Source organism: Zosterops lateralis (assembly GCF_965231275.1).
Source record: "Zosterops lateralis genome assembly, chromosome: Z".
NCBI classification, from domain to species: domain Eukaryota; kingdom Metazoa; phylum Chordata; class Aves; order Passeriformes; family Zosteropidae; genus Zosterops; species Zosterops lateralis.
Window position 1 is genome coordinate 8,459,033 of NC_139800.1, and position 576,716 is coordinate 9,035,748.

The 576,716-nt window shown below is 40.2% G+C and overlaps 3 protein-coding genes across 7 annotated transcripts; 2 read left to right on the top strand and 1 right to left on the bottom strand.

The window, feature by feature from the left end:
* Positions 1–172,206: 172,206 nt before the first annotated feature.
* On the top strand, positions 172,207–177,816 carry CD180 (CD180 molecule; the record flags this gene model as incomplete). The annotated part of the gene is given in 16 exon segments (XM_083884267.1): positions 172,207–172,212; positions 175,325–175,380; positions 175,382–175,489; positions 176,142–176,658; positions 176,661–176,707; positions 176,709–176,847; positions 176,853–176,883; positions 176,886–176,942; positions 176,945–177,087; positions 177,091–177,216; positions 177,219–177,290; positions 177,292–177,312; positions 177,316–177,463; positions 177,466–177,510; positions 177,513–177,677; positions 177,680–177,816. Coding segments are annotated over 16 exon segments (1,818 nt in total).
* Positions 177,817–182,729: 4,913 nt separating this feature from the next.
* MAST4 (microtubule associated serine/threonine kinase family member 4) lies at positions 182,730–455,823 on the bottom strand (the record flags this gene model as incomplete). Of its 5 annotated transcripts, XM_083883208.1 has the most annotated exons (29): positions 182,730–188,996; positions 189,834–190,015; positions 190,647–190,783; positions 192,546–192,668; positions 194,248–194,477; positions 195,697–195,897; positions 196,673–196,905; positions 197,008–197,135; positions 198,085–198,197; positions 198,440–198,562; positions 202,333–202,434; positions 205,115–205,280; positions 206,010–206,142; positions 207,202–207,340; positions 208,080–208,288; positions 216,282–216,367; positions 218,675–218,742; positions 223,881–224,013; positions 228,623–228,724; positions 231,651–231,860; positions 233,285–233,360; positions 234,619–234,776; positions 240,889–240,967; positions 244,751–244,820; positions 256,009–256,097; positions 329,298–329,329; positions 381,802–381,923; positions 398,618–398,771; positions 455,602–455,823. In XM_083883208.1, 29 exons carry the CDS (start codon positions 455,821–455,823, stop codon positions 185,134–185,136), a joined length of 7,683 nt encoding a protein of 2,560 aa, XP_083739334.1. In that variant the 3' UTR covers positions 182,730–185,133. The 5 variants fall into 5 exon arrangements, with proteins under 5 accessions (XP_083739334.1, XP_083739336.1, XP_083739338.1 ...); XM_083883210.1 differs by lacking the exons at positions 381,802–381,923; positions 398,618–398,771; positions 455,602–455,823 and adding an exon at positions 365,556–365,627; XM_083883212.1 differs by lacking the exons at positions 381,802–381,923; positions 398,618–398,771; positions 455,602–455,823 and adding an exon at positions 330,145–330,208.
* A 79,127-nt stretch (positions 455,824–534,950) lies between these two features.
* On the top strand, positions 534,951–566,305 carry LOC310923136 (interleukin-6 receptor subunit beta-like). The gene is made up of 15 exons (XM_083884268.1): positions 534,951–535,039; positions 535,253–535,313; positions 537,875–537,986; positions 541,222–541,388; positions 542,416–542,555; positions 547,482–547,620; positions 547,782–547,864; positions 548,938–549,148; positions 551,663–551,821; positions 552,888–553,010; positions 553,591–553,743; positions 555,591–555,734; positions 558,816–558,912; positions 560,872–560,935; positions 564,711–566,305. The coding sequence occupies exons 1-15, from the start codon at positions 534,998–535,000 to the stop codon at positions 565,188–565,190; spliced, it is 2,175 nt and encodes a 724-aa protein (XP_083740394.1). The 5' UTR covers positions 534,951–534,997; the 3' UTR covers positions 565,191–566,305.
* Positions 566,306–576,716: the final 10,411 nt, after the last annotated feature.

Below are 576,716 nucleotides of genomic sequence, written 5' to 3' on the forward strand. Positions count from 1 at the left end.
TGTACCCAGGCTCAAGAGGGGAGTCTGTGGCAGAGTCAAGAGTCAGACTCTTTCTGCCACCTCCAAGGCATCTGCCCAATTAAAGAGTCCTTCTTCTCAGTGGAGACATTCTTTAAAGCAGGAAAATATTTAAAAGGTTCTCCCTGTACCTCTGATATCACACCTCTGACACCACCTTTCTTCCATTCAAATCCTTTTGAAATCCAAAAGCAGCTATGAAGACACAGATATAATTTTTCCTCTGTCTTTTTTTTTCTTTCTTTAAAAGAGCAACAAACACAACAAAAAACCACAACTGGAAAAATTCAGGAAGAAAATGCTCAAGGCTACAGCATGGTTTCTATCTAATTTGAATTCAAATAAGTTTTTCATTATTTCTAAATTTAATTATAGCCTTCAAGTGTATAAAATTGCATGTGAAAATAGTAAACAGATCTTAAATATACCATAGAACACCACAAACACTGCTAATTTGCAGGGATGCTGTTCTCTTGATCAACAGAACACCATACCTTCCTTTGTGTCCTCAGCCAGACTAAACTGATGGAGAGACATCTTTTACATACCTTAAAAATGTATACAAATATGCCTTTATCTGAGATGTAGCAAGCAGATTTGACCTTCAGAGAGAATGCTAGGAGTCTTTCTGAGTTTTAAAATGCCCTGGAGAATGTAACTGGAACCAATAATTTTCCAGAAGTAGTGTTTAACTAACCGTAATTGTTCTTATATCACATATATAATTTCCCAGTAAGTGCTATTGGAATTTTCAAAACTTTCTGAATCTCTGCATTAAAATAGAGTGCACATGTCTCAGAGGACTTTTTATAACATCCCCTTTTGGTTCTATTGAACCCTTTTGGCTCATATCCCCGTTACATTCTCAAGGATCTTACTCATAGGAGTGAGGGTCCAGGACATGATCCAAATACAGTGGCTGTTTCTCCTCCTTTGTTCTGTGCTTTCACAGAAGCCTATCTTATTATTTTTCAGAGAACACCAATGAGAGTGGAGGTTTTAAGGAATTGCAATGGGTTTGCTCTTTAAAAACCCTGAAACTAATTTCATGCAACAAATGAAAGGTAGATGTTTCACCCACCGGATTTCAAGGATTTTTAAGAGTAGCAAAGATGTCAGAACCTCTTCAAAAATTCATCAGATATATAGTTTTTTAAGCACTACATAACTTAATTCAATATGTCATTATGATAGCTCTCACAACAGCATGGCAGTATTAGTGTGTAGTGATGGAGCTAAAGGGAAAGTTCACTTCTTTCCAAAGTTTGCTTGCTTGTTAAACAACCCACAGACTGGAACACTCTGAGATACACTCAGAATTTAACTTGCAGCCAGAAAAATGAAAAATGTAGAATTGTTTCTTCTTTTAGGCTTTGGAGGGCTTTTTAGTAAAAGGAGTTCAAATTCTTGTTCTGGGTTACCCTAGAGCAAAATTTTAATGATGGATTGTGAGTTAATTCAAACTCCAAATCTGTGTCATCCAAGACTAAGAATATTTGAGGGTTTTGTTCTGCTTCTGAGTTGCTGTTGAGTTCTTTTTTGTATTAGAGATTTCCAATTATTTTCTGTGCAGGTTTGTGTTTAACACACATCATCTCCAGTGACAGCTTGCCCATTGGTGCTCAGACCTCAGAATTCCTCTCACAATCCATGCACAGATGTGTGCAGCTCTGGTCCCACAGATTATAACATGTGTTGGTGGTCAGAGGAGGACAGAGGAATTTTTCCCTTTAAGGACTTATGTGCACAATGCATTTTTTACCTAATTGTCAATTAGAAGTATAATACTAGATTGGGTTTGAATGTCAAAAATTTTGGTAGTGTGGGGGGCTAGAGGAGTTGCATCTGTGAGAATGTGCCAGAAACTTCCCCCACGTGCAGCAGAGCCAATCCCAGGGAGCTCTGAGGTGGATTTGCCACTGTCCAAGGCCAAGCCCATCAGTGACAGTGGCAGCATCTCTGGGATAATGTATTTGAGAAGAAGTAAAAACTGTGCAACTGTAGATGAAGGGAGGAGTGAGAACAAGTAAGAGGAATAACTCTGCAGTCATCCAGGTTGGTGAAGGAGGGACAGGAGGTGCTCCCCTACTGAGGTTCCCCTGCAGCCCCTGGTGCAGACCATGGTGAGGCAGCTGTGCCCCTGCAGCCCATGGAGGTCCCTGAGGATGCAGAGATCCACCTGCAGCCGCTGGAGGATTCCACAACGGAACAGGTGGACACCTGAAGGAAGTTGTCATCCCATAGGAAAACCATGGTGGAGCAAGTTTGCTGGCAGGATTTCTGACCTCTTGGGGACCCATTCTGGAGCAGTTAATGAAGAACAACAGCATGTGGGAAGGACTCACAATGGAGAAGTTTGTGAAACACTGTCTTCCATGGGAAGGATCCCACACTGGAGCACGGAGAGAGCTGGAGGAGGAAGGAGCAGCAAAGACAATGTGTCATGAACTGACCACAGCCACCATTACACTCCCCATTCACCTCTCAGAGGGAGGAGGTAGGGAATCGGGAATGAAATTGAGTCCAGGAAGGAGGGAAGGATGGAGGGAAAGCATTTTAAGATTTAGATTTATTTCTTATTAGCTTACTCTGATTTTGATCAGTAATTAATTAAACTAATTTCCTCAAGTTGGGTTTGCTTTGCCCTTGGCACCAATTGCTGAGTGATCTCTCCATGTCCTCTTCTGAACCCATAAACCTTTTATTATATTTTCTCTCCTATGTCCAGCTGAGGAAGGGAGTGACAGAGCAGCTTTGGTGGGCACCTGGCATCCAGACAGGGTCAACACAACACAAATATAATCATTGAAAATTTATATTGGTGCAATGAAAAATAAGGAAGTACACTGTGCTATCACCAAAAGGAAGTGAAATTACCTGCCTAAAAAATACAGACAGTAGGTCAAGCTGCCCACTCTTTCTGGCACAGAGCTCCCTTTGGAGTTACTCCTCATGCACAGAGCAGGATGTTGCTTACTGGGGACTTGGCTTTTTGCTTTCTAAGTCAGATCCTACCCAGCCAGTGCCAGCCCTGCTAGTTCATCCCATCTCAGCAGGGCCAGCCACCAGCTTCCAAAATGAAGAGCTGCTATGAGTCCACTCCCACCACCTGGGACTTAGGGAGACCCTAAAAACCAGCTCATGAGAAACAGCAAACAAACAAACAAAAAAATGTGCGAGTCTTGCTCATGAATGTGCATGAAGTGCCCTTAACAGGCTGGTGGCCTGACTAAGCCTTCATAGTCTCATCCTGTCTGTTGCAATATTTTCCCTTTCGTGTGCTCAGGATTTTGGTTTCATCTTTGGAAAAACATCTCCAACCTAGAGCCAGTGTACTCCATCCTCCATTAGTAAAGTTCATGATAACTTGGCTTCATTCCCAGTTGGAAAGTCTCCTCTGCACTAGAAAGCCACTGGCCAAATTTCTCCCTGGGCAGCCTGAAAACTGCCAGACAGAAATGAGATCTGTAAAACCAAGTTGACAGCACAAGGTCTATACAGACTTTTCCAGGCCTTTTGCCAGACCCTAAAGGCCTGGTTTGAGAAAGAAAAATTGAAACCATAACTGGCTAGCTAAACTCTCCTCAAACCCTTTTACAGTGACAAAATCCTGCCCTTGCCAGGCCTAGCCCCTGGTACTGGTACATTGCCAATGGCTCTAAAAAGTCATAGCAGAAGTCAGGAAAATATCAATAGAAGGAAATCTGAGACACACTCCAGCCTCTTCTCCTGTGTGAGGCAGCCCAGAGAAATGGGGCAGTTACAGGTTCTGGAATTTCCCTTTGTGTATCCTGCAGGTTTTCTGCTGGGCACTGGAAAGGAGGAAAACAAGCCCCCAGGACTGAGCAGCAGTGCAGGTTCATATCTAGGAGAATGTATGAGAGAAAAGCTAACCCAGAACTCACTCTCCCTGGATGTGATCCAGCAGCCCACTCCTTTCCCTCAGGACACCATCCTCTTAGCAGCACCCACCAGTGCTCCACACTCATGGGTTATCTGGGGGTCCAGCTTGCCCAGGGACTGATTCAAAAAAGCTAGGGTTAAAGGACAGGTTATTACCAAAAGCTGCTTTTTTATGCATATAAATTCATGTAGGACACAAACCTACATCAATTTTTAGGCAGACATCTTAAATACTACTAGAAAGTGACACAATATTTGGACTTAAGTGAATAACATGTCCTTTCAAGAGTAAGGAAGACATTGCCATTGATTGATGTTTAATAGAGTTCTTTTTTGTTTTCTTTTGAATCAATGTATGCACAGGAATTATAGGGCAAGAAAGTGGGGGCTTTTATAGGTGGAGGCAGTCTTGTGCAGCTAATGTGCTTTATTTCTTGTAGAGGTATTGTGGAATAAAGGACAAGCACAAGTACATTGTGTGCTCAAGTATTAGTGGATATCAAAAAGAAAAGTACATAAAGTCTGATGTTTGCAAAAGCAAACCATGCTTATGAGATATACAAATGACTACAGAGTCCAGGTCTCTGAAGACTTAATGCACTTATTTATAGCTGACTGATTCGGGACTAAACTTTTGGAACAAGTTCACATATTCTTGTTTCTCCTGCCACAGCTTGTAGTTTTCTTATCTTTTTTTTTTTTTTCCAGCAACCAAAGGAAAGGGAACCTTTTTTAACCATAGCACTTGTCTCCTTTCCAAGTAATAAAAAAGTAAATAAACTTTTACTAAGCACAATGCACATATTGAGGGGAGGATCTTTTCTGTCCAGCAGCCTTTCATCTTGGAAAACTAAACAATAATATTGACTCTTACACAAAACTCCAGTGCACTACAGAAATCTTTTAGTAGAAAGGGAGAAAGTCAACAGAAAACAGTCACGACATCCTAAGGGAGAGAACAAGACTTGATTCTTCAGTGTTCAGTGCAGTCACACAGCTTGGAACAGAAAGGCTTGGGAGTAGAGGAATAAAGTAATACATAATCCCTGAACAACTTCCTTACCTAACCACAGTTCCCTCAGTCCATGATTTTATAGTCTTTAATTCTTGCCTTGTTCCATGGTGCATAGCACACATTAGTGCTTCTATTTGCAATTAGAAAACAGTTCTCCACCTTGAGTTTTGTGCCAATCCCTGATATTTGGGCACATGTTGCTCCGTACCTTGAAAAATCCCTGGCATGGAATTAATCATGGCTTTTAATATGCTGGTCTGTACTTTACCTAGTTTGGTGGAGAACCTTGCATAAATCTTTTCCTGTATGTCTAGGTTTGTACTTTGCAGAGATTATCCTATTTTTGACAAAGCTTTGCAGCCTATCAGAAGATCAGGCTGTTTCTCAAGAGTACACTTTGTGCTATGTATAAAACAACATTAGTGACAGGGTGTGCTTTTTTCTGTTGGAAATGACATTTGATACATTAGCCAAACAGGGACCACAGCCAGATCATAATTGGATATGTATTTTAAACATCCTCAGCCCTTCAACCAATTGGCTGAGACTCCAAGAGGCTTATTAGTAGAAATGCAGCTTTATCTTTTTTTGCTAATCTGACTAAAGTGAGACCATCAAAGAAGGAGAGGAAGGAAGGAAGGAAGGAAGGAAGGAAGGAAGGAAGGAAGGAAGGAAGGAAGGAAGGAAGGAAGGAAGGAAGGAAGGAAGGAAGGAAGGAAGGAAGGAAGGAAGGAAGGAAGGAAGGAAGGAAGGAAGGAAGGAAGGAAGGAAGGAAGGAAGGAAGGAAGGAAGGAAGGAAGGAAGGAAATATCAGACCTTACATGCCCAGTTGCAGTTGAATTATGGCTCCTTAGGCTTTGTAGGCAGTAGCAACATGCAGAAAGATAACACAGAATGGCTTTTAGATAAGGAATATTTTCAAGTTATAATATCTGTCGTAACGAAACATTTAATGGCCTAAAGGAAGATTCCACAGGAACAGTATTGGCTGAAACTTAGTATCTTTTATTCTGTTTTCATTTGCTGCTAAAGCAGGTTGAAAAAATGCTGTCACTGAACGCATCTGAAAAATCACACCAAATCTTTTTCAGGCACATAATTTCTTCATTTTTCATTGCACATCTGGAAGAACAGTTTATATATGATGTCAACAGAGAAGAAATTAATTTATATTTAATTTACAGATCTTCTTGGCTGTATTAAAAAATAAGTTTAAAATCCTACTCTCTTGCATAGTTCATCATGATGAGGAGTTTGGCATATTTTAGTAAGAATGAAAAAAGGTATGGCAGGAACTGTGCAAAAGGCTACTGTGTATAGAATGAAACTGTAGAAACTTTGCAGGAAGTTTTGAACTGTGTGTGAAGTATAAGCCCAACATTTCAGAAAATAAATCCTCTAAAACTGATCTAAGCAAAGACTGCTGCTAAAGCAAGGCAACACATGGGTACACCCACAGAGAGTTCATTGCAAAATAAAAGCTTGCATGTGCATTTAACAAACTTGCAAGCTGTAAGACACTTTCAGTAAGCCGTGCTTTCACATGCCTTCTTCCAGCTGCTGTCAGCTGATGCTTTTGCCATGTGTGAACTGATAGGTTCTGCTCTGGTTTGACACACGAACTTAGGCAATGAATCAGAAGCACTGAGTGGTAATAAGTCGCAGCTGTAAGGAACATGGAAGTGGCAATCAGCCATCATTCACTGCTTGACAACAGTCTTAATGCTACAAAGGAAAATCACCAACTAAAAATTTTCCATGAACAGTTCAACTACTATAAGATGGAAATGCTTCAAAAAGGTTTCTCTGGGCTTTCTTGCCTCAAGGAAAGGAAAAATTATCAAACCTTTATCAAACAGTGGGCTAAATGATTCTGTTACATTCCCAACAATGATCAGTACCAGATGCTATCTAGAAGAATTAGGGGATGCCTACACACCTTTTTTTTTTTTTTCTGAAGTGGAGAGAGTTAAATAAAAGTCAGAGAGATATGTCCGAGGACTTAGTGAATTTTAAAGTCAGCAAGACATCCATCTTTTAGAGCACAGAACAACTGGGGTAATTTAAACTAATTTGGCAAAACAGTCAAAGAATCAGAGTCAAGCAAGTTGAGTTTCAATCCTTATCTGACATGGGTACAGTTCAGCCATATGATGGCCATTAAAAGTTAGATGAATTGTGGTCATTGGTTCTTCTCTGATGCTTTTCCCACGTCTGAACCACAAGGGGAGCACCTGGGAAGGTCTGTCTGAGGGTTCCTCACAGCACTGAATGCAGTGGGGTACCTGGTCTTCTGTGAGTCACTGGGATGAGGCATGACAGATGTCAGAGTTTTACCCCTTAGGGAGAATCCATGTGGGGATGGTTTGTTTGGTCTCCATATGAAATATTCCACTAATCAAGTTGTTCTTGATACATAAGCAAGAGGCAGAAGGGGTATTTCTAAACCAGAGCAAATTCACATCTAACTGCAAAATCTCCTGCAAAGCCCAACCACTCTTCCAATGGGTTAATGTCACTTTCCTTCTCATCCCGTTTTCAGCTGCTCCCAATGTGGTCAGGTAGAGCCAGTGAACATTTCTTCCCATGGCTGGAGCTTTTCATTTTGCCCTGATTCATTGCTCCCAGGCTGCCTGGCCACAGGGCTGCCAGCTGTGAGGAACAGGGACCTTCCCAAACACTGCCTTTTCACTTCTCACAGGGGAAAAAACCCTGAAATTTCAGCCACTTTCAGGGGTTAAATAACAAGTTTAGCTTCACAACTAGGGTGGCCTAAAACCATGCAAGCAGCAATTTGATCACTTATAATCATCTGGCCATACCCTTGGGAAATTTCTAATCCATAACAGTGTATTACTGAGCCAGAAAACATTTACAGTTTTTCATTAGCCTCTGGAGATGAAGTAATGAGAAGGGGGGACTAAAGTACAAAATAAATTGTTTTGCGCTCTTTCACTCATATTCACAAGTAATTCAAACAAGCCCTTAGTTTTAAGCATATGGAGTCTTTAAGAGGTAGGGATTTAAGCAAGTGCAGAATTTACTTCATACAAAGTATGATTCTGTTTGTTTCTGCAGTGTTCCTAATCTATCTTTACAGGTTTTCTCATTTTATGGTAGATGCTAGCATTATTTAAGCATGTCTACTGAAAATCCTTCTCTTTCGTAGCACAGCTGGCTGACTAGACATCATCTCTGGTAAAATATCTGTACAACAATGTGCTACCAAACCCGTAAGAAATCAGCACAGTGTAAAATCAGAGCCTGCCAGTGTCGAATTTGACTTGATTTCCTGCAGATTTTCTAGGCTAAAACTCAGTGTTTCAAGGTTGTTCAAATTTGTTACTATGAAATATTTCTTTATTCAATGATTTTGCTAATATTCTTCAAGATTTTTTTCATCTTTTCTGTCCCCTATAGATGATTATTTTCCTGTTGATTTGTTTTTAATTCATCTCATCTAGTGAAGACATTCAAACAAGAAGTATAGATGAAGGATAGTCAGTCCAAACCATATGCTTCTGATAAAAAGCCTCAGGTAGCTAATCTACCATGCTAAAATACATGAAACTTTTGAGATGCACAAAAAATGATTCATGATCACTTTACTATTGGGTTGTAGCTAATGCAGACCAACTATTAACTATTAATGAAGTAGGCATAAGAGTCTGAATTGTGGGGAGTATAGTATAATGATGATTTACTTTACTTTAAGTCCATGCTGTAAATAGAGCATGGTGGTAGCCTGCAAACACAGTCTGGAAGCAGAGACTCCTTATGGCTGCAACATTCCATGACAAAAGTTGGAATTTTGCTCCAGCCCCTAAAAAATCCCAAATCCCACAGAACTCCATTTCTAAACCTGTGAAGTAAAAGTGTTGTCAACAACCATGGCACAAGGGGCCCTGCAGATACATGAGGATGTTTGCTGACAAGTGGGGTCATTTTGCAGCTGATCCATGCCATAGTGGCATATATGTTGCAATAACTGCCAGCATAAGAAATGCACACATAGATTTTGATAACTGAGTTGTGAATGATTTACCACTGAGTTATAGTCAAATCAGACAAGTAAGCCATGGAGTATTTTTGTTTTAGCTGATAACTTCAGCCAGACCCAAGATGGTATCTTCAAATAACTGGGAGCACTCTAGTGAGCTACACTTTAAAAAAAAAAATTATCAATCTGCCTATCTTTGCTCTTTTATGGATCACATTACCAGCAGAATTGGAAAATTCCCAGTAGGATGAAGAGTTTATACTTAATACAAAGCATATTAATTTTCTTTGGCTTCTCTTTAAAAGCAAGGGTCTTTAGTTAGGTGAACTCCTGTGGATTGTAGCTGAAGTTTGCAAAACTTTCTTTTGATATAATGGATCTTTGTCCAAAAAAGAAAGCAGGAAGCAAAATTCAAATCTCTAGGAACAGTCCTCAGGATTTAATCCTTCATCTTAGTGTGGGTTTAGCCTAAGGAAAGACTTAAAGCTGTCTAACTGGATACAGATATACAGCAGCAGAATGCAGGTGCTAGTGCAGCCTGGTGAAACATGGGAGCAAGACACACAGGAACATGCCAGCTCTTTTGCCTTGGAGCTGCTTGGCACACTGAGCAGCCTGAGTTTAGCCATAGAATGGTTGCATGCTGGATTGCAAAGCACTACGAGCTGGCTGCATGTAAACAATGCCAAAGCCAAACTTGTAGGATTGCATCTACCAGCTGAAATCTACAGGCCAGAAAGGGAAGTAGAAGTGAGGCACTGGCTACACGTGGGAGCTGGGAAGTCTGGGGTCCCAGGGAGTGTCTGCATTCCAGATTGCACACATGCAGCCAGCTGTTCCTCCTCAGGCTGGCATGGCTGGCAGTGGCAGGAGGAGGAAGTACATCCTTGCAAACTACAGGAGAAGGACCTCTGCCTCTTCTCTGATGTAAATCTGGGCTGTGGCACTAGTTTTGGTCCTATTCATTCAGATTTCGCTGGGGGATGAGAGCCCACTACAATAACAGAGAGTAAAGGAAAGGGAAGTGAAGAAGAAAGGCAGAGGCATTTGGAGATAATTATCAAGTACCTCCTGGGGCCTGTGATGTTCCTAGCTGCTCCTTCAGAGTGAGGTGGGAGTGAGGGAGCAATGCTGATTTTGGTCCCTTTGGTGGGCTTTAGGCACGCAGCTCCTGCTTGGGCAGGCAGTCTGCAAGTACCCAGTGGAACAGGCTGGATCTGGAGCCTCTCTGGAATGTCAGGGCAAGGACTCTGGTAGATGCAAGGATACAAGGCCCCATCTAGATCTCTGACAGGCAGAATGGGAGAGAGTCCCCTAGTCAGCTTCACTGGTGCTTGCCATATGCTTAAAATCTAGCGTATTCTAGCTTGCTCTGCTGGTATGCAGCCAGATTCCTCTGCTTCAGGCCCATAAAATGGGGGAAAGGGTGGTGCTTGAGCTGTTTTCACAAATGAATAGCTGTAGGACTTGGAGGGAGGCTGCCTGAGAAAACACCACCCTCAAAGCACATGCACAAGTCCTAGGCCAGAGTCCTGCTGGGACTGGTGAGAGGCCAGGCTGAAGGTCTGGCTGCCAACTTAACAGTCTAATTAAGAAGTAAAAAGAGGTTGTTGAAAAACTTGCATCCACTTCAGAGTACCTGGGGAGCAAGATGCCATCATCTTGGCTTTTGGAGTCTCCATGAAGAAGACTCTCCTACCAAGAGCTGTCCTGCATGGTGTGCGCTGGCATTATGACAATGCCCTGACAAGAAAGCTGGTGGATCAGCTGGAAAAGGCATACTCTTGTTCATGGCATGGTTTACACACAGATGGGATTGACAGCCAAACTATTCCTCCCTGCTCTGCCCCCATTCACTGCACTAGTGCAGCTGCCACATGATTCCTGCCTCAACACAGTGAGTTACATGGTGCCTTGTGTGCTGCAATAGAATTCAGGCTGTATCAAGATGAAAACATGATTGTTCTAAACAGTGGTATAACTATAATAGCAACCTCCAGGAGCAACCCCTCCATTTGTGAGGTTTATGCCAAAGGCTCAGGAAATCACACATCTGGTTTGTTTTATCTCCCTTCTCTGGGCTCACTGAGGGTGGACTGTAGATTTGTTCTCTAGTCTGGGGTGAAGGTCAATTTACTTACCAGCACAAACTAGGATCTGAGTTGTAATTCAGCTACTCTCCAAACTGTCTTTCTCTGCAGCTCCATGTTTCTCCTCAGCCCAGCCTCCTGTGGTGCAGACTGGCTCTGGGAGCTGCCACCACACCACACAGGAGCCCCAAGGTGCAGTCCTTGCCTGACATCTATTCCCACAGCCTCTACCTAGTGTGGGCAACCAGGAGCACCCCTGGAGCAGCAGAGACCTTCACCATGGATGGGGAGAAGTGGGTGGTCCATGCAGTGGGGGCCAAGCAGACATTTTACCACTGTTAGAGAACGAGTTGTTAAGAGAATAGGTTCAGCCTCCAAAGCATTTGTCTCTGCTTCTGGCACTGGGCTGGGGGCCAGCCAGCTGCTGCTGCCTGGGGGAAAAGACATGGTGCCAACTAGCATGCAGCACTACCACTAATGGCTGACTGAGCACCTAAGTGCTGCTGCCTTCTCCTCCTCCTCCCTCTTCCTCCTCCTCCTTCTTCTTCTTTCAGGGCAAACGTCTGGAATGCAGAAGGAACTGTGGATGGGCCATCAGAGGTCTCCTCCTGCACCAGAGCCCAAAGTGCATCCTGGTTGGTATTAAGAGTGTGTGGTGCAATAGCCATGCCCTGTTTTGACTGTGTGAGCATCACCACTGACCCCAGTTCACCATTTCTGCAACAGAAAAAAACTTTTTGGTGGAACATGAATATAAAAGAGGGAAATGCTTTCACTAAAAATGAAGGGTTCATGGCAAGTAGCAAGGGCTTGGAGATTCAAAATTTCTCTCTTTTTAAAAAGAGAGCAGGGGAAGGTTAATGAACACGGCATTTTAGTGTAACTTTGTTACAAACACTAGTTCCCATGTGCTCCTGAGAGCCAGCTTATTTCTGCCCTAATGAGCAAGCTGAAACACAGCCTCGTGTATGCTGCCAAAGGCAGAGCCAGAATACTCCAACACAATAAAAATTCTCCACTGCCCTCAAGCCTCCATCTAAAATTGTATCCAAACCTGAACTGAATTATTTCTGAAAGAGTAATTACTTCTTGATTACTTTTTACCAACCTCTAGGCTCCCAGGCTCCAGCCAGAAGTCAAACTGTCAGATGTCAAAAGGGAGAGAGAGAGAGAAAAAAATGTTCGTACAGCTACTCCAGCCCAGCTGGAAGAAAGGAACACAATAAATCTTTTCTTGTGGGAGTTCCAGACCACTTTCCAGAGGCTGTGTTTCTTCTGATGCATTTCTGATAAGCCTCCAAACCCTGACAGAATGCTGACTGCCCTTGCTGCACAGCATGGGAAAGGAGAGGAGGGCTTGGCACTAGTAGTGAGATGCAAAGGTGAAAGCACATGGAAGGCAGACCATCTCCACTCGGTTGGTTTTCAGCCCTCTGTGGAGGTGAGCTGGAAGTGGGGCTGGTCCTTCTCTTCCCAAAAGCCAGCTCAGGTCTCCCACCCAGTGAAGCAGCTCTCACCACCAGGGAGGTGCTGTGGCTGGTGTGATGCAGGAATGCTCCCCCTACCAGCCCCTGCCCAGACCATTTCCAAACTCTCCCTCCTCTCCAAGCTTCACTCCTCACATCGAACTCCTCCAGAGGGGGTTTGCATTCTTCCCTATTTGGCTATTTTGGCTGGGCAGGACAGCTGCATGCATGCAGCACCCCCAGATTTCCACATCACCCTGTGGAGCACACAAACCACTCACAGGCAGACAGCCTGCTGGATCCAGACCACAGTTCAGGTTGGTTGGGGATTTTAAAGCCTGGCACACCACTTTACTATTGACTGCTTTCCATGTCAGCGTGCTGTTATTGATCACTCTCTTTACACACAAAGATACTTTGTAATCCTGTATCTTCCCCAACACAGTTTTTTAAAAAATAGTTTCCTTTCTGAGCAGGGATAATGGGTGCTGGATACAGTATTCCCTGAACAGGTATGTTTCTTTTTTCCATAGTGTGGTGTGAAGATTTCTCTTTTGCTTTTTATACATTTTAACAGATCCTTACATTAAACTTTCTTAGTATGGAGCTTTTGCTAGTGAAGAATTTTCTTCTGTGATTTCGATCCTCCTAGGTTTCTTCTTGAGAGACATCAGCTCATTTATAGTCTATCCATATGTATGTAAGGCTAGGGCTGTTTTTCCCTGCATGCATAATGTGAAAGGCTCTTTTTTACCGTTAAATTTCATCATGGCAGTTTATCACCCAGTCATTCATTGTCAGTGAACACTGAGAAAGTAATTTTTCCCCAGCATAGCTAATGGAATTATGCATGGCTTTTCCTTTGTGGGGTGAATATCACCAATGCTGCAGCCCTTGACCAGATGTCTTGGTTATAGCTGAATAAGTGAAGAATGCTGGGAGGAATGTGAGGCCTAATTCATTCTGAAAAGAAAGAGTCTGATCCTGAACATATTTTATTCCTGTAAGTATTTTAAATTATGTCTTCCTTCCCTCATTTCTCTTTGATTCAGCAGATGCTACGTAGCATCAGGACTGCTTTGGGGAATATTTCATTGGAAGTCACCATGCACTGGTTGGATTGGATTTATTTCCATAACTTCATTCAACTGCAAGGATACACATATTTTATATTCCTCAGTATATCAAAGCCAAAAGGCTAGATATGAAGCCTCTGTAGGTATGTAAGTCTGTTTCTAGGATGAAAAAGGAAAATCAGAAGAGGGAATACAGCACAAACTGGTGTGTTTACATGGGACCTAAGGTTCCCCTCTCACACATCAGATCTATTATCCTGATAGATAATCAGGAAGAATAAAAAAATCCCTCTATTTTCACAAAACAGTGGAACAAAAATAGTCCTGGTTTAGGGACAAGGATGTGGGTGCTGACATCAGACAGGTCAAAAGGGAGCTGCCATGGGCTTTTTAGACCAAGAACAAGGTCAATGGACTTGTTAGGCAGACCAAAGCCAAGGAGAAGCTCAAAGGAGATCTGTGTTGTTCTCTTGACCAAGGGATCCAATGTCAATAGAAAAATGCTAATGGGGATTTTAGTCCAAATTCCGTATGTCTGGCAGACAATTCAGCATGATCATGGAACTAGAATGATAGTAGTGTGAAATTAACAGGAAAAATTATGATTATGATAAACTTTGAAAAATGTGAGGCCTACACAAATATCAAAGAGACACCCTCCCATCATGATTAAGCCAAAATAGTTTCATTCGCCCTCAATAGTGGGTGTATGGGCAAGCAGAAATTCAACTAGCAGAAAATGTAGTAAGGTGCAGCTTGGACCAGAAAATTATTCCATGGCTTCCAATTTTTGTATCCATATTCAGCTGTCATATTCAAAGTATTTCATAGCATTTTCTTAGCATATTTATTTAGTCACTGATCTTTCTTCTCAGGCTAAGCAAGTGTTTTGTTCAAATTCCCTCTTTTTTGTTTTTAAAATAATTTAAAGATCTATTTTCTCACAGCAGGTCATTCCTGAAAAAAATATACATGACTGAAAAATCCATATTTATCTTGTTTACTGAGTATCTCTGCATCAATTTTTAGTGTATTCTCCCTTTTTATTTTAGAGAACATCTACAAGACATTTGATGCCACATGACTGTTTTCTACAGTTACCATTAATATAATTTAGATATAGTTAAACTCTTGAACCAGAAGGTAAGTATTCACATAGAATAGAAATATAGGAAGAAAAAAACATGTTGAAAAGCTTAACCTAATATTTTATTTTAATCAGGCCTTTTATTTTTCCCTCAAAGGGTAATAAAACTAATGCACACAGTCAGCACAGTTTCATTTCCTCAGGAGATGCACAGACAGAGTATTGTATCAGGTGTTACAAGGGCTTCTGTGGGAAATGTGGTCTCTTTGTTTGTCCTTTATACCTCATCAGGCAGTGGGGGAAAACTGAATAACTTCTTGAGATGTCACCCATGAGTTTTCCCCACAACTTTTTTCCTAGGGCTGGGTGAAGAGGGAGGTATTGGCAGCTGTGGGGAACAATACAGCAAAAGAGGAGAGGGTGAGGAGGAAAGCTGCAATATCAAGCCCTAGAATAGGTTAGACTAGGACCTCATGGTTTGCAGCAATTAGCACAGGCTCCATGAACAGTCTGATTTTTACTATCTCCATTTTTATGAGGAATGGGTAGAAACAGGAACAATCTTGATGTAGCTACACTGCTTTGCCCAGTTGCTTAACTACACTGTCTTGGATCAGGGAGCTGTTTTATTAAAACCAGCTACGTTTGCCTGGGTGCATGTTTCAGATAGTTGACTCTGGTTTGGGCTTGTTTTCACGTTTCATATGAGACTTAATGCTCTCTCACCAGCTTCTCTTTGCAGCTCCCTTTGCCCTAGTCTGTGGCTGCCAGAAGTGTCTTATTGATAGAAAACCAAAGAACTGTGTTTATTTAGTAGGAGTGACCCATTTAGAGCAGAAGCAGGGGCAGGGGAGAAAGCACATCTGCCAGATATCAGATTATATATTCCATAGCTGAAGTGTTTGTATAACTTTTCAGTGGCTACCATTTAAAGAAAGAAAACCAGCAATGAGCCTTTTTTTTTTTTTTTTTAATATATTCCTCCCAGTTTGACATGTTCACTGTGTACTGCCAGCAATCATTTTGTACTTGGAAGGCAAAGTTACTCATATCTCCACTGTGGCCCCTGTGCCAGATAGCAAGACAGGACAGGCCTCCCCCATTTTCACAATCTTGGCACTCAGCTGCCAGCAGTGCTGGGGGTGGTCCAGCCCTCCACACCCCCAAGGGACATTTCCTCCCAGCCCGGGAGAGCGTGGGCTTGTGTGAGTGCCAGTGGTGTGTTACCAATAATGATATCTAGAAAACATTTCTTTGGCCATTTTGGTTAGTTGGTCAGTAACTCAGAGGGAGCTGTCCCGTATTTCCCTTTGGAGGAAAGGAAAATGTGACAACACACAATTTCAGCTTTGGCGTTTGCAGCATTCCTATCGCTGGCCAGATTTTTTTATTTACTAAGGAATTATCCAAGCAGATTTCCTTTTCTGAGCAGAAGGTGCTCAGATAAGCCTTCCCACTCTGTGGCTATTGAGCACATGTCTCAATATAGCTTTGATTGAAGCCTGAGGGTTTTCAAATGCTTCTGGAGCTTTTTTTGTTAACAGTCACCCTCCTTATGTTGCTCAAATTATAGCTTGGTGAAATCCACGAAGCCCACGTACCTTCCACTTGCAGTGGGATGGTGCTTGGGCCACCTGGGCCACTCTGCCATTGACAAGTATGAGCTGAGTTTTTTTCACATTGGGGAAGGGCGTTTTCTATTTCTGCTGCAAGCCAAAGCTACCAAGTGCTGTCTCTGAAATGACAGGCTGTGTGCCAAATAAGAATGCACAAATGAACCCTGTAATTAGATAATGCATTACAATCAGTGGGGGAGGAAAAAAAAGCAGTCTGTGGAGACAATTAGCACTGTTTAACTGGTTTTGATTGCCCTGTTAAAGGGCAGAGTGAGACCTTTGATGTTCTTTCATAGCTGAGATGTACTAAAACCATGCGTAATGACTTATATTTGAAGGCTTTGGTAAGATTTTTTTTTCACTCCCATTTCTCCTCAGTTCCATCAAAAAAAACCCCATGGTCTGGAGTTAGAGCAAACTATCAGCTGTTCCTAAAGATTTTGTTAGAAAATTTCCCTTTTACAGAATGCTAACTTCCTCTTATTCGAGAGAAAAAGAGAGCTTTGTAATGCACTTCAGGTACAATAAACAGTAAGATGGCACAGACTGGTGGAAGATGAGTAGTTTAGGAAAGAGATAAATTATATACTTTTTAAATGCCCTTTTGAAGTTTCTCTACACATTGATAAGTTTGTATAATCCTAAGTGTGTATAACTGATAAGTTATAGCATTTCAGCCCCACTGTACTACAGATAGCTTCTGCAGGAATTTTTTGTAGTGGATATAGTAATTTATGTGAATGCTTTGTAAAATTCTTAACTCCTGAGAAATGAAATGCTGTCAGATAAATAGGGGATATTATATGTGTGTGTGTGTGTTCTGACACTAATTCTGAACCTTCTGTTTGGAGCAGGATGTTAAGCAAAATGACATCCAAGTTTTCTTTTAACCAAACTTTTTCTACAAAAAGTTCAAGCAAAAAGCTCAAAAGCCCATTCTCTTCATGCTGTTAGTGTCAGTCAGTTTCTTCAGACAAGTTATTGCATATAGGTATATTGCAAATAGGTATATATTCTTATCTTGTCTTTCAGATATAAATACATTTTTCTACTTTTTTTTACATCTTGATATAAACACTGTAGACATAAACTACAAGAGCACACTTTGTAAAGGAATATGATTTAAACTCCAAAAATTCCATCATTCCAACAGCAATACTGCTCTGAAGGTAGCTAGATTTTGGCTACCTATATCTTCACCCATTTCTAAATGCAGTGTCAATTCTCTTCCATCTCCAGTGCAATAAATTCTGGGTTAGGAGTGCGGTACAAAAGGGTTATTTGTTATGCAGCAGCTCTGGGGGTGGTTTTGAAGGAACAAGCTGGCTACAGTCCAAAATGGTCATTTGAACACAACAGCTACCCAACTCAACCCCCTTCTTGCTGTCTGATTTATCAGCGTGTCCTGTGACATTTGGGTCCCACTGAGTATCAAGCTTCAATTCCACACCAGTTTCACAAACCTGGTTTTCCACCAGTTTTCCATCGCCTGAGCAGACTTGAGGAGCAGGACACCACTACAATAAGCTGAAGTCTCAAGACTGCCATGGCGCCAAAATTCAGCAACTCCTATTTAAGGCTACAGAGTCCCCAGACAGTCCTCTCTTTGTGAATGTCAAAGGGAATATCGGCATGAGGTTTCTGAAATCTTTTCAGTTCCATGTAGTGAAGAACATGCCATGGGAACAGTTCTAGTTATTCTATGTCTGTGAAAAGGCAGGAACAAAGCCTAACTTTGAGTAAGAATTCTGTTGAATCCTGTGTAGACTGAGTAGAGGTGCCATGCAAAAAGTCAAAGCTCTGCAACATAATCAGGCCTGAGAATCTCTCTTCTTTACTTGCCATCTGTGCTTTAAAACATTTTTTTTTCAGGTTGAAACCATTAACTTTGGCTCTGCTCCATTTTTTCAGGCTGTACACTATTTCACTGGATTCCTTTTCACATGTGGTTTAACAACACCCCCACAACAGCTCTAGGTGCTGAAGAAATCAGGAAGTGGAACAGCACAAACAGGGGTGGTCACTGTGAAGGAGGGAACACTAACAGGAGGGCTTATGTGGAGGTGGATGCCAGGAGAATATAAATACCTCCTAACTTATTTCAAGAAAAAATAAAAACTCTAAAACCAGAGCATTGTATAGCCTAGCTGAACTTACCAGCTTCATCAGTTCTCATTTTCAGTAGCCTCCATAACTTTGTTGACAGGTATGCAACCAGTGCTTTTAAAAAAAGTTATTTTCTCATGAGCCATGTGACATCCACCTACACCCTTTGCATACAGGCATACGTATGACACACAGGTGGTACATTTTTGCAAGTCCTTCCTCTGCTAAGTTTACACAGAACCATGGGATTACTGTTCACATCATCATTAGTCTAACAAAGCAATATTTCAGACTGTTAGGTCATTCACTAAAAAACGTGAATTAAAAGTGACCTCGAGAAGACACATTTTTTCTCAGGGTTAAATTCTCTCATTCTCTTTTAAGAAAAAAAGGTTGTGAAGGAAGGAAGGAGGCGGGGACTGAATGCACAGACTCTTATGGTGGGAGGAGACATGCTGATGCAGACAGAGCTGTGGTTGCTGCTGTGTCACCACAGTCAGGGGCTCTCCAAGCTCTATGCAGACTCCTGCAGAATAGCTGGCCCATCCATTTGAAGGAACATGGTTTGCAATAGGGCCATGGGCTATTTTCAGAAGGCCTGGCTTAGGTGCCAATTGATAAATAAGAAGTCCTGAACTAGCTCATGATACTGTGGTCATGCTCTACCAGTCACCTGAGAAAAGACAAGATGTAGACTTAGAAATAATAATAACTTTAAAAATTACTGAGACTCTTCAGTCTAAGAAAACAGTTGGTTATGGCTGGGGAGCAAACCACAACAGGAATGCATTCTTCTGTGGAAGCAGCAACTGCTCTTCTCTGCTGGGCAGAGATGGAGCCATGCTTCAGCAACTCTGGATAATAGGAACAGGGTGTCAGCATCATGCATTGTTCTCTCAAGCTAAAATAGTCCAGCTGCCATGGTGACTCTAGATCAGCTCTTAACTGACTAGAGACAGAAATCAGAAAGACAAAAGTCAATTCAGAAATCAGTTAGGTTCCCAGAGGATTTTCAAAGGTGCTTGAGACCACTGATGGATGACTAGAGAGACACAGAAAACAATTGATCCTCCAGGGCAATTGTGTTTGAGCCCTGCAGAGTTAGCAGGGGGAAATGACATTTAAAATTTAAATTAAAAAGTAAGTGAAAAGCCTGAAGAATCTAAATCTACATGCAAATGTAAACCTATAATTATAGATTACATTTACGTTCTGAATAGAATCCTGTAGGAGCTAACCAATGAGGTTACTGAACCACTCCTAGCAGCACTGGAAACACCTGGGTTTCCATGTCTTCTCCATTTTGTTACCCTTGAAGACCTTTAGGCCAAATGTCACCACTGTGGCTAGCATTGAGTCATCTGTCACTTCAGCTATGGTCTTACTGAAAATGATCAGAAACACAGTGAAATCAGGCATCTTTCTTTTTTTGCTAAGGAGTTCCCTAGCAACAACTGATAAAAGCAAAATTGCTTCTGCATTTAAATAAGAAATAAGGTATTTACCTACTCTTAGGTCTTTGGCTTTGGTTTTCTGTATATTGCCTACCAATTGATATATATACAGCTCACAAACTTTTTTTCACTCTCAAAGTTGGCATGTGCTGCCTTTTTCTTGTGGTAAGGCTTACTACTTTATTCATCTGCAAGGGAAAAAAAGGAAGATTGGCACCTGTCTTCTCTGAATTGGCAAAGTCTGCCTCTGAATTGGCAAAATGTTAAAAAGAATAGCCAATAAACGGACTGTTTTCCAAGCGTAACAATGAAATTACTGCCATCTACATCAGAAATTGGTTTTAAGTGTGGTTTCTTATGTCTAACCTAATACAAAAGAGATGGAGGGAGCCTTTGATTATCTGATAGGTAGAAGTTGGGGTGACTTGTCAGAGGAAGCTGGAAGTTACAGAAACACACAATCTTCTGAGACATGGCATGAAGGCAAGACCAAATGGGAAGAGGAAGTGAGAGAATGCAGCAGCTTCACCACTTTCCCATACAGCTAGTGCCTCTGGGGCTAGAAAGCAAACTGGGCAAGGGATGCTGAAGTGGTGCTGATTTTTTTTGCCTTTCATGTGCTATCTGCATGCAAAGTGAAAACAGCTCAGGGAGCTGCTTTACCCAATCTGAACAGTCCTGCATCATGCAGCCTGGAGAGTGGGCTAAAAGGCAGGTGTGGCACAGTGTCTCTCTGCAATCAGTCATTTTTGGAGGCCTGTGCTTGGCATGGAGGCTTCCGAAGGGCACCAGGATGGTCAACAAGATGCTGTGACAGGGCCAGAGCTGGCAACCCACACAAAAGCCTGCCAATGTCTAGGAAATTATAAAGCAGATTGGCCTAAAGATACTGGTCTGAATACAGTCATGTGGAATAGCTGGTCTGGCCTGAGACAGGCTGTTTTCAGTCTCTGAGAGCAACCCTGCCTGGTAAAGAGTTGGGCTGGGCATAGGGTTGGGCTTGCAATCCATGACATTGCACTGCAGCTTCCTCTAGGCTCCATCTTTGGTGGGACACAGCCAGGACAGACAGGACAGGCAGCACAAGGCAGTTGCTCTGCAGAGTCAGAAGAGACCAGGAAACGCTTGGCATTTACTTACATTATTCAGCATCTCTCTCTGCCAGGACACAAAGAAAATCTCATGTCCTCTTGCTCCACTATTGCTGCTTGCATGAATTTCTTGCTTTATTTCCAAAATAAATAAAACCTTCATGTGAGGGAGCAATTATATCCATTGACATCCTGCTCCTGTAACAGTGGCCCTAGTAGCACATCTTATTAGCAGTACAAAGCAATTGCCCTTTATTGTTTTATCCTTGATAAGACAATGTGAAACATATCCCTTGTACTGAGCTGTTTCATAAAGTGAACAAATGTAAAGTATATAGGCATTTTCTGAATGATCTTAATTCTTATTGTTCCTACTTTTGACTCATCTGAAGCTCTCTTCTGCTTCTTGTGTTTCATTGTCCTCTTGAATTCCTGTATTCTGGAGGTCATCACATCCTGCTCCACTCACTGCCTGGTCTGATGTGCAGTGTTGACTTCTGTGTCAACACCACCAGTGAGAGCAGACTGCCCATGCCCACAGCATTTCCCACTTCTCCAGACCCAGGGCACAGCCAACCCTGCACAGAAGTGTGCTGTGAGGCTCTGACCCAGCATGGTGTGGGGCAGATAGGAAGACCTGTTCAAATGGGAAATACCACTCCATCTGCCACAGGTGTGACAAGGAAAACATGGTGCTATGTGTTCAGTTACACAGAAAAATACCCCCCAAGGCAAACCACAGGGGGAGCCTGGACCACAGGTGGGCAGATCTCTGTTCTTGACAACTGAGGCTGGCACAGCTCTGGTGCTGTGCTTACATACAACAAGAAAGGCTTCTACAAATACATCTGCATCAAAAAGATTGGGAAAAATGGTAGACCACTGTGGAAGCAATGGGTGTCCCAGTAACAGAAGACATAGAGAAGGCAGAACTGCTGGATGTCTTCTTTGCCTCAGCCATCACTGATGAGGAAGACCCTTAGAAGACCCACATTTCAGTGGTAAGAGAAGGGTGGAAAAAGGAAGACTTCCCCTTGGTGGAAGAGTTGGGTTAGACATCTACTATGCAGGCTTCTTAACACACATAAGCCCACAGGCCCTGACGAGATGCACCCACAGTGCTGAGGGTGCTGGCAGATGCTGTAGCCAAGCCACTCTCCACCATCTTTGAAAAATCATAGAAAACAGGGCAACAGGGACCAATGACTGCAGGAAAGCCAATGTTACTCCCATCTTCAAAACTGGCAAGAAGGATCCAGGAAACTACTGGTCAGTCAGCCTCACCTCCATCCCTGGAAAGGTGATGGAACAGAACATTCTGGAGGCCATCACCATGCACGTAGAAGAAAAGAAGGTTATCAGGAGCAGTCAGCAGGGATTCCCCAAGGGGAAATCATGCTTGACCAATCTGACAGCCCTCTGTGATGGCCAGGCAGGAGGGGTAGATGAGGAGAGGGCAGTGGTTGTTGTCTCCCTCCACTGCAGCAAGGCTTGGGACAACATCTCCCTCACAGGTAAGCACAGGAAACGTGGTTTAGATGAATGGACAGTGGGGTGGACCAAGGACTGGCTGAATGGCAGAGCTCAGAGGGTCAGGATCAGGGCAGGAGAATCCACTTGGAGGCCTGGAGTCAATGGTGTTCCCCAGGGATCAATTCTGGGTCCAGTCTCACTCAGCTTGTTTATCACTGGCCTGGATGAAGGGATCCAAGGTACCTCAGCAGGTTTGCTGATGACACAAACTGGGGGAGTGGCTGATACACCTGAAGGCTCTGCTGCCTTTCATCTGGACCTTGGTGGGCTGGAGAGTTGGGCAGAGAGAACCCTCATGAGGTTCAACAAGGGCCAGTGCAGGGCCCTGCCCCTGGGGAGGAACAAGCCCCAGGACCAGCCCAGGCTGGGGCTGCCCCACCGAGGAGCAGCTCTGCAGAGAAGGACCTGGGAGTCCTGGTGGGTCTCAAGGTGACAATGAGCCAGCAGGGTGCCCTTGTGGCCAGGAGCCCCAGTGGGATCCTGGGCTGCACTGGGAAGAGTGTGGCCAGCAGATCAGGGGAGCTGATCCTTCTGCTCTGCTGGGCCCTGGTGAGGCCACACCTGGAGTGCTGTGTCCAGTTCTGGGCTCCTCAGCACCAGAGAGACAAGTCCAGTAAAGGGTAATAAAGATGATGAGGGGTCTGGAGCATCTCTCTTAGGAGATGACTTAATGATGATTAGGAGAGACTGAGGGAGCTGGGCCTGTTTAGTGTAGAGGAGACTGAGAGGGGATCTCATCAATGGAAATAAATATCTCAAGGGTGAGTACCAAGAGGATGGTGCCAGACCATTTTCAGTGGTGCCCAGTGACATGACAAAGAGCAATATCACATGCAGTCTCATCTCAGTATGAGGAAGAACTTCTTTATACTGAGGGTGGCAGAGCACTGAAACAGGCTGCCCAGGGAGGTCCTGGAATGTCCCTCTCCAGAGACATTCAAAACCTCTTTGGACATATTCTTGTGTAACCTGCTCTAGGTGACTCTGCCTTGGCAGTGGGGTTGGATGAGATTATCTCCAGAGATCCTTTCAAACAGAATCAATTCTGTGATTCTGTGCTTAGCATGGGTACACTTGACCATTCGACTATGCACTGTGTGGCTGTGACTGTGCCTGTGCCTGGTGCTTCCCCAGGGGTGTCCATAATCCCATCACACATGTTGAAGTCATCCAGCCTGACCATTGTTCAGCAGTGTAAGTGACTGGAAGACCCCAGCTCTCATTGCTTTTCCTAATCCAAGCAAGCTGGGTATGTCTAACCAGAATTATTCTCCAAGCGGCACCTCCAAGCTTTGTGTTCTGCCAGATGCAATTTTCTTCAGGCTGATTAATAGCATCAGTCTTATGCTGATTTTCATTATTACACCTCTACCTTGTGACCAAGAAAGATCACCAAGCAGTGACAAAATGCCATGATGGTTTTCAGCTACCCCTCATCTTTTCTGAAACTTCAGACAATCTCCTCAGTCTGGTTCATCAAAGATATCTCAGTAATGTGAACACTTCTCAAGGATGAGGTGTAATTTGGGAAGTAGCATGTGCTTCCTAATATGTTTTCCAATTAGGTGAGATAGCCCAGTAGCCAGATGCCACAGACTGCTAACCCTTTCTTCAGAGATACATTGACTGTCTTCATTTAATATGATCAAAGTATCATAATTCAAATTCCAGATTTGTGACTTCTTCATGAGCTTCAAGTGAATTAATCTCAAATGTCATTCATTGAAAAAATAATGTTTTTCTGAATAATGGAACCCCTATCCAGCTGTTAAATATCTGCTGTAAGGTATAGCAAAACCTTGTATGTGCTGCTGTTTGGCTGCTTGACATCCTTTGCCCAAATGTAGTCAACATTCCTCTCTCGTCTCTCATCTCTCGTCTCTCGTCTCTCGTCTCTCGTCTCTCGTCTCTCGTCTGTCCTCTCCTCTCCTCTCCTCTCCTCTCCTCTCCTCTCCTCTCCTCTCCTCTCCTCTCCTCTCCTCTCCTCTCATTTTTCTTCTCTTTTTTCTTTTCTCATCTCTTTTCCTTTCTTTTCTACTCTATTTCCTTTCTATTTCATGCATCATATTTCTTTGATCATAGTATGTGTCAGACTCAGTAGTGAGTTCATTTCCTAGATTTTCTTTGCTGTCCTTTTCAAAGCTAAACATGATCATAAAACTGGAGTAATGATTGAAAAATCCTGCAAAAAATTAGTCCCAGTAAAACAAAATTAGTGTCATCTGCATTCAGATCTTTGCTAGAAATTTTCCAGTAAATACTGGCTTCACATTATCACAGAGAAGTAAATTTGAATTAATCCTGATAGAACTTCGACTGAAGTTAATTATAAGCTCATAATTGTATCTATCTGCAGCCAAAATCTTATTTTATGAATTATACATATACAGCAAGACAGCAGAAATCTTTCTGTGAGTTGCTTTGTGATTATTTAAGTGCTACTAATACACTTTAAATGTTGGATGTTTGGAACAAGGAATTCCCAGTCACCTGGTCAATAGTTTTTTGTACCGTCTGATTTCTTCTATAACTAATTTTGAATAGCAAATGCCTTCAGCAAAACCACAAGCATGAAAAGCAACTAAAAATGGCATGAACTACAGGTTACATCCCATTTGGGTTTTTTTTCGAAATCATATCAAAGCCACAAATGGTGCCTATTAAACAGAAGTGTCTGGCCTACAGGTGAGATACTTACTGCTCTCCAGGCATTCTCCTGTGATGAAGCAATTGTTCCAGGGTGCTGATAGCAATGCTGCTGCATTGTTCCCTGCTCCAAGCACACAGGAACTGAAGGAGGAGTGCCATGTGTGCCTGATGCATCAGCTTTCACTGCAGGAACACAGACACGGGCCCAGTAAAGAAATAAAAAGCACACAGCAGGCCCATGCCCTGAGTACTGCTGGCACACTGCAGGGGAGTGGCAGGAACCCATGGGTCTGTCACTCTTGTTTGGCTCAGGAAAAACATCTGGGCATAGGGATGGCAGCAACCGTTCCTGGTGCCTGGTGAATTTATCTTGGAGCCAAGCAAGATTAGGCAACCATTTGGAGTTAAGCACATCATGCTTACACACACAGCCAAGTCACTGCCAGCACCCTGCATGGCTTAGTCTGGGCTATTGTCTCCTGTAGTGGTGCTCAAGAAAAGGTGAGGGATGTTTGCCTCTCTGGACATCCACTGAAATGTTTGTAACAGCCCAATATTCAAGATAATGATATATATATACTTTTGAGTGAAAGTATTTTGGACAGGAAGGGGAACAAAATTTGCCACATTTAGGATGACTCGTTTAAGTCTGAGACATACAAAACAGCAACAAAACTCAAATATGCTCAGTCTTCATAGCAGCTATCCTTAGATCTTCATAGCCTTTGCCTTGCTCACATACAGACAAACAGACACACATATGTATATGCCCATCACACTATTGGCTTGTAGGTTAGCCCTGAATATTTGTGTGGAAGCAGAGCAAAAGAAATGAGGCTTGAGTTCCCACTCCAGCAGGCTCTCTGGTGGCATCCACCCCATGAGCTCAATGGGCAGGAGAGATGAAGCACCCAAACAGTTATAAGGCTGGCCAAGTGAGACTCCCCCAGCACAGTGCTGCATCACACCCATGCAGGAATGACCAACAGGTGGCCTAAATGTCTTCCCGTTACAATTTTAACATTATATGCTCTGGTTGCAGCTTAAAACTGACCGAGCAATCTTCATTCTAGAAGCAGGAAGTGCATTTCATTTGCATAGCTCTGATGGGATTAAAGGAGGCATTAGAGTAATTAAGGTCAGAAGGGCTTACCATTTTACTAAATCCCTAAATCCACCTCCGCTCCAACATAATTCAGCAATATCATGGGGCAAAAGGTCACTGAAACAATTTATGTCTGTCTAGCCTTCTGTAAGAAAGAGATAAACCCTTTTCTGGACAAAGAGCTTTTTGGACAGTATGTGTATATATTATTTCCACACAGATAATACAAGAAACTGACTTGGTTGCCATCTGAATCCATTTACTACCCTATGATTTGAGCTTGGTTTTTTGCCTGGGTTTTCTTGGGGAAAACTAAGAATATCTTTTATGCACATGAACTTACATGGTTTCAATTTAAAAAAAACCCCAAAACCCCAAAAAACATCCTAGCTGATACAGATCTTAAATATGCATTCCAATAAATGTCTTCCCAAGTTTAAAATATTAAAGGATCCATCTGTTAAAATGAGAATAATAAATGCACAGAGAACATTTGGAAGATAATGTATTATTGAATATTATGTGTTCTCATGAGTAAGCTTGCAGCAGTTATTACTTTTAATTAAATGTACATTTGACACTGCTGAAGACCTTAGCTCCTGAGGCTTCATTATCTATAATCCAAAGCTGCTCGATTTAATTGAAGGAGCCCTGAGATAGAGCAATGGTGAGCAAAACTCCTCCAGGGACAGACACATATGCATGTACTGCCTTTTCCAAGTCCAGTTAGCTCCAAGCCAAACAGATTATACTGGGCGTCCTTCTCCAATTGCAGCCTTTATGGCAAACAACCAAAAGCTATATCACACCAAAGCAATCCTAGAAGTACTCTGTAGAGCTCTGCAGCAGAGAAGTTGTGCCATGCTGGACAGAAAAGGGATTTGCAGAGCTCTCAGACAGGTAATTGCTTCATAAGGACATTTTAGTGATGACCTTGACACCATGTCAAAATTAACCCACCATTTGACCCACCTAATCTAGTGGAAGATGTCACTGCCCATTGCAGGGGTGGTAGAATACATGATCTTTAAAAGGTCCCTTCCAACCCAAACTATTCTGTGATTCTACCTGTCTAAGCTCTCCCAGATACCAGATTCAAGACTCTAAGGAAAACAAAGGGAGTTGAAGGATGAAAAAATGGGATTAAAACTGAAGAGATTTGTCAAAATTGCTTTAACTGTACTATGAATAAAGAAATAATTGATTCAAAACTGATGGACATAATTGAAGCATATTTAGTCCTGCTATGTGCTGTCAGGAAGTTGCCAAATTGTCTTGAGACAGCTTTGGTGACACACTTGTCACCATTGGTGACCTCAATGTCACTCCATCCATACATGTGATGGAGCAGGTAGCAGTCTCAGCAGTGGGACAGAAAATATAAGTGAGAATTAAACTCCAGTTAACAAATTTAATGCCAAAGATAATCCAGAATTAGAATAAATTATTTTTCTTCTAAGCCATAAAGTACAGTGAACATGCAGTGCAAGACCCCACTCTGCAGCCAGGTGCTGCAATACAGCTGTATGCAAGGAAATAAACTGGGGGGGATGTTCTGCGCCCTAGTGAGAGAATTAATGAGTCACCCTTGTGCAACTTTGACCCCTGGATAGACTGTCTGGGGAGTGCAGGGAGACCAAGGAGCAACTTTCATTCACCACTTGCTTGTCAACTTGCATTTACATAAAGCACCAATTAAATTCCTTATTGCATTGTGCAACTGTGTGTCCCTGAGAGTGACCAGCACCTCGGGGGCCTGGAGCACTCTGCTAATAAAGAGTTGATGATAAAGGCAAGGAGATGGGGTCCTGGAGCACAGTGCTAATAAAGAGCTGATGATAAAGACAAGGGGACAGGGTCCTGTTTGGAAGTCCAAGTGCTGTTTATTGTATCCATCTTGGATATAGCCTCCATTGCGTTCCAGGAACAAGAGCCAAAATGGGGCCAAGGACCCAGAGTTTTATACCAGATAAAAGGGGTGTTTCTGAGGGTCAAGATCCAACAGGGATAGGCAAACATGATGCAGAGGGGTGGCTAGGAACTGGTAGGGACTAATAGGATCACAGGGATGGAACATTCCAGCAACATTAACCCAGTGGGGTTCAAGGGAAGGAAGAACAATCTGGCAGGTGTGCATTTATGGTAACAGGGTGACATAAACTTAACAAAGCAATGAAAGTATGAAACCTAAGAAATATTAACATGTGTCTACAAAGGCCCATGCGAGGGAGGTTTTCCTCACCACGACCTAAAAGGGTCATTTCCCCATTTGCCTCCATCCCTCCAGAGTTGAGTCATAGTTACCTTGGGGATAAGCCCCTGGGCCTTCACAATTCCTGAGTTTGCTATTTCCCCTAAACAGGAAACTTCTCTTCAGTTCCCTAGATATAGGGGTTGCTCCTTGCTCCTGGAAGACCCACACCTGGCTCTTGTGTGTAGCATGCCTGTATGTGTGTATTGGCATGCACATGTCCCCATGCCCCAGAGGCTGGTGCAGCACTGATTTCAGGAGAAGCCTTGTGTGTAGAAACTGACTCTGGCTTGCTGATGCAGGGAGCATTGGCTAAATAAATAAATCCAATCATCCTTGACTATTAAGAGGCCAACATGGTGAGACAACAGAGACACTGGGGCAGACAGTGCCATCCTGCTGGCACTCAGGCTGTGTTGGTGCTTCAGAGGCTGGCACACGGTGGAGGTGTGATGCCTTAAGATTTATCTTTCATGTTTTTCAGATTTTGTGTTGCCTAGGGGTGTAGTTCTGAGCCTCACATTAAGTACTAGTGAGCTCTCTTCACAGAGTAGACAAAACAAATCCTTCTCCTGCTGAAGACCAAGGACAACTTTCAGGCCCAAAAGCACAAACAGTGGACTGAAGGGAGGAACAAGAAGGATGAGACCTCACTACCTGAAGCTGTAATTGGACAATTAAACCTCAATATGCAAATGGACCAAAACTTATAAAAATTTAAGACCTTATGACTAGTTAGCCATTTTGTGACCATTCTTTGTCCACCTTCAGTGTAGCCCAGGTCAGGCCCTGTCCTGCCCAAGGTGTATCCTGAAGGCCATTCAATAAACACTTGCTTTATTCACTAGCTCTGTCCAGTCTCTGTTTCAGGTCAGCCCTCCCAAGGCATCAGTGTGCCCTGCCCCTGAGGAAGGAGCCCATGCTGTCACTGTGGGTGCTTGCACAGCTTTGCTTCCATCCTCCTCCCTCCCAAGAAGGACCCTGACCTCTCTGTGCTGAGAAGCCCCAGGATCTGAATTTCTTTCCTGGTGTGACCAATGGCTGTATCTGCATCAACTGGCTAAGTGCAGCCCAGGATGTCCCTCCACACAGCAGCATCTCCTCTCCCTGTCCTCAGCAACATCTAAAGGCAGTGGGGTCTGGGTCAAGAGTGCCCCGGGTGTGGGCTTGCTGTGCTGTGCAGCCCTAGTGAGACTGCACTGTCCCAACCACATTATTGCAACATTTTCTCCACTCAGGAAGCCAAAGAGACAGGTATTTTGATATTATTTTTATAACCAAATCTCCCAAGTCAATGAAGAAGGTGGAATCTGCTTGACATCCAAAACAATGTAATTTCAGGAAGACAACATAAACAAAGAGAGAAAATCATGCTGTGAAGAAGGGGATACTCAAACACTTCTCTTAATCAAAGGGACAAACATGGCTTCTTGACCACTGACTGTTCCCATGTAGCATGGCTACAGGAGTAGATGAGATGTCTGTGCTAATTAAACAGCATCTGCCATCTCCACAGGCTGTTTGAAAGTGCTGACTAGCTGGTGAACAGATTAGCACTGTCTGACTCCTCTACTAATAGCTGATTCGTTACCCAGATTTGGCAATGCCTTTTTAATTGTCAGTTAGAAGTGCTGACGTTCCTGAATATTGTTCCTCAGATGTAAATAACATTTATTTAAGGGTACTTGTGGACTCTGTTTTGATTCAACAAGTTCAAATGAGCTTACCTGGGAGGACCAAAACAAATTTTACCTCAGCTGGTATCTTCATTTAATAACAAATGTATCATTTTGTGCCCCTTACAAGGACATATTTTAAATCATATGCCTAAATTTTTGGAAGTATCTTGAGTTGGGTTGGGATGGGATAAAGTTGCTTTGCAGTGTGTTTAGTCTTTGAGGAACCATTAAGTCACTCTACTGAAAAGTGAAGTTTGAGCAGGGCATTTACTAATTTTTTTTTTTCAAAAGGCAGAAATGTAAACAATTCCGCATTCCTCTTGGGGAAAAAAAATCTAATACCTAAGCTATACAGCTATATTTTGTCTGTGGTTTGTTTATGTAGGTTATATACCAACTAAAGAAAGTGTCTTTTCTGAAAATCTCATTAGGGTTATTTATGACACCATCTTTTAAAATAGTCTGGGAAAAAATGTTCTGATGAAAATTATAAGCATGTAGTTGTTTTAAGTTCAAAATATCAAAATATAAAGTAATGAAAAGTTGTGGGATTATTCTGCTTTCCCCTATTTCAATTTCTTTATGCTTTTTTGCTACAAGTCTGCTGAACAGATGGCCACTAGCTCCTGACAACGATACTTCACTAAGTCTTGGCAGGATGATGATGGCTCAATCACCCATTAATTCCATGGAGGATAATGGCTGGAAGCACCAGATCAGGTCACTCTTGTTGACCAGATTGTGCAAATCTGTACTGAGAGGGGGGAGGGGGACGAGAAAGGGGGGAGGGTTTCACTGATTCAGTTGAAAGCTTTTTAATTCGAATGTGCAATATTCACATGTCAGTCATTTTGAGTCCCATTGCAAATCCCCACCCTGTTGTCCTGTGATCCTCCCATCTGGTGAAAAAGCCTTAATATTTTTCACCTGCAATACAGAAATCACTCTCATACATGATATATTTTCAATGAAAAACCACTGCTGTGAGACAGTCATGACATAGATGTGAAATCTGATCTTGATTTGCACCTGGAGGCCAAGATGCAGCCCACCACAGAGACTGACCCTGGAGGCATCACACCCTTGCCAGCTGGGTGCTGCACATCCCTGAGGGCTGGGCAGGCACCTGGACAGCTGGTCCTTCTTCAGGGGCTGCCTCTGGGCAATCAGTCCTGCAGGCAGCAGGCAGTAGGAATGGGAATCACACTCCATTTCAGTCCCCCTTCACCTGGAATGCAGCTTTGAAATGTCCCTACTTTCTACACAACACATTTTTAAGTTATTCTTCCATTTATAAAAAGTAATTAGTGGGAAAGAAAAATGTCAGATCACTGATAAATACTGCTATTTTGATTATTTTCTAAAAGACAGAAATACAGAATAAATCTACTTGCTTAATTTCTTTCTTGCCTGCTTGTATTTTACATTTTTCATGTGGTTGTGTGGACACTCTGCAATCTGTCTCACTAATGAATATAGACAGCAGCAGTAGGCGGGGAGTTGCTTATTTGCATCCTTTGCACCTCTGTGTGAAATTCGTTACCAGATTAAGTTACACTGAAAGGCTCTAGGAAGGTGGTCAAAACACTTGAAAAACCTGAGCTGTCACAGCCCGATGAATTTCACATGCAGGTCCAAACTGTGGAGTCCTTATTCAGCTCCCAGCAAAGCAAAACTCTCCATGCAGCCAGTGGCTGGGAAGAGACTGAGATTTGCAAGGAATGATTTCCTTGGAGCTGGGAGCTCTTGCCTTCTGCAGCAACAGCTACAGCTCCAACAGCTGGTATAGCCAGATTTAGCAATTGCCCCAAAGGTGGGTACAGGCACTCCAGCTGATACACTTCAGGTGAAAAGATTGTGGCAAGGGATTTTGGCATCTGTTAGGAGACCCCCAGCACTGCTTCCAGCAAAGATGAATGCTAATGTTAATGGCAGGCAGAGGAGGCTGCTGCAGTCAGTGGTAGCCAGAGCTCACTCAGCTCAGTGATCCTCTTGAGTCACCTCCTCCCCTGATCAGGGCCTGGCTACTGTCACCACCTGGAGAAAAAAACAGTGGCAAAACAAAATGAAAAGGCAAAACAAAAAAGTGGACAGGTTTAGTGATGCATGGAGAGTGTTCACACCCTCAGGGCTTGCTGCACAGCAGAGGCAGAGGAGATGAGCCTTCTCTGAGAAGGCACTGGCCACAGAGAGCCTTCCACACACAGCTGTTTGGTGACCTAAAGCCTGATGTCCCTCTCCTCTGGGGCAGAATAAAACAAAAGATCCATTCTCATTGTAACCCTGGGAGGCAGAAAAGAATTAAATGCTGTGACTTTTCTTCTATCAATTGTGTGTTACCTATGTTGAGCCTGGATATTTTCAATTATAACAGTGTGGAGAGTGTGTCCAGTCATCCTGCAGTTTATGATGACCAGTCACCAGACGAGTGGTCACTCCATTTCTAAACCATCCGTGCACCTCCACTTCTCTAGATGTTCCTGGAGAAGAAATTAGCAAAGTCCCTATGCTGAGAAGAGAAATGGTACAGCAAATCTCAGCTAATGACTGGAGCTTCTTCAAAATTCCAAGCTATTGAACCCCTGGTCTGGACTAAGATTCTTCTCTTTCTCCTTTTGAGACATCTCATAATTATATATGTTCTTTCTGAAATATCCATCTTCAACAAGTGCCTGCCTAAACTGAGTCCAGATATTCTCCAAATATTTTTCATGAGCACAGAAACAGGCATCCTCCACAATTGCTGGGATCCAGCCAGCAAAAGTTTCCACTAGTGTCCTGTAGCCACACCATGAGCAAGGCACAAGTTGCCAGCCCTCAGCATCCTTCCTGGCAGGAGCAGCATCCCTACCATACCCACTATGAGCCAGCCAAAGAGGACCCACTGGACATCTCTGCCCTGGCAGTGGTCTGATATGAGATGTTGAGATGATGTTTATGGAAAAAAAGGCACCCTTTCTCTGCCCCAGAGCCTGAGGGTCCCTCTTGTTTGATGTGTTTGTAAATAAATCTCCATTTCCAAGGAGACTGTTTCCTGTTAGACCCTATTAAACACTCCTTGTCCTGGCTTCCTGTGTTTGAAAGACCTGAACATTGTTTGTCATTTCACCATACCTAAATGACACTAAATGAAGCAAAGGCTCATTTACAGCTACATGAAATTGATGTAAACAATGACAAATACAGTAACAAGCATGTGGAGAGATGACCAGAGAGTTTCAGTTGTGGGAACAGACCAGACCAAACCAGGCCAGTGCTGCTGCAGGGGCCAGGACACATCACTGAACTAACATTTCAGCACTGAAAAAAGACTGAAAGGAATGTCAGGGAAATATTTTCTTTCCACAGCTTCAGAATGTTTGGATAGCTCCCCTACACCCCTTTATAAATGAAAACATGTATAAGAAAATTAGTAAACTTTGTTTTATTTATAGGCAGTAGTGCTACCCTAAGGCATTAGCTTTATTTTCTGTGACTATTATTTCTCCTTCCTATTTATATGTAGCTTTATTTTCCTTCAAATAATAGACACTTCCTACATGTGAGGATATGTATTTCAGCAAAATAACCTGGTGGAGCAAATCAATATTTCTTCCTAGACATTTCCTTGCCATTCACTACAAAGGCTTTTCCATACAGATTTTTAAAGAGATTTCAAAAATCACCTCAGTGAATTGTTGATTTGGCTACAATATTTTGAATTCATCACCATTCACCCACTGGGTTTAGATTCTGCTAGTCAAAAGTTCACATTGTGCAGCAGCAGCGACATTGTGTACCCTCTGCTGCACAATGCCATGTGGCACATAACATAAACTAAGTTGGGTATCAAGTTGGAAAAATCCAAATCCTTCACTTAGGTGAAAGAAAATCTTGTGACATGCCTCCCCATGTGAATTGGGAGTATTTATATTTTATTAATAGCCTCAAAACATTTTTTTGTTGGAATTCGTGACTAGTTTAGAACAGGAGTGAAATTCAAAGACTTCAAAATATGTTTATCAGCAATCTTCAAACAGTAAGGAGAGCTAAAGTATTATGTGCATTTCCATTGCAATTAGCTTGCAATTTACATCTATACACTAGGTTTGCATAGATAGTTTAAAGTTCAGTTTTTAAAAGAATCACCAACCTAACAACTAGGATTAGCTTTCACAGGTTTTTGCACTGAATAGTCATGATGGCAAGAACAAAATAAATTTAAAATATTTAAATTTCACTGTGTCATAGAATCAATGAATAAAATAATCATTTAATAAATTATGCTTCCATGGAAAAATTGGTCCGCTTGCTCTGATTAAATTATTTCCATCGTACATAAATGTTAAGGTCACTGTGAGGTTTGCCACTGACATTAGTGGGCTCAGGATTTCCTCTTAAGAACTGATTAGTGGGAAGGTCAGAGTTTGTACAGAAGATTAAACATGGACATTTTATGTTGGCATTATCGACTCCATCACACTGTTGAATGATTAAGATTTTGCACCAAACCAATACTGCGTGAGCATGATTACTTTGATCAGGCCTTTAAAACAAATTGTCAAGATGGGAGTGAAGTTACATTTATCACAAGTTCAGGGACATTATTGTCATGTGCAGAAATGAATACCTTAGAAAGGAATGTTCCTAGGGTATCCTAGGTACTAGTAAATGTGGGGGGGGGGCGGGGGGAGGGTTGGTTTTTGGTGGTTTTGGGGTTTTTGGGGGGGTTTTGTGGGTTTTTTTGTTTAGTTGGTTGGTTTGTTTTGTGGTTTTTGGTTGATTGGTTGGTTGGTTGGTTGGTTGGTTGGGTTGTTGTTTTTTTTTTTGGTAAATGAAAAGTGTGGGACCTGGGATTTGAACAAGTTATCAACTTCCTATTTCTACACAATCCAGATGATCTTGCTTTCCACCTTGTCCAGCTGCTTCTCAGGAAGGACAAGGATCCATGTACTAATAAAGCCAGTTTCTCTTACACAATCTTTTAAACTATTGGTTAAACTACCCTGTGTGTCAAGTGTTAGAAATATCACCTGAAGTCTCCAGTTGCTTTCCTTGTTTTGTCTTGTTATTTCTCTCCACTTATGTTAACCCATAGTCTTTATTAGTAAACTTAGAACCGGCATCATTCTAAGTTTCCTTTCAGTGTAAAGTGAGGAAAACACTTTATTCAAGAGGCATCTGGATGTAAAATCTGCAATCATATCCATTTAGTGCTTATTGAGAATAAATACTGTTACAGGGTTTCAGGAAGCATGTTTATCACTGAGTGCTTGTAAAAGGTCTGTAGTACCTTTCAACTCAGAGCAGGCAAAAAGAGATAAAAGAGCAAGGAAACTTCCATTTTCATAGTCTGGTTTTCCAAAAGTAAGCTTGCAGCTAGTCTGTTCTGTTGAGAGCTAAAGAGGATTAAATTCCAGAAACATGTTGGCTCAAGAAGAGTTTGTAAAGGGATTGCTTCTCCACTTCTGTGTTATTAATGTACCAGAAGTGACACTCAGGTAACTGATGAATGCTGAAAAGGAGGGACATTGTTCCAGAATTGCTTGTAAAGACAAATCACAGTTGGATCTATTTGATGCTGTGCAAATAAAAGGGATGCTTCTGAGCATTTTCCTCCAAACAGAATAATTTTTTAGGAATTATCATTGTTACTTTACGTGATAGCACACATATTTTGGGGTTAGGTTCCCTTCTATAAAGAAGGACATAAAAGTTACAGGACAGGAAAACAGGCAGTGAATGGAAACCTCTCATTAACAGCAAATACATTGAATATAACATAGAACATTACTCTGGTTTAGAATTGGTTCACTTCTGCTAAAATTATTGTGCAGGCAAAGGCCACTGCTTTCTCCAAACTGTATTCATGTGCTTGTCCATGTCCATGTCCATGAGGACGACATGATTTTTTTATGTGTAGACTCTTTTCATGCTGCACAACTGTGTTCAGTTCCCTCAGAGAATCTAGGATCAAACACAGAAGCAAACATTTTCTAGCCAACAACCAAATTTTACAATTAGTAACCGAAACAACAAGAAGGAACTAAACTAATTGAAAAAAAAAAAAAAAAAAAAAAAACAAACCAGAAAACATAAGCACAAGGATCTACATCTTCATGTAAATGTCAATTTACATTTCACATAAATGTCATTCTTCACCTTATACTAGTAAGGGAATAAGAAAAATACAAAGTATTTGAAAGAAAATACAGGATGGAACTCTGTCAGGATTTAATTTTTGACAGGAAATCCTGTGTGAATTTCTCTTTGCTTTACCACAAGAGCTGGTGTTGATAGAGTCTTTTTATATACATGCTTCTAAAGGTGATGATCCAGCTTCCCTGCAACATCCCTTGCAGATATGAAGCCATAATCAAGCACAAGTGCAGACATCTGTTATTCAAGTCTGCACCTACTTCACTTCCATGTGAGCAGAAGCTCTTCATTCAGGGAGGCCAGACTCCCCTCGGGCTCCAGCCTCAGGCTCCCCTATCACCCTGAGCCCCTCAGTGCAATTAGCATGTCTGAATCTGCCACTGCTTGCAGAGGTGTAATCCTGCCATGAACTCACTACATCAGGAGATCTCTTAGCTGAGCCAAGACAGCTGCAAGGTGCAAGAGAAACCTGAGCAGATACGATTGTTATCAAGAAGATATTTCTAGTTTAGCAACCTCGCCACAGACTACTGCTTTCTCTTCCAAGCAGAAAAATTAAGCCTTTTTTTTTTTCTTATATTCTTGCAGTTATTGAAGTAGTATGTTTCTGAGAGATTATTCTGATGGGAGCATTAACCTGAATCTTTCTGTCTGCATCAGCAGATGTAAATAGCCTTTTTTCTGGCCTTTCTTCCAGCAAATACTTTTGTTCAAGTGCATATTTCTGGAAAAGTCGATTGAAAATAGTGTATTAATTGCATGCACACATACTTTTCCCAACATAAATGTGACTTCAAGCATAATATATTTCAAATCTTATTTCCCACAGATTATCAGCTAACCCAATTTTTCAAATGTATTTCATTTGAAGGGCCTTCTGACTTAGACTTCATCCCCCTAGGGTCTTCAGTTTTCTAGAGCATTTTTGCTTTTCCAAGATATCCACCTGCATCCCATGGGTAATACTGGAGCAGGTGTATGCCCAAAGGAGGCTGTGACCTTGTGGGAAGCCCATGCTAGAGCAGGCTTCTGGCAGGATCTGTGACCCCATGAAGAGAGCAACCCACACTGGAGCAGGGAATGAGCATAAGAAGTCCTCAACCTGAGGAGAGAGGAATGGCAGTGACATGTGATGTACTGGCTGCAACTCCAGTTCTCAGTTCCCTGATATTGCTTGTAGAAGAGGTCAGAGAAAACAGGAGTGAAGTTGAGCCTGGAAAGAAGAAAGTGGGGAAAAGGTGGGTTTAGATTTAATTTTATTTATTATTATCCTACTCTGATTTTATTGATAATAAACTGAATTAATTCCCCCTAGCTGAGTCTGCCTTTCCTGTGACAGATCTGTCTGGGAACTGGCCACATACATGCCTCCTGGCATCAGGGATTTCAAGAAGGACCTGGGTGTGCAGGTAGCTGGAGCAAGACTTGCAGCCTGCAAAAGCCTCTCCTCTAATGCATTTTTTACAGCTTCTGAAATATTTAACACAACCTCTTTCTTGTGTTACTCTGTAGAAATTTTAATTAGTGGGAGTATTGCTGGGTGAAGTAATGCACCAGTGCTTTCCTCAATGAGATGTCTGGTGGGATGTGTCTTTCCTCAACATGTCTCTGGCACAATCACCCCTGAGGGAAGTGTAACTGTCCAGTGAAGAGGGGCCTCTCTTGGCCCTCAGCAAACCTGCCTTTAACACAGGGTGGGCTGGATTCCTTCTCATTTTGCCACTGAAGCACATAATCTACCCCAAACTCTAAGTCATGAAAGGAGAAGGCAGTAATCATTCTCCCTAAAACCAAGTTACCTATTTTCACCTTACCCTGAATGGCTGTGGATATCAAACCTTAATTTATTAACATTTTTCATGCATGGGGTCAAATTGAATCTTGCTAGCACCATTTAGTTAAGGGCAATATTGCTGAACCCCTGGTTCAGAGCTGGAAGTTGATGTTTAAACCATAAGCTGGTGAAATATTTCATGGTACTAAATGACTCGTGTACTCAGTGATGCAAAAGCTGACCTTTTAATCTACAGACAGCCAAAGCTAAAAATGCATCCCTATTCAAGCTGCTACGCAAATCTTTGGGAGTGACACTCCTGGGTTACATCCATGGAAATCAGATCTGATGAAACAGCACTGCTTCTAAGGTTGTGAAACCCAAAGCCCACCCATTCTCCTGCACTGAATCCTTGCAGGCTACTCTTGAGCCATCCCTTTGGTTCAATACAGAAAATTCCCTTTCAGTCTTGCATCTCCTGTCTGAAGGTAAATCCATGGAATGGCCGTGAGTCAGACACCAGACATTACCAAATATTTCAATGTATCACAACATGAGGAACCAGGCCCAAATTGCTTAGTAACTAGCAGAAGACTTTATTCACTGGTGCCAATATACTTTTGCTCTTTGGGCCAGATCAATGCACTTGAAGTGATAGCTTCTACAAACATAATCAGAAATGTTCAGTCTCTTACTCTCTGGAAATATTTGTGGGCTGGAGGCAGAATAGACTGGCACAAACCAAATCCATCCAGTCTAACACAACCATTTAATTTGGGGTATATCTAATCCCACCTTCCTGATTTTTGCATGTTTTATAAACACTTGTATTGTTGTATAACAGCAGTTTCTGCTAGCCTCTGTTTATAGTCATCCCTAATTCTCAGATCAAAGAGCACCATCTGCCCTGGGTTCTTCTGTGATACTACAGTGCAGAAAAAACAACAGCAAACCCAAACTAGGAACATCCTTCAACTGTGACCTGTGAGGCAGGAGGTGAAAAGGGGAGGCAGTGGGAGCAGACCCAAGGCTGCAGCTGTCTCCCTGCCAAAGGCTCTGGAAATCACATTGCAGCTGGTTCACCAGGCTCCCAAAGACTGGCCACATGCATACTCCTCACAGGAGGTAATACAGTATTGTACATAAGTTATCAAAGAAGGAAATCAAATAGCCCTATTCGGGACGCCCTCTAAGTGCTATAAACTTGTTACCCTATAAACTTGTAACAGCTATTTCATCTCAGAGTCAATCAAAATATGTGTTTTCTAAAACTCAGTGTCTGAAGGCAAAGTGGGAAGCCAGCTTTCCCAGGATCCAGCACTAATGTGGAGGATCTCACTCCAGAGGAGTGTGCCTCACTGGTGACACCCAGATACCACTTTGCAAGTGCTGCTGAGGCAGGGAAAGAATATTTGATGCATGATTTCACCTGGTGACATCCTTTGTTTAATAGAGCTTGGAAAGCATAAAGCAACTGAGTAACAGGGGTAAAGTGCTGCAAACAGCAAAACAAGTTGGAAACACAAACTGCTGGAAGAGATGCTCTGGAAGAGCCCAGGTAGGTGGGTAGGTGCCCACTGCCACAGCCCTCGGTGCTGGCTCCTGTCCCACCACTCCACCAGGCCAGGCTGCTCTCACACACTCTGCCAAAGACCCAAGAAGATACGTGTACCAGTAAACCCAAGAAAAAATGAAGGGAATTGGCAAAACTCTCAAATTATAAAGACTGCTAGGATATAGTACAAAACCACTGGAATAAACAGGGATGAAATCGGCATTTGTGTTCCACAAACTGTGCCAGTATTTCTAAGTCTTGGCTGCCTGAACTTTAGCTCTGGTTGAAAACTTCCATGTAACTATGGTAATGAGTATTTCTTAGGCCAATAACAATAGCTCATGGGATAAAGAGTAGTATTTCCCAACACAGATTATCTTGATCTCCAGTGCAGTGCTGGGTATATTTTTGTAGCTAACTCACTGGTGCTAGCTTTATAACCTCAAACTATATATAGAGATCATAACACAAGGTTTGTTTGCACATATTTTTATAGCTTGCTTGCTTATTTAATGATATATGAGGATCATTAAACACTGCTGTTCTGCATTTGAGATGCTCCAGGAACAAATGGAAGTGACTTGGATGTGCTCCATCTCTTTGCCGTGTTAGGAATGGAGAGTTCAGAGGTGTAAGCACTTCTTTATGCCCTCATCTTCTGCCCTCATTATGGGCATCCATGGAGTTCATTGTCCTTTGGGGTGGGACAAGTGAGCAAGGACACACAGGACTCAGCTCCTCCTTCCTCACAACTGACTTCAGTTCATCCTTTTTCAAGTAAGGCCTCCCTGCACCCTCATAGATGCACCTGCATCCCAATTTATTGTCCATGGGTTTGGGAATGGGGCACTCTGACAAACTCTCACAAAGGCTGGAGGAGCACTTCTTATAGGCAAGAGTTAAGGTTGTTGTGAAAGTGATAGTGCAGAAGGCAAGTCTCAAATTTCCCAATATTGAGAGTTTTAAGTCAATTGTTCTTGCAAATTTTAAGCACTGAATTCATGTTTTGGAAAATGCCAGGAACCACCAACCTCCCTACCTGATAGCATTCATTTTTCAGATGCTTCAAAAATGTAACAGCTATGTTGCTTTTCCTATGTAGTATGATGGTTCCTACCCAGCCAGCCATCATATCTCAGCATCACCTACAAAAACTGTGGCAGAAAAAGGGCTGGGGAAATGCCATCATCCTCATCATGCAGGACAACTGCCCAAAACATTCATACATGAGCACTCTCTTCCTGTGTCCACACCTCTCCTTGGTGCTACTCGTGCCAACAGAAATGTTCTGCATGGGGGAGGATCAGAGCATCCAGAGGGCAACTCTCACTCCTGCAAGCCACTACAAGCAGGCTTTGGTGAAGGAGAGGGGGTGGCAAGCCAAAAGCAACACAGAGTGAATTTTCAGGGACATTCCTCTCAGGAGAGGGACGTTCGCCTCTGCCAGCACTGTGCCCACCTTGGCCCAGTAAACTCTACAGGGAGTTTAGTGTTGGATCACTGTCCATCAGCAAGGAGCCTCTGAAGAAATGATAGATGTCAGGTCCCCTTGAACAGAAGCAGTGAAGGATTTGGACTGTGATAACGTGACATGCATGAAGACTGGTGCAAAGCCAGAGAGCCTACTTGTGGAGGATTTCATGGTTATTTTTTCCACCTGCTGTGCACTGAAGAAATTGTGACACTCCAGCAAATTCTGTACACAGCCCTCTTTCTGTGGTCCATACCCTGGGGACCCTTTGACAGAAGGACAACTCTTCTCAACAGAACACACTTGCTGCAGCAAATCAGTATTTGGGCTTAATAGGGCTGGGCCGTTTGGAGTTTTAGAGCAATCTGTGCATGAAAAGCATATGTGTGTGGGGCAGAGCGTATCTACAGAACACGCTGTGTCAAAGTGACCCCAGAATAAATTTATCCTCTCTCCCTTCTAAGGCATAGCAACTTTCAGAACAGATGGAGCATGTGTGGGAGTTTCAGAGCCCATTGAAACATTGACTCTGAGAACGACAGCTTTGCTCTTAGGACTGAATTTTGACAAGAAAAAAAAGAAGGTGGAAACATAGCAATGCTACAATTCATATTCCCAGAGCTGTCAGAAGTGCCCCCAGATGCCCATAAACCATGTCCTGCTGTGCATGCAACCCCAGTTTCCTTTACTTTCTCACCTTAATCCAGAGAGAATCAGTCTGTACCCCCATTAATTTTTTTCTAGTGTTCTGTCCCTAAATCTTCTTGGGTGTCAACCATCATACTTCAAGTGGATGACCTGATAGAAGCCCAGAGAGGATCAGAGGCAGAGTGTGATGTCCAGATGTAAGCAACTAATAAATGGTGTTCCGTAACAGTAGTAACATTTGGATGGTACAGGAGTTTTTTTTAAAAAGAGTTGCTTCTCAGGAGTTTCTTGCTCAAATTACCCTAGATTTGGCCTCTAATCCACACCTGGAGAGCAGCTTTCAAGAGAGTTCTACCATTCATATTAAACATTTAGGTGTGTCTGCATTGCACAACGCAAGGTACTGGGAGAGGTTACTCAGTCTAACACCAGATAAGCTAGCTCCCAAACCAGAAACATCACAGATGCCCCAAACAGAAGACATACCACCTATATTCAAACTTATCTCCATACATGCTGTATCACTGGCATGAAGATTCAGCTGGAGCTTCTTCAGGTCCCAGTGAGGCACCACACTACTCTGTACAGACATGCCTTCAGAATACAGACAACACATGAAATAACATTAACCTTGTTTTTACCCTGACTTCCTAAAAGAACAGACTTTAGTAACAATACTGTTTATATCTGTCAATCCCATATGCCTCTCAGAAGTTTTTGATCCTCTTGATGTCCTTGCCAGTTAAATTTAACAGAGATGGAGATTTCAGGTGCAAGATCATTAGGTGGTTACATATAAGGAAGAAAATCCAAATAAATATTCCCAGTGAGGGAAGGGCTGCAGTGGGAGTTCACCTCCAGTTTTGGAGGGCTGGAAGAATGAATGAGAGAGGCACCAAGAAAGCAGGCTGACAGTGCTCCATGGTGACTGGGGATGGAAAATACAAAGAGCAGTTCTGAAGAGAAGTGTGGAGCATTAAGCAAACACTCCTCTCACATGTTTTAACTTTTCAGCATCCAGTGGCACCACTTAAGATAACAACACTAAAAGGCAGAGACTTTTATTACTTAGCTCAAAAAGCAATTGCACTTTTCACATTGCTTTCATGCCACACAGCAAGTTTGGGAGAGTCACATTCCCTGGCTGCTGTTGCAAGCTTCTTGGTGTTTCTGATCCCAACACTGCAGGCAGCCAGAGGCCAGCAACCACAGAACCACAAAATCTTATGTTGGAATATACCTCTGGGATCACCAAATCCAACCTTTGGCTGATCACAGCCATGTCACTAATGGCACATGCAGTTTTTTCTTGCACACCTTCAGGAATGATGATTCCATCACCTCCCTGATGACTGTTTAACAACCCTTTCCACAAATATAGTCTTTTTGACGTCCAGCTTGAACCTCCTCAACACAGCTTGAGGCCATTTCCTCTTATCCTGTCATTTGTTGCCTGGGAGAAGAGACTGACCCTCACCTAGCTACAACATCCTTTCAGGTGGTTCCCCCCCCAAGTCTCCTTTTCCCCAGGCTTAACAACCCCAGATCCTTCAGCTGCTCCTCATATGACTTGTGCTCCAAACCCTTCACTATTTCCATTGCTCTTCTCTGGATATGCTCCAGAACTTCAATATTTTTCTTGTAGTGAGGAGCTCACAAGTGGACACAAGGCTTGAAGTGTTGCCTCACCACTATTGATGCTGGTACCTCCATTTGTGCACAAACTTTAAACAAAACAAATGAAATTCAAAATTCAGGGCTTGATGAAGGAGGAATATATGGCTTGGTATAAAAAACAGAGCTCAGTCTTGATGACTTATGCATGCTGGGGACCTTCTTGCCAGGCTGGGACAGGATTTCTGCACCAGAGCAGGGAAGGCTGGATTGTCTCTGACAGCTGCTTCACAGCAAGTCCACAGAAATTCCTACAGGCCATTTCTAGCAGTCTCCTAGCAAGGCAGAGACCAGGGACATGAGGAAGGAGGGCTGGCACAAGCCAGTACGTGTCTGTTGAGACCCATCAGGCCAGCTTTATTACCTCTCCGACAGTGTGACTGCACCTCTACAGCTGCCAACAGGCACCTTCAGACTCCAGAAAAGCATATAGAGAAAAACAGCACAGTAGCTTATGCCACATCTTCTTATCTCCTCCTTTCACCACCAGGATGGAAATTAGTCATAGCTTTAGTAAGTGATTACATAAGAATCATATTAATTTTATTCATATTTCCCAAAAGAAATCAGCAAATTGTTAGAACAACTTGGATTCACAGGTTTATTTTTCAGGCAGCATGGACTATTGGCAGCTGAGGTGCAGTCATTTATCATTTCACAATGGAGATAATCTGGTTAACAAACCAATTTTCTTCCAAAAGAAAAAAGAAACAACAAGCAAATAGGCAGTGACAATCAAAAGCCATGAGAGGGCTTGGAGGAGCAAGCAACTTTGTTTCAGCCCATTGTATTTTGCATTGCATTCTCTAGAGCTGCCTGAAGGTTCATTTGTTGCTATCCAGAATATTCTATTACACAAAGTATTATTCAAAGGTACGAGGAAAGACTGCACATTTGCAGATGGAAAAGGTCTTGAGGAAGTTCAATATAAAAATCCCCAAAACTCTCAATCCTATATGATTTGATAGCCCCAGAGGACCCATCAAGAACACCTCCCACTGACTGCCACCTCCTCCGACTTTTGCTGAATGATACATGTACAAGTTTCACTGCAAGGAAAAATAGGTTTGATGAGAAAATTTGGTGCTGCGTTCATTTTGAGTGCAACAAAAAGGTAGTGAGAATGAGCTTTTGGCAGGCATGTGAAATCCCCTTAGCACAGCTTAGAGTAACTTAAATTGTGCTAAAGAAGTAGATCCACACAGTCTTTGGGCAGCCCTTGCTCTGCCCCTCCTCATTATTAAGTGCCTTTTTGGGAAGAAGTAGCTTCTTGAAAACCTGTATGAGCTAAGGCAAGACCTGCCTGACCCTTCTTCAGGCATGGGGCTTCTCCTGGCTGCAGATATGGGCTGACACTCACAACACCTGTCTTAAACCTAGGACCAGGGTTTATTCTGTAAATAAAGTTATATTCTTTTATCTTCCCATGGAATATTCTCAGCCATGAGCACTCTGGAGGGGGGCAGGCTGATAAAAACCAGGAACCTTGAACGGTCAATTCTATTATTTGTTTCTTGCAAAGACAAGCTAAAACTCAGAGGCAATGAAAGACAATGTTTGATCATAGAGCTGCAAAAGGACAAGTGCACAATTCCTTGCCTGTAAGCACCAAGAAATACAGACCTACACTAACTTCTCCACCTCTCCTACAAAATTTGTCATCCTGGGGCTGTGATGCCACCTTGCAGTTCCACTGTGGAAACAAACAGCCTCAACCAACCTAAAAAGGTCCCTGCACAGAACACAGTGGATGGAGTTCACAACAGCCCTGCTGCTGAAACATCCTTCGCCACAAAGCCCATGGTGAAGGGGGCAGCAGGCACCCATCAGCCATCGCTTTCCCTGGCCCATTCTCAGGGTGATGTCGGTCCAGTGGGTTTCTCTGGAAGTGCCCATTGCTTCCCAGTACTTCCCTTTCCCTTTCTGCTCCTCAAGCTCAAAGCAATGCCTCTGCAACTATTTCACACCCCTCAGGCAAGGATTATCTGACTGGGGGCACTGAGAGAGAGCAGAACAGAATGGACTGTGCTAAAAAATAGGAGGAATGTATCTTTTGCCAAGTTCTACACCTGGAGAATGGCAGTGTATAAAATATCCCAGAGCTAAACATCCTAACAGTCTCTCTTTTGACTGCCAGTCATCTCCTCCCTTCATGCAGGGCTGTCTCCAGACTTTCCCTTGAGGTGACGTGGTTATCACCCATGAAAGAAAACAGGCATAAAAAACACCCTTTCAAACCAAACAATTGGAGGAAAATGTGCTTCTCTGTTTCTCAGTGATCAAACGGAGTACTTGTTTAGAGCCAAAGAAACTGTGTCCAGGTCTTCAGCTTGATAGGTTTTACTCCAAAATCCATCTGCAAAGCATCCCCCTACACTGGTGTGTTCAGAAAGCTGTGGTTTATTCCCCTCACAGGCATTCTTGGGTCAACAGGTATTTGCCAGATTAGAGGGAGAGAGACCATCAACGCTATCTCAACAGATCACCAAAAGCAGAAATGAGGCAGACCAAGACAAATACATACACACACCTGCTAACACCACATCACAAATCACTCTGATGCCTTGTGCCAGGCCCCTGTTCTTCCAGGCAGTTCCCCTCAGGAGTGCCCCAAGCCCTCCCTTCTTGTGGTGTGACAGGGGTGAACGTGTTTCCACTGTGGCTTGCTAGAGGAAATCATGCCATGGGTGCCTGTTACACCAAGCCCTGTGGAAGTGAAACGGGTGCCATGCTGACTGGGCTGGGGCAGAGCCTCCATGGACATGGACAACCCAGTGCCAAGAAATGAGAAGTGGTAGAAACCCTTGGGCTCCAGGCGATCCCTCAGCCCAGAGGAGGATTTGCACATTGAAAAGTTAGACCTGAGAGTGATCTGTGGCAGTCAAGACCTACTTCAGATTAGGTAAACATTCACTGCAGACTTGCTGGAGATGGGATGTTTTTTGCAAGTTATTTCATAGGCACTAGCTGGTTTGAGCACTACAGCTGCAGCCTGGGCAGCATGAGGTCTGAGAATACAGTTGCATGTAACAAACAGCCGAAGACTAATATAATAAGGAACATTTCTACGCTTCTGAGACAATGATTGTAACAGTCCACTTAACCTTTCTTATCTTTAGCTTTTAATTATTCTATACCCAAGATGTTACTAAAACAGCCACGACTGTATTCTGTGGATCTAGAGTGATTTCTTAATTTCATTAAGTGCCACAGAAGAACTCCTGGAGCATTCTTGTCCTTGGTGTTGAACAATTTTATTCCCTCCTCTCTACCCATCTGAGGAGTTTAAGTCCTGAGACATTTAAAGCCTAGCCCAGGAAAGTTCTTTGCCACTAACTACACAAACGTTCTTCTGGAACCAGTGATAAGAGAAGCTACTTTGAGTTTTACTTCATTTAGGAGATAATTAGTTGATATAGTTGTGGAAAGCATTAATTAAAATTTCACTTTACATATCTAGATTATGTTACAATAACATTTGTCTCTACACAGTTCAACTACACCACATATTTTGCAGCACATGCCTGCAATTAAGAGGTCAGCTACATCCAGGATACTTTGGGGGGCCAGGGGGCTGTTCTTTAAATATGCCTGAATTAATTTCATTAGCATAACATAGTCTATCCCACTGTGTGATATGAACTGTTGCTATTGTACAGTGTAGCAGCTGAAGAGCTGGTGCTTTTCATTGGCAGGTGAATTGTTTCCCTCAAATTGTGGAGAGCTGATGGACACTATAGATTGTATTTTTGAAGAGCAGAAACGCAATACATTTTGTGATAACTACTAACCTCCAACCATCTGTATTTCTTTAAAATCTTTGAATAATTATTTGTTTGCAAAGTGAGGCTTGATAAATAGGGTTTCAGCACAATCCTGAAGCCAAGCTTTAACTTCCTGCAAATGAAAATTCATTGTGAAACATAAACAAATCCCTAACTATGACATGAAGAATATGATCAAGAGAAATCATTCTACTGTGATAAGAACAATTTTTCTATGCAGGTGAATCATTGTTCTAGACTGAGCATGTGAAAAGATTTAGGTTAGCCTTACCTTCTCTGTCTTCAGTTCAAGTAGTTAAAAGTTAACAGAAGGTAGACTAAAATTATCTCAAAATGCCACAGCCATATAGTAACCCAGAAATCAAGCCACAGATCTGTCCACTGTGACTTAAATCTAAACTAGAATGGGACTAGTCCTAAAATGGTTCCCACTGCTCTGTGGTTCAGTCTGCTCCTCTTTTGCCTGCTGATTTCTGCTCCATCCACTGGAGGAAGCCCTTCCCTGAGCACACCTCCTTTAGGATCACAATTCCCAGATTTTACACCCAGATTTTCACAGTCCTGCCAAGATGCAGAGGCACTGACCCAACATCTGCCATGCAGGGGCAAGGACAGCCACAGTCCGTTTCCCAGCAGCTCTGACCAGTGCTGTAGCTCCTAATTCAACATGCCACATCCTGGCTTTGCTCAAGTGACATACCCACACTCTCTTTGGTGTCAAGAGAGTGAGTTGCCTTGTTGAGGTGTGCCAAAATGTTGGTTGCAGAAGCCTTTCTTTCTCCACCAGCCATAGCAAAATGTCAGGCAGGTGCCACCAGCAGCTTCCCACAGCTGGGTCAGATACCTGCCTAGATATCTTCAGAGACAGGAAATGCTGTCTCAAACAGCTTCAACTGCAGGGCTAAGACAATTCTCCCATACTTGGCATAAGTAGGGGTACTCCATGAACTCAGAATTACAGCTTTGCAGTGCTGCCCAGGTGAAAATGGCTGTCCAGAAGACAGGAAGACTGAAAACAGCCCTACTGGCATAAGGGAGTAAGACCCTCTTTGGTGCATGTGTGCCCACAGATGCTTATTTAAATGTAGCATCAAGCTGGGAGAGGACAGAAGCACAGGGTGGCTTGGAGAGGACTACCAAAAGGGGTGGTTATTGCCCTGTGATAGAGTGTCCCAGGCTAATGCAGCCACTGCCAGAAGAATGTCTGCACCTCCATGTTCCATCACAGCCCAGGGCTGCCCATCACTGATCCAGTGGCACCAGAATATGAGCAAAGATCAAGCACTGAGAATGCCTAAAGCCTGCTTGCAGCCTGTGTACTGGTCAGTGGACAAGCAGTTTCATTCCCACATACCTGGGCATATCTTGGTGGCAAAATCCAAGTTCTAACGCAGCTTTTGTTCCTAGCAGGGAAGTGAGCAGTAATCAGGCAGGAAGGTGCATGTGCAGAACAGACCAGAGTTTGCCAGCTGCCTATGCTTGCTCATACCCACTCAGACTCCCACAGATGAGCAAGAATAGTACCTGATCACATTGCACATGTGGCTTGCCTTCCCCTGATAAAAGTGCTGGATCTTTAAGCAGAAACAATGGTTCAAAAACACTCTTTTGGTGCTACAAATGGCAGAATCCGCACATTTATACATGGTCAGATCATTCTTCAGTAGTAGCCAACAGGACCAGCATTGCCTAGGAGGTTTCATCCTCAGGGCTGTGTGCACATAGCTTAGCCTCTTTGTCAGGTTCCCTAGAGTTAGAGGAGCAGGATATCAGAGCAGCAGACAACAGGATTCTCCCAATTCTGCATCTTCCTTCTAGCCTCAGTCCATGCTGCCTTTCCCTGTGGCATCCTTTCCTTTCAGAGTCATGACTACACTTTGAAGGAGACAGTTATGGGTATCTGCTTCATGCAGCTCTGCTGATGCCAGTCCAAAAACACCTGTGGCTCTAACTCTTAAATTGCAAAAAGAAATCCTACATTAATCTCATGCTCAATTTCCTATGTCCAAGACACAGTACTGTTAGCTTCCCAGAAACTGCAATTCAGCTGTGTGGCTAAGGCACTGCTTCCAGCCCTGGAGAAAAAAAAACTCAACAAAACAGGGTCAAGTGGAAGGTGTGCAAATCTCTGTGAGACTTTATAAGACCCCTGGCAGGTAAGAAGATGTCCAGACATGCCCCTGGACCAGAAGAGTCATGAACATTGGTGCAGGATGTGAAGGACCCAGCATAGTGCTCCTGAACCTGACTTTGCAGAAATAGCTGGTCCTCCCTAATAACCTCCAGTCTGTGTCACATTATTCACCTTCCCTCATGTGTACATGTCCCTAAGAGCTAACACTGTCAATGCACTGCAGAGCTGCAAACCCAAACATGCCCAGCCCAGTGAGAAGGATTTTCCTCAGGTGTGGCAAGCAGTGCTCAGCAGGCCACTGCAGCTGCATGAAGCTTGTGTGCATTTGTGTCTTGCTCTTCAGCTCACCCTTCTGGCAGCCAGACAATTTCACCCTCTCACAGGCACTTGAGGCATGAAGACAGGATGATCCAGACCCAGACCTTGTGCTTGTCTCAGAGCAAAGCAGAGTGCTGACACCTCTGAAAAACTCTAGCTGCTAAGGATTTCAGTGGTCATTACTGTAGAGTGGTTTCACTTTCCTTCTGTTCTATTTTACTTCATTAATTTGCTCCTCTAACCAACAGTAAAATGTTTTCCTTTCATTACTTACTACACATTTTTAGTTCAAAACCTGAGAAATAATACATGTTCCCATTGAGCAGGAGCATGAAGCACTGGGATAATCTTACCACTTAACGCCCCAGTATATCCGTGGGAGGGTCAGCTACTTAAGCACATCTGCAGCTTGCTGATTTTCTGAAAACCATGCAGATTAGCCAAAAATCCAATTCACAGCTGTGGATGCTTCCTGGGCAACAGACTCTGCTGTTGATTTGCTAACTCTGAGCTGGCTGGTGGGAAAGAACAGGCACTATGAGGAGCTGCATGCTCTGTTCCATGCCTTCTTTACACTGAGTGCAGAATGAGGTTAGATCAGCACATTTGTCCAAGGATTTTCTGATCCTCCTTTGCTGTAAAATTGTCATGTCTGTCTTTCTCACAGACCCAGAATGATGCTGGCAATGCAGAGGAACCAGCTTGCCCAGCATGGCATCTCCTTGCTCTGTGGCAGAGCTGGGTCCTGTTCTGCCTGGCTTCTGCATGGGCTGGGCAAGCTGAAGTGACTGCTGCCATCATTGCACTTAAATGTATCATGCAAGTCTCACAGCAAGAGGCACATTCACACATAGGTACAACCTCTAGTTACCTCATGTGGTATTGGTGTTTGCATGCTGGTAAACATTCATGCCACTGGGCTGATTACTTAGTCAATTTTTTAGAAACTTCTTGTGGAATATCATTGGAAAGAAGTGCAGGTTTCCAGCTCAGCTTTAGTCTCACACCACCTTGGCATCCCACGACACTCTGATGGAGGCCTGACATGGGTTAGGAGTTCACAGACAGCATGACTTGCTGTTACAAGTTTGCCAGAAGAAGACAATGTTACCAATTTCGGTGTTAGCACCACATTCATTTAAAATTTACAACATATCTTTGGGGGAGATCACATTTGCTGATCATCTGTTTCATACCTGTGGGAATTCGGTGCTTTGTTTTTATTTGCACAAAAGCAGCTTGTGATAAACAAAGAAATGCCCATATTTTCATGTTGAAGATGGAACATGTTGAAGCATGTCTGATTCTGATGGGTAAGTGCTGCGTGGATCAAAAAGCACTCATAACAGAACCAAGCAGGAAAGGCAGTACACCAGTCTAGGTGAGGAGCATTGTTAGTAGACATCAAGAAGCAAGATTATAGCTTTAAAGAGGAAACTCCTCCACCCCAATATCCACTCCCATGACATGCCTGATTCACCACAGAGAGGAGGGAGGGATCAAGGAGTACTGTTGGACCAACTTACTCATGTGGAAAGGGAGGAGGACTAATCTCAACAGGGGCAGCAGTCCAGAGGGTGCTGGCCAAAATGGGCAGGTTGGTGAAGGAAGGCACAACTTGCAGGAGAAAATGCTGTAGGCTGCCAAGGCTGCTTCTCCTGGCAGTGTTGGGGCCAGCCAGCAGCAGAGTCTCTGTTCTGGCCAGCTGATGTGCAGAGGGGCAAATTTCACAGGCAGCAATTTCCCACTTGGAAAGTGCTAGGAAATAGAAAAATGGTGATTCTTGTATTCCTCTGTCAGGTCGTCTGCACTGGGGGGTTTCTAGGGGAGCTTGGACTATTAGAGGGGGTGTTTGGATACCTCTGCTCTGATGGATCCTGAGGTACAAGGTAAATTAAGCAAATTCCCCACCAAAATCCCAGAGACTGGTCTGCCCTAGAGATGCCTAGCAAGTTTTGCGGTGCCCAGTAGAGCCTTACGGCCCAAAGCCAGAGCTCAGTCAGTGTGTTCACTTGGTGCCAGCACAGTGTGGACAGTTGGTTGTTTGAAAGAGTATGAGGAACGGGCTTTGTTTGCAAGTGGCCCCTTCACTTTAGCTAGATGGATGGAGGATGATACTGAGTAGCAGCATGGCTGTTCATGTAGGAAACACAGCTCATGGCACATTCTTGTTCGTGGGCTTTGGCACAGGGTAGAAGAGAACAGTAAATGTCGCTTCCACCAGCCACAGCAGGAGAGAGGCCAGGTCTCTCTGGATGAGGTTAAAAGAAACGGAGATCTGTTGATGTGGCTAAATGGCTTACATCTCCCACCTCACTCCTCATCAGTTAGATCCTCACCCTCAGTAGGAACTAAGCCCAAGGTTACCCCATGCTACCCCAGTGTTGTGGTTCTCTAACACCTACATAGACACCCACTTCTGAAATGCAAATCTCATGGCTCTTAGAGCAAGTTATTTGATTTTCTTAAGCACGTTTAGTGCATGACTCCTAAATTGTAAACTTCTGCACTTGCAAATAACTTTTAACACCATTACTGGGTACAAATGAGGACATAGTCTGCAAACGATGAATTACTTGATTGCAGTAAATCACTCTGGAAGATGTCTGTGTAGTCTCACTTGAATCCACAAGGAGTTGCAGGTCCAATCATTAGACATATTAATATTATAAAATGCAAAACAGGAAGAAAAAAAAAGGTTGTTTAAAAAATTAGAGACATAATTTGGTAGACAGCAAACTAAGTCTACTGTGCTCTATAGCCCTATATGCAGAAGCTGTTACTAGAGCTCATTTAGATACTGGTTAATAGCAAGACTTTTTTTGCCTTTGCAAAATTTTTTGTAATGTGCAAACTATTACATTTTATATAACAACTGGGTTGTTATATAAAATCCCCTGTAATTTTTTTTCCTGCTTTTATTGCAACAGTGGTTGTCTCTAAAGACAGTGATATTTATTACAGTATGACTGTCTCTCAACTAAAGCTCTTCTTTGCCCATGCTCCTCCAGAACGTCGTATCCTCAAGTACTCACACATAGTTAAGGATGAAAAACTGCATGTTTCAGAGTTTCAACTCTGAATGTACATTAACTAACACTGAATCAAAAAGCCCAGAAAAATTATCTCAAGAAATGTCAGTTTTTCTTCACGGTTAGACCCACAATGTCTTAAGTGCAATTATTTTTCTCAAAATAAAGAGTGTTTCTATAATAGATACCTTTTTTCTCAGTAGATTACTCTAATAGTGAATGTGTGACACAGAAACCACCATTTTCCCTGCTTGAGATGAAGTTATGGGAGAGACTTTACAGTTAAGCCTTACAGAACGATCTATTTTGGAAGAACACGGTTGCCTTGGTGCTGTGCCTCCTCGATTGTTTGTGCTGGAGTGTCTTGGCTGTATGAAGAGTTTACTGTTTCTTTTAAAAGCCACAGTAGCACACAGGAGAATCAAAGCATCCAAGCAAGGAATGGCTTATGAAAGGATAGCAATTACTTCTTTTCAAAACATTTTCTGGGCAAAAAGAGCCACAAGGTCAGAAGTTTACCTCTGAGTGCAGTCTTTTGGCCAAAGACAGCACGGATTTGACCCACAGGGATTATCGCATTATGCAGCACGTCAGTGCCAAGCCCAGGAACAATGCCACACCAGTCTGACTTCTGCCCACAGTGCTGCAGGCAGAGCTGAGCCTTTTGTGCAGGGGAAGAAATCAGCAAGTGCAGGGACTCTGCTATTCAGCATCACCCCCACAGCAGGGGTTTACAGAGGCTTCAGAGGATGTTAGACATAACTATTAGGAGGTATTTAAAGAAATGGAAGGTAAGCAGGTCGCCGAGACTCCTGCTCAGGTATTAGATCCCTGCAAACAGCTGCCCAGAAAAGACTTGGTCATTCTGCAGACATAATAAATAGCACACAGAAGGCCCCAAATCCAGACATGGTAATCTTTGTTTACTGGTAGAAAAGAACAGGAGGGACATATAGTCATTCTGATCATCCCTCTCCCCTCTGAACACCATGCTGAGTACAATGAAGGACAGACATGAGCAAAAAGATTTAATTTCTTTCCTATCTATTAAACTAACCAAGGACCCTGAGTAGCATTGCAGAACATGCTGCTTCAGTTCCAGTGAGCAAGCAAGCAGCCTCCCTGATTGCTTACCAGTCCAGCTTCTCCAACAGCACAATCTCAAGTGATTTTCTGCAAGGAATTCTTCCCCAGAAAACTTATCATTAAAAGAAAAGAGAGCATGTGGGTGTAACTGATCATTTGGAAGATATTTATAGCTCTCTTGCTAGAGGCTTGTGGGTTGGACTCAAGAAATTAAGCAATTCTAACTCCAGAGATTGAATAGAAAATATGTCAGTAACACTTCTCTGACAATGTTTAACACTTCTATGACTGGGGGAAGATGGGTTTGTTTCACACTTTCCTTGGACTTCCATAGGTGTCTAAGGATTTTCTTTGCTGTGGGTAATGCAGTCATGATGCCCGAATGATCAGAGTTTGTCTCCTACACACAGGTGTTTTCTTCCTCCATTCTTCTCCCTCCAAATAAATGTATTTGTTAAATACACAGTCACATTGTCATATCGACCTTTTCTGGACCCCTGCTGTGACACTCTGGCTGATAGTCTGACTTGACTTTTTATCATCTGCTCTGAGCACACCCTTTATCCCACACTTTTGCACTTCATCTAAATAGGCAAAGGATCCACAACTCGGCACGTCAGTATTTTGACAAAATTATATTCAACCCTCTGAATTCCAGTGCTTAACAACCATTCTTTGGTAAGTCCTATCTTCAGTGCAAAACAGACTGCATTTTTATGTAAGGGTATCTACTTCACATGACCCATTAGCCTGTTTCCTATAATAGCTGGTTCGACAAAAATTAAGATCATGCATGAATTTACCACAAACTTTCACAGTAAGAACATAGTACATGCTGGAAATGATTGCCCAGAGACATTCTTGAATGTCTATCCATGTAGGTTTTCGAGACTCAGGTAGACAAAGCCATGACTGACCTGGCATAATTAAACAATACTCTCCATTTTTAGCAAAAGTTTTAACTGGGTGATTTCCAGAGATTCCTTCCAAGCAGTAATTCTAAATTCCTATGAATTTATGTGTGTAGAAAAGTAGAAACTACACGTAAATTGTCTCCAGAAGGCTCTGTGATTTATCTTGATGCAAGAAAACCCACATTTATTTTCAGTGGAAATGAACTTGGACAGGAATGCTCAGCCATGTTAAAGAAGGGGTGGCAGCAGCTGTTCTCTTAACACAGAAAGAAGGTAAATGAATAATTGCACCATCTCTGTAATCCTGTTCTATCCATGGAGATATTTGATTGTTTTCTGATGACTTTTAAATCAGATTACATGAAATAAATTACAATCAGGAAAACTCAATAGAAACTCAGAAATAAAGCAGGAAGAGATGCATGCCAGTTTTGCAAAGGAATTTAGCTTTATTTATTTGCTGTGATTTCCACTACCTCTTTTCAAGGTACTACCTTGTAATTCTGCACAAACAAGCGCAAAGAGGGATCAAAGAAAGGGTATGTCCCTTCTCAGTGGGAACCAAGTAGGACTGCCCAGAGCATCCATCCACACGGGTAATGGGAAGTCACTGTGTTACTCAAAGCACCGTGCCTTCCCCTGCCCACCCTGTGCCAGGCTGGTGTGCAGGGCTGCTCTGTCTGCAAGGATGGGCTGGCATACAAAGTCAGAAGCCAAAGACATCTCTCTCTTCCGATCTCTCAGAAAAAACACAGATAAATAATACCAGACTGGTGTCCTATGAACATCCCCTTGTTTGCATTTGAAACTATTATTGGTGACTAGATGTTGAGGAAAAAAAAAAAATCCACAAATGAAGGGGGTTTGAAAAGTGTAGTCATTTGGAAAATAATTTGAAAAAGAAGCCCCCAAACCAAAACAGTTCCAGGTAGGTTTTATAAACCCTAGAACAATAAAAGTACTTCTTACTGCTCCAATTCCACATAATTTTAAGGCCTCATCTTACTTCCTGCCTCCCTGAAGAGTGCAGTGTAAATGCACTCAGGTTTTCTTGACACTCAAGAAAAGTAAAAAATCTGTATTGAATAGCTGGTTTTCCTAACTCCACATCTAAGAATAACATTTACAGTAAGGCACATACAAAGAATCGCCCTATAAATATAACTCTAAAGACAATATTTAGTCAGTCATTGAGAAATGAACATAGAATTTTCCACTCATGTTATTGTAGCTGGTAAAGGTTTACATTCTGATTCCAATAAAAGGATTTATAGAGTGCTGTAAATTTCCAGAGCACTTTCCAAACATAGATAAGATATACTCCCTGACCAAAATGTTATGGAAGACAAATGTAAGAGGAAAAGCAGGAGAAATCCTGAGGAAGAATTAGGGACTGCAGAGTTGCAAAAGCAAGTGTTAAGAGGATAGCAATGCTCTGGAAAACACCTAGTCTAATTCTTGAGTTTCTTGCCTCAGTTCATACAGGTACAATCAGTTTCTTGCGGGACTTGATTCCTGCTCAACAATCATAAAAGCAGAAAGGTCCTACTTCTTTCATTCTGTCAACAAAAAGTCATTTAGAAATTAGCAGCAGATAGGAACCTGACTCCTAGATTTGAACCAAGGATTCAAAACAGAATATGTTCAAAACCAAACCAAAAACCTAAAATATCCTGCGCTCAAAAAGAAACTCTGATTTTGAGACAAACGCCATTTCTAAAATGGGCTATTTCAGAATTAAAAGTCAAAACAACATGAAGAGATTCAGTCTCCAGTCCAGTCTGGGATTCTAACTTGTGAGCTGTATGAACTACACTGGAGATTGATGAATGCTGTTCCACGCTTGATGAGACTTGGGAGCTCAGGGCTACTCAAAAACATTTAAATAACACTAAATAGTTGCAGCATTCTGCAGAATTAACACCAGAAATGTTTGTCAGAACTATTCTGTTCTAGCTGCATATTTTCTCTCTTCCTATTAGATTTTGCTGTTGTAGCAGTTCTCCTTTGAAATGCTCCATTTAATTTTAGATGAGCCAATGAACAAGCAAAATTCCATTCCATGAAAGCTTGTTTAAAATTCTCATCTTTATTATTGCTAAGATACTGCAGTTAAGCTCTACAAGTAATTCTCAGGGACTTGAACCTTTCACTGGGAAACCTTTTGTCTAACTGTTATTTTAAATATGAAATTATGTTTGGGCAATCACAGTATTTTCCAACAACACAGAAAGAAATAAAGCACTTCAAACAAAGAAGCAAATGAACAAAAGCAGATAAAGAGATTAAGAAGGAAAGGGTGACCTAAATGAGCCCTTTTTCTACACAAATCATAATCTGAAAATCACACTTCTGTTTAAAGCCATGTTTGCACAACTTTCACCCATTTCCAGACTGACATCAGCAACTTACAATGAGTTTCACATCCATCACATGCACGGTGCATCAATATATCCTGAAACTCCAAAGGTTAAAATAAGAGTCTGTGTTGTTGATAAAAAACCCATAATAACTATTGTCAGAACACTTTGGATAGCTTATTTCTTTTATGAACCTTTCTGTCAGCAGGAGCCCTATACAGATTTCAGTAAAGAAAATTATTCAGAATTTCTCATCAGAAAAAACATTGGGTTTTCTGACAATATTAAGAAAAAATATTAAGGTAATAATAATTCAAATCTGCACATTGGGGTGGCTATGCTCTTTCAAAGCTCTGCAATGATCTCTGAGCTCCTCAGACCTGACATTTTCAATTGCACAAAGAACAAAACTGTGGGGTGTTTACTGACGTGTGGAAAGTTGAAAGATTTCCAGGACATAAAGTCACTGTCTCATCCTTTCCTTGTCATGTGAGTCCTTCACACACAATTATTTTCCAGTTCTCCAGCTGTAATTGGTACTGCCTCATTCATCTTTGAGTCTCTCAGCCAAGAAAGGAGACAGTGGCACCACCTGCCACACCACCCACTGTGTCTCCTAGTGACCCTGTGTTACACCTCAGCTGCAGACTCACAGCCTCAGAGGTGCCCAGAAGTGGATTCAGCATTTGTGGCTGGCTTTTAGGGAATTACCTAGCACAGGTAGTCCAGGACAGATGATGGCATGGTTTGCTACAGCCTAGTCAGGGAGAACTTAGCCTGTGCCTTTCTTCTGAGGATCTCCAGAAAAATGAAATGAAAATGTCAGAAAGACAAGGCAGGCAGTGCAAGTAGAGGATAAGTACCTAGTGCTGAAATTTGACCATTCAAAGATGGAGAGGACCCTGGCTTACACAGCAAGGCAAGAGAGCTGCTCTGGTCGGTATCACACTGTAAAACTGGAGTAATCTGGTGAAACTAATTGGGGTAAATAACTTTGTCAGCTAGTTAGGTTCTGAAATCCTCCTGTAGTACAGTAATTTTGCTATTATTCTGTAACAGTAGTATTAAATAACAGGTACAACTATTATACATTCATTAGAGTCACAGAATAGTTTGGGTTTTTAAAGGTAATCTAGTTGAATACCCCCTGCAGTGAGCAGAGGCATCTTCAAGTAGGTCAGGTTGCTTTGAGCCTCATCCAGCCTGGCCTTGAATTTTGCCAGGAAGGGGGCAAACCTGCCCCAGTATTTCATCATCTCCACAAAAATGTTTCTTTTTTATATTTAGTCTGACTTAACCCTCTATTAGTTTAAAACCATCACCCCTTTTCCTATCACAACAGATCCTGCCAAACGTTCTCCATCTTTCTATTAATCTGCTTGTTAAGTATTGAAAGGCTGTAATAAGGTCTCCCTACAGCCTCTTCTCCAGGCTGAACAAATGTATTCCCTCAGCCTTTTCATAAAGAAGAAATGTTCCATCCCTCTGATTATTTTTGTGACCCTCCTCTGGACTGTCTCCAGCAGGTCCATGTCCTTCCTGTGCTGGGGCCCCAGAACTGAAGCAGCACTGCAGGTGGAGTCTCACCAGAGCAGAGCAGAGCAGAGCAGAGCAGAGCAGAGCAGAGGGGTGGAATCACTTCTCTTGACCTGTCAGCCACAAATCAGCATTAATGTATTTGCAATTGCTGATTTTAAAGGTAAGACTAGGGAAGAATTCAAGTTGCAGGGCTCATTCACAGTCTGGATGAGTGATGTAAGTAATTAGCTGAAGTTCAGCACCTGTTATTCAAACTTTTAGAGCTGAAACTGACAATTTTCTATAGCAAAACATGAACAAGAAGAATAGTCTTAAAAATTAGACTCGACATTTTTTTTTTTTATAAAACTCACCTAACACTCAAAATGCCTGCAGTGCTCTAAGCAATCTGTCAACCTTCACAAATGGGCACTGCTGTGCAGAATCTAAGGCAAGTTTACAAAAGCATTTTGGTGTCTGAAGGTGTAGGGACTGTCTAGCAGGGCTTAGAAGTGTGGCACTCCCTAATTTAGTCTGCAGTTTAGGATTAAGGAAATCATCTGCAAAATGTTTTTAAAATTCAGTGAAGATATTTTCAGTGTTTTACGGCAAACAGGTAAATTTGAAAACATGGACTTTTAACTCTTTGATGAGATTTTCAGTTTAGCGGAGCCTGTGGCCAGCATCCATACATCCCTGGGTATCTAAGTGTGCAGACATAAGCTCAGGCTGAACAAAATACTCAGGGAACCTCCAAGGTCTTAAAATTATATTTGATAATGGCCTCCAGCTAATATTAATTTCCACTTGCCAACGAGTCTTGTAAGTTGGTCCTGACTGGGCATGTAAGATACAGGTACATCCTATTTCTTCTGATGTTCCTACAGTTAGGTCTTGATTTCATATTTAGATGTTTATCACATTAAAAAGAAAAGAAAGTAACTGACAAAGCAAGTTTGTCAGTGATACTAGATGAGAATGAGGTGCTGACTCCCTCAAAGGCAGAGAGACCTTTGACAAATTAGAGGACTGGGAAATCACCACTCAAATGAAATTCTACAGGGGAAAGAGCCAGATTCTGCACCTGGAAGGGGGCAGCCCTGGGTGTACAGACAGACTGGGGAATGAGAGGCTGGAGAGCAATGCCATGAAAAGCAATTGATATTTTTTTCTGTAAAACAGAAACAAATTATACAGATTTTTGTTCTGTATAAACAGGTCTAAACCAGTAATTTCAGAAATATTGAGAACCAAAAAGCATGTATGGAAAAATCTCACTAAGTGGATTAGCCTTAGTGTTTTTTAATGTGAACTATTTCTTTCAATGGATTTTCCCAACAGCTATGTAAAGAAACTAAGCATCATTTGAACAAAAGGTTTGGTATTCCTGGTGAGGCAGTTCTATTCGGGTTTAGCTGATAAGACTTCTGGAGATCATTTAATAGTCATCAGGGAGGTCATCAGAGAGATTCAGGTGCTGTTGAAGTGTGTGTCTTTATGTGTCTTTAGTTGGTTTCTTCTTCTTTTTTTTTTTTTTTTTTTTTTTTTTTTTTTTTTTTTTTTTGGTGCGGAGATGGGTTGTCTCTGGGCAAATTTTGAGAATGCTTCAAATCTGCCAAAAAGGCACTTGTGTCTCTCTTACAGAGCTCTAAAAAGCATCCTGAGTGCTGTTCGTTACTCTTATTTATCCAGATCATTGTATGCACCCACAATTTCTACACATCCCTTTAGCCACGAAGCCTTAATTTTTACACTGTGCTAGTGGGGAGAGATGTTTCTTAGTAATTCCCTACAGTTTAGCTTGCCAAAGTACCATGCAGAAGTGCCTTTATATATTTAGAACTACTGACAACAGGCCAGGAGTGATCAGCATTTAGACATCAACATCACTGTACTAAGAAAAAAAAAAACAAAAAAAAAAAACCTCACCCCACACCAACAAATACCCCCCAAACTCCGACACTATCACTAAAAACAGAAACCTGGAAGCCCTCCACATTTATCTTTTGCCAAGTGGGTACTAGTGCGCCCACTCCAATACATACTGCCTTATCTTTAAAAAGTATCTTTGCCTGATTAGTAGTAGAGATACTGTATCAACAGAAGGCATAAATCTGCAGTCATCCTCACTGAAAATTTGGTTATCTCTAATAACTATGCTTAGCAGTGCTTCCTGCTTGTAAAATGTGATTTCCTTTTATGACAAGAGAGCCGACCTAGCTGATCAGGGGAAGCCAGTTGATGTGATCTTTTTGGATTTCAATAAAACTTCTGATACTGTTTCTCACAGCACCATTTAGCCCACAGACAGATAAACACACCATGTGATGGGAGAACAGCTGGCTCATGGGTCAGGCACAAAGGGTTACAGTGAGTGGGGTGACACCAGAGTGGAGACATGTCACTAGGGGAGTTCCTCAGGGCTCCATCCTTGGCCCTGTGCTCTTCAATGTCTTCATAAACTACTTCAACACAGGATTTGAAGTGATAGTGTCCAAGTAGATAGTCAGATAAAATCTGAGGTTTTTTGTATATCTAAACATCTCCCTGTCCACAGTTCAAACCCATATGGCTCATCTATCATACACCTTACATTAAAAACATTCTGCAGCTCTGTTTTTCGAGACAGTGATACCACAGTTTTACTGTGGTCGATTGCTTCATAATAGTATTAGTGTACATTTATACACATGTATGGAGATGTAAACACCCACACATACATGCACACAGGGAGAGACATGAGCATTTTCAGATTAGAAGAATTAAAAATATTACTACTCCATATTTTCCAGCCCGCATCTCACCAACAACTAGGAAAAAAACAAGTTCTAGAATGAAGAAATAATCAAGTTATATTAACAAGTTCCAATTCTCAAGTAATGTAAGATGTAAAAGCCACTAGATGGAGGTGAGGTTGATATATTTAAAATGAGGGATAATTTCAGGGAAAATTTCGAGTATCATTTATTTTTTCCACTTCATTACAATTTTCCAATGTGTAATTTCAAATGTATTCCTCACCATGAATAATTAATAGACTGCAAGCAGCATCTCATTTATTTTTTCTTTTTTTCTGTTCTTCACTAAACTTGCATTATCTCTGCATCTCCACCACTCTGCCTGACAGTTTTAGTCTTCCAATAATTCCTACTCTGGCTATCTGTATTTACGACTGAGTACCATTTAAAATCCCAAAGGTAAAATCATACCTGCTTCAATATATTCTTCTGCATATTAATATCCTGACTATGGCTGAGTCCACAACATCAATACAACCTGCCCTCTGATTCCCAAAGGCATTTAAATTACCCCATGTTCTCACACAAAATTTGAAAATTTGAGAAAGACTGTCATGCTCTCTGGGATATGTGCTCAAGGCCTCTGTCCTATCACTGTTAAATTTCTGTCTTCTCTTTCCCTGCTTTACAGAGTGTGATAAATGATTAGAAACCAATCCAAAATACAAGAATTTATTTAGCAATTTTTCAAGATCAAATCAAAAGGCCACAATAAAATCAAACATCAATTGAATGCTGAGTGGACAGGTTAACAGCAGCAACGGTGCCATCCAACCTTGCCCACCAATGCTGGGTCTGTACAGCTTTTATACAGTTTTTCTGCCCGGAGGCTACGTCAATTGAAAGTCCAAATATTCATGTATTTCTTTATTCCCAAGTTGGGTTTTGAAAAGATTTCCAGTAAGTATGAAAGAAGTCTCAAGAGTCTTCCTGGACTTCTCCTTTGGGGTGCTGATTTGATCATCCTCTGGATCCTCCACCAAGATTGAGATCAGGTCTTGAGTAGCCATGAAGTAGAAGTCCATCCTTGATGAATGGGCCATCTCCAGTCCAGCTCTGTCGTTTCTGTTGCAAATTTTGTGGTTTCACAGCTGCACGATGGGCCTTGGAATCCTGGAAATGCCCCTGGTAGCCTTTAACAGTCTGAACTTTTAATACAATATTTTTATACGCAAATTTATATACTATATCTATTACAACGTGAAAGAAAGTTCCCGACCCTGGAGATGGGCAATTGATGACGATTAATCAAGGATGAGCAGAACTGGATAAGACTCGACCCACTCAATGCAGCCTTCCCGGAAAAAATAATCAACTCACCAACTCTGCCCAGAAACCTATTCAGGAGGGGTACTGCCCCAAAAGAAAACTCAAGAATACATCATCCCAGAATAGTGGACAAAGGATCTAGCCTTGGGGGAAATAAACTATAAAAATTGGACTATTGGTGATGGGATTTGTGAACGGGGAAGGACAGAGGCCTGTCCCTGCGTTCACCTGGTCTCCATCCCGGGGTCAGGGCTGTCCTTTTATCGTGGCTTTCCAAATTTATTGTTGCACGAAAATAAACTTTGTTTCTTTATTTTATTTTTCAAATCTGGCTGTTACATTTATAACACATAAAGCCCCCTCCATTGCAGCCCTGGGAGGCCTCACAGGGCCGGGCGGCCCCTCCTGTGGGGGCCAGGCCCCTTCCCTCCCTTCATTCCCCCCTTAGCACGGATTTTCTGAAGAATCTTTCACCACAGACAGCTCTGGCTGCCACTGCCAAGTCATCCAGCTGAGGCAAAGGGCCCAGCCATGCAGAAGGGCCACACAGCAGCCATAACCCTGAGATCGTGGCCTCAGAACACCAAGATCCTGGCCCCAGAACCCTGATACCCTGGCCTTAAAACCCGAGATCCTGGCCCCAGAACCTCGCGATCCTGCTCTCAGAACCCCGAGATCCTGGCCCCAGATCCCCCGAGATCCTGCCCTCAGAATCCCGAGATCCTGGCCCCAGAACCCCGAGATCCTGGCCCCAGAACCCCAGGATCCTGGCCTCAGCACATCCTGAATTTACCACCATTGGCCACTGCCCAGGAAAGACCATCATGACCCTCTGCAGACTTGAGAGAAATTTTAACTCTTCCCTTCCACAGACAAAACTTGCAAAACACTAATTATCTCTCTGAGTGAGAGAAATAGAGGGGATGGAGTCGTGTAGAGAGACAATATGAAGACATCAAAGTCAGTGAAGGAAGAGTCGGGTCTTAGACGGAAGGAGAATGAGAAAATGCCTAGTCCTAGGCAGAAATTCTTTTGTAAAACCATGATAATGGACTATGATATACTAGAATATCCATTTAAATCATGGAAAATAGGCACTGCAGAGATGAGAGTGTTCAGATTGTAGATATAAGCAGAGGTTATTTGTGGTAGACTAAGTAAATATTGAAGTAGCTGTGATTTTATGAGAAGTTTGAACAAAGAGAGAGATAAGATGAAGATCTGCTCCCAGGAAAAAGAAGAGGAAGATCTCTGTTCCTAAAGATGAGGATGATTTTTAAAACAGATGAAGAGAACCTTTGCTTTTGAACCACTCATCTTTAAAATAGTACCCCATGAGTTTGCATGGCCCATTGTGCAGCTGTGAGAAGCCTGCGTGATGTGGGAGGGACTTTGCAAATGCAGATTCCCAGGCAGCTGCTTTTGTGAGAATTAAAAGCCACAAGAGAACTGTTTTTTCTTGTGGAGAAGTTTCCATGGCAGACCAAAAGAGACTACTCTCTCTAAAAGAACTGATGAAAGACCATTTTATAGGTGGTAAACTGAACTAGAGTTCCAAGTTTTGCATTGTCCCTAAGAAGGGAAAGTTGTGGAAGAGGGGAAGTGTTTTAAAAGCTTTATGCTCGTTTTTACTAATTTTTTCTCTCTTGTAATTTTGTTATTAAGCCTATCTTTATACACTTCTAAGTTTGAGCCTGCTTTGCTATTCTCCTAATCCTATCTCACAGCAGAAAAGGAGTAAATAATTCTAGTGAGCACTCAAACTATCACGCAAGCCTGAAGGAGTGCAAAAAGCACCTGCATCCACTTTACTACTACTTATCAAATTGCATGGCTGCACTGTTGAAACATTTGAGTTGTTGTGGACCTCCTTCTTATACAGGATACACTGGAAACAGCACAGAAAAAGCCATGAGCTTTGGCCTGCCAACAAACCGACTTGGGAGAGCAACTCAGCATCTCCAACACCTTTCTCATGTTGCAGTCCTCAGGCCCTCTTGTGCCTCCTTCTCTGCACACTCACTAGTTTTCTCTAGCTCATAATATTGTCCACTTCGTTGATCATCCCCCTTTTTTCTGTCTGCTCATTCCAACAAACTATCTCACTCTTCTGTCTCCTCTCCCTTATGGAATTGCCCAGTATTAGGGACATAGAAAGTGCTGATTAGTATAACAAGAGGTGACTGCTGATCTAGCTGGACTTCCTATGTAACTGCAGTTTATTATGAACATATAAAGAGAATTCCAGCTGCTCTCCCCAGGCAAGAAATGGAAGGCATGGAAAGAAAGGAGTCACAGGCGTATTCTGCCAATTCCTTGCAAACCACAAGTAAACACTTTTTGAACCAGAGTGGAACCAGAAGCCACAGCCTAAGCCTTAGCAGGACCCCATTACTTCCAATTACATACTGGCTTTGCAACAGATATTTCCCTTTCCTTCTGAGGTTACAGCATGACTAGAAGACAATCTTCAACACACCTCCTCTTTAATGATGTCTAATCAAATGCATTTTGTTCCTGGCAAATTTCTCCATAAGCTTATTGCTCTGAAGTTTTAAATATTTCTGTGGATTTTCTAATAGTATAATAGGAAACATAAGTAAAGGAGACAAAATGAAGTTGAACTGAGTTCAGAAAGTCCAGATGTTTGAAAGGAAGGTATAAAAGTGTCAAGATCAAGATCACTTTCTGGCTTAGAAGTCAACCTGGAACACCACGCCAAGAACATTAACAAAGTTAATTTTGGTAATTTTTCTGATTTAATCTCTCATGAAAATGCTTTGACAAAAAAAATCCTTTGACAATTCTCTTTGGAGTCTCAAAAAAACCAAGGAAATGGAAAGGTATAGGAAACAACAAAATTCACTTATTTGAGGCTTGGGAATAGTCTTATGGCAGTTTATATCTCTTTTTAGTCCTTTTGCCCAAAACCAGTTTAGGAGCCCTGTCACAATTAAGTCCCTTACAACACAACTCGTAGCCAGCCTTTCTGCAATACCTGCTGTGCTAAACAATAGTTATCTAGAGCTTAATCTGGGCATTTGAGCACTTATTCATCCTCTGAAGTCCTCTCTCTCCCCGATGTGTCTAGAATCACCCTGCAGAGCAGCTCCACTACTGTTTGATGCCTCATGTAACTGAGAGCACTTTGAGGCTGGAGACATTGCACAGCCCAAGTGTGCGCAGAATCACAGAATGTGTAGTTTGGAAGAGACCTTCAAGATCATTGAGTCCAACCCAGCCCTAACACCTCAACTAGATCATGGCACTGAGTGCCACATCTGGTCTTTCTTTAAACACATCCAGGGATGGTGACTCCACCACCTCCCCAGGCAGACCATTCCAGTACTTTGTCACTCTTTCTGTGAAAAACTTTTTCCAGCCTATATATCCAACCTATATTTCCTTTGATGCAGCCTGAGACTGTGTCCTCTCACTCTGTCAGTTGCTGCCTGGAGAAAGAGGCCAATCCCCACCTGACTACAGCCACCCTTCAGGAAGTTGTAGAGAGTGATATGGATACAGAGCACTTCAGCATCTTACAGCCACTGCACCAGCCTGTCTAAGAAACTACCCATGCATCCAGGCACCCACAGCATGGCTGAGCTGCATCTTTTGCCTGTCCCCAATTTGGGGACAGCAACACCTTTTTCTCCAGCACTGACAAACAAAGGCACGTCCAATTTTCAGCACTCATGACACTGCAGTGAAGATCCTGGGAAGTTGTTATTTTTGTAAAGCCATGAGCTAGTCCTTACCTGTCAAATCCAGAGTAAGTGTCTCATCTCAGCTTTAAAGCCCCTTGTGCCCTGCTCCACGTGTCACCCACCTCTCACTTGCTGACTTCTCTTCTACTGCCAGGAAGCCATTTTTAAACCAAATTTTTTCTCTTCCATCCATATTTTCCTTTCTGTCAAACAACATCCTTAAGTAAATACTCATGGCACGGTCTTCTCATATTTGAATCCTCCCTAAAAGCTGGACTCTGCTCTGAAACCTGCTAAATTCTTGGCACTGACCAGCATACATTTTAGCAGATACAGCCACTTCTGCTGCCCAAAGTACAGGAGAGGGAGGTGAGGCAAATCCTCCTTTGGTCAGAAGCAGGGCTGATAGATGGGATTCTAGTACAGGCAAAAAATAGGTTCCTTCCCTCTTTCTCTCTTTGCCTAGACAGGCAGCCTGGCAGGAGCATTTTTCCCAAGGCTTGTCAGGCGCAGAGATGGTAAGACACAGCATCAGGACAGCCTGCAAAGCCTGGACACAGAGCCATGACTCAGAACTCACCCCATGCTGTGGCCAAAGCTCAGCAGTCATCCCAGTCCCTTGGATGAGGGCATCACATTTTCCACAAGATCCCTGTTCTTTATGCTTGCCTGATCTTCATAGCCAGCCCTTTCTTAAGAGCAGAGAAAAGTCAGAAAAACAATTCAGAGATGTTTCTAATTCTAATTTCTTTTCTGCTAGAACTTTTCTTCTTATCGCAGATAGGATTTTGTCTGGGGGCTAAAAATAATATGCTACCTCTTCAGATCTGTAAGGAGTTTTACTCAGAGCATGAACATACATATCCATGAAGATGGTTTCCACTGGGCTAGCCCACATCTCATTCCAAGTGAATGATGCCTGTATCAAATGTCCACATACAAAAGTCTGACTTTCTGGTGCAATGCAGTCACATTTTATTCAAACATAGGGCATAGTTCTTAAAATATATAATTATCAATATAAATTTATATGATTATAAATATATAGATACATCTACATAATACATTAAAATGTAGCATAATATATTAAAAATAGTTATATTAAAAATAAGCGTTTAGAATTTTTTTCTGGTTTTAACATATACATCCAAAGAGAAGTTTGTAGGCTTACCTTTTTAGCAACTTAGGCCGCAGGATTCCAAACCACACACATACAACCTTTCTCTTGTATGAGATCTAATACATGCTTAAAAGCTATACATTGTCTTTAAAGATTTTCATCAAAGACATGGACCAAACCAAGCAGGAGTTTTAGGCAGGAGTTTTCTGGGGTACTTAATGAGCTACTGTTGACTGGACAGTGTGGTGGCACTTTATGATACTGTTTACAGCCCCTAGAATGATATTTATGGTACCACATTCATAACTGCATATTGGGAGTAAGAGACTTCTAATTCAGCACGATCTGTGCTTACAGATACCTGAATTTCACTCTCAGCTTCCTTTCCTGAACTGTCATCTGGAATTTACATTCTTTAGTTTGAAGGTAGAAGGTTGCTCTTAGCCAACTGAAGCCCTTACGTGAACATCCCACAGGTGTGGGGATTTCACTGCAGCAAGGGCACACATTTGGATTCACTGTGAGCAACAGGAAAGGGCAGAATCAATTACTAATGATAATTAGTTCCCTTGTGCTTTACTAACCTCTAAACTTTGGGGCTGGAGGTGAGGTGACCAGGAGCCATCTGCATCAGCTATTGTCTCCCCTGTGAAACAAGGGATGAGCTTGCAACTGGGAATGCCCTGACCATGCAGAGCATACCATCCATACTAACTGTGGTCCCAAAAGTTTCGTGGAGATTGGAACAAACCTGGTGAAGGGCCAAACTTCTTCAGTGGCTTATACAATCAAAGGTCTAGCAGGGACATGGTTCTGGCTTTTGCCAGCCCCCTGGGATTTGGGACTTCTTGCCCACCCTCTCTCTGCACTACTTTTTCAAATGTAAAATGAATTTTCATTTTCTTTCCATTAAACAGAAGGAGAGGAGAAGGGATTTTGATAGAAGGGTAAAAATACATAATCATACACTGCAAAGCACTCAGGGAACTATAGATAGGATTAATTGTTTTGGCTCAGAAAAGTCTGTCTTAAGCAGTATATGTTTAATTTCAACATCCTGTAACTGAATTCCTTTGACTTCATAGAAATGCTTTGTTTAGGTGTTTATCTAAAGTTTACATTTTTAAATGGTTTTCTGTGCATTGCTCTTTCCACTTGCAATTTAAATACTTAATAAGCCTTCCTTAAAAGTGGGAAAAATATATTTTATATCTGCTTATCTAGAAACTACAAATATTGTCAAAACATTTTCATGCAAAATTTATTAGAAAACTGCATCTGTGAAAGATGTTTTCAATCCTGAACTCTGTGTTTGGAAGATATGGGAAGATAGGAAAAATATTAACCCCTGATACTGAAGTTATACAAGTTTTACACTCCTTGGATTTTTCCTTTTTGTTTTTCTTTTCATGCAGGGTTATGACTTTTTCAAAACCTCCAAGGCCTTTTCTATCTGTCTTTAAGCACAGCAGATATGTATGCATGTCAGCTCATTTTGGCCTATGGCTACAGAAAAAGGAAATTAAAAGTATCATTGAAAAATTTCTTTTGTAATGATGTTATTTTGGGGGATTTTCTTCTCCTTTAAGAGAACAATCTAATCTGTTTGGTGGTGAAGGCTCTATGCTGAAAATGCCTGCAAAGATGCACAGGAGATGTCCTGTCTGAAGTTCTCTGTCTGAATTGTTCAGTGAAAAGTAATGAAAAATACTCCTATGACATTTCTTCTGTGAGAAAAAGCTGACAGAGTTGGGGTTGTTAAGCCTGGAGAAGAGAAGGCTCCAGGAAAAGCTTATATAGGCTTTTCAGTACTTAACAGGAACTTAAAAGAAAGGGATAATCATTTTATCAGGGATCGTCATAATAGGAAAAGGTATAATGATTTTAAACTAATGGAAGTTAAGACTAGATATAAGGAAGAAGTTCTTACAGAGACAGTGGTGAAACATTGGAGCAGGTTCCCCAGAGAGGTAGATGCCCCATCTCTGGAAACATTCAAGGTCAGGTTGGATGGGGCTCTGGACAGCATGATCTAATTGAAGAGGGCCCTGCCCATTGCAGGTGGATTGGACTAGCTGTCCTTTAATGGTTCCTTTCAACCCAAACTATTTGTAATTCTATGATTCTGTGACTGTATGGTAAGGATTGAGGGATTCAGTTTTATAGTGAGCATCTACTGGAGACATGCATTTAGAGTGCTCTGCACAAAATTTTGAGTTTATACATTTAAGCCAGGGCTGGCAACATGTGCTCTTTTCAGTTTGGCACCAGTTGTCCTGCAAGAAGGCAACTTGGCCTGCAAAATCTGATAAACTTGATTTTCCAGTCAGCTAGGATTCGTGTTAGCTGGTCAGACTGGGAGACCTGAAGCTCTCTCTTCTTGCTTCTCACCCATATCCCCATGCCTGAAGCCAGCTCTTAGCTTGAGCAGATGGCATATTCAGCAGCTTGGTGTTTTCCCTGCAAAAATATACTGCCATGGTCTGTCCATTGTCATGGACATGAAGTAGAAAGCAGCTGCCTTTTCCATTTGAAACCTTTGCTGAAGAGCAGCTGGTAACGCACACCAGTGGCTCTCCATGTAAAGACACCTCTTCACCCAGCAAGGAAAGCCATAGGGGTTGCCTTCATTTTTAAAAGAAGATTCATTTAGGGCTTGTTTTAACTGGAATACCAAGCTGCTGGGTTTGTCATGTCTCTGATGTAAGGACAAGTCAAAAAAGAGATTTGAAAATGCAGGAGGGGGATCTGAGGACTAAAAACACCTTAGTAAATACTGAGGTCTGCAGGTTTGTTTCCAGCCAGGCATTCTGTTGGTAGAGTTTCACTCAAGCATTGGTGGCGCTAAGGGAAAGGGGTAGCAGAAGGATTACATTATCCAAACAAACAGGGTGATCCAGATTCTCCAGCTTTGTTGAAATTGGTGGGTAATGTTCAAATAATTAAAAGGCTGTTATGCACTGGCCATCATGATCTGTGAGTCATGCTTTTCAAAGTTCAGTCAAATTGCTTTTAAATCAGTCAACAGACTTTTCACTGATTGCTGGAGCTTCTCAAGGCTCACTATCAAGACAACATTTTACAGGAATGCCTTGCTCTTATTCTCAAGATCTCTGAATGCAGCTGTCTCTGAAGACCTAGCCCTACTGCACTGAGTTTGTAAGTCTACAGAAAGGAAAATTACATTTATGATAGCAATGAAGTATAAAAACATGAATTAAACCCAAGAAAGCCACTGCCCCTCCTTATAGCTCTTCTGTTTTCAGGGTGTGTGGGGGGAAGCTTTCTGAGAGGTCATTTCAAACTCAAAACCAGCTGTCCTAAGGAGGCTGAACACAGTAACCTAAAGAAAAACAGTTTTACTTTTGCTAACAAAGGAGAGATTTCATAACTGTTGCTTCAGAAAGTAACACTCCTCTGACCTTCAAAAAGGCATGCCTAAAATCATCAGAGATCCATTTCCCTGGTACAGCTAAGTGGGCAAATTTTCCAAGCAGGGACTGTTTCTGTGGACTCAAATGTAATGCAGAGAGACTGCTGAAAATTGTGATCCAACATGCATTTAGCACCATACATACACAATTGGATTCTGAGAAAAATGTTTGCTAATAAATGTAACTAGTATCTACCTAATCATTTCCCAGCATTAATCAGCCTACAGAAAGCATGACCAGAACATACCACTGATGTCAACAATGTAATATGATTCAAATACACATGAATAAGGAGAATGTTCACAATAATATTGTGCAATAAGCTCTTTCATATGAATCAAAGGGGAAAAAGGGAAAAAAATACTTTATTGTAGCATCCTCCATGCCTTTTGTAACAGAGGTTAATCAGAAATTTGCCAGATGGCTGGCTGTTTTCTGACCGTCCATTAGCAACTTATTTCTCCCTCTTCCTTCCAAGGGTGAAGTACTGGCTTCTAACTCCAGACTGCTGTGCTGGACAGACCAGTTAAGATACCCGGCAATTTCCAAGTGACTATTAAATTACCCATGCGTATTTTTGACCTAGTTGTAACATATAATCTCTGGGAAATGTCCAAAAGAACGCAGAAGACTGATAATAAATTGGAGATCCTGTGTAACTAGTTCAAAAATCCAACCCTGGCAGGAAGCTAGGCTAATTTTCTGATAGTTGTTTTCACAGCCTTTTCAACCCAAAGGAGCAGGGAGCTGCAAACCACATATCCCTGCACTGGAGCTGGGTTAGCAGGCTGCCCTGTCAGCCCTGGGACTGCCTGCTTCACAGCACCATCAAAATAAATGGAAAATTCTTAAAAAAAAAAAAAAAAAAAAAAAAAAAGTCAAAGATGATTATTCAGCATCTACTGGGAATGGGGATGGAGTTCAGAAGGAAAAGGACATATTTTATGGTATTGCTACTTTTGCAAATTTTGTCTCGCATTGTCCAAATACTGCCAGTTTTCCTCCAGCTTTGGGGGTTTTCTAAACTCTTTATCTTTCTATAAGCAAAATAGAAATGAGCAGTTGAGAAGTGAAAGCCAACTTCTTCTTCTTCTGTTTTTTTTTGTTTGTTTGTTTGTTTTGTTTGTTTTTTTTTTTTTTTTTGTTTTGTTTGTGGTTTTTTTTGTTTGTTTTTTTTTTGTTTGTTTTTTTTTTTTTTTTTTTTTTTTGTTTTTTTTTTTTTTGTTTTTTTTTTTTTTTTTTCCCAGAAAAACCCTAGAATTCTCAGCAATTTTTTTTTCCTCAAAAAACGTTGAGTGAACCTTGTGGTCACCTCTTCTTACCAATGCTGGATTTCCCACAAGGAAGAAAACAAGAACTTAGTCCTGTACCTAAATCAATAGGCTATCAAAGAATCTCCCATCCACCAAATTCATTGCACAGGCCACCAGGGCCTTCTGATGTCTCCATCACTAAAGCCTAATTTTCTCATGGGCATGGTGATGCTGAGCCTCACGTTTTACCATACTGCTATGAAATTTAACTCCTGCAAATGAAACCTCTGACAGCAAACAGCGGTGCAGGTTCCAATCCAAATGCTCCTATTACTTCTACCAAGTGAGAACATGAAAATCTTCTTTGAACCCACCCCTCTCTGCCCCATTTTTGCTTTTTCACTGTTCATGAAATTCAGACGTCATTTTCTGTGTGATCGATGTTACAACTCATGTTTCTGTTTACAGATAGGATGGCCCAGTATGGAGCAGCAAACCCCTTCAGCAAACAGCAGATGACACATAACACTTCCCAGTGGAAAGGCCTCTCTCTCTCCAGGGAAATGGACTGCCTGAAGTGGGTAAAGATAAGGGAGCAGCCGACGTGCTCTGGCTTCACTGCATTGCCACTGTCCCACCACAGTGAAAACACCACTGAGGTGTGAGAGAAGTGAGTGCCAACACAGCTGGAAGCTCCACCTCAGCAGGACTTTGTCCTCTGATCAGTGCTGGACGAGTCCCAATGCCCAAGCCCCCATGGCCACTTCAGCTGACCCTGAGGGACAAAGATCAGGGTATGCCATCATGCATACCCTTGACATGGAGGAGAACTCTCCTCTGACAAGTTTCATTGCCATTAAAAGATCTCAAATTTTTACTATGCTGTAGCTTCCTCTGAAATTTGAGGACCTAGTCACATTAATTCCACCACTGACATGGGACAGCTGACATAAAGCAAACGTGGCAGTAGGGAGAAAGGCTAAGTAAAAGTGAAAGACGTGTCAAAGATGAACATTGACAAAGAAGACTTCTGCACGCAGACTGTACATCCACTCTGGCTTGCTAATGTGATACTTTGCAGTGCTCTTGCTTAAGAGTGCCTTTGTCCACTTTAACTTAAACCTGTTCCCAATCAGCTAAAGCAAAGCTGAGGTGAACCTGGATTAAATCAAGACTGGAATGTACAGAGAAGGACTACTTGGAAACTGTGTCCCAAGGCACACACTTATTTCAGCTGGATGAAGCACTGATTTATATGATGGTTTTTCAGGATGGAAAGTACATATTAATAGAAAAGACATAAAAAGCCATTTAATTGAATGTACAGGATATTTTGGATGACCTTTTTTCAGTTGTTTTTTTAGAAAGCATTTCACAAGGCTGCAATCTCTGAAAAATAATAGTACCAAGAAAAATATTAAAACGATGGCAATAACTAATATATCTAGATGAGAATAAAAAGCTGCATGCAATCTGAATGGTGGGGGATCAAAAAAAGGACCTGATTTTTTATGATTTTTATGTTTAAAAAAGCTCCAGCTGTTTTTATCCTTAATAACCAACATTTCCAACATAATACAACGTGCCAGAAAAATAATATATCCTGGAGTGCTATGTGTGGCTTTACAAGACTGAAAAGATGAGGTAAATAACTCATCTCCCAAAAGCTGTGAGACAAGACAGACTTCCAGGAGCCCCCAGCCCAGCCCCATGATCACTCACACAGATACTCAAAGAGACCAGATTGCTCAGGGCTCCAGGTGTGGAGTGCTCACTTACCTGAGCTTTCAGTCAGCTCCATTTTGCAACAATCACGACCTATGTGCAGCAAAATTTAATGGCCTGATTTCATTTGCAAATAAAGTTGTGCTGTCCGGATCTAAAAACATAGTTCTGTTTATGTACAAGGATAGAGTAGACGGATTAATTGAATAGTCAAAGACTGGCTTTATCATCTTTTCACAGAGTGTACCCTTCCCTGCTGGGATCACAGTGGCAGTGAAGCAGAATTTTGGACTTTTTTATCTAATATTGTAAAATAAAAAAACACCTTGAGGAAGGACAGAAGCAAATAAACCTCCTTGATTTCCTTCACATGATAGGACAGAAAGGTCAATTGAGATTATACTGAGCCTCATTTCAGGGCTGCGAGATATGCTGTTCATATCATTAATCCTGCATAGCTATTCCTATGTCTTAGACCTGCTTGGTATTCATTCCCCTTGCAAATAATAATGGTAATATTAGATATTTTCAGTTCAAAACATCCAAATCTCAACCATTAGTAATTTCATTTCAAATTAACATTGTCCCAGGGTTACTAACAAATCTAACCTTTTATACAGATATTTATAAAATTGCCTGTGACACACCAGCAGTAGCTTTCAGCATTTTAACTTTCCATTCTTATGGTACCACTAAAAGACAGTCACGCGAAAAAATAAGTCATAATTAGGTTGGCCAGACAAAAGTGTGGAGATATCTGTAAAAGCTCGATTGACTTTATGCCAGGGTCTTCCTGCCACTGTGCCAGGGCAGCAGTGAGAAGATTGGAAGAATTTCCTCATCTTCAGCACTACCCTGTTCCATTGATACTACAAACTGCCATCCAGAGTCCACTTGGACAATTTTGAAATTAGCAAATATATGTAACAATGGAATCCATCTGATTAAGTGTTCATGGAAAGGAATTACAAAGGATTTGTTGGCAACTTCAGTCTTAGTTCCCTTCCAAATCCATACGTGTACTTCTAGGAGAGGGTACGTAGTTATTCTATTTCCAGCTCCTGAAGTTATGCCACAATTCGTGCTTTGCAAAATTAGAAACTAATGAAGTATGCTGGCATTAGGAGGAGTCCTTGGGAGGGAAAAAAAAAAAAAAAAAAAGAAAAAGAAAAAGAAAAAAAAAGTAGTAATAAAAGATTGGTAATTGCTGGAGAACAAGGGACGGATGGATGGCACATCATGCTGGTGCAGGTAGGTAGGCAAAGTGACTCATGAAGCAGGCTATATAAAGGGATGAGTAATCAGTAAAAACAGAGTGAAAGAACAAACTGTCTCATATGAGAAAAGCAGCTGTTGACAGAGATCAGCCACTAGGACATGGAAGCAGTAACAAAAAAATTGTTGGAGTAGAATGAATAAGGGTAACGGAAGAAAGTAATAGAGTAGCAGCTCCTGGTCCCAATTTGTTCAAGAACCAGCATCACTCCCAGCAGATGCAGCTTTTCCTGACCATGAGCAGAGGAGTTAGACAAGTCTTTAGGTAATGTACTCTGACACATCGTGCATATCCACAGCAGCATGTGGAGGGAATGGAGGCTGAGAACTGACTGAACATGGTACCAAGAGCTTCATCTTTTCTGTCACTGAGCCAGTGCAGGTTTGGAAGTGAAGTGGAACATGTGGTATTTTAAGGCAAATACATGGTCACTGCTTTTGGATGTTAAACAATAAACATTTGTGTGGTCAACAGTCACTACAGAGGACAGCAGAGCTCAGTCTTACTAAAGGGGCTTCTTCCCAGACCCCAGTAAAGCAGATATGTGCTTCAGTGCTGTTTCCCCTAGCACTGCTCCAGAGACCACTGCTGCTGTGTATTCCCACAGCTGCACAATCAGCAGCAGGGGGGAAGATGAAGCTGGTCTCCCCAGTAAAGGGATCCAACACAGAGCTGGGACAGCCAGCACAGGCTCACAGATCAAGGACGGCCACAGCAGTTGTACCCCTCCCTGAGATAGAATGTACTGTGATTTTTCCCTTATTTGGATAGTTATAGTCCATTTACACACTAAATGAAGCTAGACCATCTCTCCTCTGTCTGTGATTGCTGAATGGTAGTCAGTTCTAGAGACAGGGCATACTCTCACACTTCAGCCCTTTCATATGTTGTTCACCCAATTCTTTCAGGTTCTGCTAGATATTAAAGTATTGCCCTGGTAATTTTTTTACTTATTTTAAGTGAGTAATTTGACTGTATATCCAAACAATGTTTTTGAGTGAATCATGATGCTATTCATTGTGACTGAACAGGAATGGGATAGATTTGCCTTTGTTCTCAGAGGGGATAAGCCCACCCATTAGGAGAAAGTTTCCTGGTTTATGCTCTTGGCATAAAACGAAACTCCCTATCTGCACTATCCTCACTTATACCCTGAACCCATAAACACTTTCACTAAATATTTGCAAAGAAGAGAAAACACAGCCAAATCCTACTAAGTTATAATGAACAGCAATCACATTGCAGAACATTTATCTTTTCTGCATATTCCACTGGGGAGAGGTTGCTTTAAAACTTTCAATATGATTTAAGCACAAATGCTTTTTATATAGGTCAGGAAAGAGAAATGTAATTTCCCTTAGTTTTGTTTGGTCGAAGTTCTCTGTTCTAGCACTTAATTAATGACTCTGGTGAAATGCTTTGAAAACTAACATTTCTAACCCCAAATGTGTTGCCAAAATGAGTACTTCCTGGTCATTGTCTATTTTGGAGAGGATGCTGAACACACATGCATGTGCTGTTAATAAACTCAAGGAAACTATTTTTATGGCTGTGGAAAAAAAGGAAAAAAGGTTATTTCTTCTTCAGTACTTGTCTCTGTCAGTTATAGCTGTGGGAAATAAAAAAATGAAATAAGAAATGTGGAAAGCAAGGGAGAGGAGGGAAGGAATGCCGCACAGAGCTGTGCAACATTACCCCACCTGGAACAGTCAGCTTCCCCATTTGGCTTTAACACTTAATTTCTTTTCTGACATATCCACCCTTGAAGCCCAAGCACTCCAAAGACAGCCCACATAAGGATATAAGTACCTAGAACCAAAATGAGGCAGAACTAGGTCCAAAACACAATCCTCAAATGTTTAACTAATCCAATGACTGTCTGGGTTTTGGCAGTAATTTTTCCCATTTTTAAGCTTTCATGGCTCTTACAGCCCAGCCTCTGCCTCAAGTCACTGCAACCCAGAGGGTGTGCACAGAGGTCCCTTAAGTTTGTTTCAAGCTGCCACTACAATCTGACAACATTGCCATCAAACATCTCCCTAGACAAGGGGTGACACACTTCCAGTTGTGCCACAGCCTGCTGACCCCTTCCCCAGGCAGCACTAAATGCATTGATCCTGCAGGCGCTACTGTTAGAAACACTTTCAATTGTCAGAGCCCCTAACTGCCATAGTTCCAAGTCTTCAAGCTCTTAGACTGCCCTGTTTCCCAGGAAGATTGCCCCCCAGGACTTCACATTCTCCCGCTTCAACTCTTTTGCTACCAGACCTACAACCCAACAGTGGAAAGAAGTTCACCAATAAGATCCCTACATTGTCTGCAAGATTCCTCATGGAAGCCCTTGTCACACCATGGTATCACTCAAGCACACACAAATAGCTGGAGAAGGCTCCAGTAGGAAACATTGCATTGCTCTCATGGGGTCAGAGGAACTTAGGAGTACACCAAAGGTGTTTAAAAATGTTAAGCGTTACTGGCACATCTTTATTTAGAAAAGAAACTGAAAAAGCTTGTCAAGGCTATGACAATGGAAGATTGGATCTGCATGGCACACAAAGCATAAAATAGCATCAGGCGTAATTTCTTCTGGGTGACTGGACTAAGTCTTCATCTTGATCCTTATCTTGAAAGTGGGGTGTGCTGATGGGAGTGACGGCAGTGATAAGGTGAAGGCACCACAAACAGAGATGAGAAAATTTCACTTCTAAGTGATGATGGCAATGATTTTGGTTCTAACACACAATCATCCCTGAAATAACAGTTGGTGAAAGAGCTGATCTGTGCTAGGAGATATCTAAGAGAAATGAGATGTGGTTGAGATCTCAGGTAAGGGTAACAATAGGAACATAAGCTAACAAGTAAACCATAAATCTTCTGTCTGAAATACTTAATGGGTGCATCACCTATCTTTAAACAGCACAAACACTGCTCACTTAATGTTGTTCCACAGACCCACAGCATCTGACAAAATAAACAGCTGCCCAGGACTTCTCATTCTGCATTTCTGCTTTCTGCTGGAAAACAGTGATACGGGCTAAACATGTGTCTTGTAAACATTTGCCTGTGGTGATCTTGCTTTGTATATTTACATAGCCATGTAAATTTTATGTTTTACTTTTGACAGAGAAAACCCGCAGTGACTTTTATGTTTAATGCATTCATTCTGAAGTTGTTGTTTCACCTACTGCCAATATGCTTTTTTTTGTTTGTTTGTTTGCTTGTTTAAGAACGTTAAAACACATTAAGAAAACATATTTGCATCATGTAACCTTCACACTGCTGTTACATGTTTCAGAGGCCAAGAAAGTGATCTGTTCCAAGGTTTTTGGTCAGTGAGGTTGCTCTCCATCCTTAGAGCAACTTGGCAAGGCCAAGAAAACAGAGCTCAGAAGGCATGGGGATCCCATGTGAAAGTTTGCCAGCCTGGGAAGAGAGAAGCCAGGGCAATGCAAATTCACAAATTGCTGAATTTGCTTAAAAGCTGGATCATGTTAGCAGGAGATGCAACACCTGGGTGAGGAGGAGAACAGCGCAGAGGCTGTTGAGAGCAACACATGAAGCTTTAGACAACTAGTCAGCAAGTTGGTATCTTTATTTTTAGCTGGATGCAAACTTTAGAGGGACTCTTGGCTATAGGAGAAAAAAAAAAGCAAGTCACAAAATATAATAAAGAAATTAAATATCAGACTTGCTTCGCTCATTTGCTTCTTGCTAAAGAAATGTAAGACCTAAAGTTACTACAAATATTTACACAAATGAGCAGCCAAAGATTGTAGAAGAGGTATTAAATGCTCACCGTTTCAAAAATAGATCCCATATGGATCTCATCAAGCTGACACCCCTAGGAAGAACAGGTAATCCATGCAGTTAGAGAAGAGTTTTAGGGCACTGGGAAGGCAAGAACCTGATAATAAACACAGGCTATGGTTAAGAGAACCTAACCATCCCAGTCATGACTGAAAAATTTTCTCTGCCTTAAAAGCTGAAACTGAAGAAGTTCCTTTCTCAGGAAATTGTTGCAAGTAGAATACCCTACTAGGATGATTAAAAGAGACAAAAAAGTTTTAGTATGAAATCAGCTTTAGTATGAAATTTAGCTTTTTTAAGGAAAGCCATTATCAACTGCAATTGACCTTAAAGCAAGGGTTACATTTTCCAAAAGGGACCTTGCAAACATTTTCCTGGCCTACAAAATGCACAGATACTATCTCCAATTTCAAGCATCCAATCTGCCAAACATACACAATTAAGGGTGGTGTTACTACTTTTCTGAACAGAACAGTCAGAAGAGCAATGTCCAGAAATATAATTTCAACATGATTCAGAAAAGAATCCTACATAACTCCAGGAAGACTTAGACTATGTTTGCCAGGGCTTGTGAAGGCCTCCTGCAGAAAGGGAGTCTGAACGAACAGAAGTTCTTTCAGCTTATATTGGGAGATAAAAGGATAGGTAGGACTCTCAGTCCTAATTAGCTAATAAAAATTTTTTATGATAGATACTTAGAGGATTTATGGACCCCTCCACTGCTCTACTTTGCCTGTGCTTAACTTCCTAACTGTAAAGCAGAAGTACATTCTGTTTCTTTCTGAAATGTTTAGAAAAGGGAATGAGGTCTTTTAAGGATAGGCAAAGTTAAAAACAACAATTAAAAAAAAAATAAAGAAAGCTGAAGGTTCCTTATGCTGTCTCCAGAGAAAAAGGAAACTCAAAAATTGCTGTGTGTGCCAAAAGTGCAGGTTAAGTCAGGCAAAATGTTCCAACAGTAATGTGGACAGAGGCATAACTTGTAGTGGAACAGACACGTAAATTCATGCCCCAGACCAGAATTTTCTTCTCCTTCAGCAAACAGTAATAGATGGGCATTGAAAAGCTTATGTTGTGCCCATTTGCATGGGGCATGAGGCAAAAACCAGAGGAACGAGGCCTGAAAAAGATCCTTAGCTAGCAGGCAGGAACTAGAACTAGAACTGTTAGATGCAGTATTTAAATGTAGATATCGAGTCTTATTCCTCAGTCTAGGCTAACAGTGGTAACAGTGATAATGTGGTCAAACAGCAAAGCCTGGATGTAGAGCCCTGGCTCAAGCACATCTGCTGGTTATTGCTTTTGCTGAAACAAAACTTCATGAAAACAAAACAAGCATGTGAAAAGGAAGTATACAAAACATGTTCAGAGGGAGCAACTAGTTCCAGATATTTCCCTCTCGTGTTGGGTTTCACAGCTGAGATTCAGGTGATTAAAAGTCCTTGGCCCTCTAAAAGCCCCAAGCCTGCATCGCAAGGAAAGAAGCGGAGTCCTCAAGGCCTTGTTTTCAGGTTTCTCATGTTGTTTATTATTTGATATCTCAGAATTTTCTCCGCACCCAGCCGAGGTCCAGACAGCAGTGAGGACACAAGGGGACTGCCCACCGATGGGGCATTGCTTTGCTTTTATACAGATTACTACGTGTCTAATTTGCAATCTCATACCAATGCCTAGTACCTATTCTAGAAGGGTCATTTCTACTTTGACTCAATCCCCTCAAACTACTCTGTGTCATCACCACCTCAGAAGATGGAGGAGGAGGAAGAAGGAGAGGAACTTAGAGCACCACCCTAAGCCCTCCATTTTGTCCCCCCACTTACATCTATTCTAAGAACCCCAAAACTACTAAATTTTTCATCTTGTGCTGTACTAAACTACTGTTTTCACACCTTTGTGGTTTGTAATTCCTCTCTCAGTGTTGGAAGGCTCTCCCATGGACTAAAATCAAAGCCAGCATCTTCCTGGGCTCTGTGCCAGGGTCACCAACCCCCCTGTCCAGGGTTCAAGCTCCCTTCCTTGGGTCCCAGGTCATCCAAGGGGATACCCTGGACTCCAACATTTCCCGGTGCTTGAAGTGCCACCTGAGTCTCACAGCTGCCTTTGAAAAAATAAGCAGCCAGTCAGAGCAAATGCTAATGGCTCCCCAAATCCCTGCTGTGAGACACTGGCATCTAGTAATTTCCATACTTCTCCTTTCTGATGGCTGAAGGAGAACCATGTCTTTCCAAGATACCAAACCTTGCTCATCTCCTAAATAAACATGAAGCTCCCACAGGCTCTCAGAGGCTGAGATGGCTGGATAAGAACACAAGCCCTGCAGCCCCATGAGACACTCTGCTCCTCCTGACTCCCTGCATTATCCTGTGCTCTTCATCAATACAACTCTATAATTGTGTTGTAGTTCTGCCTGCTCCAGTATCTCTCTCAGTGTAGTGAGGGTCTGATGTTTACTTTTTTTTTTTTCTTCTTTTTAAAACTTAGTTCCCTGGCCTACCACATTTCCCAGATTTCATGCCAATCATTCTCACATCACAGCAAGAGACTGCTGTTGCTCACTATCACACTCAGGTCCTAAGAGAATGAAAAGAATAAGGGCTGCAAGCTGATCCATAGGGGAAAAAAAGAAGAGCCATAGACAGATGTTTTGTAAATGTAACTTAGACTCCTGTTTGCCACTTTTATTTCCTAAGAAATTAATTCCAATAATTTCTTAATGCCTTAAAGCACCACGTAGAGTTATAATATGCTCACCAGAAAGATGGACTAAACTTTTGCCAAAATTAGCACTGTCAGGAAATACAGGTTTTGAGGTAACCCTTTGACCTTGGAAGAAGAATTTGAACTGGTGTTTTCAAAAGCCAGAAAAGCATTCACTAGTCTTTTGTTAGCAGTTGAACTGGGAAAGATAAACTTGAGCTTTTATTGTAATGAACTTGGTTTCTTGAATCCATGCTGATATGGTCTCTGCAAAAATACAGATCAGGGTAGGTTGGTCTTACTGTCAGAAATCAGTATTTCTAAACCAAAGTGTGAAGTAAGCAATCCGTTGGGGTCAGGAGAAAGGAAAGTGAGGGAATACATTACTGAAAATAATAAATGAGAAATGAGAAAATTATTACAAACTGCACAGCTAGACTTCCAGAACACCAGCTGGGAAAGGAAAAATGGCAAAAGAACAAAATTGTTGCATATTTAGCCAGGGATAGAAAAAAAACACAGTAAATAATCACTGTATTTTTATATATATTATGCTGATCCCTTGCAGATAACATGCAAAATTAAGGCCTGAGTGTGATGCAAAGAAGTCCATAGACATTTTGACATAGTAGCTAGAAGGAACAGGATCTGGCCCATGGATAATATAAGAAAAACAGAACCAAGCCAAAGATTTTTATTTTTTTTTAATTGGCAGATATTTTAAAGGGGAACTAGAGATTAACTGTGTTCACCACTACAGAAAACATTTACTTTCAGAAGGCAATTGTCCAATACCCTCTTAAAAAATTAGTTTTTCTTTTAAAATATTTCTAGTTACTACTAAAGAACATTTGAAACTGAAAATCACCAATCTTTTCTGAAGATTTAATCAAAAAGGCAAATATATAAAATTAAATCCTAGTTGTTTCTCTTTGCATGGTGGCAAGTTTTGATTAAAATTTTTATTTCTTATGTGTTCAGTGTCTGGCCTAAAATGTAATTGTATGAAGATTTAATACTTTGAGCCTACGAATATAAAAAGAAAGATTTAAACTTCGTGGCTTTCACTGCATTTCTTTGAAGTCCAAAACTAAAAGCACACATCTGACAACCTCAGATTGTGGTAAAGTTCAGTCCAAACCACAGAATCCTTGATTCTTACTAATCTTTAGTTCTATTGGGCTGTCATTTCTTTATGGGGACAAAAAAAGAAAAGCCAACCACAAACAACAACAAAAAAGGAAAAACACCACCATCAACAAAATCAGCCCAGGTTTTAGAGTATTTTATAACCAAATCACTGCTGTTGAAGCCTGAATAAATACATGAAGGGAACACCTGAAGGAAATACCTGTCATTTAAAGGAAAGATATATTAAAGCATGTAACTCATATTAACCATAATATATACTTGGAAAGCTGCTAAGTTTTGTGAGGGTATTTCACTATTACAGCACTAAAACTCTTCTTGTATACATTTTAATTAGTTACCTGCTACCTATAAAACATAATATTCAGTCTGCATCTATCTATTTTACTAGGCTGTGTATGAGTTCTGACCTGATATTCCTAGAACCTCCATCACTTCTCTTACTTAACTGTGTTTATCACTATAAAATAAACCTGAAGTGAATATGAGACATGACAATACAACTCCACTGCCAATTCGGCTGGATGCAATTTTCAAGGGGAAAACATCCCAGGACTTTATTTTCAACCACTTGGCTGGCTTTGTTTTGGGGCTCACCTACTGGAGCTGGGATGGATGAGGCTAATGGTGTGATCCCACTGTGAGATCCCTTGGAATCTCCTTGTCCCCTGGGAGCCCCTATCTCCAGTTATCCCTGGGAGTCACTGCATTGTACTGGCAGTGCTGCTGAATTACAGCCTTGGACAGGAGGCAGCCTGGGGCTTTATTCCCATTGCAGTGCTGGCCTGTGCCAATGTTCTGGGCAACAGTGACATAGTGCCACCTTACAGAGGCTTTCACGCAGCAGTGGGTAAATCTTTAACTTTTGGAAGGTTCTGTGTTGCTTTGAGGTTCTAACTTAGCCTCTAAAAGGAAATCTGCCAGAGTGCTGCAGGTGAAGTTACCTGTTGCTTTTGAGATGCCGCAGGTTGGCTGCACCTGCTGCCCCTCCCGTGTGATCTGTGATACCCAGAGGAAATCCTCCCGTGGCTCCATATACAGCCTCTTGTGCAAACAGACTGGTTCCTGTAACCTATGATCAAATAGCACAGCTGAAAACGTGGCAAGGGTCAGAGACATAAAACAATGCTAAATTACAACCTGTGAGCCAAAAATCTGAGACATCAAGGAGCAATCTGAGCTGTCCCAAGCCCGAATGCAACAAGCCCTGCTGGGGCTCTGCTGGGAGAAGGTGGGGCTGGCAGGTGTGGGGCCATGCTTCCCCATGTCTGCTGGAGCAGTGGCTGTGGAGTGGCCTCACACCTTGGGGAATGTCACAGCACTGGCAATAGCAGCCTGGGACTGAAGAGCACAGCAGGGCATGCAAGGCCAGGCCACACTGCAAGTGTGAGGACCCTTTCTTTCTTTCTCTCTTTTTAAGCCAGTTTTGCTTTTCATGCAAACATTACCATATATCAACTCTAAGATGTCAAAATAAATAAAATCAAGGATCTAAATCATCCTACTAACAGAGTTTAGCCCTAAAGATTTCTTTGACCACTAAGCACTCCTTACCATCTCCTGGAAATGGCCTTTGACCTACATTCAAAATGAGCGTGGATCTTACCACCACAATAGATCCACACTGAAATTACAGTTTTTGCTCACACAGACAAGCTAACAGGAATCAAGAACCTAAAACAGATGGCAAATATTCATTTCTTTACAGCAGTGAGAAAAGATGCTTCAGGGGTGAGGAGACAGGTAGATCCAGGTTGTAAGAGATGATAAAAACACTGAAATGAAAATTGTCTAGTAGCCTTGCAATCTGTTCATTGGGAGAACTCTTTTTACACTCTGCATGAATTATATGCAGCTATTAAGAGACTACATTCTCCTCTTCCTCAAACTGCTGTCCCCAGGGGACTCTTACTGGACAAAGGAGCAGCTCAAATCTAGTCCAGCTCTTTAGAGAACCAGAGTATTTCACACAATGCCCTGAGGTTTAGTGGCATGGAGAGTCAGCTCTGGGAGCTGCTTTTGTTTCTGGGACACTCAGTTTTCTCCCTTAAAATGTAATCAGAAATAACTGGCCCTTTTGAACAGCAGGAAACTTTGCTGCTACCAAAGGCATGCTACACTGCTAGGCTCCTGCAGAGGTTGCAGCCTTGCTGCATTAGGAGGCTCCCAGCCCTGCAATGCAGCCTCTTCCTTCTAGGGAGAGTGCAGAACAGCATTCCAACAGCCTCCTTGAGATCAGAAGGAAGAGCAGTGCACACTCCCATTGAATTTAATTGAAAAATAACGGTGACATAACAACAGAGAAGATTATGGGAATATTAAATTGGGAATATAATTTTGCATCAGCTCAGTAAGGGACATCTCTCCTTACAGAGCACTGGGGGTCAAAGCTTGTTCCAGGCAGATCTTCAAGCTTTGAGGGCTTGGCACCCTGACCCTAGTAACTGTTTTAACATGATGAACTCTGCACTGAACAGTGTAAAAGGAGTATGCTCCTTGAAATATTTCATCTGTGTTATTAAGCTTGCTAGCACAGAGCAGGTGTGCGTGTGCATGTGCAGACACTGACAAAGCACCATGGACTTTGACATCATATTGATGCCAGGGATGGTACCTGTCCTGCAGGAGGGTATGGGTTTCCAGGAACAAAGATTTACAAAGTATTAATATGGAATTATGAGATGACAGGGAATGTCCTCCAAATGATACATAGTGCCTTTTTACCAGAGCTGATTTTATGCAAGATATCTCAGTGTTGCAGAAACCAGAAATAATGGGAAAGAGGATGAAAGGGAACTTACAAAAATGTTGTTTGTAGCACAAGAATGATAAATGTCCTGGAAAGAGATCCTTTAACACTCCACAAATTCTATTATAATCAAGGTGTAGGCAAATAAGAGGTCATTGTATTCAATAGTGAATCAAAAGAACTTTTCAAATGCTAAGATTATTTGAGAGGGAAATATTGGTAAATACAAACTTTTAAGGGGAGGTCACATATGGCTGACAATGGCTTTTGCACTGGGAACAAGGACATAAACTAATAAATTTCTTAATCTAGCACTCCAATTAAATATCATTACCGAAGTCAGCATGACTTGTTAATTATATGGTGTGATGTCCTACCATTAAGGGGAAGGAAGCACTCAAGATTTGTAAACACTTGTGGCTGAAAGAAATTAGAAAAGTCAAAGGATCCACAAAAAATTTTATCAGTGACATACACACTCAGCATGAGAATTTGTACATTAGTCATAAACTCATCTACTCACGTACTGTGAGAGAAAGAAAGAAAGAGAGAGAGAGAAAGGAAGGGGAGGGGAGGGGAGGGGAGGGGAGGGGAGGGGAGGGGAGGGGAGGGGAGGGGAGGGGAGGGGAGGGGAGGGGAGGGGAGGGGAGGGGAGGGGAGGGAGGAAGGGAGGAAGGGAGGAAGGGAGGAAGGGAGGGAGGGAGGGAGGGAGGGAGGGAGGAAGGAAGGAAGGAAGGAAGGAAGGAAGGAAGGAAGGAAGGAAGGAAGGAAGGAAGGAAGGAAGGAAGGAAGGAAGGAAGGAAGGAAGGAAGGAAGGAAGGAAGGAAGGAAGGAAGGAAGGAAGGAAGGAAGGAAGGAAGGAAGGAAGGAAGGAAGGAAGGAAGGAAGGAAGGAAGGAAGGAAGGAAGGAAGGAAGGAAGGAAGGAAGGAAGGAAGGAAGGAAGGAAGGAAGGAAGGAAGGAAGGAAGGAAGGAAGGAAGGAAGGAAGGAAGGAAGGAAGGAAGGAAGGAAGGAAGGAAGGAAGGAAGGAAGGAAGGAAGGAAGGAAGGAAGGAAGGAAGGAAGGAAGGAAGAAAGAAAGAAAGAAAGAAAGAAAGAAAGAAAGAAAGAAAGAAAGAAAGAAAGAAAGAAAGAAAGAAAGAAAGAAAGAAAGAAAGAAAGAAAGAAAGAAAGAAAGAAAGAAAGAAAGAAAGAAAGAAAGATTCCTGTACTCGTCCTGTATGGTTTTGTGTTTATCTGCAGGGATCACAACAAAGATGTTTGCCCCAGAAAAGTGCTGCCCTACATCTGCATGGCCCTTTCTACAATTATATCTTGCTCCTTCTCATGCAGTGTAAGTGCCAACAATCCTTGGCTGGCTCCATGGCTATGAAAAATTATGTTTCAGACACACCCATGAGGTCCTCATCCTCTTGGCTCCTACTTATGGTACTAAAATGCTAACTGTCCTATCCCAAACTGCCCTAATAGGAGATTCAGACATACTTCCTGATATCAGGGGAATGTAATATCTATCTGTAAGATGCAAAGGAAGGTCTTTAGCAGCCTGGGGGAAAAACGTCTCAGAGAATGTTGTGAGCCTCAGATTTCTCTTTTATTTTCCCAAGACCTGGTTAGGATATGTCAGTGTTGTTTATGGTTGAATTAGTTTGGCTAGAAAAAACTGACCAAAAATAAAATACACTAGTGGAGTCAAGAAATAAAGGTGAATTATTTTTCCACATGAAATTCTGGCCTTAAGAGGCAACAGAAGCTGTAAAAAATTAGGTGGATGTGGGACCTAAGTATCTTACAACTGGCAACCAAGTAGCCATAAATGAATGATAGCTCAAAGACCAAAGTTATATTAAAAAGTGCTTTTGCTTCACATGTCAGGGTGTGCTTCTTTCAACTTGCCTTGTCAATTCCATTTCCATTTCTCATCTAATACAACAAACCATATAAACTGACAAAAGCCTTATGACTAATGCAAAAGTCACAATAGTTAGCCGCATAATTTTAACTTATCATTGTCCACTGTGTCCTCATTGTGGTGTACATTATCCAATATACACTGTGATTGCCTCTGGCTGGGGGCAATAATAAATTATATACACATTCTACAAATACAAAATACTCTAAAGGAGCTAGTTAAGTTAGCAGTAAAAAAACAACAAGTAAAGTAGCCACTAATTAAAAGTGCTAGTTGCTGTTTTTACAAAAAACCCTCAAATTGTCACCAAACATTTTCAAAATATTCCATTCTCAAATTTCTTTGGCAATTGCATTGGAAAATCTCTGGGATCAGAGTCTCTGCTAAAGTGAGCAGAGCAGCTGAGCCAAAGCAGCAACATACTTGAAATAGGGATACCATCTTTGGACAACTATGTCTTTCTGCAGAAGAGTACCTCCTACAGTAGGATTTTACAACAACCAATTTTCTTTATAGATTAATATCAGAAGGGGAGTCAAGCATGTGCTGGACTGACTAGGTGACTGCTGCCAGAGACTGAGACACGGGTAATGTTTCTCAACTGGACATGCTAATCCTCCTTACAAAAGCCAGACAAGTATGCTGAGCATTCATAGATTTAGCCTAGGGGTTTGCTTCAGCAACCTTCTTATGGCATAACTGAGACAACCCAGCTGTGTCCTGGCCTGGACAGAGTCTCGCTAATAAATTAGAAATCAACCTTAAAATTCACACAGCGAGATTATAGGTATGCAACTTTTGTTTCCACTGGATATGATGGCAGCTTTGGTAAGTGTGTAAGATGAAAAAAACAAAGGTGTTTAGCTTACAATAAGCAAGCCTGCCCTTAGGGAGGAAGTAGCAAATTCTTTGGGTTTTTATAAATGGTTTCCCATTCTTTCTCCTCTCACACTATATTGCTCATTTGAATTTAATAAGCCCAGGACCAATTTTTAAATGACATGCTATGAAACACAGCAAATATTGTGGCTCAGGAAGCATTGTAAAATGGAGCCAAGACAGTGCAGCACTGGAAGCAGAGGACAGTGAGAGTTAAACCCAGCCTGGATTTGGTCGTTTTGGTAAATAGTGAAATGAGGGAACCCAGAGCTCTCCACAGTTCACAATGGCTCCCATTGGTGCATCCCTCTTCACTAAATCCTTCCAGCAGGCTCCAGCTACCACACCAAACAAATTTGTTATGACATCCTGCTTCGATCAGACTTGCTGTGCCATTTTCAGAGAACCTGGAAGGACAATCTGTAGAATCTATTCAGCCTAATTGCACCGCTTTGCAATCACTGTCATTTAAGGCTTTTTAGCTGATAGGTCATCAAAATAAAATTATTCCAATAACTCGTTCTTTTACCTGCCTGAGATTCACAGAAATACTAATGAACATATAAAAATGGATTCTCTCTCAAAATGAAATTGCAGGAAAGGATTTGAATTAAGGGGTACATTTGAAAAAACATAGAAGCTTTTCACTGAACAATGCTAATAACAGGAGGCCTTTAAACTCTATTGAAATATAATTAAATACATGTTCACCTCAAAAACATTTCAAAGAATTAAGCTTTCCTAAAGCCATTCCATAAAGCCCCTTGGAACCCATTATGAATCCTTTCAATAACATTTACAACTATTCAGTTATGGGGTTTTGGTTTTTTTCTTGTTGGCTTGGTATATTTCATGAGAGCAAAACTGCCTAGTGCCATTGTGTTAGCTTTGGGGGAAAATACAGTGCTATAAGCAAATGCAAATGCTCTTTTGTTTTCCCCTCATTACCCAACAGAATAAGAATAGGGGTGTAATTGAACAAGTGACCTCACATTTGGACACACATAGGAAAGAATGAAATGTATGTTATTGTAAGTTCTCTGGAGTTCCCATAAGCAAAACTCTCCAGATATTTCCCTAAATGTCAGATCCTGCTTCATATGAAGTCAGTGGGAGGTTTGCCATTGTCTTCTGTGTCAGCAGGATGGAGCCTCTGGTACTTGTGTTCAGATGTGGGGATTTATCCATGCCCACCAATGTCACTAGAGCTCTGTCTGCTTAGGTTAGCTGAAGATCTGCCAAGACTTATTTATACTCTATCACTATTGAAATCATAGCATGCAGAAATTTAAAAAACAAATTCAGAAAGGGCCAACAAACAAACCAACCAAACTTCTTTATTCAAGGAGGTCCTGTAGGACAGTCCCATGCCTTTGGGAAAGGACTGCACATGAACAGAGCTAAAGAACATGGGAAACATTTAGGTATGGTGGCAGCCAGAGCATGGCAGAGAGGATGAGCTTGATCTGCTCACTCCTGGGAATGCATGAGCTGTCTCTCCACAGATGGATATGTGAGAGCTGCAAGGGAGAATGAAGTGATGTCTCCTCCAGCTCATGGGGCCCTGCAGAGCAGAGATGAGAGAAGAAATATGTGAGTGCTGGATATCAGCAAGGGATGAGGAACACCAGCTGGGCCCCAGGTGATGGAGGGAGAGACCCAAATTCCTACCAGCAACACCACAGAACCCATGGTAGCAGAGATGTCTGGCAAAGCCAGCATGGGCAGGGAACAGAACTGCATACAAACCTTTTCATCTTGATCACTTTTTTCCTCTCCTCTTCCTTATGACACAGTCTCTTTGAGTTTTCTCTACCTAAAAGACAAAATATTCTCCAATTAAATTTTCAGTTTAAAAGTCCAGCCATTTTTTTGCAGAAACTCATTGTAAGGGAAAGGCTTGGCAGATCTGCCCCAACCCTCTGGTCTCTGCAGTCCTGTCAGAAGTACCAAGAGACATCATCTGCAATGACTCATGAAATTTAAGAGGTTTCGGGTTTTTTGTTGTTTTGTTTTTGTTTTGGTTTGGGGTTTTTTTGAGGTTGTTTGGTTTAATCAAAGCCATTCCTCTTGCTATCACCTAAGCTGGAATATAAACATGCTCTTCTTAAAATTACAGTGCATCTTTGTTTTGTTTGAATGTAACTTTTTGGAAAACAAATCCTGCTGAGGTTTACATCTTGCTCAGCCTTTTAATTCGGTGCCAGACAAAAAGCAGACAGGGTGAACTGCTTAAAAAGGACACCAAGTACACTTTATTTTGGAGTCAGCCCACCACAGAGACGAAGGAAAAACAGCTGTGATGAGATTCATATTCATAAGGATCCTCCAACAATGTTTGCATTGCCATAATGCCATCTGCTTAATGAATATACTCAGCAACCCAGTGAGGTAAAATAAAAGTAACACTCTTAGATGGAAAATGGAAACAGAGGTGGTAAGTGGCTCTCCTGAAGTTACAGGACTTGTACATGGTGGAGACACCAACCCACCCACCAACCCCTGACCTTCCAGTCCAGGGCTTGAATAGAAGACCATAACTCATCTATTAGCTTGTTAATCAATGTATGCACAACCACAGAACCCATAACAGGGAAGTCCAGGACTTCGGTCACAACAGGATATGTGGTTGATCACAATTACAGGTGTTTCAGCTGACCTCTGAAATGAGAAAGAGCTACTGGCAAGCAGTGGTGCTGAATCCTGGAGCTGCTTTCACCTGTGTGATAACATAACCTGTGAAAACATTTATTGACAGTAATAGAGCCACTCCCTCAGAAATAGTAATACTTCAGATTTAACTGTGTTACATCTCATTCCATGTAAAAAACCAAAAGTAGCCCACTGAGACCTGAAACAACTCACTGAACACCACTTGTGACTTTGCTAAGCTGCCACTGGAGCAATGAGGAGGGATACATGAAGTCCAAGAGATTCTGGCCAACCATAGGGACAGAAGGGCCACTCTCTCCACACCAGCCACAGCAGAGGACACCACATGCATGGACAGCTGGGATGCTCCCTGGTCATCAGCCAGGGAATTCACACATCTCTGCCTTCAGAGGATCATCCATATTCTCTGGAGGTCTGAAGGAACAGAAGAAATTTCCCCTCCTCTGGGGCTGCCCAAGCTCCTCTAAGTCATGGCACTCAGGGGAAATCCATAATGACTGGAAAAAGGGAATTGTAATATGCATTTTTCAAAAGGAGAAAGTGGAAGATCCAGGGAACTACAGAGACTGGTCAGTGTCATCAAAGTGCCAGGCAAGATCCTGGAGCAGATTCTCTTGGAAACTCTGCTAAGACACATGGAAACAAAGGGGTAATTGGTAACAGCCAATCCAGCTTGGCTAACAGCAAATCATGCCTGACAGATCTGGTGACCTTCCATTGGGGGTGACACCACTGGTGAACAGGCCAGAGCTGTCCCTTACTAGATTTATGCAAAGTGTTTGACACTGTCCCACATGACATCCTTGTCTCTAAATTGGAGATAAATGGATTTGAGGGACGGAACACTGGGTAGATAAAGAACTGACTGGATGGCCAGCCACAGAGAGTTGTGGTCAAGGGCTGATGGTCCATGTAGACACCAGTGACGAGTGGTGTCCCTCAGGGGTCAGTGCTGGGGCTGATACTGCCCAACACCTTTGTCAGGGACATGGGCAGTGGGATCAAGGGCACCCTCAGCAGGTTCACTGACAGCACCAGGCTGGGTAGGACAGTCAACCTGCTGGAGGGAAGGGATGGCATCCAGAGGGACCTGGACAGGCTGGAGAGCTGGGCCAGTGCAAACCTCATGGGGTCAACAAAGCCAAGTGCAAGGCCCTACAGCTGGGTCATGGCAATCTCAGACACAGCTTGAGCAGAGAAGTGATTGAGGGCAGCCGTGCAGTGAAAGATTTGGGGTGAATGTTCATGGAAGATTGAACATTAGCCAGCAGTGTATGCTCACAAGCCAGAAAGCCAATTGTGTCCTGGGCTGCACCCAAAGCAATGCAGCCAGGAGGGTGGAGAAGTGGATTCCACCCCTCTACACTGCTCTGATTAGATCCCAACTGGAGTGGTGCACACAGGCCTGGAGTCCCCAACAGAGAAAGGACAAGGAACTGTCAGAGTGAGACCACAGAAGACCATGAAGCTGATAAGAGGAATGAAAGACCTCCCCTATAAAGACAGACTGAGAAAATTGTGGCTGTTTAGCCTGGAGAACAGAAGGTTCCAGGGGACCTCATAGCAACCATCCAGTATCTGAAAGTGGCCTACAGGGAAGCCAGAGAGGGACTGTTCATCAGGAACTGCAGTGGTAGGACAAGGAGTAATGGGTAGAAATTGAAATTTACTGTCTCTGTGCTGAGATGCTGCAAAAATTCCCCAGGCAGGTTGTGGGTGCCCCAGCCCTGGCCGTGTCAAGGGCCAGGCTGGACAATGTCTTGAGCAGCCTGGTCCAGTGGCAGGTGCTCTTGCTCATAGCAGGAGGAGTTGGGACTAGATGATCTCAAGGTCCATTCCTATCTCTTAACATCCTACAAGTCCATGATTCTATGATGATTGTAACCCACTTCGAGGAACACATCTTACCTCTGGTATTGCAGGCAGTAGCCTTCCCTCAGGCTCCTGTCCCACCTGCCATAGCTGCACCCTTTATTGTGCACTCTGGAAACAACTTCCAAAGCAGAGCCAGCTCACCAACTAAACTCACCCAACAGGTGTCCTGATGGAAAAAGGGAGCTGATGGATACAGAAGTGGAAATGTTTTCCTGCTTTTCTGGAGGGATTTAAAACAACAACAAAAATGACCCAGACTAACACCAAGGAAAGCTGATGGAGATGAGTGAAGCCCTTCACTGCACTAGGAGGTACTCAGTACTATTGATCACAAGGTCAACATGTTAGCCCAGCACTTCTAGCTTTCAGGTAAAGGATAGAAAGGCACAGGAAGATAATATTAAGGCAAGGATATTGGTGTGACAGAGCTGAAAGCAGGAAGAGAGACAAAATCATGCATCAGCTTTCGTCAGAGTCATAGTCAATAGTCAATGACTTGACTATGCCTCTGTCATTTATCTATTATATATTTTTTCTCATTAAGGTGGACAACCTGAATTAATTGTCAAATGGGCTATTGTTAACAACATGAGGATGTTTCCTGCCCGTTCAGTAACTCCTTGCCAGGTCAATAAATGTCTGTTTGGCTTTTGGCGTCACAGTATTTATTCACAGTATATTTTACCATTGGGTTTACTAAATTTTGGGCACAGGCAGCTGGGATGGCTTTTTACAAGCAAGATGTGCTGTGTCTGCCCACACAAAGCAAAAAGCACACAGACCACAAAGGGAGCTTCAAGTAAAGAGACCAGCCACAGCCATCCATGCTCAGATGACAGACCCTGCCTGAGAGGAAAGAGGATTCTTCATTTCCTGAGCACTGAATGACATTTCTTCCACCTGAGATAGGGAGGAGAGGAAAACAAGAGTCTGTTCATTAAAGCTCAAGTTATTTTAAAAGTAACACCTGCTAGGCACTTCAACAAAACTCACAGATCTTCCTGGAAGGAAAATGAGTTTTACTGCTCAGCATAACAACCTTGAAATAGAGCGATTCCTTGCCTGTGGAGCCCTCTAACTAATACTATCTTGAAGTAAACTTGAAAAGGGGATTAAATAAGGTCTCAGCAACCTGGGATAATTATAACTACAGATTCAGTGCTTTGAAATCTGATGTATGAAGGGTTAATCCAAAATTATATCATATACTGCATCACAGAGATAATTAATAAATAACTGACAGGACAGAATGGTGACAGTATTATGAAACCTGTACAGAAGCTGACAGCAACCAAATTGATGTGAATGGTTTATTAGAGGTGGGCTGTTGACTTCAGTGATACAGTTAAATTTCTTCTCTGTTGTTAGCTCTAATTGTGAAGCGTTTTCTTAAATCATCTGAGTAAAAGCAATGTTTTCCATCTGTTTCCAGTAGCCAATAGCTCCTACACAGTATTTGGATCTACAACTGAAAAACTTGCATGTGAATACCTCTAACAACTAATTAATTCAGGACAAGCTTTAGTCGGCCTAAACTCACTGCCATTGAATGAAGTTGCCCAGTAAAAAAATTGGTTTAATAATTTCATGCTTGCCCCATTAAATACACTGTTTCCTGAGCTGCCAATCTTACTCATAGTCTTTGAGGTCAATTATACTTTAGTAACCATGCAAGTGGGACATGCTCTTCCTATCAAATATGTGCCTTTCAAAAGCATAGGCCCCTCCACTGCTGGAAGGGTTGATGTTTAAAAATACCCTTGTGCCATTTTGCTGTACTTTGAAGAAGTTACTCCTTCAAAGCAAAGGCACTCAGTTGCATCAGAAACATAAACATCTGCCAAAAATATGTTTGTAATCAGCATTCAGAGTCAGGAAAGCATCCCTATGCAGAAAGGTTAGTTCAGCATGTGTTTAAATTTAAGCACATATTTAATACACATGAAAGGAAGTTGTGCTTCAGCATTTCTCCTTGCATTGGCTGTTGTACCTACTCTCTGCTGGAGAAATCAGTGGTTCATCCAATGAACTAAATGCAGTGCCTATATTTCTTAAGAAAAGTTGACATACACATTGAAATATTTTCCTAGACAAGTGTGGGATTTCAGTATATGCACAAGGAAGTTTATAGATGAAGGTCTAAAATCAGAAAAGATATATGAAGAAAGAAGAATTAATTACCTGTCATTCCCAAATAAAAGATCTTTCTTTCAAATATAGCCTAAATTTTTCAAGGAATCACTGTTCTCTGTAGTTCTTTAACAGATGGGCTTCAGCTGGCAAGGTTTAGTTAAGAGTGAATGGCTGCCACCTGATAAAATATTCTCATTCCTCAGCATGAAAAAGAAATGACCTGCACAATATTGAGTTTAATGTAAATAAAAGGTCATGCAATTTCAAAGACACCTACTAATTTCTTTTAATTATTTAGTATATTAGTAATTATGATAATCAAATAGTTCCTGGGTTTTTATAAAAACTATCTTGTCTTTTTTTTTTTTTTTTTTTTTTTTTTTTTTTTTTTTTTTTTTTAACTGCAGACTCTTTTTTTACCAGTATTGTATTTTTACTTTCAGATAAGCATGTCTCAACTTAATCAGGAGTAGCAATTGTTCTGCTTTGTAAAAATGTCACATGCTCCAATTTTTATGGATTAGAATCATACAGATCATGCTGTTTTATAAAGAACTTTCAGTAATTTCATTTTAGGTTCTGCTTTATAGTGTTGTTTGCTTAGCTCGTAATCTTCCCATAAAATGTTTTGCCCTAAACATTTATTTTTTTAATAGCTTTGTATTTAATTGCCATAAAGAAGGTAATTGCCATAAAAGATAAGAACTCTGTACCACAGAATGATTGATCCACTCCTTCACATACCGTATGTATCTCTGACTTAACTAAACTTAGCAGTGTTGCTCAGTTCCTCACCACAGACATACTTCTCCATCAAACTTTACAAATGTTTGCAAATTCTTTTTTACAACATATTGACCAAAAAGTGAGTAAATTTAAGAACAAAGTGAAATTTGCCTTGTTCTTTTAAAAACTAGAAGGGGGAAAAGACCTTTCTTACACAAATATGACCCCTAAGTATCACAACCAGCCAATAATATAGTGGACCATTTCATTTCATAGCTTTGATGTTTGGAGAATGAGCATGAGTGAGAAGTTATTTTGGTATTTGGATTAATACCATATTTTCACTTTATTCATCCCAAGGCTCAGAAAGTGAAACAGAAAACATGCACATGCTCAGCACTATATAGTATCAACATCTTGTCTGAAAACCCTGCACTCATATGATTTATACATACAGCTGGAACAGCCTAAAGCTGTTCAACACTTGCCAAAAATATCAAGACTAAAAGGACACAGTCACAGATACACCAGTGCAGAAATAGTCCTGTATCAGCAGCCTCTTCTACAGCACAGCTTGCACACCTCATCACATGGTGCAAGCATAGATTTAGATATTGTCCCTCACAGGACTGTATTTCTGCCTATTCCCTATCAGGTCTTCTGTGCACAGCACACACCTAATGGGAAGTTCTAACAATTTCTTGCAGCACCATCTTCAGCCCACCAGCATCCCAAAGGTGGTTTGACCCCAGAGGGATAAAAGTGGAGAGGACATGTACAGTGTGAGGAGAAAAGGAAGCAAAGCACCAGAAGTGAGCAGCTGACTTTTCTCACCAAGCACCAAAACCAGACAGAAAGGTGAAAAGCTGATAGGTCAAATTATTACAAATGCAAGATCTGACCTCTTGTGGGGCTCTGTTGGTGATAAATACAGCCTAGCAATTGCCATCAAGGGTCAAAAGTCTCTGCAGGAGTCTCTCTGGGACATCTGTGTCTGACTATTCAATTCTGACTTAAAACCAAGGTGTTAACAGTTTCCTCTGGGAAAAAAAAAAAAAAAAACAAAAAACACCAATTTCTTTGCTCCTTGGAGTTTTGGTCTATATTAAGATAAAAACTCAGCCCATCCTTCTCTCCTTCAAAGCTGATCAGAATAATACTTAATAAGGAAATAATAAAGCAGAAAACTGAGTGAAACCCATTTCCAAAGATCACTTTAATTTCATCTGCTGTGACTGATAGTCAGGTCAGCACTGCTCAGAGTACACACAAGTCTTGTAAATGACTGTCAAGGAATTTTGCCTGAACCAGCTCTTCCCAGATGCAGCATCTGGTTTTCAGCTTGCCAGCAAACTTACAGTTTGGTTTATTAGAGCACAAGGGAGGTCAAGTGACCTGACAGAGGTCTCCCAATGAGTGGAGCATAGCACTGAGTTTGAACTCAAGTTCCACCTGGTTTGCAAACTTCTACTGTCTTGTAGGGATGCTTCCCATCCATCAACCCTGCTCCTCCCTGCCAACTCCCCAGCCAACAAACCCACCAAGCTTTCTCTCCAACCAGGTTACAACCTGCCTTTTTTACCATTCACCCAGCACTCACTGAATTTGGTGGGTTCAGTAAAACTTCAATTTGTACTGAAATGGTGTTTTGAGTGCACAAGAGTAGGGGAACAGTACCCTCACAAAAGCCCTTTTTGTAACCCAGTCGCCACACTCAGCATTCTTAGAGAGACACACTAATGGATTGGAAAGCTTCTGCAGTGGCTAAACCAGGGCTATCCCAAGCTGTTCATGGCAAGAGGAGCCACTGCTCCCCAAACATGCAGAGTCTGGGGTCAGTCAAAGCCCCACAAAATGCTGGAGAAAATACATATTTTCCTTCTTCTTGGCAGCCTTGGCATTAGCTGAATGCTTGCTTCTTGGAAGTGGCAGCTCTCCAAGCTGCTCATCACTGCTCAGCTCTGACATGATCTGACTGTTTCCTTGCTCTTCAAAGCCATGACTGAGCCCATCAAAGGCCTGGCTGAATTGCTTTTCCAATCAATAAGAACTTAGAAATCAGTAAACTCAAGGGCAGTAAAATAAATTTTTAAATTGTTTTTATTGTTGTTATTATTATTATTTAAAAAAATAAATTTAACAGTAAAATACTCAGCCCAAAGAAATACATTTTGTCTTAAAATATACAAACCTTTTGGTGCCTTTGCAGTGAACATGAAATCAGACTGAGAATCAAAAAAATCAAAACAAAATCCACGGCTTCACATTAAACAACTTCACAGTCTTGTATAATTCATAACATTTCTCTGTGCTTCTGTTCACTCTCCTACAAAGTAGAGCTATTGAAAAATGTCTGCCTTTGCCAAAAACCGGGTTTTTCAGGAAATGAGGATGGTATTAGGTGTAATCCTGAAAGTTTACAGGCTTTGAAGCATGTCCTCAAAATTGAAACTGTAGTCTATGTGGTTTGAGGTTTTTTGACTGACTAATTAATTACTTCATTGTGTAGTGTCCAGCAAGAAAAGCAAATATTAATGGAATGTGACTGTCCATGGACACAAGAAAGAGTTACTGTCCTTCACACAGAGCACCAGAACATGAGGCTGGGGCAGTCCTTCCTGGCCTCCACCTCTGACATCTCAGCTGTATGTAGGGCTGGGCTCCACTGCCATCTGGGGAGCTAAGCCACCTTAGAAACCAAACCTACAGATCCAGTTTTGCTAGAGAGTTTGTTTGAAACAGGAAACCCAAGGTAGGACTTTACCACAAAACAAAAGGACTGATGTTTGCTAAATAACAGCTCTGTGCATCGTATGACTTTCTACCCATCCTGGCTCTCAGGAGAAAAGCTGTCCACAGCTGCTCTCCTGGGTGGACAGGTACATACACAGTGGAAATATCAGCATCAGCTAAGCTGCAAAGTACTGCCTGGGACCACCTTTGTGATCACTGGTTGCTTTGGAGTTTATCAAGGACAGACATGTGGCTTTGGAGATTCCTCCTGAGAAGCTGTCACAGCTGTTAGTGATGATGCCCTTGTGTTATTCACAGCTGAGTTCACATTTTTGTCTAAAGCATGTTCTACTAGATGCTGTTTTAAAAACGCTGCAAAAGCAGAGAAGAAGATTTACTATCATTTCCACATGGCAGTACTACACTAGATTAAGCCTCCAGCAATACCTCAGATGGAGTCTTTTCCTGCTCCAACTGCCAAACTATTTACACCATCAAAACCTGGTTTTGGACAAGGTATAATGGACAGTATCAGAGCGCTCCTTCTTTGTCAATTCAGATTCAAAAATGATTCTCAAGTAACAAATTATTAAGGCATGCAAAGCCTTAGTTCACTCTATATCTATTGAACACAATTATTCTTTGAAGTAAAAAGAAACAAACAAACAAAAAAACCCCTGACAACAACAAAACTTTAAAAACCCTTTAGAATTGTTTTAATAGCTGAGATTTCTTTTGTGCGATACCTATCCAAACCTCTTGCTCTACTTTATTACAGTCCTGAAAGGTCACAAAGCATTTACCATTCTTCTTAATCCCACCCCACAACATGTGCTTTAGCTCTTAGGTTGATCCTTCTCATGACCACCCTCTTCTCAGCCTCTGTAATTCAGAAGCCAGCAACAGACATCCCTCTCTGTATTGCAACATGCTCCCATCAGGTTATTCAGAACAAAACAATTCCTAATCTGGACTACACAGCAGGGAAAATAATGGGAAATTTCATAGCAGCTTTTAAACTGCCACATGTTTAAAACACACCCTGCACTGAGCAGCAGAGCCACTTTGTTGACCCAAGCTAGGAAGGTACCTGGCTGTGGCAGATGGGTCTTGTTAGCAGCAATGCACAGCTAAAAAAAGGGTTTGTGTCCTCCCTTTGAAACAAGCAAGTTTGAAGTGTAAGACATCTTGTAAAGTAAAGCCTTAGAAGCAGAAAATGCCTAAAAAGGCTCAGCATTTGACACTGCTTAGCTTTAGATTACAAATAAAATAGTCCCTGTCTCTCTTCATCACAGAAAGCAGAAACTTTGGGTATGCTTTGACCTGTATTTGCATGTGAGCCACATCATGAGAATTGAATGAATCACATCATGAGAGTTACATGAAGCCACATCATGAGAGTTACAAGAAAGAATAGGTATATTTCTCTGAGTTCAGCTCTGGAGGTTGAAATACAGATTTTGAGATGAGAAAGTAAAGGTTTTTTTCCTATCTACAGCATATTTTTCTCCATAGAGGAAGTGAACACTAGCCAAAAAGCAAAAATATAATCCATGAGTTCCTGTATTTTAACTGTCTCTCATCTTGAAGCAATAAACAAAGGTTAATCAAATACTTACTAGCTGAGTAAATATTTTTGCTCGTATGTATAAACCGACCTAGGTCAGATTCTTGTGTTTTGGCTCAGCATTAGTATGTCTTTTCAAGGTTGGTAGATTCAAAATTATTTTTTTCCATCTTAACTCCATATGCTAAATCGAGAAACTATGCATATATACATAGATAAGTTTATACACACATTCTATATACATTGTTTTTCACAGACCCTCCAAGAACTGTTTCTTTTTCCTCTAAACAAAGCCCAGAAGCATGTTCATGGAAGTGTCTCTACAAGAACTCTACAATGACCATTTAACAGAGGTCAGGATGTTCCGGTAAGGTAACACACTCCAGCTGCCTACAAACTGGGTGGAAGGATCTTCCCAGCCCACCTTACAGAGGCTGGTGGTGTGTGGGAAGCTCCATTTAGGCAACATGCTCCCACCCAAACCTGCTTACCTTGCATGTTCACTCCTATCTGGCTTTCAGCAAGCCCAGGTCCTGTATTACTCTTATGATGTGCCAGCATAAGAGAGTCCTGTGCTGTGGATACTGTTAGAACTACTCATTTGTTCCAGATCTGTGAAAGTTGTGGTTTAGGCCCTCAACTCCATTTTAGTCCTTATGTCAAATTTCTCCATGGCCTGAGAGCTGTGCTGAAGTCCCCAAAGAGCGCGGCCCCACTTTTCCCCAAAAGCTGTAGAGAAGGGAATGGAGAAGGAACTGTTCTCTGAAGACCTCCCAAAGGAGACCTGACCTGCTGGGCAGCAGATCCCCTGCCACTGCCCTCCCTGGAGAAAGAACCTAGCAATAATAATGTCAAGTAACATCTGTCAGCACCATTATCTATGCCTTCCAAAGCAGTACTGTTCAATTCTACAAAACTTGTGGCTATGCGTCCTGTTCCAGTGTGGGGAAGTGCAAAGAGTCCTTTTAAAAATTGATGGTGTGGAACGAAATTAAGCCGAACAAGGCAAACATTTCATCAGACAACTATTTGTTGGTTAAAAAAAAAAAAAATCAAAAAAGAGTTACCCTACTAAAAAAGGCTAGAAAAGACAGATCAGAGGGGAGAGAAGTGAGTGAGAGAGAGGAGACAGAGGGAAAAGAGGCCTCACCATGGGAGGCTGGGCAGTGCTCCTGCAGCAAAGGGTGACCGGGCATGGGGTGAGGGGGTCGGGCAGGGGGACCAGGAGGCTGGACAGGGTCACAGTGGGGATCACAGAAGTAGGCTGGCTCAGGGCAGCAGGATCACAGATGGCTCAGGCAGGGACACAGAGACAAAGCAGGCAGGGCTCTGGCCAGGGGCTCAGGAGGCAGGAGAGATGTGAGGGCGAGCAAGGGACAGCAAGGGCAGGAGAGCCAAAAGGAAGCACTCCAAAAGCAAGTTCAAAAAGCCCCAGAAGGGTCAAAAGGCAAGAGACAGAACAGCCCCCAGGGCCTGTGAGGCAGTTACTTTGTATGCCCCGGGCTCCAACCAAAGCCCACTGCTGACAGGACACCACTGCCCTGTCCAGTGTCCCAGTGCCGTCCATTGCTGGAGAGTGCTCTCCATCTGACTGCAGAGTATGCGGGGGGTACAGTGTGTGTAGGGTGCAGTGGGTGTAAGGTACTGTATGTGTGGGGTGCAGTGTGGGGGGGGGTGCAGTGGGGGGGGGTGCAGTGTGTGGGGGGTGCAGTGTGTGGGGGGTGCAGTGTGTGGGGGGTGAAGTGGGGGGGGGGTGCAGTGTGTGTGGGGCGCAGTGTGTGGGGGGGTGCAGTGTGTTTGGGGTGCAGTGTGTGTGGGGTACAGTGTGTGTGGGGTACAGTGTGTGTGGGGTGCAGTGTCTCTGGGCTGCAGTGTCTCTGGGCTATAATGTCCTTGGTGTTTCCCTGCTGACTGCCCATCCTGGAACACCTGGAATGGTGGCCAGGCGAGGTCTCCCCAGGGACAAGGCTTCCCTCCATCCTCTCCCAGCTGCCTCCTGGACATGGCACATGTGCAACCCCTCCCCACAGGCCTTTGACAGCCCTTGTTGAGGCACAACAAAACTAAATTGACTTCTCACAGTATGCTTTGAAAGCTTTTCTTTTCAAGCAGGCTCAGCTTTGTTCCAAGCTCTTTCTGCATTTCACAGGATTGCATATTTTGTGGTTGAGCTGAATTGTTTTAAGTTCTGAAAAACTTTATGTCCTGAAAAACATATACCAAACATATATCCCATTACTTTTGGGAACCACATCTGTCTCCTGATCCTCTAAGACTCAATCAACTGAGCTTTTTAAGGACCACAGCCTTGCAAACCAGCTCCATCATACAACTGTAAGATGATGAAGCAGGACTGTACCTGAGCCAGTGACTTTGGATCCAGAAAGCAAAAATGCAGAGTGGGTGTTACCAGGCCACCCATCCAGCCCTGGTCTGTTGACCAAACCTCTCACTAAGCCAAATCAAATACAGGTCCTTCTTCTCTTCTCCCTCTGCAGTGGTACTGTGACCTACCCATGGATGCCAGATGGATCTGACGTGTTGGCATCTAGATCTGACTCACTGGTATCTAGGAAATGATTCCACAAGCCAAGGCTCCCCCAGGGGTAGGAGGAATGTTTTCTTTACAGGAGCTAGCTATGCTTGTTTATGCTCAGTAAGGAGAACGCATGTTTTGTCTGATAGAAAAATCATTAAAACATTTTAAAACAGAAACTAAACCCTAGATAGTACTCCAGTGCTTATCTATTTTTTTTCCAATATTCACCAATCACTTGGGACTGGAGGGAATAGCTTGCACAGTTACCCCATTCCTTCCTCATCCATTAGAATTTGCATCTCCTCCATGGGGCTCCATGAAAGCATTTGCCCCAAAGGACCAAAAGGCCAGCTTTCCCTGCAGCTGTTTATATGAGACTAACCTTTTGTGGATTCAGGCCAGACCACAAGGGAGCAAGTCACAGCCCTCTGCCCATTTTTTGCCTTCTGGAAAGATACAACATTGCGTGCCTTTGTCAGCAGTGGTCTAGCTTGGCTCTGTCTCCAGCCTGGGATTTAATCCTGGGAAACACTCAAATGACTCCTCCTTACAGAATCTCCATTTGAGCCAGATTTGCCTGAAATTTTCCCCTCTTTATTTATCCAACTATTGGCTTTGTTGGTTTGGAGATATTTTTAACCTTTCAATTTCATGCTTTGGGGCCCTAATTGTAGGAAGACATGACTGTGCCTTCTCAGTTATGAGAACCAACTTGTGACTACTGCTTTCTCAGAGGGGCAATTCCATCATTGAGACTGAATATTTTCCCTTCTGTTGTTCTTTCTACAAGTTTCAAAATTATTTCAATCTTTAAACAGAAGCCTATTTAAAAAATCCACATGTACATTAATTATGTTTTAGATATTTCTTTGGCAGTCACTAAGTCAATCAGCATCAGAATTTTCATGTAAAGCAGTCTGATATGACCCTGCTGGTAAACAGGTCTAGAATGAGGAACAGCTGACAAAGGGAGAGAACAATGGGCCAAAAACTGTGTGTATCATTTTCTCATCCTCTCCCAACTTTACGTTCTCCTTCTCCCAAGTTCAGTCTCAGCTTCTCTTCTCTTACCTGAAACCTTGCGGTGAGCTACAATTTCCTCAATTACAACTCTCAAGCAGAGAAGCGTGGTTAGGATGGTATCAGTTCTGGTCACCATGCATGATAAGGGTGAAGAAGACCTTTCCCAAGCTGCTGTCAGGGCTGGTTTCAGGTTTCTGCCAGAGGCAACCCCTCTGCTCACCTCTACTCACAAAACATTGCTACCCACCACTTAGGAAGATGGTCAACACTGGCATTTTTCCATGTTTATTACCCTCCTTGAAATTTCCAAATAAAATATGCAGGTTTATGTCTTACTGAATCCTTTGACTAATCTTGTCCTTTTTTGTGCTGTGGTCAGTTTATGGGAATGAGTGTGGTTGCAGAGGGAACACATCCCAGTTACTAACTCAGCTGCCACAATTCAGAGGGAGAACTTTTTCCTGACCTTTAAACAATCCCTCTGCAAGAACAACCCCTCAGCTAAGATCATTGGCCACAGCTTTGTCTATGAGATCAAGCTGCATTTTCTCCAGTGGTTCCTCCAGCACTTTGTAAGGAAGCTGAGCTGCTATTTGAGGCATAGTCTTCAGGGAAACTGGCAACAAGAAGGTGTTTGCAGTGGAGTAGTGCAACATTTTCAAAACAAACCAGTATCTATTAGCCCATGTTAATAGTACATTCCTAGCAAGACTGTACCAGTCATCTTATTTCACTCTCCTTAACAATGGCAGAAATAATTTAATTCTATCAATTTAATAAGCACACAATTATCATTCTCCAGTCATGACACTACTGTCTGATTCCAGGCTCCAGTTATGTTTTTTTTACCTGTTTCTGTATCCCTTGGCCAGTAGCACATGGGATTATGCATGGGATTGCCAATTGCCCTGCAATCTGGTGAATCCATACAAGCCTATATGGTGGAGCCTGCAGTGTCAGGTGCAGGGGTGAGGTGTAGATGTGTGCAGGGGAAGTGCCCACTCTGACATTGGTGCACCCAGGGCACACCCCCCAGGCTTCCAGCAGCTCCTCCGGGAAGGTATCACAGTTTCAACAGCCTCTTACAGGTTCAGAAAGAACTCTCCCATCCACTGCTGTCCTCTCTAATAAGACCTGAACAACGAGATGAGGGACATGTTTTTACAACCAGCCTAGGCAGGCAAAAAAAAGTGCATTCAATGCAGGAATGGCAGGGGTGTCAGAGACTGGTTGTCCTGCCCAGTGGACAGGAGACTTCCAGCTTTACAGCTGTTTTCAAGATTTGCAGAAGTTTGAAGACCCGGGTTTTGGAGAAAACACAAAAACTACTGGTACTCTGTCCCTCCTTGGTTTGCTGCCCTCTCTACATCCACGAGAAGCCATGATCCTAACACTTGGAATCAGGAACCAATGTGACCAGATCATGGAATTCAGGAGCTTCTGTTAACTGGAAGGATGTAGCTCTGCCTGTGTCCAGGGAACACCTGAATGCATCTGCCTTACTAGCAGATGCCTTATTAAAGCTCAGTACTGCAGGCTCACCTCACCCACAGTCAGCCACTCAGAAGACAGATCCACTTCAAGCAGAGAGTCAAGGACATATGGGAACTATGGTTTGGAAGCTCCATTTTCCTCATGACCAGGGGACTTCCCATGCATTCTCAGTTTGCTTCCCTTGGTATTTGCATGCCTGTAATAACCCCATGCTCTGGACCACAGACATTGTGTATATATCACCAAGTAGTCCTATAAAAGTGTGTGTTCATTATGGCTCTAAAGCCATTCTCCACCTGCAGCCTCTCTCTGGTCACAGATGTCTGTCTTTCTCCTTTCCTAGCCTGGAAAAGAGAAGCCCTCCTCTGAGGTTTGTCAGGCAGTAGAAGCAGTCAGAGGAGCAATTAGTAACCAAATTTACATGTGCAGGAAAAGGATTGGGTCCAAGGCACTGACAGTACCTAATTTCAAAATGCTTTCATTTATGTGTTCTAAGTTATTTCTACAGGATCTCCTCTGAGTTTTACTGTATGGCTGAGAAGATTTTCTTCTGTTGCTGCTAATTAAAATGATGATAAACAGACACTTGTGTACAGTCCTGCCATTACACAGTTTATACTTCTCTCATCTAGATATTTCCTGGGGCATGTATTAGTTTCAATATCTCTCTGGTAGTGAAGTGACTCTTCTTCCCACACAATGCCCTCATGTATATCTCTTTTCATAAACATTTCAGACACCCTTTGAGTTTCAGTTTCTTGCCTTCATCCCTTAAAATTAACTTTATATGTCCACCCTAATAGGGTATGTTTTATGAAGCTACTAGAAGCATTTTCTTTCCAGATTCTGGCTCAGAAAAGTGCAGTGTTCTTCAACACGGTTCTGCATACTCCTTCTTGCGTTTCATCTCCCACTGTGGAGAGTGCTGCAGCCCCAACTTCTGGAGGTTCTGAGCAGGGCATTTGGTATTCTGAGTAACGAAATACTTATTTCCTTGGTTTTTTCTCCTCTTACTTCCTCTTCCTGATCCCCACCCTCAAACAGCACAGCTTTGAGTTATGCCTGCAAGGGTTTTCTTTAGACCTGAACACAGAGGAAGAGCTTTCAGAGGGCAACTCTGGTGATAGTAGCCTGTGCTCAGAACTAATGCATACATAGCTGCTTTACCGAGGTGCCTCAGCACCAGCATTTTTCACTTATGCCAAAAGAAAGACATATAATATGAGATTTGCTGTTATTAAATATGAAGCAGTTATCAGCTCTTAAAGGAATAATCAAACTCAAAGCAGAGTTGAAAGTGAACAGAAATAATAGATCCGAGTTGTATCGAGCAGACACAAATGGTAGAATTCAACTTCGCTCTGCCTAATGCCCAAGATGTCTTTGCTTGGCAATTTAGCTTGTACACTAACCACTATCATTTGGCACATTCAGAGATGTTTAGGCACAGGAAAGAGGACAGCAAGTACTGCTGTGATATTAAGGGATACAAACACAGAAAGCAATGGAAATGTTAATATATCCTCTTTGGCCAGCTGTATTTCCAACTCCTTATTTGATGGAGAAACAATATGTCATTTAGCCTCTGCACACATATGAATTATAGAGTTTTACAAGTACCAAGTGTGCAATTATGGATGGCCTTTGCATGCAAAGGGCAAAGGAGGGTGATGTGGCTTCCTACAGCTTCTCTTGTGCTTTTCTGCTGGAATCAAACCCTTCCAATGAGAAGACTATTGAGTAAAGCAAGAAGAAAGACTCTATTTTTGCCAAGTAGGAGGTTCTGCCACCACTTTTGAGAAAGGGGCAGGGGGATTTGGCTGAGCTGTACAGCTAGCAGCTATGGCCCACACAGAAGGCAAAAACCTACACGGGCTAACAGTTCCCAAGGGAGTTTCATTCCCAAAGTAGGAGGCAGCCCCAATGACTTCTTGAGAGCTGGCATGTGTCACCTCTAATGCACATCAAAAACTCTTTATCCTGATCCCAAAACACACCTTGTCTTTTAAGACAAGGTAAAAAAGAAAGTAATGGCACTGTTTTAAAAAACAATAAAGGCGATCTTTTTCAGAGACAGCTGTATGTTGTGTTGGTCTGAATACAGCCATAGTTCACATCTGTTGGACTTAATCCATGCAAAATCTATGCATCTCGACTGAATCTCAAGAGATCATATTTCAGCCCAGAAAAACCTATGGCTCATGAGTGAATCTCAAAAGACAATATTCTGCAATTGTGTACACAAACCCACTGGGATAGGGGTGAATGCAACAATGACAATAACTATGAGGCTGGAAAAATCTCCCACAGAAATTAGGTCTAGACCAGAAATGTCTCAAGGGTTGACTAGCAGCAATGAAACACAGAATGCATGTAAAATAATTAGTAAGGAGATTAAAAACATATTTAGGTAAGAAACAGAAAGAACAGAAAAGCACTTGGCATTGAAGTAAACTGCCTTTTTAAGAGCTGTTGTAGAAAAAAAATACACAGTACAGTTATATTTAGAAACTACACTGAAACACTAGAGAGTCATCTGCAAAACTGTAATCATAAAAAAACCAAGTCTTTGAATTCATTGGCCTGATTCTTAAAAACGGGTTTCATTGAAAGCTATGAAGAAAGAAGAGCTATTAAAATAAGCTCTTTGGAGGGTCTTGCTCTTACTAAATAAATATGATGAGTAAGGGATTATCACACTTTTGCAATTTGATCATGATGTTCCAGGCATGGAGTGAGTATAAAGAAAATGCATGTAAGATTATGCCCAAAGGATTGCTCCTTCTAATGATAGCTGTAAACAATATGTTTATTTGAAACCCTGAATAAGAGAGGGCAAAGTGCTCTGTCTGACTCAAACACACACTGCTTGCTACAAAAAAAAAAAAAAAAAAAAAAAAAAAAAAAAAAAAAAATCATCAGCATTATTATATGTAAAGCAAGCCCAGGCACTTGTGAAAAACACAAGAGAACTTGCCCACTATCATTAAAGTTGGGATGCCCTGTCCCAAAACACCTGATAAAATCCCACTCAGATGCAAACCAATCAGATGGCTCCCACATCTATGTGTCTTAGGCAGAACTCACGGCAGTGAATTGGGTTTTGAGAAAGAAGGCATTTCTAGTAGTTTGGTTTCAGGGTTTAGTTGCAGGGGGCTCCCACTGCTCCAGATGAAATCCATATCTCAAATCTGCCATGAGAACCGGAGGGGAGAGGATCTGGGAGCAGCTCAGCGTATCCCAAATAATAGCAGTAAAACAGCTGTGGCAGTCTGGCTTTGTGCACAGGAGTGTGACACCAATGGTCCTGTGCCACGTGGGACCCTGGGGGTGCCTAGTGCTGCACCACAGCACCAGCTGCCACTACCACTGTTACCACCAGCACCCACGCTGAAGTCTCATCAATGCTGAAAGCACTGCCAATGCCACAGCCAAGCCCTGCACTGTCCCTAAAAAGAAGAATTTAAATAAGCTGGGGCTGAACTGGCTGCATCGTCTGACTGAGGCCATTCGAACCTATTATTGCCGAGGGCTGCTGTACAATTTTAATGGAGCGTAGCTGGTTGTTTTATCCCTCTTCTTTTCCCCCTTTCTGGTCAGCTGCCAGCAGCCAGACCAAGCTTGCTGAACTCAAGGCTGCTCTTCTGGCCAGCCTGCTCCAGAGGTTTTCCACAAGCTGCTCTGGGGTCAGTGCCTTGTGCTCTGCCTGTGAGCAGACACATGCCTCTTCTGCTGTGTGTACCCAGTGTGTGAACACTGTGGGAGAAACAGGCCATCTTAAACCTTTTTATGCCCCAACTTGCAGGTTTTTCATAACGGATTTAAAACATTCAGCTCTTTTACCACTAAAAATGCTTGGCTGGTCAGTTTTTTAGCAACCAGTATTGCTCTCTTTTAATATGCATTTTCCAGCTAAGCCATTATATTTTGTTGTTATCCTTGCCTTCTCCATTGTGACCTAGTCTTTTTTGATCCTGACTATTCATCTACAATTTCATAGCTCTGTGTTGTCAGGTCTGTCCTGTGTTATGTTGGTGAAGTCTCAGTGTCAACTATACTGTCATAACTCAGGATATTTACAAGGTGAAGGACTAAAGATTTATTATTATTATTATTATTATTATTATTATATTTTCTGTTTCAATTCTGGAAAACTAAAAAAAAAAAAGAAAAAGTTGCAAGGAAGAAGGGAGACAAGGAGCTCATAATAGAGAGGGCAGGGCTGCAATACAGAGTACAGTTATAACATCTTGTAACTGCCATAATGAGTAGTCAGTTTATTTTTACCAAAAAAAAAAAAGGAATTAAATCTGAAAGTCATTATCAAACGTGCTGCAACTGATACATCCCCTGCACACCTTCAGAGAGATCTACCTGTCTATTTTGGTGATGGAGAGCAGCCAAGCAGGTCTCCAACCAAGTTGGTCTCATGCCTGGTGGAGCAGCATGACAACTCTGGCAGGGCTCTGTGCCAGCTGGCAGGGCTTCAATCTAATAATCCCATACAGCACTTTCCTACAGTGCACTGCAGGGTGTCGTAAGGCTTCATTAGCTAAGTCTTGTAAAGGATTGTGACTGCTTAAATAAAAAGGACAGTTTAATATTAAATATTAGGAGGGCATTTTTCACCACGCAAAGTTTTCAATTTGAGCTCATAGAAGTCAGGTCTCATCATCCTGCCCTCAGCTCTGCTAAGGAGAGACATCTGCCCAAGGCAGTAGTATCAACAGGATTGCCTGGAGTGGACTGAAAGCAACAGCGATACACAGGTTTCTTTCGCATTCAAAGGAATGTTTTACTGATTTATTGAAAGAAATGTTAATTTTCTTCCTTGGCAACACTACAGCAGGTAAAACTATATGCAGACCAGTCCTGGGTTTTGCCAGAACACTTCATTCAGTTACATTTAAAACCTTTATAAACAGTCATTTAAATTAGTAACAAAAAGGAGGTAAGAAGGCTGTATTTTAGCCTAAGTGAAAACCATTTCCATTGCAGTTAGCAGAATAATTTACACTCAGCAGCAGTAAGCTTTTACTGCTATACTACATAAATAAATGACACTTTAAATTAAAACAGTTAATCAACTGCTGGCCATGCAAACCTTCCTGCACTACATCATGAATACAATATAACCATAGACAACAGGGACTTTTCTGTCAAGAAAATCAGTTCTGAAAAGGAAAGGAAACCTCTCACTGACTGTGACCCTAGCAAATGATTCTGCATCATACCCTCAAAAAACCCAAAAACAAAAATTAAAAAGAAACTAATCCAGATTATTTACAGGAGGTAGATCTGACAAATTCAGAGAATCATTCTGGTAACAAAGGAGAACCCTTCACTTTACTATAACTTAAAAATTTTAGAAATTATTGCAATAAATCACAAGGGTCACTTTTCTCCTTGATGTTGTCAACTTGTGTCCATCCATTTCTCAACAGTCACCAAAGCAGGCTATCATTTGCATTCTGTAATAGAAAGACCTGAAATCTTAGAAAGCAGACTCATTCACAGTTGAAAACAAGACCTTTCTCAGGAGGGAAGGTTCCTGAGGGAGCTAGCAGATGAATTTGCTACACTGTCCACAATTTTTAAAAAAAAAAAAAAAAAAAAAAAAAAAACCACCACCAACCAACCAAACAAAAAAACTATGCAGGTGAAGCTCCAGGTGACTGGAGAAAGGGAAATAAATCCCTATTTTTAAAGAGGAGGGTTAACTGTGTTACAACTCATTCCATGTAAAAAACCAAAAGTAGCCCACTGAGACCTGAAACAACTCACTGAACACCATTTGTGATTTTACTAAGCTGCCACTGAAGCAATGAGGAGGGATACATGAAGCCCAAGAGATTCTGGCCAACCACAGGGGCAGAAGGGCCACTCTCTCCACACCAGCCACAGCAGAGGACATCACGTGTGTGCACAGCCAGGATGCTCCCTGGTCATCAGCCAGGGAATTCACACATCTCTGCCTTCAGAGGATCATCCATATTCTCTGGTGATCTGAAGGAATAGAAGAAATTTCCCCTCCTCTGGGGCTGCCCAAGCTCCTCTAAATCATGGCACTCAGGGGAAATCCATAATGGCTGGAAAAAGGGAGTTGTAACATGTGTTTTTCAAAAGGGGAAAGTGGAAGATCCAGCGAATACAGAGACCAGTCAGTGTCATCAAAGTGGCAGGCAAGATCCTGGAGCAGATTCTCTTGGAAACTCTGCACAGGGTCAATGATGGGGCTGATACTGCTCAACACCTTTATCAGGGACATGGGCAGTGGGATCAAGGGCACCCTCAGCAGGTTCACTGACAGCACCAGGCTGTGGGGGGCAGTCAGCTCACTGGAGGGAAGGGATGGCATCCAGAGGGACCTGGACAGGCTGGAGAGCTGGGCCAGTGCAAACCTCATGGGGTCAACAAAGCCAAGTGCAAGATCCTACAGCTGGGTCATGGCAATCCCAGACACACCAACAGCCAGGTGATTTCACAGAGAAGTGAAAGTTTTGGGTTGATGGTAGGTAAAAACCTCAACATTAACCAGTTGAGAAAGCCAAGGAAATCCTGGGCTGTATCAAAGGGAGCTTGGCCAGCAGGCAAAGGAGAAAATTCTGCCTCTCTGCTCTGATGAGACCCCAGCTGGAGTGCTGCATCCAGCTTTGGTGCCCCCAACAAAAAAAGGACAAGGAACTGTCAGAGTAACACCAGTGGAAGATACAAGATAAATAAGAGGACCGGAGCATCCCCTACAAAGCCAGACTGAGAAAGTTGTGGTTGTTGAGCTTGGAGAAGAGAATGTTGTATGAACACTTCATAGCAACCATCCAGTATCTGAAAGGGGCCTATAGGGAAGCTAGAGAGGGACTGTTCATCAGGAACTGCAGTGGTAGAAGAATAATGGGTACAAGAGGGGGAATTTAACTTAAGTTTTATGAAGAAATTGTGTCTTGTGAGGGTAGTGAGACACTCAAGCAGGTCACCGAGGGAGGTTGTAGATGCCCCAACCCTGTAATTGTTCAAGGCCAGGTTGGACAAAGCCTTGAGTGCCTGGTCTAGTGGGAGGTGTCTGCACTGTGCAGTAGGGATAGGGATTAGGTGATATTTGAGGTGTTTTCCAACCTGTAACATTCTGTGACTTACGTCTATATGGATGGTGGGACAACCATGTTGGGCCTGCAGGAACCTGCAGGAGTGTGGAACTGTAGAATCATTGAAGTTGGAAAAGATCTCAAAGATAATAGATTCCAACTATTAACCTAGAACACTCTGCTGGCCACTCAACCATGTTCCCAAGTACCATATTAACACATGTCTTAACATGGTGACTCCATCAGTTCCCTGAGCAGGCTGTTCCAATATCTAAACACCCTGTCAGTGAAGAAATTTTTGTTAATATCCACTTTAAACCTCCCTTTGCACATCTCAAATCAATGCCCTCAATTGCATGGAGTAAGCAGGAACTGCCCAGTGGTGAGAGGAATATGCAAGGCACAGCAAAGCACTATTTTGGAGGTTAAAGGAATGGCCATGTTCCTCTTCCCATGATCCTATCCCCTATTCTGCCATTTATCTCTCTTTCCAAGTATATTCGCTTAATGACTTCTGCAATTAACTGCAGGGGCTCTCCTCCTTTCAAGGCCCAGCAACCACTAAAGAGAGCCAAAAATGCTGATTCCCAGAGAAGTTTAGAGTAGCTGGTATTTCTGCTGCCTCTGATATTCTTAATGACTTGCTTGTCAAAGAGGGAAGAAACAGGGATTTGTTAATATTTCTGGCCCACACAGCATTTTTCCTTCAGTAGCCAGGATGTCTCCTCCAAGACATGGGCTGGGATGGGTTAAGTCCAGAGGAACTCTAAGGTCAGATAAGTAATCCAGGTTTTGGGAACATTCAGTCTGCAGCTGAAAACTCGGCCCACATTGTCTCTGTCTGTCAGGGAGTCTCCTTTTTCCTTACTGACACTCAGACTTTTAATTTCACCCCAATGCTTTTATCATGGTTTTATGCATCACAAGCATGTCAAACAAAGTAGTCATTACTTAATTAGTTGATATCTAAATTGGAGAGTTTAGTCAAACATCTCAAGTTTTCATAATTATAGCCAACTTTGTATAAACATCTGCTGGGAAACACCAGGCTTGCATGCTTGAAGGAGGTACACCACAAATGACAGGAGAATAACCCAGGGTAACAAAATAAACACTCTTGCTCATCTCAGCTTGCTAATCTTCTGAATATTTTCATTCTCAAGCAATTTTGACAAGCATTTTTTAAAATTCAAACAGAAATCTGTGTATCATTTGCATTGTTTACATTGTTACTTTGTTACTACTACAGACCAAATATTGAGACAATATTTTTATCCTACCTCTGGTTTGTCAAGAAATTCTGTCATCAGCTTTATACCATTACCTTTTTGCATAAAGCATAGCTAGAAAGACCTTAGCCTGAAATAAAAACATATACAGGTAATTTTGTACCTTTAAATGTTAGTTCACCTTTCTTTTTACTCCCAGAACTCTCTCTTGGGAACAGAAAATGCTAATTTTATGGCTGGCTGATGGGACTTTTCTCTGTTATGAAATATCCCATAGAATGTGACTCTAGGCACTTCCTTCAGGAAAAAAAAATAAAACAGGCTTTTTTAATTGGCAGAGGAACCTTGTTCTTTTACCTTCTCTCAGTTAGATGCTGAAGATCTCTACCAACTCTGTACCCAGATCTCCTTGCTGACTCTTCCTTCCAAGAGGAGATCTTAGCATGAGTGGGCATAGATGACAAAACCATTCCTGACATCTCCAGGCTCTGGAAAAGCTGTAAATGAAATGGGAATTAACTAAATCTTGGTCACTTTTATGTGCTTTGGTTATCACAGGACATCTACAAGGTCAGTGACCTGTATAGCCCATGATGCTGGAGAAACTGGGTGCCAGTGCAGATTTGGGTGGCTGCAAACTGCTCTCACATTATTGCTTCAGTAGAGAAGCCACCTCTTTTCTCACCCAGTCATCCTCAGTGGCAGCTGTGCCACTCTGAGGAGCCAGGACACAAAACATTATACCAAGCTAGTGTTTACAACATTTTTTGCTTTCTAGAAGCATTAGTAGCAAAGTTATTTTATCAGTCCACTTCATTAGCCCTAAAGTCTTAGTCAGCATATCTTTATGCCCTTCTATTGTTTGTCTTTTTCTTGTTTGTTTGGCTGGGGGTTTTGGGGTTTTTTTTGTTTTGGTTTGGGTTTGGTTTTGTTTTTATTTTCAGCAGTAGGGATGTTGTCCAGTCTTAATCTATGTTTTTTATTTTGATTCTGAAGGTTAGTGTAATCTCAGCTCCCTGTATGTGATCCCCCTGCAGTCATCTGTTCTTCTCCTTGCATGTGCTGACATTTTTGTTTTGTAGGGGTTTCCTACATCCTGTGGAAACCCCTTGTTACTTCTTTATGGCTCTTTATGGTTTCTTTATGGAAAATTCTAGAAGTAATTTTATGGTTACTTCTATCCTGCCTCTCCTCAGGTGAACCCTTTCCTTTCTTTTCAGTGGGAATAGGAGACAAATATTGCCATTCTTGCCAAATTTGACATCAAATGGACCTCTTATCTTTAGAGGAGACAGCTATGGACACTGACTCCAGGTTTCTCCCAGGTGGAGGTGCCCAGGTTCCTGGAAAGGTGATTTCTCCCCAGACCACTGTGGGCCATTCACAAGACTGTCTTTGTGCCTGAGCAGGGGCTTAGGAGACATGAGGTCCCTCATTGCTCAATGTCCTGACTTACTCCTATCCAATTTTTTAACCCTAAATGAAATTAATTGATTTTCTGCAACCTACACAATTGCTTGCACTTGATAAAATCTGTTAGTTTTACAGGAAAATCTAGATGATCATTCTTACTAAGCCCATGAATGGCAATACACAGCAATATAGTATTTAATTACAACATATCCAGCTGTTTCTGGCATTACATATTGTCCCAAGGAAGAGGTAGAGCTACACATGCAATTCTCACTCTGTTGTAATTTATCTCTGGTCACCATGGCAGGTAGCATTTCTTACTGTTTTGTCAGGAGAAATTCATAGAATCATAGAATTACAGAATGGTTTGAGTTGGAAGGGACCTTAAAGATCATCTAGCTCCAACCTCCTGCCCAGGGCAAAGATGCCTTTCTTTATATCAGGTTATTCAGAGCCCTATCCAGCCTGGCCTTGAGCACTTCCAAGGATGAGGAGTCCACAGCCTCTCTGGGCAATCGCTACAGTGCCTCACCACCTTATTTCCTTTTAAAGAATTTCTTTCTCATATCTAATCTAAACCTGCCCTCCTTTAGCTTAAGGCCATTTCACTACCTGGCCTTATGAAAAGTCCCTGTCCAGCTTTTTTGTGGGCCCCCTTTGGCTACTGGAAGGCTAACTAATTACAGTATTAACAGTCTAGAAAATTATAAAAAGCAGAAAAAACAAGAAATCAATCTAGATAAAATACAACCTATGCCATTTCCCAGTGCTTACAAAGTCTCTTCAATAAGTTACAAAGGAGGAAATTTTCTTATTTGGCATGGCTTAATGATAACTCCCAGAAAGGACTAATTTCATTAATGCCTGGAAACCTAGTGCGTAATGTTGAGCATGACATTATTAGCTGTGTAACTGCCAAAGAAATCTTTTGGGTTGGGTTTTTTTCAAATTATAAAGTGATTTTTATTACTGTAGATCCAATTATCCCAAAAGATGTTTGACCTACCTGTACGAACTTACGAAATTTATATACCTTCTTCTATGATTGGTGATTACCAAATTACCTAGCAAGAAGCTCTTTACAGAGATGGAGAGACATTTTTTTTATACTCATACGTAAGCCAATCAACCTGTGGAAAAAGATGAGTAAAAAAATCAAGTAACATTTTAAATTCACTAGGTTTGCTATCTCCATAGTGCCCCAAGGTGGAGGAGAAATAATTTCAGCTTCTTAAGCCTGCTTGGACTCCATTTGCTGTTGCTGGAGAGAGAACTTTTTGTAAGAAAAAATAGTGAATATATAAGAAAAAGAGTGAAGTGTTTCCACTGAGAGACAATTTTGCCCCTGCAGTTTCTTGTAATTGACTGAAGAGGCTTTGCCGTAGGGCTTCCTGCAATTACCTGTCAGTGAGCTTAAGCTGCTTCTTAGAACATTGTCCTGAATAAATGAACCTCTAGATTAAATCACTGTGATGGACACATAAGCACATATTTAGAAGAACAATTACAAATACCCTCATAAACTTTATGTCTCCCCTTATGGGAATTCCTTAATGTTTCAGTGTTTCATTCCATTAGCACTTAATTGGAAATGTAAATCTACATAACTGTCCCTCCTGCCCAGTAAAAAAACCCGATGATTTCATATAAAATCCAGTAGCCAATTATTTCTTCTGTGAAGCTTTCAAAACATACTACCAATTTAAGTCACACTCATGTAGGTGATGGTGGTAATCTCCTTTAAAGAGTTTCTCTCCTTAGTGTAAATTAGATAACCTCCATGTACAAGTAGCGCCAAATTCATATGTAAGAGCTGATGTATGTGATACTTATAGGAATACATAGGGCAGGTAAAAGCATGAGTACAGAATGTGGTCAAGGAACTAATGACTGCGAAGAACATAAAATCCTTAGAGAATTTTTCTGGCTTCCATACCATGAAGGACAGAGAGGTTAAATAGCCCCAAGCACTCTTTCTTCCAAGAAGGAAGACCTTCTCAGCCTAGGAGGTTTTTTTAATACTTTAGCATATTGTATGCCAAAGTATTAAACTCTCACCCACTGGTCAATAATTTATTACATTGGTTAATGCACCCAACTGTTAAACCAGCTGTGGCAAAATCCTTATCCTGAGTGTTAAAGCTCTGAGATTAAAAGGAAACAGGTCCACTGAATTCTGGTTTCATTAGAAGCCAAGATGACCCAAGTTCCTTCCTCATGAAAAGTGTATAGAAGTATAAAGTGTACAGAAGTGTATAGAGTATTTGAGTCTAATCCTATAATTTTATATTTAATTAAAAATGTCTTAAAAGTAAAGTGCTCATCTATTGCAACATATAGAGTCTCAGCCTACACGGTGAAAAAAAAAAATAAAAAATTGCAACAAAGCAGGGGGGAAAAATAAAATTAAAAAAAGGAACTCTCACTGCTTCCAAAGCCCATCTTCAGGCACAAACATGTTTACCTTTTCCCTGCCTAGCAGCAGACATAATCAGAGGTGCCACCAGAGCGAGTGCATTTGCCAGAATGAGCTCCTACATGGTGTGGATGTCAAAGTACCAGCTGCCACTGAATGTGTGTAACATGTGCCTGTTAGAAGGCAAAGTGTTCTCTGTCACAGCCATATTACAGCTTGCTATGGAAGGAAAATACTTCAAGTTACATGTGACAAATTTCAGAAGATAAAAAAATGACACAGTTCTGAAAGGCAAAGCTAAAATGTCTGGACTTTTTCTTCCTTTCTAGTTTAGTCAGTGAGCCCTCATGACCCCTTTCCTCCCCCAAATGACTAATTTACACAAACTCAGTCTGCCCCAAGAATTAATTTGTGACAGTGAAAGGAGCAGATTGTTATGCCTTTGGGTTAAGAACCTCCTGATATGTCAGGGACATTTAAGACAAGTTATGAGTGGTATTTTCAGACTTACATTTTATACTCCTTTTTCATTAGCTTATTTAGGGGTTTGGAAATGCAGTTTCACAGCTCCACACTAAAACCTACAAATCCCTACCATTTCGCATTTCCAAATGTTGTGGACCTGTGAAACTGCATTAAAAAATGTCAGGAAAAGAAGTCTTTCATTTCAAAGACATGAACCTAAGGAATATCAAGGTTTCTTCTTTAACTTGCTTAATTAATGCACCATTTGCGGTATTTCCAAAGCCTTGGATTTCAGCAGTGTCTTGCCTCCCCTGTTACACTGATAAGGAATCTGAGCATGCACCATCCTCACATCCTGTGACATGTACTGCACACTACACCAGGTGATACTAGAGATTATGGATATAACCCCTGAATCCTCAGGCTCACTGACATTTGAAATGCAAAGTGTGCTCCTTGCCTTTGCCCAGCCTCAATAAACCAAACCTCTGAGGATAAATGACTGCTGAAGTAGAGCAGAGATCCTTTGAATGAGAGATACCCTTCAAATTTAAAGAAGCACAAAACCCCCCGAAAAATAGAGAGTTATGTGCCACTGAAAAAGAGGCAGAGAAACACAATAGATGAGCCTTGAATAAAAATGAAAACCTAATCACACTGCTGAGGCTGTGGATAGAACATTCCATCCCCTTTTTTGTATTCTGCTCAGTCAGGCAGGCACAAAAATGACCTTTCTTGTATTCATGTTTTCAGAAACCTTTTTCAAGCAGATGTTCATTTTATCTGCCTGGATCTCAGCTGGCCTTCAGCACAGATGGTACCAGATGTTTTGCATTTAAGGACTGCACTCTGGAAAGTTAAGTGTGGGCAGTACAGCAGGTATCTGTGTGTGAGCAGCTCACCTCCTTCATCCCTGGGATCTTTCAGTATTGTGAGACTTCACCAGAGGCTGCCAGTAAGCAGGAAACTGCCTGGTTCCTCGGCTGCTGTTTGACATAAATTGTCCAAGAGCTCTGGGTATGGTTTGAAGAGTCCTGTGCTGCTCCCAGGACTCTGGCTCACAGCATCAGAAGTACCCTCTGACAGCTTTTTTGTGTCAGCCTTGGCACTACACAAGCCTCTGAGCCATCCTATTCTCTTACTGAAGTGAGGTTTTCTCAACAATGAACAGAAGTTAAAACTAAGACTATTTCCTTCCTTTCAGCCTCAGACTGTAGGCAGTTTTCCCACTCTGTTTTGTCCAGAAAAAAACCAAAGAAAGCTGCCTGCTGAAAGAAAAAGGGTATTTAGCTATTTAGCTTACCTAGTACCATGTATGAGACCATCTGGAATTTGCCATACCAAAAGATCTCTGTGGCTCAAAATCTTCTCTCTGACAGTGGCCAAAAGCAGGTGCCCACAGAAGGTGACAGGTAAGGATATACCCACAGGATACTTGACCCAACTAATGTCACAGCATCTGGTACCACAGGGATGATGACCACAGTGAGGTGGGGGATTCCCGTGTACTGGGTAGCCCCAGGTGCATTTATCTGTCTTTGACAGATTCAGTCTTTGGATATGAACTCGTGCATCTGTGCAATGCTGTGGCACAGAGCTCATGGCTGAGCTGTACAGCACTTGAGCAGATTAACAGTGACCAGTGACATGTTAACGAAGGTCTGCATTGAAGGAAGTTCTTGAAAAAGAGATTAATGAACACTGAGATGAAAATGGCACTAAGGAAAAAAAGAAGGAAATTAAGTATTGCCCATAATATAGTGTTAATCTCACATTTGCCTTTGGTCTTATCTGAGAGGTACAGGAAATCTAGAAAGGTAACATTTGTATCTTGGATGATGATGTGATGATGATGGATGATGATGATGATTATGATTATTATTATTATTACTACTACTACTACAACTACTACTACTACAACTCCTACTGCAATTATCTGCTTGGATCAGATCAAAACCCAGGGATTAACAAAACTACACATCCCAGCTGCTAAAACTTAGTCAGCTGGCATCTTATACATTTTCTTGAAGAAAAGGCAGTAATTATTTTTAAGAACATTTAAGTTTAGGGTTACAGCATATGGGGGGAAAAAAACAGGAAGACACACAAGAGAAAAAAAGTGAAAAATGAGAATGGGCTGATCAAAGAAAATAATACATATTGCTAAAAGCATAAGGATATTGATGAAACCTGAGGGTTGTCACAGTGGAGTTCCTTGGGTTTTTGTACTTAGAAAGACTTTGACCATATCTTACTGTAACTAAGTGCCTGGAGACCTGTAGCAGCCCCAGCAACAAAATGCCAGCAAGTGGAAAGGTGGAATGAAAGAGGGGGTTTACTGACTTTCAATAAGTGAGTAGAAGAAGAGTGGTAGAGAGACATCTGCCACTCCTAATCCACTTACTAGCCAGGATTTTGGCTTTGAGGAGATTTCTTAGTCTGGACCGACAGAGGAAGGAAAGTGAAGAAGAATTAAAAGATGTCTGTTCATTCAATCACTTTGTTATGAATCTAAAGGATTTGACAGAAAGATCTCATCTGGTCATAGATTTTTTTTTTCCAGTATAAGTATCTTGATTTGTTTGTGGAAAACTGTAGGGGACAGTTCACAGAGCAGTCAGATTTTCTTGCACGTGTCATTTGAGATTGTAAAATTGTTTTCGAAACATTTATATCCCTCTGGAGTTTTCCAGCCCTGACCCACATCTTCATACAATGTGTTATTATTGCTGCCATATCTGAGAGCCTGTGGGCAAAACCAAGCACAGACTAATACATCCAGAGCCAGTTTGGCTGCTTACAGAGAAGAGCATATATACAGACAGACAGATGCATAAACAAGGAGCAAAAATATCTCTGAAAACACATTGCTACTGTTCCTAGGAGGCACTTGGCTCTTCAACAAGGTCTTTTCACTATATTCCAACATTTAATTACATTACTATGGATGACAGGAAGTCATGCTCCTTCATCCATGTGGGGATATAGAGATTACTGAAGGGCAGGCTGAAGAGATGAGTGTATTATAGCATTAACACTGTTTTATACCCCATTAATGGACCTTGTTTAAAGAGAATACAAAGGAACGGGTTTGATTATAGATAGGAAAAAGATGTGTCAATATTGAAAGACAGTCAGCACTAATAGGAACTCACACAATTTAGAGGGAAAAATTAAGCAGGGAAACTATACCCTGCAGTCTCAATAAATATTGTTTAAATAATCATAAATGTTTATTTACATAATTTCTGTAAAACTTCTTTGGCTTACAACCTGCCACTGAATTAACTAGTTCTAGAAAGAAACCATATATTTTCACATCAAATACTAGATGTCAAAATAATGGGGGCAGTTGCATAACAGCTGCTGAAGCACAGATGGAAAACCCCCCTTTTTTTGACACACAGGACAGAGCAGAAGGGTTATTTGTATTTAATTTCTATAATATTGTGAAAGGCTTATAGTGTATAATGTTTCTGAGTATATCTTGCAGTTTATTAAGAATGCTGTTCTATTTCCTGTGCTTTTCCCAGTGTTTTTATGACAGCTTTTCTCAGGTAGATGGACCTTGATAAAAGACCTTTCTTCTAATCAGCCCTGAGTCATGAGCCAGATGCAATAAGCACTTGGTTAGGAGCTGTATTCCACATTCAGCAGGTCAGGCTGGGAGCAGGAAGGCACCTTTTGGCCTGACCTGAAGGTTGTGGCCAGTGCAGCCCTCACGGCACACCCAGCCCAGGTTAGCCTCAGCTCAAAACACTTTTTATTCTTAGGTTGCACAGGGTACCTCTGACCCCCAAGACACACGGAAAACAAGGTTAATACCCCAGACTCCCTTCACAGAGGCCTATCACATGCTACTAATTTTATCCACCAGCACCCTTATCCATGTTCAGCTGCTTATAACCCAGGGGTAAGAAGCAGCTTATTTCAGGCTCCTGGAGTAACACCCCATTCCCTAGAAGTGTTTCCTGAGGTACAGATTATTTGCTGAATGAAACCACTGTGCTGACCTGTAGCACTACGTGACTATTTCCACTCACCCTTTTCTGCACAGCACATGCAGCAAAAGAATAGAGTTTAAATTCTATTAAGGAGTTTACTCCAGAAATGTGATCATTTAATAGGATCATAAAATTGCGTAAAATGCCCAGTGAGATTTAGCATAAGAAAGCATGGATTTTTTTTTTTTTACAGACACATATTTTTACATGGTTCTTTATTTATTAGAACTGTTAAAGAGGAATGATAGACCTATCTCTAGACACTATATAGTAAGCAATCTTTTTCTTTATTTAAAAAATCAGATTTGTCAAAATTAGCAGTGAATGCTGAAAGTATCAGAGCACAGCATATCTTGCTGACAAGTCCTGAAAATAAGGTAATAACCCTTAGTAATTCCTAGGTATTTAGGATTACCATGGAATAGCATTAAAAGTAACTTGGCAAATGATTTAAGAATGCCTCAGAGTGTAATTATGTGCAGATAGAGGTCACTGGGTAGAATACTCTTGCTGTGGTTTGGAGTTCATGAAACAGTGAGGATCATATTCTAAGGTACTTTTAATTCCATTCTATATAATTGAGGTGGAAAAGTAGCAGGATGACAGTATCTGATTTAACTTCTAGGTCATTGTAACTCCTCTGATAGGATTTTTCCATTGATCAGCAGGATAAGCAGGAAGTATGTGAAGAAAAGATCAAGAAAAGAAAAAAAAAGATGTGAGTTTGAAGAACTCAGAAGAAGTATAACTTGAACTATTTTCCTGTCTTCAAGAAAGGAAGAAGGCAGAAGATTTTGCCAAACCATGAGGAAGCTGCTTTGTGCTCATCCAACAGGTTTTGCCCTCATACCTGGAGTGCTTCCCTCCTGAGGGAAGCTCCCTCTGGACTCTCAGGATGCTCCTCTCAGGATGCTCCCTCTAGAAAGCAGTTTCGCACAACCAAGGCTTGACTCATTGCTAAGACACTGACTGGGGACCCTGGGAGTTTCTTTCTTTGCTGACACAGTGCCCTCACTGCCCCCACCCCAGCACATCCCCTCTTACTGTTTAGTCAAGCACATGTTGAGAAAAATATGCATTTTTAAAAACAAAAGTCTTGCACTAGTATGGAAAGACTCTCTCCTGTGCTAGAAAACCCTTTGTTACTTGCCAGTGGCATATCTCAGGGGCTTCAGCTGGGACCTCTTCAGGTCAAGAGCCCCTGACCACACAAACACCCTGCAAAGGCTGCAGAGGGAGGATGAGAAATGCACAGTGACCCCACAGTCTGAAAGTCCCCTGGCAGTGCCAGTCCCTTCCTCCTTCTCCCCTGATAACCACAGCTCAGGAATTGTGCTTACAAACAATTATGAACCAAAGTCAAGTAAAAATATCAATGAACATGCTGTTCACGAATCATCTGAACAAGCTTTATTTATTTGGAAAAAACTGTTACTTTGTCACTGTGATCAAGGTTTGAAATGAAGCCACAATTCAGCATTAGTTTTCCTTCCCAAAGACTAATGAATCAGGGACCTGACATTTCAGATTATATTTAATTTTATTAAGTAACACAAAAACAATGAAATATGGAACTTGCCTTTTTCAAGTCACAGAAGTTTCACTAACATTCAGGGTTCCTCTGGAAAAGAAAGAGGTTAATCTCGATTTATTATAAGGGAAAGAATTCATTAGAGTAAAAATAAAGTTCTCTGATAAATTACATGTAAATTATATTTTGTCAGGAAACTAAAACTGACAATCAAATAAAAATACCCTGAATAGTCATTATGGTAGCACAGATGTTCTCCTGCCCACATTTCACTTTGACTTTTTTCTATTCAAGCAGCTCTAAAATAGATAATTGAATAAGAAGCTCTAACAGCAGGCTAAAGAACCTTTCTGTCCAACTCAGGCTCACAGATCTTTCTTTTCCAACCTTGTTCACAAACCTGTTGCTCCTGGGCCACATTTCCTGGATATTGAGCATGGGGAATTCTATTTAAAAAAATAAAAATCTTTTACAGAAATATAAGCTCTGCAGCTGTTACAATGCCTTTTTTTTTAAGCAGTCTGCACTGCATGTTATTAGCATTTCATGGAATTTGACTAAGGAGTTCAAAATGAGGGCAAATGTGAAGTTCTCAGAAGATCAACTAATTCAACAGCTTGGAGAGAGTAAGTGTTCCAAGAAATCACATTAAAAACTGTTAAAAACTGTTGCTGAGTCAACAACAAAGTTTGCATACAGAGTCTGATAACTGGTTTCATGGAAAATTTATGCTTGTGCCTACAAAACCTTGGGTTTTACTCCTGAGAGCTACTAAGGGATTTTGTTTTAAACAGGACTTTGCAGACCAGACCTCTGCAGCCCTTCTGAAAGTCTCTGAGAGTTTGGTGCTATCACTTGCTTACGTGTCATATGATTAATTGGTATTGTCACTTTGCTATGTTAACTGGAAAAAAAGAAAAGGCAAAACAAAAAAACCCCACCAAAACAAACAAACAAAAAACCTCAACATACACACACACACAAAAAGTCCACAAAAAAAAAAAAAAAAAAAAAAAAAAAAAAAAAAAAAAAAAAAAAAAAACACCAAAATACAACCCTTTCAACAAACAAGCAGGCCCAAAGCAGCCCCAAAGATTCCTCAGCAAAGCAGAACTGGGAAAATAGTATATGGAATCCACAGAAATGTTTCCAGTGGCCGAGACTGGAAAATGCATTTTTAAAATTAAACAGAGTTAAATATCACAGCCAAGGGTTAGTTGGACCAATGCCATTATTATTTGTCTCTTTTTAATGCAAACTCTTCCATTCAGAGCTATGCACCTGGAAAGTTTCAACTGTCTTACTTGGACTCCAGGCACAACCTGGTTTTACCAAATTCTTCCTCTATGTACATATGGCCCTCCAATACTTCTTCAGGGTAGACCATATCAATTTTACCTGAACTCTCAAAAAATTCTGTGACTGACAGGGTAGAACTTCACCCTTCCACTTTAGCAGAGCTTTAAGCATCTAAACCTCTTTGAGATGTAAGTATCTGTCTTAAAAGCAACCTATGACATGGTTTTCTACCCCACCCCATTGCACACTACCCAAAAAGAGTGTGCAGCTCAACATGGACAGTCAAGGGATGGTGACGATGTCTCCCCAGACCATGACCCTCCTGTTCTTGCTTGCCACATCCCAGTCAGGATTAAGCACGTCCACTTTCACCACAGACAGAAAAATTGATAGCTCCACTCTCATTCATGCGAGATGACACTGTTCCTTACCCCATGGTTAATCCATACCAACGCATGGAAAAAGCTGAATTTTGTACCTACTGCAGCCACACCATGTGAGTCAGACCTCTCATCAGGAAGTCAATGCATCTGTGAGCCAACCATCCTCAGCACTGAGTCACAGTACACAGAAGTCACCTCTGAAGCCCCAGAAACTCCATATGTGGTCCCAGAACCACAGAATGGGTCAGGCTGGAAGAGTCCACTCTGGGTCATTTGGTTCAACCTCCCTTCTCAAGCAGGGTTATCCCAGAGTACATGGCACAGGATTGCATCCAGATGGTTCTTGAATATTTCCACTGATGTATTCACAGTCCTACAGGGAGCTTTGCACAGAAACTCATTTGGAGGCTGCAGGCTGGGACTATGTTTCTGAGAGCTATGTTCCATACATCTGCAGTAATTTTTCCTTATCTGCCAGCCCTTGAAAAAAATCTCCTTTCCCTGCCTCAGCCATTAGCCATTTTGTGTTTAGATGTCCCTCACAAAAATGCTCTCAGATTCATTATTTCTGCTCTTTTTTCCTTTAATTGGAGTAGCTCATTGTGGCTAAATGAAAGCATTTGAGGTCAGCTGACTAAATGGGGTAGCATTTTAGCTGTCAGCACTTCAATTTGGAAAAAAAAAAAGAAAGCTACAGCAATAAAAGTTTGAAAGGCTAAAATGGGCTGTTCCTAGGACAGAGATTCACTTTGAGCTGTTCCAGGTATTCTGTATTTCAAAATCTCATTCACAGAAATTTAATAAATTGGCTTTTCACTTTCTTTCTGAGACATCGAAGTCCCACTATCTGTCCTTGAGGAATAAGTCCTGAGACAGGTAGGTACCTTCACTGAGGAAAACTCAGGGTAAGTTCTAAAAATCTCCTTTGGATCTTCCTTACCAGAAAAGCAGAGCAACTGAAAAGTCTTCCAGAAAATAAAGAATTAATCTCATCCAGAAGACACAATTCTTTTGGAGTTAGCTAAAAAATGGCTGAGCAACATGTCATGTCAGAGCCTGGTGGTACAGCCCCAGCTTGCTTATCCTAAACATCAAACATATAATTTCCTCCAACTCTGTTATTTGTACCTTCATGCTTTTAATAAAGGATTCAAGAAGAGCTTCCAGAATTGTGAGGCTGCAATAGATATCCAGTCTAAAGGACTTCTAGGGGTAGTTGAGGAATATATTCCTGCTTGCTTGAGAAATGTGTGTGATACAAACAGCTACTGTAAGGAAAGCAGGTTCTTACACTTCCTCCTGTGACTGATGCCTTGAGATTTCCTATGTGTGGCTGAGGGGCTCATTTCCAGCAGCTACTTGTGAGTGCAGAGGGCTTTGCAAACAGTGGTCCTGGCTGCTTCTTGCCTGTGAGCTGCTGTGCTTTTTTAGTAATTGCTTAAATTAGCCCAATTTTAGGTGTTCTCCTCAGCAACAAGGCTGTCACATGCTGGCCCAAAGGTCTCTGATCCCCGGGGCAGATAAGTGACCACTGTGCTGCTTTTCCTCTCACGTTACATTACCAAACTACCTCCGGATACCACAGCTCTCTGAACATTTCCTGCCAGAAATAACTGCAGCCCACACTTTCTAGAATACATAGGTGTGTGCTTTTCTACCACCCATTTCAGCCTGGGCATCATCCAGGGGAGCTACTGAGGAAGAACATCTGAGAGCTGTCTCTGTCCCTCTTTCCTCCTTATTTTACAACCTGGCATGGATGTGATGAGATGCCACAAAAAGGCAAAGAGGGAGGCAAATTGGAAAGCAGCATATCTCCACTGCACAACCTTGGCTGTCAGCACTCACAGACACTTCCTGAGCCAGAGTTCACACCCCAGCTCTCACATGAGCCTCTTTGCCATGGACTGACCCTTTTTGTGACCCCATTCATACCTTTGGCCTCCCAAACATCCTGTGATGACGAGTTCCCCAATTTAAGCATCCATTGTACAGAGAAGGACTTCCTTCTCTTTGTTGCAAACCCATTGACTGGTATTTCCACTGGGTGTCTCAGACTGTGAGATCCCAGTGGTCATTCCCTGGTTATCCTCTCTGTACCATTCATTTTTTTTTAAAGAAACTTCCTCAGTCTTTCTCAGCCCTCAAAGTTCTCTCCTATACTGAACACAACTTACCTGTACCACAGAAGAACACTTAAAAGTCTCAGTTCAATTAAACAAAAGCTGTTACATTGATTTCTTTGTTTACATTAATTTACAAGTTATTCATTATCCTCAACTAAACCCAAAAATGCTGAAAAATACGAGGCCAGTAGTGCTTTAATCTTCAACCAAATTAGGATTTCCAAACCAAAGGCTGATGAATCCCCATACACACACACACAAGAACCACACCAACCTCCTTTGGGACAAAATGTCTCAAAGGCTTGTTGTAGCTCAGATACCAGAAACCAGCACTGATGTTCCCTTGCTCCAGGAGAAAGATTCCAGTCTGGGAAACTGCTCATGCACTGTTGCAACCAGAGATCTACACCTGAGCATCCTCTAGACCTTATTCTAGTGCCTACCCACACACTCAGTGCCCTGAAATGCTTAGTCCCAGTGGAAAAAAAAAAAGCCCCATCACATCAAAAATATGTCTCCAAGTAATTTTCCATCAGTAGTGGATTAGAATGGTATCACCATGGCAGTAAACAGTAAGTGAACAATGGTACTCTAGAAGCATCTCTCTGCAGCCACAGGGTCAAAATAAAGGTGTGTTCCATCAAGCAGGAGCAACATGGGAATTCACACAGTTGTAGCATCAAGAGGAGAGATTCCTGTTTTGATGACAACAATCACAGACTTTTTAATCCTTGATGTGTATTTAAAAGTGAGCTTTGTTTCCCTTCTTCCGTTTGGAATTTGAAAAGTTTTGAATATTATGACATCAATCTCATTTTATGGGAATAAGTTTGTCAGAAACTGAGGATAGCTTTATCACTAGAACCAAAGCCATACATCTAGTGTGTGTTTGTGTGCATGTATTAAGGAGAGGGGAGAAAAATCTGTTATGAAAGAATTAAGATGCTTAAAAATATCAAATAGCAAAAAGATAATACTGTGTTCACTGAACAGGAATTCAGCTCTAAGCAAAAGCTAGCAGACTATTTTAAAACTGTAACTGTGCCATTTTGAACCAAACAAATCAAGGTGATTCCCAAAGTGCAGTTAAGCTAGACTGACTCTTTAAACACAGATGAGAACTACATCTTGTGTTAATTGTTAAAATCCTGCTCCTTCAGGCACCATAAGATTTCCAGCCAGGAATCCCCAGCTGGTTTATGTCCCATTTTGTATGTTTGCCAGATCATAGCTGTCCTGAGCACCACACTTCCTCTTCTCAAGGGCAAGTCATCCCTGAAAATAAGCAGCAGCAAGCCCCTGAACTCACGAGACTGACTGGTGGCAACGCCATGGGGAGAAACATCTCATTCTGCTCACCTGGTGCTGGAAGTGCCATGGAGGTACTGCCAGAAGCCAGGACTGGAGGTGGTCCTAGTACATGACAGCCCTTTTGGGAGCACCTCCAGGAGGTATTCCTCTTGCCATGCCCATCTCACCAGTTTGCAGAGCAGCCCTTCTAACATCTCCTCAGAATTATCAGCTGCACAGGGGAGGCAAGACATTTGTGTCAAATCAGCTTTCAGCAGAAAGGAAGCCCTCAGTTTCTGTATTCCAGCAGATTCTAGATTATGTTGAAATGTGTATTGATATCAGGGCTGGCAGAAAGGAGGGCAGCACTGGAACAGCCCAGGTACAGCCACACTGGGTTGACAGCTGGGTGGGATTGCCCTTACTAATGTAAGGATGCTCTTACACTGTCTGAGGCTGGGTCTTGCTGTGGAGCCCTGACTACCCCTCTGCTCAGCCAAGCAGGGTCCCCTGGGAAGGTCACAGACAGGTGACAAAGGCATCATCAAGTTCCAGTGTATCAGTCTCTTTGCAAGTACCTGGGAATCATATTTTGACACAATTACAGTCATTTATTTTGCAAGAGATTATCCTGTGTTTCACTTCTGCTACTTAATAACATAGCTGAGGCCATGATGAACACAGCAAAAGAGGGAAGATTGCTATGCAGATCAGATACCCATCATTAACCTAGAGAGCGATAATAAGTGAGGTTAATAGTGCTGCTGAGAGAGAGTTCAATGTGCTGAATGTAGATGAGATCTGCAGCCAAACTTCCTGAAGATTTCACAGGGGATAGGGACCTGCATCACAGTTTCAGACTGGATCCAGCTGAGAACATCACTGGGACTAGGGCACCTCCAGTTCCAACCCTGGGTCCTCTCTGCCCTGAAAACTGTCACTGTGCACTCTCCTCTCCATGACAGTTCTACAGCACACACATACACACATAGTGGAAGCTCTTTAAATATTCCCTGTTTCTTCCATGCACAGCAGAATAGATTAATCCCACAGAGATAGTATTTGTGATGATCTAGCAGACCAAGGCAATGTAAATGCCAGAACAACCAGGAGAAAGGGAAGGTGAATATCACCATCTGCTGATTTATGATTACACTGTTTGATCTTGCAAAAAAATTCTAGAAACATAGGTGATTTAGGCAAATAAACTGTCTTCAAGTCAAAATATTCCTCATGTGACAGCAAGTTTAAGCAGGCATCATTTACTATTGTTTGGTTCCCAGTGAATCACTCAGTGTAATTTCCAAAAACTCACTAATATTGCATTGCATCAAAGTAATAACTCCCTGTAAATACCAAGCAAATAAGGTTGTTTACAGTCCCTTAGTATCCCTCCTTCCACCCAGAGAGCACTCTACACTTTATGTACTCATGAATTTACCCTCACTGCCTGTGAGGCCAGGGGAGAAAAACAAGATTTGGAAAAATTCAGCTCTAACACAAAACTGTAACTTACTTGTAGAAACAGAATAAAAACATATTTTAAAACTGATTTCTTTTTCCGCAGAGATTTTCCATTACCATATTTCTCATCATTAATATTAGTTGCAAATTATGCTCCAAGCTGATAAATTTTAGTAGTGAAGAGCCTTAATAAATCTGATGTTAAGAGAATCTTGAGTCACCTTACTCCTTCTCCAAAGATAGAACATACTGTATCTAGAGTGATACTTCCATAATGTGTTTCTAGTTATTCACTGCAAAGCTATTAAAATAGTTGTATATGGCATAGCACTGCACAAAACAATAAATCTCCAGCAGTTTAAGTAGCAACTGTTTCTGAGGAGAAACCATAGTCCTGCTTCCTTTGGGTATGTGAAGGTCCCAAACATCTTAATATTCAAATGACAAGCACGAGGTTTCAACCAAAAAAAAAAAATCTCTGATGAAAACCTGTTTGCCTTCCAGTAGATGCCAGAGGGAGATTTAAATCATTCATACCAAAGTGATCAATATTCTGCATGGCACTTCACAAAGGAATTAAAGAAAATCAATTTCCTACAGACCTTCCTATTCTGAGAGTTTTTATGAGTCAATGACAGCTGAAGTGTTTGCATTGTCAATGAGGTCTTTCGGCACATACCTCAAACACTGCACAAGACCTCTCTTGGGAGGCATAAAACAAACTCCCTTGTTCTGATGTACAGACTTCAGAGCAGCAACCAGAAAGCATGGCTGCATTGCACCTCTCATACGCCCATACACATACATCCTTTTTTAAACTAGCTTGTATTATGCAGAGTAATATATTTCCCCAGCGCTCTGAGCTTAGCTGCATTCATGTGGAATACTTCAGACTCCATAGGAATCAAGAAAAGCAAAGGCACAACTACGTGCAAGACATTTTAAATCATGGTGGTAGAGTCTGAAGGAACAAAGGAACACTGTATGAATTGCAAAGTAAAATATGGCTGTTCTGTTCCTCTGTCATAGCTACATGTACCCTAAAATCAGATGGTTTAGCTTGTGAGGTCTCCAGTCTAAAAAGTGCAATTTAGCACAGTAAGTAGCAAATTTCACTGAAGAGATATGCAGAAAAAAAAAATTTGGAGAGAGCATTACTCATGCTCAGTGCCTTTAGGAATAACTAACCAATACCCCTGCTAAGAGGTTTCCATTCCTGTGGTACCCCGTCTCTCAGAAAACAATTCCTGATGGGACCATTGCCTGTGGGGCAGCCCTGACTGCTCAGCAGCATCTCCCACAGGCTGCAGGAGTCTCCTGCTGACAGGCAGCACAAGAGTCACAGGGCTCTTTAAATTCCCTGTTTCTGACTGAGAGGAAGCTTCAGTTGTACTCACACCGTGCTGCAGTCTCCAGCTCCCTGTGGGCTGGTGTCTGTGATCCTCCCCCTGTTGCTGGCATGCTGCACATATTCCTCTCCTGTGAACTGCTTTTTTCACCACAGTGTTTGAAGACAACTTGCTGTGTCCTGGATTAGTTTGCCAATCAAAAGTTCACTATCACAGTCTTAGAAAACACACTTCTTTGGCTCTCTTGTTTATCAAACACATTAGTCCTAAGGAAGCCATGTGCAAACTTGGGTGCTTTGTGCAATACCCAGGAAATATCTAAGATTTAAGCCTCAAGGTCCTGAAAAAAATTCTTCTAGTGACTTCATCTGCAGGTAGCCCACTGCAACAGCTGCATGGTTTGCTCTGGTGCCAATTTTTTGTCCCACTTGCCAGGTGACTCCATAGGGCTGTGCCCCTACAGGGCTCTGTAGGAGTGGAGTGAACAGGGCAGGAAGCTCTTGGACTAGCTGAAAAGTTCAAACAACGTCCATGTCATGTATCCTAAATGTTGTCCAGCACAGGAAGCCACCCCAGTGAGTACAGCCCAGGCCAGGTACCCAGCAGAGTGAAAAGCAGCAGCAGCAGCAGCAGCAGCATTGCACCAATAATCCCCTTTGTAGACATCAGAGAAGTCCTGCTCTCACATCCCTCGATTCCCTTGAGTGAGAGTTGAGTTTATCTTATCACAGCTGAACACTCCTCCTGTGCCTGATTTACAATATTCTTCTACCCAAAATTATGGCAGAAAAACACAACATGGAGGTGAAAAATCAGTGAAAAGGTTCTTGGGGCCCAACAATAATCAAATCAGAATGTGTGGGTATCATCTCTACCCCAATGTTTGGTGTTTGCACTGCTGTTTATGCCAACTGGAGGGTTTGTGTATTCTTTTAAAGGAATATATAACAAAATAATATTTGCAAAAATACCATTTTACGGAAGAAAAGCACTCATCAATGACCACGCCAACAACTCTACAACTGCATCCATCCATTCAACAGGAGCTTTACAGCATAAGTATTTTTAGCTAAAGACAACTCTTTGGGGAAAAACCCTTGCTGATGCTACAGCACTTCATTACAAGAGCCTGACCATCCCGTTAACTGGCTAGATGACCCAGTCATTAAAATAAATGAGCCACACTTTTGCAGGGCTAGAAATTCAGGAATCCATACTGTGCTGTTATCTTAGAGTGAATAAGAGCCTGTAAATTACGCATGTAATTATAAGCCATTCAAAAAGAAAAAAATATACACTTAAAGGAGTATCATGTTTTCTTTCTTGGTTTTTTGGTAGTGATGGTGGTGGGTTTGTTTCTTTGTTTTTTGTTATGCTTTTTTTGCCAAACATCATCCATCAGGGATCCCACACATTCCTCAAGATGCTCTCCAAAATTATATACATGAGACAAGCCCCCCAAACATCATCATCAGTCAGATTAAAAGTTTAAATGCTTTTTCTTCATGAAGTAAGGCTCATTTAGGGGAACACAGATATTCCATCCTTACAATCTGATTATCATTTGGTTGTTTTGAAAAGGAGGTGAGGCAGGCTGGATGCTTGCAAGGCAACCTATCTAATTTAAGCCATCCCCAACACTCGTGACACACAGTGGCAAATGCAAACATGGACAGGGCAGGTACTATAACCCAAGCACACTTGCACCCTGGACAGGGAGCCCTGCAGGCTGGCCCAGTTGCAGACACATTTCATACCCCTCCCCTGCCCTGCAGAAAAGAACATCTGGGTCTTTCTCCGCACATCCAATGTCATGACTGATAGAGAAAACACTAAGGGCAAGCAAATTATCTGTTTTTTCAGGAGATATATTTGCCTATCAATACCATTTGAGGTGATGCCATACCTGTTGGCATAACCTCAAATCAGCAAACTTTAGCCCTAAAGTTCCTACCACCCAAGCCAAAGGACTGAAGTGATTATTACTACTTGAGACTGTCCAGAATGTCCACCAAAGGGATATATACTTGGACTAGAGCTGGTTTTGAAGCACTTTACTGTGAAAATTTCACCATGAAGGAAACTTGACTATAACCAACTCATTTCAGGGAATATGACTCCACAGAGAAAAGAGTTGTCAGATACTCTGGTGAATGTAAGATCCTACAGAGTTGTTGCCTTGTTGCCTGTGACTTTAATGTATATTCCTGCTGCTTTTTCTAACTTGGATTTACTACTACCATGTCAGGTTCTACCTTTTTTCTTTTGTTTTTATCAATCAGGCTCATTAGTTGAAATTCACAGTCATTCATGTGAAGGAGGAGAAGTTAGGGCCTCCTGTACAAAAGAGGATTTAGGAAATGCTCTTTTACTACCTCTTCAGAACTTGGCTCTCAGTTCCTCATCCTGAATAAGCTTTTTTCCTCCTATTTAATCAGACAAAGTACAGATCCAGGACATGTAGGATATTTGGGTAGAGCTATGTGTGCTCTGGCTAATCAAAAATTCTTTGGGTGAAGTACTTGAGGCAACATGTGCATGACTAGGAAATGATAGGCAGGCATATAAATATGCATAAGTGTATATTCAGACTTAATTTCTCATATCCTGTGGCTGAGCATTACCAGCCATGGGGTGTGGGGGTGGGGAGGGGGAAGAGAGGGAATAAAAATAAAAAGAGCCTTGGGTCTGTTTGCTGCCTGCTATTCAGTATCTCCTCTGCCCTAAAGGAGAGTCATTCAGTCTGCATTCTAGGAAACGCACAATCCAGAGTGGAGAACATCGTATATATTTGAGACCAACAACCCACACGGAAATGTTCTTGCATCTCTTAATAAATGGCAATTATTTGTACACTATCTTCCATAAATGAAAATAGGCCTTCATAATGAGGTATGTAATATTGTCAAGGCTTGATGAAAAGAAGTCTTCTGGGAAGTACCAGAAATCCACATCCTATCCCTGAATTCTGGGAAATCACTTAAGCCTGATGTAGCTGACATTTGTCTAACAATGTATGGAGGGTTGAAAGCATATTGGAAAGACCATGGCAACCTGTTTGTTCCAGCAGTGGTCAGAAACAAATTATATTCCAAAACATGTGTTCCTTACCTGCTTGTTTATGGCTAGCTGGCATGCAGAACTAAAACCCCTCACTTCCAGGTAAAAGAAATTTATTTACAGAGCAAAGCTCATTTCTAAGTCTTTAGCCACAAACAAGTTGAACAAGCACATCTCTTTCAATTTACTCTCTGGCAGGGCAGTGATGTCCTGGAGGTTATACAAGATTTTGTGCAGCAACTGCAGGTCAGGCCCTTAGATGGACAGGGAATGGCATTTTGGTGGTGTTTGCTGAAAGGTCCTAATGGCTGCCAGGAGGTGAATTTCAGAACCAAAGTCAATAACATTCCTCATCAAAACACTGGATTTGCTATGCTCATTTTAAATTCAGTTGAAGGAGCAATGAAATCACTTTCTATATAATAAAAAACATTTTTGAGCTGCCTTACAAGGCATTAAATTGCAAAAGAGGTCAAGGCTAAGCCATTCCACCTGAGAGTTTCCGCATATTATGAAAGAAGAGACTGGAATATTAGTTTGGCTGGAACTGGGCTTTGGAGCCACAAAGTCAGGTGAAAGGGTTTGGAGAGGAAATTGGGGAGAGATGGGGCTTTCTGAATGCCTAACTCCTTGGAATTACAGTCTTTGGATATGCTAAGAGCTGTACCCAGTGTGTAATATTTTCTCATTTGATTTAAAAAAAAAATAGTTTTCATTAACTGAAAGGATAATACAAATAAGCCAAATTCATAATTCAGTCTGCATATAAACGGTACATAACCCTGTAAATTCTCTCCCTTACAGTTTACTCAGTGTTTCAAAAATTCCTGAAGAAGCTGACTAAAGTTTCCAACCCTGCACAAAACAAAAGCTCTGTACATTTTGGAATTTACAGAAAAATGTGACACTCACACTGCTACAAAAAATCAGCAATGAGCTCCCAGGGCTCCAGAGACTGTTTTTTCTGACTTTGTCCTGATTCTAAAAATGGGCAGTGGGCAGTGAAAAGACTCAAGAGAGAATGAAAAGAGTCTACAAGTAACTGGTTGCTTAAAATTCCTTGAGGATGAGAAAACAAGGTAAAGCTTCAGTGAGATGGAGGAAATGTCTAATTACACATAAAATATACATAAATAAATACATAACTGTTCTGGTAGGACATGCACATAATACTGAAAAAATGTAAACCCATCTTTCAAATCAGGTCTCTGCTTATGTAGCAAAGTATCACACTTCTTTTGTGTGGCACTTGGGAACTGATAAAAGAGATGGAACAGATGAATAAATCTCTCCTCATCATTGTCTGCCACTGGAGCAGACTAGACCATTGCTACAATAGGGAGTTATTTATAAAATAATAAAAAATAAGGATTAGAAAGATTTAAAGATGTTTATCCAAAGCAAGATTTAAAAACATTTGATCCTGCTGCTCATCTTTGCTGTTTTTCTGTCCACTCTTCTCCCCAAGGCCAGAAGATCCATAATGGACCATCCATTCTCCTCTTTCTCTGAACTGCACATATGTTTTTTTAAGGAATAATGTAGAACATTTATGAAGCATGGTCTCACTGTTTATTTTCATTTGAACTCTAAGCCTGTCATGTTCTTCTCTGAAATCTCTGGCAATTCATTTGCTGTCTGTTTTTCTATTTATAAATTACTGTGTAATTATTGGATAAGTTCTAGAAATTTTATTTGCATTTTGCAATTCAGGGCTCTGAGGGTGAAGTGGGATTATTTTGAAGTGCTTTTTTCTGCTTGTTTTCAAGACCACAGATCACCTCGAACCTGGACTGTTTGCTGTTTTTCCAGTAAATCCTTCCATGCTTTTTAGCTGAGAATTATTTTACCTAACTGAGGGGTTGGACTGCTCTATTCTTGAACTGGAACATGTTATCATATTCCCTTTCAAGAGTTTTTATGAATATCCCGGGATTAAGTTTGAGGCTAGTTGAGGCAAGGGCACTGTTCATTTGCTGTGGCTAAAGCCAGTAAGTAGTTATATAGGATTCTTTCTTTTTTCTGTACCAGGAAATAGGTATTTCTGCTTTCAATATCTCCTAATCATGTAAACGGCAACTTGAACAGATTTGCTTGGGGCATTTGTGCACTGTACTTTTCAATACCACCAAACAGCAGACTGTGGGCTTACTTCTAAAAACCTGGATTATACATCCATTCCATATGTGTAATAATAATAATGATAATAAAAATAAAACAGGCAATAATTGATACCAGAGTGGGTACATTTATGAAGCTACTGGCAGAGGTCATCACATTAAATTGCATGTGTTCCCCAAATAATAAACCAAATCAATAGTTAGAGGTGCAGATGCCCATAAACTTCAGGAGCATTTGAGCTGACTGCTTCTTATATGCAAGAGTTTCACTCCTCGTGCATTCTACATGTGCTAGCTATTCAATTATCCAAAAATTTAAATGGGAACATCCATAAGCCCTGATATACAAATGGAGTAAAATTCAGACCTGTGTGGTGTCAGTAATCAGTCCATCATAATTCCACCAGCTGTGCAAGAACATCATCTTCTCAAGAGCAATCATCCATCACCCCAGGAAAAAACTTAACACCAACTCCCTCAAAAAAAAAAAAAAAAAAAAAAAAAAAAAAAAAAAAAAAAGTTTTTAGTCAGCTCTTTGCTGTCTGCACTGGCTTTGGCTTGTTCTTGTTCTAAAACTCCCCCCTTGCCATGAAAGAATGAAGGTAAAATGAAAAGTCTCCATATGGTTATGATAGGGATTTGTGATCATTAATACTGGGTAATGCATTGAGGTGCCTTGTGTTTGACTGATAGTCAAATTGTGCTGCAGACATTCAGTCTGACTTGTATGGACTGAAGAAGTGGTACCTCAAGCACCACAGCTGAACCACAAAAGCCTGCCCTGATCATGGAAGTATCATGGATTTTAATGTAAATTATTATTCAAAATAATAACGTATGATAACAATATAATCATATAAATAACCTGTATTCATTATCAGAGGTTTAAAATCCCCTGACTTGCAATACTTGCTCCATTTTGAGCTGGACCTGCCACCCCTTAAGGCAACAGAGATTACATCACAGACTGCAGCTGATCATGAGGTCAATGACCAGGGTGAATGTCATGCAGACAGTCCACCCTCTGGAAAAGCAGTTAACCACTCTACTCACTGAGTCCTAGGAGGAAGTCTGGTAAGTCCCTCCATGAGACAGTTGCTTTCTGATAAAGACCAAAAGCACAAAGAAGGTTAGAGCAGGATTTTCTTTCCACTAATGGTTATGTATTTTCACCTCCTGTCAGTCCAAAACCTCCCAGCAGAAGACAGAGTGAAGGGTCCCAGACCTGCATCATTACCTTTTCCAACTCCTGTAGCTTCCAGAATTCCCAGGAAGTAAGTCCCTTGAGACTGGGAGCAGCATGGAGTTTGCTGTTGAGTTTATTGAACACCATATGCAACTCAGGAAAGCTTTTAATTTGCAAACAGTCATCACTTCAGATATTAATTATTTGTCATCTCCCATTTTTACACTATCTTCTTGTTCAGTCTCAGTACACACACACAGAGCTGTGGGGTATGCAAATCTCCAGAGAAGTCAGCTGGCAGACTAACATAGAGATCAAATTTACACCTAAGAATGACTGAAGAGAGAGGACTGTTGTAGTTTCAATGGGAATATCAGGTAGCCTAGAGCAGCTAAAAATGTGAGATCAGAGCCATCAGGGAGCAATAGTATAAGCCTAAGAAACTGGAGAAGGAAGACAGAAGTGGCTTTGGGTATACTGGAGGCAGTAGATCAAAGAGATGTGAATGAAATAAGTCACATCCAAAACTAATTGAGTAAATGGAAGAGTAGGCAGACACAAAGACTGAAGCAAGTCAGGCTTCCTTTTCTATCTGCTGTGCTATCTCTCCTGTGCTTACAAAAGTTACCTTGATTACCATGGGGGTATTGCAAGCAGGGCACCAGCAGGGATGGTGATGTTGACATACAGAATGATTACATCAGAGGTACTGTTTATTAAATAAAGTTGTGTCCTCTGTAACTGACAAGGCACGGCTGTTACTTGCCTGTTCTCTTTCCATCTTCAAATAATAGGCAGGGATTGCAAGAGGAGCTCAGGAGCTTTGAAGCTGAGATGCTTTGCTTCATCCTGTAGGCACAGAGTCAGAGGTCACTCACTGGGGGCACTGGAAGGAAGATGTTCTGTGGGACAATGAGCTGGAAAGGGACCAAGGAGACTTCCAGACGCTTCACAACATAAAATTGTCTCTAAGATTTAAACTGCTGAGGAGCAGGTCTCTGTAAAAGCAGAGCTGTTTCATCTAGATCTTTCAGTTTTGACATACAGTTATAGATAAATCATATCAAGAGACGAAGCAGCAGCCAATATAAGGGCCCCCTTTTTATTCTATCTGTGGCACCTGAGGAAGAAGGGGTGAACTGAGATCATTCTTTTAGTTCTTAAAACTTTCTTGCTTCAGCATACTGTTCACATCTTGCCCTAATCATCTTTAATAGAGGCATAGAAACATCACCATTTTCTGGAGCCAATTTAAGAAACAAATCATTTTAAAAACATAGCACTAAAACAGCATTCAGAGAAACACAGAATCATTTAGGTTGGGAAAGATCTTTAAGCTCATTGAGTCAAACTTCTTTAGTCTAGATTAAATGAGATTTATAACCTGGTATGGTCCACACGTCTCTAGCAGCAAAAGGTGAGGTTTCACTGCAGAAAATGCTCTAAGAAAAGACCCCCCACAGTCATCAAAAGCTGCAAGAGAGGGAGAGACAGAGAGAGACACCACCCCTTCAGGTCATCTGCCAGGCTAGAACAGATGGGATCTTTAGGTTCCTCCGCACATGCTTGGTGCAAAATATGTCAGTGAGACACACCTGCCCAAAGTCAGAAAGATGCTTGCACACCTGGCTAAACAGAGTCCTGGTAAGAGCTGCACCTCTCAGGGGTATTGTCACAACAAAATTTTGAGTTACTTCAGGGCCAGGCGCCACCCAGACAGGATGGTTGCAAATATTGAGGCAAAACGTGAATATTACTGCACTGACTTCTTGGAACTGAGTTTTGCAGAAGAAGGCAGGCTGTAAAATAGGCAGACTGAATAGGAGACACATTTTTCCATCTTGCCACATCTCCCTGCCTCCCTCCCCCAGTTCTGTGGCATGCACAGTCACACAGAGAACCTCCATTTGACATCTTCATGTGTAAAAGCCCAGGGAGCTGACTGACAGGTTCCCCACACACCAGTTTCCCACAGCAAGAAGACAGAAATAGGTGAATATTGCTGCATTTCAGCCCCATCAGTCAGCTCAGCAGAGAGGATGGGACCAAATGAAGTCTTTCCACTCATTAGATTCCTGTGGTCTGCTCCGTGCCAGGAGCTTGACCACAACTCCCTGGTGTGTGTAGATGGCTTCTGTGGTTCCCAGGTGGTCTCTCATCAAAATATATCCCAGGCCTGGATCTGCTTAACTTTCAAGAACAAATGACACTGACATAGACATGAGCTCTAAAGGTGATTATTTCTTTAAAAATACACAGTTTTTAGCAACAAAAGTCAGAAAATAACCACCCTCTTGTGGAGTCAGAGATAAGAAGTCAAAGCAAGTCTACCTTGTTTTGTTTGGGAACAACAAAGAAGCAAGGCTGCTATTTTATTTTTCTTAAATAAAAAAGTACTTTAAAAGTAAGACCTATAATTCAATTATTCAATTCAAGATTTCCCATAGTCACCATAGTCATAGATTCAGAGAATGACTGTGAAAGTGTCAGTTCAAGGAAGGGACCTTGAAAATCATCTAGTTCTGAGCCCCCTGCCATGGGCAAGAACACCTTCCACTAGAACAGGGCCCAATCAATAAGTCAATAATTTGATAATTCAACAATTCAACAATTCAATAATTCAATTCAATAATTTTCTTTATTTTCAAATAAGAAGTAGTATCACTTCCACGTTTAACCTAATCCTTAGGCCTCTCTGCTCTCTCTCTTCCCTCTTCTGGACAGCTCTGCCCTGACACCCCTCAGGCCCAGGTGACTACAGGACAAAGGACACAATTCTTACTATGAAAGTGAGATAAATCTTTGTTTTTAACAAAGCCCTTTTTCAATGGAATTTGATATTATTTTTTTTATTATTATTTATTATTCGATTCTGCAAGAAAACCACCTTGAATCAATACAGAAATAATTACAGGACCTGGGCACGGATTTGATTTCCAGGCAGGAGAACAAGGTCTCTCTGTTTCCTTCCCTTTTTACCACACTGCTGGCACAAAAACGTACAAAATGTGCAAAGAGGATTCAGGAGGATTCAATAAATCAGTAAAAAAATTTCTAGCTTTTTTTTTTTTTTAACTTGAAAGGTGAAATATAGGAAAAGGACTGCAAAAAAGCAGGGAGGGAGAACTAGGAAAAGGCAGCAGATGTTGTAAAATATCTACTTTCATGTTCCCTGTGCACCACAAATGTGCAGACGTATGTTGGCAGAGCTACAGTCAGAGTCCACTGCGAGGCTGCATCTTACACATCTGGAAGGTATTTGGCAGGGTGTAGAGTTCAAATGTTTTCTGCTTCAGCTGATTTCAGACATGCCTCTCAGCGACAGGCTGTGCTGGGGACAGCTCAGCCAACAGGCTCCTTGGAGGAGTGGTTCCTGCAGTTCCAGCTCCGGCTGCTGTCAGGAGCAGGCGTGGAGCTGGGCTCTGCTCTTCCCTTGGGCTAAGGGAACACGAGTAATACTCAGCAATGGGAATGATAATAGAGGAATTGGGAGGAGAGCAGGCAGAAGAAAATGGCACCACAACTCAGCAAAGCCTGGCCTTGTATCAAGAAACAGAATGTACTTGGATGAGATCCAGGGTGTGAGTTAACTGGAGTGCAGAGCAAGCCATTCAGGAAATAAGAAGGTCCTCACTGCACAGAAACACGGAAGGGTCACATTAGAGCCCATGTGCTCTTTTTTCTTTCTTTCTTTTCTTTTCTTTTTTTTTTTTTCTTTTTTTTTTTTTTCTTTCTTTTATTTTTTTTTTCCAGAAATCCCTCTGTTTTAAAAATAAATAAATACAAACAGAAAGAAAAAAAAAAAATCAGCTTCTCTGCCTTAAAAGAAAGGCCAGCTTAAGCCAGTAGGGAAGGTGAGGCATGTTGCTGTGCCTGGGAGTGACACTGCACTGGCCCAGCATGGGAGCTTACAGCAGTGACCAGAGGTTAATCTGCTTCAGTAAGAAATGTTTCACAGCAGGAATGCACTTGGAGGATCTCTACATCCTCCAGCAGGCACAATCCAGTGCCTGTGAGCTACCTGCTGAGCCAAGTGAGGAGAGAGCAAGTCCCTGGTGTGGTGCATAATTTACAATGAGGTCCCAGGTGCAGAGCACCTTGCCTGCCTGACAGCTGCCTGTGACCAGCTAACCACCATGCCAACAAAGCCCTGCTGACACTGCAGATCCTGCAGGTGTGGAACAGCTCCTGCCACAGGGAGGCTTTCCCCACCTGACAGCACAGGTTCTGGCTTTGCCACCGTGGGAACCAAGCCAGGGACTCCACTGATGAGGAAGGAGACCTGGTGTGATGAAGAGGCAGGGGACAAGCTTTACCCCTGTGAGCTGCCCTTGGACCACCCAGACAATGTTTCCCTCACTTCCTCTGGAGTCCTAACCATGCACAGGAACTCAAAGCAAGTATTTTGACACACTTTAGGCTTGCAATGTAGAGTATATTACACAGCTCCCCTTCTTCTGCCTTCACCTTTCTTGCCCAGAGCCATCCTGGAATTACAACAGGGAAAGAGAAGAGGAATAGGATGAAGCAGTGTCTAAAAGTAGTGTGCCAAGACATTATCACTGAATAGCACTGTCAGTGGCAGGAACACTTGGCAGCACAGCACAGCTCTTGCAACACCTCCACCTCCATCTCCCCCCCACTCACCTCACTATTTTTATTTGCAGTTTGTGCTCTCTGACAACACACACACACAGATGCAGGTGATGTTGCACTTCTGCTTTCTTCATTCCCCTTTAAAACTTGAAAAGGCAGCACTCAAATTGCTGCTAAGACCACAGGCACTAGTAGGCTTGAGCCACATGTGCAGTGGAGAGGTGAGGGAATGGAAAGTCCCCATGCTGTAACACCTTTGCATGGCCACTGCAGTCTTCTCTATTACCAGTCCAGGTGTCCAGGCATGTGGCCCCACTTTGGAAATACCAGCAGCAGGGGCTTGCAGCTGGACTTGTCCTCAAAGGGTGCCTCTCCTCTACCTGTCAGCCCAGCCATCAAGCCTTGCACTGACATTTTCCCTGGGTCAGCATTTCCAAATATTTTTTTATCCTGACCCTACCACCTCTCTCCCCCAGGCTCCTCCTTCCCTGGCTCCCCTGTGCCATTCCACCACACACCCTGACAGCTTCTCCAAAACAGGCATTCACTCCCTCCCCTTCCATCAGCTCCCCATGCCCCAGCCAAACTCACCCACAGCCCTCCCCTTCTGGTGTTGACAGGGAGGAGCCACAATGTTTCTTTAACTGACATAATGAGAAGTTTGTTCAGGGGTGAAAAAAAGCCGAAGAGAAACACTGAGATGTTTTATTGAAACTTGAAATGACAGCAAGTCAGGAATTTTAAACTGCTGATTCCATACATCAAAAATACAACCAAGGTGAAGAAAGAGAGCCCAGAGTTGTGGCACTACAAAAAATGAAACCTGGAAAAAAGTTAAAATTTATCTGATCATGAATGAAAGGCTGAGAGACCTGGCTGGGGCTGTTCAGCCTGGAGAAGAAAAGGCTGCAGAGAGGCCTTATGGCACCCTGTAGTACTGAGAGGAACCTACAAGAAAGATAGAGAGGGTCTTTTAGAAGGGCATGCAGTGATAGGACAGGAGGAATGGCTTCAAACTGAGAGAGGGCAGGTTTAGGTTAGATATTTTGAAGAAATTCTTTAGTGTAAGGGTGGTGAGCCACTGGAGCAGATTGCTCAAAAAAGTTGTGGGTATCTCATTCCAGGAAATGCTCAAGATTAGGTTCAGTGGGGCCCTGTTCTAGGGGAAGGTGTTCTTGCCCATAGCAGGGGGCTCAGAACTAGATGATTTTCAAGGTCCCTTCCTTGAACTGACCCTTTCACAGTCATTTTCTGAATCTATGACTATGGTGACCTATGATTGTGACTATGGTGAATCTATGACTGTGGAAAACCCAAGCAGACTGAGACCCAGGTAGTTAGTCTTTTCCCTACAAATAGCTTTACTAGAAAATACATATGAACCATAAATATAAAATTCACTTCTTTTTTTTCAGCTTGTTTCAGCTTGTGCCTACCTTAGGAATACCAACATGATAAGGTGCTGTGTAGATGAACAAAGTGCAGAAAAGTGGTTTAACTACAATGTCAAACTGCTCTGCCTCAGCACAGTAACTCCCTTCCCTAACCCAGCCCAAAGGAATAGAGGAAAATAGTTTGGAAATGGGAGAGCACCCACTGGAACCAACTGAAACACCTGTGTTTGGCTTCCTTGTAAAATATCTGAATTCCAAAACAACCTGCAGGTTGTCACCTGATAATTTTTCATCTAAAAGGAGCAACAGCAGCAGCAAACCAGGAAACAAGCAGCAGCCCTCACACCTTGCAGGTGTAGAGAGCCAGGTCAGGGTAAACAAACAAATACTTAAATCCAGTTGGTGGCAGGAGACCTGGGGCAGGGATGCAGCATGTGTGCCTCAGAAATATGTGATCTTTCCCAAAGCCAGGAAAGGGGAGAGGTGTTTGAGCACTAGATCAGCTGTTTCCCTCAAGACTGCTTCAGAAAAACCATAATGCTGGCAGACTGATGTGCCTGAGCTCTCAGTCACAGCACAAACAGCAGAGTTATTCCATCTTGGCAAGGGTGGTGCTAGCAGACGTGGGGCATAATGATCTCAGAACATAAAGCAAACAAGGTCTGTGGACCGAGTGGAATATATTTTATTAGACTCACTAACACAGTTACAGAAATAAAACAGACCAGCTTTCATCATGCAAGCTTTTCCTCAGGTCTGAAATGGAAGTGGCTCTCCCCAGGGGAGGGCCATGACCCATGGAGACCACAAGGAGTCTGAGAAAATAACGGGATGCTGAAATGCACTGGATTATTCACGCATATTTGAAATATTAAATAGCAGGATGGCTGCTGGCTAGCACAGGGTTTGGCCAGGGGAAGAGGGCAGCCAGCTGCCTGCCAGGGGCTCTCCAAAGCTGGTGGGAATCAACCACACTGTGATGAGCAGAGCAGACTCTCCTGCAGCTGACCAGGCTGGGGCTGGGAACCCATGTGCCTGGGGCACCAACAGCTGAGGATCAGGTACTGCCCAAGTTCCCAGGCTCCCAGGGATTTCCCAACAACTTGTCAAAGGCAGCACACAACTTTGCTCACAGCCCTGATGGAAGCCCTGTGTTATGAGCAAAGCTGCCTGGGTAGGTGAGGCTGCAGAGGCTTCACTTGTGTTAAGGCTGAGCTGTCAGCAGTCACTGCTGCAAAGTGCACAGCTATGGGGCCCTTTGGGGGCTTTAGAATTCTGCAAAGAGGAGTTTGCAAGAGATAATGTTATTTTTTCCAGCTGTTCACAGACCTTGCCACATCTCCACAGAACAACTTCTTTCAAAGGGTGTGAAAGCCCTTACAGTCAGCCCCCAGCACACTGAGGAAAATGCTCTCTTCCTGCTGAGATAAAGGTCCAGTGGCACATGAAGAAAGGCCTGTGCTCCCTTGGAGAAATGACAAAACCCAGTGCATTAGTATTGTTCTGACTGAGCAGAAGCCACTGCAGCTGCCCTGCTTCATTCTGTATTCCCTTTCTCCATATCTGTACAGAGGGAAAGATGATCAAAGTGTAGCCCAAACCTGCTCCCACAGCCTGAAGTCAAGCACGAGCATGGAAGAAGAGCTTGTTCCTGATTTTGCATGCCTGCTGAGCAAGAGATCTGCACATGAAGGTTGGAAAAGACTTAGTCTGGTAGAAATAGATCTAAGTATATATCTTTGGATGAGGGGATGAGACTAATTAGAAAAGGGAGAGAGGAGACAGCAAGTGATAGGATTGAACACATGGAAACTGAAATTTTTGCTGTTGACATTAAACAGCTTCAGACCTAGTACTGAATGGTGCTTTCTACCCTTCTTCTGTAGCAAAAAATAGCTCAGAATTAGAAAATTATGTTACAGTCAGAAGTAATGTCTAAGTTTCAAAGAAATGCAGAAATATTAATATTACTTATGCGTGAAGAGTCATTGTAAAATAGGAGGAAAAGCTATACTTGAGTGAAAGATGAACTGTGGAGTAGCATGGCATAATCTTTATCCATCATCTCTTCACAACAGGTTTTCTGCTGTAATGAAATCCCAAGAGCTGAAGAAAAAGGAAGGCAGGCTGCCAAAATGAGTAAGGCACTGTCATTGCAGAGTGGCCTGAGTTCCCAGTGCTCCAGCTCACTTGCAAAGCTCAATACCTCAGGTAGGAGTTACAGCTTATGGCTAGTTATCACTTAAATGTGAAGCTCAAAAATCATCTCTCTCTGGTCAGATAACAAGAAGCCAGTTTACTATTTTTAAAAATGGTATGTGTTAACCAAATTGAAAATAGAACCAATTTCCATCAAGTCACAGGGCCTTTGTGGGAAACCAAAAGATATCAGATGATCTCACGGTCTATCTTTTATCCTTCACCTCTCCCAAGATGCTACCAGTCCTCCTCCAGAGGCTAAAACTGCCTCAGACTCAGCTCAGGAAGAAAAGCAAGTGTTTGAAGTGTTACCACAGATGTAATCATCCTTCTGCTTCCTGAAGAGCCATGGGGAGACGAGACCACAGGTTTCTCTGCCTTTGGCAGTCAGTGCTCTGCCCAGCCAAGGCTCATCTCCAGGACTTTGTAGGTGAAGAGTGCCCTTCTGACAATGGACCACTGATGCTGTGGCACTGGTACCTGGTACCTTGTTGTTTGCTGCAGTAAGTGATCGCCCCAGAAAAAGACTGAGAAATTGGCTGTCCTGCTTTTGCATGTTGCCAAAATGCAGCTTAAGAGAGAAAATGGATCTGTCTCTCTGCAGATCTCAAAGATGGAGATGAGGGACCTCTCCCAGAATGCCAAGGAAGTTTTCCCATCACAGCCAACACAAAAGGGCTGAGAGGTGTGCTGGGTGGGGGGGAAGGGAAGCTGCACCAAACTTCAGTTGCCCTTCTGATCTTGTTTTACACTACAATGACACAGACTCAGAGATTTAGAAGGCTGAAAATGACTCTTTTGTTTTGGGGATGTGTCTCTCTTTTATACTATTTTACACAAACCAATTTGGTTGGTGAAATAAAAGCAAACTTCTTCAATCACATTGATCAGACCAGAGGGACATCAAGAAGAAGTCCCTCTTAGGAAAAGGAATGATTAACATAGCTACAGTTACAAACCCACTTCTGTTTAGAGAAAATTCTCTGGTAAAAGAATTTTAGAAAACTAAAATACTTCAGGTATGAATCCAGGGCTACACCCTTCAGCTCTGGTTTTGACTCTTATCCAATCTCAGGCTCAATGAAATTTATGAAAATTTCTTTGTGGACTCAACCCATATGGCTGGAGTGACTTCCACAGGGAGACACCTTACACGTGACTGCAACTGCCATTGTTTGCTTCACTTCCAGTGCAGATCTGTGCCCCACAGATTTGCCCTCTTGCTTCAGGTGCACCCAACCCTGTCCTTTCTTGTTTGGATAGTAACAGACTGAGCTTGGATAGGAAGAGGAAGCTTTGTCACAAACCAGGGTTTCCTTCACCTTTAGACACAATACCTACACATGCATGAACACGAGAAAGATAATTAGAGAAAATGCAAGACTTCAAAAGCAAGTTTTTTATTACCCCCATACCACAGATCTCTACCAGTTACCTAACTGCTGCTATAAACCAGCTGCCAAAGGGTTCAGCTCATATAACCCTGGCAAAGTCTGCTCTGCCTTGCCCCACAAGGTCCTGGGTGTTTGGTGCCACCCTGGAGGGAGGGGCAGGATGCAATATCCAGCCCATGGGGCACCCCAGTGTCCTGTGTGCTTTTCTAATTGATGCCAGATATTGGCTGGTGGTTTGAAGTTTATATGTACTACATCTTCCAGATCATTTTCCTTCCAGTGTCATGAGGGCTGTTTTCATTTAAAGCATGTCTTGCTTTGCTATTGTTTAACCCAGTCCTCTGTACTACTACATTTTTCCATGTTAAATCACTTAGGACCATTTTTGCTGGAGCATAGAGGGAATCCAGCTCTTCTGTCCAAACTGCTGGCCATCATCTTACACACAGAGGACTTACTTTGTAAAGGCAGCAGTGGAAGTACCTGAGGTACTTCCAAGGAGCAAGACCATAAATCCTCCTAGGGCTGATGAAGCAGGGCAACAGCAATACCAAGCCCTCATCTGGCTTAAAGGAAAATCTTTATTTCTTGCATAATTTCTACAATGGACCTTCAACATCATTGTAAATTACTGCAACCACTCTTGCCATAGGCTGCCCCCCTTGGTTTTTGTTTCTGCCCTTGTTTGTTTCGGAGTCCACATAAACAGATTCATGGGTGTGGCAGGTGATTACAAACCAAGTGGCAACCAAAAAAATAGTTTCAGAGGTGACCAAAATTCATCTGTTCATAATTCAGGTCAAACAGTGTTAGCCAAACAAAGGCGGGTGATAATTTTTAAATAAACTGTGTAAGTATTTTTACAGTGCAAAAATAATAATATTTCATTTGAGATTAAAGTAATACATTTGGTATCTCCAAAGTAAAATTTTTCTTTTTATTACATTTCACTGGAAAGAAAAACAGTACCCAAACTTGTGTGGTTTGCTTTTTTCTTCCCTCCTTGGCAGCTGAAACACAGTTCAGTCCAAACTTTCATTACTCAGGACTTTCATATTCCTTTCCCACAATTCCTATTTCTGCTTAAGTATTTTCCAGTGGATATAACTTGTAACCAAGACGTAGGTTTGGCATTGCATGAACCTCAACAAATATATAAGACAACAAGAAGGGACCATATCAAATTTGTTTTACTAACGTGCTTTATAAAACTGAGGAGAAAAGTGACGAGAAATCAAGAAAAGTAACACTGACAGAGTTTGATTATATCTTTTCACTGGTGAATTATGACTTGATAGCTTGATGTTTTCTATGTAAGGCCATACAAGGTATAATGCCATTTCTCTTTATCATTATCTGATATTTGCAACCTCATTGACATTTCTGTAGAAGACAGTCCCACAGAGGTACTGGAGGCCACATGAATCCCATCCAAAAGGCCATTGACTGCTTTCATCTTCCCACACAGGGGTTTGCCAAACAGAGGCCCAGGTCTTTAGGAGCTGCAGAGAAGGGAGAACATGAAACAATGAGAAAGAAAAAAAAAGAAAAAAGAAAAAAGAAAAAAGAAAAGAAAAAAAAAAAGGTTTAGGAAGCAGAAGCTACAGAGAATTACCCTGCCTCATTAGCAATCAACACATTTTTCAGACCACATCATCTCTACTGGAAAAAGAGAGGCAACAGGACTGTAACAGGCACACAGGAAGCTGTAATCTTTATAATCTTTATCTGAACTATTAACCTATGATATGGAGCTCTCCAAGGATCTGATAGCTCTCTCTCACCCTAGAGCTGATCTACAAAGCCATGGATCACCTTTCTTAGGCAGCTAGATAGAAATCCTATTCCATTAAAACATCTCAAGCATTTCACATCAGAATGAAAACTAGACCAACATTCTTGAGAAGTCACAATATTGCAGTCTTTGTTTAAAATAATTACCAGGAAAGCAACGGACTGAGGTTTAATTCCTGTTTCTGCCTCATTTAGAAAAGGATCTGAAAACCAGATCTCCAGCATCTCACGGGAACCCAGTGAGACACAAGCACACCAAGCTCCAGGCTTTGCAGGGAAACCCTGGTGTGCACACAAGAAACCCTGATGCAAGTGCTGCTGTTGGGGGATCCAGCTTTCAGGGTGCTTTGCAATAAACATGGTGCCAAGGCTACAGGGTATGGTACAGGAAAGGTGCAGACATTCTGCTTAGCACCTGTAAAGCTGAAGAGCTTTAGACTATTTCTATTCATGTGAGCAAAACCAGACTTTGCATACCACTTCTTTTTTTCAAGAAAAATATTTCACTGGAATTAGCTGTTTATGGGCTCTAGCTACCTATAGAGAGAGCAGCTCAGCCTCTTGCCAGTCAGTCAGAGGGGATGGGGGCTTGAGCTTCCAAGTCTGAACACCTGGGATACCAGGGTGGAAATTCTGCTGCAAAGGGAGTGAACAGTTCAACCCACACCCAGCTGACTTTTTCTCTTGCATTCCTGTACATCGAGGCTTCAGTTTTCAGACCTGCTCCACAGTCTCTCCATTCTTTCCCGTGAGGAATAACTGACCTTATGACTCTCTGTCCTGTCCAGGGAGTCAGGAAGCTACCCAGGGGAGGCACTTTGATTTCCAAATCTGCCAGCCTCCCCTGAAGCAAAGTGCTGTGTTTAATCTTTGAGAGAGCAGGCAGATAAAGACTCTGGAAATTTCTGCTTTATCTGGAGAAGAATAAATTGGAAGATATTAACAGCATTAAATTTAACAGTAACACAAGTTTGGAGAACATATAGCACAAGCTTATGAAGAAATAATTGATCAGACCACTGCAGTTGCTTGATTGACAGAACTGCAAGCTTAGTGGAATACAGCAGATGTAAAACAACAGTACAACCTAAATTTGACCTCACTGCTGGGAGACAAACAGGGGACCTGTTTTGTCTCATTAAGTGTCTTCAGCAATCATTTTTCAGCAAATGGAAGCTGCAATCCCCAAAGAAGGAAAGTGGTGCAGGAATATTAGGTAATTTTCTTCTAGATTTTAGATGCACTAATTTCAGATGCATGATGTGATGAAACAGTAATTTCATCAGCTCCACACAGTCCCTCTCTATGGGGTTCTGTGGGCTGGAGCTGACTATGTGTAACCAATGAATCAACTAAGCAGTGCTTTCCTGTAGCAGCTTTTCTGTAAATTCTCAGGGAGGAGCTTGGGGCTGCAAATAAACAGTTCACTTAGTACTGATGAAGAAGAGGTGGAAATGACATGCCACAGCTGTCAACTAATCCTGTTCTATTATGGGATTCTTTCTTTCAGGTTTGGCAGCCCACACTAATCCCATCACTCCTTTGGGGAAGTGCTCTTTGAGCAGAGCATGGCAACCTGCTGAGCAACATCCGTGGCAGAAACAGCTCACAGCTCCACTGTGCTGAGCTCTGCACGCAGCAGAAAAAAGTCACACAGGCTCTCCCACTTCAGGAACAGGCGTGGGAGAACACAGGTCCCTCCTGTGCTGGATGAAATATTCCTGGAAGTCGTGTTGTAGTCCCCTGTTGGTCACATTCAATGAGCAATTGCAGGCACTGGGGATGATCCAGAGCAGCGCCAGAGGAGCAAAAAGGCAGCTGAGGGTGGAATTTCATTTTTTGGAAGAGGCTAGTTGGTGGGGGCCTGGGGAAGCTGAATACCATTTGTCTTGGTTTCCAAGTATCTGGTTAAAAATCTGGCTTGTTAGGGCAAATTTGGTTCTCTCCTTTGATCTCCTTGATGTGGAAAAACCACAAAGTGAAGAAGCTTTCAAACAGACCTGTGTAAGACCTGTCTCCCTCCCACCAGGCTGCAGCATGCTGCTCAAGTTACCACTTTTTGAATTAGTGGTTCTGCAGCATCATCTATTTTCCAGTCATCTGAATATTCTGGAATCAATAAAATCAAAACATCCTAATATTACGTATTTCACTGAAATATTCAGTGCTCAGCTGGAGGAAGGCTGAGGAGTTTGTTGAAATGTTTTAAAATAATTAAAGTGTCTTATCAGAAAAATGCTAAACTATTCTTCTGTTCCCCTTCTTTGTGAAATTCCAGGAAAATCAACCTGATTTCATGGAACTCTTCAATTTTAATGAAAATGCTTGAAATTTCTTTCTCCAGCTGGACGTTTCTGCATCCTACCAAAAATGTCTGAAACTCTTTGTCATAAAACTCCAGAGTAATTGCACTAAGCTTGGAAGCTGGAAGCATCATATTTCAGAGGCTTATTTAGTGCATTTGACACAGCCCTTGATAACTTAGAATTTGATTATAGTACAGACATAAGAGAAGTAGCTCAAAATAATGTTATCTGAGATTATAATTCCTGCTGCAGCTAAAATACAAAGTTTTCTTTGAGGATTAAGAGTTAACCAAACCAGTCTACCTTTCTCTATGCCCAAACCACTAGAACTCACCTGGAATTTTCAGTTTCTCCCATATACCCAGTCACACATCTTTTTTTCCCCTTTCATAGGCTACATCTTTCTCATCTACCCCTTTACTAAGAAAAACCACCAAAGCCACATTCTCAGCAACACTATTCTTAGCTTTTTGTTCCCCCTGGAGGAATTGCACAGTTCATGTTACCACGAAACCAACTCACAGAAACCTATTTGCCAGATCTAGCTGCAGCTTGAACCAAGTTCTAAACAAGTTGCATTTGATAGCTACCTTTGTTCAGACAAGCTACACACTACAAAGTTTAGTATTACGTTCATCAACATACACACAAAAAAATGAAAGTCAACACAAAGCAGTGACATTTAGAGCTCATGACAAAGCCACATTTGAAGTGGTGAGATTCCAAACATTCATCCCATGTCAGAGTGCAGCCACAATTACTTGCAGAAGAAACTCAGAATACAAGTTTCTTATATTTCTCTTTCATTCTGCACCACCATCCTTGAAAATGAGCCAGGAGTCCTATTGCTGTGGAGGGAAAAGCTGGACCACCTGACATACCAGGAAAAGACTGGAGCCAGGTTGTCCTCTCAGTTTCCTCAGTGCAAAATGCTTTGAAATTTTTGTGTTGTAGACTCATAGAAGGATACAGCTGAAAAGAATTTGAAAAGCTGTGAAATTCTCCCCACTGCTATGAGGCAGAATCAGCTGCTCCAGTGTCACTTGTGTGTCTCCCTATGGTTCTTAAAAACTGGCATCGTATTCCTGCAGTTCACCATTACCACCACCAGAAAGAATTTCCTATTTTAAAACCAGAAACTTCTTCACTATTTACAAATTCCCGCTCCACAGCAGCTCTGCAGCAGCAAAACATTTCTTTCTTCCATCTTCATTCTCACATTCTTTCCACTGGAAAACCCTCAGTCTTTCACCATCAAACATTATTTGCTGCATCCTATACCACTTCTTTATGGACTTTTTTCCAGCTGCTGCCCAGCTTCTCTGCTTTAGACACAACTCCTGAGCTTTGTTACAGCTCCTGTCTGCAGCTCCTGCTTTGTCACAGGCTCTGTGCATCCTCCTGGAGCTCACACTGCTGTCCTTACTGGCACTTTTCCCACATCCCTCTGCAACTAGAGGACAATGTTGCCTCATGTTGGCTTTTGAAACTAATTACATGCCCCAGAATACCTTTCCTCCAAATTCCTGCGTATTTAGCACTTCTCTACCTGTGCCCATTGATCTAACAGCTTCTGAAAAGGCAGAACTTTGGACTAGTTTTATTTACACCAGCCTTTATCAGCCCATATCTTTTAATTCACCGACATCCTTTACAACTCAAAACCCTTCTGAGATATGATCACAGCACTCTAACCTTGGTGTTATCTGCAAATATAATGAATTTTCTCTACTTCACTAAAATGTTGAGTAGTGATGGACAAAAACCAAGCTCAGACGAACCTCTTACAGCCATTTTCAGTTTTGATTTACCAGTTTCTCAGCCTCCCAGCTAAGCAGGGCAGATTTCTTGATAATGAATTCACCTACACTTCCCTTCTGATTATAAAAACACAGCCCAGTCTTTCACATCTGCTGGGGGTAGAAATAAAGATGTCACTAATGAGGGATGAGATTTTCTCAAAAATAAGTCATCATGCCTAACACAAGATAACTGCAAAAATGTGCACCAAAGGAGCTACCAACCCAAATGAAGAAATGTCCCATTTAAACGCAGTGGTAGCCACTGCTTCCACTTCCCTTCTGGGTTTTAACACATTTAATCTCTAATAATTCCATGGACACAAGCACTAAGGTACTCACCAGTTCTTCCACCCAGCAAGGGACAGAGCCAAAAACCAAGCAAGGGGAAAGTAAAACATCAAGAAGAGTTAAGATATCCCCTAACCACTGTAACAAAGTCTAGAGAATAGTCTTTGGGGAAAGAAAAACTGCTACAGTTGTTTTCTATTTGGATTGTAAGTAGCATTTCTGGTTCAGTTTGGGCTTTTGCATTGTGCCAGGTGTTTAAGACCTGTCTCTCTCACAACTGTTCCTCCCTGATTTAGCATTACAACAACTTCTTCACATAGGTTATTCCCTGAAGCACTAAGCATAAATAAAAACATTAAGAAGATCAATGCACATTTCTAGGGTAATCTTCTGATATTGCTCCACTGATTGTCTTAAATCTAGCTCTTCCTCATAATACTCTTTCTGTTTGTGCAAAATCTGACAATAATTAATTTAATAAAACAAATAATTATTATTTGAGATTGTCTTGAAGATCATTGCTTCTCCAATAGTAATTGAAACTCTTTATGAGGATCATCTTGGAATGAAAACTATACAAAACCTAAGGCTACAAACATGCGATGCTTCTATGATTTATTTATTCTTTGTAATAGATATTTGATGTCCCTTGGCCAAAGTTTCTGGTCAGTATCAGGTTACAGTGCTGGCCAGGCTGGCTCCTGAAGGCTGCACAGGTGCCCCAAGCAAATACTCCCCAGGCTACCAGGCAATCCAGATAAGATGCTCAGGATGACTTAGTCCCCCTGCATAGTGTTGCCAGAGGTAAATTTCAGTGCCCATTTACCCATTCACGAGATTTACCCATCCTGGCTGTCAGCACTGCAGTGTTCACCCATTTCCCACAGTTAGGACTGGGCAAGATGGGGAGTCATTCTGTCCTTCCCATTTACTGACACACCACTGATCTTTGTCCCAAAGGCTTTACAGTCTACTTTGAAGAAAGGCATGAAAGAGCATAAACAAAGAGGGGAAGGACAAATGGAGATCAAAGGGATCCAGGGCAATGAAGATAAGATCAAGTAATGATGCATATCTGCCCTTGCACAATTTAATGGTTTTAAATCATCTGAAAAATCAGCTGACCTTTGAACAGATTCACATTGTGTGTGGTTACATTTTCCTATGTTTAATCAGATTTTTCTTTTTCCTCAGAGGTGTGCCAGCAGAAATAATTCTGACTGGAAACTACCTGGCCAAATCTTTCAACCTAATTCAGAAACATAAGTCAAAACAGCACAGGGAAATTCAACGGAGGTGTGAAAAATGAGCCTTGAGGTGGCAGCCCAAGGAAAGAAGGGAACAGTCACAGAGATCACATTAGGAGTTGGTGGTCTAAGACACATTGAGATCTGGGGATACAAACCCAACCGCACTTTGTTGAAAAAGCAACTCTTGTGTCAGGGAGCTGCAGGATGGCAGAATTCTCATTTTTCTGCCATGGATACAGAGAAATCAGAGATATTAAAGAGAGACATGTCTTTGCATATTGTGTCTGACAGCACAGTACAAGAGTAAGGGGCCTGGGGACAAGGGCTAGCACCATGAATTTGCAAGCCTAGTGCTGCATGGAGCCCACAGAACTGTGCAGAGCTCTAATGAGTAACAAGCTACAGACAAGGAAAGCTGGAAACTCAGAAAACCCATGAGGTGATCCTGTCTGCTGTGACCCACTATTTAATAAAATCAAGATTTAACCTTTTCTGTAGTTTCATGTAGATAACTAACACCATCTAATATAGATTCAGCTCAACAGAGCTCTACTATCCTGCCCTGCTCTGAAACCATATTATTCCAAATGCTTGACTTCGTTACTACAGCAGACAGATCACCACTGCTACAATACCTTTTTATGTATGATGCACAAACCATTGCTTCCCTGCTCCTTTTACCGTCCTTTTTCATTTTCTCCATCAGGCACAGAATAACAAGAAACCCTGCTGTGGTAATTTACTCTGCTCAGTATGCTATTTTGCTTAAATACTTTTCTTTCATATGGCATCCCAAAAAATACATAAATATGAGAATATTACTGTGGCTGAAAAATCAAGCTAGTTAGGTAATGTCAAATTGGCAGACAGTCAGCATTCTTCAATTACCCCCCTTGTACATATGCATTCTGGCATAGCCTTTAATTAACGTGATCGTACCATTTTTTTTTCTAGTGAAAACATGTCATTAAGTACCCAGGGTGAGTGAAGACCCAGTTCAGACCATTCTACCTTCTCCATAATGATTAACAGGCTTATTTTCTGTAATCCCCAAAACCCTGCTCTGAAGACAGACTAATTAATTTCTGCCTGTTTTCTCCCATGCCACTACAATGCGTGAGTGCTCCAGAAACAACATGTTCACTTCCAAGGCAGCCTGGAGAGATGGGCAAGGGGTGAGGAGGTGTGGGAAGCAATAATTTTCATTTTACAAGAAGCAAGCCAAAACTGTGGGGGCCATACACAAAGACAGTCCCTCCTATCCCATCCCAGACTGGAAAAGCACAAACCACCCACCCCAAGCTGAAACACAGTGCTGGGCTCCACAGGGACAACACACATTTTGGCTGGTGCCAGAGACATGGACATGGGCTGGTGCAAGCCCCAGGGCATGTGGCCCCACAGAGCCACTCCAAGGGATGAAGCCAGTGTGGGTGTCTGCAGGAGAGGGTGTCCACCAAGATTTAGGCACACAGGATTTGTGCTCAAAAACTGCCAAGTGTTTTGGCTGAAGTTTCCCAGCAAAACCTGCTTGACTCAGAGATCTGGTGAGGAAGTTCTCAACTCAGGGTCTCACACTTTGTCAGGATTTGACAATCAGAAGCGCCTGATAACCATAAGAATAAGCTCTAAGCCTTATAATGAGAAATAAAGTAGTTTGTCTGGCCATATCAAAAACTGAGATTGATTTTGACACTCTGACAACACAGTTTTAATTGCTGTTTATAGCACATCACTTTTGTGTACCCACATAATCCATTAGCAGAGCTGTCAGCAGCTAAAATACAGCTACATTTGCAAAGCAGCTCAAGGAGATGGACTGGGTGGTATTGCCTGTTCTGGGCTGCAGATGGGCTGGTGCTGCTCTGGCCATGGCCACCCCTGCCCAGGGCCACCTCTGCTTTGACTAAAATCAGCTGCCAGGGTCACTTTAACATACAGAATCACAGAATGGATCAGGTGGGAAGGGACCACATCTTGTCCAGCCTCCCTGCTGAGGACACATGGCACAGGATTGTGTGCAGGCAGTTCCTGAGTATCTCCAGTGAGGGAGACTCCACAGCCTCTCTGGGCAATCTGTTCCAGTGCACAGTCACCTGCACAGTAAAGAAGTTCTTCCTCATGTTCAGCTGGAACTTCTTGGGCACCAGGTTCTGTCCATTGCCTCTTATTCTATCGCTCAGCACGTCTGAGAGGAGCCTGGTGCATCCTCTTGGCATCCTCCCTTCCTTCTCTGTCATCTCTTCTTGAGGCTGAACAGCCCCAGCTCCCTCTGCTTTTTGTCGTAAGAGAGATGCTCCAGACCCCTCATCATCTCTGTAGCCTCTGCTGGACCCACTCCAGGAGCTCCATGTCTCTCTTGTCCTGAGAAGCCCAGACCTGGACACAGCACTCCAGGTGCCCATCCTTACATGCTGAGGTCCTTCTGAAGGGCTGCACAGCACTCAGGGGTATCAACCCCTACTCCCAGCTCTGTGTCCTCTGAATTTTCTGAGCAGGCATCTGCCCCTTCATCCGAGTCATGGCTGAATAAGTTAAACACTACAGCATTGAACCTTTGGGGACACCACTAGGGACAGGCCTCCTGACCCTGTGCCACTGATTTTGACCCTCTGGGATCTGTTGTTCAGCCAGTTCTTGATCCACCTCACTGTCCACTCATCCAGCCCACATTCCTGAGTTTGTCTATGAGGATGATGTGAGAGAAGCTGTCAAAGCCTTGGCTGAGGCCAAGGCAAACAGCATCCACTGCCCTCCCCTCATCTCCAGGTAGTTGTTAATTGCAGAAAGCAATCAGGCTGGTCAAATATGACTCACCTTTAGTGAACCTGTGCATCCATGTGCACTGAAAACCCTTCTTGCAAGGATACACACAGTTCAGGGCCACATCAGCACTGGAGGCTTTGGATGAAGAAACCAGTCTGTAGGAGTTCAAAGGACTCCACTGTAATCATGACAGGTGAGTACAATGGTGTACTCACTTGTCCAGTGGGGAAGTGCAGCTGTGAGGATGAAAGACCCTGGGAAGAATGCTCTTCCAGCCATTGTGTGTTAAAGAGTCACAGCCTGTCACCATGAGACTCCCTTGGCATGGTGTTATTACTAAAAAGTAGTAACAGAGACCCAACTGTTTGAGCCAGAGCACAAATTATTTTCTGGACCACTGACATGATAATTTTACTCAGCTACCATGAACAGAATAGACATAGCCAGATCTGAGACACAATAGCTAAAAAAGACTATCAAAAAATACACACATGGAAAGCTGGTGGCTCAAGCACACAGAGAAGTGATCACTAGAGCCAGCTATGCATGTCAGATCTGTGCTGTAGATGGAGTGCTGCAGGTGAAGCCCTCCCTGCTGAATTTGACAGGCCTTACAGTGAACCACATGAAAAACCTCCACCAGATGACATTAATTCTCTGCTACAACGTGCATGCCTTCAAAGGCATCATAGTGCTTCACCACCACTGCCACTTCTTGCTCTGATAGCCAAAGACTAGAAAGTCTCTGCAACAAACCTTCCTGTGTCCATCTGTCAGAAACCTCCCTGATCACCTTCTTTATCTTAGTGGCAGTCACCCCTCTTTTGCAGCCCCTCACCAGCCAAAGAAGGTACCTTGAAGATATATTGTATTTATTCTTAGAGGGAAGAGCGTAGACTTCAGGCAATGCTCCTCCTCTCCTCCTGAAGCATCAGTGAAGGGATGTTACATCCTTCTCAATGTCAGCACAAAATCAGACAATCCTCAGATTTAAAAATGTGCTTGTAGGGCTGAATTGAAAACCAAGATTAGATGATTTTCTAAGCCACAGCCAGGAACAATTCCCCAAGTTCACCCCTTTGGCTTGACACTTGTCACAGTGTTAGAAAGTTTTCATTGCATCCTTGGTATCAATGTGGTATTTAACATATCCTTAATACAGCACTCTGAGTGGCAACCCCACAATATTTAAAGAAGAATGCAAAATCCTAATCTCTGCAGGATTGTACTAGCTCATGGCAAACAGCCCTGGGAATGGCACACAACACCCTGTGAGACACAGGTAAGACAAACTGTTCCACATTACAGCAAATACCAGCATATTTTAATATTGCTCTAAAACCAGCCAAATGAGTGGCATTCATTTGGAGGAATTAATGTAAATAATTATATTCAAACACCAAGCCAATCCATTTGCAAATCTTACCCCATTTTGCTGCTAGCAGGTGACTGCTTTTGACTCTTAGCAACCACAGGCTCTTGCTGTGCAAAAACAATGAGTTTTCTGAACATTCTCATGATATGCAACCATTTAAGCTTAAAGATGAAGCAGAGGCTTTCTTTAAACACATGTACCTTTAAAGAAGGCTTGGACAAAATTTTATATATATATTAAGTGACACCAAAAGGTTCAGTAAAACCTTCTAGCTCTGTTTTTATGAGCTGAGAATAAAGAAAGTTACACTTTGGAGGAAAGGAGAGTAGCAAACCATGGCTACCAATATTTAAATGAGAAAAACATCTGAGAGAATTCCAGATGTCAGCCATGTGTTATGGTTTAATAGTTCAGCTCTGAGTCACAAGCACAAAAACCTGTTATGAAACACATGCCTGCCTGCATATGTGTGTGTGCACACAACAGTGTGGGCTAAAAAAGGAAAAGTCACAATTTGGAGGGCATTAATAGCACTGGAGAAAAGCAGTTAATCTAAGCTGAGGTGGGTGGAAATCAGCACAGTTTGTCCTATGCCATGGACCAAGAGTGTGATGATTTATAGTTTCAACATTTACAAACTGAAGTTATAACTGAAGAGAGATTAAACACCCACTTGACAAGCATGTGTAATCCTTTCAAATCCTAAAAGTCCAATCACACCCTGTGTCTTGAATAATCACTAACCTAAATCACCCACACCCCTGACACTGAAACTCATGAAAGTTCAAGTAATTTCTAGCCCAGATCTTTCAAATAGTAGCATTTATACTGTGATTTATTAGGTCCTTCTGGCTTTTTTTTTTTTCCCTCACATAAAAGAAACGAATATCTGTGGCACCAGTGCTTGCAAGAGATATCACATGCCTCATCTTCTTTCTGGTGAAGAGACAGGATCATTTATTGTTCTGTGAGCTGCTGGTGTCCCTGGGCAGACACCCCTCACTGGCTGATTTCAGCTCTCCCTGACTATGGATGGTGGACCTGCAGGGGAGCTGGCAAGCAAGATGTTCCCTCTCTGCTACCTGACCAAAGCAAGGACCTGCATGCAAACAGAATAAAAAAATTGAAATTATGTTGATTCTGTCCCTGTTTTGGTCTTAGAAAGTGAGAGATAATTCTTGGTAAGTGCCTGTGTGCTAAGAGTGTACCAAAGGTCTTGGTTTGCCTCAAGGGTGCCTGCAAAGAGGACAAACCTCTGCTTGAGACTTCACAAGAGCCTTTTATATTTCCCCCAAATCTCTTTCCACTGTGAAGCACGGGTTTGGGGGGCAGGAAAAGATGGATATTAAACCATACTGTAAAAAAAAAAAAAAAAAAAAAAAAAAAATAATAATAATAATAATAATAATAATAAAAAAAGCCTAACCAACAATTGTCAAACACATCTCTGCTCCAGTCTTTGTGAACTGAGATTTCACACGGGAATTTGGGCAGGTGCAGTGACACCAGATCTGGCAGTGGCAGCCCCCTGCCTGGATAGCTGACCCTTGTTTGTCCTGCTGTGGTTTCCCCTGGCAGGGACCTGCAGCAGGGAGGGTTTCAGAGCCCTGTGACTGACCAGCAGCCACCAGGCTGGGGAGAGCAGAGGTGACCTCCAGCACTGGGCACTGCTCAGGAGGAAACCTCTGCCCAAGGCTCCCTGAGTGGCCACAGGCTCAGGGCAGGCACCTGCTGCCAGCAGCACCTCATCACAGAGATAGCACTTATCTCCTGTGTGCCAGCAGGGAACACCAGCTTCTCACTGCCCTAAACTCCTCCCAAAACAGGCTGTGAGCAGGGGGTGCTCATGATGCCCTTCTACCAAGCATTACAAACACTGCACATAAACCTGGCACGAACTTTGACAGCTCCTGTTGAGAATCCCCAGACAAATGCCTCTCCCTGAGCTCCTGGTGTTTATAGGGGCTGCTCCAACAGCAAGGGCAGGAGGTGTTTGGCTCTGTGGGTACAGCTTGACCAAAAGACAGGTGTGCCATGAGGTTTTCAAATGTATCTCATAACGCAACAGCATTTACATGAATTTTTGTCTGCATTGTGACTCAGTGGAGAATTGAGGAGCTGGTGGGGGTAAAGCAGAGAGGGAATGAGCAGGTGCTGCAGTGGAAGAAGAGGGCACATGGAAACGCACACAACAAGGCTTTTAAAAATCGGTTAAAAAGTTTGGAAATGTCACAGGAGAGGGTCATCATGATTCAGGAAAGGCAGTGTGCTGCCCTGGAGGGCTCATATTTGCAGGCTGGGGCCACAGGCAAGGTCTGATGGGTGTCAAAGAGCCACCCTGCATGTGCTCAGGACGTGGGGCATTGCAACTTTCCTCAGCCACGGCAAAACAGACCCTCCAGAAGGTGAGGCACACCCCAACAGCTGCCTCAGTGTGGGGAAAAGCTGTACTTTCCAAGTATTTACCTCCATTCCCTAAGAACAATTCTTGCAAGAGGTCTTTTGATGACACAGTCTATCCAAACGTGCATTGAGCTCCAGCCGTTGCTTTAGGGATTTGCCTTTTTTATTGGATGATGACTTGTTTCATAAAATTCTACCCACTTCACTTCATGGAAATTAAAAAATAAAATAAAATAATATAAAATAAAAAATAAAATAAAATAAAATAAGCCATAGCACACTTGTTCCCCAAGGTCTGCTGTGAAATTCATGTTAGAATAGCCCCATCTCGTGGAAATCAGTAGCAGCAGTGGGAGCAAACAATGATTTGGAAGAAAACTGTAGGAAAATGTTGGCAACTTGCTCTTTGGCCTCGTGTGCCAGCAGTGGCTTTGGTTCCCATCCATAGGGGTTTTCCCAGCCCCATTTCTCCCAGAATTTCAGCCCAAGTTGTAGGTTTTAAAAAAAGCAAAACATATCTATTTGCAAATCCAGCATAACTGGCATGTTTTATTGAATTTTTTACATATAACTGTAAGATTTACACAGTTGCTATATAATCATACTCAGAGCTCAGGGGCTGTGTGGTGGCTCCAACCTCTGACACCCAGAGTTCCACTTCAGACTGTCCCCCAGGGGGACTCCCTCACCCCCATCATTCCCTGCTTCCATCAATTAATTTTCAGCTGCATCTGCACCTCAGCACTTTTTTCTCCTCTCTGTCATGGAGTTTCCCTCTGCCTGTACCCCTGTGTCTGCACTTGTTAAATGGAGGGAATATCTGCAGTGCAGAGCTCAGACACGTTTCTGTCTTTAAGAACTTTCCAGTTTAGATAAGAAATTCGTGAGGTTACATTTTTAAAGAATAATTACTCCCTCTTTCCTAATGTACTGTTGGATTTATTGTCTTGTTTATCAAGACTCTGAGCTTTATGCTAAGATTAAAAAGTCACTTTAAACTTCCCTTTTAGAGTCTGTATAATCTATATTCTGAAAGACAAGAAGTGAATTTCAGCTTGAAGTACATGTCCTTTTGGTTTTACACTGTTACCACCACTTAGAACCATCTAAGTGATGACAAAATCTTTCAGGCCTAAGAGGTCTAACAAACATCTCATGAACTACATCAACCAGCCACCAGCACAGATCACTGAACATAGAGGCAACAACCTCCTCAGGTGAAATTGCACTTACCTGCAAGGTGCACAAACACTTAAATAATGCTAAGAGGATGGATTACCCTGGAGAGAATTCTTTATTTTCTTCTCGTGCCCAGGGTATCCCACAGTGCCTTAGCAAACAGTGCTGGAAAAAAAAAAAAAAAAAAAAAAAAAAAAAAAAAAAAAAAAAGGCCATGGAAAATGCTGTTAACTGAAAATCTAGACAAAGTCATGGTTGTGTCTCAAGTAACTAGCTAGGTTTTCCCCTGGCAGCAGGCAGCCAGCTGAATCTGTTACAAACTCCAGTTCCCCAGGGTCCTGCTCACCCCACAGTGCTGGGTATGACTCCTGCAAGATTGGGTCCATAGCAATTGCTGCTTAGGTATCTGAAAGAGCAAAGAAAAAAAAAAAAAGTGAAACTAAATAAAATGATAATATGAAGGCAAATTTTGGAAATCTCATCAAGATCATAGGAGTTTTCATTTCTGCTGTTGTTCACCCCACTGTCCTCTTCTAGAGTTATTTCCACTTGTGTGTGAAACAACCCATTTGTACAGTCCTATTGCCCACACCCAGCCTGTGCCATTTAATCAAACCTGGCAAACCCCACCCAGGGCAGTGGGTCACAATCAGCAGCACACTGAAAGACACTGTTGTTTCTATCACACCAACACAACATCTGACACTTTTTCTCTGTTCATCAAAATGGAGTTCCAGGGCCCAACACCCAGTGTTTCTCTGAGCCCCACTCTCCTGTCACCTAAGGAAAGCACACAGCCCACAGTGCAGGGCAGACCAGCAGAGACAGGTGTCTGCCCCAAGCAGGGCAGCTGGGAGCAGTGTGACACACCACAAATCACACACTCTCTGAGAACATGTTTTTAAGTATGGCTTTGTCCCCACTGGATGAGGGTGAAGGCTCTGACCAGATGGAGAAGCAGGAGAGGGGATGGGGGCTGCAGTGCTGACAGCCCACAGGTGCTGCAGGTGGTGTTAGGTGGAGGAAAGGGTCAATTGCTCTCAGCTGTCAACAGCAAAATAAACAACAGGTTAAATTAGAGCAAGGAAAATACAGCTATACCAAGAGGAAAAAGCCTGTAATTTACAGCAAGTGTGATAGGCAATGGCCCCCAGTGGCAAAGGAAGCACTGACTGTCAGGCAACACCATCCCAGAGAGACTTTGCCATCCCTGCCTGGGAGGATGGAGCCCAGGCACTGCTCCCTCCTTTTGGCTGGGGAGATCAGCCATACCAGGCCCTCCCTGCTATGGCATGGCTGTTCAGCTGTGCCAGCCACCCCAGAGAGCACAGAGAGCTGGGTACAGTGTCTTGAGAATTTCATTCCTTTCTTTAAAGTTGCAGAAAACCAAGGGAAGGCTTTGGCTTGCTTCTGGCATTCCTTTGAAGGAAACTGGTGTTTTGGGGGGATGGCAATATGCAAAGAACTAACACCCAGACAAGCTGCAGTGTGAATCTCTGATGGAAATAAACCTTGCCAAAGACTGAGTTACCAAGGGAAACCCTTTCAAAAGACTAATGACCAACCTGCAGACTATTACCCCTGACAATACTGTAGGACATCCATGCAGAGGTTTTCCAGGGGCCTGAGGAGCAAACCAGGATCTGACAAACTCCACAAGTCTAAACATTTGGCAAATTCTTATCCTTGTACATAGTTTTGGAAACAGGGATCAGGTAATTTGTGTACGTATATAAAAATAAAACCACATGAAAGTTGACATTAGAGCAGACAGGATTTCAGGAGCAAGTATCTGGTGGGAGAAACCACCTGTGGCCCCAGGTCATTGGTACTGCTGGCCAGAGGGGTCATGGCTGACTAGCTCTGCACACATGGAACCACTCTTTCCACACCCCTACCTCTAATCTGGCTGAGTTATAAGAATATACTCTTTCAAAACCATCTAATAGAAACAGCTTATTAGCAGGACCCACAGCTGCATGAAGAACAAAATCCTGAATTTTAGCAAAGAGAATGGTTTGCTCTCCCATCAGCAAATCAGCTCAGTCAGGGATTCCCACTTGGCAAGAAAGGCAAGACCACTATAAGTCCCATCCCTGAAGCATGGAGAGGACAAAGGAAGAAATGTTATGCTGTGGCAAAACGTATTTATTTTGACATATTCCCAAATGGAGAATAAATTTCACATCATTACATCATGTTATAACCAGTAGCCTGGCAGCTGGGTGGATGATCATCAGGCAAAGGTCACTGGTGTGAAAGATAAGAATTTGTTAATATGAATGGGGGAGAAAGGGGAGGAAAACTGGAGAAATTAATTGAAGCAATCAAAACACTGCTGAAACATCACTTCACTCTCCCAAAACATCTGGCCAAGCAGGACCTATGGTTTTGGGGTTTTTTGTAACAGTTTCAGGTTTTTCCCCTTATAAGAATAAGAATAACCCATCCTAACAGAAGCTCAATGCTCCTGCACTTCAACAGCAGGAGGAGGAGAGGTGGCTCTCACCTGCCCACCCCATCTCACCAGGGTCCACTCTCACCTGAAGGGTCATGAAAACCCTCTCACAGACCATGGAAACCCTCTCACAGACAGGGTGTGCCTGGAATTCTTCAAACACACTTTGGATGCAGCTATGGCTCCTCACCAGCATTTCTTCTTTGAAAGCAGCAGAGGTTTCTCTCTTATCTTCCCAGAGTTCTGTATAAAACAATTCATGTTGCTTAGCAACAGGGCTTCCTTTTAAGATGCTCTTTTGTCATTTCAAAGCCTCCATGCCAGTTCTTTAAATAGTCTGAAGTCACACCAGCTTCCTCAGTTTGGCTCTTTTCCTTTATCTCTGCCTGGTTTCCTTCCATTGCAAGGTTAATATCTGTGTCCAGCCAAACCAAAACCAACAAAAATGCAACTTCTAGTGGTCAGTCCAGCCTCACTGGATAAGGGCTAATGACTTCCTTTTCCTCAAAGCTACACCAGGCAACATCCAATAGAGACCAGTAAGGAAAAGGGAAGCTTACAAGGGTTTTAATTTTGATTTTTTGCTTGCTGCTCAAGTTAGAAGTGTTGCGATTACTAGATTTCTCTATTGTTTGTTTAAAGGCTAGGATTTAGGATTTGTGCAGCCCAGTTTGTCAGATTCTGTATTGTTTGGAGAGAAGAATAATGGCTTCTTACTAATCATTGAAATCTGCATTTTATCTTGGCTTTATAGTGCCTTTTGCAGTACTATAAAGTACTCACTCCCATGGGGACCAAGAACAATGAGTATTTTGCTTGCTTAGCATGGAACAGAGGCTGAATTTTTGAGACAGAGCTGTTTATAGCTGTTTCAAAGGGTAACAGGGAGCTCCAGCACTGAGATCCTCAACACATCTTATTTCTGAAAAATCACAAGCTACTCAAGGAGGATAACACAGCAGCAGTGTCTATAGAGAAACAGTGTCTGCAAGGAGCATATAGGAGATGGAAGAAGAAGCATGGATGAACACAACACCAGTAATTAATCTGTTGCTAATTAATCTTGTCAGCAATTTCCCCTCCTATGTCGTGCCTTTGTCCTGACCATTTTTAGTCTGCATTTGATAGGGCTTCACACAGTTCCACATGCCCCAGCCATGGCAAATTCAGCTTTTTGGCCACCAGCCGGGCCAGGATGAAGGCAAAGGGGCCAGGAAGCCCTATGACCCCTGGCTGCAGTCACCACCTGAAAGTTTGTTCATCCTGTCTGTTAAAAATATAGCACTGCTGCCTCCTCTGCAGCCAGAGGTTCCAGGGCTTGGGGCAGCAGGAGTGCCCTGGCTAAGAGCTTGCACCATCAATCCTTTTGAAAGTTGCCACAAATAAAATTTGCTAGAGAACAGTCCAGCAGTAGAGAGGTAGCCAGAGAAGTGCTCACTTCATTTGTTTGGAATATTTCTATACACAGTCCTCTCAGCACATCCCTGGTCACACTCTCTCTTTCTTCCAGTGGGCATCCAGGTCACTCTCTCTGCAAGTGCTTTTCTTAATCATGAAAATTTTGGATTGAAGCTGAGGTGTGTTTTCAGCACTAAACTCAGCCATCAGTTCCAGAGAAAGAAGCTGTTGTTCGGTCACCTGCCAAGGAGTGGCGGCAACCAGAGGAAGCGGAATCTCTGGGGGAGGGGCATGCTGCAGCCTCTGGCTGCCCAAAACATCCCCTGGGCAAGCTGGGAGGGCACCACAGGTGCAGTCCTGCAGCACCTGTGTCCCTACCACCTCCAAGGGCAGGCAAAGGGATATTGTTCACATGCTCAGTGAGAGAGCACATCTGGCTGCTATCTCCTGCCCTTGTTGAGGATTTCAGAAAGATCAATTGCTGCAGCATGAGGCAAAGGAGTTTCACATGAAGTCTGGTAAAGTCAGATGTGTTTTACAGAAGCTGTTTCTTGCTGACAGTGATTTATCCTCTTTCTTCATCACTTTGTTTTAGGCTTTTCCTTAGAGTGCAGCCTGAGCCTGCAGCACCTGCTGCACTGGCAGCAAAGCCCATGCAGATTTTCCTCCTGGGAAATGCAGGTTTGAGTTAGAGCAGGTGGTCCTGGTCCTCCCCAGCTGCCATGCTTCACCCTTTTGTGGTACCATCCAGCCACAGCAGGGGAATAGTCACAGCCCAAATCCCACAGGAAATCCTGAATTCCTAACATCCAGCATGCAAACATTTGGATTCCTATCTCATTTGTAAAACCAAAGAAAACAACAAATGAGGAAAGCTATATTTGAAGGAAATAGCTGAGAACTGTTTTAATCCTTTGATCCTGTATAGGATTTACAGTTATTTTGGAAGCCTTGCTGCATTGGGTTACCAATCCCTTTCTCTTCAGAGCTGTGGAAGGCCCAGAGATTGACATGATTTGTCTTTTTAAAAAGAGAGAATTAACATCTCATAGGGATTCTGAAGGCACTAAAGTCTTTTGAATATATATATAGGACTAAAGGCACTTTGGGGTTTTTTTTTTAACACCTTAGATTGATTCTCACTTATTCCTACACACCTTTTTCATTGCACACCTTTTTCAAGTTCATTCAAACTGCAGCATCCCTTGGTGCCTGGGTTTTTGGAGGTGTGACAGTCAGTGATCTGACTGGGACCTCTTCTGACAGAGGGGCCAAGCCTGGCATAGGATCAGCCAGCTGGATTTGACTTCACACAGGATTTCCCTCCAACCCAGCCAGCCAACCCCCTACACAGGTGGAGAGGCTTCTGCAGGAGCCAGGATCCCACCAGGGAGAGGAACCACCCTTCTATGTCAGGGGTGGGAATTGGCACACTGCGCCTTCCAGACTGTGCCAACAGTGCCCATGGCTGTGTGTCTGTGCCCTAGGCTGAGCTGGGGACACACCAGCACTGCCACACACCCTCACTGCCACAACCCCTGCTAGGAGTGGCACTACATCCCTGATGGCTTGTAGGTGAGGGGAGATCCATCACCTGTGGGCAGACACTGTGAGTGACCCACTGCACCCTGGTGACTTTTGTGAGCTGTTCCTCCTGCCTAGTTCAGGGCACTAGTTTAGAATAGGGACCCCAGGGATGTACCACCCTCTCTGGAGAACTGCCTGGCTGCAGGGCAGGCTGGGGTGCCACAGCACTGCAGGGGCAGATGGAGGCAGCAGTGTGCTCAGCCCTCTGCAGCACCTCATAAGCATTCTATGACAAGTACCGAGGTCAATTATTACTGCTGGTGTTTCCTTGCTCTTAAATTTTCCCCATCATCGATAGTGGAAAGAGTTTCAACCAAGCACAGAGAAAATTTAATTAAGAGCAGCAAATTTTTCTTGAGGGGATTGTCCCAGCAACCCCTGTGGTCTGAGATCCACCCTGAAATGCAGTGATGGAGAAAAAAATCTACCCAGCACTTGGGAGCAGCGAACACCAGCATGCAGAAGAGGAGCAGTACTGAGCATGGAAGTGAATCAGCCCACAACAGCCCTGGCTGTGCCTGTCACAGAGGGTCTGCAACCTGCCCAAGCCCATGGTGGGTATCCAGAGCAAAGCCCACTGCCAGCATCAAAACCCACTCCCACCAGCTACTGCCATAAATTCTTACCCCTCCCCATTTTGCTTTACCAGCACAAAGATCTAAATTAATCTGAGAGGCACACATAATGAATAATTCAAATATCCTTAACCATTAGTCAGTTTTGCTAAGTTCAACAATTACTTAAGCACATGGTCAAGAAGAGGAACTTCAGTCACCCAGTACTAATTTCTCAATGAATTCTTCATTACCCAAAGTGTGCAGTTTTGGGAGCCTCAATATGAGATGTAAAGCTACTAGAAAGTGTCCAGAGGAGGGTAACAGGGATGCTGAAGGGCCTTGAGGGGAAGTGTGTGAGGAGCAGCTGAGGTCACTTGGTCTGTTCAGCCTGGAGGAGACTGAGGGGAGTCCCCATTGCAGTCACAGCTTCCTCATGAGGGGAAGAGGAGGGGCAGGCACTGATCTCTTGTCTCTGGTGAGCAGTGACAGCACCCAAGGAAATGGTCTGAAGTTGTGTTGGGAGGTTTAGTTTGGATATCAGGAAAAGGTTCTTCACCCAGAGGGTGGTTGGGCACTGGAACAGGCTCCCCAGGGAAGTGGTCACAGCACCAAGTCTGCCATGGTTCAACAAGCATTTGGAGAATGGTCTCAGGAACATGGTGTGGTCTTTGGGACTGGCCAAAAGTTGGGCTTTAGGATTCGTGTGCATCACTTTTCATTCAGGTAATTATCTGATTGTATGAAACTGATTTAGGCCTAGAACTCATTATTTGAATAATAAATCTTCCCGTTTTCTCAACAGTCCCACTGGCTCCTTCCACTCCACTTAAAAAAAAAAAAAAAAACAAAAAAAAAACCACGAGTATACACACCCCCTGCCAAAATTTACTAAAACAAAAACATCTCTGGAGTTATTCCTGCTTTCTTATATGACACAAAAATTCCATGATGCATAATAATTCTCTTCACTGCACTGCAGAATGCCCTGCATGATGCCCTTCTTGATTCAGAGGACTTGTAAAGTACCTCATTCATTTTAAAGGGTTTTGGTATGGATGGTCTGAGGAAGTATCTGTGCCACCAGGGCTCACAGTCTGAAAAAAAAAATAGTTCATGGGGTACAAGTGTGAGCCCAAACTGTTCACCCCTGGAAAGCACAGCAGAGATCACAGAGTGTAGAGGTTTGACTCTGGTTGGATTCCAGGCACCCATCACTCCCTCTATCACTCCCCTCCACAGCTGGACAGGGGAGAGAAAATACAACAAAATTTCATGAGCTGACATAAGGACAAGAGAGATCACTCAACAATAACATTACAGCCCAAAGATGGGGATATTAAGTAAATTTATTACCAACTAAATCAGAGCAGGATAATGAGAAGCAAAATAAATCTTAAAAACATCTTGTTCACCACCACTCCCTCCTTCTCAGACTCTATTTCCTCTCACTCAGTAGTGCAGGGAGTGTGGGTTATGGTCAGTTCATCACAGATTGTTCTTGCAGCTGCTCAGGGAGGGGAGTCCTTCCCCTGCTCCAGCCTGAGATCCCTCCCACAGGAGACAGTTCTCCATGAACTGCTGCAACATGGGTTACTCTTCCATGAGGTGCAGTACTTCAAGGAGAGCCTGCTCCAGCATGGGTTTCTTTCTGTGAGGTGCAATCCTTAAGGCACAGCCTGCTCCATCATGGATCTCACACAGGGTCTCAAGTCCTACCAGGAAACCAAACCTGCTCCAGCATGGGCTCCTCTCTCTGTGGGTCTGGAGGTCCCTGCCAGGACCAGCACAGGCCTCCCTCGGGGTCACAGCCTCCTGTCAGGCACCCACCTGCTCTGGTCTGGGTCTCCTCCAGGGGCTGCAGGTGGATCTCTGCATCCCCAGGGACCTCCATGGGCTGCAGGGGCACAGCTGCCTCACCATGGGCTGCACCAGGGGCTGCAGGGGAACCTCAGCTCTGGCCTCTGGAGCACCTCCTGTGTCTCCTTCACCAACGTTGGTGTCTGCAGAGCTGTTCCTCTCACATATTCTCACCCTACTCTTCTTTGGCTGCAATTACATTTGGACAGTAACTTCTTTTTTCCTCCTTAAATCTGTTACCACAGAGCCATTAATTACCACCATTTCTAATTGCCTCAGCCTTGGCCAGGGGCACATCCATCCTGGAGCCTCCTGGCACTGGATCTGGGCATGAAGGAGGCTTCCAGCAGGAGCTGTGGCACCCCCTACCAAAACCTGTCCATGCAAATTCAACACACAGGAACACATCAAGCCTCAGCTTTTGAGTATTAACATGGAAAATGGCAGGTAAACAAGGAGCAAACACACCAATCAAATTCTTCAGGACTTTTTGTGACCAGCTGCAGGGCAAGCAGGATTTCCAGCACACACAGAACTGGCTGGGGAAGAGGCAGAGCTGTTAGTGGAATGTGGAGTCAGCTTTTCAGCTTATCATTGAGATAAGGTATTTTCTTTTGTATACTATAAATTAAAGACAAGGGAAAGAAACCCCAGCCAATCAGGTCAGCACAGAAGCATCCTAGCAGGTGACAAATACACCAGCAGGGCACTGGTTCTGTGGCCTCTCAGTGCCTGCCAGCCCCAACAGGTTTAGGCAGGAATGCAAAATGCAGCGAGACCTGCAGTTCTGGCAGCTTCCCTGCTGCCTTGTGGACTCCTCCCCTCTCCTCAGCTGCCCACAGGACTGAGCACAGCATGGCTCAGGTGAACCCCGAGATCAGCTCCAGCTGCCAGCACAGCTGTGGCTTTTATGCACTGTCTCAGAGCCAAAGCAACTGATTTTGTGCTTACCCTTAGCACCAGAGAAGTTCAAGTGTCTTCACCTTCCTGGTGCTGACCCTGATGTACTCCAAATGCCACCATGCTTACTGGAAGCTTCTCCAGTTGAGTACAGGGTCTGGATCAGCTCTGTTGGGCTGAGACATATTTTCTGAGCCCCAGGGAGTTTTCCTTGTGCGTTTTTCTCCTTGGTGGTGAAGAAAGAGTGCCACTTAAGGCAACAAAGTTGTCAAGCTAATTAATATGCTCAGTCGTTTAAGACAGGAAAGAAAAAGAGAGGTTGAGCTGTCAGGCTGAGGTTGGTGCTCAGCCCTGGGCTGCCCCCTCTGACTGGCTGCACAAGATCCCTCCTGCCTGCAGTGCCCACACACACCCATCTCAGGGATGGTTAGAAATACTGTCCCCCTTCACAACAGTGATCATTCTCTGTAATCTAAACGCAAGAGGAAGAAGGTTAGTTTTCAGATTGAAGTATTGCCTTCTAGCTTTACTGTTTGTGCTGCAATAGTGGTGCATCAGCACCACAATCCTTTTTGCAAAAGTGTAGGTAGAGGTCCTGGAGTCACAGAATGGTTTAGGCTGAAAAAGATCCCCAAGACCATGGAGTGCCCTGTAAAACTTGTATCACCAAGTCCACCACTGCCAACCCTTGTGCCTTTCCTAAGCAATGAATCCAATTTTGTTCAACTCAAATCTCCCATTACATTAAATTCCCCTTTGGTAGTGTGCTGCAGTCTCATCTGCACTATCCTGTATTCAGCAGAGACATTCCAGTCCACGTGAACCTGAAGACCAATTTTTCTCACTTTCCACTTTTTAAAAATCTGTTCTGCCTCAGAAAAGCATCAGTGCACAATAACCTGACTCTATTTAAAGCAGCAAGTTCCTGTTTCACTCTGAAACTACTGTTTCGCTCACTCTGAGTCCAGCATGTCTCCTCCTTGCAACCTGCTTTCCAGCCAACTCCCCAACTCTCTGCTCAGCTCCACTTCCACTCAGAGAAGACAGCACAAGATCATCCAGTGTGATGGTTTTGACTTCTTTTCCTGCCAAGGTTGGGATTAATACATGGGAGTCATAGTTTGGTGTTTGGGCTCAGTGTTTATTATTTCCTCTCTATATTACACTCTCAGGAGCCATGAGCTCTAACTAGAGAGTTTGAAAATGGAGGTAAAATGGAGTATTTCTCTATCTCTACAAGGCATTTTCAAGGACAATCCGTCCATGCCACCTAAATTATTTTTACTTTAAAGCAAACAACTATTTGAAGTCTGCAATGCAGACATTACCAACCAATTAAAGAAAACCACCCAAACCCAAGAAGAAGAAGGAAGAAGGTGAGGAAGGATTTAGACAATGCCCAAAATCCTCCATATTGCTTCACATACATTACTATATTCTGAAACCCAAATTTCTCAGTTTCCAGAATTCCAACAATCCAGTGCAGCAACCCACCCCTCCACAATGGCCTGTGATTTATGTCTTCTGATTTGCTCACCTGTGCCATCTGCAGAGCACCCAGCCCTGCAGAGATGGTGTGTGGAGGGGAGTGACAGCCACCATCCCCCTCAATGTGCAGGAGCTGCAGACATTGGAGTAATCACCTGCCAATGTCTGAATGTGTCCAGTTCCCAGGGATTTATCTCAGGAGAAGCTGGAGGTCTTTATCAGAGGATAAGACAGCTGGCTCAGTATGTCCTTAGGGACATCAGCCACTGTCCCTCCTCCTCCTCCTCACCCTCGTGCATCTGAGCATCCTCACACCCTCTCCCACCACTGACAGGGACTTTGGGAGCCCAAAAACCAGCACTGGACTTCATCCCACAGAGAGCTTGGAGGATGGTGAAGTTTCCCAGGGGTGTTTAACAGGTATGAGAGATAGAGGAGAGGTATAAGGATTTTACCTCTTGTGTTGTGCTCTTCATACAGGAATTTGTACACAGTGGGGATATAATAGCATCTCAATTTGCTGTTTAGTTGGTGTGCAATACCACATGAGAATAGTAAGAAAGTACCAGGGCTTTTCCAGGGGCAGAAGAAAAGACTGATCCAATAAGCTTTTCTTTTTCCTTAATACTTTTTTTTTATCTTTGCTTTTCTTCTCTTTTTTTCTTTTATCAATTTTTTTTCTATTCCAAGTGGGAGACAACAGAAGAAAAAAACTTAGGTTTTTGATTCAGCGAAGAAGCAGAATGGAAAAGCAGCCCTATGAAATGTGCACCTGGGGCTAGTAGAAAATTCCTCACTGAATTAAATCTACAAATCTCTGAGCACTCAGAGCTGCACAACAGGATCCCCCTTGGGATAGTTTCTCCTCAGTTCACTGCAAGAGCCACTCCACGCCCTGAAGCATATGGAGAGAGCTTATTTACTCACTCTTTTATTTGAATGAGAAAACACAGGCACTCTTCTCATTTACAGTGACAGTTAAATTATTTTTATCTGTATAAACTGCACATGGCAGCAGTTAGCTCCACAGGTTCTACTTTTCTTACCAGTATTGAAAGAATTTGGTTTTCTAGGCGCACATTTTGTCATTTTTGCAGATACTGAAGCTGTGTCTGTGTTTCACAAATGTTATCGCAGCAGGTTCTGGGCTGGCTTTCTGCCCCCAGGCCATGCCAAGCATCTCCATGTGGGGGGCTCAGCCATAGGCAGCACTGGGTCATCCCTGGCAGCTGCTGCTGTCCCTGGGTGCTGTCCCTGGCTCTGCCTGGCACTGAGCTCCAGCTGGGCAGCCGAGGAGCTGCATCCCCCACCCAGGGAATGGAGATGGGCAATTCTGCAGTGACAGCCCCTCTCCACTTCCTCACACTCCACCACTGCTGCTGACATCTCTCTGACCCTGCCTGCACTCTCTGCAGCAGTGGAGGCCTTATTGCTTCCCTGGCACCCTTCACCCACAGGATTTGTGCTTGAAGGAAAGGAGGAAGACCTTTGCCAAACCCACACTGTGGTTTCAACAAACATACTGCTCTCCCCCTTCTCCTGAGGCTACAGAGTGCAGACACAGCCCACCTGCCTCCTCTAAGCCAGAGAGACAGGCAGAGAGGTGGTTTGGGCTCAGATACTCACAGCTGTGTCCACAGACAGAGCCGAGCCTCCTGTGCTGCTCCCCAGGGCCCACAGGTGCACCTCAGCCAACCCCACACCTGCACTGTGCCCCACACCCCACGGGCCCCAGGGCATCCTCCTCTGGACACACAGCTGCTGCCCTGCTCCCTTACACTGACACAAACACACACCAAGTGCTCGTGTTGGCCAACTGTGCCATACACGTGTTTACTTCCCCACAAGACCACCATCTGCAAGGTTATGGGGCAGGGAATCACCAGAGCTGCTGCTCCCACACAGCCCTGGGTACCCCAACCCCTCCTGGGCTGGCCCTGGGACCAGCCAGGACAGGACATTGCTGTGTCCTCTGGGAGGGGAGGTGGGTGTAGAGGGGGCTGGTGCTGCACTGGTGGCTGTGCTCCCCATGGCAGCTGGGATGAGTGCAGTGCTGTGAGCATTCCCACACCCCATCAGCACAGCAGGCTGTTTCAGGGTGGCACTAACCTGTGTCTGCTTGGCTTTCAGCAGGCAAAGACAAGTCAAGCACGCTCACTGAACTTCCCTGGTATCCAGAGCTGACTTCTCTGTGTCATAGCTGGATTTATTTTCACTTAAAACTGAAAAGCCTCTGTAGACATTTTAAAGACTCAGCATATCAGGCATGATCTTTGTCTAGTCTGAGCTAAACATTCCTGCTGTGTCCTGACTGCAGTGTGTAACTGGATTCATATCCAATTAATTTGGCCACATTCCTTCTAGAAACATTTTCCAGACCTGCTCTTTTTTACTTCCTCTCTGTAAGGTTTACTTAAGACTTCTCTTAGAGTGAGTTTTGTTACAAAACTCATGACATTCTCAATTTAAAACTACCTTGTGGAGACCCTTTTTTAAGGATTAACAATTCATCCAGAAGACTAAGCAATCCTCATATGTGCTAACTTTGATAAGAAAGTACTGCAGATGAGACACTTCAAATTAATAAAAGAGAGATTCAAGGCATTAGTTTTAAAAACACACTCCCCAAAACCCCAGGGCTATGCACTGCAAGCCTGTGCTGAGGCTTCCTAGGGTTTTGGCTGCTGCATTTTAAATAATTCAAAATTCTCTTTGGGTTATTTTGTGGATTGTGTTAGTTTGAAAGGGGGAGGGTGGATTTTCCAAGTGCCACGTTTCCCTATTTATATTCACAGTACATAACTCTTTCAGTTTCACTGTGTATTTTCCACAGATTACAGAAAATAAAAGATACAGCTGGGAAGGTTTAGGACTGAGAGAGGTTCCTGTGACTACTTGTCACAACAAAAATCCTCAATTTCAGCTTCCATGTGCTCCCTTCCCTCCAGAATTCAACCTTCTCTGATCTGAATCCTCTTCTCAACTTGGACTCAACACGGTATTGGAGGAGCATCCTCACTTCTGCTCATCACAGTTGTGAACCCCTGTCCCTGTCAGAGACTTCTGGAGCACACCGCAGCAGCATTTTCCTGCCTTCACAGGGAAACCACTACCAGCACCTTCAGACAGCTGGTGAATTTTCTAAGCAGAGATTGATCCACTTAGACAGTATCTCAGCTTCTCCTCTAAGGACAATCATTTACAATTCAGTGAGTGGACTGTGCATGTTCCAGATATTACCACCTCTAAGACAGTAGTGACAGTGAAGTCACTGCAGCAGATTTTTATTAATTTTCAATATTGTTCCCTAAAAACTAGAGAAAGACGTGTTAGGCCCTTGGAAGTGGCTGACTTTTTTTTTACAGGAAAAGAGCTTTTCCTGTTAGGTAAGACATTAAATACCTCGTGTCTCCTGACTCCCACAAATGCCTCCTCACACCCAACATTTCAGGACAGGTTTTTCTTCTCAGCAGAACCTGTAATTAAATGTGAACTTAAAAGTACCAGGCAAGCATCACTGGAAAAGACAGACACTTTTACCCTGGTGAAGGCAACAGCTCATGGATTTTTACAGATATGTTTGTGTAATCACATTACCAGGGGAGTTTGTGAGACAGGCCACTGATGCAGTTTCTTGTTGTTTTCTCAAGGTGCCAGATCAGCTGGATGCTTGATGGTGCCTTTCACAGCACCAGGCAGCTGAAGACAGTCATGCTGACCAGAAACCAGCTCATGTTTCTGTCTGACACAGCATTTGCTGGCCCACATTCCCTGGAGCATCTTAACACAGACAAGAATAACATGTTCTTCATTCCAGTGACAAATCTTGACAGCCTAAGTATCTTCATCTTGGGCAGCAACCACATCTCTGCACTGCAGCTTCCTCCCAACTCTCCCACTGGAAACCTCAAATGCCTTGATTTTCCAATGAGCAGCATACAGGCAGTCAAAGCAGGAGAGGTCCAGGCTCTGCAGAAGACCAGCACTGTAACTCTCATTCTTAAAGGCAATGACATTACATACACTGAACCTGGATCTTTTCAGTCCCATTTCTACAGTTTGGCCTTGGTGGGCTGTGCTGCCAACCCTGCAGTCCTGGTGGGGATACAGAACTCCACAGCCCAGACCCTTTGGCTGGGAACATTATCCAGTGTGGAAAAGGAGCCCTGCATATTTCACAAGGCCTCTGTTGTATCTCTGTCAAGGATCTCTATCTGCAGGTACTTCAGAAATCAAAATGCTGACACATTTCAGTGCTTAACCAGAAAGCTGGACCTAATCCAAGCCCACATCCATGCACTGCCCCCTGGCATCAGTGGCAGGAGCTTGCTAGAGGAGATGGTTCTCAATGCAAGCTCTGAAACACCAGCTCTGCTGCCTTCCCCTCCCTCATTGCCTCCACAGCAAGGGTAACTCACAGGCTCTACAGCCAGGCTCGGGCTGTTTGGAGAAACCGCAAAGCTTCAACATCTAGATTTAGTCAGAGTCACACTGAAAATTCTGACTTGCTGTAGGAAAGCTCTGAGAGCTTTGAGCAGACTTCATTACCTGAATCTGAGCCACAACACACACCTCCATCTCCAGGACATGCTCCTTTAGCACAGCTCAGAGCTGCTGGATTTACCCTTCACTCCTCTCCCTTTCAACACTTCACAGAGCCCCTTCCAAAATCTGCATCTCCAGCAACTGCTGAATCTTTCCTCATCCCACACTAATACTGATGCATTCGGCATCTCTTTCAAGGCTTGAAAAATCTCATGTTCTTGGATCTTAGTCAAAATAACTTTGAGCTGGGGATCAATGCCAAAGGACAAACTGTTCTAACAGCTATCCAATTTAGAGGTGCTAATATTATCATCCTGTGAGCTGACAGCAATAGGTAACCAAGTATTTCACAACCTCAGGAAGTTACAGCATGTTGATCTGAGTTACAACAAATTTACTGTGTTCAGCACAGATGCATTTCCAAATCTCAGAGTATCTATCTCAGCTGTGCCCACAACAGGATCAACATTGTACAGGTGACCTAGTAGTGCCCCTGGATAGCCACTGCATAATCAATTTAAACTACAACCTTCGGGACTGCACCTACTCTAAGACTGATTTAACCACCTGGTACAAGCAACACCTGGATAAAATTGAAGACACTGAAGGAACAAGGTGCTCTGAACCCAAATTGCTGGCTGGGTTCAGCTGGCCACCATCTCACTCCCCTGTGGGAAGGACACATCAGGGATCCTTGCAGTTCCCCTGGCTATTTTATCCTGTAGTGCCATCTTCATTTGGGGTGCTCACTATTTCAAGCAAAATTACCAGAAACTGTAAGTCTGGGATGGGGACAGAGAAGATATCTACAGCAACTGTATTAAGCTAAAAGATATCTCATTGTGTTTGTGACATGTATTTTCTTAACTTTTGTAATATGGTCTCTGCTTGTATCTAAAACTTTTAGAAAAACAATGAAAGAATTGAAAAAATAAATTATGACCTGAATCTTGAAAATGAGTAATTTATAGAGAAATCCCAGCCCAGCTCAATGGTAGCCCTATGTACCATGACTGTGGCTAATGCACTTGAAAAATCCAACAGCCAAAATACAAAGTACCTCCTCTTCAAAAAAGGAAAATCTAACCACCACCACTCCCAAAAAGGAAAAAAACCAACAATCCCAAAACCAAACAACCCAACCAAAACTCAACCAAAACAAAAAAAAAATAAAAAGAACCACAGAAAAACCCCACAAACAACACAAAAAAAACCCACAACAAAAACCCTAACCAAAACCCCCAACCAAATTCCACCCTGTATCAAATACCCTTGAAAAGCAATGTTTTATAAGAGTGTACCCCAGTAGTGTACCCCACTCTGCTAAAACTAAACTAAACTGAACAAAAAAACTACCTGTGAAGAACAGACAGGATTTATAGTCACAAAAGACGTGTGCAGGACTGGCAGAAACAGCATGTATCACCTCTGATTTTTAAAAAATATTTCTTTAAATTCTTTTGATTCTTAAAGAATTTCTGGTCATTGAAATTCTGTCTATCCATCTTTCAGCCTGGGGCAGACCCTGCTCCTGTGCTCTTTTCTAACTCCACAGTAAGTAAAGGCAGAGTGATCTTTAACCATGAAACTGTAGATTTGTGGGTCTAATCTGTAGGCCCAATACTTTGCTTGTTTGCACAGGGCAAAACCCCTGAACGCTGACAGGTATGAGCCATTCCTTTGCCAGCCTGGTGAGAAGACCAGAGGCTGCAAAGGGGGAGTGCACTGAACAGCCTCATCCCACAGATGCTCCTGGGGTCAGCAGCTATTCCATGTTGCTTCTGGTGTGCATCCCTGGGGTGAATTCAGGGACAATAATCCCTGCTTCCACTGGATGTGCAACAGCTAGGCAGGAATATAAATAAAAAACCAAATTGTTTTCTCTGCCATCACATGTGAATAAACCCAGAGCAAGACAGAGTATGTGCACTGGACCAAGGATGCAATGGCAGCCTGTTGGGCCCACTCAACTGCCCTGTATCATCATAAAGTGATTTGTGTTTACTTAGTACTTTAATAACAGGTTTACCCTGATGGATAGACACAGCTTTCCTGGTGGTATGACCTTCCTGTCTCCTGGAGCAGGCACCACGGGGAGGCTCACCCAGTACCACTCCTTGCTCTGTCAGGCTGGAGCTGTGGCTCCTGTCTGAGATGTGGAAGGCAACTCTCCCTCAACACTTCCCATGCAGGACTCCACATCCAGGAAGGTGTTTCCTCAACATTTTCCTCTCTAGCATGATGACTAGCTAGAATTTCAAAGATTCCTGCTGGACTAGAAAGTTTTTGTTCATATCTGATGATATCACTGACAAGAAGCCCTGACTGATCTTCTCCAGTAAGAAACATTTCATTTGAAAAGCCCCTTTTGCCATCTGTTAGCAGACCAAACTCATACAATATGTATTTCTGCAGCTCTCAGATGCCTTTACATCACACACATCACTGCCCTACCCCCCAGCCTCTCCTCCTCCTGCCTCCACAGCTGTGTGCTGCCCGAGGGCACACAGAGAGAGGTGTTTGCTGCCACTTCTCCAGTTGCACACAAACACTCCTGGATTCTGCATTGCTGGTGCACATTCCCTGCTGGTGTGGCTGCTGAAGACTCCTCCTGATGCAATGGCAGGTGCTCCAGCTGCCCAACACTGCAGCTGCCTGGGCTGCCTGCAAGGGCTGGGCTACAGGAGGGATCTGTCCCTGAGCAAACCACACCCCGACCTTGGGAGCAAGGCAGGGACATTCCTGAACTCAGCCCAAGGTTCAAGGTGCATTTTCTTCTCACCCTGCAAGTCCAATTGGTTAAATGAGCAACCTCCAATATCTTAAAAATCCACCATGGTTGCCAGTGTGTGTTCCACCCAAGAAAGAGTTGCTTCTTCCATTGTTTCCCTCCTGAAATGGTGGATTCAGGAAGGTGTTAGATAAATACTGACATCAAAATGGAGCACAACACTCCAAGGGCACAAAAAAAATTGCTGCAAGTATCAGGCAGTAACTGTGGGAGATCCACCTACAGTAGTGACTGGAAGGAAAGAAAAGTCCATGTTGGAGCTGAAAGGAATTCTGAAATGCCCTTGTTTGGAGAGAACACCACCAGTTTTTGAAATGCTGTCCTGTGTCACAGGTGCAAACTCAGGTGCAAACTTCAGTTATAACTCAGATGTTTGAGAAGGCAAAACATTGTTTCCTGTGCCATATATATTTGCACACAGAGATTTCTTGCAATCTATCCCTTGCCTCCCACACAATTTGTTTTAGATGACCACATCTTCAGGTGTTCTAATTTTACTCTTTTCTTTACAGTGTCAGCTCTTCTCCATTTGCCTGCAAAAATGCCATTCATAAGACACTGCGCAAACAATGCTGAACAGCATATTCTGTATATTTCAGGATACACAAACACCAAATACATTCTGAAGGAATTATCTCTGGAGATAATACACTAAATGTCCAGATTATGTATTAAGACTTTGTTAAATTCAAAATTTTAGTCTTCTGGGATCACTTAGTAAAGATACAGATGGAAAGAGGCAATTATTTTTTTCTTACAGAATTACTTTTTCTTACAGTCAAGCTCTCATGTGATGCTCTCTTTTGGCTTCCAGTCATGCCTTTTATCTCTCTTTTTTTTTTCAAATATGGCTATGAAGCAATGCATACAGAGAACAAGAGAATTGTCTGAGGTGAATGGTGCCTACCAAGATTTAGCTCATCACCACCCTGGCCCACACATCCCTGGCCTACACATCCCTGAAAATCACAGTACCATTGAACACCACAACACAGAATTTATCAGTATTTACAAAGAGGAGGAGCTTGAGCACATCTTCATCACTTCACAGACTGGTAAGCATGTAGCTTTATTTCACCAAGACAAACCAAAACTCAGAGCCAATTTCTGGTTTCCTTGAATGCTTAAGCAAGGTCTCTCAGTAAGATGCAAGTCAATTTTACTCTGAACAAGATGGCTGAGTGGGCCAATTTCTATATATATGGACTTCAAAAAACATACTCTGATGTCAATGGAACATCTCTTAAGAACTCTCTCATTCACTGGTCTTGTATCTGGAAAAAAAACAGGTGAGGTCCCTTCCCAAACAAGCCATACTCCACCTCCCTGATTAGACAAAAACAATGGAAATACCTCCCCTGTAACAGAACACATCTCTCCCTACCAAATGCCTTGGATATCCTTTTCCCATTCAGATCTGCCTTCCTTAGGGCTTAATGTATACCAGAACACAACTACACTGTTACTGTGTTCTTACTCTGCAGTCTTCTCAGTTCCTCCTCATGCTCCCAAATTTTTCCTCTTGAACGATCATAAACTTTACCATCACTTCCTACCGCTGTGGTTGGAATTTGAGGTCCCTGCCAGCCCAAACCACCCTGTGATTCCTACACTCAGTTCATTCAAATGCATCCCTGGCAGTTACCTGAAGACTGATCTGGGCAGTTCTAATCAACTACTATATTACAGATACAGTCAATGGAAAGAAAAACTGTTGCTAACTGAAGGCATGCAGTGGGACATGTATCCATACACTCTCTACTATCTTCCTGTCCTGTGATCTTTTCCTTCTCATCTGCCCTCTCAGTTTTGATCCAAATCAAACTGGATGTCCCAGTGAAGTCTTGCAGGGTATGTAAGACTACAGTAAGGGGCCCAAGGGGGTTTAGCAAACTTGAGAGTTCAGTGCTGAAGAAGGGAGCTTGCATTCCCTTCAGACCACAGAAACATTCCCATCCCAGGCAAAGTGAAAAAGGGAAGGTGGCAGGCCATGCCAGATGTAACACTGGTAACTCATCTCTCCCAACCTCCCTCTTAACACAAACTCCATGTAACACCCCTTTCCTCTGGCCCACAACACCCTGGGGGCTCACTCTGGGCATGCAGGTCTCTCTGCCTCCCCTGGCAGAGAAAGGAATGCTGTGCACAGGGACAGCACAGCCAGCAGAGGCACAAGACACTCAACCCTCAGTTCTTGTCATTTCCTTTCCCTCAGCTGCTGGATCCTGCTCTTCTCTCCTCAACCCATCACCCCCCACCAGCACACAGGATTGTTAAGACTATTTGCTTTCTGGTGGGCTGCAGCAAACTTGAAAAGTTGGGGGTTCCCCTCACCTATACGTTTCAAACAGAGAGAAAAGCAAAGATTCATGCTGTAACACTGCTGCACTTAATTCTGTGCAGAGGAAATATAGAGAGAGAACAATGGAATAAAAAAATGTGAACACAAATTCCCAACTGCTGGGCAGCTCTGCAGAGCTGGGAGCAGCAGAAGTGTATACTTTAATATATGCTGCTCCTATAGTACTGAATGATGGTAAGTGTTTAGCAGAAAGCATTTAAATTAAAGAATTTAATGTAGTCACTTTACAGGTTACTGCCCCCAGAAGCCAGCAGTCAGGCTATGCCATCCACCACCACATCAATCTGTTCAACAGCAAAGCAGAGGTTCCAGACACAGCCTGAGATGAGATACTCAGCCATGCACACCTCCCTTATCCCCAGACCAAACTGCATTTCCTCATGCAAAACCCTCCACCAGCACGTGTCCTAAAGGGTGCACTGAGCTGGCCCCACAAAACACCAGAACTGCCAGCCTCTGAGTACAGCAGAGATGTGCCTTACATTACAGCAGCAAAAGCAGTTCAAGAAAAAATGCTAACACAACAGTTTCATGCTGAATTTTTATTTCAATGTTATGCAACTGCATAAGTATAAATAATTGTGTTCAATATATAACAATTATGACATCCATAAGGAGTTTCTCAGAGAAAATAAGACTGCAAACACTTTATTGCACAGACCCTAACAATTTTTTTTTAACTTTTTAAATTTCTTTTTGTAAGCTGAGAAATCTACTGCAGAAGTCTACAAAAGAACACATCAGATCTATAATCACATTAAGACTGACCAAGAAGAACACAGGCAGGAGGATCTCTAACAGCTCACTTATAAGGTAAACACCAACAAACAGTTACTACATAAACACAAGCTTATGCACTGTTACACTTCCAAAATGCAAAGAACTTATTTGTCAGAAGTGATAATACAAAATATTCATAAAGGTATACTGTAAACAAAAGCTAGATGTGTTTTAAAAGAAAACAATGGGATAGTTGAAAAACTGCAGAGACTGTAAACTAGGAAATATCTCCCAGACAGAAATGTTATTTTGAAGTGCATTAGCATTCTTTTGTATTAACTGCCAAAGCACAGATTAACTGTAAATGTTGAGACCATTTTGTTTTTAAGACTTCTCAAAAATTACTATCCACTGCTTACTAGCTCCTTTCTGAATGCATCAAAGGCAGTATGAATGTTCTAGTGCCACATGAAAAATCAGGAGTTGTTTGTGGTATTGGATTTTCCTTACAGGTTTGCTGTAATCCAACTCAACAAATCAGTATAATAAAGTTTTCAGCAGAGGGAAATGGATTCTGCACACTGTCTGTTGTCACACAAGTCTCCAAGTCAAGATTTCACTGTGCTTTTATGCAAAATTTTCTAGCTTTTGAGACAGAAAGACAAACCATAAGCATTGGTGGAAAAGGTAGGGGCCTAGCTCTACTGTGGTTACAGAAAACAGAAATAAGCAAAACGACCATTCTATTGATCCCCAATTATTAAAACCCATGCGCCTGCAAGGGTGTTTCATAGTGCTTCTGTACATGTTTCAAATTTTACCTTTCATCCCTCAAAACAAGCTAAATACTCCACACAAAAATGATCAAAGTCTACATGTTCCACTGTATACAAAATTTAAATAAGGCTTAGCAAAAGTAAAAAGACAGTAACATTCTAGCACCAAATAGCTCCAACAAGTTCCTTTGTTAAAAAATGCTTCTTTTATAATTACAGTATTGAATTATTTTTGCATACAAATAAAAGATTATGTTATGAAATGTATGGAGCTACTCAATGCATTTCAAAATGAATATGAAACTCAAGGATTACTTGCTAAAAACAGCAAGTTAGTTCTACAACATAAGGCCCCAGCTATGTATTAAAATGTGAGAGATAGCCTGAACTTTTTTTAAGATATGATACCGAAGTGTATTTTTCCTTTTTACCTTAGCTGTCATAAAATAGAAAACAGCTACCAACTGTATGACATTAAACAGACCTATATGCCATAATATGTATTCTCTAAATGTATTAAGAACAGGGATGAACAGGGATGAACTACCAGTCATGTGCTTATACTTGTGCCTCACACTGTAAGGGCCTGAATTTAAAAAAGCTCAAGGAACTCGAGAGGATTGCAGCAAAAACTAAGCACATGGCATGTGCTTCAGAGTTTCAGCCTTGTCTGAGGTGAAAGTCACACAATACACTCCCAAGAGACAAGACAAGAACCATCATTTCACCAGAGAACACGACTCTTGCTGGGATGCCCTGATAATTAAGTGGTCTTCCCACAGCTTTAAGGACATCTACTCTAGTCAGACTTTGTGCAGCAGGGAGATGAAGTTATTTCTTGTGTTAGATCTGGTGAAGCAGTCAGCCAAGTACAGTACTATCAAAATCAGATTATTAAAAATACATGTAAAAACTCACAACAGGTAACCGTATTATTCTGTACTAGTATTTTTTTAGCCTCTATCTAGGATTTTTAGTAAGTAAAAATGTGGCCTGCTCTTTTTTTTTTCCCAGTCAGACCAGTGCTTGTGCATGTCCATGCCAGGTCTGAATTTTAGTAATTTGGTTTCATATTCGAGTATGGCAAATACGTGGCAAAGCAACTATCTTAAAAAGGGAAAGAGTAAACAACGCAACCAGCAGCAAAGTATATATGCTACATTCAAACCCCAAACACATTGCTAACTATTTACAGAAGAAGTATTTTCAACAGCTCTAGGCTGTAAAGGTATTTTTGTACAAATACTATGTGGTAACAGTTTTACCGGTTACAATTGGAAAGGCATTTTGAAAAAAAGTCCTCTCTTTACATATCCCCTTGTATTGTTTCTTCAGTGACATGAAAGCTTTGCTGCACAAAGACACGACACAGTGCTGGTTTAAAGGCAGTACAACATATTGAAATTGTTTCAGCTAGTGTTGGACTCACACTTGCCAGGTCTCAGAGTTTAACAGGTTTTCTTGTGAGCACTGCTCCGCGAAACTTCCTTTCCTCGACGCTGCCGAGCTGAGTCTTTGTCATCTGAAAGTGCGTTAGGGCGGTCAGGTGTGGCTGCTGACCTGGATAAATCCTTACCTACATTCTGTTTTCTTGAAGCAGACTGCTGAGTCAGAACAGCATCTTTTCCCTTTACATCCACAGTGTTAACGAAAAGAGGCTTTTCTTGATTTCCAGGTTTCCCCCCAAGGTTTGAAGCAGGGTGGTGGGCTTCTGCTACAATGGTGGCACTGTGCAAGGCCATCAGTGAAACACTCTTAGTCATTTCTGCCTTACTGCTCCCTGTGGAAGAGCTGCTTTTCTTGTTTAGTTCCTTGCAAGTTGCAGGAAGCTCTGATGAGCCTGGCTTAACCTTTGCTGAAGATGCGTCACTTTTGGCCGAAGACAAAACAGATGCTTCCTGTCTACATTCAGAGAAATTGGATGAACAAGTCAGTGGCTTTCCTGGTGTTGCAGCCACACGACAAGAACTTTGCCCACTGGCAGCCGGCAGATGTTTTATTGCAGTCTGCTTGTTTGCATCCTCTGGCTGTTTCTGATTAACTTGTCCCTTCCCTTTTGTATCTTGAGAGATTTTGCTATTTGCGGTCACTTTTTCTGCTCCTTTCCCTCTGACATCACAGGTTGTGAGGCAAAGGGTAGGCTCCACTTTCCCACTGTCAAGCTGAACGTAAAGTGCGTCAGTGCATGTTTTTCCTTCAGGTCTTTTGTCTGCAGTGATCACCTCATTACTGGGACTCCTGTCTGCCTCTTTGTTCAGCGAGAGACAGTCTTTCACAGAGGAAAACTTGGGAGCAGTGGTTTGTTTTTCACTGAAGCGAAGTTGCTTTTGATCAGCAGATTCCCCCAAGCCTGCTGCGTCTTGCCTCTGCATCTGCTTAGAACTCTCTGGGCCTGCTGGTAGTGGGCCCACAGCAGATTTGGGTTTGGTGTCAGGGGCTGTGCTGCTCATTTGGAGGGTGGTGACTGAGCCATGGTCCAAACCCACAGGCCTTTCAGCCTGCACATGTTCGTTGTTCATTCTTCTTGAAGAGCCTGGAAAAGGAGAAAGGTGATCTAGGACGTTTCTACTGGCATGTTTTCCATCCTTCCGGGAACTGGTAGACAACTGAGTAACAATTTCTTTTTCTTTTATGGTTGGAGCACATGTCTTTTGTGACAATGTCTGTTTATCCAAGGACTTAGACTTGGAGGAGCTTGTATCAGAGGCTGGCCTGGGCTTATTACTGCTGCTTTCCACAGAGGGGGCAGCAGGCTTCACATGTTCTTGAATGCCTACATGAACTTCTACAGTGCTGTGTCTGCTTACTGCCTCTTTCACAGCAGGGGAGCCTGCAGTGCTGAGCTGCTGCCGAGGAACTTGGCTAGGCTGTTCTCTCTCACTAGTTTGAAGCTTTGTATCAGGGAGTGATTTCTGATCTTTCTTTCCCGTATCTTTAGCAGTGTCCTTCTGAACAGAGGCAACTGGTGCAGACTTCTCAGTTTTATGATCACAATCTCTTGAGGATTGCACAGGCCATTTGGATGGAGGAGCATCACTCTTTGCCTCTGCGGTAACTTTCTTAGACTCAGCTTTCTGCTTGGTTATGTCCCTTTCCACAGAACTTTTAGAAACTCCACTGTCGTCTTTGCCTAGCTGTTTCAGTGATTCTCTGCTATCCTTAGGTTGTGCCTTGGGGCCAGCTGACTGCATTTTTCCCTGCATGTCAGCTGGAATGGCATAATCAGCACTATTCTTTTCATTGCTCTTGGAACAGGTTGTTATCAGGACATCTGAGACAGAAACCTTCAGAGATGACTCCCTGATCACTTCCACCTTTGCAGGGATAGGCTCACAACTTCTCTGGGCTACTGGCTGTTTGACAGGCAACTCTTTCTGTATTTGTTTCTCTTTTCCTACAGGTTTTTCAGGACTGGTTTGGCCAGCAGAAGGTTTGGAATATGTTTGAGTAGTTTTAATACTCTGACTTTGAGTAACACAAGACTTTACCTCCAGTGAATGGTCCTTTTGTTTTGAAGGGGAGGCATCTTTCTTCTGAACAGCTTCAACAACAGAAATACTGCCTTTAGTGGCTGGACTAGAAACCTTTTTCTCTGTCACTGCTTCTGCAGCCGCAGGGATGAGTGGTGGATTTGGAGAACTCTTGCCTACTTGTACAACCTGAGGCTCTGCTATGTTGACTTTGCCACATTTTGGATAGTTTAACACCTGCTCTTTCTGAGAGACCATTTCTGCCTTCCCACCACTCCCCTGGGGCACTGGGGGTTTAGGAGATCCCCCATCACTGCTGGTGCTCTGTCCCTCTGGCAGCACACACAAAGGCAGTTCAGTCTTTGAAGCCTGTGGCCCAGAAAGTAATGCAATGTCTAGGGTGCCTTCTATTGGCTTCAGACAGGAAACAGACCTCCCATCAAGTTTATATTCTGATGGACTTTTCCTGACAGGAGCTTCAGTGGAAATAAGGGGTGATTTTTCCACACTTATGTCTGCTCGGCCACTCAAGGTCTTGAGAGGAACAAAAGAAACTGAATTAATCTGAGTTGCATGTGCACTGCCAATAAATGCTCTACCATCTGCAGCTGCAGTGGAGTCCTGCTGCATGTTTACAGGTCTGCCTGTACTGAGTTGAAGGCATTCATTCATCTTAGGTTTTAGCACTGGACAGACACTGTCATCTTTTTCTTCAACAGACATTTTCTTTCTGAAATAATCAATATTTGCAAGTTTACCATCTAATCTTTCAAATTTGACAAATTCTTTTGATGGTACAATTTTATCTGTGTTTTCTCCCTTTCCATTTAGGATCTTGTCAGAGGACTGAGGTAGCACATCTTGCAGGGTACATGAAGGGGAAATTCTTTTCAAGTCATAAGGAGTATGACTGAGTTCATTAGGGGGAGGCCCATGACACAACATCTGTGCATCTAAAGCAACACCATCATTTGATCTCAAGTTTGCATTCTTTTGAAGAGTGTCTTTGAGTATGCCACCAGCTGACTGGGTCTCCACAGTAACAATTTTTGTTTCAAACTGGTTTGATCTTTCTAATACCTTCTGGAATGCTTTTTTGTCTCTTTCTTCCAGTCTTAAGGTACTGGGATTTTCTGGTTCACTGCTAGGTTCGTGTGTAGCAGCATTCCCTTTTTCAGTAAAATCTTGCTTTTTCATGACTACCTTGACCTTCAGCTTCTCTCTGTCAAGCTCATCAATGGATTCTTGCCTACCCAGTTTTCGGGAGATGGGTCGTTTCAAGCAGCCCTGCTCTGCAGGCCTGACTCGTGTGAGCGATGGCACATCACACACATTCTCCTCCAAGCTCTGAAGAGTTACTTCTCTTTGAGACAAATCTCTGTTCACTTCTTCCTGGGTTACTTCCAGACTGTGTTTTCGTGAACATAAGTGTTTTTTATCACTGCCGTAAGATGGTGCAAGTTTCTCTTCAGACTGGACTCTCTTTAACAGTGGAGATCTTGGTGGCTCTGCGCTCTTTGGCCTGACAATATGCCTCACAATAGTTGGAGGCGAGTGCATTTTGCTAGGAAAAGACTGAGCAATTTTTGTATTTCCAATTGAATGTCCCAGCAGTGGTGATGGAGACCGCTGAGGAGATGTTGGCTGGGGTGTGGGAGAAGGTGTCCGTGCGAGAGGAGAAAGGGGAATGCTGCCAGCTGATTTGCGCCTTCCTGATCTGTATCTCTGCCCACCAAGCTTTGGACCCAAGCCATGAAGAGTGCTGGGTCTTATGTGCCCTGAACCAGCTGGAGAATTGGGAGCACTGGAACTGGGGGAGCTACTCTGGGAGGAGTTAGTACCTACAAAAAGAACAAAATAGCCAAACAAACAAACATAAGATTAGCAAGACCTTTTCAATCCTGTCTAAATGTTCAGTGACAAACAGAACAAAAGGCCTAAGCTGTCTCCCACCACAGTGTTCCAAAATCTGGAAGGTTTTAAGTGCAAAAGGTTTCAGGCTGCAAAATCTGCATCATTCCAACTACATTTGCTGCTTCTTCCTTTCTTCCATCATCCCCTTTAAGTTATCTCTTGCTTCTACTTAAATAGAATAACTAATGCTTTCTGACACTTCAAAGCAATGATCAAGGCTTTCCAGATAATTTACCTTTGCCAAGGGATTGTACAATAGCAGTCAATTCTAGTGCACACTACAATTGTGACAGAAGTAAGAGGGAAAAAGGAGCAGGCTTTTAGGAGTAAGAGGGATGCATATTTCAGCACTTGGATAATCTTTTCAGCAATAAATCTGCATTCATGACTGCCATCTTAGTTCCATTATGTAGCAACCTCTACCTCAGTTTCACTTTTTTATCATGTAGCCTCTCTTATGCAAAATTCTCTCTTTTGCTGCAAATTGGGACTGTTTATTGCTCAACTTTCAGCCACTGGATTGAGATTTAAACACCAGGAGAAATGTAAGAGACAACTGGTTTTTAGACACTTCTGTATTGTAAGAACACTTTTTGTTTTGCATCAGGAATCTGTTTCCTTTTTCCAGACAGAAAACAGTTGTTCTGTGATTGTGCTTGTCAGAACTGACTGCTCTTAGAGACTACATCAGATCTGTGGGGACTCACAAAATGCACAGTACCCTTCCAATCCTTTCCCTCTGCCCTCCACTGCTTCACACTCACCTGATGGAAAATCAGGAGTGGAACGGTAGCTTGGGGTAGGAGATCTGGGAGATAAGCTGTGGGTTGGAGACCCAGGCAAGCTCTCCCCTGAAGAAAGTGATCGGTTCAGGCAGGAAAAACTTCTGCTTGTATGAAGAAGAGGCGAGGGTTGCTTTGCCAGCTTTTTAAAGAGAGATCTTCTCCTTGTGTGAGAAAAAAAACCACAGCATTAATCCTAAGTTAAGGTGCCAGAAGATTCCATCACCACAGGCAAAACTTGCAAGCTGACACTATGAGAATGGTAAATCTATCTTTACATGAAAGCAAACCACACTGCAGACTGTGAAGTTTAGAAAATATCCTGATTCATTAACAGGTGGGATAGACACTGCAACTCTTTTAATCACGCTAAAATTTACTCACTACATTTCAGAAGAACAATTACCGCCTTATGAGTATAAATCTTTATTTTCTTAATTTAGCAGCCTATCAAAACTGAAGAAATATCTATAAAGTACTAGCAACATTTTAATAAAATACACATGAATGTATCAAATTAAAAACGCTCATAAGCATTAGCACTAAAAAGTTTAATTAAACAAGTGCAAAATGATAGAATTAAGCCAATAGTTATTCACTACTTTTAGAGGTTATTTGAGCTGATCCAGTTTAGGCAAAACAGGATTTGGAAGGCCACAGAATCTCAGAAAAGAAGGCAGAAATACAGAAGATGAGAGAAAACTGTATTAACTTCATATTTTAAATCTACTGTTATGTATAGATACACACACACACAAAGAAATGCCTCTACTGTGAAAGCAGAGGATTCCTCACCTCTCTAAACTCTCCTTTTTCTTGGTCTTCTTACTGCGCCTAACCATCCTGCTCCTGTAGCTGTTCCTCCTGGCAGGTCCTGTCTTGATGGAAGTGTTTTCAAAAGGAGTTGTCATTACTGAGACTTTGTTGCCACTCTGCCAAAATGAAGGAAGATGCTTTAAGTGTGAGTACTATCAGTAATATAAGATGACTTTGCCTTAAACTGAACCTACACCACACATGCAACTGCAATGAGAAGGGACTGCAGGATAAGAGGTGTTTCTGCAGGGAGCCCTATGCAGACATTGCCAGGTATAGTTAGTAAATGAGGACTGGGAAGTTCTCAAACTCTTCTGTATTTCCTAACTTCCCCCTTCAAGCTCCAAGACAAGGAGTCATTCCAAAAGTTGTAGCTAGACAGGAGGACACTAAGGATTAACCAACACTGCAAATTTCAAGACAGAAGTTTCTACAGAAACCCTTGATTTTCCCAGAAAGAACTGCACAGTGTCACTGCACAGTGGTCCATTCACATCTCAGGACACCAACTGTTAAAATGATGAAAAAGAGGGAAAAAAGGAAATCTTCATTGTCAGTCCCAAAACACATTTTTATCTTGTTCAAAAGGCTTAACAAGTATAATTAACACAAGCTTTTTAGCTTGTGCACAAAGGCATGATTCAAAAGCTATAGGTATTTCCTGCTGATTTTATGTTTAAAAATCTGTACCTCCTGCTCAGCATTACATATTCCTACAGCAAACTTCCTTTCAAAGAAATTGCAATAGCCCAAATTAATTTATGGTACAGCCCAACAAATTAAGTTATGGATAAACAATGATCTCTTGGTTTGAGTTTAATCTTGTAAGTAGTGAGCAGGGTTGTCATGTTTCTTTTTCTGTATCTGACCTAGAAAATGAGTGCACAGGTCTGCCTTAAGTCACAGAATTTTCTCTTACATATTTCTTGCAAAATTGGAAAACTTGGAAGTTCCTCCTGACTTCAGAAAAATAAAATAAAGACTGAAGAAAAAGTGTATTTTGCATCTTTCTTTAGCTTTTTATATTTTCCCATCATCTCACTGCTTTCCAGTGCTTTTTTTTTTACTTCATTTACTTACTTTACTCACTTTGACAAGCAGAGCTCTGCATGTCACACCATAAATTGTTAATAATTAAGGAACCAAATACACAGCTGTCTAAAAGTAATTCTGACCTACATTAGCTTACACTAAAAGGATTACATGAAAAATGAGATATGATGAGCTACAGAGAAAATAAAAGTTGTTTGTTTGTTTGTTTGATGGAAAAAAAACTGTGACTTTTTAACAGGATAGACTTCAGAAAACTCCACAAGAGAAAAATGTGACAGATTATTCATGAAAGTCCAGCTAGAGGATGAGAATTTCATTAATTGAAGAAGTTGTCAGATATGCCTGGCTATACATGAGACAATAATCTTTCAGGCCCTAATATGAAAGGCAACTCTCCTGTATAGCAGACAAAGAAATATTACATAATCTTTGTTTCTACTTTTCCTCACTGATTTCACTTTTAAAAAAGAAAAATGAGAAATATTATCATTGTCAAAAGCCTGAATTATTTGATGAAGATGTAAGCAATTAGAGAACATGCTTGAAAAGGTCAATTTTTGGAGAGACAGACATCTCTTTGTGTCATTGCCTCGAACTCACTTCAGCTGTCTCTGTATCAGTGCCAGTCTATGGCAGACAAACTAAAATCACAGCATGATATATGGAAGTCATGACCCCTTCTCCAGATCTGTGGCAACAGCAGCTTAGAGCCTGTATTTCTAAGAACAATAAAATCTAGTAACTAATCTCAAGAAAACAAACATAACCCCACCATTGCTGGTGAAAACAGCAATCATTTTAGTATCCCAGCTGTCCAAGAGTTACCTTTAACAACAACTCAATGACTTCTGTATGAACAAGACCATGCACTGGCTCTCCATTGATATGAGTAATCAGGTCTCCAGCTTTTAAACCTGCTTGGTAAGCTGCACCTCCTTCTTCCACATTCTGAAAAAGAGCGAGGAAGAGAACATACACAAACTGAACTCCAAGCCAGCTGGCAACGAAGAAACTTACAGAAACTAAGTTATATAAAGGAAGAAAAGAAGAAAAATATGCTCAGCCCTTTCGCCATCCCCTATTAACTCAAACTTCATATTTAGGTGGGGCCTGGAATGGTTTCAAAGCTCACTGAAACATTGCTGGTTGCTATGAGTATTAAGTAAGCTCTGTAAAACTGGGAGTTTTCAGGCATGATAAGAAGGGGTGGTTCACTACCCACTGCAAAATTTCAGAACTGAGTGAAGATTTCTAGCATGTGACAATGAGAAACACTAACGTAATTAAGGTAATGGTCACATGCAGTACTCTAATCACAATAAAAATTAACTCCCCCGTATGGTTAAGGATTGTTTTCATTTGGTTCAAATTCACCAGCTTCCCATTAGAGGGGTTGGCACAGCACAAAAGTGACAAGGGACCAAAACATACTGAATTGAAAAATATTTTGAAGATGGTTTAAATTAGTTATTGTATTTTTAAATGAGCTTTTTAAGTGATGCAGACACTAGTGAAGACTACAGTGTTAACAGAGCTAAACAACTTAAAATACTTTAAAGCAAACTTACAATACTTTAAAAAAACTCCAAGGTTTAACTTACTGCAATGTACCATTTTCCCCCCTCCTTTCACTGGTGAGATGTTACACTAGTGGCAAGAAATCATTTTTTTGAATTTATTCCATTATCCACCAAATGTACCCAGTTCTCCAGATTTAATATTCTTGATGGATTAACAGGTGTAAGGAGTAAACAATATGAATAAGAAATGAATAATACACTACATCAGCACTGCTACTTCAAAATCTACAATACATATTTAAAACTAAGCAGGGTACAAAACTTAAAACTTATCCTGAAAACTTAAAATTTATCTTTTGATAAATTTGTAATAGTTTTTTTTAGGGTAGTTGAAATAATTTATATACACATACTATTTATGTATGTCTAATTTATACAATATATAAAATCATATTTTTTTACCAACATAAATCATAAAATAAATGCTTCTATATGACATAAATATATAATTATTTTACAGTTAAGGAGGCTGACAACCAAATAATTGCTTTAGCCTCTCTCTGTGTAACGAAGAGAGGATGAAAATTATATGATTTATTCAAGGCAGTCAATCTTTTTCATGTGCCATACAAATCTCAAAAGTATTCCACATAATCTGCACATTTCTACACAACAGCAGCAAGCCTTTTGTTTTCTACAACATAGTACTCTGAACTCCAGACAGTATTTTTTGAAACTGACAAACTTGCCAAAAGTTAAAGGGAAGTTGCAGAAGCTCAAGATCACATGCAGATAATGCTTCTGCCAAAGATGTCTTGTTGTCCTGCCTAAGGGTAACACTGCTCTTGTGTATGGGCAGAACTCCATTCTGAGAAAAACTGCTTGGCATATCACTGTCATCTACACAGTGATTGTCAACAAAGAGATACCACAGGCACCAAAAAAGTGAATCCATCATTATAATATTCTGGGGCGATTTATCAGAAAGAAAATACGTATTATCTTACCCAAACAATGTGGTGCACAGTGTAGATGTCGCTGTCCCCCACGTAAACCCTGATTGCTCGGATGGTAAAGCCATACTTTTTTCCTGAACTGTGGATTACAATTGGCTGGTGAGGACTTGCAGCAGCAATTGATGAGTCACGGCTGGGAGATGAATCTCGGGATGATGAAAGGTCAGATGATAGAGAATGGGGAGACATAGGACTTCCCAAAGGAGAAACACCAAACACATCTGGGGAAAAAAAAAATCTGCATTTTACCCTTCTAAGCATAAACAAATTTTGTTTAGTTTAATGGTATCTTTGTATTGAAATACATCATTATCTTTGTCCAAACAACCTCTCCTCCTCCTCTTTGCCTGGTGTGCTTATTAATTCATGAGAAGTTCAACAAGATATTAGAACTGAATTCTTTTCCCTGAAATGTACAGTGCATTGTTTAATGCAAGGGTTAATTTGTTAGATGTGGACTGTTTTTTCATTCTGCCCAGGAAACACGCTCATTGCTAACTTTACAAGAACAATTCTAAGCCTTTTCCTAGCAACCAATGATGAAAACAAGATCAGAGTAGGGTAGCAAATCTTACTATGAGTACACTCAAAATCATTCCCCAGGTAATCCAGCAATGCATAACAAATTGCTATCCATTGTCTTGGTAACAGTTATATATAAAAACAAATAAAGATTGCTGCAATTAAACCACAATATCTACTGGGTACCTAGGGCAGTAACTCAATGTTTGTAGCAAGGCTCCATTGCTACATCAGGTAAAGACCACATGAGTTTCTTGCAACAATACCAACTGCAAGAAAATAGTTTTATTTTATGGTTTTGAATGCACTATGTGCTCATGCTTGTGCAAATGTAAATACAATTGCAGTGGTCTGGACTTCAGTTCTGAACAACAAGAAAGCAAAGCAAAGTACCAATCCTTCCTGTGAAAACACTCAATATTACTGTCCACTTACAGTGTTATTTTTGTCTCCAAATTTTGAGCACTTGATCTAAGTCAGCACAGTACAAGTAAGAGGTTCCATGCTATTTCTGTTTTTGTGACACTGTTCTCCTTTTTATTAGCTTGTCTTATGGGGAGTGAGAGAGAACTAGCCATGTGCTGCATTAACAACACCTGTTTTTGTGAGCTAGTTAAAATCTGATCTACAACGCTACTGTCAGATGGATCAAGGACTGAAGTCACATCCTGCCATGCATGCACAAGGTCAAACAAGGCAGTCACCATTAAGTTGTATTTTTGCCTGTCAGAGAAGGCCTCTCAGCTGTAGTGTGAGCACCATAATTTGCTGACAAGATTGCACTGACTAGTCATGCAAATGAACAACAAGAGAAACAAAAGAGAGTGACACAGATCAATTCCAGATTATACAGAACTTTGCATTTGCATCATAAGCCTTCATAATCATTACATTTCAACTAAAAGTATTTATCTCTACCTCCTGGGATCATGAGGGACAAAGCACTTGCAGAAAGGGACTTTGTGACTTTTCCAGAGATCTTCTTTTTCTCTGTGCTTTCCAATCGCTGTCGAGCCATGTGAGAGGCAATTTCACCAGCTGGCTTTGAGGAGTTATCCGTACTGTCCACACTCTCACTTCTTCCATTTATTTGGTCTAAGTGTTCTGAGAAACTTCCAACTGTATGAAGAAGAAGGGATAAAGACATTGAGGGAAAACTGAATAGCCTTTTGCTAATGGACCACAGAAAAAATAAATTACTCTCAAGTGTAACTGGTTAAGTGTAAGAAGAGGATCACGTGGTCTGAGTTACCACTGCAACTGCTGTGTTAATGCCAACACCATTACATATGACCCAGGGGATAGCAAGCAAGACTTGGGATACAGCACAATCAACATCAAGGTTTTAGACAAGGGAAGGAGATGGATGACCCTGAGGAAAATTTTTTTTCTCCAGGAACAGAAACGACAGAGTGGGAGGAAAACATGGACTACATGGGAAATCAAGGGCTTAGGAATAGAAGGGTATCTCTTGAAAAAACTCAGTGAAGTACAAAAGAGAAATAAGCTGAAGACTAGTGGATGTGGAAATAAGAAACTAAAGCCCTAGAGATTACTGAAATGCAGGGAGACAATGCTCAAAATTAATTAAATAGAAAATGGTTTACAACACCTCCTCCTAGATTTGTAATGACTGAAGTGACTCCCACAAGTCAAAGAAAATCCTCTCAATTCTGAAAGGTGTACATCATAGAGAAGTCTTAATTAAAAACACACAATCTGCAGTACAGATTGTTAGATCTGACCTGATCCCAAACCAGATCCCTGTTGGGATAGCTGTTTTTATAAGCAATTCTGAAATGCATGGCTCCTAAACCTATGAATACTACCGCCACAAGAAGGTGGTCTGCAACTGTTTGTGGTATCATCAGCCAAAACACCCACTGTGAACTACCTGACAGTGTGGAGCTGCTGATTGTACTTGCTGGAGTGGTAACTTCGGGTTCATCCTGCACCGTTTCATCGCTCACAAATGCAGCCTTTTCCTGCTCCTCCTGGGGTCCCCGGGAGCTGCTGGACTCATCGTGCTCTCCTTCGGCTGACACGGACAATTTTGGAAGCAAACCAGAACTGCGCTGCTGCCGGCTGCTGTCAGTCTCAGAGGAGATGGATGTAGATACTTGCTGTCTGCATGAAAAATAAGCAAACTCTCATGTAGTTAATAAAATGAGGAGGCCTACTATCCAGCAAGGAGAATGTAGATGACTTGCTGTACATCCTTCTACTTACATCTCAGAATATTCTGAGCTCCAGCTTAGAGATTCCACAGAAGGCAATGCTACACTTTTTGTTTTGTCTCCTGCATCTTCCTTTTCTTCACCTTGAATATGAGTGACTCGATCTATACTACTAAACACCTATTAAAGGAAAAAAAAGAAATAAATAAAAAAAAATGAGTAATCACTGACAGATTTAATATAATAAAAAAGATATGCAGGATCTACAGTTTCATGACTTTAAATGCTTATATAGTATTTCAGAGCGCAAACTTTAAAGTTCTTGAAGCTTTTCAGATTTCCAATAGTTCAGGTTCTTAAAATGTTTTCATGGCTCCTCATGTATGGGTACACAAATACTCTTCTCATTATGAATTCTCCTCATTTCAAAATGTGAACCAAGACAGTAAAGCCAAAATTCTGGGTGTTCTCTTCCATTATTTCCTGCCAATTCACCCTCCACTGTATTATCACCTGAGCATGTCCACTCTGCTCCTACAGACCTCTGATCAGCAATAATTAGCTCTCATCTCGGCTACTAGAGTATACCTTTTAGGCAGTTTTACTTCAATTCAGATTATTCAGATCACTCCCTCAAATCTTCATTTCTCCATGACTGGAACACATGCTAACCATTATCTTGCTTTCTCCTTTGGTCGAATGTCATTAAATTTATACCTACTACACAGTAGTACTGTAATGTTTGTTATGCTATCACCTATAAGATATCCAGGACACAACTGGAGCAACATGAAAACTATGTATTAAGAAACCAATGCAAAGAACATGTATTAACATTTAACAGAATGCTTCCTTGAAACTTTCTGTTATGCTATGGTGAGTCTTCTGCAGAAAACACCACCATATTTACATAACTTTCCATTAGTATCTTAAAGATTCAAGAAGTAACTTTTCTACACAATCTTCCCATATTCTGATTTAATAGTATTCATTGTATTCTTGCTCCATTTCAGTCAACTTCATAGTTAAACAAGAAAACAAGGTCCCACAAATCTCTTCTATAGGTAATATTTCCAAAGTCTGCAAAAATAGAACAATACATACTAAGATTACAGAAAATTTTACTTACTTTCGAAAATCTGTGTGAACATGAGGAAAACTGTCTTATCTCTAAATTAAAATCTTCATCATTGGTATCATCTTCTTCCTCAGTTTCCATATGGTGGTATTTCTCAGAACGAGCTAGAGACAAGGGTAATAAAATATATGAATTGATCAGGAAGAATGGATACCAGGTTTTAATATTAAATAAAAATCTAGTTTTATTCTTAAGATTATTTCTGCTGAAGCGTCAATTCACCAGTGAAACTGCAAGCTGCCAGTGATTCTGATAAAGGAGATTTTAAAAAGCAGTAAGCAAGAGTCAAAGACAGTGACCACTTAACTAAGGCATTCATCACTAAAAAATACCGTAAAACACCTACTGTCAAAATAACTCGTGTCATCTTCAGACTCCAACTGTGGAATAAATTCTGCTTTCTGCCTCAGCAGACTATTCCAGTCAAGGCTCCTGAAGAACTGATGCTGCTTTACCTCGTATGCACCACCTGGAGGAGCCAGAGGAAAACACTGAGCAAAGTATACCAAATCCTCTGATATTAAATGAACTAAACTCCCAGCCAACAATGCAAATAATCATGGAAAGCCATAGTCATTGCTGTACACACGAACCTCTACTACCCATTCCCATTAGACTATCCTAAACCTGTCAGGAACACTCCCTGTCCCTGTTTTGTTGTGGCCATTTCTTTTAACAGTTTACTGCTTTATCATCTCCTTCTTTGAACATTTTTATTTTTATTTTTCCGGATGTACAAATCTGTTAGCTACACATTAATCAGAATCATCACATGTATATCATCAAATATAAATATGTGCACTAGGTGAGTACAAATCATAAAGTAATGTAGAATGATCCTTAATAGTTGCTCAATATAAATACTATTGCTGACTTAAGACATCCTTTCAGTGTTTTATGACAGTAATACACAATTCTACAGGAAATACCCTATCATTTATCTTATTTATTACTGCCTGCTCGTCTAATGTGCATTGAAATTATTACACTACTTTAAAGTTAGAAAACAACTGTAAGAACACAATGCAATACTGGAAATTTTGTCCTGGAAAGGTAGAAAATGATGTCATTAATAAATATGCATCTAATTCTAAAACTTGAACAAGTAATCTGCAGCAGAAGACCTGCTGCCAGCTTGTTTTGAGTTTATGTTGTGTGGTTTTGGCAGTCAGGAGCCTTAGAGGGGTGGCTTCTGTGAGAAGCTTCCTTCCTCTATATCCAACACAGCCACTGCCAGCTGGCTCCAAGATGGACCCACTGTCAGCCCATCAGCATTATCTGGGATAATGTGTTAAAGAAGGGGAAAGACTGCTGCACAACAGCAGCCAGAAGATAGGAGTGAGAACAGGTGAGAAGAACAACTCTGCAGACACCAAAGTCAGTGCAGAAGGAGCTCCAGGCACTGGAGCCCATGGTGCAGACCATGGTGAGGCAGCTGCACCCAGGTCCATGGAGGACCACGGTGGAGCCAGATCCACCTGCAGCCCATGGAGGATCATGGTGGAGCAGGCTGGATCCCTGAAGTGATCCCATGCAAAAGCCTGTGCTGGAGCAGTGCTCAGGCAGGATCTGTGGCAGAGAGGAGCCCAAGCTGGAGCATGGTTACTGGCAGAACTTGTGCTGGAGCACTGTGCTCCTGAAGACTGCATCCTGTGGGAAGGACCCACATGGGACCAGGGGAATAGTGTGGGGAGGAAGAAGCAGCAGGGGCAGCATGTGATGCACTGACCACAACCTCCACTTCCCATCCTCCCAGGCTGCTTGGAGGGAGGAAGTAAAGCAGTAGTGTTAATTGGTGATAAATTAAATAAACTTCCCTGAGTTTTAGTACGCTTTGCCCATAATGGCAACTTCCAGTCCTTTTCTCAACCCACGAGCCTTCAGCATATTTTCTCCTCCAGTCCAGCTGAGGAGGGAGGAGACTTGGTGGGTACCTAGTGGCCAGCCAGGGTCAACTCAGCACATCGATACAGCATGTATCAATACTTCTTTATGTCAAGGCTACACAGAGAAAAAATGAAACCACCAGGACTGGTTTCTAAGTGTTCAGTGTTAAGATTTCTAGTCTGGGTTCTTCACTTTTCACACTGCACCAGGGAAAAATTCAAAGAAGCCAAATCTTCCCAAAGCAGATGAAAATCACATCTCATCATAAGTCACTAGCTAAGCAGTGAATATTTCTTTGAACATAGTAATGGGATATTACATCAGAATTATATAATTCCTGATTGGTATCAGACACTTCAAGCTCAAAGAAGTCTTTTTACTGTTGTTTTCCTTCTTCAAAGTAAGTATACTGTCCATCTCTCTTCTGTCAACTTGCCTTTGCCACTCAGGTCTCCTGAGCAAATAAACAATTACGATCTTCATCAAGTGTTATGCAGCCTGCTAATAAATATTAAACAGACAGGACTGTGATTTGAAATGCACAGTGGAGCCTGGCATAAACCACGCCATTTTTCAGTGCCCATGTGGGACCTGTCATACTGCAGCCTCCATTCTGTGAGCTGATTCTAACATTTAAAGATCCTGCAACTTTGTTGTGGTTTCTGAATCCCCTGCTTCAAAGAAATAGCTGCCTTACTTCCTTCTTCAGTCTGCCAAGTCTTAGAGAGACCAGAGGCTTTTGAGATGTCAGTTCCTAACTGAGCACCACAGGTGCTTCATGTTGTGGCACTGACCATTCAGTATTTAAGCCAGCCTCATCTCACCCAATTCACTTTCTCCACCAGCTGTACAGCCAGAGACACAGATTTTGCAATCCACTTCTGATGCAGCCTCTCACAGGTCAACAGTCTTGAATCAACACTGTTTTTACCAGGAAAATTATCCTGGTAATGAAACAACAATGCCTGGAAAGAGTGTACTTAAAACAAGGGAATAAAACCAGTTGTGGATTTTCATTGTGCTTTTGGCATTGGTGCCCTCTGCAGCAGATGAAGCAGGCAGCAAGTGGAGAAGCTACTGGGGCATGACAACTTCCTCAATCCTAACTCGTTTAACATGGGGCAAAGGACAGCAATAAACTTTGCTGGACGCCACCTAGTCCAGACCATCAGTTACAGTGAAGGGTTGTTCACACAGATCCCAGACACTCAGGCTGGAGGGACATGCACTTCATTCATATCAGTCACATCATGCCTTGAAGGAAACTGAAGGAAGACATGTCATTTGGGACCATGTCAACAGTACGCGGGGTCTGGGTTATAATCACTTTTTCCCTGAGCAGCTGTGATAAGGCCAGTTTATGAACTGATTCCTAAAGCCTCTTTTCAATTAGACCTAAAAATATGTGGCACAACTGGACTCAGTTTTCTGAGCAATTTGCCAAATACTCTTGTGCTGACTCAGCATGCCACTTGGTTTCCTTGGAATCCCAAATGTATTTCATGTTCATGGCATACACTGTTCACTGTAAGTAAGACCATACCTTTATATTTGGGCTCTTTTATGCAGGAGGCTTTATTTATTTATTTTTTTTAAAGTGTTTATCTAGTGCTTTGCCTAAAGGGATGGCGGTCAGTGACTAGGGTTCCCATACATTAACACTTAAAAATCACACACAATATTCCTTACTGCCTCTCACGGAAACTCCCAAATAAATCCTAGTCTATCAACCGACAAATAAACTCTATTACATTAATGCACTTTCACTACCTATGGAAGTCCTACTACTTCCTTAACATCCAGGTTTTTTAAGATTCTTTTTCATACAAGGCAGTAGTGCTTGATAAATGCAAAAGACAAGACTTCTCTCACCACACAACTTCAGATAGTAATTTCTGAATAAACAGTTTGAATACTCATCACCCACCCTAACACCTGGGGGAATTAATCTGCCAGGCTAAGGTACTTCTGAGAAAGGAAATTGTGTATTTATTCCCCTCCTAGATTTCTGTATTTAGTCATTTAATACTGTACTCATGAAGAAATCCCATTCACTGACTAACAGGGTCTTTGAGAAATTTCTGTTATATTTATCAAATCAGGAGAAGAGTAAATGCAAATGAGCACATCTAAGTCCCACAAAAACCAGGACAGACATCATCATACTATGTTTGTATTACTGGTCTGAATCTATAAATTATCATGGCCTGCTGTCATACTGCGTGTCATGACAGATGTTTCCCAAGCAAAACAAACAAGTGAACAAAAGCTCCCAATGCTGAATATAGAAGCTATTTCTATGAATATAGAAGCTATTTCTAGTACATTAACAATTTAAAATTAACTCCTAACCTGTTCCCAGTCTTTCTAAAGGATTCTGCCTAAGCAGCAGAGTAATCAGATCCTGGGCATCTGGTGGTGGTGCTTCATCCTTTTCAGGCCAGTTGATTTCATCTAAAAAAAAAAAAAAAAAAAAAAAAAAAAAAATCTGATCCCAGCACAAATTGCATGAATACTCTCAAAAGTGACCTACCAGCAAAGCAGAGTTAAAGCAACTTTTTCAACTTACTCTACTGCATACCAATTATTTCTAATTTTTTACACTCTATATACAGACTGCATAAACATAGTATGTTCCCACTTCCTTTGGAAGTATAATTTAACACAAATCTGTGTTTAGCAGCAGAATGCATTAGTGCTTGGCTCATGGAAAATTTCCAAAATACTAGCACAACTTGCATGCTTTCTCTTCTCCCACCAAATCATGGTTTAAACTGTAGTTGTGTTGGATGGAAACTGTTGTTAAGATGGAAACTGCTGACCTGACCCAGCAGTTGCTGCTCACATCTGTGTTTCTTCTCTAAGGCTAGTAGACTCCTTAAAGTCACTACTCCCATGAGTAAGGGTCAAGGTGTCAGACTGTGCTCTGGCAACACATATGACAATGAAGCTTTTTTTTCTAGAGTCTCATATCTCCATACCACCTTACTGACTCTTTTACTACTATGGCTTTTACACTTCATGGCAAGCTGGGCCTAAACCATGCAATCAAGGCAGGATACACTGTGAATGAGCATGAACTTTCTAACAGCAAGTTTTGCCTGATTCTTAGTGGAAGCTGCCTCCACAAATGTAACATAGCACAGGTTTAGTCAAAACTCTGCAGAAGTTTCTTGGGAGGCACAAGGATTTTAGTATCAGAGGAACAGCACACTTGGAGCTCCAGAAATACTGACAGCTGTGAAGTAGTTTGTTGTCATTTTATGATCTAGCCTTCTTTTATAAAATAATCATAACTATAATATAAATAATCATCAGAAGCTACCCAGATGTTTAATCTTTGTATTTCAGAGTTTAAAAGTAAGCATTGATATTAACAGACATGAAATGTAACCTGTTTCTGGAGCAATATTTAGAATTCTTATCACTTTAAGTATCTAAGTTTACACTGAGGCCTCCCGCAGCTGTCCTTGCACCACCTGAGGGCAGGAAAGGCAATCTACAACTAAAAAAGAGGCAGCAACATTTTAAAGTAGATTCTTAAACAGAATGTAGATTTTGTTCATGGAATCCGGAAGGAAAATCCAGGCTACAGTTTGGCTCTTTAAGATGGCTCTTACAGTCAAATAGAAGGGGATTATTTATTTTAGCATGGGAAACATATCCAACTAGAACTCTTCTAGAGATACTAAGAATTATTCCAGTAAGTAAGGATTTTTCAAATAAAAGAGAAGCAACTGACAAATCAACATCTAGATCAGGCCAACCAACAGTCTTCGAGGGTGAGTGAGAATAGATGATGTTTACAAACAGACTTCTAGAAATAATTTCTGTAAGATAAACTGACACACTCAAACAGATGAAGATATTTACAAAAGTATCAACTAAATTGTAACACATGACGGTATGTTTTACAAAAGGTAAAGTTAATGTCATATGCAAAATAAAGCTGGAAGTACCAATTTTGTCATTAATTTTAAGACTATTCCCTCCCCTTCTCCCAGTCAGGGAGTGTAAGGATAAAAACAGAGTTGTGTGTGTCTGGAAATGCAATAAAAACATGAATTATTGCCATGTTTGCCTGCCTACAGCTTCCACTGCAGTTTTAATCTGATTTGGAAAAGAAAGCATCAATATGCACTGCAGCCATGGGGCACCCAGAAAACAGACAGCATTTGCTGCTTGTGTTAATTAAACAGTTGATTCTTTTTGCCACTCGGGCCTCAGCATATTACATCAAAAAACAACATGGTTAAAATCCATGAGCACACAGAATGTCACATGCATTTTAATAGTTTACAAACAAGTCTGGCTTTTAGCTTCAGATAGAGGAGAGAAAGATGATGACAGAATGTCTCCTTAAGTACAAAAGGGGATTTGTTGCATTCTCACAGAATGAGGAACCAGAAATGCATTCTCAGCTATTGGACTTTTTAAGCAGACCATAAAACAGTCTGGGAAATACCTAGTAACAGAGGTGCCATTCTGTTAACCTTGTGTCATAAATAGCAACCCTCTGCATTTATGCATTTGGGAAATTTATGGAAACAGCAGGCAGGATAGTAAACAGTTCTGTTTAATTATCATTCAGTTTTGTCACAAGACCCATAACAATACTTAGGGTCAGTTTGCAGGTTAAGATCTAAAAGGTTATTGAATTTTAAATGGAAGAAGAACAGCTGCTATAGAAATAACATTACACTCCAACAATCACCAATGAAATCATTAACAATCTGTGGACTGAATTAGTTTCCTTCTTTTTCTCATTATTTATTATTTGGGAGACATTTGTTTTAGGGTTTTATTACATCTTTGTTAATTTCTTTATTGTGCCATGAGGCATTTTGGCATTTATGCAGATTTATTTTAACTGTTTCTTCCCTGGTGTAATTTCTTTACCAAAGACAGAAATCACTACTTTTTTACTAACATTGTTTCTCTCTTCCAAATAGTGCAGTTTAACCCCTGGACTCTATACCAATGAACTTCTGTATTTAGCAACAATATACAGTAAGTTCAGCTTTTAATCTAAGTTAATTGTTACTGCTTTGAAAGTAAATTGTGTAGTCTATCAGTAAAATTGAAAATATATTTATTATTAACAGATTTTGGTATTTTTAGTGATGATGCTCACCACTGATTACTTGTCCAAAGAGCTCTTCTGGTGTATCTCCAAAGAATGGCACACATCCAACAAGAAACTCATAAAGAATAATTCCCATAGCCCACCAATCCACTGGTTTTCCATAACCCTGTCTCAGTATCACTTCAGGAGCTATATATTCAGGTGTACCACAGACCTAAAAGAAAGAAAACAAACATGATGGCAAAGTAAGTCTTAACTGAGCTATATCACGCTCTTTAAAATCCATGAAATGTAAATTAATATGAAAACATGGAAAAATATGGAATTCAGTTGGGTTTAGTCTGCCAAGTTTGCATAACAACTTACATTTTTAGAACAACCTACCCAGATTAAGAGGCACAATAATCAACATTTGGATATTTGTCATGCAAAGGACAGTTTGTACTTTATACACATCCATCATGGCAGGTATTTTATTTAACGTAAAACTAGGATAACTTATTGCTATTCCTATACGAAAATTGTGATTGTTTTATCTTAAGTAACTTTTACAGTGAACAGATTGTGAGCAATGGTAATGAGGCATGCTTAAAGGGAAATGGGCCATAGCACAGATTTTAGCACCCTTGGTTGTACAACGCATAATGAGCTCCACAAGTACTCTGCTGAGACTTCTGAGTTCTTTACAAAACAGGTTCCCATTTGTCTCTCTCACAGATTCACTTGCACACAATTAGGTTCTTAATCTTACTAATAGATCTTAATGTAAAAAGGAAAAAGCCTAGAATAATCTTCAGGGAACCAGTTAAAAGTACCTGACACACTCAGTTGGAACGCCGATGCAGAAATAATTATGGTTTATTCAGTATTACAGTGTGTTCTGCTGGCAAAATATCCCTTCATGTGAACACTCAGTGTAGAAATGAAAAAGGCTGTTTCTTACTTGTTTGTCGAGGAATTCTCTGGCATCCTTCTCAATGTGACCCTCGTACAGATTGGTAGTCAAACTCATTAGCCCCACTTTTGACAGGCCAAAGTCTGTAAGCTTTATATGGCCCATGGATGTTACCAACAGACTGAAAAATAGAAAGTTTTTAAGACACTGTGATATAATCCAATATTATGGGCTTCTCATTGTTATTACAATTATAATACTTAGAGAAAAATGTTTCATTAGCAGTGAAAAATTATAAATATAGCTTAAAAGTACTTTAACTGCTACAGAATAAACAGATTAAAAATCTAAGTCTTATATTTAATACAATTATATAAGAAGTAAACAAACTTTTTATATGCAACTGAACAACATCTTATAGAACTACAGAGGTCTTGAGAGCTGAGCACTTGAAGCTTTGAAGAAACAGTTATCATGTGAAAGACCTAAAATAGAATACATGTCATTTTTTGAAGTGAGGTGAGTATTTTCCATCTGTAACAAGCTGGGTCAATCATACATTTGGAAAAAACCTCAGAGAATTAATTTAGTGACAAATACTATACTGTCCTAAGCTATCAATGCTAGGAAGGTATTGTCAATCAACACCCATGACTTCAATTCTTTTTTTTCCTTTATTCTGAAACAAGATGATGATTAGTGGAGTTGCAAGTGCCATACTTTGTATTTCAGCTACCTGCTGTAACGTTAATTTACTTGTATAGGAGCAACACCATACTTTTAAATATTGAAAATCAAAAATCTCACCCCCTCAGAAAACAAAGTAACCCCCCAAACCCATGGAACAGGAGATATTTTCACATCTGGTCAATCTTGTCTTCAAACATGCAAATACCTGCAAGTTGATCATATGTTGTATCAGTGGTTCAAGTATACATTGAAAAAATTTCTCCTAATGACTAAAATGTGTTTCCCCTCATTCTAACCAAAAGAGTAAATAATTTTTTCTTTTTAGTACCCTGAGAGCCTCTTCCATCTTAAATACAGAAAATTCTTAGCAGCTCTTTTAGGAAAAAAAAAGGGTTTTCTGTAACTGCAAGTAATGAAAATTCAAATATTGTGAAGTAATTGTGAATCTACATAACATTTAAAATAAAAAATAATTCAAAGGAAGTTTTGATTTTTTATATTTTATTTAACAATTTCAAATTCCTCTTTCAGTTATATTCTATATACATACTTGTCAGGTTTCAAATCCCTGTGTACAATTCCATAATTATGAAGGTATTCCAAGGCCAGAACAGTCTCTGCAAAGTACATCCTTGCCATGTCTACAGGTAAGGGACCCATATTCTTCATCAAAGTAGCACAGTCTCCACCTGTGGAAACAGAACAAATGCTCCAGATGACTCTATAAATTCTGAGGTCTATCAGTATAGACCATAAACGATGCTAAAAGGAACACAAACTGCAGTGATAAATTTTTATTTTCTAGTCAGATGATTCATCCAAACATGTAACCCCCTCAACCACTACACTGGAAGTAGTGTGAATCTGGGAGAAAGCACTACAAGGATTCAGCTGAAAACCAGTAACTTACTGCTACCTAAGGAGAAAACAAACAAATAAATTGGGGGGTGGTGGTGGAAGCCCACAGAACCATACCGGGTATCATTTCAGTACTGCTTCTGTCCACTGTTCTCCATCAGCATTAGCACCTTTTCAAAATGTCTCCTCTTTCCTCTTTCTTTGTTAAAGTAACTACTACAAATCCCCCAACACTTGCTAATGAAAATTTCAGCTCCAGAAAAAAAGCCAACATTTCCACACGAACTTTTAATGCTAGCACACTTCCCATTACAATCTATAAGGAACTTATTCTACAAGCAGTTATTTCCCATTATAGCTGGAACACGAGTGTTTTACAAGCTGTTTACTGGGAGATAATGACTGGTGGAAAAAAAAGAACCACCTTGCTGTTGGATCTGGTTCCTAAATCTGAATTGCCAGAGTATGGAGGACACACAGGGGGCCCCTTTTAATTTAAGTACCATATGGGTTATTTTTCTTTTGTGGTATAAGGAAATTCTCCTCTTCCTCTGCAAGACAGAATTTTACCTTCTACATATTCCATGACCATACACAAATGACGTCTTGTTTCAAAGGAGCAATACATGCTGACAACAAATGGATTTTCTGCAAATGTCAGGATATCACGCTCAACAAAGGCCTGTTGGATCTGGTTTCGAAGGATGAGATTCTGCTTATTAATTTTCTTCATGGCAAATCTTTGTCTGGTTTCTTTGTGTCTCACAAAGTAAACCGCACTGAAAAGTTTGAATGGGAAAGAAAAAGAAAAGTCTGGTTAACTATTAAAAATGCATTTTAAAATACACTTTTCAATCATTTTTTAAAACTATATGTATATAATAAAAAAGATTTGTTTTCAATTCAATGTAGTCTTTCACAAAAAATAATGGTTACAAATCTAATTTTGTTTAAAAACTAGGATGAATCTCTGTCAACACAAATTAGTACTCAAACTAAAACAAACAACCCTCCTGCCCCTCCCTCTCCCTCTCAACCAAACAACAGCAGATATAACAGCAAATGCTTTTATCCCAGGCAGATTTCAGGCATTCCCATGAACAAAGGATTACATACAAAATCCAGCTCTGGTACAACGTTATAAATGAATGTGACAAATGCTTATTCTGTAGGTGTGCTGAAAGGAACTTATGACTCAGACTCAGTCCAGGAGATTTTAAAACATATCAAAGGTCTCTTACGAAGGTTGCTTAGAAGTTGCTCAAAGGGGTGGCTCCTCATTACCAGATGCAAAATCTCCTGTTCTTGCTCAGTCCCTGGCATAAGCACTGATCCATATCAGAGGAAGGTCACCAGTAGGTAACCCCAAACAAAGCTCACTGTGCTAACTACATGGTTGTTTGGGGCTATGGTGTGTCTTGACTTGCAGAATTTCCACTGGGATGCTGGGAACAGGGTTTCCCATATATTTGGTTAGGTACAGTCAATGCAGTGAGGGAAAGCAAAGAAAAGAAAACCTCACTTGGGCAACTCTTCTGTCTTTCAGGTCTAAGGAGAAGGTATTACCCTGCTGTGAAACTCAGGACTATAGTGCTGCATTTCTCAAAATCCCTTGAGGCAAATCCTGAACATTTTTGCCTTGCTTGAAATCTACTTTATAGCATTTAATGCTTATACCATCTCCAGTATATAATTATCACGGTGTTTATGGAAAGAAGGCACTTAAAGGAGAAAAGAGAGGGGGAAAGGAGGAGGAAATGGGATTCAGTTGTGAAGTTTTTTTTTAATTCAATTAATTACCCCCATGAGGTCCAACTATCAGCATATAATTATTTACACAAACACAAAAATAACACTTGCCTTACTATTTCTATAAAGATCTTCACACAGCTACTGAAATTACATGCACTGAAAAACAAGGACTTCCTTCCTTTGTGAAAGAAAACTTTCTAGGCAGCACAATTTCTCTTACTGATTCCAAAAGCTTTCATTAACCCCTCATTCTTGTCTGAGCATGGGGCAGGTAGAAGACATTACGCAATTATGAAAGTAGGTAAAAACTACCTTGGGCAAAACCCATGACAAGCCCCACCCTTTGTGCCTCCTACTATGTGTCACTCCCTTCTGCCCCTCCCAAGCTGGAATACAGACTGAGTTATTCAGCCCCAGTACTCCTCCCTGCTGACTTCATGCCTTGTGTCCTGCAACTCTTCCTACTGCTCCCCTCATATTCACGTCTCTCTCCAACTCTTACTTGTACAATCCCCTTCCTGTGCTTTTCTTTCCCTTGCATTTTGGTTTCCTCTCTCATTTGTTGCTTTCTCCTATCAGTTTCATAATCTCCTGAAAAATCTTTTCTTTTATCTGTTTCAGTCCCTCTGGCATGTAGAAAATTATTGCCTGAAGTCCCCATCCTTCAAAAAAATCCAGTTACATGAATGAACTAAGGACTGACTGAGGACTTGGCATACAAATATTCCTCTAGAGTTTCAAATTGGACAGTGTGCCAAGACAGACTCTTAAAAGCAAACAGACACCACAGCATATTATTACAGCATCTTAATAAATCTTCCTTTCAGATCACACACATCTGCAAGATCATTACTAACATATTTAAAAATAATTAAAGACTAAGTTCCAAGGACTATCTAGTCCTGTAAATATCTGGGACATGCTGCTGTATTTTCCCAGCTGTCTAAACTGCATCTTCAGTCTTACAGACACAAGAAGGTAACTTTCCACTAGGATTCTGCTGTTTCTCAGGAAAAAAGCTGTCCTCAAATGTATCAGACTCATGAGGCAACTGCAACACAACAGTCTCTCTTGGTTTAACACAAGCATACACTGTTTACACTTACAAAGTGCTTTTAAATGATCTTTAACATGCAAAAACGTCTTAACATCTCTCATATCCTCTGGTCACAGTAACTCCAGCAAACAACATTTATCCCTTATGAAGAAAACTATACCCCAGCCAGCACCATATTGATCATCAAATGGTGCCCATGACCTTCAGTATATTATAAAGACAATTTCAAATTTAAGGATTCTGTGACACAAAAACAGTATAGGGAAAGCATGCAGACTGTCCTGTCAATCACTGAATGACAGTGGCATGTCCTGTCACCCCACAAAGCCACAGCCAGAGTGGTACTGTTGCATCCTCCTGCTGTTTCAAATGAAGAATTTGGTTTCCTATCTTCCCTCAGCTTTCTGTTTTCATAACACAGCAACGGGAGTTTCCAAAGCATCCTCTGATTTCACTGTGTAAATTTCAACAGGTATGCAAATGCTCTGCATTTTATTGATGCTGTAGCTCAACACAGCAAAAAAAGCTTAGCTTTCAAGAGAAATAAGAACAGTCATAAAGAATAAAGAACATTCATTTGGCAGTGTCCAAACATTACCTTATTTCACTTTCAACATAAACCTCAGCCTCAAGATCTATCTCTATAGTACCTCTGGTTAGGCACAACTATAAAACACTGCAGAAGTGGCAAGATGACAAAACCAACCTAAAATATTTAACTGGTTAAATTTCTGAGTAGTTCAACCTAAATACCATGCCATCTCTATCACTCCGATCTTAGTGTCATGATTCCTGTTTTTTCTCTAAATTGAAGAATCTCTGATTACCAAGAAAAATCCAGACAGACAGGTTTCAGGCCTAGTTTACAGCTCTCCAATAACTCCAACTCTTAGTGCCATTTTACAATCCAGTCTACATTCAGTGCTTAAGGTTAATATAGCTGACACTACTTTTTATTCTGTCAGAGGACCCTGAACTCCTTGTGGAGACACAGGTACTGTATTTACTGCTTAAAAATTATATCTACTGACCAGGAACTTTGTTTCATTTTTACAAGCAATTTTCTGAGAAGAGACTGCTAAATTCTGTTCTACCCTGGAATTATGTCTCACATTGACTCCAGTGAACAGAAACTATTTCTGAGGCTGTGGTTTATATTATTTGGTAAAGTTTATAGATAGTTATTTAAGATCAGAATTTAAAAGCAGCACTGTACCACCTCCTAACAAAGCAATGCCTATGACCAGATCGGAGTTATCTGGGAAATGAGAAGCTGGCCATAGGACAAAAAGAACATGATGGCTTTGATCCTTCTCTCACAAGTGGTATTAGTTCTAGTTGTTCTAATATGTCATCAATTTTGAGTAATAAATTATTTTGAGTAATAAATAAATATAACTTTTCCATACCTAACAGGACCAATGCCTTCTGTCTTGATGGCAGATAGTAAACACAGGTTCAAAGTAATGAAACTGCCGTCCGAAACTGTAATGGGTAAACTGTCTTGTGCTACTTTAGTGAACCTACAAAGTCATGCTTTCACCTTCCCCTCTCACTTTTGAACTAGTGGCTGCCAGGCTGATGATGAAGTAGCCTGATGAGGTTTCTTCTACAGCTGGTAACTTTCTTACTCCTATTCCAAACATTACTACCCATGAGCAAGTACTATCAACAGAGTGGAGAAGGGATAGAAGCAGTTCTCACAAATTACATGCAGCAGCTGCTCAAGACACACTGCTTCTGCCTTTTTAAATTTATCAAGCTACACCACTAGCCAGCATTTCATGTACATACTGACATTAACATCCCGCAAAACTAAAAGCATTCCAGGCAGGAGCAAAAGTGGTATAATGTATTTGCTTTAAACCGATACAGTTTAAGATATGTTGAACTAACATCACTTGCTTCACTGAAATCAAATGTTATTTTTACTTTGTTGAATTTTTTCAGGAACTCAGGCTGACGCTAACTTGAAGAGATGAAACGCTACTACCTGCTACCTCTCACAAGTTGGAATATGGAAAAAATGTTGTTGTGATTGCAGTAAAATTTAAAATTTGGGAAATATTAATTGAGTCTGGCTGAATAAAGTCAGACAGACAGCTTGTGAGACCATTAACGACTTGGCCAGAATCCTATATATTTACTGATTCACAGCTTGTTTAATGTCTTGTATATTCCTAGCCATTCCCAAAAGCCTCATCTACTCAGCTACTACACCTCATATACTATACAGTCATTTAATTGCACTACAAATGAGTTTACCCAATCAATTAAAAGCAGAGAACTGCTAAGATATTTACTCAAACCTTCACAAAACCAATAGTTTATATTTAAACTCATCAAATTTAACACATCTGACAAATCTCTGCTACAACATGCCAAGACCAACAATTACTCTGTCAAGTAATCAAAGCTTTCCATTTCACTGATAAAGGCAAAAACACCACAGCAAAGGAAAAGAATGTTATAGAGTTTTCTTTAATTAGTCAGATTTAAACCCTCCATTATAGCCTCAAAGTAAGTAAAATATTACAACAGCATACTGCAGCTTTATTAAGTCAGAGCACAAAATATGCCCACTAACATATTTTAGAGAATGAATCAATGAAGCACAGGCACAATTCACATACACGTAGATTATTTCAAAAATTTAATGGCCTGGAAAAACAGAGGAGGGAAAATACAATTGTTGTAGCATAACAACAATAATTTTTGTTTCAGCTACTTATACTTGTAAATAAACGACAGTAAATGCCTTCAGGATAGTTTCTTGCTTTATATTCACAAGAAATAGGTATTACTGGTTTATTACATGCCATTCTATAGATGGGTTGCACAGCATTTAGGCTATCTTGATGTTTTCTCCTTTTGAGTAGAATTAACCATCAACTATTGTATTGGTGTCAACAGCAAAAAGAAAACCCTACTTTAATAAAGACTAGAAAAATGGTCTGCTGATTTTACAGTACATCTGACATAGTAGATATTTTCAAGCACAGATAATTTTGAAAAAGTGATATCCTAGAGAACTTAAGAGCACAAGCCTGCTCACTTTTATAGTATTGAACAGGCACTAAAATCACTTCTAAAAGTGAGTAAATATTTTTAGAAGTTTATTGTCTCACATTGTTTCATTGTGCTCCTTTCCCTCTCCATGTACTGGGTTTGTATGGCAAGGTTTTGATAGTGGAAAGCCTACAGGAGCCCAGAGTGGGGCAGGTTTCCTGGTACAACTTGTGACCCTGGCATGGGCCAGGCTGTACCTGAAGAACTGCACCCCATGGAAGACTGACCCATGTTGTAGCACTCATGGGATGGACTCACACTGAAGAAATTCGTGGAGAACTGTCTCCCATGGGAAGGACCCCACACAAGCAGAGGAAGGACTCTCCTCCCTGAGCAGCAGCAGGAACAACACGTGATGAACTGACCATAATCCCCATTCCCTGTGTTCCTGCACTGCTGGGGTGAGGAGGCAGAGCTGGGAAGGATGAATGGTGGGAGGAAGGGGTTTTTTTAAGGTCTGACTCTACAGAATTCTCTTTATTCTGCTCTGATTTTGTTAGCAATAAATTCAATTAATATCCCTAGTTCAAGTCTGTTTGGCCCATGATGGTATTTAATGACTGATCTTTCCCAGTCTTTATCTCAATCCATGAAACTTTCATTGTATTTTTCTCTCCCCACTTGTGGAGTGACAGAGTAGTTCGGTAGGTGCCAGGAATCCCAGAGTCAATCTACTATAGGCTGTTTGCTTTCTCATTTTTGGTTTTTCTTCTAGGAAGTAACCATTTAAAAGAAAAATAAAACCCAACAAAATCTACTTTGCTATTACTTCCTTAAGGATGGAAGTATTATCACTTTACTAAAGTGATAAGCTTTTCAATTTCCACTAATGCTACCACATTATAACCTGGCAGCCTACCCCTGTTTTTACACTTGCTAATGAAAATAACAATTCATGAAGAATTTGGATATACTTCAAGATGGTTATTCTCTAGCACCTTTCTTTTTTTCACATATTTATCAGGTTCTCATCTGATTTTCACAGCATTACATTCTTAATTTTGTGTATCACTGACGTTTAAAAGTCTTGATTTTCCCTGCAACAAACATGAGGAAAAACCTCAAGCGTGTGCCATAGAAGGCCATGGCTTTTCATCTGTTCTTTTCCAGCTCTGCAGATCCCTTTTTGTCTCTGGTTTCAGGTGGACAGTTGTCTCCAGTCTGTATTTCTCAATGCCTCTGAGCTTCCTTCTGGCTGTTAGCAATGCCCCTGGAGCAAGATGCACGAGTAGGTTTACTGAACCTCTGTCTTCAGATCCCACACTGTGCTGACCACTGCAAGCTGAGCTTCAACTGCTCCTTCCTCTCCCCATCCCTCAGCATCTGAAAACTTGGACTAGAGAAAGGGTTTGTCAAGAGTTTCTGAACCTTTCTCCAACAGGGGAGGGTAGGGGCCTACCCCACACAGTTCTTTTTATCCTCCTCCTGTAAGAAAAGGAGATGAAGGGAGGAATGGAGGGGACTTAACATCTGTCAAGGGAAGGAGAAATGGGTGCAGCCAGGGAGGGGAGTAGCATCTACTGCTAATTGCTGAAAGGCAGGCTTTTGAGGTACTGGAGAAGGTGAGATATGGTAAGCAGCAAGTTTTTCTGCGAAGAAGTTCAGAGAAAATTAACTGAGCTGAGCTTGACTAGCGAGAAATTGTATTTGAATATTTATGTAACTTTAATGCAGATTATACTACTTTGGTTGGGATTTTTGCTGAGTCGTGATAAGATGTCTGGGCACAAGCAGCCTCCACACAAGTTACCACTGCCAGCAGTCTAAGCAGTACTAAATGCCTCCTGTTCCAGAACTCACAGCAACTCTCAACTGAATTTCATCACAGAGAGAGCCCAGCAGCCCCAGGCCATTCAGCAGGTACACAAAACTCCAGTGGGTAGATTGCAGGTGCTTTTTCTCCTATGATCAAGATCCCTTCAGGGAGTGCTCAGTCCTAGCAGCCCACTGCCCCTTCCAACTCCAAGCAGAGTCAGCCTGGGAAGCAGCACTGCCCTCTCCTCTGCCAGGCTGTCACACTGGGTCACTTGGCAATGGGCTCCTCAGCTCAAGATGGAAACCTCTCTTTTTTGAGCCAGTTTATACCCTTCTTGTTCCTACAAGTTACACAGACAAAAGTTTCTGTCTCGATACATTTCAGTGCAGAGGAGGAGCCAAACAAGGGTCTAACAGACAGTACAGGATCAGAAGAGGGGACTGAACACAGACACCACCACTGCACAATACTTCCAGAAAATATTCTCAAATGTTCATTTAGAGGACCAGATTACCAGAATTTTCTCTTGGTCTTCTAGGATATCTTCAGATGACTTACGTATCACTAGACAGTAAACTGTGCACTTTTAAAATATCCAGAAACAAACCCAGAAATAGTAGTTCCTTTAAAGCTATTTGGTTAAAATTTGAGAACTAGAATAGCATCCACAAAGTAAGAAAGCACTGCTGCCCTACTTCAGGAAATTTGTTTCTATTGCAACAATATTTCTAGGTCAAGTAGGCATTCATTTTTGAATCAATCTGCCTCCCTACAGATGACATGTAATTCTTTTTCACATATGCATAGACACAGACTTTTTGCAGTATTATAAAGGTGTGCTTAAATCTGCCCTTTGATTTATTCATATTTCATCTCTGGCATGCTATCTGATTCTGAAAAATATTTCTGATGTAACATTCAGAACTTTAATTTACTGCAGCATGGAGTAATTCATTACTGCCTAGAAAACTTTCCAAAACCTTGTGAGCTTAAAATACTAGTAACAAAACAAGAATGCAAAATGAAAAAAGCAGGGTGCAAACTCACTCCCTTACACAAAGCCCCCTGAAATTAGAAATAATGGAAAATTAAGCAAAACTAAAATGCAAAAGAGCTGTCACATTCAGGGATTACTTACCCATAAGCTCCATTACTAATCAGTTTAATTGTTTCAAAATCACTTTCCCGAGGCTTCCTCTGCAGCTTCAGCGAGGTATTAGAGCTCTTCAAAGAGATGAGAATGAATAAGTTAATACAATACTTTTTTTCAAAACCACAGGTGAAAAAACCCAAACAAAAAACCAGCTATCACCAGGCTGTCACACAGGTGAACCAGGCAGAAGATCAGAACAGCCAACACAGAGAGGGACCAAGGGGCTCCTGAAACAAAGCTGCATTTTCATCAAACGTGTATCTGCTGCACTGCAGCCAACTGTCCACTTCTCTCCATGCACACGTTACAGCCACGAAGACTTCTGGTAAAGCAGTTACTGGCAATTCTTATCTGGAGTCATGGACTTCTGTGAATTCCACATGGCACTCGTTGGGTACTGCCTTCCCATTTGAGTAAACCTGACTTTTGTGTTACGGCCTGGTAGTAACAAACTGTTGATGAGCCCTTGTTCACTCAAATAAACTCTGGCACACATCAAACTAATGTTAGGAGTGTGATGTAACAGGGAGGATGGTGAAAAGAGACAAAATGAAAAAGATAGAAAATAAAAATGCATTAATTCTACCTCTAAAAAGGTCACTTTAATCTACTTCTTTGTCAGAACCCTTTCAAAACCAAGTTGCCCCGAGTACAGTAAAACCTTTTTTCTAGTTAGAATTTTTAATTAATCTTGAAGATGTGTGAATTAGCATTGGGGTTCAGGGGGAAAAGACAAAGGCACAGGACTCCAAATGCAGACTTCCAAACCCACAAGATCTTTTTCAAATGTGTTTTGAACTTCCAAGAAATTCCATGACCCCCATCCAGGCAGCTTAGTAACAGTCAGAAGTTGAAAGCAGTCACGGTTGAAACATTTTCAATTACATGCTTGCTAAAGAAAATTCAGTGCAAGACTAGTGAAAATGTTAATATAATGAACTACACAGGAGCTGACAGAGAGGACTTACTAAATTGTTCAGCCCACTTGTCTGCCAGTACAGGATTCTTTCTGATTGCTATTTATGATGATTGTGAGCAGCCCTATACTTCAAAGTTATGTTTCCTATCACTTCCCATGCCTGCTTATTCACAGCCACATTTTGAGATGTTTCCAAATATTCCCTCTACAGTTTTCTTTACTGATTTCATCATCTCCTCAATCTACATTCCTTTATTACACCATATTATCCTTTCTGCATTTCTTCAGAATTTGCACAACACAAATAACTTCACAATTTCAATTGCTTAGCTAATGCTAAACCCCTTTGCACCTTAGATTCAGTTAAGTACTTTGGCACTTCCCTTAAGCCTTCTAGTCATTCTGTCTTCTCTCCAATTTGTCAGTAAATGCTGCTTGGGTCTAATAGAGTATTTTAAATGCAGATAAATGAAAGCTGCAGAATAAGAAACACCTTTTTTAGCAACTACAGAATCCTCCATAAATGGCACTTTGCCAAATGTTTAGAAAATATCCCAAATTTAACATGACATGTACCAGAGAATGATGTCTTTGCAATTATGTATCAGAACAGGTCTAAGAGATAATCCACGCCTGGTAACATTTGTAAATACTTCTTAAGTTCCACTGATTTACCTAGACATCCCCTAGAACTGCTTGTTTTAGATATCCACTTGCCCTGAAAATCAAGACTAAATCGTTAGAACTTTTTCCCTCTATTGACTGAAATCCAAGGTATAACAACCAACTTTTAAAAATAAGAATTTAAAATAATCTCGTTTAAGCCCACAATCATGTCTCCAACTTGCTTTTCTTTTGTCATCCTCAGCGAGTATCTCACAAAATATTACTGTAAGATACCCACTGCTGTAGGCAAGTGTTTTCAAACAGAGATTCAGAGGAATGATGCACGACCTCTCAAACTGTAAACTAACTTTCTGAATCTAGGCTATTTGCTAACTTACTCATTTCTTCCTTGTCTCTTCACTGCATCTGTTCAGAATCTCTCAATTTGATCATTAGCTGCCTCTGTGAATGAACTGTTTTAAAATCTCTTTAAAATACTTTGTTTTATTAAACAGTTTACCAATACTTCTAAAAGAAAAAGAAACACATTGATTGAATAGAAAAAAAAGAAAGCAGTGGTGGATTTTGCAGTAAAGTTACTGCACATGGTAAACACTAACTCTGTGGAAGATGAAGACACTGAGATTTCTAGGAAAACAGGTAGAAAGCTTGGTTATACCTTCTGAAAGCCTTCTGCCTGAAGAACTTCACAGAGTTAGTGTGAGTATTAACCAAAGTTTATTAAATCTTTTTACAGATACCAGGAGAAAACAGAACAGCCAGGGTTGGGGGCACACACCAGATTTTCCTTGCTCACATTCAGCAAAAGCAGCAACATAATAGGAAAGCTTACATTTATTGATTCATCCACTTCCAGAGTTTCTGCTGTCCCACTGTCACAATTAGCTAGCTGAGCTATTTCTGGAAAGAAGAAAAAAAATTCACTTTCAACTACGGAAAACACAAAACTAAATTAAGCACAGAAAACATGAGAAGTGACACCTTTCTGGAATACTTAATAGAAAATGGTGTCCTACCTGTAGCACTTGACAAATAGCTTTCAGGTCACCTCCAAGTATATATTAAAAAATCCACCCAGAAAATGAAGACTTGCTATTCAGTGCCTATGTAATAATCTTCCACTGAAGCAATGAAGATCAGCCATGAAGCAATGAAGAGCAATACAGTTTTCACTGCTGAGACCTGGGAATTCCAAGAGCTGTGTGCAAACTGGGTTCTAAGGGAAAGACAGCACTAATCTGCTAAAGCTCCTGAGGATCTCAGCCCCTGAGGGGTAAAGAGGAGGATCCTTCTTGGGCTCCTTCACAGCTACAGCAAAAGCTTCTAGTTTAGACCTAAGAATTGGACACTAAATAGTTTGCTTCTTCTACAAAGAAATCCTGATAAGCCTAGCAGAATAAGCTAAAAGCCATTTTCATGGAACCTTATCATTTACAGAGTCACTGACAGATTACTTCTCTGGGAAAGTAAGATTTTAGGATCCTACAACTTTATCAAATTGGCCCTGGCAGGGTCAAACTATGCTGAAGAGCTCCTAAGTCTAGCCTGTTCTTCAGGGTGGATAGTAACCAAAATTCATCTGGGTAAAAAAAGCTAAGCAGGATAGCCAGTCACTAAAAGATCCCAGCAACCATATACATACTTAATTATATATCCTGCATAGCCAAAGATGCGAATTTTATCATAATTATGTACTGGGAATCAGAAATAAGACCACCTAAAATTTGCAAGATTTGTTTTTATCTTGGAACTGTAAACTGAATTTATGACTATGAAATATAACTGCATATTCACACAGAATATCTAAATAGGTTTTTCTATATAAAAATAAGCGATTATTACTAAGTTAAATGTTCCACAACACTTACTGCAATTTAAAAAAATAAATTAATCACATTTTCTGTTGGAACAGGTAAAGATTCAAGGAGTAACTCTCATCTGTAACCACTATATAAACCAAAAAATTATATAGGCTGAACCTGAAGTGAATTTTCCAGTCAAAAGTCACAGTTTTGTGAACAAGGAGGTTTTAGAATAGAAGTGCTGATGAAATCTTTATTGTATGGGAAAGAACTAAACTAGCTAGAATAATATACTTTGACAGCCTTCTCAATCAAAATTACTTTCATAAACAGCAAATTAAAATAATCTTTTTGAAACAAAACTTTTGCAAAATAACCATTGTCTGAGAAATCCATATTATTTGCAAGCAGTAGGTACTAATGGGATGGAACCAAAAGTCAGCTTTCAAAACAGGGATCTGTGGAACCATTTTGCAATGCCTGAAGAGATTTTTCAAAGTCATCTAAATACCATTAAACACCTGTCCTTTTTCTTTCATTGATTTAAAGCATTTCTGAAGACTCATGATTCAAAAAGGTAAAAGATGGCAATTTAAAAAACACAGGGAAAAATTTCTCCCCAGGGAACTCTTCAGAAATGCAGCCACCAGTCTCTGCTAAGTGATGAATTGGTTGTGGTATTGCTTTCAGTATAGTATAAATTTATCTAACATCAACTCCAAATAATGCAAGCATCATTTGACTCAAAGAAAGGACACTACAGTTATGACAGCAAACAAAGGAGGCAAGTAGAGAAATGTCTGAAGTAGGTTGCATTTCCCTGCAGATGAAATAAAATCCTTTGCCTGAACATTTATGAACACTGAAGACATAAATTAACACCTTGGTTGAAAATACAATTCTGTGTTAAGGATAAGTAGTGCTACTGAGGTGCACTTCTTTTGTGTTGAAAAACTTGGTTCTGCTTTTTAAAAAAAATCCATTTTGACATAAAAGGGCTTTAAAGTTCTTGAGGATGATCCTCCCATAATATTTTTATAGTAATGAATACAATGCTCCCAATAATTCTCTTTGTAAAAGAGGGCACAATTCCACAGTGCCTTTTTTTTATTAATTCCAGGGCACAAACCCACAGTGCCTTTTTTTTATTTTTGCTTAAGTAGCATCCCTATATAAAGAGACACCAATTTACATCAAAAGCTTAAGAAGTCATTGCACATTATACTGCTTATAAATATTACTTTTTTTGGAGCGTGGGAGGAAAGCATTAACACAAATCAGATGGCCTAAATTACCTATTGCAAATACTCATACACATTAATCTTTAAAAAACACTAAATAATTCAATTGCTCAAATATCCAACTGAACCAAGAATCAGTAATCCATCATACACCCCTCAGTATTTACTGACAGACCACATAGACCGTTTTTTCCTTCAGAAAAAAAAAACCCAAACCCCAGCATTTTAATTATCATTTGAATGCTTCAAATTCTGTTATATTCATTAATATTCAGTTTATGAAATATACTAAGATGTATCCTAGATGAACTATGCTCCCATAAAACAAATACTTAGTTAAAGAAAGCAGTACTCCTTATTTATATATAGGCATTTGTTTCTGGACCTCTCTCACAATAAACTCTCCAAAAAAATTCAAAGTTGTTATTAAACTTAGGTAGTGGCAGACTTCTTGACTAGTGAAGAATTGATGAATTGTCAGTTTAGGACAGACCAATAGAAGACAATGCTTTAACCTTCAGAGAATTTCAATACTTGTTGATCTTCTCCAAAATCAAAGGGAAAAAAAAGTATTTATGTATATTTTTCCAATTTGTCTGGCTTCCTTTGCTGCACTCCAAATATAAACAAAAAGCATCAAAGCTGTTAATCTGTACCTCAGTCAAAAAAATAATACTAAATTTGGAAGAGGAATTTCTGTGAAGATAGGAAATAGACTAATAATAGGCTTGACTTTCTTTTTATCTCTTAATATAACATTAATGTCATCTCCAACAATACTCAATCTAACTGAATCAGAACTAACCACATTCCTGACAAAACAGGCAGTGCTGAACTTCATAAACTGTTTTACTTCAGCAAAAGGGTTTTAACACATAATATACTATTTCTCTTATTTAACAACGTGTGATCTTACATCATGAATGCTAGCAAAAAGAAAAAAAAAAGGGTTTATCACAGTTTTTTGCTATAATTTTGTGTTATCAAGCCCTTGTTGGTAACACCATAGACAAGCTAATTAGCACCAGCTAGGCTCATTTTTCTATTATGGCATTTCTGCTAATTTCTTCCAAACTGCAAACTGAACACAATTCTTGCAAATTGCACTGAACACAATGATCTGATTTCTGTTTGTCACCAGTGATAGAACCTGGTGTCAAGGTGGCAAAGAAGATGATCTGGCTAGGACAGAGAGGAGTAATTTTAGTTTTTGTGATGACGTCCTTAAGAGAACTACAGAATGCCTTGGGTTAGAAAGGACCTTGAAGATCATCTTCTAAACCTTCTGGCATGGGCTGGGACACAGAATCACAGTATCCACTGTGTTGGAAGGGATCCAAAAGGATGATGAAGTTCAGCTCCTGGCCCTGCACGGGAACACCCCCAAGAGTCACACCATGTGCCTGACAGGGTTGCTCAATACTTCAGCTGTGACAGGCTGGTGCTGTGACCATTTCCTGGGCAGCCTCTTCCAGTGCCCAACCACCCTCTGGGTGAAAAAAACTTTTCCTGATATCCAACCTAAACCTCTCCTGCCAAGACTTCAGGCCATCACAGATTCTGTCACTACTCACCAGAGAAGAGATCAGTGCCTGCCCCTCCTCTTCCCCTCATGAGGAAGCTGTGACTGCAATGAGCTCTCCCCGTCAGTCTCCTCCAGGCTGAACAGACCAAGTGATCTCAGCCGCTCCTCACACACTTCCCCTCAAGTCCCTTCACCATCTTTATACCCTCCTCCTTTGGATGCTTCCCAACAGTTTCAGGTTTCTCTTGTATTGCATTGCTGAAAACTGCCCCCAGCACTGGAGGTGAGGCCACCCCAGAGCAGAGCAGGGAAGAGCAGGACAATCCCCTTCCTTGCCTGGCTGGAGATTCTGTCCCTCATGTCCCTGGCTGCCAGGGCACAGCTGAGCCATGTTCATCTTGCCATCAGCCAGGACCCCCAGGTCCTTTCCCTGGCCTTGCTCTGCAGCCTGTCATTCCCAGTCTGTCTGTACATCCAGGGCTGCTCCATCCCAGGCGCAGAATTTGGCACTTTCCTTTGCTGAATTTCATATGGTTGGTGATCGCCCAGCCCTCTAATTGTCACGGTCTCTCTGCAGGGCCTCTCTGCCTTTGGGGGAGTCAACAGCTCCTCTCAGTATTTTACCATCTGTGAACTTGCTTAGCATCCCTCCCAGTCTTGCACCCAATCATTTATGAAGACGCTGAAGAGCACAGAGCCCAAGGTGGAGCCCTGAGGAACCTCCCTGGTGGCAGGCATTATGTCCAGCAGGACACTGTCAGAGACAGTATTGAAAGCTTTACTGAAATCCAAGAAGATGACATCAAGTGGCTTTTTAAAAATCAGCTTAGGTGGGTTACCTTTTCACCTATCACTAGACCAGGTTGGTCAGAGGCCCATTCCAGTTTTAAACACTTCCAAGGATGAGACACCCACCACTTTGTTCCAGCACCTCTCCACTCTCATAGTAAAAAAAAATTATGCAGTGAAAATACCTCCACTGGAACCTAAGTTCTCCCTACAAGCGCTCCCAACATGGACTCAAATTACATAGAAAATTAATGGGACAGTCTTCTCAGAAGGCTCCTAGATGAAGGAACCTGGGAGCACTGAAAGGCAAGCCACAGTTCAACCTTTATAGCCTTCCAACCTTTATAACTGTGCTTAGATAACAGCCTCCATCAAATCATCCCAGTAAATTTCATACAGAGCTGCAATGAAGAAGTTGCATTGTCAGGCTGGAAGAAGATAAGTGGTATCATTGATACAGTGTATTTGTGAATGATATTAAAAATAAAAATAAAAAATCCTATTCAGAAAAGATGGTCTTTTAAAGATGTGTTTGAGCTTGTGAGAGTACAGTGAAAGTCAGCAAACGCTTGTTCTCCTAACATCTTTTCCTTTTCAGGTACACACAGATTATCAGAATAATAGAACACATTGAGAAGGAAGAATCTAGAAATCTACATCTATACCAGGAGATACACTTACCTTCCAGAGGATCTTTATTTAAGCCCAGCTGGCTAATAATATATCGAGGGATGTCTGTTTTAATGCCTTGCCCCTCTTTAGCATGGCCTTCAGCTGCTTCCAAAAGATAGTAAAACTCTTCGGGATCAAATTCCTAGAGGAAAAATAATCATCATTTTCACTGCTGAAACTGGTTCCTTATGGTCTAACATAAACATTTCCTTTGCTCGTAACTCCACATACATGGCATTTTCATACTAAGAACAATACCTCTTTATTCTGTTACTAGTAGTTTATTAATCTATTCTGATTCTTATACAGTGTAACATGATGAAAACAAAGGAATTGCATGTCATTATTTTGAGTACTACTTTATATGAATAGTATGTTCTTTGCCCTCAAAACTCCATGTAATACTGAGTGAAATGACCTATAACCATCAAAAATAAGATTTCAAATAAAGAACACTATCTTCTTGCATGTGCTTGCTTATAAAAATCCATTACAACTATGTAAATATATTGCATTTTTTACTTCTGAAGTATTTCAAGTATTTCTAATCAATATATATGCACTGTGTTTTATGGAAAATCCAATTAAATAAAACACTAACTTTAGAATGAAGATAAAATTGAAAGTTGATTTAAAAAATCTGAGCTTCATTGATCCAATTGTTTCAAATCCAGGAATGAAACATTATCCTGTGGGAACTAACTATATTACAGCTATCATTTATAACATACCAAAAAGGCAAGCCTCAACAAGGAACAAAAATGAACAAAAAGAACAGAAACTCAAAACTCTACCTTTCCCAAGTCCCTTGGAAATACATTTATTTTACCCACCTTTATAAAGGTATATTCTGTCTTATAAAAAGAGAAATACATTGAAAGGAGCAAGGAAGATTACTAAAACAATATGGGTAGGATTTTTTAATACAATTTATCTCTCTACTGGCATGAATTCATACCAAAACATCTGTTCATGGTGCATTCTTCAAGGTGTTTGTGCCTATATGTGCACTCCTTAACAGAGTGATAGCCAACAATCATTAATGTAACAAAATAGACTTTTTCCTCCAGTAGGTCAGCTCTGTAATAAATTCCTGTAGAAGCCAGGGAGACTGCTGAGATGGCTGATTTCCTGACTGTTTTGCAGTCACACATAACTCCATGGTGTTTTAGACTACATGTTTAGTCACAAGGGTCCTGTCCTAGATCCTCAGGCTACTCAGGAATTGGAAAGTCGACATCCCAACCCAGAAGGCAGCTTGAGAAATTCGGTACCATGCTTCATTTTGGAAGCATCAAAACTGCTGCAGCCAACAGAGGAGCTGCAGCATGTCTGAAATAAAATATCTTTGGGATTTTCAGTTTTATGGAAACAATTTTAGTTTTACATGTGTCATGGAATAATTTTCATCATGTACAACCTACTGCAAGGGACTAACCACAAACCCATGAACTGTCCAGGCTGTCTTACTTTAGCTCTAAGTCTCAGTACGCTGCAAACCTGCCCAAAAATCTGAACCAATAACTGAACAGTACATGCTGTTTCAGTCTTACTCTCCTCATCTTACATGCAGTCCCCAGATGTATCTCTTACATGGTACTCCTTGGCACTAGAACAGCCAACAGCGTGACGCTGTGTGCCAAGATTTCTATTTACTTTTGTCATGAAAACATTATCATCTGCTGACCTGCTGCAGTGGCAGATCTACAGATATAATCCTCCACTTACTTATAAGACATGGAAATTTCAAAACAAGTAATTTTAATCATATGAATGTGTGTGTGTGTATGTGTGTGCAATGATGTAAACACACATATATACATACACAGGTCCAACTAATGAGAAGCAATGAATTTATTCTCTGATCTTCACTTCCAACTCTGCATTTCATTTGCCATGTACGACTGGAGAAAAACATAGCTCTTACCACAAATGAAACCCATAAAACCTTTATTAAGGTTTTAATTAAACCTTATTAATAAATAACTTTAATTAAACCTCCATTAAACCTTTATAAAACCTAGATATGATTATCAAGTACACTAAAATAGGATTTCACATGCTATGAACATCTGAGACAAGACCACCATCAGAAAACTTGACAGCTTTACTGCATGGTGTCTGAAATGTCTGATGACCACAAAGCTGGATTCATTTCCTACAATTTTATGAACTTCCTTACAGAGGCAGAAGTTTTCCACACCTAGTATCTGCTTCAGACAGATACTCTAAAATATCGGACAATAATCTAAAGTTTCCATAGAAATACTACAGAAAAAAATACTGTAAATTTACAATTATGCTTATGATTTGGGCTTAACATCTTCTTGCATGAAAAAAGTACTGTTGTATGACCATATACCTAAATTTGTCCACACTACCTGTATCTGTAGAGACATACAATGCAGAGTCATTACAATTTGAAACCTCCTGAAGATCCTTTTTGAAGTGAGAACACTTGAAGCAAGCTGTGCTGGCTTTCCCTCCCACTGCTGCTCTGATACTCAACTGTGAGACACAGTCACATCTGACCTTTGCACCAATTTTCTTCCACTCACTCCAGCATGCCCAGCAGAAGAAGGGGTGCAGGATACACATTACTCTACTTGAAGGATAAGGCAGAGCAAGTAGCCCAGGATAAAATCCCAGTGGCACAAAGTGGGAACTAAGTGAACAGAGATTTGGACTAGATCCCATTAAAACTTAGCACTTAGAGAGGATAAACTAATAGGCAAATAGACCATCAGGAGAGAACTTGAACTGGAACCACAGAACCATCATGGTTTAAAGAGACCTTTAAGATCATTCAGTCCAACCATCCACCCAGCACCACCACTGTAACTCCATAACCACTGAACCCAGCACGAGATCCAAACACCTCTTGAACACCTCCAGGTAATTCCACCACCTCGCTGCACAACCTATTCCAATGCCTGACCACTCTAACAGGGGAAAAAATTTTCAAATATGTAATCTGAATGCTCCCTGCTGCAGTTTAAGGCCATTTCCTGTAGTCCTGCAGGCACCATAGGAGAGAGTGGCTCCCACCTGGCACCTTCCTGTCAGGGAGCTGTGAGAGTGATAAAGAGCTCTCTGAGCCTCCTCTTCTTGAGACTAAACAAACCCAGCTCCCTCAGCTGCTCCTAGATACATTTTCTACACCTTTCCTGAGTCTTGCTGCTCTACACTGGACACACTCCAGCACCTCAATCAGAAAACTAACAGAGAATGATGATGCTGGGAGCAAGGCTTGATGGGAGTAGGCAAGTCTGTGATGGAAGGATGTAAAGTCTTACTAACAAATCTTGGTCTGACAGCCTATGAGATGTATTTAAGAGCATTTTTGGATGTGTGATAATAGAGAAGGGTTCAAACCAGAGAGGGAAAAAGCAAGGATATGAGAAACTGGATGATGTGGAGATACATATAAACCCTGCAAACAGAGCAGGGAACAGCACACTAGACATGGAATGAACTTCTCAGGGAGAAGGAGTAAAACAAGTTTGGACTCAATGGCAGAAGCAGGACATGCTATGATGTTCTTCTCTTTAAAGCCTTCCTTTTTGTTTTGTTTTGGTTGTTTTTTTAAACATCTCTTTCATGCTGATTCAGAGCACATATCTTATTTTTAGATTCCTTCTGAACTGCAAATCACGAACAAAAAAGCAACTGGGAACACTGAGACACTCGGTGTTTCCAAAACAAAATAGAGGCAGCTCTCAAAATGCCCATGGCTGAACGAGCCAGAGTGTGGATTAACTGTGCCACAGATGAAGGGACAGAGCTCAGAGCCAAAATCAGGTTGGAAAGACTGACTAGCTCAGATTCAGTGTGGTGCAAATGCAGTTATAACAATTTCAGGCATAACTTGAGTCTAGCAGAAGGCTGGCTTCCACATAAGCCCTGCCAGCCTCAAATAGCTGTATGCAGCATCAATACTGATCTTAGTACTGGCAAGCAGAGTGGCTCAAAGTCAGCTCAGGCTGCCTGCCAGGCCTTTTGGACTCAGGCTGGCCCTGGCATGGTGTTTGGGTGTCTACACCATCGTCCCGTGTACACTGTGTTCTGCAAGTTCAACTGAACAACTGAAGCACACAGGCTCTGTGTGCAGGAGCAATTCCCTGCACCTGAGCCATCCCAGCTCCCACAGCGAGGGCAAGAAAAGCAGAAACACGCCCACAAGGCTCACACAAACTAACTCAGTCTGGCAACATATGCTGTGCTCATGCATAAATAAATTAACTCTTCTGCTCCTTCTGGTCCCCAGTATAACTAGCCATGTACCCAGACAGCCTAATCCCTCTGCTGATCGTCAGATCAGGTACTGCAGAGCTGACCTCAAGCTGTTTATACTTCTGGCAGCTGTTGAGTGCAACAAAATTATGAAACTGTTAAAGAATGAGAAAACCACCAAGCAATTACAATCCTGGAACTGTCTTCCCAAGAAATGGAGAAGCCTAACAAAAAAACAGAAAAAGCCAACTGGTTTTAAACAGCAGCTTCCTCAGTTGATGAAAGGGATTCTATACTATAGTATCTGCAATACTTTGTTTGGGGAACCAAACAAAACTGCAGGAGGGTCCTGTCAGTATACTATATCCAATAATAGAAGTGGACAGGATCCCAGTAAAAGTGAAGTCCCACCACACAGGTTTGACATGTTCCAAAAATCCACTGTAAGGAGCCACAAATACTGAATCAGAGAATTGCCTACACTACTAAAACACTACTCACAGTAAGCAAGACCTTACCAGGCATTCCAGTAAGCGAGCAGGACGAGCAATAACTATCAGGATTTTTCGAACAAGTTGTTTAATAAATGCCATTTCTCCACTCTCTGATCGTTCTTGCGCCTGAAAGATAAAAATAAAGTCATACTAAACCAAATCAATGCACTGCTTAGGAAAGCATGTATGATATTTAGGACACCTGCAGGGTTTGAAGCATGGTACAAACAGCGTATCAATTTCAAGATGCCAGCAGAGATAACAAAGATCTGAGCAACACTGTAAGTTCTGCTCAAATAATCCCAGCTTCAAAAGTCTTAACACTGTAACAACAAAAGTGCCTACAGACAAACACCTACTTCTTTTTTTCCCCCTTTGTTTCTTAAGCTTACAGTATTATTACCAGCAGTTTTGCAAACAGATACAATGTATCAATCAATAAAGAGCAAGACAGATCTATACATGCAGGTTATGCTTCAATTTGTTAACAATGTTAGGCTGAAATGAAAACTAACATAACTAATAGTAATAGATACAAGCAACATCCATCTGAAATTCATAATGTCTTTTGGTCAGTCATAGGAAAATGACAATTTATATATAGATATACACAAAAAAAACCCCTATACTTGCACAGAGGCTTCATCTAAAGGTACATGTAGAAAGGATGACAATAAAAACTGAATTCTACAAAGATTACAAAAGAGAGGGAACTGCTATAGAAGAATGCATACAGAAAAAATACTTCTAGAAGGTTTGACAACATCTGCACAATGGTCTGAGCTGCATTTCAAGTTTATTTTAAATGTTCCCCTCTAAGAACAAAGTACATTATTTAAGGATGCTAGTGAATGCAAAGAAACCATGTAATTCTTCTGATTAGAATGTACTAATAGCCCTTCCCTCAAATATCAAAACATTTCCTAACTCTGAACAGTAGAACTCATAGACTTAAGTTTTTCAGCATCTCTTGCTTATTCAAAACCACAAGGAAAATTAAGAAACCAACACTTAAAAAATGATTACTATTATTACTTTTCCTGTAACACGTTACATTAAAAAAAAAACCTCTATGAAAATAGGAAGTTATACATATTGCTCTTAATGTAAGCACTAGAATTTTAAAAATCACCAAGTATATGAGAGGAATTAATTTGTGGAGTTGAAAAAAGGAAAAAAGAAAACGGCACAAATATCATCTAGCAGGTTTCAGAAGAATCTTAATGGACAGAAGCATAATTCTGAACATCATCAACTTAGCCATAGCTGCCTATTTTAACCACCAACCAAATTTAAAGCACCTCTGTAGAGTTTTATGAACACTCAGGTACCTAAGTGAACAGAAGATTCAATACATATTACATTTAAGAGGGATGAAGCAGGAAAGCATTCAGGTCCACTCAACCTTAAAGTTCTAACAATTTTGGCTGAACCAAGCTGCTTCAACCTCAAGGGAGTCCTCCCCTAGTTAAAGTAACTGCATAGTGCCAAGTAGCAGCAGGAAATGCAGCTTTCTACTGAAGTCTGCAGCTGGGAATTGACAACAAATGAATCAGGTGAAACCAAGGCACAACTAAGTGCCCATAATAAAGCTGTGCAAAGAAAATGTTTTCTTACTGTCATATCATGCCATTAACAAGAAGCAAGCAGTGGACTCAAAAGGTAAGTCTGAGTTTTTTAAGGTATAGTGTCTTTGCAGAACAGGAATCTTTTTCATGATAAATTAGCATCATAGAATATGACAAAATGAGTGGCTTGTTGATTCTTTAAACAATGCATTGCTTTATATGCAGATTGAAGAATAATGTACTGGCATGTTTTAAAGCAGGTTTCAGGAGAAGTGTTAGTGAAACACATATTCTAATCTCTATTTATGTGTAGCCATTTTAAGGCATATATATAGTCAACAGTGTTAACAGTGGTTCAGTGAATCCTGTCTTAGGCGTGTTTTCTTGTATTTTGACATTATCAACTGGTCAATTCTGCCTGCACTTTGGCATGGCAGAACTATGATCACTTCCTGAGAAGGTTGCTGGTTCAAAACTTCCTCCTGACTAGTAAGCAACCTCTAAGTGTTTTCAATGTTTAAAAAATAGGGTTTCAATAACTCAGAGTAAAATTACTGATGTCTTAAATTTTGTTTTGCTGTACGGAAAGTTAAAAAAACAGTACTGTCAAAAATCCTATTTACTGAATAGAAATTAATGAAAAAGCAGCATAGAAAAAAACAAACAAACAAACAAACAAAAAAAAAAAAAAAACAAAGCAAACCAAAATAAAACCCTGCTTCTGCATTCAAAAGAAAGCAGAAGACAAATTAAGACAGAGGAACCATATATTAATTTATCAGCTGGAAAAATTTTTGAACTGATTTCAAATCTGCTGCTCTATCACATTAATTCTGACTTATAACAAAGTCACAAATAAATGAGTACACAAATGAGTACATTACATGTTGTACTCATTCTTTTGAAAATCATACATTAATAAACTACAGCAATTTATGTTACAGCACGTTTGCCAAGTTTCAAGTTCTTCTTAATTAATTTAGCTGATGATTCTATGAAAGTTTCAGCACATTTAGAAAAGACATTATTTCTGTTAAACAACATTTCAGCTATAAGAGGAATCTTACAAAGAACTAAATAATAAATAATCTCTCACTAATAGAAAGCTAAGAGTGGCTGTCTGCTTTCTCAACACAGTAGGGTTGATAAAAGAAAAGTGTGTATGTTACCTCATTTATTGAAAGTAAATGAATAGCCAGCCCTGTCTGGGCTTATGCATACACTTCTGTAATCAATCTACCTGCACTGCAGGACATAATGCTGTTTTTTCTGGAATATTTACAACCCTCTATTCCAGACCAATATTCTAGGGTGCCTTATTCTTTTTGTAGGAGTCATTATGTAGACTAAAGCATCTTCCGAATACCACTTTGACAATTACTAGAGTAAACGGTCATAATTCGAGACAATATTCAAGAAAACTCTCAGGAAAACAGATTTAAACAGTTTTTCAGGCAAATACACAGCAGTCTCACGGCTCATACCTCCTGTAGCAATTTGTCTAATTTCTGCTGTAATTCAAGGAAGTATCGTGATGTGATGAGGCCCTGGTGAGATTTATCCAAACAATCTCGAGCCAGTTCTGTGATCTGATGGTGGGTAAAACTGAGCACTCCATCTGCCAGAGGAAGGATGTTCTCTGGAGAATGATTTGTTATAATGTCCTGAAGCCTCTCTTCCATCTGAGCTGTGGCCTATAGAAAAGCAGTTGTTCAACACATTAAATCAGCTCTACATGAAACTAACAGCCTTGAAGTTATTTCTGCAGAACATTTCTGTACTGCCTTAGAATTTACCTAGCTGGAATGCATGAAATGACTGAAGCCAAAAGGCAAGTACACAAAGGCAAAGTGACAGAAGACATTTCCCCACGTACAGAAAAGCAACAGCCTTATTGTTCTGCTTTGTAACTCCCCCACTTTGTCTGCCACTGGTGATTAACTGTGCACTAATCTTGTGATAATCAGTAACAGAACTAAAAAGCTTTTAAGTCAAAGCCAAAGTGGAAATATATTTAAAAAGAAAAAAGAGAATTCATAGGGGTCTACTTTGTTCTGCTAGAACTGCAGATACTACACAGCAGAATATAGTCATTACTTTTCATAAAGGTTATTCCATAAAAATATTTCACTGAGCAGAGTCTGAATGAGGCTCATCTGACTAATTAAAAGCACCACAGGCTCACAGGTCCTGCCAAACATGTCTGCAGGTTCCCAGATGTGTTTGTTTTACAGAACTAACTGTCTGGTTCTCACAGAACTGCAGAAGCTTAAAAAACACCTTGAAGATATTATTATTATTATTAAACAGTAATCCCACACATCTTAGTTCCTATCTCAAACACTAAGATGAGTGGGTTCTTCACACATCATATTGTTGCTCGATTATTCTGCAGATCTTGACAAATCTTTTCTCATATTGATGAAATGCAAAGACATTTCTCTCTTTTTAACTCACGTTTTAGGAACAGAACCTTGTTTTATTTTCCAGGTGTAACCAAAATCCTAGGAGCAACCAAGAGCATAGTGCTCCAAGCTGTGCACACACACCTGCACCTGGGAACTCATCTGTGTCTCAAGATCTCTGGAGAGGAGAGCAAAATGTCTTCCTATCTCATAGCCAAACCCCCATCTGTGTACTGATCTCATTAAATGCATTAAATCAGTGCACATAACACATACACATGTTGTAAAGTATATAGGAAGTGTCTGGGAAAACGAAGAATTGGCACTAACTGAGGGAATCTGCTGGTGTACCACAGCAGATGCTTCTCAAGACTTAACACTGGAAACTGGTTTTGATTTACTAATGCAGTATGCATTTGCCCCAAGTACACACCACCTATTAAAATCCAATGTATCATCAGATTCCAATCAGCAGAGTATATTACCAGCATGATTCATTTCAAAGCCAGTCTGGCAGCATTGCCAAATGAATGTCCAGTTCTCAGCCGGAGTTTTCTTTATTGTGATTTTATCGTTGCAGTAAGAGCTCAGTGATGCTTTATGGAAGCCATTACAAGGCTGGATCATTACTTCCCATAACAAAAGCACCACTTACTTAGAACCTATGTTGCCTATCAATTTATATACTGGGTATCTTAAATATAATTCATTACCTTTGGGAACCTTTCTTTGTAGACATGGTTCATCATAATTATTTCATTGTCACAGCAAGCGGGAGAACGTCCAGGGCTGCAAGCAAAGCAAATTATCCCTTTACACTTGTCCCAGCATGAACTACAGTTTGTTCTTATGGTTTTTATGTGATTTATTTGCAACAAAAAGTCAGCACAGATTTCAGTGGAAAGGTACAGTCTGCCATCAATGGTGCACTTGGCTCCTTCCTGCTATTTCTGTTCAAGTCCTCATGATTATTTAATGTACTTGACATCTAACTGCTAACCATGTTATTCTCCTAGCTTGTACCCATATTTCAAGGCAGATGAAGCCTTGTGAACATTATCTTTTTCTTAGAAAGGCAACAGAGATCTATTTAACTGGTCTTATACCTGTATCTTTCAAGATTAGATACAATCAAAATAGCAAGATCTGACCAAGAACTCTGGTAGCTGCAAGAGAAAAAGTACAAAATGAGTTTGAGCTTGTTTTTCTAAATGGATAATTTGAAAAAAAGATATCAAAACAATCTGTTTCCAATCCAACCACAAGAAAAAGGCAGTAACTTCCTACAAACAATGTCATGTATATGCACATGTCAAACAAAGCTGGAGAACTGTGCCTGGATAAAAAAGCACAAGACTTTGAGGAAAACAATTCATAGAAGATGTCCACAGACCTCACAAACCTAAAAAAATACTTTTTGCTATCAGGAGCCTCACTGTCCACTACAAAGCCCTTAAAAAAAAAAGAATCTCAATACAGATTTTTTGTGTTTGTGATTCTGGCCTATTCAATCTAGAAAGTCTGGTCTAGTGCAAACGTCACTGCCCACAGCAGGGAGGTTGAAACCAGATGATCTTTAAGGTCCTTTCCAGCTTAAATAATTACGTGAATCTAAATCTGGCTTCTGGTATTACTAAAGGTTAGAACCGAACATTAAAATTTGTCACCAGATATCACAGCAGAGAGTCCTTGAACTGATAAGAGTCAATCTGTTACAGACATTCACAGGCTACTACTGAGGACAGAGCAGGTACATAGACTGAGAAAGGGAATACTACAACTAGATCATTAATGACTAGATCATCAAAACAGTCTCTGCAGGTTAGCTGCCTTCACATTAAGACCTATCTTAACAATATTTACCACTGAAGTAAGTCATGACCAAAACCAGAGCAAGCAATTAAAGGACTATTCTTCATTTAGCCTCCGTTACATACACATTTTAGACATTTCAAGAGTTGTACACATCCCCAGTGTAAACCACCACGATGCTCCCCACAATATCTGAATTTAGATCCAACCCCCATTTTCAGACCCACAAACTCACCTGAGACTCCGGGACCGAGGGCGCATTGCAGTGGTCCTGCACCTGCTGTCACTGGCAATGCTCTCTGTGGTACAGAAATGTTTAGACAAAAAATGTAGTTCATCAGGAGTGGGTTGGTATGGTAACTGGTGTAGCTTCTCTTGGGATGAGCAGGAGGACTGCAAGAGTACAAGAAAACACAAGCTTCCGTCAGAGTGAAAAAAACATTTTCAAGACTGTATTTGGTGCTCATGAATAAAGTAATTTAAGTTAAAAATTATAGTTACTGTTTCACATGCCTGACTACCAAATTAAAGAAGAAAATTAATAATTACTCAAGCTCGTAAGCCAAGTATAGAGTAAATATTAAAAAAAGGAACCACTTCAGTTCCAGAAGACACACTGCACTTCAAAAATTTAAGTTTCCTAAGGCAATGGTGGCATCTGATGTCTGATGTCAATGATACATAAGAATAGCTAAAATGGAGCCTGCTGAAAATTAATTATTGGAACTGGATGGTCTAAGCATGGTAACTGTAAAGTACAACTTATTGTCACAATGCCAATTGTACATCTTCATAATAAGGGTACTTCATTATCCATATTTAAGACGTTACTAATGCTCTTAAAAATAAACTAAAATCTTGCTGAAAAAATTAATATGCTAATATCTTATTAAAAAATTGTATGTTGAAAATAAAGTGAGAGAACTCAATACATTTATCAAGACCAGTTATATGGCTGACAAAAAGTGACAGCAATTACACTAAAACCATCCACTTAGTATAACACTGGAAGATATGGACAGGTATGAAAATGGAAGTGCTACTGCAATAACCACCCTTGCAACATTTCAATAAAGTACAGAGCTGCATTACATGAGCAGTGCTAATGACCATACCATTGCATTTTATGGGTTTTTATGCAGCTCTACCTAAGCCATGTTAGATGATTCCAGGTAGAACTTTGAACTTCTCCATTAAGCTGGATGTGGTACCTTCTTTAATGAATACAGACATAGTTCAAATCATTAGCAACCAGCTTTGCTAGTGTGGACTGACAAACACAGAGAAATGCTCTACTGTTTCTGGTACCAAAACCAGTTTCCAAGTTGGCTGATTCATAAATATACTTGTACAACTGCACAAAGCTGCTTAAGACCATGCAGACATTCCTTATATTTTACCCACAAAAGGAAAGAAGCAGAAAAACCTGAATATCTTTTTGGAGCTCTTCTGTTTCCAGCTGGATTTCTCAATTAAATAAATTTCTTCTGTGTATCAAGTTACATGTGCCCAGTACTACTTATCTGACTTCTCATACTGAACACCGAAGCCCCCACCTGGGTGCTTTTTTAATGGAGGGAAACACAGTGAAGAGTTTCTTTGTTACATCATTTCTAACAAAGGAAATCAATACATTTTGTACTGTATCAGTATTACCCCTCCATTGCTAAGCTCAGCAGATATTAACCAGGCTGGTAAGCACAAAAACTAAGAAATCTTTTTAATCTCCTGGCGACTTGTGTGGTAAAGGCTAATATCCTAACTCTTAGAAGAAAAAGAAAAGCTTTTTTATCACCCTAGATCTCATGAAGTCATCTCCTAAAAGCAAAAAAAAAGAAGAAAACCCACTGGCAGAAAAGGCTAAGAAGGACTGGTCTACATGGGAATGCTGCACCACATCAGAACAAGCTGAAGTTGCCAGACTGTGTTGCCTTGCTTTGCTGCAGGCTAAGAGGCATGCACACCAAGAATTTACCACAGCTCATATGATAAGTAGTAACTTGTTGAGTTACAGTAACTCATGCATGGAATTCTGCCTTAGCACATCACCATGCATAATTCAGCACACAGCATAGGTAAATTCTTTCTTATCTTGCACTACACCAGCTAGCTGCAGTTAACCTCACAGCCTATTTCCCACAGCCATGCTCTGTAAAATGGAAGATACTCTAGCACAGGAGAATTTCCCAATACAGAGCACCACAGGTGGCTGTTCCTCTAAAATAATTCTCTACCTCTTTGGTTTCAGGGGATTATGGGAAGATCAGTGGGAAAACAACTCATATCGCACTTCTCATATAAGGTGTCACAGAGTTTAGATCCAATGTAACTAAAGTGAGGATATTCCTATTGCTAACCACTCTCAGTTCTATCAGGATCATCACAGGCACAAAGAACTTTTTTTGTTCTAAAATCCTGATTCTAGTAGAAATCCAAATTCTTACAGCAAAAATCTGAAACAAAATAGTTCTCCTGGCATTCTACAATCAGTGCTCCAAAAATCACACAAGACTTAAAAAAATTTTAAGATGTTCAACCACAGTGTATTGTGGAAACACAGATATTCTTCTGACACAGATGCAGATTTGAAAAAATACACAGCTGTGTATTGTCTCACTTCATCACTTTTAAAAGGCTTGCTCTCCTGGGAGATACAATCATCTCAACTGCATGTTCTAGTTGCCAAGATTCGATCCAACTGTGCTAGAGTAAGACACACCAAGAGCTTCTTCTCAACTGAATAATCAAGCAGAAGGCATTTTAATTTTGATTTTGTTGTGAGAACTGGTCTTTGTGATACTTGCACCACTTCTAAACACACAAGCTTCCATTAAATAGGTAATTCTATCCATCTCATCATCTTCAATATTAAAAAACAAACAAACAAATGAAAAAAACAGGGTAACAAGAAATGGTGAGCTACACTCACCTCAGCATAACTGTGGTAACTACAGACACCTTGGCCTCTGCTTTGATTTTCAGATGCTTGTGAAGACCAAAGTTGTGCTCTATTGTGATGTGTAAAAACTCTTTCTGCTCACTGGTTGATACATGTCTATATTAATATTAATTTTATTTATTCATCACTTAAAAGGGAGTGTTCCCATATGTACATTTACAATGCTGTATGAACTGGTCTCTCATTTCCTCTAAGAACTAGTAATAATGTAGAGGAGAAGGCTGAACTGTGCCAGCTCTTTCAAATTCTGAAAAAGTACATGAAACCAATTACATGGATACACTTCTAGTTTTGGTTTTGTGATTCACATAGATTATCCAGAGGGTTAAAAGAAGAAAGTGAAAAACATCTCTAAGAAATGAAGAAACAGTGGCTAGATTTAAAATTCAAAGGATATCCAAGCACTTTTGCAGGGCACATGAGCAGTAGCAAATTCTCAGGCAAAACAGAAAAAGAAACTAACCATGAGATACTGCAGAAGCCAAGACAATAAAGGCTAATGTGTTTGTCTCAAACATCAAGAGCAGGGTGGCTGTGGCACCAGCCAAGGACTGTAGGTAACAACAGCCAAGGACTTTTGGCAGTAACGCTGTGAGAAAGAACAAGATGTGACTGGACAAGAGGCCATACAGAGGTAGGACAGCACTTTTCTGGGACAAAGGTCTTGGATTTACCTCCTGGAGATAAGCGCAACTCAGTACTGCACAAACAGAGAAATGAGGTGGAGAAGCAGGAATGGACTGTAGAGCAGGAGGGTAATCAAGACTGCCAAAGACCCCTGAAGCCCTCTGACCCATTTCCACAAGGACCTGGAAGAATGGACTGTGAGTGATAACTAATTTGCATAGGAACTGAGAAGCTCACCTTCAGGGTGGCAACAGCTTCTCTATAAAATGATTCCCCCTCACAAGCCTTGGGCAATTCCAGGACCTTAGACAGCCCAGCCACTGGGCTAATGCTGCAACCAGGATTGGGAATCTCTTCCGCACCCATGCCTGCCTTTTTTTTCTTTTTTCCTTTCCTTCTCACCCCACCCCTTTTAAGCAAAGCCCACTGATGTGCTTATAGAGCAGAGACTAATATACCAGTTTCTACGCCAAGTGTGTAATTTACAAATAAAACTTAAGTGAGATTTTGTGATCATCTGACTTCTGTCATTTCTTTCAACCACAAGCATTTACCAATCTTTGGGTGCTCCCTTAATCTTTAAGGGTGGGACACCATAGATATTTATGGCATGAATTCTCCACCGCTGCTTTCTTCAACAAAATTAAAATGCATTTATTGGAAAAACAGGTTTATTTCCACAAGTTAGAAACTGCTTACTCAATGGTAGGGAAAACCTAAGTATTTTAGTATCTGTACATTCTAGTTAGAAATAATCATGAAGTAAGTCAACAATGATCTATTACAGAAGTTAGGACATCTAAGTCCATAAATGAATGGACAGCATTTACAAATACCACGTAAAACTGCTCTACATTTCAGGATGCCTACAGCAGCTAGTGAACTTAAGTGGAAAAAAGTATATGAATTAGAATGATCATTTTAAAATTGAAGATATCAAAGAAATGGATATGGACAGTAAATTACAACTGTGTTTTGATCTGGTTTTGACATAGTTTTTAATCTCTGTTCTAGCATAAGCCTGTTTCTTGCAACAGTGACAGTGTTTCTATGGCAATTACTTTTATCTGATACAAACTCCTTTATGTCAATATATTTTAGGTGAAGAGTGCAGCATATCTGATCCAGTTCCAGTAAGAGGTATAAAAACATGCCCTAACAAAAATGTGTATGGAATTAACGTGAAACCAAGGAACCAAGAAACCAAGGAATTTACTTGGCAAAAATAATATCTACACAGAAAAGAAAGCAGAGGTCAAAATCAGTGCTTTAGAGGAAAAGTTCTTAAGAGACATGAAATTACTCAACATGGTTTAAGACAGACAGAATTGTCCTTCCAGAAGTCTTTGTGGACAAAAATAAAGTAAGAGTTGATCATAACACAAAATGGTCGTATTTCATCATTGTACAGAATGTGGAACTCAATTGTTTTACAAGAGAAACCAAACAAACCCACTGGAAGTGGGAAGAGAAAGCCTATTTATTGTCAAAGAAACAGCTTAAAAAAGCAGTTATCACCCATTCAGTCAAATGTGTCATTCATAAAAGGTAAAACACCTTTTATACCCATATAAGGCAAAAAAACATTGATGAGCCATAGTTGGATCTACACAGACCAAGCCTTTTGCTGCAGTGACAATAGTCTGTGTCAGTCACAATGTCAACTCTTTGCCATTTCCAAAGCAGGCTTTCTCTACAGCTCTATCTCCACAGCCTCCCAGGTGTGACTATCACCACCAAGAGCTTTGCTCCAGGTTGTAACACGAGACAGCTGTTCCTCTCCAGTACAGAGACGTGCAGATGTACAAAGCAGGTATTTCTCCCATGGCCAGCTCCCAAGTCCTGGAGCAGGATCCACAGCACTGCCATGGCACACGAGATGCACACGTATGGCAGGGGGCTGACACAAGCCTGGCAGAAGTGAGGCTGAGGGGAGCCCAGCCCAGCCCAGCCAAATACTGACAAACCACAGCCAAGCACAGTAGTCTGGTGGCAGACAGCACAATACGAACAATCCAGCTTTTTTGGGGATTTGTCCCTCATTGTTTCTTTTTCTGGCCTCAGGGGTGGGGAACACAAGCCATAGAGAGCAAATTCCTTCTTGTCTTTGTCTCAGCAGCCACACAGAACTGAGCTGAGGTGCTGAACACCTTTTGTGTGTAAAGCACCTTCTCTTTTGTAAATTTTGTTGTCAATATTGTTGCCATTACTGTGCATTTCTTACTCCTTAGTGTCAGTTTTCCATACATTCTTATCATAACTCATAACTATCATAACTCATAGTCTCTGCCTTTATCCTCCTCTCACTGGAGTGGGGTGGGGAAAAGGGGGATGGCTTATCTGGAGTTTAATTTCCAGCTGTTTTTTTAAACCACCACAATCACACTAAAACAATTGGTCCAAAAGGTAAAAATTAGTAAGTTAAATTTATTCTATTATGCATCCCAAAGGATGCCTTTATTTGTGATTACACCTAAAAGGCTAGGTATCTAACCTATTATCACACACTAACATCTCAGAACTGCCAAAGGAAAAGAAAGGCAAATGTGTGATTCATCCTATCCTAAGACAGCAGTCTAACCCAGGACACATGAATCATGTCATAGACAGTTTCTCTTTCTTCTTATCAAGGCAGCTTCACTTAAAACTTGATACCTAACTACCACATGATTATAATAAGGCAGATCAAAAGGGGGCAGTTAAACACTACTCACTACCAGAAAGTATCTCTAAGCAAAGCACACATTGTGTAAGTTAGCTTTTATTTCCAGGAAGCAAAGCAGTTTCCTATCACATGTTAGTTACAAGTCTATCAAACATAACAAAACCTACATTGTCTTCTCCTAAGAGAAGCATGCTACATTTGAGAAGCTAAGGCACGCAAAAGACATCTCTCAGCACAGCAAAACAGATACTTACAGAAACAGTGGAGCTGGGTGTATTTGTACCATAGCCAGAAGAAGGGAGAGAAGCCAAAGACCAGCGGCGTCCATCAGTCCTGGAAGTTGTGAAATGGAGGTGAGTAAAATGAATGCTGCAGTATCCTAATGCAGTAACATCTGTTCAAGTATTACTGTGTAAAACTGCATACCAAAAGCATGACACAAACAGGGGTTTTAACAGACAGTATATTTTCACAGGAGACCACAATAAACAAGCATTCACCAAGGATGTATTATTCTTATTGTGTTTTTCTTTATAGTTAAAATTCTGTGAGATGAAACAATCACAAAGAGAATGGACAGGTACACAGAACTGCTACCAAATACAAACAGAAATGGACAGAAGTTCTCAACTTTTAGGTCCATCACACGAAAATTAATGAGAAGCAAATTAAAAAATTGTGAACAAATGCAGACCACAGTGCTCCGAGCCACAGAATAACCATCACAGTCTGACTGATATAAAAAGGTTGTACATTTTTCAGTGGCATCACCAGAGGGTATCAGCAAACTAGCAGGCCAATGATTAGGTAAAACCAAACCTAAATGTTAACTGTTACATACATAAATCAGGAAAAACAAATCTTCAGGAAAAAATCATGCTCACTCAGAATAAAAAAATAAAATAAATGTACAAATCATAACCAAAACCCGATTTATGTTCTTCATTGTTTGAGGTGATCTACACAAAGACAACATGGAACTTTAGCATTCAAAGTGGAAAACCAAAAACCAACTATGAGAGAAGTGTTTGGCTTTCTAAGAAGGTAGAATTTACCTGTCATTTCGATGCCCATGACTGCAATACAATTGAATCAAATGCATTAAAAAAAGGCAAATTAATATATAAATAATTAAACAAGACAAGTTTTTATTAACAAATGGTATGAAGGTGTGTAGAGGAGAGCTGAAGATCCGTTTTACAAAGAACACCTCCCATGTCTGGTTGACAAAAAAAGTGAAATTTTGAAGAACTGAAGATTAATTGAACAGCAATTTTGAGGAACTTAAGTTATGTGAAATCAGGAAACTTAAACCTATTGATGCAGAGGTTTAAAAGGTCCCATCCTTCAAGATAATTATCTAAAAAGCCCCTTGCTCCTTTCCAATATATCCATTTATTCATCCACAAACTACAATCAATACTCTGGGACTTTGTACACATGAAGTGTGAGAAAAGGAACTACAGTACATTATTAGTATTAAAATATGAAGAGCACATGTGCTAGAGATTGCACATTGTGTTAAATACTGAACTCTGGAAAAAACTTCCACCTCTGCCATAATCTTGTTCTTAATTAATTCTTTTACATTCTCTTCTTCACCCAGGTAAGAGATACCTCCAGATGAGAGCACCATTCTAAAAGCAGTTTTCTCTTCATTTGGCTTAGCTGTCCACAACTGAAACAGGAACTTAGGCAGTATTAAAACATGGGTGAAACATATTCTGCATCTGTGAGAAAGAGTTTTTTAACTAACTCACAGTGAGGAGGGCACCTGAATCACACAGAAAGGCTGTCAAGGGTGCAGACAGGCTACCACAGAAAGTTATCTGGGAGGCAAAGGTGGGAGAACAGGAGGCATTTGTAAGAGATTGTGTGAAAAAGGGGGACCAAGCCCCTACAGCATTTTCCCCTAGACTGTTGATACAGCACTTGCTTCTGTCCTAAAGTAAGGTTTTACTGATTTTCCAGCAGCTCTGGAAAGTGCCTACCCATGGGTTCGTACGTGCTGGACTCGTACACACAGCAGAAGTGCTGACTTCAGAGGCACAGGCTATTCCTGGGCACTGCTCACCCCACCAGACACGGGCAGAGGAAGGTGACCCTCCAGCCTGGTGCCACCCCCAGCCCTGCTCACTGCTGGCAGCACAACCAGGGCAGCACAGCACAGCACAGACAGGGCAGCACAGCACAGCACAAGGCCACCCCCTGGGGCAGCTCCCTTTGCTGCGTGGCACGGCCAGCGCCTGATGAGAAGTGGCTACACTAAGGAAGCAGCTGCACAAGAGGATTCAAATAATTTCCTTTGCTTCTCTCTCCCTTCCTCACACTGCTCCAGCTTTTTGGTATCCCCACTGACTGGCTGGCAGTGGATGAAAAAGGAATATCCATACCCGAATACCACTGCCCCCTTCTCCGAACTGCTCTATCACTCTTGTCCTTCCCTTTGTATATCCAATAAATTTACAAAATCTAACAGAAAAGGCAGAAAGCCAGAAGTCTGCTCTCATTAACCACAGTGCATTTTATTATGAAATTTCATCCTGCCATAGCCAACTACAACAGACATACCAAATTCCTAAGAAAAACTTGTATTAATGCAGTTTTAAACTTCACTGTCATCAAGCATTTTCAATATAAACAGAGAAAAAAGTCAGTTTCCACAGAAAATTGCTCTAAATGTTTCTTGAATCTCGCTGAAGTGGTGAGATATTTTTAAATCAGAAAAATTTCCTTCAGTTAAAGATTCTATTTAAGGCTCATTACAGGGCTCTAGAGAGGTCAAAATGCAAATGAAACACTGGAAAACAAATCCCTCTTTTTCATTAATTCTGAATTTTAAGGTTTGCAAAAGTATAATGTTTTAAACTTTCTGTTGATTATGGGTGGGGAAGGAAAACCATTTCCCGACTGCTGCATTTCTAAGCAATGCTCAGCCTTTCACATCTGCTTTTTCCGTTATAACCTATTTCTGGATTTAATGAATCTTTCTAAAAATATGCTCACAAACAAATGCAATCTCCAAAGAGATAGTATCTCTGACAAAAAGAAAACTATCAAGATGAAGTAGATTCAAAAGAAATACTCAACTTTCTTAAGATAATTTAAAAAGCAGCATCACAAACTATTAGAAAGATTGACAGGATCTACTGTCACATATGATTTAGATTCAGATTTAAAAAATATGCAAGTTTTCACCCCTTTGCAGCTCAAAAAGAAAAAAGTTAAGGCATTTCCTTGCACTCACTTTTGAGAATTTGTGTGTGCTACTTTACTGATCTCCTAAAATAAAGTAATTAAAACTTTACAGACAAGTTATAGCTCAGTGCAAACCCAACACTTACATGCCTGACACTGCTTAAGCATTCAAATTTCATTATTTTTATATATATATATACACTCCCAGGTAAACATATTAACTCTATCTACCTTTATAGACTTAAGAGCAAATGAACATATAATTTGAAGCAGGGCAACAATGTGTTAACTGATGGGGAACCACAGTGGCACAAACAGGCAGTCTCCCATGACATGCTATCGACTTTGGTTATGGTTCATTTAACAATAATTTGCTTCCTAGATCACTTCAAATTCATTTCAGATCTTTAAAAATTCTAACATTCATTAATCCTCACAACACTCCTGTGACAATGCTGATTGTCTTGCAGGTATTGGTACAGATATTGAAACAGGTCAAGGACAGGTATTCGAGGTATGGTAATGGTATTGCTGCTATGTAATTTTACTAATGCTAGTAAAATTAGGACCTGTATTAGAGTGATCTTATAAGCAATGCACTTATAGAAAGAAACCTTCACGCATTTCCCCGTATCTCAGTAGGTAAGACAGTAATGTCTGAATCAGATTCATTACAATTAAATCATTACTCTATTTTTTTAAATTCAAAAAGATATGCTTGCATTGCATCACACATTCAGCTATCTGCTGCCACTGAGATTTAGAATAGTTTACGTAAGTGAGGTAACACTTATTATTCTAAGTGACAGACCTAACAGATGTATTTGCAATCACCTTTTGTATCTGCATCCAGCAACATTTCCTCTATGCAAAACGTGTGTTGAATACCACAAACAAATATGTTTTGAATACTCTTACCTTCTTGCAAAAGAAAAGTGGGCTGAGGCACTGGGAGAGAAATTCCTAGGGCTATCTTGAGGACTGTTTCCTATTGGAGATGATACACAAAAAAATTATTATTAGATATGGGGTGAAGAGAATCCATTAAAAAACATTCAGACATATTAACGCATACATTTCCAGCAGGTTAGAAATGCATTTCAGAACTTCTTCTCTCATAGTCTTTCTCAAAATAAATTCTGAAACAGAATCTTATTTCAAATCAGCTTTCATTTGTACTGGATTATAGTGACTGGATTTTGTAACTCATAGAGAAGTGTTCATTTAGCCTTTTAATTTGAAAATTCTCAAAACAATTTGAAAATTAATGTTTAAATAAACCAGTACATCAGCTTGAAAGAACGTATTTTCAATGTCAGAAAAAAAGGCTGTTTTTTTTAAATCATACAAAACATTGAAAGATAGAAAAATCACTATCACACAGATTTAGCTCTTATAAAAAGTCTCTACAGCATTTCCACAGGATTTATTGCAATTTTTTTTCACTGCTTATTTTTTTGAATCTGCAAAACAAGCATACAAAGCATACTGAACTGAACTTTTTTTTACCCTTAACTGCATTTTGTGAACAGGTTTCAGCTTTGGGGTTTGTTACTCCTTCCTATCAGAACACCTGACCTCCAGCTGTCCAGTGTGAGTGCAAAAAGGCAGCAGCTCTGAGAGCTGTTTCTGCCACCTCCACCCCTCAGTGTGCACAATTAGAGGAGAAACTGTACTCCTTCCTTTAGCAAGAATAAATATAACCTCTAAAATAACCCAAAAAACATGCAAAATAAGTTTCATCAAGAAAACACACACTAAAAAACTTAAACGAAAAACCCAAACAACCCCGCCCCCAAAAAGCCCCAACAAACCCCCTCCCCAAAAAGTCAAAAGGATCCAATTTAACGTAGCATTGGTATACATCTAACAATCAATCTTTTCTTAAACTTGTCTTCAAAATGACTGCAGCAGCAATACATGAAAATAGAAGAAAAGAATTTGTTGTAGCGTTTTAATTTTGGACATAAATGAGTCTGCAACAAAAATAACTGACAAAAAAAATAGTTCCGAGGTAGCCAGCAAGAAACAACATGAAATTTCTGAGGGGAAAATTACCACCTATTCGTGAAAAGGCCAAGACAATAGACTGAGTCCTTAAAGGGTTTCAAGTGGCCTTGACTGCTATTCGAATGTTTGAATTACCACTCCATTTATCACAGTGATGCCCATTACAGATAGCATTATTTCTGTATGGGAAAGCATAATCATCAAGCAATTAGGTAGCAAACACGGAGATCAACACACATCCCCACACTCCCCCTCCTCTTCTGTCTAGAAGCAGATGCAAGATGCTTTTTGAGCTGTGCTTATATCACATTTTTGCAGCTGCTCTTCCCAAAGCCCCATGAGACATGGATTCCACGCTCACTGGCCAATACTCCCAGGGTTTTTTAACCAATTAATCTATCATGGCCAAATTATGTCCTTCCTACATTCTCTCCATCGCCTCAAGACCCCAGTTCCTTCACTACCCTTCAGGTACTTCTGAGGGCCTCAATAACTTCAAGGTGGCAAAGATTTTTGCTCCCTGAATGGGTTGGAGCAGAGGGCATCTGAAGCCACAAATTCTAATCTTTACTTGGGGACTAACAAAATTCATTCTTATTCTGCACCAACTGTAAACATCAAATTACTGATGAGCAACAGTTTATTCAATTTAACAGCGAACTGGATTTCTTTTTCTGCTACCAGAGCTTATTTAACAAAGCTCAACTTAAAAAAAAATAAATTAAAAAAGTTTAAAGAAATTGCAACACTGTGCAGATGGAATGTGGTCACAAACTTTAACTGCTGCACTAGGAAAAAATCGGCTGTAATTTGGAGTGTGTTGCAGACTTATATAAGTAAAAAAGACAAAGAAGCTGCCTTGAACTCTGGATGAAGAGCACAGAATTAGCCTTAACATAGTGAGACAGAAACAGCCTTTGATAGGAAACAGGTCTACAAATCAGAATACGGGGCTTTGTAAACCAATTCTTTTTTTTTGCTAGCTAAAGTTATATACGGATATAAACATAATTTTAACACACATGAAGGACATGCTTTACTGTCCATGAGTTAAAATATACACAAAAAAAATTCATAAAGAAGGAAAAAATATGATTAAATAATGCAGCAATTTCATAGCTATTGGTGTGGATTTGGATTTGTGGAGACACAGTGCTGCAAACTATGTTGCTAGAATCAACACAGATCACTTCCTTACAGGCAAAGTCTGAAGAAGTCAAAGTCTTATTCAGGAAGAGCATCAGATCCTGTTATTAGGAAAATCAGCTTTCAAGCATTACTTTTCAATAGCAAATCAGCTTTTAAAATAACAAGACTGGTGACGCCATACACATGCTACCTGGATACTAAATCCTGAAGGTTTATCTAGAATCGTAAGAACTCAGACAAACCTGAAAACAAAGAATAAAAATACAATCCCCAAATGACTGGAGAAACACCTAGTGCTGTTATAGGTTTAAGGTGTAGTATTCCAGAGGAGCAGGACAGCTTAGAATCAGAGTCCTACGTGTGACCTTCATCCATCACAGCATTCATCCACTCATCTGCAAGTCAATACCTGGGAGACTTCCAAATAAAGCCCAGTGCCAGTTAACCCTCTGTCCATATGTGCAGAGCTTGCTGATGAGTCAAAGCCTGATGTTCTTTGGAATCTGCTTGGATTCCATGTTTCAGTCCTACAGTATCTGTGTGTCACTGAGATTACTGCCCAAGTATCTGATCTGGTAAAGTAAACTGGACTGCTGGTCAGATATTAGATAATTAACTCCAGCATCCTCTGGGAGACACAATGAATAGGCAATCAACAAACCAAAACAATACTCTGCTTCATGACAACACAGGGTAACAAATTTTGCAAGCACCTATTGTTAAGAAAACTGTACCAAGACAATTAAACTGTGATTGTTCTGCAAGTAGCTTCAAGAAATTCTAAGCCTTTGCCACTGAGGGAAGATATTTCAAATCTTTTTAGAAAAGTGTATTACAGTCACAATATATTATTAATGTATTTTTAATAGCTGTCTACTTACAAAATAAAAGAGTTTCAGATACCATGACTTTCTGTTAGTAGGGAGGGAAAACCAGATTAATGATAATTGTTATCCCAAATTCCTGATGGATCAAAGACAAATCCAGTTCGATTTTTTTAAAAATGTACCACAGTACATCAGTGTCCCATTAATACAATATAACAATGGGTCATATGTTCCTCTGTGTCAGTTCACATGGTGATGAACCCAGACTGTCAACTGAACAATACACAAGACATGATCCACCTGCAGTTACAGGTCTGACTTTCTTATCACAACAAACAGCATCAGCCAGCAGAACATACAGCTGGACAGTAGAATCACCCTGAATACTTCTGCAGGTGCCTTCCAAAAAGGTTCACTCATGTGAGGAGCTCGGGCTATTTAAACATCTGGATTAACTATATCTGAAAACAGCAAACAACTTTCCCCAGCTATGGCAAGGAAGGTCTGTATGATCCTTAAATCCATCTGCAAGAAAGCCCTACATGTTCCAACCACTATTTAAATACTGAGAGTTCTTCTCCTGTCCTTGAACTAGTAGAAGATGATTTCAAATTTCCCTAAGCATTTACTGCACCGAGAAGCAAGACTAAATAAAAAGTTTTGTTTTAGCAAATTTATTTTTGTAATTCTACATGTCACAGTAGTCAGAGTAATTGATATACTGTATTATTTTCATTCCGTTTTCTTTTAAAATCTGACGTTCAAAACTCTGCTTTATATCTCAGCTTTTAGCATTTCCATACTTCACCACAAAAACACACTATGGACCTCGTTTATTTACAAGCATAGGCTTTCTTTTCCTTAAAATATACAGTGCAAATAGCTTTGTTGAATACTATGCTTCAATGCTGCTAACTGAAGTGCATCTCTCAAACAGAATTACTCGATGCAAGCAGTGAGCCCTGACATAGTGAGAGCAGACTATGAACAGCCAGTACACTAACAGTGTCCACCTAAAAAGCTCTACACAAGCCTGAAAAATCCTAGAAATAGGATTAAAAATAGAGGTAAAACCTTCCTGGACTTTAATTTTGCTTTAGGGAATTGCATCATGTAATCCCATTGCGAAAGACTGATGTCTCAAGACAGTTTGGGGTGAATGTGTGCTGAGGAAAGGGGCAGGTCAGACCTCACCCTGACGAGGCAGTGCCATGCCCTGTACACCCCCAGCCCCTAGAGCCTATATCCCAGCCCAACAGAGATGCCACTCACTGGCACAGTGGAGGCAATGCCCCACACTCCACATCTGGAGCCTCTAACCCAGCTCCTGAGTGGCCAAATGACCAGAAATCCCACCTGGGGAAAGGGCCCAGGAAGGCCAGGGGTAAGTAAGGCAGAACATGTGGCCACCACATTGTCTAGATCCCACGTCCTTGGGGAAGTCCAGCCTGAACACTGCTGAAACCCAGGAGTTGGTTACTCTATGTGTTGGTTGCTCTTCTGTTACCTTTTCTGTCTTTCCCTCCTTCTCCTAATCACTCCTCCTTAGAATTTCTGAGTAACTTAAAATCAAACATGCTTGGTGTTTGCTAAGTTCAAGTTTGCTCAACTCAACACTTTGAGAAGTGTTCTATGCTGACTGAATGTTGCACTAAACCTTTTGCTCCAGTTCTTTGATATTCTACAGTTGCCAGTGAAGTTCTTTATGTTGTTTCGACCTCTTGAGAAAATCTTATCAATATTTTTCCCATGCCTGCAACTCGGGGCACATGACCAACCATAAGCCATTAAAAAACTTCATTGAGTCAATTGTTTAGGGCCTCATACCCATTTATAGACTTATCCAATCTCATAGAAAAAGTCAGGTTTGTCCCTGCCATACTTGGGTGGACAATTCTTTTAAGATCCCTCATACTCCAGTATATCTGGCCAGCATCTGTTTCTCTTTCTCCCTATGAAGGGGGAAAAAAAGAGAACTCTGAGTGGTTCTTCCGGTCTTCCACTGCTAAGGAAAGCAAGTAATATCTTTCAGTCTTATATAGAAATCTCCCACATTCTATCCCATCAGCCCTTCTCCCCACATCATCCCACCTGACAATAAACATATACAGCATTCCTGATGACATCTAACAAGGACACTGTACTTTTTTTAAATTGAGAATTATTTCTGTTATACAACTTCTGAGATTTCATTTTCAAAGCTGCACTAGACTGGTCCTGGCAAATATTATCTTATCCAGAAAATGCAGTCAGATCTTTATCTAAATTCTTTATAATAGGCGAGTTCACAGTTTATCATAGACATTTTTGTTTCAGGTACTCCAGTACAAAATGCTGCATACTGCCATTTAATTTCGTATTTTTTTATTCTAGTCATTCAACACAGTTCCCTCAATGCTAGTTCATACTGGATGTCTTCCAAATATGTATAAGTTACACTAATTTTATCCCAATGCCACTTATGAGAAGAATAAATTGTTTGGACGCAAAAACAAAACCTGATGATTTGACTGATAACCCCCATTCCCACTTTATCATATTCCTCATTTTAGCACAAGCCTCTTTAAACCCTTAAACGATTTCTTACTTATATTACAATTCTTGTCCTAGTAATCTCAGTGGCACTACATGGAATATTCTTTAAATACAGACAAATAAAGTGTACAGCATTGCTCATAACAGCTAAATCTTGCTCCTTCAGCTGATACAGTTAAAAAGCACCCCATGTGACCATTAATCATTAGGGGTTGGTATCACCCACATGAAGAAGTTCCTGTGACTACTGAGGTGGGGACACCTGAATGCCTTGACATGCTGAGATTATAATCATTTACTTAGCAGGCTGGGTGGTGCAGAAGACCTGCCCACACAGCATCAGTCAGTCAGCTAGAAAAGCCCATTTATGACTTGGGCACCAGGTAGATCCAAGCTAATGCTGCGTTTCCCACAATTCTCAATCCATTCAACAGCTCATGGAAAAATCAGAGGTACTTTTCAGCAGGTTTCACACCTTCCAGCCCAAATACTAAAGGGAAAAGATGTCCAGACAACTAACCTAAGACAGTTGTTAATAATGATGAGCCTGAAGGTATTACCTAGCATGTTTTCTATTTTTGCAAAAAACAGAAACACTTTATGTAGTGAAAGCTGATACCGTGTAATCTTTGCATGTATGCATAAGGCATGGCAAGAGACTTCAGCTGCAAACTGAAGTCTGACTTTCCAGACACAAATTATCTCTGCAAGCAGCTACAGGTCCTGCAAAGAGGAAAATGGATTTGCATATATTATATTAGCAATTAACATACATAACAGAGATATATAATATCTGCTGTAGACACTGTCTTTTTCCTATCCCATTTATTACCCTCAGTCCTTACGCTTCTCTATGTGCTCCCAAGCCCTGGACTACTTACTGCTCTGATAACTCTTTAGTGTAGCCCACGAGCTTTTATGGTCACTGTTGCTTACAAACAAATCTGCCCCTGCCCTGACAGGTGCCACTCATCTATTACTTGCACTCTGTACAATCATCAGTGTGGTGTTGTCTCACTGCTTCTCCCTCCCATCTGACATGAGTCTGAGTAGGACTAGGATGGTAAGGCTAACAGTTAAAAAACTCCATGTAAATAAGTATTCAGTATTTGTCCAAATAGGTTTGCATCTGTAAAGATCAACAACAAACTCCCTTGCAGGAAAAATCTTCTACTATCTCCAGAGCAAACAATGAAAATTGTGGGGCAAGAGTGTGAGGGGCAATTTGCCTGAAATGTCTTAATTACCTAAACTTGGGCCACTGGTCCTTCTCCTCAAAGAACATCTATCTAAACTAGAGAATAGCTGATACCCCCAATTCAGACTACATCTGGATGAAAAACAGGACTACAAAGAAACACATGGGTATAAAATGCACCTTGAACAAGTATGCTTACATTCAAGATGCTCATCTTCTAAAACAGAGCAATCCTATTCACATCCAATCTGTTCTGGCTAACTCAAATCCAGTTTATGATTAAAGAGTAGCTACCTCAGCTCTTCAGCAGATCTGAAGTAATGGCACATTGCTTCCAAAGGTGCAGCCAGACCTCTAAATGCCTGCTCTGCAGATATCAAAGATAAAAATATTCTTGAGAAAAGCCACAGGTACTGGCAGTAGTGCTTATCAGTGCACTCTAAGAGAGCTCCACCTTGAGATCCCGGAACACACCTTCACTCACTTTGCTACATTTGACACACAGGACTCATAGCACTTTTCTGTCCTCAGAGATGGGAGGTCCTTGGGGGAAAAAACACAAGCAGTTTTAACTAGTGTTCCAAATAAAATCATCTCAAGTATGAGATGCAAACAGAGGTAACTGAGTATGTATCTGGCTTACTCTCAACATGCAATGAATTAACGTTGAAAGGAAAAGGTTATTAGGGAATCCAAGGGTGTCCTCACAAAGAATGAAATACTCACTCCAGATGCCTCTAGGGCACTGAATTCCCAAGCAATGCCAACAATCTCATTAGGACTACACACAAAGCCAACGGTAAGTCTAAAGACTATTAAGATGATAACTAAAAGAAATTGATCCTGGGTGGATTTTCAAGAGCGTGAAAATTTTGATTCCATTCAACTTGAACAGTCTAAAGCAAAGGGAATACTGATTTCAGCTGCAACAGAATTTTCCTCTTAGTCACTGGTACAGTGCTGTGTTTTGGGTTCAGCATGAGAGTAATGTTGGTAGCACACTGATGTTGTAGCAGTTGCTGAGCCAAGGACCTTTCAGTGTCCCATTCCCCATCAGTGAACACGTGCACAAGGCACTGGGAGGCAGCCTGGCCAGGACAGCTGACTGAACAGGCCAAAGGGATGTTTCATACATCATATCCAAGGTGTAAGCTGTGGGGAGCTGGCCAGGACGGGCTCATTGCTGCTCTGGGTGGGCTGGGCACTGGTCAGCAGCTGGTGAGCAATTGTACTGTGCATCACTTGTTTCTCTTGGTTCTAATACATCGCTCTTTCCTTTTCATTACTATTATTATTGCTATTATTAATATCTTCAGTAGTAATATTTGTTTGGTGGGGTTTTTTTGTTTCAATTATTGAACTGTTCTAATCTTAACTCACAAGTTTTACTTTTAATTTTTTTTTCTAATTTTTCTACCTGCTGAAGTGGGTGAGCAGCTGCATGGTATCTAGTTGTTATAGCAGGTCTTCAGCCATTTGCTGTGCTTTAACCCCAACTGGCAACTCAGATGGTACAAACATTCAGAACCTAGTCCACTTAAGTAAGAGCAATGAATGGAAATTTTTTCAAGTAAGGGCAATAGCAGGCTCTCCCCAGAGACAGATGGTGCACCTGAGGGATTACAGGAGTGTGATCCAGTAGAAGAAAAAGCCTAACATGCAAGGTGAGGAAGCTAAAAGTTTCTAGACAGGGGATGCTGAAAGAGCCCTCAATGGCTAATGTTCCTAGCTTTCTCATCAGTTAGATTGAGTCCCTTAAAAGGCAGATGCAACAATCAGTATTGTCCTTGACAACTCAGTGACAAGAAATTGTGCAATGGTCTCACAAAGTTACATCAGATATTAGCATCCACGCAGCCTGATCCTCAGCCTGCACTCACCTGGGCAGATTGCTTGAATGAAACAGAACTCTAACATCACATAAGAAAAATTCCTCTAGAGCACATGCTCTCCAGTGTCCTCCAAATTCTGCATCATCTCACTGGAACGTGTTTGTCAAAAGTGCAAGTTATTACCACACTTCAGCCAAGAACAGTCTAATGAAAAAAACTGTTTTCAGTAAATGCAAGCACTGATACTTCGCTGCACATTCAGCTTGCTATATGCTCCTCAAGGACTGGAAACTCTTTTCTTTGCCTCTCCCTCTTGTATTGTTTCCTCTTCCAACAGCAAACATTAGTAAGAAATATATGAAGGTTTTAGAGGATCATCTTCAGTCCCTCTGAGACTTAAAGCTTGAGGTACATGCTCCGGGCAAATGATCTGGCTGTAAAGCAGACTGCTGTAAAGTAAAAACTCCCCATTTAAAGAACTTTTCTAAGAGAATCTCACATTCAAGAAAGACCCTAAAAGCATCTATAGGTGGACAGGAGATATACCAGGTTCTCTCAGTGCAGTCAAGGAGGGCCCTCTGACTTGGAGTAATTCCTCTCAGCCAAGGAGGGCCAAGAAGAATAAACCCAGCAAACTGTACAGCGCACACAGTCTCTTGTCACATCCCTACTACCACACTTCACAAGGGAACAGGCCTTCAGTACATGCCACCACAGAGACCAGGGAAGCAATTTCAGTGTGCAGAAGCTCCAGTGGTTTAACACCCAGCAGCTCTGACAACATAGAAATAACAGGATCTCAGTAAATCCAGCCTCTCAAGTCTGACATTACCATGGATTTATAAACACCTGAAACACTGAACTCCTACTGCACATGTAGAGGAAAATTTTTAACTTATTAAATTTGCACCTTTTCTTATATGTGCGGATTAGGATGACAATCACAGGGATTTGATGTACGGACTTGTCCAGGCACAATAGCCAGCTGAGCTTGAAACCAATGGTTGTGTGAGTATTTACTATAATTAGCCATTCACAGTAGCAAACTAATAACAGAGCTGGCCACGCACATGCAAATTTTCATCTCATATAAATGGGATGAGATTTACTATGAGATTTACTAGTGCTGCTCAAGTGTCCAGCACACATGCCTTTGCAAGTATCCAAATAAGAGAACCTACTGTATCCTGTAATTGGAGAAGTTGTCAGATTTCTGTAATACATTTTTGAATCAAGAGTGCACACTGCTGAGTTTATGGAAAAGAACCGCTTACACTTAATCTGCCTTTTAATTATAGAATTGGTTTTCAACCTCCAGAGCCACTTGACAACAGCTGCGACATCAGCAATACTATTTCTCTTTTATTGTTTGAGAAGTCAATTCAAAAAACGAAGCAACTTGCTGAAAGCCTGAGTCCACTGCCAGACAGGAACTTTCCACCACTCATCAAATACACAACCTATATACAAATCCCAGGTAACACATGCTGGTCAGTCCATACTTTTAAGTTCACTAGGCGCCTTTGGTCCAAGGTTTCCATTTCCAAACAGGCGGTATAGTCATTTACAGCAGGCATGCTAGAGCAAGCAATGTTACTGCTTTCCTCGAGTCAGCACGGCATAACCAAGGACACTTTTTATAGTGACCACAATCTCCTCTTCCAAATGGAAATTTCTGTATTTGGGAGACCCAAAATGGCATTCCAAACATTCCAACATTTAATTTTTCACTTTCAAAACAGTCTGCACCATGTTTTATTTTGTTTGTTTTAAATGTTCTGCTGCCTTGAACTCTTCACGAATTTTCATGTTGCCTGGATTCCTAGTTGTGACAGCTGCTTCTGAGAGTGAAAATCACCACCACATTTTCTCTAACAACGCTGCTTCCATAAGAATATGGGAGATGCCTCAATATACTTCAAAAATTCATGTGAAGCTCTGCACCTCCCTGAGAGCAGTTCTCCAGAGTATTCAGTGTCACTGATTACACAAGGATTAGTGTGGTGCTTTCACTTAGGCCTGTAGTTACAGCCAATGTACCTTCAAAAATAAAAAAGGCAATAAACCTCTGTGGAAATGTGAGGTGATAAGCTAAAAATGTTCTGTTCTGTTTTAAAAATTAAGGCAATTACTATAAAAATATATATTTATTTATGGACATTCATTCAAGCTTTAAGAGTTTCAGATGTTTTAGGAGAAAAACAAAATCATCACCAATTTACTGCCATGCAAAGTGAAGCACAGCAACTACTAGCCAAATGCCCCACACTATAAATCCTAGGGAGCAAAAGTACCAGGAACAGAATGTAATACAGACTCTACTACCTTCATTATGTGGTGCAAGCTACAGGAAGGGCAGTAGTTGCAGGGGAAGAGAAGATCTGTCAGAATGCAAGGTGAGGAAATAAAAAATAGCTCCATGGTATTTTTGGACTGCTCCTGATCATAATATAGAATTTATGGATCTAAATGTAAAATAGAAATTTGGATGGAATGACATGCAAATTCTGCTCTTACAAACAGAGAAAAGAACGGTTTCACAGAAAAACAAAGAATATTTTCTTTCCATTACAGAGACACCCCAAGAATTTCATATTAGCAGTAGTAGCATAGTTATAAAATCACCTGTATGAGCTGAGAGTGGTGAATGAGGCCGAGGCAGAGCTGGAGACTGGCTACTGCCCATCAAACTCTTCCTGTTACTTGTTCTACAGCTGTGGGCAAAAAGAGAGGAAAGAAGACATTAGCATCAGAAATACAACATGTACCACATATGGGCGTTTTGAGACTCTGCTACTGAATTCCTTGACTTCCCAGTTTCCTATTAAAAATCAGAGCTATTGTTGTTTTTGTAGGCATGTCCAGGATGTCTACGATCATAACGGATAATGGCAAAACCAGAAGTTTTTAAGGAAAATACACCATGGATACTTTTCAGGCTTGCACGTTTGCTGTTCTGTGCAATGACCAGCATTTCCCTGTAGAGTCATTTACAAAATATTCTTCTCTGACTACAGGTTATTTCTCTCCATATGCTTTTTATAAAATATAAAAATAAATATGTGAAACACAGTCTCAAGTTTACAATTGCCATTCAATGACTAAATCTACTTCTGTAGCTTGAAATCATATGCAAGAGAAAGCAAGATTTATCAATCTGAGAATGATATAATAATTATAAATCTAATTACTGAGATAAATTTCACATCTGTGCATTTTGTCAATGGAACAGATGATAACTAGGAAGATGAATGCATTTTTTTACTCATACATTTTTCATCTGCAAAGCCACTAATTTCCCATACCACAAGATCATTAAACAAGATAAAAAGTAAATTAGCACATCTATTTAACTTGGGAAAGGAGCTATTTTTTAAAATACATCATACAGTTTTTATATATTTGTTGGCAGAAGCAGTTTTCTTTTTCCCTCATTCTACTATAAAGAATAATCTCACAAACATAAATCTCCAACATTCCAAACATTCATGAAGACACAAAACATTATCCTGACCTAAAAGACCTTAGTTGTGTAAAAACTGAAGTGGATATGCTAATGTTTACAGCACTGCAATCAAATTTTTTTTGTAAACGTTTAGAAAAAGTCCAAACTACTACAATGGGAAAATTTATACACAAAAGCATTTAACTGGCAAAGCAAACTCCAAGAGAAGCAGATTTAGATCTTATTTCTGGACATCTCAAAAAATGAATTTTGTAACATTATGATGATCTCCTATTATGTAACAGCCAGAAAGTAAGACTGATTAGTCTTGATATGGTTAAATTGAATAAAGTGCAAAAGAATGGATGGAGTTTAATAATATAACGAAAAATAGATGCACAAGTACTCCAAAGTAATACAGAAGACAAGGAAAATAAAGAAAAAAAAAAAAAAAAGCAGAGGAAAATCAGAGTATGAAGTCAGTATAGATGATATCTGCAATATGCAAAAAAGTCAAACACTAAGACGACTCTCCCCCTGAAAAATGCTTTGTGAAGCAGCAGGAGTGCCACTCCCAGATCTCTAACAGGTTAATGCAAAGTCCATTTGCATGCTGCACAAAGTTTTGCCGTATTAATTATCACATTCAGTGATTTTACCCGTAAGTGTATAATTACTGTAGGCCTTTTTAAGAAAAGAATGTACAAAATTATTGCAAGTTTCACATTTGGAGTACTGGAAAAGTCAAAACTTATTTAAAACATACATTACCATTTTAAAGCCAAACAAAAAGGAAGAACTTCTTAAGTGTGAAATCATATACATATGTTTTTAATAATCTGTTTATATTAATTTCCACTTTTTCAACCATGAAACCTGAGCAAGTATTCTATATTTCACTAGACAAGGAAGTTTTAATATTTTCCCCACTTCTCTAAATTTCATCCAGCTAAAGAGTCACTGAATTCCTCTTCCTATCAAAGAAAGGTCCAGAATTTTCCTTCTGGCTTCATGCAGTATTTTTGCTAACTTTCCTTCCTTTAACTGCTACTCCTACTTTAAAAGCTTGAATAACTGTTTCTTCACAATTCTCCAGACTGAACCCAAGAAAAACTTGTGGTATTCATTAGACATTAATTAAGAGACACAGAGATTGCATCTACCCATGATGATGTGATGGCAGCACTACCAACACTGTGCTGCAGGCTGGGGCTCAGAGCACCCACTATGTCACTTGGAAGCAGCTCTGCATGGCTCAAGTCTGGGATTTAAAGGACCCCCACAACTTCTGGCAAAAGAAAGTAATACATTTGAAGCACAAAAATTTTAGATATTCTTCAAAGATCTTGCTACAAGGATGACTCCTTGCCTTACTTATCACTTGCCTTCACTAGTAGAAATTGAGACTCTTATCACTTCTGACAGATTTTCCTATGTAAATAAACAAATGCCTTGTATTCACTTTTACATTAATGTCCAAACTTTACTTTTCTCAGTTGAAAGTGCAATGTCTTTCACAAATCAAAGACATCTAATAAACTTATCTTTGGGGGGTGGGGGTTTGGATGCTGTGTATTTTTAACACTCTGGGGAGTATGATTATCTTACATAATTAGAAGTATTTCCCACTTGCTGCAATTTCAAAAGCATCTTTGCTACTTGCTCAGACATGGCTGCAGAGAGAATTTATCTTCTATCCTACTCAAATGAAATGTTCTATTGAGAAAGAAAAAAATATATGAGGTTTCCTGTATTTGCCTTACCAGTAAGGTAAAATGCAACTCACTGCATGCAAGGACAAATCCATCCTGGAGCTCTCACTGTAAGCTTTGTTTTTCAGTGGTGCTTCACAAAGATTTTGAAACAATGTAATCCATCCTGTATAATCTGTGAAATACAATTCCTCCCCCAAAATAATGCTATTATAAAAGAGGCATTTTGTGGATGAAAAAAAAAATAAACTTCAGGGAACCTTGAAAGATGATCTAAGCTGCCAGAACTCCACAAACGGGAGGCAGTGTGGCACAAAGGAAGTATCAAAGCATTACTTACTGAACTGTATTTAGCCTTGAAACAGCAATCTTCCTTATACAAAAGAATCTCAGAAGTTAAAACCATTCTGCAGACAAAATAGTTTTTTCTAGATCTCTGAACACATCAAGTAACTTTCCACTTCTATTATTTTCCTTGAACTATTCTCCCATTCAAATCTGACAAGATAAACCAACTGATAAGAGGCAGCCCTGAAATAAAGGCTCTTTGTCTGCAGTAAAGTTATAGCCATGCAGGAACACTCTACAGGGATTGTAACTTAGGGAAACATAAACCTTGGTAAACCACAGAGCACTAACCCTCAAAATGCAATTCTCTCTAAGCCTTGAATTTCATGCTGTGATCAGGTTGCATGCCAAGAAGAGACTAGCAAGTCAGGCAGCAGGTAAGATGCAAAGTTTAGAACACTTAGAAAAAAAAAAAAAGAGAGAAAGAGAACAGGAGAGAGAAAAAAAACCTTTTTACAAGATAAAAAAGAGCAGGTGAGAACACAGAAAAACAAACTCAGTCACATTTAACAATTTAACATTGGGGCATGAAGAAAACTTGAACAGAACAGAGAATTTACATTTGTTGCCTTTTGTCACCTTCTCTACCCCACATATATCATTCCTGGACTTGATTCCTCCTGAGTGACCACCTATCTGGAAGTCATTGCCTTTACACCCTATCAATAGCACCCTGGACAAATGGCACTGCTCCTTATCTTAGAGTCCAATTCATAATTTCCTATTTGTTTCCCAAATCCGCCCCCCCAGACAGGTTCTGTCATACCTCCTGCTCTCTGTGACCGACACTCCTGCCCACTCACTCCTCTCCTCCCTATCCTGATTTCTCAGCATGCCTCACTGTGGGGGAATTCCTCCTTCACCCCACCTCCAGTATCATTCCCAGTGCTCTAACTCCAAGTCACTTCTCCAGCTGCCACCATCAGTGTTTCTGATGAGAAGCATTCATGATAAAACAAACAGAGACACCACATAGAAAGTGCTTTTGCTGAAGTTCTATTGTAACAAAGCCAGGGTGAACAGCAGCAGCTGAAAGATGCAATCCAGTTGCATAAAGCTTGATTACTTTGCTCCTTAAATAGCCACAATTCAGCCCGTGTCAGGCAAAAGCTCTTTGGGCAGAAATGAGGGGAACTGTTAGACTGATATCCACAAAGCACAAGACTAGAGTACAAGTATGGCTGTTAAAATAGAGCTGCATTCCACAATCTCCTGGAAATATTAAACAGAATAAAAAGCTGAAGCAGAAATGCAGTGCTTCTAGGACAGACAATACTTCATCCAGAGCTGAAATGCAGGTTTCCCAGTACAGTAATCAACAAATGGCAATAGTTGCGAAAGATATGCACTGAAATGGAAATTTCTTCCTCTGAATGAAGGCTAATAGATGAACAAATTACTGGCAGTGAAGGTTAATTACTTTTATTTATTCAAAGAAAGTGGAGAAAGCAGGCTATTTTGTCAGAGGTTACCACTTGCCAGGCTTTTCCTGGGAAATATGGCATCAGCCTTTGTAATTTATAATTATTTCATTTCACCATCCTCAATTATTAATATTTACACTTGTAATGAAGATGGATTTGGACTGTAAGCTATTACGACAGGTCATCACCTCTCACAGGCTATGCTGAGCACAGCACTACTCCACATCATCTTAATTCTGGTATTAGTGTAATATATAGCTGTTTAGCTGGAGGCAAAGATTAAAAGGGCATTTCTTTCATTCTAAGAAGAGGCTGCAAACAAATAAATGGTTTTAGTCGCCAATACAAGTAAAAAGAAATGAAGTTACTGCCATACCCAAAATGCAGAGCCTAAGAATGTACACATGAGACACTACTAATGCAAGACCAGCCCTCCTAGAAAGACTCCAGGGATAGAAAAAGGAGTTATGTTTTCTCTGGTGTTAAAACTGCATACTTAAAAACCACCCCAGCAGGAACATGCTGTCCCTAGCAAGACTTGAGATGTTGTGACTTTGGTTATACAGTTAAATTTAAGTTCTATTTTGATTATACAGTTAAATTTAAGCTCTATTTCAGTTACATTTAACTTGTTATGAAGGTAGCTAAGCTATGACTTCATAGTTATTATCTTCAGCAACACCAGCACACAGCACTTACAAAAACCCAGAACATTTGAAATGAGGAATTTAGTTTGGTTTCTCTTGGCTATTTTGTCTGGTTGGTTTGGTTTACTTTGTTTTTAAAGAAGAAACCTTCTGCATTAAAAAGCAGCTCAGTGAGTATTTCCATGTGCTCCAGAACCCAGACAAGTTCTGTGGGATATTAACTGGAACAAATGCAAAAACCAGCTGCCTTGAAGAGATGACTCACGTTGATACTGCAAGCAGCTTCCTTGTCAAAAGCAGCCTTTAAGCTTGTATTTGATGAAGCATCTCCAGACCTGGAAAGTCCAAGTAACACAGGGCCCACACTTAGTGCCAGTTCACACCCAGATTGCTTTATACAAGGAAACAAACTGGCCAAGAACTTTCCTCACCGAATACTGGAGAATCAGAGTTACACTGGGACACTCAACAGACTCCATCCAGAGGTTATGACTGTTCCCTGTTCCAACTTACAGCTGGGAAAGACTGAAGAGTAAGGAAGCAAAGGTTTATAATTTTGAGAGGTATTTCCTGTCTGAGTTATATTTTCAAGGTGATACAATAATTGAGAGAAGTATGCAAACCATCTGAATGCAAGTAAAATATAGCATGAGTAACACACAGAATATTTATTTTATTCTTTAAGGGCTGTCACTGTTTCATACTCATACCAATTTATTATCATCTAGCAGTATTTTTTGATATATTTTAACTAGACTATATGTCTGCATATACACATTCCAAATCTGGTATGTGTATACAGATATGTATATAAACACATACATATACACATTCATATTCACATGCATAAAATATATGCATATATTTATATAAACACATATCTAACATCCTACATTTACAGCACTGCACATACAGTTAAGTGTTGTTACTATATATCCCCTCTCTGTCAGGAATTATTCTACCTCAGTCTGTAAAGAGCTGGGAAAAATAGGCTACTGGGATTTAAATTTTAAGTGTTACAATGTAGGGAGGGATTCAGATTTTCCTCTTTTGTATGTAAGGTTTAGTCAACTTGAGTAAGGTGAGCCTTAGTCTGAAGAAATGAGAGTGCTGTCAAAACATAATGAACACAGCACACCAAGATGAGGTAGGCAGCAGCTTGCAGCCCTAGTTCAGTGATCTGTCTTAAACCTTTGCAACATTATATTGTGTGCTTTGGCTTTGGCTACTGGCCAGGTAAACACGGGCAGTAAGCTACAGGTCCTCTCTAAATAGCGAAAAATGTGCATTCAACACCCTTCTCCCTAACCGTTAATACCAATTACCAGCATGCCATCAGAACTCCCCCTTCCCTCAATCATACAAAAGAAGATACTTCAGTCTTTCTCTTCATATTTCTAAAAAATAAAAATCTACAGGAAAAATAAAACATAAAATGCAATCAACTAGATGTATGATCACCCTTTCCAAGCACTGGCTAAAGGATTCGAACATAAGCAAGACACCATCACTGCAAAAACAGACATCAGGAAAAATCACAGAACTGCAAAAGTATCTGCCAAATCTCCAATGGTCAGACCTGAGGGAGACTGACACAAAGACTTCTTACACTGTAAAGGGCTTCTCAAGCTCCTTTACCCAGAGTATCACAATAAAAGGAAGGAGACCATTATGCCGTCTCAACTGAAGTTGCTATTTGGATGCGTTCAGTATTCAGCTTCACTGACTGCTCTCACTTTTACTCTAGTCAATTTTGATTCATAACTTTTCTTCTTCTTGCACAGGAGAATAATCAGTAGTTATAAGAAATCAGTACTACTTCTACAGAATTAAAATGGCATACTTCTATCTCTCCTCGACCTTCCTAAACCCACTAGTTCACATTTAACTCACATAATTAAATATTCATCTCTATAGTAACAAAAAAATATTAAGCTAACTACTAACTCTATAGCTGTACAATATTCATAAAACAGTTACACAAAAGTTGAAGTCTGTACTACAGCAAAAGTGAGTATACAGGAGTGCACACAAAAAGAATGCTCGGGATCACAAACCACCAGTCCACTGAGCAATTCTGCTGTATTATAAACAAAATGACATTTTTGTATCTTCAATCATACAACCCATCGAGAACACAACGATGGGATAATTTAAATCCCACTGCTTCTTGAATTTATAGTTTATTTTGTATTCTGAGAAGGGAAACAAACCAAGCTATTAGGTGAGCAGCATGTCACCTATCATACTGAGAAATTTAACTGAATTCCTTGATACATGTTATTCATTCAAAACAGAAGGGAAGCCAGCACTAAATGCAGAGAAGAAACATGCAAGGCTAGCCTAAACTACTGCTAAGTATGATTATCTTCATGCTACATACTTCAAAACATGAGAAAAAAAAACAACACCACCCCAAAACAAACAAACAAAAAACTCTAACTGAAAAAAAAGCCAAAATCAGTAGCCACTGTGATGAGTTTATAATATACAACAAGTCCTATCTTTAAAAAAAGTCACACATCACACCTATTACGATCACAGCATCACCAGTTCAGAGGTGTTAACCAAATGAAGTAGTGCCTTGACTTGCACAGTAGATAATCCTGCAGACACTGTTTGCATTAGACAGGAAATTCTTTATTTACCAGAGGGCATGCCTATCCAGGCTGCAGACAGGAGGTTCAAAAGAGAGGCCTCCTTGTGCTTTTGGGCCATCGCCCACAGTTTGTATTAACCCTCATCACTCCATGTTCTCACTACTATCTCCTGGAGCATCCCTTGTGCTGAGAGAATGCAGCCAGACATTTCCTACTAAGCTGAGGAGGCCAGAATGGGGGCAGGATGTTTCTCATTCTGACCCACTGCTGGTTGTTCACACCTTGGGAGAAACTGGGAGCAGACGGAGGTGAGTCAGGATCTTGGATGCCACTTCCTCTGGAGCTGCCACTTCACCTGAGGCTGGTGTGCTGCCTGCGAGGCTGTGCTACAGACACTGTCACAGGCAATGCCTGCCACTGGCCCAGGAGCCAGGCTGGAGCCCTGTCCCTGCTGTCACAACACAAACAGCCTCAGACAAGGGACCCCTCAGCTGAGGGACCAACTCCTCACCCTTCCATCCCCTCCATGGGGCACAACAGCCTCTTCCACATTTACACTGAACAAAGCAGTCAATATACTGGCAACTTTTATCCAGTCAGTCTGTTCAAAAGATAACCCCAAACAAAACCAAAAAACAAACGGATTCTGCTCCAGCCTTATTTCCTTTGAACAACACCTATCCAGACTCAAGGACTAACCACAGCCAACTCCCCGGGACATTTCAGTACTACCAGGGAGCCAAGCACACATCCTGAGTTTTCTGTACCTCTGGTTGAAACTGAGGCCAGCAGAGTTCAGAATTTAGATAAAGCATGGGAGTGTCTCCAAATTACAGACCGAAGACCTGTTTGTCCAGTTACCTACCACAGTGAAACCCTGTTCACCTTCTCTCCAGCTTTCTCATTCTGTTTTCCCCTTAGACCTACCTCCTCCTGGGCTTCTTTCTTACTCAGAGCACCAATGCTCCTAACTTACCATGCATCTAGGAATCAGCAGGACAGGATGATAGTCCATTCAGGCCTCTCCATAGCAGTAAGCACATTCCCCAAATGGCATGGAGAGGAACTTTAAGGAATGCTTCTCTTGGCTAAAAATGTCTGCATGGCATCAATACTCAAAAAGTCCCAGTTGGTTAAAGTCTGCCATGTCTTGAAATCATGTAGTTACACACAGCCAGCCTAAAAAGGCCTACTGCCTTGGCAGATTCTAAGAGACGCTCCAAAAATTACTAATCCATTTCAAATTGGGGGAAGAAAACAAAAAACTATTTAGTTTGCCCTGCTTCTTGCTGTGGAAGATGTGCTACATCTTCCTCTCAACCTCCTCTATTTGTTGGTACCTGTTAAAAAAATTTACGTTGCCAAGGCTACTTTCACATTAAAAAAAAAAAATCAGAAGTTTATCAGAACAGAAGTCTACACAGGACCCTTTATCACATGAAACACCATCTGCTTTGCTGTACTCCACAGACTCACCCCAGGAGAAAAGCCACTAAGAGGCAAAGTTCTAGAAATATTTTTTCCTCCATTATTTTACAGTATTTTTAGGACAGTTTTAAGATATTTTTTCCATCTTTGTTTTCCACCCCTACCTCATCTTTTTTTTCTCCTAATAATCTTCAAGTAATAGAACTAAAGTAATCACATCCTAAAATTCAAGGGTAGGAGATTGGGAACTGCTTGAAGGAGAAAGATTTTATATCATTTTATGCTCTAATTCAGTAGTTCTCTTCTGGTTTAACCCCTAATTATAACTGCACTTGACTCCTTTCTTCTATAATTAAGTAGAAACAATTCATTTTTACTCAAAAGAGCAGTAAGTCCAGACAGGACAGGACTGCTTCTTCCCTTCTTTGATAAATCTGGTAGCTCCCATTCTCTCAAAACTATGATGCTCCACACGATGGATTAAATGAGTTTAATTAAACCTTTAGCAAATACTACCTAAGACTTAAGAAATGAACAGGTAAGAGAATGTCAGAGCAATGCACCTGAAGGAAAACTGTATAATAGATCAAACACAGTAGCAGAGGAGTCTGAATTCTTTTATTATCACACCCAGCAGGGCAAGGGTCTGAATTCTTTTTATTCCTACAGGCTTCCCACTTGGGCAAGGAGAAAAACAAAGGTGGGAAAAGCATTTAAGCAGGAGAGTCCCCAGAAGACACATGTTCCTACTAAGAACATAAACTTACCTTTTAACCTCTGGAGAGGCAGAAGTGGGGATACACATGTACAGATTGGAAAGCACTACAGTGATGAAGCACAGCTGCCCATTGAGCATTTCACATGTGAGGGAAATGAGCTTCATCCTTTCAGCAGCACTGGCGCACTAATTGCTGTGGTTTATCTTCCTTCTCCATGAAATATGAGCATTGCCAAAAATTTGCAATAAATGCTTCATTTTAAACAATATCATATAAATTTGCATATTGTCTTTAAGCGAATTAATGCAAACAACAGGAAAAGTGATCCTATTCCTTTTCCCTTCTCAGGTTTTAAAAACCACAAGAGGCAATATTACATAACTGAAGTGTCACACTTTCTATACAAGAAATATAAACACTTTGCAATTAATATTCTGTCCTGCCTTTTATTTGGACATAAGTAGTCAGTAATTCTCAAGCCGGTAATGTGTTGGACTTAAAGAAAACAAGTGAAAAAAATTTTTAAAAATTTAATATTTAGAGTAAAATATGTGTGTTTGAAAACTATGTCCTTTACTGGTTAGGAGACTGAATATGAACAATTAAGTGAAAGGCATTCAACCTCAAAACTACGTCTGTTCCCACAAGACCTCTGGCAGCACCATCAGTGTCCCACATTTGAGCGTGCACACATTGACTGCAGCTCAGAAATTCAGTTTGCAAACAAAAGACCCTCCTCTCTTTAGTGAGACCCACATTCTCCTTCCCTCCCACTGACAGCTGACCAAAGGTTTTTTAATTAAATCATAATTAAGCATCTAGAAGCATTATTTTCCCAGGGGAAGGTGAAAAAAAAAAAAATCCATTCACTGTGCCCATTCAGCTGTTGGTCTCTGTCAAGCCTGTGGCAGAGGGCATCAATTAATGCCAGCTTTCATAAAGGGAGTGTTTGTTCTGCAGGAACCAGACGTCTGCAACGTTATGCTAAAAGGTAAGTGACCAAACACCCCACAGTCATCATGTTAAGACACCACTAAACATCTACCTGTGGCCAGCCAGCTGGCATTCCCCACCAGCCATAAGGAGCAGTAACAAATTAAACTCTGTTTGCATTGGAGTTTCCGAACACAGTTATATCCCTTTAGCAGCAAGACAATAAAGAACAGTTATAAAAAAAGGTATGTCTGATCCAGCTTTTGCTGAGCTTATGTAACAGGCATAACTACTGATTATTTTACCTTTTTATTTAACAAAGCCTCATGAGAAACTTAACAGAAAAGAAATTAAGTACATGCTGGCACATAGTTGACACCATTTACAAACATATATATATAATTTCTTCTTGCCACAAATTTTTATTAATTAATAATTTTTTAAAACTTTAATTAAGTGTCCACACTTAAAAGAGTTAGCTGTGTATCTAAATCAGTATAGTCAAATGAGCATATCACCCTTCTAAAGACAAAGTTACACCATAGATAAAAGTCTTTTACTGGTTCAGAATTTCCCCACAAGGAAATACAAATGAACCACGAGAATACAAACTGCCTTTTTCGACTGCAATTGTGTACTAAGAAAGCTGTGTCAGCAAGATGAACTTCATACTATCTACGGCTCAAATTATCATCCCTGTATAAAACCCAGACTAAGTCTGGGAGCAAACTTCAGCTCCACATGGCAATACAGCTACTGAGGAAGGGAACCTATTAAACATGTAGATCATCACACTGCACAGTCACAGTGAGGTAACTGGAAACGTCTGAATCATCTCCAGTGAAGCAATTTAAACATCTCCAGGCACAGTCACGAGTGGAGATGACAACACAGGGCCTCTGACATCTACTCACTATTTTTATTTTTTTTTATGGTAATGCTTAATCATCAAGCACCACACAAGCCAGGAAAGACTGATTTATGCGTTTCAGTGTGCAGCCACAGACCTGCATGATATATACATGCACATTTATAGTATTAAAAACAGTGTGGCAAACAAATTATCTAGACCACTGCAAATAAAGTACTGATAAAGCATTCACGTCATGTCATCAAACATCCTTTCCCTCTGACATGCTGTGCCACTTTAGTAATCCAAGTCTCTGAATCACAAACACAGTTCAATTTTAGAATCCCTTTAGCCTATCTAAGGTTTTCTGCAGATCAAAAACACCACAGTGCTGGGTTGTGACCTCTCATACAGGCTTTAGGAGAAAATTATGCATTTCCCAGGGAAAGGGAAATCCTCCTCTGCAATAATACACTTCAAGCTCCCTCCCACAGCTGGTGACCCAGCACAACTAGAACACAGTATGACTTTAAATTTATCCACCTGGTTATGCCTAATGAAAAGCTGGTGAGTGAAACTGGAAACTTAGAAGTATCATCCTAGCAAAGAGCCCCAGTACACGTTCAACACTAGAAGTTTTCAAGCAGAGTGAAGCATATCAACATGAATGTATCTGGCCCACAAAATCCATTTATAGTATGTCTTAAACAAGATTTCTTACTGTGAGTAGAGTTTTATAGAAAAAAAGGAATTTCCAGAATCAACTAAGTTTGATTTCCCATTTACGTCCCTCCTTGACTACTCCAATGGCCAGTAACACCTTATTCAGTCATGAAAATCGAAGAACACAGAAAATAAGACCAAAAAAAAAAAAAAAAAAAAAAAAAAAAAAAAAAAAAAAAAAAAAAAAAGAAGAAAAAGTAGAATTAACTTGTATACCTTCTATACTAGACTTCAATCTATACATCAATACAAGAATACAGAGAAAAGGCTAAAACCGTGTTAAACATATTACAGAGTGATAAGCAATTTACTAAAACAACTTTTGCATGTACTTCTGCCCTGTAAAAAAACCCATACCAGTAAAGGATTATTTTACCACCAAAACAATGTACTAATTGCTCACAAATAGAAGTAGGTCACGGAAGATGCATGAAAGCAAATACCAGTGACTCAGTGCAGAAGGAAGAAGAAAAGGAAGAAAATGAAGTAAGGATATGATTTATAGTGTGTAAATAGGAATGACCTAATAGTGTGAAGAGGAACAATTTCACGATGAAGATTTAAGTCACCCTGAATGTCAAGAATGAAGTATCACATAAAACTACCAGTAAAGCAACATCCACTATACAGACAAAAAGGCAGGCAGTAGTAATTATAGCCAAGATTCTAATTTTGAACACATCAGTTAACTGACAAGAGCCCACAGTCCATGTGACACTGCAACAGCCCCGTGCCAGACGCCTCAGTGCTGCTGGAGCAACCAGAACCACCTGAGACACTGCAGGAAACACTCACTGCTCCTCACACCACACAACGCAGGACAGCTGACATCTGTTTTTAAACTTAACTGATTGAACAGTACCTGCCCCAATAAAAGCAGAACTGCTGACAGACTTAAAGGAGAGGAAACCAAAGTGAGCACATTGCTGTCAAGTTTTAAATTATGTAACGTAGTGCATGCAGTCTCCAAGTTCCATCTTCTGGATTCATACGGTGACTCAAATAGTCCAAGTTTTCGGTGTTTGAGGGTAGGGGTTTATTATTGTTGGGTTTGGTTTTCTGCTTTGTGGTTTGACAGTTTTTCTTGCAAGTTTATGTTTCAAGCCCTATTTTGGCAATGGAGAGATTTAAGATGAATGGTAAGTATCTAAAAACAGACAAAATTAACTTCTGCTGAACTTTACACAGCAGTAATGAATTCCAAACAAAAAGGAACACTGGCATGGACACATAAGAAGTGGAACAATGCAATCCAGTGTACAGTCCTTCTTCTTTACACATCAATCTTTTCAAGAATTTTGGAAATTCTATCATGTAGTTAAAAATATCACAAGATCTCACAATCCTGCAAGAACAGATCTGTACTGGCTTTTAAACTTCTACTAAAATTCCACATTGAAGCTGTAATTGCCAGGGGTTCCAGAAACATGACAGTGGAAGAAGTAAATTGGAAAGGGAATTCATCTCAAAATTGTCAATGAGAAGAGCTGAAATCCTCCCACAAAAGGTGATTTTACATTAAGTCTTGCTGTTCATGAGCAGTTCATTACACAAAAGCTGTTAACTTGAACAAGAACCATGAAACTTACATGAAAAACTTGGAAAAAAATCATATATTATGCTTGAATGGGTACATCAAAAAAGTAAAAATGAGATCCATAATGAGCAAATTTCCCCCTTTCCTCATCTGTAACTTGAAGTACCACTACATCATGCCATATTTCAAAAATTCTCTGAGACATATTCCTGTGCTAACAAGTAGCTGTTACATAGACAAGCTAAAATCAAGAGTTTCCACAGGTTCTGTACTGCCATAAGGTTGGTGTCATCATTACTGTTCTGATTCACATCCACAATTCCACCACAGAAAGCAGACTTACAGATTACCTGTTACCTTAAGCAGCATGGCTGAAGAGAAAAGGAACCTGAACCTAGAGATTACAATAAATCCACTGGTTTTCAGAGAGGAATACCCTGTACCACTGAAAATAACTTACACACACTGCCCGTTTGACATAATGGAGACGGTTTAAATAAAACTACAGCACCTGGCATTCTGTCATCTCCCAACCCTCTCAGTGGCACGGTTTGAACACTAATTCTTCATTTCCTGTTTTTGGTAAAATAGAAGCCCTGAACCTTTAATTTGGTTCAGTGGTTTCATCAAGCATTAGATTTTCTATTAGCCTAAGCTCTAGCTCAGCTTTTCAAATAAACATTACAAATGACCTCAGACTACACTCAGCTAGAAAACCAAACATAGGCATACCTCTGAAAGACAAATTAATGTCATCAAGAGCTATTTTCTTAAATGTCTTCAGTATAAAGAATTGAGGCATTTGTTTGTATTATCCTTTCTTCAAATCACAACCACAAAAACTACCATTTTGAAGATATACATTTAATGATAAAGCATAAACAAGAGTCAATTTTAACATAATCATACGCTTTTTAATCACCTCCCTTCTATAAATCCATAATTAAACATAAAATCAAAATCAATCCCTCAAAAACCTCAAGAAAGTCTGTGCAGGTAGGTAGTGGTGGCATACAGGTTCAGGAGGGCTGGACAACTAGTTGGATGTACATATGGGTGTGTAACCAATTAAAAAGTGACTGATTGTTTTCTCGGCCTAGCGTACAGAGTTCTGACTTGTTTTTACAGCGATACATAATCTCTTGCCTCACTGTGACTAGCGTAAATTTAGCTGATACAGGAAAAGAGTGACAACAAAATGTTTAAAAATGACCAATTAAAAAAAAATAAAAAACCAAACCCAAGGTTATAGCTGGCAAACTGGCATACAACAATTTGGTGAAGAACAAAAGCAATCTCATCATCTTTTCCTTCTAAAGTGCTCCATTAGGTTCCACACAACTGTGGAGAGTATTTATTGAGTGATGCAGATTCTTTTTTTTAATATATATTTTACAGAAAAATATCATATCTCATGCTCTTTAATTTTTCTTTATTGCTTCTTTTTTTCCAAGAAAGAAACCCAAACATTAGAATAGCAGCTTCACACCCATTTAACATAGGACAGGTACAGTATCATTCTGCAAAAATCTACTGAACTCCCAAAAGTTTCTCTAAGACTGAAGCAACGTTACATTACTGATAGTTCTGTATTTGACTTTACATCTTAGCCACTGAAGCATTTCCCACTCAGAGCTCTAAAAGGAAGCTACAGTCATAACAATACCAGAAAATAATATTCTGCTTTTAAATTCTGACTACTCAGTGTGTTACACCAGTCATATTTTTGAAACAGATAACGCAGTCACCCTCTGCAAAGGGAAAATTCTGATCTTGCTATTCACTAAATGTCTCCCAGCACACTTTACCACAAGCAGAAGTAGGAAACATGTCATTCACCAATGCTGGAGACAGGAATGATGCTGCAGTGTGATACACAGCTACACGTCACGTTCCCTACAAGCCTGGCTCTAACAGCCGGGGTGCCTGCAGCCACACCACCTTGTCTCAGGCTGAGCAGCACCGGGATAACGAGCTGCTGCTGCTGCTGCTGCTGCTGCAGGAAATGATGATCACCCCCGAGCCAGAGCTAAGCACACACCCCAGCACGGGGCTGCAGGGCACTGCGCTGTTTTGCAGATGAATCCGGGCTGCCAACCACATGAGATCATTAGAGATCATTGCTCTGAGTAAACCTAAGCGCAGTGAAGCACACGCACTAGTGAAGAAACTTACTGAACGCTCTGAAACCAAAGCAACTGAATGTGTGTTTTCCTCAGTTCTGGGTTGCTCTTCAAGATTTCAACAGGCTAATTAAAGAAAAAGTCCAATTATTTAGACAGCATATTTGTGTTAAGCAACCCCCTGATTACTATAAACATTTCTCTGCCAATGCTTAATTTAAAAACCAACAATATATTGTGATGGAATTAAAAAAAAAAAAAAAAAAAAAAAAAAAAAACAACAACAACACCACCACCCTTCCCAAACTAATAAAAATAAGTCTGTACCACACAATGTATGTGCAATTCACGAACCAAGAGAACTTAGCATCTCTGACAATAAACTGCAATGAGGATGTTTTCTGATTAAATTTAGCATTATACAGCTATCCAATCACAGGCCAAGTATAAAAAGTAGCTAAATTATATAGAAAATCTTATTAAAAAGTTATCACCACTGAGGATGCAAAGAGAAGCATGGAAGTTCAGTCCATTTGTTAAGGCAAACAAGTGGTTTGTGCCCACATTAACAATTAGAAGTCAATTTTTCATAAACTAAACTAAACTGAACTGAATCATACCATCAAGACATATACAATTTTTTTAGAAAGGAAAAGGGAAAGAAACAATAAGCCTTAAGCACAGAGACTACTGCCTTACAGTGTAACGGGAAGGTACTTTCCAGCTTAGTTCAAACACATTAAATCAATAGAAATTAATCATACATTATGCTTGAAATCATACATGCTTGAAAACCTTGGTAACCATTCAATTCACCAAGTACATTAACACTATTGCACATTTTCTATTCCAGAGTTACATGCAAAAAATGTGTGAAAAAAAGAATCTGCAGTTTTGTTTTTCTACACATTTTATCTACAAGGCCATGTGAAAACAGAAAACTGCAGGTGTTCCTATATATGTCCTTACAGCCATGTTGTTATTATTCACAGCCAAAAAAAATCAACTATGTTACCACAGGTAGAAATAATGCTGGGTTTTTTGATTGAAAAAGCCTTTGGAATAAATGATAATAGCTTGCAGATGCTTTTACTCAAGATTTTATCTAAAAATAATGACTAGATTATTTTCTTTGTTCTTCAATACTGTACAATGATTTCAGATTGTAGCCTTCCTCCTTCAGAGTGCAATGGAGTGAATTTGAAAAATATCTGAAAAAACGGCCAGCTTTGTACCAAGACTTCTCAAAGAAAAATATATATTAAGAGAAGATTTGTCATAACTGAGAAAACCCTACATTTTTCTACTTTCAAGAACAAAACCACTTGGGTCCTTCATGCAACAGCGCCCAGTGGAGAAAAGAATTGTTTCTTATACATGCAGTTGTGCCAGGAGTCTCCATTGTTCTCCACATCACAGGAATACAACAAAGGACAGCCCCCACTCAGAACAGCTTACACAAGCCCAAACTCCCAGACTCAACACACAGACAAGACAAACATCTCCAACAGGTTGGAATAGGGTGTGGATGAGGTAAGGTGACAGAAAAGGGTGTGCCACAATTTTTGGCCATCAGGAAGAGTAATCACCTCACTACTCATCCGGCCCATTAGTCCATTAGCTAATTTAAGGTTTCTATTTGCATCACAGCAGAAGGATGCCTTAAGAAGTAATGTTCATAAAGCATAAAACCACCATTTCTGCAGCCTTTGTTTTTGTCTGGAAAATGTCTCAGGTCTTATAAACACCACAGAGGGTTTGAGAAAAAGGAAAAAATGTGACACTGGTGAAAAAACTACTTCAGTTCCTCAGAGTCATAGCCAAGTCACAGAGACAGGAACAAATCCACCTTCTACACGAGTTTCCTTTGTTCTCTTAAGTTTTTTATGAGGCAAATAAGCAGCTCTTACTTTTGACAGGACCTGGAATAATACATTGGAAGAATATATTGTCTTCTACCTGGAAGGTAGAAGCTAGTAAATGAATGGGAGTTGTTATCATTAAAAAAAAATAAAATTAAAAAGCAAATGCCTTAAAAGCAAAATATCTAATACTGCATGTTTTATGCAAAAAACATGAAACACCACATTCTTTCTAAATTCTCTTGTAATGAATTGTCTCTTAATTATCTGGACTTCAAGGCCTATACTCACTTGTCTTCACTTATCTTGAATAGGTGTATTGATAATACTTGCTGCCTTTGCCCTCGGGATGGTTAATGTAAAGTGAAATCATCAACTCATGGTTTATGAGTTCTGTATTTACAGGATCTTGGTGTCTATTAGAAAAGTGGTTTTATAAAATAATTCAAATTTGGAGGAAAATAACCACAAACTGTACAGGTGAAAAATCTATAAATGTATGAAAACTAGAATGAAAACTATGTCTCTATGCTGGCTTTTGGTTGTGCAGCATTATGTCCTGCTGTGACTTCTAAGAGGCCACTATATAATGCAGAACAACAAACCAGTTCTCAAACTCCAATCCTTCCTCTACTATTAAAAATGTCTGTAACTAAAAAGTGGGGGGTTTTTTCCTATAAACTGGGTGACACATTTTCCTAATTTTTTATCTTCCATTACATGCATGTTTAATATGCCTATTTATATAAGAATAGCAACACCTTTGTATAAATTTAAACAAAAAAAAAGCTAAAACTGTAACTTCAAATCATCTGCAGCTTGGCAGATATTCTACAGGCATATGCTACCCTTCAAAGCAAGGTTCAGCAACAAGTCATTGTATTAGGGTGCTGGATTTCTAATATGCACTGGGTGTTCCTGCCACCTTCCTGTTCATACTGCGTGTGCTTTAGTTCATTCCTGCCTTTTTTGTTTGCTTTGGGTTTTTTGGGGGTTTTTTTGGGTTTTTTTGTTTTGCAATGACCTTGCTGATTTACCTACAAGATAAACCTGGGAGCAGCTCTACAAATAACTTTGGAGTCTCCATCTACAAGACCAATGGGACACTTTCCCCTCCTGCTGTGCCACAGTCTTCCAACAACACCTTGGCAGGACATGTTCCTTCGTACAACTCCCACACCCTTCCACCTTTTCAGGCAGTCTGTCACACCTGAGAGAGAAGAGCAGCACACAGCTCCCCCTCCAAGTCCTGATACACGTCCTACACTCCCAGAGGGACCTGAGCCAAGCACTCCCACCACACAAAGAGACCAGACCCCGCTGTTGGCTCCTCGGCCACTTTCCTGGGACAGGTCTCCTTTTAAAAAACACGACGCTATTGTTCCCTCAGTATCACTTGCAGGGAAAACTAATTTTTTCCTTACCAACTGAGGCAGAAAATGCTGCCAGGCCTCTGGATCTCTCTTAAGATTGTTTCCTCCTATTAATATCCATCTGGTGACCCTTGTCCTGGATTTAGGCAGACACAGCCACGAAGAACACACTGAACACTTTCTGCCTTTATGAAGAGACTGGCCCAGTATCTCTGAGGCTGTTACTAAGGGCAGCGTGAAAGACAACAGCATCAGCAATAAATTAGTAGTGGTAAAACACAGCTCACTGAAGGGACAACAAGAAACAAAAGAAAGTTGTCCTGAGCAGTGTTAAATCTTTCAGATTTTGCTAAAGTCATCAATGATTAAACAAAAAGGTTACCTTATCTGGGAGGGCCAAATTACTAAATCTCTAACACTATTACTGTGTGTCTTGTTTCCTGTAGGCTGCCAGAGTAGGTGATCCTACTGGTTTTCTTCTTGCCTTATAATTTATGAATCAGAAGAAGGAAACACATGATCACTAAAAGGTATTAATTTGTAGATAATGCTGACTGCTTAGGTCTGACCCACACAAACAATTTGCATATTTTAAAAAGTAACTTAGTATATTCATATACATTAGTATGTTTTGTATTTCCTTTACAGAAAAGGGGAAAAAAAAAAAAGGAAAAAAAAGAGAGCATCTTGCTCTCCTAAGATTTGAAGAAGACATAGAAGAAATAATGTGAAGATGGAATTTTCAAACTTAAAAAAAAAAAAAAAGGGAAAACAAAACTAAAAATTATAAAAAACCAAACCAAAACCACCCAACAAAACAGGAAGAAGTTTCATTTTTCTGTTCTGAATTTTTTCCCACAGATAGCAATCAAAACCTTGCAAAAGATGATAATATTTTGACATTTGACAAGACAGAATAACACATCTAAGACACAGCCAAGCAGCAAAGAAAAACTAGACAGAAGCATATTTCCCAACAGAACTATTCTCCAGTTACTCACAGGTCAGAGATGGGGAGCAAAAGCCTCCAAACTCAACAGTTCAATCATCAAAACAAGGCAGAAAAGCCAGGGATGAAGCTAAATCACCAAGCCTCATGGAAGAAAACAAATATATAATGCAAGCTTTCTTTTAAGAAAGTGTTATACATTTTCTGTGTTCATTATGGGGGTAATGCAGAAGATGCTGTGGTAAGACCTGATGGTGCAGTGACCTGACATAACCATCTTTCTGCGTGGTGTGTTCACAGACAAGGTGAATGGAGCATTCTGGACTTGTCTGACTGCTTTTGCTCATACTGTTACAGCACTTAGGGAAATTCCCTTGACATACCCATGAACGAGAACGATCTGGACAGAGTCACTGAAAAGGCAAAACTGTAAAACAAACATACACAATCTACTTTTCATAACACCAAGAGGATTACCAGTATTAATACAAAGGATATTTGTTAATTACAACTTCTCACAGAACAGCACTGTCTAATGAAGGAGATACTGATCAAGCGTTCTTCTTCCTGTTTCCCAAAAAGAGAATTTAAAAAAGCCATGTATTAATTTACATTATGAAAACCATGCTGAAGACAAATTCTAGTAAACACCAAGACAGCTGTTGAAAGAAATATATCTGATTTATTCTTATCATCACTATATAACTTCTGTTTCATCAAGGATCTTTAGGTTTATGTCTGAACTATGCAAAACATGTAAAGATATATTTATCAACTGAAAACTCTAATGAAGATTTTTGCTTTTTCTCAGTCAGCATGGACTGTAATCAACAGGCAACAGCCTGTTTCAGAACTTCAACAGAACTTCAGTCTGGATGGCTAGGCTCATTGATATTAATCAACAAACTGTTTAATTAAATAACATAAATCTTTTACACATAATTCTGTCAAGAGAATAACCAGGGAACCTACATATTATATGGATCCAGGTCCTCTGATTGAATCTCAACACTGCATCTTCTACAATGCTCCTGTGAAATTCTCACCTCTCATACTCCATTTGCTCTCCAAACTCCCTTTGGGACCAGTTTCCCTTCCTGTCATTTATCTATCCACAGTGCAGGAGATGCCTCATGGAGCCACGGACAAGCCACCTCTGGGAGGCACCGATGGCACTCCCAGGCACAATGTCACAACTTGGCTGCAACAAAGTCCTGGCTCCCAGTTACACAAACCTCTGTGTGTCCATCAGGCACACCAGTAAGTTTTCATGTTCCATTAGAGCTCGGTTTGGGTTTGAAGAGGGAAGGTTTCAGGGTTAAAGGACATGATTAAAAATATGGTAATCTTAGGACTACTTTTCTTTTGTTTTCTGCTCTTGAGCTTTCTGTATACTTTTATGTAGGAATACCTTTCCAGAACATTCTAGCATCTCATCCAAGAAGTGATAGTAACAGTAGCCCCAAAATGATTTTAAGAGTAGGAAAAATTTAAATTAGAAGCCAATTCATTGCACTCAGATTTATCAAAAGAAGTTCAAACCACTATACTAATCTTCCCTGTAACTTTACAATTTAGAATTGATGCTTAAAAACACAATTTTGAAGTGTGTATCAAAAATAAAGTAAACACTTCTAACAAAAATCCATATCTGATGAATAGCTTTAATAAAATAAGTAATTATCATATAAACTCCTATCTTCCAAGCATGCATGAAAAGAAAATGCCAACAAACCCAACAATAAAAGCATTGCAAGCTGATTCACATATCAAATCTATCTCCTGTGATAAGTGGGATTCTGTTCATAATCCTACTACAAATGTCATACAGGAATTGGGCCCAGCAGCCCAGAGAGGACAGACTGACAAGGCACTGTCCCCAAATGCATGCAAGAAAGCAACCAGGGAAAAATAAAAATAAAAAATATCTACCTACTACAGCTTCAGTTATGTGTATCTTAAGTGACTCTTAAAACAATCACAGGTGATAAATACTAGCATTCACCAAAGTAACTTCTAATTTATTAGTTTTCCTAAAGTGAGCTTCCAGACCAAACCAAAATCCACAGAATTACCTCAAAATCCTTCTCCATTTACTTAGGGGAAAAAAGACTCAGACTATATGGTATTTCAAAATGTAAACACTACACTAGTTTGAATTAGTCTAGTTAAATTTTTTTTCTAGTTCCAACCCCCCTGCAATGAGCGGGGACACCATGCACACTAATACATATGAAAAAATTAACAAAAACTTGTCTCCAATCTCAAAACAGGTAAGTTTATATCCATGTATGTCTGCCAAAACCAATAGATAACAATTTTGTCAGATACATAAAAAATATTCAGACTAATCTAGTTCCTTACTGACAAAAAAAAGAAACTCTATTTGTTCTACAACCAGCTACCTTATTGCCTTGAGAGAAATGATGTTTTTTTAAATTCTGGAACATATTCTGGAATACTGTAATCAAGAGAATTGAGGGTATATACATTATTATTCAACAAAATTATTTCAATGTTTAACACTTCACATTGTTTCAGTAAATTAAGCAGCAAACAGGAATGGCATCCCTCAAGTCAACACCCTTGACTTTACACAGGACTACCTCAGTCTACAGATTACACGTGTTTTTGACTTTTCCATACTTGCTTGGATGTCAATAATGATGTTTTAAAACAGTCTAGTTAGAAGAGACAGACTCTTTGATTATATCTATCTATCTGTACACACATATAAAACCATTTCCCTAGCTGTAAGCAGTGCCTAATTTCACATAATTTTCAACTTTATTTTCAGGGAGGAAAACAAAATTCACAGTGGGTAGCCTTTTAAAAATTTTTCTTTGATACATGCTTTTAAACATAGGTTAAAGTCAAATGATAGATATTAAAAGCTGTAAAATTTCACAATGACCACAGTTAGTGAATTTACAAACGTTCAAAGGAAAAAAAATCCTCTGAAAGGTTCTCAAGAGAAAATCCAGGAGCCATCACTGGATGCAACACAGACTGTTGAATAAGGCTGAACCAAAAATACATGAACTTTCTAATTCTCCTCAGATAGGCATCTCTCCTGGTGCCATCCCAGTGGTCCTCCAAACAAATCTAGTTCCTACTAAACCTCTTCTAATGACATGTAACATCACAGCCCTGATCTAGGTCTACAGCCTAGATAATGGGACAATATACACACAACCACTGCATGCAACAATAATTTTTACATTATTTTGAGTGTGATCCATATAATGTACTTCACTCAAACCAGTTATCAGTATCTTCATATTCTAAACAGAGTGGCTCAAAATATTGAGTTATTCCACCTCAGTAAGTAACAAAATCAGTATCATTCCTGCATAATGACGTGTTACAAATTCAAAGAATCACAGAATGGGTAAAGCTGGAACCCAAGGACCACATCGGCTTATCTGGTACAACCTCCCTGCTCAAGCAGGGTAATCTGGGGGCACGTGGGATTGTGTGCAGGCAGTTCCTGAGTATCTCCAGTGAGGGAGACTCCACAGCCTCTCTGGGCAATCTGTTCCAGTGCACAGTCACCTACACAGTAAAGAAGTTCTTCCTCATGTTCAGGTGGAATATGAGAAATCAGTGTCTGGCCATTATCTCTTGTTCTACTGCTCTGCATCTCTAAAAAGATCCTGGTCCATCCTCTTGAAACCTATCCTTTAGGTATTTATACACATTAATGAGGTCACCTCTTAGTTGTCTCTAATCAAGGCCCAACAGACCCAGCTCCCCCTGCCTTTTGTCAAAAGAGAGATGCCCCAGACCCCTCATCATCTCTGTAGCCTCTGCTGGACCCACTCCAGGAGCTCCATGTCTCTCTTGTCCTGAGGAGCCCAGACCTGGACACAGCACTCCAGGTGAGGCCTCACCAGGGCTGAGTACAGGGACAGGATCACCTTCCATGACCTGCTGGCAATGCTCTTCCCAATGTCCCCAGGATCCCACTGGCCTTCTTGGCCACAGGACACGCTGCTGGCTCATGGACAGCTTGTTGTCCACCAGGACCCCCAGGTCCTTCTCCTCAGAGCTGCTCCCCAGCAGGGCAGCCCAAGGCTGTGCTGGTGCCTGGGGCTGTTCTGTCCCAGGAGCAGGACCCTGCACTTGCCTTTGCTGGATTTCAGATGGCTCTCCTCTGTCGAAATTCATCAGAAACCTACCTTGAAATCCTCTTTTCTGACCACAATATTTCCAGCCTTGACAAAGAGCTACTAGAGGCAAGCCCATCAGTCAGTATGTGCAGCCACACAAGCTGGTACTCAGCTCATCACTAACAAAAGTTTGAAGCTCTCTGACAAGAGGAGCAGCAGAAGAGGCAAGTATTAGCAGCTGCATGTGTGAGCTCCTGTGTGCTTAAAAAAACATTTTAGAAGGATGAGCCGAAGTCTCATACAGCAAGAACTGCAATGACTACAGAGCATCAGCAGCAGATGTAAGCCAAACACAAGAGTGAATCTCTGTCTGCTGTGCCTAGGCCATGTGGCATGTCCGAACAACCACAGCTCATGAACTACCATTCTTTAAATTCTATGAGTAAGAAAAACAAAGACTGTCTCCTACTGTGTCACAGCAGATATTGACCACGACAGTGGGGAAAAAAAAATCCACAATTCCAGCTTCTTTCAGCATATTCCAGCATTTTTCTTTTTTTTTTTTTTTTTTTGCTCATGTATCAACTTTCCTCAGGCTTTCTAAAATAAGATCCTTTGGTCACTTCTTAATGATCTTGACTTAATTCTAATAAAAAAACATTTTATCAGAGTGAAAACTAAGCAAAAAATAGCAGTATGACCAGATGAATTCTTACCGGTCTGGCTGAAGCTAAGGAATAATGTTGGCTCATTCAGACTGTAAGCAGAACTTGAAATACATTAATTGCCTGAAGAAGAAGATTGGTCAATTAAACTAACCAAAATAAAAACAACACATTCAATTTAACAGAGAGACTGTAAAACTACCCCCTAACAGACAGCCTTTACTATGAAAGGAAATGAAAGGAAATACAATTACCTAGATACATTAACACTTCACTAGGTAATAGAGAAAACAATGGGATCACTGGTCCAGCAGATTAACTTCTAACAAAACATATTCAATGGCAGTGTGTTTGGAAGCAAAGATAGTCTGCACAGATGTACCTCTTAATCCCTCCAGTTCTGGGATAACAATCTTCTCTAAACTTACTCAACAACTATTAGAATAATACCTCCTCTCTCTTGCATGTAGGAACTAAGGTGAATGAAGAGTTCAAAGTCAGGAAATGGTGAAGCTCTTGAAATTACCACAACCCTAATCATACATTAAAAACAATAAAAATACATCAAAACTAAATACCTTTTTTAAAGTTTGAACTGATATTTACTCTAATGCAGAAGTAAAATAATTCCATTGTAACACAGTTTCAGCTGACATCAACATAATTAAACATTGGTTTTCTTATATTATCAACTTGACCACTTTGAACACCTGTTATTAAAAAAAAATCCATTTGTAATATACTTGTAGTATACTCTGTTGACAAAGTTAAAAACCAAGGTCTACATAAAAATAAACAGCAAGCCTTTACATTGTCATTTTAACATCACTGTGCCTATTCCAACTACCAAACTAGACACATTCAAAAAACCTGCTTTTCCAGGCAGCATGCTGTCCCAAAACTAACAGAACTAGAATGAAGTTTAACTACTCTGTCCTCTATGTCCAATAAAAGTTATAATTTTCTAATTTTAAGGTTTTGGAAAGGTTATGAACAGCCATAACATATATTTGATGACTGATGAATATTTTATTCCCAAATCACGAAAGACTCACTACCACTTCAGTGACTGTAAACAAATAAAATGAAGTTTCAACGCAAATCATCTATGAGTCTACTTTGGTTCACAGGCAACTGGGCAAGCATTCATGAATTTCATGCCTTTGGGGGAAAAAAATCCCACTCTGACTCAAAGGAAGAACAATTGCACTAACACTGTTCTAGTGCAACTACCATTAAAAAAGCAAGAGGAAAGGACACGCACAAAATGGATCACTGGCTTATATCGGTTTGTAAAAGATACACAGACACAAAGAGTGCAAGTGTCAGAGAGAACCAAGTAGCAGAAAGTAGTGATTTTTCCATGTGAAAAGAAGTGTATCTGTGCGTATTTCCCCAGTGGCTAGACAGCCATTTCCATAAGTAGATATCTACACACAGAGACCCCCTCTCTATCACTCTAGCTCTCTCTATGCTGGTACACGTATTTCTTCACTGTAAAAGCACATGGAATAATCCATGGCACTTACAGTCTCAGGGATTTTAATTACAAATGTCTCTAATTTACCACTGAAGGTAATTTTTCTACCTGCCAGCCCTGAAAACCCACTCCACTTGAAAATCAGGCCGTGATACTTCTTATTCAGGTATCACTTCCCAAAGAGCTGCTGCAACTGAAATCCAGCTAAGTCAACTGTTGGAAAACCTGAAGGAGGGTCTCTCCTCATTCTTTACTTCTTAGAACCTCAAAGAGATATATGATTATATCAAATAAATCTGTACAAAGACACAAAATTCATAGTACTAACAGACAATTTTCGTTATCCCAGGTGTTAAGAAAATAGGGTAGTGTTCACAGAAACAATAGGGTCTAGCAGGCCACAAAAATCTGGTAGCAGAGGTAAAAATAATTGAACAGGCAAAAGGAACATAACTAAGAGGCAAAAAAATGCCCAACCAAACCATAAAATGTTTGCTTTTAATTTGGCAAGGAGTCCCACAGCCAACTACAAATAGAGATAGAAAGAAATGCCTCTTCAGAAGTTTTCCTGAAGCACCTAGGCATGCACCAGGGTAGACAAGTTTCATAGGCAGTCTAACTATTAAGAAAAAAAAAAAAAAACAGTGGACCTAAAACTTTCACTTAAGCCCAGCAGGAGATTCAGATGACAGGAACTAAACTCCCTTCAAATCTCACTCCTTAACCTACTCTTCAGGCATCTAAAATGCCTGGGAAGCTACACAACGTGAGTGGCTACCAGCAGCACCCTTAGAAAGAAAAGAGAAGGCATCCTGTGGTGAATTAAGCTAAGTAAGCAGCTATCCATCCAGTTTGTACACGCAGCTGCAGCCATGGCTGGCTGAGCCTGTGGAGATAATGCAGGTGAGACACAGCACAGAACACGTACACCTGGCTCCCAACTTAATTAATCCAAACCCATTCCTACAGCACAGTTAGGAGAATCCGTGCTGCCCATGCTGGGGTTTATGCTGCTGACAGCTTTATTGCTCGTTAAGTTTTATATCTGCCATCAGTAAATGAATTACGAGTGTGGGGGGCAGAGGGCGGGTCCACCTTTAAGAGGAGAGATGAGGAGGTGTGTGCACAGCCCTCCTTCCCCAGGGGACATCAACAGGGCAGATTCTCACCTCCCACCACCCAGAAAACAGAACCAACCTGACAAAGGAAGGTTATCTGGGCCCATTAAGAGTAAGCAGCCTTGAAATTCTACTGCTGTCTGCTTCAGTTCACAGGGCTGTGACACACTGATTTGGCTACAGAGAGGGCATTAAATATTTAATATCTCTGTAATACATGAAATGTAACTGTATATATGGCATGTACTATTCACTGACATAACATACATGCAATAGGCTGAGACAATATTCAACGCTGCTTTAGAAAGTCTTTCAACTATTCCAACAAACCCAGTAGAGGACTGAGCATGTTTGAAAAGCAAGAAGGCATTCAAATATATAAAAAAAACCCAAACTACGTATTTATTTCATGCTTCTTGTGAGACCTGTGAAGTTTCTCTCCTCCTCAACCTGCCACAGCCATACATTTAGAAAAGGTATTTGTAGGTTGTAGGTCTTCACACAGTTACAAATTTGAGTAAGAACAGTAAAGAAAACTATGGGGAAGAAAAAAAAAAAAAAAAAGAAAAAAAAAAAAAAAAAAAAAAAAAAAAAAAAAAAAAAAAAAAAACACCAACCAAAAAACACCAACCTCACCAGAAAAATCTGTAAGACCTATTTGGATTCTCAGTTAATGTTCTGTAAGAGTGAAAAATTATTTACAAGAGAGGGATAACAATGATAAAATAACTCAGCGTTTTCAGCTACCCCAAGTAGGAGGCATAAATAGATATTTACTGCAGGAATAGTATTTTTCATTTATGTAAAACAAGCCACTTGTTTTTCTTTTTTTAAACTTTCTGCTTAAACAGATAGTCATCTTCTTCCCTTTGAAAAAAAAATCAGACCATAAATACTTAAAGCTTAGTAAAAACCAGCTTTGCTAAGCCTCTATCCTGCTTGCTTTGTGCTACGTTTTTAACCAGAAGAAGAAACACTTTACACGTTCTCCACAAATAATACATAAGCCAATACTCAAGGTAGTTTCACAGTCAGAAGCATGTCATAATTTAACACCACACCTGGTATGTCTCAAAATGGCATACGGGGCACTAGTGTATAGTTACAAACTTCTATACATTTTTTCCTTTCCTTGTGATAGGTGCATATATTTAACAGAAAGGGCCACCACAAAAAATGACTATGACATGAAAGCTTGTCTGTCTTTTGCCCATTGATGGCACAACCCTTCAACTTTTACTCAGCGTTTACTATTTCCAAGCCTTTTTTCCCCTTCCTGACAATAATGAAAAGGCTACAAAAAAAAAAAAAAAAAAAAAAAAAAAAAAAAAAAAAGTCCATTCCTGTACTAACAAATGCCAAGCTGACCTGTTTTTAAAAAGGTTCCTTATGCAAACCTGTCCCTTTAAGAACACCCAACAAAACAGGCTATCCTGAGTTGTCCATATAAAGAATATCTGTTTCCAATAAAAGGTCGAATACTTGAGAGCAAGCTGGAAATGTCTTTAAGGGGGGAAGAGAGGAGGAGGGTAGAAGGGCCGGACAAAAGGAAAGATCTCATAAATGGAGGCAGAGCAGCAGAAAAACCACCAAAAGGGCCTGGCAAGGAGAGGCTCTCAGCCTTTGCAGCTCCAAACCAGCGGGAGCCGGGACCAGCGGGTCCCCTCGCCTTCCCAGGGCCTTATCCCGGGAAAAGGGAAGGTTTCTGCCCGGGAAACCCAACTCCCGCTCCCGCACCTGGAGCGCCGCCCGGCCTTACCTCTGGGTCCGGCGGAGGCGGCTGCCCCGCCGCAGGTGGGGCAAAGTGAAGTTGGAAAGGAGCGTCCAAAAGCCGGGATCCGACATATCCATTTCTCTGCGCTTGAAAGCTTAATAACTCAGTGCCATAGTACGGCGAGGAAGAGGAGGGAGGGACGGCAGCCCTGGGAAGGAGAGCGGGAAGGCAGGCAGCCTCGGAGGGGGCGGAAGGAGAGCGGAGAGAGCAGCAAAACCCGAACCGACAGAAACTTTTCCGTGCGGCTGCTCCGCGGGGCCGCCCCGCCCCGGCCATTGGCGGCGCCAGAGGCCGCTCCTCCCGCCCCGCGCGGGCCAGGGCCCCGACCGCGCCCCGCACACAGAACACGGCACACAGCACAGCCCCGGCACGGCACAAAGACAGAACACGGCACAGCCCCGGCACGGCACACAGAGCAGAACACAGCACAGAGCACAGGCACAGCCCCCGCACACAGACAGCCCCAGCACGGCACGGCCCCCGCACCCGGCACGGCACAGCCCCAGCACACAGCCCCAGCACACAGCACAGCTCCAGCACACAGCCCCAGCACACAGCCCCAGGACACAGCACAGCTCCAGCACACAGCCCCAGCACACAGCCCCAGCACACAGCCCCAGCACACAGCCCCGGCACACAGCCCCGGCACACAGCCCCGGCACACAGCCCCGGCACACAGCCCCGGCACACAGCCCCGGCACACAGCCCCGGCACACAGCCCCGGCACACAGCCCCAGCACACAGCCCCGGCACACAGCCCCAGCACACAGCCCCAGCACACAGCCCCAGCACACAGCACAGCCCCAGCACACAGCCCCAGCACACAGCACAGCCCCAGCACACAGCCCCAGCACACAGCCCCAGCACACAGCCCCAGCACACAGCCCCAGCACACAGCACAGCCCCAGCACACAGCACAGCCCCTTCACTGGGCACAGCACAGCCCGCACCAGGCACGGCACAGCCCCAGCCCGGCACAGCCCCCGCACCAGGTACAGACCATGCACACAGCACAGCCCCAGCATGGCACAGCCCCGCACACATCACAGCCCCTTCGCTGGGCACGGCACAGCCCCAGCACAGCCCCAGCCCGCCCCCCACGGAGCCCCCCCCGGGTCAGGGTCTGTTCCGAGCTGTGCCCGGCCGTGCAGGGAACTGTGAGCGAAGCACCAGTGAGGGACTCTCGGTGCAGGGCACAGGGTACGTGTGTCACTGCGGGGCTGCTGCCTCCTCTCCCGGGAAAACTGATGGCACAGGTACTCAATTACCATGTGTCACACCGGCTACCTGCTCCAGACATCAGGAGTTTGCCACGGGAAGCCGGGACACCCGCCTCCCTCCATTGTCAGCCCCCTCTTTAGAGAAAGCCACCCTGGAGCACGGGCTGGCGAGAGAAGGGCACAGAAAGGCTCTGAGTACCTTTCCACTCATAACAATGACCTAATCCCTCAGGTACTTTGACTCATTTCCTCCCCTTCTTCCTTCCAACTTTCTTCCTTCGCTTCCCCCTCTCTGCCATTCCCCAGCTGCCTCCCAGCTCAGCTGCTTTGCTTCCTTGGCTCCCACCATTCCCCCTTCACTCCTCGTTTTAGCCTCTGCTGACTGCTGTCCTCAGTCTTTTCATATCCAATTCCAGCCCTCCCCTCTCTCCCTCTGCAGCTCTGTCTAGACCAGCATTTTTCCTCACATCTCTGCAGTATGCAAATAAAAGCGTTTCCAAAATTACTCCTCTACTACCTTGTCTTTCCATAATGTCTTAACTCCAGATGTTGAAAGCAATGAGGGTCGGGTACAGGAAAATATACTGAGGATTCAAAAACTAGGAGGTTTCGTTTAAAAACCTCAAAAATTTCCACTTGCCCTTTTGTTTATTTGGGAGTCACAGCGCGGAGCTGGAAGGGCTCACATGACACTTGGGATGAGACAGCTCTCATTAGACAGCTCTCACCCTATTTAACACCAAAGACTTCAGTAAAAATCCCCAGCAAACGCCATTTACTGTCATGCCACAAAAAAAGTCAGTGTAACATTGATCAAACACGAAAGAATTATCAAACACTTCCTTAAAGAAATATTAATTTTAGAAGAGACCATTTCCATGTAAGAAGGGAAAACAGCCTCATCTAGGTCTCAGGTTTGCTTTTCTTGTACAAGAAAGGCTGAAATAGCTGCAGAAGCTGGTACTTGGGCTGATGTCCATTTGTGCCCCACAGGAGGGCACTTCCCAGCAGGACTGCTCTTTTTATACCTCTCCATTAACACCGAGTATTCACATCTACTGCAGCCACTAAAGGAGAAAACTCTCATCCATTTATTTTCACTTTGAGGCATGTCTGAGCATACTGAGCGTGAAGTTTTAAAGGTTCACATGAGGGCAAGCACGGCTGGTAACACTTCTTCCTTAAAACTGCATAAGAAGGAAATTCTCAAATCTCTACATAAGTACCAAGAAACACCTCCTCCTCCATGAACTCCCTAACTTTATCTTCTCTGCTACATACACAAGTTTTTGCCTGTAATCAGCGTGTTTGGAGAAAGAACTGTACACAATCATGAAACCAGATAATTATATATAACTCATGTTGAGAACAGCACTGCGTGAAGATTAAGAACGTCTTCCACCTATCACACAATTTCAGTGTCTTCACTGCTCTCAAGTTGTCCCCTCGCCCCATTACCCCACCAAAGAGGCACTTAAGAGTAACAAAAGCAGTTCAGGCTCCATAATTCAGTCAAGCACATCACTTGTGGGGTGATTAATCGTGAAAACAATGGAACATGAACTTCAAACTTTATTTCACATTAAGGCAAAAAAATTACCCTTTTTTTCTGTTTCAAGCCCAGGACTGAAACTGAACACGATTTCTTTGTGAAAATCTCTACCACTTTATCAAAATGATGTGAAGTCTCCCATTCTGAAACATACCCTAAAAGCTTTTAAAAATTAAGCAAGACTAGCCTATCATAATGTTGGCAAAGACCTACCAGGAAAAAAAGAAGACTGTTGCTTGCAAGTGGACAATTCCTGACAGAAAACGCACAACCAGACATGATTATACCAAAAGCCATTATACAGATTTCACTTTCTGAAAAACTGGATTTTTGCAAAGGCAGAAAGGAGAAAAAACAAGATAGGAAAAAGGATAAATTCTAGGCAACTGTTTCTGTCCACGTATACAGCAACAAAAGGTATGGTAATGTCATGTTTTAGGAATTATGTTCCCCAACTTAGTGGTCCCACTGAGACTCTACAAACCATAAAACACTCAGTTCCCTCTCCCCCTCCCCCCCATGCCCCTGCGGCAGGATGGAGACAAGAACTGGAGATACAAAGCATAAACATTACAAGTTTAGATAAGAACAACTTACTGGAAACAAGAAGATTAAAAAACTAACAGTAACAGCGGCAATAATAAAAGAGTGTACAAAAAAATGGGTGATTCACATGTGAGTTCTCACATTCCCGAGAATAGCTGATTACTCCCTCCACCAACCCTAAAAAGACCCTTTCCCCCATCCCCAGAAAGTCACATGCGGTGGTACAGAATAACCTCCACGTCCCAGCCATGCCCCCTTCTGGCTACTGCGAAATTTAACATGGGCCAGAACCAGGACACAGAATCCTATCAATTTAGTGGTGAACACTGTTCACTTCAAACGGTGATGGTCAAATCCCTTCCAACTCTGTGTCCAGATCCTGTACAGACTATTCACAAGAAATAGCTTCCCAAATTCCACAGCCTGTAGATCCAAATGCAACTTCACCTTGGCTTTCTGTGCACAATGACATGCACACACAGTCCTGTTCATCAGTCTCGCTGTTTGTAGCATGGGCTTGAAAGCAAGAAGACTTGAATAATTATTTTTCTGAAGTGCTTGCTGGACATACACATATTAAGGCACTACAGAGACTTTGGCAAAGGTATGAAAATGAAGGGAGGATCTGTAAGAAGTCCAGCATCGTTCCACAACAACCTTGGACAAATTGCATTCTTCATAAGGCAGAGCAGAGGGCTTATCCTTTAAGAGCACAGCATGTAAATGGTGGTGAAGACTCTGCAATACCTGCCAATAAAAGACACAGCTCCCAAAGTGGTGCCTGCAGCTTGTGAATCTCCATGACACAGAAATGCCTGATTCCAAAGCAAACGCCTCAAGAAAGAGTGAGGTTCTGCAAGCTTATTAGTACTACACAGATGCTAAGAGGACACCTTCTCTTCCATTAGTGAGCTGAATCAGCTCAGTGAAGAACATCCCAGGACCAGACCCAACATAAGGGACACGGATGGAATGAAGGGTCAGGCAGAGAGGCAGGGGCAGCAGGAATACTTCTTTCTCAGCAGCTACCCTTAAAACTGAAGCCTCTTTCACTAACTATCAATACTGATAATGCTGCTTATCCCTTACTGATACAGGGTCAACACATGTATTTTGTTGTGTTCCTTAAGCCACTGCCATTTATTTACCTCTGCCATGTAGAACTGGACAAAAAAAATTGACAAATAAATAAATGTTTAAAAAATATAAAACCCTCAAATTATTAGGAACAGAACTATGTCATATTGATAAACGCATAGCTGAGAATTAGCTCTAACTTTCCTGCAACAAAATGTTATTGGCATGTGTTGGGGGTTAGGTTTGCTTCTTTTTTACTTTCAAGTATTTTTTCCCCATAAATTACCAAGGAGACTGAGTGTTGGATACTTAAGAATATTTGACCAAAACAAAGAGATGGCCAAAAGCTCAGTTGAGGAGGTTTTTCCTTATCTGTTGTAACTCCAAAAGGGAGGGGGTAACTGCCTTCTCTGATAACAAGCCAGCTGTTAAAAACCAGGTGGGGTATTATCTCTTATCTCTGTTCACTCTTCCACTACCCCCATGGGAATATCTTCTGTTAATGGACCATCAAAGCTCACCAGTGCCATGACACATTTCATCACCCTACTGGGAGATGCTCTGCCAGGGAGAAGAAGCCAAACCATTTCTACCCAGATAAAAAGGAGCCACAGGTATCCACCAGGCACTCCGGTGTTTCCCATGGGACTCCCAAAAGACCAGACCCATCTCTGGACCCCTGGGCTCCACAGGACCATCATCTCTGCTTCCATCAGGACACATCTGCCACTCCAGGAGGGCTGGCTTTGGACTGTTTCCAATGCCCTGACTAACAGGGCGTCAGGTTGTGTTTCTGACTCTGTCAGGGTTTTCTGGGATTCCTTGTTTGTTTGTTTGCTTATTCTTTTGTACTACAACATTTTGTATTTTTAATATCCATAGTAAAGAACTGCTATACCTATTCCCAAAATCTTTGCCTGAAAGCCTTTTAATTGCAAATTTATAATAATTTGAAAATGGGGAGGGGCTTACACTCCAAGGGAGACTCCAATCTTCCTTGGCAGATACCTGTCTATCCAAACCAAGACAGCATGTTCGGCAATTTTCCCTCAGTATCCAACTAAAACAGTATTCTGCAGTTGCCAAAAATAAATAAAACAACAACGTTAAAAACCTGCAATCATGTTCTTAACAGCATTTATTGCTTAAAAGTTATCCTCCATGCAGCCATTTGCAAAACAACAAGCAGCTCAGGCAACTTCATCTTAGGAGATGCTTTACTATAGAACTTGGGTGATGACTTTTATTTATTACAGAGTTACATAAGCTAGCATGTAACAAAACAAGTGATAAGGATCATTAAGTTTTCCCTTTCATATTCACTTGAAAATAAAAAACATCACATCGCTCCAGTCAGAAAAGGTCCTTAATCTACCCTTGCTTTGAAGAAGATTCCATTTCCAAAAGCAAACTTATAAAAAACATCCTTAGAAAAGTCTCATTCAATATATAGGAGAAAAAAAATTTCAACATGTCAGTATTTACATCACTAATTAACAGTAATAAAAATTCTTCCCCAGGAACTTTTTGATTGTATAACACTAATTACTGTTTTAAAGTGCCACCATAAAATACTACTTGGGAAGTTGAAAGTGCATGTTTAAAACACAATGCCATACTGATACTAAATCAGTATTTTGCACATAGTATTCTAATGCAAAAGTTATCTAATCTGCCATGTTCACACTGATAATTACACTAATAAACACTGGAATTTTTTTAAACATTAAAATCTTGAGATATCACTGCCCAAAGGCATTACAGAATGCTCAAGTCTCATTAATCTTATAGGATGATGTAGACTGAATGCAGTTCACCAGCAACAATATAGACAAGAGAGAGTTCCTTAGCAATACTAAGACTAGTAAAATCTTGAAAGCACAGGCCTCATACTGAAAAAGATGAGTAAATTTGTGAACCAGGAAAAAAACCCAGGTCGCCTTAAGGCAACTTCTCAGTTTTCATGGGCTAGGAAGATTATGAAATCACACCTTTTAGCAACAAAGAAATAATTCTCACTTCATCAACATCTTAGAAGAACGATAGATTAGAAGAACTGAGGTAACACATTCCTCGAGAGGAGTTTGTTTTGGTTTAGTTGAGTCTTTTTTAGTCAGATAATTATTATCCAATGACTAATGAAGGAACTGAAGAAGCTGCTCATTCAATTATTGCTGCTTTCAAAGTGCCTTGAAATAGCTGGAAGTTATTACAATGGTTGAACAAAGCTGTCATGCCATAACACTCCTTGAAAAAGACAAACAGGATATTAGCTGCTACCAGTACTGAGTTCAGGTACAGTAGCTTACTTAGTACCACATGAGACAGTCTGCCAAAAAAGTGTTTCAAGTAAGATTTATAGACTGGTCATTAACCATCTCAGCTGACAATATATTGAGACATTTGTAAAATATTCTTAAAAAATCTCCTGACAATGTTGTAATAAGTTCACTACCATAACAGAAAGAATTCATGCATAAGGGGAATATTAAAACTTACCTACAGATCTGAAAAATCACCTGCGCATTAAACATTTCTAGTAGATCCTACAAGGTTATATTTTTAATTTAACATATGTAAAACTGCTATCAGTAAGCTGGAAAAAAATATGATACCCTTTCTACCAAACAAGATATAAGAGTTAAGTAACAACAGAATAAATTATCATTGGATAAAGCAGCCTTATTTGAACAATATGCATTATAGCCTTGCTAGCCATCAAACTATACCAAAGGACAAAAGCACCTCCTAGTAGTAATATACATACATATCACAGAATCTGGAAGGCAGATATCAGGCAAACAATTTAGGTACTATCATAGATAAACAGTTAAGTAAGAGGTTTTTATGTGATGTATAGATGAAAGAATAAATGTCTCTCAGCTCTAAGAGCAGGAAAATCTCTCACGTGAGCAAGGAGATGATATAACTGAGCACTGAGGAGCTAAAATGCAGCAAGGTGTGGTGTTTCCCAAAGGCTGCAAAAAAGATATGAGAGTTCAAGAAAAAAATTATAATCTGAACTATAGTGTGCAGCTTTAAATAATTAATTTATTTCACTTGGTGGAGTCTATCAGAGAACCTTCGTCATTCAGTATGTGTCTCTCCAGAAGGAAGAGATTTTCACAAGGAAACAAGAGTGTAAGAACAGCAAACTCTATCATGTCCTTCCCTCACAATATAATTAGGAGTTCAATCTGCAAGAGTCAGACAAAAAATCAGTTTTAAACGCTTTTCTCTTACCCATTATAACACAGGGATTTTCTGTCACTGTAAATCCTGTATGTTATGCGACTTTCTAACTAAGAAAATAATCAGAATTCAAACAAGCACTAGGGGAAGGATAAAAAAGACCTAAGCAGTAGACAAAGTCTACAGCCTGCGTTATAAAGGTTGTCAAAGTAGAAGTATATTCAGTGCTTAAGATGTACTAATTAATTATTATCACTACACTAATTACAATAATTGAAATCTTGCTCCCCCTAGTGGTTGATGTTGGTGTTTATTACCTCCCGGTGACTGCACGGGATTTTTCACTGTGGGATGTTCAGTGTAAAAATAAGTTGAAGAAATCACAGCACAAAAGAATATTTTGTGGGTGTACAATAAATGTCTGCCAAATTTCTAAGTTTTCTTAGCTATGTTTATAAATACACATAAACCACTATTACTCTAACCAGTTTTGAAGTAACGTGCAAAATATAAAAAAATATCTCCCCCAGTGCTCTAGTTTATTATAGCTCATCTAACATAAACACATTTAGGAAAAGCAATCGCCCCAGCATCTCCCTCCATTTCTGAAAGGTTCTAAAATTATGCACAATATATTTGGAAGTTAAATATATGGTCTATCCATCTGCATCAGGCATCAGAATTCACATCAGGGAACACTATTTTTAATCCAGCATTTTGCTGTCTGTAGTGGAATGAGCCAACCATGCTAACAGCTACGCTGCCTATTTACTCTGGTCTAGAGCTTAGCTTCTCCTTCTGAGCTAATTTAGCAAAACAGCTAATGAGAAAGTGTAAAGGAACCATTTCCCATTTTTATCACTGAATTTTCATTCATCTTGGCAAATACAGCAGCATTACTACATTTCAGAATTGCTGCTTTATGTGATAAGCAAGTCCAGAGAAGGTCAGAAAACATCTAATAAAAATGTTGTAATTTTCCAGATACCATGATGCTTAGACCTTGAATTCATTAACCACAAATGCCAGGGGGAGAGGAATACTGCATTAATAAGTATTAGCATTATTCTATCCCGCTTTGTTTGTTCATCAAGTACATTTTGCCAGCACTCAACAGCATATTAAGAGGATCACATCATTTTTTCAAGTTGTTAATTAACCTTTTCTGTGACTGCAGTACCACTGATATAAATGTGAAGGCACCGTGTTATCCAACAGATGTGTCAAGAGTAAGTATGAAGTCTTCAACAGTTCTGGGCATTCATGTGAAACAATCACCACTTAAGGCTTATTTCACTGCACTGGTTTCACTCTACACATTTAGACATTCTCCCGATGTCACACACATCCAGCTGTATTTTATCAAGCACCTGTTTAAGTCAACAGCCACAGCTTATGTTGCAAATGGTCTTATTAAGGGTCAAGGTCCAATTCTTAAATAATTCTTAAGAAAATGTGGATACAATCACTCTTCTAAAATAGTTACATACGTAGATACTGTGATCCATTCTGGATCATAGCTGCAGCCAATTAAGCTGTATTTTTGAGTAAAAAATATTAATTCAATTTAGAAAATCCTTTTTTTTAATAGAGAAGCTTTTTTGAGTTTTTACAACAGAAAGTTAAAATTTTGTTTCTGACATTTTGAAGTAACATAAATCTGTATAAATCAGACTTACAGCACACAATCTATCTTTTAAAGATTAAAATATTCAGAAACAACTTTTCTTTATTACAGGAAACAGCCAACATAAAATACAGTTTGAAACACATATGTAAAAAGAAAATACTTTTCAGCATTTGTAAATTTATCTGGGTTTGTTTAATTTTCATAAATTTCTTATTGTGGAAATCAGTCCAAAACCCACAATCTTCAAAAGGCAGTTTAAGTGGAGCATCTTATCCTGCCACCACAGTTTCTAGGTTGAAGAATCCCAAATAATATATTCCTCTGAAAGAAATATAGAGCCCTTATACAGAGCCATTTCCTCATGTCCGACTCTTCCCCAAGGACATCCCAGTGCCACACTCACAGATTTGAGTAACAGACTTCAGGGATTCTCTGTTTTTAGTCAGGTGAACTAGGGAAAGAAATCAAGCTCAAGTTTTGTTTGATAGCTTTTAGTCCTGATAGATTTGGGCAAGATGTCAAGATGAGCTGTATCTTTCCTCATTCCTGAAACACCTTTTGGGGTACAGGGGAAGCTTAGTGGAGGTCAGCACAGAGAAGCTCTCAAGTCTGTCAAAGTCTGAACAGATCAACTCCTGTGATACTGAATTGAAAAGCATTTATTCAGTATAAATACTGTCTTCAGTAAGACAGAAAACTTCATCAGCTGTAGTATTTACATACTGAATTTCCTAAATTAATCAGCCAATCAGCACAGGACTGGTAGTTACAGATCCTTTATAGGTTTCTATAGAGTAAGGACATTACAGGCTCCCCCCTAGAACTGTCAAGTACTCTGTTTACTTCCCATATTTTAAACACACTATTTTCTTCAAAATCATGATTTAAATGACAGTGAATAAAAACCAGGCACAGAGAATTCAGAGCTTTGCTATATATACACCCAAGTAGCTGCATTTCCGGAGCTTTCCCTGCACTCATCTGGCTTCATGCTTCAGTTAACCTCTGTGATGGATCTGTTGTCAGCAGAGCGGTGTGAGATGGAGCACCCCATGCAGTGCAAGCTGGCAAATTGGATACCAGGTACACAGGAAGATGAAAGGGAAATCATTATCTTTAAAAGAATATTATGTGGTCTGCCCATTAATGCTACCCTTGGTATTTACTTCAATGACCTGAGCACACAGCACTGCAAGTTTGTAATATCCTTAAATCACTTCAGAGGTCACCCTTAATCCTCTCCTCCTCAAAAGGCTAAATAATAAACAATCATAGATGGGCTTCAGCACATGCCTCTGGTTTAAATCTGAATTTCTGAACAACTATAATTACACTCAGCACATACTCCTATGTCTAAAGACATAAGGGGTTTACTAAACAGTTAAATATCAGACATGCAGATGATATATATGGCTACCAAACAGACCACTGGAAGCAGAAGAATTAACTACATAGAAAGAAGGCAACTTTACAGAAACAAAATTAAAAGCAAGCAAGCATCTCAAATTGCAAGACTAGTAAAGATCATTTAAGTTAGTTATGTATATAAAAACATGACAGAAAATTCTCAAAATTAGGGACAAAGTACTAAAAATTACCTAATGGCTAAGGTGCCTCAGGGTGTAAGACCTAGTGTCATCTAGTTAATTAATTTGTTTGTACTTCAATTCTCCACCTGTAAAGCAAAGATATTTCTACTTCTTGGGAATGTAGTGAAGATAATTCCAGGAACACCTGTATCAAATGTTCAGATACTAAAAAAAAAGGAGGAAAGACAGAAATAGATGGGAACAGGGAGATCTTCTTCGGGCTGACCACTCTACAGATTTAGAGGTACTGAATGATTTCTAATAAATCCTGCCTCCCTATAAGGAAAGACCATTTATGTATAAGTTGAAAGGAATTCAGATGAGTCAAGAAATAGTCTTAAATCTCTCTGATATGCACATCAGGGAGAATGACAAGAGTCAGGGAGTACACCACAGTAAGTCACAGAATTTCACTCTCCACTTCCTAAGACAGGCAAACACATTTCGGCTTATTTTTGTAGGACTAAGTGCACATCAGCTCTCTCTAACAAGGAAGCTACAGTCAGCATCTGAATTATCACCAAGACTGTCAAAACTATGTAAATCAAGAAGCAGAGGATCAGTACAACTCACACTAGCTGTTTCAGGCCTCCAGCATTCTGAAAAACTCTATCGTAGTAGAAATGAGATGATTAACTGTTTAGCTCTCAAATAACAGTTCAAACCACTAAGTGTGCTAATTTCTCTCATTCCAGACAACATTATTATTCCATTCATGTAACTGCAGAGTATATAAGTTTATGGAAATATTAATACTCTGATACAAAAGAGACTTATAAGTTCATAACACTGCAAATATGGACACTTCCTATGCCAGCAATAAAAAAACCCCAAATCTATCTTAAAACCCCTTCACCATCAGCCTCTCCTTTGACCATCTCCAGTCAGATCTGGACATGACTTACCATGAATTTTAATGAGCCTGAAATATGAATTTCATAATTCACTTGAATTATGAAATATAAATGTATATGGTTTGTTTCTTTTAAATTATCATACTCATTTATCTCAGTATTTTGTTTGTTTTTTTTTTCTGGTAGAGGGCTTGGATCTTTAAAAATTATGCAACAAATAATTTCTGCAAAATTTAGTAATAACCATACTTAATGTTGAAAAAGGATTACCTCAGTCTATTCTATAATCTGCTGTTCCTCAGCATCCACACTTGCACACTTCAACATACTCACAAGAGCAGCAGATTCCATCAGTCCAAAGGCAGGCTGAGTGGAGAGAGCCTAAATGTTCTCTTGGCAAACAGCAGTATGAAGGTGAATGTGAAGGAGGAACACACCAGGCTGCCCATAATGAAAGACTGGCTTCAGGTGATAAATATGTACATCAGCACTTCCCATCCCTTCTATCAGGTACTATACCAACTTTTAGAAATATTTCTATGTTTTTTCAGCTGGGGAAGTTCCACAGCATTTACAGCCTTCCCAAACTCGATAGCATGTGTTCCTATGTACTTGCCAACAAAACTGCAGCAACCAGTCTACAACTACTAAAACATGACAAGAACTCCTTCCAGTGTTGTGGCTGCACTTCACAGTCCCACAGACATGCCTTTTACAGTGTTTTTGTTGTGTGAAAGTTTAGGCCTGTTTCTGTCACCATTTACTTTTCTACCAACTAGAAAAACTGCCTTCCTACCCAAGCAGTCTCATGCCATCTCCCATCCAAGAACCCCTCTTGGAGTAAACCCCTCTCTCCTCCTTCAGGGCACACATTTTGGCTGTCAGACACACTAATGTTTTGCTAGGTAACCCTGAAGCTCTGTCCTTCCATTGGTTTTGCTCTGCTGAGGTGTCACTGTGCTCAAGTTGCTGCAAACCACCTTCTCTTTTCTAGCCCTGCCAGAGTTTTGCTGGCCTCTTTCTGAAAAGCAGAAAAAGCAGCCTCTATCACTCCTGGCACGAACAGAGGGTGTGCCATGATCTGCTCTAAGACAGCAGCTTTCTTATTGCTCTGAAAAAAAATTTTGCAGGTCTGGGTCATTGTCTCTCACAGTCTGTAATGTTAACAAGCAGTTTGCCACAACATAACCTGTGGATATGAGCATCAGACTGCTCTAGGACAAGCTCAGTATGTCATTGTGCTCTATCAAAGCCAGATGTGACAATGTACCCCCAAGGGATACAGAATCACAGCAAAACTGATATTGTCACACCACACAGGGAGTGCTTACCATGAGCTGACAAACGCACTAGTGTGTGAAAGCTGGAGTATCAGGAGATGGAGACAGGGACACCTTCAAGTTGGGATCACTCCAACATGAGGTTCCTCAATGTTTTCTGCTTCCCATCACTGTGTTCTAGCCCAGGAGGAGCTTCCAATACTTTCTAAGAAAAGTGGTGTCTCAGCAGTAGGTGGAAACACTTCCTCAGAGTTGCTCATGACTAATTCACTGCATTCACTCTGAGCACTTGCAAGAGTCCAGCTGCATCTCATCTCATACCACAGGATGGAGACACTGGGGCAGCTGATGCATCTGTGTCCCCAGATCATGCCAGGAGGTAACCCTCTCTCACAACATCCAGGGAAACTGCTCTCCTGTTACAAGCCATGAAGTATTTGCTGAAACTTCTGATCAGGAGCACTGGCCTTCCCTGTGCTAACCACTGATGCATCTCATGCATCATGACAACAAACTAGCCACAACTGCCATGAGGGAAAGAACTGTGAAGTCTCCAATACAACAGTTAAGGGATGTTCCTCAGTTCTTTACAGCTGCAAGGCATTGCCTCTAGGAACCTACACACGTACTTTCTTTCTGAAATGGTCAGTGGCAAGCAAGAGTAGAAACAAGATCTCTGAAAAACAAAAGAACTGAGAAGATTTCTACTTCTGGGGGGCTCAGTCTCATGCTTTTTCATTCCTATTTACCACTTTGTTGCTACAACATTCATTTTTAAAAGGTTTTCAGAACTCTGCAGCTGTGAAGCTGTTGCTTCTATAGTACTCAAGAATAAGCCATTACCAAAGAAAGACACCCTAAGGGATCACCAACTTCCAGGGCAAAGCAATTCAGCCAGCACAGCAGTGGAAACAAGTTGTGTTGTGTACAACAGAAATAATGAAGCCCTCACAAAAGGCCACTGCAGGGACAGAGGGTTTTCAATATACGCCTCCTTTTTTTTGCATTCCTCCCTTAAAATCTTCAAAGTCTCAAAGCATTTACTCTGCTGGAGCTGTGTGTTGTAGGGAAGGCTGATGCAAACAGCGCTGGTTTCTGTTCTGCATCTATTTTTATCAAGGTGTGATAAAATGATGCAGATGCAACATAATGCTGCAGCATTGGCACTGAGCAAGGTTGAGAATTTCCATCTCAAGAATATAGCTGCAGAATTTTTTTTCTCTGGCATCTCTCACAAGGACCAGCTGAAATGTGTCACTTTGCTGCAAAAACACCGCAGAATTTGTGATTTTTGTGGAATTACCTCAGGAAATACTTCTGCTGAACATGAACCACTAACATCCCTATCAGATGAAATTTTGCACAAAAAAAAAAAAAAATACAGGACAATTTGGAAGGTTAACCTAGGAGTTTCTCCTTATCTGCAGGAACTGATCTGGCAACAGATTACAGACACATTTCGGAGAGTAAGCAGACCTTGAATTCAACATGTACTAAATGCATTCTTATCAAATCAGATTAAGCTAATTTTGAAGCCATACTACAAAAGTCTGAATTGTACATGCAGGCTGAGGGCAGCTGAGGCTCAGCACACTTCAGTCATTACTAACAGATATGTCACCTGACAGACAAAGCAAAGAGGTCAACAGGAACAGTCACACAAACACTTACAATGGCTGCTGGCAGGTAACTTGTACATGAAACTCTGCACTATGAGAACATGGGAAGAGAGCAGACTGTCCATTTTCCAGTACTTTTCAAGACCCACCTAAACAGCTATTTTCGTATGTAAAATGCAGATCAATTGTTTAAATTTCAACCATCTCCTTGAAGTGCAGTGATTTCTTAACACCACAGTGTGCACTACTCAACTCACCTACTCCTTGTGTGGCCCCACACAGAACTCCCTGTCATCCTCCCTCCTCTCCTACAACTTCTGATTTAGGTGTGGTATGTTCATGTAAATATTAACAACTTATCTTGTGAGTTTGTTTTTTTTTTAATTAAAATTGGGGAAAATAATTCTACAGAGTAATGTCAAGTTTTGATTTCAAAATGGGACTATACCAGGTCATTTGTGTTTAAGACCTGTATGGCAAAAACATTTAGTGATTACCCAATGAACACTTTACTAAGTAAGCTGAGCAGCACATCAAATTATGGTAAAAGTAAGCATTATTATGAGGGAATATCTAGTGGGAAATACTTCTAGATATTTTAATTCTCTGTTTTAGAAAGTAGTAAAACAGTTCAAAAGATCTCCATTCAGGTCATTCCTATGACTGCATAGCCTTCAATCTTGTAAGAAAGACAATTTTTAGGCAAATTTTTGAATAAAAAAATTAAAACTGTTTTCAGATTCAGCATTCCCCTGTTCTTGCACCACTTCAAAATTACTGTAATTTTCAAATTCATGTTATCTCCTCAAAATGCTTAGAAGGCCTAGCAAACTACATACAAAATTTAACATTCAATGGTAAACACAAAATACAACCTGAAAGGCTAAAGGATTTAATAAAACTAGCACACAAATACTTTGGGAGGATTTTTATGAGAGTTGAGGGAGAGGAGATCAACAAACTGGCATTTAAAATGATTCAGATGAGCTCTGTGTCTGTAGCTTTCAGTCTACCAGAAAAAAAAAAACTGTCACAAGAACTACCTTGATTTCTTAAAATGCACCTTACACGTGAACTAAAAAAACCACAAACCAAACCAAACAAAAATAAAAACAAAACACACCTCCTCCTCCTCCTCCTCAAAAAAACCTCTAAAAAAACAACAATAAAAACCCAAACACCACCAACCAAAAAAAAACAAAAAAAAACACCCACCTAACAACACAGGATTAAAGCAAAGATCTCTAATTTTGGTAAGATTTCTAGAATTCCTTCATCTGTCCCTATAACTGAGAGGGAAGCCCTTGTTCCTTGCTTTACTTGATCTAAAAATTATATACCTAAATCTTTCTGCAGAATAATGTCGAGGAGTACAAGCCACAAAATAAACTGAAAAAGTTAGTGTCACTCAACAAAACACCAATGACTCACAAGCAAAAATTTTCTCCTCTGCTGTGACCCTGGAGAGCTCAGGGAACAGAAAACTTTTTAAAGTATTTCAAAAGCTGAAGCTGGAATAGCACTTGAGCACACAAGAGATCACATCTGCTGAGTAAGGGGCTGCTTTTACTTAACCAATCCTCCAAAATTCACTTCTACAGCACAAAAAACCTACACGTGCAATGAAATTGTTTTTCACTTTCCATTTTCAAGAAATGAAAAGAGCTGGAGGAAGAGGGAAAGAGCTGAGGAAAGTTAAGTAAGTAGTCCTAAAAAGAGCTAAGAGAACAGCAAGGACATAAAAATAACTTCAAAGCAGACACACTACTTTTGGAGGAGAAAGCCAAAGATTAATTTATTTCACCTTGAGAAACTCGTGCTTCATGGTGGATGTTCATGAATATTAATCAGATTACCTTGAGAGATGAAACAGCAGGTTTTCCTCATTTTAAAGAAAAAAATTGAGAAACAAATTGAGCCAAGTGATTCTCATCCACATCAGCTTTTCCAAAGAACTTCCCCTTTCAGGGTAACAAATCAACAGCTTCATCTTTCAGCATAACCTTAAGGTCAATGTACTTTGTACTGGTATCAGAAAGCAAAGGTGGAAATAAATTTTAAAGAAAAACGTCTGCTTGACAATCCCTAGGCATGGTGGCTGTGTCACTGAGGAAAGGAGGAAAAGGAGGCACCCTCTGACATGTACTCCTCACACGTATTTTATAAAACCTTATGAAACTAAGAAGTAGCAGTTCCATGGTAAAATTACATAAAAGCAAAACTACTGTGAGACCAGAAGAGTCCAAATTTAATAGCTAACTCCCCTATGACAATTTTGCTGTGCCTTGAGAGAAACATGCCACGTCTCTCTGCACAAGTTCCTCCTCATCAGGGAGCGAGTACTAGTCCTTCTTCTTCTGCAGTATTCCCTGGCTAGCTGGACTGTATGCTTACACCAGATTTAATCATTAACCAGCGTGTAAAACAGCTGTCACCTTGGCTTTTGCTCAGGTCTGGGTGGGCAGCTAGTGCTGCCAAAGGCAGCAAGCAGGATGCCAGTCCAAGCACACAGAGCCACTGCGTGCCCCATGCTGGGAATGCCTGTCCCCATCCCATCCCGGCTCCTGGGATGGACCTGCTCTCTCTCATGGGGGAGATTCAGCTTGGAGCAGCCACACCACCACGGGCTAAAGGAGAACAGGGCAGGAACATGGTCATGGCAACAGGTCAAGGACAGGATGGGCAGAGCCTCTGGCTCTGGCTGTGCAAGCCCCTGAGGCAGTTCTGCCCCTGCAGCCCCAAGGCCACCACAAGTGCCCCAGTCCAGCCACAACACACCGACACCATCCACACCACTTTCCTCCTGAAACACAGGAACACTGCTAAGTTTAGAAACAAGCTATTGCCTTCAGTAATGTAAAAAACAAACAGCAAACTAAATTCCTACTGTCCACTGCATCCTTCACACAGGTGTATATGCCCCACATGCCCACACAGCTTTACACAGAGCCAGAAAACATTTAAAAGCTCTTTAAACGTGCTCACTTTCAGACAAACAATTTAAAAATCACTAGAAATTTTACTCTTCATTTTTCAACAGAAGCCATCCATTTCATTGATGATTTCATAATACAGACCAATACAGTTGTTAGAAAGCAGCTACTTTAAGCTTTCTGTCTTTATCTGATTGTGCGATGCAGAATTCATGGGGGGAAAAAGGGGACACAGACAGAGAAAGTGGAAGAATAGGAGCACACTGACTTTTTATTTCTGTATTTAACAATTTGATATATGAATTTAGACAGTTTAAAGTTTCATATAAAATTTAATAATTGGATTTTTTATTTGTATAAAATTATACTTTAAAGTCTTATAATAATTCTCCCTTTGTAATGGTTACTTATTCATATTATAGATTCAGGTTACATTTAAAGAAAATGCAAGTGTTAACTTACGGCAATTTCCAGATACAAAAAGTTAATACTAAATACCAAAAAGGGGCCAAGCTATCTGTGACCCTGACATTTGTTTTTCTTTCAATTCAGGATGCCATAGGATGAAGTTTAATCCATGCCAGTTATAGTTCTAATTGCTGCTCTTGGTAACACATACATAATCATTTGACAACCTGACCCCATGTAAAATGCACTGTCTACAGTGGCATCCTCACAAGCTTCCCAAAAGAGCAGATTACATTACTGAAAGATATAGATAATAATCTTCATTTGCCTTCCTGCCAACTCAGCTGTAGATATGATCAGGTGAACTGGATTTTCCTCATTAAACAGTCTATTAAAAAAATTTACCATTTTAAAAAATGGGCTTTTTTACTTGATGCTTTCTTTTTCAAACCTTGAGAATGAATCCTGTCTACTTCTTCACCAGTCTTAGCCAGGTAGTAACATTTCTGTCTGTACAGTGCCTGACACTAATGCAATCCTCATGCTCCTGAGTAAAGGCTTTTGGAAAATTCACTACAATCTTTTCTTTTTTGTGGAAGCTAAGAGCCTTCTATCAACTGCCTTAGATATTTTTTTCTTCCCCCAGCCCAGTATCAGCAATACCAGTAAAGCAGGAGGTTGAATAAAAAGATTTTTGTTGCCAATCACCGTTCTGTACTCTTGAAGTCCAAATGCATGCTGTTACTTATTTTTTAGTTTACTATTTCCATTTTCTTTATCGCTTTTACTAGGAGCTACTACAACTTCCACCACCACTTAGTGTTTCCTCCTGGTACTTTTCAAATACTTTCCCCACTTCCCATTACTGTGACAAAGGACTCCAAACCATTCACAGGAAAGAAAAACACTAAAATTATGTTAGAAGCATGAGGATATTTAAGATAGCAGCTGTGATGAAGCAGAGTAGCTATGCTCAGTTATTTACATCATCTTCTCTCTCTCCCTGCAAATCTGCTCCTTATAAGTATTAGTACTAAAACTGCACATACTTTCCCTCCAAACAGCAGCTGGAAATTTTCAGGTGAAGAAAAGACAAAGACAAAAATCTAATGGTAAATGTGTCCCCATCTTCCTGAGATCTGAAATACTCCTTCACCCCCACCCAAATAAAGAATGGATAGCTGGTACAGACCAGCAAGAAGGTATTTCCATTCATAGGATGTTACTGTTTATTTTGAAAAGATCATCATCCTCTAGCTGGCAAAAGGTTCCCTTTAGACTACTACTGGCTGTGACAACTGCTATAAGCAGAACTTCAACAAAAACAACCGCCCAAGGAGCAGCTGTGCAAGTCAAAGGCCGTGAGGGAGATGAGCCAGCGTGTGAGAGGGAAATACCACAGGAAAACCCTATCCATTCATTCTCCCATGTTGACATTTCTGAATATAAGCAAAAGTAGTGTCACTGAAGTAATTCCTCTCCTCCCACATAAAGGAGTACTCTAAGCTAACGGAACAGGAAATGCTAATTATTTATATACCCTTAAAAACCAACACACTTCATTTTTCCACTATGCTAGGTCAAGCTGAAGAGTAACTAATAAGTAAAATATTTCATGTTCACTACACCAGCAGTCCTCTACAGCTAGAGATAAATACAGCACTATGTTTCAGATTTAATCAGACTTTAAACACTTTCATTCCAGGGAAAAAGTAACCATTCTGGCAGAGTCATACATAAATTTCAGGACAGAACCTAAGAAAAATCCCTACGAGCTTTGACATTTTCCAGCCATATCAAGGGATGGGGCTTCACATTAAACAGTATCAGTAATTTCCACTCAATTTCTTCAGAAAGCATCTGAAAAGTCTGGTCCCAACATCCTCCATCATAAAATGAAAAGCTCAAACTTGGCACTGTTGGGAGTCTCTGCCACCCAGGGGGGTAAACAAGGTCCAAGCTCCAAAATCACTGAGGGCTGTGTCTGCAGCACAGTTTGCACAGCAGCACATCCAACATCTGCAGAGGCCGTTCAGCAGGTCCTCCAGGTCATACAAAATGTAAAATTTGTATACAGCTTTTTGATTCCACAAAACTGAAATTTTGAAGAAGAGCACATCCTTCACCACAAAGGGAAGTGATTTTTCTGGCTGTATAAAATAAAGAACCAATTACAAAGTGCTAATTTCACCAAGCACTCTACACCAGCTGATGATTTTGTGGGTAATTGATCAAACATCACAAAAGTGTTTTCACTGAGGAAAAAAGGTGTATTTATTTAAATCATAGTGAAAATTGCACAAATAAAGGAAATCTCATACCACCTCTTCCCTAACAAAATAGAATATATTAAAAAAACTACAATATTTCTTCAAAAACACGTATCAAGTCTTTAGGTTATTGCTCCATTTTTCAGTCTCTCATGAAGCCTTGATAGAAGGGCTCTCACCTATTAATTTGATCAGTATATTGAAGCAGATTAACACATCCAAGCAACCCTCACCTCTGCCACACCATGCTTGAGGTGGTAGCAAAAAAGCACAAATATACTTTATTATGTAATTTATAGAGGTGGTAGTTCCTATTCTCAGAGTAACAAGTGAGACCTCTGACAAAAATTAGAAGTGCTGTGGTTTTTTGGTCTTGTTTTGTTTTTTTTTTAAATCCATGAGGGATTGATAACTCATTAGTAACTCATTTTAAGAACTACTTTCCCTATGGAGCAGAATCTCAATGCCTGACACCAATGAGATCCCTGACTAGAAATTTAACTTTCTGTGTTAAAAAGAAAATAAGGAAGGAAAAACTGTTTTTCTCTATCAGAATAATCCATCAATTATTATTTATTCTAATTTCACATAATAGGACCGATTATAAAGTATTTTTTTATCACTTAATGATTTTCTGATCTCATGAAGATAACTACCTTTCTGACAAATGCCAAAAAGAAATTATTCTTATGAACAAACATGGAAGTAGAAGAAAGAAGAGGGTGAAAAGATGTTGTATGCGGCTGTTAGGGCTCATCTAGAACATCACTGAAATAGAAGTGAAGCTTAAAATCCTCCTAGTCCTGAGGACAAAACAGTCCTGCCAGTTGACTGAATATGACCTTGTGTTCTGAATCAACTCAACTCACTAAGCACTCTACTAGCTCTCATTTAAGCAAAAAATAACCATGTGTTTCATGAATCATCCTCATTTATGAATGCATCTTAAACTCCTCACATAACAGAATACAATCTGAAGTATGACCACAGGAAGCAAACTCTAAAATTTCAGATATTCTCCTAAGCAGTCAAAACAACACAGAATTATACACCATTATCTTGAGTGTCTGTACTATGTCTGAAAATACAGATTATCCTGGAGTTTTTTTCCATAAAATACTTACCTTTAGAACAGCAGCTGGTCTAGTAAAATGTATTTTGGATTGCAGAGACATACTTAATCTTTTTTTTTTTTTTCAATTTTCTTTTTGCAATATGTTTTGATCATTAGGTTTTGCAGAAGAAAACATCAACAATGGAAGTTTACTTGCTTACCTCCAAAAATGAAAAGCGAACAGAGGACTGCATGGACTGCAGGGGCTTGTTGGGGTTGGGCTCAGGCTCCTTGGGGTGAGACTGCAAGTCAAAATAATGTCATCTCTAGTGAACAGAAAGTTTAGCAAGAGTTGCATGTTTCAGTGTAGGAGTTATGAAAGGAGTTTCGGTTAGAACCAAAACATGACCATCCTCCTGAATGAAGTGATTGACAGTGGCCATACAGGATTTGACTTAAGATGAAATTGATTTAAATAAAAATAAATATGAGAACTGGTGTTGATGCATATGCTTGACTATGTGAGACTTCCTCCAGGAACAACATTTGTGTACAAAGTCCCCAGGAGTGGTGAAACATGGTAACCTTTTTTAGACATCTAACCAAACAGAATATGCAACTGGGGTGCTTTTTTCCTCTTAAAGAATCTTGAAGGGCAGTGGGTTTAAGTTTTTCATACGCAAATCAGATTTATTAAATCAAAATGAAAACTAAAACTGATGATAAATGTCCATCAGCAACAGGAAAAATTTAATATAAACTTCCAGTTTGAGAGCATAAAATTTGCACTTACTAAAAATTAGAAGTGCTCCAGTTAGCATCACCTTCATAATGAAATGTTTCCTCACAAATGCCAAGTTTCTTCTTCTAAGTAATCAAATATGGATTTAAACAATTCATCCATAAAATCCTTACTTGAGCATTTGACTTCAAAGGTGCCTTTAGGAAGTTGCCTCAAGTACATCTCCATTCAAAAGGTTTCTCAAAAAAGCAGCTGGCCACTGCCAGATTTCAGAGACGCTCTTTAAAAATATATTCATGATATCATATGCATATTCCCCTATGAAACTCACAAGAAAGCTTATTTTAAAAAACATGCTTATAGCATGCCTCTCACTGTAATTTGCTTTAGTTATCTGTCAAAAAACAAAACCACTGTGCAGACTGAGAGAAGGCAGAAGCTTATGGGCAACTTTTTTCAGCTCATCTTCATAAAGATGTGTTCTGCTTCACACCAGGCCCTTGGAGCCAGCCAGTGCTAGCACTCCTGTCCTGTCCCCAGTGGAGATGCAGAAGGCCAATATGCTAAGCACAGCTAAGGTCCAGTTTGTATTTTCAGTTGTGTAACACTTTGCCAGATATTAATACTCTGCCTTCAAAATGTTTCAAGGTGTATATCTGATCCAGGTTTTCTAAAAATTTCAGCAGGAAAAGTACTACAGCTTCTAGAACAGATTAGGAATGCAATTTTGACATTGCACATTTTTTGCAATTTTTTCCTTTTTGCGATGCCTCAGAGAAAGAACAAAGTTTGGCAGGGACCTGCACACTGAGACAAGGATGGGCCAGCAGGTAATTTCTGACAAGGCAACTGTGTATGGGTGTGCCTTCATAATTTCTGAACAAGGTGCACAGAAGAGTACCAGAGCTAAGTACAAGCTAGTTTGGTTTCAACTGCAGACCACAGTACAACAGCACCTTTGAGCTGACAAGATCCGTTAAGAGCCAATGGCTCAATGTATCACTTTGAAAATGGCTAAATTGAACACAGGCTCATACCAGTCAGCCCATGCAAGCCTGCAGAAAAAGGTGTGGATGGACAGGCAGATTTCAGCTGTTCCACTGGGGCAGTCTGTGTTGCACTGACCGCACTGACCTGCGACAACACGCATTGGAGGATTGTTGTTTCTGGATGATCAGTACAGTATGGACTTGTAAAAACTGCTTTTGTACTTCTACACTTTATCTGCTCTATCTCTTCATCTCCACTGCAGCAGAGCTGGTAGTTTGTCCCCAGCTGTCCCCTTTTTGTCCACCAGTCAGTTTGGGCCATGACTGTAGGCTGGGAAACGATCCTGCGCTGCGCAGTCAGCGCTTGCACTGCGGTTCCTGGGGGCACTGCAAGGTAAGATGTGCAGGCAGACCTTGCAAATCACCACCAGCCTTCATCAGGACCAGAAGCAGTGAGGGGAAGCTGGAACTGATCCATAGTCCAGGTGGAGAGAGAAGAGAACTGGCACCAACTGGCCAAAAGCAAAGGGCTGAGCAAACAGAGAGCAAGAGGACTGCTACGGACAAGGGGACTGGGGACAAGGAATCTACTAAAGCCATAATGGGTAAAAGGAGAGGGGGAAAAACCAGCTCTGGCATTGAGTAAGGAAGAATATATTAAGTTCAAACCCCAGAGTGAGATCTCTAATTCACCTTGCTGTGAATAAATCCTAGAAATACTCTAGGGAGCAAAGGCAAAGGGCACGGCCATTCCTCTACTGGACGGCTCTCACACAGCAAGTAAAAGTCCTACACTGGCCAGTAGCTACTCATACTCTTCCTCATTTTCACTACAGTAACACATCAGAGTCTCAGTAATGGCACAGACTCTGAGGGCATCCAGTATCAGATGTGCTAGTACTATGAATCTAAAAATTCCCACGGAGAGATGATTCTGGTGTGTCAATCCAGTCCTTCTACAGAACTCGCTCTTCAGTTTTGCTTTTTTAAGACCTACGAAAAGCTGTTAAAACAAATTATCACAGTGCATGACAGGCAGCCTTACTTCTTACACTTACTAAATTTGGAATGCTTTATTTTGGATTTAATATTCTTTCAAGGAGCTTTTTGCAAGTAATGAATATAAAGTAGACAGACTATAATTGTTTCTCAGGGAGACAACATAATTCTAGTCCCAACATTTAAACTTTACTGAAAGAAAATTCATGAGACTCAGAGTGCGAAGAATAAATTGGACTTTTTTCCCCCTAGATATGCTCTTCTTTAAATGATTGCAATTAACAGTTTGGGAGACATGATTTAAGTCTGCATTGACTCAACTCTGGCAAATCATGAGAGAATGGCTCTATGGAAATAATTATGTGCCAGCAACAAAATATGGTATTTTCTTTTCTCTTGCAAAAAGTAGCAAGTGTGATGATAAAAGTAATTCAAATATATGAAAAAATTAAATATATCCAGACAACATTTTAACAAAAAAAATGATCAGTACTGAATTTAAAATATAACTATTAATGTTATTGGTATTAAATATTTTGAAAATATGGCAAAGCAAGTGTAATTATGTTAGGTTACTGTGAAAAAGGAGGAAGCAGTAAACAATTACTTCATATTATAAAAACACACACATACATTGAAAAACATGAATCCTTTTTCGTCCTTTGCAGCTAGTGATGTTATTCTCACATGATGATTACATAATTCAGTGAAGATTTATTTAAAAATATTTAAATTGCCACATCTCAAAAGAAGCATAATTATCAATTATTCATGGAAACCATTTTAATGAGATCTCTGATAAGACCCCTCCTCCAAAACTCATGAGAAATTAGTAATGCTGGTTTTTTTTCAGAAAAATATCTAGAGCTTAGCCTGCCCACAGCTAACACACACTCCTCTTACCAGAAGACGCCTGACTGAAATGCAGATTTTCTGAGACGTTTCACAAATGTAGTTCTGGGGAACCAGAATGACATCTACATTTGTTCCTTAGAATAAAGTGCTCTGTCACCTTCTTGTGATTATTAGAATAAATTATTTGCTACACTGCACACTTACCTATAGCCCTCTCTTTAGCACATGGCAGATGCCAGAGATAATACCTTTCACAGCTAAATAACTTTACCGCAGGCATCTGCAGCATTCAGGGGGTTTTTGTTCGTTTTTTTTTTTAATCCAGCAAGAATGGGGCAGTCCCAGGGAATACTAAAGGATCTGACGTAACTATATCTATTTACGTAGATAAAATTAGCAAGTTCTCATGGTGGCTCTAACATGCATACATACATGTCAGTGTAGACTACAGCTATGTATGCATGTATAGAAATAAATATTTGGCTTTGACTAACATATATGGGGTAAACATATGCTGGCATTTATGAATTAAAGGGTACACTTACTATCACTATACATTAAAATTACACATTTTCATTTAGGTACTCTCTGAACAGCTGAAGGCACACAAATTACTTAATCAGTTTTAAGCGAGTATAAGTAAACACACTGCTAAATTAGGCAAACATACTTACTACAGAAACTACCAGGAATCCTCCAGAATGTCAATACAGGTCATTAGTGCAGTTATGTATGTAAAATACGTCTTGTTCCTGATGGATTTTCACAAACAGCATTTTCATAAGGCTTTAATCTCTCGCAGTGCTCTCTATTATTCAGCACAGAAAGAGGCCTTTCTAAAAGGCAGCACAGGGATAAACAAACAGCAACAGAGAGCTGAAGAGAAAGACAGACACCATGGCCTACTGACAGATCCTTCCCCTACGAGCTGACAGGATGCTGCATGCACTGAGATTCAGTAACTTTAAATATGCAGAAAGGCTTTCTCTCCAAACACACTGCAATATCCTGGCTCCAGGCTCGCACATTTGCCGAAACCAACTGCAATGCACTGAAAACGTGTTCGTTCAACCTGGAGCTGCAGTGCTCCCAGGCTGTCGGCACAAACCTTCGCTAAAAAGCTCCTGACTGCACAAAAGAAGCCGGCATCATGCAGAAAACCATTAAAATATTAAAGACAGACAATACTTACTCCAAGGTCAGCCCTGGAATTTGTAGCCTTTCCCGCTGGGCTTTCATTGCTGTTAGGTGTCACCACACTCTATTGTGATCATGACACACATTCGCGGGCAGCATTCTGGCGATGACAGAGAGAGCCAAACCAGCCACTATAAAGGAACAGACCGAGGATCTGTCCTCTCGGGGGCGGGCTGGGGGGGGGAAGGACCACGAGTTGAGGTCCCTCCACCTCTGTGTGTCACCGAGAGCCGCAGGCTGCCTGTCTCAGGTCAGCGGCAGCGCCGCTTTGGCGGAGCGAGCGGCACCTTCGGTCGTGCACAGCGAGTAATTCATACCCGGAATTCCGCAGCAGCCGCCACTGCGCCGGCACACGCAGCTCACACACACACACAGAGCTCACACACACACACAGAGCTCACACACACACACACAACTCACACACACCGGAGGATGCGGTGGTCCCCACCATGCAGAACAGACGCTGCTGCGCTCTCAGCACACGGTTCTCCTTGGCAAATGTCCAACGCTCGCCACCCCCCGCTCCCATCCTGCCAAACGAGATTGAGCCATCTTCTTTAAGTCACATTATATCCCTTTCCCTGGTAAACAGACAGTTTCCGCAGTAATGGAACTGGTGAATGAAAAGCAGGCTCTTCTCCTTCAATGGAGAAAATTGATTGTCAAGGTTTCTCGGAGCAAATGCATTCCTGTAACACAACGGTTAATAGAAAAGGAGAAGTCATCGTTTGGTTTTGTCACATCTGCACCTGAATTTTAAAGGGGAATCACCTATAGTTTACATTAAGGGTGAGAGCCAAACCCAGAAACTGCAGGAAAGTCTAATTATTTCAGTATTAAAGGTAGCATCATTTAAAAGTAAACCACTAAACAACACTTTATAGAGACAGTTTAAGATCAGGACTGATTTGTGGGATTTTGATTATAATTTATTATATTTTTATGCATTGTCTCTTACTCTGAGATTACAATTTTAATAAACATATACCATGAATTATTTCATGAGGAGTAGCATTTTTTTTCAACCCTCTACAAAAAAGAAACAGAAAAGCAAAGTGCAAGTACTTATTTTTAGTAATTTTAGAACTAGAATATCTTATCTCACCCACCTACTCCTCCTGTACACAACATAATAAAGTCAACCTCATGGTTTTATTTTTGCTAGAGCTCTGAACCTGCACTGTGGAGGGATGACTTCTAGAGACGAGTCAAAACACAGGACCAGATGAAGCTGCTTCTTTTTGGATCCTTGGCTTAATTTTGGAAGACATTAGTGAGTTCACAGACAAAGGGAAATCTCCTAGTGATGGAAACTGCTGAACTGGATTTGGTGAACTTGATTGTTTTTTCAACCACAGAGTAAAAAAGAATAATTGAATTCTCAATTATATCACTTATATTGCCTATATATTTCTGTTGGAAGGTATTTTACATTTATGCTATATATTATCTGGAGCCTTCATTTGAAGACATTGAAAACAAACCTAAAGGATTCAGAGAACTACACATTTGAATTTTTAAAACATAACAGACACCTGGATTCTGAATGTCAACTTGAGGTCCCAGCAAGCATCCTGTAAGCAATCTCTGTAAGAAAATTCTAAATTCTCTTATCTCTCAAAAGAAAAAGAATGAAATTGAAGGAGTTAAATTCCAGCTCAGTAACCACAATGGGTGAGTGCACAGATCTGCAAGGCCACAAAGATCAGTTAGTGCCCAACTCTGAACAGCACTTTCTGGCAGTTTTTCAAATTTTACTCAGAACAAAAGCAAAACATCAATTTTTGAAGATATTCTCAAATTTGAAAAATACAGTACAAAAATCAACTGTTAAACAGTCAAACAACTCTGACACTGAAGCTATCGGGTGAAGCTGCCCTGCCTAGAGGTTTTTTTCACTACTGAGTTTTGAGATTACCATGTAAGAACAAATATTCAAGACAGCATCAGAGTATGGGGTACTAGAGCCACAGGCTCATGGCTCCCTCCCAGCTGCCAGGAACAGGCAGCTCCCTATTTCAGTTGCACAACACCCCTCAAACCAAGATCTGTTCCCCTAAAAATCCTTTGATAGAAATATCTTCTGTACATAATATTTCTTTAGTTGTTGAGAGTATTTCTTCGGTTGTTTATTTCTGATGGAGAAAGAAAATTTTGACAGGTAAACTCTGACTGTGCACACCAGACATGCAGTTTTAGTTAAGCCTTTAGTTAAAGGATGCTCAGAGGCCTTAACTTTGTGGACACTAACCTTTAATTTGGTGATTCATTCTGTCAGCTATGTAAGCACATGCACATGTAGCACCCAAGTACTACCAGCTGTCCTACAAAACTGTTAACTTTTTGTTGAAGGCATAAAGAGTAGAAAACAGCATTAATACCTCAAGGAGGACAGCCAACTCCAGTGAATCAGGATGGCACCAAAACTATTTCTGTAAACAAACTAGCAAAAGGACTAGCTGTGGAGGTGAAGGTATGCTTCCATCAAAACTGCAATACAAAGACGACACACTACTTCCATAAGGCAAATTTTACTGCTGAGGTGAGTAAAAGTCCAGAACAAAGGCACTTGTTTCATTTGTTTTCTCCCCCACGTGCAAAGGAATAGTCTGTCACTAAACCCTACTTTGTAAAACACAACAGCTGAACATCTAGTGCATTTTACCTGCAGGAAGACAATACAGCAGCTTGTCTTGTCTAAAAGGAAACTCAGTGGGACTGGCAGTTGGGTACAGGCGCTTAAATATAAACAATTGCATCTAAGGGCTATTTTGTGACCATGATAAATCTTCCCTGAGCTGACTCATGCAAGCACCTTGCATTACATTAATGGGAAATTATTCTAAACTGAGACAGAATCATTGCTTGACTTTGAAAATTCTTCTTCGATACATTTTTGCCTGATCCAGAAGGAACTCTAGAAAATCATGGTTTACAGAAAAAGAGAGAGGAATCCAGAGTATGAGGTCAAATTTTTCTCACTGTTGCAGTCTTACAGTTTTTGCAGGAATCTGCTTCAGGCATTTGGGGGCAAAAAACTCCAGCAATTTAATTAGATGAAGCCTTGTAAGTGAAAGCTGATTTCAAGATTGATCAAAACATCTTGTTTGCTCTTGATTTTGCACTGCTTAGATTTCATCTCACCAATACAGAGTTGAGGAAGGAAGGGAAAGTTAGCCAGAAGGCTTGTTGTTACTACAAAAGCTAAATGTAGATTAACCTGAAAATACTGGCACATGTTGCCTATATTGACCCAGCTCCTATAAAGAAAACATCTCATCTGGAAAGAATTCCAAACAGAAAGTCACTCACAGCACCAAAGGGCTGTTAGCATTGTATTCCTTCGCAAATGCAAACCCGGGTCTCCTCTGAGCTAGTCCAAGAGAAAATTTAAAAAGCAAGATGTAGGAAAACATGGCTCAAATTATTCATTTACATCTTTACTGAGGTCTTTCTTGTAATCTCAGACACCTGGTTAAAACCAGGCAAAACCAGAAAAGCATAGAGAAATGTTTATTTCCTTGAACACAAACCAGAAAGATGTTACTTCACAGCATAGTTATTAATGCTGTATGCTTTCAAAGCCCCTCTCTTCTGCAGATGTTGATTATACTTGCTTTTTCCTCTTAAATAATGGTAACACAATAATACCATTGACAATGCAGGTGCCACTGGCTTTCATTATTCTGTAACATTTAACAGCAATTACACTAATATAATTAACAAGTCAATGCATCCTTTGGTTCTGCATTGCTCTTGGCTAATGCTTTCCAAAGGTATTCTAGGGTTAGTAATCAACTCTCAAAGAACAACAACATCCTTTCTGTCTTAGTCCTTAAACAACAGATTATTTCATCAGAATTTCTGTCATCTAATCTGTTGAGCACGCCAATTTCCACATTTGTCCATTTCCAGCAGGCCCAGCTGCTTCACTGTTAGCACCATAGTTTATAAAGAAGTTCTAGCAGGAATGATGCAGAAGCAGTTGAGTTCAACATTGTTTCTTGGCATCAGTGAAATACAAAACAGAGCACAAGAGAAATGGAGTGAAAAACAAAATCTCTTTTTATAATATTTCAACACAGCATGCCTGGGCATATTATAACACAAAAAAAAAAGTCTGAAATATGAATCTTCCCGTTTGTTACCTCTGCCTGAAGTCAACAGACTGACCAACACAATGTGTATAAAGCAAACCTCATGCTTTAGTTATCTGCCAGAAAGCACCCAAAAGTATTCTTCGTATTGATCTAACTGGCCAGTTTATCCAGGGTTGTTGGGCTACTTCCTCCTTTTCCCATGAGTATTGGAGATAGGTCACAGCTAAGGGAGGAACACCAGATGGTGAAGGCAATCCTTTTCCTTAGATCCCAGCCTGGTAAGTCTCACTCTTATGCTCAAACTCACAATAATTGCCCAATTTGCAACTGCAAGGAGTATTTAATCTTGGTCATGTTACAAAAGGAGGAGGAGGTGGGCTGTCCTGTGGGTTTCCCTGGGGAAGGGAGGAAGTGGATGCAAATGACAGAAGGTGTCTGCATTCACACACACCCCAAAGGTCAGTTCACACAGTGGGCTCAGCACGGCACACAGAAATAAACTCCTCCTCACTGCAGGGCACTGGGTAGATTTTGATAGAACCTGCACGTCCCTGGGTTACCTGTGTTCAATATATGCCAGCACAGAGAATTATGAACTCCCCAGGGTACAGGCATGACTGTCTGGTATGACAGAAAGACATACTAGACAACTCCCTTCCAGCTCTAAGTCATGTTAACATCATGGATATATTGACATTTACAGGCATATCCATAAATCTGATACCAGTAAACAATCTACAATAACACATTTTATTAATGTGTCACTGGAGTATACAGTAAAGGACTAGGTGGTCTTGCAAAACATGCCAGAGTATTTAGAGCTCTAACTTTTACGATTCTACAAGGGACTTGTTTTAAAATTATAGTTCTAGAAAGCACTCTATTAAACTCAAATATATTCTAATAACTTACTATAAATCAGTTACGTACTCTGCTGATAGCCCTATGATATTGTCTGTATTACAGAAAAATCTAATGGATTGAAAGAATGTATTTATTAACAATGTTAATTGAACATTAGAAATAACTGAACTGCTATAAGTTAACCCAGCAACTGGTTGTCACACTGAACATCTTAACTAAAACCAGTGATCCTAAAAGACTGCAGACAAAAGGAATCAGTAAACACCCAACAACCAAGATCTGGCAAAATCTCTCCACAACCTCACGTCCATTCTTCCACAGTGTGTTTCAACAGGTAGTTCTTAAACTTTCCCTACAGCCAGGACAGTCTCCTTGTGTGTAGAACAGATGCATTTTAGACAAAGCAGGACTCATACTGACTGGTTCTGCAACTTTGAGAGCTCAGAAAACACCTAAAAACAATGACGGTTCCTGGCCAACGAATGAGAGAAAAAGTTCTCTGCTCTTTGTCTAAGGATCATCTGAACTGTTACTACAGATGACACCAGCCAGAGCTGTTAAGAGATGTCAGCACTCTGTTAAGGCAGCCTTCCCTGTATTCCACCAACCAGTGCCCCATCTCTCTTGACTAGGCAGCATCATTTTCACACCTGCCTGTGCAAGCTCAAAAATACCATCCCATACAAAATCAATACAATCCCACAGCATGCCCTTTGCCGATTTTTTTTAATGGAAAATTACTAGAGCAGCTACTTCGGATTTGGACTATCTCCCACCATACTTCACTCTTATACTGTAAGAGTAAAAAAAACTTTAAACAAAAATTAGAGAGCAATAGAAGTAGCTCAACAAATAAAGTTTCTTGCCAACAGACTTTAAGCTAATACTAAAACTGTAAAAGGCTTGAGAAATTACATGTCAATAATAATTATGATCTCAATCTGCACTGCCTTTCATGAACAAAAAAGCATAAAAAAATTAGAGACAAAAACAGATATACTTTTTGAAGAGTTCTACATTAAACAGCTATTCTTTTTAAAGAACAACTCCCTGTGTATCTTTGTTACCCAGGGATAACCCAAACCCAGGTTCTTAATGAGCATTTGTTTATCTGGTCTTCATTTAAGCTACATTTCAGTGCTAATTGGTGCCATTTGACTTTCCTGTATGTATTTTTTCATTGAAAGAATTTAAACATAAAAAACCTTGAAGACTTAAAAAACATCTATTGAACAGTTTTTTAAGATCATGATGGTATCTGAGTATCTCCTTCAAAAGTTAAAGCACAAAAAGGTAATTTCAAGATTGCAAAGTCCAGCCTGCCTCTGGATTTCCCAAAACCCTACACCCATCTATCAATAACTGATATATACCTACAGAGTTACCAAGCTCTGTTTTGGCTAGTTGGTAACTGATTCCTTGTTAAGATGCTATCATGCACACAAATATATATATGCTTGCAGAAGAGGCTTCCCAACAATTCTGTAAGGCTACCCATGTATGCTTCAAATTATTTTTTTTTTAATTCACCTTCTGGTTCTCTGTGTCATTGAACAAACAGGCAAGTGCTCCAAATGGAGGTGAGCAGCTGAAAGAGAGCCATCAGTCTTTTACAAAAAAAAAAAAGAAAAAAAAAAAGAGAAAAAGAAAAAAAAATAAGTTTGAAGTTTTTCCTTTTTTTTTTTTTAATATATATTTTAGGCTTATATAAAGCCCTATACACATTTCCACAGGGAATTCTGTCATTACAGACAAGTACAAATGAATAACGTTGCCCATTATGAGATGGTATTTTCTTCCATCAAAGCAGACACCTAATAGATGGAATCAAGTTTCAGCAGAAAGTTTGAGTAAATAATCCCGTGGACATAATGATCATTTATAAAGAGAGCTAGAAAAGTCAAGTGGTGATATTTTCTTTCCCCAAGAGAGGCCCATTATACCTATAATACTCCTATTTTTCCAGTCAGGGATTTGTCTCATGTGTTCTTAAAAGCTGATAGCAATTTCACAACACTCCCAGGTATGTATTCCTCTGCTACATTGTTTAGACACTGCTTCAGTCATGTCTGAGATTAATTCCCCTTGATCCAATTTAAACACACTGCATCTTGCTGTACATCCCAATAACACAGAAAATACTTTTACTTCCTACTCATGGCAGATGTTTCACACACTGGAAGACTTTCATGAACATCCCTCAGTTTTCCCTTCTCTAAAATAAATAACCTTAGCACAGTAGATATTTTTTCATATACCATGACAAATTTTCAAAGCAGCTGAGAGTTGTCATCTGTTACCAGCTGATCCACCTCAATACACAGCACTCCAATATAAGGCCTTGTAAGTTCTGTGTGGGATAAAATAATGCTTTATTAATGCATTAATACCAAATAGCAGCAATTGTGATACCTTAAACCTCACAGATCACTTCTGAAAACTAACACCTATTCAACTACCTTGTATATCTGCAGTAGTTTCTGCAAGAGTAAAAAGTTCTATTTTACTCAGTATATTTTCCCCAGGTTGTCAGAATGTTTTTGAAACCTTATACTGTTCTTCAGCACACTTGCATTCTTCCCAGCCTGTTGTCTGCTGCAAACTTCATAACACCATCTATTCTATCACCTAGGTCACTAATTAAAAATAATGACTATAACCAGTCCAGCAGGTTTATTACATCTGCAGCCCAATGTAACCTTGTGCTTAGTGTTTCTACCCTATAAACAGCAAAGCAAAAGACTCTTGAGAGTGACAATATCCTCACTGCATGCCTTCACCCCACCACAACCCATTTGTTGGTATGGCTTACTGGCAGAATTTTACTTTTAAAAAATGCCAGCAAAGTTCTGATTTATAGAGCAAGAACATAAAAGCTTTCTGGATTTAGATATATGTGGGTATATTCTTGGTACTTCTGACAGGCATGCCAACCATAAAAACAGCCATATTTTTAAATGCAAATGAAAACATTTTACATTTCTCCTAGCAGAATCTAGGAGACAGGCATTTACAAAATATGACAATGATCTGTAAAAGCTCATTTTCAGCAGCATCTCAATGACACGAAGAAGAATCACAGAACAGCTGGGGCTGGGTCTCAAGGCCATAACTACACATGAATCTAAACATTTAATGTTTACAATGCTGCTTCCATCACATACTGTTGAAGTGCAGTATGTGTCCGGTCACCTGATGGTGAAGTAGTACCATGTAGCAGAGGGGAAAAAAGCGTTCCCAATGTCCATGTTCCCTGCACAGCTTTTACAAAGGCACTAGAGAGCTTTTCCGTTCAGGCTAGAACAGCGGGAACTTGCTTGTTTACAGCAGCACGCTCAGCCCCATGTCAGGAGCACCTGTGATTACATGTTTGTCTCAATATCATGCTTGCCTCCAGTGCTCAGGGGCATGACCACACTAAACATTCATGAGTGAAGCCACTGGGACTTGGGGAAATGCAATTACACTGCCTTTTGCACTGCGGCAGTCAACACACAATGAATACAAAGTAAGAAGCTCTCTGTGTCAGCCTTTTAGACTCACTTGCTCCCTGTGGCAGTTATCTGCTACCCTTTTCAGGCAAGCACGGCAATAATGCAGATCCACTTATCCCCAGCACCCTTCCTGACCTTTTCACATGCCTGTGAGATCTGTAGCAGCACACCTCATTAAACCTCACAGGTCTAAGCTTGACTTCCTTGCTAGGTAAAAAAAGTGACAGAGAAGCGGAAACCCTACAATATTTGAGAGAAAACACAAGAGGACAGAGATGGCAGAGAAGAGCACATAGACGGAAGGAGTGTGTGCTAATGCCAGGCTGGCTGCTGCCTTGACTCAGTGAGCAAAGATTCATTAAAGACAGAGGCACAGCTCGTTGATTCACCCTTATGGAACAGAAAAGTACCATGCCAACGCAGTATTTTCCTTCTCCAAACCTACAAAAGAAGAGCTCTGTCCTGCTGCCATCCAAGCCCCCCCTTCATTTTCAGACTGCCACAGAAGCCACCCACCTTCCTGCTGCCCGTGCTTTTGACTGAAGTAACCCATCCAGTTTCTGCAAGCTCCAGTCTTTCGGTGAGGCACCAAATCCTCCACAAGATCTGCACATGCTGCCCTGGGCTCACCCCCAGGGGCCACCACCCGTCCTCCTGTCACAAAGCATCTGCAGCCTATTGGATCTTGGCATCCCTATTTTCCATTTGAAAACTACAATCAGAGTGAGCTCTGCAAGCCTAAACCTGTGTCAGGACCTCTGCCCCAGCCCTCCACTGCTCTATCCCAGAGAAGACGCCTGTAAGGAAGGCACTTGGCTTTACACAAAAGATGAAAAGACAAATGGGAAAAGCCCAGGAAAACAGAGCATGCAAAGGACTGCATTCAGTCAACAAAACTTTGTCAGACAGCATGACCCATAACTCCCAGGGGGAAGGGAGGCAGCAGATAGTAGGGTGGAAGGAAATTAACAGGATCCAGAAGTTTTAGACAGGGACAGAAGTGGTGGTAGGGGCAAGAATGGCCAGAGCTACAAACGTTACGCTGTATGTTCACAAAATATAAAAGACATAAACCAGTACAATCTAACTATAGAGCTGGTACCCTCCCAGCTATGGCCAACAGAGGCCTTGATGCCACACTATTATCTGTCTGATTTAAAACTTTCAAACTGTCTATGGACATATAACTGCAGGTAAAAAAATAAACTAATGTCCTTTATGATAAGCAAGAGTATAGGTTTAGAATACTGACAGTAATAAAAAATGTCCAAGTCTGTATTTCATAAGAAAGAGTGAGGGGAAAAAATACTTCCTTCCTCCTCTGAGACAAAACAGAAGTGGCTCACTGGGATTTCAAGATTGTTATTTATGACATCTGTAGAAAGTCATCTTGTACTTCACATAATGGAATGGCAATAATATTGAAAATTTCAAGGGGTAAATCTGTAATGGCAAAATTGCCTAACTGAAGATGCAAGGCAGGCAGATTACTGATGTTCAGCAACAGCCTCTTTTCTTCTGAGAGCAGATACTTAGAACACAGGCGGAAATACCAGAGGAAAAAACATTGTCCAGAAAAACCTGAGTGCTTCTTTTCTTAAGGTAAAAGGAAACATTTATTTGTAGTTGTCCTAGGGTGACTTTATGATGCTTGTATCCCCATCTGTGTGTTCTGTTTCTGCTGGACATTATGTTCTGCACCTTTAACCTGGTTCCAAGAGCAAAGGGAGAGAGAAGGGCTCAGTTTGTTTCCAGAAACTGCATTTGCTCCCCCAATCCTTCACACAGACAGCAGGGAGAGCTCTCCTTGGCTTTAGTTAGTTTTTAGCTAGCTAAGGCAGAGAAATTCCCCAGAATGTGGCTTTTCATTTTCTTGGAGCTGTTCAGCCCTGCTCTGGACTCAAAATCCAGAAGAGCACTGGGAACTCACACCTGTGGCCCACCAGGGCTGGGATGCGGCATTTTCCAGAGGGGAAACCAGAGGGACTCATAAGAGACTGAGTGAGCCAAGCTGCACCCCACGAAAAGGACTTTCTGAATTTGCCATCTCTTCAACCAGCGAGAGGTTTTATTGTTTCATAAAAGTAATTTTTTATGCTTGTGAATATTTTGCCTGTTAAATAAACAGCTTTTTCCATTTTTTTCCAAGGAAATTTTTTTCCCAAACCAGTTGGGGGAGGGGGCCACTTGAATCTGCTTTCTAGAGGGACCCCTTTGGAAGATTCCTCCCAAATGTGCCCTAAACCTAGACAGTAGTCAATACCTCAACTTCAACCCCCATCAAAAAAACAAACAAACAAAACAAAGGAAAAAAAAAAATCAAAACCAAAAGGAAAAAAAAATTTTAAAAAAACCCAACCTCTCATCACAATTCGTTAAGTACAGCATAGATTCATCAAGATATCATGTACTACTCCCAGAACCCCACCAAGACCTAAATCCTACAGAGACTAAATAAAGTGTGCACACTAGGAATTGCACAGCCTTGAAAAGTTCCCTCTGTAGATTAAGAGATTATTCAAACCTTTGCAGCATCAGTGGCAAAACCCCCTCAATTCATCAATACAGTATACAGCAGCCTAGATCATGCTTCCATGTCATCAGGACATTGCAATTCCCTTTCTGACTAACAATTCTTTTTAACAAAATTCAGACATTCCTTAACTGAAGAAAACTGAACTTCCTGAAATTAATAACATTGGGGAAAAAAACAGTGAACAAGAAGCTGCCTCAGTATGTCAGGTTTTCAAGGTTTACTATAAGAAATTCCAGCTGTGCTGACTAGCAGCGATTACCCATATGATGTTCTTCTGCCAGTTTTCTCAATGCATAAGTACTTTCTCAGGAAGCAGAATAAAACAGGTGATTATATGGTCATTTTTTCTTTTCGTGTATATGATACAACTTTGAAACTTTACTGGAACAAAATCAAAGACAAACAATTCTACTTGCTGAGAATGCAACTTGTGTTTACAAGACAAACAAGAAGATACAACCAATGCTGATTTAAAAATGCTTATATACATTGATAACATTTGCCACTGCCAGACAGAATTTAATCACACTATTGCACTCACACCTCTAGAACCTATCTTAACACTCAGATATCAATGTTCCCTTGCCTCAGCATCTCATTCCCAGCCATTAAATTTCCCTGAGCATTTTCTCTACCCTCTTGCTCAAAGCTTTTCTGCTTCAGTGTACACAGAAACACTGCAAACACCACCAAGTGCTGGTTCAACAGGTAAAGCAGGAGGTAAGTGCAGAACCCAGACACAGAGCAAGCAGTTCAGAGAAAAAGGCCATAAGCAGAAGAGGCTGTTAAGAGGCAGAGATTGTCACATGGGGCAGTCAAGAACATTAGGAGAGCCAGTCTGTCACGCCTCCATTCCATTACTATTACTTAATTTTGTCAGGTAGACTAAAAAGGTTTTAGCAGTGAACTGGTGAGACCTTTACTGCTATTTCTTTGTAGAGATTCAGTTATTTTAGCACCTTGGCACCTGCTTTCACATCGCCAGTAACCCATGAGGCATGAGATTTGGTCCTCAAACCAGGCTGAACCTCATGCATTATAGAATAGTTTTGTGCATGTGCAAAAATATTTTAAGCTACCCTATGGCACAAACATTTTTTACTTTAGGCAAAACTTGGAGGCACTCAGCTACTTGATTTTCTTTGCTTCCAGAAAGAATCATGTGACTCTCTTATCCTGAAATTCTGCAGCATGCCTACAGTACCATAGCTTGACTCTACAGGCTGATTTAATTTTGCTTTTTCACTGTTTGGCTTAAGCTTGGTTGATGCCTTGGAAAGGCAAAGTTTTCAAAATCACTATTTAGAAAAAGTTCTAATTAAGATTAATTTTCATTCTTGACCCTGTCCTGTCCTTGCCTAAATAGCTGAAACAAAATTCCAACAAGGCACAGCACACCCAGCACACTATGGAGAAACATGGTACTTGGTCACTTTACATTATTTAAGACACCACAGCAGACACAGAGCAACAGTAGGTAGATGCAATGTTACACAAATAAAGCGTGATCACCTCATTTTCTGAGCATCATTTCTTTAGAGAGGCAGGTTATTTTTAAGAATTTTGTTATGTATCTGAATACCTTTCAAATACATAAAAAGGTCACCACCATCACTATCTGACTTTTTTTGTATGTGCAGACAAAGGTTGTGTACATGAACACAGATAAATAGGTGAGCACGAATTTATCAGTAAAAAGGTATTGCAACCTCAGCATAGTATACATAATTTTTCACTGAAAAGGGACATGATGAATTACATTAAATCAGATCATTCCTTTTTCTAACACGTGATGTGATAAATCATAAAAAGAGGACGTAACTGGAAAAAAATCCACGTATATACTAGTAAAATCTGAATCCAGAGACTGGAGTGGAGATATACATAATAATAATAATATTAATATTGGTGTAAACAAAACAAGGATGCAAATTTGTGCGTGGAAGCACCAAAAAACCCAACGGAACAAGAATAACCAGAATGGCCTGTGCTGTTAGCCAAGGACACAGCTAACAGCAATAAAACACCACGGGACGTGCTGTTTACATCCAAATCAGGGCAGTGCTCTGCACAGCACAAAGGACCATGCACTGACAACAGGAAGGTGGCAGCAAGGCCACCCAGCACACCCTGCACGAGCCACAGTTCTCCCTGTTAGACCTGCACAACTTTAAAAGAAGGAAACACAGACAATGGGCAGCACACTTGCACAGAATTTATGGAGGCTGAAGTGAGCAAGATTGTGAGGGGAAAGGGTTATGTTATACTAACTGTTGGCTCCTAAATTATACAGAAGACATAATTTCACTGTCAGTCACAAGGAATCCAAGAGATGCAGGGAAAAAAAAATTCACTCAGTGACAGCACTAGAAAACCCTTGAAAGTTGAGGACAGAAACAATGCTAGTAATAACACTAAAGAATATGCAACTTGAGAATAAAACTCGGGCTATGGAGAATATCTACTGGAGCACAATCCATCCATACCAGAATGCAGAAATTCATTACCTGGCAACAATAATTAATCTACACCACTCTCCAAATTTAAGGTAACAGCTGAACATAGGCCTATGAACATAGCGAATTTTTTATGATGTAGATGCCTAAGTACACACAGAAACTGTCAATCAAGTTCCAGTTTTGTCCATCTACATGACACAGGCCCGAAGAGCTTTCTTCTTTTTTTTTTCCCACACTATGAATCATTCCCACTTTTTCCCGAAGGGAAAAACTTCTCATTGATAAAAAAACTTTGTTACAAACTTGGTTTTGCCTTTCTTGAAACCTACTTAATCAAGCACTTAAGTAAGCAGTAGTTTTAACTACTATTTATCTTGAATTTTTGGCGGGACACAATCTTATGTTGCTATTATCCAAGGATATCAACTCTTTCACTGAAATGCATAAATTAATTCTATGAAAATTCTGTGACCAACTTTGACATTTGTGCAAGCAAATTATATAATTGCTGGTACTTGAGTCTGTATTTTATAATTACCGAAACTAGTTTCAGAACAGTAAGGAGAAAGATAGATGCAGCAAAAATAAATCAAAGCGATGCATCAAAGCGATACATCTCCAAATCAAACAAAAACTGAAAGATTAAACAAAAGATGACAGAAAGAGAACATATTTAGTCTGGAAAAATAAGGAATTTTGCTTCTAGGGCACATAGTTTAAGCACTGAGGCTCTAACAAAAGAAGAAACTGCCTCTAGTTACTCACTTCCTACATATTGCTGTTCCTGAAGGCTCTTCTCCACCTCAGAGAAGCCTGTTGTAAATGTTCTTTTAGGAGAAGGGTAAATTAAACCAGAATGTACCTACTCAAAGCTGAGTGCGATTTTTTTGCCACAACCTTTGAGTTCATGCTCTCTGTCCATAAAAAGTTCTAATTTTTCTGAAACCCACTAGTATGTAAGAAAATGAATCAGGATAAGGACACTCACATCTTAAATTCAGTGATGGAAACTCACCTGCTTAACACACACTGAGAGACCATCTGTGGCTACCTACTTCAGCTGGATACACTATGAATGTCTAATGGATAGGGATGATTAGATGCTATCAAGGCATTCCCTAGTTCATAAGAGGATTTGTGTGCTTCAAAACAGCAACCCTTAATTCTGATCAAATTAAATCTGTACTTCTGAGGTTGGCTTAACATTAAACACAAGTACTTTCCTTGATATTACAGAATCACAGAACAGACTGAGCTGGAAGGGACCCACAAGGATTATCAACCCAACTCTTAAGTGAATGGCCCATACAGATACCAAACCCACAACCTTGGTGTTATTAGCACCATGATCTAACCAACTGAGCTTGTGCTGGGGTTTGGAAGTGTTTAGTGGAAATAAGCAAATCAATAGAAATATTCTACCAAGATGCAAAAATATACTCCTGTTTTGTTTTCCAGTGGACTTGCAAAGTGGGATACTAACAACCATGCAGGTTTACAATCATGCTAAGCTTATATGAGGCCAGTTTTCCTGCTGGAGTCAGCCTGAGAGAAAGCTCCCATCCTTTCATCCTGCCTCCAAGCCACTGCACCCTGCTGCCAGAAAGAAAGGCATTTGTGCAGTTGGGCAATTTAACATGCTGAAGGAACTGCATGAAGATAGTTGCAGCCTGGATTAATTCTGCCTGTGTCCAGAGAAGGAGTTGTGCCAACACAGCCAGGGGGTGCTCCGAGCATGGAAAAGCTCTTCTCAGTCAACCAGGACTCTTTATCTCAGTTTATGCCAGCTATGCTAAGACTGCTCACCCCTGAAATAGCTCTCTCTGTCCTGTTTAAAGCTGTGTCCTTGCCATGACATTGGGTCTGAAGCTCCAAAAGACAGAGGGAGATGTGCCTACCTGGAACTGTTCAGGACCTTTACATGTCTATGACAATGAAAACATAGGACTTTTCACATTTTTAAGTTCAATCTTCATGTCAACATTTATATAATATACAAATACAGCAGCCAACACAGCCCATGCACACAATCCTTGATGTGATAGCTATTGCTAACTTCAGCAGTATGAGCCCTTCTAATTAAGTGCTATTAAAGCAATTTTAAAATTGGGTTTGCATGGCCAGGTTCTAAAAGCAGGGGAGCTACAAAAGCTACGAAAGCAGGGGAGCTAAAAGCAGGATGGCTTCTGTGAGAAGCTGGTAGAAGCTTTCTCTCTGTCTGGCACCTCCAATGCCAGCCAACTCCAAGACAGACCTGCTGCTCACCAAGGCTGGGCCAATGAAATGCAACACCTCTGTGGTAACAGATTTAAGAAGGAAAAAAAGGAATTGTTGCACAGGTGTAATTGCAGTCAGAGAAGAGCAGAATGACAATATGTGAGAGGAACAGCCCTGCAGACCCCAAGGCTGGTGAAGGAGGGACAGGAGGTGCTCCAGGCACCAGAGCTGATGAGATTCCCATGCAGCCCCTGGTGCAGACCATGGTGAGGCAGCTGTGCCCCTGCAGCCCGTGGAGGTCCCTGGGGATGCAGAGATCCACCTGCAGCCCCTGGAGGAGACTCAGGCCAGGGCAGGTGGGTGCCTGACAGGAGGCTGTGAACCCATAGGAGGCTGTGAACCCATGGGAGGCCCGTGCCAGAGCAGGGTCCTGGTGGGACTTGTGATCCTGGGGGACCCACACTGGAACAGGCTGTGCCTCAGCAACAGCACCAACAGTGTGGAAAGAGACCCACACTGGAGCAGTTCATGCAGAAATGTTGCTTATGGGATGGACTCACATTGGAGAAGTTCATGGAGATCTGTCTCCCATGGGGGAGACCCCAGGCTGGAGGAGGGGAAGCACTCCTCTCCCTGAGCAGCAGCAGAAATAATGTAATGAACTGACCATAACCTCCACTCCCTGTCTCTCTGTGCCACTGAGAGGAAAAAGGAAGAGCCTGGGAATAATGGAGAGCTGTGGGAAGGTGTTCCTAATATTTATTTTACTTCTCATTATCCTGGTTCTTTTAGTAATAAATCCAATCAATATTCCCAATTCAAGTCTGTTTGGCCTGTGACAGTATTTGGTGAGTGATCTCTCCCCGTCCTTATCTCAACACATGAACCCTTCATTGCATTTTCTTGCTTCTGTCCAGCTGCAGAGGGGAGTGACAGAGAAACTTTGGTTTGACAGAGAAACTGGATATGGTTATGCTGACACAGTGCTGTTCTCTAGTATACTTTAATAAAGCCTCAGCAAGATCATAGAAAGCACATTAACATCTCAGTGATCAGCTGAAACAAAATGCAACTGAGGTGATTGTGCTGTGGTAATTTTTCAGATTTGGAGTAAAGTGACTAATAACATTCAATGTCAAACATCCTAGCAAGCCTAAGTAAGGTCAAGTTCCAAGAGCCACTTTCTGCTCTGGCTGAAGTGAACAGCAGTTTAGCCATTAACTTTAACAGAGGCAAGTCTTCTACCCACACAACACTTTCAGGTTAATATAAAGCACCGAGGACACAAAAGAATGCACCAAAAATCATTTTCTTTAGCTGTTTTTCTCTCTGTCACTGAAATACTTAAATAATTAAATACTTGACAGGAAACTAGTTTTCTATTTTCTTGACTTTTCTTACATAATGGGTTTGCTTACTCTCTAGCATAAGACTTCTCCTGCATCCAAACCTAAAACAAGAGTCTTTTCCAACAGAGCAGATATTCTATTAAGTACAGACTTCTGGTACGGCTCTTTGAGTCAGAATACCAGAGCACTTCACTGCACTTTCCCAGCAGTTACAGTTTCAGCTATTCACATACCTCACCTACTATCACCAAAAGCTACACAGTGCTATCAAGTCGAAACCAAGTAACTGCCCTCTTGTGCAAGGGCACAGGGTTTTACTCAAAAGACGTTGTCACCAATAATCTACAGATCATCTCATAGTATTATTTTCAAAAGTAAGCAGTAAGTGAACAGTTTGCTTCTTAAGACATTTTGTGATTTTCTTATCCCAACACTTTCTCAACAAGTTACTAATACAGAGTAAGAAATTAGATGCAAATAAAGAATACAAGCTTCAAAACCAAACAGCTCAAAACCACTGAAGAATCAAAGCCAAGGTATAAAAATCTCAGCAAAGCACAATTAAATTCAGTATCTGAGTACATATTATTACAACTAAGTAACAATTGACACAATAATAGATAGTCTTTATTTCCATAATCAAAATAGTAGTTTAACAATCCTATACATCCATTCTTTTTTCCTACCTTCTCATCCACAGGACTTGTCACAGAGTTCCATAAGCACGACAGGTTTCTTTTATAACATTCACAAAACAAGCATGTTTCTTCCTTGATTTTTAACAATAAAAATCTTTAATACAAAACAAAAACCTGAACTTAAGAACTTCTCATCCCTTTGGAAATCCCTCACAATAGCCTCTCTAAAAGACAAGCATAAAAATGGTAACTGGCACAACTCACAGGTTTAATTTCTTTATATGTATTTTAAGGCAGATCTACTGCCTTATTTAACCTCCATTCTAACTACACTGGAAAGAAAACTAGTCTATTCTAAAACTGTCAAAAATACATACTACAATCTAAGCACAATAGAGAAAAACTTCATAAAAAACTTCATGTACTTACAAACTTCCTCTTCTTGGAAGGCTCAACTCTTTCTGCAACAGAAAAAAGTTACAGTGTATTAGCAATAAAATATTTTAATTGGAGGTGGTCTTTTTGAGAGCAATCCTCTCACCCCATCAGTAGCAGAGAAATGAAAGTCATATACTGGGACAGTAAAAGATGTTACAGATTTTACATGTACCACCTTCCTTTCTTATTTGAAACATTAACATTAGAATTTTGAAAAGTCTATACCTTTTTGTAGCAGCAGTATTACAACATTTCAAGCAAGGAACAGACTTTAAGGAAAAGCCTTACAGTCAGCAATGATGCAATAATTGCATTAATTGCAATCAATATTTCCAAGAGTCACTGACAAAGATAAACTAAGTTCTTTCTAACACTTATAATTTGCAAAAATTGTTAATAACAGGATCACAAGCTGAACAGGAGACTATTGCCACCAAGCCTTCTACACTGCATTCCTAAAACCAAAAAAAGATTAAGTACATAAGTTTGGTCCACAATAAATAATTACAATTTATTACAATCTTCTGCAAAGTACTAGCATAACAACAGAAACAACACTGTCAAACTTTTCTACAGCTTTTGCTGAGAACAGTTAAATAGTCAAACTACAGTTTAACAGTTAAACAACTTTTTATGGCACTGACAAGACAGCCTGCTAGTCAAATGGAAACTGCAAAGCATTTTACTGTTGTTGTAGAAGAAAGCCACAAGATCCATAAAGTTTTGCCCATCGACAAAATATATATACCACAAGTATATACTGTTATCCATTGTATAAATGACAGAATAGCTGAGTTTGGAAGGCATCCCTGGACATCTTCTGGCCCAACCTACTCACACCAGAGGCAACTGGATTATTCCAGTTGGGTTTTGAACATCATTTTGAACATTTTGCAAAGATGGACACCCACAACCTCTCCAGGCAATCTGTTCCACTGTTCAATTACCGTAATTTCTTTTTATTTCTCACATGAACCTGAATGCTACTTCAGTTAAGCATTATCTTTGCAATCATGCCCAGCAGGGAGAATCAACTGCATTCAAATAAAAGGACAACTTGTCTGACCTAGAGGGTACAACAGTCAAGATACATTTGAAGGGCATCATGCTTGCTGAAAGACAAGGTTGCATACACTAATGGTTTAGCTTATATGGCTGGATGCATTTAGTAATTTAATTGCATTCTTTAATGTTTATTTACAATGACCTCACAAAAAGCTGTTTTTAAGTATGTAACAGAGACTCGGTTTCCATTCTAGAAGTTGCCAAAGGGAGTAACTGAAAAATTTTCTTCCAAAAGTAAATAAACTATATAGATGCCTTCTGTGTATGTGCACATGCATTTATTCATACAGCAAAGAAAGTTATAGGTATTGACCAGAAAACACATGTGAGAATACAATCAAATGGACAAAAATAGTTCACCCAGGCACCTTAGATAAAAGGCCATAAGGGAATGAATAATTATGTATTCTTTAGAGAGTTTTAAATGGTGTGCAGTAAATAAAGCCTGGGCTGCTAACTGAATGATAAGGACTAAAATATCAAGTAGCAGCTCAATTCCTGAGCACCGCCCATCCTGTTCACTGAATGAGGAAGGAAAAAATAGTGTGAAACAATGCAATTAGACATCGTAATGCAAAGGCATAGGAGAGCAGAATTAGGGGCCTTGGTAACTAATTCTTGTACTTCCTAGGAAGTTCCAGCAACTGTTCCGAATTTGCATTTTAAAACAACATCTTTTTAGCATAACATGTGCTTACGTACAAAAGAACAGTTACACCTGCATACAATATTGCATTATGAAGCTGAGTAATTCCCCTCAATTTAAAATGTCACATTCATCATGAACAAAATGTTACTGCAAGTTAGAACCCACGTACTTCCCTTTGTGTTTTTTTTTTTTCTTCAATATTACAATGTCATTGTGTTCTATTTCTATCATGTAACTTTACTAGTAATGGTAGGCACTGTCATACTGTAACAGACAATGCTTGTGGGAAACCCGCCAAACAGTGGGAACAGGAATCATACATGAGTCTGAGTTGCAACATGTACTTTAATTTTTTTTTTTTTAATTCAATCAGAATTTTGGTTGTAGTTTATCATTATAAAATGATAAACAGCAGTGCAAACAAGAGACTCTGGCCTCAGTAGACACCTGAAGTCACATTAGTCTCTTGGCACATTTTCCTGCGTGCCATGCTCAAGCACTACTTTGGACTATCAAATGAAGTTCCAAAAGAATAATGGCTCACTGATAAAGATGTTAAAAATTGCCAAGACCACCCCATATAAAGGAAAAAATAAAGCAAAACCTTCAGTACACAATTCATACAGGACGATTTACAAAACATTGCATTTCCAAGACTGGATTTTAAACAACATACACATAAACGAAAAAAGTACTGAAATAAAACAAATATCCTTCCTGGATAATGTTTCTAGCCTCATTTTTCCATTTTTCCTGTCTATTACAACCATGCAGTTAAAACGAAAGGTCACTTCTCTCATGCTTCTTCAGCTGAAGTACCTCCAAGAAAATAAAAAGTAATCTAAAACATAGTAAACTGAAGTTTATTTTTCTCTCTCAGATCAGACTAAATTATTACAGCTCCTACATGATTTTTTTGGAGTTACTTAGGATCCACCCACCCCAAACACTCTTCCACAGTCTGAAGGAATTAACAGATTATTGTCTGTGTCATTACAGACTTTCTCCCTCCTGAGAAGGCTCACCAATATGATGGTAGCTTTGCAATTGTACAGCACAGCTCCACAAGTGACTCTACACAAAACAGGGGGGAAAAGCACAAATGTGCTCTACATGGGGCTTATAGCTTAGAGAAATCATTTATCTCCTAGCTACACAAAACACTATTTGTTCTAAAAAGCAAAAGACAACACTTTTACCCTGCCTCTTCCAGCTGTTTTTGTCACAGCTGCTTAGAAAAGGACGAATGATATCAAACCAAAAGTCACTCAGTTCTTTAGGCTCACCACACTCCAGCTCAGATCTGTCAAACTCCAAATCACCTGCATCAACTTCACTTTTCTGGCAGTTCAGTATTTCCTTTCTGAAAGCCTCAGCAGAAGACCCAGAAGACCTGTCTGCCCTAGTTCCACTGCTCAGCATCCAGTGCATGCAGACTGCTGAAGGTAAAACTTAGCAGGGTCAGGACCTCTGGATCACATACTTAGGAGCAAGCACCTGGGGCATTGAAAAGAGAAAAAGATGCCTTCACTATGACTCTGCATGTTCTCAGCCACCAGCTCTGCCCCGGAGAATCCCACTGTGCTCTTTTGCCCTTGTCCTACATGGAATCCTCCTCTGGCCAGGTCAAGTTGGGCTGGTTTTAGGGCTATTTCATTCCACTGGAAAAAACCAAAGCAGATTTAATGGACCAGAGACTCTCACCCTTGAGGCCCTGTGTGTCTCAAAAACTATTTTCACAAAATATAATAAACCTTGCCTCAAGTTTAACAGATCTGTGCAAAATTGCTGTGATGTAGCATTAAGAACCAGGTATATTGAATATAATTGCAGTTTCATTAATCAGTTCAAAGTCTCAACTCTGTGCATTTTACTATCAGTAACATGTTTTGACAAGAACAATGCTTTTTGATTATTTCAGTAATTATCATTCTTCCTCTGGTCCTACACACCTCTAAGACGCTTCAGTATGCACAAGTTCAGTATCTTCACCACAGTGCAGATATTCAGCCTTACAAACAGATCACATTGAACAAATAAAACACAAAGTTAACTTTATTCTGGGCCAAAGCCTACTACCCACACCCTACTAACTAGACATATGTTACAAATATCAAAAACAAAACTGTGTAAATAGATTTGAACAAAAGAGGTGACTTAGAAAACATTAACTTCTTCACATTCCTTGTAAAGATTACCAGCAAGTTACAAAAAATTTAAAATACTGAATTTCATCCTCTATATGCAAGGAAGAAAAAAGCTCATTAACTTATTACTTGTTACTGGTTCAATTTTAAACAACCAATAAAAAGCTGCAATGTTCATAAACTACGAAAGACACAGCTAATATTGTTAATACAAGGTTGATTTTACAATCACAGTAAATCTGCTTCATCTTCCAACAACTGCAATATTCAAATATTCAATAAGTCTTTCAGAGTTTCGAGTTGCTCATAAAAGTAGTCTGGAAAAGTGCACCTTTTCAAAACAAATTTCAGTTAGACATTCTTCAGCTGGTGAGGTGTTAAGTATAATAAGATTAATATGAGGAGAGGGGGTTTTTTTTTAAGCACTGTTGCTCTACCCATCCATCATAAACTGTAAACATCTGACAGCTTTCTGGTAACCTGTGTTAGATCTTAACAGCTTAAAATTGTAGCATTATCACTGCATTAATAACAGTAGGAAGGAAAAAAATCAACAATGGCACAAAATTCACCTTCTTATCATCATCAATGACAGCAAGACTTACTGCTTTGAGGAAAGAATTTGAAGGATTTCTTCGTAAGTAATTACTATGTTTTTGCTGAAGATAAGCTGGGGGGATGACAGCAGATCTTACATTTGGATGTGGCAATAAGGAAAGAAAGCAGTGCAAATAACAAAGTAAAGGATTGTTTCAATCACTCAGAGAAAGGTATTATACTGTGCAAGAGGTTTTTACAAGCTAATCTTGACCTCTTTATAAGATTAATATATCAAGTCATTGCACTAATCCATTCTAAATACCTTCTAAGCAAGTCAGTGGCAGGTTATGCTTTTTATTTTATTGCTTCCAACTTTACCAGCATTTGGCTCTTTTGAATCACAGAGCAGCAACCTCTGTGTGGAGACAGATCAAGCACAACAAATGACAAGTGTTAGTGTCTCACACCAAATGTGCATCTTCCACTATAAGTTTGTTTCTCTTGCAAAGCTGTCTTTTGTTTCTATGACAACTTACAATATTCCCTGTTTCCAAGAATAGTAAGCCTTTGCCTCAGAAATGGTAATCTGTGAACATCAGGATGGAATTTTAGGAGTTGCTGTTGACCCTAAAAATTGTAGCTGAACACAGGATTAACCAATTTTCAAAAAGATGCTGAATATACATTAAGGTTTGTCTTTGTCAGTCAACATATCTTCACTTGGATCTGATTTGTCTAAAAACAGGTGTAACCACAAAACTGTTCTTCCTTTCAGATGACCCAAGTGAGTTTGTGTTTGGAACATTTACCTCTCCACAGTCTGAGTTCTGGTCTTGTCCAAGATGCAATTCTGTATGAACTTTTCTCAGGAAAACTGTACCAATACCTTCTTCACTGGTAACATAAATCAAGATCACTATCTTTCCTTTTCCACACTTGCTGGCAAGGAACCAGTCATTATCAATTCCTTACAGAAAAGTCCGAAGTTCTGCCTTTCAGCTGGAGGTTTATAGATTCTTTCCACTCATTCAGACACAGCCAACAGTTTTACCAGGGTTTTTACTTGCTTATTGTGTACTCTCACCAATTAAATCACAAATTATCTCTCCACAAGCATTTCCATCAACAGAAATTGCCACTTCTGCACTGTAAACCTCTGGAAGGTAGTTACCACTACTGAAGAAAGATGCCATTCACAGTTCCCCTGCCACAAGACAGTGATCCTGACAGCAGTCTACTTGAGACAAAACACAATGTTCCTTAATTCTTAATTCTGCACATTCTTAATTGTGCATTTCAAAACTTAAAGATGTTATTTTGCATGATAACTTATTCCCCTCACATCCCCAAACTTCAAGCTGCAAATTAGCAATATCATCACAGATTGTAATGGGAATATACTGTAGAAGTGAAAAGGCACTTAAGTTCCAACTTGGCCAGAAAAAGCCACATTTATTTAATTCAATATTGTGTGCTCTATGCAATTCATTTTTATCTCCTTAGTTAACTTTCCCTGCTTTTGTTACAGGTACTGCTGACTGTATCCTTCAAAGGAGAAACTTATCTTTGTGCCAGTTCTGTGTTCTGAGACTTGATGTAAAAGGAATATTCAGGTGCTCGGCATTATCAATCTAAATACAAATTGCTGGATCAAAAAATGCCAAACTGGCTGTATATAAAAACCATATAATACAGAGAAAGCAATCACTTTATCACATACGAGAGCAATTTAAATAACCTATTTCCCTACAGATGAACCAGATACAACATGAAGATTATAACAGACTAGACTCAACTAAGTAAGCAGCAGTTAAATGTGTTTTGCTTTTTATGTAATATTCTAGAAATTCTCACATAGCATTAAAAACACTGATCCATATGGAATACGAAACATTTAAAAAAGATTCCATGAGTTAACAGTAAGTATTTTCCTAGGAAATGCACTATAGTCTGAAGACAACTATGGCATTGGTAATAACATTTTGGTAAGCAAAAGGTTTACCTTGTTAAACATTGTTAAGTGATAAAATACAATAACACTCCCATCTAAATTTTGAAATAAATTAACAGAAAACAAAGAAAAACTGTTACATCAGGGGTTTTTGTGGGTTTTTTTACACAAGACAACTACAACAGTTTCTTCAGAGAAAGTAGCAGGAACCTGGAAAGAGTCAGTCACTCAAAGTAGTTTTGAGTATCATCTTTAAATGTTGGAAAGAGAAAAAATAACCAAACTGACATGACCAGTGGAAAAAAAAATAAAGTTAGTAAAAAAATAAGTAAATCAAATGTGCTACAAACATACCATTTATGGAAATAAATTTCATCAACACAGAAAATGAGGTATGCCTATTTTACCCCAATGGAGAACATAATGCTTCAGGGACATACCAAATCATCACCAAAAAAAAAAAAAAAAATTTTAAACACAACTACCAAACTGTATCAGTAATCTACTGACCACAGGAGAAGCAGGAATGCAGTTAAGAATTATTCAAACTATGCTTAACAACATTATTTCTGCTGGATGTCATGTTCTCCATGAAAAGCAGAAAAGCAGCAGTGGCCACTGTCTTATGACGATAACGCAGCACATCTTATTTGATAGTAGCTACTGTAATTAGTAAAAGGTGAAAATGCCCTTTCAATGAGAAGCACAAGCCCTTCTGAAAAGAGAGCAATTTAACTGTTGTCAGCATTAACTCTGTAAATCTCTCCATGCACTTTCTAGTGGCCTCTAGTGATCTTTACTTATTTCAAATAACACAGAGTAAAGCATACTAGCAAAATATTACCTAAGTGATTGTTGCCCACTTAACGCTAAGTGTTGCCCACCTCACTTAGATGTTGCAGCCCTAGCTCAATTAAAAAATAAAAAAAAACCCAAAACGTTTCTTTAAGAAAAAAAAGTGTGAAAACTCGGAATGAACTCTCCACCTCCAAGGTCACAAAATCATCTAACACAGTGTTAGAAAATCTACGCTTCATTCTGACCTGCTGTCCTACAGTTTATTTCATCCCCTGGCAAAGTACATCACCATGTGACTAATGGAGAAAATGCATGGACTGCAAAGTGCTTGAAACACCAACACTCAACAGATTCCAGCTGCCAAGTCCACATGAATATTCCCAACATGAGAGTTTAAAAGTGTTATCATATATTAAGGGAAAAGGAGATAAAAAAGAAAAAGACAGAAAATGCCAGCTACTGGCACAAGTGTTCACCTGAACCAATATAAACAATTATAAAGTCAACCAGAACTAGAAAACCCCAAATCCATGGTTTAACTAAAGCCATTGATTTCTGTAAGTTCTGTTTGAATCTACAGGTTCTTTCATCAGACAGAAAGCAATGCTTTTTATATGGGCATACTTACAAAGGATTTTGCCTCCTATTAAAAAGCAAAAGAAAAAAAAACACTACCACAGCACACAGTGGCCAGCATCAACACTTCTTGACAACACAGTTGCTGAAGACCATTATGCCCACAAGAATCTAGATGCCTTCCTCTCCCCAGATGCAAATCATGTTTTGTATTATACAGTTTAGAAGCTGCTGCTGACTTTTGTTGAAATCAGTAACTAGAAGATAAAATGATTAAGTTTGCCTTCAGCAAGAGAACCTTGCCTACACCCAGGCTTTGACTGCAACAGGTTTTGTTAGTTATTCTGCACAGGACAGAAGGGGCAAAAAAAGTCAAAATACATTTGTTCTTTCTTCCAGAACTGCTTAGCACTAGCAAAATACAGGCCTTTCTCTACCTTTACATGTTCACAATAATCAGCTGGAGGAGATCAAGCCAGAAGGGGAAAGTTCACTGGGACTAAGTTAAAGTTTGGTGAAAGCACTGCTGTGCCCACAATGCCACTCTCAGACCAGGAGAGCTGAGCTCTGCAGCTGCTCTTCACTCATAAGAGAAAATAATTGGGGAAAAACAGAAACAAAGGGCACAAAACCCCCACTTTTTCACCCAGAAAAAGCACATGGGACAGCAATGACAAAACATTACATTTTAACTTTCAAAAGATATTTCTCTTGCACAAAAAGGATATTTTTTATTTGTTCTATTTATGATACCAGATCTTCTGCCCCTTATGCAATTAAAACTCTCAAAATTAGAGATTTTGCTTAATGTTGACATCTCAATCAGTTTTTATTGATCAGTTCAGCTGATCCCACACAACTTATTAGTAATACGTTGATGGGAAAGGAAGTTTCAAGTCCTCAAGCAAGGGTTACACTGGAAAAAGTGAGACTGTCTGGAGACCAACTAGGTAAATATTAATCCCATTTCTGAAAACAACTTAGTTCAAAATGCACACTTAATTTTTTCACTTCAAAACTCTAGTCACACATTTTTCCTAACATTTGACTTTCCAGCTTGTTCAATTTCAGCTGAAGCTTAATTTCTTACAGGGCTTTAAATACCCTGAAAAATTTGAAGATCCCCTAAACCAGATTAATCCAAACATAGCTGTTCATGGGCCTTTTCTCCATATCCTGCCTTGTCCTTCCTGTTTTCCACACTTGTTTGCTGCTGAACTGCAGAAGGCTATTGTCACTATTCCTCTTTCTATACGGTAGGCAAGAGGACATCACCAGCATGAACTGTTTCACGAATAGTCAACTACCAGTCAACACACACTCCAAATCAAGAAAAATTGATTTCAACCTCTCCAAAGATAATACAGCAAAAATCCCATGATCCATATTGATATTACAGTGCTCACCCTGCTGATGTTATCCAGGTTCTCTAATTAGCTGCAATCTCAATTTTGGGTATCCACCACAGTAACGCAGGAAAAAATGCAATTTGGGAATTTTCAATGCTCTTTTTAAACGTTTCTTTCCCTATCAGAAAGGGAACATAACACAAACCTTATCAGTCTGCTGTTTTCATTTTTATCTGAAAGCACCAAAATGTGTGCAAGAACACACACATCTACTGTTATCAATCTCAGGTCTAAAATCTCTGATGTAGAGAGGAAGCTGATGTCTAGCAGCAACTACCTTGGGGCACAACCCCAGCTTCCTTATACTGACAACTTCATTGGAGTAATCACTGATAAAACAATACATATTACTAGACCAGTGCTGTACCACTGTGTGTAGGAATTTCTGGAGTCTTGACATAAAGCACCTAGACACAGTTTTCAGCTAAAAACCACAGCGGATAGACAATCCTTCTTCCATAAAAAAAGCAAACACGTAACTGTGATAAATCCTTTAAATCCTTTTCCACAATTTATATCGTTACCTGGTCCCTCTGTATGTGCCAGCAATAAAGTCAGGTATATTTTATAGTTTTTATTTGGACTACTAACACTCTAGATCAAATGAGATTAGAGCCCAGATAGTCTTTTTGGTTTATTGCCATTTTATGGACAGTTTCATTCCCCTCCTTGTCCAATATGGCAAAATGATTCAAGTGAAACTACAGTAAATCACATCAGCAACTGTATTAAGTTTTGCAAGTATTACATTTCTTAAATTTCCTTTTACCTTTGACTGATAATCCTATTTACACCATCTTAATAAGGTCTAACAGGATCAGTGAAGGTTACTTGAATTTGTATCTCTGGCTAATATGTTTATCTGCAAGTTTCTGTCATGAAATATCTGCTAATTAATGGGAAGAACTTTCCAAAGGCACAGACTTCTTGTGCAACTAGTCAAAAAGACCTTCACAAAATAGAAAGAGAATAGAAGATACACCTTCAGATTTGTATCTAGTCAACATGAAACAAATGTAAAAGAAAGCCAACAGTAGTTTTTTCTCTACACTTCCTTGATGGTTTTAAACCAGAAGGAGACAAGCCAGTCCTAAAGTAAGTCTGCAAGAGGCAATAGTATAAACACTTACTCCCACTTCATGTACTGATTTATATTATTAAACTGGAAGGCTAATGTATCAGCTTTCACCTTTCCTGCAGTCATGCCACCAAGGTATGTGAGTCAGGGAAAGCATCAGTGTATCTTCCATGCTAATTTCATTAGTGAAGATGACAGAATCACAGAGCAGTTAGGGTTGGATGATCTCTTGCGATCATCTGGTCCAATCTTCCTGTCAAGGCAGGGTCACCTAGAGCAAGATGCACACAGGAACATGTCTGGCTGAGTTTTTAATGTCCTCAGAGAGGGAAATTCCAGGACCTTCCTGGGGAGCCTGTTCCACTGTTCTGCCATTCTCAACACAAGTAAGTCCTGCCTCATGGTAATGCTGCTTGTCATGTCACTGGGCACCACTGAAAAGAGTCTGGCACCATCCTCTTGGCACCCACCTTTGAGATATTTATATATGTTGACAAGATCCCCTCTCTGGAGTCTTTTCTCCTCCAGACTAAACAGGCTCAGCTCTCTCAGTCTCTCCTTGTAAGAGAGATGCTCCAGACCCCTCATCATCTTTGTGGCCCTTCACTGGACTGTCTCCAGGAGCTCCCTGTCTCTCTGAGGAGCCCAGAACTGGACACAGCACTCCAGGTGTGGCCTCACCAGGGCCCAGCAGAGCAGAAGGATCAGCTCCCCTGATCTGCTGGCCACGCTCTTCCCAGTGCAGCCCAGGATCTCACTGGGGCTCCTGGCCACAAGGGCACCCTGCTGGCTCATTGTCACCTTGAGACCCACCAGGACTCCCAGGTCCTTCTCTGCAGAGCTGCTCCTCAGTGGGGCAGCCCCAGCCTGGGCTGGTCCTGGGGCTTGTTCCTCCCCAGGGGCAGGGCCCTGCACTGGCCCTTGTTGAACCTCATGAGGGTTCTCTCTGCCCAACTCTCCAGCCCACCAAGGTCCAGCTGAAAGGCAGCAGAGCCTTCAGGTGTATCAGCCACTGCCCCAGTTTGTATCATCAGCAAACCTGCTGAGGTACCTTGGATCCCTTCATCCAGTCCAGTGATAAACAAGCTGAGTGAGACTGGCCCCAGTATTGATCCCTGGGGAACACCACTGACTCCAGGCCTCCAACTGGATTCTCCTGCCCTGATCCTGACCCTCTGAGCTCTGCCATTCAGCCAGTCCTTGGTCCACCCCACTGTCTGTTCATCTAAACCACGTTTCTTGTGCTTACCTACAATAAGTAGGTAAAATCAGTCAATGAGTAGTGATGTACCTCAGTGTCCAGGAAGGTTACTAGATGACCTTGAATGTGATCATATGCCACATACAGGACATCCAAGGGATCAGGCTCAGCCAGCACATATCTAGGAAAGGCAGCTCCTGCATGACCAACCTGATTCCCTCTTATGATCAGGGGACCTGCCTGGGGAGTGACAGAAAGTCCATGGATGTAGTCTTCCTTCAGCAAAGCCTTCAGAGCCTACTGTCTCCTGAAGCATTCTGCTGGAGGAGCTGTCAGTCCACACCTTGGACAAGTGCACTCCTCACTGGGTTAAAAACTAGCTGGGCCCAGAGAGTGGTGATGATCTTGGCTTACCCCTGGAACAGGCCCCACAGCCTCAAAGGAAGGACCCTGAACAAAGGACCACCTGGGCTTTTACAGCCTGTGCAATCTGGGGCCTTTCTGCTGAGTCATCAGCTCCTGCTGTTTTCTCTGTCACCTGGCTGGTGCACAGAGCCTCATGCACTTTGTAGTGCAAGGGGTCGGTGCCAGTTCACAGCCTCCTGGCCTCAGGCTCCTGTGAACTCCAGCTCAATCAGCAGCTGCACAAAGAGACAAAAGAGTGAAAGGCAGTTCAGGGTGGGGGGATTATGACCCTCGACTCATGGATCAAGAAACCCACTGACTCAAAAGAAGAGCAAGACTGAGCATGCAGACTAATCAGCATGAGAAGTACCATTCAACCAATAGAATGTAAAATACTAATTAATACGAGAACTAGGTAACGTGTACCCAATATGCCTCTGTTTGCTGAAGTGGATATACAGTGCAAAGTTTCAAGAATGGGTGTTAGCTTTGCAGATTTACCACACAGCACTCATCTAAGCACAAACATGAAAGAAACAAATACCTCTTGGCTTGATGTGTGAGATTGGTTGACTGCACACCAGCTGACAACAATTTTAGGGACAAAGGTGCCACAACCTATTGGAAGACAGTCACCAGTGAGGCTCCTGAAGGCTCAGTACTGGCCCCAATGCTGTTTAAATCTTTAATGATGATGTGGATGAGAGGACCAAGTGTACCCTCAGGCAGTTTACAGGTGACACCAGTCTGGGTGGGAGTGCTGACCTGCTGGAGGGCAGGAAGGCTCTGCAGAGGGATCTGGGCAGGCTGGATCATGGGCTGAGGCCAGTGGTGGGAGGTTCAGCAAGGCCCAGGGCTGGGTCCTGCTCTTGGGTCACAACAGCCCCAGGCAGGGCCACAGGCTGGGACAGAGTGGCTGGAAAGGACCTGGGGGTGCTGGTGACAGTGACTGAACATGAGGCAGGGTGTGCCCAGGGGGCCAAGAAGGCCAAGGGCATCCTGGCCTGGATCAGCAATGGTGTGGGCAGCAGGAGCAGGGCAGGGATTGTCCCCCTGTGCTGGGCACTGCTGAGGCTGCATCTTGAATCCTCTGCTGTTCTGAGCCCCTCGATTCAAGAAAGACACTGAAGTACTGGAGTGTATCCAGCAACAAAGCTGATGAAGGGTCTAGAGAGTGGGTCCTATTAGGAGCAACTGAGAGAGCTGGGATTGTTTATCCTGGAGAACAGGAAGCTCAGGGGTGAGTTTATCACTCTCCACAACTGCCTGACAGGTGGGTGTAGCCAAGAGGGGGGGTCAGCCTCTTCTCCCAGGCAACAAGTGACAGGATGAGAGGAAATGGCCTAAAGATGCAGCAGAGGAGGCTTAAGTTGGATATCAGAAAGAAATGGGTTGTTAAGTTAAATGGGCTGCTCAGGGCGGTGGTGGAATCACCACCCTTGCACGTGTTCAAGAACTGTCTGGACACAGCACTGGCTGTGATGACCCATCAAAGTTTTGCACTAACAGCCTTCAAGGTCCTTTCTAAACTACATGATCCTGTGAATAACATAGTTCTCTGTGGTAAAAAAAACCCCCACCTGTCCTTTTGAAGACATGAACCTTATCTTAGTATGGCTGAAATACTTCCCAACACTGGTGTGACCCAACACTTAATCTGCCCCAGTTCTAGGCAGAGATTTCAAAATCTAGCTCACAATTTGGTCCCATTCCACCCCTTTTTTGTGTGTGTACTATGCATTCCACACCTAAATGAGGTTGCATGCTGACTAATTTAACCATATTTTAAGACTGTCTACACTTCTGTAATATTTTTTGCATACATACTAGCATTTATTCTACCCAAACTATTTATAATACTATTTCTGCCACAGCTACTTCTATTTTTAATCAACTGGGAAGCATGCAAGCAACACTGAGATGGAGATCACACATCTGAAGTAACAGCTGAAAATATCTAATTATAACTTGGTATTGCCTTGTTTAGAACTGGAGTTTTAGTTAGGAGAAAAGGGAGTAGTGTGGATTTTTTCTTCCCCAGTCTGGTGTAAAGTGTTACAAAACCTATCTAATGCAATGAATATTACACTCCTGACAGACTTACTTCGTCAGGAGAATAATTTCATAAGGAAGACACTCTTAACTTACCAGGGAGGAGCCATCCATAATACTTGACTGTAACATATCTTCTGTTTCTATTTATACATCTGCCAGGCTCTCTAACCTTTGGTAAACATAACTTTCTAGAAATCAATTGGCCACCAAATCAACCTTCTGTCAGCTGTTGCCAGAGAGCAGTGCTAGGGAATAGTGCCTCATTCTCTGCACTCCCCTGCCTACTATATGATTTCTTTTTTATATGAGCAGATCCAGTGATGAATACATTACATTAATATCCTACCCTAACAATAAGACTCTGTGATTTGTGTTGATTTTACGGTAAAAAGCAGTAAAATTTTGGGTGTAGGCTTAAAACATACTTCAGGTGGAGCCTAGAAAGATATAAAATAGCATCTGAACCATCTAGCCATATATTATCAATAGCCATACATAAATCATTATTTTTAATGAGACCTCTCAACTATTTAAGACTTAAAGTCTAGGTATAACAAGCAGAGCATGGTTCTCAACACCAAACTATTTCTTTACAATTACAAATCATGACCCACTAAGAGAAAACCACAGTAGAAAAAATTTATCAGCTCAAAAAGTACAATAAATTTCTGGTTTAAATACAGAAATTACTTCATAAGCAAGCATCAGATTTTAGAAAAAAAACTCCTGCAGAAATTGTTCAGTATGAAGTGAGGGAAGACTACTTTGCTCTGTAATTAATTGATAGCGTACAGACCAGAATGCGTGGAAAAGTAAACAAACTATCTGTGCTGAAATGTCTTCTCTCTTCACAATCAGTCTGGAGTTTATTTAATTCATTCTTCTACAGCATTTTTTTCCAAGCTAACAAAATTCTAGGTAACCTTCCTAATTGTTACAGACAGATGTTCCTAATTTATACCTGCAGCCTAATCTGAATATAGCTGTATTTATGCACTGAAACACAAAAAGAGTTTGAAAACTGTCTGAATGCTTTCCCTTGTAACTCCTTCTCAATTCCATGCTCCCATATCAAATTGGGTTTTATTTGACTGTTAACTTCCACAGCTTTATAAACACATGTTTTATTTCGTCTTTCAGAACATTAATACTAGAGCACTTTCTTCCACTTTGGCTACCTGTGTCCACATTTGTTATCCACTACAAAGCTCCAGCAAACAAATTAACCAGCAACCCTTTATATTAAGCTTCTGTTTCAATGTATGACCAGCTAATGTAAATAAATTAATGCAATGTAATACAGCAAAAGCTATTTAGAGATTACATCTGTATTGCTTCCACATAAATCTGAGAACCCTGCTCTGTAGGTCAAGCAGACAAATCAGAATCCCCAATGTCTCAGCACCTTCTATACCTCACGTTTTTTTAATGGAGTGACTATATCAGTAGGTAGACAAGGGCAGGGTTACAGGTATCATTTATCTGCACTTCTCTACAGTCTTTGACACACTCCCCTATAACATCCATCTCTCCAAAATGGAGACAGATGGGTGCAGTGGGTGGACTGTTATGTGAATAAGGAATTGGATGGGACAGTCACATGCAGAGGGCAGTGATCAGTGGCTCAGAATCCCAATGGACAGTGACAAGCAATGTCCCTCAGGTGTCCTTAAGCATTATTTAATATCATTCTTAATGACAACAGACAAAGGAATCAAGTGAACCCTCAGCAAATTTGCAGATGACCCCAAGTTGAGTGGTGCAGCTGACACACCTGAAAAACAGGAAGCCATCACAGGACCTGGGCAAGCTGGAAAAGTGGGACCATGGGGATCTCATGAGCTTTAACAAGACCAAATGCAACATCCTGCACCTGAGTTCGGGCAACTTCCAGTATGAAGCTTCAGGATGAACACATTGAAAGCAGCCCTGCCCAGAAGGACCTGTGGGTGCTGCTGGGGGAGAGGCTGGACATGACCCAGCCATGGGCACTGACAGCCCAGAGAGCCAAACGTGTCCTGGGCTGCATCCAGAGCAGTGTGGGCAGCAGGGCCAGGGAGGGGATCCTGCCCCTCTGCTCTGCTGAGACCCCTCATGGAATATTGTGCTCTGTTCTGAGGTCTTCAGCACAGTAAGGATAACTCACCTGTTGAAGTGAGTCCGGAGGAAGCCATCAAAATTTTGAGAAGGATGGAGCACATCTCCTATGAAAAAAGGCTGAGAGAATTGGGATTGTTCAGCCTCGAAAACAGAAGATTTACAGTGACCTAACTGCAGTCACCCAGTAGCTGAAGAGAGTCTAAGAAAGATGGAGACAGCTTTTTACAAGGGCATATAGTGAGAGGACAAAGGGTAATGGCTTCAAACCGAAAGAGGGCAGGTTTAGATTGGATATTAGGAAAGAAGATTTTCCTGTGAGGTTGGCGAGGCACTGGAACAGGCTGGCCAGAGAAATTGTAGATGTCCCATTCCTTGATGTGTTCAAGGCCAAGCTGAATGGAGTTCTGGTCTAGCAGAAGATGTGCTTGCCTTTGGCAGGATTATTGGAACTAATGATCTTAAGGCCCCTTCCAATCCAAACCACTCTATGATTGTACAATTGTTCAAGTTTAGCTTCCCCTGATTTGCATGAGATCAAACATGAGCTAATAGCTGGCCAGGTTAACAGCACCATATCTTAACAACTTTACTCTCTTTTGACAGGACAGGCCAAGATCCTCTCCCCTCAGGAAACATTAGTCTCACTATGTCAATACAGCATGTTCCTTGCTGCTCTGGGTCACCCAAATCACTGACCCAAAAATGCACTTCAGGGTTCAGGACCAGCAGACACCAAGTGAATCACTGCAGTCAGCTGACAACAGATGAAAGATCTTCTGGACAGTTTGTACCTCAGTGTCCTCTGACTCACTCAGCACTGCTGCTGCTCTCATCAGACACACTGCCTTGCTTCCAAGTCTCCAAAATACAACCACTCTCCCATAACCACGAGGTTCGGAGGCAGATGCAGGAAACTCAGGACATGCAGAATTAAACCCCACAACAAAGACCAGCAGAATGTAGGCACAAACCAATATTGCTTTACAAGTTTGTAATGGTCTTGCCCCAAGCCCAAACAGCATCCCTGATACACAGAACAGTCCCTGCAAGCTGTGCAGCCTGAGTTTCCATTACATCCTGCCACCTGGGGAAACAGCTGCTGCACAGGAAGGCAAAAGGAATAAAAGGGATCCCAGTCATTACAGTGCCAAGATACAAAATTTTCAAAATTGTCAAAGCAACAGGTTTGTTTGATTTAAATTTTTGTTTGGTGTAGGGAGGGGTGGATGTGCGTGCGTGTGTGCACAGCATGTTTTTTTAAAACTAGAAAGATGAATTAACAAGCTGAAAGAAAAGCATGTGAGATTTGTTGATGGCAAAGATTGCCATCTTTGGTCTAAAAGCAGCCAAAACAGTTTTTGTTTTAGCATAAGCTATGAGGCTTCTGTGCACGTGTACCACCAGGAACAACTGGCAGCTCTTCCTGAGGCAATAAATAAATAAGCAGCTGGAGAAGTTCTGCCTTTCTACAGCTTCCTACCCTGGAACTTCCTGTATAACTGACTCTCAGCCATATTCCTAGTCTTGATCAGGAGAACATCCTCGCTCCCCCATAGCCCAAGGATGAATGCTCATTGATCCACAGGCCCAGGTGGCTGAGGAGGCTGTCAAAAGGCATTGTATCAAGTGTGTCTGCAGAGAGACAAGAAGTATGCAGCTTAAATCACTGGTGGGATTGGGAGAGAGGCTGCACTGCTGCTGCCTTTTGACATTACTGGAGTTCAACTTTCCCAGCCAAGTTACAACTTCATGAGAGAAAGTTGTGGGCTTTCTTCACCAGCTGCTCTGCAAATGGATTCCTTCGAGGGGAGTGCTGCTAATCAGGTTGTCACAGCAACTACTTGTAAGGGTGACAATGCCACACAACAGGAAAGATGGATTTTGATGACACTCCTACTGACTTGCAGCAGTCTGCAGGTGACTGACAGAAAACAATTGCTCTTCAAGTGCAAGCAGGAATACAAAGGAAAGATGCAGTTTGTCTCTCAGAAGCTCTGAGCTAACAGCACTTCCCTACTTTAATTTCATAGTCATCTGAATAGTAAATACAGAGGATTTCACACTGCCTGAAGCATGTCCTTGGAACAGAGATGAGCCTTTGAAGAATACAGTGTTTTCCCCTTTTTGTTAAATGGTGTACTGTGCCATACTTCTCCCCAGCCAAATCTGCTCAGGGTTTCTCCTCCAACCAGCACACAATCAGCTGCAGTACCTGCTTCAGGACAGATTTGCCTGCCTTCCTTTTCTTGAGTAGTCTCGGCCCATACAGCAGTAACTCACTACAGCCCCAACAGTCCTGAAAAAAAGGTGTTGAAAACTGCCTTCCCACACTTCTCATGTCCACTTCAAGGACATGTCCCATGAGCATTCCTATGCCACCTTGTCCTATATCTCACCAGCCAATACCCCTGCTCCAAAACTTTCTGGAGAGTTTCCAAGGCCAAATCCAGATTTTGGGCCAGTCTGAGTGGGGTCTGACCACAGATTAACATGACATCTCCCAGACTTGAAACCTAGAGAAGTATGAGACACAAGCCATGTCACAAGAGGTTTAGATTGAGTATTAGGAGCAATTTCCCCACTGAAAGGGTGGCCAGGCAGTGGAACAAGGTTCCCAGGAAGCGGCAGAATCACCATCCCTGGAAGTGTTCCAAAGACATGTAAATACAGCACATGGGGACATGGTTTAATGGTGAATATGGTGCTGGGTTAACAACTGGACTTGATGATCTTTGAGGCTTTTTCCAACTTGGACAATTCTATGATTCCATGAGCCCAAAACACATCATCCAAGCCCCTGCATGTGACCCATGCACTAAAGAAGGGAGAAGAAATGCAGGAAGGAGGAGGAAACAAACAGATAATAGCACCTCAAATTACTTCAGCCAAACCAGAGATGTACAGTTCTTTCAGCTGTTGATTTCAGGAACACAGCAAGGGTGGTGGGTGGGTGAGAAGAAAAGGCACATACGCCTAGGACATAAGGTGTGGCATCTATTCTTCACTGAGAAATGTGAAAGAAAATCAGAGAAGCAGAAGAGAAGGCATGGCTGTCAGAACAGATGGGTGCAGGTGCTTGTTAGTTTCATAGGCTTGCCATGTCTAGGTACTGCCCACTCAGTGAAATCTTAGAAGAATCTTAGAAATCTTCACCAGTCTCTTGCCTGGACAGTGAGGGAGGAGATTATGTGACTGACCTGCAGATCACAGAGAACTATGAACTTTCAATTTTTCTCTTCTTTCCCGCTGGCACTGAAGAAGTGCTTCTTATTTGCCTTCTCTCTTCTCCTCCCTCTCCATCCCTCCCTCCTCTTTCCTCTTCTCTCTTCTCCTTCCTTCTCTCTCCAGCCACATTTTAATCAAAACAGAGCACTAAACCAGAGCAATGTTCTTACTATCTGCCGAGAAGTCTTTCTAAGTAGCTGGGCATGCTGAAACTGCTGGCAGACACTGCAGGGGGAGAGGTGGAGCTGATGTGGTCTGTGCTAACAGCCCTCCTCTGGATGCTGGGCTGGTGTCCAGCAGAGCCCAGCTGCTGACGGGCTTCCAGGGCAGCAAGATGTTCTCCCAGCATCAAACTAAAGGAGAGTGGCTTGGGACTCTAGAAACACAACTGAGACCCTTTCTGATCCTTCTGTTCCAAACAGGAGAGCAAATACTAAGGTTACTCTGTAGCTACCACGTTAATGTTCTGAAAGCACACCTACCTTGGACAAAGTATATCCAGACACACAGTAGGGCACTGGGGCATGGTGAAAACATGCAGGAAAACTAGGTAAGAGGAGAGAGCAAAACCTAGCACACTTATGTCCACAGATTGTGCTTCTGTAAAGTAGACATTTTTCCTTTACACATTGTGGAAATTACTTAGAGAAATTCTAGTAAACAACAATGCACACAGAAAAGCGGCTTGTAAAGAGAACAGGCTGACATATGTATGTGTATGTGTATATATATGTATTTGTGTCTGTGTTTGTTTTACTTTTGCTTCTTTAAGCCCCAAAATGCCCTTCCCCAGACCCCCAGAAGGATATCTTAGTATTGATAATGTTGCTACATGCTGAAAGAAATGGTCAGAGTCAACATTACTAATACCTAATGAATTAACACAAATAGAAACAGCAAGAGTAAGCCTGACACCAGTACTTGAAATTCTAATTAGAATGTATGACAAAATATAAAACCAGGGGATTTATTTCATAACCAGGACTGCTATCCCAGACCTACTTCAACCTTGTATGTAAATACTGCAATTAATTCTGCAATATCTGGAATAAAGAAAAATGGGATTTCTAGGCAGTAGTAGTAATGGATACACAGTTTCATGCTAGAGTCTCACAAAAAAAGTAGCACAAAATAAAAGCAGATGAACACTGATGCTCTAAAATATTCACTATAGTATATTTTATTAGAAGTTCCATAGTAACATCACCCTCAAGTGATGTTACTCAATCTATCAAGTTTTCTGAGTAAATCTCTAAAAAGGTGGAACACCCTTATGAACCAGCAAGTACTGCTATTGTATCTGCTCACATCATCTTTTGATGCCAGTCTGGTTTTTTACTCTGAAACTTCACTTTGCTTCATAGCACTTGATAATAGTGTTTGATTATTTTCCATATCCTTGACAATTTTTTATTCAATTAAAGCCCTCTGTTTAAGAATGAGACAAATGAACTGCACATGGATTTACAAAAAGACATCACACAAACTGATAAAAGCAAAGTGGAACTTCTCATACAGTTTTTATTACACTGAGCAGAGACAAACAAAATCTCCCCACAAATTTTTAAAGTTAAAAAAAACAATTGCTGCACCTGAGTAGGAATCAATTCAGTGATGAAGTTCACCTTTAGAGACAGTGATCGTATCACTTGCAGATGAGTAAAAATAATTAAATCCCCCACCAAGCACATAGAGCTTCTCTTTAGCAAGAAATCCTCTACTGACACAACATTCCATTTTAGAAAGGGTCCTTCAATAAAGGCACTCACTTTTGTAGCTGATGGCTCCACTAGTCTCTGGCGGTGCCGTGCTGAGCTGAAATGACTCTTCTGAGGCGTCCCTTCCTGACAGTGAATGAAGAAAGGGGAGGAAGAACAGAGGAAAGGGGGGCAATGGATCGTGGAGGGGATGGAATGGAGGATGTTGGAGAAGGGAGAGGGAGAGTATTTAACTGAACTGTACTAACTTTGAAAAAACTTTATTAAATCATTTTAAGTAACACCAATGTACAAATATCAGAAAGAAAATGAAGCACTTAAAAAGCAGCCTCTCAAGGCTTTTATAAATGTATTCTTCACGCACATTTAATGATGCTATTTTCTTTAAATCCACATATACACACACATACACAGTACACATGCCTACTTCACTTCACTTTGAGATACACACATTAAAGTTAAACATTCATTTCACTTTTCCAAAGTATAAACATTATCTTACATTTTTTGTATCAACTTACAGAGTTAAACACAAAAACTCCAATCCACTAGCCATCCACCCAACTGGATTTATGCTTCTACACAAACATCGAAATCTCTTCTAGCAAAATAAGATTTTTTTAGATTCATATTCTCCACTCAGACCTGCAATAACCACCTTAAATTCTAGAGACTTTTACCTAACAGAGATTAATGTCTTTGCCTGAGAAAACTGAGAAAGACCAGGCTCACAAAGGTAAGTATTTTCTCTTAGAAAGCAAAACCTGAAAGAGCATTCAGCTGAAAAAACACCCTGAAACCTGAGAGTCTTCACTACATGTGCAATATAGCAAGAGATTTTTCCAGGATATGAGATACTGGTTCCAAATCCTCTACCTACTTAATATCCAAGAGTGACATTTAGTTTCTTCCCCAATAAGAAACTAATACTGTGCCACAATCCCTCCAGAAACTTTCCCATTTGGAAAGTCCCTCATTGCTGTAGTAAGTATGAACTCTACAGTCTGCTATTTCAGGTATGTGTCTGAGGGGAGAAGATATGGGTGAAGAGCCTGCTCTTAATCACAGGAATTAGAGGATGAAAATTGATAAGACTCATTTTTTCCTTCTTACTTTAGGTTTTTTTTTTTTTCTTTTTTCTTTCAGAGCCAATACACAATTCTCCTAACAGTCTTCTCTGAAAAAAAAAAGTTACAATATTTAAAGAATATAGAACAGACCTGGTCCTACTTCTGGAAAAATATTCACAAGGTTCTTTAAATGAAAATACAATGACTCTCAACTCTGCAAATATTTTTCAAAATCTCAGGACTTGTTTTTCAAAAAGCATTTTTATAAAAGTAATTTTTACACCTCCTTAACAAAAAGGCTTCTACTTCTGTCATCAGACCACGCAGACAGAACCAGTCCTGTAATTCAAAAAGACCCCATGGAAATAATCAAAGATTACAGTTACCATGGAAGGATTACATCAAAATTCACCTAATCCAAATCACTAGTAGTGCAAATAAGCTCTAATTAATAGAACCAGCATTACAGAAAAAGTAGTTATTCAACACTTGCCCAAACACTTGGTTACAATTGCAGAAGACTGTTCTGCTGATGGCAATGTATTCTGGTAACATTCCATGAAATTACTGGTGTAATGGACTAAAATTAGCAGTAAGTACTAGGGTTGGATGACCTTAACACTTCTTCTTTAACAATTTATTTTAAATTATCTCAATGCCCTTGCCATTATAATCTAACATTAAATTTTATATCATTAACAATAGATGCATGAAAAGGGTCTCTCTTCTATCACAGTTTGGAACAATGGTAGGGTCAGCATAATCAGAACATTAGACATTAGCCAGCAAAAATGCTGAACTTCAGAGGCCCTACCTTCTCCCATATTAAGGTCATTAACTAATCTAACATGGAATCCTTTACTTAACTGAGAAAAGTGGAATTCTTCTTCTCTTATTGGCACTTTCATTTCTTTCCTGTCTCTCCTTTAGAATGCTTTTCAGAAGCAGCTGAGAGCTGGCACAAACACAGTTAACACATGGAAAAAGCCCAATACACCACCAGTACAATTTCAGAAGCAAAAATGTATACCTAAATTGATCTGATTACTCCTATGGAAAAGGAAAGTCAAGAGTGCAGACTATTAAATGTTTATGTGGGCTTTGCCTTCAATGATGCCAGACAGTACAACATCCCAAATCAGAATATATTAATAATCAGTTCACTTTTTACCCCAAAACAGCCAGGGCAGACTTCATGCAATACTGGCCCACATAGGGATCATAGTTTATCATCAGGACATGTGATAGTTCAACTAAGATCAACAAGGTATTAGAAAAACTGTAAAGAAGTTGGTTCTTTCACTAGGGAGAAGTTCAATATAGAGCATTTGAAGCTGTTAAAGACATTAGACTGTATGCATACAGGTTCTGCATCATAATGTCATGTTCCTTAGTATTGCATTTCAGCTGATAAAAACAGAAACCTTCTGCCAAAGTCAGCTGTAGGTCTAAAAAGGGCAGACAAACCAGGGTCAATGTCACATAGACACCACCATCTTTCACTTGGGGAGAAAAAAAAAAAAAAAAAAAAAAAAAAAGTAAAGCGAAAAATCCCCAAACAAACCACAACCACACTGAAAGACTAAGCATCCGGAATGGCTGCAGTTATTACCAGTAAAGAACATACAGTGGATCTATAATATCCTTGAAGGACGAATCTCCTTTAGAGAGGAACCACTCAGTTGCAATTATAAGCTAACATACTAAAACTACAGTCAGAAAGGCTCACACGATTCAAGTCAACAAGGACAGCTAAAGGAAAAGCTGAAGGATCCTAAACAATTCTGAGGTAAAGTATTTTAGTTAGGTGACATGCAGAAAATTGGCATGGGAGCGGAAAGAGAGAGACTTATTTCATTTAACAGGTGAGTAATCAAAAAAATAATCTTGTGGGAAACAAAACAAACATCTTGGGGAAAGAAAACAAACAAACAAACAAACCCCAACAAAACAAACAAACCAACAAAATCACAAAAAAAAATTTAGAAAACGAAAAAACAAAATGCAGACTGGGGCAGCAAATATTGCACCTATTATGTAGTTTATTTCTGAAGTCATAGAAGCCTGAAAACAGCTGTAAGGAAAAAATACGGGTTTGGCTGCAGAGGCTGGTAGCTAATTCAACTATGTAAAGGCTTTAATACTGATATCAAAAGCAGTTTCCATTAGGAGCAGCTACCATTCACTGTACGGCTGTTCTCACGAAAACAGCAGAATCAAGAGATAAGCAAGAATAGCAAGTGACACAAGCATGTGGTCTTATCTGAAGAGATTTCTAACTCCAGACTGAAGTGGCCACAGACCTCTTTTTTTTTCCCCCTCTCCATTTTTATTAGCTGCCAGACCAAGATCTGAAACAAGTGGCAAAATCTCCACACCGAGGAGCTGAATTCACCAACACCCAGCTGGTCCCTGACAGATTTGCAAGTCTTTAGCACTGAAGTAAAAATAATTCACAGACACAACTCCATCCACATCAAGCTGGACAAATCCTTATGCTGACAAGGCTTCTTCAACGTTTTTACATGAGTAACTGTCATACTGAAGAACACCTCCTCCCACTCTCAAACCATGATCACTCTAAACATGCCTCCTCCCCCAAGACTTGCCCTGGGCTATCTCAAGATAATTCCAGCCCAAGACTCACGTCCCTGCCACATCCTTCTGTGTCCTATAGTTCAGCCTGAGCATCCTGGCATTTGAGTTTAGCAAAAGCTACAGCAAAGCTTATGGCCGAGACCTGCTGTCAGAATTAAGACTTTATTTAAACTTTTTGTTACTTTCCTTTACATGGGAATCTACCTCCTGTTATAGTGTCTCACACTAGATGCAGCTGTTCCATTCAATTACCAAACCACTACACTGTGTATTTTTAAATGCTCTGAAAAATTCCTTCTTTATTTCTTTCTACTGCAATGTGAAACTAAGTTTAAATGTTACTCAGTCACCATTCATCTTTTTAGGAGGGCTACATAAATACAGCTGTGAGAGTACAGCAAAAATACAAGAAAGGACAAAGCAAATAAGAAAATTAGAAACAATAATTATGTGTTAGAATGTGATATGTTTAGTCTGATTTTTTTCTTTTTTTCTTGCCTCAAAGGGGCCAAGATATCATCAACAAAGAACCCCATTCAACTTCTGATAGCTCAATAGTTTCAGGATGTAGCAAAGGAAGCAGTAAATATTGTGGGATGGCTACGCAATCAAGTAATTTCACATTACTAAAACCTTCAACAGCATCACTGCAACACTAATTCACCGTATTACCCAGTTATGTTTTTATTAATTATATGACACCATTCAGAAAGTCAGCATGCTACATCAGCATTAGCATTCCTCCTACACACAGCTTTCTGGAACAGATTTGTGAGCCACACCAAGGCCATCTCTATCAGATATTTGCTTGGTAAAAGCTACTGGTGTTTAGACAGGGTCCGTCCAGATATTAGGATCATTTCATACTTATCATTGAACTGTATTAGTAGATAAAATTTTGACATTTCTGTTTTATTCTGTTACATCCTATCTGTTATAAGGTCACCAGTAGCCTTGCAGTCTTTTACAAATAAATTTCTCTGTATTTCACAGAGAGAAAGAGAAAAAGAAATGCCAAAGAGAAAATGAAATGCTATTCCTGTTTCAGCAATAATATGATACTAGGAAAGAGGAAAAAAACAAAAGATCTAGGGAGACCCAAAAGGTAGATTAGTTTCAAATTTTCAGTGTTACAGGTGCAGATTGGTTAATAAGCTTTTCATAATTAAGAAGCAGAGAAAAAGAGTAGTCTTTACAGGCACTGGGGGCCTTTTTCTCATAAAGATTATTAATTCAACTGATTAAAACAATCTGATACTTCATAAGAGACAGAGATAGCAGGGATGTGCAGAGAGGGAAGGAGGATGTACACATTCTGCTCTCACAAAAATTCACAAAACTAGACAGCAAAACATACTCTGCTTCCATGCCATGATACCAAAAATTCACCAACACCTAAAGGGTATACAGTGTGGAAAAGCTGAATTACTCAAGGTGACATGCAAATAATGCAACAGATTGATGACAAAACTATGAGAATTAATTTAGGCAGAGACAGACAACTCCAGCAGATATTCAGAAGCTTGGAACTTACCTTTCTGATAATATAATATAATCCAAAAATGTCTCCAAGCCCTTGTGCTGGTACAAGAAGTAACAAACAAGGCAGTATAATCCTGCATCATAGTCTCCATGACTTCAAAGTACGCTGAATTCAAGTAATTCATTTTTATAAAACAGCAGACAGTAGACAATTCAGCGTGCCAAGTGTGGGGGCAGGACCAAGTTACAATTTATAACACACAGTCCTTTCCTCTCAGCTTTAGATTCAAGCAAGTGTGAAATGTTTTGGGATTTACTGGGGGGAGGGGTGTGTTCGTTTGGCTTGGTTTTTAACTCGTAAAATGTTAATTTCTTGCTGATGTCCACCACCCCAAACTTTGAATTTTGGTGCAAAACTTAACTAGGGTCTGAGCCAAGCTTTCTAGGCTCATCAGGAAAGCTCTTTCTGCTTCAGAGGCATCTCACAGCAGAGAAAAGGCATAGTTAAATAACAAAGATTTCTACATAGGATGGAATTTTAAAAAGAGTCCTAAGTTGTCAGTTATTTGACAAACAATCCTTACAGCCAAGGCAAGATACTCTTGTCAATAAAAAGCAACGTATGTGCAGCTTCAATTTTAAACAGTAAGAAAACAAACCCTTTAAAGCTACCTCCCAGAAGGAACACAGACCAAAGGCCAAGACTGCATCTTGCATCAATTTAGCTGTTAGCAACAGAAAGTAACAAAAATAATTCATCTCAGGTAACTTCCTGTATACCATTCTTGCAGCACAGCCACAGATGTTAAATTTTGAGTAACAAAAATGTGTAACTAACGTGTTTGCTGAAAATGCTTGGCCAGCCACTCTCCCATTAGCACTCCAGGTTATGGCACCATCCTTTTCTCCCCAGCCACATCCAGCTCTATGCAGACCATCATTACAGCATTTGAACAAACAACACTGGGCCATGAAGGAGAAAAGAGCAAGAACTAATTTTTGACAGGATCCTAATTGATTATTGCATTTCCTCATTGGTACTACAGAGAACAAACATGAAAAATGGGTGCTTTAAGTAAGATCCCTTTTCTAGAACAGTTCCTTTGCAGAAACTCATCTATTTAAAAGTGACTGAAAATTCTCCATGTATCTCCTGAGAGCCTGGAGACAGGAAAACACACTTCATATAAGCCAGACCAGCATTACTGGATTCAGCATCAGAAAAGGTTAGGATTGATTTGTCAGATAGGCTCCATGTCAGAAAGAAATTATATTGAAATAATTGAAGGTGTCTTTAGGGTGAAACAGATAATCAAACAGCATACACTAGTACATTTTGCAGCAGTGCTAAAAAACTAACTGGAAGGTCCCATTCTTATTGTTAAAATAAAGGAAGGGGCATAAGGTGCTACAGAAACCATTAAAAGACATCAGCTGTAAGCAAACACAAATAAATACACAGGAACAGAAATGGAGAAAACAAAATGCATGCACAAAATAGGTGGTTATTCTCTCATTATTCTATTCTAAAAACCCTGGACACCATAAAAAAATAAGACAACAAAACCAGTTCCAAATTCTTGTCAAAAATGCTCTAAAATATGCAAGTCCTGAGCTGCAATCTCAATTAGATAAGACTGGCACTTTGCTGTGATCATAAGGAGAATATAAGAAAGAATGCCAGAAGACAAAAAGGAGAAGAACAAAGTTGGCGTTACTTACTTGTTGGTAAGGCAAATTGCATGCAACATAAAACAAATTCCAAAGACTCATGAAAAGAATCTATGCTGAAACATGAGGAGTAAAGCAATGCACAGCTCTAGGAGAATGGACAAGAAAGACAACTACAATTTGAGAAATTATATTGAAGTAACTTAACAGTCAGCAAAGATGCTGCTCCAGTTCACAGGCAACTAGCCTCTTCAGAAGATTAGGGTCAAATACAATGAGGTCTTTGCAGCTGCCTCATACAAATAACTTGTTAAGGATTCAATCTCTTATCACAACCACAAAACAAAGCATGTAAATGCAGTCACAGACCCTACTCAACTCAAAAATGTGATATCCTCTACCTCAGATCTTCTCTGCTGCCAACTAACTCAAAAAATTTTGGCCACCTTGTCCTAAAAAAACTTTCAAACTGTTGCTTCCAGATAGGAGCAAATACTCATGACAAAAGTGACAAATATGAAAATGCTATTAGTGCTTGAATATTAAAGCCTTCCATTTATCACTGTCAGTATAATAATACACCACACTTGACCACTACTTTGCTTACACCACATAAACTGTGATACTCTTTAAGGTTAAAACACAAGCACGCTGCTCTGTCTGGAAGAACTGAAAGAGAACAGTACTTGAATACAGAAACAGAGTAGCATGAAATGTAGCTCTTATCCTCATCATAAACAACTGCTCTAATTTTTCATTTATTTTATTCCTTCCTTTACTGCACTTCTCGACATTTACTAAAATCTCAAAAAAAAAAAAAGTAATTTGAAACTAAAAAGCTGTTTTCCCAAGGGGCACTGAAGTCCTAAAATCAATTTTCCACTCATAACCTAAATTTTCCAGCTGTGCTCATGAGTGTTGTATTCAGAAAACATAAGAGTTTGGGGAATACTTCCAGGTTCTTCCGAAAACATATTCTGACTGCTAAATTCCCCTAACGTATCTGCACGACTTGGGTACCACTAGGATTTTTAAAGTGACTAAAATTATATTCTTCTAGTGGAATAATTTAAAGCAAAGTGGTAAAATACATTTAAAAACCCTTTTCCCATCAAAAGAACTCAAAACAGAAGTTAAAGCAAGCACACACTTCATACACTTGTTAGCACATCCTCCTTACTTTTCACATGGAAAAGAGAAAGTTACACTGTGGGACAGGAGAAGAATCTACATTAGCTGAAAAACATCTTCAGATATGTTTCTGTACTTGATGTAACATGATTTATCTTTAGAGAATACCAATAATATTCAAACATACAAAACACATGCAGATATATGCACACTTCAAGTTGTAGCTTTCTAGGGCTAAAATACTATCAGAAGACATGACATTATCTCCAGAAAACATAAAAATGCACTTCAGTCAATTCTACAGGGCAGATGTTCTGAACCCAGGACCCAGACAGCTGAAAGTGCAATTCAGTAAAACATATATTGTTTCATAACAGGAACTACTGGTTACCACAAGTCCATCTTCTAACCACAGACCATCTATTAGTTTAATTAGACTGTAAGTTTGATTACTAAAGCATTTTCTTCAAATTTGATCACTTGCAACCTTTTCTTTTACATTACCCAGACAAGGACAGAATTTTTGATACAGTGCTGCTAAACTAGATCTCCTATTCCTGATAGTTGAGCTTAAAAAATCATCAATTTTGTAATACCTTTCAATGCATGTGTGCCACTGCTTTGAAACAGTGTCTTGGCTGGGGAAGATAACCAGATGTCACAGAAGTGTTACTTAACATCCTTATGAAACTAAGCCAAGCACACATACACAAAACACAGGAGTTTTAAGAAGGACAAAGTACTCCAAACAAAACATGCTATGTAAAAACCTGGTAGTTATTTGCAAAAGTCTCTGAAGAACTTGTTTTTTCTCAAGGGCACAGACACAGAGTGCAAGTATCTTTTTGTCTCTAATCCCAGCTGTCTCATGCCACTGAGAAGCACTAAAATTCAGACCTAAAATCAAGGGGGACTTGAATGAAGAGGCACAGGGGATCCGAGAGGAACACAAGTTAGAAACTGAGACAAAGTAATTGAATAAGATTACAGAAAGCATGAGTTGCTGACAGAAAACAATGTTGTTCTGATTTATATTGGATGAAGCAAGGATCCTACAAAGAATAATGTTAGGGTTGCAGACTCTAGTTGTAGTGCCACATGTATAGGGGAAAAAGCCAAGCCAAGAAAACAAGATCAAAAGCAATTACGAAATTGTGGCATTGAGTGTTCTGCTTTGAAATCATAGCATTAACTTATGGATTTTTACGTAATTTTAATGTTCAGATTGTTACAAGCAATTTGAAGCAAGTATTGTTTCAATCTAATAAAAGGAATTAATAGCATCTCAAAGCCTGTTGTCAATTTTGAGCAAACAAATCTAAAACTTGACTTTTAAAGCAAATGTAGTGTATCAGTTGGTGAAAGCAAATCTAAAATAATTACATGAAATATGACATATGAAGCAGCATCACAATCAAAACTGCATCAAACTCAAAGGGAGCATCTTACAAAGAAAATTGAAAACACAAACAATCGCTAATTTCATTAGTTGTGACTAAGGAAAACCATTTGTCAAACCAAGGACATTTCACAGGACTTAAAAAAAAATCCTTTTTCAGTAAGATACTGTCCTTCACACAGCTATTATTCCTACTGTTACCAACAAAATGGGAAGGGGAAAAAAAAACCTACACAAGTAGATTTTGGAGATAAGCCAAGTGACTCAGAAAAAGGAGCTAACGAGTACACAGAGGATGCCAAAGCCGCTTTATTTTATGATCCTTGGAACACAACTGAGCTAAGTTCAAATCATTACAGATTCTACCACTGAGCTCACCTAAGGATTTGACACAAAGCAATGTTAAGTTTATGTTTCTGCTTCCAAACCTAATATGAAACAGTCAGTCAGCTTTGTGACATATTGTAGACTTTATCAAGAAATGTTGCTACAATTATCAGAAGGCATTAGTATGAAATGTGATATGGGCTACAGGCATCAAGTTTGGTCCCATGCCAAATATTTTAACTCTGAATGCAGCACAGGGCTCTTTTTTTTTTTTTTTTTTTTTTTTTTTTTTTTTTTTTTGTATTGGATTCTGAAATAAAGTGTCCACAACCCATAGAAAAGCAAAGACAGTGGGGGGAAAAGAAATATTAACCCTTTCAGAAAAGGTTTCACGGCTCAAATAATAAATAGCAAAATATGTCTGACACGAAGCATTTTAGAGGATCTGACAAACATGTAACAATTCATGAATGTCTGGAAAACAGAGGAGAATAAACTGATCAAGAGATTGTACACTCTATTAGGCCTGCACAAGTGACAGCTAAGAAGGAGAAGAAAAATGTTCTTTATCTCAGTATATCTTCTCTCAGAAGGCTGGCTGGCCTTTGCTTTCTGAAGGCAGATATCACTGCCTACCACTATTTAAGCCAAGAAAACATCTATTCTAACTTGCACACCTCTTGGTACCTAAGATGCCCTGTTTTCTATAACATTGTACAGAACGACTCAAAAATAAATGCACCTCTATCCAGAAAAAAAAAAATAGTAATTTACCAAGGTTATACAAAATTTATGACTTTTTACATTTTACATCTACGTATGTTGCTCACGCAATAAATTCATAAAATGAAAGAGCAAGTGTCACAATTTAAGTAGTTCTGAGTAGCTCAATTACTTCAATTTTTTTTAAGTTTTAGTAAAGGTAGAGATGTTTAGCTTGCAAGTGTGGCCCCTTTCAGGCAGGTCTGGGCACAGCTACTAAGCAGGGCACGAATGCAGTGTGCAGATGACAGAGTTATTCCAATACAATATCAGAAGTGTTCTGTCTGCTTCTTAACTGATTGATTTGAATCCACTGCAAACTGCAAATTATTTTTTTAACCCTTCTCTGGTTCCTCCACAAACTTTTTCTTCCACACACTCACTGAGAGGCAGAGAGATCCATCAGACCTGATTCACAGTTACACAACTCCTCTTCGACACTGTAAAAACATTTCCACTAATACAGAAACACTGGATAAGGTCTCTCTCACCAAGAGAAGAACACTGATGTACATTGTATTCAAACCAGTGAAAAATGAGAACCTTTCCAGAATCTCACCTGTATGACTGACTTTTACACCCTTTTTTCTTCACTTTGCAAGAGACAACAGGCCAAATTCCAATTAATGCTCTCCAACTTTTATCATTTTTTTCCTCGACAGACCACCCAACAAACACATTCCCAAACACAAACTGCATTTAGACAAGAGATGGTTACAGTCCACCTCTTTGCTTTCCTCTCCTGTAGAGCGTGGCTTCCAAGATATATCACATATCAATTTTCAGTATTTCAGAAGGAATTCTTTTCATTAAACCTTCTACTCCAAAGAAATCTCACCTGCTTAGGAGCTGCAAATAAGGCCATTTTTTTTCCATGAAGTTCCTTCCCTTCTTTCTGATTTCTCATAAAATTCATTTTCAGTTGAGCCAATAAACAAGGACTTAGAAAAGTCTGCAAGGTATGACTTTTGGCAAAGATCTGGACAATTTATGTACCAAATTTTAACACATCTATATACAAAAATAACTATTTTCTTGTGCTGAAGATAGAATAAAGGAGTAGTCAAGGCTACATAATGACTGTCCCCCTTGACATCTTCTCTAGAAACATATGGAATTGGTACAAACTGATTTCCTCAATTCCATAAAATAGCAACTTTCCATTTACAACACATTTTCCTTTACACTGCCTACTCCCATTTCTAGAGCAGTAAGTTTGAATGTTGTGATTAGATTATTTTTACCTCATACCCATTTCCCCCCTCAAATCAATGCATGTATTAGATTTCCAAGTGGAATTTTCTATGTTGCCTATAATCATATCACTGCAAACAACTCAGCACAGTCACCCTGAATTTAAAGAAGGATTAGATTCCCTATGAAAATTTTGCAGCTTTGAAAAAATTTGTATATATATACTTAGAGACAAGAAAAGAAATAAACACAGCATTTTCTTTGACATTTGAGAGGTTTCACGTAAAGCTGCTTTCTCTGCTGTTGGTCAATTTCCCTGCAAGTCTAATTAAAAAAAAGCTCATGTAATTACCTGAAGATTTACAAGACACTGTTTACAAGCTACTTCAAGGCGGGCTGAAATCAGCAAAAGGAAAAGTGGAGGCCCAAAGCATCTGTCTGACAAAGTGAAAGCTTAATCGGCACTGGAAGCACGACAGGCTGGCTGCTTCTGGCAGTGAGGTTTCTCCCACATTCCCATATCCTTACAGATTTCCAGGGAAATGGATTTGTGCTACCTTTACCCACCATCGTGTGGGTTTGGAGTCGTTGGTTTAAGGCAATATGAAGTGTTCAGTCAAACAATTACAATCAGAGGCTGTGAGCAGACTGCAATTAAGAATGTAATTAATAACGTGCAGGAAATAATTAGCTGTTTTCACCTTTTTCAAATTTATTGGCAAGAAATTGTTATTTCAATCCATACTAAACTGCACTTTAAAAACTCAGACGTTGACAGAAATTATCAATGTTTCTTACCAAAAAAGTGTTCTTTGCAATTAAACCTTCAGAATCTGCTCACTGAAAAGCAGCATACACTACAGATTCAGATGCTTTTATTCCTCTACAAATACAAACAACATAAGTAACTAGACACAGGAAAGAGGGTGTAGTAAGATCAAGCAGATATGTGTATTCAGGCTGCAACAAATTAAAGGCTCAGTTTCTCCCAGAAGCCTGAGCGACAGAAAAATCTTCTACATATCAAGCTGAAACAAGATTTATCCAAGCCTACATATTTACTTAAGACTTATATTTTGAGATTCAATTCAAGCTGCTTCCTGGCTTTTTTTAAACACAGCACGATGGTACAAGGCATTAAACACAACTACATCAGGTTCCCGTCTAAAAGGAAATGGTTTGTGTGTCCTGTAAATCAAGCTTTGAAGCAAACTGTGTACAAAGGAAAAAGAAAACTAGCAGTCATACCAACTTCTTTTTTAATTCACTCATAGGCTATTTATCATATCTTCGGTTTAATTTAAATGCACCTTCACCTAAGAAAGCACACAGATTTTTAAGTAGATTTACCTGCTTCTAACATTTTTACTTCTAACCAAGAGAACTGACAAAGTTATATTAAGTTATCTAACCTTACATTGAAGATCACAAGTATTTCAGAACAGTTTTAACTCAGAATATTTCCTTTTCTTTTCTCCCATTGTTTTGGGGGGGGGGGCTTGTTTTGCTATTTGGAGGGGAAGTGAGTGTTTTGTTGTGGGGGGGTTTGTTTGGGGTTTTTTTGATGGGAAGGTTTTTTGGGGTGTTTTGGTTTTTTGATCTTTGGGGGTTTTTGTTTATCCCTTTCAGAATATACTCAGTAATATTTACAAGAGTATCAATAACATATGAAAAAAAAAGAAGGGGTAAAATACAAGGATTACTCCCACAGGAAACAAAGACAGGAGAGTTATTTAGGGTTGTTTTTTGGGTTGTTTTTTTTGGGGGGGGTTGGGGGTTTTTTCTTCTTTTTTATGGTAAAAACATATACTATTACTATAAAATAACCAAGTCGCTATTTTGGAACGTACCATAAAATCAAGAAGTCAGCAAAGTGAACAATTCAGACACTTAATACTTATTAACAGAACTTAAACAGCAGCTACACCCCTTGTCATATAACTTACTCTCCAGCTCACAACATCATCAAACCAGTCTCTAGGCCAGTTGCATGGACAACAGATGAAGACAGGAATGAAGAACAGAAGAACATAAGGGGAGCGAGAGGACAATATGAAGATGGATTCACTTTAAAGGTCTAATGAATATAACTTGAGTGTGAACAGCATTTCCACCCCTCCTGTCTTTTTCTAAAGGATAATATGTCAATTTTAACACTTCTTACCACTGGCTGATTTTCTCCACTGTAGGACCAGACCCTAAGGACAGTCATAAAGTACTCATTTTCAAAAACTACATGCACTGCAAGTGTGAATAGGCCCCTCTGGTATTTGGATTATTCACTGTATAACCTTCAATACTCTTAGGTGACTCTAAGCAGTTCTGTAAAGTATTTTTAGTATTCATTCAAAATTGTTTTGTTGAAGTTACAGAAAATAAAATAAAAGCAACATCTGCAGAACTCAACACAATTCTTTCACACAGAGGCTTAAATTATAACTTAATCAGACCAGACTGCTGTTCAATCCTTGTCAAAAGGCAGAAATCCGGTTTACACCACTAAATGGATTAGAGCAGGTTTAAGAGAAGGAAATCCGGTTTCACTACGAAGATCTACCTCCTGAAATTTATATCCTCTAAAAGCTGTCATCCAACACTCTCAACCTGCAGCAGAGATTACTCCTCCTGCTTGGCAATCGATAGATAGAAAATATCTGGGATATAAGGGCTGACTAATCTTTTTATGAAAGTTATTCACTTTCCACAAGCAAGTGATATCATACAAAAAGTTAAAGACAAGCTAATGGATTCTTTAAAAGGCCCAAGAGAATTTCAGGACTTCTGTATGCTGTGTAACATCGTGTGCTGCAAATTCTACTTGTGCACATCTCCCCAACAGAAACCATCACATGGGTCAGCACCAAGTTGAAAGCACAGATCCAGAAGGGTGTCTTACCAAAAAAGTTCAGAACTGAGCAAGTTCAGTGTTTTATGGGGGTTTATATTACTTAAGAATAATGATCCCAAATGTATGGAGACTTTCCTTTTCGCCCTCCTCCCATTGAAATTGCAGATGTGGAGGAAAACAAAAGAAAGGAAGTACATTCATCGCCGAGAGCTCCTTGAGCAAAGGGGCTCTCTGAACAATGGGCAGCAATGATGTAGTTTGAGGTGGTGCTCCATTTTGGCGAAACGTTAAAAAAGTAACTACACCCTCTCTTCGGCTGTAGCCGCATATTCTTTACTAATGCACTTTCCGCCAATAGATACATGTATATTTTAATTATTTGAGCGGATTGTGCATTATCTTGAGAACGTATACAGTTCGAGTCTTGGGCTCAAACAACATGCGTGTCATAACCGTGTCACAACCCTCACTCCATTCGGGACAGGGGTTTTCTGGAGTTCTGGAGGGACGGCGGGGCAGAGCCAGCCCGGCGGGCGGGGCAGGGGGGACGCGCCCGCTCCTCCGCCCGGCCCGTGCCCGGAGCGCCGGACAAACTTTCCACCCCGGGACCGCCCGGCCCGGGGCGCGGCGAGATCAGCCCCGCCACCGCTCCCGGCTCTCCCGGCTCTCCTCGGGAAGCGCCGGGCACGGGCTGCCCCGCCAGCCCCGCGGAGGATGAGCCCGCCCGCCCCGGGCATCGCTCCCGGCCACAGGTGTGCCCCCCGCGGCCGCGCCCCGCCGCAGGTGAGCAGGGCAACTTCCCAACTGCGGCGGGGAGCGCGGACCCCGCCCCGGCGCGCCCCGCCCGTACCTGCAGCCCGCGCCTCCGCAGGATGCCCGGCTCGTCCATGCCGGCGCTCGGCCGCGCTCACGCCGCGCGGCGCCGCCTGGCCATGCCGGACCGCCCGGAGCCCGCGCCGCATCCCCGCACTGCCGAGCGCTGACATCACGCCCGCGCCGATTGGCGCCGCCGCCGCACGTGACCGCGCGAGGTGCGCGCCCCGCCAACTTCGGGGCCAGTCCCGGGGCCGCTCCCGCCGCGCCCCCGCCGGGCCCGGGCCGACCCTGAGGGGAGAGAGACAGAGAGACGGAGCTCTCCTTCCCTCCGCTCCCAGCACGGAGCCGCAGAGCGCTGTGACGGCGCCCCGCGAGAAGCCGCGCCCCGCCGGATCCCCGTGTGAGGCTGCGGGGAGAGTGGATTGTCTGAGGAGCGCGGGCACAGGGCAGGGCCGGCCCCCACCTCGGGCCAGCGCCCCAGGGCCCTCATCACCCGCCTGGGGCAAGGAAAACTCGTCCCCGTCAAAAACCAGGTGCTGGAGCCTTAGAGGTTATGTCTGAACGCACAGATTTTTAAGGAGCCAAAACAGTAGTGGACTTATCATATCTGCCAAGCTGTTGGTTAAACAAACCACTGATTTCTCCCCCCCCACCTCCAGCCCCCAAACTCTGAGCTCTTCACCCATTAGCAGTCTAAGATGAAGACTATGACAATCACACCCTTAAATCTAGTATGGAAAAGAAATATTGATTTCCTGTCAGATTGCATCATTTTGAGAAGTAGCCCATGTACATTCCATAACAGTAAAACCTGCCAGGAGCAAAGGCATTTAGAAAAAAAAAAAAAAAAAAAAAAAGGATTGCTGAAAGGATAACGCTGAGCAGTAGCAGCTTATCTGAAGAACAGAGAAAAAAAGGCTGCTGTATTCCCTGCCCCCAACTCTCAACTCTTCTTCGTATGACTGAAATGCACTAACGTTATTGTTTTGCTGTTGTTACAATTAAAAAATATATAATTTCAGCAATTAAGCTAAAATTCTCTGATATTTCCAACTGTATTATTCTAAAAAAACAGTCAATCTTTATCAAAGTTACACAGTGACATTAACTGAACATGTTTCCTCTTCCCTGTCCCTCCGTGTCTCCATACAAATGCATCCATCAGATTTGGCCAATGGCTTAAAACTCAGATATCACAGACTTCGGTAACAGGATTAGAGCAGTATTTTAGTTAAGAAAAGGAGATGCTCACACTGACCAAGACTCCAGTTCCACAAGAGGGAGACAAGGAAAACCAAACGCACTGTCAGATTTACAGATTTGCAGGCCAGAAGGGGGTGTGCGACCATCCTCTGTAACAAACACTACTCATCCCTCCTGAATTCATTTTCCAAGAGTAATATCTCTTCAAGCAGCATGCTGATCCTAGGGAAAGCTTTTTTGCTCTACAAAATCAAAAGTGACTAGGTCCCCTCACCTGCTTGAAACAAAGGGAAAAATGTTGCATTATCTCCTATGGGTTCCACCCAATATTTTTTCCTGTTTTCCTTTTTTTCCCCATTTCAAAATGTCATCTTCTTTCTTCTTGTAACACTTTAAAACTTTATCACAATCATTCACATCCACGTGTCCTCACATCATATCTTTTCTGTGCTTCTCTTTCCAAAAATGACACAGGCAAATGAATCTCAATCTAAATGCTGTTACATGCTTCCAGTAAGGGTGGCAAAAGTTAATTAACCAAAGACTGTCAAGTTTCAAGGATGAGAGGCAAAATCTTACCATTTGTCTCTCACGACACACTTCAAGTTGCAGCTGCAAGGTTGTTTGCATTTTTACACCCAATCTTTATACATATTGCACAAGTTTTATTTTAATCACTGAAATACAAAATCTCCCAGTGCTCTATTTATCAGTTCCTTTAAAAGACAGCAATCAATACTGAGGTGTAGTTAGCTTTAGTCCAGCCATCATTTCAAACTAACTGTATATTTAACTGTGTATGTATGAATTAAAAGCACCCCATACCATCTGGCTTAGAGGTCACTACTGGAACAACAGCACAAAAATGTTTTACCATCAATTAATGTGTCATGGACAGGCACAGATTCAAAAGTCCACAACCTAACAAAACACCTCAAGTAGCGCAGAAGCTTTAATTTCACAGGAGGACAATTTACAGAAAGGATTATAGGCAGGCAAAGCACAAATGTAAATGCATGAAGGAACTGTCCAAGTACAGAGTGCGCGTGTAACAAGTTTTGCAATGTGCTGAAGGTCACTGGTACAGCTCCCTCAGTAATGCTGGAAGGCAAGAGAAGGAAACAAAGAGAAGACTGCCTTCCAGTGGAAGACGAGATAAATCCCAAACACAGGAGTATAAAACTATCTTTCAGTAAGAAGTGCATTCACTATCAACTCTAGAAGTGGCGTTTTCCTAGGCTTGTGCTGCATTTTATAAAGGTGAACTGGAAGGAACTGAGTGTCAAAGGTTTGCACATAAGAAGGAAAGCATTCACTTCATTGTGGATTTTCTCACAATTTATGGATCTCTTTAGTTATTGCCAAAAGTGCATCTTCATGTTTAAAAATTCATATAGCCTGATAGTTTTTTCTGGAGGCTTTTGTTATTTTCAGATTATTATTTCAGTTATATTCACCACCAAAACCATGGCAGATAAGATTGCAGTACAGAAGAATTTGTGTTTTAGAAGAAAAATCCATGCTCTTTGAAATACTTTAATATAATTATTCTTATAGCTACATATACAAAATACAGCAAAATAACTCACATATTCTTTCACATCGCTTGTAGCAGAAAGGGACAGTTCAGTTGTACATGTAGCACAAAATAAAACATGTACAATGTATGAAAAATAAACTTTTTTTTTCCCCTCCTCCCCTTCACAGAAGACAAAATTATTTTAGAACAACAGTAACCAACCTCAAATTTTGCCAAATTTTTTTCTCCCCTATAAATGAAGCATTTGACCTGATTAAATAGGAAGGGCGTTTCAGAATTGATTTAGGTATACATACTCCTAAGTCCATGTTTATTTAAAGCTGCTAAGAAACATGGTAGAAGATAGTTTGCAGGACAATTACGTAAATCTAGTAAGTTTTTATCTTCATTCAACTGCTATTTTTTACATTATTCATACAGCTTCACTTAGAAAATAATATTGATTGACAAAACCAAGAAAATTTAGAAATCGCTGTAATTACTGAAATCAGCCAATCAACCAGATAAAACCTAAGCATCCAAAACTATAAATGAATATGTAACTAGAGTTTTACAATGCAGATTTAATTTAAATTTAATTTTATGCGTACACATATCCCATGTGTGGCTGCCACTCTCATACTACACATGGTGGTAGCATATGATAAATCATATTAATTATGCACCATGAAAAAACTCATTTGTACTCTGCCCCTAAATCTATCTCTGTCAGGGCTCTTTCCTATACCTTAAATATTCTACAGCATCTAGTCACCATCACTGAGTTTTAAAAATAATTATTTTCTCCCTAAATGTGAAAATTCATGTGCTTAGAATAGATAACAAGTAATGAAATAATTGTCTTATATTCTGATAACCTGCAATCCAAACTAAGAGGAACTTTTTTCCACCACAGGTAAAGAGAGAGCCTTTCATCATATTTTTTGTCCACTGATAAGCTATTCAACTAACTTACTGGAAAAATCAAAATATTTCAACTGCCATAATTTCAGAAGTCAAGGTAAGTGGACAAAATACAACTAGAGATACCTGGAAGTGTTCAACATTAATTCTTATGCAGCCTTTCTCTAAGCACATTAGAGAAGAGAGAACAATTTGAGTATACCAGAGCATACCCTGGATATTGTCGTTACAATGGTATTGAAACAAACTCCTGCAAACACTGTTTTTGTGGTTTTGAATGGACACCAGCCCCACAGTAAAGGACCTGGGGGTCCTGGCTGATGGCAAGATGAACGTGGGTCAGCAGTGCCCTGGCAGCCAGGACGGCCACCCGTGTCCTGGGGACATCAGGGACAGAATCTCCAGCCAGGCAAGGGAGGGGATTGTCCTGCCCTGCTCTGCTCTGGGGTGGCCTCACCTCCAGTGCTGGGGGCAGTTCTGGGTGCCACAGGATAAAAAAAGACAAAAAGCCATTAAAGAAGGTTCAAAGGAGGGCAACAAAGATGGTGAAGGGTCTGTAGGGGAATCCAGAGCAGCTGAGGTAATTTAGTCTGCCCAGCCTGGAGAACAGGAGACTGAGGAGAGAGTCTACAACATCCTCACAAGAAGAAGCAGAGGGACAAGTATTGATCTCTTCAGTCTCATGACCAGTGACAGGACTTGAGGAAAAGGCATGAAGCTGCTGGGGAGGTTTAGGCTGGATATCAGAAGAAAAGGTTCTTCATCCAGAGGGTGGTTGGGAACTGGAACAGGCTCCCCAGGGAAGTGGTCACAGCACCAAGCCTGAGAGAGTTCAACAAGTATTTGAATGCTCTCAGGCACATGGTGTGACTCTTGGGGTGCCCTGCACAGCACCAGGAGTTGGACTAAATCATCCTCGTCTGTCCCTTCCCAGCCAGGTTATTCTGTGCAGTAGTTTAAGGAATAAGCTCTCAAGGGAAGACAACATTACAATTTTACAAAGGAGCTCAAGGTTATTTTTCTGAATGGTCATAAAAGAAATTGAGCCACCTTTTTGTTCCCCACCAAAACAGTCATAGTCTGCGTATGATTAAGAAATAATCTTGATAACATTCCTGTAGTATTCTGCAAATGGTTTCAGTTCCTAAAGGAATTTACCCCCAATATTTTACATCGAATTTCAAACACCTACACAGACACAGTACATTTTTTTCTATTATAAACACACACACACAGAAAATCTCTAAAAACATCACCCAGAAGTTTTCAACTGTCCCATACATACATATCTACATCAAACCATCCCTACTGTCACTCCACAATGCTTTGGGGAAAAGGGATTTCACTAGAATCTTAATAGATAATGAAATACTTTTGGGCAAGAATCACTGCATGGATTGATAGAGCACCTTTGAATTTGTGTTCCACTTTACCACATTACACAAACACACATTCAGGTAAGCCAGGCTGGCTTGCTGTGTGTCCAAAAGGCACTCCACCTACCAGGTCCAGCAATGCATTAAGAGACAGTTTATTATTCTCACTGTACATTACTAAGAATACAGATCACAAGCAGGGAAAATTCAAGATTCATCAGTCAGCAAAACTCTTCTTCTAGAGCTGATAAACCTACACATGCTGCAAAACACAGGTTAGCAGATGGCTGCAACAATTTATTCCACTTAAGGAAGGAGGACTGATTGATGCTGTTTCATAATAGAAAAAAAATATTACTGCTTCTGTTTACTTATATTTTAAGGTTCTTGAAAACAAAGCACCTTATCCCACGAAAGCATGTGTACCTCCACAACAGTCACCATTACAGAGGCAGGAATGGCCACATTCCATGGAAAGCACAGGGACACACTGAGTCTTCTCGCCACCTGCCGGACAAAATCCCACTTGCACTAACCTGTCTCTGGGTTCCCCACTCATTCGGAGGGCTCATTTGTTACCTAACGTTATCGATCTCCCATGAAAGTATTAGAAGAAAAATAACTGTTGCAGAGGCAAACCAATTTTTCAAGTAAGTTATTTAAATAAGTTAATCAACTTCTCTTTCAGCGACAGAACATATACAAGAACACTGTTCACTACAGACATGCCAGCTTCATCCATTTTGCCTTTTCCATCAAATACTGTGTTTCTTACGCCATCAAAAGGCATAGCTGGATCACTGATTCAAAAAAAGGCAGTCTTTTCTTTCTGAAAAGACAGGCACATCATGAGTACAGTCTGTATCTCCCACGGGTCTCCTTTCAACAAGGACTGAGATAGACATATAATGTTCTCCCTTTTTTCAAAAGTTGCTGAACTATTTTATCTCCCCAAAGAAAGCCTAACATCAACACACAGGAGCTATGCCATTTTTAATCTTAGAATTTGAAGTGCCACACATATAGCTATGTTTTCAGAGAACAAATAAATACCCTTCTGAGATGAGGCTTTCCTATCAATCAGCTCAGTGGAATATTTCAGATTCTGTATATGGAAAAGGAATCAAATTCTTTTAAAAAATCTCATGGCAGAACAGTAGTAGCAATTACATTCTGAATAATCCCTGTGAGACATTTAGAAGTTTGATTCTCAAATGAAATCAGCAGTAGGCAAGCTTCATTCCAACCACAATTATCAAACTTTTGGCAAGGTTTAAGTTGTTTTGAAATCATTCTGAACAAAGATGCATCTAGTCTCCTTCATTTTGATGCCCTATTTTCCTTTTTAGAAGCATTTAATCTCAACACTTGAAATAATGCAGTATTTTGTCAATGCTATAATATATTATTGTACTTTCTCTTAAGGACACATTATTCTTCTTAATGTGTTTTGGCTGTTCCTTCCACAGTAAGATCCAATACTTTCCACTATTCACGGTCCAGCTTCTGCACAAAAACACTCTCCTTCATTAGAGAGAACAGTTAAGCCTTTCAACATTCAAATTAATTCAGACGATCATTTACCTTGCTGAAGTCTTGACTCCCTATGAACAGAAGTTCCATTACTAATCAGCAAAGTAAGGAAGTCTGGAATAAAAAGGAACTTTCTCCTGACGATCACTAGTTGCAATCCCGTATTTAGTAGGTAGAGGACATACAACAAGCATACCAAAAACATTTATTCACTGTTACAGGTTTCTGGAAAAGCAACATCATGCTAGGAGTGTTTGTTCAGGATATGCACCACTTCAGCTGTAGGCTAGTTCTCTTATTTAACCTGATTTTTTTCTCCCTCATTTACAGCAGGCAATCTCATAATTCAACTTTGTTTCTTACATCCTCCCTTATATAGACAACCTAACAGATAGAAAAAGGAATCTGTGATCAGCCAAGTGTATTTTATTGCATGGAAATTATTCCATGCTTTACAAAGCCAACCATCATTTCTGAATTTAACTGACCAAATACTGAGTATCTTCCATTGTACCACATAATTGCAGCTATTCTGCAATGATCAAGAGGTTAAATGTATTCATGAGAGAGTAGCAGTTAACCAATCTCCTGCTGATTATTATATCTTTTACTCAAGTGACATTAGGTCAACTTGAGCACTTACCTAGCTTCTTAATCTCCACGACACCATGAAAGAAAATCCTTAATAGATGCAATGATCTTACTGTACTATTGCTTGATTAAAATTCTGATAGAACTGGATAGAGATATATGCACCAATTGGGCATACTGTGATAAAATAAAAAAAAAAAAAAAAAAAAAAAAAGAAACAAAACAAAACAATGCTTTCTATCTCCACTTAGATGACAACAGAGTTGATGCTAAAAATCACCAGTCCACTGTGGCAGGGCACAGAAGAGGGCAGCAAACACAATTACTGCATCATGCCAGTGAAGCCAGAACAATTTAAACCACTGTGTATCAGAACAAGAATACTTAAAGGTAAGGTATGGTAAAAACTATCAGGTATGGTATGCTAAAAAATATCCAAGTCCACATTCCCACCTGCCTCCACAGGACAAAAGTGCATTTTACAGTAACATATCTGGTTTCACATGACCATACAAGAAAAAACAGAGTTACAAATACCAGCAGCTTGTGTCAAAGCCAACTGTGGCAGTCAACCCACTTCAAGTTTGAGGTCAGTAAAACAGCAGTTGCTTTTAAACTTAAAACTGTAAGAGATTAGAAGTAGCAATGCACCATCCAACAAAAAAGTATTCTCTTGTGTGTCCAGAAAAATTCTTGCATTCCCACCAGAGATCTTGAAAAACTACATTTCCCCACCCTGCTCCAGTGCCTGTAAGTCAGCGGCGTCATTCAGCTCAGTTTGAGTCTCTTTGTTTTGAGAGTTACAGCCATCATCAGAACCAGGGGAGTACTTCAGCTTGAGCAATGAGCGCTATTGTTTCCACACCGTCTGCTTCCATCCTCTACTACCCCACAGTCACTTTGCAAGCACCACAGGCATGAGAACATGTCCTCTCACAGGAAGGAAAATAAAAATGTTACTTCATCAACTTAGAATTGTGCCCTATTTAGTTATCCTTTAGCATAACGATGATGGCCCCCCCCCCCCCCCCCCCCCAAAAAAAAAAAAATAGCAGAAAGGAATACATCTCATCAGCTTTCAAATAATCCCATCATTTTAGGCCAAACTTTAATAGGAAGGTCAAAGAATTTGCGTTTTTTGTCAACTGAAACTGCCAAAGCAAGGATCAAGTTTTCTACAGCAATAGCAGCACTAGCAAAGTTTTCACAAAGCTAAAAATTAAGTTTCTTAACAATACAGAGAACTACTATTAAAATTCAAGTCAGTGGGACAGTACCTCATCCTCTATCGCTTTTTTTTAATTATTCAATCTATCCTACTTATGCATGAGTACCAAATTCCTAAGACTGCTAAGAACAGTCAAAGAAATTGTAACTGCCTTATGAAAACACCAAGCAACACCCTAATCTACTACTGCTCACCCACGCCACACTGGGAGCTCTCACTTTGAGGTTACCAACACCTCTCACTTCAGATTCTGAATGCAGACAGAAATACAGACAGTTGTTATCCTACACTCATCCCATTATTTCCCATGCCCACTTTATCTCAGTTTATTTTAAAGACAGAGCTGTGATTGAAATTAGTTTAAACTTTTATTATGTACCTGAGACTGGAAATCAGACCAATCAAATTAAATTTGTATATGTCACACACTCCTCAAAGGAAAGGAAGATCTCCTTGCAACTTGTTTACTATTTTCTCATTAAATGTTAAAAACGATAGATACACCAGTGTTTCAATTAATACATTAACTGAGACACAATGAATTCACAATAGTCTGCTTTTTGTGACCAGAGGGAACAGGAGACAGCATGGAATAGGAAACAGCATTGTGGTTAAATTTTCCTCAGTCCTTCCAAATGTCAGTCATTTTTCCAGCTTCTTCCTGCTCTTCATGTCCTTTCTAACCTCTTTATCCCCCTTCCATTTCCACAACTATAAAAATCTTTTAAGGAGCTGCAGAAGCTTTTGATGTAAGGCCAAAGGAGTTCACCACTATATTCCTGAGCTTTATCCCTTGTTAATCACAGATTATCATTTTATGCAGTTATCCTCTAAGTAAAGTCCAACAACAAGCCAAGAAAGTTTTATTCCCAGAAAGGCATCTAAACTTCAAACACTATGAATGATTACACATTGATTTCTCCTGGTCATATAGTTTACTGCCAAACACCACTACTCCTTTGTTTCTCATGTGGCCAATTCTACTTGGGTGAAAAGTTCACAGCCTCACTTTTGTAATAGTTCCCACTTTTCCCACCTTCTAAGTGATACTAGCAACAGAATGGCATTTCGAGATAACCATCACACACAGACAACTCAAATATTACAGCAGACAAGAATAAGCCCTTATTCAGAGCCACTACTAACACAAAGTCAGAAGCTTCAGTTCCAGAGGTGATTCACTATATTTAACCCAGCTTAATGCTCAGCTGTGTGGGTCAAACAAAAATCTAGTAGAGCAAAGGCATTCCCAGGTGACAAAAACTTTAACAGCCCTAGATTCTTGATTATCTAGAACTAGAAACTGGCCCCAGTGAGCCTTTTCACCGCTCAGTCTCTCATGAAGGAAGAAGACTATTATATGGGACATCTGGAAAACAGAAGCATGGTTCAGGCAGAGCAGGGATGTATTGCTTAGCTCCTACATGTATTTGATCTCCACTCATTCTGTACCATTAATAGGACATAGAAGAGGGTTACACCTACATTCAGCTCTAATAAACTGTGCAAAAGCTCCTTTCAGTTCTCTCTCATGCTCAGTACATCCTGACAGCTGGAAGCTAACTGAGGCTGATGGGAAGTGACCTACTTCACCACAAAGGGGGTATTTTTGAAAAACACATTGCATACGCTCACAGGACTTTTTAACCTAGGTTAGTCTTCTCTGAGAGATGATTATTTTATCTACTTTTCCCATTATTCTTTAATGAATGCTAATTTGCAGCACAAGCTGTGTGTTCTCAATTCTGAGAAATCACAAGCTCTCTCCAGGAGAAATGGAAAAAAACCCCAGCCACCACCACATCTGTATTTTATCCACATACAAGAACAAGCAAGAAAAGTATAAGAATTAATAAAGCACTGGTTTTAATCAGATGACTTAGGAAAGGATTCAGTATCTAGAATTCTGTCAGGCAGCTGAATCTACAGTTTTGTTTTAAATTCAAGTACACCATGACTATTTTGGAAACAATGACAGAGCCAAGCAGAGATATATTTATATTTATGAAAGAGAATACTCAGTCACCAACTTCTTGCATCAGCTTGTTAAAACATTATAGTTTCACAGCTCTGGACCAGGTCTATTCCAGCCTTTTGCTGTGTACAAATAGGAAGCATACAGGCAAATCTATGAAGATGCATGTTCACCTCCCGCTTGCTACTAGTAAATTAGATCTATCTACTGAATTAGAACTGCAATTAAGTATTTGTTAAAAGGCAAATACAGAAAAAGAAAGATGAATGCAAATGCATATTCATGGGTAAGGAATTAATGGAATAAAATACACAAGGGAAAACAACTCTCTAGTCTTAAAAGTTAGAAGCAATTGAAGCACAGAAAACCTGCTATCATTAGTTGACAATTTTAGCATTTCATAGGAATAAAACCCTCACATTTTAAAAAGATTTTCAGTAATTATTCTTAGATGTTAAGCTTATTTTATGTTAAACAAGAATATGGTTTTCAACTCTATACAGTGGTTTAGCACTCAAGCAACTTCCTCAGTTCCCTCAGTGTCTCTGAAGTCTTGCTAACTATTTTGGGGAGATTCGAGATAACAAGCCACAATTAGCTACTTTGGAAATTCCTATTATACAGTTTTTGTGCCTCTCACAAGTGCCATCCTTCTACTTGCTCTACATTAACTTTTGGAGTATTAATTTGCTGCTCACACTCAAGCATTGAAAACCTGAATCCCGGAACAAGAAGAACTAAAAGCAACCTAAGCTTCAGATGCAATTTTCTTTTGCTTTCAAAGAAGTTTACTTAAAAGTAAGTTCAGCTACACCTGAGATTCATTAGATAAAACTGAACACAATTATGATTTGAAAAATTTCCCACAATTCCAAAACAAAGCATTTAAATAACAGCCTTTTTTAAAATGTGTGGGTTGGGTAAGCACAACTGATACTGTCATTCACTTATCTCACCAATTAGTGCTTCTAAAGAATGTATTTTATTTGTTCACAATCATTTATTATCTATGCTGTAATTTTGCAGCTTCTCAGACAACAAATGGCTGTCTTACATCTGGGGAATAAAACACACAAAAGGGTGTTGGTGTGCTGTTTGAATACATGCAATTACTGGTAGTTAAGTTCTAATTAGCATAATTAGTTTTGAAACACTTCTCATAATAACTGTCAACATTATGTCAATTTAGCTGAAGTTAATGGCATATTTAACAAAGACACACTTACTCATTTTCAGTATTATACTATTTAAAAGAAAGGAAGAGGCAAAGCTCTTTCTGAAGAAGTAGAACTGTTTTTCAAAGACATTGAACATTTCTTATGTTTTGTCCTTTCAGCAATCCAACTTATAAACCAGTACTTTATATAAATAGCCCCCTCCAGTTTCCATAAAACCATTCTTACAAATTAACACTTATAAAATGGCAATAAAAAGCAATCAAAGTACAGATGTTCACAAATTCAGTCTTCTGTTGTTTTGGGGAAGGCAGTTTGCAAGGGGATGCCTGGTTTGGAGGGGGAAGAAATCAAGAGGTAAATCCCGTAAAAAATAAAGAAAATAGTATGCTAAAAAGTAGCAAATGTTTCCAGTCATACCTAGACAAAACACCCCTTCACTGCATAGCAAGAAAGGGCATAAGCCATTCACAAAGGCCAGTTTTACCGCTTTTCTAATTTTGATGTTACTAGAAACTATATCCAAGTACTAAAATATTAAACTAATAGTCATTTCCCTGGTATCTTTCACATTTCCAAGAAGAAACCACCTTTCTGAAAATGCCTTTCACAGCCAGATTTACTTCATGCTTATATTCATCTCACACAACAGAAGGAATAGCCAACCTAAGCTCAATACTTGCCATGAAGTTGAAATCACACATCCAGCCTTGACTGAATTTAAAAGCCAAGTGTATTACAATCTAAATGCTTCATTTGAGGATCCTCATTATAGTGTATTTTTATTAAGTGAATATTTCATAGAGCAAGTTACCATAAAGAACTCATGAAATATGCTCTCAGAAAGCTCCCTGGACTGTGAGAAACCTTTCTTGTGACACAAATGATTTTTTTTATTTATATAAAACAGATAAACAAAATGAAAGACTTCTTGCCCCTTAAAGCAAGATATTTATTTGGAAAAAAGCCACCATACAGCCAAACAAGCAATACACCAGTAAAACACATAACAGGACTTTGACATTCAACCATGACAAAGCCAAATCTAAAGAAATTTTGTCCAATTAATTTCAGCAAATTATTTTCCTTTCATCTACACATTTTTTAACATGTATCATAGAGACACTTTATTTTTACATTTCTATTGTTTTTATATATGACGCTAACTAGAAAATGTTAAAGGTCAAGAATTTAATCCAATCTGTGTCACACAAAATATCTTTCTGCCTAGAACAGTAATTATTGCTCAGTTTCAGACTTGGTATCATAATTTTAAGCATATCAGCTTATTACAATGAGAATTTAACAGAACTGGCTTTATTTCAATTTATTTTGAAGCATTTTCCAAAAATTCTCACAGTAATAAATGGAAGTCAAAACGTTTACAATGGTATTTGAAAATACTTATGGAGTGGCAGGGGACTGGTAGAGAACAGGAGAATGACCCCTAAACTTTGGACACTGAATGAGGCAGCAACTTCAGGTCAACTCCCAATCCATCCTATCCTGAAAAGATGCCTCGAGTCGAGTGAGATGACTGACAGCCTACAGTGCAGACAGTGAGATAAACCAGCTCTACCACAGTTTCCCCACACACCTGCAAAACTCAGCACTGAGACACATTGAACTGCCCTCCAGGAGCACATGTTACTGACCATGGAGAGGAAGAGACTGACCAGACCAACATGACCCACAAAAACATCCTAAAGCAGAACCACTTCTCAACTCACCTTTCCATTTCTATTCAGTGTTGAAGACATTCTGCATCATTTTCTTAATGTTTTCAAGTCCACACTAATTGTCTGTGCAGACTCCCATCATCTGTTTCACCACCACAGAATCTGTCAGGGACAGTTCAAAGTGCTCATGACAGAAATTGAGGAGTAACACAAGACCACGACTTGGCTGCCTCTGAACTGTGGGCAGACCTCGCTGCAGTCACAGCTTCCTCAGGAGGGGAAGAGGAGGGGCAGGCACTGATCTCTTGTCTCTGGCAAGCAGTGACAGGACCCAAGGAAATGGCCTGAAGTTGTGTCGAGGGTCTAGTTTGGATATCAGGAAAAGGTTCTGCACCCCGAGGGTGTTGGGCACTGGAGCAGCTCCCCAGGGAAGTGGTCACAGCATCAGCCTGACAGAGTTCAAGAAGCATTTGGACAATGCTCTCAGGCACATGCTGTCATTTATAGGGTTGTCCTCTGCAGGGCCAAGAGTTGGACTTTATGATCCTTTTGAGTCCCTTCCAACTCAGATTATTCTGTGATTCTGTGAATTAAAGGTCCACATCAAATCCAATACACTACTCATCACAAAATCAGCCTTCTCCTGTACATCTTCAACCCAGTTCCACAGGTCTACATGGGAACTGTATTTTTAATTTATAGTCCAACTGCCTGTATTACAGGAGTGAATCATGCATAGCTATTGAACTCTACCTAAAGCAACACCTGCAGCCCATTTTTAATCAATATTCTGTTAAAAAAAAAATCTATCATTTCCCACAGAAAGGCTTTACACCTGCGGACCAGTGCGAGATTTTGCGAATTTTTAATAAATTATTGACAGAACAAGAAAAAAAAGCATGTTTTCTGTACCCTTTTTGCAATTGCACTAAACACCAGCATGTAGCTTTGACCTGTTCACTTGTCATTCTTGTCTATATTGCCTCACAATCACTACTCAGTCAGATCTATATCAGCTGATTATCAACCCAAGTGAGAATGATCAGTTCTAGTAAAAGAATTAATAACAGGCTAATCATTTTTCAGATGAGTGAGACAATACATTTAAAGTAATTTCAAGTCAGACTGTGAACAGCTACATGAAATTCTTCATAAGAATCTCTCCTACATAAGGATAAACTCTCTCCTAAGTATGATTAAAAGCTCCAATTACTAGAATCTAACAATAGGCCTCCCAAATTCAACTCTGCCAAATCAGAGAATCAAGGGGAAAATAAAAGTATGCAAGGAGAGGGAATGATCCCTAACTTATGGCCCCTTTTTTAAGCAAAGACCAGAGTCCTTCAAAAGCCTGACAGCAAAGTATTTGTCAAAGGAGGCTTGAGAAGAGCTCTGCCTATGTGACACTAACATTAACCTCCTTAGGAGGCGAGTCTGATCAGCATTTCCAGATAAGAAATAAATACTTCTGAGGAACCTGCACCTCCACCCTGTGCCCAATCTGCTCAGATCTGCTTAGACGGCTCTTGCATGCTTTTGCACCAGCATGAAAGAAACTGCAGTCAGGCACAGATAAAAGATGTGGAGAGACAGGAAGGAAGAAGTATGTGGCAGACAGATATGCCATGAAACTATATAGGTGATGAGTTAAAGGGCCTTAAGGAAGCAAGGCTCACTGAATTTTTCATTAGTCTATTGTTTTATGACCATTTAAAGTACTTATTGTCGAAACAGTGCTACATCCTCCTCTTCCTACAGTTTAAGCATCACAGCAAAACAAAAACACAATATTGTTAGCAGCATGCCCCCTAATAGCTCTGCAGATAGGAACAGACCATCAAACAGCAACACAGCCCTTTTGAAATTTACTTAATTTGGAAGAAATATTTTTTTATCCCCAAATATAGAAAAGAAGAAAAAATGTGAGGTTAATGCAATTTAAATTAATTTCTGACCATTCATCTACTTTCTTTCTTATTTCAATGTACATAATCCAAATACTTCATTCACAGGTTGACACTTAATTCCCTTGAAAATATTAGAGTTCAAAGAACAGAACTTCCAACAGAATTATCTGTTTGTATTAAGTGTGGAGTCCAAAAAGCCGTATCTGCCCTAAGGAGCCACAAACAGCACCACCACCAAGGAGAAGCCAGATTAGATTTATAGGTGAAGATTTGCTGTATTTGAAGTGAAATACTACTTCAGACAGATCATGGAGAGAATAGCCATCTACCTATCAATACAACATGAAAAAGTGTCGCGATGATATCTGTTCAACATTGGCTGACCATAGCTGCCTTCAACCTAAACATTGTGTCTAAAAAATCCAAAACAAGTCACAAAATAAGCTTCCCCTAGAAAGCAGATATGGATGAACAAGGTTTTAATGACCAGCAAAAGGTAGGAGAGGGGTGAGGAAAAGCATTATTAATTTTATTTTCTTTCTTTATACAGGAAATATGTTACTATAGCTCTTTGAAGAAAAGTATAGGCTAGTACACAGGGCCCTGCATTAAATTTCAATACTTCTCAAGTTATTAATATACAGAAACACAAAGCAGTAAAATAGATGCTTGAAAACAAAAAGCTGAAAGTTCAAGTGTATGATGCATCTCTGCCCCTTTCTCTTCCCTTATCATTTTATCCAAAAGACTTCATTAAACTCCTGCTTCACGCAGCTATGTCCTCATGAGGACAAAGTACTCCGGGAAGTGGAAATACACATTGATAGAAAAGAATGCTTAGGAGAAAGGACAGTTGCCTCCTACTGCATGCCTTTTTTTAAAAGGAAAGAAACCATTTAAATGCAAACAGCTATATTAATGCAACATTCAGCTCAGGCTTTATGCAAAATCCAGTAACCCAATTCAGAGTTACTGCTACCATAAATGTTATTCAGCTGCACTCAACATACTAAGTAATGTTGTGTGTAGGCATGCATTAGGTACTTGAAAAATGCAGCTTAAGGAGGAGAGATTGGTCTGGAAATAGACTCTGGTTTGATCCCCATCCTCCCACCAACAGAGATACATTTTTTTTGGCACATTTATAGCATTGAAAAAAAAATTACTCACCAGACTAGCAGTGAGTGAAGGTGCTGACTGTCCCAGAGTTTGGTAGCGCATCCGGACAAGATTAGTGGTTTCTACAGGTTGCCACAGCTGCTGTCCAGTTGCACTGGGAAGCAAATATTTGCCTGTCAAGTTCAGAAAGAGTGAGTTAAAATAGGAGATGTTGCAGTTGAGGCAATGCAGTGGACAGTTTACTCTTAACACTCTTGCCACTGTAAAACATCTTTCACTGAAGCCCCGACCACAGCTGATTCCAACAGAATTCCTGCCATTCCATTGTTAGTCCTTCACATCATCCTTCCACTAGATACAGTTCTCTGTTCTCAAAACAGTACCTTTTTCCACACAGAAACACAATTAAAGCAGCAACAGATGCAAACATCTAGAATGCTAGTCCTGAACCAAAAGAAATTTAAACTCTGAAAGCTAGTCGAAAATGAAAACAAACAAAAAAAAAAAGGTATTAAGAAATGTTCCTCTATTTACCCCTTGAAGGAATAAGGTTCTGAGTCTCAGGGACAAAGTCATCTCACTTATTGAAATAAGACACTATGTGGACAATTACACCATTTTGTGGGTGAGGACTATTCTGCCTCTATTCCAGAATTCCTCATAACCTACCTAATATGTTTCACTCAATTCACAAGAATCTTTATCCAGTGTCCCAGGTGAGGGGAGATGCCCAAGGTGCATCCCAGCCATTGATTCCCTGGGAGTGCTCCCATGGGGCTCTCAGTGCCTGTGGTCTCTGCTCAGGGGTGTCACTTGGCTGTGGGCAGGACATTCCAGCCCAGGGCACACAGGGCCACACTCCCCATCACAGAGCGACACCACTCAGCCAGGACTGTCCCCCTACAGGCACTAACGAGAGAGACAACACCTCCAGCTCATGAAGTATGAGCTACAAACTAGCAGCAAGAATATTCAGGGAGTTGTACTATGATCACAAGCATGTACCAATATTGTTAATTTCTGCTTATTTTCAGCCACTATCAATAAACAGGACAACAGGCTATATACACTGGTCTTGGCAATATGTCCACCCTAAGCTCTTACTCATCTCTGCCAACTACTCATCTCTGCAAAAGTGAGACAATCACATTACTAAAGCAACTGACTTCTCTTGGAAGACCAACAAGCTAATGCAAAGCAACAATACAGAAGACTTTTTACTTTGAATCAAATCTCAGTTCAAAAAACACACTGCAAGATCTTGACAGAACAGATCAAATGAAAAACATCTCTAAACTACATGGCCTAAACACTTGTTTACTGAAATTATTAAACCCCAATTCATCCATCTTGTCATCTCAAGACAGCCATGCAGTGTCTATGCACATGACCACTGACACAGGATGTGTACCCTGGTAAATCAGCACAGGTTTGCCAAGAAATCAAAAGCTTCATCTTCATAACTGTATTTTAACAGTAGATCCACAGAGAGTTGCTGAAGTCTCTGGAAAGTGACTGTCTTGGAAGCTAGAAGTTCCCAAGCAGCAGCACAGGATAGTCTTTTAACACTTCCCAATTAATCTTCCAAATGTGCTATTGTTCTTTGTTACACTGGTAAAGCAGAACCCATAAACATTTTTTCACCCAATTTGCTAACAGCCTGATCGAGACTAGAAGAAAAATGTACAATAAACTGCGGTTTCTTGCCCAATTATCTAGGATAATATTTTCCAGAACTGGAAAATCTGAATTAATTTCCCATCTGCTCTCTCTGCCTCCTTCTATGAAATTTTGGTTCCCTCTCTGCATAGGCTCCCATCATCCTCAAGTAAAAGGGTGCCATAAAAAGCTTAAGACATTGATTGCAATATAAACATCTTTGATATTCCATTGATGTCAACCCTGAAATGTATCAGTAACATATGCAGAGAGCTTTATATCTATCACCTCAAAAGGTTAACTCCTTCTCATCTGTACAGGAAAAAGAGAATTAAGAAGTGACTGCAAAAAACTAAGTGATACAAACCTTCCACTTAAATAGGTACGTTTTACTTCTTTAATGCTTTCTACATAAGAACAGGTCTATGCCTTTTCTTTCGTTCCTTTATGACTCTACTTCTCAGACAAAGTAAGATGAAGTTTTCAGAAAAGGGTGAAATCAAACATTTCCTAGTGCTGAGGTTTCCAGAGGTCCAGCAACATCCAGACAGCTCCAAATAAGCCAAATAAGCGAAATGCTTCAGCAATACCTATTTTATCAAGTAGACATACGATACACGTAACTCCTTCAGAAACTCTGTATTAAGCCACTCTAGAAGCCATCAGGAAAATTGAAAATAAATAATTTTTAACTTCATCACTGTAGAATAATATCAGGGCAATTTATTCTCATAGAAATCAATATTTGAAAAGCACTAACTGTTCCCCTGATCCTTTCAAGAAAGAGAAAAGGTTCATTCTATTAAAGTTTGTTGTAACACTGGGCAAAGTTAGCACTCTTTAGTTAACAAGTGCACTTTCTCATAGGGTGCTGTGTTTTAGGAATGGTATTTCCCAACTTAGTTTTCCCAGTAAAAAAGAAAATTGTAAGCTGCTCCTCTCCCACTCTAGTGAGACAGAGATGAAGGATTGAGGGAGGACATTTACTGGAAACAGCAATGAGGTAAGAAAATTAACAGCAACAACACTAAACACAAAAATGCACACAAATAAAGGGTTATTTATATGCAAAAACGCTCAGCAGGTCCAGGACAACACAAAACAATAGCGGTCAGACCCTCAACCTATCACACTTTCTCCAGGATCAGAAAGAAACCCCTTTCTTCTTGGTAGCAACAGAAAGAGACCCTTTCCCTTACCTCCTCAGCAATGAGATAAGATGGTAATAATGGGTATCATTTGGGTCTTGGCCTTGCCCACTCAGCACAGCACATGGCAGACCAGAACTCTTGGGATCAGCCCAAGATCCTCCCCAGCAGCCAGGACTACAGCACACACCATCACACCTGGTACTGGAAAAAAATACTAACTCTGTCCTGGCCAGAACTAGGACACAGGGAACCCCCTGTCTCAAAAAATCCCAGTCTCAAAATGGTTTTGAGGGCCCTCCCAGACTGCACTAATTTTCATTTCCTATCAATCCCACTTGAGTTTCCCAAGAAGAAAGATGGAAGGCAATCATTGGCATTTAGTACACAAATTAACATTGTTTTAAGTCTGGATCCCCAAGACAAAATAACAAGAAAATTTAGTCTAGGAGGAGAAAGATATGTGAGAAGTAATTGCCATTATTAATGCTTGTACTTAACTTTTTGTTGTGCACCAGAACCAAAATATGTAGGGCTAATGTGGTCTGTACCTCATCACATGCAGGGCATTCCAACAGTCACCTTTACTATCTGTCCTCTACAGTAATCTGTATTTTAGTCTGTTTTTATCTTGCTCAGACATCTGAAAGGAAGTCTAAGATATCTTGATACTGAGGCTAGAAGAGATGCAATCCTACACAACAACAGAACCTTGTATTAAGCCTTTCCTTGAACTGTAATATTTGGCCTGACTGACAAGAAAGCAGAGTGGATTTACTCAGTATTAAAGTCAGTACCATCACTCTAAGAATTCACTTAATATTTCATCATTTTTCCTGAAGGATTAGCATCAAGAAATATTTAAAATAATGTTGGAGGTGTCTGCTGAAAAGCTAAATTAGGCAGTAAACACTATCAAAATTACCAATGAAATCATGAGTATGTGTGATGCCGGAATGACCCCTCCTCCCATCTTTACTCCCAACAGGAGACTTGAAGGTACCACAGTTTTCACAAAGTACTAGAATTAAGGCAAGCAGACTGTCTAGAACTCCAGTTCTTCTTTTCATAGTACACAGGCTTCTAAACACAGAAATGGCACACAAGAAATACACTTTTATAGAAGCAAAGTTAGCCAGGCCTTCGACAAAAGGATGGTAACATATAAATCTCTTATCTGAGAACAGCACTAACCTACTACATTAAACCACTACATGATAAAACACACCCTGCCCAAAGTGAGTTAATCAGCAATTCTCCCTCAATTCCTCCAGTAATAATAATAATTTTTAAAAATCCCCTCATACTGTCCACTCCCCCTTTCCTTGACATTAGCACTCCTACACTTTTCTTGCTATAGTTTCATTCAAAATTGTATGCATTTTACTGCTTTTACATTTTCTTTGTTAACCCTTGAATTTATGCATGTCCACACTTTCCCTGGTTATGTGATTTCAATGCCAGTATTATACAAAAAAAAAAAATTGAGCTGAAACACATTATCATTTTCATACTGCATTCATATGTGCCTTCAAGTCTAACGCTCCAAGCAGCTACTTTCCTTTTTAAGTGAACTGATTCACGAGGGACTGAGAGGGAGGCTTCAACTCCACCTCAACCCTCCCATCTCAATTCAGTATTCTGGCCCATATACAGCACATAACACTGACACACTGGTAGGAATGTTCACATTACTTTCATAAGCTTTTGATATTGAGTCATCCATTGGTAGAGGCCCCCTACTTCTGTCCCCTTCAATTCCAAAATGGTCACTGTTGACTTCCCTCGCCCACTTCCTCTGTGGAAGCTTTGCTGGTATCTTTACTTCCTTTCCTGTGCCTGAAATTACCAGGATGGCCGAAAGTAGCTAGAGTGGAACTAACAGCATCACCTCCCATATCTGAATGCAATCCTTGTTAGTCCAGCACATTTATCAGAATGCATTTGGATATAGAGTGGTTTAAGTTGACTATGTAATGGCAATAATTTAGCATTATTTAATAGTATTACATCATTATTGGTGAACACAGGTAATACATCACTGCAGTTCAGGGGCATCTTGCCCTTGAGCATCTCTTGTACATCTAGATCATTTGTAATGAGTATTTGTTGAAGGTCCAAATAGAATTGTTGCCCATTCTTACTTCTATTGTGTTCAGTACTTGTACAACTTAATGTAAAAGGACAAAATTACTTGTGTTAGGACAAAGAGACTAAACCCACATACACTTCCACAAAAATCAGTCACAAAAGGCAGGCTTTGCTTTATTCTAAATAGAAAAGTCTTTGCTACTGCTGGAAGTACTGCTCTCCTCCCTTTGTCCCTCTCAAATGCATATTATAATAGGACGGCTGAGAATTGTTAAATGAGCTCAAATCTAATACCTACAAATCTTCCATGTTCAGTTACAATTTAGAAATAGCTTTGTCTTTGATGATTAAACAATTGCATATGATTAAGAAAATGGTTTGGCATCCAAGTAGATTTAACTTTTATAAAAGTACTTAGGATAGTGTAGATTGCACTGCTAGAAAGTCTGATTTGTAACCCAGTCAACATGCAAAAATAAATACAGAAGAAGCATCTTGAAAGTTTTTGATAGAAATATTTTTTGTTAAAATAACAAAAGCAGTTTTCTATTACACCACTGCTAATAGAAGACAGGCATGTACTTTGCTAAAATGGAAGAATCTGAATTTGGGCTGGCAGCAACTATAGATACAATTAGTCCAAGGTGAAGCTGTGCATATGATTACAGTGTACCACAGACTTACCAGAAGCTAGCATCAATATGTTTGTGTTAGCTGCTGTGATATAGCAGCTTCCAAAATAGCCTCTTGCCATCTGGACAGCTTTAAAGCAAGGGCCAAGAAATACTTATTTCAATTAATTATCTTGTTAAATCCACTACTAATATTTAAGTGCAGAATACTTTTTAAAAACACAGAAAGCTAGATACTTTTCCCTCATTGGCTTACTTAAAAATGTAACCCATTTTATATCAAGAACCTATGCTCTGGACAAGTCAGACTTGCCAAGCACAGTTTCAAGTGGGTTGCTCACTCCATACCTCTTTTTGGGGAGCTGTATAAGCTACTCCCTCAGAGCAACAGCAAAAAGCCATAGTAGATGAGAAAACTGGACTCTACTGCAGTGTGCTCTGAAAAATGTTCTGGAAAGAAACACAGATGGGTACTGCTCCCTCATCTTATCCCTGGCACATTTCCAAACACAGAAAAAAAAAGTGGGTTCATTGACAGGTTAGTTGTCTTGATGTGAATAGAAGAAGGACTGAAGCCACCACCTGCCACCACATCACCAGAGCAGCAATGGCAGTCCCAGCGTACCCAAAGCAGCCACTGTTATTAGATGATGAATTGCCTACACCTGGTGAGCTAACACAATGCTCCTGCTCCAAAAACCACTGGCCTATGGAAATGCACAATGTCCACTGTGTAAGAAGGAGAACTGCATGTTCACCAGTCCCTGTGCCCTGCCAAACTCAGATTGGAACATCACGATCTACAACCCCCAGGGATCATCAGAGAGACCCACCCCCTCACCCAGGACAGAAGACCACATGCACAAATGAGAGGAAAAATATGTTAATGATTTCAGGGAAATGATTATCATATTCTAGGACAATCAATCAATATGTACGTAAAATACAGCATATAAACAGGAATTTCCCCATAGTAAGAATGCACAGCTTTGGGAAAAGCTATTCCTCTGTACATCTGGCCAAATAAAGAATGCTTGCTTCTCAATGCTACATTGGTGTTTAAGAACTTTTTTATTTTACCAAATCTTTGGTAACACCACTGCCACTCACAAACTGCTTGAGCAGCAGGAAGTGAAGACCAAAGCTGGAAGCCACGTATTATCACTTTTACCACCACAAATAAGTGAAGCCTCACTCCAGGTTGAGACACCCCCTTTAGTATTTACTAGGTTCAGGTCAGGGCACTTAGCTTTACTGCCTCAAACTGAACTCCTGCAGACACCCCAGCTGCAGGAAATTATGGGGACACTGCCAATTTTAGGGTCTATTTTCATATCTGGGGGCATGGAGGAGGGGTGGAATTAAAGCCCATTGTTCCCATTAGCCATTAATCAGAAAGTTAATGTGGATGGATTTGAGTGGATGGATTTGAAGTCATCACTATAAATTCTTCAATATTTTGCCTTATTCTGTTGCACCTATATCAAAAAGTTTTACTCAAATTTCAAATGACCATCAAAATGCAAAAATAAAGAAATAAATAAACAAATATGAAAACTAATAATTACTTATTTATTGCTCAGAACTTAAAGGAGCATGTTTTGCACATTACTCAGTTACACGTGGTTGAAGTTAATGAACAATGCCACTTTCCCAGTCTGAAATTTTCCTTTTAGCCAATTTGTCCCGTAAACATAACATTATTCAGGTAAGCCTATAATTACAATTGACTCAATTACAATTTCTTTTGTTTCTGTAGAAGAAGCCTTCATTTAAAAAATCGTATTACACTCACTATTATATAACAAATCTCCTAAAATGCTCTATATTTGGTTTACTTTCTAAAATTAGATGAAGCAGTGGCAGTTTCAGGCACATGGTTTGATTCTTTGGGTCATCCCAAGCAGGGCCAGGAGTTGGACTTATTGATCCTTGTGGGTTCGTTCCAACTCAGGATATTCTGTGTTTCTATGATTCTGGCTGGCAATGCATGAAATAAAAGTGGCCCACCAAAGGCAAAAATTTGGGCTGAGATTATGAACTTAAAAAACAAAAAAAAAAAAAAAAAAAAAAAAAACAAAAAAAAAAACAAAACCACCTGCAGAAGGCCTACCTTAAAATTTCACCAGTATTGGCAGAATTGGAATTGGAAAAGGACACATCCAGTTTTGGACCACAAACTAGTAGGATGAAGGTTTAGATCTGTATCCAGAAATACATTTATATAAAAAGAAAATGAAGCCTCTCTTAACTACAAAGGCATGCAGAATCAAGCCTGTTTATAAATCAATTACCAGGAATAAGTCATCACATCCCACAAATAATGGTTCATGCTTGGAACAAAATTCTCTCACTGAAAGTCATTTAAAAGACAGTGCAAAATTTTGCTGATAAGGAAATTACTCAGAGTTCCTTTGGTGACAGATACTCGCTGAAGTTATATTGACTATTTGCAATCTATTATTGAAGTACTGTGACAGCAATATAGTAATTGAAATGCATTTGAGATCACCAGTAAAAGGATAAGGATAGGTTTGGGGTTTTCAGTTTGGTTTGGTTGGTGGGTTTTTTTCAAGTCTTCCACATCAATAATACCTAACTCAACAGCACTGTTACCCAACCAGAGACAACAATAACTACATGAAAAAACCACCCTACAGATTGAAGTTGTCATTCATGACACTACCTTCCTACCTCACAACTCTACTGAAGTACTACTCAGCAAAATAATTAATTGGCAATATTTATCAGTGAGCTCAGGGATAGAATACTCTATTGTTTCCTTTTCTTTATCTTAACAGCAAATAGGTCCTCTTCCCATAATTCTAACATGCAGTTCCAAAACTTACAAACTGACAGTCCATTCTGTAACACAAACATAATATACAGGTATATCATCATGCATCTCTTTCCTCCTTTTTTACAGCTTACACCTGCTCTAGGAAAATTTCCAAGTCCAGTTCTATAACTCTGTTAACAGTAGAAAAAACAGATAATTTAAGATTCACACTGCACACATGATGCTACAAAAAGCACACTAAAACTACAAGCAAGTGATAATGAGAGAGTTCCTTTCAACTTATAGTCAATTTTGCAAAAACAAGAATCTTGCACATTAAGAGATCAGAGATAGCTGATACTGGCAAACTTACAACAAAACTGTACCTAGAATGCAAAGGATCTCAAAAATTCACTGTTGTTCAGTCCAAACATTTATGTGAACAACTGGTGTTGTACTGTGGTCGGTACTCTCAGCTCACAACTCTCCACCAGCTCAACATTTGGGGTCTTGCTGACAGAATTTATGGTAAGAAACAAACATCTCCCATTGCACTATGAAGAACATGCCCAGCAACTCATAACTGACTTTAAGACAAACATGAAATGATGTGTTAACTGCTATTTTCTCTACAGTACCCACTGTGATCCCCTCTTTTGCCTCATGTATATGTTGTTATGCCCCATAATTAAATCACTACATGCTTATAGAAATTTTTCAAAAGGTAAAGTTTCCCAATAGAAAATCTTGCTTCTGTTTTTACTGAAAAACATCTATAATTTTTTCCACTCAAGCTGTCAACCCTTATTCTAAGGATTAAGTACAGGAGGTGTTTTTTCCCTCCTCTCAATTATTTCTTTATCTGTACACTCAATTTATGCTAAAGCAACCGACTTGGAGAAAGCAAGTATGTGGTCAAGTCATTTGCATCCACTAGAGAGAGACCACAGGGAAAAAAACAGGAAGGACTTAAGCCTCTAGGAGTATAGATCATGTGCTTTTGATGTGCAATTATAGTTTATTTATAAATATGCTGCAGTCAGTTTTGCACTAATGAGCTCAGGTACTAGCAACAACAGCACTGCAGCCTCACAGACCTCAGGTTTAGTTAATCAGCTGATTAAATACAAGCATATAGCTAAGTCCAGGCAATTTTTTTCATCTGTGCTTCTACAGTTACACTGCTAAGCATACTTGAGCAAGCTAATTCAATATCACTTAGGGTACTTCTAAAAGAGCTACAATTCAAACGTCAGAAATTTAACATGAATATTGATTTTCTCCACTTTTTGTTTTTCCACTATGACAAATGACTCTTAACAATTCTCAAACTGCTTTTGTAAGTGTCCCAAAGAGGGTTAAACTCTACTTCTCCCTCCTTCAAAACTGGCAGCTTGCAAACATATCTGCTAATTAGGCACTCTACTGCTACAGTTTGCTTTGATCTGAACAACAATCAACTTCTCATGTTCTGATGATACAAGCACGATTAAGCAGCAATCCAAGAGTTAAAGGCAAAATAATGAGACAGGAATACAATATCTTCTGTTCTCATCTCAGTCTATTACATGGTGCAGACTCCAGACATGTCAAAGAATATGGAAATTATCTTGCTAGGTGCACAGGGAAGTAAAAATCAACTCCACTATGCAGGTTGATTGAAGCTTTAAATGATGAAGGTAACTGACAATGACAAATATAACCTAATGCCATCTCAAACACCAGCGCACCAAGAACCATCTAAAAATGCATATTTCATAGCAGAATATATTTACTTCATCTGGAGAAGACAGCTTTGTACTGAATGCATTAAAAAAAAAACCAAAAAAACCCCTCCCCACCACATTTCCTCAGCCATGTAATTATAGAATAGATTGCTTCTATCTCTTTCTACTAATTCTGGAATAAGTTTAACACCTGGCATCGCACTTCAAGGAAACCTCTGAGGAAGGCAATTGAAAAGACTGCCAGATATGCTCTGGGTAGGCAGGGAATGAAAGAAGCATGTTGTGCCTGTGATCCTGCACACGTGGCTGCTGAACTCCCACCTTTGTAGCCCGGAGCCCAGTGGTGTCAGCACCTGTGCAGGGCTCCGCTCTCCCTCTGCTGCTGCTGGGGAGAGCCGTCAGGCAGCTGCAGCTGAAAAGGCTTTCTAAACTGGGGACATCCAGTCGTGACACACATCACAAAAAAAGCCATTCTGAAATACTTCTTTTGTTATATGAGAGGGGAAGAAAATGCAGGAAGTAAAATTTCTTATTAAAAGGCACATGTGATAGAGCTTTGGCACTGGCAGTCATCCTTACCCCTCATCCTACAGCACCCCAACTCCTGGGGGTGGGGACAGGCCAAGGGAGTCCAAGCTGTATCAGCTGTATACCAAGCTGTATCCCCAGAGACAGCTATGAAATCATAGGGGTTTTTATGGAGCGCTGAAATCATGTATTGTTTTCATATATTCCTGCTGTAAATACGTATAATTTCTTCTGTAACAGGAAGGAATTTTGATTATGTACACAGGAAATACAGAACACTTCCTCTTATCTACACCAAGAGGCTTTGATTAATAGGAATAACCCTTTTTTTGAATGTTGTCATTAAACTAATCCCATCATCAGTATGACAAGCAGTTGTATATTATGGGGAGGTCGCATTCCCAAAAAAGTTTCAAGGTACAAGTCACACGATAGTACAAGTTCAGCTTTCCCCATTCACCAAGTTGCACCAAATAGCTGACACTGTAAGACTTAATGAGCTAATCTTCATTTTCAACAATATTAATGATAATTTATACAACCCAAGGTTTGTGAAAATTCTGCTACTGCCAATTGCTCCTCTGTGTGAATGGGGAAAACCTCCTCTTCCAAGTCCTGCCAGCACATGCCAACCCATGGATAAGAGAACAGCTTGTTTTTCATGGTCCATAAAGCTGTTGATCTTTCTGCTAATTAGTGTTAGCAAAGTGATGAATCGCTGAAGCAAAAAACAGATTGAGAATTCCCAAATTCATTTCAAATCAACCACAGATTAATTATATGGGAATAACAACAATTGCTGAGCATATTTGGATGACTGATGACTCAGAGGTGGAAAGCTGATCAAGGCAAGAACATTAAAGAAGAAAATATATAAATCAAAAGGTTTTTCTGTTTTAGCTCTTCATGATCTGTAGACAATATATGATCAGAAGAACATGAAGTAATTTTACTAAAGTAGAGTGCTTTAGGATCCTTGGATTAAAGATTCTATAAAATGAAATTATTATGTATTATGTTACCTGTGCTTGTGTAAGATCAATATAAGCCTAGCAGATAACAGCCCTACCACAGTTAGACACAATTAGCCCACCAGGAAGTCTTTTCCAAGTAGTTATTGATGAGATAACAGAAGGCGAGATAAGAAGTTCAGACTATAGGTAGCTAAAGTGTATTTTTTTCTTTATATATAACAGAAGAGCTTATCAGTACAGTATAGAAACAACTGAGTTAGCTGCAGCACTTTCCAAAATATGATCCTTTCCCAGAAATATGTTCTCATATCTTTCAGAAGTAGAAAGGGAGATAGCAATCTCCAAAAGCTGCACACAACTGAGAAGACAGAACAGGGCTGCCCTGCCCATCTCAGGGCAAAGGAGGAGCAGCAGTGGGACATGAAAGTAAGGGCAATTTGTTTTGCTTGTCTGAGTGATTTGCTAGGTTAACCCTCTCCACGGTAAAAGCTCATTTAATTTCTCATCCTTTCACATTACCTTCTGCTATGGATTCGATTTAAGCATCTCTGAACACAGCAAACTAAAATCTGTAGACAATTTAAGCCAAAAACCCTCTGACTATAGACAGCCCTTTGAAGTTTGTGGAGATCAAGAAAACCAGCCACCACAGAAAAGCAGCTTTTTAATTAAACATCTTTTCTCCTGATTCGAAACAAGTTTTAAAGTCCCAGTCTGTGTACCATTAGAAATCCTTAAGAAGGCAATCCAAGGCTACAGCAAGAGGCATTTAAATACACGTGTATTAATCAGATTTCTATCGTCCCAAGAATAACAGAGCTGATCTCACCCAGCCATTCTTTGATCTCAGCGCTGGTCTAGCACACCTCCAATGTCCCTGCACCCAGAGGGCTCCAGTATTCCTCTGAAGCAATCCTCTTTCCCCTGTCTGACCCAGGGCTATGAAACAAACAGCTACAGCACAGCTTTGTGGCAGGGCTTATCCTGCGGTTCAACAGCCTGTGCGAGGATTGTGTTTTGCACTTTCTGTGGCACAAGCAGAACTTTTAAAGATCCAGTTTACTTCCTAGACAAAGGGTGAGACAAGCACTGCTATGGGCTTGTGTTCATGCAGGGAAGGGGGAATCTGGAGCAGGAAGGAAGTTAGGACACAGCAGAGGAAAAAAAGGCAAACACTGATTACAGTATAAAGTGACCATGTTACCCAAAACTTTATGGCCTGTTGGAAACATGACCTTTCAAATTAAAAGATGAATTGGTCATAAATTACATTAAAGCTCTTTTACTCTGAGATTGTTTTATCTCATGAATTAATGCTTATATTTAGCAACCACAGTTATGAAATACTATTTTTTATCTTGTCTTTCTATTAAACAGGACTGTTGGCAGTTCACAAGAACTACTGTGAGAGATTTGCTAGACTAATAGCAGGCCACATGCTATTTTCATTCCAAACTTAGTCTCTGTTTTTCCCAAAGTCTTCCTCCTTGGCAATGAAGATTAAGGAAAGCAATACTGTTGCAACAATTAAATTGAAGGGTTTTTTCCAAAATACAGTAGAATAGTGTTTCCAGGAACCACTATTAATTTATTTTATTGGATAAACTTTAATCAGTGACTGTGTAGGAATTTTCAACAGAATGCAATAATAGATTTATTCTCAAAAACATTGATTTCATTTTTCTTCTAATTTGAAAAGCATTCTTTGCTTGTCACTGAAAACATGTGGTTGCTGGATTGCTTTAAACTGTGCAACTAAAGGGAAAAAATTTGGCTGTAGTTTCCTTGAAGCTGTGTCAAAAATAATTTCAATTTCTATCCCACCTCTACAGATTTCCAGCCCTCTTCTCCCTGATCATCATGATCAGCACATTATGATGTACTGATGACCCAGTACATCCTTCTCAATTTTTCTCATATTCATATATATGAAGTTTTGTGATTTACTTCAGCCAATTCAAACAGTAGTTTCTCAGTAACTGTAATCTTTCAGGTTTTGCAAGTCTCATTAAATATACTACAACAATATAGATTTTATTTCTTCTTGTATGTCCTGCATAACACTATTCCCTCCTGTAAAGTTCAATCAACTCATTTATTTGAGATCTATTCCATCTATTTACCTCTATTAGTATTCAGCCCTTCAGGAATTGAACTGTTCTGTTTTATAGAAACAAATAAATTTTGTTTTGTTTTCATTTTTAATTCTGCTTATGCTTTATGGCTCAATAACATTGTGCTTTTAATACATGAAGGAAAGGGAAAATAAAATAAAAAGTGCAATTTACTCTTCTAACATTTGGAGTGAGCAATACACATCAGCACAAGAACATTCTGAAAATTTCCAAGCTAGGAGTCTTGTCTCTTGCTTCACTTACTCCTACCTACTGTATTTAGGGGTTGCACATTTTTTACTAACAGAGGCAAAGATTGAACTGTAAATAATTTCAAAGATACTTTTCCAAGCTATTTTCCAATGAACTGATATGCACTGTTAAACTAGCACTTAAAGGTGTATTAAAAGTAACCAAAGAGAAGAAAGAATAAAAGAAGATAGTAACCAGTAATAGTGATATTAAAGATCAAGTACTTTCTCAAATTACAGGCCTCCAAATTTTTTTCCCCCTTTATGAACAAGGAATATTTTTTCAAAAACATTAAGGCTTAAATAGAAATTTGGGAGGGAATATGTGAGCATAGAAGTTGTCCCTTACATGGACAGCTCACCATTTTAAACTAAGCATTTCTTGTGCACATGTCAGCTCACCATTTTAAACTGAAGATTTCCTATGCCCCACTTCTTCCTGTTTTTTTTAATGATGCTGTGCTTCTTGTAGTTCAAACCAGAGTAGCAAAACACTCTCAAGCATTAAAAAAATCTAAAAAAAAAAAAGACTTCAGTATGTTAAAAAAGGTACCTAAATACATGACCAAGACAACACTGAAATTATTAATTTCAGATTACTGAACATTTGAAAAAACTCCAGGAATTAGTTCTCTGTCTGCACTGGTTTCTTTAAAACAGATTTTTAAAAATCCCAAAGAATGTAAAGAACTTTCTGTCATCAGAATGAGTTTGATTAATTTAATCAGTATCATGAAAGCTATTAAGATACTGAAATTATTTTAAGATATCAAAGCCCTAGGGTATTCAGGTTCATTTAAAGTGCATTAAAGCAGTTTAACATCATTGCACACTATATTCCCAAATCCTGACATTAAGCCCGGCACAACATATTGCATGCAGACAAAAAGCATATCCATTTCCCTTTATAAAGGCCTCAAGCAATAATTCAAGCATAAAGACTAGAGACTATGGCAGCAGAGCACAATTGCTGTTTGTTTTTGATTAAGCTGTCTTCTTCCTCTTTATCTGCACAGCTTATATGGCCTTATTAAAGATCAGTTTTTAAAGAAAACCACTCCACTTTAAAGTTAGACAAAAATAAAATTAAAAAACCACATCAGCTCCTGCTGAAAAAATAACTGTGCTGGCTGTTTTTAATCTCAGCAAAACAGTACTTTGGTTTACATTCCAAGCTTTCAGAGCTGTAATGCTCCAGAGTTGGCAGAGAGCTTACTGAAATGGGCACCAAAATTGACACTTGTCTGCTGCAGGTCACTTATTTTTCATGAAAGCCCATATGGATCACAAATACTCTTACACTGTTTCTGAAAGCTTTGTAACAACACACGATAAAAATGAAGTTGCAAGGGAAATGACAGATCTTACACTAGTGACACTAGAAATCAGAGCAACAATTATGTGATGATATGATACAAGAAATTCCTGTAGTAGCATATGTTTTTCCTTCACATAAAATGTGACACTTCTATTTTTTAAGTTCATTAGGTTCCTTAAGGTTCTTTAGGACAAAATCATTTGTCATTTACCAGAAGCCACGTGGGTGATTTTAAGGTGGTGTTTACAAAGATAGGTATTGCTCTAACTTGGAACTTTTTTCAGGAAAAGGTTAAGGAAAGGGATAGAGAGAAGTGAGAAAGGCAAATCCTCTAAAAATACTTGTCAGACACTTAATGCAGAAAAGTCAGCTCCATCCACTGTGGAACCCTTTTACAACGCCAAGTGAAAACAACTCTGAACAATTCACAGAATTTAGAGACAGAGGACAGTCCTATCTCAAGTAAACACCATTTCAACTTCCTCTAACCCAAATTTCATGTACTTGATTCTAATATTAATCAACACCACTAGGACAGATAAAACAACTTCCTCATGAAAGAGGAAGAGGAGGGGCAGGCACTGATCTCTCATGCCTGGTGAGCAGTGACAGGACCCAAGGGAACGACCTGAAGCTGAAACAGGGCAGGTTTAGGTTGGGTATCAGGAAAATGTTTTTCAGGGGAGGCCTGGCACTGGAACAGGCTCCACAGGGAAGGGGCCACAGCACCAATCTTGACACAGTTCAAGGTGTGTTTGGACAACATTCTCAGACACATGGTGTGACTCCTGGGGATGCTGCTGTGCAGGGCCAGGAGCTGGATTTTTACCATCCTTGTGGGTCCCTTCCAACTCAGCACGTTCTGTTATTCTGTGAAATATCTATCTTCCAGGAAATTTACTGAAATCTATTGTCTCTCTCACCAAGTACCACAAATTCCTCTATTAGCCATCATGCACTTTGGGAACACACTAACTCAAGTTCTAGTGAATTTATAAATAATTTTTCTTGAAATAAACAAAGTCTCCATTTTTTTTATATTCACTTTGCTCCATAATCAAAATCAGTCAGCCTTGTGACCATCACTGCCACAGAGGTATCAGTACACAGTCACAGTATCTAGAAGATGATAGATCTAGATCTGTCACCAGGGAAGGGAGGGCCTGAGCCCTCCCCAAGCATCCTGCCACCTCTGCTTGGCTCCACAGAGGAGAAGCTGCAGACCACAGCTTGTGGCTAGTTGGTAATTCCTCCCCTGTGAGTATTCCACCACATAAATGATGCCACATTGCATTTTCTTTAATGAAATCTAGTCTAAAAGCACCATCCATGCACTTCAGCTCCTTGAGGAAACAAGATACAGGCGATCCCATGGATGGATGCACAAGAGTCAGCAAGATAAATGCCACAGTCACGCAAATAGGGGTGGATTTTCAGGCTGCGCTTGGCCACTTATCAGCAGCCCCTAGAGGCAGAACCTCAAACATGACTCATCCCACTAACAGTCAGGAAAGCCATGTGGAAAAGACTTATGGAAACTCCAGATGGAGCTCACACCTCTCCCAAAGAGTTCAGCCCCAAGGGTCAAGGTGCCATCACCTGCACAAGTGCTAACCCAGGTGACATTACACATGCCCCAAACTCACCAGTCAGAGCTCCTCCAAGGCTTCCTCTTCTGAGCTGTCTCCCATCTTCACTCAACTGCCTCTTAAATTTAGGAGACCTTCCAAGGCCAGAAGACACTTCAGGACTACTGGATTTTCGGAAAGGCATAGGTGGAGGTGACAATATGTGATCAAGCTGCAAAGAAACAGAAAAAAAAAATACATACCTATACTGTTTAAATGCTTATGTTCATTGAAAGACAAATGTAAGACCTTCAACTAAAGATTATGACAGCATTTGGGAAAAAATTATCCCAAAGATCTTAAGGTAATTAATTTTCTAACTGAAAAGAAAAGATCTGCAAGCACCAGGTTTGTGTCTGGCTGAGTAAGAAAGCCTCTTGAACAGCTCATACCATCTCGAACCACTCTCACACAAAGAGCATTTTTCACACAGGTCCCCTCCCAAGATACAAGGGATCATAGTTCAACTTACTCAACCTTCTACAAAGCAGCATTTCTGCAGTCGTGAACCACCTGATCTGGAAACCTACTCCAGAAGCTCTCCAAACGTTTTTCTTTGACAAGTTTTCCCCACATCCATGTCAGCAGTCACTAGATGGCACTGCACTATCAACAAACTGTAAACCACTGCCCAGTCCAGGGAAATAATAGATTTATCAACGCCAGTGAGAAAAAAAATTAAATTATCCTGTTTATAAAAGGCACATTCATTTACACTGGCTTTGAAGTTAAGCGGAAATATAGATCCTCATTCTTCAGACTGGGTTCCTGTCATCATATCCACACAACATTTTAGCTGCCTGGTCTTGACAATACATCTACTGTCTCAATATTTTATTAAATCCACAAAAACAAGACAAAACGCATGTGAGAAAATACCAAGAAAGTACAAAAAAGCAGCGTGTGCAAAGTAAAAAAAGTTTTATAACCATCCTTCTCCTGTAAGTGCAGCAGTGGGATGGTTGAAAAAACATTCAATTTTTTTTTTTTCTGTAACATTTAACCCTAATTCTCACTACAATTTTTTAGGAAGCCAAGCACGTCTAAGTCTTGCATTTTTACAGTCCATGTACTGAGACTTATCAGCCATAAAATCTACGCATCACCTGCACACCTGACTCCTTCATCCTTTTTATCCACTGAAAGGAATGAGTCAAGGTCACCAGAAACACTGATGAAGCTGCACAGCAAAGCCCATTTTTGCTTACAGTTAATCCCACAGCAATGAACCATCTTCCCTACAAAGCATTTTGAATCCCATGTTTGGTTCCCTATGTATTTAATATTTCAGGTTAGTTATTGTTTTGAGGTTTGTTTCAAAGGTTTCTTTAATCATATCTGCGGCTCATTGGAAGTGTACATACATGCCTAAAGCATCTAAAAATGCAATTGATTTCTGAATCTGCTCCTTCAGTATATTAAGGCTCATTCATGTTCACAACAGACACTGAAGTATTTGATTAACTCACAGCCCATGGCTTTAGCTATTTCCTAAACTGAGTGGTTGTGGGGCCACAAAGACTATTTACTTAACCATTGTTACTATTATCTTTCACAAACACAGTTGTATCACAAATATTTGTATTTACAACTTCTAAGGTGGTGAATTTAAAAATTAAATACTAATTACTCTTTTAACAAGGAAGCAACTGACAACAGCTAACTTCTAAAAAAACACCATTCTGAGATTCTTTCATGTAACTCTAAAAGCAAATACTCAAAGTGCTTACTGATTGATGGATCCCAGAGATTGCTTAGTTCTAGACTCCCAATTAGTTCAAGCATCTGAAGAAGACATGACCCCATCAAGGCTTTAGGTGAGTTACTGGCAAAAATTCATGCTCTCTCTCGAAACAGGTTCACACTTCAAAGTAACCAACCACATTTTAAATCTCTTTTTTCCTGATCTAAGGTTCATCAAACTTTTAAAACACAGAAGCAAAATAAAAAAAATCAATAGATGCACTAAGCTCCCTACACATTAGCATTTAAGCCAACATAACAGAATTGTGCATCTTCCATTCTCTCGTCTTTTCCCCTTTTAACCAGGTAGTCAAACTTTGTGATTGTCCAAGTCACTCCCACGATGAACAGATTTGTGCATTCCACAACGTGCAGTCTGATCTGAGGTCATTATTTCCAATTAAACTGTGCTCCATTTTCACAGCTTTCAGGGTTTCAGAATAAACTTAGGCCAGCACTATAGCACAGACCAGCACAGGACCATCTAGGTCTTCAACTCATAATTAAGATGCGATCCCAGCTTCAGGAAAGTATGATGTTTGAGAGCTAAGACAGTTTAAATATTAGCCCCCATTAGCTCACAGTCTTAATAGCAATGCCCTGCCAGCATTCTTTCAGAAAGGTACCCTCCTGTTGCTAAGTGATTCTATTACAACAAAAACCTTTTTAAGGTCTAACCCTACAAAGAAACAACATGGAAGTACAAGATTTAGTATTTTTATATTGATGGCCAACTTTTGCTTCACGGATTACAACAATTATACATATTTCAACAAGGTATTTCTGGAAGCTATCCAAAAACTCACTTCTGCTGCCAAAGGCACAAAATAACCTAAGAGCATGTAAAATGTGTATTTGACAGGAGTTTGTACATTCTAACTGATATTGCAGTAAACCAAGAAGTGTCAACAAGGATATTCCCTTTAACAGCCTTCACAAAACAGGTCTGGATGCCTGGGAAATATGAGAGAAACTGCAGAAAGTATCCAGGCTTGCAAGCTCCCTTCCTGTGCTACCCTCTAGACAGCGACACGTGCCAGAACCAGAGGGGTTTATACCCCCATTCAGACCTCATTTCAAGCAAAAGCATTGGCAGCAGAGGAGGAGGTTTTCTGCCCTCAACACAACTGCCTTCCCCTCCGGACAGGCTGAGCGTTCAAGTCCAAGGAAACCAACAGAAAACACCAGATCCTGCTTCCTTGGAAAACTGGTTCTGGAGATGCATAATATATTACATATTCAAATCCAACAAAGTGGTTAATTCAATCAGAAAGACGCTACCATCATTCGGTAAGAAGATTACATCACATTCAAATAAATAATTAATAGTAAGACCTATTCAAACTTGTTAATACTCATTTGAAAGACTTCCTGGAAACATCAATGCCATGAAAGTTCAGGCTGTGCATCTTATCAGATGGTAAGATTAGACACAGGACAATATTGTCCACAGGACAGTATTAAAGCAACTATCTAGAAGATAGTTGAAATTCTACCAGAGATATTTTAAATAATTTTAATTAAACTGCTTCTGCTCAACACTCAGTTTTGCCCATCCACAATCATCACTCTAATGGTATTTACTTCATAACTTACTAGTTATATATGTGCTGATGCTGCATGGCATGCAAACATAACAGGATAACCAGGGTTTGGCTGGCTCCCCTTTATTATCAGTCAAATTTGCTTGACAGTAAATTGCAGGGAATACAATAGCTGTAACCCTGCAGGAAGTTTCCAACACACACACATTCATGTTACATCTTGAATATCTGTCTATCTCACACTCTGCCCACTGTCTTATTACAGCACTCAGGCTGCAGCCACACCCTTCTCTCAACACCTTTTGAGAAGAAATGCCAGTGACCTCAGGAGGACCTGGAGAACAGAGAGCAGGTTTTAAAAAAAAAAAGAAAACAGTGAAAAATGAAGACTGTGAAAACAAGTGTATTTGAGTGCCCTGTATTTAATGTACAAGGGGGGTTAAGACAGTCTTAGAGTGTATGCAGGCTGCTTAGAGAGGGATTTTTAATCAGTGCACATCTCGCCGCCAGTCTCTGCTGTTAATATTCACAATGCATGGATAGTTAACTTATTTAAAAGCCTCCCTCCCCCAACATTAAATAATACCTTCTCAACAAAGGCACTTTGAAAGACAGAAAACGCACAGCAAACACCAGCCTATGACAAACATACCGTTCTACAATATTTACTTCTTCCAATCCATTTTTCCATACGTTTGATTAAAAAAATCTGCCTGCTTATGTCACAGGTATGATGAATTCCTACAGAAGCACGGTAAAATTTAGGAGATAACAGCTTGCACAAAACCCTACTTGGTTCCCTCACTCATATGAACCTTACAAAAAGGAACAGAGAGTATTATTAGAGGAGAATGGTTTAAAAACTACACAGAACAGAATATCAAAATATCCTTACCATCGACTTCTACACGTAGATTTAGAGATCCTGCAGAAACAGGGACAGAATTTGAGTGAAAGTCTCCTCCAGTTATACAGGAATCAATTTGCTCTCAAACATTTATTTTTTTTCTGTATTTTCAAGCTATTAATTTTCTGTGTGAATACAATCAGATACATTCCTCTGAAGAAAATTATTCCCATACTGTACTATGGGCTTTTAACAGCTCACCTACTCAGAAAGGATTATACTAATATTTTTTAAAATCTCAGTAGCATTAAATCCACCTATCTACCATCATGTATTTATTCTAAAGCTAGAATGAATTCTCTGCTTTATAATTGTATCATCAAATAGTCACATCAAGTACGTCAGCCCACATGTCCTTATGAAAATTAAGGACATGATAACTGATTCAAAATAAGACCTTGCATCAGTGTTCAGGAGCACAATTTAAGCCGAGTACATAATGAGGAGTGAGGCAGTCAGAAAGAAAATGCATTTCAGATAGAAAATTTGTGGTAAAAGGTGAATGAAGCTATGAGAATACAATCACACTGATAAACCAGGATAAGGAAAATAAGCTATTCTGGGCTGCTGAGATGTTGAGCATGGAGTGTCTTTTTCCAGTAAAAATTAAACTGAAATGAGAACTGAACTCGTCTGATCAGCTCCACTTTTTTTTTCCAACACCCATTACAGTTTCACTGTCCAAACAACTTCACTCCCAACCTTCCTCAATTGCTCCACAGGCAGTATTTCTACTTCCCACAGAAACTGGAAAATACTGATCAAGTATTCAGTCTTAAAAATACAAACAAAGATGTTCTGTTAAGTAATTCCACTTCTTCCTCCTGAGTGCAGCACAACTTCTCCTACCTCAGGTCATGCTCTATAACCATATTCAGTCCTAAAGCTCCCACAGAAGGGCTGCACACTGTCACCCATTCTACATCTGCCCCAGTCAAGCACCAATCCAAAAAAAGAGATGCATTACCTGAAACCTCTTACGTGTAGTGTATCAAAAGCAGAAAACACGCAGTGTAGTTTTACTGCTTAGGGTTTTTCTCATTATCAACTCAAAGTCCCCAAAGAAAACTCGTAAATATGTTGTCAAAAAACATGCCAAACCACAGACGTTTAAAGTGAGATAGCAACAGGCTCTAGTCCTATGCAGATTAAACTACACAAGCTTCCCTGATGTTGCAGAGAGATTCAGTCACTCACTAAAAACTCTCACTGAAAAGTTAAATGCTTAACAGGAGCACGGCCTCACAAACATTAAAAATCCCTTCTGTCTCTTGCTTCCTCAAACATAAGCCATGCCAGAAGCAAGCATGCTAAGACTCACCAGTAGTTCAACAGTGATTAACCCCTTATGCTCCTCACAGTCTGCTTTGATACAAATCAGTCTGTTTCTTTATGTTATTTACACTGGGTTCCTCTCAGGATGCTGCCTCTCTGCCTGGATCATCTGCAAGCACTTTAAGCACAGCTGCTGGAACACAATAGCCCAGTAAAGCCACTTTTTTTTGATGCAAGCTATACAAACTTACTTCAGATGGGCATACGGGAGAGGTATGCTCTTATCATTTAAATACTCTCTCTAAGTCTAATTACATTTGGCACAGATACATGAGTTTTGATTAGCTGCACTGACACAGGGAGCAACACTGAATATAATCTTATTAACAGATAGGATCATACCTTCCAAAAGCATCCTAGAATTCATTTAAAAATATACTTTAATCAATTAAGACCATAGTGCAGTTTAGTTACTCCAAATGCCTGACAAGAACTCAGTAGAACTAACTTGGGTTTGAGGAGGAAATGCCACAGTGGTGTAGTTTGGGTGCCAGAGAAGTCTGTCTTACAGTATCATCACAACCAGAGGTGCAACCAAATTTCCATGTCCTGCAGCAACTTATGTCTGCATAGGAATCCACTGCTTTTGGTCACAACATCATCACCTTCTGAAGAATTCTGCTTGGAGGTGCAATCTGAGCAATCCAGAGCTGCCTGTGAGTCTCTACAAACCTGTATCAAACACATCAGCTGAACAAGACTGTCAACAGTTCCATTTAAATCAGGTGATGGTTGAAATAATCATTCCCTTTACCCACAAGTAGTATTAAACCACCTTAGTTCTGAGTAGGGTTTGAAGAACTATGCAACTATTCTGAATATTTACAGCTCTCAGTGCAGCCTCTGTGGAACAAAGAATCACAAATAGCTTATTGCACAGAGATAAAAGGAGATTTCTCCAAAAACTACCACCACTTCCAAAAAGCCATGGATAATGAGGTGAAGAGTGGACACAAAGGAAGACTCAACAGGCCACAAGGACTTCAATGGACAAGGAAAGATCTCATTTCTTGCCTCGTTTCCTACCACAAATCCTCAAAAACAGGCATGTATTTTTCCCACCACCATAGATCAAGAAGGAAGATTACTGTTTATCCACATATCTTAAATTCAGCGTTGCCTCTCCATGGGAAAGGTCTGGTTCAGCTTGGGCTGAACCTCACTAGTTCTCCAGCCTAGTGGCATCTGTCATTCCAGCCTAGATTTCAAACCTTGGACTATCTCACTTCCCCCCATGACCTCCAGTTCCCTTGTTAGGACAGTGACACCAGCCCACCAGGGATAGAAAGTCAGATCCTAGGCTCACTGTGGATTGTAAAGGATTAGAGACAGAAAAGATCTTGTTTACAGGGAAATTTCCTCATCATTCATACAGCAACATTTGATTTACAATGAATGAAACTGGCACTGCAAACGAGTTCTTACCAAGGTAAAAAGAAACCCACATTAAAGCTCTGCAATCCACAAAGCATCACTTCTAACCATCGTATTTATTGATTTTACATCACACATATATGCAGAAACACAGTGCTTAAAACTAATGTCGCTGTTCAAAATTGTCCAGTTTATTATGCTGAACACATAAGGTTGCAAAAAGAGCATCAGCAAACAAAGTCATGATGTTTTCCTATAGCATCTTACCTATTGTATCATAGGTAATAAAGAAACATTTTAAGAATTCTGCTAAGGATCAATAGAGACATAATCACATTATCTTGCTACCCATTTCCTACTCATCCTAGAAATGCAAATCTGCATTTAAAACAATCATATTTTTCTTGAAAACAAATCTGATGTCTGGTCAATTAAAGGCAAATTAATACAATTCGGACAAATTTGAAGTATCAGCTATGGCTATGTTAAAAAATAATAAGGTTGCATCCAGTCCTTTTTCAGAAACATATTTACACATGATTGCACAGAAAATGAAGCACAGCCTTTACAGTACTCTACAAGGCCAAAAAGTGGCCTATAAATATGCATGCACACTGCTGTCTGAGCCAATTATTACTTTACCCTTGTTAAGATGGAACAGTTTTGTTACAATATGACAGAGTCCTTCAGTTCTTGAAAGCCTCCTGTGTGCTTCATCTGTACACACAGACTCAGAGACAGACTGCTCCCTTTCCAGGAAACAAAGGAAGCAACAGTATTTGTATTGAAGGCACTGCCTCCAATAACTCAGCCTGCCCTCAGTCTCCTTGGATTTACACACTCAGCTTTAACAAACATCAAAAGATTAAGATACAGCAGGTTTGGCAGACCTCATATAAGACTCTAAAAAACATAAGCAGAAACCAGAACACAGTTCTAAATAAATATAGCTCAGTCCATGGTTAAAAGGGATCACATAGGGCACTTTACTTACAGGTTACATCAACTCTTTTTTATTTTATTCTGACAGTCATACAGGTATCTTCTCAGGAATGCACGTCATGTGCAATGACCTTTTGCTTCTTACAAAAAAACTTCATTTCCAAACTAGGAAAAACTGTCAGCACTCTAAAAAAAGTGAAGTCAAAGCATCACAAACAGGCTGGTAGCCAGGATAAGGCTGCAGCAGCTCAACAGGTCAGCCCTACTAGGAAGGACACAGAGGGACCAGATCCAACACAGAGGATTCTGTGACAAAGTCTGTTCGAGAAGTTAACAAAAAAAAAAAAAAAAAATGAAAACAGAGAGCAGTGTCCCAGTGTCTGCCAAACCCACTCAGCTCTGCTGCAAGGTACCATCTGGAAAAAGAAAATGCCACTTTCTGCAGTGGTACAGCTTCTCTAAAGCACTGCCCCAGCATGAGGAAGCATACTCATGTTTTACCTTTGCTTCCACAGTTTTTAAAAGGGATCTGACGAAGATATAAAAAGAAAATCTACCTTCAGCTGCCCAGATGTGCAGCAGAGCGTGCCACTGCTATGCAGCAGGAAGGATACTCCCTTCCTGCCCATCCTGATGGCCATCTTGTCAGGAAAACACATTTCATGGCGTTGAAACTTGCTGTCACTACTGCCACATCTGCCTGTTGCAAAGACCCAGAGCAGCCAGGAGGCAGGGAAAGAAAGCTGGCAGAAGCACTCCTGATTCAGTCTGGGGGAAAAACAAGGACACAGCCCCACCACAAACCTGGTGGGGATCTCCTGGGAAAACACCTTTCCTGGGGCAAAGGGACAAGAGTTGGAAACCTGCAGTGGAGGAAAAACACACACACAAACACAGAGACAGACATCTCCACACAGCATTCCAGACACAACAAGGCACTGCAGGTTCAGTCCTGATCCCTCCAGCAGACCAGGGGACACTGTGAGCAGCAGTGGCTGACCCCTGCTGCGTCCCCACAAAGAAACTGCTTGGCAGGGCAGGGAACAGCCAGTTGCAAAAATCGCATCTTCCTAACACTAAGCACACACTTCAGAGGGTTGTTTTGTTTACATTGGTTTATCTGCTTTAAGAAGCTGGAGGAGAACAAAGGCAATAAAGTCTTCAGCTAAGCAGCAGGAACCACAAAGTTTAAACAGAAGTTATTAATACTGTGACAAAGTACTATTTTCTTACCTTCCCTTGGATAAAGCCACTTCTTTGGCAGCTTTTTGTTCTTCAGTTTCCTGTGGCTGTATTAATTTTATTATTATCATATGCAGAGCCATTAGTAGCATTAGCTATGCACTATGCTCTGCTCTAGATAAACACATTAAACTAGCCACACTGAGTATTTCCTTAATTTCTCAATGAAAGCAGAAATTAGCTACACAGCGAACTGAAAAGAACTTTGATATTTTAGACACTACATACAGCATTTTCATCCTTAATTATTTTAATAATCCTTTTAACAGGTCAAGAAATCCATGATGAATGCATAGAAATAAGTATTTATACTTTGTGCCTGTGAAGGCATCCACATCCACACCATTTTCAAACCTCTCCAATGCTTTGGCTCTTACACAGATTTTTAAGAAAGACTTTTTTCTGGTTCTTTAACTAGCAGGATGAAAATTTAGTAAAACTAACCTTCAAAGTCACTTTCAATTGAAAAGAAAAAAAAAAACTGAAATACATAAGAAAGAAGCCTATTCATCTTCATCAGCTGTTGACACCATCATCATTCGTCTCATGGAAAAAATAATCCAGAGGAGAATATATATACTCTGGAAAGAGGTGGTGTGTTGTGGGGTTTTTTGTTATACCATGAATACTAATGAAGCAAAAGCAGTTTAGTTCTTTATAAAATCTATTTCCATTCACATTCACCAATGAGCTTCTAGACTACCTATAAAGGTTTCATTTATTCTATCACATTGGAAGCCTCAGAAAACTAATTGTTTATTCAAGTCTATCTGCTCCATCCATGCTCAATTAGGTCTCACTTTTCCCTCAGTTACAGCAAAATTAAAAATAAAAATGCAAGCTGAAACATTCCTGGTTTCACTGACCACCTCCCTGTAACAAACCCCCCTGAAAAACTATTGTTTCAAGCACAGCAAGAGCTTCTTGACCATAAATACAGCATTTGAGGGACTTTCTCAGCAACTTACAAAATTCCTACTCATTAACTTACTCCTCTGACTAATGGAAAACACATTTGAAATTCAGCTTTCTCATAGGAATTAGTTAAGAACTAGTAAGCAATGTTAAGTATAACTGGACATTCCAATCCCAGCAATTCACAAGTACCTCATGAAAATGGATGATAAAATCTTCACATATAATAATTAAAAATATATATTTTCAATTTATTATTCTTTATTTAGACCATTAAAATATTAAATAATCCATTTTGCCACAAGAAGCTTCAAATCCAGCATCACTTTCATTAGGAATAACATATCAAAGGGGACCACAACACATTTATGCCAGGCAGGTACAAAACAAAAGAGAGAAACCATGATGAAATGAGCTTGGAGTAAAAGGTTCTCAGCATGTAATGGAGCTGAAGTTGATCCATAAATCAATGCAAGATGAAAGCAAGATTATTTATGTGAAGGGATTGCACTGTAAATTTACAGTCTGATTGAGAAAAGAAACGCTTTACTTGATCAATATACCAGTGATGTGCATGTGTGAACTTGAGCACAAATTAGTGATAATTACCAGTAGGTGTATCTCCTTGTATTTTTTAATTAAGCTTAACAAGCAGCAGAGGCGCATCCAGAAAATGCAGGTTTTTCCTGAGTTTGCCTTTAACACGCTCCTAAGTTTTTAAATAATGCAGCCTCGCCACAAGAGACCTTGCAGACAAGGGCTTTTTGATCTCTTTCTTTCCCGTTCAGCGCTGAGAAAGGCGGCACACGCAGCCACCGAACAATAGCTACCATGAAAAACCCTTTTCCACAACCCCCTTGAAAGGGAGATAGAATATAAGGCATTTATTTGATACATTTATAGTGTTGGCCTCATCATCTAACAAAGAATTCAGAGACGGGGATGCTTCTCCTTTAGCCTCACTAGTAAAATTAGCAGAAAAAAATATGAGAAGGGTAAGAATATCTGGGCGCAATGGTGCACACAATCCAATTTGCATCTGGCAGAGATTTGTAGTTAAGGACAACACTCAAGAACCATGTTTGTAATTTTAAGTGCCTCCACTGCATTTCAAATCATCTCTAAGCTCCCATTTGTCAGTCTCAGGCAATTTACCCAGGTTTATCATTACCAGAAGGGATCATTAACACTATCTGGCCTAAGAAAGATTTTTATTCTTTTTTAGCCTGATGACTTTAAGTAGTACTACAATTAGGGAAAACCACGAATGCCATGGGAGAATGTAACCAGACAGGTGACACTGGATCATTTTAAATACTCCACCCCTCTATCTAATTCTTTGTGTAATCAAAGCAAGTAACTGTTCACATATTCTAAACAGCCCCATTGTAAAACCTACACTTAAGTAGACTTACCCTTACTTGTCCTGTCTTTTTTATCCAGGCTTTTCCAATTAAACAAACAGCTATTTAAAACATTTAAATTGATGGCTGAGAAAAGGGAAGATCTCTACTTAGATTTAAAAAATTCCTATATTAAGTCCATTAGGCAAAGAAAAGATAGCAGACTGTATCACACATTTTATCAGAAAGAACAGACATTAGTATATATGTGTAGGGAACCACAAAATAGCCATGTAAAGGCATCCAAATCTAAACAACAACTGATTTTTTTTACAAAATGTTTAGAGCTGGCTGCTATGGTGTCTTCACCCTCATACAGAAAATCTAAAATTAACAGCAAAAGATGTATGGCTTTTAGAGATTTATTTATAGATCATATCACCTCAGAGATTTACACACAGTTCCTTGGAAGTTCAGTATGACTTCAAACTCTCTAAATTACAAGGATTAGCCATATACTAAATTGTAGTCTCGTAAGTAATTTAATGCAAGTTTCATTTAAATGTCTACATTGTAGGATTTAGCATAGAAGCACCACAATATCTGCAAGATGGTAGTAACCTCTCAATGAGAAGGGTTTCTAACAATATTTCCCTAAAGTAACCTGATTTAATAAAAAAATAAAGTACAATCCTATCCATGGTGTTTCACACTGTGTTGGGGTCTTACTTCAACTTTCTTTGCATTTTCCACTAGTGAAAGAGGAGTGCTGTAAAGAGGGACAACGACCACCTTCTGTTATCAAGGACTACCCAGTATCTCTTGCCTGTAAAGCAGCTGCACTTTTAATTGACCTGTAAATCAGCTTTGTGCACTCATTGCAAGTAAGCACCATATTTCATCCAGTGTTCTCAGGGTTACATCTTCTTATTCAAAATAATGAACCCCTACATCTTTCATAAAATAAAAGAAGTTGTTTAAGTCAATGTCAAAAATTTTAAATCACACAATCCTTTAATCTGTGTACAGTTACTGAGATTATCAACTACAGCAATTCCACACAAGCGGCTTCAAAATACAGAAGCATTTTTACCATTTCAAAATCTGAGAACAAATTAAAGCCATTAGAGGGCAAAGTTACTGCCTTTTCTATGGTTTAGAAATTTGGCCATTTACAGAAACCTAAAGTTTCTGAAACACATAACAGCACAGATTTGAAAAAATGAACATTTTATTTAGAAGTACTGAAAGCCAGCACAAGGGATGAAAAGGCTAATAAAATGATGAGCTACAGAATCAAAGCTGTCTGGAAGCCAACCATTCTTTCATTCAAACAGCTGACATGTTGGCACCAAACATGTCACACACTGAAAGAAGGCCCAACACAACTTCTTTCTTAAACCACACAATCTAATTTTTCAGGCTCTCTCAAGTATTAGTACAAGCCATTTGGAATAATCTAACATAACATCAGGAACACTTCCTTAGTTTCATCTATATATAGAAAAAGAGAATCGCCTTTAGATAGATCTTTATCACCTACAGTAGTTTCATTTTAGTTGGTTTCTTTGATTCTGATAGATAGCAGTAATTCACTAAACCATAGCCTGAAATTCAAATAAAACAATCTTGCTAAGCCATACTAACGAGATTCCACTAGGAAAAACATGCCGTGCTAAAAGCTTTGAAATTTATGACTTATGTGACTACATATCACTGTGGGAGTTAACCCAGTTTTTTAGTGATGCTCAACTGCTTTATTAACAGGACATCTTTAATACTAAATTTAAAAGTTATTTAAAAAAACTATTCCACAAAAAAGAAAAACATTGAATCATCTCAATCCAAGATAAAGATTATTATTACTATATTTTACTTTATTTCAATTACTAAACTGTTCTTACCTCAACACGTTTTACTTTCCTCCAGTTCTTCCCCCCAGCTCAGTGGGAAAGTGTGGAGTGAGTGAGTTGCTTTGTGGTACTTGGTGATCAGCTGAGGTTAAATCATGACTGATACATCTCCCACTGGGAATTTAGAGTAAAAATACAGGTAAAGCACAGCAACTGGGACACAGATTGGTTTCTTAGTGACCTCACCTTTATTTTCATAGCAACTTCAAGAAATTATTGGTAACAATTAAGCAGCTTATGGACGGGGGCAAACAATTTTGAATTTCAAAGCTATGCCACAGTGATTTGTACTTCAGTAATCACTAAGCTTCCTCTGGCTAGCACTTGGATGCTACCCTACCTATTTGGAAAAGACAGACCATATTTTGCATGACAATGATGATCATCATCATAATGTTTAAGTATCTAACTGACTTGGCAGAATACAGCTTTAATATTTGGTTTCCTCAAGACTACAACCATCTAATCAATCAGCAGCATACCTTATCAAAGTCACCCAGGAGGGAGTTACTCTATGCAACATTTCTGCAGCACACTCCTCCCCAGGATGGTCAATATCAAATACTTCAAGGCCGTTTTTACGAATGCCAAATGTAGCACAGACCAAGGTATTCAAACCTCAGTTAGGTACTAACTACTATCTACTCTATTAGTAGATACCTAATTAGGACTATTGCCTCCACAGCCCTTTCCTATCCAGGGAACATAGGATCCAGAAATCTTTTCTCTAACAACTACACACACTGTTGTCCAAAGACAATGAAATCAGCAACTTTCCAACAAAGATGATGGATGGAAAATGTATTCATGCCTGCTCTTATTTTATAAATTCATGTAATAACTAGCACTAATAGTGTATCTGTTTAATAAAAAATGCAAGCACTCTAAATTATCCTTTATATTTAGGCTGTTTACTTGGATTCCTAAGCCATTCTCTCCCTGGCAATACTACTGCTTCATCTGTTTTTGCAGATGCAAAGGCACAGAACTATATGTACACAGCAAGATTTAGGGTGCTGCACCACATTTGCTCATGCCCCATACAAAGGATATAAATTAAACTGCCTTTCCTACAGAGTCTCACCTCTTACACTGCCAGCATACCAGGAGGTCACACAAGAATAACAGGAAACAATGGACTCTCCATGAATAACTGCTTAAGAATGTGAAGGACTGTAAATCTCTTCCAGGCTACTACCATGCTGTAGTTTCAAACAAACATTATAGTCTCATTAAGAAATACAGTACTGGTAAAAATCCTGACTCGAAGAGCAAACCCAAACTAACACATATATTTTCTCTTTAACAGCAACTTCACAAAAATTGTAATCTTTAGAAGTTCCTAAAACCTTAACTCAGGCTCCTAGTTCAGATTTTTCACACCTTCTCCAAAGTGGCATGCAGGGGAGAAACTTCCCAGGTTTCCTAGAGGAAGCAAAGAGGAATCAGCAAGAAGAGGGAAAAGGCAATTCTGTCCTTTACCTGCCTGCCTGATTCAAGCTCATTTTTCTCCCTTTACATACATTTTATCTTCAGTCAGGATATTCACTATTGCATCCATGCTCTTTCGCACAGGTTTTCACAAGTAGCCCCTACACTTCCACAGTGGATGTTATTTCCCGTAACTACAGCAGTTAAATTAATTTACAGGTCTAAGCACAAGAAAGAAAGCAGCTCGAGGCCACTGTTAGGCAAAGAACAATCAGGAATGAAGCAATGCAAACCTCCTAATATTTAATACTTTTTTTATACTTTCATATAACCATTTGAGTCTTCATTATTCTCTAGTTTGTATTGTATTTGATATGCTTCTCTTTACTGCTCTCATAAGATGACTGGCATTGCCAGGTGTTTATCTCCAGAACAATGACCTCAGGGTATGCAGCTCATTATGCACTGCCTGTAAACCGCTTCTTTTTATAATGAAGCATAAAATAGAAATCTGATGCCAGATTTCTGTCCCATTCTCCTCATTTAGTTATGGCTCTGGAAATATTCAGGAACAGACTGCTGGAGGATATCCTGAGATGTTCAACATGTGAGGCTGCAGTTCCTGCCAGCCAAGGGATGGCTGTGTGTCCCCACAACAGCAGTATGTGTAGTTAGCATCACTGCTAAGACAATGGTCCTCTAAGACAGCCAACAGCACAATCACAAAAATGTCTAGATGAAATGTGTTGATGTTGACAGAAAAATCTCCAAGTGCCTGATCAGCAGAACATTTGCATTAAATTCAGCACTATAACCTTTCTTAAACTCAGAGCTTGAGGGTCTTAAGACTGTCTCGGTCAATAAAATTCTCCTCTGCCTCTGTCTAAAATACAACTGCCCAAACAGCAGCAAGCTCCTCCAGTTGGTTCCATCTTGGAAAGCCATCTGACTCCAGAGAAGGACAGGATTCCAGCTTCCCCAGACAAGATGAAAGACTAAAGAAAAACAGGCAATTGGACGTGAGCCTATTGGACACCTTTATCAGTTGCTGGGCCTATAACATGTTCACAAAGTCACTGAACAACCTTCCACAACTAAGGTTACTAGAGAAAGGAAGACTCCTCCCTCCCTTCTAATTGCCTCACAGCAGAGCAGGAAAACCAAACCCAGACAGTACACACTGCCTGGACAGCTGCATCCCCCCAAGATACACAGACTTGAAGGAATGAAGGAAACAAAGGATAAAATGCTCAACTTACCCACTCACTTCCTCCTCTCATTTCAAGCCAGTATTTAACATAGGGAGAAATGCTATATTGTATGCTGTTTCAAATAGCCAGCTCGAGGAGACATACTCATCCCCAGGCTCTGGATTCCACTAGACTCTGCTCCACCAGATCTGTGCAGGACCTGTCCACACCCCTCCCAAAGAAAAGACATGTAGTGCAAACAGAAGGGACACAGCACTATTGTGTGTCCTATCTCAACATCTTACCAAGAGTCTTTAGAAGATTATGTAAGGGAAAACTCACATCACAGTAAGTGAAAGGTAATACTTAAGGATAGTACCAAACATAACAAGGGGGTTTGGTACATGAAAAGAAGACCCTTAAAATCCAGCAAAGCTCCTTTCCCGTATCTTGAAGGTATGCCCTTATTACTTTCATTGTTGAAGTCCTAAATCCAAGTCAGATTTATTCTTACCACTTTTTTGGAGGGTTCCTCTGAAGTTCCTCTAGGGAAGAACTGCTGCACTTTCATATTCCAAGCTGAAAATAGCTTGGCATTTAGACAGCAAATTCCATGGGCAGTCTCCCCTCCTAGGTTCACAGCAGTTAAAAGGCCACAACATTTAGGGCTTCATTTATTAAGAAACAGCTCAGCCAGCATTTTGAGATACACCATCAGGCATACAAAGATCATCTCTCTGGACAGACCAAGCTTTACTGTTAGGGACTCCACCAACCAAAAAGTACAGTATGCTTTGTGAGCTTTTATAACCTCACATTACAGTCAAGAAAAGAAAAATATTGATCGAGTATGCTGGTCTATTAACATGACCTCATGTTTGTTTCACTATCATACAGGCTTGAGTAGTGCCAATGGTTTACCTCTACATATTCAGGGACAAGAAATAAACTTTAGTTAGCACAGAGCATAGAACAAATTACAATTGCTAAGCCATGGAACAAACATGGTGAAAACTGAAGATCAGTTTTGAAACACTGGATTTATGCAACCAGAGTCAACCCTTTTTGGAGAACATCTTCATTCCTCTCTCTTCTGCTCTATGAAAAATGAACTCCCTAATAGTTCCTCTCTCACCTTTAATAACAACTTCCCTGAAAGAGAAGAGAAGCTGAAAGTTGTCTTTTGCTAACAACTGCCAGCTCATGCAGACCTAAGCTGTTTGCTTTCCAGGTAAATATGAAAGTCACCTGGTCACATCAACCCCTGCTCAAAAATCTTAAGAGAGGAAAGCCCATATCATCCAGATGACACAAAGCTCCTGAAATCTGTATACAGAAGTCCATATTGCAGATAATTTAACCTGGTGCTCAGAAACTTACCAGAATTTACCACTAAAGCACTGTTACCCCAAAACACCACTATCCATTTTATCACCAGGACCCTAACTAACAGAATATGGTTCCCAGCCCTTACCATTTGACTTCAGTCATGTTTAGTGGGAAAAAAAAAAAAAAAAAAAAAAAAAAAAAAAAAAAAAAAAAAAAAAAAATTAGACAAGCAAACACCTAGAACCTTATGCCAATGTTTTTAGACAACAGGACCACTAAAATTGCCTGAGCCAGGGGACACAGTTACTGGCTTACACAGCACTGCTGGGGTTACAAAGGTGGTTTATAGTTCATAATAATGACTCTTGCATCCATCAGGTTGTGTGTTAACAGGCAACATACTGAAATGTGCTGCCACATTGGACAGGGCAAGTACCTGATCAGATATAGAGCATCAAAGGCACAAAGAAATGTTCCTTACGTGAAAAGAGACTGGAATACTTAATACAAAAAAGTGAAAAGTGAAAGAAGACTATAAAATACATAGAGAGATTTTTCTTCCATCCTTCAAAACCCTTCTCCCTTTATGCTGCAAGGAGATGGGATTCTTTGACCATCACTCAAAGTTTTGAATTTAGTTGTACAAAATTAAAAAGTCAATACAGAAGACCTGAAATGCCCAAGGTGAAAGGATTCTGATACAGATCTAAACACTTACAAATATACATTCCTAAACTAGAAATCCATTTGATATTGAAGCCTCAAGCAAACAAAAAAAAAAAAAATCCTATACTGCTCTCAGAATTACCAAGGCTCACACTTTTTGGTGAAGAAATTATATCCTGAAGTCTTACACAGAAAGATGGAAGGAAGATTGGCACAGAAAGTATTATTTTTAAATCTTAAAAAAAAACCCTGTTCCCTTGTTGATGCACAGCATAAAAAAAAATTAAGCATAGAAATTTCATACAATATTTTTCTTCGACTTCAATCAGTATTTTCTTGTTTCAGATCGAAGTCAAAGAAGAAACAGCCCTTGGAAGCAGCTAATTTGCATACACACTGAAAAAGATCATAATTTACATCATAAACTCCCCTAAAAATGGCCTAGATTCGTGCATGATGTTCAAACACCTTTAGCACATCTTCACTATTACATCATCTGCTCTGAATTTTAATCAAGGAAATGGCAAAATTATTCACTGTTTGAAAACATGGCCACACTTGCCGATTAATGCAGTTAGTTAATCACCCCTTACCTATTCACCTATTCCTTCATATATATGTGTGTCTATATGTATGAATATATATGTGTGTGTATATATATGTATGTATATATATATGTGTGTGTCTCCTGGGTAAAAGTGGATATTCTTCTGTTAACAAGGAATGGGGCAGGAGCGAGGCTGGCCATGTAAAATTTTATTTATAAATGTATACACCTCGAATACATACCAACACATATAGAGCCAGAATGGGTTAAGAAGAAAAAAAAAAATAAAAATTACACCTTTGCAGATCACCATCACCAAGACAATGACTCACAGAGAAGAGAGCAGGTTTCCGATCACAGTTACTAGCACAACTGAAGCTAATGTGCATCCAGGGGATACGTTTTGCTTTGCATTTCCCATTCTATAACATTATGGCTTTATAAAAGCACAGTCTTAGAAAGAAAGATCAATGTATGACAGCTCTCTTTGATCTCTGGGTTTACTTACTTCTGCAAGTGAGATCAGATGTTAAAAGCCACAGGAATTTACCACTTTGAAGTATTTTAACTTTTCATTAACTGGAACAGTAGTACCCGATTACAAGACAAATTCAGAAGGTAGAGCTTATTTTATTTTTGCAGACTTAAGCTTGTTGCTCAGCTAATAAGAAATCCAGTACTTAATTTAATTTTCAGGAACGTGATTTCTCAGTACTATTGGAGATGTGGGAAAGAAAGGGATATTTAAGAGAGTTGACCTATTTTGCTCTGGAATGAATAGTGCAACATCCCCACTCAAATTCCAAGAAAAGCCACTAGGAGATAAATATATTTTTCTTTTCATGTTTATTCAGCTGACAAGCATGACCTTGAGCACTGACCAAATTAATAAAGGCCACTTTGCCCTTTCTCAAACAAATTAAGGTTTTCTAATGATTACAGGAAAGGAAGACTGAGCTGTTTAGTCTGATTAAAACTGGTGGGTTTTGATACTGGCATTCTTTAAGGTCCTTAAAATAACAACTAAGGATAAATACAGTGGAAGTGCCTAACAAATGTGCAGCTTTTTAAAAACAATTAATCTGAAAGTAGATCTATCACTTTGTAGATGATATGCTATGAACTCAGTTTCCTGAACAGAAGATATATATTTATATCATGTATCATCTTTGAATATTTCTTTTTAAATATCTGAGGTATGACTCTGAGCCAAAAGAGTATGAAGTTGCCTTTTTTATTGTTGTTTACCACTTTGGAGGCGTTCTATGTATAATTTATTATTTCTTTGTAAGATTTGATGACAAGATCCAGAATTGGCATGATGGCAGAGAAAGCTAAAGACTGAAAATTAACAATACTCTGGCTAAAAAAGTTTCTTTAAGAGAAATAGAAGAACTTCACTGGATGACCACTGGTCTAGACAAGAAGGCAAAAAGTTTTTGTTTCCCTCCTTTTTGGGGAAAAAATATTGGAAATGCAAAGAATGAGAAAAATACTTGCCATGCTGTGTTTTAAATAACTTTAATAATTTTAATAACTTTAGTAATTACTTGTCATGTTGTGTTTTTAAGTGGCCCTATAGTTCTGGTCTCAGATTGTTTCATCTTGTGTGCACAAACTGAGGGGGAAGGAAAAAAATCACCAATGAAACATGTATGTGCTTAGATTAGTAAATAGTGAAAAATAATAAAAATAAAATAAAATAAAATAAAAATTTAAAAAAATAAATTAAAAAAACACCACAAGAACCATAGTACCATAGTCGTTTTCTTTTCTAATTTGCTTATGAAAACAATCCACACACCCCAAGACTGCAAGGTAAAATGCAACACTGCAACACTGACAGCACTGGTGACACCAGGATTAACTGGGGGAAGATGACAGCACAAAGAACATCTACCAAGAAATAGCTGCACAACAACAGAGAAATCATTATGATATTGTCTTTGCCTATTTATACTAAGTTTCTAATTCTGTCCATGTAATGTCCATATAATAAGTTTATCAAACATGATCCAAGATTTCAGTTTTATCATCTGGACACCCACACACATGCTAAGGAAAGGAACTGACTTCACTATAAATTGGTAATTTCTTTACTACCAAAACCAAATTTTTTCACTAGATAAAATCTTACTGTCCATCGAATTTACTTTCTCCATGAAGAAGTTGGATCTGAAGTAATGGAGCCTCCTAAGAGGGAACAAGGAAACGTAGTATTAAAACAGGTTTCCAGAGAAAAAGCCTGCTGACTCAGACAGGATGAGCTTGAAAACAAAGCACCAGCTCATGGAAGAAGGAAGTTTCTTAACCAAAGGAGAGAAAAAAGCAGTGCCACTGAAGAGCTTAACTAGAGTATCAAACTGCAAAGAAGCAGTGACGGAACCCTGGAAAATGCTGGAATTCCCAGAAAAACAGCAAAGCCAAAGGGACACCAGGAACGGCAAATGACAAAAGTCGTGACAAAGCAGGAATATTTACCCAGGGTGTCTCTACTAGAGGCAGCTGGGGAATTCAGCTGAAGTGACAAAAAGTGGCAGGAGCCTCTGTCCACATAAAAACACACAGGTGGTACCAAAGCATATGACAGTGAGTTAACTGAGTTTGTGCAGTTTAATCCTAAAAACACAACCCTGCCTTACAGATGGCTCCCAATACACGTCAAGCACTCACCAAAACCCAGGAGTGATAAGATTCTCCATGTCTCAAGGGCTCTGCTTTTCCCAGATTTTGACTATTTGACACTGATTGATTTTCAAATACCTACATCATTAACAAATAAACAGGACTACAATTACATTCAAGCTTTTAAGTGATGGCCACAAAGAATGCATAATTAGGTATGCTTATATGCACTTAAAATGTTTCAGTTTTCTAAAGTCTGTTTATACCACAGCTACAACTATGTCTTGGGGAAAGTCCATTTTGTTCAGAGTCTCAAGAGAATTAACGTTTACCATTATGTTTTAAAATTAACTGCCTTACTGTTGGACATTAATATTCACATTAGTGTAATTCATTATATATTATGGCTGTATTACTTAAAGGAATTTATTTCAATTTTCTGAATGGTGATCAGGTAGTACAGATTGAAATATCCATTGTTCTGTGTATTATAAAGACTGTCCTTCCCTAGTTACTATGGAGTCTAAGAGAAAATACCATCTTTTCCAGCTCCACCTTTAGAAGTGGAGGGTGATGTGGTAAGGATGATCAAAAGCTTTGTGCATGGACTAATCCTTCACCCCAACTCTGTCCTCTTCCTGTTACTTCTAAGAAAACCTGCCCTTCCAGCCTGTGTCAAGGAAAGGAAGCATTAAGGCAGCATGGTTGATGCGGCATAAAAAAGGCAGAGCAGCGACAGCAGCAGGAAATACAAAATTACAAAGTTTTTAAACTTTGTAAAAAGTCATCCAGCCCAGCCTTCCACTGCCACATCTTCGCCATCACATAAATCAATTATTAAAAAAAAAAAATATTCAAGACAGAGTCAATTAAGATTGCCCATTGCCTTTCCAAGAGTACACAGCAACAGCACACTAAACAATCCCTTAAGCAGAGAAAATTTTGAGGCCCCTGTGAACCAGGGCAATTTCCCCAGGGCACAGTGCAGTTCACCCACGGTGAGGCACTACACCAGCCAGACCCTGCTGCACAACCAGGGCTGGTCAGATTGTTGAGGGAGCCTCCTCTGCCCACAGAACCATCACAGCTGCCACTTCCTCGTAAAACAAGGCTCATGGGCCAACTTCAAATACATCTTGGAAAACCTGCACGTGACCAGGAAACTTCAGCACAAGGAATGTTTTGTTTTGAAGCTCAGCTGAGAGGGGACACCTTCCCAGGCAGGCTCCCACCCACTGCTTACTGTTTTATGATAACAGTTTTAAAACCTGAAAGTAGTTCTTCCAAACACACATTTAGGACAAAACTGAAATAACCACTGAAAATGTCAAAATTTGGCTCAAGTCAGAAACGGAAAGCACATCTTCTTCCTAAGTGCTGATGATAAACTTTCTTACCATGATGGCTTCTAAAACACCTCTGGCAACATCTTGAATTACTGACCTCTCATGGCAGACTCCTGTAAACCAAGTGAAAGCAGCAATAACTTTGGTTTTGATTTTCTGGGGTTTCCTCTTGTTGGACTTCTTGTTTTGGTGCGGTTTGGTGGTTTGGGGGGTTTAGGAGGGGGATGAAGGTTGTTGGGTTTTGGGAAGGCAGGAATGGTTTTGGGTTTGGGTGACTTTTGTTTGTTTTTCCCTCTGTAAGGGGGAAGAGCTGGAGGAAGGAAAATAAAGAAAATCACAAAGTAAAGGTCAGCATGTCAGTAGGGAAAAAAAATCCCTGGTTTGATCAAAGAAAGCACTAAAAGCTACCACGACCTTCCAACTAAAGGCTTTTTAAACTCTTTAGTTACATACTATTTACTCAGACATCAGTTACTTGTAAACAGACTGCTTCAGGCCAATCAGGAATGTTCCTTGATGTTAGCTAGTGACCCACTGCATTACCCTTTGCTAGTCTGTTTATTTTACAGAACAGAGATGTAGAATAAAAGAGATGAGAAAAAATACATTTTCTTCAAGTCATGAATTTGGTCTACATTGACTGAATCATTAAGAAAGGAATTTGCAAGACCTCTCATACTCAATAATGCACCAAAAATTAAGAAAATCTGGTACAAAGACAAGACAGGCTACATTCAGTAATTTTGCTTTTCTTTCATGCAGTCTTTAAAAGTTTCCCATAAAGACAATGATCATGTTTAATGACAGATAATTTGATTTGTTTGAAGACACATAACCTTCTCCAGAAAAGCTACATTCCTTAGCAATGTTACTGAAGATGGAAAGCAAGGCTGAACACCACAAGTAGAAAGCACAACGTGCTTGCAGCCAACACAAAAGAATGCCTCCTGTAATAAAAATAATTTGAAGCTAGCCATCCTTTTACAGATGAATTTATTCTTTAACAGACACAGAGTGTATCATGTTAAAAAAATTCCACTAACAGTTCAGCTTATGAACACTGTAAAACATCAGGTAATTTCATTAGTATACTGGAAAGACAACAGCTGGTCTGCATCTCTGCACACCAGAACCCACTATTTTCCTTGAATTAACTACTAAGACGTCACATGAATGATGTGAATTTATCAGATGCATCTTAACAGCTCTATTCAGCTGCAATCACAATAAATAAACAGTGTCTGTTTTCTAATGTGTACAAAACTATGGCAAAATCAAAACTTAAAATTATTATGAGAAATATCAAATCAACACTCTGATTTGACTGATACTGCCTTTTAATCACACACACAATTTGAAAGCCAACATGGGGAATGTTGGGATGAAAATGCAGACATTAGAACACAAAAATTCATGAACATGAAGTTCCCCTCTCATAACATTTGGAAATCAAACTGACTTCAAGCAGAAGTTCTCTGTCAGTATTCCAGGGCAATGTACTGGCATTTTTCTAACAAAATCACTGATATTGTAGTCCAATCTCTCTTACAACTTCGTATCAACAAAGAGACAAGCTTCTTTCCTTCTTTTTTTTTTAATGAAAAAACTGTCAGCAATGTAAGTGTAAATAATACTTTAATAATGTCTTTTATATTCCTTCCACCAATGCAGCAGAACTCAAATATTTATAATTGCACATGTGAATTTTCTTAATCTTATAGAATTATTATTTTTACCAGGAGGATTATGATCAAAATATTTTGAAAATTTGACTGCAAAAAACAAAAACACAATATAAGCAAATTAATCAAGACCCTAATAAATGACAAAAGGAAGTATTCTCTGGTTAGATTTTATGTCCATTAACTGTAAGCCCTTAAAAGCAAATTTATTACATATGATTAAATACTGAGACCAAATCTTACAGAATCACAGAATCAAGCAGGTTGGAAAAGACCTTTGAGATCATCAAGACCAACCTATGACTGAACACCACGTCATCAAGAAGACCATGACACTGAAGTGCCACATCCAGTCTTTTCTTAAACACCTCCAGGGATGGTGACACCACCAACTCCCTGGGCAGCCCATTACAATGCCCAATCTCTCTTCCTATGAAGAGCTACTCCCTGATGTCCAACCTAAACCTCCCCTGGTGCAGCTTAAGACTGTGTCCTCTTGTCCTGTGCTGGAGCCCTGGGAGAAGAGACCAACCCCCACCTGGCTACAGCCTCCTTTCTGACAGCTCTAGGGAGTGATCAGGTCACCCCTGAGCCTCCTTTTCTCCAGGGTAAACACCCCCAGCTCCCTCAGCTGCTCCTCATGGGACTTGTGCTCCAGACCCTTCACCAGCTCCATTGCCCTTCTCTGGACATGCTCCAGCCCCTCAACATCCTCCCTATAAACTGAGGGGGCCCAAAACGAACACAGCACTCCAGGTGTGGCCTCAGCAGTGCCCAGCACAGGGGGACAATCCCTGCCCTGCTCCTGCTGCCCACACCATTGCTGATCCAGGCCAGGATGCCATTGGCCTTCTTGGCCCCCTGGGCACACCCTGCCTCATGTTCAGTCACTGTCACCAGCACCCCCAGGTCCTTTCCAGCCACTCTGTCCCCAGCCTGCAGCACTGCAGGGGTTGCTGTGGCCAAAGTGCAGGACCTGGCACTTGCTCTTGTTAAACCTCACATTGTTGGACTCAGCCCATCAATCCAGCCTGTCCAGGTACCTTTGCAAAGCCCTCCTAACCCTCCAGCTGATCAACACTTATACCCAATTTGGTGTCATCTGCTAATTTGCTGTGGCAGACTCAATGCCCTCATCCATGTCATCAATAAAGACACTAAACAGGACTGAGCCTAGCACTGATCCTCAAGGGACACCACTGGTGACTGTCCCGAGTTGGATACAGCACCATTCCCCACCACTCTGGGCCTGGCCATCCAGCCAGTTCCTAACCCAGCAAAGAGTGCTCCTGTCCCAGCCCCGGGCTGCCAGCTTTTCCATGAGTGTGCTGTGGGAGACAGTGTCAAAGGCCTTGCTGCAGTCCAGGTGGACAACATCCACAGCCCTTCCTGCATCCACCAGGTGGGTCACCTAATCATAAAACAAGATCAAGCTGTGTCAGGCAGGACCAGCCCCTCCTAAATCAATGCTGGCTGGGTCTGATCCCCCTCAGCTGTCCTGTAGATGCTGCATGATCACACCCAAAATGATCTGTTCCATAACTCTGCCAGACACTGAGGTCAGGCTGACTGGGCTGTAGCTCCCCCGATCCTCCTTCCAGCCCCTCTTATGGATGGGTGTCACAGTGTTCAGCTTCCAGTCATCTGGAACCTCCTGGGTTAGCCAGGACTGATACTGGATGATGAGGAGCGGCTTGGGAAGCTCTTCTGCCACCTCTCTCAGTACCCTTGGATGGATCCCAGCTGAAACTTAACAGATCATTTAAATACCCGTATTTATTTAAATGCCAATTTAGATTGGCATTTAAAACGAAACACTATCACAAACCAGAATAAGTCCAGCTATAACAAACAGGGGACATGCCAGAGACAGAGATTTATTGAAGTCATCAAGCTACCTGCACCAGTCTATGGGATCCCTTAGGAAACATCCACCAGAAGCACCCAAGATTATTTAAAATATAAAGCAAGTCATGATAAATGACCCCTGCTGGATGCCGCTGCTCTGTAAAACCAGCAACACTTGTAGAGTATCACTCCTGCTAAAAAAGAGACCCTGCAATGAGGCTGGGATCAAGGTGTGTAAGTGAAAGAAGAAGTCAAAGGTCCCTACTTGTATAAAAGTCAGACTTAGGAGAAAAAGCTAACAATAATCATCTCAACTTTGTTACAGCCTATTAAGAATCAGCATGGTATAACTCAGATCTCTTTTTGCTATTTTTAACATAGCCAACTTTGGTTTTGATGTATTATATTACCACAGGTGAGAAGTTCATTTCCTTCTAAAAACAGACAAAATATTTCTTAATACTGAATACTGTTCACTCCCTGATCAGTATAGCTTTTCTGGAAAAAGAAGCAATTGTCTTATGAGAATTCTGTCAGAAAGAGCAATGCATGGCAACAAGATATATCCTCTCACCAAAACAGGAAATTCTGCAAGCTGACATTTAGAAACAAGTATTACTTTTCCCTTATAGAGTGTGGCAAATAGCCCTAACGTGACTCATGCGTGATACTGCAGCCATTTGCAGAAGGAAAACGTAAACCAAAAAACTAGTAGGAAAAAGTAAATCAAACCAACTCCAGTAATACAGGTACATGCAATGAAGGACTTTTTCTTGTTCCTGCCTATTTTCTTCTAAGGGGTGAAGGGGGTGATAAATCAAGGTACTCTAGAAGGAACAGATTCACTTTCCATTCTTTGTGATTGAGTAAGAATTCCAACTCTCTTCATTTATATTTAATTACTCACTTTTTGCTGTACACATGATCCACTATGCTATTTTACACCACACAGAAGCTAAATACTTTATTTCTGACAAGGTTTGACAATGTCTTGTAAGGACTGTCATCAGTTTTATGCATGCACTCAAACCAACTAAATAACTTCTTTTTAATCTTGAGCTGGCTTCATTTTTTTCTGGTTTTAGGCCTCAAGTTTTAGAGCCTCAAAATGTTAAATTTCTCAGAAATGGTAATTAGCCATTGGTAATTTTTGCTCATGTAAAATAAAAATGTATAAAGAAGGGACTTTTTAAATAATTAAACTCCCTTCCTGAGCAATAAAAGAAATAACTGATTCCCAAATATATTTAATTGAACCTACTGCTGTTTCAAATTCAATTTTTCTTTAATTGGTAACTGTAGTACATGTGAATTATTAACCAGAAATCCCCAAGAACAGGATATAAAATAAAAAGAGAAACGGCTTCCAATGTAGCTGGAAGATAAACTCACTTTTTTCAAGACACTCTGTAGAATTCTCCTGCTGCACTGCTTTTTTTATTACCATCTACCTGAAGTTCTGCTGGAAGGTTTCCTCTAAGGAGCCCAAGAAATCAGCTTGAGGATGACAGTATTACGGGACCTGCCTTCTCTGAAATGTTAAAGATTTTTAGAAGGGCTACAGGCACAAGAATCTGCAGTGTGACTTCTTAAGAAGCTGAAGAGTAAGCAAGAAGTTTTTAGAGGCACCTCTTCTAACATGTAATTGTGCAGACAAGAGCCGTTTCCCCATTAACCCGTTGAGAGGAGACAAGAATGAGTCAGAGAGAACTCCAAGAAGCCACAAGAAAACTGTTCAAGGCCAACTGTGCAAAGCACAGAGTATGCCTATGCAACATTCCAGAACAGCAAGCAACAACTATTCCACCACGTTTCTGTGTTATGTTCTTAAGATGTCTACAGTTATTTCAGCTTTCCTGCATTTAAACAAGGCTATTACCCCAGTCACCAGCAAAATTATGTTAACTGCAGTCAGCACTACAGACATTCAATGCTCTTCCAAATCTGATGCTGCTCATTATTTACCCAAAAATTAAAAGAAATCCTACTTTGGTAGTTGGCAGCCCTTGCTTCAGAAACACACCAGTCTTCTTTGTACAGCCTGAACACCAAGTGACCCAGGAACTTCTGGTACCACTGGGGCATTTTTTTATTTCTGTTTTGCAAACCGAAGCCCACTGGATAAGAGGAGCTGGCACTTCAGCCCTGCTGGCTGTGGATCCCCTCAGCTGAGATTGCAAGGCTATGAAGAACATGCAAAATGGATGTCAGTGGCAAAAGGACTGCTCCACAAGTCCAACAATATCTTAACTATCCTAACACAACACACAGAACTCCACTCTGTTGCCAAAAACGTGTTTCCTCTGTTCTTTGGAGGAGTTCCCCAGGCAAAAAAATGCACAACTAATCTTAAGAAAAGCTGAGCCCTGGACATATGCATAAGCTTATTGCTCATCCCCTCACCAAACACCCTCAGAACATCAATACATGCTCTAAGCAGCAGCACCACCAATACCTTCTGCTGCTGCTGCTGCTGCTACAGTTCCTCAGCAGTTCACTTGGTTAACACTGCATACCACAGGAAAGAAGAAGGTACAGAACACTTGGTCCTACATGACAGTGTGAACAAAAAGATGTTTTTTCCTAGTTCTTAATTTAAAATTTAAAATTTAAAATAACACAGGAAAACAAGCAGCAGAAGCAAAGCAGGCAGGGATTGCTCAGCAGAGGTTAATCACCAGCAGGGGAGAGCTCATAACTGTTTCCCAGAGAGGCTTGGGAGCTGTCATGTTAAGCTGAAACATTATGAACATGCCCTGCAAAGAGTGCTGCCTACCAGGGAGGAAACCAAAATTCAGCACTGGTCCAGCCAGGCACCAGAGGCAGCCAAAACAGCTGCCAGCACTCCCAGCAAGCACCAGCTGCAGAGCAGCAGAAACAAACAAGGCAGTGCCTGGGCAAGAGGTAGAGCATGAAATCACGCCTGACCAACACCCATCCCCGGCATAGAACAAAGTACCCACCATGCTCACATCTATTTTTAAAAAGTACTTCTCTTAGTAAGGAGGAGAAAGAAGCACAGTCATCCTGCTTATCAAGTGAAAACATTTTTAATTAGATAAAATGTTGAAATGTCTAAGTTCAAGACATCAAATTGGCTTCCTATCTTAAGCAGCAAGTATCCTGTGAGGAGATTCCTCTTCCTTTCCTATTTCCTCTGAGAAACCTTCCTCAACTTCCACTTACAGCAACAGGAAATTGTTGACTATTTAGATACATCTTATCTAACTATTTTTGCTACTTCAGATTGGACACAATTATGCAGGAATGCAGCAGTTACTGAAGAACCACAGGAGAGCACTAACCCAGGGAAGTTTTGCTGGAGCAGCCCTTTTTATTCAGCAACAGAACAGAGCAAATAATTTGATTAGTCATCAGTTAATAAAATAACCATGTGAACACATGGCCCCACAAGCATAGTACTCTAAAGGATTTACCCACCAGCCTGTTCCCACTTTACCTCTCCAGAAAAAGACAGAAAGTTTGAATGTCACTATGATCCCTGTTACAGGTCTCCTGTGCAGACACAGAACACAAGGACATATGAACCTGGGAGGGGAAGGACAGGACAGTCAATGCAACGCCTTCAAGAAGAATGGCACGCTCCAAAACTGCTCTACTTTGAACAGAACTTTGGCAATTCAATTACAGAAGTATCATTTGACTTTTAATCTAGAGGCATCCTCCAGTAGAGGAGAAAATCACTTTATGTTTGACAGTAAAAAGCCACTCCGCTGGAGAGTTTTGAATTTGGAAGAGAAAGGAAATATAATGAAAGCATGGCCACTCCACAGGAGACTGCTCCTACTTTTTCCATTCAGAAAACTACAATGTGATTTCTGAAGTTCTGAGTAACAGAGGAAAAAAGGGATGTCTTCTGAGTGTAAATTCTTCAAACTGCTATATATAAGCTTTTGATATGACTCCAAATTCAGCTATAATCAGCAATAATATTTTATAGATAATTAAATTTATACAGACTAATTTTTAGTCTTTTTTAGGGATGAGAAGGGAGTTATAGTTTTTCCTTTGCATGATGCTCATGTAGGATAATATTTCTAAAGGGACAATTTTCACTTTAACTGAAAAAGCCATGAAGCCTTGTAACCAGCCTTTACAGAATGTACATAAATATACTTTAGAGGAAAAAAAAAAAAAAAAAAGGCATCTACATGTGTGAATCAGTGTATCATTTTCTAGCCTGAATCACTATGCTACAAAATTGCAACCAAATGTTTTCCTGAAACTCCATCATCATGTATGGATTACACACTGGTCACTGAAGTACCTTCCATTTTAATTTTACAATCCTTGAGGGATACATGGAGAAAACCCTAACAACATCCTGCACAGAGGTTTTTTTTTCCGTTTCAGTTATTTAATGAGCATTGTGCCTTCAAGGTAAAAACCAAATGAATATTTTCATTGAGCACAATAACTATCCTGTGATTTCATCTTCCTAGAGAAATTCTGTCTCCTGCATTATTTACCCCAAGCACTCCTTGTAAGTTACTTAGCACTGCTAAAAATTCAAAATGTTACATTTAACTGCTGCACAGTAAGCACTGAACAGTATTTCGGCATGTGACCACTTACTGTGCCCAACTAAGCATCACAGAAATTGTCTTGCTTGATTCAGTATAAAGTTGTGACTTGGACTGAATTTTTGACAGCTGTATTAAAACGTAAAGATTTTAGAAACCTATTCAATCTCTGAAGAAAAAAGAAAAGCATTCGCAGTGTTAGAATAAGAGGCTGTAACAAAATAAATTAAATCAGCTGTATGAGTTCATAAAATTCAAGCTGCTTAAAGACACCTGAACATGTTCAGACTAAAGACAGATATTCCAAAATTCCTGTTAGACAAGAGGCCTAAGACACAAGAGTGGTGAAGTAAAGGGAAGGAAAAAAACTGGGGTTTTTCTGCATCGCTTCAAGAGCTCTTACCTTTAAATATGCCAATTGCCTATAGCAGTGCCTCAGTTACACAAAATAAAGTCTTACCATCAAGACTTTTGTAAAGGATTTCCAAACTGTCTGAAATTTCTACAAACTAAACCAAATGTAGACCACATTACTATGGCACAGTATCACCTGGGGGACATACCAGGCTATTGGGCTGGTACAGGCACAATTTTAATGCTGTACACTTTCCAAACACATAAATTAAAATAGAAAGAGATTCTGCTGACAAGATAAAGTCAAGGCAACTTCAACACATAGCTGGAATTGGATGATCTTCATGATCCCTTCCAACACAAATCATCTCAGGATTCTGTGTTTTCATATTCCATATAGTATTTAAGTCAAACCTAAGTCACTGACTCTTAAATTTTACCTCCTTTAAGCTACTGGCACAAAAGCTCAGCCCAGGCCCACCTGCTAACAGTAGTAACACTTAAGTGGTTCCTTCACATATCCATACCATTTGAAAACATGGTCTTTTTTATCTACATGTCCACGAATTTTCTAAAGTCATTCAGATTTCCATTGGTGACTTTTAAAACAGCCTCTCTTTCTAGTGTCACTAAACATGAACCAGGCTTTGCCTTTTGACATGTTCACAGCATTAAGAAAATTCCTTTATTACTGTAGTAATCACTATTTTATCTCTACAAATAAAAATGACAAAACAATTTGACCAGAATTTGTGGGTAAAGTTGCATTTCCAGGAGCTAATATGAGTAACAGCTTCAGCAAAATCCACATTAGAAACTTCAGAATCAAAGCAGGGTTTTCTCCAGTTTCAGGGAAATACTTAATCCTAACTACCTCTTTACACAATCATTAAGCAATAAATAGATTAAAGAATTTACTACGAACTTAATTCTTCACGCCTTCTTTAACAAGTCCTTCCAAGAGATGGAATCAAAATCTTTTTCATTTCATTAGCAGTAAGACAGAATTAACTTTAAAAGAAATTTAGAAAGAAAGCCAGATATTTTCAGGGCTTATTTTCTCTTTACTGCTAGAAAATAATTTGCATTGATAATGTAAACCACTGCCACTGGTGTTATTTCACATTTAGCATGACAGAACAGCATCACACTGCAGCAAAGTATCTCCCACTGCCCATCTCTCTATTTGCATTAGGCAAATACTGTCTAACAAGAAAGAACTGAAATTAATACTCATTTTATAAAGGCAGCTTAACTTTGGTACACTGTGGTGAAGAGTAACACTAAATCATGGTAGGTTCTAGTGTCAAAATTAAATCCTATAGATGAGACACCAAAACACCTGAAAACGCTCTCAATAGTAGCATAATGTTTACTAAGGCAGCTTTTACTATTTCCTTGAGAGAATTTGTATTTAAAACATCTCTGCAAGGAAGATTAAGATTTTGTATACAGGCTACTTCATTAAAAAACTGCTAGTTCACAAAATTTAGCCTGTCCCAATCTTGACAACTGGCAAGGGAAGCTGGCTAGAGCTCATACAGGTTGTCTGTGGCAAAAGGAGCGTGACCACATTGATGTTGAGAGATCAGTTTTCTGACCAGTTCTGTAAGACTTGTTCTACAAGGATTTTTCATAGAAGGAGGAGACTGACAAAACTGAACTGAACAGTTTCCTGACATAATATTAATTTGTCTAAATCAAGGAAGTGACAGCATCACAAACACCACGACAGCAGCAACAGTAATTACCAATTACTCCCCTCGGCAGACTTAGCCTCATTCTTGGAAATATGCAAAAAAGTATTTTTCCCAATAATTATATTAAATCAAAAATTTATTCTACCATGAACACGTCTTAATCTAAATTAATAGGATTTAAAGACAATAAACCAAGTACTTTATGAAGTGGGTTCAGAAGTACAATTTCATTCACGATTCCAGTGAGGTTCTATCATAGATTACAGTTCTATTCTGGTACAATCCCTTGATCTTATCCCCTTAGCCTGAAAGCAGAACATTTGATTAAAAAGAAAGATAACTGAATTGAAACATATAAGACAGAATTAAAGATGCCTGAAAGTTAACCTAGCTAGGATTTTAATTTTTTTTTAGTAGTAGTTGTTAACATCAACAAGAGCCTATATTTCATTCAGGATTTTTACTAAAAATTTAAAAACTAGGTTTTTTGGCCTTTCATAGCTTACTCTCTATTTCCAGTGCTAGCAGAAATTAGAGGTGCTGCAGTACGTGATTAAAGCATTGCCACAATAATATGCTTAGCCTTGCACCATAATTATTGTCCAAAAAAATAACTACCCCTAAGGTGAAACAATTCTGCCTGGTAATTTCATATATAAGCTGTGTGCACACTTCAGTTGTGCAAGAGGCTTATAGATCAATTCAGCTTGCTAAAAGGAATATATTTGTAAACGTTACTCAGGATTTTGGGGTTTTCTTAAAAAAAAACAGATTACCTGCAGAACACGGCGTTAGCAGGTTATATAGATGAAACTTTTTGAGCAATCCCAGTTGTTTCATACTGAGCAACCATACTCCAAGATGGAAAAAAGGAGTAGCAGAAGGACTCCTAAGCCTCCACATGTGGCCACAGGCACAAGAGGAGTGCGTGCCTCCCACGCACGTACATGTACTGGCTGACGTAAACTACAGAATTACTAGTTTATAAACCCCAGCTTTGAGTCTCTGTAGATGTGGTTGTTCAGCTTCTCAATATTTACTGCCTGGAACTAACACAACGAAGCCACAGCACCAGCGTTACAAAGTGGACATTCACAGCCCTCAATCCTGCTGCAAAGTCCAGGGTGCCCTGCGCTCTGACTCGATGCCACACCCTCACAGCCACAAATTATAGTCGTTCTTCAGACCAAAGACTTCTTCACCCTTTGTGTTATCAGAAAATGCTCTTGTGGTAATTCCCCCTAGCAGCTTGATCAATGACTATGCCCGTTCTAGTGGCAGAGAAACCCATCCTGGAAACTGTGACCTCAGCCCTGCCAGGCTGCACAATCCTTGTGACAACTTCCAGACACTGAATAATTTAAGCAGAGAGCAAACATGTTACAAGCTATACTAAGATTGAAATTCACATCCAAAGGCCTTCAAGGCTTGCACAAAATGCTTCAGACTACATAAAGTAGTCTACAGACTACAGTAGTCTTCAGACTAGATAAAGTCCCCCTTTGTTTGACCTACTGAACACTTAACTGGATGTTGCACATGGAACAGCTGTGAATACAGCTACAGTCTAGGCTATGGCAATATGGCTCCAAGGACCAAGCAGAACATCCAGGATTTCAGTATCATCTGAATTAAGCAAAGCCAATTAATGCAAAGCCAGGCCTATCACCACCCTACCACACACGATGACAGTGCCCTGCTAGAGGTGCATTGGATGTTTTCTGTAAAAACAGATTCTTCCAGATTCTTCAAAAAAACCCTCAACTTATTAGCAGTATTATTACTCAAAGCCTGCCACAGCAAAAATCTAGGTTTCAATTATCAACAGAAGATCAGTTTTGGAAACTACTCCAGAACAGAATATGGAGGCTTTGTCTGTGCAACAAGACCTACACAAAATAATATCCAGGAGTTAGTGTCATTCCTGTTGCATTTAGTCTGTTCCAGTCCATGAAGCAATTGCTGCAGCTTTCCTTTCATTAAAGATGTTCAAAATTCAGTGTCAACATTATTACTAACTAAAAATCTGCAAGCTACAGTACACACTCCTTACACCGGCAGTCTTCTAGCAACATCAGTCAGCCAAAAACTTCATGGTTCAACATTTCTAAGGTTGAGTGGGCTTTTGTGTGTGTGTGTGTGCAGATTTTGTACTTCAAAGATCTTTAAATCACACGACAACACTGTTAAATGTTGGAGGAAAAAGAGATTAAAATGTCAGTAGGTTCTCCGATTACCCTGACATAAAAATCAATTTTTTTGTGTTTATTCTTTCATTAATCCCAATGGCTATACACTTGTATTTCTGAATGTGAAACAGCAGGACTGTTGATTTAAAGAAAGGTGTAGTTTTATGAAAATTAAGTAACCAGGTGTTATACTGTACATAGGCTGTTTTCTGGTTTAAGCCGTGAGTTCTTATTATTTCCAAAGATGACAAAAGAAACAGAGAAATCACTTTCATTTCAAAAAGCACAAGCCCAAATGTCTACTCAATCAATAAATGTGCAATATTACCTCAGAGAATGAGTTAGAACTTCATGGCAACTACACCTCCTAGCAATATGCAGCAGATTCATTTTTATGTTCGCCCTGTCACCTGCAGTAATTATTTTACCCAAAATACCACCATCCTCAGGCACAAAAATAGGAATTTTTTTTCTGATTTGCAATTCTGTAAATAAGACAGAGTAACTTGCAATGGACTAGTACGCATCCATCTGGAACAAGACACCTACAGACAGAAAGACACATTCACAAAGCCATTTATAAAGCCATTTGCGGTTTGCATTATGGCAAGAAATAACATGCACCAATAAGCACCAGGCTCGCTCCCAAAGAACAACACACCTTTCCTTGAGAGAAGGGGAACATTCCATTCAAGCACTGTAATCCCAAGCAGACAAAAGCTGCAAACACCGCCAGGTCTCGGTCACCTTTACAAAAAAACAGGAAAACAATGGATTTTTACTCGGGACAGGTGACAGGCACCCCAAGCCAGGGCTGAGAGCACAGGTGTCACAGAGCTCGGTGTCACCAGTGTCACCGCAGGACGGATCACCGGGCACTCCAAGGAACACCGGGAACAAAATGGAATTCAGGAGTGCAATACATACTCCTTCAGCAGATAAACCGAGACAGCCTGTATGGAACATGTACAACAGGTTATAATGGATGGAAGCAGCAGTGTGAACCACGTGAGTATGAAGCTAAAAGATGCAGCCACCCCTGATTTAACAACTCACGCAGTTGTGTATTCTAAAAGTACCTAAAAAGCGACACTTGACAGACTATTTCAAAAGCTGTGCCTCAATCGCAGAATTCAATACACAATAGCAGAGTGCAAGCCTTCTAAAAATTATAGTAAAAATCTTGATTTATACAGAAGTATTTCACTATGTGGGACTCAATTTTTTAAAGAAGTGGGACTGAAGCAAACTATCTGACAAAGACTTTCATTAGTGCTGTAATCAAGGGCCAATATATTTTTACTACAATAACAACTCACAAGGCATGTGAAACAATACATCTCACTTACGAAGACCCAGGCTAAACATCTGCTCTTATAAATTCACTTAGGGGGCTGGTGGAGAATTGAATCAAGTTGGGCTACGTAAATTTAAAGCAGAGAAGTATCAGAGGGCTTATTTTTCATTTACACTGCCAGATCAGCAGTAAAGACATTGCAGATAGAAACCTGCAAAAATTCTGTTTTCCACTACTACCTTTTATGTGTCTGTCTTCAAAAACTGAAGAAAAAGAAAAGAAGCAAACCACCAGTGAAACTCTCACATGGCCCACAAAGAGAGTTCTGAGAAAATTATTTGACCAGCATTCATCTTTACCTTATTTATAACATTAACTGAAAAGCTGTATCATAGATTACCGAGGCATGACATGCTTGATATCTTTCTCTAAGGTTTCTCTGATAGTGTTGTCTATCAAAACAAAGCAAAACACCTAAAATTTTACAGTGATTGTCTCTGTTTCTGTGACCAGATTTTCTCCTAGCCAGTGGTCAAGTAGATATAATTTCTAATAAAAATTACTGCTCCTAGCTTCTGCTAGACTAGAAAGTAAGAGTTGTCCAGTATACTTAGAAGATTACCTTTTTAGGGTATTAGAATATATCAAATTAAAACAGCTGTATGCTTGTTAAGGTAGAGTTTGCTTAAAGATTAAATGGTTAACCTATAAATATATTCAAAAACAGGTTATACAAATATGCATTTAACATTTAACTATTTTGGAGCACCAGCCAGCCAGGGAAGCAAGATGTCTGTGGAATAGGATGGGTTAAACAAATTAGAAGTCCCTGAGACAACTAAGCTGCATTACTTTAAAAAAACTGCATGCTTTGATGTTTATTCTACCCACTGGATATTAAGGCTCACCACATAGAAATCTCAGTAAGCTTCTTTTTCAGTAGCTGTTTTTCTAATTGTCTTCTCTCCCCTCCCATCATTAGAATGACAAACACACAATAATTATTAACAAACCATCATCAAAAGAAGAGAAAAAAAAATCACAAGTATTCAGATGCTACTTAAACAACAGGGAAGCAGTCTCCTAATCTAACTTTGACTATAGATTGCTTTCTTTTATATCAAACATACCTAACATTAAATATCAGGCACCTGTGTAACACATTAAATCATTAATTCTAAGACTGTAATAACTAACAAAGCATTAAGAGTTCACAAAGAATGTAAAGAGAAACAGGATACCAAATTCACCTCTTGACATTAACAAGCAAGAGGGGAGCACATTTGTGTGGTAGCACTTCTTGAAATAACCATATTTTTTCCTAACTGAAGAAGATAAATGTGTTAACAAAGTGGTCGTGACATTTCTGGAGTCACGTGCTGCTGCAGAGAGATCAACAAAGCATGAACTTCAACTTGTCAGATCAAGGGAGGACAATTTTCAAGTGTTACAGCTCAAAATGTGCACATCTTAAAAAGAGAGTTTAACTACTTGCTGTTAACACAAACTCCTAGACCTCTTGCCTTTGTTCATCAAGTGTAATCCATCATGCAAGAAACCCAGTTCACTTCAATTTGGTTACACTGCCTGTAGGATTATTACACATATATGGTAGACTCTGGACTAAACTATTTCTTGGTGCCCAAAACCCATATATCTTCTTCTTCAAGTAACTCATCCTCTAGTAAATACCTAAAAGCCTTTTTATCAAATTTTAACTTCCCAAAAACATAATATGAAACAGTATAACAATGCAAGGGGAAAAAAAAGCCCAAAAATTTGCTAATTTTCTTGTACTTCTAGAAATTCAAGGTCTAAACAGGTAACTAAAGGTGCAAGACTGAAGTCTGACTGGTGGCTGCTCTTAGGGCTTTAAAAGATGAACATTTTAATATTGTCACTGTTACATTTGAGAAGCCTGCCACTAGCAGCCTACCTTGAAATACTTCAGCTTTAAAATTATTTACTTCAGAAATTTAAAAAAGCACAGAAGTATATTTCCACCCTTGACCCCAAGTGACTTAATGATCAAACAAATTACTTATAGGCAGATGCAATATGGCAACAAGCACAATGGCTTAGAATATTTAACAGCAATCTAATGTAGTGCATCATCAAAACAGAGAAGGAAAATAAGAATAAGAGATCAAACCATTTTCTCTGCCCTTCCAAATAATCTAGATAAATATTTTTAAAGTTAATATGCTGGCATTTGTCTGTAAAAAAACAGATCATGGGATTCTAACCATGGTGTCTTGACATTCTTCTATCCCAACATAAAAGAAAAGTAATTATGGCTTCGAAATCTTGTCAGCATAAATTGCTTCATAGTATCATATGGGACAAGTCTTTTCAGCAGCCATGTCTGTGTATGTTTACAGTTTCCCAGTTTAAAGCCCTTACAGCATTTAAAAATCAGCTTTTCTGTCATTGATCCAGTATCGACCTAATGCCTGTATTCAATAAGACATCAGTACCTGATTTAAAGAAAATGGTCAAGATTCTCCTATCCTGACTTAATAACCCTGCATCTCAATTTAAGATGTTACAAAGTCTGAAAGAAGCTTCTGATCATGGCTCCTCTAATAAGGGAGAAGCCTGAAAAGTGAACAGAAATATCTGCCTGAGACTGCAGGAGGCTGCGATGAACAAGATCAGTAAGAGGTTATATGTGATACATTTTCTGCCTTCATTTGGAAAGCTATCCTGGAAGCCAGGGGAAAGCAGGCCCAGATTCCTGCAGGTTTATCAAACACCCCTCCAACACACACACACACACACACACACACAGAGAAAATGAGTATCCAAGCAGAGACTGTATGACCTCCAAAGCCATTAACTAGTGGTGACAACCTGAACACGCTGGGTCACCACCACTCCTGTCAGAGGGCAGGCTAATGACATGTTAATGACACACTGTCCATAGCTCATCTTCCTCTGGGCAGGAGCCCCACTACAGTGATCCTCTCTACCAGGATATACACTGATATATATATAAAATGAGAGAGTAAGATGTTATGCAGAGATTAATAATGTTTCCAACCTCCAGGATTTTTGCATTCATTCCTGAGCTCTCCAAAACCTGAACTTGGATTTCTAAGCAGCATTTACAACAGACTTGTGAAGATAAGAGAGATTAAAGATGTTCCTTATTCTTTCACTTTACTGAATCTAGCTGTACTGTCTACCCTGGAAACACCTTCAATTTTCTTGTCAATCAGCATTTGACCAAGGGATAGGCAATCCAAGCCACACTGCTTCAGATAAAGTGGCTTGATTATTGAGAGAAATCCATAACACTGCAATTTGGCTCTGTTCTCACTTACATAATAGTAGGTTAGAAACCTGTTCCCAGGGCTTTCTGACTTCAAATTTTCACCTGTTCTAAGAATTCCCATGTGTGGTCAAGCAAGAGACAACATGAATATTTAACCAGAAGCAAACAAGTAAGAGAGTTTTATTCCAGGAATATCACTGTTCTGTTAGCCACTTGTGCATATTAAATCGGTCCACTTACTACTCACTGGATAAACAGCTGAAGCATGCTGAAACATACATTCTGACTGAACTGCTAACAAGTAATGACCCAAAATAACCACTCAAAATATTCCCCGTTTGTGAACATGCAAGGGTGGTTTGTTAAAATGGCAGTGGTGAGCTTTTGGGTGTGTAATGGCTCAATCTCTGAGCTGCTACGACAGTGAGTGAATGACAGGCTATGAGTGAGATAGGAGCCAGATGCCATGGAGACAGATGTTACCTCTTGTCATCCTAACCTGCCCTCCTTTTGTAGGAACCACCAGATTGTGAGGCCCTCTTACCTCTCCCAGTAAAATACCAAGACATTTCCCTGTGGCCTGAGGGTGTTAATATCTGTTAATGGGCCACAGCAGGACTCAACCACACTGGTATGATGGGCAGCTGTGTTGCCTTAGAAGTGTCAAGGACTCCCAAAGTGCCCCTTCATCCACAACCTTCATCATCCAGTACTGGGCTTCTGCCCCAGCGGAGGTACCTAAGCATTCCCACCTCGACCTGAGTGAACATAAACCAAATCTGTTTTGTGTTCCGGGGATTTTCGTGGGGATTATTTTTCCCCAACACTCCTTCAGAACTTCATCCACCAACTGATTTATCTGGTCTGCAAACACCACTTTGACCAATGGACCCAAAGCAACCAGAGTACCCTGCAGTAACAAAGGCTCAGCACAGAACCTACAGGCAGTGGGATCTTCACATTCTTGTCCTTTATCTCTTTCCTTCTTTTCCCTTATGCATATCCTTGGGTGATGTTTTTGTGCTTTCATACTGTAATGCTTTCATAGTACTATAAATAATAAAATGACTACACATACGTTTCCCTCCGCAATCAAACTGTTCTACAATAAACTACAAATGTATATTTACAAACACTGATCATTTAGTGCCATTTCACTCTAATCCATCCCAAGGGATCAATTAACAAGAACCGGGGCTACCTTCTCCTTTTGCAGGGAGTTGTAACATTCTAAGATGTTACATCAGGGACAGGACCCACTGGATGTGCTGGAGTGATTGGTATAGTCCAAAGGCATTGCAGAGTTTTCTTCTGGGAATAAATCTGACTTCCAGGGGTGGTGGGGAAAAGGACATTGACCCTCAGTGTGTTGCTGAAGGGTATTATTGCTGAGGGTGAGTGAGGTGGTGGCTGTCTTTTCATGGCAGGTTATTAACAAAGCCATCAACTTCCCTATAAGGAAGGAAGGAAAGAACATAATGTAAGGAAACAAGTGCCACCATCCAAAACCCTAAGTGACATACACACTGGCAAATCTAAGGATACTGAATAAAGACAGCTGAAAAAGAAAACTAATGTGTTCAGGCAAGCAGAGAACATAAATACAAGGAAGCAAAGCAAAAGCTCAGTCAATGGACATCAATATACTTTCTCAAATAGTGAGACTAAATTTGGCAACATAATCAATCTGAGAGCTCAGAAATTTTGTAAGCAGTCTCTTTCTTTCTGCTTCTTGTTTTACAGGTATTCTCTTTGGAATGCAAAAGAGAAGTTCCTGGAAAAATCTTCAGTTCAGGGGCTGGCTTGACAGATGCCCAATATCTCAAATAATCAAAGTGTGTCCTCAACCTAAAACCAGCTTGAACAGATGAAACTGTGCAAACAGCTTTCCCTTTCTTCTTAAAGTCTTGAGACCACTGCAAAAACGTCTGGTCAACAATCCTTACAAAAGAATTTTAGGAATTCCTGCAGTTAGCTCACAAAAAATGGGACAGATCTTTCTCCCTCTTCTCTTCACTTACTGCAATCAAAAACCAGTGACAATAGTAAATAATATTCCAGTAACTGAAACCCAGAATAGCAGCTATACCAGAGTACTGATACTCAGAAGAAGCAAAGGTTACTTCAGCAGGTTCTAGAAGGAGCAGACCAATAATGTCACTATTTAGAGTCAGCGTAATACCATCACACAGTGGGCTTTTAGTGAACAAACTTTTTTACTATACATCATCTTTATTCTCAATAACACTTTTTCCTCACAAATCAAGACAGTTATCAGTATGATAAAAAATTTGGATGTTCCATTTAGACATTAATAATGAGGGAAACATTAGACATTAGTAGTGAGAGGAAAAAAGAAGCAGGGATTTCAATACATGTATTGTTACCAGGAAGTAAAACTTGACTGACTTGCATTCAAAAATCATCATCCTCTTCTAGAATGGTGAATATAAAAAATAAATATATTTCTCCTTGGTTTACAAACCACAAAACCACTGCTAGGCGGAACAGAGAAAAATGTTTTTGTTCAGACTGTGAAACTAAAGAAGAACAAGGTCTCACTAGAAGCATAATGCCTCTATGAAAAGATTTCTATGCATGGCAGCTCTTTAGGAGATGAAATTACTAATACAGAAGTGATACACTAATCCACAGCCTGGAAAGTAATTACACAGTACAAAAGATAAGTCCAAAAATTAATCAAGAAACCCCTGAAAACAGATAGCCCCCAAAAAGCTAAACCCACAAGCCTTATCAGATTCCCATGCTTCACTTTTTTTCAGATTGCTCACAAAAATACACAGACTCACAGCTCTGAAGAGTTTCAAAGCAAAATGTCTGCTAGCATCAGTGTTTCTCCCCCTCAGTGATCTACTTTCTGGATATGTATGTAAGAACTTGCTACCAACATCACAGATAAACAAGCTGTGTTCATGGAAACCATTAAATTAGGTCAGTGCAAATAAGCCAACTATTCTTCTTCCTCTTTGTTTTTAAGTAGTCAAGCTACACCTTGCTTTATTTCTGAAAACTGTTCACCTGTACAATTATCTCTGAAAGAAAGGCAACCAACTTCAGCATACAACTGAACACACACACCTCTGCAACTGAAGCCTCATTAAAATTATTTTACTGCTTGGAAAATAGTTTACACAATTCTTCTAAAGAAACAAGCACTGGTGGCCCAGTGAAAATAGAAGCAGCAGGAACTAGTATGGAGGAAACAAACTAAAAATAAGGGAAGAAAAAAAGCCACGTCTACAAAACCAATTCTGAATAGTTTTAAACCTATACCAGGGCTATAATACAGCTGATAAATCAGCCACGCTAGCAAGTGCTCGCGGCTGAAGCCAGGCACAGAGCAACAAAATGAAGGTAGCAAATCACAACTCCAGGTGCATGGCCACATATATTCATCATGCCACATAAATGTGGAATTGAGCCATCAAACTGGACAACCTCAGGCCAGGGGGGCTGCACACCACCACAGGTAACCTCAACACCAGCCCGGCACTGCAGGTTCCTTAACTTACCACTGCAACATTCTTTCAAATCTGCCCTTCCCTCCTACAGAAAGGCAATTTATAATCAAGAGAACAAAGGAAAAGGAGATGGCTTTCTTATACCTTTCCTAAGAGCACACCTGTTGAGAGAACAGCACACCTTAACTCAATTAGTTATGGCATTCTCAATCTTCTGTATAAAATTACGACACAATTCTGGCCTCCATGCAAATCAAATCTTTAACTCATAAACAAATATTTATTAAAGAGGCTGATTGATTTAAGATGACAAAAAGGTTTTAAATCCTTGACAACAAGGTGACCAATAAATCAAGCTTCAGAAAAGGTAAACCTTCAGCTTTTGCCACACTAAAGGCATTTTCTTGGCAATCTTTCTTCATAAAGCTAATATTACTGTTAAAAAAAGTTTTAATTAGTACTATGTTCCCCTGCCACATACTCCTACTCGTAAGATACTTATAATATCCACCTCTAACAAATTCAACATGTTTTTTATGAAGATTTGTTGAAATAAGAAGGTACACTACAAACAGTGGTTTGATTTTTAAAGATCTCTCAAATGACCTCATTTACTATGTAATCCTGTCCCCCTGTAAGAGAAAAGGAAGTTACACTTTTACCTAGTGAACCAGGCTGTAGTGAGGCTGCAGTAATTACTGGGAGATTGGGAAGGATAATCACACTTTTTCAAGATCTCATTTAAGTATTCTACCTTATCGATACTATTATTTTATCTTCTCCCTAAAAAAAAAAAAAAAAAATCGAATAGTCTTACCCTTTCACACAGTAAACCCATCTTGGAAACATTAAAAATGTAACATTCTGTATTATGATATCAGTATCAGTACTAATGTTTACACTTAGCAGATTTCAAATGACAGATTTTTCTTCTTACATGATGATAACTGAAAGAAGTGTCTTGTATCTGTGCTACAGGAACAGCTGTACAAGGTCCACACCTGAACCCATCTATGTTCAGGGCTACAGAACTCAGCCAACAGCAGAACCCACTTCCCTATACATATTCAGGGACTTTGGGGGTGGAGGAGAGAAGCTAGAAAAACATTTTACACATAACCTAAGTGACGTTCTAAAAATGATATTGCATAAAGAAATAAGGCACAACTCTTCCTTAAAGAAGCACTGACGTGACTGAGTATCTATTGCAAATAAGCAAACATTTATGGACCCACACCACATTTTGATGCCAGCACTGGATTCACTTGGAAACTAACATCAATGGCCACTTCCAACAGCTCTTCAGACAAGACGTCATCTTGTTTGAACTCTACCATTCATAAGATATGCAGATATTACTACAAGTTTGAATTAATTTCTTGGCATTATTACATGGCCAGATCACCAGGTACATTTAGAGAAAAAATAAGTTTGCAACTGCGAAACCAAGAGCCCAGCATCAGTTTCCAAAGGTGATGTTTGAAGTATTAAATGCATTTAACTCTAAAACCCTGAGTTCAGGAAAGGAAAAAAATGTATTTGTAAACTGAGCAGATTTCAGCTGCCAACCTGTGTCAGCTAAAAGTGCATGGAGCTACACCTACCTAAATGTATGTAATAACACTTTTCAAAGAATTTCCTTTTTAGAAAGTTTTTAAAATGCAATATACACATAAGCTACAGACTGTGGAGGCCTTGGCCAGCTGCCAGCCAACTGACCCAGCCACTGTCTCAGCAACACTTGGGAGAAAATAAGACAGAGAAATTCATAACTCAAGACATAAACAGTGATCTCTTACCAATTACCATGATAGGCAAAACACGTTCAGCCTAGGGGAAATTAACTGGTTAATGAGAAACAAAGACTAATTAAAAGCTTTTTCAAAGCTCAACTTCTTCATTTCCAACTCTTCTACCTCATTCCTCACAAGCAGTGAAGGGGACTGGGAATGGATGCTGGAGTCACTCCATAACAACTCCTCTCTGCCACTCCCTCCTCACAGTTTTGCCCTGCTCCTCACAGAGGACACCCCTGCAGCCTTCCAGTGCCAGCACCTGTGCCCAGTACAGCTGCACTTTTGGAAAGCACCTGAAGAGGACTTCATGAGAAAAGATTCCTACTGAAACTCACAGAATCCAATGGATTTACATAGGGGCTCGTGAGCCCCAAACCTGTATTCCATATTTAGAGAGCCAAGGAAGGCAGACAGCTCACCATTTTGCCAGGCAAAAGAGATTTTAATTTTTCTTTACAGACACTCCCAGCAAACTGGGTCTGCAGCCATCAAGACCAAACTCTGCAAAGACACCCTTCAGTCACTAACAGCATAGGACAGGAAAAGGGTGAGAAAAACAACCCTTGATTCCTTTTCACAGTTTCAGCCAGATGCTAAAAAAGCCTCAAAATTATCCCCATTACATCTATGTGACTGAGAGCCAAGCAATGAAGGCTCAACTAACCTGTGTTACCCCCATCCAACATTGTTGTTTTACATGACCTTTTATTTCGTGCCCACACAACCACAAAGAACCACTTGACTTTAAGAGCCAACATGGAAGAACACCTGAGTATGCATGATGAGTACAGTAAAGTAAACAAGACAATGACAGTTTTGATGAAATCTTATTATAAAAGCTCTCCAAGTGCTGCACTGGTTAGCCACATATAGTGATGTGCTGCAGCTCCAAGCACTTAGGAGCTCTGCTGAAGCAATCACCAGTGTATATACTACACCACTCAAAGCACTTCAGAAGGCTGCCTTCTATGCCTCCTGCAAATGCAGACACCAGAATTATTTTAACTGCTATGTCTGTAGGAAAAAAAACCCTTCAAAGTCAATTTCCACACACATATTTTTACTCCTATTATTCGGATCTTTAAAGTATATGCTTATGTTTATAGAAATTTTGCAGCAAGAAAACAGTCATAATTGTCCAAACACTAATGGAAATCAATGCGGCCATACCACACATTTTTATATACAATGTTTGTTAATATACACTCTCTACTATTAAAAAAAAGATCTTATTATAAAAATTTCTATATCAAGTACATAAGTATCATTAATCCAATGAAGACTGTCTCCCACACACATGCATTAAAACTGTGTGGTTTAAGGGAAGTCCTTAAATCTCGGGCTCTAGCTTTATATCTAGAGTAAACACTGATCTTTTGTTATGAAAATATCTTTTGCCCACAGGTTTATTGAAGCAGCTTAACTGGCTTTATTTGGTTCTATCCAAACAAGTGGAGACATTGCACAGTTACCAAAACCAAACTGCAGGAGGCATCTGTTAGCAGTACCATCGGAAATTAAAACCGATTAAGCCATTCTACTTGTCCACACCTGGAAAGTACCTATACTTACCAGGTGTGGTTATGTATTTTTCTGCATTTGTTTACGTATGTATAACCTCTTTAAGTTAATCGATTAAAATCATGCAGAGTGGTATTGCTTTGTCTCCTAGGAAACAGGCAAATCTATTTAAAAGCAACTCTACCTAAACACGGGGAAGACACTGCCAAAGACTAACCACACATGGGAAGAAAGTTCCTATTAAAAAAAAAAAATTAAGGCAGATAGAAAACACAGCCTCAGACAGTCAACACTTCCTGGAGGTGGATTACCAAATTCAAACCTAAACAGTGAGGATTAACACACTAACCACCTGTTAATTCTCTCACCAAAGCACATTACCTCAACAATAGCCAATGAAGACAGAGGGACTCGTGACTAATGAAAAACACCACACCCAGTCAGAAATTTCAACTGAAATGACTGTGTTTACAGTATCACTGAAGCTGCAACTGCAGCCCTTGCAGACACACTCGGCTTAAGCTTATCCAGCAAAAACAGTTCATGCACCAACTGCTGCCTAAAGCTCAACACTTACCAGAAAAACCTGGCCAGGCACCAACCAGGAACTTTAGGTACCTAATCTGGGAGCACCATCAATACCCAAGTCAGCAAGGAGCCTACTGCCTTTTAAAAACCCCAAATCATATCTAGGCTCCTGTAAAACTGAGAGTGTATGAGGTCATCGTATCTTGGGATCACACTAGTGCTGATCTGAAGTAATTTCCCTCAAAATACATGCAATGTGTACTGCCCTCAGCAACATTTCACAGCACAAATCCATTACCCTTGCTTTGTGGCAATTGCTTATGTAGGTACTGTTCTGTTTCTTCATTTGTTTTATAGGAACAAGACTTCTGTAGGAAGTCTATCTTCATATAAGGCAGCTGTAGGATCCTTTTTCCAGAAGCTGTACACGTGAACTTTTAGTGTCAAAATAACTTTTCTGCAGCACAACCTATTAAAGTTCCCAAATGGAAAGAATAAAAGGAAAACCATTAATTTAATTAGACGATCACAAGCATTAGAATAGACATTTCTTTAATAATACCAGCAGGAGGATTTCAATAACTGCAACTAGATATAGGTGAGAATATTAGCACACCTATACTTTGAAAAACATTCCCAACTTGTCCTGGAGTAAATCCCAGGTCCCCAGAGATGTCTAGTTCACTAATTCCAATCCTGCCTTTGTTTTTCGCTGACAGATTTATGACTTAATATATCTACATTTGTAATCTGCAGTTTCTGCAATTCACTTTTTCCTAATTTAATGTCAAAACAACATACTACTTATGAGTGTCTTATTGGGAAAGTACACCTGGAATGAAAGAGCTTTAGCTTGCACTGCTGTAAAACCTGTCTCTACCTGCTTGTAAGTTACCGGGGCATGTGTAAGTGTGAAGTTATTCCTCTGTTGTGCACAAGGTTTAATGCCAGTTTCTGGCACAGCTGCTCTCTTGGGCAGCACACAGGTGAGGTAATGCAGACTACAACAGCAGGGCTTGCAGTTCCCCTCCTTTCAGTGGTTACCAACATACCAAAGCTCAGATGTGCTTTACTTCACCCTCAAATAAGCTCACACCTAAAGTGCCTGATAGTACGGCTTCAGGTTTTTGCGTATTTTTAACATATTTTTCTTTCAATTTGTGTCCAAAGGTCCTTTTAACACAATGCTGATAACTATCAGAAGCATGAAAATTATTGAACACCATGGAGAATGCTTTCCCCTAGTGAAAACATTTCCTTCATTATACCTTAACAGAATCTCTCTCCTTCTCCTTTAAAATTTTTACTCTGCTTTCTCTGTAGGACCACTGCTGCCTGAATGTAACCCTCCAAGTTTCAGCTGCCTCAGTTTTCAGTCACTAGTTACTACTTCTGACAAGAGCTTAAAAATACGTATGCTGAGTTTGGGTGGAAGCAAATCAGGGGAGACCACAAAAACAGTTCCCAGGAGGGAAGGGAATATTCAGCACAGTCATAGTATTGCAAACCAGGAGGAATAATCTTTAATTCACATTTTCTTTCTTAGAACCTTAGAATCACTGAAGTCGGAAAAGATCCCCAAGCCCATCCACTAACGCAGTCTGTCAAGTGCACCACTAAACCATGCCCCTAACTACTACATCAACACATCCATTGTTGCTCCAAACAACCTTAACACACACTCGGTGTGAGTATATTTACATCCTCTCAGCAGAATTCAGCAACCCTGAACTCACACCATAATTCCAACAGTTTGTGGTTCAGTAAACTCAGAACTCAATGAAGCTCCAGCAAGACAATGATGGTCACTGCTCTACAATGGCAAATAGGTGATATGCCCAAGGTCATCTCCTTGCTGCTTCAGCTGTAACTTAGAACCAGATTTTCTAAATGTATGTACAACCAATTCAATATACAGTACTCTGCTCGTTGCAGAGCTGTTCCAAGGAAATCAATGACATCTTTAACTTTGGAGTGTGTCCTCCAGTGGGGTGATGTGTTAACACCAGCAGTATTTGAATAAATGGGAAGGGGGAAGAAAACACTGAGAGCAAAACTGACCCAGAAGCTTTACATTAGCCCAGCTACTCATCAAAGCTGTGAAGACCCAGTTGAGCTTAAGGATTTCCCAGTGACTTTCTGTAAACAATCCATTCTGCCAGCTAGCCCAGAACAAAATACATTAGGTACAATTCGCCCTGCCCTTCCCTGCCATGTACTAGGTACAAAACCAGAAACACAGTATGAAAGTCATCCGAGGCATTTTTGTTATATGGCCCAAATAACAGCTTCACAATGAAAGCACTCACTGAGCCATAGCTACAGCATTATTACATTCTACTAAAAGTTTCCTGAGGTAACAATGAAAATCAAATTAGCAGTTTAGTGCAGTAGTTCATCTGCTTCATTCACCCACAGCTCTCTTCCTCAGGACTGCAAGGCTATTAAAAACAATGGAATCATTAATAGTCGAAGTGCAATTAATTCTACCCACTAGCATGGCAGCATGGCCTCACAACAGAAGTTTGTTACTTGGTATAGAAGCACTACCCCCTAAAAATGAAAAATACTTTAATATTAAATTACCGTATTATATTATTATGCTGTTATTAAAATATCTTGAGATATACACAGTTGTTTAAATAAAACTCTGCAAAATGTATCCTATACAGAAGCTTCTCTGTCAGGCAACAGTGAATCTCCCTTGGCTATAGAAGTTCCCATCCTGGAATCAATTATTTTCATACACACTTAGTAATTCTGGAACAGGTTATTTGTAGCTTCTTTGTTGGTTGGGTTTTTTTGCTTCTCCTGGAAGTCACTTCCAGAGCTGTTTGGTCAGAAAGGCAAAAAAAACCCACAAATCATTTCTCTTTTTCTAGTTCAAGACTATACATGTTATCCATTGAGAAAAACGTCTTGCATTCATCCCTCGTTCCCACTTGAAATTTAAGTTACTCAGTAAAGAAACCTGTGGCAAGGGCAGTCAGGGGCTACTAAATACTTAAAGCTTTAACTCTTGGGGTACTTGTAGCTCGCTTCTGAACAGTACAAGTCCATCAGCTTAGTGACATTTGCACAGGAGGGCAAGGCATTCAACCCACTGCTCCTTGGCTGGAGCCAGACAGTCTTTCAGATAGAAAGTTTGATGAGGGCATCCCTTTCTGGTAGGAAAGTGTAAGTAAAACCTTACTTAGCTCAGTAAACCAAAAGCTAAGATAGGTTCCTGGCTTGATTTCAAAGCACAGCTCACTTGTCACCATGTTCCTATGTTTTTCACCTTTTCAGCTACCTTGTACAATCTTTTGCTTCCACTCTATCACAAAAAAAGAGCTACCAGCATTTTATGACTTTAAGCACCACTTTCCCACAGGTCATACAGCTTAAAACCCAGTACCATCCAACCATTATAAAGTATCAAAAAAGTTAATTTAAGCACCACAGCTGCAAGAGAAGAACTGAAAAAAAACCTGACAAATCTGAGGGCTGAAGCAACAAATTTTAAAATTTGGCAGTAGGACCTTGTGTATTTTAGACTGAAGAGTATTTCAAGCCTACATCACTGTTTTTAAAGGAGCTTAGCAATAGTACAATACTGCTGGTGATACCGTAACATTAAGAGGCTCCCAACATAAGCTAGAACACTTCTGTGCACACCAAAAAACAACCAAAAAAAACCAAAACAAAACCTAAAAACAACAAAAAAAGTCTTACTCCCTTCCTCTTTCTCTGTTAAAGAAGCTGATAAGAAGACTGGTATTCCTCTTAAGACAAAGCCTGAGCAAGTCAGTTCCCAACTTAGCAGAACAGCATTAGTGAAGTTCTTAATAACAGGCATCTGCTTTGTCATGACGGATATAAGAGAAAACCTCCAGCCTGGTGTCAGAGCAATCTTACTGAAGGAAGATTCAATAGAAAATTTCAGGGACTCAGTTCTCACTACTAATCTTTTCACAGTCTTTGTACCCCTTATTCCTAAGTTCCCCAATTCTGCATTTCAGATTTTTTGCTGTAAAGGAAGGTAAATCTCTTTGTCTTGCTTTGTACAGAAAAGCATTGCTTGTTAATGTTTGCCAGCTCTAGGTAGTAACAAAAACAGCAGGATCAGAAACCAAGTATTGGTTATGTATTAATGCAATCTTTGATCACAGCTGTGCTTTGGGAATGGAGGACAGAGTGCATTATTTGTGACACAACCAAGACACCCCATTGCACAGATTGTTGCAGAAAAGGCTGCCTTGCTGCTCAGCTTCTCAATTCAAGGATCTCCTCATTTACACTGTGCTTGGCCATGCTTTGAATTTATGCCTCAAGACTTCAGACTCTCTTATTCCCTTCTACAAGCTCAACTTCACACAAGCTGTTCCTGCTGGCGAAGCAGCCTCATCATACAGAGTTCCCTCAGAGTACAAAGCAACACACCTTGTTATCTTTACCAACATCTTGCTCAAGGCAGCTTACATCTGGCCAACACACTGTCCAAGGCAGGGGATTACACTGGACTCAGGCTGTACTCCTTCCATAGAGCTGCAGCTTTTCAAAAAGACATTTCTTTACATCTGGTTTCATAGTTGAACATACAGACACTAAGGGATGCTGAAGATTAGCCTCAGGACTATATCCACCAGCCTGAAAAATCTAAAGGGTGCAAAAGGGCCTCTCAACCATTACTGCAAACCGTTCAGATTCTGAAGACTGTAATTACCAGTTCCTCACCCACCTCTTTCCATAAGAATTTTAAGTATCTAGATAGTTCTGGCGCAAAAAAAAAATCAGATATGCAACTCAATGTATGATTCTGCTTCTTCACTTCTCACTTATTCCAAGTGAGAAGACAGATAGATGTTCTGGTTATAGGCTTATTTATACCCACCAAATTCCTAAAAATAAGCTCCAGAGAGCTGCAAACACTACTACTGTACAGATATTCTCAAACATCAAGCAGCAGCACATGGCTGTTTTAGATTAAGCCCTCAACCATGTGTCTCTCCATGTCCCCAGAGGATTTCTGAGACAATAAGGGTATGTAGCAGCACACAACTTTAAAAGCCTATCCTGAATAGGAAAGGGTTAAAGTAGTAGACAAACATACATCTTTTCATACTAAAAGCAAATCAGTGAAGTCTTTTACATGACTCTTGAGATAGTCCTACTCACTTAAACTGTCAAATGTTTCACTTTATAGGTTACTTACCACAAACATATCTAAAAAACCAAAAGCAATGCTGTTAGTCTGGCTGACGAGACACAGTAACAGTTTTGCAGGTGCTCTAGACTAGATGAGTGTTTTATTTAATCCCACCACAACCATTTTAACCCTGAGAAGAATACTTTTTTTGATGGCACTACTATTCTTTAGTATGAACTAAAGATCAAACTCTATCAATCAGGCTATTCATCTTTAGCTAGCTTCATCATTCAGGTGTGCTACAACAGAGAAGAATTCATCACTGTTAAGAGACAAGAAGGCCTGAAACTGTTAAGAGGAAAAACCTGTGGTATGTCCCACACAGCCTGTGAATGTCCCACGGTTACTTCTGCAGCAGGATAAGCAGGAAGGGAAAGAGGTAACAAAAACACTACTCCTGGCTACGTCACAGTGACATTTTGCCAGAACTACCACCACTTCCACTACACAGAGATTCAAATGTAAACACTGCCATCACTTCACACACTGCTTATTTTACCCCAAAGTATTTTGATTTTCATCCCTCTCCCAAACTGTAGCACAATTTTGTTGGGGTGAAGATCTGGCACAGAATCTGTAATGCTGAAGGGACTGTACTTTCCCAGTGGGCATATATTATAGGATGAATACATGAAAGAGCAGTTTCTAGAGCAATACATTCTTTACTACACTCCTCGCCTTGCTATGAATACTCTAATGACAAAATCTAAGCTTCCTAGTAATTTATTCTCACCACATAATCCTCATGAAGCTGCAACAGATTGCAACATGAACAGAAAGAAGGCAGATCCAGGAGAAGAGTTAGTCACAACATTAAAGTTTTTGTACTCACTCTGTGCAGTGAGGTACCTTTTTTAGTACACAATAACTAGATAGTAGGAGAAAATGTAGATCAACTTCAAAGTTCAGTAGACACTTTTTCTGAGAAATCTTATCTTCTCATGTTGCTCATCATCACAATTCTTATAAACTCAAATAGTAACTTCAGTGCCAAACACTGAAGTTACAGAGCAAGAACTGGAATTATTTGAGAACAGAATACCATACTTCCTTACCCCCACCACCCCCCCGTCAATATTTTGTTAACGGTTTTAGGTTTAAAGGGAGGTTTTTTTAATCATCTAGAATAATGAAGATAACTCACTATGGTAATTCAGAAGACACTGGCAGGTTCAGAAACTTCTGGATCCATTTCAGATAGCTGTGTTACACGGCAAAGTAAGATCCTGAAAGAATTCTGATCCTTCTGGTTTGTTATTCTGCTTTGGTAAGCAATGTGTAGTTACTGTGACAAGGTTTATAGAGAGGTGACAGAAAAGACAGACAACTCCAAGACACACAATTTAACCTTCAGATTCCTGAGAATACTGGTGTAAGCAAGGAATCCCTAGCTTGCCTTCATTCTCCTTTTAAGAAACAAGGTTAAACCAAGTGAGCTTTCACCTCCACTATAAAACACTAACTAGGATTTGAAAGCCTCCATCAAAAAAATAATATCCTATGCTGAACTGAAAGACTGTGAAACATTCTGCAGCCAATGACATTTGGCACCATTTGCCTCAATAAATTTCATAAACCATGTTTCCTCTTCACAGCCACATTTTTGCCAAAAGGAAAACCAGTGTAGAGAAGACAAAAATATAGCAGAAAGGAAAATGGGGAAAAAACTAGTTTTTGCATTTATCCCCATTCCCACAATGCCAGTCCAGTACTGACTACCCAGAGACAGCAGAAGCAGATTACAACAGAAAACACACTGTTGCCTAACCTCAACTCCTCTTTTGATAGTCTGGAAAACACTCTTTCCAGCAAAGAGAGTTCTGAAGAGAAAATGGAAAAAATAATAATAAAAAAAATCTAATCAACCACATGGCATTAGAAATGCAGTGACCCATCATCTATGCAGTAGTCTCCTTGAGTGCCCTTCACCACACAATCCCATCCTGCCTGCCGTCAGCATTAGCCACTCACCTCAGAAGAGCGCAGCCAAATAATCTGCTTGAATTCATTTGTGTTTATGCGCCTGCTATCCATAGCACTTCAGTGCACATATGCTCCAAAAGCAAAGCACTCCTCAGATGTTGGTGTTAAACCCTTATTTAATTCTCACGTGTCTAAGATCTCAGAGTAAGACATCAAAAACACTTCAGAAACTGATGGCTGTAATCTTGTGAACTATTGCTTGTTCTTGCTTAGATGAAATCAGAGATTGCTTTTCTTCAGGTATTTTGTGTTTTATTTTGTTTTTAAGGTGAAGTTTATGCAACTGTAGGATGAAGTAATAACAACAGAGGAGAAAAAAAAAAAGTGAGGTACCATCTCTTCCCACCCCTTCCTTCCCTGTTTTCCTCCAGGACTTAACTCTTTCAGACATGATACTCAGAAGAGGAGTTATCATGCTCTCAGTTCTACAGTCTAATTTCTGAACATAAAAGAAGCTGACCTACTCTAGATAGCAGCATTAAGCTTCCTTCACTGATCTGAGGAGACAAACCACTTTTTGGTAGCGTAGAAGTGTTCATATCATTCTTCAGGAGAAGATATAAAACTCATAATGGACCACAAACTGCAAATTAGCTGTCTGGGCTACGTAAAAAAGTAGTGCTTGAGAGACCTCTGAAATAACCCCTCTGTTCCAGCAGATCTGGCAAGGTGTAAATCTGAGTATGACATCCTGTTTTTTGACATCATGCATCAAGACAGATGTGACCAGCTGGAATGTGTACACAGGACAGCAACGAGAATGATCAGATGTCTGGAAACACATTCTGCAGGGGAAGATGAAAGACACTGGGGCCGTTTAGTCTAAAGGAATCCAGGAGGAGGCAAGGTTCAAGTTGTCAAGGATGTCTTATAAAACATCACAGAAGAAGAAATAGTTCTACTGAAACGGTACATGTGAATGGGAAAATCTACATGTTTTCTAAGTATCCATTTATTTAGTTTGGAAATATTTTATATGTCATGACTTAGAAGAATTTACTGACAGCTAAAGCAGAAATAGAGGTAGCAGGACAATCTGTTCCACTGCTGTCTGAAGGAGAGTGAACAGCTGTGACAACAGATTCAATTCTGCTATGTTGGCAACAGGAACAAGGGCAGGACAAGAGGAGAAACGAAATCTGCAATCACAGGATCAAACACTGGGGATCCATATAACTGAAAGAACTCAGAAACAGAAAATCAACAAGAACATCAACATTTTCATTATTTGACAGTAATTAAATAGGATGTCAGTGTGAAAACAGTCTCTTCAAGCACTTCTCTCAATGGGATACTTTCAGCAGGTGGCACATAAAAAAAGCCTGAAATCATCTGTATGTACATCTTGGACCTCAGCCTTGTTTTTTTCCACTGTCCTTAGAGATTTCCGTAATAGATGCCCTCTCAGTTTTAAATTAATCTCTGCACTCTAATGCACTGTAGTGTCCTTGCACAAAAAAAAAGTTATTATACAAGTGGATTTGCCAGGTGGTTCTGCAGGTAGGCAGAAATTCAGCTGCAAACAATGACTACAGCAAAAAGGATGGATGGGCAAAATCAAAGCACAAAAAAAAGTCTAGCTCAGGTAGTAAAGGAATCTAGCAGAGGAAAATAAAGGGGACAGAATAAGGCTGCACATTCTAAGCAAACTCTCCCACAACACTAACTTGAGTTTAGGCTGCTATCTTCTAGCACTGCTTATTGAAGGTGAAGTATCAGACTGCCCTTACAGAATTTCAGAATTCCATAATTGCAACGTTGGGTTATTTTTGGATAACTTACCTTCTCTACACTGTCGACTCAAAAGATGCCTGTAATTTATCTCCAAGGCACACACAGAAATAAAAAGCCTTTACCAGAAATTCACTGGTCTGCCAGCAGCCCCGAGCTCAGCTAACTGAACAGACTTTGTGTATTTCTACACAGTCTTATGCAGTCTCACCAACTGAGCACTAAACCATCTAGACACCACATAATTGTGGTAAGCACAGCCCCAATCCCACACGTACCATTCCTGCCGAGAAGCAGGCTATCTTAATCACCTAGCAGTGTGCTCCACGCTAGCAGCAGCTACGGAGCTCCTACTCACTTCAGTGGAAAAAGCAAGTTTGCATCTAAAAAAAAGAAAAAGGATATATCCACATTCATTCTACTCCTGTCATAAATGCACTTGGCTGCAAATGCACTCCACTCTTTGGGGGCTCATGCAGTTGAAAGAAGGAAGGAGCCTGAGTTTGAGTATTTAAGAAAAAAAAAAAAAAGAGCGGGATACAGAAAGGTATATTTAATTCCAATTCATCGTGCTGCTTTACAGCTGTATCAATTTAACAGGATGCATCGGGGAAAGAGGAAAAAAAAACACGAGCTACATAAACAGCCATTACTGCAGAGGGAAAAACACTCCTGACAACCACAGCTCAACTAGTTGAAAATAACTTACTCCTCTAGAAATGCAAGGTTTCTCAAAAAAAACCTTTGCACATCCAGCCGCGTAAAGGCACAGAAGAAACACCGCCTAAGAGCAAAATTAAAAAGTTGACCCCAACACCGAAAGGTCATAAGTAAGGCACACGAGACGAGTCACCGAGGTAAAGAAGCAGTGAGACATAACAATGCACTTGTCTGGGGTCATGACTTGAAACGCATTTTAAGGAGCGCGAATCGTGCAACAAGAAATGAATAGAGTAATTTTTAAAAATCCGTCTCAAGACCCTAAAAGGTCGTTTTGCTGTAACCCCGTGGGGAGGCTGTTTTGTCTGAGAGCGCCGCTGGAAGGCACAGAGCAGGAGCGGGAAGGGAACAAGGCGCGTATCTCTGTGGATCCATCACCCGCAGGGCTCCTCCATCATCCCCAGCCTGTCATAATCCTCACCGGGGGATTACTGTACTGGTACTGTGGAGGCTTGCCCATCATCTCCTTATGGCATTACAGAGTTTGCTTTGGAGCAACGCTTTTCCAAAGGTGGCACGCTCGGGGGTTTAAAAAAAAAAAAAAAAAAAAAAAAATTAAAAAAAAAAATTAAAAAAAATTCTAAAACCCCCAAGCTTTCCTTAAAAAAAAAAAAAAAAAAAAAAAAAATTAAAAAAGGAAAAATTTAAAAGCCCAAGCTTCTCAAAATAAATAAATAAATAAATGAATTTAAAAGCCCAAGCTTTCCTTTAAAAAAAAAAAAAAAAAAATTAAAAATCCCCTCGCCACACAAACCCCCGGCCCCGCACACCTCCTCATCCCGCTCCTCCAGCGAGGCGTCCTCCTCCGCTCCCCCGCCGGGCATCGCCCGCTCCGGCAGAGCCGTCACCCCTCCGGGAGCCGTCACCGCCCCGCCGCCGCCGCCGCCGGGCTCTCCCTCCTCGGACAGAGTTTCCGAGCCAGAGGAGGAGCCGGAGCAAGAGGAGCCGACGTGGCCGGCGCCCCGCGCCCCCTCCGAAACTTTCTCCGCCATGTCCGGGCGCTCAGAGCCGCGCCGCCCTCATGCCGCTGCCCGGGCCCGCAGAGCTCAGAGCGGCCGCGCTCCCGGGCCGGGCCGGGCCGGGCTCCGCGCTCCGGGCTCCGGGCGGGCGGTGCCTGCGGGCGGGCGGGGCGGGCCGGGCCGGGCCGGGCGGGGCCAGAGCAGCGGAGGGCGGGCCCCGAGCGGCAGGAGGGCGGCAGGTAGCGGGGCTGGGGCTGGGGCTGGGGCTGGGGCTGGGGCTGGGGCTGGGGCTGGGGCTGAGGCTGCCCCGCCGGGAAAGCCGATCCTGTCGGGGAAGGAGGTGAGGGAAAAGCGGGAGGTCCCGCGGCTGGAGGCGCCTTTAGCGGGGAGGGCAGCGAGGTTTGCAGGGCAGCAGGGCAGGCCGGGGTGGGCTCGCCGTGGGCACCGCAGCCGCGCTCAGCTCCCGGGCCCTTCACGGGTTTAAGGAAGAGCGGCTATTTTAGACTATATAAGGGTTTTCTGCCCCCCTCAGCTCCTCCAAAGCGGAGCTCCCCGCAGTTTATGGCGATTTTGAGGTCTCGTTACCCTTTAGCAGAAGGATACAGGCGGCCAGTTGTGATCTCGCAGCAAACAAAAGTCCCTTGGCGTGTTTGACCGTGAAACCGGTATCGACATGGGGATTGGTGCCTGAGCTCTCAGGCATTGAAGCCGAAGCAGATGACAAAAGTTTGGCACCTCAAAGCTTTTGCGAACCTTCCCGGACAACCCCTTCATCTTTTAGGACTTTTAAATGGCTTTTAAACCTAGTTCCCCTGTCAATTTTTAAAATATGGCTTAGATATTATTTTGAAAAAATTCTCCTTTTTTTTTTTTCTTTTATTTTGAAAAAATTCTCCTTTTTTTTCCTTTCTTGATAATACAGGTCCTCATCTAAAGTGCTCATACCATATATAAATATATAATAAAATATACCAGGGCCTCATTTGATTGTGCCTGGATCCCAGGTTAATCCAATTGTGAAATCAAAACAGACTCAGAGCTTTGGTAATGAAGAAAGTCCCACAGAAATGTGAGCACAGGCCAGTTATTGATGTGCTCTAATTAACACAGTACGTAGTTAATAAAAATAGGAACCAGAATGCAAGATTACAGATTTCTGATTTGATCAGTTTATCCAGCGTGCCCAGATAGTAAACGGGAATAAAAAAATAAAAAAAAAAAAATAAAAAAAAAAATTAAAAAAAAAAAAAAAAAACCCACCCTACTATTATTACTATTACTATATGGGTCATCAGATTACTAGTGGAAGAAAAAACAGTGATACAAAATTACCCAAATCCCAGTCCTTCTCCGTTTAGAGCAAGCTTTTGATGCTGGATGTAACAATGCTGATAGCTCTTTGTGGTTTCTTATCAGTATTTAGATCAGACCTTTAAAAGTTAATTTCTTGTGGAAGAGGATTATAAGAGTCACTAGGGACAGAATTTGACCCAGAAATTTGCCTATACCAATATTTAAAGATAAGGAAATATGAGATACACACATACAGGCAAAAACTGATTTTGGCTAAATGAATTACACACATATACCACTCCAAATCTACCTCTAATAATTTTAACTAACCAGTGAAAAGAATTCCTCCTTGGTACTCCACGTTCCACACGTAAGGTGTTATATCTCCAAAACCTGGACTTGTTCATAGTTCTTGAGTCCTTGATTTTAAAGATAAACCTTTTTCTGTCAGAATCTGCCTCTGGTTTAGTGTCATTCTCACAGCAGAACAACTTGCTTAATTCCCTACCTATTCTTCACAATGTATAAGAAAATTGCCAGGTGGTGAAAAGCAATGCTGCAGGTTTCTGTCAGTTCTTTCTCTTGCTGCCAGAGATGAGACTGGGAAAAAATAGAGCTTAGCCAAAGCACTTCTACACTTCAGTTATTATCAGCTGCCAGAACAGCCCCTGTAATCTGGGGGCAGCAAGGAATACATTAGAATAGTCACTGAACTGCTCTAATTTATGCCATAAATTGAAATCTAAGAAAGCACTCAAAATTTATTATATCACCCCGGAGTTACAGAAGACAAGTGACAGTATTGTTCTGCTCTGGCCTCTAGACTATGTCAGATCACGTGCTCTGCTAACATTATCTTACATGAACAGAAGAGGGATGCTATGTTGCCTATAGTAGCTAAAAGGAAGCTAAAGCTAAAAGCAGCAAAGATAGAAGCTTACATCATTTTCCATCCTGGGAAAAGCACTGTTGCTTGCACTTCCCCATCACAAATCAGTGAGGTACTTTGTAGCAAAACACTGAATATCTGGCATGACTTGAGAAGCTCATTTTGAAAACGTTTTTTTGAGAAGAACTCCATATTTAATAAGCTTTGAGCACTTTCTGTCATACATTGGACTCATTGTGGAGAGTATAGAGAGAGAGGTGTAGAGTGGTCTGATGTCAGCTGGGTTAGTTTTGGATACATTCCCCCATTCACACACTTCTTTCTGCCAGTACATTTTCAAGCACCCATTCCCTGGTCTGCTCAATATTCCCTTTCTGTCCTCCTCCCAGGACACACAGCAGTCACCTACTCTTGTGTGGTTACAGCTATTCAAAATGTGCAGTATTCACTGCTCTCATGCCAGTTAACTGAAAACAAAATACAGGAGAACAAATAAAATGTATCTCAGAACTCCCTGATTATATACCAGTTTGTTAATGCTTGGGAAATTTTTACAGTCAGTGTGGTCTTGAAGGACTGAAAGAATGACAGGCTGACGGATTTATTGACAAGATTGGCACAAGATATCAAGGTATAGGGGAAACACTGGAAAAAAGGCATGAAGAGGTACAGAAAAAAAAATGTCAGCAAATAACAGCTGTACACGAGACAGCATGAAAAGACAAATAAGAAGATAATGATTGGCTTTGTAATTGGCTCTTCAAGCTAAAGATCAGGATCTTTACCAAGAAATGATAGTGGGGAATCAAAGGAACAGGTACTTTGTAAAAATGACAGGCAGAAAAAGTAAACATTGCAGCAGTGTATTGAATAAACCAAAGAAGTCAGAGAGAAACATTGCAAAACTCATGAAAAAAATTTAAAAGGTGAGACAATGATTTCAGTAGGTCAAACATCGGTCCTATTTTGCAGCTTTAATGAATCAAATACAAAAAATAGAGCTTTATAGTAGCTACTGCATCACTTCCATGACATCAGTTGTCTTCAAATCATTGCCTTTTTGAACTAGGCAATGTTCCATCAAATTCTTTTTTATACTGCTTAGAATATTCTTCCTCCTCTTTGATTCTGAATATTTAGTCAAAAGTCTACCTCTGGAAAGAAACAATTTTCAAAATACACTGACAGTGGGGTTAGCACCTGAGGAAATCCCTAGACAAAACTGACCTGGCAAATGGAATGCTCTCCAAATAAGACAGTTACACTATCAGCAACAACAGCGCTGTGCTTCCCTTTCTGCATCGTAAATGTGCATTAAACCTGACCTGGAAGAACCATTTCTTTGGATGAATAAGTCTCCCTGCTTACTCAGTTCTTGCCCTCCCCGTTGAGACTGCCAACAGCATTGCCAATTAGTGCCAATCCTGAATGCAGATTGTAATACGAATAGGCCTTTCAATATTTAATTCTAGACTTTTGCACTGGTGGTATATAAATGTTTCATTAGTTCCTTCCTTCCTTCCTTCCTTTCTGCAGTTTTTTTTTTCTCTGAAAAAGAAGCAAAGCTGCCTACCTGAAGTACTAGCAAAGAATGGGCAGACAGGAACTTGTTCGGCTCTAGCAGTAAATTCTCTAATCAGAGTTCTTTTTCTTGGGAATCTTGATTTATTGAGAATGCATGTTACAGGGTCATAAAGATGACACTCAGTTTTTATGTGATGTGTTTTATCGCTAGGTATTCACTCTCAAGCAATATCCAAGATCAGGAATTCAGAAGCTTTCATTTAGTGGGGTTCAACTCAGTGGTGTTAGTGGCAGGAATACTCACCAATACAAACAGCAGTGGTAGGCTGGAAGTGTAGTGGTGTGGTTTTGGTTTTATCAGTTTTATGTATGTATTTGTTCCTTGTTTTTTATAAGTTGTAATGGTTTGCCCCATGTCACCCATATCCAACCCTTCTTGGTTTTACCCCAACCCCAGTTATGTGTCAATCATAAGTTATACAGCCCCTGGTCTTGTCTGTCACTTTGGGGTCTCTTCCAAAAGTCTGGAAAGTTCCTGTGAGGGCCTCAAGTGATTGGGCAAGACTTTGGCTGTCTCCCCACCCGAGTTATTGATCTGTTATAATATGTGTCATTTACCTACAGAGCCATACCCACATGATCCCTGATTCATCCTCAGTTAAACCCATCCCTGAGTTCCTCCCCCAAATAAAAGATGCTGCTTTTGGGGGCTCTCCACTTTTCCCACCTTTTCCCACTGCTTCTGCCAAGAGGTCACTTCTGCTGAGGGGTGTCTTCTGAGGTAGATACCCTGCACTGAGGTTATCCCCACTGGGGGATGAATAAAGCCAGTAGTTAACCCTGAACAGCCTCCCTCTTTCTTTCCTGCTGTCGTCACTTGACTCCTTTAGGCAAACCAGAACCCAAGGGATCGGTGAGGTTCATCCTGCTACCAAGTCATAGCCTTTACTGTCGTGGTGTCAGGGCTGGCTGAGGCAGAGGGACACTGACACGTCTACATGGAAGAAAATAAAAACATGCATAAGGACAACTCTCATCTCTGGACTGGAGCAGGTACCACCAAACATACAGCATGTTTGGAGATTCCTTCTTTTTATCTTTGAAAAATCTCCTTAGAGCTTAGGATGCTTCAGAGCAAACAGAATCCACTTTGTACGTCCCTAAGAGAATCAATTCTGAGACTCTCTCTCTTACCATTAAAAAGCCTTTTTGACAACGAACGTGAGGCACGATTTACTTTCCCTACCACTTGCAGAGCATGAAACAAGGGCATTTGAACATGCTGATTAAATTCAGATCATCTCAAAAGGCATTAATAAGCTAGTCATGTTACATTGTAAATCCTAGCAACAATAGGCATATGCATGAAGAGAAGTACTGCATTCAAATCTGTGGAACATGTAATAAAACTGAGAAAAAATAAAACATTTCACCTTTTAATTTAATATGTTACTAGATGTAAAATGTCTTTGCCAGGGAAGTAAACACAACTAGTGTAGACCTCCACCTGCTGCAGGTGCCTTTATCAAGACCAAGAAGTGTCACCATCTTGACAGCTAGAGATGATGTGATCTGGACTAAACAGTGTAATTGCCAAAGACACTTTTCCCAGATTACTGGCACTTGACACTTGAGGACCTGCATGAGCACTGCATGAATCACTGTCACGAGACCTGCAGAAAATCACGCTTAGACAAAACCACTGGCAAATGTTTGCACTCTGACATTCACATTTCTGATACCTGCAGTATATTAAAAAAATAAAAAATAAAATGCTGCTCAACACAGCACATATCACAGGGCATTGGAAGGCTATACTGGAATGTGGGGAAACACAACAGAGTAATCCCTTCATCAGGTTTCCCTTAAGTCTCTGCTTTGGGGTTGTACCACTATGACTAAACATCAGAAGCCTGCCCTCAGTTCAGGCAGATTCAGGGAGGCTGTGAGTCTGTGAGCTGTAAGGGACAAATCTAAGTTAAGCTGTTTAAATCTGACTTCAGATACAGAAATGTACTGCCAGCATGTTGTGTGGAGTTTCTGCAGCAGTCTGCTGGCAGAAGTGCTCAGTTTTTTGATGCATAACCCTTGAGCAAGGAGCCTTCCATAATTTCTCTCTCACCTTCACATCTGTATACCAGGGATATATAGTGACATGCTAGCAGCAGGAAACAGCGGTAAGAACATGGCACAGCCCTGTTACCAGCTGCCATACAACAGGAAGGTTACTCATTCTAGGACCTCTTTCCACAAATTCTGCTTTAGTCAAGGTCAGTGCTTGACTTTCATAACTCTCATGAGTTTCATGGGAAAACTGTAGCTTTGCATATTTTAACAAAGATTATCACTCTTGCTTCAGAGTGCTGTAACTAGAGAAGTAGAAAGATGCTGATTTCCCAGTTTATCATGGCAGTATCCCAGTGCCCAGTCATGAGTGCTGTGAAGACCAGTCTTATAAATATCAGATGGGCAGGAAGAGATGGTCTAGAGAGGACACAGTCTTAAGCTGCACCAAGGGAAATAAAGGTTGGATATTAGGAAAAAAAAATTACAGAAAGGGTGATAAAGTACTGCAATAGTTTGCCTGAGGAGGTGGTGGATTCACCGTCCCTGGATGTGTTCAAAGGAAGACTGGATGTGGTACTCAGTGCCATGGTTTAGTTGAGGTGTTAGGGCTGGGTTGGACTCAATGACCTTGAAGGTCTCTTCCAATCTGGTGATTCTGTGTACGTGTGATTCAGGATGGGAATTGAAGATAGCCAAAACTCCAGCTGTAGACTCAGTAGGGAGAAGGGAGGAGCTCTGAGACTTGCACTGTGGTTATGTTGCCAGCCTCATGGTCTGAGAGGTACAGACAGGTGTGGACTGCTAAATATAATCTAAACCATGGCTGCATCCTGTATTCTGATCATTGCTTTTTAGCACTCCCAAACAATGTTTCAATCTTTACCTCAACAGGTGTAAACCTAAATTGACACCTGCATCTTCAGAAATTATGCATTTTCCAAATTCCACAGGGTATTGGACTTCCCTGGGTAAGTTTAGGTGCCCTCAAGTCTACACAGCATCCTTTCCATAAATGTTAAGGCTGTGGTTGACAGTGTTATTATGGACTGCAAAGTTTGTGGAAAGAAACCCTTCTCAGCAAGTGTTATCAAGAGCCTCTTTGAAAAACATGAAAGTAGAAAGTGAATATGAGATCCAGTGATTGTCCTGAATTGTCAAACTCTCCAAAGCTCCATGGCAACAACCGAGGTAAAAGCCGGTTTGAGGCAGCCCACGAGGTTTTTGTAGGCTCTGCCTGCCCTCATCCCAGGCCTCACAGTTCCTAAATAGAGCAGGCACAGTGTTTGAGGAAAAGCTGTGATTTTCTCTGAGAAATCAGCTATTGTGTGGGAACACTAAAAATGGTGCCACAGTACTTAAATGGCAGCACTTAAATGTTTGTGCAGACATTTTTATTCACAGAATGAGCAAAAACTAAGTCCTCACTGTACGTGTAAATAGGATTAATATTCAGAGTTTTACTCTTTTCTGATCTCTCTTCCATTAAACTAAAATCATCTCCCAAACTCGAAATGTCATGACTCTTAAGCTAAGTAAACATCACATGCTTAACAAGATGGATACAATTTTTAGCATAAATACCTTGTATATAGTAAGACATTCAAAAGCCAATTTTTACTTGCTCTGTCTACCAGCATTGGAAGAAAAAGGGCTCTTGGGTTTCTTTTCAAAATATTGCTTTACCTTTCTTCTTAACTTGCAAACTTTTAATAGCAAAAATTACCTCTTCTGCAGCCTGCCTCCTATTTTTGAAATAAAATATTATGACACAGGGATTTATCCTTTATTCTCTTATTGGTACTTTTTCATTGACTATATCTGTGTCCTACCATGTATCAAAATGGTCTTCTGGGTTTCTATGTGGAGTCTGAAGAGGGAGGAAATTCACTGTTTTAACAATCCCCTCACTGTGATGTAAGATTTACATGAATGGAAGTCATTCCATTCTGCTAAAGGCAACTGAATTTTCTGTTTACTTTGTCTCTACTAGAAGCTTGTTCCTGTCAAGAGAGTTGTGTAGCCTTCAGATCTTGCATACCTTTGCCTAGGCTTTCTGTATGGCATGAGATAAGGCGTGGTACAAATTCAGCAGATTCTACATCAAAATTTAGACTTTATTTCATCTGTAGCTTGGTAGACTAATTATGTCAACAGTACCATTCTATGTCCATTGGTATACATTGCTAAAATATTAACTCAACCATAGGTTTTTCAGTTTTTATTCTATGTTGTATTTGTTTGATTGGCAATTTCATCCTAGGACAGCTAGGTCTAAAAATAAATATTTTACAGTAGTGTTTTGGGAGCTGAAGTTGACAAATACATATTCTAAGATTCATTTACAGCCAAAATTTAAGTGCTGTTTATGCCAGTAACTGCCAGTTTAAAATAAAAACTCCACTGACAGGGATGTAGGAAACTCTCAACTTATCCAAAGCTTGCATGTTTAAAATTCAAATGTTTCTCATGTTCCAGATTAGAAGTAGTGATCAACACTTAAAAAAAGTAAATGCCTGAAGTCAGATTCCTAAATATGTACAAAGGATCCTTAAAAGCCACTTAAAAATCTGAAACAAGTTTAATTTTATGAAGGAAGCTAATTTGAAGGAGCTAGCTGTGAAAATAATAGCCATTGTTGCTCAGCTGGTATTGGCTTCCTCTCCAAGGGAATTCTTCTAGATTCTGCAAACCCACACAGACAGCCATATGTATTGAGGAAAGTTTTCTCTCAGGCAAAAAATGAGTAAGTCCTTCAAAACGTGAGAAAAAAAAAGATGATGATGATGATGATAATAATAATAATAAATTTTGAAAATTATAAGATCTGTTAAAGTAAGCCAAGATTTTTATGTATTAATGCAATTTCTGCAGTTGATTTAATAATTCAACAGTTTTGGTGTCAACAACCCAGATCAAATATGCACCTTCTCAATGTTATTCTCTGTGTTCTATCTCTAAATATGTGGGTTTGTGCTTAAAATAATCTCTGCATATGTGACATTTCATCTTTCTAACCTGTATATGGTAATAATATAATAAACTTGGAGGGCTTAAGCAAACTTGTGTTCATTTACCAAGTGTAGGAAGATTATGCTTCCCCAGTGATACTTTTCTCCTTTGTAACTATTAAGTGTAATAGCAGAAAGACTGATTCACAGACCTCAGAGACACGATAAAAGTATTCAGACAAAAAAATCTAGTCATATACATTAACAGAAAAGCTTCCTGTCTGAATCACTGTCCCAGCCTAAGCTTTGCCAATGCAAACATTTAAGAAATGTATCAAAATTAGGGATATGTATTGTGATCCACTTTTAGTAGTGGTGTTGCCCAACATTTTCATTGTCACGAGAGTCTGCCTGGGCTGCTTATAACTTTGCAAAATTGCACTCATTCAGACTGAAGCTTTCTATAATGAGAATTTAGCAGAGGTTGTGAGCAATCATGTGTGGGGAGTTTCTGTTGTCATTTTTAGACTATTTTATTTTGGAGTTGGGTGGATTTGCATCTAATGAGTTTTCAGCCAAAACAATTTGGCCATTTCAAAAAATGCATCGAAGTAAATGCATTGTCTAGTCACACTTAAAATTCTCACAGCGACTCAATAAAAAGCTCCTGTGTTTTTATGCTTCAGAATAAGAGACAACATTCAGTGGGAGGAACACTTTCCTGTCAGGAATGTGATTTTACTGTCCATATGAGAATGAAGCCTAATTTCATCACAGATCTACCTTAGTTCATAGAGTAAAAACATCCTTGTGTATAACAAAAAAAAATCCTTTACAGTTTGTCTGAAATGAGCCTGATATTCAACCATGTATAAAAGAATCACAAAGCTTGAGAGAGGCTTTTAAAGACACTGGTGAAAATTTTTAGATGCTGAAAATTGTTGTGGGTTTTCTTTCCTGTGGTTTTATTGCCTTTGCTACTGAAAATATGTAGTGTAGGGTGTGAAGATTCAAACAGGAGGGAAGTCAAAGAAGCAGGATTACAGGAAGAATGGCAATTATAAACACCAGAAACTGGAAGAAGAGCTGAGAATGGTTTGGAGCAAGAATGAGGAAATGTAACAAGTGCAAGGAGTATGTGAAGAAAGTGTTTGGACAGAAAAGAGTAGGATCTCAGAGGGGGGAGAGCCAAAAATGCTACAGACAATAGGAAATAGGGATGTTGTGACCCCTTGGCCATAACCTGGTCAGGCACCTGCAGGTGACTGCAAAATCTCAAGTCTCTGTTCGTGCATCAAACAGCTGGGGGGAAACCTTACAACTGGATTGAGACCCAATAGCTGTGGGGGTCAAATCCTCTATGCAAGGAGTGGTGCACCTCTTTCCTGGTGCTGGGTCACTCACATTAAGAGATTCTTGTTTATGGTGTGTTGGCCCCATGTGCCTGCCAGCCTCACAACCAGCCCCTGGCCACTCCCTCCCTACAGCAGGACGTGGGTGAAAATTGCAGGAACATGAGTGAGGAAACTCGTGGGTGTAGATACAGGCAGGGAGATGGTTTGCCAATTGCTGTCACAGGCAAAATACACCCAACTTTAGGTAATTTAACAATTTATTGCCAATTAATGTTTTAGATTCCTGATTTGGGAACAGGGAAGCAGAGAGGGAAGAAGCAAGTGCTAGAACACCTTTTCCCCTACACTGGTCTTGGCATCTGTCTGCCCTTTCTCTCTCTAACTCCCCCTGCACTCCTGCCCAAATGGGTTCTCTGTCCTTTTGTCCATACCTGCAGTGTGGCTGACTTGGACAGCAGCATCTGGGCATCCATCCCTTGAGAAGCCAGGGGCAAAGTGTGAGCTGTCTATAACATGCTGGAACACTGTGGCAGCCCACAGCCACCAGACTGACCAGGACATGAATGAAGAAAGGACTGGTTGGGGTCTACAGAGTTTGGTGTGGGCCACTGAGGAGCGAGAGAGCAGGCGCTGGGCATGGTGGGCTGGATCCAGCAAGGTAGAGCAATGTAGGTGCTTAGAAAAACATCCCAAACTTCAGCAATACTCAGGCTGAGGTCTCCCTGGCAGCCTCAGTGTGCCCCTGGTTTGAGGCAGTGCTTGAGGATGTGGTGAATATCCTGCCCTGACTGGCCTGAGGAGGAAAAAGGAGATGGTGCAGGTGCCTCTTCAAACTGTGGAGGGAGCTGGAAGAGGTGCTGTGAAACACCGTGCTGGAGGACAGGGAACAGCAGGGGCTGGGCCAGGCCACAGGTGTGGTGGTACAGTGGGAACAGGACAGCATCCTCCTGCAGCAGCCAGAATACAAACACATTCTGCTTTGTGTTCCTTTGCTGCCTTGTGTTGCTTAATAAAAACCTGCTCTTTGCTTTATCACTCTGCTTCATCACTTTGTACTACACACAAAGGTATCACATAGAATCATTGACTCATAGAATCTGTGAATTGGAAGGAACTTAAACTATTGTCTAGTCCCAACCACCCCTGCCATAGGCTAGGACACCTCCTGTGAGACCAGGTTGCTCAAAGCTCCATCCAACCTGGCCTTGAACACTGCCAGTGACAGGATATTCACAAGGTCAGTGGGCAATCTGTTCCAGCATGTTACCACTCTCACAGCAGAAGATTTTTTCATAATATCTAGCCTAAATTTCCCCTTTTTCAGTTTGTATTCAGGTATTTCAAAACCATTCAAGTACAACTCTATAAAGATGTTTGGAAACAAAAGTAATTTCTAAGTCAAAGGCCTGGAGAGATGTAAAGCTATTCTTTCTTTTTCTTTGTATTTCTTACTCAGAGACCAAACTAAATTTCAATCAAAACTGTTAAAAAGAAATCAAATCATAAAAACACACTGGTAACTTTTAAATAGCCCTTCACCCTTTGGAAAATTGGCCTGTTGCATCTTCAGCCAAGCTCACCCACTCAGTGTGTCTCTAGCAGTTGAAACTTCTGTTTACCCTGAATAAAGATAAAACCTACTGCAGTCATAGAACTGTTGCCAGAAGAAATTAACTCCTATACAAAAGATTCTTGTATTACAGTAAAAAAAGTCACAGAAACGAGCAGGCAAAAATTAATAATTCTATGTTCATCATAAGGACTAAGGTTATGAGTTATGTCGCCCTGTAGTTACCCATGAAGCAAGGGAATTAAAGAAATATTACCTCAAGGAGAACTGGACACGTAACTTATAACACAAGCCTGTTTTTTAGTGCAATAAGGCATCTGATTATGTACAATTACCCAGGAAGCCTTGATTCTGGCCCATTCAAAACTAATTAGCTTATTAAATTGTTTTAAAGTTCTTTCAATATTGCAGGTATACCACACAAAAAAGTCTGAAGTAAACTCAAGAGATGCTAAGGTGAGTAAATTGTCTTAGCCATCCCTAAAAAGAACAAAATCCATTTCCAATAATGCAACAAACAATTGAGCAAAAAGAGGTTCAATGACTTCTTAAATAGCAGTTTTAAAAGCTCTTTCAACAGACACACTTTGTTCATTCAAAAAGAATGTTTTCAAGTTTTCAAAACCATTTATAGCCATTTTGATATGTTACATTTTTTTTTACTGTGATTGAAATGCATTTACTGTTATAATTAGAACCGACAGCAAATATAAGGGAACTTTATAAGGATATTCAATCACTCTAACGCAGCTATGTCCTGATGGATTTAGTAATGACTTTTAAAATGAAATGCCAGACAAATGAAATTATTAAATACTTCATCCAGTTAAAAAAAAAAGAAAATTGTCAGTGACATAAAATCTAAAGAAGTCTTAGAAAGGATAATATGTACATATCTTTCCACCCTAGATCATGTTAATTTGTTGAATGAAAAATTTATCCAAAGCACATAAGCTATTTTTCAGTTCATCTGTTATGGTAGGATTTAGGGAGTTAATGATACTAAGGTCTCTTATCCCTGCAGCATTTTATTCCGACTCCAGGAGAGTCAAAGTCATAATTCTTTTCCATGAGGAAATGATCCTGCTATTAACCCACCATTATATTTTACATAGCAGTTAATGCAAACACACTACAGTTATGCGTAACTAAAGCCTAATCCATTAAATGAGTGCAAATTTTATGTAAGACAAGCAGTGTAAAGTAACCTGTGAACTTTTCTACCATGTAGAAAACAGAGCTCAGAAAGTATATTGAAGACCAAGAGCCATTGGGAGGGAAGACTGTTTGCCCTTTGCCTGACTTAATGATTTCATTAGGATCTGAGGCTGGCCAGCTGTGATTGTGCACCTCTGTCCCCTCTGAGAAGTCTCAGTGCAAGTGTAAGGAAGTGAGTTACTCATGTAGGTGTGTCTGCTGTGACAGGCTTTGTCATTCATGTAACATCCACTACTGAAGGCTCATAGAAATATTTGTGCATCTCTATTAAAAAAGAAGAAAGAGAACCACTCAATGCAACTTGATGCATAATCAGTCTTTTTATATAGAAAATAATTTATTTGAGCGTTAATTAATTTCTAAGATGTTAAGATGTTACATGTTAAATAATACTGAGAGTGTTTTGCAAATGAATGAATTTCTTATTGCAACAGTTCTGTTGAACAAAAATCTTTTCGTTTACTGTTCTTTTCACAGTCACAGTATTTATCCAGATCTGTAGTTGGATAGATATACTAAAATATGCACAATCACTACTTGTCTAACTTGAAATAATTGTTTCATTTTGATTTGCCAAACTGTTTTGGCTATGTGAATGAGCCAGTGAGTTATTTAAAACATGTGAATAGAATCAAGAGATCCAAGCTTATAGTTTGTCCTTTCTTTCTATTCTCTGGAGAATATGTACATTTGAATAGTAACATACATTTTGGGATAACATTCAGTTCTGAATACTGTAAAATTGATATATTAGACCAGAGATTTTTAAGTATATAATGTCATATTGTATTAATACATAGTATGATTTGAAAACACAAATCTCAGACAAATTATTACTTACTTTTTCATGAAAGTGTCTTGGTTTAAGACAATTATGTGGTGTGAAAACTCCAAAATGACTTACATCCCCCTTAGGTTTAACCAGTCCCCTTTCACTAATAAGGAGAGACAAATGCAAGAAGATATAAGTGTAAAGATAACAGTTTGCAAAAAAGAAAAACAGCCACAAGCAAAATAACAGCAATAACCACTAGATACAAAAAACAAGATGGTTGAAAAGCCCCTCCCTCCAAGATGGCAGAAAAGCCCCTCCCTCCAAGATGGTGGAACAGCCCCTCCCTCCAACATGGTGGAAAAGCCCCTCCCTCCAAGATGGTGGAAAAGCCCCTCCCTCCAAGATGGCAGAAAAGCCCCTCCCTCCAAGATGGCGGCCAGTGTAGCAGCCTGCATGGGCCAGAAGGAAAAGACCAGATGGTGGCAAAGTCCCCTTCTCCAGACCATGTGGCAGAGAGAAAGGACAAAGGGAAAAAAAAAAAGACAGCAGCCAAACCTCGATGGCTCCACGACTCCCCCACTTCAACAATGGAGGATAGGGACAGAAAAAAAAAAAACTGGAAAAACTGTTTATTTCCATAAGGCTCCCATGCTGCCGAAAACACTGGAAGAAACTTCCTAGCAAGTTGCAGGTCTGATCCTCTCTCAGCACAACCTTCTCCCTGTAACAAAAAAAGGCAGATATGAAGCAGTCCTGGTGGCGCACGGGGTGCTGGCACATCTGGGAAGCTCCAGGCTTGCAGTGTCAGCCCTCCTGCTTCCTGAATGGACACAGTTAATGTCACTGCAGTTCAGAGTCACTGCTGCCTCGCAGGGGAGAAGAAATGCTCCTGCCAACACCAGGCCCAGCTTGGCAGTTCAAAGTGACAAAAAAGGTCTGGAACGGTTTCAAGCTGCAAAATGCAGCTTCTCAGGTTGCAACTCAGAGACTTGTCAGAGGCAATCCCTTCAGTAGCCCAGAGCTTGTACATGTCCCTTTCCCTTTTTTAATAGGACCTCACCAGCCTCCTTCTGTAAACCTGGTGTAAAACATGTAACGGCTGTTTCCCAGGTTGTTGAGACTTAAAATTACTTTCAAAACACAGATTAGCATAAAGAAAATACAGAACACACAGTTTTGGGGCCACCTGAGGCAGTACCCAAGTTGACTAAGGAGTTTTTTAAAAAGATTCAGAATTAAAAAAGAGAAGTTAATGTGTCCGTGAACTTTAGGATAGCAAGCTTCCAGATCCTCAGGGAGGTAGTCGGCAGGATCCCTGTGAGATTGCTTTCAGGGGCAAGGGACAGCTGACAGGTCTTTAAGGAAGTCTTCCATAGAATGAAAGAGCTGGCAATTCCCAGAGCAAGAAATTGGGTAAGGAAGGCAAGAGACTGGCATGGCTGGATAGGAAATTGCTGTTCAAACTAGGGGAAAAGAAGCAAAAGCATGTTGGAAACTAGGATAACTTGGCAAGGGTATAGAGAAGTTTGGTTCTGTAGGGTTAAGGTAAGGAGGGCCATGGCAAGGCTGGAACTGAACTTGGCAAGGGGCAGAAAGGATGTAAGGGCTTCTACAGATACCTTAACCAGAAAGGAAGGCCAAAGAGGGCCTCTGATAAACAAAGCTGTTAAATTGGTAACAATGGAGGAGAGGGCTGAGGTACTTATTAATTTTTTTGCCTCTGTCTTCAATGGTAAACTCTCTTCTCACACCTTGAAGTGATGGACAACAGGATGGGGACTGGGAGAACAAAATCCCACTCACTGTAAGAGATGGTCCCATGTGTGACAACCTGAGGAACCTGAACATACATAAGCTTATGGGACCTTATGTATCCCACAGTCCTGGGGGAACTGGCTGATGTAGTTCCCAAGTTCTCCAGGATATTTGAAAAGTGATGGGCAAGTCCTAGGTGACTGGAAAAGGGGAAACATGGTACCCATCTTTAAAAAGGCAAGAAATGAGGATAAACTGGAAACCCTTCAAACTAATGACCTGTCAGCCACACCTCTGTGCTTGGGGAATTTATTACATTCCTATTACATTTTGACACCTTTATTGGCATAAATGGGGCTTTTATTGTACTGTTACATGGCATCCTGTACAATGCAAAGCTTCCACCAGAAGCTTAAGAGACACACAAGAGGGGTAGAACAAGTGAAATGCTAAAATATTTTGAGCTAATCGATAAGGTCATTGCAGTGCGCATGTCTTTCTAACTCATTTTGTATTTATGAAAATAATTTTTAGCTCTAATAAGTCATTTGTGTTTTTTGACAGTTCTAGTGAGAAATCACAGTAACTGGAAGGGGAGAGTGGCCCCCTTCTGCCATGTATTTCAAAATTTCTTACAATAAGACTACATGTTTCTCTGGACACAAGATGAATATCCATCTATTTTATGACTGACTGGGTGTTTACACTTGTCATTATCAGGGCCAAAATGCTTGTAGTCCTGCATTTCTGTTCCAAAAGGAATTGAAGGCCCACAGTGAAGGTTACTGGTTCAGACCATGCAATGCACACATTTAATTTGATTCACAGCAGGCTCAGCAGAAACATGGTATTTGGTGTACATATTTTTCACTGGTTAAGACTAGGCTGGTTGGCTGGGCCCAAGGAATGGTGGTGAAGGTGCTGCATCCACCTGGGGACAGTCACCAGTGGTGTCCCTCAGGGGTCAGTGCTGGGGCCAGTCCTGTTTAGTGTCTTTTCTGATGATCCAAATGAGGGCATTGAGTCTGCCACAGCAAATTAGCAGATGACACCAAATTGGGTGTAAATGTTGATCAGCTGGATAGTAAGAGGGTTCTGCAAACGTACCTGGACAGGCTGGATTGATGGGCTGAGTCCAACAATGTGAGGTTTAACAAGACCAAGTGCCAGGTCCTGCACTTTGGCCACAGCAACACCCTGCAGTGCTGCAGACTGGGGACAGAGTGGCTGGACCTGGGGGTGCTGGTGACAGTGACTGAAGATGAGGCAGGGTGTGCCCAGGGGGCCAAGAAGGCCAGTGGCATCCTGGGCTGGATCAGCAATGGTGTGGACAGCAGGAGCAGGGCAGGGATTGTCCCCCTGTGCTGGGCACTGCTGAGGCCACACCTTGAATCCTCTGTTCATTTTGGGCCCCCTCAGTTCATAGGGAGGATGTTGAGGCTGGAGCATGTCCAGTGAAGGGCAGTGGAGCTGGTGAAGGGTCTGGAGCACAAGTCCCACGAGGAGCAGCTGAGGGAGCTGGGGGTGTTTACTCTGGAGAAAAGGAGGCCCAGGGGTGACCTGATCACTCCCTAGAGCTGTCAGAAAGGAGGCTGTGGCCAGGTGGGGGTTGGTCTCTTCTCCCAGGCCACCAGCACAGGACAAGAGGACACAGTCTTAAGCTGCACCAGGGGAGGTTTAGGTTGGACATCAGGGAGTAGCTCTTCACAGGAAGAGAGATTGGGCATTGGAATGGGCTGCCCAGGGAGTTGGTGGTGTCACCATCCCTGGAGGTGTTTTAAAAAAAAGTTAGTGCCATAGTCGAGTTGACAAAGTGGTGTTCTTCTCCAACCAAGGAAATTCTGTAATTCTGTGATATCACAGGAAAGAAATCTCTTCTTCCATAAGGACTATTTAAGCTGAAAATGATATGAAACAACAGTCAAAATCTTGAGTTATTAAGTCTCTTTAAAAAGATAAGCACAAAAAATATTTATAGAAATCACAACTGCTGGAATACCTACTGACTTTGGTGACATAGCTAATTGTTTGTAGTTAACTCCAAAGAACAATAATAAATACAGATTTTTTTTGCTTTTGTCATAATTTGACACTTAAGCCAAACCATAACCAGAGCAAGCTGGTTCAATGCTTTCAATAAAAAGTGCTGAATTTTACTCCATTTGAGACTGTAGGACTGCAGAGGTGGGTGAGCACTTTCCTGCTGTAGCTGCCTGAGATGGAGAGATGTATGTGGCTCAGGTACATTACCTCTTCACGCAGTGTTTCATTTCTTCTGAAGCCCAGCTAGACAAAACAATATATTCACTATGGAAAATTAAGTATTACCCACCAGATTCCCATCTATAATACATGCATACTTCTGTAATCAGAATTTGGGCCAGAAGCATTGATACATGGTGTTTATCTTGAAATATGCACTTAATGTTTTCTTGTTGAATCACAGAGCACAGGAAATGCTGGTATACAGCTTTTACTAGAAATGAAACATTGATGTATAGTTGTTACACTGTCTACTTGAATTCCTAAATCATGATCATTAATTACTCAACTTGCTTGCTTTATGCATGGCAGAGTGAATTATACCTGCAGTGGGTAGTACCTATTGTTCAAACTTACAAATTATCCGTGTTCCATAGCATGCAAGAACAATCTTAGTTTTTTGCAAGACAAAATGGCACACAGCAACTATTGACGATGAATTACAGTTTTTCAGAATTTGCTGCTTGGGCAATTTGCAGGCAGCTTTTGAATAGCAACTTTTAAGCACATATTACCAGATGGGCTGGGGTAGGGAGGGAAGGACTTGACACCAAGCTGCATTGGGCAGCTGTGTGGATAAAGAACTTAGGTTAACAAAGGATCTTGCTTTTTGGGTGTACTCTTTCTACCCAGGTTGATTCCTTCAACTCTCAAATGAACCCTACTGGAATTTACAACTTAGCTTATGTGTCCTGTAAAGCTGAATTTCGTAGATGTTTTCTCAGTTCAATTAGTGTGTAGGTAGCCTCAGGCTCCTATGGAATACAGTTATTTCAGATTGCTTTCCAAATGCAGAACCAGTACCTTTCCTCTCCCTTGGCTCTTTGATAAAACAGTTGGAAGGCTAAAACATTCATTCAGGAATCAAGAAAGGAAGGTTACCACCTCAATCAGTTGGGAGAATCATGCAGCAATGTATCCCCCTTCCTGCTGTCAATGGAGCACTCTTCCCCTCCATGGCTGAAGCTTCTCTGTTAACCAAGCCAAGACCCAGGAGTACAGTGAAGAAGAGTGAGAAAAGCCTACTTCCACAGCCAGGTGGAAGCAGGTATTTAGAGCATCCTACCAAATCAGATAAAGCACAGCTTTCAGATACTTCAGTGGCCATTTTGCTTTAAATGTTCTTCAGGCACAGATCGAGAGTTAGCACACAATATTTTATTCTTCTTTATTCTTATAACGTGTAGGGTTTGACTTACAGATTTGCTTTATTTTGTAGACACAGATTTTTAAGAGGCTTCTTCAGAATGACAAAAACAGATATGTTTCAGGAAAAACACCTTAAAAAGAGGAAAGTCAGCCCTATGTTCTTAAGGGCAGCTTTGGACTGTAGGTCTCAAATAGCAATAGTTTCCTGTTTATTACCTCAACAGCTGGAGAAGAGACAGGCTGAAAATATGACTGATTGTCTGGCAGTTACTGGATGCTTTTACTGAGTGTCTTTTGCACATAGGAGGTGTTTATGGAGGTGCATTTTACTATGCACACTATGGGAAAGCTACACATCTAAACCAGCAGAGCTCAGGTTAGTGCAATTGGTGCATCCAAGATGCACAGTGCGCAGTATTTCAATGTGTATTTTCCTTTCACCTCCAGATTGGCCAGTGGTTTTTCATCCGCTCATTTTCAAACTACTGTGGTACAGTGGAGAGTTTAGTAAGACAAAGATTCACTGCAACGCCTAGCTCTCAAATGTTGACACCTTTGGTGCTAATCCAGGATAAATATGTGATTCTTATTCTTTGACATTTTAAAATATTGATTTAATGTTTTCTAACTGTGTTAGATTGACTCTATCTAAAAAAGTACATAGCCATTATCCAGATAGTATAAATGCAAGCTGATGAACTAATGTAATTTAATTCTAATCTCCCAAAGTGTCATTTCCTTTTCGGTCTCCATTTCACTTCTGGAATAACAAACAGAAGTGCTGGTTTTGATTGATAGCTTTAGCCACAAAGAACTAAACTGAGATCATGATTTTGTTTAACATAGGCATTACAATCTGTCTCTGTTATGATTTCAATATGCTGAAATAAAGAACACATGGCCCCCTCTTGTACTCAGAAATTATCTCAGCACTCCTGCCTGATCTGTTTGACATCTTTCATCAAAAGGTTGGACTGAAAGCTTCCTAGATCATGTTATATTTACACAGTACTTTGACAAAACAGACTGAAATCAGCAGACTGGCTCTATACATGTATACACATGCACATACACACACACCTGTTGTTGCTGTAAGGTGCCTCTAGCTAAACTACCAGCTTCAATCCACTCTAAAGGCACCTTGAGATCAGCACCAGCAAATCCAGTCTACCCTTGTGGCAGGAAAGTTAGGAGCCATGTGGCAAGAGCTAGTAGAAATCTGTGATGGCACTTTCATACATGTTACTGCTCTGGTACTATACTAAGGTTTGGGTCTAAATTTTCTGCATGGCCTTCTCTAAAAGTCACCTCAAGAGGATTTACAGCCCTCTGGAAGCAGAATGAGATTAATGTAAGGTGTCAGCCTTGAACTTAAAAAGCAGTTGGTATGCTAAGGTTGTATATCATGTTTAACACAGATGGGGTATTTGCTTTTGTTGATATTTTGACTTAATAAGTAATTGGTAATAGGTCACTGTTACCTGATATCAGTTCTGTCCTGGTAATGGGAAGGTCATGGTTTAGGAAACTATTGATGCTGGAATCATGAATTCTGTAGAAAAGATTTTATTGAATTATTTACACTTATTTCTCAAATATAAGGCAAATTGAATTTAGCCACATAAACAGCCACAGCCAGTTGTGTAACAGAATACCAGTTACACACATCTTTCATATGTAAATGTAATCCATATAACTCAAACAGATTGGACTGACTGCAGTCATTATCTCTACACAGGTAAGGAACCTGTAAAAAAGCCTTGCATAAGTTACCAGTTAGAGAGCAGTGTTACTGCTCTCTATGTGTTAAACATATCTGGGGTCAAAAAGGAGCAGCCAAAGTCAAAGGCAATGCCTCCAAAAAGCTGTACTTCCTCTAACTTTGCAGCTTCTGTCATCTTCACCATCGGGCTGGGATTATAAAAAGGATGAGTTCTCAAATTCAGCACAGCTGACTCTACTCCCTCTTCCCTTTCACTGCTCCCTGTACACAAACAAACCAATGATACCCACTTATGATCCAACAACTTTATAAAGTTGGTTCCAGCCCTTCATTGTGATTACTTTTTTTTGTGGGAAGCAATAAAATCCATGCAGCAAAATTAACCATATCCAGTGCATTCACTCTGACAATGTGTCTTGGGAGGTGACTACATGTCTCCATAAGACAGAGAGAGTTACCTGATTTGTTATTATTTATAACAATCAAATAATAGATATTTCTTCTTTTTTTTTTTTTTCTTTTTTTTTTCTTTTTTTTTTCTAAACTTAAGAGTTTACTGTGGCATTCAAGTTAATTCAGCTGCTTATTCAACAAGAAATGAAGACAGAAAGGTACAATTCCAGAAGTCCCAGACTATCAGCAAACATTCAGGACCATTGGCTTTGGTCTAATATATGTTGAGTCTGCTAAACTACCCTAACTGGTTTAACCCAGATTCAGAACACACAACAGAGCAAGATTTCAGCACCTTTAATAGATGGTGCCAAAAGGTCAACTGAACAGACAGGTAAAACAAATAAAGTGCAAGACATGCAGAGTTTATAGCTTGAGTTAAAAATCAATACTGAGTGAAAATAAGATGAAAAATTATTAAATTAACTTAATGTCATGATTTAACCTCAGCCACTTCCCCCATCAGTAGGACTGGGGAGAGAACTGGAAGGATAGGAAAGCAAAAGCTGCACAAGCAAGCAAAGCAAAATGAGGAATGCATATGCTGCTTCCCATGCACAGGCAAGTATTCAGCATCTCCAAAAAACTGGTGCCTCATCCATGAGGATGGAGACATGGGGACATGGGGACATGGGGACATGGGGAAGATAAATGTCATCACTCTGAACATCACTCTTTCCTTCCTCTTCCTCCCACTTTGTATACTGAGTATGATGTCACATGGTCTGGAATACCTTTTGGTGAGTTGGGGTCACCTGTCCTGGCTGTGTCTGCTCCCAGCCTCCCAGGCACCCCCAGCCTCCTCACCAGTGTGACAGTGTGAGAAACAGAAAAGGCCTTGGATCTGTGTGAGCCCTGCTCAGCAATAACAAAAACATCTCTGTATTATCAACCCTAAGTTCAGCACAGATCTAAAACACAGCCCCATGCCAGGCAGTGTAAAAAAAGTTAACCCTATCCCAGCCAAAATCAATATATTCATCAAACCCATTTTCTGTTAGCCTCTTTTCTTATTAAGTCATGTTTTTAACATAGAAAGCTGTTAGCGTAAAAAGACTCTAAAATAAATGCAAGTACCTGGATGAGCAAGATCTGCTGGAGCATGTGTGGTTGATCCCCAGTGTTCTGGAACCTGGAGAAATCCATAAGATTAGAAGAGGTCACAAAAGAAGATGGGTACACACACACACACACACACACACACACACACACATATATATATATATATATGGTATACAGGATACCACAATGGAAGGCACCTACTTTCAGTTCACATTCAAAGGTGTGCCCTTGTAAGCATGAAATTTCAACAAGAGCTACACCAGACAGGGTTTCTTACATGCCACTGTATTGTAGCCTGGGGTCTTTTGACAATTTTCATGGGTGTCTTCTGGCAATGCATTGACTCCATCAGACTTTTTGTTTAATAGAAATCAAACAACAAAATAACAGCTCTTCATCTGTATTGACGCATTTGTGCTTTTAGTTATAAACAGTTTAACAGAAATTCTTCCTCATATTTGCTCCCCCACATTTTTCCTCAAATGACTTTGTAAACAATATGCCACCAGTATTGACATTTAATTTAATGGAAATTACTTGGAAAAACAGAAACATCACAGTTTTTAAAAATTAATGTTTTCAGTAGTATTCTTAGCTTACATTATTTAGGGAACTTGAATTTTCATTTTTTTATGCCACTCTTTATTCCAAATTATAATATCTTTGGGTTATGACACCATTGTTGATTGCTGAAGAAAAGTCCATTATGTCACAAGCATAATATTTTATGATTCCACAGTAATGAGAATGGGACCAAAAAAAGTTTAACATCAACAATATTGATAGTAAAGATAAAAGCAGAAAGTAACAAGGGTAACAATAAATGTTGAAAGAAATTCCACTTATGAAATATTTAGGCTAGATATTTAGATATATCAGTTGTAGATAATGTCTTCAGTTGTGCAAGACTGTCTGCCTTAATATTTACCTGAAGTAAAAACAACTGAAGGGGGAAACTATACTGAATTACTCAATTTTCTATTTTTTCCAGATTTTATGCATAAAATTAACTTTTATAGTGGCAACTGAAGTCAAGAAATTTTAATCTGTGTCATATAATTAGTGAGATTTTATAAGCCTGATGTTTAGAATAGAATAAGCTTTCATCATAAAAAATTGCTTCATTCTCTTGCAAGTTAAATGAGAAAAATGAAACCTTGTGTAGAATTCTATGGCTAATATTCTTTGAGACAAATTCTGGATTTCAACTCCTCGGCCAAGACTAAAAAATCTGTAGTGTAACAAAGACTCTTGTTTATTTTGCTGTCAGAAGGTCCTCCACATTTTGAAGTATGATCAGCAGACTGATCAATTATTAACTGTAGTTTTGTCTTGTCAATCTCTTTCCCTTTTATCTTACCTAGTATTTATTTTTTAATCATACATCTATATTAAATTTTGACTTAGTGATTGTCTTCAGCCTCTCTAGGCTCTTGTTTTCTTGCTAAGTGGGATGCTTTTCTGGCTACTAGAGCAAAAGCATTGAAAGTACTTTATATTCACATTTACGTTTATTTCCATGTATCATCATCACATATTTCATGAGTGCTCAGAGACAAATCTCTTCAACATTTAAAGAATCCAAGCTATTCAATACCTTTTTTCCAGCTTGCTTAGCAATATAACCTTTCCTTTCCTTTAACTGGAGTTCTGACAGAGACTTAATTTACAAGGGAAACCTCAGCTACGGCTGCCGTTCAATCCCACATTTTTCAGGGATGTCTTCTAGTTACCAATGTGTTTAAAATAGTTTCCAGAATGATGATAGCAAAGCATTTGCTTTCCCTAGTTGCTGATTTCTACCCAAAAGCCATTCTGAGAAATGTAGTAGCACTGGGTCTCATTTTTCTCTGGCATACTATAATGGATAACATTCTAATGGATTTCTTCCCACAGCTTTTCCCTGCTGTATTGTATTTCGCCTTTGTTGTATAGGCACAGCTGACCCTGACTTACTATTGGTTTAGCTTCAGTTTGCTTTGAGATTATTCTCATGTGGTTTGGTTTAATTATTTTCTGATTTTCATTTTATGTATTTGAACCGGAAACTGAACTTATCTATTTTTTCCTGGGGCTTCTCTTTTTTTTTTTTTTTTTTTTTTAACCTAAAAAACAGATAAAATAGCTTAAAGTTTTAAAAACTATATATGGAAATATACATTTATATCACAAAAAAGCCCCTAGCCTTTCAGACAACTAAACAAAAACAGACAACCAGCAAATCAAAAATATTAAAAAGTACCTTAAACAGAATTTTTCTTTCTCATATTCTTTTTAGTGTTTGAAATGTACCATTTCATTGTTGGGGATTTTTGTATTTTGGTGGGGATGTTTCTTAATTTCTTTTTTTTTTTTTTTTAATGGATTTTGAAGCTTTTTTGCTCTATATAGAAATCTTTCTTTGTATGTCATCTGGTTCTGTATCATTCTACTTTACTTACTAAATTTGTAAGTATGACCCTCTGTAACTTTCCTGTTAAGCCATTTTTTATATTTCATCTCTGCTGCTTCTTGAAGGATATCAGATTATTTCATTTTAAGAAACAGTCTTACTAAGTAATAACATGGTCCAGTGTATTTTACTTGGCTAGGAATCAAGTTTTCTTTTCCTGATTCCTGCAGCAGTCTATCACAGTCAGTAAGACTGTGTCTTTTATTTTCTTTTTCTTTACCTTTTAAGTTAAATTTTTTGAGGGAAAATTATTTACTTGTATAATGTGACTTAAACTGTATAACCTCTTAGAACACTTACACATATTATTCAAAATAAATTTGTAGGAGGAATAAGACACATTCCAGTTGCTGATCATAAATTTTCACTTACAAACCATTTAATTTTCTGTTTCCTCAGAGAATAAGGAAAGCAAAGCAAAGAAAGGAAGCCATTTTATTTCCTCAAGGTATATAAAAAGGGTCAAGAGACTAATGTTGATCCTTAAAACCCAGTAAAACTATTTTTAGAAACGAATTTTTATGATTTTTGCTTGTTCCTTAACTTCAAACCACCAATGCAAATCTTAGAACAAAAGCTTTTGGCATAGAGAATTTCCCCTACCATATCATATTAATATTTTGCTATACAATAGTAATGAAAAAATAAAAATAAAAAACCTCCTCAAAACCCAACACCAACCACTGTACCATGCCAGAAACAAGAGGAACCTGTCTCAGTGTTTCATTTCTAGGATGCAGGATCTCCATCCTTGATTGAAAACCTTCATTATAACATCCCCTTGTCCCAGTGAAGAGCAATGGCATTTCTAAGGAGGCCTCTTGTCTGCCAGAACATCCAAAGTCATGAGGAAGCCATGAAACTTAAACACATACCTGGACTCAATCCGAAGGAGACCCCATCAAACAAAACAAATACATATGCTTAAAAATGGAGCCTCATGCAGGGCTAGAAACAAAGCCATAACTTGTGGTAGCAGCAGGTAGGAAAACAGAGGTAACAGCAGGGAGGTGGGAGGAACCTTCTGGAGGTAGCATGAAAAATCACCTGTCTATGAAAATTACAGTGAAACAGCATGCTTCTGAATGTCAGCAAGATTTTTATGCAGATGGGGATTTACTTTTTCTGCACCTGCTGTCAGTATGCATTAGACCATAAACATCAGTAAACATAGATTAAGCATGTGCCCAAATGAAACATTGGGCAAAGAAGGAAGGAAAGTGTCACAGAAACTTTAAATTATCAAAGACAAATTACTCATCCCACAGCAATTTAAGGCAGTCTGCTTATCAGACTCAACTGTGTTGAAAGTTTTGTAGATTTTCCTTTTTTTTAAAGTAACTGTAACCTTTTCCACAGATCAGTAGTCATCAATGACAATAAAACTATAGAAATCAGATTTCTAATCAGCTGCAGGAAGAGGTAGTTCTTACACTGTATCTCTTTGGGGAAAATATGGAAAAAAAATAAGGCAAAGGGCAGCAGAAGGTTCTTCTGACCCTGGAATCAACAGGCCTTAATGTGACTCCTCCACTTCTTACCCAAACTCTTGTTTCTTGGAACTCTTCTGGCACGACACAAACATCAGGAATCCAACTCTGCCTTACACTCTTGCCTCATTTTGGACCCTAAGCAGCCAGAATCTGGTCAGAAATATTTCTGGCAGTGTACCAAGAAAGAAAGACGTGAAAAGACTGGGCAGGCATACAGGCTCTTTCTTCTGCTAGAACAAACTTACCCCAAACCAGACCTGTAGTGTTCAGTGAACACTTTTTATCAATATCATAAATGGTTCACAAATAATTGTGTGGGTCGGGTTTTTTGTATGATTTAATCCACATTCCAGCTGTTATTTCCAACATCATGAAGCACCATAGACAAAGGTTGCCCATAACATATTGGAAGACTTGTTAACAACATATTGCAGGAGGGTTTTTATTATGAAGACATGCCTACTTACAGATGAGCTTCACGAAATAATAGAAATGTTAACATATTGCTACAATAAATAAAATATGTGTCATATGGGGCTTGATCACTAAACGTCTGTGTGGCTCCAGACAATCTTGAAGTTAAAGGCATTTGTGAAGATCAGACTTGTTCTCTTTCCCAAGGGTGTAGGTTCTGTTGCCCCTGCAGTGATGCCCACCTTAGCTCTATGTCAGAGCCAGAGGTAGTTTAGCTGAATATACAAGTGTTTGCTTGTATAATGTGACTTAAATCCTGTGTAACCTCTAAGAACACTTACAAATATTATTCAAAATAATTTAGCTGGAGTAATAAGACACATTCCGGTTGCTGATCATAAATTTTGACATACAAACCACTTAATTTTCTGTTTCCTCAGAGAATAAGGAGGGCAAAGCAAAGAAAGGAAGCCATTTTATTTCCTCAAGGTATATAAAAAGGGACAGGAGACTAATGTTGATCCTTAAAACCCAGTAAAATAATCAACCAATATTGTTGGTTGAATACAAGCTGCCCACTCTTCTCTGCTGGGACAGGTGCTCCAGGTATCACACTGCAACCCGTTAATTGTCTACAAATATTGTGAGAATTAATGATCCTGGGCCAATGAACTATCCACCTACAGCTGTGCATGTCTGACTTACCAATGATCCCTGACTTCACCTCAGGCTGAGCTTTGATTACCATCACAAGTAATTCTGACACCGTTTTCCTCCATCTCAACTGAGTCATAACAAAGCCATAGCAAGGCTAAGAATTCTTTAAACTCCACGGAGAAGGTTCCTCCTAGCATACATGTAAATGTGGGGAAAATATTTAAACTTAAAGAAAATCAGCTGGAAAATTTGGGAAGAAAAACTGTCTATGTAGGGAGTTCACAGTCAAATGAGAAGAAAAAAGAATTTATATTTTGACTTTTAAACCTTATTATGTACTGATGAATTGTGTAACTTTTAAATCAATTCCCTGCAAAGCTGACTAATGTACTATGACTCTTTGTAATATGAAAGACAGAGTGTTAAGTAAGCATTTCAATTTGCAATATTTTAATGTCTTTCCACACTACATACTGAACATGAAGCGTACCTATCACCAATTTTTCAGCTCTGTCTTCTCATATGCAGACACCTTTTACACCCCAATCATTTTGAACCAAGCTCTGTTTGCAGAGAGCAGTAAGAATAGTACTATTTAATATATTATGCTTTTAGCCAGGCTGTTTTTCTCCTGAAAATAGGATGTCGAGCACCTGCTGCAATTCAGTTACTAGAGTATGTCACAGCCAAGCACCTGGCCTTCCTAGGCTTGTTCAGGCTAGGCTTATTAAAAGTCTTTGGATAAGCCTTTAGGAGGAAATAGATTATATACACTGATGCACTGAAATTGATTTTAATTCACCCATGTCATCACTAAGAATATATTCTGCTTTTCTTTCAACATCATGAAAGCTTTTATAGGCAATATTGCAAGTTTCCAGTAACTAGATATTATTAGGGAGAACACATTACCTCTGTGTTGAAATGACAGGCATTCATTTCAGTTTCCACAATAATATTAAGTGGTCTAGAATTCAACTATCAATTTAGTTAGAAACAGAATAAATTGGGTTCCTTTTGTTTGCATTTTTTGTGTTCTGTTTTTCAGTTAAAAATGTATTGGTAATATTCCAAAGGAGAATGATATAAATATTGAAATGCCATTACCCAGATGCAAGGAGGTACAGTCCAACTAAGTGTAGCATTTTTTTAACTGTATTTTGAAGTAAAAAAAGAAAAGATGAAGTGTTTGTAAGAACTATTGATCTTCTCCTTCAATAGCCAGAGGGAAGTTTGAATCTATGTGGTAGGAGACCAGCTATTCCAAGCAAAAAGACTCAGTACTCAGAAAGCCTCACCAGCCCTGGGGGACCCTGCTGGCTTTGACAGTAGTTGTAAACTCATCACTGCTCAAGGTAGTTGATCAATTCTCATAGCAAGAGCCCTTTTAGATAAAGTCAGAGCAGATTTTTCTAAGCACTGTTGCACACCTGGTTTTAAATAATAATAGCCCTTGTGACAAGTGTCATAACTTCTGTGTTGTGGAGACAACGGAGGCTGCCCTTGGGGCACAGCAGGAGGGGGATATATGGAGCCCTCAGCTCCAACCCCCTTACTGGGCATAGAGGGTACTCTGACCACACTGCCTTCATCCTCAGACAGGAATCTACTCTTTCTACTCATCAACTGGGTAAACTTGTCAAATTCCTGCAAGCTGAGAAGGAGAAGCACAACAGGATTTGAAGCACTTTTGTCTCCCAGGTAGTCCTACATTTCACACATTGCCCCCTGCTTCTCACTCTTTCTGCAAGATCCATGACCAACGAAAAAGAAGGAAAGATCTGTCCTTCAAAGAGGGTTGGGAAGCCCTTGTGCCATCCTCCTCCCTAGCACCTGAAGAATGTAATAGAAGGACAGTGACCTGGACAAATCACTTTGCAGCCTGTGCTGGTTTTCACTGAGGCAGAGTTAGCTAGCATGAACTGTGTTTTGGATTTTTACTGGAAGGTGTGTTGATAATACAGGAATGTTTTAGCTACTGCTGAGCCTTTTCAGCTCCTACCCCACCAGTAAAGAGGCTGGGGGTGCACAAGAAGTTGGAAGAAGGCACAGCTGGGACCCAAATTGACCATGCAGATATCCCAGACTAGATGGCATGGTGCTTAGCATATAAAGGTGAGTGAGAAAAAGGAAAAGAAGGGACATTCAGAGTGATGGCATTTGTATTCACAAGTCACCTTTATATGTGATGGGCCCCTGCTTTTCTAGAGATTGTCAAACATCTGCCTGCCCATGGGAAGTGGTGAATGTGTTCTCTGTCGTGCTTTACTTGTGTGAGCAGCTTTTGCTTTATACTGATTAATCTGCTTTTATCTCAGTCCACAAGGCTTCTTCCTTTTGCCCTCCCAACCCTCTCCCTCAGCCTGCCCAGGGAGAATGAGTGATCAGCTGTGTGGAACTTAGTTGCTGGCCAGGGTGAAACCACATCAGAGCCCTAGTTCACATTGTTATTGATGACAGAGTTTCATTAATCTATACACAAAAATCACATTTTAGAATAGCTCAGGCCAATGAATTCTGTGTAGTTTGGTGTTCCATCATATTTCAGTGTTATAAAACATGAAAAGTAGAAGAGAAGAATTAACTGAAAAATGCAGTGTAAGGAAACACAAAAGCAGATAATGGGAAGGGAAAGGAAAGAAAGAGAAATTCGAGTTGCTTCCAGATTTTTGCTCTTTTTTAATCCAGCTCTAGAAAGTGGGAAGGAAAAGGAGGTTTAGCCCAGAGAGATATAAATCAAAGTGAGAAGAGGCAGGAAGGTTTAACAAGGAAAGATAAGAGAAAGCAGGCAAACCTCATCAGCCCTAAAGGGAGCCGTGGCCAATAAAGGGACAGAGGAGAGGTATTCTGAAGCTGATTTACAAGAGGTCAGCTCTAAGAGCTGGGGACTAAGATGACAATTTCCTAAACTAAGTCGCTTGTGCACCTGGGAAGGATTTCATCATCTGTTCCTGTCTTTAAATGCATTTCTTTTGCACCTGTGTTTGCAAATCCAGACAAGAGACAGTATAATACAAGTTTCAGTGCATCAGACTGTAATTCCAAGGAAGATTAAGGGCTCCCTGGCACTGTGATGGACTCTATTGATTAAGTCACATTGTCAGTATCCCTTAGAGTCATTACACATGACCATGAGTGTGCTCTTACCTATAATAATGACTTCTTGTTCCTGCCCTGAGACTCCCCAGATTCATCCCTCTGAGATACCCAGTCCCTGCTGTGGAACTGGGACACAGAAACTGAAAATGTTGGGACCTGAGATTTCCCCTGACCTTCCAAAACAGCAAAACCCAGCTTCCCAGAGGAACTCACTGCTGCTTTCCCCGCATGCTGGGGATGGTGCAGTCATATGACAAGGTGCAGATCTCTGTTCTGCAGTCCTGAAAGTCCTTGGAACACAGAAGGAACACAGCCATGACCCCAGCTGGGTATAACCACCATGGTATAATGTAATACATTGTGTGTTTGGAGTCACTCAGCCACGCTTCTGGTTCAAGGATGGAATGGGATGACAGAAGACACTCTTGTCCCTCAATCCTCCAGCCTGGTACAGGTTGCAGAGGAAGGTCTAAAATCTGTTTTCTCAGCCCTGCTCACAGTCTGTGCCTCTCACAGGCAGCAAGAAGGAAACAACACAGCAATCCAGCAAGTTCAGTGTGCTGCATGCCAATTGGCTTGAGAAAGGCAGGCCTTTTCTATTAATAACTCACTCAGGTCAAGGGTTGTGTGTGCAGACATATCTGCAAGAAGTGCTTGGAACAGACATATCTGCAAGAAGTGCTTGGTGTAGAGGGGCACAGAGGTGGATAAGGTAACTAACAAAATTGCTCTGCTCCTGCCAAAATACAGTATAAACATGACTGTCCCAAGACTGAAAGTGGACTGTATGGAAACTAAGACGGAGACCTAAAGAGAAGGCTGTAGCAGAGCTCAGGATTAGCAAATAGAGGAAATAGACAGATGTTGTTATGTAAACAGATATTCTCTTAGACTCATTTTCCTCACCAGCACATTCCTCTGAGGTTTCATCTGCCTCAAATGAATCTAGAGAGACTCCCTGTGCTGAGAGTTGTAAGACACATGCAAGAATGCCCAGCCATATCTCCTTCCTGCACAGCTGCAGATCCAGTGGGTTGTGGAGGTTTTTGATGGCTCATGTGCACGAACGGGCTGGTGCCATTCAAAAGCCAAACATTTCTGTGTAGCCACAAGAGCAAGACTGATGCAAGCAGCAATTGTGTACTTCTTTGTTCTGGACCAATAGCAAAATACATCCCCAGCCATGTATTCAATGCACTAAGCTCCTCCATTTTATTTTATTTCCTCAGTGTTTTCAAATTTGTACATCCTAATAGAACATTTTTACTATTAGGAAAGACAGATTTTTGTTGCTGTTCAACAAGCAATTTGGAGACTTTTCATTTCTCGTGCAGTCAAGCATTTTTATAAAGCCCTGCCTGCTGTACTCTACATTAAAAATCCTGTACAGACACAAGAGCTTAAATAAAGAATCACCCATACAGGCAAACCATGACCTCTTCCTTGCAGTCCCTGCCCTCTGACATAGGAAGGCTCCAACACTGGAGTAGCTGATGCCATGAACACACACACTTTTCACAGTGCATTTGCAGAGTTTGGAACAGTACTCCAAATGAGACTGGCTCCTTGACAAAAAGTTTGTTTTGCACACCTCTCTCCCCAAGGCATGTCCTGTCACTGACAGACCCTCCACAGCAGCTTTATTTCCACTGCTCCATGGAACATTAATGAAAGCTTGTGAGGCTTGTCAGGCAAATATGGCATAGCCCAGCAGGCTGTGGCACACACTGCCAGTGCTGCCCTACTCCCCAAATCCTGACAAGCAACTTAAGGGGTTGTGCTAAGTATATACCTAAATCAAGCATCTCACTTCACAGAAGCTGGACAGACTTCTCCACTAAGGCCTTCCATTTCCTAAGAACCTGGAAGAGCTGGCTGAACAGCACAGTATGCAGTATTTGTATACAATATCAGTGCAGCTTATATAGGAGACACAGTCTGTGCTTTCACCCAGCAACTCCTTCAGTGCCACTTTTAAATTTTCAGTAGAAATCATGCTGAAGGTACGTGCTTCCTCTAATTGTAAAGTATTTATTGTTATGCAGTGGATAAAGATAAAAAAATGGGTGCACACCTGCTACTTCTCCAAAAATAAATTGGCATGAATACTTCCTTGGGGAGACCAGAGAAAGCACAAAACCTCTCTCTTCCTTCCAGTGCTGGTTACCCTAACATGACCCTCTGAGACCTCTTCTAAACATCCAGGGACCAAACATGGTTCTATACTTTGTGTAATCTTCTAAACAGTAGAAAATACGGGGATAAAACATCATCAAATCTGAATAATATCATTTTACATATGCTTCACCTGGGTGTAATTAAACGAAGAAAGGACAATTTGATTAATACAATTCTCAGTAATTCTAATCAGGTGATATTACAGAGGCATGAACATGAATCAGTACTGCATGATGATAAGTTTTTGTCATTTCATTAGAGGCCAAATGTTTCTGCCTCTGCATAATATCTATTATAAGAACCTTCTAGCATTCTTTTTTAAAGAGAAAGAAGGATTTGAGGGCTTTTAGCAACCTGATTTAATGTGTGGCATCCCTGCCACACAGGGCTGTTGGAGATAGATGATCTTTAAGGTCCCTTCCAACCCAATCCACTCTATGATTCTAAGGTTCTAGGATCCTATGATTTTCACTTTCAGGAGGCTATAGGAGAGTTCTGCTTATAAGCTTACTTTAGACTTCCAGCTAAGTTCATAACCGATAAAAATTTGGAACAAGTAATCCAAATTCCTGTGATATCATTTTGGAAGTAATAAAAGTGCAAAACAACCTCTTGTTGAATCTGTACATTTGCTGAGATTCTTGCAAAAGGTAACATTGCAGACTGTGCTGCAAAAAAAATTATAATAAAACTCACATATCTGCACAAACAGCATTTTAGTTTAATTGAACTGAGAGAGAATACACAAGCAGAAAATTTTCTAGTCTGCAGGAGCTACTGATACAAACTGGTTTTTTAAACCACAGTGATGCATGCACCCATACAACTTTAGGTACTGAAGTATCTCTGCTTGTGCCCCAATACATAAATTTACATACCCTCACAGTAGACCAAGTTCTGGGGTATTCAGAGATTCCCATTTAAAAAAAAAAAAAAAAAAAAAAAAAAAAAGGCTAAAAATTTGATTTACTTGGTTTGCATAGTAGCTTTTTTTTTTTTACTTAGCATCTCAAGAAATCAGAAACTTACATTTCTGATTCACACTTACAAGACTTTTGCAAAAACTTGGTTAAAACTCTCAGTGGTATTAAATTTCACCAGATTTTCTTCTCATTGGCTGTTTGCATAAAGGAGTGATGCCAGACACCCTCTCCCTTCCTACTATTTGCCAAAAACGTCATTCCCTTCATTCCTTTTTGTCCAAAGTAATGCCTTGTTCTTATTTTTTTGTCTCTCCTCTGACAATTTAACTAATTCTGCCACTTAAAAACACCCAATAATCCATCCTTCCTTTTTGTATTCTTATAGCTCTCCTTATTCTGTCATTTTGGACTGCAGACTCAGAGGGACACTGGTTGTATTTTTACAGAAACCATAATTTTATCATTTTTTGCTACAAATGCCACAATATGTTTTTGCTGGCACTAAGATCAAAATTGGGTGCTGTCTCCCTCAGATCTTGACTAGTAAAACACTTAAACATTCAGAAAGCCATTTAGAGTAGAGTAGCAATTTAAGTACCTTGGATCTGACTATCCATGCCTAATTACCAGGATGGGATTTAAAGTGTGCAGATTTAAATCGAGTGTACGAAAACCCATCTGGAGTACACTGTTCACTGGTTTGAATAAATGCAACATTAAAAATCAAATAAATCCTTAAGTACCACAAATCAAAAGTGCCATGCCTAGTGTGACAGATAAAAGGACTGTAGTACTCTGCAGTATTTTTATAAGATATAAATAGATATAGATATAGATTATATCTATAGAAGATATCTATCTTTATAAGATATAGATATACATATAGATATAGAAATCAATTTTTAAACTGTTTGGAAACGTATTTTAAGACTTTACACTTTGTTCTTTGAAAATTTTTTCTCTGTTCCTCTACCCAAGTTAATGTTACTGTGGAGCAGGGAGGGATTCCTTCTAGGAAGGACAGTTTTACTTTAAGCTCAGCAATACCATAAACTCAAAGTTTATAACTAGTATCTGGTGATGAGAACTGAGTACTTACTTTAACTCAGTGTTACTGGAAATGGAAAGCAAAGCTAATATTTGAAATATGGTGAGAAGAAAGTGGAATTGTAGTGTGACTTTGTATTTGTATTTCAATTGTAGTTGAAGTGTGACTTTTGAGGAGTAACTACTTTGTATCAGAAAACTCAACCACTCTTGGAGAAACAAAGAGATGGAGCCATGGTTGATGAGAACAACTGAGTGCAAAGACAGAAGCACAGGGCATAGTTTGAGTGAACTAAGGGGTACAGTAGCCCTGCAACAGATATTAAGACATGCTCTTCTTAATTCTCCACTACCTCCTTCAGTCAAATATGACATTAAATTTTATTCAAAAGCACAATCTGACTGATAAAAATATTTTTATTAGATCTTTTCATCATGATTTCAAAAGGCATTTGATGTATCTGTCATATATTTGAACTAAATGGCATGTTCTGCACAGCACAGTCCCCACTAAAATAAGCATTCTAGGCCCAGTCAATCATCCTCAAGACTGAATGATACATTTTGAGAAATTGCTGACAAAACCACAAAAAAAAACAAGTAAATATGGTTTAATATAGAAGTTATCTAGCAGGAAAGCAAGGTAATTCCATCATTATGACTGTTTGTTCAAAATTATTTTGTCCTGAGGCATATGTGCTCTTTAATTATCCAATCACACACCATGTTTCCAGTAGCAATATTAATTCTGGTTTTTTTTATCTTTTGAGTATGGGTTGTCAACAGCAATGAGAGCCTATTAATAAGTCCATAATGTAAATATATAAAACACAGAAATAGATTACACAACACAAAAGAATGCAGGTATTATCTGTTTGTGTTTAAAGTCCCATGGGTGGGGAGCTTGAAAGTGTTTATAGAACTGACTTATGCCTTTTCACCACTGTCCTTAGTCAAATAACTGCAGCTGCTGTATTGCTGAGGCTATATGTACTCACACAAATGTAAATAACTATATAAACAGAAAAGGTCTTCCTTGATCACACATTATTTCCATTTAAAAAATTATTTGGTACAATTAATCATTTAATCTGGTCACCCAAAATGAGGTTTTAAGCCTTTTTTAAGCTTTGCTGCCAGAAAAGATACCTAAATACATGAAAAGCAGTCTGACAGCCCTAAAATGTCAACATGTCTTTAGCTTCAAAGGACAGCTGGAATATTTGACTATTTTCTACTGAGATCTACCATCTAAAAATGCAACCTTTCATATCAGGATCATTTAATAAGAAATTCTCACAAAACCAGACATATTGATCTCTTTCACACTTATGCATACATCAGATGCTACATCCCAAAAATATTTAATTTGGTTAACAGAATTAGTTCCCTCACTTCATCAGGTGCTTTCCTCAGATGAATCACACTATTCATCTTGCTTAATTTGCACTGGTTTTGGGATCAGCCCCAATATTTTACATTTCATCTACAGTTACTCTATTACAGTTAGCTCTGTTGTAAAACATGGAGTCATATGTCATTTCCCCACCATTTTTACAGCTATTTACCCTATCTTTATATCCTGGGGTTGGAAAATACCTCAAGGGGTTTCAGTCAGAAGAAATATTGTTGTGGGCTTGATGTGTTCACCTTTTATTCATTGCAATCACATGGGAAAACAAACACATTCCATGCTGAAATTAATCAAATTCAGCAATCTTTTGACAGTAGTGCTCTAGCATCTTCTTTCACTGCTTCATCAATCACAAATAAATCATGATGGCTGGTGAGGCACTGGAGGATTGACATGGCAGTGTGTCAATAGCTGTAACTGAAGTATTGTTGTTGCCTGGTAAATTATTAGCAGAGGGGATTGTTGACTGAGCATCAATTCCCCAGAAGTTTGGAGCCATTAGGGCACATCTTTCAAAGCCTATTGGCCTCAGAAGACTATAAAAACAGTTTAACTTCAGCAAGGATCTAACATTTGGGATGGGCTATCCATATCCATGTCCAGGTCCAGGCCACATTTGTTGATGGGCTGTCTCTCAGCATGCAGCTGGGGAACCATCACCAAATGGACAAGTTACTAATGCAGCTCCCCCAGGAGCCTATGGCCCTAGGACAGGTCACATTTTTTAATCAACGACTTGGAAAAAACCAAAGTCATTACAGATAACATTTCCAATAGTCACAAAGACTGATGGAAGGGCAAATAAGAGAACAAGTCCTTAACCCCATGTAACTTTAATGCCTGGAAGCTAGGCACACACATTTAATAAAGCTGAATGTAAAACCACACAGTGTCCAAGGGATGATTGATGACTGACTGATCTCCTCTGTGCCCATTAGCAACCCTGTGTGATTACTTGCTGTCATTTTTGGCTTGCAAACAGCAGCCAGTATTGAGCCATATGCACTCAAACAGTTATGGAAGGTATGACTGACAGCAGATAGGTTCTCTAAGTCCTATAGATTCACTGAGTGAAAAGGCTTTGTGCAGAACTGGAATACAAGGCTACTCAGCTAGAAAGAGGTCAAGGAGAGATTTATCTGGAGCCAATCATTAGCAAGTCACATTAAGGTCATGGTGAAGCCATCAGTGCCTGGATGATCAATTAAGATGTGTAATGATCAGTTACTCAAAGCAAGGCTGATTGTGTATAATTACCCCATAACAGTTTCCTCAAACTGTTGGGAGTGTACAAAATGAAGGACTCTTATCATGTGGCCAGGTCACACTGATTACCAGAAACAAAGTAGAAGGGAAAAATTTGGCCTTAGAATAAGCAGAGGTGTATGGCTGTTCTATTTCTAATATCTGAGGATAATTGAATCATCTACCTGGTAATTGAATCATTTACCAGAGATTAAATAAATGCTGGAATTTTCTATCAACTTAACATGCCTGAAGCTAAGGACATTTCCATGATGTTTGCTGACTACCCCCAGGACACCCAGACATGCAGTTTTTTGGACTGTGACAATACACACTTTGCAGTACCTAACACCACAAAACATGACTTGTTGCATTTCCACCAGGGATTATGCAATAGTTAGCAATGCAAGGAAGTGCATTTTCACATTTTGAAAGGGATCTGTATGAGAATAAAAATCTTCTGGTGACATTTACCAGCTAATTGAGCCTTTACTAGCAGTGTAGTAGTAGAAAACATTCCTGATTCTTCTGGGAAACGTGTAGGAGCAATATCTAGAGAAATGCAGTTTGGGTAGCAATAATTGAGCAAGAGTTGCAAGAGCCAGAGAGGAGCATTAAATATTGAAAAACTTGGCCTATTTTATAGACTGCAGTGTGTCAATCTATTTTAACTAAACACAGAGAAGGCTCACGGGCAACTTGATTGTACTGTGTAAGTTCCCACACGCAGCACAGCGACAGGATCATAGGGAGCCTGTCAGCCCATCAGACAAACATATGGCAAGATAAAATAGCTGGAAGCTGAAGGGAGGCAGTTCAAATTGATAATACAATGTTATCTTTGTTTTAAATGAGGAATTATTAATTTAGGGATGATTGCGAGGATTGGGTTTTGATATGACCTATCACTGACAACTTTTAATTAAAACTTAGGTGTTTTTCTGGGAGAGCCACTCTAGTTAAACAAGAATTTGTTTATTTAGTAATACGGCCTATGCTGTAGAGCTCAAGCTACATGTACACACACTGTTCCATTCTAAACTTGATAACTAATAATCTAGATCTTCACTTTTTTTTTTTACTATCAATAAAGAGAAAAAAGATGGACTTCTTTCTGTGTAGGAAATGCAAATTCCAAATCTTTTCTAAACACATCACTAAAAAGTGATTGCATTTCTGTTGCTGAATCTTGACAATTGCTGAAGAGTTTGATCCTCAAATGCTTTGAATTTACAGGGGAGTTTGTTTATTTGTTTGTTTGCTTTTCTTGAGTGAAAATGTTTCTGTTCCTGCAAAGTAACTCAGGCTTTGCTAAGAAAACTGTCATTTCTTCTTATCAGAAAACACAACCCCATGTGGACAACCCTGCTCTGTATCCATTCCATCAGGCTTTGTTTCTCTGCTCCACTACCTTGATTTTAATGAAACCTGTCCTTGTGCTTCTGCTAGCTTTGAATTAGCTATTCTTCATCCAGTCAGATTGATTGACTTTTTTATCTCATGACTGCCCAAGTATGGAACAAGCTTCTTTCACAGCCATCCATACCACTTACAAGTTGTTTTCTGATTTATTTCCATTTATTCTTGTAAACACCAAAGCACAAGAGACTGAAGTCTTCAAATCTTACCATTTTACTTTACCATTTTACTTAAGAAAACTCTGGTGAATTCCGTTATTATTCCCTCAAGTAAAGACCTCTCTCTTTCATTTTACTTCTTCAATTGCTTATGCAAAGCAGGATCCTCTCTGAGCTAAGTTGATACTGAAGAATAAACTCTACTTTGGTTTTCACTGCATATTGTTATTGGGGAAAAGTAGTCTGTTATCATTCTATCACATAAAGTGTACTACTAATTTTTTTAATAATTTAATCAAATTTACAATATGTGTTGTGGATTGCTTACAAATTTGTTAAAATGTTACACCTGTATAGTGTATTTAGACACTTTGCAATAAATGGCAGGACTTTGATTTCTAGTAATTTTATAACTGGATTTTATACTAATTTTGTACTTTATACTTAAATTTTACTTTCATTTTATATCAATTTTATGGCATTAAATACTATCTCCACATTTTATATTTCACCTTATGAGATGATCAGCTAGGCTCCCTAAGAATTAATCAACATTTAAAAAGGAGGACCAGGAATTTTAGTGTAAATTTGTGTCTCACAATTAAAACTAGTATGCTTGATTTTCTAGGTTTTGTGTTTCTGTTAACTTCCATTACTGTATCAGAACTGTAGCATTTTTCACATCTCCCTATTGTGATGTATTTTACATCCAATTATTCTCTGGAGGCACAGGACTGAAGGGAACCTTGAGATGTCATTAAGTCTATTATTGCTTTGCTCCAGAAAGAACAATTATACCAGTGTCATTTCTGACAGGTGTTCCACTAGTTGGTTCTTAAGGACTTTAAAAGATGGAAATTCCACCAATTCTCTTGGCAATTTATTGCAGTGCTTCACTTTCCTACCAATTAAGCTGTAGTTTATATCCATTACTTCCAGGCACAGAACAGGGAAGAATGGATTATTCCCTCTCTTTGCCAACAGTTTTTATGTATTTGAAGGTTGTTTGGTTCCAACCATCCTTTTCTTTCCAGGTTAAATAACCCAATTTGTACAATCATTTTTCATAGGTCACATTTTAAGACTACAGAAAATTCTCATTTTTCTCTACTGAAATCTCTCCAACTGGTCCACATATAATTGGAAAATTGCTTTGAGTGAAGCCTTTAAATGCTGAATCAATAGGAAAAATTTCTTCATGTCTTGCAGGCTACACTTGAGGTAATAAATTCTATTTGATGCCCAAGAGTTCTGGACTTTTTTCATCAGTATGACATTGTTGAATCATGTTGAGTGTATCTACAACTATGGTCAGTTTTAACCCCTCTGTCCTTTCCTGCAGAACTGCTCTTTAAATTACTTTTATCCACCCCATCTACAAAATAGACAATGACTGTTTAATGCATGTGTACCCATTGAATGGTGTCTGATTATTTTCAGATTATGTCTCCAATTTGTCAAGATCCATTTAAATTGTCATACCATTCTCAGTATATTCATCCCTAGCTTGGCTCCATCTGCAAATTAGATAATCATACTCTGCACTCCATCATCCCATTTATTAACAAAACCATTGAACAGCAAATGGGTTAGAAATAAGTACTACTCTATGAATCCTTTTATTTTGACAGTGATCGATTGATAAACATTCTTTCAGTGTTCTTTTCAAATTCAATTTCGAGTTCTAGATCTAGATTGCCTGAAGTCACCATGTTTGTTTAGCTAGCATAGGACATATTAAAATAGAAAATACCAAAAGTCTTTCTAAAATCAAAATACAGTGTGTCTGCCTGTGGTCCACACACTCTTTTCCTGCCACTGAAGGAAATTCAGCTAATAGCTTGTTGTAAATATCACACATATTTGGTGCAAAATAGAATGTAAAGCTTGACTGAGTGAAATCCTTGTAATGGATTGTGATCCCATACTGTGGTTTTCTTCCCACAGAGGAGTTGCCTATCCCCAAAATTTATTTTATTTTCTGTAATGAAATGCAAAAGGTCTTGGGAATCTGAGGCACTTTGCATGCCTTGATGAATAGTAGAGATGTTTGTGCTGCACAGGTTTAAAAATGAAAACAAGATTTTCATTCTCTAAAATGAAAACAAAAATATCACTAATTGGGAAAGAAAATAGGTAGCAATCAATACACAGCAGATGATTTAAATTGTAAAATGACTGATAAGGGAAGCTAAAGGTGACAGAAGGCTTTGTGAATGGCAGGGCTGAGACCAATAAAAATCACGTCTGAAGTCTATTTTGAAAGAAATTAAAGAAATTAAAATTGTAAAAATGGTACAGGCTTATTGCTCAACAGAGGTGGTAGATTTATTTAAAATTAAGAGAGATCAAAAAAGGATAATTCTTGTATGATCAATTACTTTCCAGACCTTTTATGACAAAAAACATTAAACAGCTACTGCATTTAATAATTTTTAAAATATCAGGCTGGGAAAACTTGCTTCTAATTCCTAAAAGCACCATCTGAGGAACTCTCTGGCTTAGTTATCTTAAGACTTACTGAATTCTGGACTTTCTATGAAATTCTAGAAGACTGAAAAAACGACAATGTCTTGCCACTAGTGCAAGAGGGCAAGAAAAATGCAGGAGAGGAAGATCTGCTAGAGAAGCAACATACGGTTTTAATAGATAAAGTTTTACAGTGTAACACATTTCCAACATTTCCATTTATCAAAATTACTTTAAAAATATAGAGGAATCTGAATTTTTGCCCAGTTAAAACAGATGGCAGGACTTGCAGTGTTTCCAGACTCCAGCTTCAAGTTTTGAAGGAGGCTCAAAATGAGTTAAAACAAAAAAGTAATTGAGCTGTCTGACATCCTCTCTTGTAAACAATTATTCATACCAAGCAACTTGTCACAGCTCCATCAGTTGTATGAGGTGTAGACCAGGATTAGTCAGTGTGTAATTGGCAGCAGTTACAATACTTTTGCAAATTAGAGAAAATGCATATCCTCCTGCTGATCTATATTTGGTTATGTATTGTGTTCTCATGTTTATGTTTTTGTGAACATTATCATTCATCAGCTGCCTTCAAGATAATGTGCTCCACATAAGCAATCATTTTGTATTATCATCAGGTTTTGTGCTCCTACCTGTACAGAGATATGCAAATTTAAAATTTCTCTATTATTGTCAAAAAAGACTGATCATGTCAGGGTTTGCATGACAAAAGCTGATGGACCAGGCCCTTGTTGTCAAGAGGTCCATTGAAATGCTTCAAACCAAGACTAGAGACATCAAAAGTGACCACTCCTGAAACTTTGGTAATCAGCTTTGATAGATAGTCTTAAGAAGCTCAGCTTGCTAACCTTTGTCTTCAGCTGGAAATAAGACAGGACTAAACATCAGGAGTTGTAGCAAAGTCCAACCCAAATTACTTTCAAAACCAAAGACAAACAACTCAGAAACTCAAATCCAACTCTTGAGCATTCAGCTCAAAGGTCTTAAATGAGAGATTTAGTGCATTTAATATGTGGCAGATAGCTTTACTTGGCATCAATTTTTGGGTTTTTTTAAATCCATATATTATGTCTCGTGTAACTAGCTCTTTCATCCCTCAAAGCCTATGTCACAAGCATCCAGCTTCCTACATCTTGAAAAAAAATTCATCCTTGGAGGACTGGACAAGAATACTGAGGCTTCAATTCATCTCACACCAGAGGCATTTCTACAGCATGTTCAGCTAGTCCCAAAGTAAGCATCTAGACTGGGTCTGGTGAATCAAGTCCTAAATCCCCTATTTCTTTCCCTTTTCCATAAAGAAATGGTCATCCTACCAGATGTCAATGTTTTCATTTTGGAGATCCAAAGGAAGGAGAGAAAATTCTAAACCCTATGCTTTCACAAAGTAGAAATAGGCTATGTGGTTTTGTTTTATCACCATTTCCTCATCTCTAGCAATCTAAACATGTATGAGCAATGCATTTTCCAGATCTGTTTGGCAGAACCTTCCTCACAGTCACTTATTTTAAAGGTCAGAAGTTGGGTTCAGTGTACTGTGTCCATATACCTTCCCCAAATCCCACAGTTAGTTGTTTATTAACCACAACAAGAATCTCTAGACACCTGGATAAATAGATCTATTAATTGCAAATATTTGCTGTTTCAAGTCAAAGTGGATCAACACTTATGCATTTTACAGGTTTCACTACAAGATAAAGTCTAATTTCTCTACACTGGCATCTAAACCATTTTTTGGCTCCATTCCATATTCCCTTTTAACTCTCACTGTCCTCATAGTCATAAATGAAGGACATAATACTTTGTTTCACTTGTAAATGTCAAACAGTGCAGCATTATCATCTATGTTACCAGTAACACTAATAATACTGCAGACTAGACTGCTCTGTCTTCATCAAAGGCTATGCATCAGTTGAGACACAGTGCTGATGATAACCTGAGTCAGCTATCAGGGAAGAGGGCTCTGTAATATGTAGGTCACTACCAGGGTTCATTTCAGCAAACACCTGCAAATTGCACTTCGCCAGGAAAAAAAAATTCATGTCGGCAAAAAACAAAAGCAAAGTGCAGAGAAGATATATGAATGTGTTTATATCCTCATGACCTACCCATGTGCACAAGGAGCTCCTGGTAGCTTTTTGAATGTCTGTATAATCCCTGTCCTCCCACAATTTTGGATTATTTTTGCATTGATTTTTTTCAGATGGTTTCCATGCCACATTTTCACTCTGCCTATTAAAGCAGGATAAACATGTTGATGTCTATGCTGGCAATGAAGGACACTGCAAAACAAGACCTGGAGCTGATCTCCAAACATAGCTGTGGTAAAAAGAAACTCCTGCATATTAGCAGAGTAAAAACCACTTCTATTAATTCTGATTTAACATCTGTCCTGCACACAGAGGTGGAGGGAGGAGTCCTCTGAGTGACCAGCTAGGTTCACTAGCTCTTCAAACTGAGGTTTACCTCAATATCTGTGCAGTAATAAAATAATACAAAATATTCAGATTTTTTTTAAATCTTAGATTAATTTTAAGGATAATCTGCAATTATTTGGGATTTATTTCCCTCACTGTAGTTAGTGGAGTGGGAATTTTATGAAAAGAGAAGTATCGCTTAACACTGAAATACAATTAGCTCACTGTGCAACACATACAACTAGTATGTTTAAATAATGCATCCCATTTCTGATTGTCTGCCTTGACTGCTGGCTTGGTATTTTCCTTATCTATTGTTCTTATTCAAGGGAGGATTCATGCAGGGCACCCACATGTTTATACAGACTGACATTGCACACTCTAATATAAATTAACGTCTATTAAATTATTTTTTGCATATTAATTGAATCTTATCCACTGGAATCCCCTTGCTCTATTTTTTTCATAAGCAGATAAATAAAAGAAATATTTTGAGCTACCATGCACCATCTGGATAAATGTCAGCTATATCCCTACCTAGAGGGTTTGGCATTTATTTCTCAAGAGGGCAGGTGTTGGTTTTGCTTTCCTTGCCTACAGTTTGCACAGCTGAATAATTTAAAAACGACTCAGTGCTGAAAGATAAAATGAAGATGGAGTATATTGTTTCTGGCTACAATCCCCAGTGCTGTAGGTGGCATTTTCTGCTAATACAGCTCGAAGTAGAATTGCTAACAAAACCAGAGATTTGAATCATCATAATTAAGGCTGTGTCAAATGGGATTTTTCTTTGAAAAAGAATGCATACATAAATAATACTAAGTGCATAAGCCACCAGTATATATTTAATCTATATATCAGTTACATCCCTAAATGAATGGTCGTTCAGTGAGTTCACTAAAATTCCTGCATCCTAAATATCAGACCAAAGCAGAAACTGTAGAGAAATGTTCTATGAAAAATGTTCTGTGCAAATATTTATTACCTTTGAAAAATACTATATTTTCCCATAATTAGTAAGCTGGAAAAAGGTGTCAAACTTTGAATTCTCTTTCATCATTACAATCAGAGTTATGCAGAGAGGACCTGACATTGTTGAGATTCCGTTAAAATGGATGCAGTGTAAGCATATAATGCAGGGTTTTGTTGAAATCAAAGGGTTTGCAGCATAAATAAGAGAAACAGAAGTTTGGAAAGGTCAAAGTGAAGAAGGAATTTGCCCAGGGCCACACATAATTAAGTGTTCAAGCTCCAAATTGATTCAGGATGCCTGGGCTAACTGAGTGATGTGCTGTCTGCATGTTTGACAGTGTAGGGGAAGGTGCGTCTTTTGAAGCAATGCCATGATTCTGCACCATATGCTAACCTTTGAATTTGTCTAATAGGGGTTTGGTCTCAATTTTGTGTGCAACTCAACCCTGATTTCTTTCCTGTGCAAAATTCAATCTTGGGCAAAATAGGCTGCATGTGTGCAGCTGCACACTGTTGTTCTCCAGCCTGTGTCTTCCCAAAGTGTATGTAGTGCTTTATTAACAATGACAGTATTTTGTGATTGAATATTCAGATAAATTCTGCATGAGGTCAAAATGGTTTATCTATGATCAATCTCCAATTGATTTGCCAAAGAATTTGCATATCTCCTCAAACACTGGGCTGAGAACACACTGAGCAGCATGGTAAAGCATCCCTCAAGAGCAGGTAGTTAGAGGAGGGTCAAGGTGAGGGTCAATACAATACCCACTACAGCAGCAGAGAAGTCATCAGTTTGAATTTATTCTCATCTGAGGGACAACCTCATTTACTCTTTGATATTGAGGGAGGAGAGAAAAAGAGAAGAAAGAGGGAATAGGTGGAAATGATGAAAATGTCAAGGAAAATAGGGAAAGAGGAAAGAAGCAGAAGAAACTATAAGTAAAGCAGGAAAGAAATCCCTCCAAGAGCAATATAATGTTCAGCAATATCAAGTACAAGCAGCCTAATTGCCTTTCTCCCAGAGCCTTTTCCTGCCTTCATCTCCAAAAGACACAGCTCATGATGCAGCTTGAAGAGGCCTCACAAAACCATCCAAATCACCTCTCTACCTGAAAAAATATCAGCTGTGTCTGTGTAATTCCTGACAGATAATTATCTAACCTGTCCTTAATGGTGTCCCCAAATAGAGACTGAACACCAATGTCCTGCCTTAGATCTCAACAAACTGTTTCCTGTGTCTAACTCAGTGGTTTAAAATATTTTTATTGCAAAAATACCTTTAGACATTTCCAGCTGCAGCTGCAGGTCTAGTCAAATGAAACCATGCACCACATATTACTTTTCTTGATTACCCATCACAAATTATTTTGAGACATCCACATAGCAATTTCTGCAATATGTGAAGACTAAGCCCAACTAATTTAATCCATTTATTCTTAAGTAATGTATTCTAGACCATCCAGCATTTGAATCCTTTTGAATCATCTGTAGCCTCACTTCAAACATTTTACTGGACTGAGACAACACTCCAGTGGGATAGAGCAGTCCAGAACTGTGGCATAGGTGGTCCCATGGCAAGGAGAAAAATTTTGCACATCCCCATGGTCTGGAGTTTACATTATTCAGTGCAGAATTTCTGGGTTTGGGTTTCTTTGGCAGTCAGGGGAAGGCAGACATGGTGTTGTTGACCTGTACTCACTTTGTGATCCATAAAACCTACATATAAAGATCTGCTACTTAAATGGTTGCTCCCCTCTTATTTGTGCAGCTGATTATTCCTGCCTAAATGCAGTTCCTTATATCTATCCCCAGTGAATAGCATCCTATTTATTTCAGACCATACCTTCAATTTGTCAAGATCACTTTAAATTCCATTCCTGCCTTCCAACGTACTCACAGTCCCTTGCAGATTAGTGTCATTAGCAAATCTAATAAGCATGCTCTCGTTCCTTTCATTTTTGGCAATCCCCCGAGATTACAGCACAGTTATGACCTTGTTAAATTGTAGGGATAAGATACATACTTTTCTGCAACACTTTAAAACAGCAACCATCAATCAAATAGACTTTGAGGATATTTGTTCTCAAGAATTCTGTACAGGTCTCCAGGAAGACAGGGTAAGTCTACACTGCCTTTGAAGGAAATCCCAAGGCCAAAGTCAAAGTGTTTTGTTCAGCAGCTCCATTATTGAGCCTCCCTCACAGCCCCAAACGTGCTCAGACACTGGTACTCTCTTCTCGTGTCAGTGAAGTGCCATCAGGAAGGCTCATCCACTTCAGAATACACCTCAGCTGCCTTGAAAGCCTCTTGCAAAGGCTTCCTCAGCAACAGGGCAGCTGCAACAGTTGAGACGTGTCAGAGAGCTACGTCTCTAACAGAGTAAAAGAATTCACCCCACACCACTAAAAGAGTTGTGATTGTGTAGAAGCGACTGAAGGTGCCAGATGTGACCCCCTCTTGAGTCCCCATTTGCACTGGTGCTGTGGAAGGACTTGTCCACCTGCCAGGAAAACACAGAGCCTGCAGTTCAGGGGAGCACTGCTGCCTTGACTGCAGCACTTGCTGAGGTTTGCACCTCGAATTGTGTGCTTGGTTTGGGGTACCTCACTGCAAGAGGGATGCTGAGATGCTGTAGTATGTCCAGAGAAGGGCAATGGAGCTGGTGAAAGGTCTAGAGAGTGACTGATGCAGAGAGAAGCTGAGGGAGGTGGGGCTGTTTAGCCTGGAGAAAAGGAGGAAGATCAAGGGTGGGCCTTATTGGTCTTCACAACTGCCTGAAAGGAGGTTGTAGCCAGATGGAGGTCAGTTCTCTTCTCTCAAATAACAAATAATAAGATGAGAGGAAATGGCTCAGGTTGTGCAGGGAAAGAGTTAGATTACATGTTATTAAAAATTCCTCCACAGAAAAGGCTGTCCAGCGTTGGAACAGGCTGCCCAGGCAAGTTGTTGAGTCCCAGTCCCTGCAGGTTTTTAAAAGATGTGCAGACTTGTCACCTGGGGACATGGTCTAGGGTGGGCTTGGCAGCACTGCTTTAGTGGACTTGATTATCTCCAAGGTCTTTTCCAACCTGAATGACTCATGATTCTACAGTTAGGATTTAACCCAACTCTGACTCCAGCAGCAAGCTGTGGGTATGGTCTGCCACCACCTCTGGCAGAAAATGACTGGAGCACACCCTGCAAGTGGCACCTTCTCCACTCTTCATGAGAGCAATGGAGAATCAGAGTTTTGACAAAGAAATATATTAAGATAGCCTCTCTACACAGAAATGTCAGCTTTTTAGGCAGTTAAAGGCTGGTTTATATAACTGCTCAGTGCTACAGGCACTCTAGGTTTTGCTAAAATACTGTTCCTTCTACTTCTGGACATGAAAATATTTCATTTTTCTAAAAATCTAATCCCCAGTAATTTTTCTTCAGCTGGTATAATTATTAGATTTAGATAAATGTAATTTCATATGGAATTTAATTCATTGAAAGATGTCTATTATGTTTAGGCTTTTGTGTCTTTAGTTGCTATTTATTTGAAGCAAAGGAACTCACAAGTTTATTTACAAGTTGAAAACTTAAACCTGTTTCCAACACCTCCAGTTATTTCATCTACTTCAGTTTAACAAAAGGTCTGAGAAAAAGGAAAATAATGGAGGGGAATCAGCCTACAAAAACCTAAATAAGTCTTTATGTGTGAGATTTCTGTAACCCTCAATACCACAATGGGAACCATGTAAATGCTGAAATATACTGGTGACATGAGGAAAAACACTTCACAGAACAAGTGAATGGTGTAGTAAGTTGCTCATCACATTCAATTAAACATCCTTGAACAACATCTGGTATAAAATAAATGTGCTGCAAATAGACTTGCTCTAAATTGCTGAGGATAAGCTAATTAGACATTTAGTTGTCCATCCCCTGCTTTTGTTTTCCAGTTAATCAACTGAGCAATGTTAAGGGTCAGAAAAACTCACTCATACAAATGCTAAGGGGGGGAACAGGCAGCTCTTGTTAGGTTCCTGATAAAGGAAATCAGCTGATGACTTTTTGATAGAAGGAGCTGGATTTCCTTTGCTGGAAATAGAACTAACTCATATGAGCATTAATAGATGTTCTCACAGAAAGACCCATCATAATTAGTGATCATCATTTATCATCATCAGAATTTCGCCAACAGATCCTAATCACTCCTTTCCTCAATTACTCACAGACAAAACAGATGTATGTTAAAATGTTGAATGCAAGAGACCACTCTATGCCTGGTAGAAGATATAGAGTGCCTGTGGCATATTTAGACAATTGATTTTACTTTCCCTCATACTTACAATAAGAAAAAAAAATTGTGCCTACTTTGCTTTTTAAATCACAGCAGTGTAAAGGCATCATTTTTGAAAGAAATTGAAGAGCTGCTCTTAAGGGTGCAGAAACTCTGGGGAAAATACCTTATATATTCCCTTTATTTGTATTTTCCTTCTCTTCCTCCACATCTCCCATATTCCAAAATCTTTTCTGACACTGGATATATTTCTCATCATATATTTATTATGTGAGCTTATCTGCTCTCTCCTCAATCTATTTCAGTTATATCCAGCTGGCAAGAGGTGCAGAAGAGGGGCAGAGGAAGCTACTGAGCTCCCAGGCCTGGGACACCTCTGTACCAGCATCACCTGAGGTAAATCACAGTTGGCACACCAGACATGACCCCCATTAATGCCATTTTCTCTTTCTGTTATCTCACTTTCTGGGACTATTACACAAAGATGACATTCCTCACTGCTAAAGGAAGCCGAACTGCTGGAATTGAAGGGGACCTTTGAGTCATCTTCTCCAAAATCCTGGCTTGGATCCCAACTTCTCGATGCTTTAATCCAACAACCAAGAGAGAGAAGGAAAAAAACCCCACACTGCCTTATTGGGGTGAAAGACACGTTTATTACACATTATTTAAAATTATGAAAGAGAGATAGGTATTCATCCCTCCTATCTCATGTCAATTCCTTTATTCTTCATCCTCTGCACAGGGCAGACAGCTGTGTGCAAAAGTCTGCTGGGCAAAGGAAATGGGGTCAGCTCCGTAGATTATTCCTATTACCTGTTTAATCCTCACTTATCCCTTCAGCCACAGGGGCACACTGAATGCAATAAAATGAGTAAGAAGGGTGCAAAGTTCATAGACATGTTTATATATGTTTTTATATAAATAATATAAGCCAATGAGAACTTCCCCATTAATAAACAAGTTAATGATTATGTTATAAAGTTTGGGGTGCCTAACTGCCCACTAGACTAAACAGTGAGTTCTAGAAGAAGTTTATAATGTACTAAATGTGTCTATTATTAAAATCAGTGAGTGAAACCTTTTTTTAAATTAAGAGACATGGATGTCAACAACCTCACTTCTCACCCTTTGTGTCATACTGCCAGTTTGCAGAAGGCTTAGTTACATCAGGTACTTTGACCTCCAACTCTTTTCCAAAGGATTTAATACCAGATGGTTAGATAACATGCTTTACATGCACTGCCTCATGTATTCCTCTCCATTTTAGCAGCTTATTATGAGCTTGTGTATTCTTTTTATGCATATATTGTCTTGGATTATCAATTTATGCCATTTATTGCCAGTATTTTTATTTTCAGCAAATTGTTTCCATCCTTCACAGAAATACGTACTCAGAGATTTTCTGCTGCATAGCACAAGCTAGAAAAAGCAAATGGACATACTTTATTTCAAAAAGTCATAAAAAACAACAGAATTCAGAGATCATTGCCTGAGCGTCTTTACATTCTGATGTGCAATTGCTTGAATCTTGTCTGACTACCAAAAAAATTTAAATACGCTTCAAAGTTGAAACAGGATGGAAGTTTGTATGTATGTTGTCACCACCTCATCATACTCTATAGAGGAAAATTATGCCAGAAATTATTTGGATGCAATAACATTTAATGCCCATGCGCTTGTTCTAATGAATTCATTATTTCCTTTGCACTCAGTTTTAGCAGTGATATTGTGTTAGAGCACAAAGTCTGTATTTTCATTTAATTTCCTGCAGGCTTTTCATTTGGCTCGTTTATCTTTCCTTATCCCTTGAAACCATCTATAGTAATTCAGTTCACTGCAGCTAGACCTTTTGACAGAGACAGAAATAATCAGTTCCAGGCACTGCTGATTCCAAAGTCAGCTAACATCAGATCATTTAATGCTTTTTAAGTTAATGGAGACTTTTGGACAGCATTTCTTTCTCCTTTGTCCTGTCAAGGAGTTTCTCTTTCCTTTCTACTGAACCACAGTTTGAGTAGCAGTACAAAACCAAATCACAGAGATATAACAAAATAAAGTTTTGGGTTGCTAGTCCCAGTCCTAGTCAATGTCTCTCAAAATATTTGCTTCCATAGTACAGAATATTTCAATATGGAAATTTTGTTATTTAAAACTTTTTAAAATGTAAGGCAATATCCATTATCATTAAGCTTAATTAAACAGGCAAATGGTTCTTAAAAGTTATATTGTTGTTTACAGTTAAATTAGGGTATTTAATGTGATTTGAGTAATTAATTTTTTTCTGCTGAAGAAAGTGTTAATGAAAATTTCCCAACTGACAAGTGACAACCATTTCCTGATGTAGAGGGCAACCTCTCTGCCCCTCCTGCCTTGCCTGTCCTTTCTGACCAGCCTGTAGCCATTGGTAGCCACACTCCAGTCATGGGATTCATCCACCAACTCTCAGTAATGGCAACTCCCTTCAAGGTGTGCTTCAAAATTAAAATATCTAAAACATAGTTTCAAGCATTAAGTACAAACAAAATGCTTTTTTTCTGATTTTGACCATTCAAAATTTGTATGAAATCAATAGTATGATTTTGGCCTGATAGTACTACCAATTATCAAGCAAAGAATGAAAGAAAGCCACAAGATATTTTTTGTCTTTGTCTGACAGTTGTGGACATCATTCTGTGCTCTGCATTTCTCCAATACCTCCTCTGTGTTTTAACAAGGATAAATTACTTGTTCTCATCTTCAAGGACCCTCTTGAGCAATTACAATCTTATTTCCTTTCTGTGTGAAGAAGCTCACTTCTGTCACCAAAGGGCCACATTGTCTTCCCAGTCTTTAAGTGCTTTATTCCTTTCCTTTTATTTCCTTGTACTTGATAGGAATTCACTAAACATGCTGCAGAAATACCAATCACTGCCTTACATGTTCCTTCTTCCATCTTTAACCCCTCACCTGGCTGTATCCATACATATGTTTATCTGTAGGACACCTAGGAGAGTTCCTGTCTTTTTTCCTTTTTCTTGGGCAATACAGAAGCGAATAAAGTGCAAATCCCTGTAGAGGACCTCACATACCTCTTGCAATTTGTAAAGGCAAATTGAAAGGAACTAGAGCTGTATTCCAGCAGCCTCTACTTACTTTGTGAAGTATTTTGAAGAGACACTGCTTAACAAATCTGGTATGTCTATAAATTTTCTCTGGATTTCTTTAGGATTTTTCCCTGATGCATTAGAAAGAAATGTGCATAGATTGACTACAACTAACTGTTTGTAATTTTTTTTATTATTTTTTTTTTTTTTTTTTTGTCTGTTGGACACTGTAAATTATTTGTATCATGAAGGTTAAAATTTTTGTAACAAAACAAATTGACAGGGCTACTTGCTGAACTATGAGATAGATTATGCAGCCAGGGAAACAAATTATATTCTAGTCCACATCCTCCTGTAAAATAGATGTCATTTAGGAGAAGCCCTTAAAAAGAGATTTCTTAATTGGAAAAACATCCTTTTCAGTCACAAGTGGCTGAGCTGAAGTGTGTCCTCAGAATATCAATATGAGCTGAAGCTATTAAAATGTCATGGTTAACCTTTTTAAAAAGCCTAATTTAATTAGAAAAATAATAATTAGTGTATTCTTGACAGTTAGAAATACCTGCCTCAAATGAACAACATGTAAACCTTCAATTTCAATGGGCAACACTCTACTGGAAAAGCAGCATATGAACAATGAGATTGAGTTAGCAAATACTGTGATTAACTTACTGGTTTTGCTATTGGAAGAATTTGCTGGACCATGCTGGAGGGCAGACACAATTTACTTCTTGATCACACCTAGTAAATGTTTTTGCATATGTCAGCAGCTCTTATGCATAATATATTTTTTAAAAACGGACCAATCAATGTTCCTACACACTGTAAGTCTCCTTGCTTTTTCTCAAATCATGAGAGCAGAGACCCCATGAACTGAAGGAAAGCAGCAGCATGGCACCCTACAGGGTATTTCTTTCATTAAACCTGCATGAGTTACAGCCTTGCTCTACCTGGCATTTTGCAGGTACATTTTCAGCCAGACAAAAATAATTATATCTCATGTCAGACATGGAGACAAGATTCCTTTCAGTGCAGGGGCTGCTGGAATAAAAGAAGTCCTATTAAATGGAACTGGGTTACCTCAGGCAAACTGTGGCCCTAGGATAAAACTATGCAGGCATCCTAAGATGAGACATATGTGGAGGCCAGCTGATGAAATATCTTGGAAAGCTTGTTCGATGGCTTCCATACTTGGAAATAAATATCCAAAATTGTCTCCCACCAGGTGCGGGACTGGAGAATCACTGTTCTTCAAGCAGCAGAGGAGTCTTGGCAACAGAACCCTTAGGATCAACAGTTTTAGGAAGACACTTTAATACATTGGAAAACAATTCTATTTGAGGGGGTGGTGGGATCACCAAATTCAGTCTGCATGGGATGGTGCTGGCTACACTAGTTGTTAATTTACTTGGAAAGTGTCCTTTGACAACATTCGTGTTCTTTTAATTGTACTGATACGTTTTGGCGTTCTCCTGACTGGATGTCATGCATCTAATCATGGGTTCCTTTTCAGTAAAAACTCTTTTGGCTCCCCATATTCCCTGACAGAGGATCAGAGCTTTATTGTGCTCCTCATACTCACAGGAAAATAAATCACATTCAACCCTTTTTCCCTATGAATCCCATTTTCCAGTTCAAACGTTTCATGGGATTTCACCAGGAGGGAACTTACTGGAAGAACAGGCAAATCTGCATTGCAGAGATTTGGATCCTGGTCTAAAACCCTGTGAAAACATCCACACCAGCCCTGCTGTGGAGGACAGTGTCACTCATTCCATTATAAAACAAGGAAGGAAGGGCATAGGATGGGTTGGACTAATCTAAGTATGGCAGAGCTAAGGGTTTCTCTCCACCTATATGTCACTGACCTCCCTTCACACAACACAGCTGGTACAGGAATTTCTTCACTGTATTTCTGTGTACTGTAAAATCTCATAGGTATTGTCTGTTGCTTGTTCTTGTCAACCACCTCCTTCCTTCCTGTCCTTTCTCACTTCAGCAGGCTCCAGACAACTACAAAATGCTGGCACCAGATGGGTTAAAAAATAACGTGCAATCAGATTTTTATAACTCTGCACAGAGACACATACTATACATTTTGTCTTCAGATAGAGAAAGATTTATAAAAATGACTAATAGAAAAGATATGCTAACCTACAGCTTTGAGAGTGCACTCAGCTGTCCCTGAAGTTGATATTTCAAGAAATAAATGGCTCAAATCAGGCTATGGAGACATGTCAGGAAATCATAGCTCTTTTAAGGCATGATTGCATACTCACCTCTGTAACAATTGCTACAGATTGTGACTAATTTTGCAGCTATCTTTATACTGATTTATAAGTGTTATATGAAAGAAATTGGAGTAAAAGAGGCTTTTAATTCTAGCCTCCACTTACATGGCAAAACAATGTAGGACTGCCTGCTATTTCCTTCAATTCCTTCCTGTGCCTCTTGGGAAAACCTAGAACAGCAGTGCTGCCTATTTCCCTGGTTCACACCGTGACTTTTTGAACAGGTCACTTTTGCAGCTCAGTGGCCATTTACAACCTGTCCAGGTGTAGAGGCACTGCCCTGACATCCTCTGCTCTCTGCTGGCCTCCCAGCAGAGCAGGGGTAGTACTGGGAACAGGGGCTCCTTCACCCAGCCAGCTTGTGAGAACAGTGGTTCTTCATTTGGTCAAGCTGGGTAGAACCAAGGGTTAACTAATGAACCTGACTGGCACTTGTCCATGTTGTTGGGTATCTACAGCAACTATAAGCTGCTCTCTGCTTAATTTAATTTCTCCACTCACTTCTGCTCCAGATTCTTCATAAAATCATGGAATGGCTTGGGCCAGAAGACAAATGAAAGGTCATCTAGTTCCAAGGCCTCCACCATAGTCAGGAGTGTCACCCACTAGACCATGTTGCTCTGTCTTGAAATTCATTTTATAATGGCATTTTTAAATATCCTGACTTTTAAAGCAGACTCAGATCACACTCACATATATCTTTAGTGTTTCATAATCTTAATTCTGTTGCCTTGACAGCCGTTGCTATATCTAACCCCAGTCCAGGCTGGATCTCATCACTGAGTTGTATGAAATGCTTGTGTAAAACACAAGCACGTTAGAATCTTCCAAAATCACCCACCACCCAACACTGAAAAGAAAATGCAATTTCAAAATACAGCCTGTGCTAGGAGACACTTTGCTAGGGATGACTGAAGGGAAGGAGCAAGTTTGAAAAAGAACAGAGAACAGCAGAATTGAAAGGTGGGAAGGGAACATGTGGAGGTGCAGCACACTTTTAACATCAGAATAACCCATGTAGCTGATCTGGCAGCCAAAAACTCTTGAGGAACACCTGACTGCTCTAGGGCACTACATGTCCCCAGGGAGTAGGTGCAGCTAGGGAAGGGGAGCTCTCATATCATTGTTGTAGCTTGGTGAAGATTTTTAGAAGAATTTCCTCTGTCTTCCCACAGCTGAGCTGCCACTCCCTGTTATCAGCTCCTGCTGGCTGTGTGCTGGGATGTGTGGTCAGACTGCTAAATAGTTCTCTCAAACAAGGGCAAAGCTAGACAAATGTCATTATTAACCATAAACTGGCACAGCAGAGTGATATGAACTGCACATCAATTCAAGACAGATGAAGTGTGGCTTTTAGAGCAGATAAACATATCAATGCCCCCTCAGTGTACAAACATAGCCTGAGAGGAGGAACAATTTCTCAGGTGCATCTGTTTAAAGAGCTTCTCTCTAAGCACACTATTTTGAGCTATTCTACAGTAACTACCACATTGCTAGTCATATCTGATTCTGTTTTATAGCAGGTAGTTCAGGTTCTCATAGCAGAGAGCTCAATAAAGTATTTAAAACCCACCCGTGAAATCAGAGTACTTGTATGATTAGCAACATTGCTGCTATTTCCCAAAGCCATTAATTTAAAGGTGTTCTGATCATGTCTGTGTTGTAATACAGTCACAGAAGCAATGACAGAACTTGCATCAGCCATATGCAACTGTCCTTGTGCAAATATGTAGTGGTCAAATCCTACATCTCTGCCTCGCCAGATTACAACCACTAGGATTATATTCCCTTACAGAGCTATGTAATTTTACACATTTATGCCTCCTGCTTAAGACTACAGAATTCTATACAATATTGTTAAATGCCCAGTTTTAACTTACTGGTACAAAACAAGGGTTCCAAAATTCATGACCTGTTTCTGCCCTGCTGAAGATGTGACAACTAGGCACCAATTTAATAAATCTTCCCCCTTGTCCTAGTACCTGACAATATCAGCCCTCAGAAGGTTTCTAGTTCTGTGAGAAATGTAATCCCAAAGACTTCATAATTTTCAATGCTAAAATGTGGATGTAGCAACTTGCTCCTCTGTCCATGGCACTCTGCCTTAAGAATATGAAGGTCTTCTACCAAATGTATCTATGAAAACTTATTTTTCTTCCTTTCCTTTCTGAAATTCACCTTCTCTTTGTATGCCTCTTTGGGTGGGTTGCAAAATGCAGCTGTGGAAAACAGGGTCCTTAGTTCTTCCTAAGTTTTTTTCTAAGACTGTGGTACTACCATGATGTGGATTCCCAGGTATCATGGACTCTCTGGGGACTGCAATATTTTCAGGTCTATCTCAGTATTTTATTCAGTAAACAGCATGAAAGGTATTCACTGTTCACTCACTTATCAATCTTGGAATCTCTTAGTCACCTCCAATTCTTGGTGCAGACACTCCGTGACATTATTTCTACAGAAGACAGATTTAGTAGAAAATGTACCAAACCCTCCCCACACAACTTGTTTCAGCAATAGCAGTTCTTGTTGTTCCAGTTACATATATGATTAAACTCCTTTGTTCACCTGATGCCTCTGTGCAGCAGTTCCCTCTCCATCTGATATTGTTTCCCTAATGCTCTCAAGACTGTACTTTCATCTTCCTTTATTGCAAAGTGCAAAGCTTCAAAGGCCTTGTAGGTCACTTGAACACCTTCTGCCACTGACTGGATATGGATAAAGGCAAATTACCAGGGTAAAAAATGTAGTTCTGAGAGTATGTACACAGCCTAAAGCAAGATGCAACATGGCATTGTTCATAAAGGAATGATCTATTTTACTTGGAGATGATGTCTCTTGCACTTCTACCCTGGAGATAGCTCACATTATGTCACCAACATTTTCTTTGTTTAGTGGAGTTTTTATTCCATACTCCTGGGATTATGAAGGTTTGGACATGGAATGCTGCTCTGAAACAAAACACTGTTCACAGAAGTTCTGATGCACAAATACAGACAGTTCATGAGCACTTTATGCAGTTATTTACACTGTGCACTGATTCAGACAGAAAACAGGTTTTTGAACAGGAATGTCCTGAAACAGGGTCTATTTTTTTCTTAGAAGAGTGTCAGATAGCCAACTGCCAGGTGAGTGATTTCTTTTAAAGCATATGTATCAGATGTGGAGAATACTATTGCAAGTGTCTTGTTATCCTTGCCTGGTCATGGAAATGCAGCTGTAGGAAGTCTTGGCAAGAATGTAAAAGTCCACTGCTCAGAAAGGAAATATAAATCTAGAGTCAGTGGATTTGAATAAGCAACAAAACTCCTACAGTGCTGCCTTGGCATCACATTGGAAATTACTGATATGGCAGCAGTGCAGAGGAGCCCAAGAAGAGGACTGGACCCTACCATCAAGAGGGTCATGGAAGTAGTGAACTGAAGCAACTATTTATTTCCACCCTTGTGAAAAGAAGAGATCACAGTGAAAATGGCAAATGCTGCCCACAGAAATAACATTTGCAGTGATTGGGTGTTTTTTAAACAGATCTAAGAGTTCTTTATTAAAAAGAACTAAATATCCAAACCATCTTTTCTAAAAAATATATTTCTTTGAAAATATATGAATACCTGCTTGTTACAATAGGTTGTGTTTTTTCTACATTGTGAGTCATATACAATTTTATCTCCTTTTTATGTGATTTTCTACTTCAACCTACTTTTAAAATTAGCTAACATAACAAGCTCCAGGATAAGTACCTGAACACAAGGTTTTATTTTTGCAGCTGAAAACTAATTTATAATAATACATATAGAATCTGCACCAGTTCACACTGCAGGGCCCTGGAAAATAGCATCTTCCAGAAATGCTAGCACAGTGCAGCTCTCAATATCTGGTAAATTTCATTGTGGTTTTAAGTGGGAAATTCCCCATGGCTTTCTGGAAGAGCATATATAAGGAATACAACACATTATTTACATAAGAATTTATTCTGCTCTTAGACAACACAGGTTTCAAAATTAGATTTGCCCATATAACTTCTTTTCTTTGTTAGTAATCAGAGAGGATCACAGCCATTCCCCTCAATTTATTTAGCACAATGGTGGAGGAGGAGAGTTCTACTATGGAGTAATCTCTTCTCCACAGGATCAGTTAGGGAAATTCATTCAAGGGAAAGAAAGAAAGAAAGAAAAAAGGGATTATGCCGTATGCATATAAATTAGAGATAAGACAAATGCTACTACCCACACTTGAGAATTTGCTAAACAGAATATGGAGCCTTTTTTTTTTTTTTTTTTTTTTTTTTTTTTGTGGTGGGGGGGCAGGATTTCTACAATACAGTTTAATACCTTCATCAATGACATAATGCATTAAAAAAAAAAAAAAAAAAAAAAAAGACCAGCAGGTGAAAGGAGGTGACTCTGGTGACTCTGTCCCTTTGCTCTGGTGAGACCCCTCCTGGAGTTCTGAATCCAGCTCTGGGACTCCATAACAGGAAACGTGGACCTGTTGGAGCAGGTATAGTGAAGGGCCACAAAAACGATCAGAGGACTGAAGCACCTTTCCTTTGAGGACGGGCTGAGAGAGCTGGGGTTGTTCAGGCTGAAGAAGAAAAGATTCTGATAAAACCTTCTGTGGCCCTCTGTACTTGGCAGGGTGCTTGTAAGAAAGATGGGAACAGGTTTGTTTTTAGTAGATCCTGTTGCAATAGGGCAAGGGGTAATGGTTTTTAATTAGAAGAGTGTAGATTCAGTCTAGATTTAAGAGAAAACATTTTTATGATAAGGATGATGAAACACTGGAGCAGGTTGTCCAGTAAGATGGTGGATACTCCATTCCTGGAAATATCCAAGGTCAGGTTGGACAGGGCTGTGGGTAATCTGCCCTAGCTGGAGATGTCCCTGCTCACTGTGACCCTTCCAACCCAACCCATTCTGTGGTTCTGTGGTTAAGAATCCATTTCTTTGCAGTCAAAGGTGAGATAACAGCTGCTTCAGGTACCCTAATCAACTGACCTGTGGTTCCATGGGGCTCAGCTGCCATATGGAACATTAGCAGAGTCATCCCAATCCACATTATGCTGTCAACTCAGCTTCCACTTATGTAAATAGTCTGCTAACAGAAGCTCCTTTCAATAGCTCAGTAATGAACCTTAAAGTTCAGAACTAATTCCATAACTTTTCTACAAAGCACATTGATACTCTACTAACTTCAGGACCTGAGCACATGTTTTTATGTCTCCTGAACTGTGTTCATCCCTCCTGCTTTGATCACCCAAAGTCCAGAGAATGAGGCCCAGGGTTGTTGGCAGTGAGAAACCTCCAAAGGCAGAGTATGGCACGACAATGACTGCAAGTCCAGCCAGTGTCACTTGTTTGTCTGAGGAAGTCTCAGTTGTGAGATACTGCAATGAGATCTGAGCCACCAGACTGTGTGCCCCTGGAGGGTTATCTCAGCAGAGATAAATCTTTTCTAAGGTTGTGAGTGTGGTATGCATCACTCCTCCTCATACAGGCAGTACAGAAGAAGGATTTAAAATCATCAGCATTTCTGGTGCACTCATTTGGTCATGCAATGTATTTAATTAAAGTTCATGTTTTAAACTAGACTGCAGGTTTACTGAAATTTTACAGAAAATTGATTTTTTTTTTCCCCCTAGGTAGCAATTAAGAATTAGTGACTGGAACCTACCTGTTACATGCTTTATGATGTTTTCCTGGTGTGTGTCTCTGAACTAATATTGCAGTGGTTTCTTATTACAAATTGATTTGCTCTGTTGCCAAGTATTCTATGAAAGGTACATGAATCAGCTACAGCAGATCAAAAAAATATTTTTTAATTTCCAGAGCAGGTATAGAAGTTTAACAGAATAGTGTATTTTACAGTAGACATGAGGCTTTTATAAAAACAAATACCCTGATATTTTTTATCTATTTTGATGGCATTGCAAGTTTTGTTCAACTTACATCAAAAGTTACAGAGGGAAATATCCATGGATATTTTGCACTACAAAAATAATCATTATCTTCACAGAATGTACAGCAAGTTATTAATCTGATTCATCTGATTCATCTGATTTAAATTAATAGATCTGACTATTAACCATCTCTGACTGGATGAAACTCAGGCAAAAAACTATGACCTCAGGGAATTAAGATGAAGACACTTGCTCATCTTCCACAAAAGAAGTCAGATTGTTCTGTACCATGAGATGTGCATTAGCCTAAGCATCGCTCAGGTAACAATCACTGCGTGCTCACAGGGGACTTACTCATTCCCTGTCTCAGCTATTATTTCTGAGCAAGCTGTTGATTTAACACTACATGAAGAAGGCAAGACTGATATTCAGTAACTGCAATGCAAATTAGCTGAATCTTTCTGAAATGCTAATGATTGCAGAATCTCTTTTGTTTTATTCAAGCAATTGTCAATAACCTGGCTGCATAACAAGGCTGGGGTTTCAGCCCACTCGTGTGTGTCAGCTGGATAAGGTTGCAGGAACAGGCAGAACTGATCCACCCAAATAATTGTGTCAGGGTACTTCCTTGACAGTGTTCCTCTGAATGTGGATTTTGCACAATAACTTAATGCACTGAATAAAACTGCCAATAGCAGTAATACATGAAGGCTCCTTTACTTGTTTGCAACACCTTGTTTTCAGCTGAATTGTCAAGGTTCGGGTGCCTGCTGACACGCAAATCTGCAAAATTACAGAAGACACTGATCACATCCACAGCAATAATCCACAGGCAGCAATATGACTGCACATGTAAAATATTCCATCTATTTTCTACAAGTGGAAGAGTCATTGAGCACAGAAATGTGCACAGGCTTAGCACTTTCTTGAGCTCACATCACTCTGAGCTGTGTCGCTCTCTGCACTGCTCTGCCCATGGCCTGTGATCTGCTACCCCCCTGAAGCAGGCCAGGATGCACAGCTGCAAATTTTGTTTAGAAAAAAAAGCCCAAAACATACACATTCCCATACAGTTAGCTGTTTTCAGCCATCTGCTGGTAAACATTTTGAAGAATGGATTCTCAAATTCTGTCAGTACCTCATCAAGATGCTTGCAATTAAAATAACAAAATTAGTATGTTCTTGCAAAGGGAGTCCTTTCATTTCCTTCTTTTTTTTTTTTTTTTTTTTTTTTTTTTGCAGTCACTTAACTTTTGTTTCTTTTTCTTCTACCAAATGCAAGACAAGGTAGTCCAGAGGGCTGGGGGATTTACATAGAAAATGTTTTTTTTTAGTAGAATAAATCAAGGGCAGACATTCCACTTTTCCACTGGTACACAGAAATCACCCTGTCAGTCCTGCAACATGTTGTGTTGTCCAGGAAGGGAGGATGTGGGCAGCATGCATGCAGGAGAAACAAGACAAACAGCATCTGAAGCATAAAGAGGTAGAGGGATTTGAAGCAGAAGGAACACAAGAATTCGCATTAATTTTTTTTTTAGAATAAATTAAGATCTTACACATATATTATCTACCCTTGGAATTTGCACAATTCAGGCATGGAGCAGTTTGATGGGTTGGGTTCTTTGTGCAGGTGTGTCACCTGTCAGGGATGCAGTGCCACAGCAGAGACATCTTTGTTGTAGAGCAGGAAGGAACTGTGTGACTCCTGAAAGGCATCAATGCTGATTTGGACTATTCCTCTGGATAAAGAAAGGATAAATCACATGCAGAAGCAAAAACACATGTCAGTCTGAGACAATTCGTCTGGTCACTGGGATGTGCTAACATCAATGGGAGAAGTTTCTCAGATATTCTAACTGTGAAGCAGAGGGTCATATTTTGCTCTGAGGGCAACTTCAAAAGGAACAAAAATGCTGGTCTTTTTTTTTGTTCTTTCACTAAAAAAAATGGGTTTAAACAGAAAAAAAAGATTTTTTTCCACTGCAGAAAAAACAGTGACAGTCAAGTGAAGCTTAGAAAGACAAAGAATTCTCTTGGACACATGTATTTCTCTGGGTTTACAAAATATGACTGTAAGGCTCTGAAAGCTGAGGCTGCTCTATTCAAACTAAGTGGGGCAGGAATTGGTAGACAGAGGGGAGTTATTCCTTCTGAAATAAACTCCACAGCTAGCAACTCAGCACAAGCTCCTTCTGTGATTGATTTTAGATTAAGATTCAAAGTGTAAAAACCCTTTTCTTTAATATCCTTCAAGAGATGCATCATGCATCATTTGAGTAAAATAAACAGACAATTATTTTTTTCAGCATCACACTGTTCTGACCCCTACCAACCTCTAAGACAGGATTAATCAAGCTGTAATCCCTGGACTGGCATAGCCCACAAATCATCACAGATTTTTCCCTTTTTTAAAATGAAAAGCAAAAAATTGAATCATAAAATGACATACACATATTCCCATGCAGTAGGTATGTGACCATGCCTACTGCAAGTATAGTCGATGTTCAGCTCTCTCCCAGAATCTGAGGAATTTGTTGGGGTTCACTCACCACTAAATATTCAAAAGCAGTTTCCAGTTTTCCACCAATAACTGGAATTGATGGACAAAGGTATTTTTGAAGTTAATAATCTACCAGGAAGAAATACTGAAGACAACCAAAAGCTCACCTTGCCTGAAAGAAAGGTGACATTTCAGGAGACCTGTACAGTAACATAACAATCCTATTGGTTGCACCTTTGACTGTAACACAGCTGGGTACCAACATTATAGGAAAGGAACATTACAGGTTAGTTCCACACAGGTCCTTCTGTTCTGGTGACTTTTGCAGACGCATTTCATTACATTGCATTTGTTCTCTCAGTCTCCCCCCAGACCACCTAGCCTTTGTGGTAAACCACAGAAGAACAGATAGAATTTTAGTCAAAATAAATGCAAGCAAGCACTCAAGTATTTTTGTAACCAAATAACAAAGATAATAAACCAATCATCTTGCATTAGATTACACGTTTGTTATATTTTTTCATTCATAGGTATAAATCTAAAATTATTTTAGGTAATTAAAAATTCCTCTTTGGTGTCTTTATCTAGGGTTCTGGGGAAAATATAAAATTGTGAATCTGTTTATTTTTAGATATTTTTTGATATACATAAAAATGAGTATATATATTTGGATAGAGATAAAAATCTTCTCAAACATATTTGCTGAATTCACAACGGTAGGTAAAGAAGTGTTTAATATTAAAGATTTACCTTCCATCTGAAAGTCACCATTTTGGTGGCGCTGATCCCTTTATTGTCTTTTTTTGGCAAAATTTTATTTCTTAAAACAACAGCCTTTTTTTTTTCTTTTTGAGATGACTGTGTATCACTACCCTGGATAATCTCACTTTGAGATTTCACACTATTCATTAGAATACTAATTCCAATCCACCTTTTGATATTCTTCTTTTCTGCCATTCAAACAAGCTTTTGATTGCCCCAGTTCAGCACTGAGGGGACTAATGCTGAAGAGAAAACCAGCTGACCTCCCACAATGTCATGCAGCAAGATGATCCTTTCCAGCAGCAGCAGCTACTGCTGGGGGGGTTAGGAAGTGGTCATAACACCTCACTGTTAAAATCTTCTAGCCATTATCTGCATACTACTTTTAATCTGTACTTTGTGTCAAAACATTATTTTCTAGAAAGGGGAGCTGCAAATCTGTTCAGATCTCAGGACCCTGTGCACAAATATTGTTTGGAAACAGAAGATAATGGCTTTTTGCTTCCGTATTTATAGCTGATGGTTGCTGCCTTTATAATGCAAAATGTTCTTCTCCAAGCATGATTTTTTTTTCTATTTTAACAGCTGATTATGTGTTTCATAGCTGTGTCTTTGATTTCATGGATTCTTTGTGATTTGGCTTAATAGGGGGTACTGTAGTTTCACAATGAACTTCCAATAAACCTGTAGGAATGCTGCTCAAAAATGTATTTTCTATTTTGCTTCTTACCTATTGTCAAAAACTTTGTTGATAATAACATATGCTCGGGAGCTCTCCTTTGTAGTTTCTAAGGAAATTTTGTTCTCTTTATAGAAGTGCTGCATACTGGGAACATGATATGCTTACTGTTGACTCCTTAAACCACAGAAAGGAAGGAGGAAGAAAGTAATCTAGCACAGATTTAAGCAGTATCAGCTTCCTTGTGCTGTGCTTTTGTCCCAGTTAGGATTCAGTCTCAGCAGGAGCTTATATACAAAAGAGGATGCACTTTACCCAAAAATCTTCTATGCCAGTATTGCTGTGTAGGGGTGAACAGCTCTCTTCACCCTCTCCTGTCTCATTGTGACTCCCTCTGCCATCAGAAACTCCTTCCCAGTCTTTCAACAACCTGTGAAAAGTCACTCACTATAAAAACAGAACTAAATTAATCTGCTTTGCATCTTTCTTGATTATTGTCCTTTGCCAAAGGAGTATCATGGTGGGAACCCATTTTAGGTTACACTATGCACAGATGTTTGCTGTGTACCTGTGGGTAGTGATGCCTCAGCAGGATGGGCTGGCATGGGCACAGCTGCTCACCACAACAGAAAATACTCACATTTTCTGCTGGAAGACACCATGGACATGCAGCAGTGAATAGTCTGTACCAGTCATTTTTGACACCCCAGTCTGTTATTTAAGGTATCCTTGTTTAAGTAAACATTCCTGAAAAAAAAGAATTGTTAGGCATTGGAACAAAGAGAAGAACCTATGACAGAGCAATTGGTAATGAACTTGTTTGTAATGTAAGCTGTTTATGGGGCTAGACTTTGCTTGTCTTTTGCGTTATGTAAGCTGTTAAAATAATTTTCTTCTCCTTTTTGAAGATGCATTAAGATGCTACTTCTAGCCCATAATACAGGGCTCCAATCTGCAAGTGTTCCTTGCCACAGAAGTCCATTCCAGGTACAGGGGATCTCACTTCTACCAGTTCTTATGTGCAGCACTGGCCCACAAATCTAACACAGCATATGTAACACAAGTTAGGCAAAGGCAGTCAATCAGCATCCAAAGAGCTGTTTTGCTTTTAGCATATCTGCTGAGACAATTCCACATCAATCCCTACACACATATTTGATTTGTAGCATACCTCGACCCTAATCAGCAAAGGAATATGAAGAAAAAAAAAATATATAAAAAGCTGGCAGAAACAAGAGGAAGAAAAATAAACAAGGATATCCAGAGAAAAATAGAGGATGTCTATATTCCTTGCATATAGAACCCAAGGAAGCAGAATTTCAGCACTTCCTTTCTATTATAGACTTTCAATTTAGAACATATTTCTGTGAATTTATCATTCACAGTTGCTATGGAAAATCTTTGATGCTCATCCAGGGCAAGGAGCAGATGAAAATGAGAGTGTCACAACTCAAGTAATTTGATTGGAAGTTCACTGGGCCAGTGCTTTTTTCCCCTGTCTACCTGAAAACTATTGGTAATGCTTATGAGCACTGTGCAAATATTAACAAATCAGCTGAGGATTTCTGAGCTGGCTGGAAAATGATGAACAATGCAAATAAGCAGCAGGAGAGGTGGAAAATGCATGCAAATCAACCTATACTTTCTGGTCTATAGGTCCCAAGCCTCATTACCTTTGAAACTTCTGCTTGCACATAAGCAGCACTTTAGCTTCTTTCTCAAATATGGAAGCAGGGTCTGCCACCCACAATTTAATGAGCCTCAAGGAGATCAAAAGAAGCCAGTGAGAGAGATTTCAACTGTCATCTTAAAATAATTTATTTCTGTATTTGTTTATTTATGAAGCCTTATCTTATAATTATTTTTCTTCCTGTTTTATAGATATATTTTTATGCATGTCTAGGAAGGAATAGCACTGCTGTTTGTTTGAGGGATGAGGAAAAGCACTAATGCTCCTTTTATGATCAAAGTAGAAGGCACTGCTTATAATATACTGCTTTTCATCTTCAATACACTCTGAAAACATGTGTGTATTAAACCTTAAAACATGAGATACATGAGATAAAGTCACCTTCATTTTCTATGTGGAAAAAACTAAGCCAGAAAGAATTTTACTGCTCTGTGTATGGGAAGACTACATTGAAGTTCAAATTTAATATGTCTGAGTGGGGATAAGAAGCACAGCCAAACAAAATGATCAGAGCAATGAGAGGTTTACTCTTATTACTCCCTGTCAGAGAAAACTGTAATTATAAAACACGGGATTCTAGAGGGAGACTTTCTTCCTAAGAAGAGGAGAGGTTGAACTAAATATATATTGGAATATATATTTTTTTAAATTACTTTTGGCAAAAGAAAAACTCAGAAAATGTTCTTATCATGTGACAAAGAGCAGAAGATGAGCAGGTAATCTCAATTTCCTTGCATGCATTAAGAAGCAGTCACTACCAACAGAAACAAACGCTACTTTTTCTTCTGCAGACCTTTTGTTCCTTCAGCAGAGGGAGTGGCTATTCACCTTTCACTTTGTTATTTCCTTTTCCAGCACACACTTCCACTCTGCCTTTGGCACCAAATATTTGATTGAAGAAACACAAATATCTTCAGAGCTTTTCCCAGGAGATCCTGAGCACTAAAGAAAGCTCTGCCTTACAGAGCTCTGCCCAGGGCTGTGTGTCAGAGCCCAGCAGCTCCAGCAGAGCCCCTGTTACTGAGACACTTAGCAGATGCCAAAGGCAGAGGTAGTTACACACTGTGTGCTATTAATCCTCTTTCTGGTTGCTCACAGTTACATCCTGACTCCACATCCTTCCTCTCTGAAGGAAGACCAGGCAGCCTCTGAGGCAGGGAACTGAGCAGAGCTGGTGTTGGGACGTTGCTGGAAGTCCTCTGATACACTTCTCAAAATCAGCTTGGCCACTGTACTCAAAATCTGCTTTCTCTGTGTGTCCTCCCACGCTGCTTAAGGAAATCACAACTCCCTCTGAGAGAGAAACCACTCTTACAAAAATGTTGGTCCCCCTCATGTTTGCTCTAAAATTCACAGGATGGGAGGACAAAGCTCTGTTTGCAGCTTCATTGGCAGCCTTGATTTTAGCACTTCTGTCTGTGTTGTATGTGCACATAGAAAAGAATTCTAAAAAGCAAAACCAGTAGGGTCAGCTTTTCCTTTGACTATATGTCGATGAGAATTCCACTGAGTACAACCTCTCCAAGTACAGATGGCAGGAAAAACAGATTGAACATCATTATTTTAATCCTGAGACTTAAGTAGCTCCTCTCAAATGTAAACATGTAGAATTTAACAGCTTATACAGACCAAGATTATTTCACCCATGCTGTACATAAAATAAAGTATATCCAGTTAAAATTGGAAAGCTGAAGGTTTATGTGCTCCATTTCAAACCCTGAGGTATTTCCCAAAACAAATGCAAATCTTGCTAAAAGTTAAAATGACATCACACTTTGTTCATTACAAAAAGGCGAGTAATAAAGCAGTGTATATATGAAATATGCAGAGTGTTTTTCCCTTTGATGTGTATCTTGGGACCAGTTCTGACAATCCCTGGCATTTAGTGACATCTAGTGGTATTTCCTTGTGTGGGATAAATCCATTCTGTCTTGGTTTGTTGAATTCACATGGCTATGTAGAAAAATAGCTCCTCTGAATGCCCAGCAGTGGCAAATTTCTTCCCTACCTTCTTTTTGCTTTCTGAATCTCTCGGGAAGCTGAGAGGGTACACAAGGTCTTCCAAGTGAGAATTATGCCTTTTTTGTAGAAAGAACAGTTTCCTAAAATACGGGAATGGGAGAAAAACCTGTTCCACACATTGATTACACTCCACTAGATGTCTGGAAGAGGGCTCCAGTATCCTGGGAAATCTCTGTGCAGAGAAACAGCACATTCCTCCCAAGTCTGCACTGACACTCAAATCGTGCTGGACTTGGGGTGTAAAACTGTAAAACCAGTATCTGTCTTCAGGAAATTGCTACAGGCTTCTTTACAAGATTGCAGTGCTGTTCTCAGGAAGTTTTTAAATACTTTGCTGGTGTTTTTCACTTGTGCTAGTCTTTCCTATGATCTTTGCCTCACTTAATGTCCCGTTCCTGGCATCCAGTGAATGTTTAATCTACAGCAAAAAATAAATCTTCCTTGCCTGAATGAAGCTCCTTTTCCAGCAGGTGTCACTGTGAGGTAAATAAACACAAAATCCAAGCCCCTCAGTGGGATGTGGGGAGCTGGCTGGGTGAAGAATCCATGGCTCAGTGCCCCCAGAGCCAGGAATATTGGCACACACTCCACAGCCTGGCAGGGAGGTGTGTTCGAAGATGCAGCCACTGGCCTTTTCCAGTGCCTGTTTGGGGGAGCCTTGTTGGGTTTGCCACATCTGGGTCTGCCCTTGGCCTCCAGCAGCTCCATGTGCATGGTGGGTGGAGGGGAATACTCAAAATGCATCATTGCTTTTGGCTGTGAAATACCTGGGTTGTAGACAGCAGGAATCCTTGCAGGCCTCAGAAACAAAGCCTACTTCTTCAATATTGGGCTTCTGCTGTGTCATGAAATCCTTAATTTGACCGCTGTGGGACTGATTTCCCAGAGCAATGAGACACACAAGGCTGTATAGCTGTCTGCCTAAGGATTGTGTGCCTGCCATCAGGAAGCCAGATTTGAAAATGTCAGCATAATTCCATGTTTTGTTGCAGCCAAATTGAACAATTCTGTTGGCTGCAGAACTCCAGCTCGGGTTTGATAGCTTTATTAATCTCTGTAGTGGTTTTATGTTTTTATTGTTGAAGCAATTCAGTATCTACGTAACCAAGAAATTCAGTCATAATAGCCTTTATGAGCATTTCAATTATGTAAATTATTACAGCATTGTTATACAATATAAACCACAAGTAGACTTAGATAGAGAGACAGATGAGGAATTTTTGACAGCACTCTTTCTCTGAAAAATGTTAACACATAGAAACATGTTGTGGAATTGTACCACTTTGCCTAACCTTCCTTGAAAAGGAAGTGAAAAAGGACAGGAGCACAGAAACTAACATTGTCAAAAAGCTGAAGGGGAAGGTACCTGCTGGCTCTCTATGACCTGTCCTCTACTTCAACTCTTGGCTGTCACTTTTCAGAGTGCCAGGACTGTCAAGCTCCTCTGAGCTGGAATGTTCTTTCATTTTAAGTTTTTCGTAAGAACTTTCAAATATTCTTTTTTATTATTATTTTTTTTTATGAAAAAACAGACGACTTTTCATTGAGTATAAATAATATCCTATTCATATCTGCTTAGAGAATAAATACGGTTTTATCTAAGGAATTATGTAGTAGAAAAGTGTAGGAGTTTGGTATTTTCTATTTCAAAAAATTATTTTCTAGCATCTGTTATGGGAGGAGAAGCTAAATAAAGTATTTTTCTATCAAAAAAGGAAATGTTGTCAAGAAGCTCTTCAACCCATAGTATGTGGACACAGAGTTACATAAAATAGTCTGCTGCACATAAAAAAATTCATATCAGCACAAAGTATTTAAACTATAATATGACTATTCAAAACACTGCTGTTTTCTATAATTGACACAGTGAATTACAGTATGCTACATGCAAAGGTAGTCAAGTGCCTTTATTTACCAGCAGCAATTGGAATCCCACAGCTTTGCTGTGCAGGGGTGGCTGAAAAGCCAATCTTAAACAAAAAAAATTCTGGTACTTGTAAGTAACTTAGACATGTCTCACTATATTTTTTTCTTATTGAAATGGGTTAATAACAATCAGGAAAATGTTATTGGTTTGACTCGCACATTTGAACCTACAGCAAATATTAAATCTTCCACCTTATGCCTCTACTTTTACAAAGAAAACAATGGTTCCATCAAACTCCCTAGAGCTTCTAAAGAGAAATTTCAACAAGAGTATCAAAATGTCCTTTAACTTTGAAATTTGCTTTTTAAAGCATTGAAGGTGACGTGAGAAGAAATATTTCTGAGTCTTTTGATCTCTGAAGATAAACTTCCTTGAGATAAACAGACTAACTTGTTCAGGATGCACATGAATTGCTTCTAGTGTGCATTATGTTTTTCACATTTTAAATTATTTAAATTGAAAAAAACCCTCTCCCTTAAATAAGTTGTAAGAAAGTAATGTAAAGAAATGTGACCTTTCTTGGATTTTTCCCTCTATTATCTACTTTTTTTTTTTTTTTTAAATAAGCTTATCCAGTACCATAAGTAAGAACTTGATGCAAAAGATGTACAAAGCCTACTCAAAAATACTCAGAAGCTTATCAGAGTTTCAGATCTGTGATGTGTGTGTTATTTTTTTTTCTTACTCTTCATAATTCAGAAACTCAGTTAAGCATTGCTGGATTTGTGTCATCATGAGGCAGAGATAAGTTTAGGCAGCCTTCACAGAGCTCAGGCCTTGAATGGAAAGAAATAGTTAAGGCAAAGATAGAGGGAAAAGATCTACTTTCCACCCAAAGTGGCATCAGTAGAGAAGGGCTGATAACCATACAATTATATGAACTTTGGCAACAACAGCCCCAGCATCATTAATCACTGGTGTGCAGTACCTGGACCATGGCTTTTAGACCAAGCTGACAACACTCCCTTCCATTCACTGCATCTTACTTGGGCCTTAAATAGAAACAGAGCAGGTTTACATTGGTTTACTGGGAAGAAATGCTTCACAGTGAGGGTGGGGAAACACCTGAATAGGTTGCCCAGAGAAGTTGTGGATGCCCCATCCCTGGAAGCATTCAGGGCCAGGCTGGATGGGGCTTTGAGCAGCCTGGACTAGTGGAAGGTGTCCCTGCCCATGGTAGAGGGGTTGGAACCAGATGGTCTTTAAGGTCCATTCTATGGTTCTATGACCATGTGATTCTGATTCTACGACCATGGGCATTGCTAAAGTCATGTTTAGTGTTAATGGTGCTGATTTCCTACTCAGTGAAGAATTCTAGATGTTTCAATAACCACAGAATGGAAGGGACTGAGGAAAAGAGTGGCAGAGGGCCATCAAGAGCTGGTAGGAAATATTGGACATATGTTGGATTTTGCATTTCACTACCTATCCATACTTACTAAGAGGCAGCATTAAAGGCTATTACACCCAGTAAAAATTATTGAGTTGTAAATGCCTCTTGTGCTATGCATTTGTAATGTCACTTGTGATGCAGTAAAATAAAATCAAGGAAATCCAAACTTTCTCTATTGAGCTGTGTAATGGAATGTTTGCATGAAAGGATGCATCAAATTCTTTTTATCATCTAGACAGTCTGTTATGTTTAAAGAGAATATTTCCGACCTTTGAAAATGGAACAAGGGTCATTGCCATAATGACTCCAAAGACAAGAGATTGAACAGGAAGGTGTTGTGCAAAATTGTATCCCACCATAATGAAAGGAGCTTCCTTTACTTCTAGAAAGAAAGACCAACAAGCCATTTGAAGGTATTCCTTTAAAATTCTGCCTCTGGATTATCCCAAAACATAAAACAAGCTACACACTCAAATACTTTCTCACAAATAGCTCTCAGAGATGCACAGTTATGAAAAAAACTTTCCCTAAAGAGTAGTACCAATCAAAACCAATAAACTTTAAGTTCCTGACCAGTTTACAAACATGCTGATTGAAAATGTCTTCAACAGTGCTGGAACTGGCATCTCAGAGAAGTTCCCTTCCTTCATTTAAGAGCCTGAGGCAGAAGGGATAAATGAAATAAAATTGTTCTCTGATTATTGCAATACTGTTTCTTCCTGTATGAGAGAGTTCTTTCACTTTGTTTCACTTCTAGAAAACTGAATTTACAGTTAAGAATGGATTTAATTCTCCTATTTCTTTTACTACCAAAGTGATGCTCACAGTGACTTGGGTCAATTAAAGCAGCTTTTCTCTTCTGCAAAACAAGGTCTTGTCAAAACCAGCCATCTCTACCTTTCCTCCATTCAGAGGTCTCTGTGCCTCCTTCCCACGGCAGAGCAAGCTCCTGTGGTAGGTGGGGCATGACACCACAAGGCTGTTTACATGACACAACACTGGCAGCCTGCAGCAGCTGCTTCTCCCTGATGTCAGGAACACTCCCCTGTTCACCAAGGCCCTGCTTTGGTGAAAGACAGGGTGGTGTAGAGAGAGACCAAATTGCATTCACATTCCTCTTACAATCCCAAAGACAAAGCAAACCCCTAAAATAAGTGTCTCTCAAGTATGAATGGCCCTTGTCCTCAATCTCTGTGAAGTATATGATTCCAAGAGGCAGCATTTGCTTTGCCTTAAATACACATGCCCTTGTATAAAACCATGCCTGACAGAGAACAGGATCCTTTAGTAATTGCATTGTTTTACTGGGAAAAAAATCTTTCTGGGCTTGTGCTTTATGTTTTATATCAATCTACCTCTAAGCATTCAGAAAGAATAGAAAGATCAAGCAAGACACCCACAGGCAGCCCAGCTCACTGCTCAGTCTTGCTCTTGCTTTTCCAATAGCACAGGTTTGAGAGTTCAACACTAGAATTAAGCATTTTCTCTTGACTGCAGTTCCACACCATCTTGCAGCAATCCTTCCTGCAATCTGGAAGGCCTGTCCTTCATATATTTCTCAGATCCTCCTCAGCTGGGTGCTGAAGTCTACATATTGACCAGCTCCTGTTTCATTGCCAAAGGCCAGTGCCTGAGGAGGAAACAGCTCTAAACCTAAATGATCTCTATTCATTATGTAAATGAGGAAAAGGCTGCAAAGATTAGATACAAACTTCCAAATTTCAGGGTTGCTTATACCCTCATCAGTTCAGTTGTACTCTTTGGCGTGTCATTTCACCCTAAATGTGATTCCTATTTTCCTGTCAGTCATGCTCCCCCCACAACCTTTCCCTGTCTTCATGAAAGAAGGTAAACTTACATCATGGTAATTATGCAGACTTTTGCTTTCATGTAGCCAACTTCCACCATGTCCTCCATCACATTGTTTTAAGGCTTATGCTGAGAACCCATTAAGTAAATGTGTCACCATTTGACAGATCTAAGTTCATATTTTTTTCCTCATAAAACAGTAGAAAATGTTTTAATTAAACATCCTTATCTGGAGAGGCCTAAGAAAGTTTTGCATTCTTCAAAACAGGAGAGGGAAATTTGCAGAGGTCATTTTGGTATTACATAAGGAATCACCAGTAGCTTTGCTTGAAATGTTTCTCTTTTTTTTTTTTTTTTTTTTTTTTTTTTTTTGTCAAAGACATCCCTTAGGAAGCTTTATGTTTCATATTTTTTTTAAATCACAACTCATTTAATTCATGTTGGCTAAACAGCAGGGCCATGGCTGCACCTTTTTTTAGTGTTCTGCATCTGCAGCACAGGGATGCATTTACTGCTGCATGTTCTCAGCCAGCAGGTGCTGCAGAATGTCTCACATCAGCCCTCCTTCCTCTCTGAGCCTTTGTGGCAGTCTTGCAAACTTGGACCTCTCTCTGTGCCATTCTACCCCTCAATCCCCACTTCAGCCTCTGTGGCAGGAAGTCCTGAGAGTGTTAAAATTAAAAACACCTGCCAGTTTGGACCCAGGCTGTCACACTCCATGGCTAACCACTGAAACACTCTTCAAAAACTCAGAAATAAAAGCGTGACTCTTTGTGGTCAGCAGGAGGGCTTTACCTCGACAGCACCCTTGGTCAGAGACACATAAAACAGAGGCAACAGAAGCAACAGCCTAAGAAGGTGTTTCTCTTTCCATTAGCAGCAAAATCTCAGAGAACCAAACTGTACAGAGAAAGACTAATGACATAACAGGGAAAATAGAACCTTCTTTGTGTAATAATAGACTGGAAAAGAATAATTTGTTTGAATCTAGCAGAACACAGGCTGATAATCACTATGGGAGATGACAGAAGATATTTTAGAGCAAAAAATAGATCTCTTGTATGAGATGTGAGGTTAAAAAAATAAATCTACCCTTAAGATGGAACAAGTTCAGTTCACAAAAGAAATCGTGAGAAGAATGCTAGCAGAGAAGAAACTTCAGGCAGCTGTGAAACTCCTGGTATTTGTGTGTTGCTACAGCAAACCTCAGCTGGAGGGTAAGAGTGAATGGGAATACATTCACACTCTGTCACCTAAAAGCCAGGAAATCTAAAACAGTTTATGGACAGACAGGCCATAATTAAAAGAAGCCATAATCACAGTTGTGCAAGTAATCCATGGGTAGGCAAATAAAAATTAGAAGCTGCAAAGATGCTTAGCTCAGATCCTATGCAGGCAAACCATAAATCAGAATTTCTCGGCTGTCAAAAGTATACCTTAACTACTAGGATAGTTACATGTTTTGCATAGGATCACTCTTTGGAGAATCTTGCTGTAATGTGATGCTTATGTTCATATTAAAAAAGCTTAAATGAGATATGGTTCCCTAGATATAAATCCTCACTCAAGAGATTCTTGTATATCAATTGTTATTGATCTGAAGAAAGAATAATCTTAATGGGGGGTTAAAAACAAGCCATGCCTGGATGTCCTAAATAACAGTGTTATTCTCATGAGCAAGGCCCTCCTACAGTCAAACTAAGTTTAAGGGATCCCACTTTCTGAACAATCATTGAAATCACTGAACTCTGGAAGCTACAGGGGCCAATGAGAATCCTGACACTGTTATTTCAGTTTGGCAAATCTAGCCCCTCCCTGGCTTTCTATTTTACACATGAACAGCAAACAGCTATTTTGAATAATTTTAAGATAACTGAAACAATTCCTGCTAGATAATTGAATGATCCCTCAAAAAAATTTACCCCAGGTTATCTATAACATAATAATAGCTGAAGGAAAAACAAAATGTCCAAGAGTAGTAAAGCCAGAAGTGGGTATACATGCAGACTGTCAGAACTCAGTTAACCATAATTACTATTTTTAAATCACTTTATTCTAAGCCAGGAAACATGCTTGAAAACATTCAAATAAAGAAAAACTAATGACTTGGCAGACCAGTTATGCTGGATAAAATTCTGAGACCAAAATTTATCATGGAGAAAATCTGAAACTAGCAGTGCAAACACATTCATTGTTACTAAGGTGGAAATGGTAGGACAAAATACCATGAACACAGAATACTACACTGAAAAATTCACCTTTTTCAGTGTGCTCGGTAAGCTTCATCACACTGCTTTCCTGGACTTTCTTCAAACATGCTTTCTACAATAGTTGTGCTTCACTGGCAAGCATTTCTTTGTCCAGAGCTAATCCCAGGGGGAATAAGAAAAAGAAAGGTAACTAAGATATTTATATCTCCTTGCTTCAGAGATTAAAACACAGGCATTAAAAAAAAAAAAAAAAAAAAAAAAGCCAAACAAAAACACATAAAAACAAGCAACTCGGCCTTCCTGTAGACTTCAAAAGGTAAAGATTACTCCCAAAACTGTGTATAGGAAAGCACAGACAAGGTTTTGTCAAATTCTCTTTACTTACACATCACACATTCCAAAACAACTCCCTGTGGCAGTTGCAAGCCCATGAGGTGAACCAAACAGGATGATAGGGAAGAAGGCTTATTTGTCATCCACTTGTGCATTAAAAATTCTTCTAAGGATTTAATAAACTCTTAAATGTGATCAAGAAAGGTAATAATGATCCTTGTTTCTCCTCTTGGTTGTACAGGAGGAGATGATGGACATAAATGGAAGCAGATTCTTACACTGTATTTTCAAAGCAGTCAGAGACTACTAAAACTGATAAATAAGATGTGCTTCAAGATGATCTATCAGAAGTAAAGATCTTCTTTGCAAGTCAAATCCAAATACTTAAGACTCTGGTTCTAAGTCACAATACTTAAGACTCTGGTTCTGCACACAGCTCAGCCACCATGTAAATGAACTCTGTTTTCAAACTACTGGTCTGAGCTACCATGGTGATAATTTTCTCCCATCATCCCACAAACTAGCACTAACTGTAGTAAAGAGAAGTTACCAGTCTCATCTGATCGTATCACCTTGAATCTCACAAATATTCTAGCTGACACACCAGGGAAACCCTGCACATCACTTTTAATGATGTGGTACTGGTGAGACCCCAGATCTAGTCTAGTATCTGCAGAATTTAGTCTACATTTGTCTTATTTTTTTTTTTTTTCCATTCAAAGGAATCTTCACCCCAATATATAAATCTCTGGGATTTTTTTGCATTCTGTTTTGGTTGTTTAGTCTATTCAGGGGCATTTATTCTTCATCTGTAATTGGAAGTTTTTAAATCTCCAGGGCAGATGTCTCATTGACACTTTTTGATGGCCTCTCTCTAGATGATATGTCAGAGTAAAAAATGTGATTTTCATTTAGATAATATAGAATTGTATGAAAGGTAAGCTGTTTCATAATGTAACTTGAACTCAGAAAGGATGAAAGTGTTTGTGGTGGAGACTCTCCCTAACACAACAAATTTCCCCCAGGGGTGACAGCTGAGGGCTGAGTGGGAATTTTTCTTTCTCCAAAGATCCTATGATATTTGCTCATTGAATTCAGATATTTATGTATTTCTCTGGAAAAACAAGCTAATCTGTAAAAATCTGTCAGATATTTACCAACCTGGAGGTTTGCTTATTGGAAGCAGAGTTATATGAGAAATAAATATTCTGTGATTCTACTTTAGATCCATAAAGGAAGGATACAGGATTTCAGCATGTAATACTAAGTAGTGAAAACTGAATTTGAAATTGCTACAATATTTGCTACAACATTGAAAGAGATCACTTCTAGTCAATTGGAACTGTTTATTGAAGAAAGAGCAAGGAGCAAAACCACATACTGATTCAACCCGGAGACAATGAAGGTCTCACCAGTTTGTACTTCATACAAGGTAAGACTTCAAATAGAAATGCAATATACCTTTCCTGATGTGGTGTCTGCAGTCTGCACTCTGCTTTGGCTGCCCACCAGGACCTGGGTGCACTTTAACAAGGTTGATAGTTTACACATAACCCAAACTGTCTTGGGACAAGTTTGAAACTCCCAATGAACAAGATTTCAGACCTTTTCTGCTTCATCAGCATTCATGGGCACATGGTTGACCTGCAAAAAATGCACTCAGAAGTTCATGGCTCTGCCAGTCCTCCCGTGATGTGCTACAGCATCTGCAGCTCCACAGGGGCAGAGCAGGGCACAAGGGCCACTGGCATTTTCCTGGCTGAGCCCCCCTGTCTTCAGAGATTGTCTTCCCTTTGAAGACCAAGGGTTAACAGATAATGTTGGGGAAGGAAACATAGAAGGATGTGGGGTTTATATTAATTTGCCTTGTCTAATCCAGTCTAAATGGAAAGGTTCATTGATTTCAAGACTGCATTCTGGGGAGAGCAAGTTCTGCCATGTCTTTTGCTGTAGAACTTACGTAAGAAAATGACAGGGGAAAGCCCTCATGGAAAACCTCATCTAGAATTATGCATAAACCTAGGTCTGACAAAATGCCTGTGGCAAAATGAAGTAAAGCTGGAAGTATCCTACAGTCATTCTGCACTTTAAAACGTATCACGGACGACGGCATTATTTATCCTCGTCTGAATTAACAGGAAAACTTCAGGCATTTACAATTCTGAAAGAAGTTCAGAGTGGTGAAAAAGTTGAAATATTAAACATTTGAAAAAGTAGTTCTATGCAAAATTTACCTCAAATATAATAGTTTATCTTTGGTTGTGCATTAAAATGTTACTATAGTAACTTAATAGCTAAGTAATAGTAAAAAAAAAAATTGCCTCACTCAAATGTGAAACTCCAGTTTTCAATATTATCTCTCCTTTGCTTTTGGACTGGTAATGTATATTCTGTGCTTGTCAGAATTAACTTTTTTTTTTTTTTTTTTTTTTTTTTTTTTTTTTTTTTTTTTTTTTCCAAATGACAGTGACATTTATACTGAGACTTAGACCTCCAGCAGAGATTATATGGGCTGGCTTCATTGGGTTTATTTCTCTCCAATATGCTCTGTCCTAATTCTGTGCCCACTAAATCCAGTCCTACTCCTGCATTGAGTTATTCATATGGTTTTCATTTAGGATAGGTTGTTTTGAATGTGATTATACTGAGCACATCAAACCAATACATATAGCTGTTAAAATTTTCTCCATCTCTTGACTTCTACACTATTCTGAGTCTCCAGCTCTTCAACCCCACTGCCAAAATCTGTCACGTATGATTTACATTTTTATTTTATCAGTTTGTCCTTATGATCTTCCTATCCACTTGGCTATTCCTTATTGGAAGCATTGACAAGGCCAATATTTGGATCTCTCAGATAATAGGGGTTGTGATCCTGCATGCACATATTGTATCCACCATCCCTCAGCATTCTGGAGCTTACTCCCAAGACCAACGAATTCATCACTAGGAAAGCCCCTGTAGCACTCAGGATTCCTTGATCACTTGCCTTTCATGACTGTACCCTTCATAAAATCTGATAAGACATGGTTGTTGCATTAGTCACCTACTCCTACTGCAGACCATGCTGAGAAGCATGCCTCTCTCTTTAGGAAAATGATTAATTTTAAACAGGTAATTTTTTTCTATTCAATACTCAACCTGAAATATACCATGGTTGCCAAGACAAGTCAATAATTTGCCTATCTCCAGGTAGGTCTGGATCCAATCTCTGATAGCAGCTCTCTAAGCCCAGAACGGAAATTTCCCACAGTACCAAAATTTTCTAAAAATTTCCCTTTACTGCTGTAACAGTAACAGCTGTTACATTTCTGATGGCTTCTGTGTTCAGAATGTTCTCTGAATTAATGGTGTGGAGCAGAGTTCTGATTTACAGCTATGGTGATTTTTGTCTGTATTAGGGCCCCAGTGTAGGTACCAACAATGTAGATACAGCATCTTTGCAGTAGGGAAATTACACTGAAAGATTAAATAAGTCAGAAAGCAAAGACAGGTCAGGGTCTTTTGCTGCTATTATTTCTACAGTATCCAAGAATTCATAGTAGGCTCAGTCGAACACCTGGACTTCCTTCTTACTGATACTGAATATCTCTAATTTGCAGTGGCAGCTAGGGTTTTCAAAGGAGTCTGAGGAACCTGAAAGCTTAATTCAGTTTGCACTGCTGATACTGCAGACACTGAAAGAAAAACCAGGGTGGGGAATTCCTGTTTTCCAGAAGGACTTTTAGGATTTTGTAAGTACAATTAATAACACAGAGCTCAGAAGCTTCCTTCCCATTGTCATTAATAAACTTACTGCTTGTGTTCAGCCAGTAGCAGTATAGGTGTTAGAATGAATAGGAAGTTTGAAGAGGAAGTGTGAAAAATAGACTGAAGACAGCGTAATGTTGATGGTAATCACTATGCTCCTTTACAGAGAAGATGAAGAACTCTCTGCTGGCAGCAATCTTTTTCCTTGTTAGAGGTGAGTTTTCATATACTGCACAGCTCACTGCTGCTTATGCACAGCAAAAATCCTTAGTGCTGCTCAAGGATTGAGGCCGTATGAACAAAATCGTGACTGAACTAAACTCTATGAGTAGGAGAAGCAACCACCAGCAACACTTTGCCTATTTCTTTTGCGGCTGTTTTGACCAACAATTCCTTTTTTTTTTTTTCTCTTTTCCTTCCTCTTTGGTCTCTGCAGGCTCCTGCTGCTGCACAGACTGGAACTCTCCGTTCTGCCAGCAGCTGCCAGGTGGGTGGATCGCTCGGTGGATCCCTTAGTGGATCTCTCCATGGATCGCTCCATGGATTGCTCGGTGGATCGCTCGGGTCCCGGGGCAGTGCTGAGTGCTGCCGGGGGCTCCCTCTGGAGCATGGCCCCTAAAAGCCTTTCCCAAAGGGAAAACCCTTCCCAAGCAGCAGGGCTGGTGTGTCTGTGTCAGGGCAGGGCACGGCCGGGCTCACCCCCAGGCTGGGAGTGATGCCAGAGCATCGCAAACAGCCTCCCTGGGATAAAACCTCTGTGTTTATGTGTGACAGGTATCTCTGCTTCCCATTTAACTGGGGAATTATTGGTGATGGAGAGAAGGAACAGTGTAGCACATTCTGATAGATTATTGCAGAGCAGTGGGTGGTCATCTGGTGTACTTTGTGCTGGATTTATTGCAGGCAGGAACATCCTGCTTGCTAACAGAGATGACAGGTTCTTGAGTACACTGTGACATTGGCAAGGAATTTGCAGGAGGACTATGTTCTTCTGAAATTAGCCATGGATAGTTTTCTAGTCCTTGCAATTGACCTGCCAGACTAAGCTCCACTCAATCACTGGTGAGAAAACCAGATGCTCAGGAAGAAAAACAGAAAGTTCTAGAGTGAAAAAAAATTAAAGGTGGGTGGATTTGGGGTTGGTTTGTTTGTTGGTTTTTGGGTTTGGTTTTTAGGTTTTTTTAGTGGAGAAACTGAACTGTGTTTTCTTCAGAACAAAGAAATTTTTTTTCTTTCTTTGCATAGTTCTTGGAGCACATCATTATACAGCTAGTATCTATGGTAGGTCTGGGAAGAAGTAATAATATACAAATTAAAGTGCAGCAGTACAGGAAAACAAAGAAAACACCAGAATAAAAAATGAATGTGCATGTGGACACTAATATCCAAAAACAGGAAAAGTGAGAATAAAAGTGTGCAACACTCATTATATTAATCTGGAGAAAGTAATGTAGAACTCCAGAATATTGGAGTAGGAGGATGCATTGAGGTGTTAGTTGAGCTAATACACTATTTCCACACACAAAATCTAGTATTTTTTCTTTGTCTGCTCTAATACCATAATCTTGTAGAGAAAGACAGGGGTATCTTGTAAAACTTAGAGCATGAGGAGCAATACAATCCCTGTTCCTCTGTAAGCAAAGAGAGGTCTGCATCATGTTAGACACCGAGTAGATCTGAGTTAATAGAACTCATTTCAAATAGTTTCAGGAGCAGTATATTACCAATGTATTGACATGAAGTGTTACAGTAGTTCCAAAAAGGTTTGGTTTTCATGCGTTTCTTCAAAACAATAGAGAAACACTAAGCAAGGGTAAGATTCAGTTCAGAGTAAAACATGGAGAAGAATGTGAGAGCTGCTGCTGTTTTCCCTGCTGTTGACAGACACCATATTCATGGGTGAGGAGGCAAAGATGTGGCTTGGTGGCCAGACTAGAAAAGCAAAGAATTCTGTAATATTTCACATTGCTATGGAAATAAGGAGGACATGATCTCCATGTTCCTGAAAGGAACTGGCACACACCTGAACTGGTGCAGCATAACTTTATTAGAAGAGCATTATTCACTCAGTATGAGAAAAGAAGTGTGATAAGGTGAGTGCATTGAAGTCAGTGCTATACTCCTTTGACACACTTTTTTTTCCAAAAAATCTTTTAACTTAAATAAGCCTTTGCCATCTCAATGATGAAAAGAATGCCAAAGATACTTTGTAACTCAGGTTGTAGGAAGAAATGAGGACAGGAGAACTGATTTTTTAACTCATAGCCTAGGTTATGACATACTATAACTGTACTACAACACCAGCTCCAGACATATTCTTATTTACTTATCATGTAGCAAAACATTTCTTATTCAAGATTGATAGGTCTATCAGCAACTTATTAAACTAACAGGTATGAACTCTGTGACTCTACTCATCAGGAAAAATTCATCTTAAGCATCCCATGCCTGTTGAGATTGTTATCTACTTTTCTGAAAAACAACAACAAAAAAATCCAAATCCTTTTCAAAAGGTCTTTAGGTGGTACTTTGAGACAGCATGACTGACTCTTCTGAACAGATCGTTCAGATAGTAAGACACAAAGCAAAAGAAGAACAACAATCATATTTTATCATTAGTGTTTCTGATCAGAGATTTTGAAATACTGACATAAACTTAACCGCTAAAGACAAAAACAAGTTCCTTTAATAATGTCATCAGTGTTTACTTTCACATCAACTGAAAAACAGTATGTTAATTTGCAAAGAAAGCCCATATTTCTCTTTTAAAAATTAATAGCAAGTAATTCTATACATAAATTTATGCTCCTCTTGTTTTATAATGCATTCTTTATAAAGCTGGCAGTATAAAGGTAATACTGTTTTTATCCAGCAATAGTGTGTAGTTCTGAACTTCAGATAGAGATTGTTGGTTTTGAAGCAATTCTGGGGTCTAGTTGACCAGTTCTAGCCTGGTATTTATTTGGTTTCGTTACTCATAGTTCCTTTGAGTCAGTTAATGATTGCCTGTGATAGGTCTTTTCCAGTGCACATGTTTTCATCTTCCAGATTGGGACAATGAATTGGTGTGTTACAAAGAATTAAGTGAGGATCTAACCTGTACCTGGCTGCCATTACCTAATGCTACAAATACAGTTAATTATACTGTATACTTAAAATGGTAAGTCCAAAAAGTAATCTCAGAAAACAAAAAGCTCTTATTGCTGTTGGATGTGAATCCCATCTGCCAGAGTTTTGCTCCAGTGTATGTCATGGTGTTATGGGTTGTTACACAAGGCTGGTCAATATCTTTCATCACTTCTCATCAATACCTATTGATTTGTAAAAGCTTGGTAAGAAAGCGGTAGGTTGGTTTTGGCTAGACATCACAAAAGCTCTTCTATCCCTCCTCTCCTCAGCCCAACAGGGCAGAGAAAATATGACAGAGGGTCATGGGTCAAGATAAGGATAGGAAGAGATCTCTCAACAATTACTGTCATGGGCAAAACCAGATCTGACCTGGGGATATGAATTTAGTTTATTAACATTCAAATCAGAGTAGAGTAATGAGAAATATAGCTAAAATTCGAAACACCTTTCCCTTCTCTGTTCCCTCCCCGCCCTCTCCCCACATACTTTTCTTCTTACTGGGCTTAACTTTTCTCCTGAGTTCTCCACCTCTTCCACCCCAGCATTGTGGGGGAATGGGAAATAAGATTTTGATCAATCCATTGCATGTTGTATCTGTCACTTCTTTTCTCTTCTGACTCTTCCTCTGGTCTCCCACAGGAGACAGTCCACCATGAACTCCTGCAAAATGAATTATTGGGGCTGCATTTCTTCCTGAACTGCTCCAGGCTAGGTCCCTCCCATGGGGTGCCAGCCCTTCAGGAGCAGCCTGCTCCAAAACAGGTCCCTCAAGGGTTCACAATCCCTGCAAACTTTCTCCAGTGTGGGCTGTTCTCTGCTGCTCCCATGTGCTCTCATTCCTCTCTGCCAGCTGCTGTTGTGCAGCAGTTTTTTCCCTCTTTTTACTGCAATATCCCAGAGGCCTCCATGGCTGGTGGGCTCAGCCTTGGCCAGCAGCAGGTCTGTCCTGAAGTCAGCTGGAACTGGCTTTGTTGTACATGGGGAAAGCTTATTGCAGCTTCTCACAGAGGCCACCTCTGTAGCAATCTGCTCCCTGCTCCCAAAACCTTGCCATGCAAACCCAGTACAAAAAAAGTCATTATCCATCTTACCATGCCTCCAACACACTGTCTAATGCATTATTGCAGAAGATCAGCTTACTCAATTACCTTTATTTGCAGCTATGCAGTTTTATTGACTATTCAACACAGATATATTCAAAGTAAAAGTAAATAAATAAATAAATTAAAACAAAACACACTAACATAAACAGACATTAAGCCTTTATTTTATGTATTATGTATTTTGCTATAGCATGTACCCAAGGAGATGTCAGATGTAGCATACTTTCTGGTAATTCTGAATTATCAAGTAGTGGTTTCACAGATGGAAGGAATTTGTAGGGTTAATTCTGAACTCATTATCTCCAATATGGTATCTTCAGTTGCAGCTGCATTACAAAATTGAATTTCCTCAATTTATATCAAGATATCTGGAATCTCCCATGAGATATCGGGCATGTTCAGAAATAGAGACGTGAGATCAGAAGACATGATCTTTGCCATGAGACTGTATCACAGGGTGCACAGAGTACACTGTATGCCGTTGGTAAATTCTGATATTCATTGCTGATTATTTTGCCACATAACCACCCCTTGTCATTAAAAATGAGCTGTGGTTAGAAGCATCTCCTAAAGCTAAGAAAATGTCACCACACTGGGAAATTCCCCAGGGTGATCATTGCAGAGGAGCAAAGCAACCACCTCAAGGCTGAGGTTACTCCCCCCATCAGCTTCAATATTTTCTCACTGGAGGTAACAGCAGGCACCAATCTGCAATAAGCACCAAATTCCACTGCATTTGTTTTGCCTTTTCGGACTTCAAAGAATTCCAATTTTTTGGAAGGGCAGAAACATCTATGAAACAGCTCTGTTTCTGAAGAGATGTTATCAGCTGAAATATCTGCAAGCCAGTTGCTCTTAAAGTCCTAAGCCAAAACCAGACTGTGCTGTTCCCAGGCTGCAGGGTTGATGTCATGAACAGACGAGGCAGAAAAAAGAATAAAAGAGGATGTCAGTGGGGGAAGAGGGAGACAATTCCCTGGCAGAGGTGTTGATGTTTCCAAGTCAGAGTCAGGACTTTAACCTCAGCCTCCTAAGCTTCCACCTGGTGGTCTTGAAGACAAACTTCCTATCTCCTCCCATCTCCTATTGGGTTAAAAGGAAAGGAAAAAACTCATATGTGAAAGGGCTTTTAGATTGCCTAGAAGAGGTTATTACCCCTTCCTGCATGTAACATCAGCTTGATGTTGTAATAGTTCCTTGTCCTTGCTCCTTACGATTTAATTGTCAGGAAAAAAAAAGATTAAACATAAACACTCCCACAGAAAAGTTCCAACCAAGAATTCAAAATCATGCTTTGAAATTTTAATGGATGATTCACAACTAGCCTGAAGCAGAAGACAGGAAAACCTTCAAGTGTTTTTTCTCAGGTATTAAATATTGAATTATGATGTGTGTAATTTAATGCTTGAAATGCATAGCTAGGCAATTATTATGCTAGCCCACCTCTTTAGGAACACTGAACTTGCACAATTTTAACCTTGGAAAAATTTATCCTGTGTATGGCAGAGACTAAATGAGAGAGACAGGAAAAAAATGGGCAGCAAAGTTGTATGTAAGGCATTAAAAATCACGGACTTCCTGTGCTGTGTGTATTGGGTATACCAGGAGAAATCTACAGAGCTGAGGACTCGGGTGATATTTAAATATGTCTGATATTTAACTCTGATGATTTGCAGGAATACAAGTCAGAAGATAGGCATATAACTCACAATAGTTTTTTCATAACTTTATGGTAATTTAGATTTGTGTAACTGGGAAATTTTGCTGTTCAAAGGGAATTTGGGCACCCCTGTTATGGGAGGCAAGGCTTTATGAATTTATAACCTAATTTTATACCTTCAAAATGTTCTATATATCCCACTGTAAGTACAAAAGAAGGCCATAAGGATCTTGTTGTATCATGCTATGCCTTAAAAGATTAAGGAATTCAACTGTTCTCCATCACACAACACAAGGATTTGGATATTTAAATTTGCTAGGGGTGCTGGAATTAATCTTGCTGTTTCAAGCTGCTCAAGGTGAGCCTTCAAGTGGAAGTGGGAATTATGTGTAACAGTATCTGGAAAGCTATCAATTGCTATAATTTCCCTTTCTTGGGCAGGGGAGGAAAGAATAACTATAATCCAATAAAACGTTTTTCATTCTGCTTCCTTTTCTGTGAAGGGACAATATATCAAGACTTTATAAACAGCAAACATCATCACCTTCCATCACAATAGAACGAACGAAACTCTACATTCGGAGATCTGTATCCATCTGGATAGCAGTGAAATATGCCCATGGCATCTGTGCAAAAGGAGAGAACATCTCACTTTTACCAAGCGAAGCAGGTACAGTGTCTTCACAAGTTGTGTTACTGCAGTGCCCAGCTAAAGCTGTGATCTGTAAAGATTATTTCCAAAATTTCAGCTCCCAAAATAACTCTTGTTATTTTTACTGATTCAGAAAGATAAGATGCAGTTTGACTTCCTTGAATGAGGTTAATAACAGAAGTCTATCACATTTTATGGGAGGACGCTTTTATGGGAAGAGGGAATATTTAATATTCATATCCAGAAAAATACATAGTAATTTGTATACTGTACTTAACTAGCTTTCTATGCTCTCTTTGATAGCTTTCTGAATTTCTTTATGTTGGTTTGCAAAAAGCAGATTGACTCAGGACTGTGCACCTAAGGAATCCTTGATAGGAGAAATCTTTTCAAAATTCAAGTCTTTTCTAAGGCCACTTGCCCATTACACAGTGCTACAGGAAAGATATGAAAAAAGCAGGCCTATTTATTGTGCTCTTTGGATGTTTATTTAAAGATTCCCTACCTATCTGGTCACTGAACTAATGTTAAGAGCTTCACAAAACTTCACCTGCTCAGACTAATCATGGTCTAAGAAAAAACAATGCTCCTCACTGCTGGGGGTTAATAACTGTACAACCCAAATTATCGATATAAGCTTTACTGAAGACTTTTGGCCACATTGTGTTTATTGAAGAGGAAGATGAAAGTATATTTGCATTTACTTAAAAATATTCTGGATGTTTTCTGTACAATTTGTGATTACAGGTACTCTTGACATTTTGATTTTGCCTTTCAGCCTCACTCAGAATAATAACTGCCTAGAAAAAGAGTGTTCCTGAAATCAGTAGAAGCATTCACAAAAGAAGGGCAAGAGGAACAACAGCACTTTGTTGATACCATAAAGATGTAGTAATTATTAATTTCCAGGGGTTTTTGAGGTCTCAGAGTGTTTAGTATTCTGTGCCAAGTCTTTTAATTTTTATAGACCACACTCAACAGACATAATCACCAAAGCTTTCCTGCTTCCCTTCCATTTTTAACAGCCTTATATTCCCCATTTTAGGAAAGTGCTTGTCACCATCTAACATAAATGCTTATCAGATCAGAAACCAATTGATAATAAAATGGGACCTGCTCACAGCTCATGCACCATCTGAGCTGAGATACAGAGAGGCACTCACAGAATCTGCTCCATGGACACTGGTAAGTACTCCCAGATGACAATCACATGAGAACACGAGGTGCCTCAATGTCAGCTCAGCTGCACATATTTCATGCAGCACAAGGATTGCAAGGTGGCACAGCAAGGACTCACTGTGTAGGCAGATCTCACTGCCTACAGCAGACAGCAGACCTGTAAGACACCTTAGTTTGGTTATAACAAATCATGAAATGTTTGGGAAAGAAGGAAGAGTAGCTTTAAACAAAGTAAAATAGAATAGATTAGATTAGAATAGAATAGAATAGAATAGAATAGAATAGAATAGAATAGAATAATAGAATACTAGCATGTTATCTGGTTCATTAACCCACCAGTGAGACACTACAACTACCAGTGATGCAAAAACTGAATATCAGAAATGCCATGTAAAGTCAGATCCATCTGACTTTACTTTCAGTGATTTACAAAATTGCTCTTTTAGCTGGTATCATTACATTTTCAAACAGATCAGGTTTGTTTTGGTTTTTTAAAGGTTATAATTCATACTTTACACAATTTTGGGTTGCGTAAATATTCCAGATTTTCTTCTTTGAAAATAAGAGAAATAAATTCCCTGTAATACAGTCATAGAATCATAGAATGTTTGGGTTGGAAGGGACCTTGACAATCATCTAGTTCCAACCACCCCTGCCATGTGCAGGGCCACACTCTAGCAGACCAGGATGCCACATCCAAACTGGCCTTGAACACTTCCAGAGATGGAGCACTCACAACTTCCCTGTTCCAGTGTCTCACCACTCTCACAGTGAAGAATTTCTTCCCAATATCTGACCTAAACCTACTCTCTTTCGGTCTGCAGCCATTGCCCCGGTCTTGTCACTACATGCTCTTGTAAATAGTCTTGCCCATCTTTCCTGTAAGACCTCTTGAGGTACTGGAAGGCAACAAAAAGCCCTCCCCAAAGCCTTCTCTTTTCCAGACTGAACAATACCAATTCTCTCAGTCTTTCCTCATAGGAGAGGTACTCCATCCCATTAAACTATTTGGTGGCCCTCCTTTGGATTCATTCCAACAGATCCATATCCTGCCTGTGCTGGGGACCCTGTCACTGAAAGTTGGGAAATAAACTCTCCATCTAATTTTTTACATTAGGAAGCCAACATTATCTCATTAGCAGTGGTGAATGCATGGGTGATTCTCTTCAAGGCATGCATGGCCAGTAACCTAAGAGACCAGGTTATACTTCTGAAACTATTTTCATGTTTCCTGAACACACGCATATACACTAATTATTTCCAGTTGTTTGGATATGGTTCCAATCTTCTGACAAACCTTTTCTCCTCTGCAGTATCTCAAATATGTCATCAGGTCATAATGTACTCCTCTTATCATTCTTTGCTCTGACACACAATCCTTGTTCTCTAAACTAAGATATTATTTAGTACATATTAAATCTTACTGATAGAAGTAAACAAGAAAACATTAACTGGAAGAAGTTTTATTAGTCACAGATGTAGGGAGTTAGCACAAGGCCACATCAATCTCTGGTGTTTGTACTAAGCACTGTATGTACAAAATTAACCACTAACAACAAATATGAGGGTCATGCTCTATTGTGCTGAAGTTAAAAGAATTTCCAGCACCTTCCTCCATTGCTGCATAGATACCTTCTTACAGGACTGTGCAGTAACAACCACAGAGCTGATGGAGCCCTGCAGGTGGGGTCTGAGCATTGCAGAGCAGAGGGGCAGGATCCCCTCCCTGGCCCTGCTGCCCACACTGCTCTGGATGCAGCCCAGGACACGTTTGGCTCTCTGGGCTGTCAGTGCCCATGGCTGGGTCATGTCCAGCCTCTCCCCAGCAGCACCCCCAGGTCCTTCTGGGCAGGGCTGCTTGATCTGTCCATGCCCAGCCTGTGCTGGTGCCAGGGCTGCTCTGACCCAGGGGCAGCACCAGCACTTGGTCTTCTAAACCCCATGAGGTTCCCATGATCCACCTCTGGAGCCTGTCCAGGTCCCTCTGGATCCCATCCCATCTCTCAGGAGTGCCAACAGCACCTCTCAGCTTGGAGTCATCTGCAATTCACAGAGAGTGCACTTGACCTCTCTAAGTCATTACTGTATATATTAAATAACATTGGTCGCACCCACTATGGACCCCTGATGGACATGTCTTGTCACTGGTGTCCACTGAGACTCTGAGACACTGACCACTACCCTCTGGATGTGACACTCACTTCCTAATCCACATAACAGTTTACCCACCAAATCCATCACTATCCAATTCGGGGAGAAGGATGTTGTGGGATACAGATCAGTTCCAGATGCATTTTAGGACATGCAACATGGCACAGCAACAGGGCAGTACAAAGCTGAAGGGAATATGTCAGAGATGGAAAATCAGTCATAATTTCAATGTCTGCATGTAGCAGCAATGACTGCTTTTCCTTCCCCTTCCCATCCAGCATATCAAGCAAAGGCTTCTCCAGCAGGCAGGCATGGATGCATGATTTGTATCACTAAGTCCCTGAAATTGTCTGTTTTTCAAGCTCTGTTATTTTTACACGTGCTAATCAGGTTTTAAATATTTATTTATTAAGTATAATCTCAAGAAGAAAACTGTTTAAATAGCAACAGACCCCACTTCTTGGGAAACTCTCCTTACCCAGGAGCCTCTTTCCTTCCTTTTTACTACAGAAATCTCCCTTTTCTTCCTTTTGTCTCAGAAGACTGTTCCCATTTCTCTTGTAGCTGACTACTAGTTTATTTAGCCACTTCAGAAGATGTACTTTGAGAGGCCCATGTAAGAAATGTTTTGTCTTGGTAGAAAGAACATGCAGGTCTTGGAAAAGTCTCATTCACTTTTATAAAAGTCCTAGACCATCCTAGGGCAGCCAGTTACCCATGCATAGCCCACCCAGTAGTGCAACAGGCAGACAAACACATGCAGACAGTCTGGCACATGGAATGTGGAAGAACAGAGGGTTAAGAGCAGTACAAATGCATGCCCTGCAGATTTTGGGGACAGGGGAGATGGAAGATTCACATGACTACTGTGAAGGACTAGTAGAGACAGCCACACTGGGTGATGTGAATGAGTGAAGACTGCAGGTCATAAATATTCATTATCCCCCAGGTTCCAACTGATGCTATGAATTTAGCAATCTCTTCTTAATAATATAAACATAGGCTACTCTTGCAGATGAGTAAGTGAGTACGGCCACACATGCATAGAAGATGTACAAAGCCAGTGGTTATCAAGAGTAGGATAAATGTACCTGCAATGCAGTTTAACATTTGGGTTTTAAATCCTTTCCATTTCCCTCTTGTTCTGTAGAGATTTGGAGTCTTTCTGTAATATTGTGGGTAGTAGGATTTTTTGGTCACTAAAAATTTTCTATTAGCAAAATTATATGAAGTCACCATGGACAGAGTAATACCCTTCACTTGTAAGAAAGAAGTAGCCATATGTTTATTGATATAAAGGGGAAATCTAGCAAAGCTTGATAGTAAATGTGACAGGGGTTTAACAAGAGTAGATGGCAAGGAGCATTTGATTACTTCATAGAGAATAGAGTCAGACAGAACTGTGAGATTCTGAGACCTTTAAATTGGGTCATGATACTTTAAAAAAGGCTCCCCTTGAATTCTAAAATTCTTCTCAGAGCCCCTGCAAGTCTAGTTGCTTCTGGATCCAAACTTAGTCCCAGACTTGGTCACCAGTTTATGTCTAAAAGATTGTATGTGCACAATCAATCCTTTGTACCACTTAACTGAGATTTAAAATTTTCAGTGCAATAAATTCCAATTCACTTATCAAGTATCTGATGAGATGAATACTCTCTCATCATGAGGAATAACCTTAAGAAGTCAAGAAGTGTTCTTGCTAAAGAGATCCTCTTGTATAGCCCACTGCTGTGCAGGAGAGGCTGTGGGCTGTCCACTGTTTACAGGGTAGGATCAGACACTTAAAGACATGTATGCATGCTCACTTCAAATATTAGTTTCTTCCGAAGTTGACTTGAGTCAAATCTTAACCAGAACTATGATTAGATGGATGAACTTTTAAAATTAGCCCTTGTCTTTCATGTCTTTCATCTGCCTGCCCCAATCGACTTTGAGTCAGATGCTGGTCCAGACACATCTGTTATGACTGCTGGTAGTGGTTATCACTTGATCAGGATTACAGGAAATAAAGGTCAGGATGGAGGGGAAGTGGAGGGGAGGGAGTGAGTGTACTCCCACTGAAGTTAATTAATTAACTTTAATTAAAAAATAAAGTACTAGAGAAATCAAAAGAGAAGAGCTGGTTACCTTACAGTGGAGCTTTAGCATTTTGGGGGGTGTTTAGGGAAGAGTTTAAGTAGCAACCACAGTTTCCTATCATATTTTCTCTTATTTTCTCTGTATTTTTCAGCTCAGGGTTCTCCTTAGGCATGGGTGATGTCTTTGTTTCAAGAAAAACTCTATTCCTTGTACAGTTATTGATGTCATCATCAGCTGCAGATGCAAATCTCTTCTGCAGTGCCAAGGCATGTAGGCAGCCACACAGTCAATCCAGTCATGCTGTTTGACATCAGCCATGTGAATCTCTTTAGACATAATGACATTTTTAAAAATAAGGGCTTTTTTATATTTAGTTTTCTCCTGCCTTCTTGTTCTTGAGAATGTTAACAAGGCTCAGACTTCAGCAAATTCTTATTTTATGGTATATGTAATGCCTAATTAATTTTAAAAGTAATATTTAGACTAGGTTACTTGCTGTCCTGAGTGAGGAGAACAAGTTCATGAAGAAGATGGCCATGTTCTTAAAAGACTGAAAATACCTTGACTAAAATGTGCAATAATTCCTATTTGATGACAGGAAGCTCTACTTTCAGTTGAGTCAGAAGGCTGGTCTTAAGATGAGAAAACAATTAATATAAGATAATGTTTTATTGCTGTTACATAAATGAAATTTTTTTTTAGGTGCCTCTAGGAAGCAATGTCAGTGTCACCATTTCAAATTTAAATGCTACGTCTTCATACGTTGTTCAGCTCAGATGCATAACCAAGGATGGTCTCAACTGTGTTTGCATTTGGAGCAAAGAGATTTTGGTCCCTCACAGTAAGTGAAATGTAGTTTCATTCTACTGGTAGTAAGTATGAATGTAAAGGCTTTTCCAAATTCTGTGTCATATGGAATGGCATTTTCAGATACTCTTGAAAAAATGAACATCAGAATTATTCATTTGGGTGCATGTCTCCATCTTTTTCCATGTTTACCAGAACTCATGAACAAGCCAAGAATATCATATAATGCAACTACACAAGTCTCTCCAGGAAGAAGAAGTGTTCTTCTGAGGTGGGAGGTAAGGTTCACTTTGAGTCTGGATACCTTCTGTTATGTGTATGCTGTTTATTTATTGCATTGCAGGAAAAGACAGACTTTCTCATTGTATTGAGTCTATGCTTGATATATGAAAGGCACTGGATATTGTATACTTGCTGCAGAACTCACTGCATCTATATGCTGATGATTTAGGTGCAAGAAACAAACAAGGAAAAATTACATCAATTGATAATCTTGAAAAATTACTAAAGCTTCCCCTCTTTTCAAGGGAAAAACATATTTTCATTTTAAGAGCTTCCAGCTTCATCTGAAATTTCTCACAAGATATGTCTCTGCCTTTTAAATTATTAAATGTTGTCCTGCCTGTGTTACTTCAAAATTATCCAGTTATTTCATTAAGATAACCCAGCCTCACAGCTTCATGGTATCTACACATTATTAATTTTGTGCCAGAAATAATTGACAATCTTGATATCAGAAATAATCCTTGAAGAATTTACAGGCTTTCATGGATTAAGTTTCTGTCTATATTGCAGTAATTTCCATTTCTGTGTATTCGTTTTGCAATCTCTTTATTAAGATTATTACAGTAAAATAATGAGTGAACCACCACGAGAAATTTCTACCAATGGATATTTAACAGGTTCCAAATTTCTAGCATAATTACTAGCATTTCTCTTTAAAGAGATTACATACCTAACCAACCCCTAGTAGATGAGGATACCCAGAGGCATAAATTTCAATTAAACACCTCTCATTAACTTTCAAGTTCTTGATAATGAGGGATATGTTCCACTGAAATGTAGAGAACGTTACAGGTGCTTCACTGCTGTTATTACTAATTGCTTACACATAACTAAGATCTCAGTTGAGAAAAATTCTTAATCTTATACTTAAATCCTCTCAATTTAAGCATGCTCTTAATTTTAAGGAAATGCTTTGCTTCATTGCTTCCTAATGACCTAATTAAAACAGTATGATTATGTCCCCATCATTAGAGGCTACGTTTTGTTTATACAATTAAATTCCTCTTGATTTTCTGCATGGAACATAACAGCATTTGTAGAATAATAATATTTTTACCCTTGCTAGGTAGCACAAAGTGAGAATGTCCTTGGATATTTTGTTAATGTGGAAAGAATACCCAACAGCTGCAGCCACTCACCAAATCACATCTCTCTGAAAGACAGAGAAATTCTTGTTAATATCTCCATGGCTTACCATAGAGTTAATATTTCTGCCTATAATGAAGCAGGAGAATCTCCACGAGCCATCTACATTGTCCCAGAACTCTCTGTGACAGGTATTTACCTTTTCATCTATTCACCATAATGTGGGGAAGTTTTATGACCAGTCTCTGAGGTTACCTTTTGACAGACTTTGGGATAGGTGAAAGCACTCTCTTGAATATTTATTAGGCTAATATTTTTACCTACTAGGAGTCAGAATTGTTTCTGAAGAAGACGCTTCTGTAGAAGTTAACAGGCTAGAAATTTAATATTAAGTTTAGCACCTCTTTCTTTGTCAAGCTAGATAAAGTACCATGCACTGAGTCTGCTTGGGAAAATGGTTTATGGACTGTCCTCAATATCAAGCAGGTGCCAGTGGTTTAATAAAAGTTCACAGAACTATGTTCAAGTCTAAGTTCTTGAGCTAAATAACTGGTAAGAGACCTGCTACTTTATTTCAGTGTTACTCTAACTGGCACATAGGAAAAGGAATAGATGGAAGTACATGTCACATTAGGATGTACATGTCACATTCTAATGAAGATGTAAGCTTGTCTCAGGCCTAAATAGACAGTATTTTCATTTAAAGAAAAAAACTTATTCTATAATGTCTTCCTTATATCAGCTAGTTTTATGTGTTATAGGCTTGAGATGTATTTATTGCAATATAAGAAGAACCTCCCTAACAAAGTAAGATTTTTAATAATTAAGCTATAGCTTTCACAGTAAAGAAGTCTGCAAGTACCCTTGTTGATCTTCAGATAGCTGCAAATGATTGCTTATCCAGAATTTTCTAACACACCCCTCATGCTGTTCTCCTTTTCCTTGCAAAGAGAAAGCAACTTGATTCTGCCCTTACATTTCATTGCCTTAGCTCTCTTCTGATAAAATATATCCTACCACTTCAGGCCACCTTTTGACTGATAATTAGTTTCCTACTGAGCCCCTGAGCCTGTATTTCATGGCTCTCTCCAGGCCTGTTTCTGTTTGATTGTACTTCAGTGCAGCTTCCCTGTATCTGTCATGAATTACTGAGAGGATACTTGCATTAAGTGCATTCTTAAGATAAATTCCTTCTCAGTATATACAACTTTTTCTCGGCTACTACAGAAATTTTCTTTAGAGAATCACAGAATCAACTAGTTTGGAAAAGACTTCTGAAATCATTGAGTCCAACTTAAGACCTAACACTGCCCTGTCAATGAGACCATGGCACTAAAGTGACACATCCCCAGGGACAGTGACTCCACCACCACCTCCCTGCACAGCCCATTGCAAGGCCCAATCTCTCTTCCTGTGAAGAAATTCCTTCTAATGTTGAGCCTAAACCTCCCCTGGCACAGCCTAAGACTGAGTCTCTTGTCCTTTGGTTTATTGCCTGGGAGAAGAGACCAATCCCCACCGGGCTAGAGTCTCCTTTCAGGCAGTGGTAAGGGCTCCCCTGAGCCTCCTTTTCTCCAGGATAAACACCCCCAGCCACCTCAGACAGCCCCAGCTCCCTCAGAATTAATTTGCCTTTCTTGTATTTGTCTCCAGACAGGAGGTAAAGTGGAGAATGTTTGTGCCTCTCACAAGGTCCACTTCTTACCTCAAAATGGCAGGTTGCCCTTTTCCCTCCTTAGTGCCAGTCAGGAGGTCTTTCCTACTTGCCAGTCTCTCTTTTAAAATGTTAAAATCTTCAAGATGCTTTCAGAAAATTCAAAATATATGAAATCTGAAATAATCTAGCTACAATCTATCATTGTGCCCTTCTCCTCCACCCCTGCTCAGGCAAGCACTATCTCAGTTATTCTACATACAGCAGCTACTAGTGGCTCACAGGAGGTTATTTAGCAGCACCCTTAAACTTCTTCCTGAGGCTTGGAACAGCCATTTCATTTCAAAAATCAGAAATCAGGAAAAGTCTTGAACAGCAATCAACACTGTGGCCCCCAGACACCACTACAAAGTACTAAATGCTGTTTCCTCCATTGAAATACTAGTGTAAAACTTACTGTGATAAGTAAGTCACTTGCTATGACAACTGCCTAATGAACAATCTTTAAAAAAACAGAGTAAAAGGGAGAAAGAAAGAGAGAGAGAAAGAGAGAGAGAAAGAGAGAGAGAAAGAGAGAGAGAAAGAGAGAAAGAGAGAGAGAAAGAGAGAAAGAGAGAGAGAAAGAGAGAGAGAGACAGGGAGAAAGAAAGAGAGAAAGAGAGAAAGAGAAAGAGGGAAAGAGGGAAAGAGGGAAAGAGGGAAAGAGGGAAAGAAAGAGGGAAAGAAAGAGGGAAAGAGGGAAAGAGGGAAAGAGGGAAAGAGGGAAAGAGGGAAAGAGGGAAAGAGGGAAAGAGGGAAAGAGGGAAAGAGGGAAAGAGGGAAAGAGGGAAAGAGGGAAAGAGGGAAAGAGGGAAAGAGGGAAAGAGGGAAAGAAAGAAAGAAAGAAAGAAAGAAAGAAAGAAAGAAAGAAAGAAAGAAAGAAAGAAAGAAAGAAAGAAAGAAAGAAAGAAAGAAAGAAAGAAAGAAAGAAAGAAAGAAAGAAAGAAAGAAAACAATAGAGGAGAAAACTTCTTTCCTGTTTATTGACCTTTAATTGTATATTTGTTCACAGACTTGCCTGGTCAAATCCATGTCAAAAGCCAGGGAACTAATGCAGTAGTCACGTGGACTCCAGAATACAATCCAAAATGTTTTGTGGTTGACTGGGGCACTGGTAAAGAGGATATGCAAATGAAAATAATAACTACGGCCAGCAGAAATTTCACATTAGGTAACAGCAACCACCACACCTCCTATGGAGGCACCCTTTCCTTTCTTGCTTATTTTGGTTGGGCAGAGTAGGATTTTTGTTCTGTTTTTAAAAGCAAACTGAAGATCCACACAGATAAGTACAGCTCTTAATATTTGTCCAGTACAGAGTCATCATCTAATGCTTAGCAACATTAAGACAGATAAAAAGCAGAGTTTTCATTAGGGTTCTTCTGGATACTGTTGGGCAAGAAATGCAGCCAAGGTACTGACAAGGTACAATGTCTCTCTTTGTCCACATGCAGACATATTCATTACTGGCTTACAAAAGACCTTTCATCTTGTACCTAGATAAGCTTATCTGTCAATATAAACCACTCTGTCACAGACTCCCTAAGATTAATTTCTATTTTTATACCAATCTGTATACTTGCCAAAGCCTAAGTTCTCAGCTCAAATATTCTCCTTACCATACTAGACATGATGGGCTTCAGTCAGGAATGTTTTTATGGAACAGACATTGAAAATCTTGATTAAAATCAGGTAGGTAACACTTGCAAAGGCCATTCAGCACTGGATTTTATGTACAATAGAGAACATTTAGCTGCAGAGTTCTACAAAGTCTTCTAGAGAGTGCACTGTTTACCTTGGTTCTTCTGCAACATCTGTAGTGCCATCTAGGCACAGAAAACCTAGTTACATCTAGGTTTTTCACTTGGGCTTACATATTCTAGCTGAGTGGGAAATACCTATCCCTGAAATAAGGTAACTACAGCCATTTTAGTTCCCAATTTCTCCTTCAGCAGCCAAAGCCTCCCAGAGGGAGACTATAAACACATCTGTCATCTTTTGGAAGAGAACCCATGTTATGTCTTATTCTGGCTTTGAAATAGTTTCCATAAAGCATCTAGAGACATTGAAGAAGGATGTACATATTTTGCATTCAATGTAAAGCACTGTACACTTATGCTATGAATATCAGAAAGCAAGAACTATATAGAAAATCCATGAAGCTGTTGCCTTTCCTCTTCTTCTTCATAATTTTTAACTTTTCCGTAAACATTGACATACCTTTGTTTGTTTTCCAGACAATTTGCGGCCATATAAGTTGTACAAAATAATGGTACATGCATCTGATGTGTGTCAGTGTGAAAGTTTCATAGGACATGAAAAGACTTTTGGAGTGACCCACTTTTACTCCGTTGAAGGAGGTATTCTTCCCCTTTGTATAACCTCACTTTCTATATTTCTTCTTGTTTTCTATTTGCAGCAATAAAAGAAAGGCTACACAAAATTTCTTTTCCAGGTGACTGAACAGCCTTTATTCTTAGCAGTTATGTCCTGGCAGTGAATGACCTCAATGCTGTTCCTTACTGACAAGTCCGCAGAAATATTTTTATTATGTGTGACATTACCAAAAATAACAGAAAGTGAGTCTCATACCCATGTGGTTCAAATTTGAATTAAATCAGATTTTCCAATCCTAATTTCATAGTGTCTTATATTACAACTTGAAATTAGTATGGCTGTTGCTACTGGAGTAAAATATTCATAATATATTCATAATTCAGTAATATTCATAATGAGACAGTAAAAAATTTCTACCTACTTTGGTATTGCTTAAGGTGGAGGGTTTTTACTCTACGGGATTTTGACTTTCTTTTGCACCCTTTACATCATATTTATAGCATCTAAAATCTGACAAGAACTCTCTGGGAAACAGCTAGGTTTCAGTCTTGTATGTCTATTGAATAGATATTGATGCAAAACTCAAATATCTGTTTTTTTAAGTTCCTAGGACCGGTCCCTCTAATGTAACAATTCTGAATATCACAAAACATTCTGCACTTGTGAAGTGGAGCAAAATAGCTGCAGAAGACCTCTGGGGCTTCCTCCAGGGGTACAAGATCAGTTACACAGATTCATCAAGGAAGAAGTCTCCAGGTAAGTCACAGTTGCCAGAACAAAGCAGCAGCTCAGGGTCATGAAAGAAAAGCTTTGTTCAGACCATTAAGTCTGCTGAGTTATTTATGGTTTCTGTGCAAATTGAGTGCTCTGCTCTCACAGGTCAGCTCCTGGTTAGACATTTAATGCTCTAGATGCTCCCACAGGCACTTAAAATTTTCTAAATGTTATCTCAAATTAATTATTGCTATTTTCTTAAAAATTACATTTCTAAGACTACAGCAGAATTCTCTAGGAACACCTAAAGGAAGACATATATTTTCAGTATTACAATTTCAGTCACAACATTTCTATGTTTCATTGCACCTCATCCAAGCTTGAGTCTGAGCCTTTCTGTAAGATGTAAGACCTGCGTATTTCATTTTTCATCTCAATTTGCATTTTGTACTTCTTACCTGTTTCCAAAGACACCATTATAAATTTAATTTTGGAAACACTTTCTTAAATTGGTAGACTTTATGTCCTAATATTAACTATTAATTGTTACTGCGAACATAGAAACAACTGTTCAGCACGTTAAGTATGTTTTCCTCTCATGAAGTATACTCAACCTTCTTTATTCATCACCTGTGATGGCTTGACCCTGGCTGGATACCAGAGCCACTGGATGCCAAAGCCACTTTATCCCCTCTACAAGTGGACAGGGGAGAGAAAATGTAACAAAACATTCATGGGTTGAGATAAGGACTAGGAGAGATCACAGACTACTGTATGGGCAAAACAGGCTTGATTTGGGGAAATGATTGATATTTATTGTAGATGAAATTCTGAATAGGATAATGACAAGTGAAACAAAATTTAAAACAGCTTTCTCCACCACTCCCTCCTTCCCAGGCTCTAGCTCTTCCCCACCAGCAGCACAGGGAGACACAGACAGGGAGTTACAGTCAGTTCACCACAGATTGTTTTTGCCATTGCTCAGGGAGAAGTCTCTTTCTCCTGCTCCACCGTGGGTTGCCTCCCATGGGAGACTGTTCTCCATGAGCTTCTGCAGCATGAGTCCATCCCACGGGCTACAGTTCTTTACTGATTGCTGCTGCATCCACAGTGTTCACTTCCCACAGGATGAAGTCCTTCAGGCACAGCATGCCCCGGTGTGGGTCTCCCACAGGGTCACAAGTCCTACCTGGAAACCTGCTCCAACAGGGGCCTCCCATGGGGTCACAGCCTCCTGTCAGGCACCCATCTGCCCTGGCCTGGGTCTCCTCCAGGGTCTGCAGGTGGATCTCTGCATCCCCAGGGACCTCCATGGGCTGCAGGGGCACAGCTGCCTCACCATGGTCTGCACCAGGGGCTGCAGGGGAACCTCAGCTCTGGCCCCTGGAGCACCTCCTGTCCCTCCCTCTGCACTGACCTGGGTGTCTGCAGGGCTGTTCCTCTCACATATTCTCACCCCACTCTTCTTCTCTGGCTGCAATTATATTTGCACAGCAATTTTTCTCCTTAAATCTACCACAGAGGCATTACCACCATTTCTGATTGGCTCAGCCTTGGCCAGCAGTACACCTATCCTGGGGCCAGCTGGGATTGGATCTGTTGGACACGGGAAGCTTCCTGCAGCTTCTCACAGAAGCCACCCCTGCTACCAAAACCTGGCCATACAAACTCAATACAGCCTCGGTGTGTTAAAAGCTCATGCTTTTAACCTCTGGATTCAAGTATTTTGGAGAAGTCTTATACCCATCCAAAGAAATTCTGCACAGTCTGGTTTCCTCCAGATGAGGACCAGGGCACTGAAATTTTGCCTTTTCCCCAGTCAGCTACACTGATACATGCTCAGCCATGAGAGTTCATCTAATCATCTCCTCAAACCTCTTGCATTTCAGTTGTTACTCTCAACTCTTCTATCACAAGTTACCATCTTACGGGACTGAAGGAAAAGACCACCTATCGTGTGCAGGTTTCAGGATTCACTAATGCTGGAGATGGACCTCTGACTCTTTCACAATCTTTCAGCACTCCAAAATATGGTACTGTGGAACTATCTATGCATCTGCATTACCCTGCATGAATCTTTGCTTTATGCTCTCTCTATGCTCCCTGACAAGATTTATTATTCAATCCTCAGTTACTGAGAGCAAACACAAAAAAATTGTTCCTCTGCAAGAGGTAAACTTTGTGTTACAGAACTACTCTGTCTGTATTTCATTACCTGCTATACAGGGAAGACTCAGCTAGGGTTCTTCATCTCTGAAACCTTCTCTGACCTTTTTGTTCTAGCTATGTGCACATATCATTATTTATTGAAAACTGCTGTCTAGATTTCAGTAGTTGAAGTTTCTGCCTGTGTCTAGTAATGTTCAATCATTTGCTCTTGGCAAAATCCTGAGCAAACACATAAAATTGGCTTCCTGAGGCATTAATTAAAAAAAATATTTTTGCAGTTAATGCAAAAATAAAATAAAACCTTTCAATTGTTCCAAATGTTGGTGAATACTAATCAAAGTATCTTTTGTTTCCTGATGATTTCAGTGTATTTTAAATAACAGGCCCTTTGGCAAGTTTGCTTTTCTCAGATGTACCTGGATAGGCTAAGACCAATACAGTAACATTTAAAAGGTCTGAAAATCTTAAAATCATATAGGGTTGGCTAAACTTAGTCTTTTGAACATTTATAATACTTCATCAGTTAAACTAAAACTAACACTGCAACAGATTTTTTTTTTTGTTTGACCACAGCTTCCCTTAATGAAGATTTCTAAATAGAAAAAGAAAAGAACATTCTAAGATGGTATCAGTAACCTGTGATATTCAGAGACAGAAGTGTGGAAATGGTTGCTCCCCACAGCAGATTTTTGTATTAGGTGAAAGAGGTATAAAACCATACAACAGAATAGTCAAAAGTGTAAAGCAAAGATAAAACTTAAAATCTTCCTTGAAATCAACAGGATTTTGCAGTCCTCTTCCCCTCACTGAAAACTTTTTCCTGTCAACACAAAATATTAAAGTCTCTCCCTGGTGCTTTTTTTCAGGACTCTATTTTACTCGTCCTATCAAATATATATTTGGAGAGTATTCAATTTTCAGTAAAGTAACAGAGTGAAATTAATAAATTTTAAAATTTTGAGTAATTACACTGAAATTAAATATTATATTTTTGCACTCTCCAAACATTTCACAGGTTATTTAATCCATTAGCAGAATCTCAGTCTTCTTTGCTATAAAAAAACCAAATTTCAGCAACATAGCAATTCACAGCTTTCTAAAATTAGTTTTTAATATTAGGTAGCTAATTTAATTTAAGGTAGCTGTTTGGTAAACAAACAAACAAAACCCCCTCAAAACACACACAAACCTCCCCACTTCTGTTGGGGACGGGTAGGGTAGGAAAAGAAAAAGCAAGTGGCTTTTTTTGCAAATATGGTTTGTCATTATCAGTAACACAATCTTGAATTCACCACGCTCTACTGGCACTATTTTCAAACTTTTGATGTCTCCATCTATAAAGACCTCTACACTGACTCACTCTTAACAACACAGTCGGTTTCAGTTCCTGTGTTAGCCTGAGCATTTTCTCGACCTTCATTAACCTCTCTAACACTTTCTCCCCTTTAGGTAACTGGGATATTGATAGAAAGTAACTCAGGCAAGTATTAAGAGGCAATAGGAGACATAGGTTTGCATCAAGAATTGACAAGTGTTTGATTACAAATAAAGTAGTCTTAATGATCTTGAAATCAACCAACTAAATACACAAACTATGTCATTGCTATCAGGACCAGGCATGACCTCCCCCTCCCAAAAAAAAAAAAAACCTAGGACAAAACAAAACCCAACCAAATTAAAAAAACCCAAACAAAAGAAAAAAACCAAACAAACAAACCAATCATAAAACCACACAAAACCCCTCCAAAAAAACCCAACCAAAAAAAAGTCACCCCAAAAAACCCCAAAACCAACCAATTAACCAACCAACCAACCAACCAAGAAAAACTCTGAACACTATTAGTAAATCCTGAAATAGATTAAAAGCCACTTTCATTCAAATAGTTTCTTATTAAGTCAGACATGCATGAAGGTCCTGACCTGTTAAACAAGCTAAAGCCCATGCAACAGCATGGGGTGCAAAAAAAATGCTTGACGGGTTGGAGAGATGGACAAAGAACCATCTGAAATTCAGCAAAGGCAAGTCAGGGTCCTGCTCCTGGGACAGAACAGCCCCAGGCACCAGCACAGCCTTGGGCTGCCCTGCTGGGGAGCAGCTCTGAGGAGAAGGACCTGGGGGTCCTGGTGGACAACAAGCTGTCCATGAGCCAGCAGCGTGTCCTGTGGCCAAGAAGGCCAATGGGATCCTGGGGACATCAGAAAGAGCATTGCCAGCAGGTCATGGAAGGTGATCCTGCCCCTGTACTCAGCCCTGGTGAGGCCTCACCTGGAGTGCTGTGTCCAGGTCTGGGCTCCTCAGGACAAGAGAGACACGGAGCTCCTGGAGTGGGTCCAGGGGAGGACTGCAAAGATGTTTAGGGAAATGGGACACATTACTAAAAAGGAAAAGCTGAGAGAGCTTGGCCTTTTTATTGTGGAGAAGAGGCAACAGAGAGAGGATCTTATCAGTGTATACAAACACCCAAAGGGCAAGTGTCAGGAGGATGGGGCCAGACTCTTCTGTGGTGCCCAATAATACAACAAGAGGCAAGGAGCATAAACTGAAACACAGGAATTTCCACCTGAACATGATGAAGAACTTCTTTACTGTGAGGGGGGTAGAGTATGGGAACAGAGATACTCAAAACCCTCCTGGATGCAATCCTGTGTCACCTGCTTTAGGTGAACCTGCTTTAGCAGGGGATTAGAATAGATGATTTTCAGACATCCCTTCCAATCCCAACCATTCTGTGACTCTGTGATACCTAAATATCTTAAAAATACAAGCCTGAAAACTCACACTCTGCTGAGAATATCAGGTTCAGTTCTAACTAGATTTTACTTAAATTCCAGAACGTGTAAAGCTGGCTTTGACTTCTGTTTGAAATATTTCTCTCATGAAGTTAGTAAAGGTCTTTCTGTACTTAACATCATAAATCTGATTTAAGCTTTCTGTTTCCCATCAGATAAAGGAGAACTTGAAGGTTTTGTGATTGGTCTTTGTTTCAGCATGATACTCATTCTGGTTTTTGCACCTCTCACTTGTTCTCTGGTGATTAAAAGGTAAGAACAGAACATTGTCTGGAGTTGTTAGCAACACTCTTTGTTTTGCTTGGCTTGGAGTTCATAGTACTCAACTTGTTTTGTCATAAAAGGCAACACAACTCAAAAAACACACAGTACAAAAGCCACCACACTAATTTCACAGTGAGAGCAATCATTAGCCACTGTATGCTGATGAAAATGGTAGAACAAATTAGTAATAAATCTATAACCTTTAGCTTTTGATTCTTTTATCTGACTACCTCCTGTCACAAACATGCTTAGAAAGAGCCAAGACCATTTCTCACATTGGGAAATATGCTACAGATATACAGATAAAGCATGCATTTCATTTTTTTTATCTAAGATGTTTCTTGCAAACTCATTTGGATATTAAATACATAAAGTATGCATATAAGCACATAATGACAGGGAGCAATATATGAATGAGAATGAACAAAAGAGAATAACAAGGGTGCCTTTAAGATCTGGCAATGGTCCTCCTCTTTTAGCAGAAATTGTTCTCTGCAATAATAAAGTATTCACCCCCACGTAATAATCTGAGGTACAATGTCAGGGGCATACACTATGACTAAAAGGTTTGCATAATAATAGATTCTAATACTAATTTTCTGACAAACTTAATTGCACACAACCACCCATGTTACTATTTGGTGTCCTAGAACACTACCCTCCCCTTTTCTCCTCTTCACAAAGCACCAGCCCCAGAAGCTGAAAGCACAGCTGCTGGAGGACAGATGGCACAACCCGTGGCTTGAAAGGCACACAGCAGGACACAGCCTGCTTCAGCTTAAACTGCTGCCCTTGCCACTGGGAAACAGGCTCTGCACGAAGCCTCCTGTGCTCTTACCTTTTCAGATTGTATTTTAAATTTCACTGTGCCTGTTACAGCAGTTCTGACAGGAATTTCTGAGACCTACATGGAAGTTTTGACCTAGAGCAAACTCGATTGTGTTCAACATAAGACCACACTTCATTGTCTGCGCCCAACAGGAAAGAACAGGGGAAAAAAAATACAAACCACAAAACAACCAAGCAGCACACAGGAACCCAGTGTAGCACTACAAAACAGTGCTCAGATTTGTACATTTGTAGTAATATTGTACACTTTGAACCCAGATGAAAGGTCCTAGTGATGCCCTCATTTCAATTGCCCTCTTGATTTGTAAGAAAGGACTCACCAGGCAGCCAAACACCCATCTTCACAGGATCAGCAAGTAACTTTACAGCCACAGACTTTACCTCCAACCACAGCCTAAGCACAGGCAAAGTACCCAAAAGCCAATGAAGTCTGGGTTTGATTTCGAAACTGAAAAACCCTGAAGCCAACACTAAGGCAGAGTGATGGACTATTTAAACTCTCAGCCTCTCTTTCAGTTTTGGTGAGGGTTTTTTATGGACCTGAGATACTGTGTGTAATAACTCCCAGAATGAGCCAAACTCAAAACAATCAGGAAAGAGCAGGAGCTGTGTTGTCTCCTCAGAGCTTTTTCCAGACTACCAGCAGCACTGCTCATGGGCTGAATGCAACAGCATCTTGCTTTTTGTTTTCAGGGGAAAGGAAACTTTTAAATCTAAGCCCAGGAGCAAATACTGAAACAAACTTCACCCTGTATGTCCCAAAGCCCTCAAGAAAGATGGAGGTTTTGTGGAAATGATAACAAATTAGATGTATAGAAATGTTAAATGTATAGATTGAAGGTACAACGTTGCCAGCACTTCCACAGTTCCTTTGTCATTAAACAAAGATGCTACTCATCGTTAACTCAGCATTTCAGTGTAGACCACCAAGTTTGGTCTTCAGCTTTTAATTAGCATTATGCTTAAATGTCTCTGTAGAACACCTTTTTTGATGGTTACAAAAATGTTAATATGTTATGTATGAACAGTAATTAATTTAAATGCATATGAAATGTCAGTCATTTAACCTCATGTTAAATGCAAAATACTTCTTTACAGGCTGAAAATATCATACTGGCCCAGTGTACCAAGCCCGAAAAACAGCAGTGCACTTCAAGATATGGCAAGTACTCCTCTGACAGAGAGGAGATCTTTGATTAATCTATAATGTTGCTTATCCTTTCACACTTCACTCTAGAGAATATCTAATATCAACTGCTTGGAGCCAGAGTAATATTGAAAATATAGGCTGGGAGGTGGTTTTATTAAGGCATAGGCTTTTAAATTTAATAAAGGTCTAAGATTTTTTTTTTTTAGTACACTGTAGAGCATTTTTAAAGGCATGGTTCTTAAAAGAACAAACCAGATCTGAATGGGGGTAGATGGAGTCTAAAGGGAGAAATTCAGTTTTTATATCCAGTCAGTTTTCACCAACTCAAACTGATTTTTAAGTACAAGTTACTCAAAATACAAAGTAGTGAATCGTGGCCTTATTCCAGATAAGTATTATGACAGAGGCCATATAAAGTGTTTTCTGAAGTCTGTTCCTCAGTCCCCTGCCTCTGGAGCAATCCAGGGGCTCTGGCTGGCAGCTGGGAGCTGCCTGGGGAGCATCTACTCTTCAACAGGCACCAAGGCTCAGCAGCATGCTCTCTTATGTATTGCTAAGTATACCTGAATTCCAGCACTAAAGAAGCAGGGAAATCAGCTGTTAGGAAAAATACAGCTGGAGACCACATTATGCACTTTTGCCTATTAGTGGACTTACCTGTATCTTTGCCTTCTTCCCGTCCTCATTTTAATAAGATTTCTGCTGCAGTTTTGGTGACATCTGATACTAAAAGTCCTCCTTTTAGAACACCTAAGTTTATCTCTTAAGTCTCAGATCACCTATAATTGTGTTTTTGTAGCAGGAATTAGTACAGCTTTCCTTTATAAATCTGTTTTTCTGGAAGACTTTAACTTATGTTGGGACTTGGCAATCTGGTAGTTTCTCTAATGAGCTTTAACAAGCAGACTTATATCTCATGAAATTTTGGGCATTGGCTAGTAAGTATCTACAAGCCAGACACTGTCCAGAACAGGGATACAGAGTGAAGTGATAAGAAATAACATTTCAGAAGACCCTGATAAATCTGCTGATAATCAGAATTTTTGCTGAACATCAGCACTGGTTCTGCAACAGAGCGAATATGGTTTTTCATATTCCAGATCAGGACTTCCTCACTTGCTTTCCTCCTTTCTTCCACCTAAATATAGGTAAAGAAGTGATGAGTTCAGAGCTAGGCATCAGATAGTCATTTTGCAATGAAGAATTGCAAGTGAAATACAGTGAGACTGCTACAGAAAGGACAAGTAGGTTTAAGAGCCACAGTGCCATTTTGGCATAAAATGCTTAAAAGCAAAATATAGGAATTTAAAACGCCTTTAACTTTTCCTGTAGAGGCAAAGCAACTGTCAAAGAAAATGAAGTCTGTATGAACCACGCCTGGCAGAGAATGCTGTAATGTTGATAACATGTCAGACACAGAAATATCATATACCAGATAATGGTCTGGGAGAAAGCAAAAAAAGCACTGTGTCAGGAGACAGTACAATAAACAAATTACCAGATATACTGTCTAGAAATAATTTGGTATTCTGAACAATTAATGCACTATGGAAGAAAGGTATTCCCCAAACAAGCGTGGCAAAACAGGGGCAGGGAGCAAATCTTGCAATATTCTGCACATTCATTCAATTTCTAGTTGTTCCAAGAGTAACTGCACCAGTTTAGTCAAGCAACTTAGCAATTCTTGACAAAAACACAAAAATAATCCAAAAAGGTGACAAGATTTGTTGTCCAGACAGAGGACTATTTAGCAAAATACAGTCAATGATACGTCCCATTGTACAGAACAGCAGGAGGAACTGGAGACACTTAAATTACAGAGACCAGGAAAATGAATTATGGAGAACTAAAATGTCAGTCACCCACATCAGTCCTATTCTTTACATATATGCAAGATTCTCTGAAGATTCTTCTTCTTCTTCTTCACTTATTGCCTCTTTCTGAGAGAATCATAGCATTGCTCTGTTGTTTAGAAAAGACCTCCACGATCATCAGGTGTAACCATTAACCAGCCCCACTGTGTTCACCACTAATCCACGTCCCCAGGTGACACATGTAGACATCTTCCAAACACTTTCAGGGATGGTGAATCCACCACACCCCTGAACAGCCTGACCACCCTTTTAGAGAAGAAATTCTTCCTAATATCCAATCTAAACCTTTCCTGGTGCAACTTGAGGCCATTTCCTCTCATCCTGTCACTTGTCACCTGTCACCTGTCACCAAGGCAAAGAGACCAACCCCCACCTGGCTACAGCCTCTTTTCAGGCAGGTGTAGGGAGTGATAAGGTCTCCCCTGGGCCTCCTTTTCTCCAGGATAAACACCCCCAGCTCCCTCAGCTGCTCATCACAGGACTGGTGCTCCAGACCTTTAACCAGCATTGCTGCCCTTCTCTGGACTCTCTCCAGCCTCTCAACATCCTCCCTATAAACTGAGGGGGCCCAAAATGAACACAGCACTCGAGGTGTGGCCTCAGCAGTGCCCAGCACAGGGGGACAATCCCTGCCCTGCTCCTGCTGCCCACACCATTGCTGATCCAGCCCAGGATGCCCTTGGCCTTCTTGGCCCCCTGGGCACACCCTGCCTCATGTTCAGTCACTGTCACCAGCACCCCCAGGTCCTTTCCAGCCACTCTGCCCCAGCCTGTGGAGTTGCCTTGGGGAGCAGCACCTGTGTCTGGCCACCAGCTGGATGTAACTCTACTCTCCACCACTCTCTGGGCCCAGACATCCAGACAGTTCTTTACCCAGTGAACAGTGCACCTGTCCAAGCCAAGAGCAGCCTGTTTATCCAGGAGAATTCTGTGGGAAGTGGTATCACAGGCTTTACTAAAGTCCAGGTAGACATAAAATCTATATTAGATTGGGTAGCTTTGGAATTTGGGCTGCTCTTCATTAATATTAATATATATATATATATATATATATATATATATTTTTTTTTTTTTTTTTTTATATATATATATATATATATATATAATGAAGGTACATATCATTCAGATCTTTATTCAAAACAAGGCAGAAGTTAACCACACTGTGATGTCTACTTATCCCATTACAAGAGAAAAATAGAGATATTTTATTTGGTACAGTTAAGATTTCAAAGAACACCATTCTCATTTTCCCAGTCAGATCACAAATTGTAAGAAGAAAGAAAAAACAATACACACTTACTTTTTTCGGAAAAAAAAAAAAAAAAAAAAAAAAAAAAAAAAAAAAAAAAAAAAGTGTAAACAAATTTAGAGCAAGTGGGTGCATAGGGGCAGAGGGGGAAGGAAGAAAAAATATAATAGCTATGCCAGCCTGCCTATAATTTAAAAAACCTTATAGCAAATGTGGGCAAACACAGAACAATCTAGGTGGAAAATAAGGAAGCCTGGTGTTACCAACTGTTCTCCATTTAACCATCCAGAATTTGCAAAAACTTGTTACCCCAGGTATACTCAGATCACAACATGGCATGAAGTTTAATAACAAACTGTTCATGCAGCTGACAGCTTAATCTTGTCTGGCTGCTGTTCAAAGCGCTGCCTTTTTATAGCAATATATTTGCTGAATTTTTTAAAGCTGTGTTCTCAGAACAGCACATCATGAGGCTTACATTTTATCACCATTACTTCTGGTCCGAAGGAAACACAAATGCAAGCAAAAGTTTGATTAAACACTATGGGGCTGGAGAAGATGGTGCTTTGAATTAGGGAAATAAGAATTTTCATTCATATTTCTAAAACCAGAGATAAAATGGATTAATTAGCATATTATTCTTTTTCTTTGCTTTGTCTCACAGACTAATTGGAAACCTATTACAAGGTCACTGCTTCAGGTCCTGTCAGACAATGACACCACCAGCCTTTTTGTGATAGAACATGAGCCAAAGGCTCCTCTGACATTGGACCTCTTCCCAGATGGTGGACAAGACAGCAAACATTACATTTGCCAGTCAGAAAGACCTAGCAGTGACATTGACATGAGCCCAAGGCACAAAGAGATCCCTGCAGAGGCAGTTACAAGTGAAGAAGACACCATTTCCATTGAAGCTCCTCTCCTCAGTGACTATGCCAGCATGGAGCTCAGTCAGAAAGCCCTGACCAGCCTGGCAGTGACCACGCCTGACAGAGCTGCCCATCCTCCTCTGGAAATGGAACTGAGCAGTAAGCCTGCACAAACTAAGCATAAGGTTTTGTTTGCTTCCCAGGACTACCTCAAACAAAGCCAGGTGCTACTTTTGCCACCATCTGGACTAAATTTCACGGGACAAGCCAATTAAACCCGAAGCATCTTCATTATTTTCCTTACCACAAAATCAAGTTCCAAATCTTCACAATACTTCAGTGGAGCCACTGGGACCACATGGGACAGTGAGCTTGTGACAATAGTTATCTCCATTACAGTAAGTTTACTTGGTGAAATAGATTGATTTTACTATTTCACCTCAGTCATTCAGTGGAAAGTCCCACCATCTTCAGAGAGGAAAAAACTTCCATGGACTTATGTGAAAAATCTTTCAGTAAAATACCTCTTGCTTGGTATTTTATTCCAGGGGACTCGGGAGCTATTCCAGGCTTCCACCCTAAGCTTGTCACTCTAAGCACACTCTACAATGTCATTGTAGACATGAAAAAAATTCTCTATTCACAATGACCAGCTTCAGCTCTGATTTTCAGATCTCATAAGTTCTTCAGAAAAGAAATTCCAGCAAAAAAATCTACCACTCCAAAGAAATTCTCCAGCTGGTCAAAGCTGGCCAAAGAAATTTGTGCAAATCTTTTAAACTAGGAATCAAAAGTTTGATAACTGCTCCATGTAAAACACCAACAGTGCTTCACATTCTAGAACTTTACAACTATTTATTGTACATAAATAGTGCTGAGTAAGTGAAGATGATAATAAGTTTCATTAATAGTATTGGAGTTATTACTTGTATTAAATTAAGGCTTTGTCCTCCTACAGCTGCCTACACATTCAGAAAAACTCATCCATAATTTGTGATTGTGAGGTCTAGGCACAGATACATTTTCACGCTGCAATGACAATAACTGTTAAACAGACTTCAGGAGCTGAACAGATATTTCAAGTAGCCATACCTCCAAAAGACTGCATGGAATAGGAGCCACTGGAATACAGGGGATAAAAGGGTCTTCCTCAATATGCTTTCTATGCCACTCCATCATGTATCTCCACAATCCAAGGAGTCTGAACCACTTTCTGGCTTACAAGGCTTTCTCAGTCATGAACTCTTGCAGGCATTAATGCATTTATTGTAGAAGACCCAGTTTATTGTTGTTGTCTCAAGTAAAAGAAGTATTTCATTAAATTTGTTTTGTGGAGAAAGAAATTGATCAATTGTTTTGTAAGCACCAGAGAACCCACAGATGAACATTATTTTAAATTCTCTCATTAAAAGTGAAGGATGATTGGCATTCACATGAATATTTCCACTCAGATTAGGCAGTATGAATTATAGAATGGCCATGCTTGCAAAAACTCAGAGAAATTCCATATCCCCACTTCATTGATTTAGTGAGAATCCATAACAAAACCTAGTTTATTAATTTTACCTTATTTATATTCACTCTCTCTTTAACTGCATATCTCTCAATCTGTTAAGACTGCCAGGGACAAATCTGTATTTCACTGTGGGTTATGCACTGTTTTTTCCTTAGCAGTTAAAATTCATTGTTTTCCCACAAAGCAATGTGCATTTACAGTTGTTAAATCTTGTAATTGAAACAAGGGGTAAGAGAATCACTCCATAGAGACCACAAAAGTCTGGACAGTCTTTTAAATATCTTTCTTCTTTTTTTGAGCTTTAATCTGGTGACTTCACCTGATTTGAATTTAAGAGAATGCAAATAGCTTGATATTAGTGGAGCTATTTTTACATGTAATATCTAGTAGTGGTGTTGAAATGCTGTTACAGATAATGAAGTCCTGATACATAATCTTAATCAAGTAGTCATAATTTGTCCATTTCCAGAATATAAGAATTATCCATGCTCCTTACTTACAGTATTTCTTTCTTTTCTGGTCAAAGAAACTTAATTTTCCTAGTGCAGTTCATACCTTCAATAGCTTTACTCATCCTTGTAAACATTGAATTCTGCTTTTCTTACTCTACACCAACCAAATGAACATGTATTACTTCGTTATGGATAAAGTATGTGTAAGAAAGTAAGTAGAACCAAACCAAAGGCTTGCAAGCAGTTTCAGTATATGAAACAGCCTTGATACATGAAACTCAACAGACACCTTGGGCTTTTAACCTGTGATTATCCACTCCACCATACTAGCTATTGTCTGACATCTTGCTAAAGAAAATTCATACAGCAGAACAGGAGAATTGTACTAGAAGCACCCATGGATATTAAACAGAAGGTATAGATGTATTCTGCTTTCAGTTATAAATCTCACAATATATCTAATTCTTAACTGATCTCATTAGAGCAGTATTTGCACAATGGCTGTAAACAGCACATTTGGGAGAGAGAGATGAAAAATCCTGGTGTGGAGATTAGATATAAATTAAGTACTTGTCTCATCATGATGTATCCTTTGACAGCAAAGAAAGAACATTTTATGTGGAGAGAAATAGAAGACTACCTTTGCTAAATGGTTTCATGCAGCCAAAAAGGAGGTTTAGTTGGAATAATGTGCTTACTCTGGGACACAGGATTAAGAGACATACCATGCCCAGGTCCTCAGGTTAGGGAAAAATAGATTTCCGTGGTTTTGGGTTTTTTTGGTAGGCTCTTCTGTGGAGATTTTTAGTTCAGTTAGAAGGGTCTTACAATAATCATCTAGTTGTACTCCTGACCGCTTCAGGCAATATATAAAAAAATTGTGCATATACTGGTATATAATGACTGCAGAAGCCCTCCTTATAGAAATAAACATGTGAGATAGTTTGTTCCATGTGCTATAGTACTGCTCAAGTGGTTTGTGTAGTGTTTATTCTTAGCTTCAATATATGTTATGTTGAGTGAAATTGCAGAGGTGAAGGCTCAGGACTACAAAAGACAAGGTATTTTATAATTAAATTTTTGCTTTTTTTCACTGTCAGCATAGCTCTGGATGGTCACTGTCAGCATTAATGAGAATTTAGACATGGTGCAAGCTTAGAGAACTGTAGACCTGGAGGCACATCAGCATAGTGATTTATAGCATGGTTTGTTATACTGCAAGGTTACAGTACTTAAGCATTCTATATTTACAGAGAAGGGAAAGTAATACTTAGTCTCTAATATAGCACAAAGCTAGGTTAGCACACATATATTTTTCTGGTATCCAGAGTAGATGTTTTTCTTGCATGAAGATTTTTTTATTATTTTTAATTTTTATATTATATTTTTTTATTTAGTGCTTAAAGTCAGATTATGGTGCAGCACTTAACTGAACATTAGCAGTGTCAGAGACAAAACAAACAAGTACTCAACCTGGAACAGAGATTGCAGCAACCACAATATTGTAGAAGTTTATTCTGTATTAGTTACCAAATTAATAATAATATCTACCAAATATCTACAAATTCCTCCAGAATCTAAGCTTTTGAGGTACTGTGACAACCCTCAAAGACACTTTTATGGCACAATAGTATCTGCACTTGAGCAGAGTTGTCTGGAAAGCAGAGAACACAGGGGCATCCTGTCAACCCAAGTCAACCACAGCTATTGCTACAAAAACTGTGAAATAATGAAGCATTTCATGAAAGACCTCTAGTTACAGAAGATACTCTTGACTCTGTGTCACAGGCTCTTGGTTTGCCTGTTTCTCTCAATGGCACTGTATGTCTGCTGCCTGAATGATGTTAAATGTGTTCTGGTACCATTCTCATACCATTCTGGTGGAATTTGTATGAACCTGGGTAATAAAACTTGTGACAGGTTACACCACTCACTTCTGAGCATTGTTTACAGAAGACTGCTAAGACAAACCACTCCATGCCAGTGGTGTTGGGGTGGGAATAATCTTATCCTCATACCTATTCCAATTCTACAGTCTGATAATAAAACTGAACCCAATCTGCTGTGCTAGAAATGGTCATTCCCATTACCCATCCTCAGGGACCCCTCCAGAGCTTCACAGAACCACAGGATCACTGAGGCTGGAAAAGACCTTTAGGATTGAGTCCAACTGCAAACCTAATATGGTCAAGCCCACTACTAAACCATGTCCTTAAGTGCCTCCTGGGATGGTGAATTAACCAGTTCCCCTGGTAGTGTGTTCCAAGGCTTGACAACTCTTCCAGTGAAGCAATGTTCCCAAATACTCAATCTAAACCTCCCCTGGTGCAACTTGGGTCGATCCTCTCATTCTGTCACTGTTACCTGTGAGAATATACCAACCCTCATCTCACTGCAACATCCTCTCAGGCAGTTGTAGAGAATGATAAGATCCCTTCTCTGAACCTCCTTGTCTCCAGATTAAACATCCCCAGAACTCTCAGCCACTTCTTGTAAGACCTATGCTCTAATTTCCTTCCACAAAACCTTCTCCAGGCAAACTGGTGGGCTTATGACTTTACAGAAATGAACCCACCAAGGAAGTAATCTGGATTTGGTGAAATGGTAGGCACAGGAAGGACAGAGAAAAGTCCTTGAAGAATGACAGACAAAGCTACTGACAGCACTGAGAGGGAAAGAGGCCTCAGGGGGGACTTTATCACTCCCTACATGTGCCTGGAAGGAGGCTGTAGCCAGGTGGGGATTGGTTTCTTCTCCCAGACAACCACCAACAGAACAAGAGGACACAGCCTCAAGCTGTGCCAGGGGAAGTTAAGGCTAGACACTAGGAAAAAAAAATTCAGAGTGATTGGGCATTGGAATGGGCTGCCAAGAGAGGTAGTGGAGTCACTATCCCTTGAGGGATATTTATTTAAAAAAAAGACTGGATGTGGCACTCAATACCGTGGTTTATTTCATAAGGTGGTGTTAGGTCAGAGGTTGGACTTGATTTCCAAGGTCTTCTTCAACCTACTTGATTCTGTGATTCTGTAATTGCTGCTGTTAAACTTGGCTGGCAGAGGTTCAAGCCAAGGTACTCAGCAATTAGCAACCACTGCCTTTCTTCTGAGGTGTAATTAACCATTCTGGCATTCATTTCATGTCTGTGGCTACTGGGTATCACTAGAAATAGGATCCATAAGACCCAATAATGCCCTTTTGGCATTACAGCTGTGGTTGCATGTTCAGGATCTGGTGCTTTAGTGGGTTACACAGTCTTGAAATGAACTTGGCCACTGTGACTTCCGTGTGTTATTTTCAAGTGCTACCTACTCACTTTTGGAAAGGAAATTACATGTGTTTCTGCAATTTTTAACTATCACAGCTGTGTCTAAGAAGCTGTAATTGCCAATGCCCACACAACAGACACAGATGAACTATTTGTCTAGGAAAAGACTGCACTGTTGCTTTTCAACACAACACAGATCAGAAATTCATTGTTTAAAAAGAAATAGCATTTAGTCATACTGAAGTCCTAACTGGTTATGCTGGGTCATATGAATATTCTTCCAATGCTGTAAAGTTAAGATAAAATTTACATTGAATGCACTGGCTCAATGGAAATTAACATTTAGGATTCCACCATGAAAAAGAATACAAATATTTCCACTAATAACTAAGAGATTTTGTGGATGTTGAGAAAATTCCAAGCTCCAAACCCAGGTAAAATAGTCCAGTAGCATGTGATTCTATTCACTTTGTTTCAATGCTCATTCGACCTTTGTCAGAAGACCCTCTGGATTTCACAAAAAAATAAAAGCAAAGGTGTGGTAGTATACTTGAATTCACCATATATGTAGGCTGTATCTCCATTGGAATGCTTGGAGTCTGCAGTTCCAAAAAGGGCGTGTGCGTGTACTCGTAAATTCATTATACAATTGCTTTGGAGCCATTTGCTCTAAGAATGTTTCTTACTCTGACATTTTTTAAGCATCAGAGTTTCTCAACTGTTTCCATATTTGTCCATTTGCAGCTGCAGGGTTGCAGTGAACTTTTTAAAGTCCTCAATCCACCAAATATTTTACTGACAAATAATCAGTCTGTTTTGTTCATAATAAAGTATGGGACTAATTTTCTACTCTCCAGACCTGATGAAAAGGTATGCTGATCCTAGGACACAGAGGAATGACACTGGATATCCAGTCACAAGCATAAAATAATACATTTTTTCAACTTCTAAGGACAGTTATGTTTTGGATTTGTTTGTTGTTTGGTTTGGTTGTTTGGTGTTTTTTTAGTTTGGTATTTTTTTATAATATTGTTTTGTTATTTGAAAGCTTAAAGGAGCAAAAAGGATGAAAGACACACTGGTTATTTCTCCTTACACCCCTACATGTGCACTGTCTGTCCTTCCAGCAGCCCAATATGTCTTGGAAAAACAACCAGCTGTGCTGCCCAGATGGGCCCAGTTTTGCACACTGGCATCATGGTACTCTGCCTAATGCCATGTTACAGAATCCAACCTTACAGTCTCTGTTCCTTTTCTTTGCTGGCAAAACTCTCATTGCAGTCATAAACTGCACCACAGCAAGGACTATAGAGCTGATTTACTTCATTTTCTCCTTACTTGAATAAAAGCACCTTCCTGCTGTCAGGCATTCTAATTCACCTTCCCTTCTCCAAAACAAATAGTTCCAACAAATACATTTCATCAATTAATTGTTAAAGGCAAACCTCCAACATACACCAGCCTTAGCCTCCAAGTGCTGGCCCAAGGCATCAGGTAATAAACTGGGCATCAAAGTCAAAACAAACCTATTTCAGATATGACTAAAAATGCACTGCCACCTGTACTTGCAGTATCTCCTATTAATGTGCCAGTAGCTACATCACTTTCCAGTGCATTTTGGCAGATTATTACTGCATTAGAGTACAAAATTAGCAATGGTAGAGTACTAAAAATAGTGGTGCTTTGCAGTAGGCTTGTAACAAAGTCTGTAGCAGAGTCACTGTCTAAACATACAGTATTTCAAACACTACCTGAAATTTTACTGTGATAGCTCAGGAGGGGGTGCTCCAGGACTGAGTTTTATCCTGCAGTGCAGCTAGAGCCAACTTCCAGAAGATGCTCTTCCTACATCAGCTGTCACACTTATACTTTCTGAAATTCCAGGACTGATTCTGGATTAAATATTTTTGTTTCTCCACTGTAATCCTCTCAACAATCCTTCAGGGGCCTGAAGCTTTCTGGGAAGTTTCTCTCTTGGGTCACACAACTAGCCTGTGTTCTCAGCAGCAATAAGGATAACACTTTTAAAATAATGTACTGCTGCACCCAAGACTGTGATCTGGAAATTCTTGGTGATACAGAAGTGTATTTAAAAAGGAGGACCTCTGGCTTGATTCAAAGTATTCTGCTGAAAAATGTGTCTTTTTAACAGCATGGTGATCCAAAAGCAAGAACACCATGAGTTTTCTGAAAAGCTTCTGTTAAAGGTTATAAATTTAGAGTAGTAAAGCTACACCTGTATAAGCACTAAATCAGAATCCCACCTAAGCACCCATCCAACAGCAGAGTCTCATTGCAAATTACTTTCATTCCTCTAACACTGCAACCACTACAGTCATTTATTCTTCATGATTTACTTATCTGGTCTTCCAATCTGTCTCTAAGATACCTCAGTTCATAGTTCACAGTACACAAGTTCACACCTTCATAATACAAAAGGGAATGTGGAGACTGAACTGTGAATAATACTCACCCTGGCCGCAAACCCAAAACTCCTCCACCTAAATGCTGTCACAGCTTGCAGGTAGCTAAGCACCAAGCAGAAGCAAAGTTTACATGGTATAAATAATCATCATATCCAGAGATGTTTGATCACTCTTGTTAGGCATTTATTGTTAGGCATTTATCTCAAAGGTCTGTCTACAGTGGTACCAGCAGGCTTGGACAGTTACTCCTCACCTCCTCATAACAGGAGACAGATCAGAAATGATGGCTGACTGCTTTTATGTAGCTCTTGAAAACTAGGATCTGGAAGGCTTCTAAAATAAGTTTTTGCCTTTATAATCTTTACAGATCTCTAGTTGTCTCTCTTGATAAAGAGCATAAAGACAAAACTTGCTAATCCTACAGGCAGAAGATGACAGAAGCCATGAAACATGATTACTTTAAAAGAGATATACTACTCTCTCCATTTGCAGTCATAAGCTGCTGTTGGAATAGTTAGAAATCTAACAGAACAAAGTTTTTTCAAAAAGTAGTAGGATTTATATGTTTTATTGGCACCTACTGAATTACAACTTTTTTTCAACTACAAATTTTCCAAGGTAAAAATGATCAAAAGGAATCTGATTTACTAGAAAGAATTAACTTATGCAATACTTGGCTACCATTTTTCATCTAGCCATAAAAACACCACAAATGCCTATTTCTAATGCATTCGGTGCAATGCAATGACCCAGGTGTAACACTTTTTTCCACCAAAAGCTTCTGAAGTATACTTCCAGTTAATTAATTCAGCATTGACACACTTAGGTTGAACAGAGTAGAGTACTCCAAGTTCTGATATAAAATTAGAAGAGTGAACAACAGAGTGTTACAGTGCCTTACTGTGTGTCCCACATTATCTGAGAAACGGCCCTATAAAGTGGCCTCCAGCTCCCCCAGGCTCATACCGTAATATAAAGCTGTCATCTATCATTCTCTTTGGAACCAAACATAACGAAAAAAATACATCACAATTCTGAGGATCTTGGTGAATGAAATGATCTCCTGATACAAATGAAATTTGGATAGATCAATTAACACATTTGCATTTACAATTAGCATGAGTACCCATTACCATCGTATGTAGAGGCTGGCCCCTCTCCTCTGTAATATACGATTTTGAACCATTGCAAAGTTGTCTCAATGCGTTTCTCCCTGCTTTTCTGGTTTTCTCTGCTTTCACAGAGAGGAACAGCATGGTGAAATACATTTTTCAAGACCACAGATGTGGTGACTAAATCAATGGGAGCTAAGCCAGCCATGAGTCTCATTACAGACATGACCAACCTCAAAAATCACGGTATCAGATCACTAATGAGCAAGTTAGTCTGTTGAGAAGCACATCTCAAACTTTTGCTTCCTAATCATTGCCATTTAGGCTCTTACAAATTATACATAGCAATTGAGAAGCTTAGGCATTGAGAAGTAAAATTTAGTATGAAAACATCCATGGCAATTAATTGACAGGTACTGTTAGTGTCAGAAGCTCTGCTTGAATTCCTGACTCCTACTTTGACAGTCTTCTATACAGTCACATTTTCTAATTTACTGTTTGAAAGTGAGACACTCTCTCTCTGGTGAAACTGTAGCAGTTTCCTGTGCAGAAGAAAATCCCCTCCTCAGAGATGGGATTCAGAAGGCTCTTCCGTAACTAAATAGTGATGATATGTTCAGTTACTTAACCCTCATCATTTTTCCTGTAACACTATTGTCAGTATCAGTACAACAGACTTAGTTTCAAAGTACTTGACTCTAGGGCAGATAAAGCCCATAAAACAAAGGAAAAAAAGAAAAAAAAAAAATAGAAAAGAGAGAATTGAACAGTCATGTGTAATCTAGTGGAAGTGAGTTTATGACACCATTAGAACTTTGAGACATGGTTTATTTATGAAAAGAACAACAATATACTAGCATTTAACATTTCTTTACGCGTACCATTTCCATAGTTGCTTCATTAATGCAAAAATATACTCTACCAACATAGCACAAGTTTGGTTACCTGTTAATTGAACTTAGAATACCTACATTATTAACAGAAATATCAAACTTAGAGAAGAAAAATAGTAATTTTGCTGCTGTGGTGCTTAGGTTGCTCAGGTATACCTGAATCCAGACTGTGATGGGTACAATTTGCGTGTAACAAGTTAGATAAAGCTCCCAGATCAGTCGGGAAAATACCAGAAAGGACCCACTGATAGGCTACATAATCTGTGAATGTTGAATTCATCTCTTGATCCTTCTGGGCCAAATCAGTCATTCCTTTGACTGCTATGCAAATGACTGCTTTTCAAAGTAACAATTTCTAAGTGGCCGATGATTTACTCATGAGTGCAGCAGCAGTTCTAAATCTTTGCACTAAGGAAAGAACAGAGCAATAACTTCCTCTAAGAAAGCCAGCTAACTGGCAGCCTCATTAAGGATATCAAGAACTGCATGAAAGGGAGATGAAATTATTCTTTCACCATTGCTGATAAGCCTTTCAGGCTAAAAAAGACACATATATCCTTTTCAATGGAAAAATGAGTAATTTCATTAGCAATTAGTATAGAATACACTTTGTATACCAAAAATTTCTGATCTCACACCAAATTTGTCACTAGACGAACATAAAAAATGTAACAAATAATAAAAAAAAATAGTTTAAGCTGGAACTTTCCAGAATAGTACAAAGAGCTAAAAAAGTAAAATTTGCTGTCTATGTTCTCCTGTATTAAGCTCAACAATCTTAAAACTGACTTGTCATGACAATTAAAAAAAAATATCCCCTCTTGGATAGTAAGTTCACATGTTCAGAAAACAAAAAAGCTGAAGTTGTTGTATTTACTTAAACAATACAGAAATGAAGAATTAACAGCTTCATCTCCTCCAACTAAATGGGAAGTAGCTGCATCCACATATTGAGAAGTTTATTAAGCTATATTACATTAAAGAGACTACAAAAGAAACCCTTGTGCTAACGTGCTCACATCTTGCAATAAAACTCAACTACAAATGAGGCAGTCTTGAATTAAAAACGAACACTGCATGCCACAACATTTTTAAGTCTAAAATTAAACAGATGAAAATGTGGTTTTCTTACATTTAAAAAAATTCCTTTTGTTCAGTGCTTTCAGTTTTCAATATAATTTAAACTACACTTTTCAACATATAAAAATAAAGCTAAACTACAAGCTGAAAACTTCTGTTTATGTATTAACAAACAAAATTTCAGATCTCTTTAGGCACTAACACTTAATGATATCTATATATAATTAATTCTCCACACTCCAGTCTCTGGTGAGAAAACTACATCTCTCTGAACTAAGTGTCTGCTGATTGACATGATTTTAGCCATTTACAGATTTCAGCATTTATGATAACATCATAGGTGATATTTAATGCTATAAAATGGAAAGTACCAAGTGGCTTACGTGCCAGATAACGATTCAGAATTCACATCTTTAAGATTGTTTTACCACCATAATGCTATTATCACACTAACATTTACAAAATTCAAGATTATCTTGTCTGGATTTTTTTTTTTTTTTCTCTAACAATGCATGAGCTCTGATCTTGTTTCACTACAATAGTGATGCGGAGATGCTTCAGACTTAGAAGTAGACAATACACATACCATTATGGCATTAATGTTTGCAAGAGTCATACTCATGAATGAAAAGTAACTAAATAAGGACTGGCAATACACGTACAATAATTCATTACATACAGCGCAAGCTTTACTTATTACCTTTCTTAAACAAAAAAAAAAACACCAACAAAACAAAACAAAACAAAACAAACAAAAACAAAAACAAAAACAAAAAAAAAAAAAAAAAAACAAAAAAAAAAAAAAAAAAAAACCAGAAGAAAGAAAGAAATCAGGTACTTCCCCAATCTAGTAACTATTACAAGATAGCAGTACGAACTAAGGGCAATAGAGAGAAGCTACTACGTAACAGATCTGAAGAGTTTCAAGGCAATTTCAGGTCTTGCCTTGGATGTAACTGGCCCAGAGAGCACTAGGGAGCAATACAAATCATGCTACAAACTACAAATTCAACTCCATTCCAGCAGCATAAATGGCACTGGAGTATCCACAGCT

Bases quoted from the DNA above. Each gene is read 5' to 3' on its own strand.
- LOC310923136 (XM_083884268.1), top strand. From the start codon at position 534,998: ATGAAGAACTCTCTGCTGGCAGCAATCTTTTTCCTTGTTAGA. The intron at 547,621-547,781 runs GTAAGTGAAATG...CATGTTTACCAG, and splicing joins AGAGATTTTGGTCCCTCACA to AACTCATGAACAAGCCAAGA. The intron at 553,011-553,590 runs GTATTCTTCCCC...TGTTTTTTTAAG, and splicing joins CTTTTACTCCGTTGAAGGAG to TTCCTAGGACCGGTCCCTCT.